General features: G+C 37.9%; 3 protein-coding genes and 2 pseudogenes across 3 annotated transcripts; 3 read left to right on the forward strand and 2 right to left on the reverse strand.

Moving 5' to 3' along the window:
• Nucleotides 1-49630: 49630 nt before the first annotated feature.
• Nucleotides 49631-297783, reverse strand: Sema3e (semaphorin 3E). Its single transcript, XM_027393496.2, has 17 exons — nt 297014-297783; nt 169758-169918; nt 153272-153331; nt 150604-150723; nt 106149-106242; nt 94983-95102; nt 93775-93917; nt 92158-92272; nt 91675-91744; nt 88883-89027; nt 83545-83767; nt 81107-81198; nt 78049-78090; nt 77695-77861; nt 73982-74049; nt 72581-72720; nt 49631-53991 (listed from the first exon to the last, which is right to left on the reverse strand). Exons 1-17 carry the CDS (start codon nt 297132-297134, stop codon nt 53539-53541), a joined length of 2334 nt encoding a protein of 777 aa, XP_027249297.1. The 5' UTR covers nt 297135-297783; the 3' UTR covers nt 49631-53538.
• On the forward strand, nt 140578-141424 carry LOC103162712 (annotated as a pseudogene).
• On the forward strand, nt 220102-221152 carry LOC118239461 (annotated as a pseudogene).
• A 168537-nt stretch (nt 297784-466320) lies between the features above and the next one.
• Nucleotides 466321-466689, forward strand: LOC100758569 (60S ribosomal protein L36a). Its single transcript, XM_027393399.2, has one exon. It carries the CDS (start codon nt 466336-466338, stop codon nt 466654-466656), a length of 321 nt encoding a protein of 106 aa, XP_027249200.1. The 5' UTR covers nt 466321-466335; the 3' UTR covers nt 466657-466689.
• A 30751-nt stretch (nt 466690-497440) lies between these two features.
• LOC100758281 (pre-mRNA-splicing regulator WTAP-like) lies at nt 497441-500332 on the reverse strand. The gene is given in 3 exon segments (XM_027393497.2): nt 497441-498309; nt 499882-500155; nt 500158-500332. Coding segments are annotated over 3 exon segments (1188 nt in total). The 3' UTR covers nt 497441-497570.
• Between the last annotated feature and the right edge of the window lie 76384 nt (nt 500333-576716).

A 576716-nucleotide genomic window follows, 5' to 3' on the forward strand; every position in this document is an offset into this window, starting at 1 on the left:
CTACAGAAGGATATGCCTATAAAAGTACAAGGAGCTTACAGGACACCAAACAGACTGGACCACAAAAATAAGTCCCCCCCGCCCGACACATAATAATTGAAACACCAAATCTACAGAATAAAGAGAAAATATTAAGAGTAGCAAAGGAAAAAGGCCAAGTAACATATTCAGGCAAACCAATCAGAATCACACCCGACTTCTCAATGGAAACTCTGAAAGCCAGAAGGTCTTTGATGGATACCCTACAAGCACTAAGGGAGCATGGATGTCAACCCAGACTACTGTACCCAGCAAAACTTTCAATCACTATAGATGGAGAAAATAAGATATTCCATGACAAAAACAGATTTAAACAATACATATCCACAAATCCAGCACTACAGAGGTTTTGGAAGGAAAACTCCAACCCAACGAACATAATTACAATCACAAATACATAGGCAATAGATAATCTAATTTTACCAAACACAAAAAGAAACAGGAGGGTGAAATCCACACACAATGACACCACCAACAATAAATCCAAAACAAAGAAGAACCAATGAACAATGGACATTAATATCTCTAAATGTCAATGGTCTTAACTTACCCATAAAAAGATAAAGGCTAACAGAATGGATACGAAGACAGAATCCATACTTCTGCTGTTTACACACCTCAATTTCAAAGACAGGCGATACCTCAGAGTAAAAGGATAGGAAAAAAATTTCCAATCAAATGGGCTCAAGAAACAAACTGGTGTAGCAATCTTAATATCTAACAAATTAGACTTTAAACTAAAATCAATCAAAAGAGATGAAGAAGGGCATTTCATACTCATCACAGGAAAAGTCCATCAAGATGAAGTCTCAATCCTGAACATCTATGCCCCAAATACGAAAGCACCCACACTTGTAAAATAAACATTGCTAAAGCTCAAACCACACATAAAACCACACACACTTATATTAGGACTTCAACACCCCCCTTACACCACTAGATAGGACCAACAGACAGAAACTTAACAAAGAAACAAAGGATCTGACAGAAGTTATGACCCAACTGGTTTTAACAGATATCTATAGAACATTCACTCCAAACACAAAAGAATGTACCTTCTTCTCAGCACCACATGGAACCTTCTCAAAAATTAACCATATATTTGGCAGCAAAGCAAACCTCCACAGTTACAAAAGAATTGAAATAACCTCCTGTATCTTATCATACCACCATGCATCAAAGCTAGAATTCAACAGCAATATGAAGAGCAGAAAACCTACATACTCTTGGAAAATGAATAACACCCAATTGCACCATTTCCTGGGTTGAGGAAGAAATAAAAAAAGAAATTAAAGACTTCCTAGAATTTAATGAGAATGTAGACACAACATACCCAAACTTATGGGACACTCTGAAAGCAGTGCTAAGAGGGAAGTTCATAGCACTGAGTGCCCAAATGAAGAAACTGGAGGAAACTCACATTAGTGAATTGACAGAACAACTGAAAGCTTTAGACCAAAAAGAAGCAAACACACCAAGGAGGAGTAGACACCAGGAAATAATCAACCTGAGAGCCGAAATCAACAAAGTAGAAACTAGGAAAACAGTACAACGAATCAATGAAACAAAGATTAGGTTCTTTGAGAAGATCAATAAGATAGACAAACCTCTAGCCAAACTAACCAAAAGGCAGAGAGAGTGCATGCTAATTAACAAATCAGAAATGAAAAGAGGGATATAACAATGGACACTGAGGAAATCCAGAGAATCTTTAGGTCATACTTTGAAAACCTGTACTCCACAAAATTGGAAAATCTAAAGGAAATGGACAGCTTTCTGGATAAATATCACTTACCAAAATTAAATCAAGATCAGATAAACAGTTTAAATCTACCTATAACCCCTAATGAAATAGAAGCAGTCATCAAAAGCCAGATGGCTTCATTGAAGAATTGTACCAGAAATTCAAACAAGAGCTAATTCCAGTACTCCTCAAACTGTTCCACACAATAGAAGCAGATGGGATATTGCCAAACCCTTTCTATGTGGCTACAATAACTTTGATACCCAAGCCACACAAAGATATGACTAAGAAAGAGAACTACAGACCGATATCCTTCATGAACATCGATGCTAAAATACTCAATAAAATATTGGCAAATCGAATCCAAGAATATATCAGAAAAATCATCCACCATGATCAAGTATGCTTCATCTCAGGAAGCAAAGGATGGTTCAACATATGAAAATCCATGATGTAATCCAACATATAAACAAACTGAAAAAGAAAAACCACATGATCACCTCACTAGATGCTGAAAAAGCATTTGACAAAATCCAACATCCCTTCATGATAAAGACCTTGGAGAGAACAGGAATAACAGGAACATATCTAAACATGATAAACGCAATATACACCAAACCAATAGCCAACATCAAACTAAATGGAGAGAAACTCAAAGCGTTTCCTCTAAAATCAGGAACAAGACATGGCTGATATTAACCCACGCACCTACGAATACCTTATATTTGACAAAGTTGCTGAATCTATACAATGGAAAAACGATAGCATCTTCAACAAATGGTGCTGGTACAATTGGATTCGGAAATGCAGAAAATTGGAGATAGATCCATACCTGTCACCATGCACAAAACTTAAGTGCAAATGGATCAAAGATCTCACCATAAATCCAGCCACACTGAATTTTCTAGAAGAGAAAGTGGGAATTGCCCTTGAACAAATTGGCACAGGAGACCACTTCCTGAACATTACTCCAGTAGCACAGACATTGAGGTCTGCAATTAATAAATGGGACCTCCTGAAACTGAGAAGCTTCTGCAAGGCAAAGGAAACTATCAGTAGGAAAAAACGACCCCCCACAGAATGGGAAAAGATCTTCACCAATCCCACATCTGACAGAAGACTGTTTTCCAAAATATAAGGAGCTCAAGAAGCTAGCCACCAAAACACCAAACAATGAAATAAAAAAAGTGGGGTGCAGAACTAAATAGAGTATTCTCAAAAGAGGAATCTGAAATGGCTGAAAAACACTTAAAAAAGTGCTCAACATCCTTGGCCATCAGAGAAATGCAACTCAAAACAACTCTGAGATACCACCTCACACCTGTCAGAATGGCTAAAATCAAAAATACCAATGACAATCTATGCTGGAGAGGATGTGGAGAAAAAGGAACACTCCTCCATTGCTGGTGGGAGTGAGAACTTGTAAGACCACTCTGGAAATCAGTATGGCAGTTGCTCAGAAAAATGGGAATCAGTCTACCTCAAGATCCAGCCATTCCTCTCTTGGGTATATGTCCATATAGCGCATATTCATACAACAAGGACATAAGTTCAACCATGTTCATAGCAGCATTGTTTGTAATAACCAGAACCTGGAAGCAACCTAGATGCCCCTCAACTGAATAATGGATTGAGAAAATGTGGTACATTTATACAATGGAGTACTACTCAGCAGAAAAAAGCAATGGAATCTTGAAATTCGCAGGCAAATGGATAGACCTAGAAGAAACCATCCTGAGTGAGGTAACCCAGTCACAAAAAGACAATCATGGCATGTACTCACTCATATATGAATTTTAGACATAGAGCAAAGGATTACTAGCCTCTTCACCAAAGAAACTAGGAAACATGAAGGACTCTAAGGGATAAATGGCACTCAGGAATGGAAGTGGCATGAACTTCTGAACTAATTGGGAGCATGAGGGTAGGGGGAAGGGAGCTGCTACAATAAGAGCAAGAGAAGAGGAGTAGAGGAGAGGAAATGGAGGGGCAGAAATATTGAGTTTGGGGAAATAGAGGAGAGAGAGCAGGATAAGAGATACCATATCAGAGAGAGCCACTATAGGTCCTAGAAGAGATCTGGAACCAGGGAAATCTCCAGAGACCTACTAGGATGACACCATCTGACAATCCAGGCAATGGTGGAGAGGATAACCTAAAAGCCCTTCCCCTAAAATGAGATTGATGACTTCTCTTTATGCCATCCTAGAACCCTCATCCAGTGGCTGATGGAAGCAGAGACAGACATCCACAGATATACACTGAGCTGAAATTGGGAATTTAGTTGAAGAGAGGGAAGAATGAAGATCGAAGTGGTCTGTACCGGGTTGGAGAAACCCACAGGAACAGTTGGCCTGAAAAAGTGAGAGCACATCGACCCCAGATACTGTTGGGGAGGCCAGTACAAGACTGATCCAGATCCCTGAACATGGATGCCAATAAGGAGGCCTCTGCACTCCAGGGAGCCTCTGTTGGTGGATTAATATTTTTCCCTGGTGCAAGAAGGGACTTTGAGAGCCCATCCCATGTGAAGGGTTACACTCTGGCCCTGGACACATGGGGAAGGACCCAGGACCAGCACAGGAAGATCTGGTGGACTTTGCAGAGCCCCCTTTGAGGGTCCTACCCTGCCTGGGGGATGGCCTAGGCCTTATCCCAAAGAATATGACAGACTTGAAGAACCCCCCTATGGAAGGCCTCACCCTACCTGGGGAGCTGAAAGGGTATGGGATAGGAAGGGCATTAGTTGGAGGAGCAAAGGAGTGGGGGATTGAGAGGAACATGGGATTGACATATAAAATAATTTTCTTTCTAATACAAAAAGAAACCTGTAGGATTTCATATTAAGCTTGGAGTTGCTTCTCTGAGAGTAGCCAGATTCCTCAAATCCAAATGCCTAAGATACTCTCTGTGGTTAAATTTTTGAAATTAACCTCACACATGGAATTTCATTGTCCTGAATCTTGGTTTGTTTTCTCCATGACATGGATACATTTTTAAAACTTGTAATCTTTCATGTAGTTATACATAACATACTTATAGCAGGCACTAGACAGGTGAAGGAGGATTCCAAATTGAATTGTGTGTGTGTGTGTGTGTGTGTGTGTGTGTGTGTGTGTGTGTGTGTATTCTTGTGTGTACATGCATTTGTGTGTCCATGTATGTGTGTGTGCATGTGTATGTATTCATGTTTGCATGTGTGTGAATGCATGTGTGTGTGCATTCATGAATGTGTGCATTTGTGTGTGTGTGTGTGTGTGTGTGTGTGTGTGTGTGTGTGTGTGCTCGTGTATGTGTGTAAAATAGGGCATTGGCCTATATTTGGAATATCTCACTGAACCTAACACCTAGTGGTGTTGGGGGGTTTATGTTATATTGAGGATACCTCTAAATCACAAGACTTGAAACCAGAAGTATGTATGGGGATTAATTGTATGGGAGATACCTTCAAGGACCTGATAGCAAGGTGAGTCCATTGAGTGTGTGCATAGGTCTGATGGAATATGTGTGCCAGAGTGTGTTTCTGAGTGTGTGGCTATGTACTTTGACTTTTGGATAGGGCAGGGTGTACATACTGATAAAATCGATGTGTATAGGAACTTTGGGTATAAGGGAATCGATATCTAGCAGAACCAGACACCTAGCCCTGAGTAGACTGCTTTGACTATAATGGAGTACTAACAATTGACCTGACACAGAATGCTCTCTCTCTCTCTCTCTCTCTCTCTCTCTCTCTCTCTCTCTCTCTCTCTCTCTCTCTCTCTGACCACTGTCTCTATCTCTGACTGTCTCCCCTCTCTTTATTTTGCTCTTTATGTGTGTGTATGTACATGGTTTGCTGTAGGGAGATGGACACCTAGTAGGAGAAGCCATAGATGGTTGTGTGTAAACAGGGCATTGGTTGTATGTTTGATGAATATGTGAATGGTTTCATACAAGCATGGGTACCTGAGTGTGTTTGAGTGTGTCCCTTTGTACCTGGCATTTGGCTATAGGGAGGAATATATACGAAAACAAGTCAACTACCTGCAGGTTCTATACATCTCCTGTTCTTAGTTCTCATTCTTCAGATCTGAGTATAAAACATGGAGGAACAAATAGAGGAGGAGCTTCCTAGCATGAATGGATATCTTGACCTATATTTGTAAGTGGTAATTTTGCTGTTGGGCATGGGGTACTAAGCAGGAGCTGAAACCTAAGTCTATGTATTTGTGGGGTTTGGGATGTGTAGGAGGAAACATGTGGTAGATCCTCAGAAAGCCATGCTTTTGTATGAGGCTTTGGAAACAGAAGAGGTGACACCTAGCAGGACCTGAAACTAGATTACTATGTGGGATATTGTTTTATAGAGGAGGATACCCAGTACAAATTCAAGTCAAGCAGTGGGATGCTAGTAAGAGTTGTGGGTGAGTTTGTACCTGGCAGACCACACAAGTATCCCTGTTAGGGGGAGTTTTCCCTACATGGAGAAATTAAAATGAAGAACCAGAATTGTGACAGTAGGTCCTAGACTTACCTATGTTTATATACTGAGCATTTTGTCACTAGGGTGGGGATATCTAGCAGTGCTGATCAAGTACCCATATTTGTGCATTGAACCATTGGATTAGATGAGGACCTGACACTTAGTCTTACTTATGTGATCTATTTAGGAGAGGAGATGCCAAACAGCCCCTGAAATTCTAGGGGCTTCAGCTATAAAGAAGGCGATACATAATACAACCTTAAACTTAGCCCTTTGTGTATGTGTACGCATGCAGAAGAATGTATGTATGTATGTATGTATGTATGTATGTATGTATGTATGTATGGTTCTACTGTCCTTGAAGTGGCATCTTGCAGGATCTGACACCTTGCCATGCACATACATGTCTTTGTGATTGTGTGTGAGTGAACATGTGTATATGTGGGGATTGTGCTATAGTGAAGTTTGTAACTTGAGCTGGTACACAGTATGATCTGACATACATACAAGCAACCACAAACACACATGCACACACACACACACACACACACACACACACACACACACACACACACACAGCAGGGGTAAGATTTAGGTTACATTATGTGTCCCTTCTCTTACTGATGAACACCTTAGTCAGCCCTATGTTTCATGTAATGAAAGGAATCTGCTCTCTTAAGCAGATCACACAGGATACCTAGTAGAACTTGACACCTATCCATCTCTCTCTCTCTCTCTCTCTCTCTCTCTCTCTCTCTCTCTCTCTCTCTCTGTGTGTGTGTGTGTGTGTGTGTGTGTGTGTGTGTGTGTGTGTGTATAGCTGCTGGTCTTGGGACCTAGTTATGTGTGTGAGATTTGTTTGTAGGACAGGTGATGCTAAAAGAATACCTAGGGGTGTGTGTGTGTGTGTGTGTGTGTGTGTGTGTGTGTGTGTGTGTGTGTGTATACTTATATAGGTAGTCTTGATACCCTCTTATGTGTGGGGATTTTTCTGTAGCTGAGGAGTTGCCTACAAAGATACTTATATATGTGTGTGAATGTGTGTGTGTGTTTCCATATATAGCTGTTCTTGAGTAATAGTTGAATGTGTGGGGACTGTCTATAAGAAAAGAGTGTCTAAAAGGACACCTAGATCTGTGTGTATTTTTGTGTTTGTGTGTGTGTGTGTGTGTTTGTGTGTGTGTGTGTGTGTGTGTGTGTGTGTATTTATATAGCTTGTCTTGACACCTACTTATGTATGGGTATTTATCTGTAGCAGAGGGGCTGCCTGAAATGATTCCAGGATGTGGTGTGGGTTTGGGTGGTATGGGTGTGTACTTATATAGCTGGTTATGTGTGTAGGATATGTCTGTAGGAGAGAAGGTGTCTAAAAGGTTACTTAGACATGTGTGTATGTATGTATATATAATTATATAACTGATCTTGACAGCTAGTGGGCATTTGTCTGTAGGAGGCGGGGTGCCTAAAAGGATACCTGGATATGTATATGTGTGTCTGTGTGTGTTTGCTTTTGTGTGTGTGTTCTTAGCTTGTCTTGACAGCTAGTTATGTGTGTGTGACTTGTATATAGGAGAGCAGGTGACTAACAGGATTCTGAGGTGTGTATGTTGGGGGTGTATAATTACATAGGTAGCATTGACAGCTAGTTATATGTGTGGGATCTGTCTGTAGGAGAGCAGTTGCCTAAATAATACCTAGGTGTGTGTGTGTGTGTGTGTGTGTGTGTGTGTGTGTGTGTGTGTGTGTGTACTTAGATATCTTGTCTTGACACCTAATTTTGTATGTGGGATTTGTCTGTATGAGGACAGCGCCTAAAGGACACTTAGATATATGTGTGTTTGTGTGTGTCTGTGTGTGTTTACTTATATAACTGCTTGTGATAGCTAGTTACCTTAGGGGGCTATGTCTGTAGAATACAGTTTGCCTAAAGCGATACAAAAGTGTGTGTGTGTGTGTGAGTGTGTGTGTGTGTGTGTGTGTGTGTGTGTGTGTGTGTGTGTGTGTGTTTATATAGCTGGTATTGATTTCTAGTTATGTGTGTTGGATTTTTCTGTAGGAGAGGAGGTGCCTAAAAGATACTTAAATATATGCTGTGTGTGTTTGTAAGACAGAGAGAGAGAGCAAGAAGGAAAGAGAGAGAGAGAGAGAGAGAGAGAGAGAGAGACAGAGAGAGACAGAGACAGAGACAGAGACACAGAGAGAGAGTATTCTTACATAGCTGGTCTTGACAGCTAGTTATTTGTATGGGATTTCTCTGTAGGAAGAGGGTTCCTAAAAGGATAAATGGATGTGTGTGTTTGTTTGTGTGTGAGTGTGAGTCAGGCAAGAATCTGGGATTGAAGGGAGTGCTAGCAAACTGTAGAAACCATAGAACTGCAATCAACTCTTCCCTTTGTTTGCTCCACTAAGGGCTGGAAAGTTGCGTGAAACCTCAATAATATTGGGACGTTTTTGTTAGTTACTAATATTTAAAACTGCAGTGCTCTTCTACCTAGTCATTTCTATTTTGAGTTCTTTTTGAATTCTATAAATATACTTTAAAAAGCCCACTAATCTCAAGTTGGCTCTCTAATGAAACTATTTTAATTAAATGAAAACTAAATTTTTCTTTCTTCTTTTGCAGAAAAGTCCGCCATACATTTTCTCTCCAATTCCATTCCTAGGTCATGCAATAAATAGCATTTGGGAAAAGTCCAATTGAGTTTCTGAAAAATGCATATGAGAAGCTAAGTCTTTGAAATAACTGGAGGTGGAGAAATTAGTTGAGAAAAGTGGTTTTCTTTAAATAGAAAGACATTAAAAATATTGTACCTCCCTGCTTATTGGCATTATTGAAAACATCACTGGTTTAAGAGATTATAAAGGCCTTGTTGACTCAATTAGCTTTCCAGAGTGTTTGTCCCAGAATACTCTCTGATATGCAAGGAACCCTGTATATCTAACAATTAAGTTTTAAAAGTTTTCTTAATTTTTATTTTCACTAATTATACTCAAAGTTGCCACCCACTTTTCTTAGTCGTGTGTCTTTGGAATTTTCTGTCTCTCATCCATTGTTCTGTCCGTCCTGTGCGATTTCACTCTCCACTTGGAGGATGTGGACATTCTCATCCTTGCTTCGTCCCCTTGTAAACAGTGCTTTTGCATCAGATCAGCCATTTGTTTCAAATGCCTGCTTTGGACTTCTTGTTAATTTTTTCACTTCCCAATATTAATTATTTCAATAAACTCTATCCTTTGTTTTAATGTAATTTAAACTAATCTTTGAGAATATCATAAGTATATACAGTGGATTTCACTTGTATTTGCTCCCACTCCCTTTTCCAATTCCTCCTTGATCCACCCCCATGGCTCTTTCTCAACTTTATGTCTGTCTATAAACCATGGGTATGGGCTGATTCATTAGATCATGGGAAAGCTACTTGGGGCCACACCCTTAAAAACCTGACTCTCCATCCCACAACAGCTGTGAGTTGTCAGTAGAGGTTGGGGCTTGTGTGCCCCTCCTGAATCCAAAGTGTATTCTCAATACTTCTATGATTTAGTTTTGAGTCTATGGAGGCCTGTGTGTCTCTTAGTATCTGTACCTAAATGTATTTGTTTGCCAAGCCAGGAGTGGCTATTAGATCCCTTAGAGCCACAGCTACAGTTGTGAGCTGCCCAATGTGGGTGCTGGGAACTGAACTGAGGTCCTCTGCAAGAGCAGCTCACAGAGGCAGCTTCCCAGTCCCGTTTGCTTTGTTCTTATAGCACACTTTGCCTGATTTACTTGTCCAAGTACTTTCCCTGTAATAATTCTTTGACTTCATTGATTCATGGGTAATGGAGGTCAAACTGAGGTCATCGGGCTTGATGGCAAGTGATTTTACCCATCAGCCATCTCATCAGCCACCCAAAATTAGTTTGGTCTACAAGAGCTAGTTCCAGGACAGCTTCCAAAGCCACAAAGAAACCCTGTATCAAAAAACCAAAAACGAAAAAAAAATTCTTTATAGACAACTTAAAAGAATAATTAAAACAATTTGCATATTACTTTTGTATCCAATAATGAAGAGCAACTAGCTGAGCTAACACTCTGGCATCCAATGATAGAATGCATTAGAGGTCTGATGTTTTGCATGGTAGAAACTATTTTCAGGGTAAACTGTGAAAAAATAATTAATATATTTTTATATTGCTTTTGTGATGAAGACAGGAGATGTTATATGGCCAGATGAAACAGTTGTTTAAAGGTTTATGAGTATTTGTAACTTTTTTATTATTCTGGGATGTAAGGAATGGTTTTGTAACACCACTTCTCTCTTTCAGTATGGATCTGCATTTAGCTTCACCATGGTGGGCAAGACATTTACTTATCTTTTGGGGAGTGATGCAGCTGCACTGCTTTTCAATAGTAAAAACGAAGATCTGAACGCGGAGGATGTCTACAGTCGGCTGACAACACCCGTATTTGGGAGGGGAGTTGCATAGGATGTGCCAAATGCAGTAGGTGACACATCTCTCCTGCAGAAAAGACAGATTAAACCATAGTAGAGTAATTACAGCTAGTTGTGTAACACAGGACTAATTTATTCCTTGGCTTAAGAAATCTGAAATTTTGCCGGGCAGTGGTGGCACATGCCTTTAATCCCAGCACTGGGGAGTCAGAGGCAGGCGGATCTCTGTGAGTTCCAGATCAGCCTGGTCTACAGAGTGAGATCCAGGACAGCTTGGGTTACACAGAGAAACCCTGTGTCGGAAGGAAAAAGGAAAAGGAAAGAAATCTGAAGATTTGTGATATTTGAAAAGAAACCCTGGAGAGCTGTTTAAGGAATGGGTGTTGTGTTTTCTATTTGTTTGGCAAGTTAAACAGAATTTAAATGGTTTTCCTATATAAAGAAATGAAATCAGTAGTGATTTAGCATATTGAGATTTGATTTGAGAGAGGAACAAGCAAATATCACTATTTTATCAAAAGGACTTCTTACTACGGCTTTGGTTTTCTAGCCCAAGAGTTCTGAATTGGAAATTGTTGACTTCAGAACTCAGCCAACATTGGTGGCTCATACCTGTTACCTCAGCATTTGGGAGGTTGATGCAGGAGACTTTTGAACTCAAGCCCAACATGGACTATAGTGTGAGACCTGGTCTTCAAAAGCAAATCTCTTTTCATGTGTCTTCTTGGGTATAGAATATTTTTAATTATATGTTTACCTGCTCCCAAATGAACGTATTGAAGTATTATAAGGAGAACATAATTAACAGATTCAGTTGCCTGGTGAACCTTGGCTGGAGCCATACTGGGCTAGCCCACATGAGTATGGCAGTTAAGAGTCAATATTAATGTTTCTGGGGCTGGGAGAAGAATGTCTCCCCTTTTGTTCAAAATCAATGGCTTTCAAAATATTTTGCTCAGATTTGTCTCTTTATTATTTTAAACATATTTTATTAGGGTTTTTTATTGGAGATTTTAAAATTTAAATGTCTCAAAGGGATACTAGTTATTTTAACAAAATTATTTTATTCAGGCCATTCTAAACTTCTGGAAGATACTGTCAGTGGTGAGTGATATCTAGAAATAATGATAACATGTATGCAGGAGGATAACATAATAGTGAGGTATAATGGACTTTGGGGAGGTGTTGATTGGATTGTGCTGCAGGACTAGAAGATAACTAGGATAGAGTGTGCCCCTGAGTAAAGAGTGGTGGGATATTAGAAGGTGAGAGTTAGGAGTCCTGATGTATCATTTTCTAGGTCCCAGAGAGAGGACCCTCCCTTTTAAAATATATGTTATATTAATATATGGATGATCTTAAGTTTCCATACATGGTTTAGTTTTTAGAAATCCTGTTAATGGTTTTATTTTCAAATTTAAGAATGTTTTCTTTGTTGTGTAGTTAGAATAACCTGCTGTATAATAGAGTAAAATACAAATGTATTTCAATGTTGTATACCTTATTTCTTTTGGATTTTTTGAAGGTGTTTTTGGAACAGAAGAAAATGTTAAAATGCGGCCTTAACATAGCCCAATTTAAGCAGTATGTTTCTATAATTGAAAAAGAAACAATGGAATACTTCCAGAGTTGGGGAGAAAGTGGAGAAAGGAGTAAGCAAAATCACTGCATTTTTCCTATTTTCTGTTTGTGTGTATGTACAGAACAAAGTACAGTATTGTAGAACTATGGTATATCTAATGGGGGTTGTAATGACAAACACAACCTATAGTGTATGTCTAAGTATTGTCTTCAGAGAGCCAATTGGAGCATCTATGCCAGGATCTATGCCATCTATAGGTCAGTGGGACCCAAAGCAGCAGGTCACCACCTTCTGATGTTGGCCATCAGCTCCTATAAAAGGTTATGAACTTTATTTTTACTACACCTGAAGCTTGTGTGGTATGTTTTCTAGTCACAGAAGGCATTGATGTGTACATTAAAATTCCTTTATTTATTTGGGAAGGGCCTTGCTGTATAGTTCAGGTTGGCATCAAACTAGGGGTCTTCCTCCCTCTGCCTCCTGAATGCTAGGGTTATAGGCATGATCTCACTTATGACAAATAATTGTGGCACATGCTTGGAATCCTAGCACTTGGGAAGAGGAGGCAGAAGGAATAAGAGTTTGAAGACAGCCTGAGATATATAGCACAACCTATGTCAAAACCTACAATCTAAAACAAACTCTGAAAATACAATTATGAGAGGCATGACATTAGAGCATCTGTGGTTCCAGCATGTTTTCTGATCTTCTTTTTGGTAAATCTAACTGGAAACCCTTATGTTAACTGGAAGTTCATTTGATAGGCATAGAGTTAAACAAGAGAGCTAGGTGATCCTTGCACCTTTCAAGTGCCATCCAATGGGTTTACCTGGTGCTTGTGTCCAGTGTGGGGTTGCATAACAGTGATTATAGTTGTTGGTACATAGAGCCAAGACTTCTGTGTTTGCTCCTTATTGTCACCCGACCCTTTGGTTTGGGGACTGTCGTTTCTTGGAAATGTCCTCATTAGTCTTCTCATATGCATTGAACAACATTTATGTTATTCACAGCTTTTGTGCAGTGACCTGGAAATGAGATTACTGCATTTGTTTTTAACAGTCATCTTATCACTTCAAGATGCAGAATTTAGAAATACAGTGTAGAGGTGTTCTGTGCCATCAGTTTTGGATGGCAAGAGGGGCAGTGTGAGCAGTGATTAGGACTATTATAGGACTATTGCCCCCAGGAAATAATAATAAAGAAATTATTATTTCTTAATAATTTCTTTACATGTTGAAGAACATAATTTGAAAGCATTTTGGAAATTGTAATGAAAATTATCTTTTCTTCCCCTTAGATGTGTTTGAGGCACTCTCTGAGCTCATAATTTTAATAGCTAGCCATAGTTTACAAAGAAAGGAATTTAGAATTCAACTCAATGAGAAAGTGGCCCAGCTGTATGCAGATTTGGATGGAATTTTTAGCCATGCTGCCTGGCTGTTGCCTGGTTGGCTGCCTCTGCCTAGCTTCAGGTATGGATAAGGACCACTTTGTACTTGGCTGACTTTCCACAGTTAACTGTACTATTTGTGTGCTTTCTGATTTGGACCTGTTAGGATCCTCTGTTTTATTAGCATTCAAAACAGTTTATATGGTGAGCTTGTTCAAAGTAAGCTTTATGTTATTGAGAAGGTAGTTTCTTGTCTATGGTAATATTTTGCTTACCTAATATAGTCTTTGTACTCCAAGAAGTTTCTGATCTGTACATAGAACTGCAACCTTTTAAAGCCCTTTAAAAATGTCTTTTATGCTTTTCTAGAACTTCTCTTGTGATCTTTCTTTTGGATGTCTGTGTATTTCTGGGATTACCAACTGTACTGTAGTTTCTTTAAGGACAGGGACTATCTCTGATGCAAAGAAATGTAGCCTTTAGGACTTGATGTGGAGCTCAGGCCCTGATAAGGACTGTTTTCCTTCCCTTGCTGGGTCATTTCTGTTTAAGTGAGATGTGGGTTAAAGTATTGGCTTTGTTCCTTTGATGTCCACTCCTTCAATTTAACAGCCAAATAAAGGCTGACAGTGAAAGGGCAAGCAGAGAGAGGTTCCCTGGAAGTAAGCACATATAAGGAGCTTTGCAGCTAAAAAAAACCTCCCAAGAACAGTGCTTTAATGTATATTATACTGGCACACCCTGCACCACTCCTCACCCAGTTTGTCAGACATGAACATAATTTTTTTCTCTACCTCCTCCATTCCATGGTTCATGCCAGAATTCTGGAGCTTCATGTTATAGACTGATCTTTCCCTGTCTTACACAAGCCACCTGATTGAGTAACATATACTTTTCGATTTTGGTATGAGGGCCTTGGGCCTGCTAAACACATGCTCTACCATTAAGTCACACCCCCCACTATTCACTTACTTAACCAATCCTGACATCCTGGTCTCTCTTTTCCACTCACGTTGTGAGGCTTGAAGTGGATCTTTCCTTCCTGTGTGCATTATCTCAATTGTCTTCACCAGTAGCCCTTTAAGTGAAACAGAGCAGTTTTTTTGTTTGTTTGTTTGTTTTTCTTTCTTTTTTTTTTTTTGGTTTTTCGAGACTTGGTTTCTCTGTGTAGCTTTGGAGCCTATCCTGGCACTCGCTCAGGAGACCAGGCTGGCCTTGAACTCACAGAGATCTGCCTGTCTCTGCCTCCTGAGTGCTGGCATTAAAGGCATGCACCACCAACGCCCGGCTTAGGACAGTTTTTATTAGAGTGCTTGATGGGCTTTCAGGCATCAGTATTACTCTTTTAAAATAAAGAATAAAGTTTTTATTGTTAAGTCTCTGGCCTCCCTCTCTCTCTCTCTCTCTCTCTCTCTCTCTCTCTCTCTCTCTCTCTCTCTCTCTCTCTGTGTGTGTGTGTGTGTGTGTGTGTGTGTGTGTGTGTTTGTGTGTGTGTCTGTGTGCACAAATGCCGTGTTCACAGAGGCTAAAGGCATTATCTGGCAGCTCAAACAGCTTGTCGATCCAGCTTCAGGATTGCTCTTGGAGCTAGAGTGACAGGATGTTTGAGCTGTCAGAGGTGGTTCTTGGAATTCAACTCCCAACCACTATAAGAGCTCTGAACTACCAAGCCATTGTCTCACCTCAAGAGTGCTCAGTTTTAGATCTAGCTCTGTCTGTTGTATTGAGTTGCTTATGGATTGGAGGCCAAGACATGAGCTTCACAGTTCTTCTTATGCAATGAGCACTCTGACAAACAGAAATGTTTTGGGGGTTAGAGCTTGTGTTTTGAACCTACCTATGAGGATTTTTCTCCCTACAAAAATGATGCAGTTTTAGAAAGTGAGAAGTAGAGTAAATCCTATGAAAGCCAATGTGACTTGGTGTCTGTGAAGACTGATTTGGAAAAAATTTAAATCCTTTTTTACTAGACTCCGAATACAAGTAAGACACATCAGATCACACATTAAACTGAAGAAAGAATGTCCTGCGCGATAGTCTTGCCGGCAAGAACCACACAGGACATTCGGATCCTTCTGCAGTAAAGCTTTAATGCGTCTTGAGAGGAGAGCATAAGCTTACCAGAGCGGAGACCCCGAGCCAAGAATCCCGTCCCCTAATAAAGGCTGGCGACCGCCGCCTGGGACGTGTCACCCTATGATTGGCTGCAGCTCATTGGACCATATGACGCCACGGAAGAGGCAGAGACCAAGGGATGGAAAGTTACCCAGCGCCTGTGCATTAACTTGTTTACATTCGGTGCCTGCCAGATGCAGGCGCCATCTTGTAATGGAGAATGCAGGGACGGCTCCCTACAAAAGAAATTGTACATGAAAATGTAGATTACTGATAGGCATTGGAACAATGAATTGATACTTGTAAATTGTTGAGATCTTAAGCACTGGACCCTCATGCCTTATTGTGATGCCAGCAACTGGCATGGGAAATGTCTGCAAATCAACTGTCAGGAATTCTGTTGTAATCCATGTCATGCTTTCTCCTGGTTTGTTTCTATTGGGAGGGTATCCAGGCACCCTGATTGGTAGTAAATAAAGAAAGGAGTCTATTGTGTCTGGAAACTGTTAATACTAACTGTCTGCTAAATGTTGTGTGCGACAGATGACGAAATAGCAGGGATGCTTATTGGCCTGCTACTTGCAGGGCAGCACACCTCCTCCACCACCAGTGCCTGAATGGGCTTCTTCTTGGCCAGAGATAAACCACTTCAAGAAAAGTGCTTTTTAGAACAGAAAGCAGTGTGTGGTAAGGACCTGCCTCCCTTAACTTATGAGCAGGTTTGTGCACAGTTCGAGGTTTTCTGTTCACTAGAACTTCAACTGGTAGGCTTTTAGAAACTTTTCTCCAACCTTAGGTAAAAGACAGAGCTGAGCTATTGCTTTTCTAAGCTTCTCAGGTGGGTTTTGTACCGAGGTTTTAGAGCTCTTGGCCCAATTCTTTGGTGCTTTACTGTCTGGCCTCTGCACATGGAGTATTTTGCAGAATACTGTGTTTTTATGAAGTGCAGGAGACTTGGATTACACGGAATTCTATGGGCTGTGCTAGGGCAGAGATGTCCTCAAATGGTAATATCAGTATTGGGGGCTAGAAATTGATAGACGCACTGCACCCAGCTTGCTGGGTGTGAAAGCAGAGTAGAGGTCACTGTGTAACTGGGCAGCTACTTCTGAAGCTCACCCTGGTCTTACCATTTTCCTCTTATATTTTGTTTTGACACTTTAGTATAATGGTATGTTACATTCAGATATTATTCTTACATTCCTGGGATAAATCCGTGTGTGTGTGTGTGTGTGTGTGTGTGTGTGTATGTGTGTGTATGTGTACTTCATAATTTTGTTTGCTAAGAATAATCAGATACAAACATATATAAACATACAGTAAAGAATATAATAGAGGATATATACTGTAGTTTGATTGTGTCATTTTTGAGTGGTAATATGCCAGCTATAACTTAAGAATTAACTTTCTCCTTCATGAATTAACCTTAATCCCTTCAGAGCATCATGTCTTTAATGACAACCCATTATTAGGCTCTTAAAAATGCTCCATTTCCTCTTACCATCACCATGTGAAGCTTTGGGGAACAATTTTTGGGGGGAAGGAAGAGAGTTTAACTGTGTAGCTCTTGGCTGGCATAGAACTTACAATGTAGACCAGTCTGTCGTCAAACTCAAGAGATCTCTTCATTGGCTTCCTGAGTGCTAGTGACTAGTGAACATATTTAACGACTTCCAAATGTAACAGTGGGCTAAGTTTCATCCAAGTTCGGGGCATCATTGTCTCCAATAATATTCTACAATATGAACATACTGCATGTTACTTATTCATTCGTCTATTATTTAGACATTAGGTTACCTCTTGTCTGTGAGGTAAGTACTTAGGAGTGGCTTGCTGGGTCAAATAGCAACTATGTATTTGATGTACTGAGCTGCTATAAAGTTTTCCAAGCATTGGCTCCCCTCTTAATCTCATCAACGGTATTGACCCGTGCTCTGATGCTCACTAGTGCTTGTTACCTGTCCGGGCTGTAATGCATGTGAAGTGGTCGTTTGAGCTGAGTGCCTTTTCCCTTATGGCTAAGATGAGTAGTTCGTGATGTTTTCTTAGGAGATGACTATAGGGGAACCTGTAGCCACACCTGATCAGGGGCTGGCTAAAAGTGTGCCTGACCATGCCTTCGAGGTCGTGGTCAGGGTGTCATAGAGTGAGAGGTTCAGTTGGCTGTGTTTCACTTTTGTTTTCACTTTTCGGCTTGCTGTACAGACTTCTGCTGCACCTGCTGGCTAGGTCACTCTATAAGTAACGCTTTTCCCTATTAAATAGCCTTGTATCTCTACCTGGCTCCATATTGGTAATTTCACACTTTATCTGGTTGTCAGGAGTGCGATATTGGCAACCTAGCTTCCATTTGGGACAGCCTGCAGGTCCCACGGGGACTGCAGACTAGGCCGGGAAAGCTCCCTCTCTCCACTGTTGCTCCTGGCTCACAGCCGACCTGCTGACCCACACAAGCAAGTTCCTGCTTCTTCTGAGCCTCTCTGAACCGTCTGCCCAGCTGGGAGACAGTTTCTACCTGTGTGCACGGGACCGGCTGGGACTGAGGCCTACCTATGCCTGGAGGCCTCCTGCCTAGAGCAGAGTAGGCCTCGGCTTTCAGCAGGGACTTCCCCTGGCCTCTGTGGAGTAAAGACACATCTCTTTCAGTGGTTGCGACCACAGGGCTGTATACTCTCTAAGATAAGCACAGCCACTTTTGGGACCTCTCTGCACACTGTCAACATCTTGCCTGACCTACCATTGCCAAATGCCACACCGAGTACCTGAACGCCTGTGCCACCTGCTGGTCAAAGATAGTTACTGCACGTGGAGTAGAAATCAGGTAAAATTATGGCAGATATTTATCATTTGCTAAAATTGTTAATATTTTTGCTTATTGTGTGAATTCAATGTTTGAGGAGGACGCTAATCTTCCAATTGCTCACCTGGCAGTTATATATGCCATAATGGCAGTTAGCTTGCTGGTACAAATAATATTACTAGCCAGAGGACTCAGGAACAGGGACAAGGATAACCTAACCACCTATTTACAGAAAATAACAGCTTTATGCAATGAGGTTTTGGAGAACAGATTAGGTCAGACCACAATTTTGCAGCAAGTAGAACAAAAATTGGATGATAAGCTTGGTTCTGTGTCCAAAACACTAAAGACAGAGCTATTTGTTACCCAAGATGAGATGCAGCGTATTTATGATAAGATAAACACAGAGAGATCTTCCATGTCTGCAGCCTTAAAAGCTAGGCTGTCAGAAGACTGTGACGAGCTAAAGAATATCTGTAGCCAGCTACAAACTCAGCTAGGCAATGTTACCCAGAAACTAGATGCAAAGGTGCAAGATACCCAGGATAGGGTTGAAGAATTGGACAATGTCATTCAATAAATTTTTGAAGCCTTCAAGGTAGCAGATCACAAATTTGAGTCTAGATTTGAATGTTTGGAAGATAATTTACAGTACAGGGCTGACAGATTACATAGGTTCTTACAGTCAATTGCTGAGGACTCAAAATCAGCAAATCATGACCTCAAATCTAGACTCCAATACCTGGACGGCAGCTTGCAAACCAACCAGATGCTGCCTAAGGATGATCGTATTAAAGACCTAGAAAAACATGTAGATGAGCAGTTAGAGCAATGTACAGATTCACTAAAATTCTTGGAAACTTTTATGATTAAGGTGATTGAAACTTTTCAGAAGGATATCATTGCTAGGCTTAAAGATCACTGGGATGCCTCAGAAGCAGAATCATTCCAATCTGAGGCACCTACTCCACCGAGGAATCATGACTATTCTTCTAAGGTTGTTACTCGAACACCATTAGTGTACCCAGCGACCATGGTAGAAAAGCCAGCTTCTAAGAAACACACTCATGGACAGATGGCTTATGAATGCCAACCTATACAGCTGAAGGATCTTAAGAATATTAAAGAATCAGTTGTCTCATATGGTCTCCATTGCCCATATGTAAAATAGCTATTACATTCATGGGCAACCTTTAACAGGGTGACACCCACAGACTGGGAACAATTGGTAGCAGCTATACTTGAGAATTCATGCCAAATCCAGGGGAGGGCATTGTTCAGCTTCTTTAGTGTCAAGTCATTTTGAAGCCCTCCTAGATAAGATTCTTGGTGAGGGTGTTTATGATAACCCACAGGTTCAGGCTGAGTATGACAACCATATACAGTCCCTATGCATGAAAGCAGTATTAAATGTCTGGGATAAGGTTTGTGAGCCAGAAGAATGTCTAGAAGCTTATACCAGAATAGAACAGGAACCTACTGAACAGTTCCAGGACTTCTTACAAAGGTTAATGATGGCAGTAGAATTATAGGTAACAGATCCAGAAACAAGACAATCAATTATATATACAATAGCATATATGAATGCAAACCCAATATGCAAAAGAATAATTTTCCTTTAAAGATTACATCAGCTCTGCTAGAAGAATGGGTTTTGAATGCAGCCAACATTGACTATCATATGCAAGACACTGGAGCTTGGGTAGGAGAAGCAATCTGGAGAGGTTTAAAAAGGCAACAGGAGATTAAAAGTTCTAGAGGTGAGGACTCAAGGGCTCAGGAAGGAGAAGCACCTTACAGAGGTCAACATAGGTACCAAGAGGCTAGAGATTACGACTACTATGAACCAGAACCTTGGGTAGGAAGAGCCTTCCTCAGGTGACCACGAAGGCGCCAGGACCTTAGATGTTTCAGCTGTGGTAGAATGGGGCATATCAAGAGAAATTGTAGACAAACAAATTCTAACAATGGGTCATACAGAAGGCCATTGCCTTCTGGATTGTGTGGAAGATGTGGTAAGGGCAGGCACTGGACCACTGAATGTAGATCGACCAGGGACATGCAAGGAAACACTTTAAGGTCGGGAAACCCCGAGGGGGCCTCAAGAAGGCTCCCACATCGAGAAAGGTCCGGTCATTCCCAGTAGCAGTGGGAGACAATCTCTCACAGGAACAATAGATAGTTCTTTTCCTATTGTGAAAAATGATACTGTTCTAAATGGTAGTTTGAATAGTGATGAAGAATCAAATGTGACTGGACAGAATGAGAAACGCATATTTTAGCAAGCTTCTATTAATGATAAAAGGCCTGAGTTGAAAGTGAAAATTAATAATAAAGTTGTTACTGGCTTAGTAGACACTGGGGCAGATGTAACTATTACTACTCAAAAGACTTGGCCTCAGAAATGTCCTCTTAGAGAGGCAAATGTACAATTTTTAGGAATTGGAACTCTGTCTAGAGTTCGACAGAGTGTCAACACAGTGGTCTGTATTGGACCAGAAGGACAGAAAGGGATACTGAAAACATACGTGGTGGATATAGCTATAAATCTCTGGGGTTGAGATCTCTTACAGCAATGGAATACTCAGATTAATATTCCTCCAATGTCGGAAACAAAGTATGTACAGTCTTTAGATAGTAGAAAAGATCTGGTAAGACTCTATGGAAAACGGTTACCAAACATCCATGCTTTACAGAAACTAGGTACAAATGATGGACCTTCAGAGGAGCCAAAGGCCATGCCATTAACGTGGCTTACAGATGAACCTGTTTGGGTAGGACAACGACCTATGACCTCTGAGAAGATAGAGGCTCTAAAAAGTTAGTACAGTAACAGCAGGATGCTGGACATATAGAGGAATCTACCAATCCATGGATTTTTCCTGTATTTGTTAACCAAAGAAGTCAGGTAAATGGAGAATGCTGACATACCTGAGAGCCATATATAAGGTAATAAAACCAATGGACTCTCTGCACTCTGGAATGCCATTGCCTTCCTTAATACCTAAAGGATGGTCGATCATAGTCATTGATCTTAATGACTGTTTTTTTCACAATACTGTTACAGGAAAATGATAGAGAAAAATTTGCATTTACTGTACCAACTCTTAATAATTCACAGCCAGTTAGGAGATACCAGTGGAGAGTTTTGCCACAAAGAATGCTAAATAAGTCCTACTTTGTGTCAGCACTTTGTACAGCAACCTTTGGAAATAATTCGTAAGAAATTTTCACAATCTCTTGTTTATCATTACATGGATGACATTCTTTTATCAGATTCTAATAAGGAAACTTTGGAACATATGTTTGAAATGGTGAAGGAAGTTCTGCCTCGTTGGGGGTTACAGATTGTCCCAGAAAAGATACAAAGAGGAGATTCTATTAGCTATTTAGGTTACAAGATAGACTTACAAAGAATCAGACCTCAAAAGGTATGAATTAGGAGAGATTGTTATCAAACTCTTAACTCTCTTCAGAAATTATTAGGGGAAATTTCTCAATTACAAATGATAATTAGTAAAGATATATTTAGAAAATATTTCTGATTTTATTTTAAAGGGCAAATTAAGACTTCGTCAACTGACTGGAAAAAGATCCAGAAGAAATTATAGTACCTTTAACTAATGAAGAAATTTCCTCCTTGGAAAGGATAATGAATATTGCCAAATATCTCTTACTGACATTTTGGGAATGATTAGCAAGAACTATCCCAATACTGACAGATTTAAATTCATAAAAAAGACAGTCTGGCTTCTTCCATGTATTGTAAGACAGACTCCCATTTCTGGAGTTCGTTCTTTCCACACTGATGCCAACAAATCAGGTAAGGCAGGTTATATAGCAGGTGAGGTAAGTAAAGTAGTTCAAAGTCTGTATACATCTGTACAGAAGGCAGAACTATTTGTAATTCTCATGGTACTTATGGATTTTACAGAACCTCTTAATATAGTTACTGATTCTCAATAGGTAGAGAGAGTCATCTTAAACATTGAAACTGCAGAATTTGTTCCTGATAATACAGAATTAACTTCATTGTTTTTACAGTTACAAGAAACAATCAGAATCAGAGGTAATCCTATATACATTACACACATCAGACCCCATACCAGTCTGCCAGGCCCACTAGCACAAGGCAATGATGAGATTGATCATTTATTAATTGGAAGTGTGCTAGAAGCCTCAGAATTTCATAAGAAACATCATGTAACTAACAAAGGTTTGAAAAAGGACTTTTCCATCACTTGGCAACAAGCCAAGGAGATAGTGAGAAACTGTCCTAATTATTTCTTTTATAATCAAACTCCATTGCCAGCAGGTTGTATTCCTAAGGGCATTCAGAGAAATGAGGTTTGGCAGATGAATGTCTTTCACGGTACAGAATTTAGAAATTTGAAATATGAGAATCATTCTCTAGACACATCCTTAGGGTTTCAATGGGCTACTGCTCTTAACTCTAAAAAAGCTGATTCTGTTATTACACACCTGCTAGAGGTGATGGCAGTTATGGGTGTACCTGAACAACTAAAAACTGACAATGTTCCAGCATATGTTTCCACTAAATTGGAACAGTTTTTCAAATACTGTAACATAAAGCATGTTACCTGTATACCACACAATCCTACAGGACAAGCAGTGGTTGACAGATACAATAGGACACCAAAGGAGATGCTCAATAGAGAGGCTTGGAAGTCTAAACCCCCCAAACATAGGTTGCATCATGCTTAATTATCACTAAACTTTCTTAATGCCAATGAAAATGGACATACAGCTGTGGAAAGACACTGGACTACCAAAAAAGCTGCTGAACTGGTATAATTCAAAGATGTACTAACCTCTAAATGGAAACCAGGGCATGTGTTAAGATGGGGTAGGGGTTTTGCATTGGTTTCCGTGGGAGAAGAAAAACTTTGGATACCATCAAAGTTAATCAAGATTCGAGTTGAAAAGGAAAATCCTCTCTGCAAGGAGAAATGACAGGTATTCTACTAAGGTATATCTCATAAACTAAATAGAAACCTCCCAAAGGAAAGGGAAGTGTTTTGCTTTTATCTTCACAGGAATACTCATCTCCTGAAGGCAAAGGACACTGCATGGGTACAAACTTAAGAAGAGAAGGTAGCTATACTCATCAAACAACAGGAACGTGCCATAAGGTAAACTTTACAGCTGTCTCTCAGAGAACTGTATTTCTCTTTATTTCCTAGTCCCTATTCAATTAAACCAATGCTGGATTAAGAGGTGGATTTGGCTTTCCTCCTCTAAAATCCAAGCATGTTATTTAACTAATCTTCAGTGTTTCTGTATTGTATCAAGAAGCCCTTTGATGTAATACAGAATAAAAGAAGAATTTGGGGAGTGTCTTTGTCTTTTCTTGGATCTTTCTTTCAAGGTGTACACCCTCTCATAATCGTTATTCTCCCATGGTGCCTTTCCAAGTATGTGTACATCACAAACAAACATTTCTCTGCTAACTGTTATGTTTCAGTCCCACACAGCCAATGAAGACCTGCCTGACAGCCATCCCTGGCCACCCTGGAAAGAAAATGGGCCACACCTGCTCTACTGAACTATATCCAACTTTCTCTATTTCAACTGACACTCTGGCCATAGCTTCGGGTACTGACTTCAATCAAGGTGAGGATATCAAGCAAGATCTTCAATCAATCAAATCCCATCTAACATGAACTGGATACAATCCATTCAAGACTTTCACTATACTAACGTTTCTTCCTACAGGACTCCACAAGGATGTTGTCAGCCCATTTCAGCAGGAAGTAACTTGGTGAATGCTATGTCCCCATTCCCCCATTGGTGTCACTTAGGATAGTGTATATACCTAGTTAGTGATACCTTCCTATTGTTTATGGTTGGGATTGGAAGAAGGTGTTCAGGCTTGGACACCTCTTTCAGATGACTTTAGGGTTTAGTTAAAATAGATAGTTAGGATGTGAAAAAAGCAGATTGTTGTATCCTTTTATATTTCACCTTTATGATTGTTAATTTTGGATACTTTAAACTGTTAAGTTTAATCCTCTTTTAGACAAAAAGGGGAATTGTAGGGGGACCTGTAGCCATGCCTGCTTACGGGCTGGCTAAAGGTGTGCCTGACAACGCCTCCGAGGGTGTGGTCAGGGTGATGTAGAGTGAGAGGTTCAGTTTGCTGGGTTTCACTTTTGGTTTCACTTTTCAGCTTGCTGTACACACTGCTGCCATGCAGGCTGGTTAGGTTGCTCTGTAAGTAAGGCTTTTCCCTATTAAAATCGCTTGTATTTCTACCTGGCTCTGTATTGGTATTTTCCCACATTACATGCTAGATGAGCACTACACATAACTGGCCTTGATCTCTAGACACTTTCTGTATTTCACTTCCATTTAAGTCCCAATTTATTCACATTGCCCATCTGTTTGCCAAAGACTTATTTTTTTTTACTGCTAATATATATCACATGGGGATTGCAGAGTCTTCATTATGTTTATATTCCTTATCTCTAATATGCTTTGTCTAGAAAATTATAGATTACATAACATTCTAGAATTTTTCTTTAATTATGAATGATCTCATCTGGGCCTGGTGTTGTACATCTTTAATCCCAGCACTCAGGAGGCAGAAGAAATTAAAGAAGATACCACAAAATGGAAAGATCTCCCATGCTCTTGGATAGGTAGGCTCAACATAGTAAACACAGCAATTTTGCCAAAAGCAATCTACAGATTCAGTGCAATCCCCATCAAAATACTGGCACAATTCTTCACAGATCTTGAAAGAACAATTCTTAACTTTATAGGCAGAAGCAAAAGACCCAGGATAGCCAAAACAACCCTGTCCAATAAAGGAACTTACGGAGGAATCACTATCCCTGACTTCAAGCTCTGTTATAGAGCTTGGTATTTGAACAAAAATAGACAGGTAAAACAATGGAATCGAATTGAAAACCCTGATACTAACCCACGTACCTACAAACGCTTGATTTTTGACAAAGCAGTTAAAGGTATAAAATGGAATAAAGAATGTATCTTCAACAAATGGTGCTGGCATAACTGGATGCAAACATGTAGAAGACTACAGATGGACCCAAGCCTATTGCCATGCACAAAACTTTAGTCCAAATGGATGAATGACCTCAACATAAATCCAGCCACAATGAACCTCTTAGAAGAGAAAGTAGGAAGTACCCTTGAGTGAACTCGTACAGGAGACTGCCTCCTGAACATTATACCTGTAGCACAGACACTGAGATCAACAATTAAAATTGGACCTCCTGAAACTGAGAAGCTTCTGTAAGGCAAAGGACACATTCAACAAGACAAAATGGCAGCCCACAGATTGGGAAAAGATATTCACCAACCCCACATCCAACAGAGGGCTGATCTCCAAAATTTACAAAGAACTCAAGAAGTTAGTTTCCCAAACACCTAATAATCCAATTAAAAAGTAGGGTACAGAACTAAATAGACTATTCTCAATAGAGGAATCTAAAATGGCAGAAATACACATAAGAAAGTGCTCAACATCCTTAGCCATCAAGGAAATGCAAATCAAAACAACTCTGAGATAGCATCTTACTCCTGTCAGAATGGCTAAAATCAAAAACACCAATGATAACTTATGCTGGAGAGGATCTGGAGAAAGGGGAACACTTCTCCACTGCTGTTGGGAGTGCCAACTTATACAGCCACTTTGGATATCAGTATATTGATTCCTCAGGAAAATGGGAATCAGCCTACCACAAGATCTAGCTATTCCACTCTTGGGCATATACCCAAAAGAAGCACATTCATACAATAAGGACATATGTTCAACTATGTTCATAGCATCATTATTTGTAATAGCCAGAACATTGAAGCAATGTAGATGCCCCTCAACTGAAGAATGGATACGGATAATGTGGTACATTTACACAATGGCATACTACTCAGCAGAAAAAAGCAATAGAAAATTGAAATTTGCAGGCAAATGGATGGAACTAGAAGAAACCATTCTGAGAGAGGTAACCCAGTCCCAAAAAAGACAAACATGATATGCTCTCACTCATATATGGATTTTACACATTGAGCAAAGGATTACCAGCCTTTAATCCACACCACCAGAGAAACTAGGCAACAAGGAGGACTCTAAAAGAGAAATACATGGTCCCATGGAGAAGGGGAAAGAGACAGGATCTCCTGAGTAAATTGGGAGGATGGGGTACGGGAGAATGAGCTAGGAGAATGAGAAGGGGAAAAGAGGTGGGGTGAGGAGTCCATAAGGGAGCAGGAAAGTTGTGTAGGGTGTAGAATAGAGGAGAGCAAAATAAGAGAGGGAGCCATTATAGGTTTAAAGAGAAATCATGCTCTAGGGAAATGTCCAGAGATCTACAAGGATGACACCAACTAACCATCTAAGCAACAGTGGAGAAGCTACCTTAAATGCCTCCCCTTGATAATGAGACTGATGACTAATTTATATACCATCCTAGAACCTTCATCCAGCAACTGATGGAAGTAGAGGCAGATACGCACACAGCTAAAAACTGAACTGAACTCAAATCCAGTTGCAGAGCAGGAGGAGTGATGAGAAAAGTGGTCAAGACCATGCTAGTGAAACCCATAGAAACAGCTGACCTGAACAAGAGGGAGCAGTTGGACTCCAGACTGATCACTGGGAAACTATCATGGAACTGATCCAGACCCCATAAATGTGGGTGTCAGTGAAGAGGCCTTGGAAATATATGGGGCCTCTTGTAGTAAATCAGTATTTATCCCTAGTATAGGAATGGACTTTGGGATCCCATTTCACATAGAGGGATACTCCCTCAACCTAGACATATGGGGAGGGCCTAGGCCCTATCCCAAAGGATATGGCAGACTCTGAAGAACCCCCATTGAAGGACTCACTCTACTTTGGAAGCAGAATGGTATTGGATAGTTAGGGTAGTAGTGGGAGGCAGAGGAGGAGGGAAGGGAGAGGGAATAGAGATTGAGATGTAAAACAATCGTGTTTCTAATTTAAATAAAAAAATTACAAAAGAAAACACCCATTCAACAAAGACAAACACAGAAATCTTCAACTAGACCTATAATTTCTCCAAATCCAGATGTTTAAACATCAGTATAAAAACACAGTCAACAAAGATAGCTTAATATGTAATCACCAGAGTCCATCCATCTCACTACAGTAAGCCCTGAATATTCCAACACACCTGAAGCACAAGAAAATGACACTGAAACCAACCTAATGAAGATGATAGAGGTCCTTAAAGAGGAAATGAATAAATCCCATAAAGAAATTGAGGGAAAGACAATCAAAAAATTGGAGGAAATAAATAAATCCCTTAAAGAATGTCAAGAAATTCAAGAAAAGAAAAACAGTTGAAGGAAACAAATAAAACACTTCAAGACCTGAAAATGGAAATAGAAGGAATAAAGAAAACAAAAACTGAAGGAATTTTGGAAATGGAAAATCTAGGTAAGTGAACAGGAACTACAAACAGAAGCATTACCAATATAATTCAAGAGATAGAAGAAAGAATCTCAGGTGATAAAGACATAATAGAAGAAATCCAAACACAGGTAAAAAAGAATGTTAAAATTAAAAAAAAATACTTACACAAAATATTCAGGAAATCTAGGACATGAAATCTGGGACTATTAAAAGACCAAACCTACAACTAATAGGAGTAGAAGAAGGAAAAGATTCCCAGTTCAAAGGCCCTGAAAATAGTTTTAACCAAGTCAAAGGAGAAAACTTCCTTAACCTAAAAAAGGACATGCCTATAAAAGTACAGGAATCTTACAGAACAACAAATAAATTGGACCAGAAAAGGAAGTCCCCTTGCCACAATATAACCAAAATATTAAACACACAGAATGAACAAATAATATTAAAAGCTGCAAGAGAAAAAGGCAAGTAACATATAAAGGCAAGTTATTATGATAGCACCCAGATTCTTAAAGGAGACTCTAAAAGGCAGAATGCCCTGGAGAGATGTCTTTCAGAGTCTGAGAGACCATGGATGCCAAGTCATAATATTATACCCAACAAAACTTTCAGTCATCATAGATGGAGAAAACAAGATGTACTATGATAAAGTTAAATTTACATAATATCTATCCACAAACCAAGCCCACAGAAGGTACTACAAGGAAAACTCCAACTGAAAGAGGTTAACTACTCCCAATAAAACATGGGCAATATATAAACTCACAACAGCATAACCTGTAGAAGAAACACACACACACACACACACACACACACACACACACACACACACACACACGTGCACACGTGTACACACGCATGCATGCACATCCCACTATTAATACCAACAACAACAACAATTATAATAAAATAACAGAAATTCACATTCATTGGTCATTGATATCTTTCAATATTGATGGACTCAATTCCCCAATAAAAAGACAAAAAAATAGAATCGATGTGAATACAAGATAGATCCTTCTGCTACAGACAACAAACACACTTCAACACCAAAGAGAGATACTAACCTTAGAGTAAAGGGTTGAAAAATATTTTCCAAGCAAATGGACCCAAGAAGCAAGATGGTGTGGCTATTCTAATATCTTAAAAAATAGACTTCAAATCAAAATAATCAAAGGAGATGATTAAGGTACTTCATATTAATTAAGATGACTACTCAATTATCAGCATCATGACCCAAACACAAGAGTTTCCACATTAAACTACTAAACACACTACTAAAGCTTAAATCACACTTCACCCATCACACAATGATACATTAATACCCCACTCTCACCAGTGGACAAGTCACAGGAATTGAGTTAACCCAGCGTAAGTAGACTTTAAGAACCACATGGACATAACAGTTATCTACAGAACATTTCACCCAAACACAAAAGAATATTCTTTCTTTGCAGCACCTCATGAAACTTTTTTCAAAATTGACCACATTATTTGTCACAAAGTAATTCTCAGTGGATATAAAAAAAATTGAAATAACCACTGCAACAATTTGGTGGTTTCTCAGAAAATTGGGAACCAATGTGCCTCAAGACCCAACTATACCATTCCTGAACATATACCCAAAGGACAATCAACCATACCACAAGGGCACTTGATCAACTATATTCATAGCATCTTTATTCATAATATACAGAAACTAGAAACAATCTAGATTTCCCTCAACTGAAAAATGAAAAAAGAAAATCTGGAACATTTATACAATGGGGTATTACTTGATTGTTAAAAGCAATGGCATCATGAAATATGCTGGCAAATAGATGGAACTAGAAAAGATTGTCCTGAGTGAAGTAATCCAGACCCAGAAAGACACACATGGTATAAATTCATTTATAAGTGGATATTAGCCATAAAATAAAGGAAAGCCATACCACATCCATAGACTCAGAGAAGGTAGGTAACAATAAGGGCTCAAGGAAGGGGACAGGGAATGCATGAAGGAGAAATAGAATAGACATTGCTGGTGGGTGGGGGTAGGTGGGATGGGCATGAGAATAGAAGGGATCAGGTAGGGGTGGATAGAGAGAGGGAATACTGGGAGAGACAGCTGGAATCTGGGGGCAACTCTGGGATGACCTAGTGCAATGGAAACTTCCAGCAATCTATGAGCATTATCCTAGCTAAGACTCATAGAAATGGCAGATATAGAGCCTTATCAGTATATCTCTTTTCACCAGGGAAGACTTTCAGTGGAAGGATTGGGACACCAACACAACTACAAAAACCTTCAATCTACAATCTTTCCTGCCTACAAGCTGTGCTGGAATAAAGGTGGCACAGAAATTGTGAGAGTGACCAACCAATGACTGGTCCAGCTTTAGAATAATACCATGAGAGGGAGCTCACTTCTGGGGGCCAGGACCCACAGGTGAAATACCTCAGAGACCTGGGATAGAACCAAACACAATTGGTTAAAAAAAAGTCAATGAAACAATGCCTAAAGATATTTTGCTGTTCATAGATTGGTGCACAGCCCATCTGTCATCAGAGGCTTGATCCAGCAACTGATGAAAACAGATACAGAGACCCACAGCTAAACATTAAGTGAAGCTAGGGTAAACCTGTAGAAGAGGGAAGAAAGATTATAGGAGCCAGTGGGGTTGAGGACATCACATGAAAACCCACAGAATCAACAATCTGGGCTCATAGGGACTCACAGAGACTGAACCAACAACCAGGGAGCCTGCAAGGGACTGACCTAGACACTCTGCATATATGAAGTTTGACCTTCTTGTGGGACTTCTAAAAGTGGGGGCAGAAGTTGTCTCTAACTGTTACCTGCTTTGGGGAACATTCTTCCTACCAGGTCGCCTCATGCAGCCTTAATAGAGGAGCTGCCAATCTCACTATAACTTGAAACGCAATAGTTGGTTGATATCCGTGGGAAACCTGTCCTTTTCTGAAGTGAAAGTGCGAAGGAGTGGATGGCGGAAGGTATGGCATAGAGGAATCTGGGGGAGAGACTGAGAGGAGAGGAGGGAGGGGAAACTGTGGACTGTGGTTGGGATGTAAATAATACTAATACTAATACTAATACTAATACTAATACTACTAATAATAATAATAATGATTCTTTTACAAAATAAAAAGGGGGTTATATGAGGAAGGTTAAGAACCACTGCTCTGGAGTCTCCTCATAGATCAAAACAATGAAATATAATCAGTCAGGTCTTGGAGGACTGTGAGACAGCAGGAAATGGGGTGGTGTCATGACAGTGGCCCACCATTAGAGTTTACTGAACTACAATCAGTAATTATAGTTCCTAGATGAGACTTGACAAGCATGCATATCCATAACTTATTAGCACAACAGTTTTCAACCTTAAAATGGCCACTCTTCTTACCCAAGAGAGCTTTTTTGTGATCATCTTTCATTATGAATACATAACAAATAGATGAGCCAAAGATTTTCCTAGATACCTGAGTTCCTCTTTTTATAAAGTCTCTGAATGCTTTGGTAAAGGATGTCTTCTTCAAGTCAAGCCACGGTAAATGAATGGGCAAGCTTAAGTATTGGATCTGGCCCACCAGTCCTAGAGTCCTTGGTATTAGACTCATTTTTATGTGTCATCAGAAACTTCAATCATCCAAATTTTATTAGTTATAGCCATGATATACCCAGACTCCAAATAACTAGCAAAGCAGACATTTATGGACACATGTAGATGCACTAATGAACACATTCAATGATAAATATATACACATTAATATGTATAGCCAAATCCACCTCATATTTTCTTTTTCTTTGTAATCATCAGAGTGCACTCACTTGTGCTTTCCAGTAATTGTAGCTCCTAAATGAGATTATTTCCCAATAATGATGCAAAGTTGAGAGTTGACAGTAGAATGAAAATTACCAGAGGTTGTGGAGAGTAAGCAGGGTGGAAGAATGAAGAAAGGTTGTTTAACAGATACCAACTAACAGCTAGGCAGGAAAAAGAATCGTGGCATGCTATTGAACAGTAGGGTGATTCTAGATAATTATAACACACTGCATATATTAGTGGAGTAGAAGAAACGACTTTCTGCACCTTCACCATGGGGGAAAATTACTTTTGAAGAATTAAATCTGCTGATCTTGATTTTAATGTTATACAATATGTAAATGTATGAAAATACAAAATGTAAATGTATGTAAATGTATGAAAATATATCAGATATTTGTGGTGTGTACATTAAATATTTTAATTAAAAAGTAAAATGATGCAGGCTACTAAGATGTATCTTTCATTTATTCTCTTACTCTTCATGAAGGAAAACTCAGTCTTACCTTTGTCAACAGTGATATGAATTTACCACACGAGGTATAACTTGGGAAAAAAACAAGGATTCTTCGATTATGTATCTGGAGAAGGCTACTGCTTAAGAGAATAGTTGCTCCCTGAGACTCTGCCCTACTTCCTTGGGAGTTGTGACTGTCATGGAAAGTTGTTGCTCTGAATCCTCAGTATCATCGCATCTGTTGAATTGCTTCCACATGTATTTCAGGGGCTCTTTCCCTCTCATGTAGTGTCCTATGTTAACACCATAGTTCTCAAAATTTCCATCTAGTTACTATACTAATTCAAAGGTCATTGACAACCACAAGGATTTTTAATGGCACATGACACACAATTTATATTTTTATCTCAACCTTAAGCTGAGAAAACACTGTCATAAGAATGTACCACCATATTCTCCATGAATTCCTCATGTAATGGTCACAATTTTCCACTAAACAGTTACAAGAGAATGGCAGTGAAAGAACAAATAGTGCCTGTGTTTTAGTAGGAAAATAACTTTGACATGAAAGTCACCTTGGATTGCCTTAGGGATCGTTAGTGACCCCAGAGCAATCTTAGAGAAATGATATCTGAACACAGAAGATTGGACAAGAATGCCCGTAAAGCTGATAGGACAAAGACCCTGGAAATCCAGTTGAGTTTGGGCACAGGATCGTCAAAATTCTCTACTCTGCAGTCAAAAAAGGAGGTTTTTGGTGCCATGGAGATCTGACCTTCCACCGGTGCTTTGAACTAAATTTCTATCTTCTTTCTTTAGCGTAGCCTTGGTCACTGCATCCCACTATCTTTGCAGTGGCTGCCTTCCTCACAGCAACCAAGTGTGACAGTTACTTGACCTTGAAGCACACTGGTGCTGAATAGGAGAACTCCTGCCTTCGATGAACTAAGTGCCTGCAGTTGGTTGTGTAGCGTACCATGTAACTCCATCTTTCCTGGGAAATGATGTATTCATTAGCAGATAATCCATCCATACCAGAATGCCAATGGTGGGGTTTGTTTTCTGGACCCATTCCAGGTACGATATCAGGCAGCACCCTGGCCTAGAAAAAGCAGGAATTTTCCAGAACTGCTTAATTGAAGCAGGGAATGGCGTTTCGGAAGTGTGGGGAGGGTTAAGGGAAACAGCAGCAGAGGAGGTCAGAATTTACTTACTACTTTATTCAAAGTGTTAAAGGGGAAATAGAGTCATCGGTTTGGAAAAAAAAAAGTGCTGTGGAAGTGGAAATATGATAAGATCCTCAGCTGACAAGGAGCTCTTCGACTATGGTGAAACAGACTCTTGGAGAACAGAGAAGTTGAAAGACCCGCTCGGAATGCCCCTGAGCCCCCTGCCCCGAAGCTGCCGGGGCCTCCCAAGCCTTCACCCCGGCAGGGCTCGTGCCCCCGGCCCACCCCGCCTGGCACCTCGCCTCGAGGCTGGGGCCGAGCAACGAGCACCAGGTGGGCCGGCACGAGAACGAACACCAAGTGAGCCGGCCTAGCCCCCGCCCGATGAGAAACACTCCGTCCCAAGGTCTCCGCCCCCAAGGTCGTCCATCAGGACTCGGAGGGGGGAATTGAGTCTGTTGTACCAGACACCAGACCTTGAGAATATGCTGATCTGGAATGGCTCTGTGTCTCATTTGAACCATCCAATAGAAATGATTCTGTATTTCGCCTCATTTGAAAGACTCTGTGTTTCACCTCATTTGAATAACTCTATACTTCGCCTCATTTGAATAACCCTGCATAGCGCCTCATTTACATTGACCAATGGGAATAGCTCTGTACGATGCCTCATTAGAATTATCCAATAGAATCCCTGCTTCTAGCTTGCGCCTTTTTCCCTATATAAGGACCCCTCTCCCTTGGCTCGGGGCGCTTAGCCACACAGAAGCTAAGTCGCCCGGGTACCCGTATCTCCAATAAAGCGTCTTGCGGTTTTGCATCCAAGTTCGTGGTCTCGCTGATTCCTGGGTGCGGGTCTCCCTCTACGAAAGTACCTCTTCGGGGGTCTTTCAAAGTCCCCTCCCTGACACAGCTCCAATATGCTGTCCGCATTATGTTGTCTACCTCTGTCTGTCACAGCTGGAAGCCAGACAGAGGAACAGCAGTGCTAGCCTGCCAAAATGAAGGAGCATGTAGTGGGGAAAGAAAGGAAGAGTAGGCACCTCTGTGAGCTTCTGTATGAGAGATTTCCGGGAAAACCAGCTTCACTTATTTACAGGGTAAATGGGATTTTAAATAAAGTATTATTGGTCAGTACATATTGAAGGCCTTCAACCAGATCGATCACTCATGGCAATGAACAATTGCAAATGACGATGAAAGGAATAAAGGGTGAAATGCGTGTGTGACTCACCGGGCCTTGCCACACTTCTTTCGTGTTCTGCTTCATTTGGCTTGGTTTTGGGTTTTTCTCTTAAAATTTATTTTGCTTTGAGGGGTGGGAGGTTGCAAGGGTGGAGGGCAGATTTGGGGCAGGGGAGAGGAGACACATGGGACTGGGACACATGGTGTAAAAACCACAAAGAATAAATAAAAGTTAATCAAATGAGATACAAAACAAGCCAGGCAGAGGTGGCAAATGCCTTTAATTCCAGCACTGGGGAGGCAGAGGCAGGTGGATTTCAGTGAGTTTGAAGCCAGTCTGATTTACAAAGCGAGTTCCAGAACAGCCAGGACTGTTACACTGAGAAACCCTGTCCTGAAAAATCAAAAAACCAACCCCCCAAAAAAAATTTCTTTCAAATTACAACTATAAAAAAGAAAATTCTTTCTATTATACTTTTTTTTTTTTTTTTTGGTTTTTCGAGATAGGGTTTCTCTGTGTAGCTTTGGAGCCTATCCTGGCACTCGCTCTGGAGACAGGCTGGCCTCGAACTCACAGAGATCCTCCTTCCTCTGCCTCCTGAGTGATGGGATTAAAGGCATACACCACCAATGCCCGGCTTATACTTTTCATTTTTGAATAATATTTCTATTTATGATAAAAATACAGAAATAGCCTGACAGTGGTAGCAAAGGACTGGAATGTTAAGATTTCAATCCATTTTTTAACAGCATGTTGTCTTATAGCAAACATTTAACAGATATTACATATCTTGATTATATTGTAATCTGACTTCATTACTTGTGGTAGAAGGACAAATGAATCTGCATGATCTTTGATTTGTTGGTAGGTGTGATTACACATTTATAGTAAAAAATATTAAGTACATTTAAGTCTGTACATGTTTCTATAATTATCCCACCAGCTAAGCGATTGCTTAATCTCATGTCTTGTTACTGAAGTTTTTCTTGCTCAAAGAGCTGGAATAATTTTCTGATTATCTCACAGAGCACAATGCCTCGGGTTCGTTGTTCTCTGCTGTATTCTGCTAATTCTCTTGCTAATTTTCTGAGTGAAAAGATATCATTGCTACAAGCCCAGAAGAAGTCTCTATGCATCATAGAAAACCTGAGACATCTGGCTACCCAGTCATGAAAAGATGCCCTACCTATGATACCAGAATTTTGATATCCAAGTGACTCTAGAAACAGCCTTCCTGACAGGCATCCACCTCACTACTTTTGCTTTCCTTATGAAAGGAGTGCATGCTAAGTTCATATATCAGTGGAGAGAACTGTTTTATGGCCTCAGGATTAACCATTTTGTCAGCATGACTCTGAGTATTGAGGTGAAAATCTAATTTTAAATGCCTCCAGAAATAGAAATCTACTGTACATGAAATGTATGACCCCATCCTGTCATGATCAACTGTGATGAGCCTTTTGAGAGTGGGCAAGTTGGTGTCACAGGTGCCCAGGGACACTGAAACAACAGTTAAGACCATATAGGAAATAAATCAAGGAAATGCTACTGAGTAGGTAGGAGGGGGAATGGTCAGAACATGTTTGGAAGCCACTGCTGACAGACATGGATTCCTTATGATGGATTCAAATAAATGATTTCTGACCTTATAAAGAGTTTACATGTGCTATAGTGGAGAAGTCACTGAGCCATTTGTATAAATAAATAAAATAGAAGAGGCTTTCTAAGAGTTTCAAATTTCATTATGAATCTGTGTGTGTCTCTGTCTGTCTGTCTGTCTGTCTCTGTCTCTGTCTCTGCCCCTTTCTTGTTTACACAGATTGTTTCTTTCCCTATTGCCATATATGACAGCCCACGACTTCCTGCCATAGATATCTGTTAGAGACAGTTCTGCTCAATATCAGTACAATAGAAAATAAATAAAAGGCTTCGTATGACAACAACAAAAAACAAAAGTCTATAACATATATTCTTCACATCTCCAAGTCATTAAAATGCACAGTCATCCATGCTCACATGCACACAAATGAGAAATCTTTAACTTAGCCACTTATAACTTCTGAGAAAAAGGGGAGAAAGGGAGAGAAAAAGATTCTGTATGTCTTTTGAAATGAAATATGGAGCCGAGTTCTTTAAAAGCTAGTTACTGAAATGAAAGTGCTGATTCACAGGGTTACTTTCCAGCTGCAGGGCTGAGACAGAAACAGGCGAGTCCTTATCATTACATGAACTTCTGTTATTCTTTCACATTAAAATTAATTATCTGGCTTGTTATATCATTGTAGCAAGCTTTTTCTACCTCCCTGGCCAAATCTGCTTGTGCCGGCTGCTTCTCTTCAGGGACTACTATTGTTAGTCTTTTGCCCACTCTCCTTACAAGGATTTCAGAGTTGTATTTAATTCTACCCGTCCATCACACTGAAATTCAATCACCTCTACATCCTGTGGATTATACATGGATCCCACTGTTACAACTTCATTTCAGGCCCTAATCATCTCTGCCCTACACTCTTACCTGGCTTCCTATAACCTATCTGTTTCTCCATCAATCAAACCACCAGCATTCTTACTGAAAACATTATGTGGCTAGTCTTCATTCTTTTGATAAAATAAAGCACATCTTCTTGGTATCATTTTGTTGTTTTTCTCCCTTTGATGCCATGAGTTGTACTCAAGATTGATCACATGCTAAGTAGCTGCTCTGAGACTGAACTACTTGCATGTTTTTACCTTACCACTGCCTCTCTTTTCTCAACCCTGTCTGTATGCAATGCTCCAAGTACCGAACATAGTGACTTCCCCTGTGCTGGAACTATCTGACCTCTGTCAACCCTGATTTTGCAAGTATTGTTACAATCAGCTCAGTACATATTGTTTAAAATTATTCATGTTTTTAATTAAATTTAGATTGGCAAAGTAGTGGGTTTCTTCATGGCATCTTAATACACACATGTTGTTATGCATCGTGATCCTTATTCCCTACCTCCATGAGTTTCTGAAGCCCTTCCTCTATTCTCTCCATAGAATGAGCTCATATTTGTTCTTCTGATTCACTTCTTCCCTGGATCACAAATAGGTGGCTTCAAACCCTACATCATACATGAAGGTACGTCTTTCATATTTTTGCCATGTAAACTTTATTCGGAAGTCTTAGTACTTAGTTCTCATTATCTTTGTTCATATAACTAGACTAGACATCATTTCTTGTCTGTTTTCAATAATGGCATTGTGTTCTTCTGGCAACAGGGGAGGCATAGTAATAGAAAATGCACCTAAGTGAAAAACTGGATCTGTGGGTTTGCCCTGGGGTCAGGCTCTAGTTGTTTGTAAACTGTGAGGTCAACTGTAGTCTCTAGGGTCAACTTACCTAACTTTAAATCCAATTACCAAACTTATAATTTTTTGACTTTAACACATTATTTCAAGTATTAATGCCTCATTTTTATTCAATTGAAGACCATATAACACATTGGAAATATCTCATATGTGTTGTGCTTAGACTCAAAGATGACAGACAAACTTTATGTTTTTGAGAAATTTAAACTCATAGATTTCTCAAAAATATGTGATTATAATTTGGACTGCACATGCAAAGTTCTTAGCATAGTGCTTGGAACATTTGCATATAAAGGAGATGCTGTCAATAGTTCTTACATTTTAGTGATGCAGTTTTAAAGTTGATATGCATGGGTAGTGCAGCAACAATTCACCTTTTGATTTTACTTTAACCTGACTGCTCCCACTTCTGAATATACTCACATCCTTAATGGTTTTTTTTTTTTTAACCACTAATTGTTACTTGATCATGAAGTTGTTACTTTGGTTCTGAAATGATGAGAAGTTTTGTTCAGACAATGAGGACTGCTACAAATGAGTTTCCCTTGTGCTGAATCCATGTATTTGCTTTATTTTCTCTGCCTTTCTTATGGCTTCTGTGAGCCTCTGAATTCCTTTATGGAATGATTCTGATTCTACAATTTTCTCTGTCCTTAACTTTCTATGTCTTGATTCTTACATACTTCTTTACCTGGTGTCATTCTTTCAATGGACACTATCTTTGACTGACTGACCAAAATTTTGTGTATTATTCTTGCCTTGATTTTTAAACATATTCTTAAGGTTGTTGAATTATTTGGGGGATTAGCACATTGAATAGCCATGTAAATGACTACTGGATAAATTAATCTACTAAATTGATTATCATCCCCATGGATGTATATCCTAATTTTGTGTATTCCTTAGTTTTAATAGTATAGTAAACAAAGATGTATTGAATATTATACATACAACAACACAAATAATCATTACTTCCTCTGTTGCAGGTCATTACTCCTGTGTCTCTTTTAGAAATAAATGAGGTATAAAGGGACAGACACTTTTCCCATGTGTTGCAATTCTTAAGATACAGAAGAGAGCTTTGAGTTCATTCTGTCTGGCTTTCTAGTCTATGCTGTAAAGTCTTATGAATTACTTATTTTCACTTGAGGTGATGATGACATACTAGCCTTACAATGTAGACTTTATATCTAGTTGGAGCATGTGACATGCTGTCCAGTGAAAGTTTAATGATGATGTGATGTAGATCCATGTCAGAATTTGTTAGGAAGAAGTCTCGGCATTCACAGCAGCTTCTCTCTCAGACTGTCTCCAAACCTTCATTCTTCAAGTTAAATAGAGTGGCCTCCCTCACGTGATAATAAGGTCTTCCACGGATTCCAGGCAAAGACTGTGGGAGGAGCCAGGTGCCCAGCATCCAATTACTGACAAGTCGACATTCTCAGGGATTCAGTAGACAGTTGTTTTAAACAGCTTTGAAGGGGAGTGAACAGCACTGATTTGTTCTCTGTGAGCTATTTGGCCCCTGAAGTCACCTTTAAGTAAAGGAAAGGTCATTTTAGCCAAAACTTTAAAGTTTTCTTTGTTAGGCAGTGATTCATTAAATAACTTAAAGTTTAAATGACAGAAAATGACTGTTTGTTATCTCATTTATTCATTTTCCTAAGATCCTAGGAGTGATACATAGTACCTCATTTGTGCCCACATCCTCATAGCCATGGATCACTGTTGAGCCATGGGAAATGCTTGTGAGATTACTAAATATTCCATATTTTATAATGCAGCAGTAGTTATTTTAATATGTATACCAAAAGGCAAAATTTCTTACCATCAAATCTTGAACTAAAAATAAATCTATTTGCTTAAATCTTTGGAAAAATATTTAATTACAATTTTGCAGCAAATATTTCTTTTTACTGTGAAATGCAAGCCAAGCTGACATTTCTTTGAATAGTTAGAGTATATGCAGTTTACAATCTAATATATTAAAAATTACCAGAGATTAATGGCCCAAATTTCATAAAAGTGAAATGCAAATGTATAGTTTTAATAGAGAGGTCACCTTATATTAAGTTCATTGACATTGTTATTCTTTTGTTTAAATTAGAGATAAAGAAGAAGAGGCGCAAGATGAGACTTGAGACTAAGAGACATATTAACCAGTTTGTTATAGGCCTGGCAGAGTAGAGGGACTAAGAAAGAAGAGAAACAGGGTTAATGGCTGACCGCCATGGCCAGTCGCCATTAAGATAGAGCTCATAAGTGGGAGAAGAGAAGAGCAAAACAGAGAGCAGAGAGAAGAATAGAGAGTAGAGTGAGCATAAACGGGCAGGGGTCTGTCTTTTAAAGAGGCCCTTTGCACCTGCGTGCAGACTTAGTTCCCATGGAACCCTGGGCTGACCAGGGTTCTTCCTGAGTGGATTCTGCCAGGTAAAAGGGGCAGGCAGGCATAATGTCTGAATATTTCAGGCATAAACTACATTAAGTTTATAATGTCAAGTTATAAATATATTGATTTGTGAGAATTTTTAGTTGAATCATAGGTATCATTGATTTGTAGGTCATGAAGGCCCAAATATAAACAATCCAATCAATGTAAGAAGTTTATTGCTATGGAAAGAAAGAATAACACAGGACTAATAGTGAGCTATTAGAAAATTCTTAATAGAATTTTCTATTAAATTCTATTAAAATTCTTCTATTAAGAAAATTCTTAATAGAAGATTCATTTAACCTCTTTTTCAGTAAGTATATTAACATTTGTGTGTAAAATAAACAGATCAAAGGCATAAAGAGACACAAATACAGCAACACAGGAAATCTCCAGGAACAAATCAACAAGGAAAGTAATTATTTACATCTACATAAACAAGAATCACAAAGCGTATTATGGCAAAACATGGGTAGTCCCAGAAACAAAGCTAAACAAAATCCCAGAACTAAGAGGACAGAGAAATCCCTGGGCCAGCGGCCCTGTGGAAATCAAGGAGTGACATCTGCTGGAAAGCTACCAGGTAAAATGGTGCGAGACCGAATAGGAGGAAAAATGATGGCATCAACCCATCCCTTCTAGATCAATCGTGTACATCCCAGTGATGTGAGGAGGGAGGTCCTGCACTCAGAACCGGCACTTTGTGCTGACAGATGAACAGATTTCTCACGGACTGAGACTTTATCTTGGAGAAGGATGATGATGAATTTCACAGAGCTGAGTCACTGGATTAAACCACAGAGCAGCGTCCCGGCCTCTCCCTGTGCCTGTCACAGGGCCCTGTGGAACTGCTTTCTGGTTCATGTCCTTTCTATTATGATAACTGGGAAAATAAGCAGTTCATGACACAGCCCATTCACTTGAAAAATTCACAGTCAGATCTACTGACTAAATCACAGCAAAAAGTGCTGTTCTCATTCCTGGTCTCCGCTCCCTTTCAGCCATATTTATGTTTCAAAATCAGTTTGTAAATGAAAAAAAGTGGCCTATGTAGTGGAGGCCTTGAAATACCTATTGAAATACCTATTGAAAAGCAAAATAATTTTAAGGCAAGGAAAGTGCCCAGATGCTTCTCTGTTAACCAGCATCATCCCAAATAATAACCCAGAGACTGCAGGCTGTTCTGTGCTCAGGTAACCCCAAACTGTGAGCCACAGTAAACTCTCCCTTCTCTTAGTTAGAGAAAAGAACAAATAATACAAAGAGGCAATTAGAAAACCTGTGGGTGGAGGAGCCCATACTCTATAGGGAATATATAGATTGCCCTAGAAATAATCCCCACTTTTGAGTTGGACAGATTATTCAGTGATTAAAAGCACTTGCCACCAACCCTGATGACCTGAGTTCCATTCCGGGAACATGGTGGAAGGAGAAAACCAACTCCTATGATTCGTCCTCTAACCTCCACATGTATTCTGTGGTACAAAAACACACAAGTAAGTAAATAAATGTAAATTGAAGAAAGACTAAATTATCTTTAATATTGATTGTGACTGTGTGTAATTAAAGAAACCTAATATCACACAAGGTGGACAAACACATGGGGTTTGAATAATAATTATTTTTAAAAGTGCAAACATATCAAAGGTTCAGGCAGGAGGCTTACATCAGGCAGGTTGGGGTTGGCGATAATGTTCTGGTCTGAGGGTAAAAAAGAAATAAACCAGATCACACACACGTGTCTGTGTTCCTCTCATGGCTCTTTATTCTTCAAGAATGGTCTTCACAAAAACTTCTCTCTCAAAAGCTCTCTTTAAGATTTCTCTTCAAAAGTTCTCTCTAGTAATTTTCCCTCTATAAACTCTCTTTTAAAGTTCTCTTTCAAAAGTTCTTCTTGAAAATTCTCCTTGAGTTCATTCTAAAAATTCTCTAAAAGTTCCTTCTAAAAATTCTCTTGAGGTCCCTTCTATCCCACAAGACTTGTAGTTTTTATACCCACAGACACATTTAGCAACTCTCTGACAATAGGGCATGCGTATCTCTCAGAGCCTTCGGAAGGCGGATAAGATCTTGAGAAAAGCAGGCACCTCATGTCTCAGGGAGATATGTGAATTGCAAAAATATCTGGTTTCTGTCTCTTTTTAATGGATTCGGATACTGTATAAAATTTACCCTTCTCAGATCTCCTAAAGTATTAATGGTTGTCAGCTTAACAGCTTCAGGCAGTGAGATCCACTATAGACTATAGTCTGCTTGGTAGCTGATAAAGTAATGACTACCTACTGTCCAGTCACAAGCTCAAGGGTTTTAGTTTTATTTTGGTTGTCATGTAAGTATAAACTTAAAGGGTTTTTCATCAGACCAAAGGCACCTCTGTCCAATCCATACCTGGATCTCTGGACAGAAGACAAATGTACATGCTTCTAGCCCAAATCTGTAGTTTTTGCTAGGACTCAAAATTATAAATATGTTCCTGCTGTTTGAACAGATGTCCAGATATCTGCTTTTTTCTGCACTGTGGGTTTCAATAAATAAGTTTTTAACATCTGTTCCCAGTTTAAACATGTCTTAAACAGGTTTCTGCTTCTGGCAGACACATCTGAGTATCAGTTGCTGACTACAGGCTGGCTGTTCCTAAGTAAACTGCAAGCCCTGGACGTGCTGTGGATGTGAACCAGTCCAGCTGATGTGGACACACCCTGTCTCTGCAACAGAGTCTGCCAACCAGAAGCTCCTGATGGATCCCACATTGCTTAAATTCCCTTTTTTGCTTTTGACTAGCATTTCAGCCATCTTGGGTCCCTAAGTTTGTCCCAAAGTCAGCAGGAAGTAGCATGGGAAAGAATATGTCGCCCATTTTCCCTGGTTGAAATGCTAAGTCAAAAGGAACTCCCTTACATAGGGGATGCCAATACCTCTCACTCCCTGATGGGGATGCTGGAGAGACAGCAATTCCATGATTGGAATCACCAAAAAAGAAAATTGGAGAATGAAGGAATCAGCTCCCCATTTCGGCAGTCCTAACAGCCTAGTACATGCTTGCCTGACCTTGCCTTGGTCACTAGGAGTCAAATGCTTGCCTTGTGGCAAGGAACCAATAAGAAGTTAGCTGTTAGTGCTATGCTTTATGGCTCTTGGTGTGCTTTACAGACAAGTGCACAGCAATGACGTACAGAGCATAGCAATGGCCCTGGGCTGTAACAACCAGTTCACCAATCAACACAGGGCAAGCCTGAAGGCACACCAATCCTGAACTTGTGTATACCCCTAGACACTCCCCTTATGCTGCCCTATAAGATCTCTATGCAGTGGCTTCTAGCTGTCTTTCCTAGCCATCCGCCATGGTGGATGTGTGAAAGGCCCGAGCTAACATGGGGTTAGCTCGTTAAACAACTATAATAAAGCCTCATGCTGTTTGCATCAAAAAAAAAAAAGTGATGTTAACCAATTAAAGGGGACTTCTCCGCACTATAAAAGAAGCAAAAAAAATAACTTGATCATATGGTGGCAGGGTTGTATGGCAGAGACTGCTCACCTCATGGTAGATAAGACAAGAACCAGAGAAAAGCTTCAAGATGACTCTGCAGGTAAGGAGGCTTGCCCTTAAGTCTGAAAACCTGAGTTTGATCTGCTGATCCCAGGTGACTCAACAAAGTCATCCTCTGACTTCCAAGTTCACAGTGTTTGGCTATGACCACTTATTCACATCAAGCACACACATACACAAAATAAACAAATTAACTCTTATAAGAATTAAGAAGCACAGAGAAGCTTAACTGTAATACATATTTTGAGGACTGGGCACTAGTATGCTGCTGACTCCAATCAGCCTCACCTTGAATATTCCACCAGCTCTAGTAATGAATGCCACCAGATGAGAATAGCAGAGCTGCCATCTACTGATGAAGCCAGAGTACTCATTTTAACCTCTCAACAAATACTCTACCAGCTCGGAAGTAAGTACTAAACCCACAATCCCTTTGGAAAATGCATCATCATGAAACATAACAAAAGCAAAAAGACCAAATATATTGGTGAATCTCCTCTGTTTGTCATAGTATCCAATATAGAAGAGATGATGTAGACATATCAGTTGCCATGGTAGTGGCGTTTGCTTTGTTCTATACAAATAATGGAGACTTTGGATGTTTTGTTGGAGACAGTAATGAGAGATACATTTTGAAAAAGCTTCCTTGAGTAAATATTATCTTCTATATAATAACTATTTACCTACAGTATCTATCATCTAGTTATACATCCATTTATATCATCTATGTTAAAAGTGTTGGTGATAGGTTGATATTAAAATCAGGCATTGATAGTTTCATGACATGACTTCATACAGAAGTTGTCTTAACTTGATAATCTTACACAGAATCGAATACAGGTATCTTCCACATTTCAGCTTAAAAGATAAAGGGATACATGAAGCATATTAAGGCGTGATCTCACCAATAAAATGTCTCAGTATTTCATTTATAGATTTATAAAAAATTGTAGATTTAAAAAATTATAAAAATAATTTATAAAAATACTATAGTGTATTCTGACCACAATAAGCTCTAGCATAAAACCCAGCCAAATGAAGACAGTTTTAATGTCCCCTGTTTAGAAATGCTTCTACTGCTAGCCTAATATAGGCATGGCAAATCGGAATAAATAAATTTGCAGTCTTTTGATATATATCCTCTTCAAATAGGATTAATTAGTGCAAGAAACAAATTCTTATGTTTAAAAATAAATTCCAAGCTAATTTTCAGATTGTTTCCAAGAATATATCTGCTATAACACTCTTGAGAGTAAAAATGACACAGTAAACTGCCCTGGATTGCTGTCTTTTAGGGAAATATTTTATTGGACATCCTCTCTAATTTTACTGAGTAAATCCTAAAACAAACATTTGAAAATTTGTGTTAAAAATTTATCTCCAGTTTAATTTCTGTTACTCTATGGGACACATGTTTCTTTGTTACTTTAACTTTTTACTTAAATTATAAAGCTTTTTAGAATTTCATGCATGAGTACTATATTTACATAATTTCCACCCTCCGTCTTCCTCCTCCATCTCTTGCTGTGTCCTGTCTCCATTGTCCTCCAAAGTCATGGCCTCTTCTTCTCTAATTATCATTCCATATATGCATATATATATATATATATATATATATATATATATATATATATATATGTACAAATATATAAAAACACACAGCTTCACACAATGGCCTCTCTAGCCCTCCATGCAGGGACAACCTTGCCACACACCTGGTCTCTGCAGCTTTCCTTAGCCTCTGAGGGAGACCACAATCATTTTTTGTATCCTTGGTTCTAAAATCAGAATCATGTGGACAAAGCCACCAAGTTCTTCTGCTGACTGAGGCTGGAACATGGCCTCCTCATTCAATTACATCTGCATTAGTTTTCTGTTGTTGGTGCTTTTCTTCACTGCTTAAGCTTCTCTTCAATTCCTTTTCACAGGTTGGAAGCTTAGCTGGGTAGGGTATTGCCCTGAGGACACAACATCCTTTAATTCCATTTAGCAACAGGCTTTTCTTTATTTTTCCCTTTTTATTGGCTATAGATATTTTTCTCATACAATATAACCTGAATACATTTTCTCGTCTCTCTACTCATTCCAGTTCCTCTCCACATCCTATACTGCTTGGATCCACTCCCTTTCTGTCTCTCAATAGAAAAGACCAGGCTCCTGATGATAACTTTGAAGCATACCAAATAAAATATGGTAAATTGAAAATTTTAATAAAGAAGTTGGAAAAGACAAGCCGACAGAAAAAATAAAAGAGCCCTGAGAGAAAGAGCAAGAATCAGAGGCACACATTCAGAAGTACTATAAATTATTAACTGAGACCTATTATATATACGTGTGTGTGTGTGTGTGTGTGTGTGTGTGTGTGTGTGTGTGTGTGTGTGTGTGTAGAGGACATGGCACAGACTAGTGCAGGTTCTGTGACTACTGCTGCTTCATTCTCTGGAATTCACATGAGCTTAGCTTGACCCAGCTCTCCTCAAACTGGGTCTTCACTTTTAAAGTCACTTAACATCCCCGTATTTTTGTGTTGCAATCTATAGTTGGATGGGTTATATAATAGACTTGTTCTTAAACTTTGGGTCAATAATTCCTTTAATACTTAATAAAAATTAACTCCAGAATAAAAATTAACTATAATTTCAGAATATTCATTAATCACTTCATGACAATTATGGCTTAATGGGCTAGTTTATTCATGATGGAAATAGTGACTTAGAGTCCATGACCCTACTAAGTTCAGGGACAAGGGAGAACAAAGCATTGCTGCTGCTGTTAAGAAACTTTCACAAAGAGAGCAAAGCTTGACTACAGAGGACATGGGGTCATGCTGTCCTGCTGTCTTGCTTGGTGAGAGGTGGTTTGAATAAAGATGGTCCCCATAGACTCATAGGGAGTGGTGTTATTGGAAGTGTGGCCTTGTTTGAGTAGGTGTGGTCTTATTGGAGGAAGTATGCCATAGAGGGTGGGCTTTCAGGTCTCAGACGCTCAAGTCAGGCCCAGTGTCACTCTCTTCCTGCTGCCTGTTGATCCACATATAGAATTCAAAGCTACCTTTCCAGCACCATGTCTGTCTGTGTGCTGCAGTGTTTCCTGCCATGACAATAATGGGCTAGAACTAATTAAATGTTCTTTTATGAGAGTTGCTGTGGTCCTGGCATCTCTTCACAGCAATAGAAACCCTAACAAAAGCAGGTGGGTAAGAAGGTTTATGGTGAGGTTTGGGAAGATAACCAAGCAGACAGAAGGAATAGAAATAAAGATGGGAAAGATGGAAAGAGATGTGGAAGGGAATAAAGACTGACATGCACTAAGTGTCATTAAGTCAGGAGAAAGGGCAAAAGCAAGTTTAGGAATTTGAGCTTCATGTCCACAGCACAGAAGCTGTTTCACGGGCTTAGAGAGTAGTGAGACAGGATCCAGTTTGTGCTCTAAAATGAAGGCCCAGCTATGGTATAGAAAGCATGAGTAAGGGACAAGGAGGGGCGCTATGACAGATATCCAGGGAATGTCTGGTATGAAGGACAAGAACTCAGCAAAGTGGGGACACAGGAGGTCTCAGACAGTCCCTGGTCTTTTGTGCAAATGTCCATGTGTAACTTATTTCCTGGAATCTGGAGTCTATAAATAATATCAGTTCCCTCATTCACTATCTCCTCAGATGGGTAAAAATAATTACCTCATTTCAGTTTGTTTGATAACATTAAATGTAGCAGGCTTAGAAAATACACACAGCCTGGGGAAAAGGTGATCATCAATATAAAATATTTATTGTTTTAACTATTGCTTATGCTTTGTTATTTATCTCAAATTCTCTCTTGACTTTACCAACTCTTGACTTTACCAAGTCTTTTAGGAAATATACTGTGAAGTTGTGTTGTCTATAATCTTAGCACTTAGGAGGCAGAGACAAGAGAAATAGAAGTTCAGGAGTTCATGAAGACTTTGAGACCAGCCTGGGGTAACGGTATTCTGATTACACCTCTGGTGGAAACCTCCTATCCCACCAGAGGTCAGGCCATCTCCCTGAACCCCAGGTAAGACCATGGCTCCACCTTGTCTTTGCCTGCCCAACATAACTCCAACTGTCCGTGTTCTCCTTGTCTCCACAACACACTCCACACTTCCGGCAGAAGCCTCCTACCCCACCAGAGGCCAGGGCAGTATCCTAAATCCCAGAAGCTGGACAAGCATTCTGAGTCTCAGAACCAGACCAGCACCCTGAAAACCAGACAAAAGCCTCTTACACTGAAGCCAGGCCAGAATCCTGAGAGAACTCCCAACCAGATCAGAGGCCTTGTACATAGCCAGGACTCCAGCCTCCACTTTGGCAGCAGCTCCCTGATGGACCAGAGCCCATACAAGACATCAGAAGTCAATCTCTCAACTTGGGAGAAGAGCCTCTCTACTCAACCACAGGCCACTCCAGTCAGCAGACCAGAGAGAAAACAGAAACTAAGGAAGAAAACACCCATTCAATAAAGACAAGCCCAGAAATTATCACCTAAACCCATAAACACTTCAAATCCAGATGCCTATATGAAAGTATAAGAACACCATCAATGACAGCCAGGGTGGTATGCCACTACCAGAGCCCAGCTATGCCACTACAGCAAACTCAGAATATTCCAAAACAGTGGAAGCACAAGAAAATGACCTTAAAACCAACTTTATGAAGATGATGGGGGTCCTTAAAGAAGAAATAAATAAATCCCTTAAAGAGTGTCAAGAAACCCAAGAGAAAACAAACAGTTGAAGGAGACCAGCCTGGGCTACATAAAGCCCCGCCTCTGCCTCACCCCCCAAGGAATGGTGTCTACCTTCATGCTTTGACATGTGGACACCAAACATTCAAAACATTTATTTAACAGATTGTCTTTTGTTCACACATTTGTTGAAAATTAGTAGTCTCAGGGTTATGCTGTAACTCTATAGCTCTCCATTATAAATTTTTGTTCTGTGACTGTTTCAAGAGCAAATGTCATGCAATTTTGTAGACTCTAGTTTTATAGTATGTTTTGAATTAAATAATATATGTTTCTGGGTGTTGTTTGTTTTTCTTTTGACTCAAGATGATTTTAGCCACCAGGATATGGTGGTTATGCTTATTTGTTGTCAGCCTGACACCATCTAGAATTGACTTGCAGACAAGACTTCAGGCACACCAATGAGAGGGTATTTAGGTTTGATGAGTATAATGCGAGGATCGTTTTGGGTTTCATAGCTGCAAGGACCTTCACATTCTTAGAAGTGCATTGAGTTTACACCTGAACTGGCGTGGCTCAGGACACAGCACAGATTTGCCCTCTTGTTGGTGCTAGGGTTCTTAAGGAATCCTGTCACTGAGGGCTGGCTTAGTTTTAGAGTGCTTTAGAAAGTTGGAGGATGGATGATAATGAAGCACCTTGACCATGAAGGCTGATGTGAGGCTGAGCCACACCTGAACATCACAGAAATCTAGCATGGCCTAAATGAATTCTGCTGCTATAAGGAAGGATTAATGATATTTTTTCTTCTTGGAAAAATCGGCAGTTTCTCAGAAAGAACATTGAATTCCACTCTAACTTAAAGTCCTACAAGTTGGGCATTGCAGCTCACATCAGGCTAGATATAAGAGATGTGTTCATTTGGGAAAGAAAGGATGGGAGGGAGAGAGGGAGGGAGGGAGGAAGATAGAAAATACTTCTCGGATAGCACTTAACATTTTGGAGAATATTTATTTCCTTTTCATCTATGGTGAGCCAGATAGAAATTCCATTTAATAATACAGACTTTGTATAGTGTAGGGTTGTGGATCTATGCGACAGTCAAGGACACACACAGACATGGGTCCCTGTAACCTATCACTGGGTGATGATGACTCTCAGAGCTTATCATCAGTGGAGAAAAACACTATGGTCCATGCTTTACAGACCCTGCCAAAGAGACAAGTGATTCCACAACATAAAGACATTCCACTATTGTGCTCTAGCTCAGAGCTAAGCTGTTTTACATATAATGAAAGACAACATGTGAAGCTGTACTCCCAAGACAATAAGACAACAAAAATATCAGCTTACAATGATGCTGCCACAAGCAAAAGAGAGTTTGTGGAGAATATAACATTTATATCTGAGTCAAATCAGCAATTACTTGCCTGGAAAATGAGGAGTATATTTAAAAGGAACTAGTGACTCCTTTTCATCAAAGATGTGTGACGTTTTCCTGGGATGTGTGTGTGTGTGTGTGTATGTATATATATATATATATAATATATATATATATATATATATATATATATATTTAAGTACCCCAGATGTTTGACAGGTCAAAGATATCATTTCTAAGGACAACAACTGCTGTTTCTCTCATGCTTAAGACTAACAGTCAAAATAATTTGTTATATTGTACAAATTTTTACAAATATTCATAATTACTATGAAAATTTATAAAACCCTACATCCCACAGCAATTGCTAAACATTCAATAAGACCATCCCACTGATTTAGCCAGTTTTGGAAAGGAAGACACTTTGTGTAATGTGTAGTATAGATCCCATATAGTCTGTTCATTAAAACACAAAAAAGCAATGTAGACTTTTAATCCCCTGTTTGGGGTTTATTAGAATATATTTCTATTTTTCTTTTCTGTTTCTCAAAATTGAAATATTCTCCCTGAAATATTCATTATTTAATAAAAAAAAAACAGATCGCATCAGACATGGAAACAGCTTCCGAAGGAAGTCATGACTCTTTAAGTGTGGCCTTCCTGATGTGACTGTGTCTGTAGCTAAGTTGGTAGCATTACAATGAGGGAGAGGGCAGCTCATTTTATGGTACCCCAGGCTCTGAAGAAGCAGGAGACTGGTCATAAAAAGGGCCCTATGGAACAAGGATGGGTGGTTAGAATTCTAGATCAGCTGTGTGTTTTGAGGACATATTTTCTTTGTCAAGGCCATGTCTTGGTGGCTCAAGGTGAGCTTTCGTCACCTTTTATAGAGTCATATTGATACCCTGCCTGAGTTCAAGGTAGGCATGATATTGCTTCTTTCAGTGGAATTCTTTTCAAAGGAGAATCTTTTTGAATCCTAAACTCCAGGCCAACAAAGGGCTGGTGATACTTATGGCGGCATTTAGAATTTCAAAAACACTTAGCAGATTTGTATTCAGTTGGTTTCAACTTTGGAAAGGGTTGATGAGTTATCTTAACACTATTCAGGGATCTACAAGCAAGGGTGGTCAGAAGGAGAGAAAGGGGACAGTGTTTATTCTGCTGTATCCTTGGAAATTGCTCTCATGTTCTCTCTCTTGCTCTCTCTCTTTCTCTGTCTCTCTGTCTCTTTTTTTCTCCATTACTAGTTGTCTTAAGATGCTACCATAAACATGTGTGTAGGAGAAAGTATAATACATGAATATAATACATATACACATGTATTTATTTTTATTATTTAACCTGGATCTAAGAGAAAAATCTTCCCTTTAATATGCTTAGAGAAAGAATTTTTTCAAAATTTCTTACATGGATTTGTCTGTTTACTTTTTACATATACACTCCTTAGGAACTAGTGAGATGTGGTTATTGTTTTAATTCCAGATTTCCATCCCCACCCTTCTTGTGTTCCGGAAATACAGTATTTTAAAGTTTCCAATACAAGCTTTTTTTTTTTTTTTTACTACTATTGGTGGACAACAGTGACCCCCAGTGGAATTCAGGGTCAACAACATGTGGGCTTTATACAGGATGCGAATTTTTTTTATAAGTTTTAGAAATTCTGGACTTTAAAAACAGTGGTGATATATTGTTTATTCCCTAATAAAGCTTGCCTGAAGATCAGAGAAGCAAAGCATCCAGCCACTATCTCTTACCTCTACCTCAGACTTGGGGGTAGGGATGCTGAATCCATGAATCCTCAGTATGGATGGAGATGGATAGTCTTCCTGTCCTCAATATGGCTGGAGAAAGAAGGCCAGCTCTGAGACCCTGTTCCTGTCTTATATAACTCTCCAGTGCTGGGATTAAAGGTGTGAGCCCTGTTTCTCTGTTATATTGATTAATTCACTCTCATGTAGCCCTGGGTGGCCTTGTACTCACAGAGATCCATCTGCCTCTGTCTCCTGAGTCCTGGGATTAAAGGTGTGTGTCACCATTGCCTGGTCTCTATGGCTGTGGCTAGCTTTGCAATATGATCTCCCGGCAAATGTTACTAGATCATAAACAATATATCGCCAGAAAAAAAAATCTCTGTAGAGTATAGCTCATCTTAGGGTGAAAAAGAAAGCCATTAGGTTTTAACACTTTAATTTCTTAATTATATGGCATACTGAGATAGCAGATGTAAATATTTAAATGTAATGTTTGAATAGATGTTCTTTAATATTTTATGCACTTGCTTTACTCTTATATAAGTGAAAAGTATCATAAAGCTCATATTTTTGAAAGGTAGCTGCAAACTCTTTAAAATACAAAGAGGAAAGATTTCAAGAAATAAACATTCTGAAAAATATAAATCTTGGTAATATTTATAAGACAAAGACAATGAATATTTCAGTAGTCAGATGAGCCCAAGAAGCAATTTTTGTTCATAGAAAATGAGAGGAAAAAACTTTGATGATTCCTGTAGAGAAGAGCACACTTCTGGAGGATTTCGCATCTCAGGGAAGGGCTGACAACAAGCTTGCCTTCTATGTTTTAAAAGCTTGAATACTGCAAATATGTTCATTGTATTCAGTGATGTCATGAATTATCTACAAGCATACCGTTTCCACATTAAACCATGATATAAGCATTATGGTTTTTCTTTTTAATTGCATTTTCTGAAAAGTGAACTGGATGTATCTGCTCATACAATTTTTTAAATTAGCAGGGTGATTGTGGAAAAGCTCTGAAAGCAACTATGTCTTCTACCACAAGAGGGCAACACAGACCTTTTGATTTGAATTCTAATTTCATGTTTTGACATTATTTGAAAATATCTTTCTGAGATGATATCTTCCTTCCACACTGTAGTGAAATTTCAACGATTTGTCTTGTTTGTAAAATAGAAATATTTAATATAGTTTATTGAATGTCTCATGGAAGAAACAGGACTCAGAATGGTACGTAGCAGGTTGCTTTTAGAGTTGGTTTATAGCAATCACACACAGCACAACTACTTAAAACTCATGGCTTAAAAAAATTCAGAAGCTGAACAAAAAGTTCACAAGCAAATCCTAATGTATCTGATATTCTGTGCATTTTACATTAGGTTTGCAAGGAAAACTCCAGAAAGATTAATGCTGATTCGGTTTTACATTTTTCATGATTATGAAAACCTATAACTTTTCCTTTAATGCTATATTAAATATTCCAATGGTGAAATAATTTCCCTGAAAAGCAGCTCAAACTCAAAATTGCAGCCACGGTCATGTGTTGATAAATACAAAGTGAAGCCTTTTAAGCAATACACTCGTGTAAGTACTAGTACTGTGAGCGGTTTGTACAGTAAGATGAGTATGCAGAATAACTTAAAACACCTTCCTCCCTCTGTGAAGTGCTGGAAGGACTTTGCATGCTGTGACATTCTCTTTGTTTCTCTTCCCTTTGAAGGTTCCCATGCTCGGTCCCTTGGCAGCCAGCAGAAGGCGCCCTCAGGAGTCCAGTGCGTGCCGGGGCAGGCGGAAGTGCTCCGGCTTGGAGCGGAGCCTCTTTTCCTGGGGGTTGGCGTACTTCCACTTCGAGGGAGACATTTTAAGCTTTTTCCTCTTCTTGTCTGTACACCACACCTTTTCGCAGTATTCTTCTACTCTCTGGAAGTTGCTGTAGCCAATCAGCTGCAAGAACTCCTTGTACCAGGGTTTTGTGCCCTGAGGCATGCTGCTCAAGGGCGGGCAGGGCATCTTGTGATGTTTTTCCTCTTCGTGGTCCTTAAGAAACATCCCCTCTACCTTCTGCTCTTCCACCACCTCCAGCGTGATTTTGCGCACAGTATGGACAAAGCTATGCTCTACTGTCTGGCAAAAATAGGTCCCAGCATCAGATTTGCGCACTCTGAGGAAGAGTAAACCCAGGTCCATCTTCACCACTCTGTCATCTGTCTTCACCTGCAAAACCAAAGACAAAACAAGTGTCAAGGGAGTATTGTTTAGTTCTGAAAACTCCAACCTCTGTTCCTTCCCATTCCTTTTTTTCCCCTTTCATGATAGCACAATGCAATTATGACGGTGTACAACTGTGCTAAGTAACTAAATAAGTACTGTCTATGTGTCCTGCGTTTATTGACATTGGAAGAGACTTTTATCAATGATATTCAGGTCATTTACTGCCAATACAGTAAGGAGCCTAGCGCATGCACATGAGAGAGAGCTTTCGCCCTAATGCATATAATTAAACAAGAGAAAAACAATCCATATCAGTATAGTAGTTGACAATAAAGTGGAGTAAAAAAAATGCCCCATTTTTTTTTAAACATGTCTGTTTGAACAGACACAGCCTATAACACCTCCCAGGTCCTTCTGCAGAGTTCTATGCTCCCATCATCAAGACTGAACATTCGGCAGGGCTTTCTGTCTAAATACTGGGATTCTTTCACTGATTGTCTCTTCTAAACCATCCACTAAATAATTCAGGGAACAATATGGTGTTCCTATATAAACTATTAACAGCAATCCAAATTCCATTGTAAAAGAATCTACAGTTGAGGGTAAATTTTAAGATATACTTAGTGACCAAATAACTCCTTTTTATGTTCCGGGCATATTTGATTATGAATATTATTTCTACAAATACATACATCTATAATTCAGAGAAGAAAGCCACAGGAAGGATACCCAGTCATCAATGCTGTACTTCATGAGTATTTGATTTGATATCAGGCGGAACTAGCTTCAGATACTGGCTCGGGCACTAAATCAGTGGCTGGAGGCCTTTATCCTTATTTTCTGGCTTACTTTTCTTCTGAAAGGTGGGAATAATCTAGGGACTTGAAAGACAGTTGTGTGGCATTACACAGGCTGTACTCTTTACAATGTTGTCCACGTTTAACTCTGCCTTACATGAATGAATGCTCCCAGGTAAGACAAACATATGTGTTTGTAATGTTTGTGATTTTCTGATAATGGTAGATGGGCAATTCATACCATACCGGAAGACTTCCCTGTGATAACACCAAACCAAAAGCTGTTTTCACCTTTGTAGTTTCAAAGTTGAAGAGGCTCCAGTCACAGTCATCATGACTGTATGTAGCCCAGTAAAAGGTTCTAGAGGGCTACTAGCCTCTGTTCTTTCCAGCCTTGAAAGAGTGGCATTGCAGAAGACATGTGTGATGACTCCAGAGTGAAACTGGCTCACTCATGGAAGAACAACATGGTGTTGGTACACTAATCAGATTGTGTACCCTGAATTGTACCCTGAATACTTAAGGAAATTTTAAGTTCTGAGGCTTCTGATTGGCAATGTTTTCTAGACATGTATAGCAAGTTAGAAGCTTCAGAAAGAAACAGTTGAGACAAAAAGGGCTCCATATAGTCTTCTGTTTCTCTTCATTCCAGCACTCCTACCCTCTACTGATGAATATGTATGTCTGTCTGTCTGTCTGACTGTCTGTCATCCATTTATCTATCCTTAGAGACAACTCATCACAAACCTTCATCAGCATTTCTTCAGTGGTGACCCAGAAACACACGCTTTCTCCTCATTGTCTTTGTTTCAATGTTAATCCCCACATTTATCTTTCTGACAGTGTCTCACAGCAGACTTCCACACGTCTCCTTTTTCTCCATCATTTCTATCTTGACGGTGTTTGAGACTCCTGCTCTCTTCACTGACTAGGAGAATTTTCTATGTCTGATAACATCTCATCCTGACAGACTGATGGGATTGCATACCCCAGGCCTTCACTTTGACCTGTAACATAATCTCTACATGCCACAGGCTCTACCTTGTCCTGTCACACATCTCTGTACACCACAGGCCCCACCTTATCCTGTAATACCTATCTCTGTATATCACAGGCTCCACCTTGCCTGTCATACACATCTCTCCTTTCTTATCATTATTTTACCTACTCATTTCCTCTCTACACTTGAACACATGCAATGTCACATGCAAATACTTTACAGTAGTTTCCTGTGGCATCTTTCTGCTTTTCATTAACAAACTAATATTATTATTCCCTTCTTCAGAGCTTCTCTTTGATCCTTAAATGTTGATCACCTGCCCAAGCAGACATGAGTTGCCTGGGTGACCAGCATGAAACAGTGTTTCTCACAGTAGGGTCTGTAGAACTCGGGCATTTCTGGAGGTCGGTCACTTTTTTTTATGTTACTGTGCCTGTCATTTCAATAGCAAACGCTGACTGATGAGCTGTATTTTCTATCCTGTGGGAGATGAAGAGCAGTGACAGTATTTGTGTTTATCACATAATCGGAACCACTTTCAAAACTTCCCAGACGCTAAAAAAAGCAAAGATGGATTCAGTAAGCCAATGCTATGTCCAGTCCAGTGAGCCCAGACAGCATCCTTATGCAGCGAGAGGCAGAAAAAATATTAGAATCTTTTGATATAAGTGCTGGGATATTAAACTATTATATGACATACAGTGCAATAGGCCCAAGTTGCACACACACACACACACACACACACACACACACACACACACACACACACATTCATGCACAGTTCCTTTATTATCTTTTTTTTTTTTTGGTTTTTGAGACAGTTTCTCTGTGTAGCTTTGGAGCCTATCTTGGCACTCGCTCTGGTGACCAGGCTGGCCTCGAACTCACAGAGATCCGCCTGCCTCTGCCTCTTGAGTGCTGGGATTAAAGGCGTGCACCACCAACGCCCAGCGTTCCTTCATTATCTTATGGAGACAATTGTTTCGGTAAAAAAGTCATCACCACATTAAAAATAATTTTGATGGTATGCCTATTTTAAATATTTTATTTGTAATTTTCAACCATATTTAATGTTTTATTTAACATATTTGAAAGATAATGTATGAGCTGAGTTTACAAGCATGCAAAGGCCGTGAATTTCTCCCTTCTTCTAAATATCTACCAAACATTCATCATAGTTCAAGCAGACATTTTACCTTTGAGGACAGGTGATGGAGACATCCAGATACTTGGACATCCAAATGTGTCCTTCCACAGTTCTCTCTGCTGTCATTCCTGGTACTATCACCTTGCTTTCTCTTCAAGCTTATTTTATTTGTTTGGTTGTTGCATTGTGTGTCACAGGCACATGGAGAACGTGTGTCAAGGTGTGCATGTGACAGTCAGAGGACAATTGGCAGGAATGTGTCCTCTCCTCCCACTCTGTGGGCTCCATGATCGAATTAATCCTTGGCGACAAATACCTTTACCCACCATTTTACATGCCAGCAAGGTGATTCCATAGGTGTGAAGCTTCATCAGTCCTCTCTTCCATATTCTAGTCTGTTCTTATTCTTTCTTTTCTTTAGTGAAGCCTTTTTGTGAAGGCCAATGCACTTACATTTTTTTTGTCTCAGGTTTAAATTTAATTTTCTTAATAATAGTTCCCTTACAGCCCATAAGGATCTCCTACGTCTTTTTGCAAGTCAACATTGCTGGTGTTTGTAGCACCCAACATGTTTAACTTGTTCTTTAAGTCATTTTTCTCAATCTAACATTCTTGTCTTTAATCAAGTTACAAGGTCATGAAGGGAAAAGAGAGCTCTTGATTTTCAGTAGTCATCACATATCAAGAAAGGGACTTGTAATACAGTATGAGTGAAGGCATGCCATTTTTCCCTTGGGTGCAAACACCCAAGGCAGTGCTTTATGTACATGAAAATGGATCCAACATTTACATTTGCTAGAATTACCTAATACTGATTGAGCAGCAAGGAAGACAACATGATTCTAACAGTCAGTGAATCAGAAGACAGCTGCCACACAGATATGCAGGAAAGGTCTAGGACATTGCATTCATTCATTTATCTACTCAAACCATGCACCCATAAACACCTATAGAGAGCATCGTCTGCTGTCTTGCTTCTCTCTCCTGTGAGAGTGACCGGCACATGAGGAAATAAAACCTGTCTAGCACCAAACCAGTTATTTATGAATATTAAAATGAAATCGAGACCTACGTTCACTAGAACTATGGGAGTATTTTTGTTTAATTTTTGATATCTGATATTATAAAATAGTGTTTCATTCATAATCAGAAATTCAAGTCGAGAAGACACGCATTATAGGCATGTGAATTACAGAAACATGGCATAGAAACATGACAGTTACCATGGGATTTGTTCCTCATCAGTTATTTGCACCACAGAAACAGTTCTATTCTCATAATTTTGTTTGCCCTTCTTGGTTACAGTGAATTCACACTTTATCCTCAGGTATAAGGGTCACTCTAAGTCACAGTATACATTATGTAGGTGAGATGGCCTTAAAATTGAATGTGCCTTCTATGGGTGATGGACACTAAAAATAAAACCACTTTGAAATGTATATTTACACTGCTTCCATGATTTAGTCCTTCTATGTTAGTTAAGTTGGATACCTCCAACATTAAGTCTTGATTGCAGGATTGTTTTCACAGGGCTGTGCCTTTTCTATGTCTGCAGGCCAGATTTCTGTGGCCAAGAAGATGGTACATAAATCATAATTCTATCAAATGTTCTCCTGGGCAATTTATATAAACACAGAGTTTCTTACTGAACATGTTTTTACTGTTCTTCACTATAAAGATTGATTCAGGATGTGCCATAATATCAAATAAAAAAGTAATTGAGCCAAGCACTGCACATCTGGGAGTTGGTCAGGAGGAACAGTGGCTTTCATGTGTACTACATGCTTCCATATTTCTCACTGGAAAGGGATAGACATGGACCTTGAATTGGCTTGATATAGCATACATCTAATAACAAAATCAATTTAGTCAAAAATAAGACCTACAACCTATTACGTTATTTATCTAACCTGTGTTTGACATAAACATTGATTGATTCACAGAAAAATACATCTGAAAAAATAAAAGTAAACTTTTCTTTTACTAAATCCTATTCTACTATAACCCAATATATGACAGAAATGGTCGCTAACTCGTGAGTGAACTGCTCATTGTCTTCTCTGTGGAAGGCCAGCACTATACAGGGAAGAAATGTGAAAAGAGAGAGGTTTTTTCTAACATAAGAAGACACTGAGAGTCATAAAGATTAAGAATTCAAATCTGAATGACCAACATATTCAAAGCATTCAGGATGGGCAAAATGGCTGAGAGAATAAAATTTCTTGCCATGCAAGACTGTGGTCTTAGTTTGATTGCCGCGACCCAAGGTAGAAGGAGAGAAACAACTCTCAAACATTCTCCTCTGACCACGACATACATGACATCACACACACACACACACACACACACACACACACACACACACACAGGACCGTGATGATAATTGTTGTGGGATATTTGTATACTGTGGGAGGATATGTTACTGTGATTGGTTTAATAAAGAGCTGAATGTCCAATTGCTAATCTGGAGGTGTAGGCAGTACTTCCAGGCAGAGAAAAAAGAAGCAGGAGATGAATTTGGTGCAGGAGAGATGACAAGGTGACATAGAGTGAGTCACCAGCCAGACACAGAGGAAGAAGCATAAGCAGTATGGAGAGATGAGATAAAGAGCCATGTGACAGAATGTGGATTAAAATAAAATGGGTTAATTTAACTTATAAGAGCTAGTGGGACAAGTCTAAGCTAAGCCAAGTTTTCATAATTAATAAGAAGTCTTTCATAATTAATAACAAGTCTCTGTGTTATTTGTGAGCTGGCAGCCCAAAGAAAATCCAACTACAAATAATTAAGTTGACAAATAATTCCAAACCTCCAACATATAAAGAGGAAAAATGAGACATCAATATTAGACTTGATTCCTACTAGAACATGCAAATAAGCCAAGTCTATGTAAGGACAAATCTTGAGAAAATTCGCAGAAACAGGAAATTTAAAGGAGAAACTCAAGTGTTTTGTAAGTGTTCAAGTTCACCTTTAACCTTACTTGTGGCTTTAGAAATGCACACTTTGAACTTCGCATGGAAGATGTCTTTGATCTCAGCACTCAGGGGCAGCTACAAGAGGATCTCTGAATTCAAGGCCAGCCTGGTCTACAGAACAAGTTCCAGGATTGCCACAGTTATACAGAGTAAGCCTGTCTCAAAAAACCTTAAACCAAAGGAAACAAAGAGAAAGAATTGCAAATTTTAAAGACAGCACATTATGTCAGAAGAGAAACAAATATTAGAAAAACAGATGTTTCAAGTATTGGTGATATTGTGGCATCAAGAACCCTCACTGCTCTGGAATGCATATGGTGCAGGAATTCTGAGAGCAAGCTGGCAATAGTCACAGAAATGAGCAGTGGTGACAGACTGCCATGCAGAAACTCACACTTGGGTCTACTGGGGTTATTTGCAGAAGTGACTGTTATTAAATAAATAGAATTTACAGTGGCTATGCACTTGCAGGATGTTAACTCTCCACCAGAATGAAAGAGAGATACTTCATAGCAAGGATACTGTGTAAACCATGGTGCGGAGTTTTAGAAGAAATAAGAATAAGACATATGCACCAATACTTTTACTTCTACAGATCACTCATGCCTACAATATTATGTAGCTGTTTATCATGCAAATGCTGATTTGGACTCCTTTCAATCATTTCCATGGATACCTTGGAAGGTACAAGTGTTGAGAAAGTGGTCCAAGAACTATAAAAGCAAACACGAGAAATTTTGTAGGTAAATCACAGAAATCTGTCAATAATTAAGCACAATGAACTACATTAGCTAACAGAAGTAAAAATCAAGAATCAAAAACAAAGAACAGGAGAAACAGAGAAAAGAGACTCTAGAGTTTCTTTTTTGTACTCAGTCGTTTGCTTTGGCACACAATTGAACTAAATTGGTTTCAAGTTCTGTTCAATCCCCAGCATACATAAGCATGGAGCCAGAGGCACTTAGACACTATGACCAAAGTACATTTTGAACGAATGGGATTAACTATCCAGAGACAAGAACAGAGGAAAGCCAAGAGGAGAGAGGTGAAAGTTCACATGCAGAAATGCTCACCATCAATACAACTGTCCTAACAGTGCACTTAACACTGGGATTCCTAATGGCCACAGGAACAAGGAACATATGAGCAATTCTAGGACTCAAAAGGTCTTTAAATACTTTAAAAATTACCCCTCAGGAACACTCATCCATTGCTGGTGGCAGTGCAAACTTGTACAGAACACTTTAGAAATCAGTATGGTGGCTTCTCTGAAAATTGGGGATCAGTCAACCTCAAGACCCAGCAATACTTCTCCTGGTCATACACCCAAAGGATGCACATTCATATCACAAGGACATCTGTGCAATTATGTTTGTAGCAGCATTGTTTGTAATAGCCAGAACCTGAAAACATTCTAGATGCCCCTCAACCAAAGAATGGATAAAGGAAATGTGGTACATTTATACAATGGAGTACTACTCAGCAGGAAAAAAAAAAATGAAAACTTGAAATTTGCAGGCAAATGAATAGAACAGGAACAAAACATCCTGAGTGAGGTAACTCAGACCCAGAAAGACAAACAAGGTACGTATTCACTCATAAGTGGATATTAGATACAAAGGATAATCAGTTTATAGTCCACACACCAGAAAAGGTAGGTAACAAGGAGAACTGTAAGAGAAACAAATCTTGATCCCCCTGGGAAAGGGAAATAGACAAGGTCTCCTGAGAAAATTGGGAGTTTGGGGGGATGGTTAAAGGGAGGGGGAGGGGAGGAAGGGTGGTGGGAGGAGAACAGGAGAGAATGGGATGGCTGAGATGGGGGAAGGGCAGAAAGGGAGAGCAAGGAAAGAGATACCTTGATTGAGGGAGTCATTATGAGGTTGGCAAGAAACCTGGCACGAGGGGAATTTCCAGGAATCCATGAAGATGAGCAGAGCTAAGACCCTAAGGATCTGTGGAGAGGGTGCCTGAACTTTGGCCTTCCCCTGTAATCAGATTGGTACTATCTGTATTATCATCATAGACCCTTCATCCTGCAACTGATGGAAGCAGGTGCAGAGATCCACAACTAAGCACTGGGCTGAGCTCCCAGAGTCCAGATGAAGAGGTGAAGGAGCAATAACATGAGAAAAGGTGTCAAAACCAGAATGGGAATACCTATAGAAACAGCTGACTTGAGCTAGTGGGAGCTCACTAGCACTCTGCACTGGCAGTGGGGGAACCTGCATAGGACCGAACTAGGCCTCCTGAATGTGGGTCACAGTCGTGTGGCTTGAGAATACTGTGGAGCAATGGGACCAGGGTTCATCCCTATTGTTTGAACTGGCTTTTTGGAGCCCATTCTCTTTGGAGGGATAACTTGCTCAGCCTAGATATGGGTGGGTAGCCTTGGTCCTGCCTCAAAGTAAGGTGTCAGAGTTCATTGACTCCCCATCGGAAGCTTTACTCTCTCTGAGTAGTGCATAGGATTAGGGTGGGAGAGAGGGGTGTAGCAAGATGAGGAGAGGGAGTGGGAACTGGGATTGGTATATAAAATGAGAAAGGATTGTTTTTAAAATTAAAAAGTGATAAGAAAATAAAACTCCTTGGGCAATTCTATCTTTCCTGATACTGAGTCCTGCAGAAATCTTCATTTTATCTCATGAAATAGCAGACATGTCAGAAAACTGTGCAGTAAAACACATGGATTTCTTTAAAGCCGTTATCTCAGTGAAATGCCCAAGCTCTGTTCAAATGAAGCAGTTCTGTGGAGATCACACTACATGCTCCCATGCACAGCTCTCTGCTCCCTTATCTCCACACACATTTTCTTTACTAGATCATGTGAGCTAGATTCTAGAACAGAGCAGTTGGAAAATGAAGGGAATTGGCACCCTTTGCTGTTCACATGTGTCTGCAGAGGGCTTGCTGCATGGCCATGCTTTGCTGTTCACATGTGTCTGCAGAGGGCTTGCTGCATGGCCATGTTAGCTGCTTTCATTATAAGCCTGAAACATACTGATCTCAGAGGGAGATAACATACCTATGTGGTGATATATTATTATGATTTATTAAAGCTTGTCTGAAGATCAGAAAAGCAAAGCAGCCAGTCATGGGTTCCTTCCTCTACTTCAGACTGTAGACTGATAATCTAAAACTGATTTTGCTTCCTCTTTTTATATCTCTCAAATCCTGGGATTAAATGCCTGTGATTCCAAGTGCTGAGATCACCTTTGTGTGAGCAGAAAGCTCACACATAGAACTGCCTGGTTCTATGGCTTGTGGCTAGCTTAGCTTTCTGTACCCTCAGGCAAGATTTAATAAATCACAAATACTATATCACCACATACATATTCATCCATAGATACAGGATGAAATGTTTCATACCCAAGGATATTCAGTGCTATCTTAGAAAATTAATAGAAGAGAGATTTATCCAAAACTCTAGGTCCATTTGTATTCTTAAGAGAATCCATTTTCCACTCATAGTACAGGAACTATGTGGGGTTTTTACCCTTTCATCAAAGTAATCAAGCCAAAGGAGTTCTCCGAACTAGAAAAGTGTTGAGACATTTAATATTATGGAGTTTTCTTTCCCATTGAAACTGAAGTTCTGAATGTTTACTGACTACAATGTTATTAGTTTTAAAATGATGAGCATTTTAATGCAATAAAAAGGAAACATAAGAGCCCCTGAACAAATTGGGAGCATGGGGGGAGGGAGGAGGAAGGTAAGAGAAAGAAGAAGGAAGAAAGGGTTCAGGGAGGAGGAGAACAAGAAAAGAGACACATCAATAGAGGGAGCCACTATAGGTTTAAAGAGAAATCTGGCACTAGGGAATTGTACAGCTATCCCCAAGGATGACCCCACTAAGAACCCAAGCAATAGTGGAGAGGCTACCTTAAATGCCCTTCCTCTATAATGAGAATGATGACTACCCTAAATGCCATCCTAGAGCCTTCATCCAGTAGCTGATGGAAGCAAAAGCAGAGATCCACATCTAGGCACTGAGCTCAACTCCAGGAATCTAGTTTCAGAGAGGGAGGAGTGATGAGTGAAGAGGTCAAGACCATGCTGGGAAAATCTGCAGAAACATGTAACCTGAGAAAGTTGGAACTCATGGACCCCAGTCTGACAGCTGGGGAACCAACATAGGACCAAACCAGGGCCCCCAAACAGCATTCATCCAGTTACTGATGGAAGTGGAAGCAGGCACCCACAACTAAGCACTGCCCCATATTCCTGGAATCCGGTTATAGTGAGGGAGGAAGGATGAGCAAAGTAATCAAGAACTTGCTGGAGTAAACCTACAGAACCAGCTGACCTGACCTAGTGAAAGCACCATCATTGGACTGAACCAAACCCTCTGAATGTGGGTGCCAATTAGGAGGCCTGGGAAGGCTATGTGGCCTTTAACAGTGGAACCAGTGTTTATCCCTAGTGAACAAATGGACTTTGGGAGCCCATTCCCTATGGAGGGATACTATTTCAGCCCAGATACACGGAGGAGGGCCTAGGTCCTCCCCTAAATGATATAACAGACTTTGATGGTCCTCCATGGAAGGTCTCACCATCCTTGGGGAGCAGGTGGGGGGATGAGTTGGGGGTGTTGGTAGGGGACATAGGAGGATAGGAGGAAGAGGGAACAGGGGGATTGATATGTAAAATGATTGTTTCTAAATAAAAAATATTACTTAACAGATGTTTCAAATGAGGCAGTAGCTTATGCACTTTGTGTTATGAAAAGGATAAAGATGCTGGGCGTTGGTGGCCTTTAATCCCAGCATTCAGGAGGCAGAGGCAGGCGGATCTCTGTGAGTTCGAGGACAGCCTGGTCTCCAGAGCGAGTGCCAGGATAGGCTCCAAAGCTACACAGAGAAACCCTGTCTCAACAATAACAACAACAAAATGGATAAAGACAAAAAACACCAGTGTGGATGAAAACCCCATGCTTTCTGTGGGTGTTTGTAAAGACAGAAATGGGCTCTTCATTGCTTTATGATATAGATGGGCTTTATGGGTGTTATAGATCCCTTACATTGCTTGTCCTTGGTTAGCACTGATGAAGGTATGAATGTGTCATTTAGCAAACAAGATGGTTGACTGAAAATTGAGTCTTACTCTGTAACTTATATAACATAACTTTATATACTTTATATAACATAACTTCAATATCAACCATGGCCCTTGTGTCCATTTGTTTAGAGGACCAGCCATCTCTGCAGATCTTACTGTATACAGTCTACACAGAAACAATGAAATCTTAACACAGGTGGAAGGAGTGGCTGATGGTGGCTTAAGCATGTCTATTACATCTCAGTGGGATTGAAGTGACTTTGGTAAACTGTTAAGGCTTAGTGGGTAGGCCAAAAGAAGAGTTAAAAATGATAACTTTTGGGATGGTATTAAAACTATATTGGGAATAAGGTTCAATTTGGGATTTGGGGCTGATGACATTTTGTGCTTTCTCTTGAAATTACCATCACAAATAGACACATTTGTGAATTATTTAAAGTTGACACAATGTTCACAATAAGCTATATTGAAGTCAGACTATTTTAAAAACATGCTAACATGTATTTCCCTTTAAAATGAAAGTTCACAATGGTAAGATCTGTAAGAAGAGTGGAAAAATGCTTTGTCTAAGGTCACCAAAACAGAGAATTGGATGAGCTGTTGCATTGATCTTACAGAGCAGGTGTTTGCTTTTCTGCTGTCTACCACACTGGAATGACAGGGTTTTATGTCCTACACCTTCTGGTTGTCCCCAAACTTCCCCACAAGAATTTATGGCAGTTCAACTCACTACTAAAAGCCAATCTCATAAGATCATTAGGGCATTTCATGAAGAGCAAAATCTAGAGGACTATACTTCAAACAAGTTGTTCATCCTGTTGTTTAGTCCTAGTGAGAATTCATTGTGGTGACATTTTAGTGCTCACCAGACAGTGAGGAGATAGTGTTTTCTAATAGGTCTTTTTCTTCATAATACAGGGGTACCATTCACAATCATACTTGTTTGGTAAGGTTTCAGTCTATCAGTGTTTTCATCAATCCTTTAAATCTAGGATCAGAACATTTTTCCATAAAAAACTATGTAGTCAGTAATTTGTTCCTTATGAATTATGGTCTTGGTTGTCACTATTCCTGAATTAATTAGCATATAAATCTTAGCAAATAATGCATGTTAAAATATTCCCTACTTACTGAGTTTTAAACTATAATGTTTATACATTTCAGAGAAAGAAAATATTTCAATTGTACAGCTAAATATTTTAACAAGAAATATTTTTTCTCCCTAATGAGGTTAAGACTGAAATTTTGCAAATATTAGGGCCCTTAGATATTCAAGAATGTAAAATTGTAGAAATTAGGAATTAATAAACTAGGAAATAGTGGTGATTTAGATTTCTTATAGAAGTTTTTTTTTTCAACCTTAAGAAGATAACAGTTTACATCCTCTTTACTAAAAGCTTGGTCTGTCATTTTAAATGAAAATGACATGCAAAAGCATATGTGCCCACCACATTTAATCAGTGACAGCAGACCGCAGATTGTTGGAACAGCTAGCCTTCATATGTGGATGAAGTCACACTACCCACTTAAATCAACCATTGTTTGTCCCCCAGCTAGAGGACAAGACATCTCTTTTTCTGTCTTTTTGATTGGGAGCCTGGCCTTTAATGGAGTAGCTGCTTCAGCAGCCCAGTCTTGCCTATTTTAGAATCCAGCCTGTCTCTTCTCTCTGGGATCAGATTCTCTCACTCATGTTATTTATCTTGCTTCTAAATTAGCTGCACATCCTACCTGCCTCTGGCTGCTTCCGTTTAACTATAAATAGAACCAAGCCCAATATTTTAAATGAAACAAACTAAACCTCATGGTTACCCTGTTTTCCATTTTCTCCCTCTCTCTTAGCTTTTGGTGGAACCCACTGCACTGTTTCTCATTCAGTACAGATGCATATGTCCCTAACACTACTGCTTGACGGCTTCTTCCGAAGCTATGGAAATTGAGTGTGTGTTTTCTGCATTTTGCAAATGATGCTTCTGATTACCATATCCTACCCAATTTCTTTTCCTAGGTTTTATCATATCCCAGTCTGACCTTTCTGTCTCTAATTACTTAAGCTATTCTATTCGAAAAGTACTGGCAACTTAATTTCATTTCCATTATGTATATAGCAATACTCACTTTCTCAGAGAAATGTTAGAAGTTTTCTATCAGTTACTGTGTGTGTAAAACCCTCAGATCAGCACAGGGCACACAACAAGCACTGAAGGAAAGATAACTATAAACACTACTTGTTTTCTATTTCTTTGGGAGTATGGAGTCTGTCATCTAATTTTCTCAGGGCGTGGTCAAGGTGATGTCACGGTGATACGGGATAGTGTTTAAAGGGACAGACAAGGCATATAGGGGCCCCTCTCTCTGGCCCCCGTTGCCTTGCAGCCTCTGGCATGCACTGGCTTGCAATTGGCTGGTGTTTATCTATTAAAAGATATCCTAACCTCATTGATTACCTATCCTCCTTCAATAGCTGGTGTCCTCCTTTAATAATGTATATTTTTCCTTTGTTCATAACTTGAGATCCCATTAGTTCTTAATTGTTCTTTAAGATAAGCTATGCAAAGATGGGCAGCACTGTCTGCTGCCCCATTTCCTCCTCAATTGGTACCAGTCTGTACTTAAAGCAGAGTAACTTCACAGCCCTTGTGCTTCAGTTTCTTTACTTACAAGGGTTCATCACCAGGCTACTGCAGAGGGTAAAAGTATTAATAGAAATAAGTGCTCAGGATAGTGAAAAACACACAGCCTCTAGGGATACATCAGTTTTATGGTAACACAGGAGTTCTCTTATGGTAATATGTTGCTTATGATTTAATAAAGTTTGCCTCAAGATCTGAGAAGCAAAGAAGGCAGCCAGTAGCTCTTGACTTTACCAAGGTTGAAATCGAGAGCCTGTCTTCCCTTTGATGGGAAACTGAATCTCAGCTGAGACTGTTTGCTTCTTCCATATATACCTCTCTAGTGCTGGAATTAAGAGCATGAGCTTTGCTTTTCTTTTAGATTGATTCACTCTCCTGTAGCCCAGGGTGGTCTTGGACTCAAGAGATCCATCTCCCTCTGTCTCCTGAGTCCTGGGATTAAAGGTGTGTGCCACCACTATCCAGCTTTTACAGCTGTCTAGTGTGGCTGGCTTTGCATTTTGATCCCCAGGCAAGTTTTATTAAATCATAAACAATCTATCACCACATATCCCCCTTTTTTTGTCTAAAGTACAGAGTAGAAGCTTGGAAATCACACGAATGAAAACCCATTGTTTCCTATAGCATGTAACAATGATTCCTGGTGTCTGAGCTTAGACTGGGGCAAGTTCAAATTAGGACAAGGCTCTTAGATACTTAAACATAAAGAATAATGGCTTCCTTCTTGAAGCTGAACCAGCCCACATAAGTGTTCATAAGGATTACACTGACAGACATCATATGTCTGACCTCCTGCTATCAGCCATCTTCTCTTACTCTTTGCTTCAGGCATCTTAAAGTGTATTTATATTCTGATTTTAGAAGATTTTTGTCATTTTGCAGAACATCTAGTAGAAAGAGACCTAGTTCTGAGTTTATTTTATTAGGTGTGAGTTATTACACATCCTGGGTTTCAATTACTTTGATTATAAACTATGTTTTCAGAATGGTTGTAATAGACTATACAGTCCTTGATACTGAGACGACAGATGGCTATAAACTAACATCGGGTTAGGGATTCTTGATTTTAAACACTGGGTCTGTCACTGACTGTGTATGAGCTATAAACCCTCTCAACTTTTCTTTCTGTATGTAAAAAGAGAATCATCATATCCACTACTCACTTGAGAGATCTAGAAAAAACTAGGAAGACATCTAGCATAGTCCGGTGCACAGTAGGTTTAAAATAAGGAACAATTTCTATCACAAGAACTCTGGGGTTTCTGTCCTTAATATATGACAATGCTTCATCTAGCAATCAACATATTTACTTATTCATTGAATATTGGATATGCTTATAGCAACTATTAAACTGGAAAATGTTCTATGAAGTACAAAGAATAGCATATTTTAATAAATATTTACAGATCTAATAAAATGTGTAGAGATTGTTTCCACATGTTGTATTTAAGGAAACAGGAAACTCTAAGATGTGTAGTTGAGAGAACTTCTGGTGCCCAGAGCTTAGAAGGCAGACAAATGAGATTTTAGATGCTGCATGGCATTTCAGGAGAACAAATTTATCCATATGAACATGCCATTTGTGGATAACAGCAAAAGACTCAGTGTAGCAGGTATATACAGACACTTGAAAAAGACAGAATTCCTAAAATCAAGTATTTCAGTTCAATAGAAGGGAAAGGTTTATACCCCAGGACCTGACACAGTTCATGAAGTAAGGAATAAACCTTGACTGTTATTGCCAAGAGCATCATGCACAGCAAATTCCAAGGAGCTAAGAAGTTGGTAAGTAAATTAACCATCCTACGTTACAGTCTACATGTGGCAATATGATTACTGTAAATCTCAAAGTAAAAAAGATATAGAAATGATAATGAGTGCAAAATGATTGCTAATAGAACTCAGGACTTTGTAAGTCATACTGCTTTCAGTATAGAATATATACATTTGCCTCTGATGAAGTCAGCACTTTTGTTTTGTTTTAGTTTGTGGATAATTAAATGAATATATTGTTTTCTCTATTGAAACCATTAATTACCCAACTGTTCCATCATTTTCATACAAAGAGTGAATACAAAATTCCATACATCAGTAGCTGTGTCAGTCAGGGAAATCAGGATGCAGTTGGCACTGTGGACTCTTCTCAGGTCCTCTCCTGCCATGTGTTATGATGGAATTTAAAAGCCATCTCATCTCATGTTTGAGAAATAGAAATGCATTGGTAACAAATACACAGCTTAACTCAGTGTGGTTTGCCTCACTAGCTTTGCCTGTGTAAGTGCAGTTACAGTGCCATGAAAACATAGGCAAGCTTTGCTTTCCTGATAAACTTCCATGTTGTCCCTAAGCCTTAGCAGTTTACATCTCTTTCTTTTTGCTGTTTTCATTTTTATTTTTTACCATACAATGTATTTTGATCAATTTTTTCCTGTCACCCTGGTCTTCCCCACCTCCCTACCCATCCAACTCTCTTCCTCTATTTTCTCTCTCCCTCCTTCTTCCTTCTTCCCTCGCTCTTGGTCTCCCTCTCTCTAAAAACCAAAACCAAAACCAAAAATCACACAAAAATGTAAAAACCAACTAAACAAAACAAAGCAAAGTAAAAGGCCAAAACAAAGCTGAATGTGGTGGTGCACACCTTTAATCCCAGCAGTCAGGAGGCAGAGGCAGGCAGATCTCTGAGTTCTAGGCCAGCCTGGTCTAGAGAGTGAGTTCCAGGACAGTCAGGGCTACAGAGAGAAATCTTGTTTCAAAAAAAAAGCAATCAAAACATAAAAGCTAAGCAAAACAAAACAAAAAGAAACCTGGGTTTGCTTTTGTTTTGGTCAGCTAACCCTGGATATGAGGCCTGTCTAGGTTGACATACCCAGTGACACACCACTGGAGAAAACGGATTTTCCCTTGCCAGTAGTTATCAATTGCAAACAGCTTCTGGGTTAGGGGCAGGTCTGTGTGCACTACTTTCAGTGCTGGGAATCTATGCGGCTTGAACTTGTACAGGTTTTGTTATCTAATTCTAATTTGTTATATTCAAGGGCCCAGGATTCATAAATTTCATCATCTTTCCAGTGTGCTATGTGACTACAAACGAAACATGTGAGATTTTTAGTTTCACCAAATCTAAAAGGAAATATTTTGAGGGAAATTGGTAATTTTGAATTCATTCACAGATTTCATCTCCAGTGAAAATATGAAGCAGTCATTTCTACTGATCATCTATTAGTCATGCCCTTCCATCTCTCTGTGTACAAGGCGGAGCTACAGACATCAGTCACTCACCCAACTTGAAAACTTCCCTTTTTAGCAAAGGCCATCTGTACTATAATCACCAAGATCTTCCCACTGCTATGAATATTGTCCTTGCTACTTTATAGTTCCATTTGTGAAAATAGAATTGGAATCTTTTAATAAGCATTTGAGATCTCCCTTCCTAAATCCTGCTCTCTCAACTCCTTCCCATTCCTAAAATGGCCTCCAGTGTACCACGATAAAAAAAAGATCCAGAGACAGATATTGGGGTTCAAGCTTCAAGCTGAAGATCAGAAAAGCAAAGCAGCTGGCCACTAGTTCTTACTCTACCTCAGACTGAAAGGCGATCCTGGCTCTACCAAACTTCAGACTGCAATCCCTGACTGCTATGCTCTCCTCAGCATGGCTGGAGAATCCTGAGACTAACAACTGAAGACCCTATTCCTATCTCTTATACCTCTCTAGTTCTGGGATTAAAGGCATGAGCTCTGTTACTCTTTTAGACTGATTCAATCCAGAGTAGCTCTGGGTGGCCTTGAACCTACATAGAGCCATTTGTCTTTGTCTCCTGAGTCCTGGTATTAAACTTCTGTACCACCACTGCCTGATCTCTATAGCTGATCTCTATTGCTTTCTAAATGCTCTGGTAACCTTTAATAAATCATAAATCATATATCACCACATTCCAGACCATTCCAAATGTAGTCTAATGCTGCCCCCCTCCCTCTCTCTCAAAGTAGCAGAGTCATTGCCCCTAATCCTTACGTCAGTTCAGAAAAACAATCTCCAAAGCTACTCAAAATGGGGAGAGTGTTAAGACTTGCCTTTGTTCCCATTGGATTAGAACCCTATGTCAGTGTCCTGTATTTGAATTAAAGCTTTATTAATATTGATGCCACTATTATTTTTATACATTAGTAACTTTGCTATTTCTCAGGAATGCTACCTTGGCACATGTGGCTTAAGATTTTTGCCATGACATATATCACAAAGCTGCATTTTCAGCAGGCAATACAAGAAATACCAATTTCCACAATTCAAAATATCAATTCATGTTTATGTAAAATAATCTATTTGAAATATAGACAATGGGTTTGTATGTATATGTTTATATTGTAAAATTTTATATGTGGATAAAGCATACTTAAAAAAGAAAATTGATTTTTAAAAAATTGTGTGAGTATGTGGGTCAACACTAACATTGGAATCAGTATATATGTAAGGCAGAAGACATCCTTGCTGTCTTAGCAACTCTTCATGGTGTGCTTTTGGGAGAGGTACGTCCACTGGCCTAGTGATTGCATAGCAGATTAGGCTAGCTGGACCCTAGGCTCCAGAGATTTACCAGCCTCCCCCTCTCCAGCATTGGGATCTCAAGCCCACATTACCAAGTTTGGGTGTTTTTGTTTTTGTTGTTGTTTTTGTTGTTGTTTTTGTTGTTGTTGTTTTTCGAGACAGGGTTTCTCTGTGGCTTTGGAGGCTGTCCTGGAACTAGCTCTTGTAGACCAGGCTGGTCTCGAACTCACAGAGAACCGCCTGCCTTTGCCTCCCGAGGGCTGGGATTAAAGGCTTACACCATCAACGCCTGGCTCATTAGGGTGTTTTACATTCTAGAAATTGTACAACATGTAGTTTAGCGTGATTTCATTTTAGACACCAGATTAACCTATTTTCTGCTCTCGTGCTCTAGGTTAGACACAAAGTGTGAATGTGTAGCCATTGAGTTACCTCTTCTTTTCTTGCTTCACGTCCTTTCTGAACAAACCAGACGACCTTTGCCTGTAATGATCTCGGGGTGCATTCCAGCAAAGTACTATTGCTCTCTATGCCATATGCCAGCCTCTCTTCAGTCCTGTCGAAAGCGTCTCCTACAATAGAGAGGCAAGAGCAGCAGCTTCAAGATTGGAATTTTATTGCCAAGGGTTTCTTTCTTTTAACCATATTCAGGACCGGCAGCAAAGTAAGTAAGTAAGCAAGGTCTCTTCTGGTTGCTAACTTCTACTTAGTCCTTAAAATGAGTTATTTAGAATGCCATATGAAAACTTGGGGACTAAACCAGCAAGTAGAAGATGAAGTGGCATAGAAGGTGGCCTCTGGGAACTTGGCTCCAAAATATGGGCAGTGAGGATAGAGACAAAGTCAGGCATAAGCACCCCATGCTCAAAGAAGGAAGGGTTCATCTGATTTTCCCAGGATTTCACCCCTCGCTTTGAAAACTGATCTCTAACCTTGCTAAGATTAAGACTGTACTTTCTCTTGTTATACTCCCGGTAGCTGGAGTCCCTGAACTAAATCTAAAGCTGGATTAGAGCTTTAAAAGCAAAAACAACAAAAAACCCACTCTGGGCTACAAGTTCTAGCAGTAGGCATAACCTCCATTCACTCTCCACGATGGTGCCCATCACCCTGCTACTGTTTCGTGAATCCCAGTAACAAAACATACCTTTGCCATCACCCATGGTGGTGATGTGACCCAAAGGATCATTTTTCCTGTTTTTGTTTGACTTTCTTGTTTTTACCTAAATCTGAATATAACTAATATCAGTTCTGAAATTATTCTGCTGTAGCAGAAGCAACAGTTATTGTTTGTTGTAAACTTTAGTAGGTGAGATGATATGACTTATGTCATACATAGTAAAAAAATACATTTGGGACAGGCAGTGGTGGCCCATGCCTTTAATCCCAGCACTCTGGAGGCAGAGTCAGGCAGATCTCTGTGAGTTCAAGGCCAGCCTGGTCTACAGATTCAGAGAGAGTTCTAAGACAGCCAGGTCTAGGTAGAGAAGCCCTGTCTGAAAACAACAAAAACAAAACAAGAACAAGGAAACAAATAAATTTGAGATGAAAAAGGTAGGTTCTGGGAATCACTGCCACCAACCACTGGTAAAATATTGCTTTCTGGCCCTAACCTTCCTCAGTTTTATGTCTAATATCAGATTGTGATAGTGTTGGTTTCTGTTGCCAATATTGCTAGTTCTCTCAATTACCATACATCTAATTTTAAATATATGTGAGAAAAGCAGACACAACAAGGACAGTGTTCCAGGAAGTGACTTAATTAAAGAAATGTGCAGTTCATCTTCATTATACATTAGGTAAATCATAACGATCAATTTTTCTAAGGATTACCAACAAACTGTTGTCCAAAGCACTGCTGGGCGGCATTGCCATGGCGAACATCCTGCCTGCGGAACCGCCTGGAAGAAAGAAAATTTAAGAAATTCTGAGACATCAGTTTCCTGGACTTTAAAATACAGCCAATTACAAGAAGAAGTCTGTTGTTGGAAAAAGTTATCTGTTATATAAAAGCATAAAATCCAAGCATTACACTTTTCTTATTTCCAGGGAGTGTTTCCCAATGGTTAAAAGATCTATAAAACACTATTCTTTAAATGCTTACAAAAGTTCGAATTCCAGATCCTCAAATAGTAATTTAATAAATTTCTCTTTACAGTTTGCTAAACATTTAGTTCAACAAGAAACTTAAGTCTGTAAAGGGATGACAAGCGGTGTGCACAGTTAAGAACAACAGGAAAATTTGTTTGAGTAGAAAACATAATAAAACCCTTATACATTATGAAATGCAACGAGGAAATGATATGTGAATCCAAATACTTTAACTTATGGAGTCTGGAGTTTTCATTGCTACAGTTCTTAAGTCCCTTCACTGTCTTGAAAAATGACAGTGGAATGTCAGTCAGGCGTGAGAGTTTTTCCTCACACAGGAAAAGCAAGAGTAGAAGATGTTGTCAATCAAATCTTGGGGTTATGCACTATATAGAGAAGAATGCTTACTATGCTTTGTGTTAAGTGGACTGACAATTAGAAAACCTTACCAAAAGATGCAGAATTTGACCAAATTAATGTTAGAACTTCCACGTGAATCCTTGCTCTGAGCCAGACTGAACAAAACTCATCAGAAAGGCAAAGGTGGGAGGGTTTAGGCTTTGTTTTGGCCTACTGTGCACAGCTAGTTGTGATGGATAGAGGTCAGGGAGTCACCTCAACTGCCAGAGAGGATTCTACCACATGATGAGCATGGATTCAGTCTCAGCCCCTAAGTCTGCTGGACAATGGTGATTGATGGAGCAGGGATCAAAAAGATTGAGGGAGGAAACAGTTTGCATGTTATTGGGATTATTATACTAGCCATGTGAGGGTAATAAAAGCAGCACCCTAGATCATTCTAGATAAGCAACTTGAGTGGTATATAAATAATTAAAAATTTTGTTCAAAATAACTGGAAACATGCATTTATGAATAGGCTACATCTTCCAACAAGCTTTTGGTTCCTGTTATAGTACCCGGATACCATTGTCCTTCATGCCCGCATTAAATAATACTTGGGTAATGATCAGGACAAGAACACTTGGTCAAAGGAGCCTTGTACTCTAGAAGGATGAAGATCTTTCTATATTTCTTACTTCTTAGAAACCTGTAAAGGGGACACTAGGAAGAGACAAAAGAAGAGCCAGGAGGGGAGAAGGAGGCTCCTGGATTATAGGGGTTTTGGAAGGTCATTTTAAAGAAGTGGCCAGACTGTGAATAAGAGACTTTCCCCTATTGACTCATTTTCACTCAGCAAGTGGAAAAAAAGTTTATGTAAGTGTTTTCTCCTGGTTTTTACAGGTCTGAGGAAGAAATGATCCTTATAAAAGCAAGCTATTTTGTCTCCACGTGCTGAACCTTACCCCAAAGCTTCTCCTTTGGGACTAGTAATGACCGAAAAGAATCTGACACAGTGAAAGCTCTCTAAGACCCTGAACTGAGTTGATTCATTTACAAGCATGGCTTCAGACTCTGGCATCTTATCCCTCACTGCTTGCTATTTTGTACATTTATCTAACTTTTTCTAAGTTGCTCTTTTACCCTATTGTTAAAAAATATTATGACAATGAAGACATATTAGCATGACAAATGAAGACATATTAGCTCAGGAAATTGCTTACTTAAAACAATTTGTTGCTGTGTTGCTCATAAAGAGCTTATGAGTCATGTATAAAATCATGCAACTCATAAGCATTTGTTGCAAAATTTGCAAACATGTTTTAATAATTGTCAATGAAAATATGACAATAAGCCTTATCACATTTGTAGAATGTACTTTGTGGGCAAGACTAGAGATAAAGGGGTGTGGAAAAACATTTGATAGTCTTTGTCTATAGATGCACACCCTGATTTCAAAAGTTTAAAGAGAGGATAAATCTTTGATGAGACAGGTGTCTTTTCCATTCATATATATATATATATATATAATATATATATATATATGACAACATCTTGTTATAGCTCTTAAGTCTCTACATTTGGTGTCAGCTAAATTAAATTTAAGGAAAAACTTAAAACCCACTCCATCTTTAGAACAATCCCTTCAGATGAGCTCCTGTTCTTTCATTCACTCCTGAGTCAATGAGTAGCTCAGCTCCTCCTGAACACTTGATGTCTTTGCACAATTAATCACCTTAACTAGAGCTTCCCTTGACTCTGTTGTAAAGCTCAGCTGTAGGGTATGCAGTAGAGCATTAGGTACCCTGCACTTGGTCAAGTATCTAAAATGCTCAGAGCTGAGCTGCCACTGACACTGTTTTCAGTTCCTCTCTCCACCTGATGCTTTGGTTTCCAGTAGACAAAGGTGTAGGTGAACAAACCTTCCTGAGCATTTAAATAACTGCACCTATATTCTTCAAGAATGGGTTTGGATACTGATATTTGTAGAAAAATGAGATGATTTGCTCACTTGTCCAGCGCAATTGGTAAATCATTTTGCCCACAATTCTCTGAAAGACTCATTTCGTCATTGGCTTGTTATAATCAGCCTATAAGTCTTTCTTAGAATGTTAATTTGCCAGAGTCAAATGAATAAGGTTTGAATTCATGAAGGCCTTTGTGTTTATGTGTTTGAGTGTGAGACAGAGAAACAGACAGTCATTTTTGGTGTGGTCCTAAAAGGATCAGTATACTGATTCAGATTCAATTTGGTTAAAAACATATTTTGGAAAAAATAACCCAAAATTAAATTGGAATAATTGGAATTCATATAAATATCTTTTCTGAAGAAATTTTAGATAGTTCTGTGTATTGCTTTATGTATTCCTTGAGAGAACTGTCCCCTTGCTTATTATATAAGATTTTTTTCTTACTTATTTCCTAAAATGTGTACAACCTCACATAGCTTGAGTGGGAAAAAAGCCTCCAAAGTACTTTGTGAGCCTAAACTCCTGTCTAAAGATAACTTGGGTTTACTTTCTGGTGCAAATGGCAATGATTTCATAAAGCTATAGACATTAGAGCTCAGAGGTCTCCTGATACCTTTCATTTGTGTTGAATTAAATTACACATTTCATTAATTACACAGGTCATGCATTTGCCTAGGACTTAAAATAATCACTCTCAAAATGGCACAAATGAAGACCAGCTGCTGGAGAGGACATGGGAAACTGCAGGATGTGTTCTAGGATTTATTTATTTATTTTCCTTTTAAGTTTCTGAATCCTCTAAGTGTGGTGACTTGCCATTTCCACATTTCAGTTTATCTGAACTTCGTTATGCCTTTTGGGGAAAAAAAAAAAAAAACTAAAGGAGTTGGAGATTCAATGCAAAGTGAGGTAAAAAGTAAAAGTCCAAAAGGTGGTGCTCAGCTCTCATCAGTGTACATGATAGCACATGAAAGGTGTTTGCAGGAAAATTTCAAGTTCTGCATGCTTATGTTTTGGCCAGAATATGACTAGAATAATTTGTTTAGATAAAAACAGCTTATTTACATTGGATAAGCATAATAAGGGGGACGGAAGACACCAAAAGTGATAGTTTTTCCTAACTTCCCACCAACTCCGATGGCTTACCTCTTTGCATGTGCACCTGTTGGGTAGTACCTGGAGCAGGATATGCCATCCCAGGCACAGTAAGGGTCTCTAGCCAGGCAGCAGTCGGCACAAGCACTGCCATACATGTCGCAATGATGGAATCTGACCTGTGCCACTGCAGAGGGTGATCCGATGTAGAGCTGTTGCTGCAAGAAGCAGGAGGATGTTAGCAGAGGTGAATGTGCAGAATTCATTAGGATGGCACCTGTGTTCATACAGTGCTAATATAAAATAGCGAACAACCGGCTTTCCATCTATCAATCACGTGCTAACATCCTTGAATGATTTGTTTAACTAAATAACAGAAAAGACTCAGTCAAGCAAGCAACTTACTCTCTTTGAAGAGATTTCCATAGAAATGATAGGAACCGGGTCCTGAAATGAATCAAAATGTTTTCTTTTTAGTGAATATAGGAATAGCTGCTTAACAAGAAGTAAGCATATTTATGAATGCCTCTGTGCTTACAGCCTAAATTGTTTGCTTTAGTGAACCAACATGTAAATTCAATTCAAATAAAACACACTTTAATTATTTTCTAACGGAGAAGAACAACTACACATACGAGGTACAACGGATGACTCATTTGCACTATTCCTTGTCTTTGGAGTAAACAGTAACGGCTTTGAATAGTACTTGTGATTCACAAACTCTTGTAACTTTGAAATCATACAGTAGGATTTTTACTAAAGTAGTTAAATCATTAGAAGTGAACTAACTACACTCTAGAATATTTATTACTCCTACTAAACTTAATGTTTTTTATTTATTTCAACTCAAGCTTGTATGGAACATATCTCTATTGGAATGGCTATATTGAATTACTGTACAATGTTTGTCCAAGATGAAAAACCTCGTTTTCCCAGGGTTATAGTAGAGGAAGGACAATACCGACAATACATAATACAGCATTGGGAGCCTTCAGGTTAGGTTATCAATGCTGTTGAATAGCTGAACCTCTTTAAATAAACACACACACACACCCACACACACACACACACACACTATACAAGACACATACACACATGTACACACACAGAGACACAGACACAGACACACACACACACACACACACACACACACACACACACACGTACATGCACATGTACCCACACAGACATACTCCTAAACACACACACACACACATAGATACATACACACACACACACACACACACACACACACACACACACACACACACACACCCTCCAAACTAACCCTCCAAATAGAGAAACATCAGGCAGGGGAGCACATTCAGGAAATAGCTACTTTTTGAGGAATTAATTTTTGAGAGAAAATAATTGGTCATTATGACAGCTTTTAAATTACTTTTCAGCTTTATATGTTGGGTGTGTATCCTTGTGGCTAGTGAATATGTGGAGGTGGAAGCCCTCTTTCAGGAATCTGGGCTTTCCTCCTGTGGTGTACATTCCTGGGATCAAACTCAGAACATTGTCTTGGCAGCGAGCTGCTTTCCTGGCCAAGCGATTTCTTCCACATTATCAGTTTTTCATCTTGTTTTTGTTGTATGTATATAGTATGTATGTATGTATGTATGTATGTATGTATGTATGTATGTATTATTTTGTGTGAGTTTTGTGTGTCTATCTGTGTATATGTGTTACCATTTTGGACAATGAGACACTTTGCACATGAGAGTGTTATTCATTTATTCATCCAGGTAGCAATGCTCCTAAAGAGTTAATGTAGAAAGATACACTGGTAGGTACTGATAATGAAAGCTATTGGCCCAAATGTTTAAATATTACATCATAGGGGCCCGCAGTGCAAAATAACAAGTGTATCTGCTGTAGTTGAGACAGAAAGGAGGTTTTCCCAGAGAGTGGTGTTAGGGAAATCCACTCTTACTAAGGATAGCAAAGACAAATGTCTCATTCTCCATTTACCATTCTTTCCACTGAAATCCATTGTATTCATATATATGGTCAGGCAACATCATTTGTCTACCTGACAGATTAGATTTGTAATCCTAATATTAATACCTGAAGTGTATGCCTTTCATTTTTACAAAAGCACAGGAAGAGAGCAACAAAGAAATAGGAATGTCCACATCCCTATCTAGGTCAGCATGGTGACTCTCCAAATCCTCCAGTCTCATGGTTTGAATAAGTGTATACTTCATGGACTATTTAGTACCATTTTGCTTCATTTCATTGATAAGCTTTATGATGGTATTTCAGTGCTTAACACATGTTCCAGCATGGTGCTTTCCAGCATGGTGCTGAGCTTACCATGTGTTCCAGCATGGTGCTGAGCTTAATGTGTGTTCCACAGCATCATGGTGCTGAGTTTAACATGTGTTCCAGCAGAGTGCTGAGCTTAACATGCATTTCAGCATGGTTCTGAGCTTAACATATGTCTCAGCATGGTGCTGAGCTTACCATGTGTTACAGCATGGTGCTGAGCTTACCATATGTTCCAACATTGTGTTGAGCTTACCATGTGTTCCAGCATGGTGCTGAGCTTACCATGTGTTCCAACATGGTGCTGAGCTTACCATGTGTTTCAGCATGGTACTGAGCTTACCATGTATCCCAGCATGGTGCTGAGCTTACCATGTGGTCCAGCATGGTGCTGATGTGCTATGGAGTGCTTCCAAAACTCAAAACACCTGCAGTGCACCTCAAGGTACAGAGCTATGTAAGACTTGAACTTCATTCAGGCACGAGTTACAATGATATTGGCAGTGAGCTCAGAAATGTGTCATCAATGATGGAGACTAAGAAGCTTTAAACAGAAACACACACAAAGCAAGACTGGGAATTGTTCAGATAAAAATATTGTGATCAGAAATTTGCAGGATACTCTAATGCAGAAACATGAGTCAAAACTGAGGAATAGGATTCAATGAAGTGTCTATTTCACTAATAAGACCTTACGGTACATATTTACTCATTATGTGATAGAAACATGTACATAAATACGTATTTTATAACTTTGTTTTATCTTATGTTTTGAATATGATTTTCTCTTTTTATTTTTCTTCTGCATTTCTTTGTGTAATTAATACATTATAGTTATAATAGTATAATCCTGCAACCACAATGTACACTATTTGAAATGTTTGTGCAAGATGTGAGTCTTCACCGGTTATTCTGGAATTCACGTATGAGAGAAGTGCTACTTCTTTGTGACCATGGTTGGATATTGACATTTGCTTCTATTACAAGCATATCGGCACTTTTGAACATGCTGATCATGAGAGAGAAGAACTAGATTTTAAATTATTCTTCAATTCTATATTCTCTTGATTCAAAACACACTTACTGAGGAAAAAAATGTCCTGAAACTAATATAACATTTTTTTCTCCTTATCTCTAGCTTTGGTTGTCTGTGGTATGTGAATCTGGGCTGTATCACTCATGAAATTACCTTGAATATCTGAAGTTCCTCTAGGATGACTTCCTCCATCCACTCCGTTTCTTGGTTGTAAATTGTGATTACTTTCAGCATAATTCCTCTATCTGTGAAAAAGCAAAATAGGTAATAATCAAAGTGGATTGAGGACACAGACTACAAATGTGGTTGAAAATATGATACACAAAACACCCAATCACTGCCAGCTAAAGATCACATGACTACATATACACTAGTAATATCAATTAGCAAAGATCTATTTTGCATGCCAAGCCAAAATTTTAACTGATATACAGATTCTTTTCCAAACACTTTGGTCAATACAAAAATGAAATCATGGATTCAGAATCAAACTGCCATATTTTAGAAGTTTCTTTTGTGATGCATCAGGAAAGAAGATAACTCTGCCTAAGCTTCATGCAGTGTCAGAGCAGTGATATAATTTTATTCACAAAAGGCACTAATTGTTTCTCTGTAATGGTGATGAACACAGTGTCTATCATATTCTAGGCAAAACCCCTACCAGTGGCTGCATCCCAAGCCCAATATATACATTTTTTCAAATATCTGGTTTGGGGTCAATATATGTTAACATAGGCCCTAAAAGATACTTTTTGGTTCCATGTTTCTTGGTATAATTTGTTATTTTAGACCAGTGGTTCTTGACCTGTGGGTCATTATCCTATTGGGGTCATCTATCAGATACTCTGTATATCAGATTTTACATTACAATTCATAATAGTAACAAAATTATAGATACAATGTGGCAACAAAACTACTTTTATAGTTGGGGGTCATCACAATATAAGAATCTGTATTACAGTGTCACAGTATTAGGGAGGCTGAGAACCACTGCTTTGAATTGTTTTCTCTCAATTTTTAATATAAGGGAGATTAACTACATCAATGAACCAAGAATTGATTCATCAATATTGAATTTTGGCGGGATGGGCTGGGGAGATTGCTCAGTGTGGAAACTGGTAGCCATTGTAGCCATGGAGATAAGGGCTCAGCCTCAGCACCCTTGTAACAACCTGAACACAGCAGCACACCTGGAGCCCTTGCACTGGGCATGCAAAGACAGAATGATACCAGGGGCTTGCGGGCCAGCCAAGTCTCCCCCATTAAGGGAAGACTAACAGTTGGTTAGGAACTACTCCGCTTCCATAACCACCTGCTGCTTTATAAAACTACATTTCTAGTTTATATTTCCATTTTATGGTTTATTATCCCAGATACTCTGAGTTTGTTCGATCTGCTTATAATTTGCATATGAAATTATTTTACACCCACACAAAACTTGATGAGTAAGAATAATAATTTATAAAACATATTAGACCTTTAGAAGTATAAATCTATGAACTTCTGTGAGATTTGAGCAGTTTATCAAAAATTAGAAAATCCTATATATGAGTTAATAAAACTAGATTATAATTAATCTAGTAACAATCCCCTTTATTTTCTATTAACAAAAAAGAATAAAAATTGTTCTGTTTTGGAAATTAAACACACAAGTCTACATGATGACATCAGAAAAAGCAAAAGTGTAAGGAGGTTTATCCTTCTGGAAGCAGTGATTTTGCAACAATGACCAAATGTTGCACTAGAGCTCATGCCTGGCAACTATTAGGAGAAAATCTATTATTTATTGGCTTTTCCAATATGCTTTTCACTGTGGCCCAATACGATAATATTGACGAGCTAAATATGATGTAGATGATATTTTCTGAATGTTCTAAAAGAGTTTTGATGAATCAAATAAGAAAACAGTTTTGGGAGGGCTACATATGTCTTCTGTTTTTTATGGCATTTAAAATAAAGTACCTTAACAATTTTAATCACATTTCAGTCTTGCTTTTGGAAATTCCTCTTTTTTTAATGGTCAGAAATCACCAAGTGTGAACTAGTGATCAGGTAATTTTAGGTATATCGAGCTCTGATTCTTATATAAGGTTGAACTGACAGAGCGCATTATTAGCCTTATTGACAGTCATAAAATAAGCCTGCATTGTAGGTATATTATGTTAACTTTGATGTTTTTTTGCTTAAAATTTCCAGTAAACAAAAAGCAGTAGAATGGAGAAGCGTGAACAGGTCTTATCAATACACCCTCCTCCTGGCAATGTCTTATTTGAAACTCCGTAGGGCAGCATGTATAAGAATTCTTCCTAAGATCATTGTGCAGCCAGGACTGTGCTGCACCTCGAGAGGGGGATTTTAAGCGGAGGTATCACACAGAATTTGTTCTTCATAAGGCTGGGTGCTCAACAGTTTGCAACATTCTTCCCATAAATAAGACTTAATGTTGTGGCAATAATTGAAGCTATAAATTCCTTTGGTCATTTTATCTTTAGTGATAAAGTGTGAAAATAGTGAACAACATGGTATGTGCTGGTTGGTAAAACTTATCTGAGGGTGAGGTGAAATATACCGATGCTTTCTTGTGTCTTTACCTGTCCCAATAAATAAAACATCATATTGGCCATCCTCAGCTTCCACTCGATCCACTGCTAGTTGCTTCAGGTTATATTTTCCATCTGTTTTTACTAGTATTGGCTTTTTATGAGCAGGCTTTATGGGCTGATACATTAGTGGATGAGTTCTTGCGAATCGAATGGCATCATCAGGGTAGTCTTTAGTGGTCCCATACTTCCCTCCATTCACCTTGCTGGCACACTAAAATGCAAGTTAGTTAGTTTAAGAGATTTGGGATAACAGGAGCATACCTAAACATGATAAAGGCAATATACTGTAAGCCAACAGCTAACATCAAACTAATGGAGAGAAAATCAACGTGATTCCTCTAAAATTAGGAACAAAACAAGGCTGTCTACTCTCTCCATACCTCTTCAATATTGTCCTTGAAGTCCTAGCTAGAGCAATAAGACAAAAAAGGAGACCAATGGGAAACAAATTGGAAAGGAAGAAATCAAACTTTCACTATTTGCAGATGATATGATAATTTACATAAGTGATCAAAAATTCTGCTGGGGAACTCCTACAGTTGATAAACACCTTTAGCAAAGTGGCAGGATATAAGATTAACTCAAAAAAATCAGTAGCCTTACTATACATGGACATAATGGTCTGAGAAAGAAATCAGAGAAACATTACCCTTCACAATAGCCACAAACAAGATAAATATCTTGGAGTAACTCTAACCAATCATGTGAAAGACCAATATGAAAAGAATTTTCAGTCTTTAAAGAAAGAAATCTAAGAAGATGCCAGAAAATGGAAAAATCTTCCATGCTCTTGGGTAAGTAGGATCAACATAGTAAAAATGTCAATCTTACCAAAAGCAATCTACAGATTCAATGTAATCCCCATCAAAATACCAGCACAATTCTTCTCACACCATGAAAGAACAATACTCAACTTTATATGGAAAAACAAAAAACCCAGGCTATCCAAAACAACCTTCCAGAGGTATCACCATCCCTGACTTCAAGCTCTACTGTAGAGCTATAGTAATGAAAACAGATTGGTATTGGTACAAAAATAGACAGGTAGACCAATGAAATCAAATTGAAAACACTGATGTTAATCCACAAAGCTATGAGGACTTGATTTTTGACAAAGAAGCTAAATTTATACACTGGAAAAAAGAAAGCATCTTCAACAAATGGTGCTGGCATAACTGGATGCTGACATGTAGAATAGATGCAGATAGATCCATATCAATTGCCATGTACAAAACTTAAGTCCAAATGGATCATAGACCTCAACATAAATCCAGCCATACTAAACCTCTTAGAAGAGAAAGTGGTCAGTACCCTTGAATAAATTGGTACAGAAGAGCACTTCATGAACATAACTCCAGTAGCATAGACACTGAGATCAACAATTAATAAATGGGACCTTCTGAAACTGAGAAGCTTCTGTAAGGCAAAGTACACAGTCAACAAGACAAAACAGCAGCCCCCAGAATGGGAAAAGATATTCACCAAGCCCACATCTGACAGAGGATGGATTTCCAAAATATACAAACTCAGGAAGTTAGTCTCCAGAACACCAAGTAATCCAATTAAAAAGTGGGGTACAGAACTAAATAGAGAATTCTCCATGGAGGAATTTAAAATGGCCAAAAGACACATAAGGAAGTGCTCAACATTCTTAGCCATCAGGAAGAAGCAACTCAAAATGGCTTTGAGATACCATCTTACATCTGCCAGAATGACTAAAATCAAAAACACCAATAACAGTTTATGCTGGAGAGGATGTGGAGAAAGAGGAATACTCCTTCATTGCTGGTGGGAGTACCTACTTGTGCAGCCATGTTGGATATCAGTATGGAGGTTTCTTAGGAAAATGGGAATCAGTCTACCTGAAGATCCAGCAATTCCACTCTTAGGCATATACCCAAAGGATGCCCATTCATACAAAAGGACCTCTGTTCAACCATATTCATAGCAGCATTGTTTGTAATAGCCAGAACCTGGAAGCAACGTAGATGCCCTTCAACCAAAGATAAGATGGAGAAAATGTGGTACATTTACACAATGGAGTATTAATCAGTGGGAAAAAATGAAATCCTGAAATTCTCAGGCAAATGAATGGAACTAGAAGAAATCATCTTAATGAGGTAACCCAATGACAGAAAGACAGGCATGGTATGTGCTCACTCATATATGGATATTAGACATTGAGCAAAGGATTGCAATCCATACCTCCAGAGAAGCTAGGAAACAAAGAGGACCCTAAGAGAGACATACATAGTCCTCAGAGGAGGGGAAAGGGACAAGATCTCCTGAGAAAATTGGGACATGGGGGGAGGGGGGAGGGAGCTAGGAGAAAGAGAAGGGGAGATGAGGTGGGGGGAGAATGTGAGGGATCAGGAAGACTGAGTCAGGGGAAGAATAGAAGAGAGCAAAAAAAGAGATACCTTAATAGAGGGAGCCATTATAGGTTTAAAGAGAAATCTGGCACTGGCGAAATGTCCAGAGATCCACAAGGATGACCCCAACTAAGAATCTAAACATTAGGGGAGAGGCTACTTTAAATGCCCTTCCCCTTTAATGAGATTAATGACTAACTTAAATGCCATCCTAGAGACTTCATCCAGTAGCTGATGGAAGTACTAGCAGACACCCACAGCTAAGCACTGAGCTGATCTCCTGGAATCCAGTTTTAGACAGAGGGTGGGATGAACAAAGGGTCAAGACTGTGCTGGAGAAGCCCACAGAAACAGCTGACCTGACCAATTGAGAGCACATGGACCCAGTCATAAAGCTGGGGAACCAGCATTAGACCAAACCAAGACCTCTGAATTTGGGTGCAAGTTAGGAGGCCTGGGCAGTCTATGGAACCTATGACAATAAAACCAGTATTAATCCCTAGTGTAGAAATGGACTTTGGGAGCCCATTCTTCATGGAGGGGCACACTATCATCCCAGATACACAGAGGAAGGCCTAGACCATCCCACAAATGATACAAAAGACTGGTGAATCTATGAATTCACCCATAGAAGGTGAATGGTGAGTCGATGGGGGGTAGGATGGGGAGTTGGTGAGGGGCATAGGAGGGTAGAAGGGAGAGGGAACTGGGATTGATATGTAAAATAACATTGTGTCTAAATTAAATTATAAAAAAGAAAAAAGGGAAAAAAACATGAAGAGCAACCATATGACCACTAACAAGAAGAATTAGAAAAGTGAAGTAAACTCAAGGAAACACCTGTGCATCCAGTAGTGCACAATAGCTTCACATCTTGTGTTGCTGAAATGGATTCAGTATTAAAAATTTCAAAAGAAAACTAATTTATTTTTAAAATGCAACATTGAAATTCACAGAAAAATATAGAAATAAAGGACAATTTAGGGACTGCAAATAAATGTAACAATATGAATCCTTGAAATATTTTCCATGGTTTTTAATTTTGTTTCCTATTTGAAAAACATTTCAAACTGAAGATCTGTTTTTGGCTGTTGACATAGTTTAGTGGTAGAGTGCTTGCCTAGCATGCATGAAACCTGGATTCAATCTGTTGCACCTCAAAGAACAAAGAAAAGAAAGGAAAGGAAGGAAAAATAATGATAAAGAAAAAAGAGAAAGGAAATAAGGAAGGATCTACCATTCATCAGAACAAAACATGTCAGTAATAAATCTCTAGTTTATGATGACAGCGTCGTAAGGAATATACGAGCACTGGTAAGGTGGAAGGTCCCATGTCTAAAGGAGACTGAGCTACAAAGTATGACTTTCCTTTAAGATACATAATTAAACTGAACATAATTATACAGAATAGATTTCTCATTATTGAAACCATTATAGTCAATGGTGATGTTTCTGCTTTCTTACTGCATAATTTTAGCATTACAGTATAGCTATTCAAATTGCATCATCGTCATCGCTAATTAAGGAGACAACAGACCCCCTTGTGTTGTAATCTGTATGAATATGGATTATTTCATATGTATCAGAAAGTAGCAAAATGCAAATCTAAATACTTTCTCTTACCAGTTGTGACTCTGAAGACACTGATGTTAAATTGCACAACTAGAGCACCCTGACACATACTGCCCGGAATACTCACGCTGATCTTTGCTTCCTAGCAACTGCTTCTCACTCTCTCATGAGTCCCCCCAGAATCTACATCAGTTGTAACACTATCTGGATTTTTTTCTAATCCAAAGTATAAAAATGCAGTAGTTAAGTTCTACAAAGGGGGCATTTACAATTGTTTGTGTTTTGAAATCACCCCATATGCCCCATATGCCTAAATTTGGCATGAATTGTGCACTTGGGTGCACTTGCACAACAAATTATTGGAAACATTTTTGACTACGTTGGAAGAAGTTCAACAACGAGTCACTTCCTCCGACCTCCTCTACAGCCATATGGTTTCAAGAAGCATTTTCGGCTAAGCCACAGGAGTGGATTTTCCCATTTAAATTGCAATTTTAAGCAATAGAGTGAAATAAAATATATTTTATGACTTACTGAAAGGAATAATTTTAAGCCAGTGAGAGTGATTATTGTGATAAGCTTTACACTTGCTAATGGAAGTGAGGTTTAATTTCATTTGGAAATTTGTATCTACAAAAAATGATTTCTCTGTGACTGTGTGGTAATCAGTGTGGGCTCACCTTCTCACCAGATGCTTGGCAAAGTGAAAATGTGGGCCTCCATGACAAATAAAATGTTTGTACCCTATGACTCACATAAAACACACAATGGTGCATTTGACCTTTTCCAACCTAGTTGTCTATGGGACCTGGGTTATAAACCTACATCATCAACTTCATTATTGTTAGCTGTAGACATGTCCCAATCAAAAGCATAGAAGTTAATTCAGCTAGTTAGAGTTTTGGCAGTAACATTTCAGAGGCAAATGATAGAATTTCCTTTACTCTGCTAATGGAACAAGTTGAGAGAAAATCTGTCCTGGGAAACACAGAAGTGAACACAGATACTAAAATAGTAAAACTGGACAGGATTTTATTGTTTAAAAGTGACACATGATACTAATTCTCCTCATAAGGCTGGAAGAAAACTATTCTATGCCTATTTTATTAAATATTTATATGCTTACCAGCACTCTTAAAATGGAAAGTTCAGTTAGAGCTACTTGTCTGGAGTATCAGATGCTGCTAAGATGGGTCCATTCACAACTCTATTCTTTGCATTACATAACTAGCATAAAACTCAACTTGACACTGTTCTTTTTTTTACTTTTGGAACATTCTTATAGATATAAAGTGTTTAAATTCGTTAGCTGCAAAGTAAGATAGAACATATGAAAGGAAGACTTGAAGCATAAGAGCAGTATGTCAAATGATTACACTTACAGAACCAGGCCTCGGGTAAGGGACTTTTCCTTCATAGAGTGACCAGTGATATTCAGGGCCTTCTTTATGCGCATATGGACCATTAAAGGCTTCTCGGATACTTGACATGTGATAGACACATATAGCATGGCCTCTAAATATATTGCTGAAAAATAAAAATTATAAGTCTAGATGTAACTAAGAGTTCCCTTGGTATCAAATGCCCCAAATATATATATATATATATATATATATATATATATATATATATATATATATATGTTAGAATTAAAACTTAAGTGAAAAGCATAGATATTCTAAGAATATTAATTAATACAATATTTTAAGTAACAAAATTGAAAGACTTTCCATTCCTTCTTTTCATACTTTCTAAACTTATAAATGACATTAGGAGGATGGAATTGTGCAACTTCACTTTGTAATTGTTAAGTCCTATGGTATGTTTTTGCATGTATTTGGAATATTTAATTTATTAATTTATAATCTCTTTGAGAAAGGCAGGGGCAGCGTCAGAGGACATCTTGCAAGATGTCCTAAAGATCTAAAGATTAAACTCAGATTGTCAGGCTTGGCAGCAAGTTCCTTTACCTGATAAACCCTCTTGCCAGGCCCGCCTTTTCCCTCATTTAAAGAGTATTAACCATTTCAATCGATCATTTTAAGGTAATAGTTCTATGTCATTACATCTTGAATGTAGCTTGTGTTCCCCTAATCACTACACTGCTGATTTAGTTCAAATTCTGTAAGTATCTTTCTAGATTTCCTGGTAGCTTTGTCCCACTTCTTAGAGTGGCTTTTTTTTAAAATATTAGAACATTTATTAAACTCTTCTTGAAAGTCACTGAGTTCTTCAGTGATGGAAAGATTATATAAAAATTCAGACACTTAATCCTCATACGTAGCAGTGATCAAAATGATTTTTTAAAATGCTAAGATATCCTTTCAAAGGATTAAAGACATTGCTGAGTACATTACTGGGCACATCTGTAATCACATGTAGTGAAAAGATATTGTTATAGTACTTGAACACAGACCAATCATTTGCAAGAAAGGTGCCATTTCATAGCTTCCATTTATGTGCATTAAAATGAATGATGTTTGTGAAGGAGCTTTAGTAAAATGTAAACTTGGTGTAAATGTATTTCCTGCACTCGGGCCAGCTGTAGAACAGCAGTCATGTTACTGTCTTAGGACATTAATTCACACATTTTTATAACACACCTTGAAGCAATTGGAAATGCCTGTGATACTGGGCAAAACTAGACAGTCTCAGCTGAAGTGGCAGTAAACCTTTGATCACCATTCTACAAATATCAAGCTTCATGGCAGGTACAGCTGGGAGCTTTCTTCCCCTCTCAGATTTATTTATAAACTGAACAAAGTTGAAATCATGGAAATCTTTGATTTCTCTGAATGATCCAATATGCTATCACTTAGGAGATTAGCTTTTTAACTGATCATTTTGAGGAATAGAAAATATGCAGATTACCTCATAGGTCAAATTTATCACTTAAAGAATTATCACATGATGCAAAGAATCATTTGCTGGCATAAGAAAAATGAAGTAAAACAAGGTTTTCTGTGTACTGTGGTGAATACCAATATATATTAACTTTTTGAATTTACATCAAAGTATAGATAATAGAAAGAATTGTTCCCATATTATTCTGAGGAATAAGGTCTGGTTAAAACAAAACATTTGTTCAAAGAGCTCTTAGGTGCTTTAATTCAAAGTGATCAATAAAAATCACCTGCTGAAATCCAAAGAAAACTGTGGGAAGACGTTAAGTGTACAAGGTCATATTGCAATTTAATGTTAACACACTGATGATGAGAACTGATAACATCAATCTATGTCTATTGAAACACTGAGATATTCTCCTCTATATTCTTGGTGCTATCGTCTTCCTTTTGAAAGCTACTCAGGAAATTATGTATACAAACTTTCAACTTAAATCAATTCTAGGAATATTTCTTATTTCAAGTATCAACACATGTAAAATATTACTTTGTAGTACTCTTCCATAGATATATAAAGAGGGAAATGTAAAGGAGGAAATATCATACATCTAAGGTTTAAACTTGACCATCACATTTCACAGATGACAAGTCTGTGTTCAGTATGTGTCTACATAGGAGGAGGACATAAGAACAAAGGTGTGAGGACTTATTACTGACTAAGGGATTGGGAACATTTCTTGGACATCGGTGGTAAGTATCAAAGAACCCATCTAAACCTATGTTGGAAGGGAAAGTCTTGTCTAGCAGTAATAGTTAATAAAGAGGGGTGGGGGAGATCCAATGCTAAGAACTGCCCAAGTAAATGCTGAGATCTGTCAAGGTAATATAGCCATTGGAGAAGGCAGAGAAAAAGTACCCCAAAATTAGTGCTTAACAGCTATTAGAACACTTTGAAAGACTGAATTATAAGTTTTAGTTTGAAAAATAAATAAAAGAATTACCCTAGACTTTATAGTATAGAAGAGCTATCTTATAACCTGCCCATAAAAAATGCCAAATGCTTGTACGTAAGTAATTAAAGACATTGGAGCAGTGAGCAGTTTCAAGAGCATGATGGATGCTATGAACAAAACAATAAGGCCTAGACTGGGATTGTGGCTTTGATGAATGCAGGCCAGTGGCAGGCAGGGGAAAGCAAGAGAAGCTGGGCAGTTACAAAGGACAGAGGATGGGAGTGATGATGGGGTCAGTGTCTGACATATGTGCCCCCATGAAAGGTACTGCAGTGATACCATTTTTCTTGCATACTGTTTTGTTGACTATAAACTCACCTGGTAGTGTTAAACAGTCCAAATATCACTGGATTCTTAGGATCTCTGGTAGGCAGCAGAAACACATCCTCTGAAAGAATAAAAGACCATTTCATCCCATAGTATTTTCACCTCCTTTGCATGGGAAGAAACCACATTTACATAAAATGGTTCAGATCTATGCATTTTAAGATCCAGTTTCCAGTCCCACAGCTATGACCAGGCAGAAGGATGAATCATTGCTTTGCTCTGGGTGGGGACTTGTGCTGAGCCACAGAGAAGGAACCAGCAGTGCTCCTCTATTGGGAGTGAGATGAGTCTCTGTCAACTCTTCTGCCCTACAAGGTGACTGGATCAAAGTGAAGAGACAGAAGCTTGCCTTTGGCCGTAGATGTCAAACACTTGCAGCTGACGTTTTTCATCATATGCCTGACAGAGTGATAGTTATAGAGGAGCATGCACACACAGAGAAGAGTAAAATGTAGACCCTCCCGCAATAGTTACCTAGCTCATCAAAATATGTGTCGATTCCATTCACTCCCGGTACGGAGCAAACCAGCCTTGCTTTAAGGAATGTGCTCCACTTATTCACCAGTATTCTCTGTCCCCCTACATCATTCTGGAAAAAAGAAAATGGGCAAATGAGATGCTTAAAGAACATTTACAAAGCAAAGATTAATATAGTGAAACGGGCATATATGTACGTGGGGAGGGTATGTGTGGACATTTAGCAAAATCCTCAGATAATATTACAAATAATTCCTTCTCACTTCTCCCTTGCATTGACTTATCAGTGTAGTACTTTTTTAATGATTATTTTAATTATTTTAATTTTTAGTTCCACATGTGGAGAGGGGACACTGAATATATGTACTATGTGTGTGCTGGTGTTGCAGAAAGCCTGAAGTGGGCATCTTGTCCCCAGGGCTGGAGTCCCAGGTGGTTGTGAACTGCTTGATTTGGTGCTGCGAATTGAATTGAGCTCCCACAAGGGCTCTTAGCTGCTAAGCTATTTTACCAGCCTTTTTGTGTAGTACTTTAATTCAAGTACTCTCAATATATTTTCAAGTTATTACACATATTGATATGGTTGTCTCTCCTAGAAGAAGTATTGGCTTTGTGATCTAGTAATTTTGCTTATTACTTGTCCAGACATTGTATAACTGTCTCAAGAATTTGGATGGATCATTCCTTCCTTTGGGTAAGAAAGCATATGAAGCAAGGCACAGTGGGGAATATCTGTAATCCTTACACTTAAGAGTTAAAGGTCATTCTCAGCTGCATTTATGTATATCCATGTATTATGTGTTTAATTATTATTAAATTTCTCCCTAAATGCTTAAACAACTGTATCTTTCCCTTTTTTTGTTTTTTTTTTGTTTTTTTTTTTGTTTTTTTTTTTTTTTTTTTTGCTGTTTTGTTCTTTTACTATAGAATTGATCAACTGTATTTTTCAGACCCAGGTATATATAACCCCAAATAGATTGTATATATAAAAAATTGTTAAATTAAATTTTAAAATACTGTAGAATTGGGAAAATGTGATGGCTTAGAATGTTAAGGCAACAAAGCCAGAGGATCTGAGTTCAATCCCAAGGATCCACCCAATGGCAAAGGAGAACATATGTCTAACATCCATGAACATGCATGACATGCATGAGCAGTCACATATATGCACACATAAAAAATGAACAAATGCATATAATATTTTAAAAATAGAACAAACTTCTATTTGGAAAGAAATGCTAATTGTAGACTATTTCCTAACTCAATTTGAAAACAAGAAAACTCATCATAGATAAGTCTCTTTTACAGTGAAACTTTCATTAATAGTGAAGTTATGGACATAACACAGGAAGCTTGGTTTAGTAAATACCAAGTTAAGAAAGCCAATAGACTACTACAAAATATTAAAGTAGAAGTCTACTAGAGAACACAGTGTCGGACGGGCAGGGGAGAGATATGGATTATGGAAGAGTTGACAGAGGGAAGATGAATATGATCAAAGCCTGCTGTATGAAACTCTAAAATGTCCAATAAAAACAAGTGGAAAACATTACAACGGGCCTGGTATACACTGTGACATAAGCAACTGTAATGACATAGACCCGCCATCCTCACCACGCACAGCCGCCCCACTCGGGTATAGATTGTGTGGGCATTGTTCTCTGCTTCCAATGCCTTCTCAGTAAAAAAGAAGTACATTTTGTTGTCATCTCGGTCTTCATTATCAGGGATCATATACGAACCTACAAATTTTGGTTCTACAGACAAAACAAATGAAAAAGTAAAAAATGATAGATGTAATGGTGCAATAACACAGTCAGAATCACCTTAATAAACGATTTATCAAATTGTTAAAGTCTCATCAGTTTGTGAGAAAATGCAAAGCATTTTGGGAGGTTCAGAGAATTATTGAAAGTCACATAACTATCCTCATCTTATGTCCAAATCAATAGATATTTTAAAAATATAATAAAAAATACAAGACTCATGGATGTAGAAAGCAATTTTAATAGTTCATGCTACAATTCAAATGCATTTACTGAAGGCACAAGCTAGAGGCATCATGAAAACAATATCTATGAAGTTCTTCTCAATCTATATAAAATGAATGTACATGTGAGTTCCATATTAAAGATTGAAAGTATATTGTTATTTATTCATAATTAATAGATAATCTATCAATAAACCTCATTGAAGCTCACTTATTTTTAAAGTAAGAAATTTAAACTTTTGTGTTTAGAGACGAAAGAATCTGAGTAGGTGGCTTTTGATTGATACAGTACCAGGCACTTTAAAGGTAATACGTATGCACTCTGGAGCCTAAACAAATTCTGTAAATGATGAAAATGCTCACTTTAACATGGTATTTTCCCTCCTAGATATTCCAGTATGTGAGAAAATACAAAACTTACTCATTATATATGTGAGTATAACTACGTTTATATAGTATATAGAATTCTGGCTAGGGAGCCACTAGTGACCCTCCTAAAGTGCAACACGATGCTATTAAAGCAAGCAAAGCACACAATGACTGCAGCAGCAAGGGTGCCAGTTATGAATCCTTACTTTTCATGTATCCAATTTGCTTGTTTCATTTGGCTCTTGCTATCTAAGAACTGGTAAAAACACACTTATCGCATAATTAAGGTAAACCATTTTATGTATAAAACGATAAACACATATATGTATTTTGGAGTGGAGAATTCGATAGTTTTAAAGACTATTTTGTGTCTGTATTTTCTTTATCAAGATGGCAGACTTAGCCGTGAACTCTAGGCTGGTTTTCTACTCTGATTTTCAAGCTCTTATCTTCTCATTTCTACCTTTCAGCAGCCGCTCGTCGTCATGCTCCGTGCGAATATGGCCTAGCTTCCCCAAACTGCGGAAGATTGCAGAGTCTCTGGCCCAGTAGTCACTGTAGAGTCCAGTAAACAGTTCGTTGCCTGCACGGGTGCACAGGGAAAAGCAATCAATGTCTACTTCTCAATCTGATGATAGAAGCCACTGTTATGTCAAGCATACCAGTTTAACAAACTTTCTACTTGAGGCCTTCAACACTATTGTTATGGGCGGGAGGGATGCAACCATGCAGGAATGCACCAAGCCCCTTGGCCTCTCAGCTGTGAACTCTGAGTCTCATTTCCTTCAGGAACAGGAAAATAGCGCTCAGGAGAAAACGGGAGAAAAGCATGAGGGGGTGGAGGTGGGGTGCGCACTGGTGGGTGCTGGGACACGTTTGGTGACATAACTGGGTTCATCTTATTTTAGAAAATTGCTTTCAGCCTTGATACCAACTGTGTTTTATCATTATCGCTGTATCAGTCAACTCAAGTGCTTCTTATGTCAAATTTGTTACCTTTAAACTTAATTTTACCAGGGGAAGTAGAGTCTGGTGAAGTTGTGTCTACTCCAATCAGTTGTCTAATTTGTAAATTTACCGCTGAGTCAGAGGAGACTGGTGAAAGGACTCAGGATTTATCTGGAGTCAGCAAAATGACCGAGCTTAGCGGCAGCATGAAGAGTGTTACCCAACTTAAAACCAGGTCCTGGGAGTATTCAAATTTATGTGGGATATTGAGAAACCACAATGTCTTTTTAGAGAAAGAATTTGATATCAGTAGCTTAGGAGAAGAAAATTCTTTTAAAACAAATAGAAACTGTGAGGGCATAACCTGAACCTCAGAAATGTTATCACTTATGAAGCATGGGGAATTTTAAGCTCTTCCTTCTTGTAATCACACAATGTCATCAATGTGTATCAGTGGGCTCAGGAGACCTGTTCTGGGAATGCCTAGCCTCGCTGTCCTGCTCTGTCCCAGATGAACGTCTTGGGAAAATAAGCAAACAGTCACAGCGGATCTCTGGAAATAGGAACCTCATTTAGAAAGGTCAAATTATTTCCTTACTGTGTACCCAGAAACTGGGTTTGAAAATAAATACAGAGATGGCACTTGAAGATACATTATTGATTTTTTCTGTATGCATATTTTATACACACATATACATGCATAAATACATACATTTATGTATACAAGTATAGGCACACATGCATATAACACACACACACACACACACACACACACATACACACACACACACACACACACACACAAATGAGTGTTCACATGGGTGAAGCTGCAAATGTGTTTGCAGTATGTGGAAGTCAAGGGTCAAATTTGAGGGCAATTCCTCAAGTATCTTCTTTCATCTTTCTTTTTCTCTCTTGCCTTCCTTCCTTTCTCCCTCCCTTCTTTCTGTCTGTCTGTCTTTCTTTTGAGACAAGTTTTCTTACTGGGATCTGGGGCTCACTGATTCAGCTAGGCTAAATGGCCACTGAGCCCTATGACCTTCCATCTCTGCTTCCTCTGCACCGGAATTAGAAAGAGCAAGCAATGCTGGTCTGTTTAGACAACGAGGATCAAACTCAGGTCCTCATACTTGTGCACAAACCTTACTGACAACTCTACCATCTCCCTGGTCCCCACTGATGCTTTTCTGAATCCTGAGAATTCAGAATGTGTTCATATGTGCACACTTGTGATTTAAAGGCCTTGAAGTAAAACTCACAGTAATTGCTTTTCTAATTTAATGTGTTAATTTATGCATCGGTTTTGTAGTTAAGACTGACAATGTTTCCAGTATAAAAATCTGACCAAATGAATTAACTCAATATAAGGAAACTGGTGATACTGCTCAAAACTTCATTTATTAGATTTTTTTTAGAATTTCTAAAGCTTTTTTGTCTAGCATAAAATCTTTAAAACCTTTTTAAGAATTCTAATTATCTTGCATATTTGTAAGGTATAATTTTTGAAAAAGTGTCAACTGAGTTATATATAAAAGGCAGCTCACAGAGATGTTTATTTCTAATGTGAGAAAACTATTAATTTACAAAAATTATTGTGTTATTACACCAGTTAGAAATAGGTTAATGAGACATAAATCAAACTCACATTCTTAAAAGAGGTATTTGTAAGTATTTTTGCAATAACCTAATTTTCATTTTTGTAGAAATATCAAATATAAATGACACACTTTTCTGTCTACAAAATCCACAGTGGAGGTTTAAAAACTATATAGGATGTAAGTAAATTAAATACAGTTATTTGACAAAAAGAACTCAGTCTTTTGTTTAGTATAGTTATTGATTTTAAGTTGCACATTTGCAATCTACAACAAAAGCAAGGCTATTCAATGTTATTTATTTAAAGATTCAATTTCAATTAGGCACACAAACATAAATTCAAATGCTACTTGGAAACAGACTAAGTAGAAACTTACTGTGTGGAAACTAATTTGATTATTGCCTTTTCATTAACTCATAATTTGGAGCCAGGACTTCAGGATTTCTGTGAAATTATCCTCTTGGCCAATATGCTGGACAATAGTCAAAGTCCACAAGAGTTGGGCAAGTAGTGTAGGCAATAAAAGCAGCTCCTAAGACTAGCTGAGTGCTTTCTTGCTAGGACTATACTGTTGGTTTTCATTATGTATTTATAAACTTGCCAAATTTGTTTTTTATATATGATTCGATATCTTTTCTCAAAATGTTACACCAATGTTTTGCTTTATTTCTTCTACCTTTTTATTTCTATTATTTTCTATCGTCAACTTTTCTGCCACCCTATCTTTTATCTATCTTCATATAAACCTCTCTAAACCTCTCCCACTTTTAACTCCTTCCACAGCCCTCCCACATCCCTTCTGAAATCTATGTCATTTTCTTCTGCAATTGATGCATGTATGTGTCTTCACTGAATACATTTATTATGGGACCCTGTATTAATGACCATAGGGTTGATCACTTGAGCATAGGCAATTTATCAGGGCACTCACACTGCATCAAAATGGCTCTCTCTCTTCACTAACCATCAGCTGCTTATAGCTAATTCTATAAACTACAGTAATGATCAGCCCAACAAGGTATGCCCAGAAGCATAATAGTGGCACCAATGTCTTGGGGATAACAAACAGCTGTCAGATTGGACTTGAGACCTGCTTATTTGGGAGAACTCGTGCTTATAACTGTAAACCTAGATAAGAAGCCATGGAGAGAGAAGTCACAAACTCTAGAGAAGAAAATATTATTACCATTTTGCTAAATTGACATACTATCCAGCCATCTTCTAAATACTTATCTCAGTTCCCATAGATCAGAGCAGCTCTCACCCCTCATCAAAGATGTATCTATTTTTGCTGTGGGCAGAGACTGTTACAGAAATCCCTACGTTATCAAAGTGCAGGGTTGGTGACTCTGAAGTGCCAATTCCCATTGTGACATCTATAAAAGATCAAGGAACATTATAGAAATGCAGGCAGAAAGATTATAGAAGTCAGAGAACCCTGAGAACTGCTGTGACATAAAATCTTCTGTACACGACAGTGATGTCGCACATCCCTGAACTCTCTACAGATATAATTGCTCGAGTGAGAGCATGCCAAGAGCACACCAGTCAGCATCCCACCGTGGATGCAGGGGGCTCACAGGACTTCACCTTAAGGGTATACTTTTTCCTAAAGCAGGCAAGAAAGGGAAAAACAAATGAGCAAATCAGGATGAAAAGTGGAAAGTGCCAAGTTGACTCACATTTGGCTTTCAATTTGAACTTTCTCAAGAGAGCTGCTGTAATTATACCATGCATTAACATACACAGAATGAGAGTTGTGTTAATAAGGAAATAAAGTAAATATGAAACTATAGACTATATATTCAAATACAATTTGGTAAAGGTTTACCAGAACTTATTTATGCATATTTACCTATGGAGAAAAGAGGATTTTTTGAGACAAAAATTCATTGTTGTCAGAAATGTAAACCATTTCCTGGGATTCAATAAGTGCTGTTTAATGGAATAATCAGTTCTATCATCAACTATTATTATGGAAATACAATCTTTTTACTCCTATCCACAAATGTCACCTCAGTTAACCCAATTTAGAACTTTGTTTCAAAGTTCTAAATCTTGATCAAGGCCAAACAATGACCACGTCAGCCAGTAGATGGCAGCCCTCGAATAGCAAAATAGGGTCTTGTCTTGGCAGGTTGAAGGCTCTAAGATGATATATTTTCAGTTTTACCCCATTTCTCCTTTTGTAGTTAGATGAAAGAAAGGACTTCATAAAAAACTCAAATAACTAAATGTAAACTTTATTATTTAACCTTCAAAAGAGATAACCAGGTGTTAAACATCATAAGCTATGGAAACTGAACATGTTTGCAGAGCATTTTAAAAGGATAATATAACTTACTACACTCAATAGAGATCTCTCCATACAGGTAAGATTATTATCTAGATAACTCTGCACTGGAAACAGCTAAGTGCCCAGCTCCTCATCTTCCAGTTGGCCCTGCCACTGGCTAAAGTACTGGTTACCTGTGGAAACACAGGAGTCTCATCAGCTTCTTATTTTACTCCCATTTGTATGGCGACTGCCCATTTCCTCCACAGAGCCTTCCTTAACCGACTGCTTCCACCATGTACACCATGGTAACTTATCATATCAATCATCTTGCTGTGTTTTGTTTAGCTCTTTATGTATTTGACTTTATACCCTACTAAAATATGGGATACTGTAGCTGCTCAATAAACATTTATTCAATCAATGAACAGCATAATGAATTAATAGTCAAATCTATGTAAGTCTCCCTTCTAGTGATAAAAATGCTTTAAAATATAATAGAAAACACTCAGGATATGATTGGATTTATTTTTACGTTTACCTTTATAAGATGTAAGTTTTTGAGAATTTCATCCATAAGCACAATATTTACATCATTTTCATCCCTTCAGCTCCACCCTCAAACTCTTCTGTGCCTCTCCTTAAATTGATTGATCAATTATTTGAATGACCTCAGGGAAAACTATCAATTGATAGGAGCCAGCCAGGCACTTATATGAATAAAGTAATTCCTGGATTTTTATTTATCTTAATATTAACAAAATTAAGAACACTACATATGAATATTACAACAATGTTATTATCAATACTATGACACTAAGGATAATTTTATAATTTTATATCATGAATTCATAGATTCCATTTGTGTCTAGCTTTTGTCCACAGTAATTGCAGCTTTGAGGCCTTGATGTTATCACAAGGGTGTGCATATAATGAACTGCTTCCAAGAAAGAAGAAAAGACCATTATTCTGAGTCATAAAAAAGTCCATTGTAATTTAATTTTAAGGTAAATTATGCAATGAACAGTTTTCTACATAACTTCATATCTATAATAGTATTCTATTTGTAGTTTTAATTAAGCATAATGTACCTTTAGTATTTTAGGAAACTCATCAACAACTAGTTAATTATTATATTTCTTCTGAATTTTTATTTACTCTCTGGGAATATGTATTTTAACTATTATGAGAAATTCACAATGTTATTTGTAACCTTACTTTATTTTACTTAAATTTTTCTCCTATTTATGTTTTAAATGCATGCTCTAAGATTCATAATAATATTAAATGCATCTGCTTTGTGAATAATAAGTGACCATCCATACAAAAAGGACCCATAGAATGTGATGTCATCAGGTAGCTAGTTGTTTGGACACTTTACTTGATTGTCTTGCCAATTGATTAGCCTTAATCATTGATATTAAGAAGGTGGTTTCTTGGGCAAAAACATAAAAGAAAAGTGTGTTCATTTGCTGACACACATGTCTGTAGCTGTATATTCTTGGTGGCCAACCAAGACATCAATCAATACAGTCATGGTCATCCTAAGGACAGGATGGAAACCCATACTTGGAAAGCAGTGATATTTTCAGGCAGACACTGGGTGTTTCTTTTCCTTTTTTCTTTCATTTGAGGAAATAACTAGAGTAAAAGCAAAGTATTCAAATAGCTCCTTGGAGACCTCCAGTCATAGCCAGACTCTGCAATAATCATGTAGACAGTGGGCATTTTGCCAATGCGAGGGAGCAACAGTCTTGAACAAGATATTCTTTAGGGACAGCAAAATGGTAAGGGAGTAACTTGAAGTCTGTTTCTATGCAGTTGGAGTGAATCTTTGAATAAATATTCATTCCTATCTGCTCTTGATATAAATATACTTAATTGAACACAAATGATTACTTATTAAATGCTGTGCCACTAACAACTTGAAACAATCACTTATAATTTCCCCATATTCTCTTCAAATATTTTTTCCTCAATCAATATTTATGTTTAATTCATAGAACTGGTAATTGGGTGAATATTCCCAAATATAATTTTTATAAAAGTTCACAAAAATTCCAATGTTCATAGACTTTGTAGTTTTATTCACTGAAAAAGTCACATGGTGTCATAGATGCCCCAAATATTTTTTATTGAAAAATTATCTTAAAATTTATTATTGTGTATGGTGAGTGAGTGTGTGGGGGGGGAGGATACATGGGAATGGGAATGAGGCTGAATGTCACATATTGAGATCAGAGAGCATTTCTCCTACTGTGGGAGCCATAATCAAACTAAGGTCACCAGGCTTGTGTTGCAAGCACTTAGCCTGCTAACCATCTTGCCAGCCCCAAAGTAAAATTCTTAATGTTGGCTAATTAGTGAAATCAAAAATTTAGTCTTTAACTTGAATCTGTAAGAATGTTCTAATAAAAGTTATTGGATCCTGGGCTGAGAAGATGGCTTCATGGATTAGAGCAGTTGCTAGGCAGGCATGGGGACAGTAGTTTGGTGCCCATGCAAAAATCTGGCATGTCCACACACAGACCTTGTGAAGCAGAGCTGTGAGGGTTGGAGACCGAAGGGTTGCTGGGGCTTGCCTGGCCACCAGTCTAACTCCCGGCAAATGAGAAACCCTCTGTTAAAGGAATAAGGGGGAAAGTGTGGAAGCAGAACAACCAATTCTTCTCTGGCTGCTGCATACATGAGCAGAAGCACAGAAGACAGACAGACAGACAGACAGACACACACACACACACACACACACCAGTGGGGGAGGCGAGCAGGGCGACAGACGGACAGAGTGAGAGAGAAGAGATTCGAAGTAAATTTTCAAAAGAAACACGACACAGCAAACAGGACACAGGTTTCTCTAAATACTTGCTCCTCTCATCCCGCTATAGTGTAAGCATTTCATGTGTGAGAAAATTATAATACACCAGAAATTCTAACTAAATGAATGGGAAATAAAGAGAAAAACTTATGTATCCATGGATTGAAAAAGTACAAGTTAGCCTAACGTATATTGCATCACACAGATGAAAGAGAGAAAATCTATGACACAAAGAAAATAGTTCAAGAATTTTGATTTATCTGACCACGAAATAACATGCTCACTATTTTCTTTTATGAAGCAAGTTAAGTGCTAAGTTCCTTTGGGCTATTAGAGAGGCACAAGGAAGCGACAAGTCAACTGAGTTTGGTGTAAATCTCTGGGTATCCATAGCTTTTAAAGCTAGAAGTACTTAGCAGTTATTAAAACAGCTTTTGGTGGAAATGGGCTAAACACACAGAAAATATTGTACTTAGACATCATCTCCTATGTATGGCACCAAAACAAATCAGGTCTCAATGATGTTTGAGGAGTAAGGTGTACTAATGTTTGACATCAGTTTGATTGGCTTCTGACAATGGGGAAGATGACTCCATTTGGCCATTGCTTTGCTCTTGAATTCTTTCTAACATAGAAGCTGATACCATTTCATCTCTAAATTAGAATATAAATTTAATAAAAGCATGCATATTGAATTCTTTCACTTGCTAAATAATATTATTCAGTTTTACTCCAGAGGATCTTGAATAATATGAATTATTTAACTGAAATTAAGATTGTATTTGAAGTTAAGAAATAAACAGTCATGTTGCTTCACACTAATCCCGGAACTTGGGAGACAGGCACATAGGTGCATCTATGTGTGTTTGAGCCCAGGTCTACGTTTATGGTCCAGGCTTTCGAGGGCTACATACTGAGACTTCATCTCAAAAAATAAGGTTAGTAAATACAATAAAATATTCACTGTTTTGGAAGAACACTTGAGTTGGGGAGTGGAAACAGACTAGAGGAGGGGGTATAGGGAGGGGTAAATGATGCTGAAGGCCATTTGAAGACATCAAAGAAAACTCCTGATGGAGAAGCTCCCATATACATATGGAGCATATGCCTACTCAGGAGTAATGAGAGTACACACAAGGCCTGGGCAAGCTCAAGGCAGACAAAATCGCAACATGGAGTGAAGAGGAGGACAGGACACACCTAGAGGAGGGGGTACTGAAAATTGATCACTTGCCAATAGATCACATATCCAAAATATAAGGGCAGCACAAACTGAACTTGATGGGGATTTAAAAAAAAAAAAAAAGCGTGTATGGGTGGGGCAAATGTGAGTTGTTAGGGAGGGACTGTGGTCTGGGAGGAGTTGGAGAAGGGGTAAATATAATCAACACATACTAATGAAATTTGACAAAGAACTAATAAAAACACATTTTTTTCTTTTTTGAGGCCTCATAATCTTGTGAATATTACTATCAGTGTGAGTGTTCTTTTATTAAGTTAGTCTACATGAGAACAGCCTTTATACATTTTGTGGCATACAATGAACAAAGACAAAAGGAATAATAATTAAAAGATGGCCAGTCTTCTTTGTGCCAGCATCTTGTTTTAGCCATGAGAACAGAACACATATGGCTATAAAATATCACATTGATATATTCTTCTCTGTCAGAGTAGCAATGCCAAGTTTGCCAAATTCCAAGTTAGGTAGCTCTATTTTCCAGCTCATTCTTCTAGTGCTTTTTCAAGCGACTGGATTTTTAACCTCCTATCATGTGAAGACCTGTGGCTCACACAAATCATCAGGCTTCCAGTCCAGTGGCTACAGCTTTTCACAGCAAGTAAATGATCTCTCCAGTGTAATTTGGGATGAGAAAGAATGGACAAATATGAAGAAATATATTTTCATTTCTTCTTTTTGGAGGGATATTTCTGTAACTTTTGTGTTTGGCTTGGAAAGCTTTTTTTTTTATTTGATTTCTCTTTTGAACAAATAAAACAGCCCCCAGATGGCAAGCAGTTCACAGTTCACCCCAGGATGATTCTATCTAGCAGTTCAATGAAATTCACTTGGCAATGTCCCTCCAGTAATATTCCCCTTAAGGACTTTGGCTTTAAATTCCAAATTCCATGCATAAACACACTCCAGGGAGACTGAATCTTGAGTGGCATAGATAGCTGTGGAAATGACTATTTTTACCATTTAAACAAAATGCTTAAATGATTGGTCTTCTCTTCCAAAATTTTGAGGATTTCACTGTACAGGAATGCATACTGTGCAATATCCAGACTTCAATATCTCTCTCATAAGGGAAATATCTCAAAATTTGTTTTTTGTTTGCCAAAGTTTTTCAGTCTGTACTCCATCCAGACATTCATTTTATCCAATGTATACATTTTAATTCAGATTCTGCCAATTTCTGTGGAATGTCTAGCAATTGTGGATATAGCATGCACCAAGAATGCCATTCCTAATGTTGTGATTACTACTGTCAAAACTATCTAAGCAATTCTATTTTCATATTTAAGGTCTCTTCATAATCTACATACACACACACACACACCACATTTTATGTACAAATTTATGGAACTAAAATATTTTAAAATAGTCATTTTATTTTAAATTATGTATCCTTTAAAATACATATTTAGCCATGTTGACTTACTCTGTGTCAGTCTCATTTTATAATATGGTAAATTATAAAGCAAAGGCAAAGTTTCCATGATCCAGAGCCATGATCCAGACAGGAAAGTGTAGTGAGCAGAACAAAGACCTGTTAAAATCCAGGAAAACTTGAAGAAAATGGATTCTCCAGTATAGAGTCTGACTCAAACACAGCTATTTTACTTTTATTTTTAACCTTAATTTTCTTTGCCTGTGTGTGGGTGTTTTGTCTGTATGTGTGTGTACACAGGTGTGTAGTGCCTATGGAGGCCAGAAGAGGACATCACGCTGGACCTAACTTTAGAAAAGGTTATGGGACACTGGGTGAGTGCTGGGAATTGAATCTCCCTGCTCTGCAAGGACAGCCAGTGCCCTTAAACATGAAGTCATCTCTTCAGCCCTTCAGCATATATTTTAATTAAATGTCAACAAAGTATATTAAGTTTTTTTCAGTTTACTTAGAATATGAAGTTTCAACAACTTAGTTTCTCATTTTTTCCCAAGAGAAATGAGCACTGACAGACAACTGTATACACTGAAGATATAATAATAGCATCTTGGGCCTACGGACCTCAGGGCTTCTTAACACTGATAACACAGAAGCACTCTTGGCACACTTGTTAGGGACCAAGAATCGCTCTCTTCTCTTCTATGTAGAAAGTCTCGAGCATACACAGTTCAAAAGTACTTCAACAAGCATATCATTTCCAATTCTAACCAATACAGAAAAGCATGCTTCTTCATGTGGCAAGAGAGGCCCTCTGAGCAACTCATTTAATTAACCTGAATTAAACAGTAATAGCTATCAGACAGTATGATCTTATTGAATTGTTGCAATGCCCAAGTTTAGTGCTAGTTTGAGCTAGTCAACCTCTATAGCCTATATTCTAGCTTAAGAAGAATTTAGGTAAGTGGAGATGAGATGGCTCATCAGTTAATGATGCCTGCCTCCAAACCTAATGCCCTAAGCTAGACTTTAGCATCCACATGGTGGAAGGAGAGACTTAAGCAAGCCTGTGCACAGTCCTCTGACCTCTGCACTCAGGCACTGGAGTGTACGCGCATGCACACATACACACACAAGCTCACTGTTGCAAGTATTCATAGATTTTTGGTTTTCATGGCGAGACATAAGTACTTATGACATCAGTAGTTATTTTAGAGTCAAATTATCAAAGATAGTGTAACTTGAAATTTAGCATTATTTCTCCAGATACCAGCTGATAGAGTCAAGAAGGCAAAGTAAAGAAATGCCAAAGAAGGTACTGAAGTTGAAATATACATTTCGAATCACCATGGCTACCACCTGATGTCTGTGGCCAAGACAATTACCGACTAGAGTGGAGACGAAGGAGGAGCTGGCATCGAAAGGACATCGGCCCCTTCCTCTCTCAGATCTGTGTGACTCCAAGTGAAACAGAGGGTCCTGGAAAGAAAACAGAATGACTCTGTGAAGGTGCCAATTGTGATCAGAGTTTAACTGCTCAGATAAAACATAGCAAAGCTAGATTAGTAATACCATACATGGTCTCATCAGGACCTTGGTGACAGCATAATCTTTAGTTACAAAATGAGTTTTATACATAAGTGCAAGGACTTGACAGATCCTTGTCAAGGCTCACCATTTTCAATGAATATGAGGGGTTGAGAGAAATTAGCCAATTTTATCAATCAATACACTGAGATGTAGGTTAAATAATTCAAAATAGAAACATAATGGAAAAAGTTACTGAAAGAGAATCAATGACAAAAACAGAATTGGGGTTTATATCCCTAATATGCCTCATTTATGTCTATAATAATAATGAAATTCACAGCCAGTAGTTTAGAATATTTCTTTTAATAATTTTCATTATATATTATTTTTAAATATTCAATACTGCCATTTAAAAATCATTAGTTCATAATTGCTTCAAGGTACATGTAGAGTTAATGTCATATCCTATTTACTATTTCATTTTTAATTGTTGATATCTGTTTTCATAGTAATAAGTTGTTAAATAAAAAGATTTCCACAAATGTACTATTATACTATTGGCCTCTATTTCATGCATGTAATCACAGAAAATTTCTCTGAATGTTCTGAGAATTCTCTCTCTCTGTCTCTCTCTCTCTCTCTCTGTCTCTCTCTGTCTCTCTGTCTCTCTCTCTCTCTGTCTCTCTCTGTCTCTCTGTCTCTCTGTCTCTCTGTCTCTCTCTCTCTCTCTCTCTCTCTCTCACACACACACACACACACACCACACACCACACACACACACACACACATATATATATATATATATAATATATATAATATATATATATATATCCAACCTCCAGCGAGTCTGCAATAAGTACTTTGGGTACAAGAAAGGCATTTAGGAAAATAGTAATAATAACCACTATGAGACATTTTGTAGAAATAAAGATAATTTGCAGTAGAGCATTTCTGATACTCAGAGTGTTCAGCCAATTGACAGCCATTAACCCATATCACTCTGCAGCTGACTGCAGAGTTGGGTCTGCTTCTCTTCCAGCTGATCATGCTCAACCAATCACCCCATTACTTCCCATGTCCTGTCCTATACGTTACCATTTCTCTGCAACTGATAGACTAGAATGACTAACAATCCTAACTTTTCCATAACAAAGCCCTTCCAGAAAATGCTGAGCTCATTTGACCCCTGTGACCATCTGGTCTTGTCTTTAAATTTATAGAAGGGCTCAGAGGTGTGACTAGATTACCATGCTCTTCAGTGATGTGTTCCTGTTCAGCTGCTGTACACAACTTAGAAGTAAATGGGAGGTGCTTCTACTAAGTTTCCATGGAAGATGATTTCCAGAGGTATAAGAAAAAGAATCAGCCAATTGAGAAGGAATTGTAGATCTCACAAACTAATGCTAATGCTGATAGTTTCATATAAATTTGTGAAGCAAACCCAGAGCATTCCATACAAGAGAGCAACATTGTGAGAATGTTTTTGTGCCTGCCCCTCTGAGTGAAGTATTTGAGGAAAAAAAAAAAAAAAAAAAAAAAAAAACAAAGGGGCACATGTATTTTAAAGGTTATAGAGAACCATAAAAATTACTACTGGGTGTTTAATAAGGTCAGATGTTTTTATAGCTTAAAAACTTATCTTCTAATCTATAGTTTCTAATGAGGTTATTTTATACAACAGATAGCATTAGACACTAGAACATGAATAATGAAAGAGCAAGAGTAAGAAGAGCAATAATGATTTATTCTAGGAAGAATCATATAGTGAGTTTAAACTTTTGAGTGAGTGAAAGAAACAGAAAATGCAAAAGTGATCATCAAGATATTACTATAAGATTGATGACTACTCTTTATGCCATCCTAGAGCTGATGGAAGCAGAGACAGACATCCACCGATATACAATGAACTGAAATCTGGAATTTAGTTGCTGAGGGGGAGGAATGAAGATCGAAGGAGTCTGCACCAGGTTGGAGAAACCCACAGAAACAGTTGGCTGAACAAGGGAGAGCACATCGACCCCAGATGCTGTCTGCGAGGCCAGTACAAGACTGATCCAGACCCCTGAACATGGATGTCAATAAGGAGGCCTCTGCACTCCAGGGAGCCTCTTGTAGTGGATTAGTATTTTTCCCTGGTGTAAGAAGGGACTATGAGAGCCCATCCCACATGAAGGGATACACTCTGGCCCTGGACACATGGGGAAGGGTCCAGGCCCAGCACAGGAAGATTTGGTGGACTTTGCAGAGCCTCCATTGAGGGCCCTACCCTGCCTGGGGAGTGGTGGGTGGATGGGGTGGGAGGTAGGTTGGGGGTTGGGTGGATGGGGGTGAGGGGAGGGAGAGGGAGAAGGGACTTACATGTGAAACAAGCTTGTTCCCTAACTTGAACTAATAAAAATTTTTTTAAAAAAGTAAAAAACAAAATCCCAGGAAAAAAAAAGAGATTCCTAGAATTTGCAGAACAGGAGCTGCATGGAGGAAATGAAGTCAATATTCCTTTAAAAACTCACAAGTTTTCCCTAGTGGAAATCATCACTTAGGATCCTTGAAGCTAACATTCAACTGTGGATTGCAGTATATGTCTGAGGCATCAAGTTTGTGATGGATTTTTCCCTTCCTAAAGATTAATTGGTTCAAAAGGAAGCTAATTCCTCTAAAAAGCCTATTGCCCTGAAATTCTGAAAATAATTTGGTTAACGGTCCATCATCCTGGAATGTCAGTCTGGTGTGCAGCACATCAGTGCATCCTGTACCTCTGTCAGAGTCTGTGAAAAGGCATACACTAATGCCATCAAACTTCACGCTGAGAACATGTGAACATTAACAAGGAATATTAATATATTTTTAGACATCAATACTGAATGCCAGACAACATTCAGGGTTACCTTAACTAAAACCTTCCCCCCATTTCCCCTGGAGATTTCACATTTATTTGAACAGTGGCTAAAACTGGATCAAAACTAATAAGCAAATTAAACTTTATTTTTATTTCATCTCCTTCATAAAAGCTTATAATCTTGGTATCCTATGAAACCATCTATCATTTCAATGTTAAAAATAAGTAGGCTTACAACTGTAAATTCTACTTTTCAGTCCATTAATAAAAGATTCATTGTTGTTTTGGGGGGGGGATTTTTGTTTGTTTCTTTGATTGCTGCTCAGAATGTGGGAATTATTTTTACAGAATAATAATATGCTACCAATATTCTTTCTGTTAGTTTTGTCAATAATAATAATAATAATAATAATAATAATAATAATGATAATAATATATCTGCTTTTAACTTTTTTCTTGAGCTACTGAATCAGATGACGTGGTAACAGTATCTTAACTAGTTTTATGTGGCTAGGGCTAGTTAATATATTTATTAAATACTTGCAAAAGCATGCAAAGGACGGGTTTATCAGAAGGATCTGAGGATTGAAGTATGGGCAATTGTCTAAAGTCATTATTTCGGTATCCCATCGGGTAACATCAGAAGTGGTGTCATCCCAGCCTTTAGGCTGCCTGTGATAAATGTATGGGTGGCTGTCAGACATTCTGCCTAAGGAAGTTATCTGCAGTCACAAGCTTACTGACAGTTTAGAGCAGTTAAAAGTTAAAGCAGGAATAAATCAGAAATAAAATTGTCACATGAAAGTCAATGATGCTTTATGACATAAAACAATTACAAGGTTGTGGTTAAGGCTAAATAACCTCAGAGAGAGTTTGTCTCTTTGATGGACACACAGAAAAGAATCCAAATTTAAATGCATCAGTCTGCTGATAACAAGTATAAAGTTTCTAATAAATAAACCAGGAGAAAGATAATTTAAGAAAGCTCATCCCATCAGCTCTACTATTAATAGAAATGCCACAATTTTATTTTAAAATTGATACATTTCTCAGACTTTTCATTGTGTCTTCTGAAATAGCATAGTTGAAATCGATTTGCAGTATGTGTCTCAATCTCTTTGCTATAACTGAATCACAGATACTGTAACAGTCAAAAAAGAAAAAAAAATGGAGACTCAGAATTCTTATCTTAATTGCTAGACTACAAAAGGCAATTTGCAGATGGTATCAACTCCAGGATTTTCAACTGTAGAGACTACCCTACACTAGTGACCCTGGTGTATCTAGTATAATTACATAGGTCCTTACAAAGGTGATTGATGATAAAGAAACAGAATTAGTTAATGAAATTCATTATAGGAAAGGCTTTGAAGATAGAAGAATGGGGTAGTACCAAGGGACACTGGTGATCACCAGAAGCTGCTAATAACAATGAAGTCAGTTCCCCATAGGGCAGTCATTCTGGCACCTCTATTTTCACCTATCAAGACTCATTTTAGTTTCTCACTTACAGAACCATGAGCTAAACAATATGGTGATTTCTGCTATGAAACCCATGCCTATTTGCTACAGTAGCATAGAAGAGTAGTGCAGCTCCCAAAAGGATAGTGGTCCTTGCTTGTCTTCTTGTTCCCCTATACTCTGTGCTCTAAGAATTAGTCCTCATAATTTTCTCTACACCATGCACATTGCAAACCAGAACAATAAAACTCTTTTTATCAAGATCCATGTCACCATCTGCTCAGTCCTTCAAACAACTTTGCTTCAGTCAGACATTGACATCTGCATTTTGCCAGTACTCTTGTTCATCCATGCATTCCCAATGCTCCGTTCACCTTTGTGATGCCTACAAGCTAGCCTGATGGTTCCTATCCCTGCAGTGGTCTGAGCTGGAGGCCCAGAAACTATACCCACATCACAGATGCACATCTCAGTCATCCTGTGCACTAGTTTGCATGTTCTATTGACCTAGCTTAGCATCTCCTCGCAAAACTCTTCCACAAAATTACCCACAACATGAAAAGTATTCCTTAACCCACACGGTGCTCAAGGTTTGTGCACTTTATTTTTTAAGAGATAACAAAGCTTTCCTTTCCCTTCTGTCTATATGTCAGCCACGATGTCTTTCTGTCCAGCATTCTCTTATCTGTATGTCTGTATTCCATGTTATTAAACCAAACCTCAGAATGACAGCTGGAGAATATCATGAATGCCTAGTGATACTCAATTCTACAGTGAAAATATGGGAGTCAAGAGGGAGAAAATAGATCAGTGGGCACTACGTCACAGTTGGATAGAAGTGGTAGGTTTTGGGGTCCTATTGCACACAGGGGACTAATGATAATGCTGATTTATCCCATAGTTCAATGAAGCTGAAAGAAAGAATTTTAAATGTTCTCACCATAAGGAAACAATAATTATTTGAGGGAATACACACCTTTAGCCTAATTTGTACATTTCACAATTATGGCCATATTGAGGCATCACAGGACCTCCTTAAATATGCCTAATTTTACATTAATATTTTGAAGAACAATAACATAAGTGTACATGCAATTCATCTGCACTCAGGATTGCAAAACAATGTTAATAAAGAATTTAATTTAAAAGTTGAAAATATTGAAAACAACACTGTCACTAAATAACATGATTTTGGGAAAGCCCATGAAATTGGCAAGTATTTTATTTCCCCAGCAATTCTCTTTAAAATCCTTTTGAGCAACCATTTCTTGGATCAGCAGACAACCTGATACCTTATGCACAAAATCAGCTTTCGTCATTTGTATTCATATATAAAAGATGGAACCACACACAATGATAATTGATAGTCATCAAGTTTACATATACATTTATCTTGTATATTCATGGTGCCTTCCTTAGCCTTCCTGCCTGCTCCCTGGCACCCATTTGTTTCATTCCTTTAAGGTTTATCACAGCTTGCTGGATAGTCTACAGGGCCCACTTCTCATTTCTCTGCTCCATGGAGGGACTTTTCCTTTTGAAATGAAGTGAATTTCTTCATATCTACCTGCAGCTTGATCTCTTCTATTGACCACATACACACTCCAGAATGCAGCTTGAAGACCTCTGGTTGGAGGGTTTCTTTTTCTCCTCTAGCAATTTCTTTCTCTTCCATTTGCGATCTAGCTATCCTGCAGGACTTGCCAGTTTCTGGGGAATTTTAAGAGCTCAACAATGTAGTTAGGCTAATAATGCCCATATAATATCAAGAATTCAGACTCACCTTCTCATTCCAGGCTTTCAAGTCTAATTCCACTTGATACTCTTCCTTCCCATTTTTACTTTTGCCCATAGCATTCTACAGTTTTTTTTAACGTATCAATGACCCATCTACCCCCTACCTTACACTTATTAATTGTCCTTTTCCTTTACAGTCCTCTCAGCTTGAGAAAATCTTCTAACTGCCTTCTTTGCAGTCTCCTATATTTCCATAGCTCTTTATATTGACTGAAAAAAAAATGCTGCCTGCCCAGAAGGCGATTACCTCTGGTTTCTTCATAGTACACCTCCAAAATAACTTAGAAAACATAGCTGTGATTTTATATGTTAATCTGAAATTAGATCATCTCTACATTGGACCATGCACAATGTGACTCTCTATAAATGTTTCTCAATATTGTTTTATTTTTCTCTACTTTAATAGACATTGTCTTTCATAGTGGTATTAGATTGCTAAATCAATGGAAGAACAAATAAGTTTGTTCTTCCTTGTCGGGGGGGGGTATTGAACAAAGATAATATATTTTGATAAGTTTATACAACTTGTGATGGGCTCTTTACAGAATTAGTATGTTAATTTCAAGTAAATAGAAAGTAATCATTCATGACAGCTGTTAAAATCAAATTAAAGACTTAAGATGGAAGAATTGGGGAGATCACTTGCTTTTTCCATATAGGCCCTGTTGAAGACAGCAAGTAGTAACTCAAGGCTAATATGATTATAACTTTAGGACAGTGATGTTTCACTAAAGGCACCCTTTCCCTCTCCTCCTCCCTCTCATTTTCTCTCTCTCTTCCTCCCTTCACTCACTTCCTCATTCCTTTCTTTTTGCTGAGTTGATAGCATTTTTTAATGTTGTGGTATTTGTCATGACTGCTGAAGACATGAATACATTTTTGCCAGAGGACTGATGTGATAGTAGTTTTTGTATTTCAATTGTTCTTTCAGACCATGACCTTAAAGCAGAAGCCATTTTAGCCAGGGTAAGCTCTGTGTGACAGAAACACAAACTGATATGAGTCATCCTAATTTCCTCAGACTCACTATAGTAATTTCAGAGAAAGGAAACAATAATCATAGGCCATAAAGTGCTAACATTATTGTGGAAACAGCTAGTTCCCAAATTTTAATTGCTTTCCTGGTATCAGTCAAGCTTACTTCAAAATCAACTATATACAAGAATTTTTAGGAATACATTATTTGCTATTCTTGTTGTAAAGGCAATGTTTACATATATAGCAAACAACAAAAAACATACTAAGTAGCAAGTAATATGATTTTCTTTCATGAGATGTAATTCAGTCACTAAAAACACCGGAGCACCTGGGTCATGGTAACATTGTCCGTAACCCCCAAGCAATCAGGTTCACAGTTCAAGCAATGTGTAACTCCAGAGTGATTGAAGATGTTGGTCACTACTCACACTGGATTACCATTATTTTAACAGCTGGAGTTTCAGGCTGAGTAGGTAGTTTAAATTTACTAGGCATCACCAGTATTAACATGTGGGCTATTTTTTGCATTAGTGTGATATTGACAATTTTTTCAATGGGACCTCCCACCATTGAGAATAAGCAGGATATCTAGTTTAGTAGCATGAGCATATACACCTTAAAATGTTTCTAAATATATTTTATAGGTGTTTTCAGGACAATTTTTCTTTTTCAAATTTGCAACAGGCTCTTAGAACCCATCTAGTCTGAAGGTGCTTTGTTTTCAACAACTGTAAGTAGTTACACAGCAGATGCTAAGTGTAATACAATTAAATAAAATGTTTTCAGACAATAATTAATTTCTTCAATTAGTACTATCACTTCCCTGGAGTGTCATTTGGATTTTCTCAAAGAAATGGGTTGGGGACTGAAATATCATAAATATAGGAATAAGCAGATAATCATTTCCGGTTACTGCTAATTTGGGAGGAAGCATTGGGATATGCGAAGTTGCTTATATGACTTGCAATTTTGATTCAGTACTGTCAATTATAAAAGTTGCAACTTACCCTTTATGATAGGTATTTAATCATGTATATCACAGAACAAGTTGTCACTCTATAATTTGTTTTTGTCCTTCTATCACTAGTGAACATTTGAAATCTTCCATAAAAATAAAAAGTAAGTAGGGAAAAGAAGAAATGAAGCTGTAAATAAATGTTTTAACTTTAAAGTTAACAGTTTTTCCCACTGATTCCTTTCTTTAATATTTTCTGTTGTTCGTATAGCTCTTTAAAATGTAGGAAGTACTTTTGCATACTTTATCTTGTTCCTCCCTCAAAGTAAGTTACAAAGCCAGACAGCACAGCTTTTCATTTCCACGGGACTCAGAAGCAAGGGGATGTTCAGGAGTTACTCCGGCAGTATATTCTATTTCTATATCCATACTCATTAAGTTTTCATCACTTCTGTCATTGAAAAAAAAAGGTGTATTGTTTATGATGCTGAACATTGCTGGGTATTTTTTAAGAGGTATTTAATGCATAATTGAAGTTAGAAATATATATTAAGTTTTTTCCTCAATGAAGAAAATGTTTATCTTATTATTTGTTAGATGCATGCTCAAATGTTTATAGTTAATTCAATATTTTTGGAAGAGCTTAGAAAGTGACACTAAAATATTTTAAAGTCATTTATCATATACATATAACACATCTACATAAAATTTCCTGGTTTTAAAATATATTCACTTAAATCTACTGTCTGTTGATCCAATCTAACCCTCGGGATGACTGTCAAGTCTTTTCTTTGACTCCATGTTTATTTCTCCTGACTCTCTGACCCAGGCAGCACATCCCAATTAAGTGACAGATTCTTTTTATATATGTATAGTATTTCCAGTTTCTGTCCTACAATTTCCCTTCTGAAAACAAAATCCCACTATTTTTCTCTCTATTTAGCCAAAAGGAATTGTTCATTTAAAATGACTTCCTTGGTACCCTGCAATGCTTTTCTGTGCAATTTTCTGCAGCACCCATGCTAACTTCCCTGTAGCATTACTCATGCTGCTGTGTGGCTGAACTAATGGATACATTGTTACTACATCTTTAACGGTTTACTATGTTCCAATAGTCTATCAACATTGCTTCTGGGAAGCAGGAGGCCTATTGGTCCTTTTAATGTGTGTCAAGGCACAGTGACTATTTAAACACAATTTTTATTGGCACAATGATGTGTATATAAAGGGGTACCATACTCAGTGGGCCTATCATAAATACTGACATCATAAGTCGGCTGTGGAAATGAATAATGTATTCTTTGTATATATTTAACAAACTGCCTTATTCCAAGTAAGCAATCAAAAACCAAATCACAATCATTATTGGATAATTATAGAGTATGATTATTGCATTAAAAGGAACATTAAAAGTCAAGAAATATGTATTTGAGGAGGTTGCTTAAACTAATATAGTCATAAAGGGAATTGATTTTCTCACCGCTTCCAGAGAAGACACAGATGGACCACATCTGTCCCAACGTTGACTTTTGGCCTTACCCCAGGTTTACTGATCTCAAATGCTTTCTATCAACATTCTTACAAGCCCCTAAGTTTTCTTCAACACACACAAATATTATGATCCTTAAAATGCTTTCCTGTTAGTTTATAAATCTCTGTAACATTAGCAATTATAGAAGAATTAGCAATTATAGAAGCCTTTCGACCAAACTGCTGATAGAAACTACCTAGTTCCTGGAACACTTCTCAAAGTATAAATACCTTTTTGTTCACCATGACACACTAGAATTTTGGAAAAATCTAAATATTTTAATTTAGTCATTAATATGTTCACACTAATTGTCACTTTACAATAAGATGCTATAAATTAATTTGGTATATACATATACATCAGGTTAAAAAAACTTTTATAGATGCAGCATCTTCCACCACAGTACAAGAATGTATTCAACATCATAAACAGTAATGTGAAACCACCTGGGGGGGGGGGTTCTACAACAGTAAGACCTGAACATCCCAGTGCTGATGAAGCAGAAGAAAATGACCTTAAAAACAACTTTATGAAGGTGATAAAGAGGAAATGAGGAAATCCCTTAAAGAAATTGAAGAAAAGACAAACAAAAAATAGAAGAAATGGAGGAAAATACAAACCAGAAAATGCAAGAAATCAGCAAATCTTTTAAAGAAAGCAAGGAAAGCCAAGAAAAAAACAATCAAACAGGTGAAGGAAACAATTCAAACAGTTCAAGATTGACAACTGAAATAGAAGCAATAAAGAAAACACAAACTGAGGATATGCTGGAAATAGAAAGTCTGAGTAAATGAACAGGAACAACAGATGCAAGCATAACCAACAGAATACAAGAGATGGAAGAGAGGTTCTCATGTGTTGCAGATACACTAAAGGAAATACATTAATCAAAAGGAAGAAAATGTTAAGTCCAACAAATCCTTAACACAAAATATCCAGGAAATATGGGACAACATGAAAAGATCCAACCTAAGAATAATAGGTATAAAAGAAGGGGAAGAAGCCCAGCTCAAAGGCGCAGAAAATATATTCAACAAAACCATAGAAGAAAACTTCCCATCCTAAAAAAGGACATGCCTATGGAAGCACAAGAAGCTTACAGAACACCAAATGACTGGACCAAAACAAAAAGTCCCTTTGCCACATAATAATCAAAACACCAAACATAGAGAATGAAGAAATAATTTTAAGAGCTGAAAAGGAAAAAGACCAAGCAATATATAAAGGCAGGCCTATCAGAATTACACCTGACTTCTCAGTGGAAACTCTGAAAGCCAGAACATTGTGGATAGATGTTCTACAAACACTAAGAGACAACGAATTCCAGCCCAGACTACTATACCAAGCAAAGCTTTCAATCATTATAGATGGAGAAAATGAGATATTCCATGACAAAACCAGATTTAAACAATACATATCCACAAATCCAGTCCTACAGAAAGTACTGGAATGAAATTCCAATACAGGGAAGTTGGCTACACCCACAGAAACATAGGCAATAGATAATCCGGTATTGCCAAAAGCCAAAAAGAAGGAAAGAAAACCAACAACAAATCGAAAAAGACCAAGAATCAACAATCAATGGTCATTAATATCCCTTAATATCAATGGTCTTAATTCACCTATAATAAGACACAGGCAAACAAAATGGATATAAAAACAGAAAACATACTTCTGCTGCATACAAGAAACATGTCTCAACTTCCAAGGCAAACATTACCTCATAGTAATAGGTTGGGAAAAGATTTTCCAGTCAAGTTAAACTAAGAAACAAGCTGGTTTAGCTATCCTAATATCTAACAAATTAGACATCAGACTAAAATTAATCAAAAGGGGTGAAGAATGTCATTTCATATTCCCACAGGAAAAAAATCCATGAAGATGAAGTCTCAATTCTGAACATCTATACCCCAAATACCCACATTTGTGACAGAAACATTACTAAAATTCAAATCATATATAAAACCCCACACACTTATAGATGGAGACTTCAACACTCCAATCTCACCACTGGAAAGGACTATCAGACAGAAACTTAGCAAAGAAATAAAGAAATTCACAGAAGTTATGACTCAATTGTGTTTAACAGACGTGAATTTCCTCCAAAACACAAAAAATATACCTTCTTCTCAGCACCATATGAAACTGTCTCTAAAATCAAGCACATACTTGGCAACATAGCAAAACTCAACAGGTACAAAAAAATTGGAAGGATTTCCTATATCTTATTCGACCTACATGGCTTAAAATTAGAATTCAACAACAGCTCAAATTGTGGAAAGCCTACAAAATCTTAAAAATTGAACAATGCTCAATTGCATCACTCCTGGGTCAAGGAAGAAATAAAGAAGTTGAAGACTTCCTAGAATTCAATGAAAATGAAGGCATGACATACATAAACTTTGGAACACTTTGAAAACAGTTCTAAGTGGAAAATTCGTAGATCTCAGTGTTCACATGAAGAAACTAGAGAATAGTCACACCAGAGAGTTGACATCAGAGCTGAAAGCTCTAGAACACAAAGAAGCAAATGCACCCTGAAGGAGTAGGTGCCAGGAAATAATCAAATTGAGGGCTGAAATCAATAAAGCAGAAACTAGGAAAACAATACAAAGAATCAATGTAACAAAGAGTCGGTTCCTTGAGATAATCAACAAGATAAACAAACCTTGATCCAACTAACCAAGAGGCAGAGAGATGAAATGCAAATTAACAAAATCAGAAAGGAAAGGGGGAACATAACAATAGATACTAAGGAAATCCAGAGAATCATCAAGTCATACTTTGAAAATCTGAACTCTACAAAATTGGAAAGGTGAAAGAAAACTGACAATTTTCTTGATAGTTATCACTTACTAAAATTAAATCAAGTACAAATAAGCAATTTAAATAGGCCTATAAGCCTTAATGAAATAGAAGCAATCATTGAAAGTCACCCAAACAGAGCCCAGGGCCAGATAGTTTCAGTGCAGAATTCTACCAGAAATTCAGGGAAGTGCTAATACAACTATTCCACAAATTGTTCCACACATAAGAAGCAGAAGGGCCATTACCAAACTCTTTTTACAAGGCTACAATCACCTTGGTCAAAACTACACAAAGAAAGAAAATGACAGACAAATCTCTCTCATGAACATCGATGCAAAAATACTCAATAAAATACAGGCAAAACAATTCCAAGAACACATCAGAAAAATCATCCTCCATGATCAATTAGGCTTCCTCCTAGGGATGCAGGGATGGTTCAACACATCAAAATCCATCAATGAAATCCACCAAATAAAAGAAATTGAAAAAGAAAAGCCACATGATCATCTCACTAGATGCTGAAAACACCTTTGACAAAAATCTAACACCTTTTCATGATAAAGGTCTTGGAGAGACCAGGGATAACTGGAACATAACTAAACGTGATAAAGGCAATATACAGCAAGCTATTAGCTAACATCAAATTTAGTGGAGAGAAACTCAATGTGATTCCTCTAAAATCAGGAAAAAGACAAGGCTGTCCACTCTCTCCATATCTCTTCAATACTGTATTTGAAGTTCTAGCTAGAGCAATAAGACAACAAAAGGAGATCCAAGGGATACAAATTGGAAAGGAAGAAGTCTAACTTTCACTATTTGTAGATGATATGACCCAAAAGTTCTACAAGGGAACTCCTACAGTTGATAAACACCTTCAGCAAAGTGGCAGGATACAAGATTAACTAAAAAAGTCAGTAGCCCTGTATATAGACTATAAAGAGGATGAGAAATAAATCAGAGAAGCATCACCCTTTATAATAACCACTAACAGCATAAAATATCTTGGGGTGACTTGAAACAAACAAGTGAAAGACCTGTATGACAAGAACTTGGAGTCTTTAAAGAAAGAAATTAAGGAAGATACCAGAAACTGGAAAGATCTCCCATGTTCTTGGATAGGTAGGAACAACATAGTAAAAATAGCAATCTTACCACAAGCAATCTACACATTCAATGCAATCCCCATCAAAATCCCAACACAGTTCTTCACAGACCTTGAAAGGACAATACTCAACTTTATATGCAAAAACAAAAGACCCAAGATAGCCAAAATAACCCTGCACAATAAAGGAACTTCTGGAGGCATCACCATCCCTAATTAAAAGCTCTACTGTAGAGCTATAGTAATGGAAAACAGCTTGGTATTGGCAAAAACAAAACAAAACAAAACAAAAAAACAGACAGGTAGACTAATAAAATAGAATTGAAAACCCTGATATTAATCCACAGACCTATGAACACCTGATTTTTGACAAAGAAGCTAAACTTATACAGGGGAAAAAGAAAGCATCTTCAACAAATGGTGCTGGCATAACTGGATGCTGACATGTAGAAGACTGCAGATAAATCCATATTTATCACCACGCACAAAACTTAAGTCTAAATGGAACATAAATCCAGCCACACTGAACCTCATAGAAGAGAAAGTGGGAGATAACCTGGAACAAATTGGTACAGGAGACCACTTCCTGAACATAAAGCCAGTAGCAGAGACACTGAGATTAAAACTCAATAAATGGAACCTCCTGAACCTGAGACACTTCTTTATGGCAAAGGACACAATCAACCAGACAAAATGGCAACACACAGAATGGAAAAATATATTCACCAACCCAACATCTGACAGAGGTCTTATTTCCAAAATATACAAAGAAGTTCAAAAAGCTAGTCACCAAAACACCAATTAATTCAATTAAAAAGTGGGGTACAGAACTAAACAGAGAATTCTCAATGAAGGAATCTAAAATGGTTTAAAGACACTTAAGAAATTACATCTTTAGCCATCATGGAAATGCAAATCAAAATAACTCTGAGATACCATCTTACTCCTGTCAGAATGCCTAAAATAAAAAACACCAACAACAGTTTATGCTGGAAAGGATGTGGGAAAGGGGAACACTCCTTCATTGCTGGTGAGAGTGCCAACTTGTGCAACCACTTTGGAAATCAGTACGGCAGTTTCTCAGGAAAATGAGAATCAGGCTACTTCAGAATCCAGCAATACTACTCTTAGGCATACACCCAAAGAATGTATATTCATACAACAAGGACCTCTGTTCAACTATGTTCATAGCAGCATTGTTTGTAATAGCCAGAACCTGGAAGCAACCTAGATGCCCCTCAACTGAAGAATGGATAAAGAAAATGTGGTACATTTACTCAATGGAGTACTACTCAGGGGGAAAAAGAATGAGATCTTGAAATTCCCAGGCAAATGGATGGACTAGAAGAAACCATCCTGAGTGAGGTAACCCAGTCACAGAAAGACAATCATGGTTTGTACCCACTCGTATATGGATTTTAGACATTGAGCAAAGGATTACCAGTCTATAATCCACACCTCCATGGAAGCTAGGAAATAAGAAAGAACATGGTCCACCTTAGAAGCGGAAAATGGCAAGAACCCCTGAGCAAATTGGTAGCACTGGTAGTGGGGGGGGGTGAAGGGGAGGGAGGGAGCAGTCACGAAGATTGAGTCGGGGTAGTGGAGAATAGAGGATATCAAGAAAAGAGCTACCCTAATAGAGGTAGCCATTATAAGTTTAAAGAGAAATCTGGCACTAGGAAAATGTCCAGAGATCCACAAGTATGTTCCCAACTAAGAATCTAAGCAATAGTGGAGAGGCTACCTTAAATTCCCTTTCATATAATAAGATTAATGACTACCTTATATGCCATCCTAGAGCCTTCATCCAGTTGATGATGGAAGCAGAAGCAGACATCCACAGCTAAGCATTTAGCCAAACTTCTGGAATCCAGTTTTAGAGAGTGAGGAGGGACAAGCAAATGGGTCAAGACCATGTTGGAGAAAACCACAGAAACAGCTGACCTGACCAAGTGGGAGCACATGGACCCAAGTTGTAAAACTGGGGAACCAGCATTGGACAGCATCAAGCCAACGTGGGTGTCAGTTAGGAGGCCTGGACAGTCTATGGGACCAGGAATTTTCACTAGTGCACAAATGGACTTTGGGAGTCCATTTCCCATGGATGTCTACTCTCTCAGCCTAGATACACGAGGGAGGGCCTAGACTCTCCCAAATGATATGACAGACTTTGATGATTCTCCCATGGAAGATGTCACCCTTCCTGTGGAGTGGATAGGAGGTGGGATGAAGGGGTCAGTGGAGGACATGGGAGGATGAGAGGGAGAGGAAACTGGGACTGGTATGTAAAATAAGACTTTTTCTAAATTTAAAAAAAAGAGATTTCTTTGATGGTTTCCTGTGTAGGCTGTTATTTGGGAGCCTTGTCACAGAAGCCATCTATGTCTCTTTCTCAACTGTGAGTCTGTAGTCATCAATACCAGTAGCTTCCTTGCCCTTCACAGTCAGCAAGAGCACTGATGAGAGACATCCACATGCTGTCGGAATACAGGTGCCAAGGATCACAGCACAGATTCCAGTGGCAATCATACCATGGCCATCTGTTGGGAGCTGCAAAGTACCGCACCCAAAAGATGGCACCGGTTTCCGCCTTCCGCCAGCCCGACGGCGAGTGCTTTCTGTGGTAAACAACTCCTAATTTGGTAAAGGTCATGTATCCTCTTAATTCTGCTTGGAGACAATCAATCCTGGCACACCACATAGGGTTAGGTGATTGGTAGATGTAGACTATATCAGGCCCCATCTTCCTCTACCCGGGGCCACCATTTCACTGTAAATCAAGAAGTTCCAGATTAAACTGTGGTGAAGAAGATTCCTCGGTGTTGTGTCGTTCTTGTTTATCACCAGGACAATATTTGGATTGGAGAGCTTTCCAAATTGAGTTTGCCAATGATCAAAGTACGATTAATCGTGGATATGCTTCTTGGTCAAGGACGTTTTGCACAGCTACAAACAGGATATCCTCCTCAAGTGTATGATCAGATTAATCAAATAGCCATTAGGGCTTGGAGGTCTCTGCCTAACAAAGGTGAGGTCAGTGGAAATCTTACAAAGATATTACAAGGTCCTATGGAACCCTTTTCAGACTTTGTGGCAAGAATGGTAGAATCTGCAGGACGAGTGTTTGGGGATACAGATGCTCCTATGCCTTTGATCAAACAGCTGATTTATGAACAATGTACAAAGGAATGTAGGGCTGCAATAACTCCATATAAGGGTAAAGGCCTTGAAGTCTGGATGAAAGTCTGTAGGGAGTTAGGGGGTCCACTGACTAATGCTGGTCTAGCAGCTGCTGTGATGCAATTAACTAAGAAAGGCAGAAGTTCAGGAGCTTGCTTTAAATTCAGCAAGCAAGGGCATTTGAAAAAGCAATGCCCCGAGGGAGGAAACACTAAAGTCAATAACTCTACCCCGCACCCTAAGCAACCTGGCTTATGTCCTAGATGTAGAAAAGGAAATCATTGGGCTGAGGATTGTAGATCAGTAAAAGACATCAGTGGACAGCCTCTTGTTCAGGGGTATGGAGGAGCCCGTCCAAAAAACGGACGACGGGGCCCACGACCCCAGGGCCCACAAATATATGGGGCCATGGAGGATCAGAACCAGGAGCAGAGTCCCGAAACCTGGCCCTCTCTTCGTCATCCGAGGGACAGAGGAGAGCCACTATAGGCTCCTCGGGGCTGGACTTACACTCCACCACCAGACTCATATTAACTCCCAGAATGGGGGTCCAGCTCATTGACACTGATTTTAAGGGACCTCTTGAGCCTGGCAAAGTTGGCTTGCTTATAGGAAGATCATCTGCAACATTGAAAGGTTTATGAGTACATCCTGGAGTTATAGATTCTGATTACATGGGTGTAGTAAAGATCATGTTAGAATCTCCTAGAGGGATTACAGCCATTTCTCCTGTAGACAGGATAGCACAGCTACTGCTTTTGCCAAGTCGCATGACAAGTTTCCAGCACAAGCCAGAGAGAGAGAAGAGGGAAGCTTTGGTTCCACTGGATCAAACTTAACTTTCCTAGCTTTAGATCTTGATCAACGTCCGACCCTTGAGTTAATAGTGAATGGTAAGAAAATTTTAGGCTTACTAGATTCTGGAGCTGATAAGAGCATTATAGCCACCAAAGATTGGCCCTCTGGCTGGCCTGTATAGGTTTGGGCTATGCTAAGGCTCCTGATATGAGTGCTAGACAATTGCCTTGGAAAGATCAGGAAGGGCATTCAGGGACCATGCAACCTTATATGTTAGACTTACCAATTTCACTATGGGGAAGAGATTTGTTAAAGGATATGGGTTTTAAACTCACAAATGAATACTCAGAAACATCTCAAGATATTATGAAACGAATGGGATTCGTCCCAGGTCGAGGCCTCGGAAACATCTGCAGGGTCGTACCAGTCCTATTATTCCACAACCGAGACCTAAGAATCTAGGTCTGGGTTTTTCCTAGGGGCCACTGAGGGAGGTATTCCTATTACCTGGAAAACAGAGGAGCCGGTATGGGTTCCTCAGTGGCCACTTTCCTCTGAAAAACTGGAAGCTGCTAGGACTCTAGTGCAGGAGCAGCTGGATCTGGGGCATATAAAAGCCTCTGTATCTCCATGGAATACTCCTATTTTTGACATTAAGAAAAAATCTGGTAAATGGAGACTGCTTCATGATCTTAGAGCTATTAATCAGCAGATGCAAATTATGGGCCCTGTACAACGTGGTCTTTCACTTTTAACTTCTTTACCTGCATCCTGGCCTATCATCTCTATAGATATTAAAGATTGTTTCTTTTCCATACCTTTGTGTGCCAAGGATTCAGGGTGTTTTGCATTTACGATGCCCTCTTGTAATCATGAACAACCTGATCTAAGATATGAATGGATAGTGTTGCCACAGGGGATGGCCAATAGTCCTACTATGTGTCAGTTGTTTATAGCAGAAGCCATTGGTCCTTTAAGAGTGGACTTTCCAAAGATTAGATGTGTTCATTATATGGATGATATTTTATTGGCTGCCAAAGATGATAAAACGCTCAATAAGGCATATACAAAATTGGTAAAATTGCTTGAGATGCATAATTTAGTCATAGCCTCAGAAAAGGTACAAAAGGACACTGTTATTAACTATCTAGGGGCTAAGATTCTCCCTCATACAATTATTCCACAAAAGATAGAGATTAGAAAAGATAATTTAAAAACTCTTAATGATTTTCAGAAGTTGTTGGGAGATATAAATTGGATAAGGTGTTATTTAAAATTACCTAATTATGAGTTGAAACCATTGTATAATATTCTCAATGGTGATTCAGCGTTAGATTCACATAGGCAGTTAACCACTGAAGCCAGAGAAGCTTTAAAGAAAGTAGAGACAGAATTACAAAATGCCAGCCTTAAACGGCTAATGAAAATATGGATATTCTTTTGTGTGTGCTCCCAACATTCTCCCAGCCTACAGCTTTGCTGTGGCAAGATGATCCGTTACTATGGATTTATCCTAAATCCTCCCCAGGAAAAACTATTGAATACTATCCTGCAGCGGTTGCTGACCTGGCTCAAAATGGGATACAGCAATGCATTCATATTTTGGGAGACTACCGAATAAGGTCATAATCCCTTATACTGCTCAACAAGTTAAGAAACTTTGTGGAACTGTGGATGATTGGGCCATTCTGCGATGTGGATTTTCAGGAGAAATAGATAATCATTATCCAAAACACTTTCTAATGTCATTTTTTAAAGAACATCCGGTCATTTTTCCTAAAATGACTGCAGCAGCTCCTATTGCTGGAGCCACAAACATTTTCACTGATGGATCCAAGACGGGCTGTGGACCCTATATGATAGAGCATCAGGATCCAGTGCAATTTCAATATCTGCCTGGCTCCCCCCAGATTATTGAATGTAAAATTGTTCTTGAAGTGTTTAGAAATTGCCCATTCTCCTTTAATCTGATTTCTGATTCGGCATATGTTGTGAATGCTGTTAAGGCCCTGGAGGTTGCAGGACCTATCAAACCTAATAGTACAGTTTGCAATCTCTTACAGGAGTTGCAAAAGTTGATCTGGCATGTCGATCAGAAATTTTTTATACAACATATTAGGGCTCATACCAACTTGCCTGGTTCTCTATCAAAAAGCAATGAGATCGAAGATCACTGTACTAGAGGGGAATATGTATTTTTTGCTTCCCCTGTGGAGATAGCACAGCAATTTCACAAACAATTCCATGTATCTGCAAAAACATTGCAGCAAAGGTTTCACCTATCTCGAGCAGAGGCTAGACAGATAGCATTGAATTGTCAACAGTGTATAACCTTTTTGTACCCCCCTAGCCTGGGGGTCAATCCCAGAGGGTTATTGCCCTTGAAGATCTGGCAAATGGACGTAACTCATTTTTCAGGATTTGGAACTCTTAAATATATATATATATATATATACATGTGTCTGTGGATACCTGTTCAGGCATCATCCATGCCACCCCTATGAGTGGGGAAAAGGCTCGCAATGTCATTGGACATTGCCTTGAGGCCTGGGCTGCCTGGGGAAAACCTCAGCAATTAAAGACTGACAATGGTCCTGCTTATACAGCTCAATCTTTTATCTCCTTCTGTAAACAGATGGAAGTCCAATTAAACCATGGCCTGCCTTATAATCCCCAAGGACAAGGAATAGTTGAAAGAGCTCATCGCACATTGAAAGAATGTTTATTAAAACAAAAAGGGGGAATAGGCCATGGAAGAACACCAAAGGAACAACTATCCTTGGCTCTCTTTACTCTGAATTTTTTAAATTTGGATTTTCAAGGCCTTTCTGCTGCCGATAGGCACCAGACTCAGGCACCTGCTCAGAAGGGCTACGTAAGATGGAAAGATATCCTTATGGGTCTATGGCTTGGACTGGACCCAGTGTTAGCATGGGCGAGAGGGTCTGTTTGTGTTTTTCCCTCAGGATCAGCAAGACCCATTATGGATTCCAGAGAGACTAACGAGGCGGTACAACAAACAAGATGAAGCCTCCGATATTGATCCTGCTGCTGACCTTGACAACACCGTGGCTGATCCAGGCCAGAGAACAAATCCTGTGGGCCATAGAGAAAGCGTGGCCAATTCCCTTGCCTGTTCATAGCACATCTAAAGTTTTGCCTGTTTTCTTTTCTACTAGTTGTGAATTGGGCTTGCCTTGTATCAATTTAGATCCTGACACTGCCCAGTATTCAGCCATTAATATTTCTCTCCATGGAGCATTATGCTTCTCCCTTATTAGTAATTCTAACCCATGCATTTGGTTGAAAAATGGTTCTGATGGCAATTGGCTTGATCCCCTTACTCATAACCAGATCTCGAGCTCTATGCTCACTGAAGTCCTGACTCAGATTAGTACAGGCGTTAGTTCTGGCTCTGGCACTGGTACAAATGGGACCAAAGATGTAAATATCACTACATTTCTGATGCTGATGGAGGGGCTCCGACCCTCAAATTCATGCTTTAGCCAAGAGAACTCCACTGCTGGACAAGTCTTGCCTTATTGTGCACCCAATCGAGGCTATCCTCCTCACTGGATGCCCTGTCAGAGTCTGGACCACAGACTTAAACAGATAGCTCCAGGTTTTGAATTTACTCCCCCTCTTGGCAAGTACCAGTATAACCTAGCTCAGGGAGTTTTCCAAAGAACAGGCAGTAAAAATACCTGGCCATGGTTTCAATGGGTACTCTCCAACGAGCATGGAGCATTTACTTCCCTTGAACCTTTTGCAGTTCTCCAGAATCTCTGCATTAGACTTCTTAATGTTTCTGGTACTAGGGATGAGACGGCACCTTCTCTTAAGAATCTATCAATACATAAAACTTTGAATAATCTCACTGTTCCAGCTAGCCCAGTATGTTTAAAGGCTCCCTTTTTTCTTTCTGCTCTCTAATGCTACTAATGCTACCAAAGAAGTGATCTCGTGCAATTCGACTGACGTCTCCTGCATTGCTAGTCAATGTTGGAATGGTTCTGCTAATACAGCAGTAGTGATGAGGATTCCTATGTATGTTCCTATTCCGGTTAAAGTGGATACAGGAACGTTTCCCATTACAGAAATCATCAGAACAAAACGGGATTTTGGCATAACTGCAGCATTGGTTACTACCATAACCCTTTCTGCAGCAGCGGCTATGACAGCTGCCGTTGCCATGGCTGCTCAGGTCCAATCAGCTGAGACAGTCAATGACATTGTGGAAAAAACAGCTACAACATTAACTACCTTAAGATCTATTGATGACCACTTAAAAGCTGGCATTCTAACTGTGAACCAAAGAGTGGACCTGTTGCAGGAACAGGTGGATGATTTAGTAACCTTAACTTCCATAGGATGCATTCATTCCTTTTCTTCTTTGTGTATCACCTCCAGCCAACAATTTCATGGAGAACAGCAACCTGAGTTGGCAGCTGAGTGCCTACCTTCAGGGAAATTGGAGTCAACAGTTCGAGAACCTGACAGACACCCTAACACAACAGATTGTTGCCGTGAATACTACACACCTGAGCCTGCCCACTGTTAAGACCCTCTATACTACTCTTAAGCAAGCCTTTAGTTTAGTTAAGGAATGGGCTGGGGTAGGGGTTATGCTTTCCATGATGCTGTTAGCCATTTTTATTTGCCTGTGGTGCCTATGCAGGATCAGGAAGTCGCAAAAATCCCAAGCTGCCATGTTGGTACAGGCCTTTGCTGCTGTGGAAGCAGGACAGTCCCCTCAAGCATGGTTATCCATGCTGACAGACAAATAGATGTCTGTCTCACTCTTATTGAGTGAGTGATGCGTATCTGAATCAGTCATGCTCAATGACGGGCACCTAACCTCTTGCTGAGCGAATAAGCATACAAGTGTTCCCTTCAACCTAAGACATGAGCCTGTGAGGGTGACACAGTGACTCTTTGACGGGTAAGATAGGGACACTGAGGTTGAACCTAAGACAGAGATGACTGAAATCTGACAATAGATAGATACTGCTACTCCTATAATATTTAAAACAAAAAGGGGGAACTGTTGGGAGCTGCAAAGTACCGCGCCCAAAAGATGGCACCGGTTTCCGCCTTCCGCCTTCCGCCAGCCCGACGGTGAGTGCTCTCTGTGGTAAACAACTCCTAATTTGGTAAAGGTCATGTATCCTCTTAATTCTGCCATTGCCCAGAATCAGGGTGATGTTGTGGCTAGGAATGGTGTCTGGGGGTGGGTTCCATGCAAGCTTCAGGCTGCCACACACCTTCCTACTCCCTCCATCTCACTGCAGGGCAAGCAGCATGGGCTTTAGCCACAGTGGCTCCATGCTGGGGGCCTGGCTGTCCCTAATCAGTATTGACTTTCTTCTACCAGAGTTCCAGTCTGCTGCACATTTCCCTGTCTTTGTACCAGCAGCCCCGTGCCTCAACAGGTATGACCTTTGTGCTTTCTGCCTGCCCTTGTGAAAGGTACAGATTTGTCATTCTCCTCTGTGTGCACAGCTCTGTTTCAGCATCTAACTTTCTTTCCAAATCTATAAGTCCACTTTTTAAAAGCATCTTCCCAGACTTGCTCCCACACACACACTTTTTAAGGTCCTTGTGAAGCTACTGCAGGCTCTGCAGACACCTTTTCCGCTGCTGTGTTACCCTTCGGAGCCTACATGGGTCCTTCAGACTGTATGGAGCTCCAAGGCAGATGCCAACTCACCACCCTCTCTGTTCTTTTCAAATCACTAGTCTTCCTCTTAACTAAAGTCTAAAAACTTACCTTTCTGAAAACAGATAGTCTAACTCTTACCCTTCATCAAAGAAGCTTCTAGTTGTAGCAAAAGAAAGGTAGGTGTTACAGAAAGATACAACTGGTGACAGTACAGAAAACAAATGTATCTATTAATCTGCAACACAGTTCCTACACCTAAGTATCAGAGAATATCCAGTAAGATGTGGGGGAGGGGATCTCACTGGACCCCCACCTCTGGATGAATAGCTACATACAATTGACAAGTGTTGAGAGAGGGAGAATTAGTCTTCCCTGGGGAAGAGAGCCCTAAATAATAATCCAATACCAGGGAATCAGTTCCCCCAAATGTACATATAGGTAAAATAAAGATTAAATAGTTATGTTTACATTTCAGTTCGTGTGTGTGTGTGTGTGTGTGTGTGTGTGTGTGTGTGTGTGTGTGTGAACAAAAATAGCTAAAGAAAAGGCCATGAATGTGTGATGAAATCAAGTGGGGGGACATTGGAAAGAAAGAGAAATTTGGGGAAATGATATAATTATATTTTAATTAAATAAAATTTAAAGTCATAATTAAATATCTAATATTGAGATTAAGAAAATAAATACATTTTAATTACTTGAAAGACAGTATATTCTTTTTCAATTATGTTATCAGTGTGACTCTGATTCATTTATCTTATTCTCATCTGTGTTTGATTTTGGAAAATGACTAACTAATGGCATAAAAAAATCCATCACATATGGCTAGCCAGTCCATAAGGACTTCTGATCCTCAGTTGGGGTTGAAACAAAAACTCCATTCCCCAATAAGCCCCCTAGGTAGCTTATCTGGATTCTCTTTGCATAAACAAATCACTCAATGTCCAAAGCACGTCTCTATATATGCAACAGGAGAAGAAAACAAATTTAGATTATAACCAATATCATCTACTAAGTGAAATGCCAAGCACATTAGCAATTACAATGTGTTTCTTTCAAACAGTTTTAGATATATGGTTACTGTATACATAATTCTGTAGAAATTATAGTATAGTTATGAGTTTTTCAATTTAGGTATTCAATTTCTCTATTCATTATATAAGATAGATCACATGCTATAATGAATAATTGAGTTATACTATGTCTGTTTTTAACTAAACAAGATATACAATGACACTCACATATGTATAATATCTGCATTTACATATGCACAGCTATGTATAAGATTAAGTCATTTCTGGATGTTAATTTATAACATAATATAGAAGAATTATTTAGGAGACTATGAATAAACACATACACTTTCAAAACGTTAACTGGTGGTTTGATCAAATTATTCAGACATGTACACATGGCAAGAAAGGACTAATCTTAGCTCCAATTGAGTTGCAAGATCTGGATATTGTTTCCTGTCTGCTTTCCCTGTGTACCTACTCTCATTTTGACTGCTCTACTGTTATCCTGATCATGTAGAATAGAGCAAAAATCAAAATTCTCTTTTTAAGACAAAGATGCTTTTTATAAAGTGATGAATATCTGCCTCTCATGAGGTCATACCCCCTTTTAGTATGCAGACAGTCTTCTAAACAGCCCCTAGTTCTGCACTCCCTGTTCCCCTTTCCTTGGGCACATTTGAAAACTCCTCAAGTCTATGATTGCTTCTATTGCACTGAGTCATACACAATCACAAAGGATCACAGTCCTGTGTGGGGAAGAAAGGGACTGCTAGTAAAAGGGAAAATAAATCCGCCATCTGTGCAGTAGGGACTGGACAGCTGCATGGAAAGGCATGCTTTCTGTAACAGACGACTCGTCATTCAGCCTGACTGAAACCACAGAGTTTGAACATAATAGTGTCAACAAAGAAAGTTTGAAAAAATAGGGTTAATGGACAAAGTTGTTCATAATACTCAGAGGAGGCTCGATTAAATGTCTCCCAGCTTTTTCTCAAGGAAAAAAAAAGAAAGAAAGAAACAGAACAAGAAGTGTGCCTATATGGAGCTATCTTATTCTTGAATAAAGAAAATTATTCCTAAATTCTTCTTGATCCTGAAAAAAATGTTTTGAATATTAAGATTTTCACATCACAGCCAAAGTCTATATATGAAGCAAGAAACTGTGCTACACAGTCTGTATTGAATCTCAGCATATATTTCCAAACTTTCTCTTTGTTTACGATTCCTCCTTTTACCAAACCATAAGAAATATATTTTAGTACAGAGATAGCATAATAACGTATTTCCTCTATAATGTATTTAATTTTAAGGATTTATGTCTCTCTATATATTTACCTCTTGCCATATGTATACACACATATATATCATATATATACATATGGAAGAGAACTTTGTATATAATAGAATTATATTAAACTTTGAATAGGTGACTACAAGCATCTGGTAAGTGGTTAAAGAACAAACAGAATGCAGAGTAAACTGTAGCAGGCTTTCTTTGGGCCACCAACCCAACTCCTAAATCATGACACAGAGACTTAATATTAGTTATGAATGCTCAGTCTTAGCTTATGCTTGTCCTACTAGCTCTTATAACTTAAATTAACCCATTCCCTTTATCTATGCTTTGCCTCAGGGCTTTTACCTTTCTTTTATTCAGTATGTTCTACACTGTGGCTGCCTGGCTGGTGGCTGCCTAGCTGGTTGGTCCTGGGAATCTTTTTTCTTCCTTGTTCTCTCTCTCTCTCTCTCTCTCTCTCTCTCTCTCTCTCTCTCTCTCTCTCTCTTGCTCCTCTCTCCGGAGCCTATATGATTCCTTCTACTTATTCTCTCTGCCCACCACCAGACTTGCCTATCCTTCTACTGTCTAGCTATTGGCCATTCAGTTTTTTTTATTAGATCAACCTGGTGCCTTAAGCAGGCAAGGAACAACACATCTATGTGAAGGAGCAACACATCTATACATAACTAAACAAATGCAGCATAAACAAATATAACACATCTTTACCTATTTAAATTAATATTGCATGAGAGTAAACATCTTACCAAATGACCTCTCTAATTAGGTTATTTTTTCAAATCTAGTGAACTTCGATACTCCAGGCAAAATATTGGGCAGTTATACAAATGAGCATTTAATTCTTTCTTCAGAGCACTTCACAATCATAAAGTGCTCTCCTAATTTTCTTTTTCTTTCTTTTCTTTTCTTTTCTTTTCTTTTCTTTTGATTTTGTTGAGACAAGGCCTCATGATGTAGACCTGACTAGTAATGAACTGCCTTATCCTCTCAAGAGCTAATATTAAAGGTGTGTGACAATATGTTATTTTCAGATTATTTCCCTTTAGTTTTGGTTACAAATATTAAATATAACTATTTAAATGTACAGTGATCGTACAAAGAGCATCTGAGACCAAATTTGTCCCCAGGGCTAAATAAAAACCAAATTAAAATGTTAGAGTGAAGTACTGCATAATAAAGATTTTATTTAAATAAAAATGTCATGTGAACAGTAATCATTAGAAACTACTTCTGGCCTTGAGGTTGTGGTGATTTGGCTTGAGAGGAGTGGTAATACTCTAAACTATTTCAATGAAGAAATAAAAACTTTAGTTTGCTAAGATTCAATATTAGGACTACTTTCTGTCTAGTGTACTAGCATGTTATTTACTGCACTGCTAATACAACAAACAGGCAATTTTTTATCCTGGGTTTACAAATAAAGTGTCACATTTTCAGATTTATTCACAAACATATCTGAAATCATATGCCTACTAAAAGATAGTTCTGATTCACAAGTATCTTAACCAATCAAGATATCCTAGAAGTCAGTCATTTTATTATCAATGGAAATGAAGGATTGGGGAGAGAAGCATCAGGAAAACAGGTTGCCTAGCCAAACCATAGGGCGTGATTAAGAAGCAGGAGGGAAAGAAGACTTCGGATCTGGATCTGTAAGGCAACCACTCTGTAAGGGACATGCCTATGTAAGATAAGCATTTGGATTTCTTCCACTCAGAGCACAATGGCAAGTCCTGATTACGTGAAGAGACTTACTGATTAGCAAGGTAAATTTGGCATCAGAAATAATGCAGTTGAAAGTGTGTCAAGGTGATGGAACAGTCCAGGACAACAGTGATTGATGGGGGCTGTCCTTCTGTATATGTTTCTCTTATTGGTTGATGAATAAATGCTGATTGGTCAGTAGTCAGGCAGGAAGTATAGGCAGACCTACCAGACAGACTAGGATAATTCTGAGAAGAGGAGCAGAGAGTAAGTCGCATGTGGCTACTGGAAAGATTCTAGGAATTCTCTGGTAAGCCAAGACCAGATGGAGACACACAGACTAATAGAAATGGGTTAATAATTAAGAGAGAGCTAGCCAACAAGAAGCCTGAGCCACCTGCAAAACAGTTTATAATTAATATAAGCTTCTGAGTGTTTACTTGGAACTGAAGGGCAGACAGAGACTCTTTCATCAAGTGATTCTGACATGGAAAAGAAAAGAGAAATGGTTGGAAAATGATCTGATATAGTCAGATTCGATGGGCTCAAGGATTATTGTGGAAGAGCGTGTGGAACGACTGTAACAACCAGAGGTAGTGGATGTGTTTTCCAGATACAAGGCCACTGCACACTTAGACTCCTAGAAGCTCTGTCTGTAGGCATAAAGACCTGCACAAGATTAAGCCAGGCAAAATCTTCACAGGGATGAGGAGAGGCTCAAGAAGTCCCACTCCAAGGTGAGGAGGTAGGGGAAGAAGAGTAAGTTTTCTTCAGGAATGTGGCCCCAGAAAAGCTATGGACCCATGTTCCAGTAGATGGTCATATACCACACATATACTGACAGCACTAAGAAGACTCAGTGTGCTTGTGTTGCTTTTTTTTTTTTGAAGAATATTTGAAATTTGGTGGGAGAATGAAGGAGGTAATTGGAGGGAAGGTAACAAGGGTTAGTTAGAATCAAAACACATTGCATGCATATGGGAAATTCTCAAACAACAAAAAACAATATATTTATGGGATGAGAAAAGAGAAATAAAAGTGATAGAAAAGATATTTGGTGGATAAGAGTAGAAGAATTTTAAAGACACGATCAAGGACATACATAGAATAGATAATCTTGAAGAATGTGTGGTTTTTTGTCTGAAAAGAGTAACATGCTGCATCAAGAATTTAAATTGAGTTGTGGCAAATAGAAGGTTCAGACTTCTATGTTATGACCCCTGACTCTCTAAGGTACACTTGTTCATGTGTACATGCATACACGTGTCCAAGCCAATCATGGACTTCCTCTTCCTCTGTAATTTCCACCTTATGTATTGAGGCAGGGCCTGTTGCTCTACCTGGACCTACTAAACTGGCTGGCCAGTGAGCTCAAGGATTTACCTGTCTCTGCCTCCCCAGTACTATATTACAGACCCATACTACCATGTCAAGCTTTTACATGGGTTCTGGCCACCTGAATTCATGTTTCTGCGTTTTCACACAGCAAGCCCCATACCACTTGACTTGTAACCCTACCCCTGTTTGTGTTTGGAAATAGGAATATATGCTAGTGCTCAGAGCTAATTTCTGTGCAAGCATAATTGGAGACAGCATAGAAAAATGAATTAACCTCTCATCACCATTTAATACATCCCAATTCCTATGCAATAATTTCCCATATGAGACCCCAGCATCTATGCAAGGTAGGCATTAAAAAGTAGCTTCAGGTTGCAGATGAGGTAACTGAACCTTAGCTAGGTTATGTCATGGGTAAACAATGGGTAGGTAGCAGAATGCTGAAATGAATTGTGTCTTTCCAGTCCCAAAGCCTGTATTTTTCTACTGTATTAATATACTGTCACTCACCATATAGAACAGTGGGAATTAGAATGATGTCTTTTAATCAGACTGAGATTTATTGAGAGGACACACTGATACCATTCCCTTACTCTTTAAGGCCTAAAGGTCTTTTGAAGAAAAAAATCAAATACCAATTCACCAATTATTTCAGATTTATGAGAATCTGGATGGATACATCAAACAATGTTTTTGCTGCGCTTAAGAGATAAAGGAACATCACAGTCTCTTCATTCTAAATGCAAAAAAAAAAAGAAAAGAAAAGAAAAGCAAGATGCAAAATGAAGATAAACCTGCTCTTCATGGCACCAGATGATGATGTGGATTCTGGGAGAGTGGAAAGACGTCAGTTTAATTCAATGTACGGTGAAAAAGATGAAAGTGCCTGGCAGGTAATGCTTGTCCCTGCAACAGGGTGATGAGGTTCTTCCATGACCTCTGCACTGTCTTTAAGAAAGTAACAGATACACAGCACTCCCACGGGCCTGCTTTCCCACCCAGTTCATCCTCTTATCCTCAGTTCGAAGCCCACAAACAACATCCAAGAAACTGTATCTGTGTAAAATTGTGAGAATTAACCCAGCAAGTGAGTAAGATCAGAGTTCAGTGACGTTTAAAATGGACTTCATTTTCAATTCCAGGAAAGAAACGACCTGACAAAATTCTACATGCTATCCTGCCATAAACAAATCATGTTAGTTAACCATATATTTAATTAGGACAACCAATTTTCCTGTGTGAGCATCTGTTCTATGCCATGTCTAACATTTATCACTTAGGGTGTGATCTAATCTAGAACCTTTGTCTGACTACTCTAATAAGAGTCAAATTGGTGGGAAGGAGCCAGTAATATTCAAATTTCTAACTGAAAACATAATGTCTCCCTCTATTATATTATCTCTTGTCTTGCTCTCTTCTGTTCTTCCCCCAACTCAACCTCCCTGCCTCATCATGTCTTCCTAACCTCTCCTCTTGAGCTGATCTCCAAAATTTACAAAGAACTCAAGAAGCTAGTCACCAAAACACCAAATAATCCAATTAAAAAGTGGGGTACAGAGCTAAATAGACAATTGTCTATAGAGGAATCTAGAATGGCTGAAAGACACATAAGAAAGTGTTCAACATTCTTAGCCATCAGGGAAATGCAACTCAAAACAACTCTGTGATACCATCTTACAACTGTCAGAATGGCTAAAAAAACATCAATGACAATTTATGCTGGAGAGGATATGGAGAAAGGGGCTGGTGGGAGTGCCAACTCTTACAGCCACTTTGGAAATCAGTATGGCAAATCCTTATGAAAATGGGAATCAGTCTACCACAAGATCCAGCAATTCCACTCTTAGTCATATACCCAAAAGAAGCACATTCATACAACAAGGGCATCTGTCCAACGATGTTCATCGCAACATTATTTGTAATAGCCAGAAACAGGAAACAACCTAGATACCTCTCAACTGAAGAATTGATACAGAAAATGTGATACATTTACACAATGGAGTATTACTCAGTGGGACACACACACACACACACACACACACACACACACACACACACACACACACACACACAAACAATGGAATCTTGAAATTCACAGGCAAATGGATGGAACTAGAAGAAACTATTCTGAACGAGGTAACACAGTCACAAAACCACAAACATTGTGTGTACTCACTCATATGTGAATTTTAGACATAGAGTAAAGGATTACCAGCCTACAATCCACACTGCCAGAGAAGCTACTAAACAAGGAGGACACTAAGAGAGACATACTTGGTCCCCTGGAGAAGGGGAAAAGGACAAGATCTCCTGAGCAAATTGGAAGCATGGGGGGAGGAGAGAGGGTACTTTATCTCTGTTTTAAAAGGCAAATGAAAGTGCTTGTGCTAGGAAGTAAATTCCACAAAGTACTTTCTGTATGCTGGGGATAACACTGAACACTCTGAATTTGCGGTTCCATAAGGATCTCCCCAACAATGTTATTTGATCAATGTCAAACAGCCCTTAGTCACTAAACTGAAGTCTTCAAAGCAATTAAAAAGTCCTCAACTTTAGCATCAGAAAATGTGCCGGTCATTCTTAGTCATCAAAAATGAAAATCACAATGTGATATCACAAGAAACTGGTCAAAATGTTGAGAATAAAGAGACAATACTAAGCAATCCTGTGGAAAATGGAAGGAATAGAAAACATAGCCAGTGCTTTGAGTGAGTGCACAGTGACTGACATTCATCTGGTGGCTTTTACTGAAGCTGAGCACAGGCAATTGTACTCCTAGAATAGACTCAGCAAGAGCTTATCCATGTCCACAAACCACAAGGACAAGAATGCTCATAGCAGCAAGATGATAGCGCCACTGTAATTGACCCTCAAGGTCAGGAAAAGAAGGAAGGGTAAATCTGATTTTTAAAAAGGTAAGAAAAAAATGGTGTACAATAATAGTATGTGATCTGCTGTTATACAGTGAGAACAAAACTCTGTATATTATTGAGTAAAACAAAAAAAATGAACTAAAGAGTGCACACTGTCTAATTCATTCATACTGCATTCTAAAATCAGTGAGCCACTGGTTACCAGAGTCAGAACAGGGACTGCGTGGGGACAGTGTGGGAAAGGGGTATGACATTGTGAGGCATTGGACATGTACTCAGGCAGGTTAAACAGATATGTTCAGATTTTGAAAACAGTTCACAGGTACTTTAAAAAGAATCCATATGCTTTTATTCACATACTTAACAAGTTACTTAAAAGTGAACTTAAAGAATGTTTCTGCTCTTTGTGGTTTGGAAATTTATACTCTAAAGACTGAAATGTAAATTAAATAAGTAAATGTTTATTGTGTGACTACCAAAGCTTTCCAAGACTCATATAAAATCTACATAAGAAAGAAAAAATATTGAGAAGGTTCATATTTTTAAAATTTTATATATAATTCAGCCAAGTTTTCCAAACAAGGCAATACCAAAAACAAAGTGAAACCATCCACCAAAGTTATCTGAAACTTTGTGTATTAAGAAAACAGAAAATCGTTCATTTGAACATCTTACAAATATCACATTGTTATCAAGGTATACAAGCATGGTCACAGTCACTCATCCATGGCATAGTTACTGGCTAACTACTAGATAAGCAAGTACTTGCCGGTTTTTACATTTATTGTCCTCCTGGAGATTAAGTCACAAATGTCAATGCCCCTCAGAACCAGGTGGAGATGAAAAGTGGCAGCGAGGCTGGTGGAAGCCTTTGTTGTGGGGAGGAGCAATGGAGACCGTGGACTATGGGGACATTGTTAAGCACAGGCCTCTGTGTGGGGAGTGTGGCAACATTCACCAGGCTCCCGCTGGTCTTTTCATGTGGGGCCAGTAGAAATCACAATTTACTATGTGAACCCAACCTTTTTTTTTTATGTAAGCTCTGTAAAAGAAAACAAACAAGAAATGCTGGCTGTGACAACCAGATCACATCTGTGAGCTGAATTAGGCATATGGCTGCAAGAGTCTAAAGTCTGATCAAACGAAAGAGACACAAATGCTTGTTGGGCGGCAGCCATGGGCACTCACTTGCCTTTTAGTTGCCCAACCAACCATGCTTGCCTCACTCTTGACCTGGTTCACTGTCACCTCAGGATTTACAGTTCACAAATAAATCAATTAAGTACATTATAGTCTACACATCCCATGAAATAGTAGGCACCCATTTAAATGACTGAAATAGAAATACACCTCTTCCGTGTGTGTGTGTGTGTGTGTGTGTGTGTGTGTGTGTGTGTGTGTCTGTCTGTCTGTCTGTCTGTCTGTCTGTCTGTCTGTCTGTCTGTCTGTGTCTCTGTGTCTGTGTGCCCATGAACTGTTTTGAGTGATGATGACTCAATCAGATCTAGGAGTGCCTGGGAGGAAGTGAGTAGAGAAGGGGCACTGGGGCACTTTCTCATTGTCTTTAATGGACTCTTTCCATTCATTCTTACAAGAGAACTTACTATTCCCTGGGGATGATGCCTGCTAGTTATTCAATTAGCTACAGTTCTGGTTCAGCTACAGTTCTTAAGCTTCCTTCGGACCCTCATTCACCAGTGACCAACAGGAAGGCTGTTGAGCAGCCTAGGTACCAATCGCCTTCTCTTGGAGGTCTCAGCGCATAGACTCATGGTCCAGAGGAGGTTTCATACTACTGCCTCAGACATCCAGGGTGTGGAAAGAGAGACTGCCTCCCCAGTAAAAAGATAATCATTCACATGCAAAAACCTAGCAGGAAGACCCTGTTTTCCTTTACTAGAAAATAATTTAACCATCTTGCCACTGGTAAGATTGGTAGGATCTGAAGGCATTGAGGAACAATCTCTTCTGAGACATTCTAACACAGACCTGCAATGTTAAAAATTACAAAAATAATGATGATAATCATCGGCCATGCTCTGTTTGCCTTTTAATGAATAAACGTCTTGTGATTTTATGTAAAAGGATCAAATGGAAAGAACAACATAGTGAGTGGCTGATAGCCCAATGAAGATGTACAATTTCTCTTAAAATAGTAATTATGGTTTAAGTCTTTCAGTTGTAACTTATCACTAATTATCTGGATATGGGAAGACTTGGAATGACCTACACACAAACAAATCAGTCTTCTTTTTAAAGGGATAACCATATAGCATTTATAGTTGATAGCTGCTATCTTACTGTAACTTTCTCTTCTACGTTTAACATTTAATATCTATTCCAATGTATAGCACAATGCACTTTAAATGGGTATCATCAAATGATCACCATTTCATTGTCCTTAACCTCCATTACATTTTCTAGTAAAAGTTACGCATAACACACAAATCCCATCTACACCCAAGAGGAAAGGATTCATTGAGCTCAAAATGAAATATAAGTCCCAAAACAATACTCCTTTATATTTCTGTCACTTATTTGAAATGAAAATGTAAGAAAGTATGAACACTTTGAATTATCCAACCATTTCACATATTTGTGTTACTGTATGAGCAATCTTGGTATAAGTCGTCATTTGGATATATTTCATTAAGCAAATGATAGCTTAATATCTAAGAAATATAAATGCTGTGTAAATGTTGTTAAATACAAGTTCATACTTTCAAGGAACTATTCTATTCAGATAGCTAATGGCTATAAAAATTTACAAATTCCCCACACAGCCTGGGCATGCTCAGTATGGGCTCAGCCGAGCTGGCAGCTGGGCACAGAGCAGTCAAACCAAGACTTGGTGGGTGAGCTCCCGGGTCGGAGTCGCCACAGCAGGGCTGCAGGGCCCTCCATGATGAGAGATTTGGGGTTACTTCCTCTCTGTAATTGATAGTCTGGGCAGTGAAGAGATGGCTGAGAGTGTGAAAGCCTTTCTGCGGAACTTTGTCAGCAGAAACAAAGACTCCATCTGGGGCATCTCAAAGCTACAAGCTCGGATCCAGCAGAGGAGAGAGCAGCAGCACCAAAGAAGGGGAAGTAGTGCCTTGGCGCAAAGGAGAGCTGGAATTCTTCCTCACATCAATTTTCGGTGCTCTTTGGGTGCTCCCGCTGTTTGTGATTAGCAAAGTTGTGAATGTCATTTGGTTCCCAGATATAGCTGACCTGGCATTTGAAGTATCAGGGAGGAAACCTCATCCATTCCCCAGTGTCAGCAAAATAATTGCTGACATGCTCTTCAACCTTTTGCTACAGGCACTTTTCCTTATTCAGGGGTTGTGTGCAAGTCTCTTCCCCATCCATCTTGTGGGTCAGCTGGTTGCTGGTTAGTTTGCCACAAGTATCTCTTCTCTACTCACGGTACTGCTTTGAGTACCGTTGGTTCAGTAAAGGAAGTGAAATGCACTGGCGATTGTCAAACATAGAAAGGACTGGCCTTACTACTTTGGATTTGGGTCGCCCTTGACTTTCTTCACAGCAATGCAGTCGTCCCATATCATCAGGGGCTGCCTCTTCTCTATCCTGTTTCCTTTATTCATCATCAGTGCCAATGAAGCAAAGACTCCTGGAAAAGTGCATCTTTTCCAGTTGTGCCTCTTCTCCTTGGTGGTCTTTTTAAGCAACAGACTTTTCCACAAGACAGTCTACCTGCAGTCAGCCCTGAGGAGCTCATCCTCTGCAGAGAAGTTCCCTTCTCCACATCCTTCTCCTGCCAAACTGAAAGCTGCTGCTGCAGGCCACTGAGTCCTGCTGTCCAAAGGGGATGGGGGAGGGGATGGGTGGAGGATGTGGCAGCTCTTTCTCTGTTTTCTGCCCCCTGCCACAGAAGGCAGGACCCACTGCCAAGGGGCCTCTGCATATTCCCTTCTCTTGGATGAATTGGAATTTTTGTCTCTGGTGCAGTAAGGCATAGTCTTCCTGACTCCAGTATGTGGGTTTTCTCTTTTTCCACCACCACCCTCGGTCTGAAAGGACCTGAGTTTTCCTGCTGTTTCTAGCATTTGCCAGGTCCTGTGCCTGGACTGACTGACTACATTTTTTTTTTTCCTGTCCCTGTGTCATTTGCCCTCCCACTTCTTTGCTGTCCAGCACTCCTGGATGAATGGACTCTGTAATTTGAACCATTGTATTTTGTGAATTTGTTGTTACTGTTTTTCTGTGAAGCACCCACATTGGATGTGGGGGATCAAGGAGCATCCCAGTTGCTCCATGTCACTCCTTCTATAGCCACCACTGTCTTGTTTTTTTGTTTTTTTTGTAACTCAGGTTAGGCTTTTGTCTCTCTTGCTCTGCTGCAGAAAAGCAAAGAAGGAAAAAGAAAAATATAGAGGCTGTAGAGATGGGCCAGGTAGACCTCATCTAAACTAGCTGGGTTTTGAGGAGTTGTTTTTTTCTTTCTTCCCCTTGAAGGGGAAACAACATTTTTCACTGGTACAACTTATGTTCCCCAAGTACTGGGGAACTGTACCAGTTCTGGACATGTGCCACTGCATCACAGAGTGCTGAGAGGATCTGAGCTGCTTAACCCTGAAGATGAAATCCACTGTTGGCCTCTGCCAGGTCTCATTGGTTTTTTAAGGAATATTGGGTGCTTCATACAGAAGGGGTAACCTTATTAAACCCATTCATTCAACCTGTGATTGGGGATGTTTTCCTGTCATTTTAAGAGTCTAAATAAGGGGTGAGAGGGCAGATGCAAAAAACTTGTACAATTTTAAAATATCACAATTAAACGTGAGCTCGTTTCCCATAAAAATTTACAAGTTATGCTTAATTCCATATATTTTAACCTAGTATTGAAAAATCTGTCTAAACAATGAAAATTAAATAGATCTAACAGAAACATCAAAAGAACAAATTTGGAATCTACTGTCTTGTATGTTTAGAAACAACAGACAATAGTAAAGAAAATAATTTGTTAAATCAAGATGGACATACTTCTTTGTAAAATGCAGAAAATATTAAATGCATGACTAAACTGACCTGAGGTGTTTAAAATAAAATACTTGTTTCAGATAAATAATGCTAATAGACAAACTTTGAAAACCTAAAATCTGTTATGAAATTATTTTAATATTGCAGTAGTTTTACTGTGCACTATAAACAAAAAGGATCACTATATTAAGAAAACAAACATTAATGAAACACCAGTGAGAAAAACATACATAATTTTGAAAAGCCATATTGCTAGCCAGGATGCCGCATGTTTGCAATCCTAGACCTCGGGATCCTGAGACAGGAGGGTCATGAATTTTAGGCCAACATGTGCTACATAGCAAGACCCTGTATCAAAACAAATAAATAAGCAAACAAAAAGTACAATGTTATAGATATACATTTTTCTCATCTCCATTAAAATCGAGTTTCCAACATTAGGAGAAATGCAAGACAATATTTAAAGCATATGGATACTTAGAAAGTCTATACACAACTAGGAGAAAAATCACTGACAGTCTACAAGTTCATATGCACCCTGGCAAAAATGTTACTTGGGTACTGTCCTAACATATTTTCCAATCTATTTGTTCTCTTCTAGAGGTAGGCATACAACCCTGATGACTGCAAAGCCTGTAACATCCAACAGAAATAGCTGAGTTGCTGTTCTTCACAGGAGGGGAAACTTATCAAAATCACATGCTGAAATTCCTAAAGTTCATTTTTAATTCTCTTTGGTACAAAGTACATTTGCATGACTAATTTAGTCTGCATATTTAAAAGTGATATAAATATGCTTTAAATAAAATTACACTGAAAAAAATACTCTATACTTATAAAACACGACAGCACTCCACATTTAAAAACATATGCCTTCAAGGACAATCAATTTTACCATATTTGGATATACAAATTCTGGAGACGGCCCATATAGCCATCCCATAACCTTCATTGAACTTGTAAGGAATTATTCATCTTCCCCCAACAAAAATCTCCAAACAAAATTCAAAAAAGCAGTACTTCTTTTCAAGCCCTTTGCAATGTGTCTTTGCCTGTTTCCCTCAGAAATTGTATTTGAAAGCATCTGTATTAATCAAACATTCTCTTTGTCCACAAAAGATGAAAAGAACAGGTGTAGTGTATGGTGGGAACATTGCCAACAGCAGCCAGAATTTTCAATCCCAGGTAAGAACTCCCTGGGAAATTCCGTTCCTTTGGGTGTGGTGGGTGGGTCCTGTGAAATGGTTGGGAATCGCTCCCTGGGTTATTATTATTTCCTGCTGCACAGTAGATGGGAATAAGTTTCATTACATGACTTCCTCCCCCTGGCCCTAGAGAACTGTGTTCGCATGCTATAATAAAGCCAGCTGGTAGAGGAACTGCTGTGACCCAGGTGAAGACAGCCATCAAAAGGATGGAGAATTCATCTTTAGGATTTAAAAATCAAATTATGCCAATATCAACACAAACATAACCAGAGAGTTTAGAATTTGGGTAGACATTCATTTCAGCCTGGGAGATCTGAGCAGAAGAAGCAGCTGAACACTGCCTGATGTTCTGCCCCATGAAAACCATGCCATAGATATGTGTGTTTTTTTGCAAGTGGCTACAATTTTAATAATTTGTTATATAAAATAGGAAGTTGGTGCCATTAGGAAAATACTAACACTATTGTGCTAAAAACACAGGCCTAAGAGAGCTTTTACATTTTTGAAGGCCATTTTAATTTTTTTAGAATCTCAAGGTTTTTGCCACTTACCCATAAATTCCTGTTTTATATCAGACACTCTGCTTTTTATTGTGTGAACTTTTACATTTATTGCACATTTTCCATTTTCTTTGAGTTGTGAATATACTAGATGTGGGTATACATGTGTGGTTTATGTCATTCATTATATTTTTACAGAAACATGCATTCTAGTCTCCATGAATTCCCCATAACAACAGAGCCAGCAGCTGGGAAAGCACAGTCATTCTCACCAACACCTATCACAGTTGCCTCCAAATGCTACCTCCATGCAAGGACTTCCCCTGGCCATAAACTACTGCAGGAGCAGAGAGAACATGGAGCTCCAGAGGCTTCCTGGCTTAGAAATAGCGCTTTAGAAAGCAGATGAAACTCTCGGCAGCTTTGCTGAACCAATCTCTGAATGCTTGCAAGGGATTTTGGCATAGGACACAGACCCATGAGCCTCCAAGCTATGACATCCTTATTGCTTCGGGCAGTTTAAAAAAACTTGTCCAAGAAAGGGATATATAGAGAGTCATGAAAATAGTAGTATAATATTCAGATTAAAAGAGCAGGAATAAGAGTCAGGGGAATACACGCACATAGCCACAAAGTGGACACTCACAAAACACCAATGGTATGTCCTACATTGTAAAGGTAGACATGTATTTTGAGTCCTGCTGCCCTTGTTAAAGTTCAACAAAACTAACCATACACAAAATGAGTAATAGAAAAATGTTCCATCTGAATCCAGTCCAGGGCTACAAGAAAACAAAACAAGGAATGCAGTACTATTACCACAGACAATGGGAGGTAAACAAAAGGCAGCAGAAAATGTATAGAAATGTAACTTAGTATTTACATAGAAGCTGAAATTAGAAAAAGGACAAGGTGGGCAGGGCAGTGGAGGAATGGTGGCAGGCCTTTAGTCCCAACACTCAGGAGACAGAGGTAGGAGGATCCTGACTGGTCTACAGAGTGAGTTCCAGAACAGCCAGGGCTATATGGAGAAACCCTGCCTGGAAAAACAAAAAACAAACAAGAAAACAAGGTGGACCAAAATTATAAATTCATCAAGACACAGCATAACAGAATACAGAAAGATGTAGAAAGAGAAAGAAAAATCATTTTTCAATAAATGTGAGAAAAAAAATAAATGAAGAGAGTAAACAAGTAGGAAATGTTATACTTTCCAAGGAAAAGGATAAGAAAAACTATTAGAGTGTTAGTCACCAGAAATATTCCATTTGTAAAAAACAGAAAACAGACAGTAATGCGCTTAGTTTTACTTTATGTGTATAGATGTTTTGTCTGCATGTATGTCTTGGATTCCCTGGAGCCAGCATTACAGATGGTTGTTAATCACCATGATCAAAGAATCAAGCCCAGGTCCTCTGGAAGAACAGCAGGTGATCACAACCAATAAGCTACCTCTGCAGTCGCACGTGATTCGCTGTTTATATGTTTGTACTTCTTGTACTTATATATTTTACTAATTAGAAGTTAAAATAATAAAAGCAAAAGGCAAGGAAAGAGACCCAAGTTCATTGCTTCTGTCTTGTTCTAGAAGGCCACTGTTGACATTCACACTACAGTGAGATGCCCCCACTCTTGCCTATCTCTAACTCGATGCTTGTCTACTGTGTGGACAGCAACCCTGTGAAGTGTTAGACACTACAGTGTTTAACTGTACTGTAATTCACTCTTTGCACCTCACTCTCCCTGTTTTGTCCCCACCTTCCTATTCCCCCCTACTTATCTTTGTGGCCTTTCACCCTTTATGAGCTTGCCAACTCTGGTGTACCTAGGCTTTACATTTAGCTGGTTATTCAAATTCTCCTAGGCAGTGAATCATAGCTGAAGATTTGATATGCATGCAAATACAAACACACACACACTCCAGTTGGTGGGGGATAAATAATCAAATACACTCCTAGCTTGAGTCTCAGTCCTGAAAAATAATTCTTAGTACAGAACATTCAAGATGTGTTGGTTGAATACACTTGCTTCTTCCCCGTCTTTCTCGCCTCTGAGATGGCAGTTTTATCTTCCTATTGGATAAAAGTTATGTTCTGTGTCTGGTATACTAATAAAAGTAATTTCTGCACTTCTATACCTCCCCACACCCTTTCCCTTACCTCTTTCCTTGCTTGAACTGTATTACCATCGTTAAACAGACTTTAATACTCCATTATTCAGCCACATTTGGCTTTCCGTAACCTAAACTGTTCTCCCAGCAGTATTAATTGATGAGATTTGCCTGTCAATTTAATCTTTCTCCTGCATGAGTATGAATCTATACCAAACTAACTCTACCAAATCTCTGCTCACTCTATGTTTCCATGGACATTCCTGAGACAATCCACAAGTGAGAGACGAAGGAAAACTAAAGATGGATAGTAGAGAATCAGGAACAGCCATCATTTGTCCCTAGAGAATTCAATGATTAAATCTGTGTTAATGACTCCATCTTGCCCCCAAACTCAATTTTTCATGACTTTAAATGAGAATAAGGATAGAATTCAGAAATTCTGAGCATTTGTGTGACGGCCATAAAAAAAAATCTACCATTTGCATAGTTGAGTGTTTCTATGTTAAAGGCTGCATATCTCTTTGATTAACAAGAAATTCACTGGAACTGCTTCTAATTCCTGTTCATCTGCAACATCCAATAAAAATGCTCAGTTGTATACAGTCTGTTGGTGAGCAGTTTCTCATTTCAGCTTCACACATCCCTCTCTGCTATTGTAGCAATGTTGTTCTCTCTCTCTGATCTCCCAGGATGCTTCTGATAAGCTCCTCAAATGCCTCTCTGCCCTTTATCTTTTCCTGCTTGAATTATTCTAAATAATGCCATGTCATTTGAGTACTCCACTTCTGACTTCAGAAAATTTTGAGCTCCACTGTGTGGCATTGAGGTCATGCATCAGCTTTCCCTGCCATTATTTCCTGCTATTCTCTATGTCACATACTCAAATATTTGCAAACATATCACATAAATTACTCCCTGTGAGATTTTTCATTAAAGTATTTTCCTTGACTATGATAATTGGTAACATTTCATTTACTCAAATAGTGTTCTGAGATTCCATATGGTGCTTTGGGAATATATCCTCACTGCTTGGATTATCATGGGGTTACAGATTCCTCTTATGAGATGTAGTTTTCATATTGAACTGCATGACACCAGATATTCAATGCTATGCATATTCACCTTAATTACACAATGCTTCTGCTTGGATAATACAACTAATTTGTATTGAAACAACTTTTTCATGGTGGTTAAAACAAGGGAGAAAACTTTTACAAAAATTATTTGGATGCACTGGAGATTAGCAAAGAGCAAAGACATTGTCTCATGAGAAACCACCTAGTTTGTGTAGAGAAGATGGTGAGTGCTGATGTAGACTGAGAAATCAGCAGCAAAGAATTAAAGTGTCAGCTCAGTTGGAAAATGAGGGTGGTATCCAAAACCTTAGGTTGGGCCCTGCAATTTCTACACCTTATGAATAAGCAACTTCCAAATTGCTTGATATAATGAATTATACATGTGAGCAGATCCTGAGCCACAACTGAAAAGTTGAAAACATTGACAGCATGACTATACTGCTATAGCATGAATTAATAATCCTTAACATTTAGTCAAGGGGAAAGGATAGAAAGCAGAGTAATGAATACAAGAAGAGTCTTCTTGAGTGATCAGAGGGGATTTCACAGATTTGCTAAGACAACAAGCAAAGGAAATGTTTGGCCAAAGAGATACTATGTGCAGTCTTTTTCTTCCAGAATAAAACTAATCTCTTGGATGGGATGACTTATTTGCCACGGCAGCCTGATCACTGGATCTCAATTCCTAGAACCATCATACTGGTGAAGGAGAGGGAAAAAAATGACTAAACGTGAAATGAGCTGGTGACCTGTGAGATGATGCCTAGAAGCAAACAAATGTATATCCATGCCGGAGCCTCTGCAGGGAAGACATGTGTGACTGAATGGAGCAGAAATGATATTCAAAGAAAGATTTTGTAAAACATGAACATATGTGATTCATAAACCTCATTCATGTCTTGATATCCTAAGAAATATAGCTATGCTTCTGCCAAAGTCCTCTGCACTTAGAGCTACATTTCAGATGACCTGTTTAAAACAAAGAAGCATACTATTTTGAAAGAAAAGGCAACTTTAAAGTCAGAAACAATGTGAATAAACCATATTTACATTAAGAAAAGAATTAGACAGAGAGACCCCCCAATACCCAAGGTTTAGTAAATAAGAATGTTCACTCCTAAGTGAACACATACACCACACATATTCCTCCCAATGTACAGAAAACATTGCAGGAGACAGAAAGCTTGTAAGAGCCGGAGGCTCTAAAAGAGTCTTTTAGACGCAGCAGGGCAGCTTTTCATGTGGATTCATGGTGACTACAACAATATTATGGCTGTGACAACTTGTACAAGACCTGTGCAAGCCCAAACTACACTGAGTCCCAGGATGGAGAGGGGAACTGGGCATGGAGTTACATCCCTAGCCTTGGAGCTATCTTCTGGGAAAGGGAGAGTCCAATTTATTTAAGTGACACACATCCAAGAGCTTTTGGGCAACACAAACTGGTCTTGGTGGATTTTTTTGTTTGTTTGTTTTGTTCTGCACTTTTTGTTTGCTTTTGTTGTTGTTTTAATGACACAAAATTATGTAGATGTGGATAATGAAGAATTGGAGGGGTGAACATGATCGAAGTACATTGTATGAAATTCTCAAAGAACTATTAAATTTAATACAAATTAAAAGAACAGAAAGAAAATAGAGCTAACAAAGGGTCTTAAAATACTGAAAGGGTTAGGAGAAGAGTCCTAATCCAGAATCCTCTGCTCAATGAAAGTAAAGGAGGAACAAAGCTGTCATGAAATACATGAAAACAGAGAGACTACATCACTAGCAGATATATGCTGAAAATGTATGCATTCTGGCTGTTCTTATGTCTCCTTGTAAACTGATTATAGAATTTCTGCTGTGCAATTATGCAATCTGTCCTTGAAGTTATCTGATTCACCATTCCTTGTGTCCTTTCTCTAAATATTTCAAGCATTTCATTGAGATATGTTTGTATGTTATATTTAGTTTACATCTGTGGGTGACAAACTAATATTTAAAACATGCTAATTAAACATTCTCCCTGCCAGGATAGTTAACAACTAATGTACCTCAATCTGCGGCAGTCTTTAGAGGCAGCTACTAAGCACTTGGTTGCTAATTGTATGTGCACCTGGGTATTAACGAGGGCAAGGACTACCTGAAAGAAGCCTTAGTATAAAAGAATGGTATTTTTTTTGTTATAGGGTTGTAAAATACATTGTATAGTCACTGCTGCATCTTCATAAATGGAATGTAAGTATCAGATGCGCTCTCTCTCTCTCTCTATATATATATATATGTGTGTGTGTGTGTGTGTGTATGTGTGTGTGTGTGTGTGTGTGTGCAATGATAAAATCAAGGAATATGTATATTAAGTTATGCCTTCTCATCTAAATGAAAGGCAGCAATTCCCAAATTCAGAGCATTGTTCTGCACACTGGTGAATGAAATTGTGATGCCACATGCTACAAATATGTCCAAGATAAGGGTTCACTCAACTTGCAAGAACCAGTTATGGTGATTAACCTTTGCACCTCCTGTGCAAAGTTATTATGTTAAAAGTGGGATTGGAATTTGCAGCCATTGCTATATAGTAGCATATTGCCTCATGTAGGTCAGCTGCAGAGATGCATGGCTTTCTCACACTGAGATTTATCTTTCATTACTTTGAAATCTTTCTATTTTTGTGTTTCTCACATCATCTGCCTGGAAAGAGTGTGATTTTAAAATCAGAAAGCTTTACATTCCTTTTGTAAAGTACAGCATGCAACATTTTATTCACATAAATTGTATCTATCTTTTTCCCCTGTATGTGTTCCTTAATCTGTTTATATACATACATATAAATATATGCTCTAGTTTGGTGAATTTATAAGTCAAATATATATAAGACAACATACGTTAATGTTCCAAAATTTGTCAAGCAGACAAATTATGGTAATAAAATTGCTTGCTGCATAAATACACATAAAGTTAATTAGTTCACAGACTGAGAGCTGACAAGGGTTTTAAAGACACGGGCGACCATTCCTCTGTCTCAAGCATATTAAATAAATACAACTCAAATGGTTTTGTCTTTTTTGATGGAGGTAGCACCATTTTTCTTTTATAACATACTTCTTACCTCTGAATGGTACCCAACTCTGATGAAGGCACAAAGTGGATCAAAGGCGCCAGTAGCACATGTCAGAAGGTGTGTCCGGTTGTAGTGATGCAAAACCCGAACATAATTGGCACACTCGCTCTAAAGTGGAATCACAAAGGACACATGGTTAGAATGAAGCACATGTTTACCCTACCTTTGCTATTTGTAGTTCTTCAGTCCTTGGAAGGGAGTCTGAATTGGGAGGGAAAGGAACAGAGACTGGAATAAAGATGAGGACCTGGAAGAAAGGATCTAGAGTGAGGGGCACAACTTGTAATGAGCAGTGAAATGTGAAAGACTTCATAATCTTTATAATTCTGTCAATCATTTTTATAGTGTTCTATCGAAATTGAGGATATAAAAACAATGCTCACAAATGTATTCAATCATAATGATTTGCATCCAATACCCTCTACCTGTAATTTGAATTAGAAACAGGATTGTTTTACATTCAATCCCAGTTCCATCTCCCTCCTCTGTTCCCCACTAACACCCCACCTAGCCCATACCCTTTCTGCTCCCCAGGGAGGGTGAGGCCTTCCATGGGAGGTGTCTTCAGAGTCTGTCATATATTTTGCAATAGGGCCTAGGCTCTCCCCCGTGTGTCTTGGCTGAGAGAATATCCCTCTATGTGTAATGGACTCCCAAAGTCCATTCATGTACTAGGGAAAAATACTGATTCACTACCAGAGACTCCATAGATTAACCAGGCCTCCTCACTGACATCCACGTTCAAGGGGTCTGGATCAATCCTATGCTGGTTTCCCAGCTATCAGTCTGGAGTCCATGAGCTCCCCTTTGTTCAGGTCAGCTGTTTCTGTGGGTTTCACCAGCCTGGTCTTGACCCCTTTGTTCATCACTCCTCCCTCTCTGCAACTGGATTCCAGAAGTTCAGTTCAGTGGTTAGCTGTGGGTTATTTGTTTTACTTTGTGACATTATAATTACAACCTTTCTACCTTTCTTTTACTCCCTCCAAACCCTCTCACATCTCCCTCCTTGCTCTCTTTAAAGTTCATAGCCTATTTTTTCATTAACTGCTGTTACACACACACTCACACACACCCCTTTATCAGGCACTGTCATGGTCTCTCCATTCAGGCAGGCTCATTACCTTCATACAGAACCCAGAAACACACAAACTCACATACACACACTCAAATTTCTTCAAACACATATTAGCCAAATCAATTTTTTAAAACATCCTTTAATCAAATTTGACATTGCTATTCCATCAAAGTAAATTACAAGAGTAACACTAACCTTTTATAGTCCTAAAGATTATCCTAAAATAAATATACACAACAGTGATAAAAATGAGCAGATTAATGTTTCTCTTTTAAGTCTCTCTTATAAACTCACAGGGATGGGAAGACCAGCAGATTGTCTTCACTATACAGTCTCACTGGACACTAAGCCCCTTGGCAACATTGAGAACTGCATTCCTGAGTACGTTGCCCTGGGTACACAGATATATCCATTCAACTCCCACATATGTAACATTTTACTTTGTGTGTGACACATAACAGTTATTAGAATCTGACCATGCAGACGAGGTGAATGTTTTCTATCCTCACATGGCTGGAAGCACTTGCTTTTCCTCTGTTGACATACTGTCATTTCTTAGAACCAATTGGAGCACATTTTGACTCAGTTGAGCTTAGACTGACATAGGCTGAGAGTCTGGTCGATTCTCAGCATCACAGTGTGGACTAAAGCCAAAAGAGTGTTGACACACTTCCTTGGCTCTGCTCCATTGACAACAGAGAATTGGGAGTTACTAATAATGTGTTAGTCATATTTTTTTAGCTTAGAAGAAACAAAGATAAGTTTGCTTTCAAGGAAAGACCAATGGCCATTGTCCAAACCATGTATTTCCTTGGGGAAGAAGGACCACTTATTCCATGTAGGCCTCTCACCCATGTCTTGGAGTCAGGAGAGGAGGGTAGAGAGTCACACTTCTCACTCCTGTACCTCATGGACTCTGGGTTGAAATGGGATAGACTTTCCATCTAGTACCAGGAAAGACCCCAGAAGCATTATAAAATGAGTCAAGCACTTTCCTGCTTCAACTCCTCAAATGTTGTGCCTTCATTTTGTTTCTACATTTCTAATTTCTTAATCAAAGTGAAGTGAAATCTCTTAAAGAATTTGACTTCTCTTATCTATCCCCTTCAAATTAAGCAAAAAAACAGAACCACCTACCATTGTGGTTTTCTCCCAAATAATCAGAAGATAAACATTAATATAAGGAATTTATAAATCCAAGCTTAGTAAAATATAATATAATAAAATAACAGCGCCTCTGCGGGTTGGAGGGATAGCTCCACTGTTAAGGATTTCAGAATACCTGATGATCTCTTTGGGCCTCAGAGGGCACAGACAAAAATGTGTGCAAAACATCCATACACACAAAATAACAACACATGAACTTTTAAATATATGCTCCAGTCACAATTGTATCCTGTTATCTTTCAACTCTCCATTAAAATTAGTTTTATAGAATAATGCATTTATCGGATATCTTCTCTCTTTATGAAAATATTTATATATGTCTTTGAAAAGAAATAAAACTTTAGTGATTCAATGCTTTATAGGCACCAAGAATAAAACCCATGATTGGTTTAATCTACAATGAATAGTACTTACTGTGTCTTTTCCTTTCATTATGCATTCTTCGACCTTTGCTGCTGGACTAGGCCAGTGTATCTGAAATTGAAGATAATGTATTGTTATGGCAACTGTGTATAGAAGTAAAGATCACTAAAAACCAGTTTGTTTTCTTCTGCAATGCAGTCTACAATTTGCAATCCATTTTGTTCTACTTTCTGAGAAAATAAGTAAACCTTATCTTCTCTGAATAATTGTATGATTAAGAAACTTCTCTGTAAGCTTTCACATGATGGATGCTATATTTTGGGGAATCCCTAGTCTTCCAGGTGGTTCTGTTCACCTTTCACCTGCAGAGGCAGCCACTCTAGAACCTGTTCTTTTCCATATTTCACCTGCTGGAATCCCTGACTTCCAATATGTCGGTGAACCAGTCTACCCATGGTGTCAAGAGAAGGATCTCCTCTAATTCTTTGAGTTCCTTTTTCATTTTTAGCACCAAGCACAAAATATCAGTGTTCTGGACTCATAGTAATGTTTGGGCCAAAGGCGAGTATGAAAGTATGGAGGACTCTTAAATGCATCACTCAATAACAAGTCGCAGACACCCTGCAGCTTTGGATGGCTACACAGCTCGTTTGCAACCGGTCCTGGAGGCCTTGCCTCAGTGCTGCCTTATAGAACAAAACTGTTCTGCTCTCCCAGCCTCCACAGGATTTGCAGAAGTTGCCATGATGTCTTAGGTTTGTTGGCTTGTTTATTAAATTGAAAGCTACATTTATTTTTATCTGACATTGGCAAACTTCAAGACTGAGAATTCCTATGTAAAAATTCAGTTTTCTAATGCCTCTAAGAAAAATGAGAAGGCAGACTATACTGGGTATATCTTGTGTAGCAGAGGTGCTGCCAGCTTAGTCTTTGAGTCACGTTCCAGTGCTCATTGAATGATAGCTGGTTGGCCCTCTTACACTAATCATCCTTCTAAGCAGTTTAGCTTTTGGCATCTGATGTTTATCTTTGAATGCCAAGTATGTTTAAGATTTTATTATTCTTTCAAAAGATGATGCTCCATAAAAAGCGATTACAGTCCAGAAGTGGAAGGAACTCATCCTTACCAGTCATACATTACATAGCCTAATCCAGTCCTGAAACGGGAGCCACACCGAGAATTTACAAAATGGCGGCAGTGGCTGGCATTTTATTGTGTGATTAAATTTATTGTCATCTGAGAGACTACACTGTGCTTTGAGTTTCCGCTGGTTCTTGATCTCTCGAGTTTCTTGCTGACAGTTACTCAGCAACAGGTGTTCATTACATTTCAAAGTACATCATCTAATCCTTACAGGAAAGCACATGAATTTTTCATGTTGGTATACAAGAAGAAAAGACAAAGGAAAAATAGAACTAGAGAACAAGACCACTCTCAAAAGAAAAAACAAACTAAAGCATATGTATAAAATCTTAGAATTGCTATTTCTAGTTTTCACAACATACTCATCAGTGGGTCACATGTAATGAGTCAAGACATCACATAAAAGTGTCAATGTTGGATTCTTGGAAGTAAAGTTGCAGTATTTATTGCTGTGGAATATAATTTTGAAATGTGTTACATTCATTTATGCCGTAGAATCTTTGCTTAATGATGCAAAGATGTGTTGCATTCTTTTAAATTGCATTAGTTTAACTCTGTAAAGCTGTGTTACTTTGCCTGTCTAAAACACCTGATTGGTCTAATAAAGAGCTGACTGGCCATCGCTAGGTAAGAGAGGGATAGCTGAGGCCACCAGGCAGAGAGGATAAATAGAAGATAAAAAAGACACCAGGAGCCAGCCACCCAGCCACCCAGCCAGACATGGAGTAAGAAGTAAAGAAAGGAATATAGACTAGAGAAAGGTAAAAACCCAGAGACAAAAGATAGATGGAACTATTTAAGTTAAGAAAAACTGGCTAGAAATAAGTCAGGCTAAGGCCTCGCATTCATAACTAAGAATAAGCCTTAGTGTGTTTCTTTGGAAGCTGGGTGGCAGGCCCCCCGAAGAGCAAAGAGTGAAAATAAAAACTAATTGCAATTTATGATCTGAGTCAAGATACTGCATGAAAGTGTCCAGGGTATGTGTCCTGGAAGTGAGGCTGCAGTTGAAGGTGTGTGTCCGGAAGTGATGCTGCAGCTGATGGTGAGTGTCCCGGAAGTGATGGTGCAGCTGATGGTGCGTGTCCCGGAAGTGAGGCTGCAGCTGATGGGGAGTGTCCGGAAGTGAGGCTGCAGCTAATGCTGTGTGTCCCGGAAATGAGTCTGCAACTGATGGTGTGTGTCCAGAAGTGAAGCTGCAGTATTTATGGTCCTTATCTGATCTAGTATTTAGATTTGAAAAAAAATTCATTTCTCTGAGAGAATTTCTTTTTTTTGGGGGGGGGTGTTCGAGACAGGGTTTCTCTGTGGCTTTGGAGGCTGTCCTGGAACTAGCTCTTGTAGACCAGGCTGGTCTCGAACTCACAGAGATCCACCTACCTCTGACTCCCGAGTGCTGGGATGAAAGGCGTGTACCACCAACGCCTGGCTCTCTGAGAGAATTTCTACAATCATTCATAAGGACTTTTCTACCAAGTTGAGAATTATGACTTTACTGTGAATTTATAATTTATTTAAATTCATTTCTTAAAGTAGACTTCATATACATATATGCATATTACAATATACATAATAAACAAAATAAAACTCTCAGAATGTCTGTAATTTCATGACTTCATTTATTGATATGAACAAATTAGAATACAGATCATCAATAACTTAGAATAATTCCTTCTATACTTAACATACTTACAAGATATGGAATCTTCAAAATGTTACCATCCTTTCCTTATTCACTTTATCTTCACTATAAAATGATGATTTCTTTAAATTGTGTTCTGAGAACACAATACCATGTATTCTTTTATTGTTTCATAGTGATTATTTCCAAGTGCACTGTTTTGGTGGCAAATCGCAAAGCATTTCTACTTATCTTTGGATGGTTTTTATTCCAGACCATTTTTCCAAATAGCAAGGAAAGGCACATATACAAATTTATGCAAGGTAAAAAGGAGATTTGTTCACTGATGGGGAAATTTAGAGGAGGTCTTTCTGGCCAGAGGTTAGACATTTTTGCTGACAGCCTCCCCTATTCCCTAATGACAAAAGGTTTTCTGAGCTTGAGATTCCTCAAATGTAAAACATACACTGTCTAGCAGTGTCTGCTGAGGCTTCTATGTATCTCTCCCAGCAGAACCAAACCTGGGACTCTTGCTGCCTTCTGTTCAGAGTAACAAGACTCCTTTGTCTCTGGCCCAGGAGGGTAATGCTTTCTGATGGAGTCTCAGAAACTATATCAGCCAACTTGCCTTGAATATCACGGAAAATCTCAGGCTCTTCACAGTTTGGATCAAACAAAAGAGAGTGTATTATGTGGTAGTGGTGATAATAAATACCTTTTCTAGAATTTTCAGAATATGTACTTGTGCTAGAACAAACCTAAGGAGGGCAATTAATATAAAGATGATAATTCTAATCTTGCAAGCATGTTTTGCAATGTGATTCTCAACAAAATCATCTTTTCCTACTTTGATCCCCGATGCTGTTTGTTTGTACAGACACTACAATGATTTATATATGTAATTTTAGCTCTCTTATTAGAATACAAGGAACAAAGCCTGTTAATGTCAGTTGAACCCATAGTTTAGATGGTCTATTTATTCACTGTCTGATGATGGCACCTTTATCACATTCTTTATAAAGACAGTCCAGCTAAAGAACTCATTGTGAACTCTAAGAGATACAGTTCACAGACATGAAAATGCCCCCAAAAAAGTCAAATGAAAAGTAAATTTTTCTCAGTTTTATCAGGGTAAAAATACTGTAGCATATTGACAATGGCCTAAGTGTTCAAAAACTAGTAGGATCACTGTAATCAGACAAAAAGAAACAGATCAAGCCATTCTAATTGGAAAAAGGGTGATGAAATTGGCCTATAAATTCTACAGTGAAGTCTGATGTGTGGAGAAATTTTCCTCAAAGTTCTGATGTTCTGGTTTTAATAAGAGGGTTTTTGTTTGTATGTTTCAATAGTTTAACATGCTCAAGACTTTAGCCAAAAGTTAACTGGGGTGACAAAATGACTTCTGTAAAAATATAAAGTTACATTTTTAAAGTCATCATGTATAAATGCTGTGCCAAACTAGTATGGAAAATCATTTTCTTCATTTGTTTTGGCAATCAGGATGTCTTTTGGTTCTGCTCCACAGTTTAGCATCCAAAGGAGCCATAAAAGTAAGTTATTTGTTCTGTACAAACATTTTTAAAGGCAGTTAAACAACAGGGTGTAATGCTGCTTCCAAATTTCCTGTACTAAAAAAGGTACAAAAAGCAAAAGGTTAAATACACATCATTTGATCACAGTTCTTTGCTGTATAATTCAGTCACCCCACTGCACATTAACAGCCATTTACTGTTCTTGCACATCTCAAAAGGAAAAAGGAAGTTAAAATATAAACTAACCTACTAAGTCACTCTTTCTGGGCTCCCTCTTGAGATTCATAATTAAACCAGGATTAAGGATTTCACAACTTGCTGTTGTATGACACTCAGACTTTGTGGACCAGAAACAAATTAGCAAAGATAGGATAACTTAACTGTTAAAAAATTTCATTTTTACTTAAAAATAAATAAAAGAATTCAGCTAGCATACCTGATCCCCATAGACTATAAGCACACAACTATGACACTATTGTAACTTCATACAGTGCTATCTTCAGATTTCCAATGTTCTAATGATAAATGCTTTATAATTTGATTTTACTTTCTATATTTTGTATCTATGTACAACAGGAACCATTAATATAAACTTAAATTATACATGTCATAAATATCATTAAAAGCAAGAAAATATATGTGAATATAGCCCATTAAAATCATCCTAATGGCTTATAAATGGTAGTCCTTAACCTCATGCACATTATCACTCCGAGGGTTTATGCCTTTGCACTTAATTATAATGACTGTCATTATCCAAGTTGTTTAGAAGTCAGAATTATGATCTTTTAGACTCTAGGCTAAAATTAATATTTGAAAAGCATATTGTCCAAAGCACATGGACTCAAACAGAACCTACACATTATACAAACATCAATGACCTGATAAATGCCCCCTTTATGTACAAAACTTTCTCAATTGCCATCATTAATGTGAATTACCCCCTAAAATTCATATGCAAATTATATTTTAATATTTTCCTTCCACTGAATCAAAAACTAAATTATAAACCAAAATATTCATTTTGACCTTGAATGAATTTGAGAATCGTGTGTAGGTTTCTAAATAGAATTTTCTAATGGCAGTCATATCTACAGAAATCCAAATATGTGATGTAATCTTAAGCTCAAAATCTGCAAAATAAGCTTAACTTTAGAAGCTTGGAGAGCAAAATGTTACCAAAGTTCCCTTAACTAAAAGTTTATTGCTAAATATTGGTTAAATTATGACCTTCATAAAATATAGTTCATATGAAGAAACTATCCATTTCTGATGTTTCATAGGAAAGAAAAACAGATTTTATGCTTTAAACAAAAATTGATGTTATCCAGAGAGTAAGTTTGTTATGTAGGAATTCACACAGTAATTGTCTTCCAGGCCCAGACTCCAATAGGAGGTAAAGGCAGAACACAGATAACCTGTAACCTGGGTTTGGATGCAGGAGCCTCCTGGGGCTGTCAGCCCTGCGGTAAATAAGGAAAGGCAGTGACGTTCCTTTGAATTCTTTCCACTGTCACCACCAACAAATTGTTCCTTCAGTTCTTATAAATTGCTAAGCTAAATGGCAAATCTGCAAGGCAAGCAAGAACCAAAGGTAGCTAACTCCTTACAAAAGATGCAGCTGGGAGGTCTGGTGGTACATTGAAAACCAGCAGAGAAGAGTGCTGTGGGAAGAGCATAGGCTTCTGGAATGTGATGGCTTCGGTTCTAACCATGGTTTACTAGCTTCCCATCTCTTGTCTCTTCTACCTTCCACGGATTCAGTATACTGCTGCAGAAGTAAATACAACTGAACTCCGTCCGATTCTAACTACGCTCCCCTCTTGTTTGGGATGTTCCAGTCACATTGACGTTGACTATAAGATTGGGTTCCACAGCAGACAACCAGTTATCATGCTGAGCCAGTCTTAGCCACATGCCCATCTTTCTGTTTGCTTTGAGCCTACTCTCATCTGAACCTCTCACCTCTGCATTCATACCTCCATCTTACTTAGAAATGATGGTACATCGGAATCAGCTCCTTAAATCCTAATGATGGCAAATACTTAGATAGTGATTATTGTTTGAGACACTGTCTTAGACATGCACTAACTCATCTCAACTCCTCAGAAAAGGCAAGAGAATGGTACTATGACTAGTCTGTCTATGATTGAAAAATATGGATAAAGAATAAATAGGACTACATCAATAATCTAAAAATGGTAGACTTAAGATAGGAGTCCAGTCAATCTACCTATAGAATCTCTGGATTTGTATTATGTTGTCTAAATATTAAGAGTTTTCTATGAACTACTCAAATAAGCCTTATAATTTTTTAACAACTGATTTGAAGTTCAGTGGATCAATAAAATTCAATGTATTATTGCAATACAAAATGTCTATCTCTTGAGTGTGAATCTACTAGTCAAAAAATCCAACACATCTGTCACTATCTTCCTGGTTGCATCTTGATGTTATCAGAGATATAAATACACTGGACATGAAGAATGTAGGGAGAGGCTATATATATTTTTTCAGACAATCTAAATCAAAATTTATGACTAAATCAAGAATTATAATTTAAAAGTGACTGACAGGAAATATGATAAGAACTGTTCCAACATCAGGCATGAGGAGCTATGGATTCCTGCACATAAAAACCAATATAGGTGAAAGCTTCCTTATAAACAACATCTAGCAAGAAGGCCAGTGATGGGTACTGAACTGCAAGCAAATGAAATGTTTCTCTTCCCATTTTCATCTTTCTATCAATGTTGAGTCTTGATAAAGTCAGGTCTGGATCAGAAATCTCAAGACGATGCAGAGCATTTCACTGCAAACATGCTTTCCTCTAATTTAGCCAAACATTTTCTTGGAGTCAAAGATTTAACAATAAAAAAAACAAAAAGGAGGATTGCTTGCCTCTTGAATTTTTCTTAAAATGTCACTGATGAGGTGATGAGATCAGAGTTTAAATCTAAAAATCTGATGTCATTTGGGGGTATTTGAGAGAGAGAGAGAGAGAGAGAGAGAGAGAGAGAGAGAGAGAGAAAGAGGAAGAGAGAGAGAGATATTCTAGCAGAAAAGCATTCTCAGATAAAGCTAATGGAATCATAAATTGAAAGTTTAAGAATGAAGAGAAACCTTAGCATGAGGACTCACTTTTATTTTTCAGTGAGAGTTAAATGTGCTTCATGGATAGAACAGAGACAGCAAAGGGGTATTTAATGGCTAAAGACTATTACTACGTGTTTTCAAAAGTGCAATGAATAAAACAGAATTTAAAACTGACAATTCTTAAAAACTACTTAACACAGTATGCCTATTAAATGGTTGATTCTTGTGCATTTTGAAATTGAATGGGAAAATTCAGTCTTACCTGTGTGTGTGTGGTGGGGGTACCCACGTATTTCTGTTTAAAATATGTTTAAACATATTTGGAACTGCATGATAGGACTACTGTTTTCCAGGAGATAGATATAAGGTCTGGACATAGATTGCAATTTCCTGGGTGGATTTAAGAAGTACCACTTTTTCATTACTTCACTCTAGGGGTGGGGTCACGACATGGATAATATTTACAAGAGGGTTAGGTATTTACAAATATGCAATTAAGGCTGGAATTACTATCATGTTAAACAGTACCATTTTCTTTGCCAAAGTGCATAGCTAAGAGTAGAGTAAGGTGTGGAGTGGAACTAACAGAAAGCAGACAAAATTAACTTAAGGGATATTAGAAATTTTTCAAAAAAATACTTTTTTATGAAATTGGTTTTGACAATAAATACAGTGGGATTTTTCAAGAGAGCAGAAAATGATGATTTATGGGGAAGCTTTAGAATTAGTAATATATAAATGTTCATTCCCTCGGAGACTAATGTGTATTAGTTACTTTTCCATTTCTGTGATAAAACATCATGACCAAGGCAATTTCTAGAAGGAACTGTTTATTTGGGGCATACACTTTCAAAAGTGTCTATCACGATAGACAGGCAAGCATGGGAATGGAGCAGCTGAGAGATCACAGTTTGATCCACAAACAGCAAGAAGTAGAACATTTGTACTTCCTCTAACAAAGTCATAGCTCCTAATCCTTAAGTCCACTAACTGGAAACCACATAGTTAAATATAGGAGTCTATGGAGGCCATTCTCATTAAACCACGACACTATGCTTTTGGAGTCAACTATATCTTCATAGGTGAAGCTAATGAACCTACATTTAGGAGCCATCTTCCCATGTAGACTGACAAGTAATAGTCACTTCTAACACAATATGGGAGTAAAAAAATTAGATTCTCACAGAAGGCTAAGAAAAGGCAAGGGAACTATCTGCAAATATAGTAAAAAAGGAAATAAATTTTATAATAGGGGGAGAAAACTTTCGAGACTTGGGGGGCAATAGGACTGCATAAGGATCAGTAGAATGGTGGAAGAGTAAGTAGAAGTGGTCTGATTGGCTGTTTCATTGTGAACACACTAACATTAAAAAGCAGGCAAGAACAGATTGTGAAGGACTGCTAATCTGGGAAATCCACTCCAATTTTATTCAGACTGATTTGTATCTTACTAATCTTAGTTTATCTTTTGGAGTCTATGATTATTTTATACCTGTAAGTATTACTGAACTTTCAACATATGACAGATGGAAACAGGACCACAAAACTTTAACAGCTCCTATATAAAATAACATCTGTTTGGTTTTTGCGGAGAGGGGAATAAAAAGGTATAAAGGAGGATGGAAAATAACCAATTGTAAAGGAAGAACAGCATGAAGAGTTCATATCACGTACAAAAAAAAAAGTGTTATCTTGCAAAAGAAAACTGGGCATCTTTGGGAAACAAGGCAGGAGGGAGAGAGATGGTAGGTCTGCTGCTGACAAGGAGTTCGATGCTCTCAATGTGCTAAATGAAGATTAGTAGTCACTCATCTTCCCTGAGAGACCATCTAGGATAATCCCTCATGACACATCCCTGCTGACTGCTGACTATAGCCACCAAAGGCAGCACTGACCCTCACCCTGGGTCAATAATCAATACTTAGAATCACATCTCATAGAGCTCTGTACAGCCCTTAATTTGACCTCTCCCTTCTAAATGCCTCAAATCCTTTTGTTAAATCTTCTGGAACACCATTAACAAAATTCCTCCTAATGTCACCTTTTCCCCCTTTACCTTCTCTCTCTAATTAAAGCCAGGTCACCCCTTAGTCTACTGGTTCCCTACTAGCCATCTCCAGTGATGGTGCCTTTCTTAATCTGGGAAAGATGCTTTCATTGATTTTTCTCTACTTCTGCCTCTTCTGCTCTAAATTTTCAAAATTTTGCCCAATAAAATATGATAGTGAAAAGAAATCTTAATATATGCTATTGAAAAGAAGGCACTACACTGAAATTTATATAATCACACCCATACTTCCTGCTACTCTCTTTTAGTCACATCACATCATCCCTTGGTGCTCCATCTTCTTAATGGGAATTCTCTTTATTGTATATTCCTGTCTTTCTCTTCGCAAACATGACTTATCACCCACCACACCAACCAACCCGTGCAGTGTCTGATCCTTAACTGTGTCAATGATCTGATTTTCCAAATCTACCTTGTCCAGGTACTCTGACTTCATTCTGCAGCTCTGCCATACAGTAGCTACAGGCCACATTTGATTACTGAGCCTTGAAATGCAGTGTGTAATCAAGTTTGCTTCTAGAAAAATAGTCTTCTGACCACCCTGCTCGCCATGCTATCCTTTTTACTTCCCCCCCCCCAGAGCTGCTTTATTTTCCTTGTAATACTTTTCACGTTTGATATTATAAAATGTTATTTTATTTCCTTACTTCATGTTCTAAGTTTTAGACTGTATATGATCCATACTAATGATGTTAAAATTATAATCAAATGAATTAAAATGATTAAGATGGAAATTATAGTTCCAATGCTAGTAATGTATTCATGCAGAGATACATGAATCAAGAAATGTTAAAGAATATGTGGGCCATGAGGACAAATTCGAAAATGTAGATGAATCTGCAGATAACTGGCACCTTGCACATGAGTGAAGGAAGAATTTGGCAGTCACCTGGGGGCACCATCTTTTACTAGTAGGGTTCATGTATCATTAAGTTAGTGATTCTACCTCTGCATGTATTCTCAGTGTGCTTTGCAGTATTTATGTAGCAGGGGATGATTTCTAGAATGATCTTAGCAGCACTAGTAAAGCCAAATGCTAGAATCATCCAATATCATTTGACATGGGATGATAAAATATGCTCTACTTATGATGTAAAATATTCCATAATATTCCATAAGCTCAAAGTGAATAAGAAGAACTTACATCTAATATTAATAGTGGACCCAAAAACCTCACATGGTCTTTTACCAAAATTAATTAATCTTGTATACTCAAAGAGGACTAATATTTGCCTCTTAAAAGTATGGAACAGAGGCTCAAAGAAGTGATGGGATTTACACAGTGGTATATATAAAGAGTCAGGATTTAAACTTCAAAAGTCAGAGCTATGCTTCCTGGTTGCTATTTCACCTCTAACAGCAAGGAACCAACAAGAATATAAGTAGGATTAAATCTATGAAATAACATTAAATGACAGAAAACAAGAATCATCTTGGAAATTACAGTGTATTACTGTATGCCATTTTTTCACAGCGGAAGTCAGCTATGCAAATTAATACAGAGTAGAGAGAGTATGTGATAAAATAATTCTGAGAACTAAAAACAAGGGAAAGTGCCTTCGCTTAGCAGAAGATGCATAGAGAAGCAAAAAGAAGGTAGATATGGTCACCCTAGTAATGAGCTTGGTGGTAGCCTCATCTCTAGGTGACTAGTGGTTCTTACAATTATGTAATCTAAGGCAGCGATGTGCAGTCTCTGGGTCATGACCTCTGTGATGGTTCAGCAACCCTTTTACAGGAGTTGCAGATCAGATATCCTGCATAACAGATCTTTGCATCATGATTCATAGCAGTAGCATAATTGGAGTTATGAAGTAGCAACAAAAGTAATTTGTGGTTTGGTCACTCTATTGAACGAGGAACTGTATTGAAGGGACACAGCATTAGGAAGGTTTTGAAACACTGCTCTAAGACACTTGAATTACTTATTTCCTTTTACATATCAAATTTGTTACATCTTAAATATATTGAAACTAAGAAATGAAAAAGTTAGATGTGATCATAAAAATGGGCATTGACTATGTTCTCCAAAGTACTTGATATAAAGAGTAGAAGAAGGACTGTGGTTTAATAGGTAGATCTACAGCTAGGCTGTGTGGTGCTGGTGGTCGTGGGAGGGTTTAATCCTGCTTATAGATAGGCAGATTGACTTAGGGCAACACTTTCTCCTGGGGAATAACAATATCTGGAGACATTATTTTATTATCAAGACATTGGATACTATTTGTATACATACTATCAGAGTTAATTTTCAATTGTCATAAAACACCATGATCAAAAGCAGCTTAGAGAAAGAAAATATATTTGGGTTTACAGTTCCAGAAGAGTCATACTAGCAAACAGACATGGTGTCCAAAGCAAGAAACAGAGAGATCACATCTTAAATACAAGCATGAAATAGAGTGAGGAGACACAGAGACAGAGACAAAGAGACACACACAGAGAGAACTGAAACAAGGGTATGGTAATATGAATAAAATTGGCTCCCATAGACTCATAGCCAAGTGGTGCTATTGGGAGATGTAGCCTTATTCGAGTAGATGAGGTCTTGCTGGAAGAGGTGTGTTACTAGGGGTGGGCTTTGAGATCTCAGATACCCAAGCCAGGCCCAGTGTGGCTTTCTTATTCTGCTACTGGCAGATCTGAATGTTGAACTCTCAGCTCCTTCTGTTTGTGTGCACATGGCCATGTCTGTCTGCATACTGCCATGCTTCCCACCACAATGATAATGGACTAAACCTTTGAACTGAAATCCAATTCCAATTAGATCTTGGGATTAAATAAGAGTTGTCATGGCCATGGTAACTCTTCACAGCAACAGAAACCCTAAGATACATGTCCTCAAAGTCTGCCACAGTGACCCACTTTAGGAAAGCTCCACCTCCTAAGCCTTCCCAAATAGCTCTACTAACTGGGGACCAAGAGTCCAAATGACCAATCTTATGGGAGGACATTTTTCATTCAAACCAAGACACATGCTCTTGGTGTCTACTGAGTAAAAACCAGTTCATGATCCTAAGACACACTGTAAACACCCTTCCTACCAGTATTGTTAAAGATATCATAAAGCATTATCTTAATGTTGAGAAACCAAGAATAGAAAAGGTGAAGCAGAAAACACTGGAAATACAAGTGCAATCATGTAACTGGACAGAAAGTCAGTGGGAGAGCTTGCCCAGAAGAAGACCACTTAGACTTTCAGAAGTGAGACCGCTGGAGAATTCAACTCATACTAAGCCCATCTATTTTAAACAGAGTCTGTAACATCTCCCTCACTCTGATACTATTCTAAGTTGACACAATTGAACAGAGCTTACACTGTGTTACTGGAAGGTGTACTGCTAATCATTTGAGTGAAACAGACAGAACAAATACAGGTTAAGAAATGTAAGTGGAACATGTTGCCTTAAAGTCAAGTAGGCATAAACCATAGCACAGACTCCCAGTTGGAGTCTGCCCCTGATGTGGACCCAACAGTGGCCTTTGTAATTTTAACTACATTACGAAGACTCTCAAGAAAATGCAAGCTTTAGGTCCCACAAAATCAAGATACTTCCATCAGTGCAGAGAAGACATCCAATCTAACAGTGTTATAAATTACTTTCATTGGCATCCTTGCTAGATGCCCCCTGGAGATCAATGGCTTCATGATTGCCATACTACCTGAAGATCAATGGTCTCTCTATTGCCTCCCTGAGAGTTCACAAAACCCACCACACTCTGGGTCCCCTACTCTTACATTATTTTCATGTGTCATTTCCTCTGTGAAATCTCATCTTCTGGCATTAAAGGCCTGAGGGTACAATTAGGCCAAAAGAAAAATGGGAAATAAGTAGGAGATCCAATTTTCCCTGCTCTGAAGGGGAATCACATCATAGCAGGGGCTACAGTATCTTGATCTCTCTGTACCCATGGGAGACAACAGCTCAGGGAAATGCTCTCTCAATTCTGTGTCCTAAGAAGATGGTTGTAACTTCCAGGACCTGATTACAATGTAAGAACCATGTCTGTAATGCAGATTTTACTCACATTCCAAGAGGCTAGATTTCATGGAATTGGAAATTCTATTTTCCTTTTTTAAAAAGTATATTTGTCTTATGAAGGGGGAGACATGTCACAGAGTGTGTGTGAGTTAGAGATCTGCTTTGGGAGTCAGTTCGCTCCTTAGGCTGGGTGTTCCCGAGAGTGAACCCATGTTGTCAGACTTGTGCAGCAAAGGCTTTTACATGTTGTGCTGTCCCCTCAGATCACACATTAGCGACTTTAAAAGAGATTGATCTGACTTAGTATCATATTGACTCACTTTGTTTTTCAGATTCATACACATACAAAATATATTCTAATTATTTTCCTTATGTCATCTTGTCACAATCAAGACCTTTCTTGTCATCCCTAGGATCCCCTTTACCAGATTCATGACATTTGGTTTGTTTTTGTGACCTGTTAGTATAGCAGTGGCCACCTATATCCACCGAATTCCACTGGAGCCTGATGGGGTCACAGCTGATACCCAACTGAAGGCAACGAGTCTTACTCTCTCTGCATCTATCAGTAGCAGATTGTTGGGCAGTGAAGAGTAGGGCCCCTTGAGTCCTTTGTCCACTGATGCTTGGCTATTGACAGGTCCATTATTATGTGGTCTAATTTATTTGGTGTTTATTTTTTTACCCCTACATTACATATACCATCACAGAAAATCTGAGTAAATATTACTACTGAGAGTGACCTGGAAAGAGAGTTTGAGATCTGAAAGAGACCATCATGAAAGTGAGGGAATAATCCATAGAGCATCTGTCCAGTTAAATGGAAGGTCATGTGTGGGTATCTGCATCCATGTACAAAAGCACTTAGAGAAGAAAAGAGAAGTCAATGTGCTTATTTCAAGGCATTGGTTATCTAATAGAAGTGGTCAGCCCTGAAATAATACATATAAAAGTAACTTTATATGGGTTGAGGAAATTGTGTTTACATATATCATGCATAAAGTCCTTGATTCAATCACACCCTTCTTTCTTTTCTTGTAAATACAAAAGCCAACATTTGTGTTCTCTTCTGCATTGACATATATGGTGTTTGAATTTGGGCAGTATCTAATGAATGTGTATGGGGGGGTGTGGGTGTGTGTATCAAAGTCACGCACACATATAATATATATTTATATACATATAAATTGAAATCAACTTTGAGTTTTTCCTCAGAAATATAGAAGGAATTATTGAGAAAAAAATGCTGGACTAAAGACAGAAAGATGTGGCACCAGACAACTAAACATCCACAGAGGTGAGAGGCCCCGAAAATGCCCCAGTAGCACAAGATCCATTTTGTTGAAAGAAGTATAAATATCATTTTAGAGTACTGTGATCTAAACACCCTTAGGGGTTGGTGAGAAAGTCAGTGCAAACAACAAAAACTAAAAAGCATGACTCATGGGTGATATCCTTCTGTGTATATGTTTCTCTTATTGGTTGATGAATAAAACACTGATTGGCCAGTAGCCAGGCAGAAAGTATAGATGGGGTTACCAAATGAGGAGAATGAGGAGAATGCTGAGGAGAGGATGAAGAGAGAAACTGCCAGAGAGACAGCATGCTGCTGAAGAAGTAACATGCAGGATTATGGGAAAGCCATAGCCTCATAGCAATACATAGTTTAATAGAAATGGGTTAATAATTAAGAGAGAGCTAGCCAGTAAGAAGCCTAAGCCATCCTCCAAACAGTTTACAATTAATAAAAGTATCTGTGTATTTATTTGAGGCTGAAGGGCGGCGGGATTAGGAGGGATGGAAATTCAGTTTACACATGACATAAGGTACAGTTTACCTTTTCACAACAAGCAGGAAAGTTGCAGGAAGAGAATGAAGGAGAAAGAGGAAAGAAAGAACTAAAGAAATGAAGGGAAGTTAAGGTGTTATGACTATCTTCACAGTTACAATACTGTAAACATGCAATTATTAGTTAAAAAAAATTTCAGTCTATGTATACTGGGAAGGTTGAGGGCAGGTCCAGGGTTGCAGGTGATAGGTGTTGCGCAGATCCCTGATTTCTCTACAGAAAGAGGAGAAAGCAAGTCCTTGTCTTCCCTAAGGATAATAGATGATAGACCAATTCAAACACTACATCTATTGATGGACAGTACACAGATCCTGTCTTTCATATTTCCAGGATAATGAGGAAGGCTAGGGTTGAACCAAGGACCTTCAGAATGCTAATTATATTTTCTCACACTAAGCTCTAGCCCTATATCCTACTGCATGAAATAAATTTACACAAAAATAAAATAGTAAGAACCCAAAGGAACTGCAAAACACTTTAAACTATTTCCTCCAGAGAATAGGATTTGGCAAAGACTGAGCAATGATGCTTTTTGACATATTTTTAAAGAATTTTGAATTTGAGTAAAAGACTTTTAAAATGATTTTGGTTCATTTTGATAAACATAAAAATAAAGCACAAACAAAGTACATTATTTCATATACACACTAATGCCAAAAATCTATGATCTGAATTTCTTCATATTTCCTATAAAATCGATACGATTCTGAGAAACCTCACTCAGTTCTGTTTTGTATACACTGCTTTCCTTCCCACTGCTAACCATTCCAAACACTGATCTTACTTTAATAATGCACTTTCCAAAAGCTTGTAGAGCATCCATCACAGTTAACAATATTGCCAAGGAAACTAAACCAGGCAATTATACTGATATCACAGGTCCATATTTGTGTGTTGGAAAAATACATCCCAGAGGCACCTCTATTAAAGCAGGATCCTCTAACTTAGGTCTCCAAACAATAAGTGGGTGTGGTGATAAAGGTCACCCACTGTGTAAGAACATCAAATCACGTAAAAGTGGTCTCTTTGCAAATCTTGATATCAGTGACATGCTAGGAAAGTTCATATATGATGCTTTATAAATTTCCTCAAATTATTTCCTTTTTAATGAAGCTTTATTTCAATTAAGTAATAATTCCAAATTTGAAAGCAGTAGACACAATGAGAAAAATGTCAGGTAACACCCTTGTAATGTAATACCACCCCTCTTTCTTTCCTTCTTCAAATTGTTGGTGTTTCGATACCTCTTTGTAGCCATCAGTGATTCGTTCCAGGTTCAGGGAATAGACAAGGTCCCTGCCTCCCACAAAAAGCCGCTCTTGATACTCATCCAGCAGCATTGTATGGAGATCAAGAAATCCAAAGGGGCTTTCAAATATTGAAGTTCTGTTCAGATCCAAGAGTTCTGAAATGCAAAGAGAGGTCTACACTAAGTACATAAGACCACACAACATTTTTCTCAAAGCCCAGTTTTTATATTTGTTTCATAAATATGAAGACTTAAATTGAATTATTCAGAGAAGATTAGAAGTATCCAGTCATCCCTCAGTATCCATGTGGACTTTGTTCTAGGTCTTCCCATACTATAATGTAAATAATGTAATGATGCCCAAGTCCTTTATATAAAAAGGACAGTCTTTACTTATAACCTAAGCATAGTCTCTCTTATTCTTTAAGTCATCTCTTGATTCTTATGCTACCCAATGCAAACTAAATGTTTTGTGAAGTTATTACACTGTTTGGAGAATAATGAGAAAATTTCTGGTATGTCCAGGATAGGTATAGAACTTTAAAACATATATGTCCACATTAGAACTGTGAAAGCAATACCCACAGATACAAGGGAGTAATGACTATATAGTCAGTTAACTATATTTTAATGTGTGGACATTCAGATGTTTATTAATTTATTAATCTGAATACATAAATAAATCTTAGTATGTGAGGCAAATATCCGATGATTTTGGGTAAAATCATCAATAACAATATTTATTGGGCAAAATCATCAATAACAATAGTTACTGTGTAGCGCAAAGTAAAAAGTTCATTTTAAAGCTTCCATTGCATAACAGAATGTAATATCTACACAAAACATTTGCAAGTGTGTTTACTTAGTTCTAATAGACACAAACTCAGGAACCATATTTCTACCTAAAACTGATATTGAAAATCGTATCCAAAATCAAAATGCAAAACTCTGGCAACAATCAAGTTTGTAATAACAACTGTTATTACTCATAAAAACAATTTGAAATCTGCTTTCCACTAGTGTGATTTGGTCTATCTTCATGCATTCTTGTGTTAGGAATTGCAAACAATATCTTTGGGGTATATACATATTAAATTTAAGAAATCAGAATCTGGCAAAGTCTCATGTGTACATTTCTTTGGTGGAGGTACGATCTTTAATTTCATAAGGTGGTTTGGTACTTAGGGCTTGAAAATGGATATATGAGAACCTTTGGGGATGAGAAGGAATATCGGCCAGAAGACCAGGCTAAGTACAGAACTGTTGAAGTCTCCTTGGGAAATAGTGAGCAGAGAAACTCATCTGAAAAGCTAATGTCAAAACCACTCATAAAGTGTGTGGAATCTTACTATCAGCACACTAAAGCACAAGCACTCGATGGAAGTATGAAAAATCCAACATTTTCTAACTAAAATATTAACGATGAAACCACATTTCCTCACTATTAAGAATCCAGGAGGCAGGGGGTTGAGACTTCAAAGCCTGCTTGGGCTTCTTAGTGAAACCTGTTTTAAGTAAGAAAAAACCTAAAAGAAAACAGTGAAAAAGATTGTGCTCTTTATATGGTCTCTGCTCTGCAATTCTATATGCTCAAAACTCTGTGGAGTAGAATTTCCTTTAAATCTCTGGTTTAAATCAGGCAATATTGCAAATATTCAAGTACCCTATGTAGACATCACATTTGAGATACTGAACCATTGGGCCTCAGTAAAAAATCTGAGACTAAATCTTCAGTGTAGGCCTGAAGGAATACCAGGTATTTTAATGGGAAAGGAGGAAAGTTGGAATTAAAGAGAGATTAGGTAGAGGCTCTCAAATTCCAGAAGAAAAAGAATAGTCACAGTTAATATTGTTTAAGTTAAAAGTCATACAATCATCCTTACTAGACAATCACAAGTGACAAAAGAACATTTTAGATTCAGTATCATCAATGGAACAGAGAGCAAAGCTCTCGGCTGCTGCCATGCTTTGGGTCTTAGAAAAGACAGCCTAGGGTTTCATGTGAACCCTGTTAAGTGGACTCTCCCATAATTTTTTTTCTATTTTCCTGTGTATAATGCAATATTTATCTTAAATGGGCCACGTATTAGTATTAACACTTTTTATACTATCAAGCTGAAAAGTAGTGAGATGTAAAGCTCAGGAAATTAAGTTTCTTGGAAAATTAACAGAATTATGAAAAGACTCTGATATGAGGTCCCTTGCCAGAACTGTTACCAGAGTTTAATGGATAAAGCCAAGGTTTTTGACTGAAAAGTAGAATTGGAATAAGAACCAGTGAGGCAATATCGTGAGTTAAGTCCATCTATGGAGGCTCTTATTTACTTTTTGATGAGGCCGTTAACACCCAGCCCATTACCCTTCTCGGCATGTAAGAAATGATAGATATAAGCTTTTACTTGTTATCCCCTTTCCACTTCTGCCAAACTTATTATAATTCTAAAAGATTAAAGGTTCTTATTCATGCCAATAGTTACATATGTATAAAGCTTCACTCATGTTACCATGGATAGATTGGACAAAGCAAAGCAAAGGGAAAGAACTGGACTATGCATTAGCCCATGTAAATTATGTCCACACCAATTTTCAATAGCTTAGTTTTTTTTCAATGTGCTACCACATTGTAATAATTTAAATTATCATTTATTTTATCATTTATCATTTATTCATTATTTACTAATGAAAACCTCTGGTAGCCTCAAGTCCAATGACTGTAATAGGTAAATGCTGTCACAAGAAGAAAACACTCAGGTTATCTATTAAAACATGATAATCAACATTCAGCATACATGTGCATTGCAACCAAATTCCTCTAAGTAGAATCTGGAGAAACAAATTTTAGCCATGAGTTTGATCTTAGTTGCCTGGGTAATTGGACAGCCTTTGAACTATATTCATTTTGTGTTTATCCTTTTCTATATTTGTAATTTTTAATTGATTGACTCAATTGCATTTTCATGGTGAGGGGGACAGCATGGTATAAAAAATAAACTGAACTTGTCATTGAATTAATAAAGTCCCATATATATTGTTTTTCTTAAAAATGGGTGGCATGTTTAATAAAGGCTAACTATTTTCCTATATTGAACCTTGTTTAGAAAGAAATATTTAAACTGTGTGTGGTTTTTATTATTTAAATGATTATATGATAACTATTTTCTTCTTGTTACTGTTACATCCTGACTCATTCATACTGCCTCAGAAGAAATTGCTGCCATAGTATTTATGATTCAAAAAACTGAATGTCAACACCCATCTTAGACAACAACCTTACTTTATTATGTAGACATTTCCCATAATAATTGCTAAGTGAGCTTTATATGTTGAAAAAAATAAGGGATTAAATACAATGTACTTTTAACTTTTTTACATTTGGGAGAGGTTAAGTGCTTTGAATGTTTCTGCTGCAATTGAATGATCAACACACATTTTAGAACAGTACCTGCTGTGGCCCTCTAGACAGCTCAGACTTGACAGTAGATGTATTATCTCAGAATCATAACAATAGGCACAACATATCCATGCAATGGCTTCTATTTTCTCCATCATTTTCACAGGCAATCCCCTGATTTTGAATCATTAATCTTCTTACTAGGCCTTAGCTATCCATCCTAATAGGTGGTCAAATGTAGTCTTTGATTTTTGTCAGGTAAGTTGACAGTATTGATTACAGGAGAGGGTTTGTGCTCTAGACATATGTCCAGAATAATGGACACAGTCTGATGGGGAATGTACTGTGTATGTTTATCTTATTGTTGAATAAAATACTGTTTGGCCAATGTCAGCAAGTTAGACAGGACTAGAAGTCAAAGAGGATTCTGGGAAATGTAGTAGAGAAGTGGTGATGCAGACAGGAAGTGACATAGCAAGGAGACTCACATTTGAGCGAAGAGAAACAGGAAAGTCCCCCTTTTCCGCTTCCTCCTTCAGTGGCGGATGGGATGTGAGCCACTGGCAAGGAGGGACACCAATAAGGCGTCCGATAAGATAAGTCTTATAAAATATATAGATATATGATAATTAAGATTGAGCTAGCAGGTGAGAAGTCCTAGTCATTGGCCAAGAGCTTTGAACCTAATACAAGTTTCTGTGTATTCATTTGGGCCTAACTCGGGTGGGCAGCTGGCATAAAGCGCACATGTGGCAGTGGGGCTAGGCGGCTTTTGGCGGAAAGATTTATTGTAACACACAGTCCTTTCTTTATAGAACTGTGCTTTGAAAAGAATGTGTTTATTTAATTTTATATTTTATATTTATTCTATATTAACTCCACTCTTTTATTTCATTCACTTATTTAACTTACTTCTTCCCCAGAAGGATCTGAATTTCCTCATACAAATAATTTCAATTAAATTAACAAATATATTTTTAGAAGACTTAGGGTAATAGGAAAACAATTTTAAAAGAGACAGTTGGAATTAATATAACAAATATTTCTCTAGTGTTTGACGAAATGCTACATCATCTCCCCAAGTTGACTTTAAATTACCCTATACCCAAATAAAAAGTCAGGACAATATAATCAACATCAAAGTGAAATTATGTGCAGAAAGCATTTCAAAGTGCCAAGGATTAATAGAAAATTCTCCTAAGGTTATCTTAAGAGGAATGCTCAAAAATAACACAGTGACCTCCAACTATCACTCCAAAACTTCAGAACTGTTCCTATAATTTAGAGTCCTCAATGAAAACCAATTTGTTTGTGCCAAAGTTCAGCCTTGCAAAAGTAACTATACAGTCACAGATGGCCATAATATTCAGGACAGTAACTTTTGGAAGAATAGAAATTAAATTAGGTAATGTGAATCCTAGAGCAGAAAGCTTGGTCTTGTGGTAATTAGAAAATGAGCAGAAGTCCATATAATTGATCTCTGAAGAAAATGCACTGGTTTGGTCCTCTCCTCACCCCCACCCCCTTTTTAAGGCCAGTGCTCAGTATACTATTTCTGAGCTTTCTTTATTAATTTTCTCACAGCCAAATATGTCTGTTGGACTCCTATTGAGTAATACTCAACACTGTACAACAATAGTGTCTATACTCTCAATTCAACTCAAGACAAATAATAAAACTGGTTCATCTATGTTTGAATTTCATATATAGCTAGCTTCTTGCAGATTGCTTTATCAGCCTAATGGGCTCCAAATACTCATCTGTAGTTGTAGTACAAATAATAAAACCCAGAGAGAAATACTGGGGTTCAAGCAGAAGATGAGAAGCAAAGCAGCCAGCCAGTAGCTCTTACTTCTAGCAGGGCTGAAATGCAGATCCTGTTTTTCCTGTGACTGGAAACTGAATCTCACATGAGACCCTTGGCTTTGTCCTTATGTACCTTTCTAGTACTGGGATTAAAGTGTGAGCTCTATCAGTCTTTTAGACTGATTCACTCTCCTGTAACCCAGGATGGTGTTGAACTCACAGAGATGCCTCTGCCTCTGCCTCCTGAGTCCTGGGATTAAAGAACTGTGCCACCACTCCCCAGCTTCTATGGCTAACTAGTGCAGCTGTCTTTGCATTCTGGCCTTCACTGGCTTTATTAGATCATAAACTGTATAACACCACATGTAGTTAAGTGTGGAATCAAGTGGTAAACAGTGTGGTCCTATAGTTACATGATACCAGAACATTCCCCATGAAGGCTGTGCTTCAATTACACAGGCAAACCTACTCAATGTCAGATAGTCTGTAGTCCTATAGTCTGTATTTCTACTAGGCTGAAGAAATTGACTTGATTTTTATAAGTATTCAATATAATCTTATTAAAGCTCAGAAATTGGAGAACAAACCTCTGTTAAAATTGAAATTTTTTCTTTTATCGATTTGAGCTATCTGCTCTGCTACTAACTGGGTTGTCAGAGCCATGGCCACTGCTGGAGAGAAGAAAAAGGAGTGATTCCCATGCCCAGCCTCTCTACATAATCCACACACATTTGCTAGAAATTGAAATATGCTGTGCTTGTCAAATAGGCATTCAAAACACAAAAGCAGTCAATAAGTTAAAGTTTAAAGTTTCTGAAAGAGCCCAGAAACAATTGCTGGAATTTAAAGAACATATTTATATAAACACAACAAAATCATTTATAGACAAACAAATAAATTTGTGGTATTTTTAGTATTAAAAATTCATTAAAAAACTATTTTAATGAAAGTATTATCGCTTGTGTTCTAGTAATAACATTTTAAATAATTAAATATAATTAACCTTACTAAGAAGTAAGCATAAAATACCAATTTTCATAAAATTTTAAAAACTAGAAACTACTGAAAACATGACTCTAAAATTCCATAGGATATTTGTACTTTATTCAAATTTTCTATAGTGAACATGAATCAATTAATTAAAATCAGAGTTATATCTCACAAGTAAGAAAGGAAGACATATAAAGTGCTTCCATTTCTGCAATAAAAGAAGGCCTGACTGTCAAGGTAATAAAAATAGTAGATACACATTCATTGTACAGTCCTGTGTCATTTATTGAGGACTAGATAAATATCATCTCATTTGGTCAAATGACTGCCCCTCAGAAAAACTGTTTTCTACATATAAAAAATGTGAAATTATAGTAATTCAGTACATAACTCGGGTCATTTGGTTGGTTTGAGGTAAAAATTTGAGAAAGAGAAGCTGATTGGAGAGTTTTAGGAATAGATGTATATATTTTTAAATGTTCCTAAATACAGATATATTCCTTAATACATTTTTTCCCAAATATATACATGTTTATGTATTTAACATTAATTAGAGAAGAAAATACACCATAAATCTGAAAGAGAGCCAGGAGGGGTATATTGGGATTTGAATGGAAGCAAGGGAAGGGAGAAAAGATATGCTCATTTAATAGCCTCAAAAAATTTAAATCTACAGATTTAAAAATGCAAATGAAATCACCACTGTGAGCTCAGAGAACACAGTCACTGCACTCTTCTCCCAACACCAGAAAGCAAAATGATTGTCTGATTTGTTAAGTTTATTCTTTGCTAAGAATGAGCTGGTGTATGAGAAATGTGCATTTTATAGTTTACTGATTTAAAAAAAACCTCCTAAAATGGGATTATATTATGTCAGTAACAGAAAGGGTTTTTGTCAGAGCTCATATAGAGTACAAGAGTTTGAAATTTCAATTTGATATAATTAAAATAAAAACACAACAGAAAAATTAAGCTTAATGTCAATTTTATTTACCTTAATTTGTATATTCAACAGTCCCATAACAATATGGAGTTTTTCACATTGCTTTTATTTATCAGTTAATGACATATTCAGTTTTATATATCTTGTGTTTTAGAAAATGAGCTAAGCTTTTCCTAATTAGCTATAGAGTTTCAAAATCTTTTTTTTTTTTTTTTTTTTTTTTTTTGTTGGTGCATGCATACCAAGGCAGGCAAAGTAATGACAAGACAGGGCTCCCCTGCTCCCTAAGGAGATTTTTTTCTGATCTTAGCTTCAGATATGCCATGGACTTGGCATATTTACCAAGCAGTGTCTAACTCCTTTATCCCTCCCCGCCACTTCAAGTTGTCTGGAGGAAAGAAACAAAATATACAGGAAGAAAGGGACAAAGGGACTCTAATCCCAGTCAATCTTCACAAAATGCTATAAATAATGGACAGTGCTGACTCAGGGAGAGAGTGACATCTTGATTCTTTCTACCCTAAAAATAACGTGAATCACTTGGGGAGAGAAGGACAAAGAAACAAGACAGAACGAAATGTACCAACTCTGAGTTCATCCGGAAATGTTCTAAAGAGGGAACTAATTATTACAGCTAAGCTGCATGCTAATTATCAGCTGTCAATGAAGATTTGCACAGAGGATTTAGTCGTTTCCGCTGGGGCCTTTCTAGTTAACCTGCAGGGCTCACGGTGTTAAAGCTCTCTAACATCGATATATTAAGGCATGGTTCTCTGCAGTTACAATGTACTCCAGTGCTGCCCTTGGGTGTGTAAGACGCAAGACACGGGAGGAGGACGTGCATATTATTTAACTCACAAATTTAAATAGATTTGCTTCCTTCTTAAATACACGCTTCTTGTTCCACTGTCAACCACCAAGTAAGCACTTTGTGAGATTTGGTACTGTAATTAAACATATCATTATTTTCCAAATCATGGACTTTGTTCAGTGTCTCTTGAAGTTGATTGAACCAAAGTCATTATCAACAATAATGAAATGAGGAAATAGCCATTAAAACCTTTTCAACTTCATTGTTAAAATGGGAAATATTTCTTGCATCATGCTTTGATGATTTTGACAGACTTGACAGATGAATGCTAGCAGCAAGTAATAATGCTGAAAATGATTGAATCTGTTAAAAAAAATGGAAGGAATTGAGGTGTTGAGAATGTAGTTTATTGACAGAATGCTTGCTTCACATGTATGCATCCCAAGCAGTGCAAAAAAAGGCCAAAATACAAAATAATATTAATTAACTTTTTAAACAATATAAACATGGAATTGCTATGATTTTTGAATTGTCCCTTTTGTAATGGACAATGATAGCCTTTTATGCATTCATTGAACCTTGAAATTCTTTGTGCCAAGTTGAGGGCAACCACAAGGCATTGCAGCAGACTAAGCTTTCAATTATTTGCTACTTCCAAAGACAATAAAATACTTGTAGACAGTATATAGTCTTCTGTTTCTTAAAAATCACAAAGTAACTCTGAATTTAAGATTCCTTAAGCTATCTTACATATATAATGAATATATAGTATTTGATATGATATTCTGGCTTTCTTAGCTCTGAATTCTGTGAACAAGAAGCCACTGAGTACATGTTTACATTGAATCACTGTCTACCATGAATTAAACATGTGTCCAGACACATGAATTGAAATCATTTAACTGAAGAAAATTAAGCAATATAGTTAATATTCCATTAGCTGGTGTTTATGAATGCCATCTATATAGTTAATCCTGGCTATATTTTATCTCAGTGAGAAACAAATGAAGGAATCCTATGGGAAGAGTTTCTTGAGGTGAAACTGCATCTTGGCGATGCTCTCTCCTGAGATCCAGGGAGGCACTCCTATGTTCCTTGAGGGCCTTATACCTAGGGTACGCTGCTCTAAACTTGGAAAAGAGATGTTCCAAGTTCTCTAATGGTGTGATCAGATTTCATTTAAATTCACCTGTTGCTTTTGAAGGTACATAATGCAAGTCAGGAAGGAGGACCAGAGGATGAAGGGAGGTAGGAAGAAGGCTCTGTAATGAGTGGATGTGGGAATGGGAGAAAACAAAGCATCCAGCATTGGAGGGACAGAATATGAAGGGGCAAGTGGATGGGATAAATGGACAGGAGACATTTTTAAACATGTTCAACATCTCTGCACATGAAAACTACTTACTTCAAAATAGCACCTAACTCAAATCAGAGTGGCTACCATGAAGAAATGAGACAAAAAACACTGTCGAGTATGTGGTAGAGAAAGAACACTTTTTTTACTGCTAGTAACAGTGTAAACAGAGAGGCATTAATAAAATTAATCATTAAACTTTTTAAATAAATTAAAAATAGTACTGAAATTCTAATCCAATTATTCCATTCCTTGGCACATATCCAAAAAATTGCATATCCTACCACAGAGATAATTGCATATCCATGTTTATTGCTATTGTAAAATGTAAGCAACTAAGGTATGTAGAAACAGATGAATGGGGCTGATGAAATGTAGCACATACACACACACACACACACACACACACACACACACACACACACAGTGGAACTGTACTTATCTGTAAATAAAATGAAATTATGACATTTGCAGGAAAATAGATGGATTTGAAAATTAGAACATTAATCATTGTCCTTGAAGCTCAGAAACATATAAAGCAAATAGCCTCTCTCATATGTGTATCCTACACTGACGTGTGTGTGTGTGTGTGTGTGTGTGTGTGTGTGTGTGTGTGTGTGAATGCATGTAAATGAGTCAAAGCAAAAAATAAAATAAAAGTCAGAAAGAGATCAAGAGAGGGTGAGAAGTACTAAATAATTAGAGGAAAATCTATCCCATGTTATGTGAAAGCAGATAGGACAATGGGGGAAGGGACATGGCAAGGACTAAAGTGAAGTCCTTTACAGGAGAAGGAGTATATAACAGGAGAAGATGGTATCTAATAGACTGAACACTTATTAAAGACTGCATATAAGCAACAGATACTAGTTATTATTCAGAAAACTAAGGGCTGGCATCAATTTCTATTTCTACTTTGCTGTTTTTAAAAACAATACAGCAATATATGTACACAAATAGGGAATGCCTGCGAGTTCATATATGTACATGTATTTCAGAACACAGTACAAGAATGGAGTTATTTGAGAGGAATTCTGAGTGCTTGTGAGAAACACTAAGAAACCAAATTAAGAGTCTTGTGATCTCAGTTTCTTCAGAACACAGAATCATTCTTGGAATGTGCTTTTGTTCTCCTCCCAAGTGGAGGATAGGAGTGAGTTTACTTCAGCTATTGCCATTCATAGCATCTATGGAAAAACATGTTTTTGTTATGTGTGGTTTGTGCTTCTGTTTAAACATTTCACTCGGGCATGTCTTCTTAATCCTCATAGTATAAATTGTCTGATGCTCTGAATAAAGTTTGTTATTGCATGATACTTTATTCTGTCTCATTTATCATTTATCATTCTCCCACCACCAACTAGAGTGGTAAACAAAAGTATTTTTATTTAAATTTAGTTGTGAAATTACAGGGTCAAAGAATGTATGAATCTTCTTTTCTTAAATAGTGTCAGAATTGTATCCACTGGGACTGTATCTTTTTAAACTCTTGCTATATGCAGAACAGCTATGCCTCCAAGTCACCTTAACAAAAATCATTGACTAGACTTTAAATATTTTTTGGTCTAATGTGGATTATATAATTTTATTTTCAGTTTATCTTCTAGAACAAATTAAACTCATAAACCTTGGGCTGCTCTGTGTTTACTTTGTGTAATTTTTCCTCCCGATATTGCTTGTCATTCCTTTGATTGTGTCATAACTAAGAGACTGAATCTTCATACTCTTATGTTTCATGTAGAGAGTTGAGAGATAAAGGAAGGTGTTTTCTTAAATGTCAAAATTTGCATTTTGACAGTGTTAGAATGGTATTTTAATGTGATATTCCTTTACTTCAATAAATAGAATGATTTCTCCTCCATTTTGCTTTTCAAGTGGTAATTATTATCAGGCATAATCAACCTGTTCAGCAATGAACACTTTTAAAAATATGCTCTATTAGTAAAAACTTATACACAAAATATTCTGGCTCTGAAGGCAGACAAAGAAGATTCTCTGGAACATAACCCTAGGCACATGTGCTCAGCTGTGGTATTAACTGGCAATGAGAAAGGCATAATCCTATCCACAATGGAGCTTTGTTATTCAACACAGAAGGAAACATGATTCAAAGGCTACATGTAACCTACTTTTGACAATTGGTTGTTGATTAGACACAGTAAGAGTTCCAGAATTCTAAGGAAATGTGTACAATAAAATGATAAATAACTAACCAAAACCTATTATTAAAGAATATATGTGAAAAGCTATAACATTTTATCCAAAGTCAGTATTTCATGATTTTTGTGAGACAACTTAGAATTTTAGGACATTCCCAAAATTTTCTCTGTGGAAAACAGAGAAAGCCCATACTGAGGGCACCACTATATCAATCCTCCATCCTCCCAATGTCTGAGTGCAATGGGAGTGGCAGACACTCCCTACCCAATGAGGTGTTCAGAGGGATGGCAAGGCTTTGCTTAGAGTCCTGGTGCAAATATTGACAGTGCAGAAAATGTCAAGTGAGCACGGCTTTATCCCGTTCTGTGTTTGCAGGCTGTTTTTTTTTTTTTTAAATAAAAAGAAACAGAGGCAGTTCCTACAGCAATTATCCAACCCTGCCTCATTCTTCAGCTGTACCTAGCAACACTGCCTCCATGTTCCACCATCTGCAATAGCCCTGTCCACCTATTCACCTACACAAGATGAGCTTAAAGCGGTGCCATGGTTTCTCCACTGGGGTGCCCAGACCACCTGATGCCAGCTTTCCTGTGTCTCTGTGTCTACCCTTTCTTCATTTTCTTGCTGTCCCTTGAAGATGGGAAAGGACACAGCAGCACTCAGTATTAGTAGTATGTCATAGGTTTAATTTGGACTAGTATCTAAACATTTACCTTCCAAAAACTTACATATGCTCCATGATGCTGTGAACAAAGCTTTGCTTTTATTTATATTTTTAGACATCTAAATATGATTTGTTTTTTTTTGACTCAGTGTTTTATATTCCATGAAACTATGAACAAAGTTTTGCTTTATTTACATTTTAATATTTTTAAAAGTTAGACATCTAAATATAATTTTTTCTTTCTGATCCCTGATACTATGCTATTAGGATATTCTCAGACCTAGTGCAGTCCTCTTGCTTCTGTCTTCCAAGGGCTGAGATTATAGGCACACACACCACCACATCTTGCAATAAGATTAATTTTACAAAAATTTTTAAATTTTTTTTCTAGCCTAAAGCCATTTCACAGAGGAGTACCTCTCACATATTTTAACTTAATCATAGAATACTACTGCTTTATAAATTTATATAATGGTTGCTCTTACAATTAATTTTAAAACAGATCATGGCTGGATCTTTCAAGATTAGTTTACATCAATCAATATAAAATTTTAACAACTGCTACTATTGGCAATTGACTCTGTCAAGCATTCAGGATCATGTTTTTAAATACATATGTGTGTGGAAAGTTGGCTAATGTACACATAGTTGAACCTATCACTATTACTTAAAATGTAAATATGTTTCCGCTTTGTCCTAATTCAGAAATATATGCTAGAATGAAGACATGGCTCAGAACTAAAAGCTCTTGCCACACAGCCTGATGATTAGATGCAGTAGCTTACTTATAATCCCAGCCCTCCAACAGGCGGAGAGTAGGTAGACAAAAGTGAGGCTGAAGTGTGCAGTGCTACAGCAGAGACAGTGAGAGACCCCGCCTCACCAAGGTGGAAAGAGAGCAGACTCCATAGACTAGCCTTCTTACCTCAGGGCAGGTGCATTTGCATTCACATGTAAATATCACACACACACACACACACACACACACACACAACACACACACACACACACACACACAAATACACAAAGGAACATAAACACACACACACACACACAGAGACACAGACACAAGCACACATATTTTGTTGATCAACCTACAGTTTTCTTTGTTAAATCTGTATTTATTCTTGAATTTAAGTACTGCTAAGACATCAAATAAGTTGGGTAAGTATTAAATATTCCTTTATTTAGCATTTGATCAATTTAGTCACTAAAATAATGTATATAACATACCAGTATACAGTAAATTTTGAATGTTTCTTGGCCAGAGACTATGCCAGTGCCTCTAGGGGCAGGGATGAGATGCTCCAACAGTCACCAACATAGAACCAAAGTGGCATGTCACTTTGCACACAACAGTATGGGGCTTGCAAATCTTGTTTTCCTAATAGTCTCTTCACACAGGGACGATGAAAAGCTTGGCTAAGATGATGGCCACTCAGATGGTAGTGGCTACCTCCTTGGGGCACTCAACACCAAGACCAACATGACCACTGTAGTGCCTAATAGATATAAAAACTTTCCCCTGGCCTGCTGGAGTTTGCTTCTGCACTGGCATGATCTTTAGAACCTTATCCTTTAGTGATGTGGCCAGATGATTCCTTAGTGGGCAGGGAGAACAGGAAAATCTCCACTGGGGACTTGATCTTCATGTCATTAACCAGACAGAGATCCACTATTTGTCTTCAGCTTTATCTACATGAGCCCTGCAGCCTCGACCAGGACCCCCTCTCCCACCCAGCTCTGTCCTTAAGACCTTTGTGAAATCGTCCACAAAAACCACCACCATGTCCTAATCCTAGCCCCTGGTTCCTCAGGACCCTCCATCTACACCAGAGTCATTCGGCATTTGGTGTTTTCCCAGAGAAGATGCTGAATATTTGATTCTTGAAGTTCATTCATATTTAAATTTTAAATCCCTGTTTTGAGTTCCAGATCTGTATTGATTTAGGTAACTTCATCTTGCAGTCTTCTCTTAATTGGTCTCAGAGGACTTTTATGGTTATTAAATGCTCTTGTTGCTCTAGTTGGTTTTTCTTACATCCCTTCCCCTTTCTTCTGATATAAAACAAGTTACAAAGGAAAGGCATACGCTTCCATTTGGACATTGTGATATCTCCCAGGATGAACCACTGCATACATTTTATTTAGTAGATACTGAAAATGTGCCAAGTGGATGAATGTCTCTATGACTGTACTTCCCTATTGTGAAGTGGTAATAACTATCTGGAGGACTTATAGAAATCCCATTATCTAAAATTTGATTCTGGATGAAGATATGGTTAGGCTCACATTTTTTTTAAAGACTTTAAAAATTTACTTAGTTTTATTTTATGTGCACTGGTGTTTTTCCTTGGTGTTGGGTCTGTTGAAACAGGAGTTACAGACAATTGTAAGCTGCAGTGTGGATGCTGGGAATTGAACCCTCTGGAAGGGCAGGCAATGCTCTTAACAGTGAAGCTCAGTTACTCTCATTATTTAAGTTAAACACTGAATAGGAAATTCTGTAAGTATCCAATCACTGGGATCAGTGAAAATAGCTTATATATATTTTAATTAAAATAAAAGAGTTTATCTTTTACAAAGGAATGTTTAGGTTAACTTTCTAGCTTTTCTTTTCCCCCACACAGGACAAAATGTTTTCATTATCTCAAGAAATTTACTTTATTTTTATTATCTACTTATTTATAAATTCTAACTCAAATCAGTTACACAGAGCTATTTCCAATCTACCCATGAAATTTAAATCTTAAGTACAAGAAAAGAGGCTTAGTATCCCTCAAACATTTTTTCCTATTGCTATTAAACCTTGAATTTTTATTGATCTTCCACATATAACCTGGTACTGGTTTTGTTTTAAAGATTAATTTACTTATTATGTATACAGCCTTTTGCCTACATGTATCCCTACACAACAGAAGAGGGCACCAGATCTCATCATAGATCGTTGTAAACCACCACGTGGTTGCTGGGAATTGAACTCAGGACGTCTAGAAAAGCAACCAGTGCTCTTATCCTCTAAGCCATCTCTTTAGCCCCTGGTTTTGTTTTGTGAAGAAAGTCCATTTCCATGCAGGTATATAGTTTGATGTGACTTTTTGGCATCACAACTAAACCACCTCTTAGGCTTATTTCTTGACCTCCTATACAAACGTATACTTTCACCTATAGGAAAACAAATCATTTCCAACCCATACAATTTAATCCTGAAAAAATATTTTCTATGAATGGCCTTCAGATATATTAGGAGTGTTCAGTCTTGTATTTGTATCTTTAAATATCTATAGTTTTTAAATTGGTGTAATAACACACAGTGATGACGAGTGTACAACTTGGATGCTTTCTACCATAACCACACTTCACCCTGAGAGTTACAAAAGTGATGGAATTATAACCAAATTTCACATCCATGAAGATTGAGGAACAACTTGATAGTCTTGTATATCCTGGAAATTACATGGAAATTCAATCTACTTGTCCACAGTACAAAAAGGAAGAAAATAATTCTGTTCGTGGGTATTTATTTGGATGTAGAAATAAGGTTGCGGAGTATGTATGATTACCTGATTGACTTGGAAATGCTATTCAGCCACAGAAACTTTACTCTCTGTGTAATCACATGCCTTTCAATTACTGTAGCTGCCTTGCAGTAGGTGTGGCCCCCTGGGTAGGTGGGTGAGCTCTCCTCAGTTGAGGCTGAGAGCAAGGACAAGCCACTGCTATCCGTACAATTCACTGATGACTAACTTCCACAAAAGTTGCCTTAGTAACTAAGCTGTTAACAAATTCCTGTTTTCCTTTTCTGGAAGTTCTCAATTAGCACTGATTCTCTTCCCAGAAAACACTGTTGTTTATAACCTGTCACAAAGCAAACAGTAGCTAAGAAGACCACCCATAAATTCTTTGGAATCCAGGAGTGTGGGAGTGTGGAGTGTGGAGTGTGGGAATATATCATAGAAAGTCTCCTGTGTGTTGTGGTAGGTACTGTGATCGACTGCAATCTGCATGGGTTCATGACCCCTTCCCATCATTCAATCAGTGGTCACAGTTCTATTTCACACACCTGCAGACAGACACTTACTCATGGAGAAATTCAACAACTTCTTAAACTCACACTTCATTTGAGAATAGGTGTTTCAGGATCTGAATGAATCATCAGTTTTCATATTACAATAAATGTAACAGAAAAATTATGAATTACAGGCTTGTCTCTTGTGTATGAAATGTATTTGTTAGTTTGCATATAGCAGAAATACTGGAAGTGCATTGCTTTGCATGTTTCATATACTTATCCAATGATATTTATGTTTTATACACTTCCATAGATGCTGTTAGAAGCAGACAGATAGGAAGTTAAAATTAGATCTCTCTCCTGACAAGTCTAATGTGTCTCAAAGGCAGTGGGGTTATAGAATCAGATCATTACAACACAGAAAGAGAGAGGGGGAGAGGAAGAGAGGGAGGGAGGGAGAGAGGGAGGAGAGAGGGAGGGAGGGAGGGAGGAGGAGGGAGGGAGGAAGGAAGGAAGGAAGGAAGGAAGGAAGGAAGGAAGGAAGGAAGGAAGGAAGGAAGGAGTGTTGAGTACCATACAACACAAAATTAGAATTAAAACATCTGCCTATATTAATTTCCTATAAATAAAGGAGATAATGAAAACAAATGCTAATCTGTCAAATATGCCAAGATACTGGTTTCTTTTCCAGTGTTACCACTGAACATAACAACTGAATTTTTGAAAATATTGCTCTTGCCTTATGTAGATGGGAGCAAAATACTTTCACACACTGCTAACCAGTTCCCACCCCATGGCTTTCTCAGAACAGATGTGTGCAACCAGGTAGCTAGCCATCCATCATGGAGTCAAATGTTATTTTAAAAAACCTTGGATCCCTCTGGCAAGGTCGGTGATCCTATCTGGGAAAAGAAATTCCCCATGAAACTGGGGGAAAACATGTCAATTTTCTTTTTTGTTCTGTCAAGAACAAAGAACAAATGAATTAACGCTCCCTGCCAGAGGGTTGTGCATTAAGGTGATGATGCAATTTCTGTGATGCTTGGTGGTTAAGGACTAAGATTCACCATCTCACTGCTGGGGTGTGTGTGAGAGAGAGAAAGACAGAGACATACAGAGAGACAAACAATAGAGACAGGACAACTGAACAGTGCACTGTGGTGGTACAGTCATCAAAAGCAAGCAGGCAGCATATAAACTTCCGTGTTAAATTTTTCTTAAATTTTCCAGTCAGGATAATGAAGATGGCAGCTAAAACAACTGTAAATATTATGAAGAAAATGGTTTTAAAGATTCAGTTCATACTACTAATGCATTAGATTCTTAATCTAATGTGAATTAAGAATCAAGATACTGCCATTGCAAAATAATCAAGTCTCAGACTCTTTGATAAAGCACCAATTAAATTATTAAAAATGCTTGATTTTCCATATATATATTGACAAAATTCTGTACTTAAATAATTAAATCCCTCCATCTATTAAAATGGTTATAGTAAAAGTATTGAACAACTTGAATACATTAACTAATGTCTGACTAACTAAATGACAATAGTTCTCTTCGGCCAAAGCATGAGAACTCACAGAAGGTTTTTAACTTCTCTAAATCAAACTCTGGCAATTGTAGTATTTACTTCATTATGTCCTTAATAGCTTACATAGCTAGTATTAGTGATATCACAGAAAAAACTTTGTGTCACCTTGCCTACAATATAGTCTTTAATAAGATGACAATTAATTTGCATTTTGTTTCACTAGTAGAGTTATTTTAATATATTAGTGGCATAGTAAGCATATGATCTTGGAAAAGGCAGGGCTACCCTTGTGACAAAATTTAAGATCAACTGTTTAACTATTTAATTATTTTGGAGTCACTCCTGTCACTAAAGTTTTGCCACTTTAATATTTCTTTCAGGAAAATTTATCACCATTTTGAAAGCCTTGGGGAGGATTATATCATAATCCTGTATCAACTGGCAATTGTGTTATGTATAGCATAAATAGAAAATATGATCAACATATGGGATGGTGGTTCCTGAGTGAGAAGAAAAGAATGACAATAGGAGTCTCTTCATGCAGAAAGAATGGGAGAGGGCAGAACCTGGCACAGACAGAGGGTTTGTGATATTGCCCCAAAGGTCATGCTTCTGGGTCCTGATTACATATTGCTACACTGCCAAAATAGGGAGGTAAAAAGTCAACAAACCTGCTTACCTATATCTCAGTGTTCTGGAGGCAATTAGGCACATCTGTGACACACGAATGTATGCCTGGAGGATGGCAAAACCCTACACGATATGGTATGGTAGAAATTTTACCTCAATCTGGCAGAAAGAAATGCTATATTTATGGTAAATTCTGCATGTTTTGTGCGTAGGTGACTCTTCACATTCATATTGATCATGTGTTCATTAATTCTAGAATAATGGTTTACTTTGGGATACAAACTGAAGTGCGTCTGAAGCCCAAAAATGCTGATTCCTGAGTTAGGTCTCAAGAATGCAAGGCGTATTTGATTTGACACTGAGATTTTTTTAAAATCTCATGCCCGCAAAATTGCAAAATGATGTAAAGATTTAGAGGTTCTATTGTAGAAAAAAAAACTCTTAGATATGTGCAAACACTTACAGAACCCACAGACGTGGCTATAAGTTACATAGAATTGCCAGGATGCCAGACATGGTAAAATATTCTGACCACCATCTAATCCCCAGTTAATGCTAGTCGGAAAATAAGGCTGATTTCTTTTTGAAATTGCCTAGAAGATCAAGAATGGGTTATATCAACATAGTAAATATAAGGAGGAAAATGTGGAGAAAAAGGAACACTCCTCCATTACTGGTGGGAGTCAAACTTGTAAGACAACACTGGAAATCAGTAAGGCAGTTGCTCAAAAAAAATGGGAATCAGTCTACCTCAAGATCCAGCCATTCCTCTCTTGGGTATATACCCAAATAATGCACGTTCATACAACAAGGACATATGTTCATCCATGTTCATAGCAGCATTGTTTGTAATAGCCAGAACCTGGAAGCAACCTAGATGGCCCTCTACTGAAGAATGGATTGAGAAAATATGGTACATTTATACAATGGAGTACTACTCATCAGAAAAAAGCAATGGAATCTTGAAATTTGCAGGCAAATGGATGGAACTAGAAGAAACCATCCTGAGTGAGGTAACTCAGTCACAAAAAGGCAAACATGGTATGTACTCACTCATACATGAATTTTAGACATAGAGCAAAGGAATACCAGCCTATAATCCTTTTCACCAAAGAAACTAGGAAACATGAAGGATTCTAAGGGATAAATACATGGACCCAGGAATGGGAAGGGGCAAGAACTCCTGAGCTAATTGGGAATGAGGGTAGGGGAGAGGGAGCTAGCTGCCAGAATGAGAGCAGGAGGAGAGGAGAGGAGAGGATGAAATGGAAGAGCAGCAATATTGAGTTGGGGCAAGAATAGAGAAGAGCAGGATGAGAGATACCATATTAGAGGGTGCCATTATAGGTCTGAGGAGAGATCTGGCACTAGGGAGATTTCCAGAGACCTACAAGAATGACACGAACTGACAATCCAGGCAATGGTGGAGAGGATACGCTAAGCACCCTTTCCCTAAAATGAGATTGATGACTACATTTTATGCCATCCTAGAGCCCTCATCCAGTGGCTGATGGAAGCAGAGGTAGACATCCGCAGATATACACTAAACTGAACTCTGGAACTTAGTTGCAGAGAGGGAGGAATGAAGATCGAAGGGGTTGGTACCAGGCTGGTGAAACCCACAGAAACAGTTGGCCGGAACAAGAGGGAGCATTATCGACCCCAGATGCTGTCTGGGAGGCCAGTACAAGACTGATCCAGACCCCTGAACATGGATGTCAATGAGGAGGCCTCTGCACTCCAGGGGGCCCCTGGTATTGGATTAGTATTTTTCCCTGATGTAAGAAGGGACTTTGAGAGCCCATCCCACGTGAAGGGATGCACTTTTGGCCTGGACACATGGGGAAGGGCCTAGGCTCAGCCCAGGATGATGTGGTGGACTTTGCAGAGCCCCCATTGAGGGCCCTACCCTGCTTGGGGAGTGGAGGGTGGATGGGGAGGAGGGATGGGGTGAGGGGAGGAAGAGGGAGAAGGGATTGACATGTGAAACAAGCTTGTTCCTAATTTGAACTAATAAAAATTTTTTTTAAAAAAAAATGTTAAAAAGCACATTCCTGAGAGGTGGTATCAGTATTTTGAATGAACGTTAAGATAGCTTTTAACAACTCAAACAGAAACTTATTCATGAGATGTGCTCCTGCCAAATCCATTCCACCTTTAATTAAGAAAGCAATAAATATTTGTTTTAGAGAAATAAAAACATTAAGTATTGTCTTTTATAATAGTTAATATTTACAAAGAATAAAGTGCCAACTTAAACAACAATATCTAACATTTATTAACTTCTTTTATCTATATTTTCCACTGGATATTCTACCATAATTTTATATTTTAATTTTCCTAGGGGTTACTATTTCTTGGGGACTCATTCACTTGTTTGATTTTAACACATCATTTCTTACATGTCACAAACCTGTATTCCAAAGGTCAGTAGGTAAGTATCAACACAGTGTACTTGTCTGCTTTCATTTTTCCTTTTATGTGCTGAACAATGGAAAAATGTCATGTATTTCTAAAGTTGACAGTATATTCATCTTCCAGAGGAGAAACTGCATATCTCTACTTTCCACAGATAAAAATATTTTCAATAGGATTATATCAGTATAATTGCTAAGTTTTTAACTCGTAGAAATATTCAGAAATTTTACTCAAATGATAAAAATCTTTATTACATGTGCCAAGCTGTGCCTTGGGAGCTGAAGAGCAAGTAGAGCTTTTCCTAAGTGTTTATGTATATTCTATAATTTGGTTACCTGACATATGGTGGATTGTCTGTCATATGCCCATAAGAAAGCCCTCTGCTCTGTGGGAGCAGAAAATAAGAGTCAGGGGAAGAATACACAATAATAGGAATGGAGATATAATAGAGGAAGATACTTTTGGTTTACAGAGAAATCAGGCACTAGGGAAATGTCTGGAGATCTACAAAGATGACACCAGCTAACTATCTCAGCATCCGAGGAGAGGCTACCTCAAATGCCCTCCCCTGATTATTAGATTGATGACAGACTTATATGCCCTCATCCAGCAGCTGGTGGAAGTAGAAGCAGACACCCATAACTAATCACCGATCTGAACTGGAACCCAGATGCAGATAGCTGGAATACCAGCATGGAACTGATCCAGACTCAAGGAACTTGGGTTTCTGTGAGGAAACCTCAGAAATCTACGGGACCTTCTGTAGAAGCCCAGTATTTATCCCTAGCATAGGTGTGGACTTTGGGAGCCCATTCCACATAGAGGAGCCAAGACACACAGGGGTGGGCCGAGGCCCTACCCCAAAGGAAACAAAAGACTCTGATTACACCCTATGGAAGGCCTCACCATCCAGGGGGAGCAGAGAAGATATGTGACAGATAAGGTTTTAGTGGGGGGGGGTGGGTAGGGGAGGACGGGTGGGAGAAGGGAAATGGGATTGTCATGTAAAACAATCCTGTTCCTAATTCAAATTAAAAAAGTTGGAAAAAAATAAATAAAATAAAAATTAAAAAAAGAAAGCCCTCATGTGATAAATCTGTGAATGAATCTCTTTTTACAATGACTAGGGAAATAATTGTACTTATAATAACATGTATATTTGTATAAAGCTAGCAATTATTTCAGTTGGCAGGAAGCTTGTTTTTTTTATTTCTTGAAAAGGTGTTCATCATTCAGAATAATGACAAAGGGGTGATAAACTAAAAGACATATGTTTGTATTAAATTCTCAAAATTTATATTTTAAGCAGCCTTTTGACTTTCCAAATTTCTCAATAAATTCCCTGCTTCTCCTGTAGATGGAAAGTTAGCATCAGTATTACACAGGATGCTTCCAGACTAAGTCTTAAATGTGTTCACATTATAATAAGAAGTGAAGTAGATATTTTGTAAGTAATGGAAGCATCTGATTACTGTGATGATACATTGTCTTCTGAATCTAGTTTTATCAGTCCTGATTAGTCTCAATGACTGAGTCATCTGTTTCAGGTGGGATATATATTTCATTTTACATGCCAAACACAGCTCCGTCTTCCTGCCCTCCTCCCTCCCCAAACCATCCCTATCAACTCCTCAGAAAGGGTAAGGGCCCCAAGGGGAGTTAACAAAACCTAGCAAATTCAGTTGAGGCAGAACCAAGACTCCCCTCACATCCCACCACATGCAATGGACTTCAGAAAGCCAGCTCATGTACTAGGGACAGATCCTGGTCCCTCTGCCAAGGGTCCCACAAACAGATCAGCCTACAGGTGGGCATTTCCAAAAGGTCTGACGAATCTGATCTCATCAACATGGAAGCACAGTGATCCTAACTAGGAAAGGCTTGGGATCTATGTGTTCATCACCTGAGGCTGGGATGAGAAGGAAAATATCCATGTATTTTCTAATAGCAGTGCTACATCAGAGGCCACTGCTGCTCTGAGTGTTTCGAACTCTGACAAGGACTTTCTAATCAAGAAGCATACAGTACCAACGATATATTAGCAATGCCAGTGCTAAAAGCATGCAGTTATTCACCTCATTTGTTCACCCTATACGAGCTTCCAAAAGTCAATAGTCAAATGTGTACTGGGAAGTATTTAAGTCCTGTAAAGCAGATTTGCCCAGTAATTCTTCTTTTTGGATGTTTTTATTAAAGCTTTAAATGTTTTCATCATTGGATGCACTATGCAGCATTTTACTTTGGATTTTTAAAGCAAAATTTTAAGTTGATTCTTCACATCATGCATCCTGACCACACTGTTCCCTGAGCCTTAGGTGTAGAAGTCTTCTATAGATGTACCTGTTAGAACTGTTGCCCACTAATTCTTATCTTTACATTCTCTGGGCTGCTTAGATTCAGTGGCTGCTGAGGTGAGTGATGGTCACTGTGGTCACCAATGGCTACTGGGTTGGCCTCCCCTTTCCAAGTTCATCCTTGTATGACCTCCTTCAGATCCCATGCTCAGAGGACGCATGTGTAGACACTCCTCATCAAAGCAGGTTGGAAAAGAAGGTGGGCTGGCAACCCCCAAATGCATTTTTTAATTACTTATGACGGAATTTTTAAAATTTAATCCATAACCAGAAGAATTAACAATCTAGAAAATACTTGAAATGCAGGCTGAATTGAATACTAGCTCACTCACCACTTACTGCACAGACTTTAGATACAGTATAGCAAAGACATGGCTAGCACATTCTAAAAACAACAATATTTTATTTATATATTATATACTTGTAAAGCAAGAAAAGAAAAAGAGTCAGTTAATTATGTTTTAAATATAGTTTGGCTTGACATTAATTAGAGATGAAGCAAGCCTAAAATACATGTCTCTTTTTAAACCACCACAAATTATTTTAATTGCAAACTTAGTCTTATTTAATAGCATCTGAAATTAGCACTTTGTTATCTGAGGTTTGTACATACAAGAGACTGTGGTGAAAAAAGGACTAGATCCATTAAAAGGCACTTGTTCTACTAAGTAAGTTATTCTAAATGCTACAGTGTGCCTACTGCTGTGCTTCAGATGAGAAAACACTACATAACTTTTCTTGGCTTGTAATTCTGTTGCAATATAGCAATGAAAGTATTATGGTGTGTTAACACTACCAATATAATTTTAAAAAATGTATTTGAGATACAAAACCACCTTCAATGGAAAGTTTCTCCATCACTAATGGAAAAGATTTCTCTCATCTTACAGCAACACTGAAGCTAAGGTAAAGGTTAAACTAAAAGTCCACATGCCTTTGAGAAAGAGTTAGTGAGGAGCTCATATTTTGGAGATATAAAAAAGAAAGCTTCACATCAATTACACTCTGCAAATCTCTGCACATTTGCTGTAATGAACTGCCATTCATATTTGGCTGCTCTGAGTCTTTGTTCCTGGAAGAAGCCTGTGATCACTCATTTCCAATTAGTGAGCCAGGTCTTCTCCGGTAATAGGTGGCCACCACATCATAGCCTTTGAGTTTTCAGGCTCAATTAAAACAGTGATAGTAAGTCTTGGCTCAAAATCAAGGCTGCGACCCCTACAACCATCACATCTACTTTAATCTCCTTCAGCTCTATTCCTTGACAAATCCTCTGAACGACATAATTGCCCCTTCCGATTATACTCCCAAACACCTATGTGAAGTTCCCAAGGGAATCAGACCAGAGGTGCCACAAATGTCATCTGCTAGAAGCAAAGCAATTTCATATTTACTAAAAATTAAAAGTATAAATTTTGTTAAAGATATAGTTCATAAACACCTTCTAAAGTTTTATGCATTTAATGACATCCTTGAAGACAACTTGGTAAAATGTAAGAAACTAAACTTAAGTTATATTGTATCATTAAGGGCAAAAATATTGGTGTATGTTATTTTAAAATGCAAGAATGAAATCTGAACAGCTGTATTCACAGTCAGCTAAAGAGTTTTTTCTTAGTAACTACTACAGTAAGAAAACAGGTCTTTCCATGTACTTTTAGGTCTTATAAAATAAGGGTTACAACTCACATTAGCCAATTGTATGTGTTTCCAATAAATGTCATTCTATTTTGATCCAAATCTCTTCAAAGCTGTCAAAATCTCCTCCAGGCATTTAGTTAATGTATCACTACTTCAAGGTCAGGATGATCTTAGGTTCTTATATTTCTACTGGTATCTTAGTCTTTAAAGGTTTAGATTTCATAAAATGCAAAGACCAAACCTTGATGTGTTGTTCAGTGTCATTTATGTTACATATTTTCTTTGGAGAGTGATTACTGCAGTAAATATACAGCCTTGGTTCTGGCTGCAAATAGAGAAAACAACAACAACAAAAACCAATCTTATTCTAATTGTGTGTGGGGGGAGATTAATGAAGTAAGACTGGATTGCAGGACATTATTAACTAGACATTCTACAACAAGTTATAAGGAGGTAGAAATAAGCTGTTTTACCTGCATCTGTTAAGACATATATTTCTTTTAATCAGAAGAGCTACGATGTGGAAAGGACAAATCAATGCGTATTTCAATAATGAATGAGTGTCAGTCACACATTTTCCTTGTTTGTGTATATGTACTTTTTCCATTACGAGTACACACAATAAGCAAGAGACAAAGGAAAAAAATGAAGAAAATCTATTTCCCATATGGAGTGTTTTCTTTTTCCCTTGAAACAACCTCTGTTGCTGACAGAAGCTGAGCTAATTGAAATGTATTCTGCACTCTCCAAGGCAGAAAGGTATAATTAAACAAAGCAGCAACCTTGGTCAGAACCGGGTGAGGATGCTGGGCTCAATCCATGACTCACCCCCACTCCCCACAGTCTTATCCCCTTCTTTCCTTTCTTCTCTTCTGGGCAGCTGAGCTGAGGCTAGGGAAACCTGCCCCACACAGGAGTTTTAAAACTCAACAAAGAGCTTCACTTAGGGAAGGGGGTAAAAAGGTTTTACCAAACTATATGGGTAGTTAAGCAGGACTTGGATACATTTTTTGAACCAATTATTTAAAACACTAGTGCCAAATATCAAGGGAAATAGCTGAAAATCATCCTGGCTGCCTTGACCATTCCCCTCCTGCTCTGAAAGGAAAAGGGAGAGTCATATTCCTGCCCTGAGCCATCCTTCCTCAGTCCACCCAAATTCCCCATTCCAAAACTGCATTTGAACATGTGATTTTATCCAAACACAGAGTTGCTGTGTAAAACTTTTTTTGCAACAGTTATTAAATATAGGTTATTAAATATGTTAATGTATAAGATGCCAGTTTCCCTCATTAGTTTCAAGAGCAGTTTCATTCTTTGACTGATTTTCTGGCCCTCTGATGCATAATTATTCACAGACTCTGACTAGACAACCTTTATCCTTTAAAGCAAAACCTGCTTTCTTCTTTAAAAAAATAAAACTTCTTCTCAAATGTACTTTTGTTTAACACTGCTGGCTAGAAACAAGAAACAGGCTTTTTTTTAACTTTATGGTTCACTCTTTTTGCAACTTAATTTTCCTTTGACAAAATCTTAGGGCTAAGACTAGCTTCCTTAGGAGGAAGTGGGCATTTCAAATAAAGACAAGGAAAAGCTGTAACACTTCAAGATGGAATTGATACTCAGCAAATCTTAACACATACTTGTTTGTTTGTGGCGTTGTCAAGGGATAATATTCAGTTATGTGGCTGAAGACAATGCATCAGTATGATGTAAACTTTAAAAACTATGGATTGTGAAATGGGTTACAACAGACAGAATACACATACTACAATGATTAGGCCAGTTTGTTCTGATATCCCCAACACGGAATTGAATATTCAACATCAATGTAGGCAAAACAGTCTGTTCAAATAGGAATAGGTCACTCTTCTTCTGCATTTGAACTTCTGCATTCACTTGAGCTTCCTCTCTGTCACAGATGCCAGGAATGCATGAGAAAGTTTGTTTTCCTTCATTCCTTCCAGTGAAACTTTAATACTCAAATTTAGAAACAAAAGTAAGATGTACAATCATACATGACATAAGTGTGCCTTGGATGTTCACACAGCGTGTAATAAGTAGTTTGCCATGTGGTCTATACAAAGGAGCTTACTATAGTCAGAGAAATGTGTCTGTTCCACAGAACATTAGACTTCCCAGAACACAGTTTAAGCTTGTGAGTGCAAGAATAAAGGAACACACTTCTTCAGTGTTCCTATGGCATCCCCACCTTACGCTTTCAGGGTCTACAAGCTCAAGCATTTAAACTGCAAGTCTGCATCTTTGGAGAAGGACAACAGCAATCGCCTTGGTGATCCAATTCATGTGTTTTTGCAGCTGCCTTATGCTAGACAGAGCGTGAATGCCTTTGCTACGAGTTGACTTTGCAGCCACAGAGGAAGAGCAAAGCAGTGAAGTAATGCCACTTTAAGAGCCGGTACCAATTTCCACAACATTGAAACCTTTGATTCACCCAGAAGCTTTAGAAATGAAAGAATATCCACTTTTAAAATTTTCCCCACATATATAAGCTCAGAAATATACTTTTGTTACGTTTCTTCAAAAGAAGTCAATCAGGAAGCAAATTTTTTCAATGTATTAGCTATAGACATCTCCCTACTTCTGAGAGATGGGATATTTGATTTGCCTAGTTACTGCCTTTGTGCTGGAGAATGGGGTAAAGATTTGAGAATGGATTAAAAAAACGCCCAAACCAGCAAATTTTCCATAAATAGAAGAGATGGGAAAGGAAAGGCAGGGAAAAGAAAAAGAAAATGAATGGATGAATGAAACTTTCTGGAGAGAGCAAAGACTTGGGCTCAGTGCCACACCCTGTACACACCCAGGAAGATGCCGGGGCTCAAAAGGATGCCCCCTACATAGGCTTGCAGTAGAAAGCAAGATTTCACATCACTTAAATCTGGGTTGAATCAAAGCACAAATACATTTTTAGGTTTGCTGTCAGGTGAATGAGAACCAGTCTGTCCAGTGAGGAACACGGTGGAAAAGAATGGGTTTGGATGAGGAGGAAAACAGAGTAGTTAATTCCATTCCAGGTTGGGAATTCCCAAATTTATCTTTTTTATTAGAGACAGAGAAACGTGAGAGGGGAGTGTGGACAATGAAGGAGAAAGGGGCGTCTATGGAGGAACAGAAATTTAAAGAAACATGTGAAAAGAAAAGACAAACATGAAAGTTGGGAGTTTGGGTTAGTTCAGATACAAATCTGCATGTAAGAGGTCACAGGATGGGAAAGAGATACAGAGAAAGCTTGCTGGGAAACATCAAGGGCTGGACTGAAATTGGAGAAAGTGAATTAATAGCATGATTCTTAAATTATTATTTTTTCCTAAATATCTCCATTGGTCCAGAAGTTAAGAGGCAGCAGGAAGAAGTGTCAGTAAAGCAGAGTCTAGGAAAGCAAAACCAAGGGAACTTACAGACATTGGAAAGCAGTGGTTGATGAAATGAAGAGAGAAACAGCCTGGTTGTCTGGAAAGGTGAGTTCATCTTAGGCGCATCAATTGTTCTCCATTTGCTCCATTTCTTATCCATACCACAAAGAAACTTCCACATAAGGCTTTCTAAAAGACGCAGTTGACTGATATTTGCAAACAACAAAATAACCAGTTATTATGCTCATGACTAATGTGACAGAATTCCTTCCCTTCCTCGGGCATGCCCAGACACCCCCATTGTCCATACTCTAGCACTGCCTTTGGTCACCAGGAAACTCTATCCTTCAGCTCTCTACTACCTCACACAGCTCTAAATCAGCCATTGTCCCCACCAGTGTCTAACGTCTTACCCCATAGCTGGCTGAAGCTTCCCCACTGACTTCTTATTTCCTCATGAATATCTGTCCTGCCTGGACTCCAACTTACCAACTCGAGTGTGTGGTGTGTGTGTGTGTGTGTGTGTGTGTGTGTGTGTGTGTGTGTGTGTGTGTGCATGTGCATGTACCTAGAATAAGTCTTCCCAGATAGGACTTACCTTTTCTTACATTTTCTGCAAAATTTCTTATAATTTTAGCATGAATTGGATTTTCCAGCAAGAGAATGTCAATCGCTAAAACAGTGGTTCTCAACCTGTGGGTTGTGACCCCTTTGGGAGGGGTTGAATGTCTGTTTCACAGAGATCACCTAATACCATCAGAAAACACAGATGTTTACATTACAATTCATAACAGTAACAAAATTACTTGGGGGTCACCAAGGGTCACAGCATTAGGAGGTTGAGAGCCATTGCTCTAAAGTGACAGCAGAGAAGCAAACACCAACATCAGAATGTCTCTAAGTATAGCCACACTATGTTATTTTACATTCCCAAAGCCCCCTTGTTCCTCATGTCTGTGTCTTTTCTGGAGTGTTTATTCTTTGCTTGTCTCCCTGATAAATTTCTCAGAAAACATACTAAACCCTAAAACTCTTTATCTCAGAGCTGAGGAAATAGTTTAGTTGGGAAAACCTAGCTCTTCAAGAATGTAGATCTGAGATCGTTCCCCATTGCCAATGGAAAAGGCCAGATTTGTCTGTGCACTCTTAACTACAGTGCTGGGAAGGTAGGAAAAATGGGTGTCTGGGGTATGCTGGGTATATAGTTAGACTAGTGAGTGATTCCAAATCCAGAGATAACCTTTCTCAAAAAACAATGGAGGTATCTCTTAGGAACAACTCCCAAGTTTAGCCTCTGACCACAAGCACGTGGGCTTACAATGGCACAGGTGTGAACACACATATCTGCTATAAATGCTATCGTTTTGAGAATAGCATACATTATATCTTACTGTTATTTTGTATTATCATTAGACCTTATTAAACTATATGAATCTTGGGTATATTCATATTGGTTTTCACATGCTTAGAATCTGAATCTGGAATAATCTGTGATAGTAATAACTACTTCATTGAAGATGTGGTACCACATGGCAGATACAACTTACCTAAAGGCAGTGAGCAGGCACATCTTTCTGAAGTATACCAGCCATTTTACATAAGATGAATCTGAGACATGGAGGCAAATTACAAAAGTTCCCACAAGGTCACTGTTGTTGACACTCTTCCTAGAGAGGTGGGAACAAATATGTACTCACCTCAGATAAGGAACTAGTCACAGAGCAATACAAATACCACCAAAGTCCAATTTGGTGAACCAATGAGTTTCATTGGGATTACTTGCAGGACTATGGGCAAGAGGATACTTACAGGAGCAGAAATGATTCAGAAGTTACTGACCAACTCCTTCCCAGCATGGCTGGCAACTCAATGAAGCTAGAAGTCTGGGACACACTGAACAACCTGAGGGCTCCTCAGCAGGTTGGAGTGTGTCTTTTCCAGACAGCTCAGGCAGTCTGTTTCCCTTCCTGGTACCTCAGCTTGTCTGAGTGACTTTCAGCAGTATACAAGTTATATATGTTTGGGGATGGAGGAGTCCAATGTATATGGTCAGTTTCAGGGACTTCCTTCTAATTTACTTACTGTAAAAAAAAAACTATTTGAGTAACTGCTATTTACTATTTTAATTATTTTCTGGGCTTTACTAGATTCCTCCTAAAACACCCTGTGCCTTCAAGAACTTCCTTGACTCAGGAAATGTATCACTTCTCTTTTAACATCCTGTAGAAATGAGCTTCCCTGCAAGATACAATTGTATCTTGGATACAATTGCTACTCAACAACCAGATATATTCAGAATGGAGATGTGAATGGGGTGCCCCAACGTAGCTACTCATTTCTAAATATCACGCAAGCCTCCCATACCAGACCTTGTTTTACTCTCATTAATTGGATGGGTGAAAAATTAATGAATTAGCTATATTTTAGAGAGCCATATATTATAAATGCAGGCCTTATATTCACTGCTTTTGGTACTGCCAAGATGACTTCCTTCTTCCTTCTTCAGAAAAATTTCTCACCTGTGCTCTGTGTAGAATATGCTCCCAAACGATTACGCACTAGAGTGCTCTCATTCATGGACAAATTTATTGTCAACTCCACCTCTTCTTTCAAGGCATTAGAAAGCAGGGAATCTCAAGAATGGGATTGGCAAGCCAGCTGCTTCTGTCTCAGTGAAAATTCTTTGGAGACAAACACTTGGCCGTAGAATCAATGTTGGTTTTCTTTCATTCTTTCCTCTCTCCTTATCAAGTGTGATGAAAGTTGACCTAAATTCCTCAACACCTGCCATTCCACCACTAAAACCTGTGGAAATGGAACAGCCTGAGAAGAACAAACGTTCAGGACAGACAATGTTGACAGGATCTGAGGAAACAAGCTCGAGGCAGTCCGTGGCAATAGGGGCAAAGGTTGTCAGAAACCTATCATTTCTGTCATCACTACTCGATTATAAGCTACAACTTAAGAAATGGTACAGATACCATTTTTATAATACAGAAACCATGTATAGGGATAAAAATATAGAAGTTATTGTTGAGTGCACTTAAAGACATCAGCACCAAATACAATTCTAAAGTCAATAGATGAGTTGCTTTTTGATAACAACCAGTTAACATTCTGGATAACTGATCAGTCACAAGGACCAGATTTGCAGAAAAAGCTGAAATGTCTCTAGCATTGCTGGTTGGTTCCCTACAGCATTTTGCCTTACTATATCTCACACTCTATGAATATGAGGCATGAGGCAAATGCTGAATGTGTCAGCCATATGGCTAACCCCCTTTCTATAGTGTGACTGTAAACACAATGATGAGACATTCCAGTCCTTTTTTTTTTTTTTTTGAATTGAGAAGTACCTGGACTTTTTAAGACTTTTAGGGATTGTATCAATATTCAAAATATCAATGGCAGTTTAATAGGGACCTCTCCAGTAGTTCTTGCTAATGATTTTTTTGTTTTGTTTTGTAAGTCACAGTCCTTCCTTGGAGAGTCTTGAAGACAATCTGCACTAGGATACACCAAAATAACAGGAAGTAGCATTCAGTAAGTAGCAAAATACACATCTCTAACTCATGTTTTCGCACAACTTATAACAAAAATATATTAAAATTATCTAAATTTGCATTATTGTTAATTTAGTAGAACACAGTACTAGAAGACTGTGAGACTTTTGTTTCAAGTTTTATTTTATCCTAAATAAAAGAAATCATGTTTAAAGATGACTTCTCAGTCTTTTCCAATAAGCTAACATGGACAAGATAAATAAAACAACAGAAATTTAGTTCTCACAATTTCTGATCCTAGAAAGTTCAAGATCCAAGACTAAAGATTTGACTTAGTGCTTTCCCAGTGAGGAATATTTTCCTGGTCTCAAATAACTCCTTGAGAAACCCTCAAAAAGAAAGTGAGCAAATGGTCACCTCTACTATGAAGGGCACTAATCCTGTCAAGACCCCACATGGTCTTCAGATTTCCTCACCCTAGATATTTTTACACTGGAGACCTAGGACTTTCATTTATGAATTTGGAGAGTACCGTTCAGTCTACTGCTAACACCTTTACAAATCATTAAGCTCTCTGTTATCTGAGGTACTGAGGACATGAACACCTTCACAAGAGACAAGAAATGTGTGTGTATGTATGTGTGTGTGTGTATGTTCATATACATTCATTCTATTATTGAGTACACAGTATTATTTTTCCTACAGAAGTATTTAAAAGAAATGTTCAAAAGTAGGATTTAGTTGTACCACTCTGAGAAATTAAGCATCAGGTTTCTCCAAATTTCCTGTGTTATCCTGAGTGATAATGTTAGCCTAAGGCCCTGTCAGTGTTGCACGTTTATTGACTCAAGTCACTGTTCATTCTTCTATGGGTGTGCGTACCTGTTTCTCTAAAACAGTGGGACTTCATTTCTGCAGTTTCAGATTTGTGTCTGCTAGGTCACTGCTCTCAGTTACCAAGCTATTTTGCCAAAATGAAAAAGGACTGGAGGACCCAGGAGTGTGTTTAGGTCAGTAACCAATATGTGTGATCAGCTCATGGGTTTAAAATGCCAAATGCCTTTCCTGAATCAGGCACATCTGACGCTTAGTTTATATCCTACAGTTTCTCCCAGGAAGGTAGGGTATTAAAGCTTCTTTGCTTGCGGTCATGTCTTTATCTGTGTTTCATCACTTTCTGGTACTGATCCTCTAATTTGACCTGTCTCTCCTGGAAGATTTCCTGATGATCCCTTTGCACATCCATATGCATGCCTTGGTCTACTTTAATGCACTTCTGTTGCTAAAAGAGAATGCTTAAAGATGATCACTCATGAGAGAGGTGTGTTTTGTTCATGGTGATGGAGGTCTAAGTCCAAGAATGAGCAACAGTATCTGTTCTATCTCCAGTCAGGGTCCCTTGTTTGGATCACAACCCAGAAATATAAAAGGAACAGCTTGCATACCCAAGGATGATTGCTTCGATTTGTAGTCGATTCTTCTGAGAATTAATTAACTTGGGTACCTAGAAACACACTGTAAACTTTTCTAAGAGCAGATTCCTCCAGTGATTTAACCATTTACTCTAGGCCTAATATCTTAAAGATTCTTCTTCCTCTGTCATTTTGATGATCCACTGGGGACAAACGACATCACAATCATAGAAGGATCTTCTGGGGAATGCAGCCTACCACAGAAATTGAAATTCCATAGCCAACACCATTAAAGAAATATAATACACCCTTTAGCCTTCATCCAGGAGCTGGTGGAAGTAGAAGCAGACACCCACAGCTAATCACTGAACTGAACTGGAATCCAGTTGCAGAGAAGAACGAGTGATGGGCAAAGGGGTCCATACCAGGCTGGTGAAAACCACAGAAACAGCTGACCTGAACAACGGGGAGCTCTTGGTCCCCAGACTGATAGCTGGGATACCAGCATGGGACTGATCCAGACCCCAGGAACGTGGGTTTCAGTGAGGCGAGCTTGGAAATCTACAGGACCTCCTGTAGATAAGTTCAATACTTATCCCTAGCATAGGTGTGGACTTTGGGAGCCCAATGCACATACAGGGATACTCCCTGAGCCAAGACACACGGGGGTGGGCCTAGGCCATATCCCATAAGATATGATAGACTCTGATAACCCCCTATGGGAGGCCTCACCCTCCCTGGGGAGCAGAAAGTATGTGTGATAGGTAGGGTATTAGCTGTGGAGGTAGCAGAGGAGGAGGGGAGGGAGTGGGAATGGGATTGACATGTAAAACAACCTTGTTTCTAATTCAAATAAAAAAAGAAATATAATGGGTAGGATAGCATAGTATATACTACATGCTACTGTCTTTTAGACTTAACATCCTTGTGAGTATTTTTCTGTTGTCAATTCAAAAGTTAATCCTCCAGTGTCTGGTTCAATCTCTCATCCCCTACACTTTGTGTGATGCTTTTTCTTACCTGATACCCAATCTTTTACTAACATTCCTTAATAAATTACAAAGCACAGAATCTGCAGTCAAATGCTCTACCACTGAGCTATATCCACCACGACCCCCGCCCCCCCCCCCGCCCCAAAGCACAGTATCTGAATTGATGGAAATTCAGTTGGAACACAGTGGAGAAATGGAAATCTGCAAATTTTAATCCACTAAGTACAGACACTTGAAAAGCACAGGATGACAACACCACCAGCATGGAAAATGGGCAGATACAGCAAAATAGAAGCAGTGTAGCAGATGGCACTGGGCAAAAGAGCTGCAGAGAAGATGCCATGCAAAACAGGGTGTCTCCACTGAGTCTTTCCTTGGCTTAGCCCTGACAGGTCTTTCTGCTCTCTAACCTCTTCTGCTGTTGGGTTACATGTTGAACCATTTCTAGTTATATTTGGAGACTGTTTGCTTTTAGTTAGTCACACATGAATATATTCAAGGAGAAGGTCAGTCACTATAACTAGCGAGAGGACCGAGGAGTACAAAGAAATTCAGCCAATTCCAATATGAACAGAAAGTTGAAGGCCATTACCAATATTTAAAAACTGCATCTAGGAAGATAATTCAGTTTTTCCTTAGATTTAGTAACTTTGTATCATCAGCTATCTCATCCTGCTACCTGGAAGTCTGCATTTTCTCAGTTTCCTGATGTATCTTTGTATGTTCTTTTCTCTCTTTCACCAATCACTACTCCCTAGCAGAATTTTCTTGCTTAATTTTCCCATGAATTATAATAAGGATGTTAATATTATAATAATTATTATAATAAGGATGTTACTATTATAATTATTGCTAAGAACTGTCCTATTCAGGGACCTCTGACATTGGAACCAGTATTTAGCCCTAGTGCACAAATGGATTCTGGGAGCCCATTCCCCATGGAGGGATACTCTCTCAGCCTAGACACACTGGAGAGGGCCTAGGCCCTGCTCCAAATGATGTGACAGACTTTGATGATTCCCCCATGGAAGGCCTCATCTTCCCTGGGGAGTAGAAGGGGGTGGGAGGCATAGGAAGATGAAGGGAGAGAGAACTGGGATTTATATGTAAATTAAGATTGTTTCTAAAAATAATACTAACAATAATAAAGAATAAAGAACTGTACTATTCAGTGTTTTTTCCTTCCGTGTCCTATGACTATAAGTGTATTTTATGAAATTTTAGGAAACATTGATCATATTGTAAATAAACAAATACCTGACACTTCTAGAGGGAGAGCCAGTTTCTCCAGGGAAGAAATCTCTGGTAGGTAACCTATGCTCCAATGGTTGCCCCAACAGCCATGCATATATGGAAAACACTGAAGGATACAGTAGGTTATGAAAAGAGGACATGATATTGGCAAAGGATTTGGCAGGGGTTGAGAGGAGTCAGCAGCAACTGGGTGGTGAGTGATACAATCAAAATACACCAAATATATGCACGAAATTTTCAAGAGCAAACAAAGATCTTATTAAGACCTGAAATACTAAAGACTTCATGGCTATTCGTAGATGTAGACTGTCTTGCTTTGAAAACTTCCTGTTGCCTAATATCTGCAAGGCAACCAGTAATTGAACTTTGAAGAAAGTAAATGGTTATTATAAATGTTCTATGAAAACTAGTCCACAAATTATTCTTGAAAGTCTTTAAATTTATTTTTAAAAATTTACACTTGAAAGTTATTTTTGCTTAGTCACATTTGTAAATTTTGAAACTACTCTCTGTACTAGTTTAAAGATTGTTATCTTATAGTTTTTGAACTACATAAAACAACAAAATTACCTCAGTGAAAACAGAAAAAGTGTATCTTTTACTGATATTTACCTACAGGTACCTTATGACAGCTTCCTTTTTGTGTGAGGGGAATTCACACCATTGGAGACATTTACTGACTGCAATGGTATTCCATGAGCCCACTTCAGAGACTTCCAGAAATGATACCGACAAAGTGCTCACAGCAGAGGAGGAGAAAAAAGAAATCGTGGAAAAAGTGAAGCACAAAGGCAAATTTTGTCTGCGGAAAGTGGGCAGTTCTTTGAAAGTTCAGACATTTCTGCTGCTTGAGTATTAGTCAAAGGAGACGGAAATTCTAGATTGTCAATTACTCAGCAAGTTAGCAATTCTAGGAATCTGGAGAGGACATTTGTGAAGGGCCATGTCACATTCCAAGAAGCAGGTGGCATGTTTAATGAATTGAAACAATCAGCGTGTGTCATGTAGGAACTCCTGGTTGCTTATGATAGTGTGAGTTTTTAAGATTATTTCTGGACAGAGTTATGTATATGAAAATAATATTTCTCCTGATCTTTTGGTCCTGAAATTTAATATTCTCTCACACTATGCTTTGCCCTTACTCTCTGTCTGCTTGGATTCTATGCTCTCCACCTCCTGCCCAAGGCCTCCCATCGGTAATTCCATATGGCTTCACCGAGAACTCTCTCCTGGAACCTCAGCCCAGCAGCAGATTGCTGTGCCACCCTCTGCTGGTCACACACTCCGCCCTGAGATCTCCTTATCTGAGATTCTTTTAAGTCCTCCTGACCCAAAGGCTCCTTGTTTGTGGCTTACTGTCCTGTTTCGGCAGGGTACATCATCGGATAGCTCTCCAGGAAACAGCTCATGAAAGCGTCCTCTGTGTGTGGTGACCTGCATGTTTGGACGATGTGTTTTGTTTATTCCTTCCCCTGGGTTAATTTGACTTAATTCTACATCAGAAATCATTTCTCACTGAATTTTGAAGACAATTTTTGTTGTTTCTTGCATTTGGGGTTTAATTTATGGGGAAAACAAACAAGCAATTTTGAACTCTAGTTTGTTACTATAATTTTTCCTGGTACCCCAAGGAATCTTTATTTCTAAATGTCACACTGATGATTTCCTCTGCTTAGAATTTCAGTGAACTTGGCTATCTCAGTATAACTTAGTCCTCGCCGTGCACTTGGATATCTCAGTATAACATATAAGTATTAAGAAGAAACTCCCTACAGTGACTTTATGGTTTTTACCTTCCTTCTACATTTTTCTCCTCTTTGAACTTTTCAATTGTCCTTAATTTTTCATAATTTTCTCACTTCTTCCAGTTATTTTCCCTGATTATGGGCTACTGTGTCGATTTTAATGTTTAAAATAAACTTTGGGATACTAGTCTTATTTTAAAATTCAAGGAGATGTTTCCGTTTCAGCTCCCGTTTGAAATACCAAGTTGAACTTGGTTCTTGGATGCTGTAGCTTCTCCAAGTTTTATGAAGTTCCTCTGACAGAATGGTTTCTGCTTCCTCTATGTTCCTCTATTCAAATTACTTTTTCTTGGTATTGCATTTTAGAAGCACCTCTCAATTTTCTATCCATCTTGAGTAACATGCCTATGGTTAAGAAGGGCTCAAGAACATTAGCTTTTAAAACCATGGGTCATGACCTGACAACTGTTCAGAATGACTGAGAGAGCTTTGACAGGATATTCCTTTAAGTCAGGCATCATGATACTTTCTGTTAACTACTCAGTTCTCTCTGGTGTTTATGGAGGGCAGCTACCATTCCTTAGAATTCTTAGGAAGAGAAAGCTAGATGGTCCTCAATTCGAGATTGGCTGAACCTGACATGAGCCTCATAAGAAAGGCTGATTCTGTACACTTCTTCCCAACTTCACAGTCAGAGACATTACTCACTTGGAAGGTGGAGACAGCTTGGATAAACGGTCTAAGTATCACACTAGACCACAATCATGTCAGCCCTAGCCTTCTGAAAGAACACCCTGCCTCAAGACAACTGCACAGATCCCTCTGTATCCTGAAATGCACTGCCTCAGCCTTTGGAACTTTGGAACTGTGTGCACCAGGGATTTTGCTATCCTCTGCCTACAGAAACCATTTTGAACTTAGCCAAGGGTGAAATCCCCGCCCCCAGAGGGACGACTGGTGCTAAATACAGGGCCATGATTGATCCAAAACACAAATTTGACTGTGAGTGATGGTAATGAAAATTCCAGTATGCAGCTATGGTCAGCCCAAACATCCCTTCCATTGCTGTATAAAACAGGGTTCTCAGGTTTCCCAGGAGACTGAGCTTCCTTGTGTTGCCTCCCTGGCATTTCAACAACAGGCCCAGTGGAGATATCTCTTGTGTGCCCTCTTCTTGCCTCCTTTCAGCACAACAGGCCAAGATTGTAAGATGAATTATGAGGCAGAGTCAGCAGAGGAACCAGAAAGTATAGATAGCAGTGGCAACCAGGACAATTACAGTGGTATCTTGGAAGCAGAAAAAAACGGATGGCCTGATTTCAGAAATGAAGCAATCTCTGTGTTGGATTTACATCAGCTGATGTAGAAGTGGTTTGATAGTTGAAGAAACATAATGCTCTCCCACAGACCTGAACCTTCCTGGTAACGATATACAATTGGATCCTGCTCTCAGTGGCTAATAAAGGTCTCCTCTCCTTTTGTGATGTCAGCTATTTGTGATGTCAGCTAAGCTCACTGTTCAGTGACTGGGTAGCCCTTAGTTCCTGAGCAGCAGCACAGTGCCAGGGTTTGCAGTTCAGCTGCTAAACACATTCATAGCAAGTCAGGCTTCCCAGGCCCTCCTAAAAGCAGCAGCAAGTGGGAATAGAAGTGCTCAAATCAGCCAGCTTGCCAACAAGCCGAGAATCAGCTTGACACCCCAAGAGGAGCCAGGGCATGATGAAAAGCCAGGGCAGATGAAAAAGGAGATAGATGGCAAGAGGAAACGGAGAGCTGGTAAGAGGCTGGAAAGGTTCATAGAAGAGAACACAGAGGCGTTGACAGCCGAGGAGTTGTCATGTCTTCAGAGCCAAGTGTCAGGATCCAGACTGAGAGTTGTAACTCTGACTACTGCCAATAGGCAAGTTGTTAGGATACCTGAGGCACTCACAGGGACTGAGACTCCTGTAGGTCAGAGTAGTCCATGTGCCTCAAGCAGACTACAACACTGACAGGGTACCACTCTCATGCTCTCTCAACTACTGCTACTGCTCACTGTTGAACGCTAGGGAAACAAATGACACTGTTTCCTACAGAAGTACAGCAAAAGAACCATCATATTGGTGACTCTGGATATATTGTCTTTGCGTAAACAATCAAGGTAAGTGAAAGCATATTGGATTAGGGTGATCTCACAGGATCAGGGAAAGGTGAAATTCAGACAAAGCAGGGAAGACCATGTGACTGGATTAGAGAAGAAGTGAATGATACAGCTGCAAGTGGTAAGGAAACCTGGTTCCCTGGATCCTCCAGAAGGAGCATGGCCTCATAATCTCAAGAACATGAGAGAACAGATTTCTATTGTTCGATGGAATTGTGCTTATGGATCATTTTTGTGCCATCCCTCAGTGATCTGATTTCAAGGTTTAACTTTTTCCCTGGAGCAGGTAAGCATAGAAGGTGAAAGATTTACCAGCCAGTTAGTACTAATGTAAGCATCTTATAAATAAACCATGGTCCAGCTGAGTATAACTTTTAAATTCCTGCCTATTTCACCTCAATTATTTAATCTATTAAATAAACAGTATCACAAATTCTAGTCCCACAGTGTCTAGCCATGTGCAAAATTTAATTTGCTACTGTCAAAACCGTAAAGATTAACATAGATAAACATTATGGTCAAGCATCCTCTACAAGTTAAATCACTATTCACATTCGTGTAAGTATGCACATAATTCTGGATATCGACACCGAAAGTATAAATGAAACTGAAGATCACATTATCAAAGCGGCCACTTCTGTACAAACCAGAAGTTGTTTAAAACATTGTTCATTTGCTCAACCCATTAGCAAAAATGATTTGATTAAAATAAAATTATTTAAATATTAGTTCTTAGGTTAATTATAATATTTAAAAGAAATGCATTTCGGAAGGACATATGAAAACAACAACAAAAGATATGTTGAAATTGCGTAAAAGTGCAATGACTTATTAGTCCTCTATGTTGTGAGTCTTCTGGGAGGGTTGGCCTAATGCACTGTACTGTACTGTAAAAGGTTTAAGTGTCTGGGAAATATGCTCTGAAGTGATGAAGTAAATACTTTTTTGGATAATGAGTCCTTTGTGTCCTTACAAACAAAGCTGGAGATTAGAAGAATATTCAAGTTGCCCATGCTGCCCCTTGTGAAGGGCTATCATTCTAACAGAGTATTTGAAATGGTTCGCATAGCGATCACTGGAATGTGGTATAAGTGCTTTCAGCAGCAACTGAAGAATTTGATAACTCCCTGGGAAGTAGCCCTTCAGGTGCTTAGAAGCTGTGCAGCTTTTAAATGATGGAAAGGCCATTTCTCTTCTGTCCAACAGTCTTGTGACTAGACATACTCAGGGGAGAACATCCTGCCTGCCACTACTGCCATGATTGTATCAATGCGTTTGATGCTGAGGGGACCAGGAAGACATTAGATCAATAGAGGATCTGAGAGGTATCATTGCGTACTCTTGATAACTAGTAGCAAATCATACTGTCAAAAATCAGTAACTATATAAATTACACATGTCAAGTACAGTAAGTTAAAGATTCTCATTAGGACTAAAGCATGCTTTCAAGAAGTTTAATCAAACATTTTGTGAACCCCAGATAATCTCTGCATACAGGTTTTCATTCTAAAGTTTACCATGTCTACGTATGTAGCTATATTGTAATCCCATGAAGTACAGAACATTCACCATTTACTAGTGGATATTGACTGATTAAGGGTCTGTTGTGTCCATAAACTGGGCTGGGCAAAGCTAACGAATGATGGAAACCCACTATAGTAGCTTTAAGTCATAGAGCAACAATATGGGGTAGAAACAGTTCTCTAACTGGGCTGAGCATTAAAACATGAAACTTTGATGATTCCTGTTTCCCTCCCTCCTTTTCCCTTTCCTCCCCTAGTTTAGTATTTGATTAGATTTTCTTCTTTTTATCTATGGGCAGAAAACACAAAGTGGCCAAAGTCAGCTATCAAATGGCCAAAATTTATACTTGGGCAGAACTCTTTCAAACCTAAGTCAGGGGAAATTCCCATCCATGTCAGAGAATAAAGGGTTACAACTCTGATTACCCTAAAACAGATTCATGTCCATCCCTTGAGTCAGATTTTATATTCCAGAACACTATTGTGTAACTGACAAATTTGTCAAGAAGAGGAGAGTAAGTTTTGTATCTACTTATAGTAGTTACAGTAAGGCTTCAAGGGTAGTTCTCCAGCTAGCCTTAACTGAAATAGGTAACTGGACAAAAATAAATAAATAAAGAATCCTACCACATTGCAGAATGTGCCAAGCACAGACATGGGTTAAAGAAGGGGTCTGAAACAAAATGGATCCTAACCATTCCTACATAGGCTAGAAGCTGCCATCCTTACAAAAAGAAGGATTTCACAACAGTTGTATGCTGGTAGGCACTACCTGGGGATTGTGTCGAAGTTTTGAATTAAGCGCTATTGTCTAAAATTATTCATGAAATTGAGTTTGAAGATGGAAGGCTGTATTAATTTACCATCACTGAAACTGTATTCACATTTTTTATACAAAATGTGTTGTTAGGATGTCCCTTCCAAAAGCTCTGCACCTTTGAGATCACCTTACCTATTTTCATGATGAGACCAAACTCAGCAGTTCCCTTTTTACCACATCCCAGCTATAGTTTCTTCATTAGCTGGCTTGCTAAACTTGTCACCATAGATGAAGGGAGTACCTTGAACAACCAGAACATGTGTTCATAGTTTTTTTTTTTTTCTTACACTGAGATTCATGTATGGGAAGTGAGTGTTAGGGCACTTGTTAGATATCTGTAAAATCAATCACCAAATGTTTTCAGGAGCTAGACAAAGGAAAATAATCTTAAATATAATATTTATAAAGTTATAAATTGGCTTAGTTATATGTCTTGATTGAATGGAAACAAAGAAGCAATAAATCAGGATTGGTGAATAAAAGCATTATCCGTATTGATAGATGCTACAGATGAAATATTACTTATTTTCCCCAAACTGTTTTCATTGTATATTGGAAAAAAGCATAGGTAGTAAAACTATAGACCTGTGGATGCTACAGTTTGGAAGTAGGTTATCCCCCAGTGTTCATGATTTAAGAACAGTGTTACCAGGGTACTGGCACTAGGAGTGGTAACACATTTAAGAGAAGGGTTTTATAGGCAATTCTTTTCAATAGCCTGTGGGCAGGTCACATCATTTTCTCCATTCCATAAAATACGAAGTCAAATAAAAGTTCTCTTTACAAAAGTTTTCAAGTAACTATAAAGGACTTTGACTCAAAATGTTTCTTCTAAATCAATTTGCAACAATGCCTTTTATCACAAATACCAGAAGTAGTGACATCTTTCTCTCTCTCTCTCTCTCTCTCTCTCTCTCTCTCTCTCTCTCTCTCTCTCTCTCTCTCTCTCTTCTCTGTCCCTTCTTCCTTTCTTTTCCTTCCTTCCTTCTTTCTTCCTTTCCTTCTTTCCCTCCCTCCCTCCCCCTCCCTCTTTCATTTTTTTGAGACAGAGTTTCTCTGTGTAACAACTCTAGCTGTCTTGGAACTTGCTTTGTAGTCTAGTTTGGCCTTGAACTCACAGAAATCCTCCTGCCTGAGCCTCCTGAGTGCTGGAACCAAAGGCATGTGCCACTACCACCCAATGTTATACCTACTGACACAAAGAATAACTTTGTTTTCTCTTGATTGTAAACAGACAATAGGAATTGATCCTTTAGAAAGTATTAGCATCAGGCATGTAAATTCAGAATACAGTGCTATAAAAACCCTTCACCTCTTTTATCTGCTGCTCTCTTAACAAATTTTCTCTGTTTCTTCTTAGCTGGATTTCTGGGGTCATTCCTTCCTTCTTTGCCTCCCTTTTCATGACAAGAACTGTGATGTGTGCTATAGGAATCCTATAGAAATAAAGGAATTTATTCCCATCGTTTTTGAGAGTACTGCCAACAAAGTTCAGCTGTCAAAACTTTCATATGATGTCTATGCAGGAGAGAGAAGAGACTATGCCCAAGGTCAAGCTCCTTCCCTGGGTAGACCACATCTGTGACTGGTGCATGGAAGGGTAAAAGTCAGAGTCAGGGGAACCCAAAGGATAATTGCAGCCATGCAAAAAAATAAGGAAAAACCTTATTTTTTTCCATTCCTTCCCATGGTCTCTAAGATCACTCTCCAAACTCATCACTCTCCCCAAACACAGCTTCTCTGCCTCCCAATCTTAATTTCAATATGGTAAAATGTAATTTATCAAAAAATTCCCTTATAAATACAGTGAAATCAGCAAGGTCATGAACAGTGTCAGGGAGAAGCAAGGCAATGACTTTCCCTCTCTTGTCAAGCTAAGGAGGAGGGAACACTCAGAACAAAAGTGTTTCACTTGATATCTAGTCTATGTTCGCTCTTGTTTCTTTACATGACTGCATGAAGTATCATTTAATCCCACCCAAAAAAAAAAAACACAGTGGTATCTTAACACTAATCTTTAAGTCATCCATTTTCCATGTATCCAAATCATACCAGGACTCCAAAAGCATTTCACACCATAGTTTTAGGTGTAAGAATTGTTTTTCCTGAATTGGGTTTGGTGGTTTTTGTTTGTTTGTTTGTTTTTGTTTTGCTTATTCCCAACTAATGAGTGCCAGAAGCATAATCACTAATCATATCCATTTTCACTACTAAACACAATGCTCATCCTGTTTTAAACCTTTCTTGGATACATGTTTTTAATATTTGCAAATTTCTTCATTCAGAAAAAAATGATAACATTAGGATAGTAGCATGGGTTATAGCTTCCACAGAAAACATTGCAGCATTAAGATGAAACTAAAAGAACATTATCCAAAATATATTTTTAGACAAAATATATTTCAAAATATATTTTTAGACAAAATATTTTCATAGGAGATTATTTGTTTTTATTTTCTAAGCTTTCAAAAGAACACTAATTAAAATGGCTTTGGTACAGTCATGAAATAAACAACATTGTCAAAATATTTAGCATAGAAATAAAAAAATCCAAGAATACATTCATTGCTACAGAGGCAAGCATTATTAAAACATCACCAACTTTTCCCTCAGGAGCTTTACTACTAACTCTGATATATTTTAACTGGTGGCTCAGTTACCTCATTGGTACTTGGGACTCCAGTTTACACTGTGTCTTAAACCATCCAATTTATGGAAAATGTGGTGTTTATATGGGGGCTTTGGGAATATTCTAAAATATTAATTTTTGTCTGAATAAATGCATAGTTAATTTAATTGAAAAGGATAGTGGTTCACACACACCATGGATGTGTCATACAACTGTATGGTGATTCAGTTGCCTAAGTGTATTTAAAATAATTCTAGAAGTCACTTAGCTTGGAGTATGAGAACCATCGCTCTGATATGCCCCCTTTGAAGCCCTATGCGCCTTGGTTTCTCAATACATTCAGAGGATTTAAATTCAGAGATCACAATATTTCTTCAGGTGAGTACTTGCCGTCACTTTACTGACACAGTATACAAGGCTTCACATATGTTGTCTGGATTTCCTTTCCTAAGCTCTAACTCTAGACATCGATTAGATATAAATCCTGTGGTCTTCTGATCAGGAAACACTACACAGCCATTGAAAAGCAGAACTAAAACTTTTTTGTTCTGCTTGGAACAATTTCTAAGCTATATTAAAACAAATAACTTCATGCATTCAGTCAGCAGGAGTCTCTCTCTATATATATATATAAATATATATATGTCTGGATATACATATATATGTACATATATATATATGTATATCTATCAGACACACATCTGTATATACACAGAGTTGTCTTTTGTCAAATTATTTAACATCTTATGATGAAGAACATATTTGCAATCCAGTAAAAAGCTTTATCTTTGCACCCACCAAAATGAAATATTTATAACATAAAAGCAGCCTGTTCTAGTGTGCTTGATACTGTAACAACTCATTTCAATGATCAGTAGAGGACACTATTTGTTTATTCCTTTCCATTATTTATTTATTATTATTTTTGCAACAAAAAATACAACAAGAAAATAAGGCCTGGGGGAAATTTATAAACTTTTGTCTATATTATTCTTATTTTTTGATATGCGGCACATCAGAGCCAAAGCTGTTTTATTTTTAAACATTAACTTATTTTCATGTGCTTGTATTGTATTGGAATAATCATTATATGGACATCCCCAACAAATCTGTATTAATCTAACTAAATTTAATTTCTAGTAGATACTAAGTACAAAATGCATACATTTTAAGATGTCAAAATATTTAACAAGTATTTTACTCTTAGCACTGCAAAAATTATGACAGGAAATTTGTGTTGTATTGTATATTTTTCTTTATTAATTTGAACCATCTTAAGACAAAGGGTTGGCACCTATGAAAATAACTTGAGTCTAAATATTTGCATTCCACTGTTACATCCACTGATTCTGAGACATGTGGCTCTGGGCCCTCAAACCAGTGTGATAAATGTGACTTTTGAAAAGTGCTGTATGTTGTTGTCTGCTGTCTTCCCAGTAAAAAACATGCACAGATTAAGGAACCCTGACAGAGATAAACCAATGCAAAAATGTAAGATATTTAAGGACAAAGCTCATTTCAGAGATTTTTTATTTTTCTTCCAGAGTTTAATGGTCCTCATTTCACTTGACTGTTTTTCTTGTTAAATTGATGACATACTTTCTTGGACCTTGAAAACACAAAGGAAGATAAAGAGCTGTCTTCATACTTTAACAGTCACATATAATTAATATCCAGATACATGACAGTGGAAAGCTATATTCAACAGTCTTTGCATGTGGTATGGTGATTTATTATTTTCTTCCTACAAGAGTATGAACTTGAGAGGACAGACAGCAAGAGTGTCTAATTCATAGAAGAGGGGCTAGCATGCATTAGAAACTGAATTACTATTAGCACACAGGTAATATGACTTATTTTTTTTTTCAAAACAAGGATTCAGTATGCAGCTCTATAAGCACATGCGGTATACACACAAGTATTTTTCTTCTAGGTGTAGGATTAGTTTTTCTAAGGCTTCCACATTTATCATTTAAAAGTCTGAACATTTTCTGCTTCTTAGTGACCAATTATGCAATTGCTTGCTTCTTCTGTCCAACTCCTCAGGGAAATCATACACAGTCAAGTAGCTACAATCTAAAGGGATCCTACCCATTCTCATCCTAGGGTACCTTTGCAAGGCACATGCAGAGAGGAAATCAACAAGTCTATGTAGCTGGAGAAGATAAATGGATAGAACTGAGTGCCAGGTAGCACATTTACCTGAGAAAAGACAGTAGATGGGGGAATTTCAGTATTTTTCATGTCCTACACAAAGCTGTTTGTTCTTTATGCCTTTATGCAGGAAAAATTGTTTCCCAAGCTTCCTTTGGTTTTGCCCGTCTAGCTACTTGAGACCCAAGTAACTTAAAAGGAGGTAAGGAAATGAACTACTGCTAATTGGCCTAGGTAGTGCAAATGGCAGTCAAACATGCCTATCTGGCCAGTTGTGCTTTAGGATATGGTTCTAGAGTGGATCTCAAAAAGCTTGTCAAGAGCTACAGTGGCCTTTCTTGCCTCTGGGATGCACTTTTGCACACTTCTATTAACAAATCAAGTTTTGTTCTGTGTCATATAGCATGCAAAGACATCCCCCCCCCTAAATTAAGCTTCCTCCTATTAACACCACACACAGAGACAGCAAACAGATTCAGTTTAGCAACCAGCATGTACATTTGTGTGTGATAAAAATGCAAAACAAGGCTTCACAAAACAGTGCTTGCTCAGTCTACTTATATACAAGGATGTTTTCTACTCTATTTGATTTCTTTAAATTCTTTTAAATACCAGCTACATCAATTGGAAGTAGCTTTGGGTGGAGAGTGGAAAAAAACAAGGAAAATATGCTGGCCCTGACTAGCCTCCAGGATGGGGGCCTGAAATTGCACCAATCTCTGAGCTTACCCCTGAGTCAGGCTGCAGAATCCCAACAATCCCTGTGGTCCCTGAGCCCAAAATGTCACCCATCTCTGAGCATAAAGTGCCACCAATCCCAGAGCTGGCTCCAGAATCACAACACAAAATCCAATCCCAAGCCACCCTGGAAGGCACCGCTCCCCAACCCCAAGAAACCCTATATAAGCTCTGCACCTTGTTCAGGTTGCCGTGGTTTCTCACCCAGGACAACCACTCTCGTGGAGTCTTCCTTCCCAGTAAATCACTTCAGTGAGGATTGCTGTACACTGTGACACTGTCATAGGAGCGGAGCCCAGCTGCAAGAACTTTCACAAGAGCTGGAGCAGAGAGGAGCAGAGCAGAGATGCAACGCTTTCCCTAGGGAAACTATCTCCTACTCTCCAGCAATTGACCGTCCTGTGAATCCACTAAAGGAACTTAGCCTTTTCCTAATTTTAAATATGAACCTCCTAAAATTCATGACTTCTTTCCTATTTGTAACAAGTACTGAGTCTCATTAAGCAGTTTACAAACTTGTCCCATGTCCAGTGGACACATTGGATCCACCCAGAGATGGTTTCTACTTGTTCTTCTAGGGATGGTATTGGCAATCAATCATTCCCTGCCTGAACCTATATTTATAAAGTCATTAAATTAAAGGTGGGAAAAATCTACTTGAATTTCTTCAAACAGTTCAACACTCATTAGCAGATCCACTAAACATTTAGACCATTTGGGTAGCCATCACATTGTTCTACTGTATAATTATGGTTGACACTGCATTTTTGATGGTGATTTAGACTCTATTCATATTTGCTTCAAAAAAACTGCATTCAAGAACCTGCCATTGGCCTTATGAGGGTTACTAAAATGATTGCTATTCTGATATTAAAATTTAAAGCTTCATTATGCCTTTTCATATCCTGAAACTGTGGCCAGCAATATATGTTTAAGGTTATAGCCACAGATAATTATTTAAATATATGAATGGCCAGGAGGGTTTTATTAATAAAAGACTGGAGAAATAGATAGCTATTTTTTATTATGCAGTTGGGTAGGTAGATGTATTTAACATAGGAATAAAGGTCTCATAAAAAAGTGTATTTTAAAAATTCAAGAAAAAATTCTAAGTCCACAGTTTGATTATATCCACATTAAACATTCAGAAAATAAATGTGCTTTCCAATATGAGAGGTTATGTGACAAGAACAGGGCTGTCAAGAATTCAGGAAGATTAATAAAACCAAGCACGCTCTCATTAATCACATGTCCCCAAACAGCACACAAGATTTGATTTGAATTTGCCTTTCTATATACAGTGATAGAATCTGCTTTTTTTTTGTGAAGCAGCCAAGGTGTCAGCTTGATAAATAGGGTAATTCTTTTGAAAGTACCTGCTCTGTTGTTTCTCATATTTCTTGATGAATGTATATAGTAAATGATGTTATATTTGCTAGAAATATAAATGAAGCTTTGATCCCTTGGACCAAGAAGCTTTGATTTTTTTTACAAGGAATTAATGGAATAACAACTTTTAACAGAATCATTGTCTAAAGGATTGTATGTATATGTAAGTACCATCACTTCAAACTTTGCAAGAAGAGTGTCCTGGGTCAACTGAACTATTGTGTGATTAACACCAAATCTGAAGGTTTTGAGTAAGAGATAGCAATGCATGTTTTAAGTTTGCTATGAATTGCTAGAGGTAGAATTAGGCAAATAATTCACTTATGGCATCTTTTCTAGTGAAGCTCTCTTGAAAAATATCAGTGATTTGTATGCAAATATATCTTAACCTCAATAAAGCAATTCAATTAAAAACAGTTTCCATGTCACTGAAACAACCCAGGTAAGAAAAAAGATAGCCCAGATAAATTGAGATAGTGTTTTTTATATATATTTACCACAAACTTTGAAATTAAATAAAAAACTATGAAGACAGTTATTTAATCACTTTCTTGCCAGACATAGCTCTTCATAGTGCAACGCTGTACTGGTCTCTGTAAAAAGTCCTTGCCGTCTTGGCAACCGATCAACTAATTTATTTTTTCTGGGTTTTTCTTTTGTTTTGTTTTGTTTCCTTTCTAATCGAGGTGTAAAAAAGTTCTAGGCTCAGTTGAAGTTCCTGATGAAGAAACACAATTGAGATTATTTTGCAGTGATAAAATCTGCATATTTGTATTTCGACAATGTAGCTAAAAATTGATTAAATTCCTCCTTTTTTGGCTTTATGAATATCATTTATTCAGTATGAAGGCTTTATATTATATGTTCCACTTGTTAAGAATAAATGTACATTAAATCTTGGGAAAAAAAACTGTGAAGATTAAGCCATGACAAAAATGAAAAATGGGGCAAATTCCTAACAATTTCAATGATGTCCTACAACAGTGGGATCTTTCCATGTATGCACTGGTGTTCTCACAATGAATTCTAGAGAGGAGTAATCTCATGACTGTTAGGGTTTCTTTCTCTGTTTCTTTTTTGCTTAAAAAAAAACCCAACCTTTGGTTTTTCTTTTATTCAATCTTACATCTTGCTATGAATTAAACTGAATTAATATTGTGAAAACAACTATTCTACCAAAAGCAATTCACAGACTCATTGCAGTCCCAATACAAAATCCCCACAATATTTTTCATAGAAATAAAATAAAATAAAACATCCTAAAATTCATATAGAACCACAAATTTCCTCGGACAGGAAAAGCAACCCCTAGCAAAACAGGTAATTGTGGAGAGATTCCAACTCCATATTTGTAGTTATATTCCAGAATTACAGTAACAAAGATGAGATGATACTGGAATGAAATCAGACATGTTTACAATGGAACAAAATAGAAGACCCAATCACACATGTATGCGACAATTACTGTCTGGTAGTTGACAAAGTCTCAAAAACACATGCCAGGGGAAAGAAAGCATTTTTTTTTTAAATTAAAGGTGCTGAGGAAACTGGATATTCACATGTAGATAGATGAAATTACAAGCATATCTATCATCCTGTACAGAAATTAACTCCAAATGGATCAAAATTTCAAGATGAGTTGGCAAATGCTGAAATTGCTAGAAGAAAGAGTGGGCAGCTCCCTACATGATATAGGTGTCAGAAAGTGTCTGCCCAAGGATAGATACGACCAACAATTGAAAACTGGGACAACATAACACTCAAAACCTTCTATAAAGTAAATGAAAGAGGTAATTAAAGAGAAAGTCCATACAGTAGGTGAGAATCTTTTCTAGCTATACATGTGAGAGAGGATTAAAATCCAGATATTAAAAAGTAAAAACAAAAACAAAAAAAACAATAACAAAAACAAAAAACAAATAGTGTCGAGAGCAGTGGCCACAGGTCCAGCCACTATGGCTGCAGAGTGGACCCAGCGGCTGGGTCACTCTGCTGGCGGAGAGCACCTAGTCAGTGTGAGCCCGGGCGGGGCACTCGCTCAGAAAAATGAAACTCTGGACCCCCTGATTAGTCTGAGTGGGGCACTCCAGCTCAGGCACCTCTCCAGTAACCTGGATACTCTCCACAAGCGGGACTTCCTCAAACTCCTTCCCCTGGAGCTCAGTTTTTATTTGGTATGGACTTGATCCTCAGACTTTGCTCACATGCTGCCTGGTCTCGAAGCAGTGAAATAAGGTGATCAGTGCCTGTGCAGAGGCGTGGCAGACTGCCTGTAAAACTTTGGGCTGGCAGATAGATCATTCTGTTCAGGATGCACTGCACTGTAAGGTTTATTTGAAGGCTATCTTGAGGATGAAGCAGTTGAAGGACCACGAAGCCTGTGAGACATCGTCACTAATTGGACATAGTGCCAGAGTGTACGCACTTTACTACAGAGATGGACTTCTCTGCACAGGGTAGGACGACTTAGCTGCAAAGCTGTGGGGTGTAAGCCCAGGGCAGTGTGTTTATGGCATCCAGGCCCACACTTGTGCAACTGTGAGGTTTGATGAACAGAAGCTTGTGACAGACAGGCTGCTTTGACAACACCGTGGCCTGCTGGGAATGGAGTTCTGGAGCCAGGACACAGCATTTCCAGAGGGCACACGGGGGCAGTGTTCAGTGTGGACTACAGTGATGAACTGGATATTTTGGTGAGTGGTCCTTCGGACTTTGCTGTGAAAGCTTTATCTGCTAGCACATGTCTGAACACACTCACTGGGCATACTGAATGGGTCACCAAGGTGGTTTTGCAGAAGTGCAAGGTGAAGACTCTCTTGCACAGCCCTGGAGACTTCATCCTCTTAAGTACGGATAAATATGAGATCAAGATTTGGCCAACTGGAAGAGAAATCAACACTAAGTGCCTTGTCCGTTTCTGAGGATAGAAGCATCTGCCCGGAGCCAAGACTTCATTTTGATGGAAAATACATTGTCTGTAGTTCAGCACTTGGTCTGTACCAGTGAGACTTTTGCCAGTTTTGAGATTCTCAGGATTCAAAACCTTTTTCTCTAAAATGAGAGATGAAGATGAGAAGACCTTTCTTTCTAACCTACTTTAGGTCTAATATCTTATGTTCGACTTCATTGTCAGTTGAACTTATGCATTATTATTTGGTCCCGACTCCCCATGGAGTCTAGGCAGTAAGTGGCCTTTTGTTGACTAGTGACTAGTTAAACAATAATTCATATCCAAAGAAATTATATATAAGAGTTTCAATGAGAGTTTTGTGCCCCAATGAATACTGTTACTTCTTTCTAGGCACTGGAAGTTTATGTTGGTGTGTTTGAGTATTGTATGATAAATTAGAGTATTTATTTTGATAAATTTATGCCAAAGATCTGTATCATCTTCTGTGATCTATGCAGCTTTATCTAAATGTCTCAATTGTGTACCTCAGTTTTCTCATTTATAAATGAAATTCTTGTGGTGAGGAACTAGTATAGGAGTTGATAAATCTTTATTATTAATAACTTAGAAGACTTCACTAAGAAAGACTGAATTTGTTTGGTCTCTTATATTACATACCTGTTAATAATTCAGTTAGTGCCTGTAGCATAATTCAGGAAACATTGAATAGAGTAAAAATAGAATAGAAGAAACTGAAAAACAAAGCATCAAAGATACAAATAACAAATTTTTTAAAATGTGCTGTGGTTCTGAACAGAGTGTTCTGTCAGGAAGAAGTAAAAATGGTTGACAAATATCTCAAAAAGTGTTTATCATCCTTAGCAATTAGGGAAATGCAAATGGAAACAACTTTGGGATTTCATCTTACCCCAGTCACAGTGCAAAGATGAACAAAACACTCCACAAGACAACACATGCTGGTGAGGATATGATGAAAAGAACACTCATTTACTGTTGGTGGTTTTGCTAAACTGGTGCAGCTACTCTGAAATTCAGTGTGGAGAATTCTCAGAAAGCTAAAAATAAATCTACCATGTGACCTAGCACTATCACCCCATGACATATGCTCAAAAGACTGACATCCTACGCCACAGATCCTTGCTAGTCATGTTCATTGATGCTGCACTCATAGTAACTAAGACATGGAAATATTCCAAATACCATTTCAGCTGAATAATTGATAATCAAAATGTGGGACAGATAGACAAAGGAACTATCACAAAATGAAGTCAAGAAATCTACAGGTCAATGGATAGATCTCAAACATTATTATATTGATCTTGTAACCCAGACCTGTAAAGCCAAATGCCACATTTTATTTACCATCTCAAGCTCCAACTCTTTTGATGTTTAAATGTGAGTATTAGCCTGAAGTAATGATAGAAAGCAGAAGATAAAATGTGACCATGGGGAGTCCAGGAAATGCCCTAGAGAGGAGAACAGCAGGATACAATTGATCTGAAAAGGAAGTGGGAAATCCAGGGTGGTTCAGAGGGTAATATAGAGAGAGGGACAGGGAGGAAGGGGGAATACACAACAGTAAGGATGTTGACAAAAGACATAGAAAACCATATTGTTTTATATTTCACATACACATATCTTAATGAAGTTGTTTATCCTCTAATCCCCAATTAAACTGTAAGAGATAAGGATTATAGAAGTGATTATGATCTCCGGGTGGGGCTCTAACCAAACAGGAAAACAGCTAATTCTCCCCTATTTTCCTCCTTTTGGGAATCACCGATACCACCTTCCAGAATAGTAAAAAATATATTTCTGTTACTTAAGATAAGCCATTGTAACACCTTGTTATAGTTATCCGCAGCTGACTCAGGCATACCTGGTCATGGTTTAAATAGTCAAATATACAAGTAAATTATTCAATATTTGTTCTGAAAAATAGCCAGGCAGAATTCTGTAGTTCTCTAGCTCTTTAATTTCTAAACCCTAGAGTGATGGTGTTAACTGGGGAAACCCTCATTCCCTTTGTGCTCATTGACAATGTCTAGATACATTTTAAGTTATCATCACTGGAAAGCAAAGGGATGGCTATCTCTGCCTCTAATAGATAGAGGCAATAGGTGTTCTCATACAGATCTAAATGTACCTTCCATCTCTGCAAATGATGATGAGTAACAGTACCCGAGGAGAACACATTAAATCCTGTGACTCCTACCGACCTTCAGATCTCAGCACAGTCACGGCTCCACAGGTAACCATCAATACAGATGATTCTAGAACATTTATATTACCTCAAACACAATGCTCCTGTCATTAAACTGATGCTGCCCATTGGACAGTGAGTCTTCCTCCAAATCTTCCTCCCAGCCCTAAGCAAACACTAATCTATTTTCTACTTTTTCAACTAAATTTTATTCACTCCTCTATTCTGGAATTTTGTGAGTGGAGAGATATTAAAACCTCTTTGTGTCCTCTTTAACTTAACCATGTGCTTGCAGACTCATCTAAAGGAGCCTTGTGTCAGCGTTCATTCTAGTCAGTAGCTGCTCTACAGAAGTTGTCTGTCTATCTCTTCACCAGTTGATGGAAATTCGAGAACTTTCCATCTTGGGCCATCTTGAAAAATTCACTATTTGAATACATGTTTTTATGTAAAATATTTTTGTTCCTCTTTAGTAAATATCTAGTGGAATTTCTTGGTGGTAACAACAACCCTATATGCTGTCCATCATTTGAGAAATAGCTGTTAAGGAAGCTTTCACCAACACTTGATGAAATTCTCCTAAGTACACACAAGTGGGCATTCCATTACTTCTAACATAAGAAAGCTTCAAAGCATATATTTTGATGAATGGAAGGAGCCCTAAGTTGAGATCTTATATGTCTGTCTAGTGAGATAGGTCAGTTGTAAGATGCTTGCTGTGAAACCTGATGACCTGCATTTAAACTCCAGTATCCATCTGGGAGAAAGAGAAAATGGACTTCTGCAAGTTGTCCTTTGACCTCCATACTTTCCCAGCAGCGTGTACAGGCACACACAGATATACATATTAAAAAATCTATACAATATTTAAAGTTCTATTTATTTACACATATTTCAAAGAAAGAACAGATCTGTGTTCTTGCATATGTATCCCTGGTGTTCTCCCTGCTTTGCACCTGACAGTATATAGTTTTGCCTGGCACACAATCATCCTATGGTATTCTGTGCAACAACAGGTCCTGAAGACACAGAGTCAAGTTACCATAGACCTCTGAAACAGTGACTCAAAATGAATCTTCCTCCTCTTAAATTGTGTACTGTATTTAGGTATAGTAGTGGAAAACTGATGAACACATCTACTCAACTATTATTTTTTGTTGTTTCAAAATAGCACCAGTGGTTTTGGATTGAGAATAAGCCAATATATATTAAACAATGATAACTCATTAAGAATATATATGTTTAGCATATTTTAACATTTCCTTTTTAAACACAATTTTACTTTATTCCAAAAGTATAAAGTAAGAATGTCCTATTAATTCAAAATATACTATTCAAAAACATATACTAGCTAACAAGTGAATCTACCTCCTAATGTCCTATCAGACATTCTGTGCCTGTAATTTAAGAGTGATTAAAGAATTGTTACTTAAAATAATATTTCTCAATTTTGTTTCACAGATGATTTTCAGTAAAAAAGGAAAATTTGAAAATACAAAAATAGTCTTTTTAGCATCATCCAAAAACCAATGTGCAAGGAATTCTAGGGAGAAGATCTGACCAAATAGTCAACCTCCCAGGTAACATAAAGGAAAGAAATACATAGAGAAATATGGTGAAATCAAAACACATTTAACAAAGCTATAGGCATAATTTATATTAAAACATTAAGGAACTTTTAATGGACCAAATCACCTAAAGCATTGAAGTTTTGTTTAAATATAACAACTTATTTTCTGGAAAAAAGGATGGGTCAGAAGTTAATTTCTACAGAATGTTTTTATCATAAGCATTATGGGAAAGAGGTGAGTTGTCTATATCCTAAGTGAAGAGACAGTTATTTTCAGATGAACAAATCCATACGAAAGAACTTAATATATGCTTTTGATTAATTTGATTGTGGAGAGATAGGTAAAGACATTGTAGAAATTACTTCACTGGCTTAGAGAGAGTAAGTACTAGAGTTTAAGACTCTAGATTTTCAGATACATCTCTGAGTTTCTTGCTAAGGGACTGGGCTCATCTCTCAGCCCATCAGAAAGTTTTGAAGTGCCATGAGGGTGGTAATTAAAGTTTCTATGACCAGGAGAAGCTGGGCCCATGTCTATCAAATGTCTTGTCTTCAGCAGAGTATCCAGCTGCCACATACAGCACAGGTCAAGGAACATCCGAAGAGTGAACACGAAGATGAATTATACCTGAGTACGGAGGCTGCACTATCAAGAAAGCAAGAGTATGCAAAAACTACAAAGGACAATCCGACTGCATTCCAGCTCTCCCCCTCTACTGGAGAGAGGCAGAATACTGGTTAGTTCTTGCATCCTTCTGTTTCCACACTGAAAGTGGAAGAAGACAGCTGCACTCTGGCATAAATCCTGAGAGTGCCAAAAGCACACAGAGTGCAGGTGGCTTGCATTTTCTTCTAAGTCAGGGAAGAAACATTTCCCCAAAGAGCTCTCCTAGAGAGGGCTGCATGAAAACAGATTGCAGAAGATGCCCCTTGAGGAGTACGCCAGAGGAAGTGGATTCTGTGAAGAACAGGTTGGGAGAGCTTGGCAAAGTCAGCTTGCTGCTGCAATCAACCACATCCCTGCAGAGTTTAGCTCTCCAGAAGTCCCCTTTGCGGAGACTCCCTGACAGCCAGGAATGAAGCAGCACTCTCAAACTCAGAATCAGATAAGCAGCAGAAATGTCTGAGGATGTTTAGAGAGTTAGTAGTTGTTGAGATCTTATGTTTTCCTTGTTAACTCTATTTTATATACAAAGCCTTAAATGCAAGCACACAGAAATAAATGCCATTGTCTTTCTACATAGTTTTGAGTAGCTGGATAGGCAAAGTAAATGTATAGAAAAATGGACCATTTTTAAAAACATAACTAAAAATAAGATGTAACAACTCACCCTAGGGAGCAAGAGGAAGACACAATAATTTCATTGCTGTCAAGGATTATAGTCTTAGTTTCATCTTTTCTCCCTCCAGAGACAATGTATTCCCATACAATCCTGGCTGGAATGAAACTTATGATTCTCCTGCATTCTCATTTCAAGGGCTCTGATTATATGTGTACACCACCATGCATGCCCAGCCTTGCCCTTTTCCTATAGTACTTGGAGTTATGAACTGCTTAAGAACCCTGTCTCTCACTAGACTGTAAACTAGTAAATAATAAGGTTTAGATGGTTTATGTATCCATTTTCAATATAGACTTCTGCTGGTATACAATAGATAAGAATTTTTAAGCTAACTAATAAATTTAAGACATGATAAGAGATAATAGAAATTTTAATGAAAGCAATTTTGTGGTTTATACTTTAAAAAATATCCAATGTTTTACATCTGTCTAAAGTTTTTTTAGAGAAAAATCAGGTTCCTATTCTTAAGACTTTGGTAAAATTACCTTGTGTATTGACATGACTCTCCACTTATTCCAACTGTACATCATGTCAGGTTTGTACAATTTATAACTACTTTGCATATAGTACATGTTCAATAAATGGCTATAATTGTTACCAGTATTTCACTCACAACAATAGAAGAATAAATTGAATTTTGATGTGAGGCTAACTAACACAAACAAATGTAAAAATATTTGAATGAGTCAGTCAAAAAAGGGATGGGGTACTAGCGAAATGGCTTGCAAATACAACTTGCTACTGTGCCTGGCAAATTTAGTTTGATCTCTGACACCCACATTCTGGAAAAAAAAAGAACTGACTCCCTCTACCTCTACATGCATGCTGTGGAATACACACACACACACACACACACACACACACACACACACACACACACACACACACACCTCTCACACACTCACACTCATACACACAAAAACATTACAGAATAAAAATGCTTTTACAAATACCAAAAATTGTAAGCCATGCCATCTTATTTTAAAGAAAGAAAAAATCATATTTTTTGTCCATACACTAGCATATGTGATATATTAGGCCCAAAGTACCAGTGGCATAAAATGTAAAGATTTCTGTGTTACATAATTGAAAGGGGCAGCTGTCTTTAAACGTTACAAGCACTTAAATATTTCTACTGTGATTCTTTAGGACTTGTTGTGATGTGTCTAGACGAATATTAACTCAAGTCTGCATTTTTGGCTTCTCATGATGGTAGTGTTCCAGCTCCTATCATCCCAACAAGCTCATTTTTAATGAGAACTTTGTGAATTAATGGGTGGAAAAGTTAAAGGTGATATATGCTTGTAAAAATGCTTGTAGGAAACCAACAAGCTAAGGCAGTTCTTTTGTAACTAATTCACTTTTGGAAAGTGAATCCCTGCTGGTGAAAAGAAAACGCCATAGGTGAAAGAGGTGGGAAACCAGGCAGACGTGGCTCTCTTCCTGGGCCGATGAATAACCCTTTTCCCTGTTCTGCATGCCTATAAAATGATGCACTGGGAATGCTGACTTCAGAACTGAGAACCCCATTGTGTTAGGTGTAGGGCAAAGAGGAAACAAGATAAACTTCAGATTCAGAGTGGCTCCTGGAACAGTCTGCTTTCATGTGTTTTGATCCATTGACTGGAAGCTTTACTTAGGTCAGAAATTCCTTGTTCATTATGCATTCTATTTAGTTTTCACCCTAAAAGCCATTTCAATTGTTGTTTTCTCTTTTCTGCTCCATAGAGCAGGTTCATGTAGAATGAAGACATTAACCAAAAACATTGTAAAGTGCCAATTAAATTATTTCCTGTGATTTCATGAGACATCTCAGAAACAGACATCTGCATAATTGCCTTGTAGAAAATAGTAACTCTTTATGGGCTTTTAATGACAGGAAGGTTAGAACATGCTTAGGAGGGATTTGTAAATTCTTCCTATTGTTTCCGTCCTTCGCCATTTATTTAAAACCTTAATTGAAGATGATTGAAAATCATGGTGCTTGAACAAATCCAGTGTATATTATATCAAATAATGATATCACTTAGAAGCCATGTTAATTCCTCATTTGAACAGCTGTGCACATAAACAATAATCATCTCTAAACTCCAGACTGATTACTATTTACTCGTGGGATTTGTGGAAGATTGTTCCACTTGGGGAGGTGTAAAAGTGTCAATGGTGAAAGGGAAGTCTTTCACCGGACTGTGCTCTAAACACCAGATAATGTAACAAGTGTCAGGTCTTAAATCTTCGAGCATCAACATGTGCACTGTGTTCTAAATATTTGAGATGTGTTGCCCTGCTAATGCCAGAACCAACTCAACCTTGTAGAAACTGGCTGTTAGGGGAAGCTGACACTGGATTTCATTACCTTCAGCAAAGATGTACTGCTAATGCACAAGCAGAGTTGAGATGATAAGAAACCCGGAACTCAAGTAGTCTTTATTTGCCTTTAAACTGATAGGATTTACATGGCACGGTTTTACATTACTGTGTCTTATCTAAGTGGAACACTTCATTGTTTTATAGCACCTTAGATGATTGATTCCTATTTTTAATTAATTAATTAATTGCTCATTTATTTTATGTTTGTATGTTTTACCTGCATGTGTGTGTGTGTGTGTGTGTGTGTGTGTGTGTGTGTGTGTGTGTGTGTGTGTACCATATGCATAGTGCCCCACAGAGGCCAGAAGAGAGCATCATGTCCCCTGGGAGGGGCGGTACAGAAATAGTTCCTGTGCATTGAAGCCAGATTCTCTGAAGTGTAGCTTAACCACCAAGCTATCACTCCAGCTCTAATTGCTCCTTTTTTTAAAATTCAAGATTTAATGACTCTTTTGACTTGAATAAATACGAATTGCTGCCAAAAAAAATCCAATGCTTAACTTTGCTTTATAAATTTACATATACTATGGTGATGAAAAATATATTCTCAATCCTAAGTCTTTGCTGTTAAGTAACCAATGCTATCAGCTGAAGAAATGAGAGCCTCAAGTGCAATAATAGGAAACCTAATTTCCACACCTTGTTAGATCCAGTGCATTTGTTTCGCATATATAGACACCTATGTATCAATAAAGAGACAGTTTATTTGCATGGAAGACACAAAGTAAAATAATCAAAATCTGTTAGCAAGTCTAGGCCAACATTCTTTGGTGATACCAGAGCTCTTTTGTTTTTGTTTTTGTTTTTTTTAAAGTGAGCGGTAAAATAAATTGAGGAAACAGGAAGCAACCTAATGCTTCATCTCAGGAGAAGAATGGCAACTGAAAGCTATGAGCAGCTCAATTGCTTGTGTGTGTATGCATACACCAATGACTTTACAAACCTAACAACATTAACGAGGTACAAATAATCTTCTGAGAATTCTGAATTACATTCTGCATACTTTATAGTTATTGGTTCATTGTAGGTTACTAGTTATTAATGGTTAGACAGTCACAGTTCCCTGAAATGCACATCATTCACCCCCATGCCCAACATAATGTCCCACTCTGAGAGAAGCCATCAGCACAACCGCTGATTTATGTTTTCTTATTTTTGATCCATCTTGCAAAACTGCTGTTAGCATTTGAACAAAGTCTACACTTTAGGCAGCAATACCATTAGCTCCAATTACTATATGAATTTTCATCTTCCCAGCACAGTCATCATCTGTGGCCTAAATAAGGAAGGCAACTTATGGTACAAGTTGGCCTGGTCTGCTGCGATCAGACACATGTTGTTTTAAATGCACCCAAAATGAAGAATGCATGGTATTATATTCTTATCAAATCATATTTAAAGATTTATATTTAACCTTTGGAAATTGGCTGCTTGCCTAAACTTCTTGGTTGCTGCTAGAAATGGTGGTTAGTGGGTTTCTCTCAGGCAAACTCGGGCCAAGGCAAATTTTCTTCCACCCACAGAGTTTCAGTAGGGTATATCCTGCCTCTTAGCTGCCAGGTAAGGCAAGCTGCCAGACTCCAGTAGGCTTACTGTGGCAGACATATGAAAAAGTCCGCCTACTCTGATGCTAAAGTAATCATCAATCTTTCAACAGAAAATAAAATACAGAGGAATGAGGAATTGGTAGCATTTCTCAGTCTGGAGGAAGCAGCCAGAACTAGGGGATTGAACTTTACTACACTCTGTAGAATATTCCCTTCTGTATTAGGCTCCAGTATGGCTTCTAACCAGAGCTTTACTCTCACCATCTCCTGTCTTTGTTCCTGGATCAGTCTCTCATTACTTAGTTATAGCAATGTCTGTGCCCAGGCCTTTCCTTTCTCCATTCTCACAGCTATAAGGAAGAGTGTTTAGAGAAACAGAATTGAGATGAGCTCGATCACAACTCACACCCATATTGATGCTGTAAGTTTTGGGTGGATGAAAATATGTAATGACTTTCTGTTTTCTTCACTTTAGACTTGACTTCACCAGAAAAAAAGGACCTCAAGCTGTAAATACGTATAATTTAATCTTTCCCAAGACTTGTCGTTTTTGTAGAAAGTAAACACATTTACACCAATCTATTTATGACTAAGACTCTATTTAATAAGAAAGTAGGCTTTAACCTGGTGGGTTATTCAAGTAAGTTCTCCTGATAGAAAGTCTCAAGAAAATCCCTGAGTCTTTCATATCTTCTGGTTCTGGGCCTCTGATAGCTGGTCTTAGGGTCATCTGGTCACTCAAATATGCTTGTGGCCTCAAGATATACATACTACCCAATAAAGCTATGACCCCTGGTGTTCACCAATCTTGGGCACTTGGATTCTTAAAGCTGAGAATCGAAGCACCTGGTACAGTAGGCACTGATGTGTTATCCCCATATGCACTATTGCCCCTACCTGGAGTTTATACTGTTTTCTAAGTAGATAACCCAGATTACATTCCCAAAGCAAGAAATGCTGATGGTAAGCCTCCCCATTACTTCCTTATGCCTCAAGGCCTGGACTCACTATAACCTATGTCAATGACTCAACCATGTATTTGAGTATTACCTCTCTACTTCTGTGCCTAAATGGGACTAGAAACAAACACAGGAAAAGGGGTTGCCTTTTGTCAGGCAACTGGGAACACAGTGTGTGCCTCCCAGAAACAAGAAGTCTGAATGCCTTCAGAATTGGCAAGTAAGAAAATTATTGGTATCTCACTTTAATGGATTTTTTCCAGCCTAAGAAACAAAATTTTTTATTGGAATGTATCTTTTATCACACAATAAAAACTTCAGTTAGGTTGTATGGAAACACACCAATATTCTATACTAACTTTCTAGTCCCCACTTTTCTCCTGTACATACCTTGTATTGGAAATTTCATCTCAGCAGTAAGTATGAAATAATCATATTTAAGGATCTTACCCTAGTAGATGGCTGTGATTTATGTTTTAGCATTTAATCTCTGTAATACTGTATGATGCTGTTTTACACTATGAGGCTAAAAGTCAAAATGCCTCACCAAGCTAGGACAACTCTCACTCTCTGTGATCCTGTATGATACTGTTTTATACTGTGAGGCTAAGAATCAAGCAGGGAACCAGTTGGCACACAACTGGAATGTTCACTACTTATTAGTTAAATGCACCTAAGTATTTCTCCTCTTGTAAGCCTGTCCTCACATAATTTCCCCCACATATAGGCATGATTGTACAAATGATTTCATTTCATCATTCAGTATTTTCTTTAGTACTGAAAGGGGTGGAGGCTATGCTCTTGTTCAACTTCTGATTGCATTACAACCTCTTTCTTTACACCCAAATCTATGAGCTGTGGTTATAACATCAAACATAAAATAGTAATTTTTAAATGGCCAGTCCCCCACTTTCTTTTAGACCCCAGACAAATGCGCCCCTAGCTCTTTGCTTCAGGACCAATGTCAGAAACATGAATGATCACTTATTTTTCCCAGAATATCATCCTCATGGAGCCGTTAGAAGAAATTTATTCTTCCTGTCTCAATTTCTTTTGTGTAGTCACTGTCTTGCCAATTTCAGTTCAACTGTTAATTGTAAATAATCATATTTGGGCATTTTCCTTGTTAATATCAAGTAACTTCTAGTTAGTAAAGTTAATTCTGTATCATCAGAAATAAAACAAGCTCAGCTGTCTATGTTAACATTGGCATGTCTGAGCTCTTACTCTGCAGTACATTTACACTAGTCCCTTAGTTTTGCAAAGTAAAGACCACAGTTTTATTTACATTGTGTGAGGTTACACAAATCATTCCACAGAAAATATGTTAAAGAAATACTCATTGCCAAGGAAATCAACGGTCTTCACTTATCTAGCTCCTAGTAATATTAAACACACATGGGATTGAATATGAAGGTCACCTATAAACTGGAGAAGTGACAACACCTATATTCACAATTGAATGTGATATGTGATATTTTGTGTGGATCAACACCCATGACTTAAAAATCTGATTAAACTGTTTTGTTATTTTCTTAAATCGCAGTAGGCAAATTTTCTGATCTCTGTGTACATGTGGGGTACCTAGCAACGTCATTGGGGTGCTTACACATTGAAAAGGAATTAGACGTTATTTCATTTAAGTTTTTACCTTTCACCATATTGGAGACATCAGGGTTGTTAGTCTCTTTATATGAGTTCATTGTTCAAATAGCTTGAACAATTGTTTGCCTCAAGTACACATCATTATGCATTTGGAGTTTAAAGAAGAATTACTATGTGAGAAGCATATAGCTAGCTATCAAAAGAATGAGAAATATTCTATTTAATTATTAAGGAGACACATGACCTTTGAAAGGCTTTTTGTATGCATGCCTTTTAAATCAAAGGATAACTACAAGGTTGAATATCTCATTCTGTTATTGCATATATTTTTCTATGATACATTCATCAGATATTCATTCATTAAGGATTTGATGAAACTAAGAAGAGGGAATCACTGATTTTCTTGGGATAATTAATCCTTGATATTGCACAAGAAGATTGGTAAACATATAAACAGTATAATAAGTCAATAATAAAATCCAAATATCCCAATGTCAAAGCAAGAAATTTGGCTAGATTTTTACTACAAAAATATGCATGTGTGTGGGAATAAACTTATAAAAATGTACAACCTCAAAAAATAACATACTAAGACCTTGGTGAGATTTTATCTGAGACAAAACAAATCAAGAATACTAATGAAATTGGATCATTCAAAGTGTTGGTGAACATATGCACCAAGGGAACACTTACGCCTACACAGAGGTGGCTTTAAGAATTAGGATAACCTTTGGAAAAATATTGTTCATGACATTAATTCACATGCCCTGTGGGTTAGAAATTCTACTTGGAAACATGTGCCCTAAACAAGGTGTTATAGAGCTGGGTGTGGTGATTCATGCCTCTAATCATAGCACTTGAAAAGTATAAACAGGAGAATCAGGAATTCCAGTTCATCCTTAGCTTTATCACAAGTTCAAGGCCAGCTTGGCCTATATGAAACTCCACAGCAAGCACCTGCTTCAAAGAGAGAAAGACAGGATGAGAAAGAGAAACAGAGAGACAGAAACAGAGAGAGGACACATAGACACATAGATATTTGCAATCATATGGAAGTTAAAACCCGATGTCACCATGTCACACACAAAAGTGCATATACATATTGCCTTTTATACTATACATAAGCAAGAAAAACTTACTATGAAACAAAATGTGTTACAGCATACAGTGAAATTGATAAAAATCATGTTCCTGCCCCAGAAATTTCTGAAACCAGCCCAGATGTCTATCAAAAGAGTAGGTCTGAGGCTTTGCAAAGTTAATATGGCCTGACTCATAGAGTAATATATAGTAGTGAAAACAACAAAATTTCACATCAATGTGAGAGAATCTTAAAAGTCAAGCAGACTATCATAAATATGACATACAGTGGAAGAACATATAGATTACACTTCTTTCCTGAAGTATAAAGTAAGCAACAGCAGTAAGAATGAAATATATAAAATTCTGCATAATGAGAAGTTTTAAATAGAAGTAAGGTGAAAAAAGATGAGCTTACAGGTAGAGATCTCATAGAAAAGATGCTAGTTCTTAAACAGATGCACAGGTATGTAGTAATTATGGTACATGAGAAGGCATTCACAAATATGAATAGTAAGAGCCTTCATTTTCCTTGGACATTTTGTAAGACATGTTCATTAGTAATTTATAGCAGGATTTCTCGTCTCAACATGACTGATATACTTATTGAGCGGGGCAAACATTTTTGTAATTTAAATTCTTTAATTACTACTCATATTTACATATCCATCCCCTTGCCCGCCCATCCCGCATGTTCCCTACCAACCTCACAACCCATCCCCCAACTCCATCTGCTGGGCAAACTTTTATGGTGTGAGTGTGTTTTACACATTGTCAGACATAACCATGCACGTTTGACTCTGTCTCTTGTACTTGGAGGAAGTGTTCAGTTGTGACACTCACAAACATCTGTGCACACTACCAAACATCTCATTGAGGGCAAAACAGTATCTACTTGAGATCTACCATTTTGTATAAATAGGTTGGGTGAAATTTCCAAGAAATTCTATTGCATTCATTTTCAAGTAAATATTAGGATCTAATCACCCTGATATGGCCACTGTTACACACATACAAGTGAATATGTAGACACATATCACCTGTAATACTAAACATACCATTTTTTACTTATCACAAGCCTTTACACTGCATGAAAAGTATTATGAATCAGAGCTGTCAACATGCATCTACGCAAAGGCTTTATAAGAATTTGCACTTTGAAAAAGTCTTACCTCTCCGTAAACTTGTACATATTATTCTTTCAAGAATGCTTCTATCTCTACCTAGATTATAGCATTTCTGACTCACAAAGAATTTATCCTTGTTGGCTTCTTTGTTCATTCTCCATCTCCTATAGTCTCCCATTGTAGCCAATGCATGCTGTTGCACTCTGGTTCTCTCTCTCTCCCTCTCTCTCCCTCTCTCTCCCTCTCTCTCTCTCTCTCTCTCTCTCTCTCTCTCTCTCTCTCTCTCTCTCTCTCACACACACACACACACACACACACACACACACTGAATTTTATCCACTTACTCTCCTCAAGGCTGGCACCATGATTTCTTCATTTTAACAAATGTAGCTGAGTTTGTTAACTCATCTTGTGTCAGTAATTGATAAACGTATGTTAAAATCTTAGAGTAAATTAATTAGTTTGAGAGCTTTGTTAACTTCAAAACAAGCAATTAAATCAGTTCTGTTGCTAACTCATGGCTGAAACTGTGGGTCAAATACTGTTTGAGGGCTAGAGAGATGGCTCAGAGCTTAAGAGCACTGACTGCTCTTCCAGAGGTCCTGAGTTCAATTCCCAGCAACCACATGATGGCTCACAACCATTTGTAATGAGATCTGGTGCCCTCTTCTGGCCTGCAGGCACACATGCCAGCAGAACACTGTATACATAATAAATAAATAAATCTTTTCTTTCTTTTTTCTTTTAAAGAGGCAATCAAAACAAAACAAAACTAATACTGTTTGAATTATTTTGGCCAAAACTTTGGAAATTTTAAAAGTGTAAGTTTCTTATCATACAGACCAAGTAGACTTAAACTTTTTAAATACGGCAGGTAAGAGAATAATTTCATGGGTATCCAAGGCTTGTTAATCCAAAGGTTTTCAAGTTTAGCAATAATTGCTTTCTCATTTTCAAACAAAATTAGTATTTTGAAAACATTTGTGAGGTGGAGATATGACTTGGCAGTTAAAAGCAGCTCTTGTAGCATTCTGGAATTTGGTTCATAGCACCCACATGAGGCAACTAACACTTGCCTGTAAGTCCAGCTCCATGGAATTTGATGCCCTCCTCTGGCCTCTATGGACACCTGCACCCATTTCCACATGCCACACACAGACAAACATGCACACATCTCATTAGAAACATTCAAACAAGGACCTGGAGAGATGGCTCTGTAGTCAAGAAAAATGTAGGAAATAAGGTGCTGGATAGTTTAAAATTTTTATTCATGACTAAAAATTTAATAGACTGTCAATAATCTCAAATCCATTAATGTAAGAACAATTATGACAGAAGTTAAATAAAGAAACACCCACCCCCGTGCACTGGGCTTTTCTTATTTCAGAGCCTTCACTTTACAGCTAAATTAAGAATAGTTTATAAAGATGAGTTTTTAATTTAATAAAACAATTCAGAGCTGGACAGTGGTGTCACATGCCTTTAATCCCAGCACTCAGGAGGCAGAGGCAGGCAGATGTCTATGAGTTTGAGACCAGCCTGGTCTACAAGAGCTAGTTCCAGGGCAGTCTCCAAAGCCACAGAGAAACCCTATTTCAACCCCCTACCCTCACCCCCCCCCGCAAAAAAAAAAAACAATTCAGGTCAATGCAACCGGCTTACATTGTTATTCTTCCCTTACAGAACACTTAGTCTGAAATTTTGTGGATAAGCAATGGTGTTTCTTTTGTCATTTACCATCCATGAAATGCTTTGTTCTGATGGGCACAGAGTGAATCTACTTAGCGTTAACTTTCTTACCAATATCAAAAAGTTAAAAGAAATTGATGGGTTATTTTGCCCTGTTTATCTCATTTGAATACAGCTAAAGAACAGGACCATGTTAGAAGATATATCGTTTCCCATAACTAGTATAAAATATGTGCTTCCTTAGCTGAAATGACCTCATTCTAATGGATCCTATTATCCTTGCAGTTTCTCTACTCCTTTCTCCAAGTGGAAGCAAACAATTTCCCTTGTGGAGAATGAGACCTAGGCCTACTGACAGCCAGTATCGCAATGACACTCTTACCTGAAATATTGCAACACCATGGCAGCCTGTATCTCGATGAAAATCAGTAAATGAATCTTCCCGTAATTTGGACATGTTAAAAGACCCCTACTGAAACACTGGCTTAACACTGGAGTTCTGATTCCCATCTTCATGATGCCTTCTATTTTTTGCACCTTAGAGGATGCTAATTTCACCATATATTAGTAAATGCTATTTGATTGTTTGTACCCATGTTTGATAATATGGGTCAATTTATTCCAAGCTGATCACCCCCTGAAACTGAATCACAGGTAAAGAACTTGCCAAGAAACTGATTTACTATGAGGGTGTGTGTTAGGACTTCAGCATTTTCTTTGGCATTTTCATTCTCTTGTTTTAAATTAGAATGTTAATTCCATCATTTGCCCCCTTCCTTTTCCTTCTTCAACTCTTTCCACACTCTTGCCCTTTGCCCATTGTTCACTTTCAAATTCATGGTCTCTTTTTCTTTAACTGTATGTGAGTGTGTGTGTGAGTATGTGTGTGTGTGTGTGTTCTTAATTAAATAAAGACAACCTGTTCAGTCTGTAGACAAAGAACTACAGTAAATATAGTCAGACTTCCTCCTGGGCTGCCAGCTCACAAGAAGCAGCTCGGAGACTTATTAATTATGAAAGCAGCTTGGCCTTTAGCTTAAACTTATCCCACTAGCTCTTATAACTTGAATTAACCCATTTGTAGTAATCTATGTTTAGCCTTGTGATGTTGCACTTTCTGCTTCCTCTCCGTGTCCTCTGGTGTCTTTTCCTCACATTGATTCATCTTCTCTTCCTCTCTCTGTCCCCAGAAGTCCCATCTAATCTCTTCCTGCCTAGCTTTTGGCCATTCGGCTCTTTATTAAACCAACCAGAAGGTGACTTGGTGAAGACACATCTTCACAGTCTTCAAAAAGATTATTCCACAACAAGCAAATGAGGAATGACGAAAGTGGGACAGTCTTCCTTGGGAAGACATCCCAAAAGGTTATCCAATACTAAGTGGTCAGCCCTGAACTTAATTGATTGACTGATTGATTGATCAATTGACAGGTTGATTGTTATTTTGCTTTAAGATGGGGTCTTGCTGTGTAGCTCTTCCTGGCCTGGACTTCACTATGTAGACCAGGTTGGCCTGGAACTCAGAGATCCACCTGCTATAGCCTCCAGAGTGCTGGGGTTAAAGTTGTGCAACACTACACCCAGTTTAACACCCAATATTTTAAATCACAAAATTCAGGATTTCCAGTTTTCTTCCTATAATGTTCCTGGAACAACTTCTTAAACAAGGAAGATACAGCTGAAGCTTGTATGATGTTTTTCAGAAATGACAGGAAGTGTACATAGAGGAAAAAATCAACTTCTTTATCCAGAAAGGTCATTTTTCCTTCCTTCCTTCCATATTCTCTTCTCTTCCTTAATTATTTAGAGATCTAGTCTATCAGTTTGCACAAATATTCAATCTGTATAACCTACTATAATGGCTACTAATAATTTTCATTAATACAACGGTTAATTGTTAATTTTGAGGTTATTATTAAATGCCAGGCAGTGTTAAGAGTCACAACATATCAAGAAGGGAATACATAATAGACCTTAGGCTTTCTTCGAGATTTATTTATTTTTACTTTATCACTATGACTGTTGCCTGAATGTATGTTTGAGCATCACATGCATGCCTGGTGCCTGTATAGGCCGGAAGAGAATGTCAGATCTGCTAGATAAGGAATTATAGAGAGTTACCAGCCTTCCTAAGGGATCTGGAAAGTGAATTCAGGTCCTCTCGAATAGTAGCAAATGTTCTTAACTACTGAACAATCTCAGACCTTAGATTTTTATGAGAAAACCATTTAGCAAGAAAGCCTAAAATTGGAGGGGAGGACTTTCTACTTAGCTAAATAGAGTGTAAGCCCTCAAAGCATTTGTAGGTACAAGTAGTATACAAATGACATAGACTATCATCTGGAGATCTTTAAAAAGTTATTGCATGGTACAAACTTGTATTATGCAATTGTTGATGAATTAGTCTAGTTCTGTAGTTTGTATGCTGTGTCTTACCAGATTTTCTGTTGATCCTTAATCCCCAGGACAACACTATTAAGAGGTATAGCCATCAATGAGTGATTAATCCTCGAGGACTCAGTACTCATATCGAGTTAGAAAGTTATAAAAGGAAGAAGAAAATTAACTGTAAGGATTGTGGCCATTATTTTTCTATCTTTTCAGCAAATACCAAGTAGTCATCTTCGGAGAAGAGACCAAACCCTCCCTAGGCACAGAATTCACCGAAATCATAAGTTGAACACCAGCCTCTGGAACTGTGAGAAATACTTTTCTGTTATTTACAAATTACACTTTATCAGCTATTGCTTTATAACAACATGAATAAACTAAGTCATTACTGACTTAATAAATTAGCAAATAAATACAAGGCATATAATATATAAAAGATCAATAAAGACTTATGTCAAAATATTTTATTTGAAAGTGAGTTTCTTCAATTATATGATGTATTTTTAAGAATAATTTATTGACCACAGTGCAAAGAGGCAGCAGACTGGGAAATACCTAAAGTATTATCTGAAGCTGTATTAGATGATGTATAAGAAAAGAAACTTTTCTCATTTTTAGTGCATAAGTAAAAGTCAAGTTCTGTAAATCTATAAACAGAACATAATGAAAAGCAGCATTATTAAATACACATAGACTGAGGGTCTAAATCAATAAAGCATATCAAAACAGAATTTGAATGTAATCAACCTCATTAATTGAACTTCATTCAGTTTCACACCATAACAATTTTGGTATTCGTTACTATGCAAATTAACACTAATAAGCAGTGGTCATTAATTTTAGTGTTACTAGTTATCAAGGAACTATCAAGTGACACAGGAAGATATGGAAAATAAGCAGCAATTATTATTTGACAAGCTATTTGGATGAATCTGTTGTGGTCCATAAGTTCGGAATATTTTATAAATTAAAATGAATTTAATTCTGCATGTTATAGCGATAAAGATTTTGACAGCTGCATAAGGAAAGCAAGCATATTCCTATGTCTTACCTGATTTCCTGCATAAGGAGGTGTCTAGTGCTAGTAGCTTATGCTGGACTTCATGTAACAGTCAGATCCATGAACATGGACTGCTCTGGAACGTCCCTGCACTAAGCATTGCTGGGCAGGTAGGTGAGGTACAAACTCGGTTTTAGCCATAGGAACAGGGCATTGGGTTTAATTTGGAATGCCCAAAGCCTATTTCCTTTTTATTTGCATATATGCTCAAATGAGTTTAAAGCAAAGAAATAGGAAAAATATGTCTTTTTAGCCAGGCAGTGGTGGTGCACACCTTTAATCCCAGCACTTGGGAAGCAGAGGCAGGCAGATCTCTGTGAGTTCGAGACCAGACAGGTCTACAAAGCAAGTCCCAGAACAGGGTCCAAAGCTACACAAAGAAACCCTGTCTCACAAAAAACAAAAGCAAAAACAAACAAGCAAAACAAAAACAACTAATTAAAAATTTGTGGTGTTAGGAGTCTCACATAAGAAGACATTCAAATGGAAACTAAGCAGATTGCCATGGCTTGAATGTTGCCATTCAAATTCACATTGAATTTGGCTTGCCACCACCACATCTTAGTCAGGAGGGATTATGCCTCATATGTGGAATAGTGTTATCAGAGCAAGGGATGGAATTTCTGTCCCTTGCAGTTTTCAGATGCCTATCACATAAATCCCTTGTTGCTGTGATGTCATACTCTGACAAAAGCTACAGCAGAGAAAGGTTTATTTTGGCAATTCCAGGGTAAAGTCTATCTGAGCAGGGAAGCCAGAAAGGCAAAAGCTTGCAACTTCTGGTCACATTGTACCGACCATCAGAAAGATGGCAAGAACTATACTAGGGCCCAGCTCATCATCTTTGTATCCAGTCCAGCACCTTCCAACCGGAACATGTCTCCCATAGAAATTGGGTCTTCCCACCACAATTTAAATAACTCTTCATTTGCATGCCCATAGTCTCTCTCCTGGGTGTTTCTAGATTCCAGCATCAATGGACAATCAATTTTAAGCATCCCAGAGTTCTAGGACTAAAAGCTGGAACTCAGTCCTTTTCTGTATCTGATACCAGTTAGCTAAGCTAATGCACCTGTATCCCAATATCTATGTTACTATAAAGCAGGAAGGCTGCATGCAGGAGGAATATGGGATATGAAAACAGCTTTGCTGTGGTCTCCACAGGACACATGCTAAAGGTTTTATTGCCATATTTTGTCTCTAGTTGACATTTTTAATTACTCTAATAATGAAATTGATACACTCCTAGATTATTATAGTTAATAAATTTTAGCTTTATACCACATATTTCAGTACATGTGCAAATATACAATAGTTTGATTCTTATGTAAAAATGATACTAGTTGAAACTGATAATATTTGACAGGATTCCAAGTTCTAACACTGTCATTCAGTTAATATAACAGTATTTTTATTGTTGCATAAATTATGTATATATACTTATAATTTCTTTTTTCTTTGAAATTAAATACTATATTCAAAGTTAGGAAATTTTCCATTGTTTAATATCTATTCTGTCACCATAAACAATTCAGCACCTATACATGCTTTTGAATGTCCTTTAGTTTTAGGAAATAATAAAAATAGATACTAGGTCATATATACAATGCTATGCTGTATTCTTCTTGGTTTCTTACTCCTATTGGAAAATTATTTAATCATTTAGTGGATTGTTTTGTTTTTTGTTTTTTGGGTTTTTTGTTTGTTTGTTTGTTTGTTTGTGTTTTCGAGACAGGGTTTCTCTGTACTGCTTTGGAACCTGTCCTGGAACTAGCTTTGTAGACCAGGCTGGCTTTGAACTCACCAACATCTACCTGCCTCTGGCTCCCGAGTGCTGGGATCAAAGGCGTGCACCACCAACGCCTGGCTCATTTAGTGTTTTATAAAACAAAATAATCTTAAGAACCTAATCAATGTATTACTCCCTACTAGAAACCAATTTCCAGCTACCTGAAGTTTCCTGAAAAGCTTTTAGAAATGAACTATAATTACGAATTTCAACATTTCCTGTGACCAATGTTTTTTCATGTAAATGTTAAAACTGCAGTTTAATCAATCTTCCAGTGTTAACTGTGACTTCTCTGAGTTCTTCCGGAACCAAACCTATATTAACTCAACTCAGGTTCCACGGGGTTTGAACTAAAAAACTTAATGCAGAATTTGTGTCACTAGTGACAAGTTCTGTCTAAAGGCTACAGCAAGTTTGTTCCCAGAGCTATTCAGAACTGAAGAACAAAGCTATTAACTTGGAAAGTTCTGTTTTTCTGGTCAAAAGATTTCAGTAGAATTTGGGAAAAGGAGGAAAGAACAAAGGATAGGACCATGAAGAAAAAAATCTCTATTAAAAGACAAAATTATAAACAATTTAAAAGAGGAGGGAGAGAGGAAGAGTTAAAGATTACAAACACAAAGACCCACAGCCAAACATCATACAGACAGTGAGAGACCATGGAACATTCAGCCCTAAATTGATGTCTCCATCAAACTCCTCCCCTCAGAGTTCAGAGAACCTATCTGAAAGAGCAGGAGGCAGAAAGTGTAAGGACCAGAGGGTGTGGAGAACACGTTCCTATAAATCAACATGGGCAAATTCATATGAACTCACAAAGACCAAAGCAGCAATTACGGGGCCTGCACAGGTCTGCACCAGGTCCTCTGTGTATACAGTATAGCTTCCTATTTTGTGTTTTTATGGAATTCCCTAGGGTGCAAAAGGGTGGGTCTCTGTTTCTTGTGCCTTTTCTTGGGATCGTTTCCTTCTGTTGGTTTGTCTTATCCAAGTTGGGTACAGTAGTTTTTTGTTTTATCTTATTATATATTAGTGAATGAATAAAAACCTAGCCACTGGGGTAGAAGTTAACAGCTGAACTGTCTTTTATACCTTCAGGGAGAAGGAACACACAGTTTTCTCCATTAGAGTGACCCTGGGTCTATCAACTATTCTAGACAGGCCTCATGTTTAAGAATTGTTGACCAACATATACTACAATCCAGTTTTACTGTATATGTGGTTTGATTTGGTTACAGTTTAGTGGGTTTTTTTGGGGGGGAGGATATTATTTTATTTTGTTTTCTTGGTTTTGTTGAGAGGATTATTATCATATTGGGGATTTTTGGTGTTTTTTCATTTAGAGAAAGAATTTCAAGTTGGATGGCTAGAGAGGGGAAGGGAATCTCGAAGATCTTGGGGGAGGAGAATATGATCAGAATACATTTAAATTTTTAAAAATGGTTTAAATAATAAATATATAATAAATACATACACACAAAGAAGATGAAAGAAAGTAAGAGATTCGAGGGAAGTAAATTGCTCACAAAGGGGCCTCAGTAATCCGTTGCCTGGTATAGCAGTTTGGGGCTAATTTATCCACAGTAACTTAAGGTTAACTGTGTGGTTTTCTTAGTCAAATGGGGGGAGAACAAGTTTTGCAAGCATAGTCTTCAGAAGCATGCATCTATATGGCATCCTTCTTTCTCTCCGAAGTTCTGATCTTTAGTGGCCACTTTGAAGGCAAGTCTTCTTCAACCTGCTGCAAAACCAGTTGCTGTGTTTGGAACTGAAGCACCTGAGTCAACAGACAACAGTCCCCAAGAAAAGTACAGTCAGACATGCTTCAGGTCATCTGGAACAGCAACACTAGCCAACCTGGCAGCTGGCCAGACACATGAGCAGGCCACCAAACACAGGTGAGGCTATCATAAAATTCATGTCCTGCTTGTCCCAAATGCAGAACCCAAACCCCAACCACAGAAGCCAAGTGTTTTCAAGTCAGTACTTTTAGGAGAGGGGTTGCTTTGTAACAAAGGCTAACAGATAAGGAGCAATAATAACTGAACTAGGGAGAAGTACTAGATGAGAAATAAAAGACACAATGTATTTATTTTCCTAGTAAGTGGTTCATTATATTTGTTGACTGCAGTATAGGTGACCCTTTCGCTTCTCTTGGAAATGTGCATTAGTTTCATAAATCTTATTCATAAATTGCTTTTACCCTGAATAAAAGCATCTTTGCTTTAAAAGCTAGAAACAAGGATGTATGTTCACCATGCTACCAGCCCCTGTAGAAGAGTAGCAGAAGGAATGGCAGAACACCTTAAAAATTGTTCTTTGGACAGAGGTGTATCACAATGTTATAGAATCCATGCAGGGCAGAATCAAATCAGCTTTCACTAAATGACTACAGTGGTATTACCCTGTAGGGAAAACTAATAGGAAATCATTTTCTAATAGTTAATACCATAACATCTTCATACCCTTTACATATGATATGGAATACAAGTTTTGTTTCCAAAATTAACTTGAAAAGATAGTTGCAAAAGAATTTTCAGCATAGTCAACAATTTACAAATATTATGCTTTCTCAAATACTCAATTATAAATCATTCAAGTGAAAGTATTTGTTATAAGCAAGATAATTCCTTGGGGCCACAATTAATGGCACAGCTGCAACAGGATCTGCTGTGAATGACGAATGTTACTGTACATTGTGTTTTCACTTTCTTGCTGAATGCCCAATATAGCACCATATCCTTTGATTTTTCTACCTTTCTATTAATTGAAAAGAGGGAGCTAGTTCAGCACACTGCTATGTATAAGAAGGAAAGTACAACAACTTATAACTCCTTAATGGAACAATATGGATAGATTTCATGATTTTCAGAGCCATAAACAATCAAACAGATTTTGTATCACAGAGCTATGAAATATTCTTCATGTAGCAGGTATTTAAATGTTTTTTCAGTTGCATAGCTTTATGTGTGTCCTTAGGCTTCTAATATTTGATGTGGATTAATGGCTGTGTCCTATTTACTTTGTTGATATTACTCTTCCAGTTATTATTTCTTCCTTGTTTATTAAAATACAGAATTCATAGTTTGGTCTATTGCAAGAGACCATTCAACACAGAGAAAGGTTTTAAAGACTCATATAAATTTGTAAAACATGTGTGATACCATACTAGTTATTGAATGAAAGTAAAACATATTTTATTTCTTTCCACAATTACTTCATAACAAACTTCCTTAAAAAGAGGAAGGGAAAAAAATCTAGAAAGGGAGGATCCACTATAACAAAAAGCAGATGGCTCCAGCTTGGACATACCTATGCATAAATGTGATTAAATGTAGACATAACAAAAGTGAACTTATTCAAATATTGGCACATTAGATTTGTAAAACTTTGTAAATCCATAGAATAATATTATTAACTTTTCCCCTGGAGCCCACAACCTAGGCAGCCCTGACTTTTGTCCTAGTACATAGTCCAGAAATGAGTTGCATGTTGGGTTGCAAGCTTTAAATCTAATTAGAAAGTAGTCAACTACATTTAGTACAATCATGCCACTATTACACCAAGCTGGCATAGCTTGCCAGGACAGTAGTGACTGTAGCTTACAAGATCCCCAGTTAGGTAAGACTGTTGATTATTTTTCTCCCTCAGTCGTGTGCACAGCACGTTCCAGGGCTACAATAGCTAGCCAAAAGGGATGAAGCTTCCAGATCAGTTACTATCAGTTTGACTTCTCCATGCACTATGACTCAAACATACTATGTCATTAGAAATAACATCTTGCCATCAAGTTGGAGAATAACCAAGAGTAATGGCAGTAGTCTGTAATGTATGGGAGTCATATGTAACTTATGACTAAGACAGGAAACTCATTCCTGGACCTCGGCGTTTTATTTGATATCATGTTGTGTTCCTGAGTTATAGGGAAACATCATGAAAATGTCTTTCATATATGTACATGTGTGAATTTTAGGAAGTTTCTGAAGTGGTAGGTTTCTAAATGAACTTGGATTTTAAGAAGGATTAAATTAGTATTAGTGGAGTTTTATGTTAAACTTTGCATATACCGGGATAGAGAAATGGCTCAGAAGTTAAGAGCACTGACTGCTCTTTCAGAGGTCCTGAGTTCAATTTCCAGCAACCACATGGTGACTCACAACTATCCTTTATGAGATCTGGTGCCCTCTTCTGCTGTGCAGATATACATGGAAGCAGAATGTTGTATACATAATAAATAAATAAAATCTTTTAAAAAATAATAAAAAACTTTGTATATACCTACTTTGAAATTGTTTCAACCTTTCAAAGGAATATGAGAATATTAAGTTATTTTATAACTGGGATAAAGGTTTAGAACTTCACAAGATTCAACATCTTCCTGGGAATCTACAACAAAGTAAATGTGTCTAACTTCTCATATGTCTTAAAATTAAACTCCAAATGTATCTTCTATGTTCCTATACAGTGTGCATTATGCTACCAATAAGAATGCAAATTGCTTTAAAAAAAACTTTCTACACACAGACTATTGAAACATATTGCTCATGCAAATATTTACTGTTAATGGTCCAGACATAGCCTTCTTGGACTTTGAAGTTCTGTGTTGCAAGAATCAAGAAGTGAGATCATCCCATGTGACAGACCTATGGTCATACTGCCACCTGGGTCTTTGGGTTCATTTTCTGCATAGTATGCTTGTTTACTTAACTAGAGTAACAATTTTTATTGATTGTTTTCAAACTACTCTTTGCAGCCAGGCAGTGGTGATGAACGTCTTTAATCCCAGTTCCGGGAGGCAGAAGGCAATCAGATTTCTGAGTCCAAGACCAGCCTGGTCTACAACTTGAGTTCCAGAACAGCCAGGGCTACACAGAGAAACCCTGTCTCCAAATACCAAAAACACAAAAACAAATTCCTCTTTTTAGAGGTTTTGATTTAATAAACACTGAACTTCTTAGACACTGAACTTTTCAGCTTTAAAAACTGTAAACATTGTTAGCACACTTAAATGCAAGTTGGAGATAAAATGACATTACTTCTTCATATCATTTGCTGGAATTCGGTAAGGATGACAAGCCATCTAATCATCAAGCTGCTACTGTAGAAGGCTCAGGCCATTCACTGAACCCTCATGTGACATCATCTGTTATAGTGTGTGGGTGGACACGAACTGGCTTTTTTTTTTTCATTCACAAGCTTTGTCCATAATGTATAGGTAATAGCTGGATGACTTTCACAGTAATAGGAAATCCTATCACCATTTCAAAGTGGAAACTAACTAAATTAACTGAAAGATCAATGTTATTATAAAAAATATGGTGAGAAAGGGAAGAGAAAGGAAAAGAAGTACAATCTAAAAACTGCTGACTTGTTAAAAGGAAGTCTAATGAGGGTTAGAACTTTCTGGGAACCATTAGTGCCCCAGTAATGCAGAGAATATTGTTTCCTTTTTTAATTCTCAACCACAATTGCAACTAAATGTTTAAGGAGAAACAACATCAATAAATAAATAAGGTTAAATTTTAAACCATGGGTTATATTTGGGCATCTAAATAAGATTATATACATAACAAATAAAGTATAATCACAAATTAATAATAAAGTCTGTGGCTTAAAAGATGGATCTGGAAGTATATTCCCTGAGATGCAAACTATAGCTCTGTGTGAGACTATGGGAGTGAGTGAGATTATGGCTTCTGTTTGCTACCGGTTGTTTAATGGGGTTTGGAGGACCAGATAGTGCTGGATACAAGGTATCCGTTTTACTAAATCTTGCCAGCTGCATACATAGGACATTTTTAACCATATCCTTCAATGGGAGGGTTCTACTTTTTGAATAACCTTGGAAAATAATGGCATTATCATGTTCTCCTAAGAATGTCAACACTTTTCCTGAAATTACTATTAGATAAAATTTTATCATTCCATAAGAAATCACATTATTTCTTACATGAATGTATATGAAGACTGAAAAATAAAATACCTCAGTTTTAATTTCAATGTGTATAGGCACATTTACATTTAAAAACAAATTACCCTTTCCTGGTGATGACTTCCTTTTCTGGGATAACTATATTAATATAAATAATTTTTCTGATCTTGACATTAAAATACAATTAAACATTTATTACTGTTTAATTAAGTCACACAGTACTTATGTGCAATATTTATATAGTCTTCATAGCAAGGCTACATGCTGTTCATGTGATGTATTTTTTAAAACCGTCAGCTATAATCTTTGGAATTCCATGTGTTGGTGGATATTGAAAAATGGGCTCATCTCAGATAGGCAAAAAGCGGGGCTAAAACTGAAACGGAAGAATGAGAGCACAGGAGGAAGGGGCACCCTTCCGCACCAGATGCTGCTTTCCGTCCGTCAAGGGCACCCCTTCTTGCCTTCCTGCATGTGTGTTGAGTTACCTCATCTCATTCCAACTTCTGCAGCCAAATGTCTACTCCTGCCTATCTTGCCAACGCTATTCTTCCTCAGTGACTCTTCTAAATTTTGGCATGTTAGACTATGAGATAGTACAGAAATTTTACTGGTAGACAGAAATCTCCTATTACAAGGAGCCCTGCAAGAAGAGATTCATTGTATCTTCTTAATTGCATCTGAGTGCTGCAGTGAGCACTTCTGAGAAGGAGAAGCAGATTTAAGAAGTGACCTTGGACTCTAGATTAGGAAATGAGATCCACAATGGGTTTTATCGAATTTCAAATCCTTCCCAGTTAATAGATTAATATGTACAAAGACACAATAGCATGTGAGTCTTTTGGAATTCCCTAGCTCTGGATTTTGTTGTAAAACTGACTTAAGAAATATAGTTGTGACACAGGTCATGCCTGTCAGAAAAACAGATAGACTGGTAGACCTTCTCGACCCTCTCTGTTCCCCCAGACCTGATCCCTCAGGCTTGTCCCTGGCACGGCAATGAAAAACTAGTAACAGACTCTCTTTCCCCCTGCCTACATCTCCAGAGGACCACACAGACCATCCCTTCCTAACATCGCACTCCACATTGGTCATTGTATCCCAGTCCCCAACTCAAACAGATAGCCCCTGCTAAACTGCAGGTCAAGCCTTCCAGAAAACCAGGTGGACTGCCCTCAGACCAACAGTCTCTCAGTTCCCCAAGACCCAAGCCCTCAGACTCCTCCTTAGCACTGCAAGAATCACCAGGTGTGACCTGCCTTCCCACCAGCCCATGTCTCCTGTAGATCTCACCAACTATCTCCTCCTGGACTCCTACCCATCTCTGTATCTAGCCTCCAATCAAGAGACACTCCCTGCTCACCAAGACCACACCTGCCAGAAGATCAGGTAGACTGTCCACAGACCTTCTCCAATCTTGGTAGCCCTAGACCAGTGGTTTTCAACCATTTCAATGCTGTGTCACTTTAATACAGTTCCTCATGCTGTGGTGACCCCCAAGAATAGAATTATTTTTGTTACTACTTCATATTTGTAATTTTGTTACAGTTATGAATCATAATGCAAATATTCGATTTGAAGATATCTGATATATGATCCTTGTGCAAGGGTCCTTCCACCCCTAAAGGGGTTGCAACCCACATTAAGTGCCTGTATAAAAAAAAATTCAAAAGATCTCATACTTGTAACTTAATACCATACCCGAAAGCTCTAGAACAAAAAGTAGCACATACAAGAATAGTAGATAGCAGAATAATCAGACTGAGGAGTGAATTCAATAAAACAAAGAGAACAGTACAAAGAATCAATGAAATGAAGAGTTGGTGATTTGATAAAAATCAACAAGATAGACAAAACCTTTTCCAAAATAACTAAAGGGCAGAGACAATATCAGAATTAACAAAATCAGAAACAAAAGCAGGGACATAAGAACAGACACCTAAAAAAATCCAGATAATCATAAAGACACACTTGAAAAGCCTGTAATCCGTCAATTGGAAAAAAATTAAATGAATAATTTTCTTGATAGGTATGATTTTCCTTTCCAAAGTTAAATTTAGCACAAATGAAAATTAATTAGACCTTTAACCCCTAGTGAAATAGAAGCAATCATTAAAAGTCTCCAAACCAAACAAAGCCCAGGGCCAGATGGTTTTAGCACAGAATTTTATTGGACTTTCAAAGAAGAGTCAACACCAATACTCCTCAAAGTATTCCACAAAATAGAAACAGAAGGAACATTACCCAATTTATTTTATGAGGCCATGATGTTAACATGATGTCCAAAACCACACAAAGATGCAACAAAAAAAAAAATAAAACAGAGAGAGAATACGGATGAATTTCCCTTGTGAACATTGAACAAAAATACTCAATAAAATACTCACAAACCAAACTGAAGAACGCATCAATAAGATCATTTTCCATGATCAAGTAGGTTTCCTCTCAGAGACACAAGGATGTAATGGAAATCAAAAAATATAACTCACCAAACCAAAACAAAACCAAAAACAAACATATGAACAAACCAAAAACAAAAACTACATAATTGTCTCATTAGAATGCATAAAAGGCCTTTAACAAAATCCAATAACCCTTATTGATAAAAGTCCTGGAGAGATTGTGGATACAAGGGATATATCTAAACACAATAAAGGCAATATACAGTGAGCCTATAGCTAACATCAAGTTAAATGAAGAGAAACTCAAAGCAATTCCACTAAAATCAGGAACAAAACAAAAATGTCTACTCTTTTCAAATCTATTCGATTTGGTGACTGACGTATTAGTGACAGCAATAAAACAACTGGAAGAGATCATAGGTATGCAGATTGGAAAGGAAGAAGTCAAAGTATCATTCTTTATAGATTATACAATAGTATACATAAATGATGCTAAAAATTCCATCACAGAACTCCTACATCTATTAAACACCTTCAATTCAGTGATAAATTATTAACTCAAAAAAGCTCAGTAGCCTTCTTATATACAAACAACAAATGGACTAAAAAAGAAATCAGGGAAAACATCTTTACAATAGTATAGTAATATAATATAAAATATCTTGGAGTAACACTAATCAAGCAAATGAAAGATTTATATGATGAAAACTTCAAGTCTTGGAAGAAAGATATTGGATATATCAGAAGACAGAAAGTTCTCCCATGATCATTGATTGGTAGGATTAACATAACAAAAATGGCCATCCTACTAAAAGTAATCTACAGATTTAATGCAATCCACATCAAAATTCTAACACAATTCTTTGCAGACCTTGAAAGGAAAATTCTCATTTTCATATGGGAAATAAAGACAGGATAGCTGAACAATAAAAGAACTACTAAAGTCATCACCCTTCCTGATTTTTGTACTACAAAGCTACAGTTTAAAAAAACACAAAAACCGTGGTATTGACATAAACAGATACATTGATTGACCAATGCAATTTAATTGCAACCCTGGCATAAATCAGCACACCTATGGATAACACCTGATTGTTGATAAAGAAACCAGAAGTACACATTGGAAAAAAGAAACCATCTTTATTAAATGGTACTGGTCAAATGGGATGATGGCATGTAGAAGAATTCAAAGAGATCAATATTTATCAGCCTGCACATAACTCCAGTTCAAGTGGATCAAAGACTTCAATATAAAACCAGATACACTGAACCTGATAGAAGAGAAAGTGGGGAGTAGCCTTGTGCGGACACAACATTGTGAACAGAACAAAGATATAGCACAGGCATGAAAATCAACAGTTAATAAATGGACCTCCTGAAACTGAAAAACTTCTGCATGACAAAGGACACAGTGAATCAGAGAAAGTGGCAGTCTACAGAATGGGAAGTGTTTTGCCAACTCCACATCAAATGGAGGAATAGTATCCAAAGTATATAAAGAACTCAAGAAACTAGGTATCAAAAAACCAAATAATTTAATTTAAAAATGGGGTACAGAGATGGGTGATGGTGGCACATGTCTTTAATCCCAGCACTTGGGAAGCAGAGGCATGTGGTCTCTGTGAGTTCAAGGTCAGCCTGGTCTACAAAGCTACACAGAGAAACTCAGTCTCAAAAAATCAAACCAAAAAAATGGAGTACAGATCAAAACAGAGAATTCTCAATTGAGGAATTTCAAGTGGCTGAGAAACACTAAGAAATGTTTCATACCTTAGACATCAGGGAAATGCAAATCAAAACCACTTTGAGAGTCTTGACAGAATGGCAAAGACCAAAAACAAAAGTGACAGCTCATGCTGGAGAGGATGTGGATTAAGAAGAACAAGCCTCCTTTGCTGGTGGGAGTTTAAACTTGTACTGGAACTGTTTAAATCAGCATGGTTCTTCCTCACTAAGTTGGGAACCAACCTACCTCAAGACTCAGGTACACTACTTTGGGGCATATACCCAAAGGATGCCCCATCATTGCAAAAGGAAACAACCAAGATGTCCCTCAACTAAAGATTGAATAAAGAAAATTTGGTACATTTATACAATGGAATATTACTGAGCTTTTTTAAAAAATGACATCATAAAATATTAAGGCAAATGGATTGAACTGGGAAAAATCATCCTGAGTGAAGTAAACCAGACCAGGAAGATAAATATAGCATATGTTTACTTATAACCAGACTAAAAATATAGTAATAATAATAATAATAATAATAATAATAATAATAATAATAAATGAAATAATTTCTAATCATATTCTGCTACACTCAGAGATCAGTTCCTTGTCTAGTACCATCATCAGAGATATTTCCTCCTGCAGCAGACAGAAGTGGATGCAGAGACCCACAGACATACATTGGGTGGAGAGGGAGTCTAAATTGGAGCTCTCCATCAGGTCCTTCCCCATGGAGATAAGGGATCCCCACAGAAGATGGGGTGGAAAGACTGTAGGAGTCAGGGGGAATGGAGGACAACAGGAGATGATGGTCCACTGTATCAACTAAGCAGGGCTTCCATGGGCTCACAGGGACTGAAGCAGAAAGAACTGGAACAACTAGGGTCTGCTCTAGGTCCTGTGCCTGTATGTTGTGGCTAATAGCTTTGTGTTTTGTGGAATTCCTAACTATGGAAGCAGCTGTGTCTCTGACTCTTTGCTCTTGAGAGTCTTCCTCCTATTGGGTTGCCTTGTCCAGGTTTGTGAGAGGGTTTCTGCTTTTTGTTATTGTGTCTTGTTTTGAGTGTTTGATTGTTGCCTTTTGGAGGCCTATTCTTTTCTGAAGAAGAGATGGAAGGGGAATCAATCTAGGGAAAAGAGAAGTGGGGGACCTGGCAGGAGGGAGGAAGGGAAAACTGTGGTAGGGATGTATTGTATGAGAGAAGAATCTATTTCCAATTTTTTTAAAAAACTGTACTTGCTTTTGTGTTTATGAGGCTTTCTGTTACTTTCATACATTTGCATTTTAACTTCTTCTTAGGCAAGACAGGAATTGAAACCAAAGGGAATTACTATAATGTGATCATTATTTATGTTATTTATGTAGTGGAGAGCTCCTTATATTCCTTTCTTACAGATACTATAATGCATTTGCAAATGAGATACCTGGACATATTAGGAGGAAGTTACTTACCCAATTTACACAGCCTAAAAAGAGTAAGGACCATGCTCTAGGAGTTCAGAAGGCATGCATCTCACATTCTTAATGACTTTGTTTGAAGTTTTACAACTATGATTTGAAGTATTTATTGCCAAAACAAAAATTTGACAGGTTCATAAAATGATTGAGATTTGAACACTAAATTCATGAAAATACCATTGTAAAGGAGGAAATGTGCTTTTATCAGAATTTTTAAGTAAAATTTTAAGGGGGTTTTGGATCCTGACTCAGAAACAGTAGAAAACCCATCTCTAAACTTTCAAAAAATTCAGGAATATAAAGCAAAGATAAATGCCTATGTCCCTCCTAATTTTCTTCTGACTGTCAAAGTCACTCCCAATAGTACTCAGTTACCAGTTCCTACTGTTGAATATAAAGTGCACTCTTCATAAATCAGTGACAGGACATGACTTAAGTAAAGTTAGATTAATGAAGTATACTCAACATCTCATAATCTCGTTCTTCTGGAAACCCTCCAATCCATTCTTCAAAGAACAGCAAGCACATTGTTTCCAGAAAGAGCTCAGTGCAGTCACTTTTGCATTTCCAGTATACCTGACAATGATCGTCACTGCTTATCTAATGAAAGGCCTACCTCACACTAGCTGACATTCCTGAACTGAGCATTGTTTTCCTTCTCTGCAAATGGTTAAATAGTTTCTGGAATTGGGTAACCAGACTTATTGTTCCCTCAGTCTGCACTGATCTTTTCTCTCCCTCCCCTCTTAGATAAGTCTTGCTGTGTGTTTATATCTTTGCTGAAATGCTCCATTCATGGAGTAATCTTCAATGATATTCTCATGAACACAAGGCTCTTCTGCAATAATCCTCCATTGTTTTCACTATACCAGCCAGAACTATCCATCACTTTCTATATTTGCTGTTTCTTGTCTGTTGTCTTGCTCTCCCACAGCAACGCATAGCCCATGATGATACACCTAGGATTTATCTTCTTTTAAACCATTATACCCTCTGATTTTGTCACAGTACAACATAAATGTTGTGTGCATATATAACTTTTCCTGGTAATTGTGTTCATATATTTTCCTTTTTTTTTAATTTTACGTGATTAGAAACAGGATTGATTTACATGATAATCCCAGTTCCCTTCTCCTCCTGTCCTCCCCAACCACCCCCCAACTAAAACCCTACCTATCACATGTCCTTTCTGCTCCCCATGGATGGTGAGGCCTTCCATAGGGTGTCATCAGAGTCTATTGTATCCTTTGGGATAGGGCCTAGGCCCACTCCCGTGTGTCTTGGCTAAGGGAGTATTCCTCTATGTGGATGGCCTCCCAAAGTCCACACCTATGCTAGTGATAAGTACTAAACTACTACAGGAGGTCCCGTAGATGTCCGAGGTTGCCTCACTGAAATCCATGTTCCTGGGGTCTGGATCAGTCCCATGCTGGTATCCCAGCTATCATTCTGGGGAGCAAGAATTCCCCGATGTTCAGGTCAGCTGTTTCTGTGGGGTTCACCAGCCTGGTCTGGACCCCTTTGCTCTTCACTCATCCTTCTCTGCATCTGGGTTCTAGTTCAGTTCAGTGATTAGTTGTGGGTGTCTGCTTCTACTTCCACCAGCTGCTGGATGAAGGCTATCGGGTGGCATATAAGTCAGTCATCAATCTCATTATCCAGGGAGGGCATTTAAGGTAGCCTCTCCTCTGTTGCTTAGATTGTTAGCTGGTGTGTTCATATATTTTCTATTTCAATAAATCACAAGGTTCTAAGGACGTTTATTTTACTTTGGGTTAGCAGTTGAGTTCTTCACACTTCAACAGTTATGAACACAGGGCCATAAAAACTCTACCACCAACTACAGCTAACTAGAGGTGTTGGATAAAATATATAGGAAATATATATTCAATGCCTTGTATCTGGCAAATGATCCATAAATGGTAATCATGTGTTAAATGGTGTACCTCCCCTAAGAAAATTCATATACTAGAGCACATGAAGACAAACTCATTGGGAAAAGATTTTTGAAGATGTAATTTAAGTACTTCTGAAGGAGAAAGCTTGTAGATTCAAGATACCTTTATTCAGATAAATACCAGCCAAACACAAGCCAGAGGGTGCACAGGGGCAGCAAGGCAGGGAGGCCAGAGAGAAGGGGCAGCTGAAGGGGAAAAGACCATTCCATGTGCTCATGGTCCTTAAGAGACCATGCTGTGTCACTCTGATCTCACCTTGACCACACCTGTGAAGGCGTGGTCAGGCACACCTGTAGCCAGCCCTTAGGAGGCGTGGTTGCGGTGTCTCCCTACATACTTCCAGGATAGCATGGCCTTAAATTCAATCATCAAATCCCTCTGATAAGAAATAAATATTTCTGTGAAATTGGGATGCTAAGATTGTATTACCTGAACATAATTTACATACATTATAAAAGCAAATATATTACTACACATATTTTTAAAAATAGATACAGGCATTGTAGAGGTGATTTATATTTATGTCCTGTGTCCTCAAATTTATCTTATTGGATCTTTTTATTATCTATGAAATCTGACTTTGAACCAGATTAGAAGATGAATATTAGTGGACTTTAAAGGACACTTGACTGTCTTGAAGCACTGCCTATCTAACAAATGTTACCTAGCTATTCCAATGTCTCTCTTTCTGGGGAGAATATGACTTTCATCTGATGTCATATGGGTTTGGGATCTTAAAGCCTCAGATTTGGAGAATCATAAATGTCCTTTCTAGTTGTGGTGTTGATACCATATTTCAGGTTAAAGCAACCAAGGAGGCTTGGCATGCTATTTTAATCAGACTGATCCTTCCCCTGCACACAAAGGACAAGCAAAAGAAAGGGCTATAATAGAGGTTGTTTTAAGTAAACTTATCTCCCTAAACATTATAATAAAATTCTACAGGTTTCCGTTTTCTTGTGTATGGTCTGTCATTACCCACCATGCTCCAGCAAAGGAAGTAATCTCTATAGTCAACAACATAAATACAGAGTCCAGGTTTCCTTGAGCTCTAAAATTGCTATATTCAAGTTAAAGGGTCAGAGATTCATGAAGACAAAGAAAGAAAAGCAAATGACAAATATACAGTTTCCTTATTTCTTTCAGTACAGGAGGCATCAAGGTTCTACTTACTGGATCAGCCATATCTTTACATTGTATCCTGAAGCCCATAAAACATGGGTTAGAATGGGCATCTATCTGAGAAGGGTTAGATACCATAATTTTCTTAGAACTCATTCTTTGCCTTTTACTCCTTCCTAAAATAAACAGAAACTAACTGCTTTCTGTACAAGTCCATCACTTTAAGCAAACGTCAGCAATACAAACATGTATGCTAAACATTCTTGTAAATACATTAACTATATACAAAGATCCTTTCAATTTAATAGAATTGTATCTACTTAAGACTTAGAAAAATATATTATGGCTTTCTTAGCAGTGCCTCCTGAAAATTAAAACAAACTTAGTTTTTGGTTTATTCACTAGAAATAAACTACTATGCAAAGAGAATGGTTGTTGAAAGGTGATATTGGATGAGGGCCACATATAGTTATATAATTTGCAGACCTTCAGTGACAGTTTGTGGCATATGGAGAGCGAAAGTGTGGCTTATTGTTTGACAAATAGCATCTCTTTATCCATATTTTTTAAAGTCATTCCTCCTTGTTTCTTTAGAGTAATTTTCTTCCCCACCTGTGATTAATTTCTATATAGATCACATCTATCTAGATTCTGTGCAATTAAAATGTATGTTGCTCCTAAGAGACCTAACAGTTTTTACTGTGAACATGAAGCCAATAATTGCTAATAAGCTGAAAGCTCATCCCATCACGTCAGGAAACCGCTAGACCAGTAGTTCTCTCTACCTGTGGGTCATGACCCCTTTAGGGAATCTTTGCATGTAAGATATTTACACTGTGATTCATTACAGTGTAAAATTACAGTTATGAGCCAGTAACAAGGTAACTTTAGTTAAGGGGTCACCACAACATGAAGAATTATATTAGAGTCACAACATTAGTGAGGTTGAGAACCATTGCTCTAGACTAACACAATGGCAAAGACACCAATAGGATCACTTGTGAACCTCACATCTTTAGCAGCTAAAAATGAGTAAATAAGTAAATAAATAGAAGCAGATAAATACAACTTTAGTATTGTATTTGAGGAGCCAAATAGATCCAGAACACTGCTTTAAAACATTTTATCTATATTGAAGTTGAGCATGCTTCTTACAGTAGTAGCACATCTCAATTAAACTATTCCACACTTGAAGTGTCCAATACAAACATGTAGCCAGTGGCTGCTGTACTGATGGGGAAAGAACGAATTGACCCAGAAATGCTTGGTTTTAAAGTGTCTCAGTGGCTTACACTGGTATAAGCCTCTTAATCTTTTTTAATATCAAATCTCCATTGTATTTAATAATTACCCTCCTACACCTCAAGAAATTGCTTTCTTGGATGTCTGTACAGGAGAATACTGCCTGCCATTACACTTTATTCCATCTTTGGAATTGCAGAAAGAATATTTTAATCCAGGAACTTTTATACTTTAATATACAGCTAAGGAACACCGTAATCACTGTTTCTAATTTACAAGACCAATGACACATTCTCATTGTAAAAACGTGACACACTGAAATACACACATTTAAAGGATGCAAATGCAGTCCCTTTGTAACACTTCTGCTGCCCTTTAGTTACTCAAGGACTCACTGTGTAACACACTATAACTTTTCTCCACAGTCCAGAAAATGCATGTAAAACCTAGATTCATTTACAACATTCTGTGTGGGTGATCTTCCCCTAAGTGGAGACTTGCAGGCTCATTAGCAAGATCTAGTGAATAAACATGTCTGATGACTATCAGAACTGCAGACTGCCTAACCTTAGGCACCAATTTCTCTGCTGATGACAAAGCCACCATTGAACCCTGCTGCTCACTTTCCAATTACCACGGCCAAAAAGAAACACTAAAATGGAGAATATTGACTAGTCTAAGTCAATTAGGTATTACCTTTTCCTAGCCAATGACTGACTTGCCAGAGGTATGTGCTGTAGTTCTGTCCAGTAAAAACAAAAGACTAGGAAATAATTCGGTTTTGCTCCACAAAACCCAAAACACAGCTGTATGAAAGAAATAGTCTTTTTGTCTTCAATATGTTTTGCCTGAAGCCATGATGGAGTTCTTAAGTAATCAACTTAAAAGTCTAAGTGGATGAATCAAGACTTGGAGGGCAAAGTAATGGCAAGAAACTGGATCCTTGATACTGACGTGAACTGGCATCTTCCTGAGGCAAGAGCCTTCTCATTAACAGACTCTGAGGCCTGTTAGAGTCACCTGAAACTTAAGACATCTTAACAGATACAAGAACCAGGGATTTAGTAAGGAATTTCCATTAAAAATATTAGCGCCAGCCAGTGGTGACACATGCCTTTAATCCAAGCACTCCAGTGGCAGAGGCAGACAGACCTGAGTTCGAGGCCAGCCTAGTCTACAAAGTCAGTTCCAGGACAGCCAGAACTACAAAGAGAAACACTATCTGGAAAAACAAAAGGACTTTGAGAGAAGAAGCAAACTATAACTACTTTAACACAGAAAATGGAACAGGAGTGAAGTAAGAATTTCTTTAGAATTTAATGACTCAAATCACTTTTCCTATATTAACTCCTAGCTATGATATTAGCCCATTCTTACATGCAAAGTCATAAGAAAATGCAACCTTAACTTTGCTTCGCTATGCTGTGTTCTGTTCTCATTGAAGTATCTGCACTTCAGTGTATCGTGTTATCAATTAATGTGTTGCTTAGAATTCTGTAAACAGCATAATAAAAATGTATTTGCCATAAACTTAGAAATGCTAAATACAGTAATGTTTTTATTTTAATGTACCATTTTCATGCAAAATAGTAAAATGAGGGAATGGGAGTGATGACATACGCCTGTAGTCCTTGCACTTGGAAGGCACAGGCTGGAGGATTGTACATTCTAGGCAATCCTAAATTGTTCCTTATGCAATATAGTGAGAGCCTGCCTCAAAAATAAGGAGCAGAGAGGGATGCTGGAGAGACTGTTCAGTGGTTAGCACTTCCCACATAAGCACAAGTACAGAGGTCTTGTCCCAGAATGCCACATACATGTGAGGTGGTCTTGGTAGCCTGCCTGTAATTCCACAGTCAGGGGATCCACAGAGCCATTGACTAGCAAGACAAGCCATTTGTCTGAGCTCTAGGTTCTGTGTTCCATTGAGACACCACCTCAATAAGTGGAAGAGCAACTAAAGATCATTCCCAAAATCAACCTCTATATGAACATAAAGGAATACATACACATGTACCCATACAAATGCAAAAGTATTAGAACACACGTATATACCACCTATATTAAAAAAAAACTGAAACAGGCCTGGCGTTGGTGGCGCATGCCTTTAATCCCAGCACTCTGGAGGCAGAAGCAGGTGGATCTCTGTGAGTTCGAGGCCAGCCTGGATAGGCTCCAAAGCTACACAGAGAAACCCTGTCTCGAAAAACAAAACAACAGCAAAAAAAATGAAACAGGAACAAAGTGAATGGAGCAATTGGTTAAGATTTAGTCTCTATTTGAGTATTACTGTTCCATAGCAAACTTCCATCTCATATTAAGCATGTACAGTTGCTAGATAAATTTATACTTAAGATTATGCCACTGATTATATTGGAGTGATAATTTTCTTGTTTACTTAAAAGATATAGAGACTTTAAAGTCTATTCTACCATCTTTATATTTTCTCTATGACTAATTGAAACATGGTGATTGGCTATAAAGGGACATACTAAATGGGTAACAGAATGATGGGTTGTATTTTATGTCCAAGAACATATATTTGTAGTTGGTGGTGGTTGTGTAGATTTGAATTTCATGGAAGTTACTAAGCTGATGGGACAAAATCTGGAAGCAATTTCCATGGAGGCACTAGCTGAAATAAGAGGAGCATATGAAACAATTGAAATAAATCCCTAATCAAATAGGGAAGTGAAATAGGAGAGAAAAGTATCTGGAATATGATAGAGGAAGTTTCTTGCCAACAATGGCAAGTAGAGATGAGAATTATAAAAATGTATCTGTAAGATGTAAAGGTATCTGGGATGTGGTTGAAGCAGAAGTTTGCCATGAATAAAAGTCGGAATTGTTTGGGCTTAAGTTTTCGGATAGTTTGTTGATTAAATTGACTTACTAGGCAGTAATGAGCCATCAAATGTAAAATTAGGAGTAGTAAAAACTTGATTATGTGCTATCAACACACTTGGAAGAAGAGTAAGAGGACAAAAGGGTGAGTGAGAGATGATGATGAAAATAAGAAAAGGGAGGAGAAGAGGGAGGGGAAGGAGAGAGCATATTCAGAGAATGTGAGGATAATTGTAGAATCTGGAGCCAGCTAGAAATACACTAATTCTACACTAAAAATAGGAACTGTGGAACTGGACAGGAAAGCATGGATTGAAAGAATACTAGATACCCAACCAATAACACTGGGTACCTAGATGTTGAAGCTAAGCAGTTGCAGGAAGAATTAAGATGACCAATGATTTACTGCCTAGTAGTCTTCACCAGCACTTATTTAGACTTAGAGTACAAGGAGAGAGTATAGGTTTGGGTTATGTTGTAATGAATTGCATTTTGACCAGTCTAATTCATCAGGGTTTGCCTATATAGAGAAAGACAACAATCAAGAAAGATATCTGTATCTAAAACAAAGATCAACCTAGAGCTACAGAGGCCCATATGATAAAAACATGTCAAAACAGACTATGGAAACCCAGAGCATAAACTTCACTGTGAAGGTGGAAGTCACACAAATGCTACCTATGATGTGCAAATAACTTGAAAAATTATATTTCATTGATTAAAGCAGAAAACAAGTAAAATCTGTTTCATTTCATATGTGTGAACAAACGATGTTTGTGCTTAAAGGTCCACAGGCCAGCTGTGTGTCTTTTAACATAAAACACTCACCAGCTACTTTGGTGGTTGAGGTTGTTGCTCATGCTGAGCCATGCCAAAAATGGGAAAAGCTTTGCCAGCTCATTCCAGTTACAGTTTTCCTCTGGACAGTATGGAGTATTTCTACCCTTAGCCAAAAGACATTATTGTGTTGTGTTTTTCACAGAACATTTTGTGTGTAGGAAATGCTTATGTGAGAACAATTCAAATTTGTTCGACCAGCATTTATGTAATGTTTTGTTGCTTAATGAGGGCACCTGAATCCTCAAATGAAATTACCAGTTTTTCCAGGTGCAGGTGATCACATTAGGAGGTGGGAATTGTGCCAAATGTGTGTAAACAAAGGAACCATTTCCATGCATGGTGATTGAAGTATATGGAAAATGATCAGGCTAATCAGTCATGGAATTTCAGAGATTAATAAATTAACCTCATAGGTTAATGAAATAATTGTAGCACTATGGGACAGGAGGGTGAACACAGCCTTCCCAGTTGTCTGAAAGGCTATGTAATTTAGATATCCTGTTTTTTATATCGTATCAAAAATATTTATTGCTATCAGATGATTTCCATAAATTTAATTTGAAAGGTGTTTTATAATGAGCAGTGGACATTGTTTCCTAATGCATTTTTCTCCTTCCTAGGACTCAATTTGTTTGTGCATTTAAAGTAATTTAACATTGCTCAGCACACCACTCTCAGTCCTCAAATAGAAGTATAAGACAAACCCACTGTCTAGTGACTGTGTAAATTGAGAGAGATTTCAGCAGTCCATATATAAATATATATATATATATATATATATATATATATATGTCACATAATATTATATATGACACTGTGTCCATCTCATGTATTTCTTCCCATCCTTCCCTCCCTCTCTTCCTTTCTATCTCCTTCTCTTCCTCTCTTCTGTCCCCCCTCCTCCCATCATTTGCACGTTGATAACAAAGATTCATCCTATGTTTCTATGTTTCAGTCCAACCACTTCTACAAGGTTTCTTAATTCTTTAAAGAGTGGCATTTAAGTACTATTTATGTGTCATTGCTTCCAGGCTCCCTCCGTGTATAAACACAGGAGACAGACAGACTGTAATTTAACTTTATAATAAACCTATATATCTTAAAGTAGTATTTTATTTTTCTATCCCTCTATGTGTATATATGTCTTCCATAAGAATAATTGTGAACTCGACCCCCCAGTCCCCTTCCCAACCTGGCATTGCCCATCTCCAGATGAGTTGCTCAACAATGCCCAACTTCTTGTTCCAATTCTTAATTCCACCACTCTTTCTTCTATGCACTTCCGGTGACTTTCAATCTCAGTTGTGACATTTGTGCCTTGCAATATTTTCTTACCTGTGAAAATCTTTTCGATGCTCCCTAAAATTATCCTAGGCACAGTGGAGAAGCACCATAGAATCAAACAGCCTAACTAACTGAAATGACAGTGGACAAGGAGAAATGTAGCGACCTCTCTCACCTGACAGATTGTCATCGGGCAGTCTTTTGGTTTGCCCTGATTCTAGCTTGCCTACTTAACACCACAGGCTACAGCCAAGTGTCTCAGTAAATGAACAGATCAATGTGTAGACCAATGTGATTACTGACTGACACTACAAGGCATAATGACAATGCTCAACTTATGAAGAGTCACCAATACCGTCATTGTTTAATGAACAACTACATTCCTTGCTAGAGATGCATCCATAGAATATCTCTTTTGATATTAATGTCTCATGTTTACATAAACAAGAGCCTAAGACCTCTGAAGTCATAATGTGACCAAAATTAATAGTTTAATTGTGGAGGTCTCTTTTCATTATAGATCTAAGTTCTTAGATCAAAAAGAAAACCTTATATTTTGTTTTGTATTTAGTTTTTTTTTTTTTCAGCTGGGTCCCACATTGTAGCCCAGGTTGGCCTTTACCTTAGTATCCTCATACTGGCTTATTCTTCTTTGTGATCATTGTCTGTGCTAGTGTAACTGTATCACAGCCAAAAAAGGGCTTTCTGTGATAGTTAGTATAAATGTCTATTACTGTTGCTTCCTGGGAAAGTCTGTATCAGCTTCTTTCTCTTTTTTAGTATACTGTTCATCATAGGAAAACATTACACTGTCTTGTCTGTTGCTTGGACAACACAACTTCCTTTCCTGTCTGCTTTCCCACTAACTGTGGCTTGCATGAACTATCTCAATATGTCATTATCAAGATTTCTAATTCATTATTCATTTTCATGAGCAACTGATGTTACATTTCCCTGAACCTATATTCATGTTTGCCTAAACACAGATTAAGCATATTTTAAGTATCCTAGCACAACTATAATACTCTTGACTATTTGTGTGATAAAATTAATACAGATTCATAAAACTTCATTGTGAAGGTAGTAGAGAGACTTGTAATTATTTGCTAACTTGACACTAAATTCTAATATAATCATTAATTTTACTATTCCTATAGAACTAATGATCTATATTTTTTTGCAGTAATGATGGGGTTATCACAATGTCAAATGTACCAAGTAATTTGAGTTTAAGACAAAAATCAGGTACTATCTACTTGTCACTGGATAATTCTTGGAAAGTAAAGGCATTGCCCTCTAACTTTGCACTCCTATAAATTCTAGAGTTACCAAATTGTTTCCAAAAGGAACAAGGTATCTTTTCACCTGCATACGGATGGATACTTAGGACACTTGACTTCTCTGAAGCTGGGAAGGCTGGAGCATCAGTAAACTAACTCTTGGTGCAGTCTTAAACTTTGGATGCACAGAAGAGACAGCCATCAATACCATGATCATCAATTCAGTGAGACCCTAGAACTGTTAATTCTCTATCTTTGTATATAACTTAAATTTCCGTCACACCAATATGCAATCATTTTACAGCTCCAAAAACTATAAAATGAGAGGCAGTGGCACACACCTTTAATCCCAGCACTTGGGAGGCAGAGCCAGCAGGGTCTCTGAGTTTGAGGCCAGTCTGGTCTACAGAACAAACTTCCAGGACAGCCAGGGTTACATAGTGAAACCCTTTGTCTTGAAACCCCCCCCAAAAAAAAAAAAACCTTGTAAAATCCCATTATAATAAATGAGGCCATTTTATTATTCTGATGGTCAATTTTAGTAAATGACTTGTTTAAAGAAAACATTGAAGTGCCCTTTGTAAAATGAATGTGTGTTTTATTCATCCATGCCTTGCTTACCCATATAGATAATCTGTATCTGTTTCCTTCCTTGGTGGTAAGATGATGCTATTATAGAGCCTAGTCTCCTCTACTTTGGAGAATGTCCTGTTATGAACACTTGCAGGCTGCTGCTTCAAACATTGCAGAGCTTGTACAGGGAAAAGGCTAACCTTTCTTAAAGGGACCAACTACATGAGAAAGGTCTGATCAGAAAGGCTATGAGGAACTATTGATGATTCTGCATTATATTTCCATGTTTTTAGCGTTTGTTCTTTTATATGCCATATGTTTAATTTTATGTCAGTTTTCTCCTTGTGCCATGTATCTTTCTATCCATATGACCTAAAGTATGTGGCACTGGATATACACAGTTAAATAATGTGTAGGAAACAGTATACATTTTTCCTTATAACCAGATTCTCTAAAAATAAAATTTATGCAAGGTATTTCTAAGTTGAATTTACTTAAATATTTTGACTTGCCTTTCATTAGACTTCAGAAAATAAGTGTCATATATGAAAACTAAAAAGAATTTAAGTTAAAAGAAATGAAATTTAAAATAAATTGAAGAAGTGAAATTAGATAAGAATCTTTGGTTTGAACACCTTGGTAAAATATTGAGGACACATTTTTAATTAAACACAGAATGATGTCATGGTAAGTTGCTAATGCTTAATATTTTCCACAGCTAGGCCTTTTCTAAAACAGTAAATCCAGAGGAAACATTAAGTCACATGTAACACAATGTTCCTTTCATTAAGAAGCTATGGAACTATTTTTTCCCTACTAGAGGGTAAAGTATTTTGCGGTTAAGCAAAAGTACAAAAGCTACTGTGTAAATATGAGACACAAGAGACAAGCAATTTAATCATTTTAATCTAGCAGATGTCAAAGTAATTCCTTTATACTGAGAGTTCAAATTTGAATAAACTAACTTTACTACAAATTTGATATAGAGCCATTAAATGCTTACATAGTTGTTCCTGCATGAAAGTAATTGAATTTAGATTAATTTTTTAACATAGATTTGAACAGTTCTGTCCAAGTTGGATCAAACTGAAATGTATACAGTCTGGCTATTGTTTGCTTGCTACCTAACAATATGAACCCTTACTCACATTCACACTATATATATTCACACTATATATCAGCTAATGCTAAAAAAATCAAAATTACTGAATGAGATAAACCAAATAAAATAAATATTTGCTTAAAGGTATATATCTATGGTTTTTCAAATACTATTTTATGCAGAATTGCATTAAGTCTTGTCAACTTTGACAGCTGTGTATATTTCAAAATAATAAATGATTAGTATAACAATTTTTAATTATCTCTAAATTTGAGGAGTAAACCCATAATTATAAAAGACATTTTCAAATCAACAATAAACATTTTAAAAGATAAATTTATAAAATGCTTGATATCATGATAAGAATCAGTTTTACTTTAATCTTATGTGATTATATTATATCTTCATTTGAAAACTCCTATAATGTGGAATTCAACTTTTCTTTTTTATCTTGTCTACAAAGGCTTTTATTAGTTGTAGAGTGAACTACTATACCTATTTCATATTATCTTGTTTGGAGAAATATTTTTTAATTAAGAATTCTTCATAACAAAATGCCCTCAATTTGCACCTATGTCTACCTATCAAAATTAGAATTTTGCTTCAAAGTTTACTTGAAACAATGGGTGAATCACTATCAAGACCAGAATATATGAATTATGGGGAACACAGCAGACAATCTCAAAGGAACTGCACATCTTAAACAAAGAAATAAACTAGAAAATAACTTCTGCTAAACATGGGTCATTATCTTAAAGAAACACAGACAAATGGAAATGACTAGAATGTAAGGTTACAAGATGGAGAAATTGTGTCAGAAGGCAAAGTAAAGGAAGGACAGGATATACCGTGTGTAGTGGTGCCGGGCAGAATAACAGCCTCTCCATTTCGGTATCCCTCCACATTGAATAGAACTACCAAGAGAAGTCTTTTTTTTCTAGGATAACCTTTATATCTAAAAATGTTTACTCACTTTTTACTAATTTTTGAGACTATAATTACTTTATTTCCCCTTTCCCTTCTCTCCCACCAAACCCTCCCATATACCCGTCTTCACTCTCTTTCAAATTCATAGCATCTTTTTCCATTAATTGTTGTTACAGGCATATATGTTTATGTGTATACATACATCCTGAAATACATAAATATAACCTGTTTTGTCCATAATGTTACTCGTATATATGTTTTCAAGGTTGACAATTTTTAAGGCATAGTCAAAGCTAGCTCCAGGTATGGGGAGAGATCTTGGCTCAGAAAGTAACATAAAGAAGTTATTGAACAGGACATCTCCATGTCAACCACTGGCTTTCACACTCACCTATTGTGAAAGCATCCACAAAACACGTGCACACAAACATGTACCACACACATCCGCACCATCAAGCAATTAATCATTCAATCTTTTTTCTTTGTCATTCTCTTTTCTTTTCTTTTTTGTTTGTTTGTTTGTTTTCTTGTTTTTTTGAGAGAGGTTTGTGTGTGTAGCTTTGGAGCCTGTCCTGAAACTTGCTTTGTAGATCAAGCTGGCCTCAAACTCCCGGAGATCATCCAATCATCCTGCCTCTGTCTCCCGAGTGCCAGGATTAAAGGTCTGCACCACCACTGCCTGGCTTCATTAAATCCTTTTTTTTAAGACTTATTTATTTATTATGTTTACCGTGTTCTATACTGCAAGTATGCCTGAAGGCCAGAAGAGGGCAGATGGTTGAGAGCCACCATGTGGTTGATGGGAATTGAACTCAGGACCTCTGGAAGAGCAGCCAGTGCTCTTTAATTGCTGAGTCATCTCTTCAGCTCCCTCATGCAATCTTTTTCAAAGCCCTTGATATGATAATGTGATTCCTGCTATGTTAGAAGTAAAGTATTTTCAAATATATATTTGAAATTCTTATTTAAAAATATATGTGCTTTTGCACTTTATTTGACTAATATTAGATTACAGAATAAGATTCATTAAACTGAGATTCCACAAACTTCTTGAAGTTAAAGACAAAAGGCACACTATTTCATCATCCTTGTGCTGAAGTTAGCTGTGTGACAGGCAATGGAGGAGGCACTGTTATTAAGTCTCTAGTGCACATGGGTGACATGATGTCCAGCTAGATCATCATTTCCTACTTGCTGCATTCGAAAATAGTTCTGGAGGACTGTGCTTCATCATGAGCCAAAGTGAGTGTTGGACCAACAATTGAGAAGACGCTGGGAGGCTCGAAGGGGACTCGTTTGTTTCTGTGTTTGAACAATCCTTGAATGAAATGACTGAAAACTGCACATACATAACCCTTAAAAAATACAGATTCAGTCAACTATAATAACAAACAATATGTTTCACTCTTCTTTTTTAATGCCATTCTGTTTCTCTGTCTCTGAATATTTAAAAATCACAATCACTGCAAAGATTGGGATCATGCTGTTAGCCTAAATCTCAAAAAAAAAAAAGAAAGAAAAAAACAAGCAAATACTAAATGTCTTCGTAACTTCCCAATCACTGAGCATTTTTCACTGCATTTTTCTTAAGATTTATTTTATTTTTTAGTACATCTGTCTGCAGGGTGCGTGTGTGTGTCTGTGTGTGTGTGTGTGTGTGTGTGTGTGTGTGTGTACATGAATACAGCTACCCATGGAGATCAGAGGAAGAAAGTGACGGATAATCTGGATGGTTTGACAGTTTGTGAGCCTCCTGATGTTGATGTTAAGAACTGAACTTGGGTCTTTGGCAAAAGTCGTATGTGTTCTTAGTTGCTGAGCTATCAACAACCACAGAAATTGTGTTGCCATATTATCCTGCAGAGGCCTTTACATACAAACAGGAGTAGCAGGGTGAGGAGAGATTCTAAATGGAGTAAATTAGATAGAAACAATGGTCCACCTTGTTTTTATCTATATGTAGAAAACTGCAACTCCATAGTTTTTAAAGTTTGCTATTTTAGCATGCAATTAAATACAAATTGGTTTATTGATTTATTGTTTAATTATTTTTATTGACTCAATAGGAAAAACTATGATATATATACATATATATCATATATATATAATATATATATATATATATATTATAAAATACTACTGATCATGATGGTGCATGCCTTTTATCTTAGTACTCCAGAGGCAGAAAGAACTCTGTGAGATCAAGGCCAGCCTGGTCTATATTGTAAGTTCCAAACCTAACAGGAATACATAGTAAGACCCTGTTTCAAAACAAACAAACAAAAATGGAAAGCTGTCAGTGATCGAAGAGGGTAAATCCATATGACCTTCCCTGAGAAACTGACTTTGAAGCTAAATTCCAAAGGCTGAGTAGTATCTAAGGAAAGAGAAAGACAAAATTCTGACAAAGGAGTCAATGTGTAAAATCTTAAGTTAAAGCCCAGAGCATCAAACACACACACACACACACACACACACACACACACACACACACACACACACACCAGAGTACAGTGGCAGACTGTGGGGAAGGGTAGAGAAATAGCAAAAAGCATCCCAGCAAGTAGAACCTTAGAGGTCACATTAGGGGTTTTTATCAGAAGAACAACCAGAAGCCCTTAAGAGTCTTATTCAGAAGTATAGACAAGCAGACAGTTTCAAAAGACTGTCTCAGCTGTGTTCAACAGCACAGAAAAAGAGTGAAAGAATGAGGGCTTGATGAGCAATTAAGGGATGGTGACATTTGTCAGGCTATAAATTGTCACTTTTTCTTGAGGCTCGTATTACTGTGTTATTTTAAATCTGTACTACAGTAACATTTTTAATAGCATTAAAAAGAATGTCTGAAGAGCTTGAAGGGGCAGTTTGGTGGTTAAAAGCACTTGTTGCTTCTGCAGAGGATCTGGGTTCTGTGTCCAGCACCCTCCCCAGCCTCAGTGGCTCCCATGACTTCTGAACAAAATGGACAGTAGACACATAGGATGTATGCATATAGGCAAAACACCCCTACATGCAAAATAAAATAAATAACTCTAAAATAAAAAATTGAATTATTTCTGAAAAGAGCACCATAATATGCATAATCTCATTACCCTGAAAAAGCAAATCTGTGTGCATGAGCCTTCAAGTGTTTTTGTCCAGCACCTTTTCATCATAATACACATAAAATGCTGCAGGGATGTTTGCATTAGATCCATTATATCTTAAATACAACCTTCTTATTTCTTTTATATATTATAAACCCATCATGATAATATACCAAACTTAACACCATTCAATTTTTATTTTGATATACAATACTGTATTTCAGTAACTTCTTAGATTTACAGTAAAGGAAGTGAAGTAAAGCTATTCATATGTCTCCTGTTAGAAGCTTGTTATATTTGTTGACTAGAATTAAATGGCCACATATCACTAAAATTTGACTCTGTCTTAAAAATGTAAATAGTTTTGATGGGTCTATGAATATTCATATTGTCCTTCAGATACATGAATTATCTGAATTTTCATGTCACACTTTCCTTGTATATACTAAATTTTCAATCTTTCTGCAGAACCTATATTTGTCATAGTTTCAAATGGTTTCCACCCAAAATGTTTATGGACCCAAAATGCTTTCACAGTTGTTAGAAATACTACCTCATTGTTTGATAAATCACAAGAGAGATAGTTGACGGTGGTTCACCTTGTCTCTTAAAATTTCTTTCATTTGAAGAACTCATGAAAGGCTTGCCAATATATAAAATTAAAGGCCTGAAATACATTTTCAGGTATTGAGAAAGTATATAGTTACCTCTAATATATTTGTGAGTATTGTATATGAACACTTAAACATTATGCTATTATTTCTTTACATTTTTCTTCTCTTTAGAAAAATGCTTTGACCACTACTGTATATTTTATCACATAGCACCCCATGAAGGTCAAAATTGCTACACCAACAACACAAACATGTTATGTCAAAAATCAGTCCCTAGTTTATAAAGTGGGAAGATGATTCTGTTTAAATATATAAATTCTATTGAACAAGACAAAAGTGTGTTTATGTATACTGAGAAATAGAGAGCTATATCTTTTAACAAATATATCTGCCTAACCTGTCTGATTCTTTATGTCTTCAGAGACAAGTAATCCTATCATATGGCACCTAAATTATGAAAGTATTCTAGATGATTGACTTTTCTCAGAGTTTTAAACTTCACTGCAGTAGACCATTCTAAGTATAAGTAATTATTTTGTCCTTGAGAAAAATACCAGTATTCCACTTTATAGATCTCACAAAAGCATACTGCCCTATTACTTTGTAACTGTAATGTGGCTGTGTCTTCGATATTATGGTCATGGGTGACAAACAACAGTGATATGATCAGTTTCACTTAGCCAGTAGCATGTTCTCTTTGCTACATAAAATTCTTGGAGAACAATTTGGAATCACAGGTGTTTATTTCTTTCATGAAGTAAAATAAATACACCAAATTAACCTTGAAAATGAAATATTTTCAGAATGATAGTTAAATAAGATGCTGTATATTAATCATCTTCTAATAGAATTTTAATACCCCCATTGTGAATGCTTTACAGTAAACTAAAAAATAAATCCAAGTATCTTTGTTAAGTTTTCTAAACATGACTAAAATTAAAATAAACAACAAATTGTGAAAAAATACATTTTTTTCTTGACAGAGAATGTTTTATTATGACAGGAAAATGGGGGGAGGAGCTAAAGAGACTACGCCAAACCAAAATATTATTGCTCACATACATGGCTGGCCACTTCCTTGTTTCCTTGCATAAGTTACATGTTCTGATGTTCTTGGTTTTGTTTTGGTTTTTCCTTTTCTTAGTTGGTTGGTTTTGCTACTGCATTGTGTGAATTAACCAATAACCAACCCCTGTTTTTTATTTATTATTATTATTATTATTATTATTATTATTATTATTATTATTGGTTTTTCAAGACAGGGTTTCTCTGTGTAGCTTTGGAGCCTATCCTGGCACTCGCTCTGGAGACCAGGCTGGCCTTGAACTCACAGAGATCTGCCTGCCTCTGCCTCCAGAGTGCTGGGATTAAAGGTGTGCACCACCAACGCCTGACCCAACCCCTGTTTTAAGTGCCTGATGGGAAGGCTTCTATTTAGGAGTGTAAGCCTGTAATGGAAACTGGCAGAAAGGACTTTATCCTAAAGGTTAGAGGATGACAGATGGGAATAGCATCCACTTAAAGTTCTTCCACCCATGGTGACACTTCCCTTAGTATCTATTTAAATATCTTCACCCAGAGGCATTCTCCCTGAGCACCCTCTGTGTGAGAGAAATCTTACTTTATCTACCTGTCCTGAAACTGCTTTGTTTAATATTTAATTCTGACTACTATTCAGTAAGTAAAGTGGGAGATGGACCAGAGAGTAAAGAGAGGAAGGGAAGGGAGGGGAAAGGAAGGGGGAAAAAGCCCCTCCACCCCCACCCTCACCATGGGAATATAAACTTAATCAGGCCAGAAATTCTGTTGTTTTTCTGTAGATCCTCAAAATAAAACAATTCCTTTCTTAACTACGCTTTTATACTCTTGGGAAATGTTTACTATTTTAAGATAGTGTTATAATCTGCTCTGTAATACAAACATTAAATGTAATATTTAAATGAATCCAAAAGAACAATTCTAGCAGCAGACTGAAGTGTGGGTATCAATAATCAATTCTCAAGGTGCCACAACCATGAAGATCTCAATGTACTGGTAGACAATGTCGTCTGTCGGCTGCATGTGTTTATTTAACAACTAGTCTTCTTTGAGTCGATATGAGAATAATACAAAGTGGGGTGATTTAACGATGGTCATTTGAAGTTCTAACCACAGAATAGATATTTACTGATGATTACTTTTATTCAGACGGGGAAAGTGCGCTAGTATCAGTAACTATCCCACTATCTGGAGGCAATGGAAATTTGATCTGTGTTTGCATTAATTGAATCTGTTTCACCCATCCTGCCTTCCTAATAAGAAAAGAACATAAAGGAAAATAACTAATAATATACATAAATAATACATAGGAAAGAATTAACAATTCACCCTTCTGAATGAAACTTTATGACAGCTAACCACAAGTCTAACAATACCACACTGTTTTAAGCAGACCACTGTAACACCACAATACAATATGAATCGGTTACTGCCTTATAAAGTAGCCTTTCTTTACCCATTTCATCCAACTCTGAACCAACAAGGAGCCCTATTTACCGTCTGCAGAGAGCAGCAGGCGTACATTAACCAAGCATTCAGATCTAAAAATAATCAGATGAATATGCTTAGCAATACTTTGAAATTAGGATTATCAGTAGTTTTCTACATTAATTATTCTTTTGTCATCTACAGTCCCCATTTCAACTGTTTAGATCATTTTTTTAGTTCTAACACCAAAGTAGTCAAATGAATGTAAGAATTACATAAACTTAATACATAAGTTCAATGGGGGTGGGAAGGGGAGATGTTGGGGAAAGTAGGAGGATGGGAGGAGAAGGGAACTGGGATTGGTATGTAAAATAAGATTGTTTATAAAATAATAAGAAAAAACAGTAGGTCAGAGAATGGCAGAAACAAAATTGGAACGTCAATTCATTCACTTAACTAGTGTACCCTTCAGATAATTCCAGTTGCTAAAGAGGACTTCCTTTGTTTCTGCAAAAAGTTGAAAACTTCATCTTAGTTTCCTACTGATTTCCATTTAAAACTTACAGCAAGTTTCTTTGTAAGCACACATCCGAATTTCCAATAGAATGATTTTAAGGATAATGCACCTTTTAAAGAATTTGAGATACAAAATATTGACATATTAAAATGAAGAAAAGAAGAATTCCATAAATGTCATCAAATGTCTAAGCAAAGTATCAAGAATGTGAGGGAGATAAATGGAAATGAGGGTCACTTCCTCTGCATTTCATTGTTTCTTGTTAAAGGGGAAAAAATGGCAGTGTTTGCTCAGGAAGTCCCCAGAGAACAATGCCATACCTACTGCAAATCAAGTTACTGCTCAGAGCAGTTGTTCAGTCCCTACTCATGTTGTTGCCTTGTTTCTGGTTTGTTTGTTAGTTACTGCTGGGGAAGAAGCCAGGAAGTGGGGTGTGCTAAGTCAATGCTGTCCTACTAAGTGACTCACTTCAGCCCTGCAATAATGCATAAAATAAGACTAAATATTTTTTTAAAAAAAAAACAAAGATCATGTAGGTAAGTCTCACAGTATCATGAAAATAAATAATAGTAAGAAGTGAAGAAGTTGTGGGTGGGGAGTGGGGGCAGCACCAGTGAAACATTATTCTGGATTCAGCACTGTGGACAGCCAGCCAGAAGGACAGCCAGCCCGAAGCAGCTTTCCTGTGCAAACACAGCATCTGCTGTTTCTTGGCTTTAAGGAAAGAATCCTGCCACATTCAGAGTGGGAAAGTTGGTGTGAGACAATCAGTTATGCAGAGTAACACCTGAACATAATTTATCAGTGTGTGTCCAGAAAATAGTTTGCTTAGTCTTGTATAATTGCAAAAATATTGTCTTTGTGTGACTAAGTGTGTTTTGGGCTGTCTGTCAAGAGCAGACGATTTATTGTGGAAGAGAACAACAGAACCCCGATGGCTTCAAACACACTTCTATGTCTATCTCATTCTCAGGGGCTGCATCCAAACAGGTCCTCAATTGGACCCTGCTTTGCCGATAACTCCAAGACACGGCAACAAAAACTCTTCTTCGGCAAATGTGTTTATGACTGTTGGGGTAGAAAAGAAAAATGGAACAACTCTCTCAACAATAAAGCTCCCAGGTTCTGTTCACAGTGGCATTTATCAAGTGCATCTTTCAATTGGTGAAAGCAGGTCACAAAGCCATGCAACACTCCAAAGGACAGAAGGCTATTAGAAAGAATGCCCAATGAAGCAGAAGGTTCAGGAATAGAAGTAACTTTCCAACACGTTGCTGTTACATAAAAATATTTTTGGTTGAACCAACACAACCTTACTAATCATACATCTTAAATAGAAGAAACCATTACAGTCCAAAGCAGAAAGCAATGGATGAGGCCCAAGTCCTGCCATGATGTATTTAAACAATACTACAGCACTATCCATATCATAGCCAATAAGCTACAGCTGAGGTGAGTTGGACATTATCTTTGTTCAAATGGTTTTGTGGCTCCTGTATCTGCCGTGTCTTTTCAAGTAACCTGAAATTTTCATCACCATTATCCTTAATTTTTATTATTAATGTTGACTTTTCAAAAATAGTTCCAAAATACAAATGTACTAATTCTAGCATTTAAAAATAGCATTCAATTCACGAAAGGTTTTGTGGGTTCTTCAATGAGAAGGAAGTATGGCATTGAGGGACCTGAAAACAATATAAAAGAATGTAAGAAAAACATAGAAACTTGGGTTTGACAAAAAAAAAAAAAAATGAGCTGACTAGCTACAGATGAGTAGAGCAGCCACTGGAAGTTGGGTGGAAAGATAGATGTTTGAGCTTTGGAAAAGGAATATCAGAAGACTAACCTTAATAGTGTTTCTCCTTTGTACTTCCTTTCAATGCTTTTACAATAGAGGGACATTTCCCACCTAAAGGCACATCATAGCAAGTATGAAGTAGTTCTCCCATTATTATGCATGAGCCATACAGTGTTGGGAAGAATGGATTTCAATGGAAGAAACAGGAGAGCTACACTAAATATCACAAATAATTTGTTCTATGAGTTTTGCTAGAAAAAACACTTTGCTAGTTCAACACTAAGAGTATTGTAAACGATGTCTCTCCAGAGTCTATAAGCACTAAATGGAACTTTTTTTATCAGCAGAGGTTCCGAACAACCCTGCTTAAAGGTAAACTAGCTGATCAGCTTGACAAAGAAAAAGAGAAAAGGCACTTATGCTGGGAGGGCTTAAATACTGCCTCAGAAAACATTAGACCATAAACTGCACAACTTGCTCAGAGCTCCCAAATTTGTGTTTCCATCATTTAAATAATTATACTCATTTGGGGGCAAATTGAATCTATAAATGGATATAAGTCTACTTGCTTATCTTTAGGGAAATGAAATGCTGTAAAAAAAAAAAAGTATCAAAATGGGGTGTCCATTATGATGAATAATATAGAAGTCTCCAGTGACCAGACTGTCAATAGAGAAATGTCTTTTTAAAACTACATGCACCCTTTTTGCATTTCCTATTTTTGTATAAGGAAATTATTCATCAAGTAGAAATACCAAACTGCTAGGCCCTTTTTCTGGTTTTCTCTTCATTCAAACCGAGACAAGCCATCTAGGTCTAGAAGAACCCCCACCCATACTGAGCCATCCAGGTCTAAAAGAGACCCCACCAATGCTGTGCCATCTAAGTCTAGAAGAGATCCCACCCATGCTAAGCTATTCAGGTCTACAAGAGATCCCACCCATGCTGAGCCATCCAGGTCTAGAAGAGATCCCACCTGTGTCAAGAAGCAGTCTTCGTATACAATGTACACTAACTCATAATTTACCTCCTCTGTTTTAATAATTAATATGGCTGAAATTTCAAAATATCTAAGAACCATTCTTTTCCATTAAGAAACAATATATCAATATTTTTAGGATTTAAAGTATTTGATGGCCATAAATTATTTTTATGATCTTCCTTTTATATTTTTAATGCTTTACATTCCTGTATAATGCTCACTTTGCAAGAGTGATTTTGCATAACCCTCCTTTGAGAGTGACTGCCTTCCATTTCCTATACGAAGGCTAATATATGCCTTCAGGAAGCTAACTATAGAGCGATAAAACTAACCCCCAAAGTATTCTTCCATAGCCAAGTCACAGAGTATAAATAGCTTCCATTTCATTAGTGGAATTTATAATTTGAATATGTTAGTAACTAAGGGATTTTTATGAAAGAGGAAATTGTAAACCATTGATGGCTTTTAAAAAGCTTTCTTTACTTACTAGGTCTTGCCAGAGATTCTGATCTGGAATTCAGATGGAGTAAAGTCTGGAATTCACACAAAGTAGTGCCTGAAAAGTACTTGTTCACAACAAGAAAAAAGTCATATCAACCTAGAGATGATTAAGTATATGAACACATAATTGTGGGTAATTTGGGAGTTATTTATGAATAGGCTGTTTATCTCTGTGGCTGGAGAAAAGATTCTTTTGTGTAAAATGTGGATACTTCTCTACATGTTTCTTGTATAGAACTGAAAATCCAGTTAGCCCTGCACAGCGCATTCAATGACTCCATGTGTTTATTGAATTGTTGCTTCTCATGGCTCTTCTAATAAGTGCTTGTTTGTAATGGTGAATAAAACACTGTCCCTATACCAGGACAGTTTACTCTAGGGCACTGAGTAGGTAAACATGACTGCAATTCAGAATTCACTGTGCAAAGTATGCTTGAAGCACAACACAGGCACAACCAGCACTGGTTGTGGCTACATAAAGTCTAAATGATGGAAAGGTGTTAATATAGAGCAGAGTGGCTGGGGAGTGTGGAGAGAAAAGCAAGAGTAAAAAAGAAGGAGTAAAACTAAGGAGTAAAAACAGAAAATACAGAGGCCTAGAGGCAAGAAATGCTTGGCCTGAATGGCTAATAGTTCATTCTAGTCAGAGAAAAAGGCTGAAAATAAGACGCATAGCAAGTTGGATGTGGTGGCACAAAACACCATCTCAGCAACTTGATATCTGCATACAGGTGGTTTTCTCAGCCTATGAGGTTGATAAACTGCCTGTGAAACAGAGAGCCTTGTTCTGTCTAAAAATCAAACCAAATCAAACACTAGAATATACACAAGAAGGAGAGGTGCAAACAGCTCTTGGATCTTGAAAAGCACACAGTATTTCATGCTAAGTATGCATTATGTGTTCCTCCATTAGTGTTATTTTGAGGGATGGAATCAGAATGGTTTGAATTTTTAATAATCACTCTGCTTCTAGTAGACAGAGTGGACTGGATTGCTGGTAAGAAAGATATAAATCATGAGTCAACTTCCATAATGCTCACCTTCCAAATCATTGATGGAACTAGAGGGCTACAAAAGGATTTGAGAAACACTGCAACGGTAAACTATATGGCTACCTCACTCTGCATAAGCAGATAGACTGTTGGTGGTAGGAGGTTAGTAAGAAGAGGTGGAGATTAATGATCCTCGAGCCCTTTGGGTCTGGGCCAGGTGAGTTAATGCATGTGCAATTCACCGGACTTGGAAACAGGAGGCACCAGATAATCAACGTAGAAGATAACATCCAATTTTGAGTACACTGACTTTGACTTAGCTAAAGGAAGGTAAGTTGGTCATCTGTGACCCTTTGGTTGAAGTTTAACAATTTTATAATAAAAATAAAATAGGCATTCTAATTATAAATATCAAAAAGACAGTACAGCTCTGTATTAAAGAGAAAGTAAAAAATAAGTCATATGCTGCTTCCAATGGTTATGTAAAATTAAACACAAAATTTATGAAAAATATTCTTTATATGCAATGACTCCATTAAAGTATTGCTATGGATTTGAATAGTTTTAAAAGGCAGAAATTAAAATAACCAAGAAATACCTTTAAAGGTGTTCACAATCCTTAGTGATGACTGAAATACAAATTAAAATAACTGAGATTTCATCGCACCACAGTCAGAATGACTAAGATCAAGAAAACAACTAACAAATGCTGGATTCTAGGGAAAAAAAAAAAGAATTCCCATCACTGTTAGAGGATGGAACTGAGTGCAGCTAATTTAGAAATCAGTGTGGAAAATTCTCGACTACCCAGCCACCCACACCATCCCTCCACATCCTACCACTGTTTACTCAGTTCTACCCACTTCATTCACAACAGCCAGAAAATGCAAACAACCTAAAGTCTTTCAACAGATGAATGAACAATTCTAATGTGGTACACATACAATGTGGAATACTGCTCACCTATTAAGAAAAAGTGTGATCATGAGATTTGCAGGTAAATGGATGGAACTACAAAATACAATAGTGAGTCATGTAACCCAGACCCATAAAGACCAATGCCACGTGTTCACTCTCATCTGCCGTTCCTAGTTCTAAATCTGCATCTGTGCATAGACAACACAAAGTAAGCACAGGAACCAGAAAAGTAGATCAGGACCATGTAGAAGAAGAAGCCCTAGAGAGAGGATCTTATATGGGTGCTACAAAGGGAAAAATGTTGGGGGGGCTTTAAGTGGGAAGGGGGATTGGGAGTAATAGAGAGGGAGGGGAAGAAAGGAGGAGTAAAGTTTAAGTGGAGTTATGTTACCCAATGAGATAATGCTTCTCCCAAGAGTAATTGACAATATATATTTTTTAAAAAGTGTCAGGCATGCGCAATCTCTCTTGTAGTTGTTGGTCAGAGGTCCAAAAGACTCCAAAATCATTACAGGGTATTATTGCTACTGCCTTGGATGCCTCCTAGAAACTGATGATAAGACTCTACTTCTGAAGATGCCACACTTTGAATACAGAACTTGGAGGAACCCAGCTCATACTGGCTGGAAGTCTCTACCCTGAGGACTAATATTAGAAGGTGATATGGAATATGCCAAGGGAGTCCTACCCAGCTATAAAGCCTATGAATTGAAACAAAGGCTGGCCCAGCAAGAAATGCCCAACAGTGAAGAAAATGGCTTTACCATTACCTGCACAGCTTAGAGTGGATACAATGAAGTAATAGACATGAAACTTGTGTTCTATGTTCTGTAAGAGTTTCTGCAGACTTCCATACTGAAAGGAACCCAGGTGATGAATACAATACACTATTTGGCAAGATAATTTTGTTCACTAAATTTGATATATTTATGGATGATATTTGCTCCCCACATAAATCAAAACTGACATAGACTTAACATTGACCATTGAATACATTTTGCTTATAGCAATCAGGCATATTAAAGTGGCTTGACATTGAGGAGATGCTTGGATAAGAATGTGGAGAAATTGTATTATTCTGAATTTATACCAGGATGTGGCAAAAACATCATCTCACCTAATAATAAGTTCAATGTTAGGAGATAAACAAGAGCATAAGTGTATTTGTACTGTAAAAGAAAAATAGAACAACTTAGATGATCCATAGTAATAAAATTGCCTTTATAAATTATAGCATATTTAGAAAAAAAAGGAACAATTTCTATAATGACATAAATGTGTGAGATTATTTTCCCATTTCCTCAAACTGATATGACTAGAAGCCTAGTCTTTTCATCAAAGCATATAACCTTCAGGGAAGACATATAATCAAATAGACTGGAAGACATCTAAGGGCTCCTTACTGTTAGTGAGTGTAAAGTAACCCCAAGTCCTGAAACAAATGTGAATTATTGAAAATGGGCAGGTCTGTCACATACCTTCAAGGATTGATCAAGCGATCTCTTTTATCACAATGTAGAATTCTGAAGGCTTAATACAAAAAAGACTTGCCCGGCGTTGGTGGCACACGCCTTTAATCCCAGCACTCGACAGACCGAGGCACGTGGATCTCTGTGAGTTTGAGGCTAACCTGGCCTACAGAGCAAGTTTCACGATAGCTAAGGTTACACAGAGAAACCCTGTCTTGAATAACCAAAATAAATAAATAAATAAGAATGACAGTGTGACAATGAGCACACAGTTATGTGAAATCTGTATTATCATGACAATGTTTGATTATTAAGAGGATATTTCTTTGGCATTTCTCCTGTATGTTAGAACAAGGAAAGCTACATACAAAGTGTACACTAGTAACGTTGATATGCAACATTGGTGAAGCATATATAAAAGGAATAAAGAATTAAAACTACAGGGAAACTTGGCTAGCCTAGACATTCTTTAAATCAGAAGAAATGAGAAATACTTCAGACATGCAAAATCTTCTCAGGGATGATTTCCTTCAGCTTCCTGTCTGACTTACAAGGAGTTAATGAAAAAAAATTTTTTCTGAAAAAAAATCATATGCCTCTTTTTAAAACACAGGACTTGCGACAAATACCCGGAGAGACTGGCAAATCTACAAAATGACAGCAAATTAAAATTATGAAATTAAGCAATCACAGCCACGATGGTATTTTAATTCTGCCATTCTGTTGTGGTGACCATTCCAGATTCATTTTGCATAAAAATTTGTTCAGACATTTTTAAAGACTCCTGTTTATTTTACTCATGAAGAAAGATACTAATTTCAAATTCATATTTCATTGAGTATAATTATATAAGTAAATTAATAATACTTATTTAAAAAATAGCAGTGACATTTATTGGTCTTCATGTTCCAAAAAAAGCCAAAAGCAAATATGCTATACAATCTAGTGGAAAAACAGTCTCAATTCTCAGATACTGCTATTTAGCTAGAGCCTTGTGATAAGTATTGGTTCCCTGGTTATTGGTTTCCTTCGATGATGTAAAAAGCCAAATCAAACCGAATTAATAAAACCAGATTTAATAAACAGGGCAAAGAAAAGCAGAGCAATCCCAAGTGACTCTCGAAGGCAGGAGAGAGTGCACATGGCAAATCTATGGGCCAGGTCTTAAATACCTCGTAGGCGTGGCCTCCATCAGCTTCAGAGCAGGAACTGAGCTAGGCCGGCTTTCTGAGGGTTGGGGTCTGGAAGGGGAGGAGTGAGGCCAGGTTCCCAGCCGAACATTTGGGTGGGGTTTGGAATGGGGAGATAGTGAGGCTGCTGCAGAGATTTCCAACACCATGATCTGTGTATTTTATATTAGAAAAAGTAATTTCTAAAGCATTTTTATAACTAATGCAAGCCTTGACGTTTCTAACTAGGCTTTCTGAAGATAATAAATGTGGAAACTGATGTCAAGCAAATTAAGCAAAATCTACAAATTGGAAAAAGTGATGCCTCCTGGAACCTCATATCCTTCCTTGGACACCGTATGTTGTTACTATGCTTAGGGTCTACACAGCCTGACAAGAGTTTGAGCAGGACTTCCCTTAGCTTCAAACCCCACATAGGAAATAAAAGAAAAAGCTGGCTCCACCGTGGTTATGCAAAGCCCCCAGAAGAGCTGACAGCAATCTCAATGCAAATGAATAGAAAGCATATTTGACAAATCAGGCATGTCAGCTCAGGTGGCCTTGATAAATAAAGGTTATCCAATAAAGGCATGCCCTGTGAGCAAGGCAGACCTCTCTGGATGAGGAACTATGGTGGACAACTTGAAGAGGAATGCTGACCAACAGGAACATGACCAGAGCATGGTCAACATCTTTATAATCCCCAAGGAAAGAGACATATATGTTCATCTACAACAGAAGGCCACAGCATCTAACTAAATATTTATCGAACTGTAGGGGCTCATGTCCTGGAGGCATGAAATGAAAAATTTAAGACGGATCGAGCTGAAGAAAGATGCAGTAGATCAGATTGAAGATTATGTGGACAATGCTTTTTCCTCCACTAGACTATTAAAAGCTATCCTGAACAAATACAACATGGCAGATGTGTGGCCGCCTGACTGCTTGGTTAGAGGCCACAGAACTGATTCCTAACAAATTGGGCAGTAATCAGGAAATATCACTTATTCAATAACTTCCTAGATATGAATAAAAACTTTCCTAAACCATGCCTTTTTTTTCACTTATGATTTTATTTTAGTCTTGGAAATAGATAAAATGCTAAGTGCACCGCACTGGTTTCAGTTGCCTAAGTACAATTAGGGTTTCAATGCAGCAGGTATTACTCAGCCATCCATCCCTACCTAGCACCTCCTCCCTCCTTCCCTCACTTCCTCCCTCCTTCCCTCACTTCCTCCCTCCTTCCCCTTTTCCCACACTATTTCCTCCCTACCAAATACCAGCTTAGCAGTAACTATGGGCCAAACCCTATTCTGAAGACATTAAAATGTTTTCCCATTAATCCTCATCAATGAAACAAATGCTGATTATTATGTCTAAAAAAAAGAAAAAAATACACCAATAAAATTTTCCTTATGTTATTTGTTTTCTAAGTAGTCTTTGAACTAGGGATGAAAACAACAATGTGTAAAATGAAATAATTTTCCTGTCTTGAATGGACCGATATTAAAAAAAAAAAAAAAAAAAAAAAAAAAAAAAAAAAAAAGACATGGGCAGATTAGAGCAACATTTCAGGAAAAAAAAATCACTTATCTGTTCTGTAAAGATCAACAGAAGGAAAGAGAATAAAACTGAATGAAATAAAGTTAGGAATGGACCCACCCCAAATTATTTGAATGCCACAGTAAGCCAATCCCAGCTGTTATTCTTTACTTTGGCTCTCCTCAGGGAGAGCAGGACGGGGAAGTATGGGTAAACAACCTGCTGCATGAGCAGCTGGGCTTATTTGTAATGGAGGAAAACAGCAAAGACAAAGGGCAGTTTTGGTGGCTAGCACCATGAATGGAGATTTGGGAGGCAGGCTGCGGGTGGGCTCAGGAAGGAGATGCCACAGTGATGTTACAATACACTGCAGTAGTGATAAACTGTTCTCACAGAGCACACCCAGGAGGCCTTTGCTGGCCAGGGCTTTGCCAGCCTATTACAGAATTAATCCAATAGCAGTTCCCTATTCCTTACTGATTGCTCACTATGTGAACATTCAACAAGGAAGCAACTCCAAAGTCTATTCTAATGATCCAGTGGAAATAACTTAACAGAAAAAGGCAAAAGAACATTCCTAATCCAGAACAACATGCTGTGGTTATTACATGTTGGTTAATACAGAAATGCAGTTGTCAAGTACAGTGATTATGTGCTCTAAAATAAAACTGCATGTAAAAGAATTCTGGAGTAGTAGTCATTTTGCAGAATACTATGGATGTCTTTCTAAGAAATTATTCCCTTATTAGCCTAAAGACATTGGTATAGATTTAACCAGCCTAGCATCTGGATTAATGTGAAGTATCATATGGTTTATTCTTAGAAGCTCCACTAATATTTAAAATGTAAATTGAAAATAAAACAAGCAATTTTTCACAGTCAAATGTTAAAAGTTTTGTTTATCAGAATATTCAGATATCTGTATCTTTGCATATTTTAGCTAACATGAGAACCCAAAATATTTCCTTTTTATTATGTTTTATACACTCTTAGAAAACATTGTCTAGTTCTCTAAGTTCCTAAATTTGGATAAGAAACATTACATTAACCAACTGTTAGCTTGTAAAAACAGTATGCTGATCAACCATAACTATTACTTTTTCAATTCTCACTATCTTATTTCCTAACAATCAGATATTTATAATGCTAAATCAAAGATAACATGATCAAATTATGCATCAAATAACCTCTTACATGGAGACACTGATAAAAATAAAAATAAATTAAGAAAAACAGAAACCACTTTGCTTTGGTCCATGAAGGACAAGGCTTCAAAACCAAAGTGTTGAGCGAACAAATTCTGACTCATTCACAATGACTTTTCGGGTACTGAGGTCACATTTATGATTCCTTTGGCCAGTTTCGTCAGAATTTACCAGTATGGAAATGGAGGGGATGTTGCACTGGAATTGGGGGAGCATGACTGATACCAATAAGAGCAGATGAGCCAGTGATGCAATCAGGTGTCTAGCCCACATCTTTTCACACCACTTCTGTGGAAGCCTCAAACATGGTGTCTTTCAAATTGTTTCTAAAGCATGTTGGGTTTCTTTCCAGAACTTTTGAAATGAAGAACCTGGAGCCATCTAGCCCTTTTGAAGAAGTAGTAAATGATAAATGTTCCTTTCTTTTTTGTCATTGGTGTTCTCCCTAGCCGAAATCATTTCATTTTCTTTAATTTCTTTATAAAGTGTTTATAAGTGGCTTCCAGCCAAATTTTAAGTAGGTAATACTAATGACATTATGCAGAGCAAATATGTTACAGACATTAAAATAACTAATAGATTATATTATGTAACTAGCATTCATTAGAGTCAAAATAAACAATAAATACTGTAACTGCTACAAAAAATTTCAGAATCAGTACAGGCAAGATTGCTCCAGTGTTGACAACCTGAGTTAGATTCCTGGGCCCACATTATAGAAGAGAAAATTGGCCCCCAAAAGTTGTCCTTTCATCTCCACACACAGGTCATAGCACATAAGCCCACACAGTTTGCAAATAAATAAATGCAACAAAAGATTTTTTTTAATTTCCAAATCTACATGGATTTTCGTTAATTATATAACACTCATACTAAATAAATAAAAATTCCTCCAATTCACACAGAAATGGAGAGGGGTAATTGAACAAATAATGTGTGATACTACTGTGTATAGTAAATGCACAAAGTAGAAAACGGTTAAGTAGATACCCAGTAGAGTATATCTCTGACAAGATCATTAAATAATGTGGGATTACCATGGGAGCCCAGCAGGACGCTAGAAGGTAGAGAAAAGATACAACTAACTGGCTTATGCCTTCTGGCCCGCCACCCAGTAGTCATCCAGACTAAAACCTAGCTCTACTTTCTACCAAAACTCTATACTTACTTAGACCTTATCTGGACATTTACTACATAAAAAATGTCTTGCTTTTCATGGTAAGTCTCTTTGTTAGACCCCCGAAAACTCAAGTATCCGGGGTCCCAGGCCACGTTCTCGGTCACCCCAATCACCAGGCGGATTCGAGAGCTTGCTGCAAACTGCACGAGGCTTTATTGTAATTTAATGAGCTAACCCCATGTTAGCTCGGGTCTTTCACCCACCCGCCATGGCGGATGGCTAGAAAAGACGGTTCGAAACCGCTGCGTACAGATCTTTATAGTGCAGCGTAAGGGGAGTATCTAGGGGTACGCACAGGCTCACGATTGGTGTGCCTCCAGGCTTGGAGGGCTTGCCCTGTGTTGATTGGTCAACTGGTTGTTATGGCCCATAGGCCCTCCCAGGGTGGTTGCTATGCTCTCTACATCATTGCTGTGCGCTTGTCCGTAAAGCACACCCAGGGTCGTAAAGCATAGTGCCACCAGCTAACTTCTGATTGGCTCCTTGTCATGAGACAGGCATATGACTTTCTAGTGTCTGGGACAAGGTCATAGAAGCACATGTTCAGCCATTATGGCTGCCAAAAGGGAAGCTGGTTCCTTCATCTTTACAAATACATCTTGGGTCTCTGGGGAAAGTTGGTATAAGGCTCTCTCTCTCTCTTTTTCTCTCTCTCTGTCTCTGAATGTGTATGGGGGTGAGAAAGATGGAGAGAGAGAGAGAGAGAGAGAGAGAGAGAGAGAGAGAGATTGCAGAGGAGAGGAAAGACTTTATCTTAGAATAACTTTAGGTTCACAGGAAGATTGTGAAGTTAAAACATAAGGTTCCCATATCCCTGGCCCCAGTTTTCCATTTATTGACAGTTTACCTAAACTGGTCAGTGATGGCCCATGCCTTTAATCCTAGCACTTGGGAGGCAGAGGCAGGCTGATCTCTATGAGTTTGAGACTGCCTGGTCTACAAGAGCTAGTTCCAGGACAGCTTCCAAATCCATAGAGAAACCCTGTCTTGAACTTCAGCCCCCCCAAATAAAAAAACAGTTTACCTAACGGTAACATTATCACAGGTAATGACCAACATTGATGCATAATTATTAACAAAAATTCAATCTGTGTTTAGATTTCCTTAGTTTTTACCTGATACACCTTTGCTACCCCCCCCCCAGGATCCTATCTAGCAAAACATTTATATTCATAAAGTTGTTTGCCTACATTCTAAAGACCTAGCTTCATGCTAAGTCTCTAAATATTGATAAAACTCAACAAATATTCAATTCAAAGAATAAGACATTGTTGAATGAACCCATCTTTTGTGAAAAGCTAAAAACTTCTAAATTCTCAAGGTGAGAGATAAGATTCAGAGCATAGGGATTAAATAGTGTTGATGTCATTCTGTCATTGGTCCAGAGAAAATTCCCTTGGTGAGATGTAGATGTTCTGGAATTTCACAGAATGCTTCTCTGCAATTGACTGAACTTCTGAACTTAATATAGAAATGTGTCAAATTTACAACAAATGTGTAAACAATAAAATGTATTCATATGCTAAGCTTCAATAAACAAGTGAATGAAAATCATGTTTAATTAAAACTAAATAAGGAAATGGTACCATAGCTTGGCTTCTATGCCATTTTATCAATACCAACCCTATAATTTGGACATTAACATACTGTATTTAGCAGCAGCCCTAGATCAAGTTGGCTTTATTTGACCACTATGTGAAAGTCAACTGAACATGTTTTCATTTGAAATTCAATAGATAATAAACTCCCATTCTATAACTGCAAGTTTTAAAAATGACTTGAATAATTATATTCCCTACATAATGGGATCACAAAAATTCTCCCTGGACTTCAAGTAACTTAAAGACAATTCTAGAAACTAAGGAACAGTATAGGTGTCACAATATCAAGTTATATTACTAGGTGTGGTACATTATTCTGTCTTTTGGGGCAGAATAGCTTCATTAGCTTCTTTTTAACCCTGAGGAAAAGGAGTCTCAGAGTTAAGTGACTTCCAAGAATGACAAAGTAGAAATAGGACACCCTGTGGACTCAGATGTAAAAATTTAAAAGTTGTTCATCTGTACCTTTTCCACTGTGGCATACTGCTTCCCAAGAACTTGGCTTTTAAAGAATCTGGAGAAATCAGACAGGCAGGGAGGCCTATCAGGAGAAGAAAGAAGTCTATGCATTTGAGGGATGGAAGGGCCCGACAGCATGAGGTCCCCAGTAAAACTTTTCACTCAGGAAACAAGCAATCAGGAGTAGTAAACAGCTACAAGCAATGTTGTGAGCACATTTTTGTTTGGCCTTTTGATCTACAGTATGTTTTGAACTCAGAATTTAAAGCCCACTTCAGTCCCCTCATTTCCAGGAGAGGATGGGTCAGGGGAGCAAAAGTGAGCATCACCTGTGAACGGCTCTTTTCTTTCTCTTTTCTTCTCATTCTCTTTGCTGCTGTTCTATCTGGTGGAGCAATGGCCACCTGAAATCACCAGTGGGACTTATTCCAGAGACTTTATGCCCCCATGGCAACCTATAAATAAAGCTCACTTTTTATTCTGGCTTTCCCATGCTAAAGCTCAAACCAATGAGGACTCAGAAGTAGGTAGGTCTGCATTGATAATAGTCTGTCTAACTCAAGTTTAGCTACAGATTACATCAATTAATAGGTTCAGCTCCCCCATGCTCCCAGTGCCTCAATTTCATGGTATCTCTGAGCATCAGATACCGGCCTGAAAAAAAGCAGGCTAGATAAAGGAGATTAGATTTCTGGTGGTCCAGTTGACTATTCATCTAATATTTCAACATAAGGTGAATTTCAACAAATTTTAACTACTTGATCATTGTAATTTTTTCTAATTTAAAGACTTAGCTTTCTGGCCATCAAATTAGATAACAAAAATAAAAGGAGGTTTGCAGGTAATCTCTGGATGAATGAATACATTTCATCCACTACAAGTTGTTTGCTTTTCATTTCTGGCCTAAAGTGAGGAAAAGAATAGGAATGTGGGGAAAAACTGGGATAGAGAGGGTGCGAACTGCACATTGGGTAGCATAGGACCCAAATGACAAAAAAAAGAGGAAGCCGGTGATTACCCAAAATGGCACCTGCATGCCAAGTAGTGTTTTTAGAAAAGAGGATTACACATAGATTGGAAAGTGAGTGATGCCTCCAAAGGACTTCCTGAAGCCCTGCTGTTTCACTCACCAAGGAGAAAGGAGGTGAATACCCACACAAGGCTAAGTCCCTCTTCTAAAGTGTGCTTTATTGAAGGAGCCATAAACAGTGGCTCAGGATGCCTCAGTTTTCTTGGAACCTTTCACTTTGCACCCCACCTAAACACACATACACACACACACACACACACACACACACACACACACAGAGAGAGAGAGAGAGAGAGAGAGAGAGAGAGAGAGAGAGAGAGAGAGAGAGAGAGAGAGAGAGAGAGAGAGAGAGACTCCCCTTTGGAAACTCCAGTGTCCAAGCTATTTAGTCACTCCTGTGGCAATGAGCACTTGCTGAGGTCCAGCTAAGAGTAAGTAGTCAATGCTGTCCCAGCCATCCTACCTTGTTTGTCCCAGAAAGGCAGAGCAGAAGGTTCTCTTTCACTTTCAAAGCAAACACCACATGCTGAGCTGATAGCCGCCTACAGGACACTGTTTAGACTAACCTTGCTCAGTGGGGTCTGGCTTTTGTAATATCAGCCCTATTGTGCTTTACAATGTTGGGTCTACAATTACCTTTGTTAGGTAGGTATTTTTAGGATTTGATTTGTTGCCTCCAAGGTGCCACTGATAAAGTTCCAACTTCCTTTAAATTATTAACAAAGTAACTCAGCAGTAACTTCTAAATACAAGAGACACCAACATCCCATACTACTTGTAGTCACCTACAGCAGTCAGAACTGATTTTAATGAAAACTCTTTTGCTTTTAGTGAAAACCAGTGATGAGTATCCTCCCTTATTTTATATTGGAAGCTAAGAGTTTGCGAATGATTACTTTTACAATTAAAAAGCAAACCAGCACAGACGATACACTCCCACTGTCTTCTGGTGCACTGGGTCAACTTTGAAAAGCTCTTAAGGGTAAAGTTTTAGACCACATCAATTTCTGTCATCTTCCCTGGCACTCCACAATCTGCAAATTAAACGCCACAGTGCTTTAAAACCGAGAAGACTCGTGCTCATATAACACAAATTACTTGCTCAAGCCATGCAACCAGAAGCTAGGTTTAAATTAGGCATTCTTCATCAAAAACTAGGGGGATTGAGGCCATCAAAATAAGAATGTAAAGTGTTTTGTAATGTCTGGGCCTTAAGTATTTGTTCTGTTTACCATTCCTGCACTAAGCCCTTGGGGACAAAGCACAGAAGCTGAGAATTTAGTTACCAAGCATAGATGTGGAAATTAATTTTTCAGTTTAAAAAACTTCAAGCAGTGAGCCAAAAGTAGTTGCATGCACCTTTAATCCAAGCACTCAGGAGGCAGAGGCAGGCAGATCTGAATTTGAGGCCAGTCTAATCTACAGAATGAGTTCCAGGGTAACCGGGGAAACTTAACACTTCCAGAACTACACAGTGAAACCCTGTCTCAAAATACAAAAACAAGGGGCTGGAGAGATGGCCTAGAGGAACTGGCTGCTCTTCCTGAAGTGCTAAATTTAATTCCCAGCAACCACATGGTGGCTCACAGCCACCTGTAGTGAGAGCTGGTTCCCTCTTGTGGTGTGCAGGCATACATTCAGGCAGAACACTATATGCATAATAAATAAATCTTAAAAAAACAAAAACAAAACAAAATAAAACCAACAAAAAAATTCAAGCAAACGAGTGAATTTCTCCTATATTTTACAGGCCATTACCAGGTCAGAACATAATAGATAACAGGTGTGAGGTTCATGATCTACACAATAGAATTCTAATAGGCAGAGCTGGTTTTGAATAATCAATTGCCTTGATTACCACAGGCTCACAGGAAGGCATATTATCAATTCTGAAGACAAGTCAGTTTTTTAAATCATTAGTCATTAAAAAAAAAGTTTTCCTCAACAGCAAAAACTAAAACCTTTGGTTTACATGTGGCATTGACATTTTTCCCCACTAGAATGTCTCACCTAAAAATTCATTGTCATTTTTATGATGTATACAGAGAACAATGCTTGCTTATGTCTAAGGAATATCTAAGGATGTCGACATTTCTCTTAAGTTTCAAAGCCTGTGCTATGGAAACCCATTATTGAATATAACCAATCATTTTCTTATATGATTGACTATTCTGAAGCACCAGGTGTGAAATAGCCACACGTGGTACTGGAACTGCAGAGGTGATCTAATTCGTCACTATGCACCCTTAGAAGACATTATGAATCATTTCATTTGAGCACTGTTTGGGTTTGACTGGAAAACTCAATGGACTGGACCACCTTACCACTGCAATGACAGTGTCTGAGGGGGTATGCATGCATGCAGAGTGCATTTCTGGATTCCTGCTGACCAAATTCCTCAACTAAACCACAGAATGGTTTAAGATAAAGAAACCTGCAATGAACCCTTTAGATATAAATAAGGAAACCGAACTGACTCAACAGATTGTTAACAATTTCTCCCAGTAACAACTACTTTAATGGCTTGCTGGTTTATTATGTACTCACAGAATTGAGAGGTGATCTCATCTTAGGAAGAGAAAAAGAAACAGAAAGATCCTACCATGAAATACCCCGAGGCTAAGTGACAAATACACATGACTACTGAGACAAAAATATACAAAATAAACCGCTAAAAGAATACTTCATTATGACACACATGTATATATATATATATATATATATATATATATATATATATAGAGAGAGAGAGAGAGAGAGAGAGAGAGAGCAGTCATAGATCACATTTTACATATACAAAATTGCCCTCACAAGGATTTTACGATGGTTGTACACACAAAAATTATCAACTAGTTCTTTATAAACTCCTTTTATACCTTTTTCTAACCCTGACCCTCATGATCCTTAAATTCTATAAGAAGAAATAGCAGTTTTTTCTACTGTGATCTTCAATACCCATGTAAGACCTGAATGACTCATAGAATGACTGAGAGAGGTTTTGTGTATAAGATGTACTGATACACTAGCCATGTAGTATCCAATCAATATAAGAATGTAAGGCGAATAAGTAACACTCTTACATAGACTTTTCTACACGAAGCATTTTTGTGAAAGCCCAACTCAACAAAACATATGATTCTTCAGATTTTGTTCCATGTCCATTTCTTAACATAAACTGTTTGTTAATAACGTCATCATGTCATTCTCACCAAAACTCCCTGGTAGAGTCTGGCATGTAGGTTAATGTTTACTCCTGAGTCCTATTTAACTACTGTGATTATGAATCATACCTTATGACCAGTTTTTATTTATTAACACCCAGAGATGTGTGACTAATATCAGTACTGATAATGAATAGTTACTGGCTGGGTAACTTTGAGCTGGGTCAGGAAATATCAGTTTAATTACTGCCTTGTTTTATTCGATTTGATTTTTTGTTTTCCCAGGATAGAAAATAAACATCAGTCTCCAGGACAGTCATGCAAACCTTTTTTTGTTTGGTTGTTGTTTTTTGTTTACTTGTTTGTTTGTTTTGTTTTTTTGAGACAGGGTTTCTCTGTGGAGTCTGTCCTGGAACTAGCTCTTGCAGACCAGGCTGGTCTCAAACTCTGTCTTCCTCTGCCTCCCGAGTACTAGGATTAAAAGATTAAAAGCTTGTGCCACCACTGCCCGGCTCAGGGAAACCTTTTGTTAATACTGTATTTTAGTGTCTTGTTTTTATAAATATAAAAAAATTGAGATGTGAGATGTAAATCATTGCAATAATCAGAGCAAATATTTGCCATGAAAAATTGACAATGAGAATGGGGATGTAGCTTAGTGGTAGAGCAGTTACCTAGCATGGATTAAGTATCAGGTTCAATCCGCAGCACTGCAAAATAAGAAAAAGAGAGAATAAAATCTCATTTTAAGCCAGGCAGTGGTGGTGCATGCCTTTAATCCCAGTGTGTGGGAGGCAGAGGAAGGCGAATCTCTGTGAGTTCCAGACCAGCCTGGTCTACAAGAGCTAGTTCCAGGACAGCCTCCAAAGCCACAGAGAAACGCTGACTTGGAAAAACAAAACAAAACAAAACAAGAAAAATTGACAATGAAGATGGACTAATGATCTTCTAAGTTGGCATAACTAAGAGCCAAATGTATGGAAGATGGCCTTTAGAATGAAGGGTTTATGAGAATCAACCATAATATTTTATATTACTTTAGAACAAATTCTTCCTTGTACAGAAGCACTGCTTCAACACTTGTCCATATTTAAGGCCCTACCATTCCCAAGGGTTATTTCCCTTAGAACATGCTACCTTCAAAAATAATCAACACTGTAGTTTTTAAGAAATATTCGTAATAGCTTGGCTGTGGTAGCCCTAGCCTTTAATCCTTTAATCCCAGTACTCGGGAGACAGAGGCAGGCCAATCTCTGTGAGTTTGTGACCAGCCTGGTCTACAAGAGCTAGTTCCAGGACAGCCACCAAAGCCACAGAGAAATCCTGTCTCTAAAAACCACTATATATATATATATATATATATATAATATATATATATATTTTAGACGACAAAGTACATTCACGAGTATTATAGTGACAATAGATCTTCCCTAGCCCTCAGTGAAATATGCAAGAAGGGTACCACAGCAATCAGTTTCTTTCACACTGATGCAAAACTGCCATTATAAGCAAGAATAGGACATTGGAGGGAAGCTGCTGATGTCAAATCCTGAGCTCCCTAAACTATGACAGGTCTGTGTGTAAATAGTTAGAATGCCTAAATACAGACAGACATACTGCTTAACAGTTTCTAGGGCAACGATTATATGTATGAGTATCTCTTCAAAGCTTAAGTTTCCATTGATAATGTCTACGTATCTTGACTTAACTGCCTCTTCCCCAAACATCCTAGTAGAACACTGTTTTGCTGAAGCACCACTCTCTGTGTCTTCTGTGACCATCATTCCTCACAGGGACTTTGAACTCCTATCTTCCAGACTACCTGATTGACTTGTCTCTGATTGGATTCTCAGTTGACGGGGCCTTTCTACAGTTACTGTGATTGCTTCTTTGCTAATTTGTTTTTTGTTTTTTCCTTCTCTCAACAACATTATCAAGAAGGCTATTTTTGTCTTCTCAGGAACCTCATTAATGTAGGATGGTGACAGATAAGGACAGGGCAGACACCAACATGGAACAATTCAGTTCTTCAGGCCTCCTTCTCTTTCTTTCCATTTGCTCTTTCTTGAGGATCAGTTTTTTTGGTTTTTGTTTTTTAAGAAAATTCTTTGAACAGAAAGTTCGTTCTTAATAATCTCATCACTATCATCCTCATTAGCTGAAACAAACAACTAAATGCACATTATGCATGAATACTTTACAACTTTAAAGTTGTTGCCTTACATAGTCAACTTCAACTCAAATCTTGACTGAATATTCTTTCAGAATGAGATAGCATCTTGCCATCCAAATTTTCATTTCTTTCTTCCTTTCTTTCTTCCTTTCTTTCTTTCTTCCTTCCTTCCTCTCTCTCTTCCTTTCTCTCCCTTCCTCTCTCTCTCCCTTCCTTTCTCTCTCTCTCTTTTCCTTTTTCTCTCTCCCTTCCTTTCTCTCTCTCCCTTCCTTTCTCTCTCTGTCTCTCTGTCTCTCTCTCTGTCTCTCTCTGTCTCTCTCTCTCTCTCTCTTTCTTTCTGTGACCTAGAACTCCCTCTGTTGAGTTGGCTGGTCTCAAGCTCAGAGATCTGCCTGTTTCTGCCTCCCCAGCGCTGAGATTAAAGGTGTGCATATCACCTCCCAGCTATGTTTTCATTTGTTAACTAAACTTATTTGTTCTTATAAAATTCATCAAAAGATACATGTATTTCCTGAATTGGAGTTGCCTTGTCTTTTCATGTACTCTACCTGCCCCAGATGGACAATTTTCTGAAAAATCAGATGTAATGAGACAGTAAGAAGAACAAAGGAATGAGCACCTTGCCACCCCAGGTGAAAATTGCTTGGAAACAAGCTAGGAGGTGCTCTCTATCCCATACTTCATTTCTACTTATTTGCCTTCTTCTGGAAAGGTCTATTTAGAAGGGAAGGGAAATGAAGAGATTGGTGGGTCTCTAGATATTTTTCTGAACATGCTTTTATATAAATTGACTCAAGCTTTGTGTATGACAGTTAAACGTCCTCCACAAAAAAAGATCCCCCCCCATCTTGGAAGTGTGGGGGTATAAGAAAAATACCCTTCTCCAACCCTTCTCCCACATGGTTCAGACCACTGCCAGGAGAATGATGGCTGAATACCACAGGCTACCTCTAGGGAGCTGACAGTGTTACCCTGTGGGGTCAGGCAGCAACACAGAGGTGTTGTGTCATATACACCCATATGTCTTACGTTGAAAGACTGAAGATCCATTGGTAATTTTAATTGCTTAAATCCTCTTGCTACTGAAAAACCAATGTTACCGTCACCACTCAGTGTTTCAGACAATTAACCTGCAATGCACTATTCCTAGTATTTGACTCTTAAAACATCTACTGAATCCCAGAGTGTGGAGAAGTAAAGGGTTCATTTTGTGTTGGCTGAACTGGATGTCCTTGCTTTGACATTCTTTGCTTTCCCTGTCACTGAGGCACCTGTGGCACAACAAGCATTTGAGGCTTCAGGTTGCCTCTCTCGTGTAATCTCATAGCTGGCTTTCCTAACTAAATTGCACAAATTAAGAACATTTTACTTGCAGATGTATCTACATTATCTTTGTATAAAACCATCACCATAAAAGTATCTTTTTGCCAGTTCCAATTAAAGGTGAAGAAATGCCAAAGAGAAATCCTGTGACAGTTTTCAGTCTAGTGCACACAAATACTTTTGTATCCTCTCAACAACATATGACACAGCACATAAATATCAGTTACAGTCATTTCTCTGATTACGAGAGACATCTTGAAGATGAGCTTGATAAAAATGAGACTGACTATACCATGCAATTTTGGTACACTGACCAAATTGTAAGCTTTCCTGTTGAAAACCAAATGAGACAGTCTGAAAAACATACTGATACAGACCTATCAAAAGCCAAGTACTCCTGAGGTATAAAGATTAATAGAAGGCATAACAGAATAGCAGCAAGTCAAAACTGACAGCTTGTCCACTACTCTTCTTTTTTCTCTACATTTTTATTCAGTTATGTACCAAGAAAAGGAAAAAAAAAAACCTATGGCAGAGTTGAAACTAGAAGGAAAAAGAACTAGCTAAATCCTCTTCCATGAGTCATGTGTCCTTTTGCCTGAATTCCATCCTTCTTCATCACCTAATACTACCCTTCCTTGGTCTGCTTTCTAAGTGTTATGCTACACCTATAGCCAGTTATGCTTGCTCCTTGTTTACAGTATACATTATAAACTAGGATCCACATATCAGGGAGAATATATAATGTTTTTCTGCCTGAGTTTGGGTCACCTCACCTAATGGTGTGTTTTCCAAGCCCATTCATTTTCCTGATTTTATTTTTTTTCATAAAACCCCTATGACAAACAGTAGGCTTCATTTATACCAACAATGCATGCTCAGAAAAAAAGAAATTAGGAAAAATAACTCATTCATAACAGTTCTAAGTCAAACTCCACTTGTAAAGAAACGGAACCAACTTAATTATCTCTGGCATCCTCATTTTTTCCATATTCCAGCCCATCAATTTTGTACCTTGATATTTTGGTTATAGCTTCTCATATAGAGACTTTGATACCTGTCATAATGTAAATCATTCTAAACCAAAAGGTATTTGCTAATGCAAGACACTACATTTTTCAATACTTTACAGATGTGGTGTTAATGTATTTTTTTAAAATTTTGGTACTGACTATATAATGTAACAAGAAAATTATCTAAATTAAGAAGATATCCATAATCTAAGTATTAAAATGAGAAGTTTCTACAGTCACCACTACATCTCCTGCTGCCCAATAAGAAGACAAAAAGACCAATTATGTCATACAAAATTCAGACCTCTGCTTCCAGCTTCTACCTTGTTCTCAGACTTACAGGCTCTGTTCTTTCCATAATGAAAGACAATTTAGAAGCTTACTCAGTTGAAAAAAAAAATGACTCTTATGTAATCCTTATTATTCCATCTCTTCTTGTCTTCGCTGGTGGTGGTAATGAATACTTCATTCCCAATAATTTATGCCAAATTCTCTTGAAGTCAACAAAATCACTTCCTCTTAAAACAGGTTTTGTTCCTTGTTTGTTTGGTGACAGGAGGACTCATGATTGATTTTGAGTGGTCCTGATGCAAAACTTATCATCTTTTGATCATTTATTTATGAATATGGTGTAAGACCTAAGTGCAGAATAAAACACTCTGCTAGACCTTCAGTAAAATTATGATGAATGCACATTTAAAGGAAAAGGCTAGTGTATACTAATATATAGTCACTATAGACACTTTTCCATGATTGCCAGTAAACTGCTTTATTCGCCACACATCAAAATACTCTAATAACCAACGCAGTGTGAAGGCTAATGTGTATTAGCTGTTAGTCATTTTAATTACGCAGGGATGGTATCATCCCTCCCCCTCAGGAATTTTTCCTCCTCTCAATCTCATAATAAAGAAAACAAACAAAACACCCAACAAAAAACCAAAAGTGTACCTCCATTTTTAAAGCCTGTCCCACACACCTCCCACGATGCACGTGATGGCATTTCAATACCTACTGCTCATTTGGTGGATTTAGCCTTTCCAGCTATTAGCAAATGCGCCCCACCTTCTCAGGTCTGCACAGAGGTGAGTGAACTTCTCAGGAATAATACCCGATTTTTCTAGGGCAAAAATAACACCTCCAAGTTGGCATGCTATGTAACACTTTCTCCAGATGAGGTAGGATCTGTTAACTCGAGGTGCTCACTCTCGTAGGTGAGTTTTGCAGTATGTTTCAGGTTCACTTTTGAGGTCTTGGAAGATAATGGACCTGTGTTAAGTGACTTTTCCATTTGGGCATTTTCCTAACAAAAGGATACAGAAAGGTAACCTACCTTTATGTGACAGGCGTAGCCTGGGGTAGGCGGGGTCTGCGGTGTGACCTGGGGTCCAGAGCTCCAGCAGGTGACCCCAGAGCAGCAAGGTGAGGATGCGTCCGGGTCCGGCCGGTGCCATGCTGTGTGCTGGCTCTCCCGTAGCCCCTGCAGCTTCACTTTAAGGCAGGATTGAGTTTTAACTTAGGACTTCCTTCCAGGGCCAACTGCGGGCGACAGGCTTTGTCACCAACAGAAGGGGTTGTCATCAGAAAACACCATTCCCCAGTGCCGTTTGCCAGGCGGTATTTGGATCCGCAGAGCCTTTCTCTCCTCGGGACTGGTGGTTGAGAAACGCGGAGCAAGAGGGCTTTTAAAGGAGCGCGTCTTGAGAGCCAGGTCCCGCCTGGAGGGCTGGGGCTGTCGCCGTCACCCAGCCGCCGGCGTTAGGAGGAGGCTGCGGCTGGCTTCAGTCTCCCCGCCAGCTATTCATTGAGAAAACAGCCGGAGCCGACCAGCAGCCTCCCCCAGCTCTTCCCCCAGCCTCCCAGAAGTCAGCCTCCTGCACCGACTTGCCGAGCAGCCGATTCTTCTTCGCCTCTCCTCTCGCTAATTAAAAGCAAGAAGTGCCACTTGCGCCAGGAGCGCGGATTCTCCACCCAGCGGGGATGCCGCCTGTCAGCGCGCTGTTTACAGGAAAGTTCAGGCAGGGTTGAGCCCGCGCGCGTTTCTAGGAAGTGTCTCCAGCCCACGTGCCCCGCTGCATCTCCGCGGCTGTGACGCGCCCGCCGGGCTCGGGAGACAGGTCCTCACCCTGGCGGGGCGTGGCCAGGAGAACCTGCATAATACCCCGATTATTTAAGAATGTGAAAGGCTGGGACGTGGCCTCGGGAAGGACTTTTAAAAGCTGCCTCACCAAGAGGGATCCTTGAATAAATGCACTTTTTAAATCCTCTGCCACCATCCAGTAGCTAAATTAATTTGGTCGCCCTTGCCACAGACTCTTGTCCACAATTCAAGCTTTCTGTACTGCTTTCATGTATCTTACAAATGTTGCTTTTGACTCTTGAGGAAAGTGTGTCTTTCAAGAGCCTGGGGACGGGGGGATGCCACCCCCCCCCCATTGTTTCATAGACGGGTTAGTATGAAAGAAGGGATTTGCCTTAGATTCATTTTTATAAAGCGAAAAATAAACCTCACTTCAAATTTAAGAGAAAGTAAACGTTACTGGTCTATACCTCATGCAGACGAGTTGAGACTGTCTACCCGGTGGATCTGTGTAACAGACTTTAGAGAACTCAGGATGTCAGCGTCTTAGAACTCAGTGTTGAGTAATCTCAGAGTTTATTTTCTTGACACCATGTTTGTGTAAATAAGATTAACACAATAGGTCAACTTCTCAATGCATTTTCAATCAGTTTCAAAAACTAAAGCAAACATTCTAGAGCTGCTGGCATGGAAATGAATTGTATTATTTCAAGATAGCAATAAGCTGTAATAGAAATTTGGTCTGACAGCTGAGAGTTAAATGGTAAACAAATGATATCAGCTATGGGGACTTTTTTCTGATTCTTTATCCTGCATAGCAATGGCTGTGGACAACATTTCAGAATTGTGTACTTCAAATTTATGTGATTTTAACAAAAAGGTACCTTAGGTCATTCCAATAGCCTACATTACATATAAGCAAAAAGTACCCATGTTTAAGGGATGATATGTTCTTATACAAGCAGAGTATATTTAGCGAAATGTAAATGTCACTGGAGATTATAAATAATTAGATTCCCAAGGTTTACAAAAGATAACAAACTCTAAACAGTATTTAATGCCGAAACAACACGAAATATGTAGACTCTTAGCATGGGGTGGTCTCCAGAGGCACTCACATGTTTCAAAAGCCAGGCTGATGAGCTACAGATCCAATTGTGATATGTGTAACTTCACAATGCTCTTTCACTTTATTCCAGAATGGAAGTAACCAGAGCATGGGCAGCAACTTTAGCAGCATTATCTAAGGCCAGGATTCTAGGGAAAGAAAGTATTTGTAGGGTCTGTGCCCTTTCCTAAAATGAAAACCCTAATTCAACTAACATCTGCTTAAGACTACAGTCTGTCCTGGATTTGCATGGGTTAAAGGAATACTAACATCACTGCTATTTTATTAAGACACAAAGTCAATGGGGGATAACAAACACTATTGATGCTAAACTTTTTCTTCAGATTTACATATCATCCTCAAAGTGACTGTAGAGTATATACCACAGGAACCAATTCCTTGGGCACCTCAAAAGGTGCTCTGGTTCATCATGTTTCTATTATGTGTTCCTTCTAATCATCTACATGGCCTTTCACCTTCCTCTGTATGTGATAGGAAACACACAGATAATGTGAAATAAATAAATACATAAATACATAAATACATAAATACATAAATAATGAAAATAATGACTTGTAAACTAAACATCCAGAACTTTTGAAACTCTCAGATTTCTCCTTTCTCAGGCACTCCTTTGGAAAGTCTTTGAGACAAAATTGGCCATTCTTCTTGTGAAAGAAACTACAAATAATCCTCGGAAGTGGGCTTGCCTCTCAAATTATCATTTCAGTATGACAGTTTGGACATTGGTATTACTTTGAGTAATTACATATAAACCAAGAATAATATAGACATAACCAGGACATAGAAGTCATAATACTTGGGACAGTTACCATTTACTTCGGGAGACATTGGGTTGGGGAAAAAAGTGAAAAAACAAAATGAACAGTGAGTACAGTGTCTTTGTGGTTTTCTGGTCTCAAGTAAACAGCAGTATCTGGTGATTCCATGTTTGATTTGATATGCTACAAGAGTCTTAGTCTAAACAATAGAAAGACATCATGGAACAAAACAGGTAACCGATGCCAGAAATAGAGTTATTTTTGTCAACTCAAATGTCTCATTGTGTCCCATTGATGTTAATCTTACTGTGTGAATAATCTCCATTTGGAAGTAAGAGGTAAGGATGGAGGTTGGGAAATGAAGAAGACCAGAAGTTTCTGGCCCTTCCAATTGGTAAAGACACATTAATCACTGGATCCCCAATTTTATGAGTGGAAGAGAAACTGGCCTCTAACACAATCTTTCCCAATAGGTACTCGGGTCTGTCTTGTGAATCATGTGGAATATTTGTTAAAAGGACAGATTCCTGTTACTCTCCTGGCTTTCAATTTGGTTAAAGTTTTACATATTAAATTTGGTTTACACAAATTCCTTTCTCCAGTATTATCTAAACATTGGACATGAGTATTCTTCATTTGCCATTTTTCTTATTATAACATGGGCAATTAAGTCCAACAAATTTACAAAAAATAAAACAGTGGCCTCATACTAAGATCTTTCAAGTATGTGCCAGACCAAATACAAATTGTGAACAGATATCTCTGCTGAGTTTAAAATTATCTTATGTACTTTAAGAGACTATGCTTTGTCGATGCTACCAGAAATAATCCCATCTTTCTTTCTGGGCATATGGAACACAATGTTCCTAGTCTCTTGGCAATTTGTGAAGCCGTTTGCCTAATTCTGATCAAAGAAATTTGAGTAGAAATGGTAGGTATTCTATCTAGCCTAAGACAGTGAGTAGGTACTCCTAAGAAATGTTGTTTTCTCAGGGCTTTTCTGTAGCAAGACTGGAGGACTAAACAATGAATGCTGGGGTAGGAAGTTAAAGCATCTTAGATTACTGAATCATCATATTGGAGGCTGTTTCCTGAGAAAGTTACTCAGAGACACAACAGATGTTAAATGAACAGGAATCAAAAACTTTCTTTTGCTAAGCTATTTGGATTGTGTGTGTGTGTATGTGTGTGTGTGTGTGTGTGTGTGTGTGTGTGTGTGTGTGTGTGTGTGTACCTTACCAAATAGCACAAACTCACTTGGTAATATATGTATATGCTTTACTTATTCTGCTTTGGGAATCATGGTCTCAGACAATCCAACAGAAAGTCACTATCCTTCCTGTCTGTGGTTGGCATCAGCAGAAGTCACTAGTAAAGCCAGAGAGAGTGATGTGGAGACTTGTAGGCTAAATAGAAGGTAAATTGATTGCTGGAGACAGTATAAGAATAGTGGTAAATGTCTCTAGCTTTTCCAGTACAGTATGCAGAAATGATGTCATAAACACTATTTATCCATAAACAACATGGAACCACACCTCAAGGACATCATGATTAAAGCTATTAATAGGCCATAGTATCACAATAGCAACGGTGTTGAGCCTTTTTAGAACTAAAGATAAAATTTCTTCATGGTAGCCATGGAATTTTGGCTTCACTAATCCCTCATCTACTTGTGCTAGCCCTGCTATGCCAAGGATCTCCAGGCTAGAGCATCTCAAGTGTCCCATCAATGCTGCAGCTGCTGCTTCCTATGGCTGAGGCTGAATATTACAGACCAAACCTGTTGATTCTTTTATTGGCCTTTCAGTTAAACTGCTTTATCTCACAAGATTTGCCGCTGCATTACCTGTCTCTCCTAATCTGTAATTTTAAAAGTAGAAGACAAATAGGTAACTGAATTATTCTCCATTTTATGCTTGCCTTGGTAATAGACTTGTTAATAGACTTGTAAGATTAGTCCCACTCTAGGTGCAAAATCTACTCGTCTGTGTGAAAGAGCTTGACTGGTACCATTCCTTTTGGTTTTTGTTTGTTTTTGGTCTTTCAACACAGGGTTTCTTTTTTGTAGCCTTGGCTGCTCTGGAACTATCTCTGTAGACCATGTTGGCCCTGAACTCACAGAGATCTGCCTTCCTCTGTCTCCTAAGTGCTGGGGTTAAAGGCATGAGCCATCACCTGCAACTGGTATCATTCTAATGTTACCATTTAGATGAAAAGTCAGTTTGTCAGCTTTCATTGAGGTTAGCCATTCCAGGAGGATGATGAGGAAGAGGAGCAGGAGCATGAGGGAGAGGAGGATGAGGAGGTGAGAGAAGGAGGAAAAGGAAGAAGGTAAAGAGAGTGATGAGAAGAGGAGGGAGAGAAGGCGAGGGAAAGGGGATAAAATATCTCATAAAATTTTCAAATTCTTTGTTTATGACTTAATTTTTCTTCTCATCTTCTTTGAGGTTTTTTATAATTTAAAATGTCTTTAATGGTTTTTAATCTTAGAACAATGTTTACCCATACCACATTTTTTTTTGGCAAAATGAAATTACTATGGATGTTAGTCACCCTGAAAGCCCTTTAATTTTTAGGTATGGGATCTAATTTCTTTCCTGTATGGGTTACAGGGAATTATTTTTAAATGACAGAGCTCTGCATTTAAAAACTACACAGTAACCTTTATAGACTATTGCACTATGTTTTCCATGAATACTGGATTATCTGTTGTGACCTTGTGAGCTCTGGGGCCTTCTCTGCTGAGCTGATGCCAATGCTTTGCTAATACTCTCAGCACACAGTGTTGTGTTTCCCAGTGTTTTCACTTTTACAGAGTAAAAATAATGATTGCTATTAATGTGTTGTTTCTTATATCCTGGACACCACTCAGACATCTGTGCAGAATTCAATTAAAGCCTGAGAGCAGCCCTTTGCAGGGCATTGCCTTTTCATTGGCACTCACACAGGAGGAGTCTCTAGGACAAAGATGCCCATGACTTGTCTATGATGAAGCTCCATTAATATGAACAACTCCCGTATTAAACTTCGATTCCAGATCTGAGTTCCAAATAGAACACTCACCTTTCAGGCAAAACTACTGAGGCAAAATTAATCTCAGTTCTGCCAGTTTCCACCCTATGTAATTTATCATTAAGACATATTAATAACACTGCATTACGTTTTAAGTAAAAAAGTTTTTCAGGTGCTTGCTGCTTTAGTCAACAATCAAAACCTGGGATTGACATCATCAGCTACATTCCTCCATCCCAGGGTGAGTCAGTCACAAGGCAGAAAATTGACCATTTTAGGCTGACGTGTCTTGACTAGTCATCACTGGAGCTAAATATGTAATGGAAAAACTATTAAAGTATTCATTCTAAGTAACTAAGAAAATTAGCATTTTAAGGAGAATCATGGATATTTGATTTCTGGATACAGATATGTGTATATTTATAATCATATCCATACACTGTGTAGACACACAGATATACATATGTTGTTAGAATTACAAGAAGATAAAGATATCTTCAAGAAAGCATTTAAAGGTAATACATCATTTATAAAGAGTTACTGATAGTTATTTTATATAAAATATTTCAATAATTTCAAGCAATTTTGTTGTTAAAATAGCTAAACAAAAGATAGTATTTTATATTGTACCTGCATAAAAGTAGATTAAGTGTGAACAAAGTATTAAATGCTACAAAATGTAGCAAGGATTTGTCTAACCTTTGTGTCTGAAATCTCATAGCCGACTTTGAGACCACCCATAATTTTTTTTTTTTATTTTTCGAGACAAGGTTTTTTTTTGTGTGTGTGTGTAGCTTTGTAGACCAGGCTGGCCTGGAACTCAGAGATCTGCCGCCTCTGCCTCCCAAGTGCTGGAATTAAAGGCATGTGCCACCACTGCCCGGCTTTTTAGAAATAAATGGTCAAAGTTTTTCCATTATGAGGTACTTTGAGGTAATATTTACTTTGTAAAAAGGGGAAGGAGAGAGGGAGAAAAAAGCAAAAAAGAGCAAAATGACAATTCAGTGTTTACTTTTTAAATTTTCCATTATTTATTTCCAGGCTCAAAGTCTTTCACCTCTCCATCATTGCTTAACTACAACTGTTAAAACCACCCAAACTCATTGGCATGGAATGATTTACTTATTCAACATATATTTATTGAGAGTGATTTTTGTTTTTTGAGACAGTATATCTCTGTGTAACAGTCCTGGTTGTGATGGAACTCTCTCTGTAAACCATGCTAACCTGGAAATTCATAGATCTCTCTGCCTCTGCCTCCTAAGTACTGGAATTAAAGGCGTGTGCCATTACAACCCAGCTGAGAGTGCAATATTTTAAGATACTTAGAAAATGTTTGCTTTCTTCCTATAAATAATTTGGATCTCTAGTGAGAGCACAGAGACCCTAGCCATAAAGCTGGGGAACCAGCATTGGACTGAACCAAGCCCTCTGAGTGTGGGTGCCAGCTAGGAGGCCATGGAAGTCTATGGGACCTGTAACAGTGGAGCCAGTGTTTATCCCTAGATCACAAATGGACATTGGGTGCCCATTCTCTATGAAGGGATACTATTGTAGCCCAGATACAGGAAGGAGGACCTGGGCCCTCCTGCCAATGATGTGACTTTGATGGTCCCCTGTGGAGGGTCTAACTATCCCTGGGGAGTGGGTGGGGGTGGGTTGGAGGGTTGATGGGGAGCATGGGAGGATGGGAGGGCAAGGGAATGGGGGGGATGGATATGTAAATAAGAGTGCTTCTAAAATAAATAAAAAAGAAATAATAATAATAATTTGGATCTCATCTGTAGGTGTTCACCCTGTCTTAATAGAAGTTGGTCATTATGTAAACATTAAGTGAAGAAAAACTAATCTGTCTCCTAAAAGAAGAATCTAGACAGTATAGTTATCCTTTAGTGGGTTGGCAAGACACTAAGAAAAACTGCCAAGAATATTTTATTGTTATAGTATCTTCAGTTGTCATATAACTGAGAAATAGATACAAAATGGATACAAAGTCCTATAAAGCTGCCATCAACTCTATAAATGTACATGCTTCACATTAAAATAAATGGAAACAAACATTAAATGTAAAGTTGCAAAGAATGTGGTGGAAAATCAAAATATTTTAAAATAAACCATGTCTTGGCTTAGACAGTACATTTTATAGTTCAAAACAATTATAATAACCAACAAAAGAATATACATATATACACACACAAATGTGAAAATCTGAGGCTCCTTTCTCTGCAAGGACTGCCTTGTTTTAACATCTTCCAAATGATCATCTAGTGAAAAGAGAATATAATGGATGGATGAATGAAAGTGCCAGTGACCCCAGTAGTGAGCGCTAAAGATAGAACAGGAATCTCAAATAATTATTTCATATCACCTTTATTTGGCTTCACTATCATTTCTACAAATGACTTAGAAAAATCGTTACTGTCCATAAGCCAGATTTCAGCTATATTGCTGAGTATTCAAACCTGTTGAATTCTTGTTAAGGTTATTTTAGATGGGTGCAGAGTGGTAATTCTGCACAGGCAGGTAGCTCTGACTTTTTAGGTCTGAGGGCATAACACTAGCACCATGTGGAGGGAGAGCCTGGTACTGCGTGTTTTAGTTATCAAGGAAATTTACAATTACAAACTTACTCATACTCATAATTTTTGTGTTTTTCTTGTTACAAAATAAAAAAGAACAAAACTGTCGAATGAGAATGTGAATTTATATGTTTTGAACATAGCCATGTTTCATGGTAGGTGGAACGGGTGATACCAGGTAAGAAGAACAACATTTAAATATTCTTAATAGAATATTTAAGATTTAAGAACACTAAAACTTCCCAAGAAATAACTTTTATTAAATATTTTAGAAGTTTGAAGAGATGATCATGGATATGTCACAAACAAAAGTGTTATGTATGAAAGTATACCTTGGGAAGATGTGTGGATTAACACTTTCACATAAACAAATCCAGTTGAAATGTTTTTAAGCAGGCCTGGTTCATGAGTCTACATCATCTCTAATATTACTCTTACTATGGGACAATTACGCAATTTGCTGTGAGTATTTTTCATAGACAATTTACAATAGGAAATAAGTAATGCAAAACTAAAATCAGAAAATAATCTTAAACTCAACATCATTTTAGTCACCTGCCAAATAATAAAAATAAAACCCAAAGAGTGTCTTTCTCCAGTGTTCTTCACAAAGCGACTATCTCAATTTAGGGTCTGACTTTGTGCTACATGAGGCTAAAAATGAGCATGTTTCCAGGAAGAGATTCCTGTACCTACATAGGGCTGTGGTGAGAATTAACAACAAGAATTTTAGCATATTGTTCAACCATCTGAAAGTGGATCATTTATTATGGCAAGAAAAGCTATAATGATAGAATTTCAATAAAATCTGTCATGAAATTTTAATACTTTAATAGGAAAAAGTAATGAGAGCATTGTGTCCCTGTAATAAGCTAGATAATTTCTGAAATACAAGAAACGATGTGTTTTAAAAATAAAATTAAAAGTCAAATTAAATATTTACTTTGTGCTATAAATTTTAAAGCAAAAGTGCCCACTCTACCAATTGTTTTCAACAAAGCTGTCTTTATAGCATTAAAATGTAACATACCATTTACATTGCTCATAATCTAACAAAAAAGTCTGTGTGGTATAGTTTTCTTTAAAGTGTGACAATATTACCATTGACCTAAGATATAAATAATTCAAGTATAAATTTCCCTGTCTGCATTAATTTTCAACTTAAATATTTCTCCTAGAATTTCCCATTTCCTCCACAATCCACTGCATAATTCCTTGCATTAATTTAATTCCTTTCATAGAATTAAATAATTCCTCTCTTTTGGAAATCCTCAGCTTCACAAATGTGACATTTTATATCTCAAAAATAAATTGGTCCTAGGACTACCAAGATGACTCAGCAGTTAAGAGCTCTTGCTGCTCTTCCTGAGGACTCTGGTTCAATTCCCAGCATCCACATGGCAGTTCACAGCTGTCTGTAACTCAAGTTCCAGGGGACCTGACACCTCCACACAGACATACATGCAGGCAGAACAAGAATGTAGGTGAATTAAATAAATAAATAAATCTTAAAAAAATGTTAATTGTTTTGCTTACCTTCCAGCTAAAAATCCACGTTTCTTTTGAACTTCTGAATAAAAAGTCATTCAAAGTGTTGTGCATATGGTGCCCTCATTTCTTTGTCTAACTTTTTGCCTTAAGTCCATTCTGTATTTTGTATTGTTGCAGGCAGTAAAAAAAAAAAAAAACACAAATAAACAAACAAATTCACCATATACTCAGATCAACAACAAAAAAGTGATTTTAATTATGACAAATTTGATTTCTTATAAATACAACATGAGGTAGGTTCTGGAACTCCGTGCCAGAGTGATGTGAACATTTTGTTTTCTACCAACATACAATAATCCTACAAAATAAGGAGTTACATTATGACATTTCATACATATATACTGTACTTTGGCTGTATTCACCTCTTGTACCTACTCTTTCTGATCCGCCCACCTTATTCCCCTACCCTTTGCCTTTCCCCTTCCACATTCTTAATAATCCCCTTTTCATTTCGTGTTCTTCAATTTGCTTTCCCCTAATTTCCTCCTATGAGAGAACAGATGCTGTCTCTTGTGAGAAAGACTTATTTCCTTCACTTGGTCCCCAGTCTCGTCTTCATGGCTGAATATAGCTCATGTTGTATACACAGGACATGCTCTTTATCCACTCATCCATTGATTGACACCTAGGCTGATTCTGTAACTTGACTATTGTAACTAATGCAGCAACGACATGGATGTGGGGGTGTCTGACACGCACACTTTCTATCCAGCGGTTAATCCACCCTCTATGGTCCATCTCCATATACCACAGTCCAGACTCCAAACACCATATCTTTCTTTCAAGCAGTAATAATTAGAAGGTAATGAATAAAGATGAATTTTTGAAGATTCTTCCTAGAACCTTTTGCATTCTTCACATCTAAATATTTTAGTGACAGATGTTTATAACTCAGGATTGAGAGCCTTGCCTTTTCTCCATTCATACCAATCCCTTTTGTATAGACTGCCTCTTTGCCAAATTGATCTACCATTCCACGATTTCTATTTCTTAACTATTTGTGGTTACACTTGAATCAAAAAGGAAATCCCTAGGAGGTATGGAGAGTGGAAGTGGGTAACTGATGGGTTGATTACATAACAGCTGCTATTCCTGTAGTTGTTCCATCCCTTTCAGCTTTTCCGCTTCCTAGGCCAGATATGTGTCTTTAGTTCCACGGTGAAGGGCTGCTGAAGTTCTGCAAAATGTTCATATTCCTGAGGTCAGAGGCAACAGAAGCAGGCTGCTTTCCATCTGTCTTCCTTGTGTTCTTGCTCATGCTGTGCGTCCAGCATCCTTTCTCTTTCCACACTTCCCTTTCTCTTCTTGCTGGCCTGGACCATGTCCTTCAAATCCAAGCACCAGGTATGAGGTAAAACCAGGGAGCAAAGATTTATGAACCTGTTTTCACAAATGCTTCGGGTTAAATCCCCGTAGCAAATCCATGTTTGTCTCCTAGATGTACTGATTCTTTGACTTGACTGATTGATAGTCTCAAGTAAGAGGAACACTTTTCAACATATCTAAGGAATGAGATGGCAATTTACATCAGTAAACTCAACCACTCAGCTCTTTAACTAAAGCCCAGATCTTTATAGCCAACATCTTCCAGACATCACTGCTTACATGTTCAATCAACAACTTTACCTTAACATGTTCAAAGCACAAATTTGTTCTCTAACCTTCCTTCCTTCTGTAAATCTTCTTTCAGTCTCTGAAATGTTTAGATCTCTCCTCTCCTCCATATCAACCAGAAGAACAAAGTCTTTATAATAGTCTATGAAGTCCATCTTGATGCAGGCCTCTGCGATGTTTTTACTTTATCTTTATCTGTCTTCTGCTTCTCATGCAAAACTGAGGGCTTCCTGGAAACACTCTGTCTCACTAAGCACATTCCTGCTTCAAGGCCTGTGTTTTCACTGCCTTTAAGCTCATATGAAAATAACTCTTATTATTAAAAAGCAAAAGACCTGGAAATGCATAATCATTAAAAATATTAAACATAATTACTCTTTGTAATGTTGAACATTAGTTTGTTATATTTAAGCGATATAAAAATATTTACTGCTTTGTTTTTAAGATATAAAAAAATTCCTGTACCAATATTTAGAGTAAAGGGGTGGGTATGAATTCTGCTTTAATATCATACAGCTGGTGGCCTTAATCAAAATATTTATCTGTTTGTAGCATTACAGTCTAACATATGTAAGAGGTACTGAAAGGCTTAAGTGTTTCTAGACTGATATGATTATATTTGCATATCTATTTTTAGATACTATTGTGTCTGTTTTGTTTTGCAATTAGGATACTGAAATATTTAAATAACTTTGCCTTCTCCAGTTTTTGAAATATGAAAATATCTGAATGGGAAAAATAGTTCAGCGAGGAAGGGTTTGTCTTGCAAACCTGACCACTAGAGTTTGATCCACGGAACCTAACTAGACAGAATAACCAACTCCTGAAAAGTTGCTCTGAATTCTATGTGTGTAATGGGAACACACAATAATAGTTAGTAGTAGTAGTAGTAGTAATAGAGGTAGTAATTAATAATAATAATACAATTTTAAAAGAAAGAAACAGACCTTCATGAAGGTCTACAAACACAGCAGGGTTTATTCCTACCTTATGAACAATGGGCAAAAATATTGTTTTCTCTTTAAAACTAGCACTTATCAAGTACTTCTGAAAATAGCCTTACAAGAAGCATAATTGACTTTTTTCTTTAGGGCATAAACGCAATAGCTCTTATGCTATTGCAAACATTTTATATTTACTGAGGCATTACGAAAGATATAGAGTAACATTCCTGTAGTGTTGAAGAGATCTATGCATCAGGCAACTCAACACCTCTTCATCCCATTAATGAAATGGATGACCTTTACAGAAAGACAATACACCTCTCAGAATGAAAGACAGCTCATATCCCACAATCAATAGAAGAATTTTCTTAGCATATTTCCATGTGGTCAGAATATCAAAGGTACAGAATGCTTTTGAAAAACTTGTTGAAGAATATATCTCTAAAAGAGAACAGATTTTATAAAGTCAGCCTGTTAAAGGATTTTTCTAAAGAATTTGTTTGAAAAAAAAAAAAAACAGCAGTCAAGAAATTTAAAAAATATAAATTACCTACATGTTGAGGAAATATTAATTACTGTTAGATCTGTATTCTTTGATTACATAACCTTAACCTTACTACTAATATCCTGGCACTTCTATATCTTAGCATGTAATATAAACTCATTAAAATGAAAAGAATGAGTAGAATAAATCAGTAAAGCAAGTTAAAGTTAGGCTGTATTGGGATGAAGAAGTGGCAAAATGGTTAAAAGAACTTTCTGTTCTTGAAGTGGAGAAGAATTAAGTTCCTGGAACCCACATCTAATGACTCACAACCCCATGTAAGTAGAGCATCAAGGAATCCAACACCCTTTTCTGGCATCCAAGGTCACTCAAGTACGCAATATGCATACACACACACACACCTCCCCCACCCACACAAAACACACACACACACACACACACACACACACACACACACACACACACACACACACATACAAATTAAAAAATAATACATTTTTAAAATTCTATTACTAATTAATATTAAAAATTATAAGCAAATTCTTATAGATGATGAATATATCCACTATCTTTAAAATTTTTGATTTACTCATTTTATTTTATATGAATGAGTGTTTTGACTATATGGACATATGTGCACCACGTGTGTGCCTACAGATGGTTGTGGTGTGGGTATTGGGAACTGAACCTGGATTCTCCCCAATTAAGAACAAGTGTTCTTAATTGCTGAGCCATATCTCCCAACTCACAATCTTGATTATAGAGATTTTCATGTGTCATATTTATCTAATCATATGTATTAAATATATTTTATTGCATGCTATTTAGGCCTCAGGAAAGGATAAAGATAAATGGAATATCAGATACAAATTGAGCTTCTTGTTTTTTAGATATCAGAGTAGTCTTGTAATGGAAAAATTTGGAAAGAAAATCTTGTTAAGTCATCATGTTCTGTTAGAAAATTTGGCTTTTCTGCAGCTTACTAGAATTATTTTTTTCTTTTTCAGAGAAGAAAATACAAAGTAACAAAATGTCAAGACAGACTCAGTGACATTTCTGATCATCTGTAACATCAGTCTACATGTTCCATCAATTAAAAAATTTAAAAGCTTACATTTTTAGACACTTGAGTTGAAACAAACAAAAAAAAAATCTCCTCTTCCAAGAGGAGTTTAACTTTTCACCTATAAGAAGGAAATTCTCTGGAGGATAGATAACAGAGTCATTGCTCTTGATTACCCTCCAGAAACTGATGGAATGACTCTATTGCTCAAGATAACACATATCTGAGTCATAGACCGTAAAAAACAACACTGGTATTAACCTGGAAACTTCATCCCTTCTGGCTAGCTTACATAGTACTGGAATGTGAATATATGCTACCTGAGGAAAAACTTCATCATTATTCTTATCTAACTGTGAGCCTCGTGAGCTACAATGAATACTGTCCTGGCAAGATATGATCAATGTTTCAATAGTGGCACAAATATTATGGGAGTAACAAACTACTCTGTGATTGGATTTAAAGCCACCTTTATGAGATGGGAATATTAAATGCTATTAACTTACTGTTATACCCACAGATTAGTATATCTCTTATCCCTTTGTAGAGAAGTGTCTTGTTAATGTAGATGCCAATTAACACAAATGCCCAACTGGTCAAGGTGTAGAGAATATTAGAGTGTAGAGTGCTCAGCTCTAATTGGGGCTTCCATATTAAAGATCTATCCTGAGATTCAAGGATCTCAGCAGAGATATAAGAAACAAAGGTGCTATGCACATGGTTGAACTGATGTCCTTGTTGCATGAATGTGCATCTTTTGGGTATATCAACATTATTTGTAATAGCCAGAAACTGGAAGTAACCTAGATGGCTCTCGACTGAAGAATGGATGGAGAAAATGTGGTACATTTACACAATGGAGTACTACTCATGGGGGCCGGGGGAGGAATGGAATCTTGAAATTCATAGGCAAATGGATGGAACTAAAAGAAACCATCCTGAGCGAGGTAACTCAGTGACAAAAAGACAAAAAACGGTATGTACTCACTCATATATGGATTTTAGATCTAGCACAAAGAAGTAGCATCTTACAATCCACACTGCCAGAGAAGGGAGGAAACATGGAGGACCCTTAAAAGAGACATACATGGTTCCCTGGAGAAGGGGAAAGGGTCAAGTCCTAAGCTAATGGAGAGCATGGAGAGGGGAGAGGGAGCTAGAAGAAAGAGAAGGGGAGAATAGGAGGGGAGAGGAGGACATGAGGGAACAGAAAGATCTAGTCAGGGAAAAAATAGAGGAGAGCAAGAAAAGAGATACCATCATAGAGGGAGCAATTATAGGTTTAAAGAGAATTCTGGCACTAAGGAAATGTCCAGAGATCTACAAGGTTGACCCCAACTAACAATCTAAGCAAAAGTCAAGAGGCTACCTTAAATGACTACCTTATATGCCATCTTAGGGCCTTCATCCAGTAGCTGATGGAAGCAGAAGCAGACACTAAACATTGAGCTGAACTCTGGAATCCAGTTGCAGAGAGGGAGGAGTGATGAGCAAAGGGGTCAAGACCAGGCTGGAGAAACCCACAGATACAACTGACCTAAACAAGGGGTTGCTCATGGACACCAGACTGATAGCTGGGAAACCAGCATAGGACTGTTTCAAACCCCCTGAAGGAGGAAGTCAGTTTGGAGGTCTGGACAATGTATGGGGCCTCTGGTAGTGGATCAGTATTTACCCCTAGTACACAAATGAACTTTGGGAGCCCTCTCCACATAGAGGGTTACTGTCTCAGCCTAGACACACTGGGGAGGCTCTAGGCCCTGCTCCAAATGATACTAGAGACTTTGAGGATCCCTGGGGAGCAGAAAGGGGTTGGGATAGGGGGTGGGTGGGGGGCAGGGGAGGAGGAGAGGGAGAGGGAACTGAGATTGACAAATAAAAAAGCTTGTTTTTAATTTAAATTAAAAAAAAAGAAACAAAGGTGGTGGGTGTCTGCAAGGAAACAGTGTTTTCCAGATATTAAAGAGCAGATTCATGTATGAACTCAAAGATACATGACAGCAGGCACAACACCTGTACAAGCTCAAGCCTTTCAAAATCCCAGTAAGGACTAGGGAAGGTGGGCCTAATGCCCTATTTCTAGGGTGTAACCCCTGAAAGGTTATCATGCTCAGGGCAGGTAACAAAGCCAAGAGTATTTGGACAACATGAATTGGACTTCATGGGTTTAAAAGAAAAGAGAGTGAAAAAGAAGTTGGATAGGTATCAAAGTGGGGACAGATCTGGAAAGAACCGGGAGGCTGAAGCAAATATAATCAGAATGTACTGCATGCAATTTTATAAGGATTAATTAAAAAATTACTTTAATATAAAGAAATTCATCTTAAGTCATGTAAGGGGCATTTTTATTAAAAAATAATATTTCATATTATCTGTGGATTTTACTCCTATTCAGTGTGCACACATTAATTTACTATATTGAAATAATATATCACTTGACTTATACTTTGCTCTTAAGATAATTTATATTATATTAATAGTAATACTTTGATTCAAATTAAAACTCAAATTATAATTTATATACACTAAAACATTAGCTTTGTTATATTCAAATTAGTCTTTTTAAGGTTCAAAATCAACACAATAGACAGGGGTTTGGGTTTTTTTTTCTTTTTAGTGTTTACAGGTACTCTAAGTTGTAGTTGGTCTAATAATTTACCTTTCTCATAAATAAAATTGCTCATCTCTTATGAAATTGTGGGGAATTACACCTTGGATATTATATGTTGCTAGCTTATTTCATCATATACAGACCATTAATAATGTTTCATCTATGAATAATAAGCATACAAAGAAGCTTTATGTTAAAAAGCAAACAATTGCGTATATATACTCACACACTCTCACACTGTGTGTCTTCACAAATTCAGATAAAATGAAGAAAACTTTGAAGAAATGTTTACAACCTGTCAGACTAAAATTAATCTTAATTACATAAAATAATCACATTTTTACAATTTAGATGTGAAACTGTGTAAAATTTGCCTAACCTCCATCTCTGACTTAGAAGGAAAGACATTGTCTTTGTAAAGGAAACAAGATTCACCTCACTTTCTTGTTCATGATGAATTGAGCCCAAAAAACGTGCACAGAGCCCACACAATTGCAAAATTCATCTTGGTACATTAGTGTTTGCTGTGTTGTCTTTGCCCTTACACCTCTGTAAAGAAGATTTATTGCCGCACAGTCTTCTTTGTCCTGCAGGACATAGTGTACAGTGTCTCTGTTAGCAGAAGTTCTGGATGGCGTTAGCATGATTATTGTCTTGGTTCTCTTGGTTACAATAGCTTTGACATAATGTTTCTTTGCCTTGCTGTGTCTAACTTTAATTTTTTTCGTTTCAGGAAGATACCAGAAGAATTCAAACCTCTCATGAATTTTATGAGCTCTGTACATGAATAACCTTCACAATGAAAACTATATTATTACCTTCACCTATACAAGTGGCCACATTTCTGAAGATGATGCTCCAGTTGATCTCCGTATTCATTTTGTGGATCTATGAATAGGGACATGCCTGTACCCACTGCATTTTTAAGGGTTGGCATGTTAAGATGAGTATAGCATTCATGTCTTTAACATGTAGCCATTCTTGCATTTTCTTCGGGTCTTTTAAAGCACCAAGGCCTAATAAAATGTGACACATCATTATTTAAAACATTGGCCTGTCATTAGAGATCATGATTTACGAAAGTGGCATAAAATTGTAACTGCACTAATGTTTGTATGGTTATAAAATATCTTGTAGGTAATGAAATAATCATGTGTGACCCTGATGGAAATAAAGTTCATAATCAATTTTTCTTCATACTTTTCAATACTTTTTATAATAAGCATATAGTACATAAAAGGCTTATTGTATAATAAAGGGTGTATTCTTTTCTTTGCCTTGTCTTCTTATTGTCATTACACCCTAATCTCTTCAGGTGTTTGAAATTGGTTTTCTTTTACTTGCAGTTGAACTTTCAACTTCTCAAACACTCTGTTGTCTCTGTGAATAACCATCTTCTAGAAGATGATTATGCTTCAGTTCAAAGGTCAACAACCAGAGAGCACACAGGCTCAGTCTGGCAGTGCAGAATGAACCAAGAGAAACTTTAGAATTTTAAATAGTGAAAAAGAACTGAACAAGAATATGTTTTGAAGTATATGCAAAAATGAAGTTTTAATGTTCATAGGGTACAGTTGAAGAATGGGTCATGGGTTGCTTCTTTGTTTATATGTGGTCATGGTTGCTCTTCTGGTACAAATTTCAGGTTACGTAGTTTAGATAGAGTAGTTTACAGACCTAATACAGTCACTCAAGCCATTTGGAGAAGTTTGCTGACCCACGTTCACTGTCATTGGTTCTTAAACTTGCATCTAAGAAAATCATGTAGAAAAATTCATGGAATTCTGATTCAGAGTTATGGAGCTTGGACCTGATGAATTCAATCAAGCTCCAGGTGATTTTGATGCTGTTAAAGCATCATCAGTGATGATGTCAAGGCTATTAAAGCTTTCATGAACTACACTGTGGTCAGCAAAGCTTGAGCAATCATGTAGATGTAATAAGTAAAGCATACAAGCTATGCATCACTCCCAGGACTGTTTTTCATTCTGTGCGTGTCTGTACCTGTGTCTGTGTGTGTTTGTCACAATGCCTTTTTACTGAAAAATCAGTAAAAAATGGTCACTGAGTATAGAGAGTGCCGATGAAAACATATGATAAAGATATAGCTATAAGGCATTGCTTTTGTGGATTTTTACTAGAAAATTTCTAAGCACTCTAGTATTTATAAACTGTACAATATGCTGTGCACAGGCTCTGCACCAGTTGGGGTCCGAGAGCTGAGAAGAGAGGTAGACAATGTCGCCATACCTACCCCAAAGCAATCTCCAATTGATAACCACTCAAAAATGAAAACTGAGTTTCCTCCACGGGAGAGTCACTGGGGAAATACACTACTCTTGAGGGTAGCTGCATGCATGCTCAGCAGCAGAGGCTCTGGAAGGTCCTGATCTCAATTCGGGACAGGGCTCTTCCTTTTTTAGCTTTTTATTTTATCTTATTATTTATTTTTCTATTTTATTCATGTACTTTCTGTCTCCTTTTTTACCCCACAGTTCCTTTGCGTATGTATTGTAGTTGCAGTTCAGTGTTTCTATGGGATTCCTGAGTAAATGAGTGGGCCACTTTCTTATGCCAGATCTTGGGTGCCTTTTCTTGTTTGTTTTGTCCAATTCCCATATTTTGTTTGGTTTGGTTTGGTTTTTTGAGACAGGGTTTCTTCGTGACAGCTCTGCTGTCCTGGAAATGATTGTATTTTTTTCCATAGAAGCCTGAAGCCTGTTTGATTTCTTCTTTTTCTTCTTCTTCTTCTTCTTCTTCTTCTTCTTCTTCTTCTTCTTCTTCTTTTGTTTTTTTTGTTGTTGTTGTTTTTGTTTTGTTTTTCAAGACAGGGTTTCTCTGAAGGTTTGGAGACTGTCCTGGAACTCTCTTTGAAGATCATGCTGGCCTCAAACCACAGAGATCCGCCTGCCTCTGCCTCCTGAGTGCTGAGATTAAAGGTGTGTGCCACCAATACCCAGCTGCCTGTTTGCTTTCTAATGAGACAAAAAGGAGATGGATCTAGATATAGAGGATATGGGGACGAGCTGGAAGGAGAAGAACAAGAAACCATAAAAAGGACACATTACATATGCCCCCCCCACTTTATTTTTGAGAAAGGGTCTCACTATGTAACTCTTACTGCCCTATCCTCAAACTATGTAGATTAGGCTGGCCTCAAACTCAGAGATCCACTTGTCCATGCTTCCTATGTGTGCAGGAACTAAAGGTATGTGCCACACCACTAAACAAAATTCAATAAAATGTCAAAATAAAATATCAAAGCGTTCAATATGGTGATATTTACAGACATTGAGTTTTCTAACATAGTAATTCATGTGGTAATAAAACCATGTGATACGCTTCTCAAAGTCATCAACATATTCACTGATAACAAAGTAGTGACACATATACTTGTAAAATGTGTGATAATAAGATAGAGTTACTGAGATTTTCCTTTTATGAGAAAGCCTCTCCAGGCTCTTTTGCAAAACAACAGAAGCAGCTGTGGTAGGTACACTCTTCTTGGCCTTCTGTGACAGCGGCTCTGCTGGGTCTCTGGTTCTCACCATTGACACACAAAACAGACGATTGTGTTAGAAAAAACTGAGAGAAGAACAAAGGAGCTACAAACTTTGCTCTGATTTGACTCTGCACACAGTTGAAATTGACTTGCTTTGCCCTCAGGCTTCGAGGTGTTAAGGATGAGTTTGCAATTACTTCTCCCTGGGAGGTCCTTTAGCAAAGCTGGGGAAGGGAAAGGATAGCCTTGCAAGAAATAATCTTTACCTTGGGCCAGGATTCCTTGTCTCTTTAACAAAAAATGGTGATTCTGAGGAAGAAGGTCCAGAAAAGGACCAGTATATCAATTCTCAGTTCAAAGTATACAAAGAATGATGAAGTTGGGTCTAGAGATCACTAAACAAGTAAACACCTGCCTAAATAAATACACAATTTCTTTTACGCTATAGCTGCATTCCTGGAAAATCTGGCATAGCTAAAATATTCCAAGAATGTTTATGTGAAAAATGCAATGAGATTCTAGATTAAGATAATTAAAAGGATCTCGAGTATATAAAAGTTAAGCAAACTATTACCAAGTGGTGTAAGAAATTACTTTTGTGATAACCATATCTCTATTGTGGGTTGACCACCATCTCTGACTGGTAGCATGCTCCAATAACTATCAAAAGAGAATTAGTAATTATCATCATTTTTTTAAAATACTGTTCTGGTAACACCTCTGTAGCTGCTAGTCATCTGTATCCCATTGTAATTCACTTCAAAACTGAAGACTGACTCCCCAGCACTGGGGAGGCAAAGGCAGGAGGATCTGCAAGTTCAAGGACAACCTGGTTTATAGGGCGAGTTCCAGGACAGCCAAGGCTACACAGAGAAACCCCATTTCAAACAAAACAAAGACAGAATAGTGTGCTTTGAATTTAAATAGTTGAACATGAATGTGGAATTATCTTCCCATTCAACTAATTTTAGATATTTCTGCTGACTTCTCCAAGAGTATTTAGTGTTCACAAAATTTGATTTGCTTCACAGGTACTTTTATCACTTATTCATACAATGTCTCTGAGGCACATTTCTGGTTTCAATAATATAATAATATCTTACTAGTTATTTGAGAATTCTGTGCCCAGTTGCTCCCATATCTCCATCCATCCTACATGCCTCCAGTTTGTGTGTGTGTGTGTGTGTATATATATATATATATATATATATATAATATATATCTAATATGTAATATTAGAATAATATATATATATATATAATATATATATATATATATATATTATAAGAGGCTGGGCGTTGGTGGCACATGTCTTTAATTCCAGCACTCGGGAGGCAGAGGCAGGCGGATCTCTGTTGATTCAAGGCCAGCCTGGTCTCCAGAGCGAGTGCCAGGATAGGCTCCAAAGCTACACAGACAGAGAAACCCTGTCTCGAAAAACAAAAAACAAACAAACAAACAAACAAAAAATGTAAAGAGGGGGCTGGAGAGATGGCTCAGAGATTAGGAGCAATGTCTGGTCTTCCAGAGGTCTTGAGTTCAATTCCTAGCAACCACATGGTGGCTCACAACCATCCGTTATGAGATCTGGTGCTCTCTTCTGGTGTGCAGATATACATGGAAGCAGAATGTTGTATACATAATAAATAAATAAAATCTTTTAAAATATGTAAAGACTATTTCACAGCAAATTCCTGGTCTTCTGATTCTTACAGTCCTGCCCCTCCCCCACCCCGGTCAATGGCCCCTTAGCATCAGGTGTAATTGTGTTGTACGTACATCCAATGAGGCTGGTCCTCCCATGGTCACTCGTTTTTTGCATTGTGGCTTGAATCCATGTTGGTAAGCTGTGAGAGCCACACATATCTGTGGATGAAAAGCTAAGTATTGAGATTTTTGTTAGAGACTGCATCGGTTTAGAAAAGTAAACAGTAGCAGGTTCTCCTCCAGGTTCCAGGCCACAGAGAGTTGGCTGTGACAGCATGAATTCCCTCCAGCTCAGTGGGCCTTAAGTACGCCGTTGGGAGTCATTATTCCGGTGTCTCCCAACAAGACTGCAATGGCCCTGGGTCAATAGAAGTCACAGAAACACACGCCAGAGACGATTGCAGGGAAAAGCGTCTGCTTTATTGCATGTGAGCAACCATTCACAGAGTGGAAACCTGTGGGCTGTGATATCACATTACCTGGGATTGAGCAGTGAGCGTTCACACCACCAGGGTCTCCATGCAGAAGCCCATACAAGGAGTGGTGAGTAGTACAGACACCTGGGCTACTTCAGAATTCCTTCTTCTGACTCCTGGGAATACTCAGGTGCATGCTGTGCCATGTTTCTTATTCAGAAGCACACCGTGCCATGTCAGCTGCTCATGCCTGCATTTTGGCCTAAATAAGGCGGTTGTTGGTTCCCTGCAAGATGTAAGTGCCACATTACCCTACTGGTCATTGTGATTCTTACTGCTGGATGACACTACTATTCTTTTCCCTCTTGGCAGCTAGCGTAGCACCTTCTGACAGTATGATGGGGGGGGGGGGGCTTTGTCGGGAAGTGTGCTTCGGATATCACATGCAGAGCAAACAGTTTTAAGTCCTCTGCCGGCACTGTGTAGTGTGGTCAGCAGAAGGGCCTTAACCTTTTCCTGAAAGGCAGCCAAGGGCTACAGCAATGGCCTATATTTGGTTTTGTGGCGGTCTTTTGGACTCTTCTGCCCCACAAGGGGAAAGGAGTTTTCCCATGCCTGGCACTGGGGTTTCTTTAATAGTCTGACCTGGAGTAACCACAGGTACCCAGAAAATGAGACTGGAGCGTGGCAGGGATGCAGAGTGGAGAGGAGTACTAGAGATGGAAATAGTAGGACAAGGTTGCTATGTAAACTTGACAGATGATTTCGGGGACTTACCTGGGAGAGGGGAGCCGACACAGGGGGGAAAGGGAAGGATGAAGGATCAATAACACTAAGGATGTGCAAAAAACCCATAAGGAATCATCTTGTTTTATGTTTACTTAAAATTACACATAGCATGTGTGTGCTTGTGTGTCTGGAAATCTACCTAGTTGAGTTGAAAGTGCACTACTTTGGATGATGCTGTGTCCCCCAAACAAGGCACATTTCTACTAAGAAGGGGGGTTAGCAGGTAGTGATCTGGTTTACTCTTGAATTCAGTGAAGAGTTAATTGATGATGTTGTTTAAGGAGATAAAATTGATCTCTCATTTAACTTTTAGAATTTTCTTTTGTTTAACAATTCTAGCAACATTACTTTCAATTTATTTCCACAAATTCTATGACAATTATATATTTGTCCTGAAAATATTATACAACTACAGTAGGCATTTATTTCTTTACATTTTTAGGTAGGTTTGTTTTTTAGTATCTGGTTTAAATTTCACTAAACACAAGACACCTGAATGGGTAGCATAAGAAACTGATTATTCTGCTTTCCTTTACAGAATATTGTATTTTCTGGGAAATAAGCCAGAGGCTGCTCTCACTCATCTTAGTACTTTGAACACTTCACTGCCCATTGCCCTGCAAACTGGTCCACAAACAGCAATAAAATATATTGTTCCCAAGTAACTTGGACCCATTCAGCTATATTTACAGACCATAACAATCCTACAGAAATAAATGTTAGAGTTGTAAGATTAATTCCTTTTTTTAACTTGTGTATTATATGACCAAAGGTGTTTTTGATATGTTACCATTTTAGTCTTTACTGGTCCCCTCCCCTTTTTTTTCCCCTTCAGGTTAGAATGTGCTATTAAATCAAACCACAGCCTGAATGGTTTCTAAATGGAGAGTTAGAGGAATAATTTTTTCCACTTTTTATAATTGAGGGTTGGGTTCTTGGTAGATTCACAAATCTAAAAAAGAGTTCAGAATTATGCTTTACTTTTTAAAAGCCGAAGTCACTTCCACAACATAAAATGACGACTCTCACAGCCTGAGACCAGGAAGGTTCCTGCAGCCTTGCAAATGGAAACAGTTGGACTAGTTAAGTTAAACTGTGGTGATTCAATGTGAGTCACAGGCCAACACCCAGATGGAAAGTGAACACCCTCAAGGTCTCTGGGGATCGCTAGAGCTAAGAATCGGCACAAGGGATGCCCACTATCCCTGAACTGCCCAAGGTTTTAGGAAGAATTTACTTGTAACACTGCTCTCTATTCCTATTATGTAGTGCATCATACTCTTCAGAATGAATAATATTTTTTCATATTTCTAGTAAGTATTGGTGAGTACCAGTAACTACAATATAGAGTAAGACATGCCCAATATGTACTTGTAATGGCACTGTCCCAGGTAAAACACCAATTATACCATACCTTCTTTGAGTCCGGAGGAGTTCAGGTATTTGTGGAGTCTTCAGCACAAACAGCATCTCGAGTATTATTTGTAAGCAAGACTTAGTGCGAGTCATCCTATAAGATATAAGGCACATTTACCTAAGCACTCCCGTATCTTTAAAGCAAGCAATGGTAAGGGTGATGAGGAATTTTACAGAACACTTGGCTTGATTGACTTCTATCAACACAATTACATGATGCCATAAGATGGACATTTTTAAGAATCATATAGATTTATAGTTTATAACTTGAGGAGTAAAAAAAATGAACACAGGATCTTTTGTCTCTGAATTGCAAAGTCATTCTGATTATTATGGTTAAAAGACAAATATACATTTTTTCCTGGATAAATACCTCAAATTTTAATCAAGTAAAAGAATAATCAACAAGGAAACTTCATAATATTTGACAAACATATATTAACCCAAAACCATATTGAAATATTTTTCTAGTTACTGAGAAGTCAGCAACAGAGTCAATGGACATTGTTCTCAAATACCTTTCATTCTGTTGAAGGAACAAAAGAATAAGCAAGAGAAATAAGATTATATTTTGTTAGTGAAATACAGGGATACAATCAGGGAGAGAAATTGGATTACTGGGCCAGGCATGTCAGTGCATGCCTGTAATCTCAGCACTCATATGAAAGAGACAAGGCCAAGCATGAGTTCAAATCCATCTTCAACTATATAGGAAGTTTGGAGTCAACCTGTGTGTTTGAGGCCTTGCCTATAAAAAAAACAAATATATGTGGGCTATCAAGATGACAAACAAATAGACAAAAGTATCCTCCAGACAATAAAGATCTCCCTGAGGAGAAAGTTACAGAAAACCCTGAGGGAGGAAAGAAAAGAAAGTCCTCCATCCTATGCTCACTCTGCTTCCTGGGGAGCTGCAGGGTAAACTGGAACTTATAGAAGACCTGTGAAACAGTTGACTGGTAAATGACAGAGTTCGAGAAAACACCTCTGGAGTGATAATGAGGCAGAGAAGTAGAAGTTCTGCACAGATTAAAAGCCAAAGTGACTATGTTGTAAATAGAGAGTAATTCAAATTTAGATGCCCTCCTCAGGCTTTTGAGAACAGGCTGAGAGAGTAGAGAGTAAGGAAAGACCAACACAATTAGGAAACAAAACTTTACATCTGGAGAACTGTGATGTTTTCTTGGCCTAGAGTAAAAGAGAGTACTGGAAATGATGAAAACCAGCTTGGATTCTGGACCTATGTTTGAACTGTCAGAATTTGCTAATCATCTGGATATAGGATGGAAGGTAAACAGCTGTGGATGGCATGAACATCTGCATGAATAGATTTATTTGCTAAGACATTTAACGGGGTAGGAATGGCAGGTGTAGAGGTTTTTTTTTTTTTTTTTTTCCTAAGCAAATATAGAGAAAGGAATAAAGCAAAAGGACTGCAACATAAAACTGACCACATGATTTGCAATGTGATGTAGCTGGCTGCCTTATCTCATGAAATGAGAGAGGGACCATAAGCTGGTGAAGGCATTCCTCTTTCCATCAGTACTGAAAACATGGCCGACTTCCCCAATACAAACTCTGGCTCCCTCAAGCGAATATTTTTAATAGAACTATCCCAGTTTCTAAGAGAAACAACCGGACCTGTCAAATGTTCCATCTCAATGTCACCTCCGGACAAGTTTTGATTTCTTAAAATTATTCATCACCGAACTACATGGTTTCCAAATGATCTAAAATATAAATTCTTCAGCCCTGAACACTTAGTCCTCATCGGATAGTTGTTGGCTGTTGGAATATATTTGACAATTCCTGAGCTAAAATAGGCTGTTCTGTGTAACTGTTGAAGCAAATTCACTGAGCCATGGTTCACTGAATTTCAAAAGAAGATTTTAAAACTGAGAAATAGAATATTAACAAACTAATTCAGAGAGCTGCTAGACATAAGGGTCATAAGGATCAAGATGAGCCACAGAAGCATAGATCATCAAGGCAAGATACAAGATGGACAATGGCAAGTCCAGTGAGCTGACAAACAGTAGGTAACAAGGAAAAATGTTGTGGAAAATGGAAGTGGGCTGGGCCTATAGAGTCAAACCCACATTCACAGGAGCTTACTTTTTCTTTATAAATATTAAGTTAAAGTAATCAGAATGTGATGGGAGTTAATAGTATGGATAGGGTGATTTTACTGGCTATAGCTAAAAAGAAATTAATTACTGTCTTCTTGATTTATGGTAAATCTTACTGATTAAAAGTCAGTTGTATTGACTATGCTAAGAAAGTATGATCCTCATCAATAGATATTTATAGGGAAGCTCTCTACAAAGTCTACGAAGTGTCGGTATCCTGTTGCTGCTTCAAATCTGAAGTGGTGTTTTGAGGTAAAGTGGAATTTTAGTTGTCATAGAAGTCACACGATAAGGAATGTTGATCCAATAATTGCATGGAGGCCCTGGAATCTGGTGTCTTGATGAACTGATGTCATAGGAAATAATGGAAAGTTCTCCATCAGTCTCTACACTAGATGGTAACCTGATTAGGTGTTTAGGCGACCGGATGATGAAGCTGTTGTTATGCCAATGTTATTAAACTGCAATGTGTGTGTTAGGAACTGAGCCAGGTTCTTTGGCAGAATATAAAGTACTCTTAACAGTTGAGCCATCTCTCATGCAATTTCATAATTAAGTTAGTCTTCCCATATGTGTCTAATCTGTTTTGATAAGTTCATAGGTGGTGCCTTTTTACTTGTATGAATATGCTATTTATTGGTCTGTGCTGTTTGGTGCTGAACAAATGGTGTGTATATGTGTAAAATGGAACATATCATTCTGCCTCTCCATGTAGAATCAAAATGGAGTAAATATTGTTTTATAAAACATAGTCACCCAAAGCAAGACACAGACTGACATATACTCTCCCTAACAGTGTAGGGTAGCTTGTAACAGGGCAGTGCCTGATATCCACAACAGCCCAAGATAACTTTGGCTCTGGATCAGAGGCATTCCAACCTCTCCATGATCACAGCGTTCCAATTAGTCAATCAGTCTGCAGAACCTTCAAAAAAAAAAAAAATGCTGTCTCATGGAACTTTAGTTCACAGGTTCATAGACCTTAGAGACTCCCCTCCTTTTTTAGCACAGAAATAACTTCCTATCTGCTTTCCCAGCATGGGATTAAATACAACCTCACTATGGTGGCTAGCTTCAATTATCAGCTAGATGGAATTAAAACATGGAAGGCATTAATGAGGCACCATTTTAGATGTGTTTGTGAGGGCATTTCTAAAAAGCATAACTGAAAAGTGAAAACTCATTCCAAATGTGAGCAGACCATCACAGGATCTGGGATCCTGGACTGGACAAATAGTGAAAAAGAGAGGGCAAACTACACACCCGTATTCCCTTTCTCTACATCCTTATCCTTCCAGGTATTCCTGTTTGATACACCTTCCCTAGGATGTTATTGTTCCTTCTTTTAAATGAAATAAAATTTATTAGTATATAGGTTTGAAAGTTCCTATTTTTCCACATTGCCTTGTATGTGGTGAAAAATACTAAAATTTAAAATTTAATGCTAACCTAAACATAAACAGCATTTTATGAATCCATTTCACAAATTCCACTTAATAAGTACAAAGTAAATTATGAGGAAATTATACTTTTTAATATATTTATTTTAAATCAAGGAATATAAAATTCTTGGAGTCATTTTGTACAAATAATTGTATTTATTTATTTTACATCCTAACCGAAATTTACCCTCCCTCCTCTCCTCCAATCCCCTTTCCCCACCTCCCCACCACACCCCACCCCACCTCCCCACTCTTCCACCCTCCATCCCCAATCCATTCCACCTCTCTTTTTGTTCAGAAAGGCACAGACCTCCCGTGTATATCAACAAAACATGGCATATCAAGTTGTAGTAAGACTAAGCACCTCCCCTTGTATTAAAATTGGGCAAAGTAATTCAGTATAATGAATAGGTTCTCAAAAGCCAGCCAAAGCGTTAGGGACAGCCTCTTCTCCCATTGTTACAAGTCCCATAATTAGACCAAACTACACAATTGTCACATATATGTAGAGGGCCTAGGTTGGCTACATGAAGGCTCCTTGATTGTTGGTCAGACTCTGGGAGCTCCTATGAGCCCAGGTTAGTTGATTGTGTGGATTTTCTTATGATGTCCTTGACCCCTCTGGCTCATATAATCCTTCCCCCCTCTCTTTAGCAGGGTTCCCTGAGCTCAAGCTAATGTTTGGCTGTGGGTATCTGTGTCTGTTAACTGGATGGAGGTTCTCTGAGGACAATTGGGATAGTCACCAATTTTATCAAAGGAGATATCCAGTTCAGACAACATATGTACGATTGCTAGGAGTCTTAGCTGGGGTCATCTTTGTAGATTTATGGGTGTTTCCCTTGCATCAAGTTCCTACCTGGTCCCCCAAAGCCCCCATTCCTGTCTTCTCTTTCAGTACTCATGCCCTCCACCCATCCCCTACAACCCAATCCCTCAAGTTCTAATCCCATCCTACCAGGAGATCTCCACCCAGGAGATCTCTTCTATTTCCCTTTCCCAGTGAGACCCATGTGTTCCTCCCTGGGACTACCTTGTTATCTAGTCTCTTTTGGACTGTAGATTGTAACATAGTTATCCTTTACTTTACAGCTAATATCCACTTACAAGTGAGTACATACCATGTTTGTCTTTCTGAGTCTTGGTTACCTTATTCAGGAATGCTTTTTTTCTAGCTCCATCCATTTGTCTTCAAATTTCCAGATGTCATTGTTTTTATTTTATTTTTTTAACTTTTTATAAATTTTAATTTAAATTAAAAACAATCTTATTTTACATACCAATCCCAGTTCCCTCTTCCCCTGCCCTCCCCTGCCCCCACCAACCCCCATCCCACCCCCTATCCACTCCCCAGGGAGGGTGAGGCCTCTCATGGGGGGATCATCAAAGTCTGTCACATCATTTGGAGCCAGGCCTAGGCCCTCCCCTGTGAATCTAGGTTGAGAGAGTATCCCTCCATAGGGAATGGGCTCTCAAAGTCCATTGATGCACTAGGGACAAATACTGGTTCCACTGCCAGAGGCCTCATAGACTGACCAGGCCTCCCAACTGACACCCATGATCAGGGGGCCTGTTTTGGTCCTTTGCTGGTTTGCCAGCTGTCAGACTGGGGTCAATGAGCTGTCATTGTTTTTTTTTGGGGGGGGGGGAGGGGGTTTCAAGTCAGGGTTTCTCTTTACAGCTTTGGGGCCTATCCTGGCACTTGCTCTGGGACCAGGCTGGCCTCAAACTCACAGAGTTCCACTTGCCTCTGCCTCCTGAGTGCTGAGAGTAAAGGTGTGCACCACCAAAGCCCAGCATGTCATTGTTTTTTTTTTTTTTTTTTTTTTTTTTTTTACAACCTGGTAATACTAGGTGGATCAATGGAATTGAATCAAAGACTCAGACATAAATTCCCACCCCTATGGACATCTTATTTTTGACAAAGAAGCCAAAATTATACAATGGAAAAAAGAAAACACCTTAAACAATTGGTGATAGCACAACTGGATATCAACATGTAGAAGAATGGAAACAGATCCATGTCTACCACCCTGCACAAAACTCAAGTCCAAGTGGATCAAAGACCTCAACATAAATCCAGTTACACTGAACCTGATAGCAGACACAGTGAGAAATAGCCTTGAGTGGCACAGGAGACAAAGTTGTCTGAAAGGACAACAAATAGCACAGACACCAAGATCAACACTTAACAAATGGGACCCCCTGAACCTGAAAGGCTTCGGTAAGGTGAAAGACACTGTCAATAGGACAAAACAGCAACCTACAAAATGGGAAAACATTTTCACCAACCCCACATCTGACAGAGGGCTGGTTTCCAAAATATATAAAGAACTCAAGAAACTAGATATCAAAAACCAAACAATCCACTTTAAAAAGGGGGTATAGAGACCTAAACAGAAAATTTTCAACAGAAGAATCTCAAAGGGCAGAGAAATACTTAAATTTTTAGCCATCAGGGAAATGCAAATCAAAATGATTCCAAGATTCTATCTTACACCTGTCAAAATGGCTAAGATCAAAAACACGAATGTCAGCTTATACTGAAAAGGATGTGGAACAAAAGAACTCTCCTCCATTGCTGGCAGGAGTGCAGACTTATACATTCACATTGGAAACCAGTATGGCAGTTTCTCAGAAGACCTGGAATCAGACCTCAAGACCCAGCTATACCAATCTTGGGAATATACCCAAAGAAAGCTCAGTCATACCACAAGGACACTTGCTCAACTATGTTCATAACAACTTTATTCATACTAGCCAGAACATGGAAACACCTAGATGACCCTCACTGAAAAACGAATAAAGACAATGTGGCACAAATAATTATTTTCATATCCAGATAGCTCATAAGTAAGTGGGTCCTTTGCCATTGGTATAAAAGTTTTTTTGTAATAAATCACCATACTTTAAGATTTACAAGTGATTCATTGCAAAGTTTGGAAAATGTCTGTAGAACTGTTCCCTGTTCTCAAAATTTTATCATCTAAAAATATCAGCATGCTCAACTTGAAAGGTTTTTGTATAATGGGAAGCTATAGGAAAAAACTAGTCATTTTCTATCTATAAACTCACACTGCCTTTAATCATTTTTATAATTCTAACTGACCATTATATAGACCTTATGCAGCTGATGTTTGTTTGAAGGCAATAATTGCTATTTATTGTTAGTGCTGTATCTTGCCTCCATCACTCTATTTCAAAGCTATATCATTTCTCACCATCCTACTGACTCATCATAGAAGTAAATATAAGATCTGCATATGTTCTTCATGCTTTTCTCATCTACACTGAGACAAACCTTCTAGATTATTTCTGTGTAAAAGTGCTTACCCAGATTCATTACCAGCAGTATCTGGTATTTGTTAGGAATATAGAAAAGCTTTATTCTTTTACCCTTGTTGCAATAAAACATAGTGAAAACATTAGTATTAACAGATCTAATTTCATATAAGTGGGCTTGTGTTCCTACTTACACATAGTCTCCATACCTTTAAGTTTGAGAAGTGATATAACTCAAATTTTAAAATATGACCATCCTCAACCAGGAAATTATGTGTCACACTTCCTCATCTGTTATGAGTCCAGAGGCCTTAGCTTCACATCTTCACCATCTTTAGGGGTTGAAGATAGTGATTCTGAAGCAATTATACATTGTTGGAAAAGCCGGGGAAAATATCCGTACCAGTCAGGTACATTTTGTCAAAGACTATGGGAAAGTAAAGACTTTGAGAAAGAGAGAAGACTGGTCCAGGTGAAATGACAAAGAGACAATAGTCTGGTGCTATACACCAATCAGAGAATATACTCATTCAGAAGAATAAAATATCGGAGACCATTACTCTTGAATAACAAACCATTCCAGCACTAGCCCTAGTCATTTTGATGTAAATACAGTGGATACCTTTCTCTAAATGTGATTAAGATTTTGTTTTTCTAAATCCTTTGAGAAAATCAGTAATTATGAAATGATAAAGTTTCTGGGACAATATTTTTTTATTATTTTATGGAAAGAATTTTATTTTCCTACAAGTTAAACTTTATGAATAAGAAATATAGTTCAAAGAGAAGAAAATTAGATGTCGTATATAAAAATCTCTGCTTTCTTCACTATTGCTATGTGATATACTACTAATAATAATAGTAACAATAATAACATAGGTGCTGTGGTCTACTTCTTTAATACCAGGATATGCAGGGCAACTGAAAGTAGGAGATTCCAGACAAGTCTCAGCTACCTAGAGAATTCCAAGCCTATTTGGGCTATAGAGTGAGAATATGTTTCAAAAATGCAAAAAAAAACTTGGGTAAAAAACAATTAGGAATGTTCTTAAGATGGACAAGAAAAGGTATGCTTCATATTTTACATGGCAGAATTTCCTTGTCTTTATATAGGACATTAAAGTCATGTAATATTGTTTATCTGTATTGTTGTGCTATACTCCAAGATTCTGACTATATTATTATTCTTTGAAGATATTTCAATTTGAAAAGAAAACTGTCATACCTGTTTCTGTGATATGTTTGATATGTGTCCATTAGGATTTGTTCTTCAATGAAAGACAACTCACTCCCCATGGGTAAACTTGCATTCTTACACATACATTTAGTGTTTGTATCCATCTTTAAAAATAATTGTTAAGATTACAATGGGCTGCTGGGCAGTGGTGGCTCATGCCTTTAATCCCAGCACTTGGGAGGCAAAAGGCAGGCGGATCTCTATGAGTCTGAGACCAGCCTGGTGTACAAAGAGCTAATTCCAAGATAAGCTCCAAAGCTATACAGGGAAACTATGTCTCGAAAAAACAAACAAAAAGAATTACAATGGGTTAAAAATTAAGCAGTGTATATGTATGAACACAAACAAATGTGGTTATTATATGCACTTTATGTATGTATAAAGTAATATTCTAAAACATGATGGCAAATAATTTACAGGTACATAAGTCTTAGTTAATATCTAAAAAGATTAAAAATTGTTCATTGGTTTTCCCACTAACTTCAGTGGAGTGAGTGCCAAATTTGGAGTAAGTTAAGGAATAAACTAGAAATTAGAAAGTGAAGATCTGGGAATCTGACACCTTCACACAGACATATATGCAGGTGAAACTTCAATGCACATAAAATAAATTATATTTAAAAAAAGAAAGTAAAGATCTTTCATTTAAATAAAGTGGCAGGTTACTAAAGATTATGGATTGTCAAAGTAATTAATTCTTGCCGAGAAAGGAAGTGAGGCGAGAAAGTGGATCAGAGAAAGCTTTGAACTTAAGAGAAAAATCAAGAATTTGGCAAAACATGAACAATTTGGAGGCAGGGCAGAATGGGCTGATTCAAGAAGGTAGGCAGGACTTTCAGGTGGAAGGAAACAAGAACAAATGAAGTTGGATACATAGGAAGGGGGAAGATTGGGGAGGATTTATGCTTCCTGCCCCAATAGCTCTATAACTAACAGGAATACTCTTGATTTCATGCGGAGACATGTCTGAACTCATGTGTCATTTGTCACATATTGACAGCTTTGAGGAGGATACATTTGAGCAAAGGAAATTAGTTGTTAAAAGGTTGCTAGGAAGCTCCAGGAAAAAAAAATGGTTTGGGAAAACTGGAAGAGTGATTGAAGACAAGAATACAGATAAAAACAGGTAAAACCTGCAGGTCCTGGTCATTAGAGCAGAAGTAAGAAGAAAAAAAAAATAAGAAAGAGACGAGGTAGCCCCTGATTTTTTTTCTTGACTTTTGTTGTTGTTATTATTGTCATCAAAAATTAAGACAAAGAGCTACAACTATAGAAAGACCCAGGAGATTCAGTCTAAGTTTCCAGCAGGACTCACAGTGGAGTTGGAGGCAGGCAACAGGCATGGAAGAATGGACTAGGAAGATACTCCCTGGTGGATGTTGGATGAAAGTGACCAGCCTGTGAATTCTGTACCCAACCTGAGATTTGGGCTGTGAGGTTTGAAATACATATTCAGTAAAAGGAAATACAAGAATAGAAGCAGGCTGAAGGACAAAGTCAGAACACTAGTAATACATAGGTTTCATACTCTCAAGGACTAAAGGAAGAAAAATGCAGATATTGAACATAGAATAGCCAAGTGAAGAATGAAAGAGTTCAAGAAAGTAGTACAAACCAATATTAAACAGAATACCCACACCACACCAGAAACTTTGACTTTGGCAATCACTTTGGGGCAGTCACTGGTTTGCTTAGTGATACAGGCATTTAGTAGATGTTCATTACAATTGCTGAAAAAGTAATATAATACCAGGATCATATGAATCCTTTGTTTCCCAAATGACTTCTCACCTTGAATTTACTCTATGGACGTCTTTCTCAGGTCTGTGAGGTGAATTAGGATCATAAATCATATCACTGTTCTCAGCTTTTGAATTTGATATAGATGAGATTGGGCTAATTCAGGATGGTATGGCAGTAGGCTAAATTTGATGTAGAAAATAAATTAGGGATGTTGGTGTAATGTGACAATTTCTAGTTAAGATGTTATATGGTAAGAAGTTGCTTCTGTTACATACTTTTAGTTTTATTATACTTCAGCTTTATTTTAGTTTACATAGAGACTTTTATCAGTTAGAGAAAAATATGGAATTTCTGTAAATGAAGGGTTTTGCAAAGATATAACAAAATACTCCCCAGGATTGTAAGTTTTCAGGCTTTTTCCTTACATGTAAACTGAAGAATGGGTGGAAAGGATGGCTCAGTGGTTAAGAACACTGGATGCTCTTCCAGAGGACCCAAGAGAAATTAGATTCTCAGTATCCACATGACAGCTCACAACAGTATTTAGCTCCATTTCTAGGGGATCCAAAGCCCTATTCTGTTCTCCAAGGGAATCCGGCATACACGCAGTTCACAGACATACACACAGGCAAAACCACCAAAAGCATAAAAATAATGGGATTGAAGAAGCTGATTATAACTATGAATACCATGTCAGTACAAGAACTTTCACTGACAAAGAAGTGAAACATAAAATAGACCAGTGCTTAAACGTGAACATTTTCTTCAGCACAGTTGTCTAGGACTTGGGGAAGAAGAGACTCTGAAATGAAAGAGAGCATTTGCTCTTCCACAGCACCCATGTCAGGTGACTAACAAACACCTGCAGTTGCAGCTTCAGGGGAAGCAATGCCTCTGGCCTCTGCAGGCATATGCACACAGGCTTACACTCACATTGACAAACCTACTCACACACACACTCACACACACTCACACACAACAAATCAAAAATATAGTGCACCTTTATTTTCCATTAATATAGTGTCTGTAGACAATTGTTTCACTGCTTGATGCTCTCACAAACATTTTGGGATCTTTAGCTTGGACTGTAGCATGTTTGTTAAAATACATCTCTGTCAAAACTCTTCTATTAATATATGTATTTTTGAAATAATATCACTGAGCTGAGAAGTTTTATCATTTTTCATAGTCTGTAGAAATATAATTAGAATTTCAACTGGATTTGATAAAACTAATTGTTATTTGCATGTTTTCTCAAGAGAAATACTAAACTGATCTTAGCTACCAAACAATTTAAGTTCTAATGGGATTTCAGCATAGTGTGAGTTATTGGCTGTCTTAAAAAAAAAAAATCTCAAGGATGTATTAAGAGCTACAGAAAATCATGCTTTTTAAGTAGACATTTTTGGCTCTATTGTTATTTCCTTAGTTTCAGATTTCTGTAAGGTGACCATACTGAAATTCTCACAGTGCTTGTTGAAGTAACTGTGAGAAAGTTTACAAAGCACAGGGTTGGGGGTGGGAGTGGGGGGTAGGGGAAGCTTGCATCTGATTTGCCTGAGGTGTAAGGCGCATGTACCCAGGTGTGATCCAGAGCAATACTGGGCAGAGCTTCAGGATTAATAAAGCCTCTGGTTGTGGGAATCACTTGGTGGTTTCAGCTGCAACCTGTTCTGAAGCCCTGACAGATTTCCTCCCCAGCAGGAATGGATGGAATGCGGACTCTCCACTTCACCTACAGCTTTGAAACAGCAGGCAGCCCTCCACCATCTCCCAGACCTCTCCAGACTGTAGGTATTCAAGGCTCACTAGGAGCGGGCCAGCATTAGCCTGTAAATCAAAGCGGAGACGATACTCTTGCAATCACACTGCTCATGTCCTCTTGGAATCATTTCAACACACATTTCTGAAATGAAACCAAACAAACAACACATTGAGGAACGGGGAAGATGTTAAAGAGTGTGTTATCTGAAAGTGCATCTGCAGATTTGGCGTGGACCAGCTGGCTTCACTCAGATTACAGTATTGCTTAAAATCGTGGTGTAATCTTTATTATGGCCATAAATAATTGAAGCATCTGTAGCATCTACTTAATTATGCAATGAAGAAAGTAAACTTAAGGGCTCTATAGTATCAGAGGACAGGCATGCATTCTGCAGGAGATAACAGGAGTTGCACTGCATAACCTCAACCGATAACTTCACCACCCTGGACTTCAGTTCAGTATTTGAAAAATGTGGAGGTTAGACTAGATATTCAAAATTCTATTATTTGAGCATCTTAAATTTTAAAATAGAAGTCGGTTTAAAATAAGTATTTCAGACAGTCACAAATTGTGATTTGGTTAGTTTAGCTGTGTTGTAACTATATAGTCATTTATGCTCAACTAAAAAAATTAAGAAACAATTTAATAGGCTAAGAAAACTGGTAAAATCGTATTTGTCGGAAGACAAATTTTTAGGACAGACTAGATCTAGAGTTCAAGCCTAGGTCTCACAGTGATTAGGAAACATGCATCTGGCAGGTCCCTTGCTCTGTCGGGTGACTAAGGCTGTAAAGGGCCTTGGATCCCTGTCTCTCTGATCCTGTAGGGATGGAGTTTTCTTTATTTTTTTAAAATTAATTTTTATTTAAATTAAAAACAATATTATTTTGCATACCAATCCCAGTTCCCTTTCCCTCCCATCCCTCCATCTTATCCCCCAATAGGGGATCATCAAAGTCTGTCAAATCATTTGAGGCAGGGCCTAGGCCCTCCTCTGTGTTTCTAGGCTGAGAGGGTATCCCTCCATAGGGAATGGACTCCTAAAGTCTGTGCACTAGGGATAAGTACTGGTTCCACTCTCAGAGGCCCCTTCTTTTTCATACTCTTTGGATAAGAAACTTAGAGAAGCTGGGAGTTGGTGGCACACGCCTTTAATCCCAGCACTCGGAAGGCAGAGGCAGGTGGATCTCTGTGAGTTCGAGGCCAGCCTGGTCTCCAGAGCGAGTGCCAGGATAGGTTCCAAAGCTACACAGAGAAACCATGTCTCAGAAAAAAACAAAAAACAAAACAAAACAAAAAAACAAAAACAAAAACAAAGAAACTTAGAGAATTTTAATTTCTAAGTATAGGGTGTGTATCAGTTCAATGCTATTTGACACCAACTTAGAAAATTATCCATAGACACAAATTAGTAAAGTCTGTAACAAAATACAAAGTAGCTAATGTCAAGCTAATAAATACAACCAGGAGAAAAAACTAGTAAACAGAGAAAGGTTTGTTAGGTAGCACTGGAATTATTCTGAGTTGGGTTCCACACTTGAACAAAGGACACATAGGAGTTTTATTCAAGGAACCCATACAGTTCACAGAAAAAGTACCTTGAGGTCACATTCCTGAGTGTGTTCAATTGAAGTTGCCCATTACTAAGCACGTCCTGTTTCGGGCCAGAGTTCAAAAAAGAAAGATCCTGGACTCATTCCTGGGCGTGGTTAGCTCAAGGAAAAGATGATTGGAAGATGTGTTCACCAATAAGGCAGTTTGTCCTTTAGGATACTGCCTCACTTGACAGCTAAGAGATTTACCATTTTAAAGTACCTTTAGAAGCACCATGTACACATTTTCATTAACATGTTTGAATTGAAAAAGAAAGCACAGTCCCTTCACTCTAGATTCTGTTATACCTATGTAGAGATGTGTTCTTGGGGACATTACTATCAGGCATGCCAGCCACAGACATCTTCACACTTACAGGAAGTTCCCAAAGTAGCCAAAATCATGTAGATAAAGAGTAGAATGGTAGCTAACCAGGTGTGCTGTGGGATATAGAATTATTGATTTATAGGCATAAAATTTCTAACAGGCAAAGTTGAGGGATAGCGATATAATCTACAGCATTCCACCTATAGTCAACAATAATGTATTGCACACCTAGAATAGTAAGGCTGTCATCATCATGTTTAGTATTCTTAGAGCTATATTTTTAAATATGAAAGTTGAGGTATGAGATTTTTAAAACAGTATTTCTAGTGTTAAAAAGCTAATAAATGAAGCATAAAATTAGATCTGGGGGATCTTAGACTATTATCCCATCATTTCTCCTAATTCATAGTGTTTTCTTTAGAGCAAGTTTACATGAAAAATTCAATCTCAATACAAGGATCATCTGAAACTTACCACTTAACAAAATTAAGAGCTATAAACTCTTGCTTCTGATAAGTTGTAATATTTTGTCTCGTACATTTGAATACTAAAATCTCATTGGCATGAGATGAATCCTATCTCTCACCATTTTCCATCAAACTAACGATGGGTACATTAGCCAATTTTGCTAATTTTCTGATACTTAAATTCCATGATTTTTCAAATAATTTAATTTTACCTATCTCACTCCTATTATTTCTTTTTTTATTTTTGTTTTAGCCAGTAATGATTGAAGAGTTGATCTCTTTCCACTAGGAGTTCAAACACATCTAACACTATCAATGGACAGCCATTTATTTTCCCTCTGAAAATTGATGGGGACTTTGAGGAGCCACTAATAAGATTATCTTTATTTTACTGTAAATACATAAATGCTTCACCACTCTGTAAATGGTTCATAGCAACGGATCAGAAAAGTATTACATGACTCCTCAGTGTTACTCAGTAAGCCAACTATAGAATCGAACTGTTTAATTTAAATTCCTAAAACCTGATCCCTTTTAAATAATAAAATTGGAATAGCTTGAAATGCATTTGGTTTGCTGAAACTATTTGCTGCATGCTACACAATCAGATTGTCTTACAGACTTGCCAAAAGTGTATATTCTACATGTATGTAACTATAAAAGATCTGAAAGCTATTGGATTTTCAATCATAAAATAACTTTCAATAAGTAGGATGCAGGCCAAGGATTAAATTTCTTTGGTCCCACTCAAAGCCAAGGAGTGAGTATAATGAGAAAGGCTTTTAAATGTGCAATTGAGTAAGCCATTTCCATCTTATCTTGATGGCTCTTTATCTCTTGGGAGTTCTTGTCTCAGCTTTGGTGTTAACTGTGGCTTTTATTTGTTTTGTTTTGCTTTTTAAGTTTCCCTTTACTCTGTGCTTGTCTGCCTGCTCTAATGACAATTTTCCTTGTAATATTCATTCCAAAGTGTATTTTGCGTGTTCTGTGTTTAAATAGTTAGCACCAGAAATATTTAAGACATTTTCTTTACTTAAACATTTTGAAGAACCATTTAAAAGTCGGAGAGATGATGAGTGGTGTGTTTCGTGTTAAGCATAACACTGGCTGCAAGGGTGAAATTTTGTTACATTGTAAAAATAGTCTCAATCCCTCATTAAAGCAAATAATTTGGTTGTCTGAAAGTCTAAAATACCCATTTCCTTCAAACAGAAATCAAAGGGCTGAGATAAGTGTGGAGTTTGTTATTTGAATTCCTACACCTTTCTGAGATGGTGTGTTACACAGACAGCAAATTGTGAAAGGCAAAGTTTAAAATAAACTCAGGTCATAAGTTGAAATATTTCAATCCAATGTTATATTAACATTTTTTTTTGCTGGAATTCTATGACATTTATTTAATGCAGAGAGAATCCTATGTTATACTGAACACCAAACATACTTCACTGTCCCTTTGATTAAAGTCTGTTTCTTTAGTGTCTACCTGAGCATCTGAGGAATTCTAGAGATGAGCTGGAAAGGCACAGCTTTGAACTACTCGAGGGCAAGGAAAAAATACATCTAAAGATTTAAAAGATTTGGATTATTAATGCTAGTTATAATGGCTCATTGATCCCAAATATGCAAAAATTCATTCTGGAGCATTGTATCTAAAATCCATAATCTTTCTGGACTCCCATTCCTTGACATTGTTCAATATGATGTGAAACTACGAAAAGAAATACCATGTAAAACTTTTATAGTGTTATGATTCAAGATATTTCAGTGAGTGAAGTGTGTGTGTTTGCTAATTTGAATTTGTAGTCTCTCTTGGGGAAAAGCTATAAACTCTAGCCCTTCTCTGATGGGACTTCAGGGGATTTTGTCATAGATGTTTATAGTGTTTCTTTCATGGGATGTTTCTTTATCCTGGCAGAGAGCCTAAGCTTAATTGTTTGACCTGTGACCAGGTATCACTTAAACAAGAAAATTGCTTATACTGGCAAACACCTCTTGGCTCTCATCTGACCTGTGTCCACTTTATTGCTATCAAAATGTCCCCTTTGTAGGAAAATGCCAACTGGGAAAGATGTTCTTGTGTGTTAGGTGAAACACAGAAGAGGCAACATAGCAGAATACAGGAAGCAACGGCAAGAGTTTATGATTTGCAGACCCAAGAAAGAAGACGGCAGCATGTTTCATGGGGCCATGAGGAAAGGAAGGCATTGAGGATTCCCATGTTCAGCCTAGGAGAGAGGGGGCAAGGTGAATGGGAAGAGGACACTAGCATACAGAGTGTTAGTCGGCATAGCTATGTCGGCTGTGCAGGATGTGGGGTTAGCAGGGCAAATTAGATTACATCTACCTTTCTTACAGGGAAATGAGCAACAGGAAGAGACTGTGTAAGATGAGTTAATAGATTAATCTTGCTCATAAGTGAGAAGAGGGAAAGGTCTGGAAACTGAATCATGAGTGCTAGACATTACATTTGTATGAGGAAGGCAAACTTACATTGATCTTCCTATTGGGTGTGTAGGAATCATTTGACTATATACCTGCATTGTATTGCTGCACAAATTTGGAGACTTCAGGGTTAATTTTAATTTTCAAAAGGGAACTACTTTACAAAAAAAATAGCCACAGTATATACAATGTATATAGTAATGATGGGAAATTAAAATTGGAAGTTTATAATTTCGCATATTTATAATTTGGATTGTTTGGATCATACACAATGGTGTTGACAATCAACTTAACAAGAATAAAATAAAAGCAGGTTATATTTTTATATTACCACTTGTCAAAACAATACTTTACATTTTCATCTCCAAAGAAAATAAATATAAACAGTTACTTTGAAAAATTAATAGTGTATAATATGAAATTAATATTGCTAGAATTTTTCTAAATCTCTGAAACCATTTGAGTATAGCTAAAATTTCATAAGGCAAAAAGTTACAGCTGGCACTAATAGCATAATTGTCAGCTATGGTGTAAAATTACCAATTTCTATATGGCTGCAAAACTTCACACCATTTTATGTTCTGTAAAAGTATATCTTTTCAAATAAATGTAATGCATTATTACTTTATTAAGTTGGAAATGTACAGAAATTCTTGAAGTTAAATTTTTTGCTCAGCCATCAAATGTGAATAAAAATTATTCTTTGTGTTAATGTCAACCTCAAGTTAATTCAAGTATTCGTCAGATCTAATTTTCTCACAAAATCACATTTTCAGGATTTGATACCTTCGCTTATTATGAAGTCTTTTTACCTTATGAACCATCAGTTGAATGATACATGCATTGATCATATTTAGGCATTTGTTATTCTTACACATGCTGTGTGGAGATGTGTATTACTTTGAATCATAAGATAGAGGACTTGGTCTCGGGTCTTCTGTCTGGCCACTTTTTGATCAGCACCTTATGCTTTGTCTGCGTCACTGTCTTCATCTATGGCTTGGAGTTTTCCTCTATGTTGCAGCTCTTCCTAAAGTCTCAGCTACAAATGAGGTGCAGTTGCTGTTCTAAGTAAATTCAGAATTGATAGGAAAGAAGACAGTAATAGAATACTACCAGTATTACAATACAAGATGTTCAGGGATGGGTGGGAGTTCCTTTTGAAAATTAGAGAGCTTTCAAAGTGTGAGCATTTAAAATTAAATATGAAAACTAAGGCATAGTTTTTCAAATAATGATGAGGGAAAAGTCATCTTACGTGAAATGAACCAGTGAAAGGCTGGAATTTGGAAAATACTTTTATCCTACTTTCTTAGTTTACAATAGAAGTTGTTTTTAAAATAAGTCACAGACCAAAGACATTCTGGGGACATCAACTAAAGAAGTAACTGAAGCTGAGCCACCTTAGTAGCTTGCATAATGCCTAAATTTCAGGCTATATTCCTTGAGGATTGAGTGGCTCCATCAGTATCACTAAGAGCTGACAATGCTGCCATCTTACCTGGGTTCCAACCTCAGCAACCAATGGTGGTTATGATTATCATTGCTAGGATAAGTGTTTGCTGTCTGATTTTATTTATTTGCTTTAGTTTTATCCTTTTTTTTTAGTCTGTTATTCCCACATGATCTATATGCAATTAAAATTCTACTGAAAGCCAGGCTAAGAATCTACAGCCTAGCATGTAACCATTACCTAGAAATTCACGTGGAAACAGCATATTGTTTGGTGCCTAATGCTGTCTCCTGGAGTAAGATAAATGACTGTTCCTTGAAATCTCGCAAACTAAATTCTTCTCCACTCCCTCTACCTCCAGTAATTTTCAAATTCTAAATTAAAAAAAAATCCACAAACATGGATTTGGTTAGGATCCAGGCTTAGCACTGCCAAATATAGACACATGTCACTTAATGACAGGATGTACTCTGAGAAAAACATGTCAGCAAACAGTTTTGTTTGTGTGGGAATACCATGCCGGATGCTTTCAGGTTCTAAGAAGGCTACATCATCTCCTGGGGCTCATCACATACAGTCTGTCCTTAACTGAAACAGTGCTGTGCAGCATGTGGCTATACCCAAGCTAAGGAATCATATGGTTCCAAAGGAACAGCTCTTACTTTTCCTTCTATGATGCTCTTGTCTCTTTTTTCCCCAACAAGAGTTATAGAAAGAAAATCCACCTTAGCTAAGTCACTCGGTTGGCAAGGGCTTTTGGGCCAAGCCTGGTGACATGAGTTAAATCCCCGGGAACATATATGATAGAAGAAAATAAGCAACTCCCACAGTTTATCCTCTTAGCTCTGCTACTTTAACCAGTGTAGATCATATAAAGTAGAACTCATCCACCCTCAAGCAAAGCACACAGAAAGATCTCTCTCTTCTTTTTCTCCTTTCTCCTCACAAGACATCCCAGAATGATCCTGGCCCATATCTGGGATGAATGCTACAAACAAGCCAGGAAGAATCTGAATGGAGGACCTTACTTCTTTCCTTGCTTCATTCTATTAAATGGAAGTTGCCCACCCCCATTATTCAATACCTCTCTACAATGCTGTACTTCCTTCATGAAACCTAAGTGTAAAGGTAGATAGTTTCCCTTGAGTGTCTGGGTCTTCAGTTTTGCAAGTTCCTGAGCCCTGTAAAACAATGTAACCATCAGAAATCCTATAGTCCAGGACTTCCTTTTGGAGTTTGGGAGCCAGAGTTTCCTTTGGGCCTGACCTGATGATTGCTTTTATTCTCGTTTGTGCTTTGTTACAGAATTGCAGGCTGTGGAATTTACCTCAGCTTTCCACTCATGAAGGAGAGCAGTAGTTGCTCTGCTCCTTGTTGCTCCTCCCTTTGCCTTCTTAACCTTTCCCCCTTGAGCCACCTTGAATGACTAGAACAGCAGGACTGACTGATAAACATCTTTTTGTCATCTCACTCCAGCTACCCCCAAGCAATTAGAGGCCAGCAGGACAGACTACATCCAAATAGGGGCAATTATCCATGATAGTGAGGCTGTATCCTGGAGCAGGAGTCATCATCTCAAAAGAACCAGATCTTTCCCTCAAGGGGTGACTGTGATAACAGCTTCCTCAGGACCACCTTGCAGAACCAGACCACACTTTGCCTGGGACTGCTTAATAAGCAGAACTGTGGCCCATCTGCCCCCAATTTTCTTAACATAAACAAATGTAAAGCCTATATTAGTACCCAGAAGATAGACACAGGGTCTGCGGACCGCTTTATTTGTTCTTCGCACTATGGCCACAGTGAATAACTCTCTCTGCTTTTCAACATTACTCATTTGATTAAATGTTCTATTAGGATAGGCAATCAAGCCTAGCCTTCTGTGATTGCTGAGTTTGTAGATTTTTCAAGAGTTACAAGAACATCCATGTACCAGCAAGACAATAGAAAAGGGGCATAGCAGAAGTGGAACCATTAACAAAGCAGAACCAAAGCAAAGATATGATGGGGCAAATGCACAGATTCTCATTCTTTTCTCCCTTTCCTGTGTTCTCTCATTTCACAGTCCTTCAGCAGGTTCTCTCTGGCATTCTCTGTCTCTGCTCTTCCTGGCACTCTCTGTCTCCTCTCTCTTATTCTCTCTCTCCTTCATTTCTTTCTTTTTCTTTCCCTCTCTTCATTCTTTTCCAACATCACTGCATAGCTCAGGGTGACCTTGAACTCACAGTGCTCCTGCTTCTGCTGCCATGCTTAATGCAAAAATAGTAGGCTTTTTTTTAATTGTTCCATAACAAAATGCTTTTTTATTAATTCTTTAATCCTGTCTCCTGTATTTCCTGAAATGCCTATAGAAATCCTTACTTTGCCAAAAAAAAAATCTTCTTTTTAGAAATTTAAATGGAGAACACATTAATTATTATTATAATTTAAGGTCATTTTCTTTCAATGTCCAGTTTCTTTGTAGGTTTAGAAGCATCACTTGTATTCCAGCTTTTTTTCCCTCAGAGGGGCAGATTGCCATGAGATACTTGAGACACAAGTTAAAAAATGCTAAGCCTACTCCATGTTTTCAGTTGTCTAAAGATAAACATTGGATTCAGCCCAAGAGAAGTATTGTTTTTAAACACCAGCAGATCAGAGCCCAAGCACTAAGAAAAGCTCACTTGTTACCCTCCACACTCCATGGAAACAAATGCAGGCACTCGAGGCCTCCTCTTGAACTCTGTATTGGCTTGGTATGGGAGTGGGGAGTCCCTTGTCCAGGAATGGAAAATGGAATCCCAGTCCCCAGGACCTGGCTTGTTATTCTACCCTGGAAGAGTGTGTGCATCTGCTGTCACTTCCCACTGCTCGGCCTACCCCAGAGGTGGTCCTTGGCTCCAGCGTTCAGGGCATTCAGCCCTGTTTATAGGGCAGCAGCACCATAGCCATTCTCTCTTCCTTCGGCCTTATTTGCTTCAACAATGGTAGGAATTCAGAGAGTCCATGGGTGGGAGGTTATAGAGAGGACCAAGGCAAAGACTGAACCATTCATGTACAAATCTGGGTCACCCATCTTTATTAGCAAAGCCATACTGCAGGCCTCTGGAGGGAACACTGTTGCAGTAATTCTTTCAGACCTATCATAGACATGTTAATTGAATGGTTACAGTTTAAACTTCATCTACCATCCTGTTACCATCTGGTTTTAGTGGGATACTGAGACAATCCTCCAGTTGAAGGGGTGGCCTTTTTGAGTGGAAGATGTAGATTTTCTGTCCTGCTGAGTGTTCTCACACAAACCTGCCCATTCCTCCTCTCCCTCCTTCGCCCACCCATGGGATGACACCCCCTTCCCCAACTCCTTTTCCGGCATAATTCCTCAAAATTTAAATCACAATGCATCCAGTTGTCCAGCTGGCAAGGATAAAACTTCTGAAAGGCAAGGGGAGGTTATAAAGCATTGAGGACAAAAGGAAAATTCATTTCAAACGAGAAAACAATGGGCAGGATGCTGCTTTGAACAGGGAATGCTCTGTGAGTTAAACTGTGTCAATTTGGGAGGGTCTTTGGTCTGGGCCTAGAAATAAGACATCCAATGGTAGGCCAAAGCAGTTAGCTTTCTTCTGAAAATAGTAGCAAACATTAGTTATTATGATGAAGCTTGAGGGGACACATTTCAGGGGAGAATGTATAGGAGAGAACAAAATATACCCTAGAGCAGAGGTAAAGCCAGCACTAGAATAATACACAGATGAGGAACAAAGGCTTACTTCTGGTTGGTGATAGCAAAACTGGAAACAAAGTGAGAGAATTAAAATGGATGATAGGAGGACAGAATTTTCAGGTAGAAACTTAGAGGGATATTAATTTCAGGTTTAAAGTCTTAAGCCTCATTGACTTACAATTGACAAGTGTTATTAATACCTGAGAGAAATTCAGAGGGTCAAAGCTTGAGGCCACTGCCTTCCCTACATTGTTAACTAGTCCTCCACACAGCTGGGCTCCTTCTCATCTCCATTGTCATGTGTTTCCTTCCTTTAATTCCATCATTGATCCTGCAACTGTGCTGTACCACCTTTTTTTGTCAGCTGCTAGGTCACAGTCCCTTCATTTATAAAGATTGTAAATTCAGGATTTATTAAAGCTCCCTATCCCATTATCTCCCTGCCCTAAGATGGAGACATTTCAACAGCTTTTGAGAAAAGTAAGTCATCATGTATTTTGTGTGCATTAGTTAGTGAACTCTCACAGCAACCTGTATCTTTTTACAGAAGGGGAACTGAGGTGGAAAGTAATATTGTTGAGGAACAGAAAAAAATACCTAGCTACCAATGTTTCAGAACACAGAGTTTAGAGTTTACGTCTTAAGGCTTGGGATGAAATTAATCAGACTTCCACCTATCTCACTATAGGAAAAGTATCTGCTTCATGAGAGTAGGATTTTTGTTTTATTTTTCTTTAGATTAGTTTACTAGCGTCTATAATCTATTACCTTGAGAAGGACCTGACAATAGATGAAATTTAAAAATATTTTACTTATTTTTTTTTTGTTAATTTTGTGTGTGTACGTGCGATGATGCATGTGTCTCCCCAGGGTGCAGGTTACACAACCTAAGGTAAGGTGTTAATCATCATCTTGCATCATGCTCAAGCCTGATTCCCTCACTGCAGACTCCAGACTAGCTGGACAGCAAGCTTCCAGGGAATTCTGCCTGTGACTCCACGAACCCACAGCAGTACTGGGATCTCAGAGAAGCAATGTTGTCACTTGTTTTTGCAAAGGTTTCAGTGACACAAACATAGCTTGTCAGGATTCTTTAGTAAGCATTTTCACCTGCTCAGCTGATCCCAGATCCCAAATACATACTTTAAAGTTATAAACCTATTAAGTATTCATGAGGGTCAATTGTATAGGTCATATGTCAGGCCCTGGAGGCCAAATGATCAGGAGAAACCTAAATGCTAACTACAGGGCCCAAAGGATGGGTGCAGAGATAGATAAGAAAAGGAGGGTGTGAGTTACATAAGATTAAGAATTGTAGAGTACATGTCACTTTTTTTTTTATTTAGTATTTCCATTAATGCCCAACATTTATGTTTGCCTAAATAACATTTATTGGTGACTTTTACTTTAAAAAAAGATGTATTTATTTTCATTTGTGTGTGAATGTTTTGCCTGAATAAGTTTATGTGCACCACTGTGGGCCTGGTCACAGTGGAAGTGAGAAGACAGTGTGGGACTCCCTGGAACAGAAGGGACATTAGGTGTGAGCCAGCATGTGGATGCTGAGAACAGAACCTGTGTCCTCAGCTAGAGCAATAATTGTTTTTTAACCACTGTGCTATCTCTCTAGCCTCAAGTGATAAAATATTTGAGCAAAGTCCATAACCCCACTTCAGGAAAAGTTATAATCATTTTTAACCTGCGGAATCATGTTGATAGAATTATGTAAGTAGCTTTATAATAGATTTGCTTATGGAAAAATGAACTGACAGCATTACCTCAGTTAGAGCTATAATAATAAAAACAGGTATGAAAATTAGCAATTAGATTAGTAATCACTTCTGTCAGCCTTGCTCAAATATATAAATGTTCCTATTTGGAAAAATAGCATGGATGATACATAACTCAAAATTATGTGTAAGTTACACTCATAAGCAAAAATGACTTGGTGTAAAAATTAAATTTCATCCTCTTGTCATTATTCTACACCATGACAACCATGGGAGCTGTATTGGTACAAGGCGCTTGTATCTACTCTTGTGAGCCTACCTTGAGAAGTGTATGGGGACTAAGATGAATGACACAGAGTCATGTTCTTTGCTAAATTCTTCTGAATGATAACAGGAAAAAGAAGTTGAATACTACTTAAATTGCATATGGATCAATCCAAGCAATAAACATACTGAGCAAATTTCTAGATAATAAAGCAAACTGCAAGACTTTCATTATTGGCTAGAAGTCTCTGAAAGTAGTAAGTAAATTTTAAGAAAGTTGTTAATGTTATTCTGTTCCTTCCTATTCATACTACCTAATTCAGGCTCTGAAAATCATTTTTTTGCATATTCTCATGTAATTTTTCAAATCCATGTTCAATTTAAGTATTTTAATTGGACTGCCTCCTTATCAGTTCTCACTTCTAAAGCTTTTTAAATTAAAATTTCTAATATGTATATGGAGTGGATGCTAACTCTTTTTAAATATTGCTTTGAGCATCTGGAGAAACAAAACCTAAGCCTCATATTTAAATGAAGTTTTACTAAAATTTAAGAAGTATTTGTCATTATTGTGTTTATAAATGCTGTGGCTCTATGAGGGCGTGTAGCAGTCAGAGGACACTCTCAGACAGGTCTCATTTCCATCTTTTTGAGTCAGAATCTTTCTTAGTGTTTCTCCCACTGTAGCCAAATGACAGCCTAGCCTGCTCTCCATTGTCTAGCTGTAGATAGATTTTGTCCTGATTCTATTGTCTCTGTCTCCCGTCATACTACAGGGGTGTTGGGATTGCTTATGCACACCCTTTTTGTGTGGGTGTGTTCATGTGTGCATACGTGTGTGTGTGTGTGTGTGTGTGTGTGTGTGTGTGTGTGTGTGTGTGTGTGTGTTTTCTGGCAATGAATTCAGGTAGTCAAGTAGGTTTACCTCTGGTCATCTTCCCTGCCCAGTAGCTAGGGGTTTCTGGGCCCTGTTTTCATATCACATCAATTGATATTTGGAAATTTCTGTGTAGAAAATACAAGTATTATAATGGATATGAATGATGTTTGTTAGATATTTCTAGTGACAGCATATTGTTTGGTAGGGAATGATTATAGGTACTATTCTAATATTAGAGTGAGCAATCATAATATCAAGATATGAAGTTTATTTAATAAGTATAATATTGCTTTATCTCAGATTTCTGTAGTCTTGCCATTACTAATTCCTTAGGAAGGAATATTTCAGTCACACACTCTATCCCCTTTATAATCCACTTTTCCCAAAGGATCATTTTGTTGGAGGACTTCTGGAGTAACTAAAAAAATTGAGGAGCCATTATTTACACCTGGAAGTAGGATCAAAAACAGCCCTCTGTATCCCAGACGGGCCTGCTTTTCATATCTTTTCTCTGGGTACCAGTTTTTAACATGCATCTTCCCAGCCTGGCTTTGCTGGCCTCTTCATATATATAACAGATGATGGCAGACATGTAATTCTTAAACTTACAGCCCTCAGTTCATATTACACCCACTTACGCTGTTTGAGTACAAATTCTCTGTTCCTGGGAGAGCACATCCGGAGCAGTTTGGGCAGAGATTTATTTATGGCCTAGTCAATTGTAGCCAGCAGAGGGATTTAATAATAACAATATGCCTGTCAACGGTAAATCCCTACTGGAGGTTGTGGAGAAGGGAAGGGTGAGGCTCTGTAGTGTTCTGTAACCTCTTACTTGACTGGGCTTCAGTGATGCCTTGAGGCTAATTTGAATACCATCTCTTCTGGATGAATCTTTTCTACCTCATTAGCATCTCAACATCTAGAAACAATGTATCACAGTCTAGTTCCAATAATCAGTACTAATTTTGTCTCTCTCATTACCTATACTTCATACTTCCGCTGCTCAGTTTTACCTCTGTAGTTGTTACTCTACATATCACAATATATCATGTCAAAGGAAACATGATAGGTATAATGTTGTCCCGCGCGATTGTCTCGCCAGCAAGAACAACACAGGACACTCGGATCCTTCTGCAGTAAAGCTTTAATGTGTCTTGAGAGAGAGAGCATAAGCTTACAGAGCGGAGACCCTGAGCCAAGAATCCCGTCCCCTAATAAAGGCTGGCAACCGCCGCCTCGGACGTGTCACCCCATGATTGGCTGCAGCTCATCGGACCATATGACGCCATGGAAGAGGCAGAGATCAAGGAATGGAAAGTTACCCAGCGCCTGCGCACTAACTTGTTTGCATTCGGTGCCTGCCGGATGCAGGCGCCATCTTGTAATGGAGAATGCAGGGACGGCTCCCTACATAATGTTATGTTGGCCAGCTGGCTACAAACTAAGAAACTCAAAATGACACCTGAGCAGCTAGGTAGATGTACTTGGGGAGTCCCCATTTCAGTCATGGGGCAGAGACTATATTTTTCTTTTGCAAAAACAGGTCTCTTGTGATTCAATTTTCATTGCATACAAATTATTCATTGAAACAGTACAATTTGGTGGTTCTTATTATATCCACAATTATATAGCTGTAACAATGGTTTACAAGCCGGGTATTGGTGGCACATGCCTTTAATCCCAGCACTCCGGAGGCAGAGGCAGGCGGATCTCTGTGAGTTTGAGGCCAGCCTGGTCTACACAGTGAGTTCCAGGACAACTACCAAAGCAATACAGAGAAATTCTGTCTTGAAAATAAATAAATAAATAAAGGGCTGGAGAGATGGCTCAAAGGTTAAGAGTGCTGACTGCTCTTCCAGGGGTCCTGAATTCAATTCCCAGCAACCACATGGTGGCCCACAGCCATCTGTTATGAGATCTGGTGCCCTCTTCTGGTGTGCAGATATACATGGGAGAAGAATGTTGTATACATAATAAATAAATAAAAAATCTTAAAAAATAAATAAAAAGGCACACAGCACCACTGCCTGCTCATTATAAAAAAAACAATGGTTTACAACATTTTTATTACATTTATTTTTGTATGTGCATGTGCAAATGTATATGTGGGCAAATATGTGCCATATCACATATGTGGAGGTCTAAGGATAACACCCACAAGCTAGTCCTCTCATTCTAAGAAGATCCTAAATGTCAGCTTTTTAGCCAATCCGTGAAGATCTTGTCTTTTAGAGTTGGGATCTGAGGCTCTGAAAGAATGGGGCACACTAAGTCTAATGCTATAGACAACCTGACTTCAATTTCAGTGTACTTTTATACACAAATGAAACAAAGCAATGACCTAAGGAAGGATGCTTGCGTACTCAAGGACATGACCAGAAGAACATGAAAATAACTGTCAGGAAATGCATAGTAAGCATTTATAGAGCATTCCCTTCCCAGAACTTTCTCAGGACAGACCAATTTAAACCCAGTGCCTGGTACCTACTATAGATTATGTCTGGGAAGGCATGAAAGCAAGGCAGAAGACTGTATCCAGATTCAGGGTACACTAAAGACAGCACTTCACATATACTTTTACCAGATTGGGCTTTATATCTAGCTATGTTCTGACATCCAACAAGAATAAACATGTCGTAAATTGAATGCAAATATTTGTTGTAGGAGGTATGAAATCACATCCAAGAACAACCCAGAGAACGACATGCAGTTAAGGTAAAAGGCCCTCTGCCTTTTTCCTGGAGCCTCTCTCATAGTTCCCCAGTTATTATTCACCACAGGTCATTCTTATGACCACATCTGACCCTAGGGATTGAACTCAGTTCAATAGCTTGATGGCAAGCAACTTAACCTGATAAACCATCTCATAGGGCCACTTTTTTTCTAAGGTTTTTTTTAAAGTATTTTCATCAATCCCTCAAAGGCCTCATATGCATTAGTTACCACTCCCCATTTTCCTCCACTGAAAAAGTTCTTTTAAGTCTTTATTTATGACTTCAAGTCAGTGCAATCACACAATGTCTGACTTGATGTGTCTGCCTTCTTTTGTATGGCACAATGTTTCCATCCTTTACTTACCTGTATAATGTGTATCAGCCATTAATTCTTTTTAATGGTGACATGTTTTTCAGTATATAATTATTATTTTATTCATTCACTCATCAGTTGATGGGCATTTCAGTTGCTAGTCTGTAGACTGTTGTCAATGATGAGCTATGAATATTCACATACAGGTGTCTCTTGTTTTCATTTCTTTTGGATATACTCATAAAGCCTAAAAGTAGAACAATGGATCATAAAGGAGTTCTCTTAACTTTTTCAAAAACAAAACAAAACAAAAGCTAATGCTTCTTTTCAAAGGGCAATAACAATTTATAAATGGATTTGAATTGACATTTTCTAAGAATAGTCAAACAAGCACATGGAAAACTTGTAACATCATCATCATCATTATTATTCATTAAGAAAATTGAAGGAAAAGTTACACTGAAACAATGCTTCATATGAACTGGAATATTTATTATTCAAAATACAAATAACAACAAGGATTGGCTAAATCATTTCTAAGCAAGGATTGGAGAAATTGTGGTGTTGGAGTGATGTTTCAGAGGTTATGAGCACTTACTGCTCTTGGAGGGGTCCTGGGTTTGCTTCCCAGAACTCTCATGGAAGCTCACAACTACCTACAACTACAGTTCCAAGGGATCCAATGTCCTCCTCAGGCCTGCCATCCATAGGTCCTGCCGCACATGGTGCTCAGACAGATAAGCAGATACATATACACACACATAATTAAAAAATTGTTTAAATGTGAAGAAATTAGACCTTCTGCTTTTACAACATTCTTCATGAATCTACATTTTGAAACTATCAGTTTATGAGTGGCTAGGTCATGTAATACTGTAAGTTATAATGTTATTTAAGCTTTAAACTTGAATACTTTAAGTAATACAGCCTACAAATATTGTGGATTAATAAAAGTGGACAATATAGATTCAAAATTTAAATTCTTAGAAATCCTATTTGAAGAAAGAATACTTGTACTTAGTTTTAGAACAGGAGTAAAAGGTATACAATCTAACTGATGAAATATTCCTTTCCATTTGTCATCTGCAGCCTCTTAGTTCCCTCCTTAGAAAAATATTTATTTTAATTTGCTGCTTTTCAAAAACATTTTAGCCCCCCCAAGTTTCTTTGCATGTCTACTTCCTCTTATAGTAATTTCACCAGAAGAGAAATTCTACTCAGATTATAGAACACTTTGGAGCCTATCCTGGCACTCGCTCTGGAGACCAGGCTGGCCTCGAACTCACAGAGCCCTGCCTGCCTCTGCCTCCCGAGGGCTGGGGTTAAAGGCGTGCGCCACCAAAGCCCGGCACAAAGAATTTTTTTAATATGAGAAATACAAGGTTGATTATGTTTAGAAATTCTAAAAAGAAGTTGCATGTAGAATAGCAGATTTGGTCACATTTAAACGAGACATAATAAGGAAAAGAACAGAATATTTTACAAACATTTGAAAACATTTGTGTTTTGTTTTTTTACATCTGGTATTTTTCTGGACAATTATTCTTTGTCATTTCTTCCTTATTCATTTTCCTGTCTGCAAGACAATGTTTTATGATTGCACATAATGTAACTGAAATTTCAATGCTATCATATGCATCATCTTGAAAAATTGTCTATATATACATTCATTTTAAATTTATACTTGCTTATATATAGTCTGTATGTTGTTAGTTTCTTTACTAAAAGCTGTATATAACATTTTACTTTGAGTTTGATCAAAATGTAATGAAATATCATGAAAATGCTAGAAATACAATTTTTTCTTGAAAATCTAGGAAATAATTTAGATATTGATATAGCATGTTACAAATAATATACTTTATATATGTTATAATTCCACATTAGTATAATTTATGTAATTTGATTTCATAATTTATGAAATTGTTTCAAAAATATTGTCACAGTCTTAGAGTCTTAAGACTACTAAAGACCTTAGGTATATCTCCATATTTTGGCTGCTTATCAACTTTCCTTGGAATTTGTGCAGAAATCCTATTGGGTCTTTACTGGGAAAAAAGAGCCCTATAGATAGCACCCAAAGAGGTCACTTAAAAGGAAGGAGAGGAAAAGATGGTGGATGGGATGCTGGGAAAAACAGAATGACCATGACCATCTAGAGAAATACAAGAGACTGGGAAACCCAGCTCGGCCCAGTCTCCAGATCACCAGACTCATTGTCTTTTTCCCCTTGTGCTGACCTCAACCCTCAAATCAGCACAGGCCCTTCCACATTCTTTCAGGACCTTTAAGAATGTCCTATCAACCCATCTTGAATTTCATTATCTCGGTGACTCACTGGATGGATGGATAATTAACGTCTTCAAGAAACTTAAACTACTGAGTTTACGATATTCCAGATAATACTTTCATTGTAAAAACTGTTTTCCCCCTTCAAAGGAACATTAACCTCAGAATCCAAGTCCTCTCAGCAGGGTGCATGGGCAAGAGGGTGTATCTTGACTTTTTTTTTTTTTTTTCTTTTTTTCTTTTTTTTTTTCTCTCCGAGATAGGGTTTCTCTGTGGCTTTGGAGGCAGTCCTGGAACTAGCTCTTATAGACCAGGCTGGTCTCAAACTCACAGAGATCCGCCTTCCTCTGCCTCCCAAGTGCTGGGATTAAAGCCCCGCGCCACCACTGCCGGGCAATATATTGATCTTTCTCATTAGAGCTTATGTCACAGTAGGGTACTCCATCCTCTATTTAAACTGCACATACTCTCATGGTTTTCTGCATATGAAAATGTTTCTCCGTGAATTTATGTTGAGAAGTTTCATAATATTTGAAAGAAGCTGCAGTTTGGCACTTGCAGGTTTTCTCTTGCTTAGTGAGTGTCTCATTTATTAATTCATAGTGGAAGTCCTTTGTTTTAAAGAACCTCGAGCCTTTGAGAAAGCTGTTAAAATCATTCTTAGAAATTCATGGCAAATATTACTGAATTACACTACCATTATTTAATTCAAAGTACAAATGATTATGTTTATCTCAGGGTTCCCATTTTCATATTTACTTACTACTTCGGCTTGCTGAGCTATGTATTTTAAGAAAATGGAAAGCACTTTTCATGGAGATGTTCAATGACAATCCTGTCAAGTGCTGATGAATTCTCATCGTTTTTTTCTTGAGGTTTGAGATAGTAGTTTTCGAAGTGTCAATTCATATATAGCTTCCTCCTCCTCCTCCTCCTGGTTTTTGATTTTTTTGAGACAGGGTTTCTCTGTGTAGCCCTTGCTTTCCTGGAACTTACTCTGTTTATCAGGCTGGCCTCAAACTCACAGAAATCTGCCTCTGCCTCCTGAGTGCTGGGATTAAAGATGTGTGCCACCACCACCTGGCCAAATGCAGCTTTCTATTTAAAAATTATCCCCCTTAATATGGTGCTTATTCTAAAGTGATTTCAATCTATTGAAGAAATTATTTAAGTAAATAAAGAAATGTCACAGTGTATTCACTTAGGAGAAGGCTTGTTTAACACATTGTCTTAAATCTAGGGCAGAGTCTTCTCTTAGGGATGCTATTGTATATATGGTTGATGGATAAGGCTGTTTTATGAAATTTTGTCCTGCTTTCAGACATATTTCATTGACTTTTTCACCTTTCCATCTAGCCCTGAAACTTCATTGACTAAGGCATGTATATAATTATTTTGTTATCAACAAAATGAGAATGTTATAAAGGTTCCAACATGAAACTCCTTTTAAAAAGGAGATATTTATTTAAAAATGACTTTTCCCATTATTTTTAACATTGATGTTTTATATGTGTATCTGTGTGCCTGAGTATATGTATGTGTACTGTGTATATAGAGGCCCAAATACTTGTATAACATAAAAATAATTTAGGATGTGTTATGGAATGATCTTTTTGTACACTGTGAAGATGTTTCTTTGCCAAAGTACTTTCTGATTGGTTTAATAAAAGCCAGATACAGAGGACTTATGTTGGGATGAAAACAGGTGCTAGAGATGCAGAGAGAAACAAAACGAACTTGTTGTATTGGAAGAAGTTATAGGCACATGGCAGCGGGTAGCTAAGAAATATGGGTTAATTTAAAATGTAAGAGGTAGCTAGTAACCAGCCTGAGCTATCAGTGCATTTATAATTATTAGTAAGTCTCCTAATGGTTGTTTGGATGACTGCAGAGGCACAAAGAAACTCCACCTAATTTTCTCCATATCTTTTTCTCTACTGCTTAGTTTTTACTCTGTCATTATTGCCATATCATTTAATGTATAATTAAACCAGAGATCTCATCATTCAGGTAAGACACAGATATACATTTGATATGCTATTGTGGAGATGCCCTTAGCATAACTTATCTCTTCATTTTCTTCCTCCTCCTTTCAGTACTGAAAACTAAACCCATGCCCTCAAGCATAGTAGGAAAACATTCTATCACTGACCTGAATTCCCAGATCATGATAGTCCATATTTTCATCTGTGTATGTGAGATAGGTTTAATAATTATTTATCCTTGATGTTTCCTTGGGCCCAGCTTTCTCTGCAAATGGTGTTAAGCACATGAGTAAGAGATCCCATTCCTCTCTTCATCTCTTCTGCCTATTTTCTATACTTGGGATTCCTTATGAGGTCTTCTGGTGTTTTCCTTCATGGGGCATTTTATCCTGGCACATTTAAATCTAGCCTTTGTCAGCTCCAACACAGATATCCACCCAGTGAGGTGAATTTTGTGTCTACATTATCATTAAAATACCAACACCCCATTGCTTTAGATTTAGTTGTCCAAAAGCAACTACTATTCTAGTTCACTGGCACCCACACTGAAGACATGCAGGCTGCCCACGGCATGTCATCATGTGTGCATAATAACGTTATGCTGTGACATCTATCTGCAAAGCCATGATCCATTATTCAGTACTCAGCAGGTTGTCTCTCACTGGCAGTGTGTTGAGCTTCCAGAGAGCTCACTTAGGCTTTGTGTGAAAATAATTGCTGAACCTTTTATTTACAGTTTGTTGATGCTTAAAACATATTTGCATGTCTACATTAAGGTTGGACTAGGGTACAGCATGAATTGTAGTATATCATAGCCTAATACATAGAATATTATCAGCCACATGGCTCTTTGTGAAATTTCAGCTCACTGCACCAACTTGTGTAGATAAGATTTAAGCTGGCATCCGGATGAAAGAAAATGGAAAACAGTTTGTTCATGAGCTATGGCTTATAAAACACCTCGACCTACAAGACTTTATAGTTCTGAAAAGAGTTCTCTCTGGCACCCTACAGGAGCTTGAGTCTATTGTTGTAAAGAATGTCTAGTAGTTGACAAAGCTAGACATTGATTAAATTGTTCTAAATTATAGGCACATATTAATAAATGATTTTTGCCTCATATCCAGGGCAACGAAGCAATTAACTCCCTACTGGAATGAGTTTTTAAAGTTGGCAGTTATGGACTATTAAACGAAACGATAGCAATTTCTTAAACATAATTTATAAATTTTTGTTACGAAACTAGGGAACAGATCTTTTAAAAAAGGAACCAAATAATATACACATTAAGTCACTTAGCATATTAAGGTAATGTATGCCTTCTGGTTTTCACATAATGTTAAAAGATTTGCTTTTCAAACACTTGATTGGAAATATTACCCAAATTTTCACTAAAGTTAGATTCTTGTACTTCCATATAGGGTACACTTTAAAAAAAATGTGCATTGATATTTAGGTGTCAGATCTCCTGGAACTGGAGTTACAGACAGTTGTGAGCTGTCATGTGGATGCTGGGAATTGAACCCAGGTCCTTTGGAAGAACAGCCAGTGCTCTCAACTTCAGAGTCATCTTTCCAGCCCACAGAGCAAATTTTTCACTGTATAATAAATACAAAACTGCACTATATCTCAGGTCCCATTGCTGTTCAGTGGGAACATTGTCCAAATCAATCCTTTAACTATGTAAAATATTGAATTTTTTTTTTGGCATGAGTAAATAAATCTGTCATGAAAGTAAGTCAGCTAAATTTACTATGGTCTCAGAGTTACAGATAATATTGCTTAGTGCAGGTGTAAAGTGGAACATTTGTTTCCAAGAAAAGCCTATTTGTTGAACAGCCAATAAAGTTCAAAGAACTTGAGTTTTGCAACTCAACACTTTCTCTATGGAGAAAGGTGTTTACTGCAAACTGCTTTCTCTTTTGCCAATTAGCACCTGCTAGCAATTCACAGTGAGTAGACCCTTGCCAGGGGAAGTTTTTGCTGAGACCTTCCTTCTTGCTGTGAAATGGAAAAAGGTTACATTCAACTTTCTATTGCATTGTGATTGAAAATGATCAGAGGTGGCATTAGAAGTAATACTACTTCATTGAGAATACATATTGGTCAAAAAGAAGTCATTTTTTTTTCTGAAACTGACTGACTACACATTTGGGGGACATGAATTTTTATTTATGTATTTGCTGCTTTAAAGACAACAATTCTTATGAATGCATTGTTCTTCTCTGTGGAGACCTCACCCACGGGTTTCAGCTATGTGTCTATTAAAACTGTAAGCAAAGGTTTGCCATGGTGTGTTTTATTTTATCTGAGCCTCTTTAAAGATGAATTTCACAATTCATCACTGAAAAAAAAGAACAATATTTTCTCTTCTTCTTTTTTTTTTTTTTTTTTTTGGGAGTTGTGGGTCTGAGTTTTTTGCCACAATCACAATGTACAGTAGACAGTGTGCTCAATTCTGTGGAGAGATATTAGTAATGTCATATAACATTAAATAAGATGTTATGGTCCTGAAGGTCTTGAGTTAGTAATTGAATCTGTTTAGGAATGGTCAATTAGAACTATGTTTCACCATTTCGTATTCACTTGGAACCAAGCCGCAGTTACCACTTCTTACTTCAAAGAGAGTTTGGCACCTTTTTGTTTTTTTCAAACAGGCATGAATATTCACCAAAACAAGTCAGTATATTTTGTAAAGATTTGAAGTTAATCAAGAGGAATAATGACTCATAAAACAGACTGATTTTAAAGTTACATGCATTTTCTTCTGAAAGAACTCGATTTTACCAATCATATTGCAATGCTTCAGTGAAATGATAATATTACAAACATAATCATATCTCAGCAATACAACAAATATATCACAGTTCAGTATTTACTATCTCACACAGTAAACACACTTTTATCCAAATGTTACTCTATTAGGATATTAGTTATTTTGCTTTTATTTGTAGCCTCATTGGTTTTCTTTGATGTTGCTTTCATTTTTATTTTTATTTTGAGTGATAATATACCATATATGAAACCAATGGGATTCCTATGACAGAATTTGGCAGAGTAAAAATGTTATCTTGGTTATTGCAATTGTTTTCTCAGATTTTCATTGAATGAGCAGTCTTTCTATGGAACATTAATCTGGACACATTTTAAGTAGTTTTTTAAGCAAGTAGTGTGTTGCAATTTTCATAATACTAAAATGTGGAATATATACCTTTAGCTCCATATAATCTGAAATTTGACCAAGGCCTATGCTCAGTGTTGGCTTCTGGTTTTGTGGTGGTATGAAGTGCTAAGAGAGAAAAGTAAAATAGTTCAAGTCTTGCAAACTTCAATTGGCTTTTATCCACAGTCTTGGAACTATGAAGTGGTTTGTACCATGTATGTAGGTTAAGCCTGCGAAGTCAGCTAGAGCCAGGGGTTGCCTTGTATGAAAGTGGTTTCACACACATGCAGGTGAGGCACTAAAGCACATAAAATTTAAAAAAATGAAAAAAATATTAAAAAATGGTATACTCAAAATGAAAACAGTGAATTGGAAAAAAAGCTTTGAGAAGATTTATAGAGTTACTACTTTCTGTTAATCGGGCTTAAGTGGTCACGTAAATTTGATCAAAAGCTAACACATCTTACATTTCATTTTCACATTATTATTGCATAGGACACTATTCAATTAGAGTTCTATTTTAAGAACTGATTCAACCTACAGGGAACATTGTTAGTGCAGTTGATTATGGTACCTGAATGTATCTGAGTAAGCTCATTTTGCCAAAATAGACAGGCTTTCAGAAGCTCCAGTCCACTTGTGAGAGAAGTGACTATGTGGAAATTATCTTTCCCTTGAACAGAGTGAAATGTTAGAGTAGGAGAAAACTAATTGACTAAAGAAATCTTTAGTTCATTGATCTAAACCCAGAACCCCTCTCATGTGTTTTCCTTCCTCAGAAATGCAGGGACATGGCATGAAAGCAGATTTTTTAGAGCAGAATAAATCCTGGCCCATGGGGAATGTTCTTTCTAGCCAATTCACAGTGGCATCTTCCATGGAACTTAAATGAGCAGTAAGGGGTACAGAAGAAAGCTTTTGTAGAAAACAATGTGGCAGGTTGTGGAAAGCATCCAAGAGACGCAACCCACTCTTTGCAGTTTATTCTTTTAATGACTCTTACTACAGCCTTTTCTGGTTCCTGTTGAGTCCGAGCCTTTTATGGACAGTGGTTAAGGTATTCCAGAGGAGGGTGACTCTTCTTTTGCATTCAGAATAGCTTGGGATAGGTTATTCTGTTTATTTGGATAACTCTCAAGATGTCAACTCAATTAACTTGTCAGGATTCCCTTCTCCCCCAGAATGACTGGAAATCAAGTTACCCTGAATTGATTATTTCTCAATGTAAATATGTAAAAAAAAAAAAAAATCACACTGTAGGCTGTGGGTGTGAGTTTTTTATTGATCAATCAAAATTGGCCTAAATAATCAAAGGAAAAAGTACAATAACACCGCAAATTTCAATTAGAAATAGGTCCAAGTGTAAAGCTGTTGCTCTTTGGCAGTAAATCTATATAGATATACAACAAAGCAAATCTTAGTTTTAAACTGTGCATAATTAAGAAAATAATACCATGGTCAGGGAAGATAACAGAAAGATGGAAATCTTTAAAGCTACAATCCAATGGAGAAAAAATGTTCCATAGAATATGTTGGTAGGAATCATAATGAGGGCACACATATACAGCTTTCTTAGGAACATTATAATGGCAGTTCAGCTTAACAGTGTCTAAGACACTGATCTTTTCTATTTGTATACAGTTTATGTGTTAATTTTATGATGTAACATCCTTAGATTGCTGATCAACAAACCATACTCACATGGTAACTTAAAGGAACAGCAACCCTTCGATTTTCTCACACAGGATTCCTGGGCAGGGTCTCACCTGGACTCAATTAGTGAGTGGAGCCATTTCAGGCTTAAGTGGGGAAGGCTGAGAAAAGAATGTCACCTCCATTGATGGCTGTCTTTTCCCTGTGAAGTTGTGTAAGTGGCTTCTCCACAGGGTAGCTGTAGGTTCCCAGAGCAAAGGATTCCAGGAAAACTAGCAAAAGTCACATAGCCCTTCCTAACCTAGTTTTACAATATTCTGCTCATCAGGACCACTGTTTGAAAGACAGTGTCTCATGTAGACCAGTTTAGCCTCTAATGTACTGTAGTCAAGGATAACCTTGAACTTTTCAGGTCTTCTTGCCTCAACCTTCCAAGTGCTTGGATTATAGATTGTGTTTGGGACAGAATATAGGCCTTATGCATGCTAGGTAAGAACCCTAGCCACATAAACTGTATCCCCAGACACAAGCTCTACACCTTGATGGGGTGGTTGTCAGATAACTAGGGGTCTGTATTAATACTGTTATCTACTTATATTTCTGTTTCTATTTGCTATCTTTTTGTTTCCCTACAGAATTTGCCAATAAACACTCTACCAACATCCTAAAAATGGCCTTCCTGCTTCTAGAGGCCAAGGATCATTGGCTTTTTTTTTTTGTTGAAATTTTTACATTTATTATATGGATATGGTATATGGTGTGTGTGTGTGTGTGTGTGTGTGTGTGTGTGTGTGTGTGTGTGTGTGTGTGTGTTTGTGTGGTGTACACAAGTCATAAGAAGCATGTGAAGGTCAGAAGACAACATGGAGATTCAATTCTCTCCTTCCATTCAGGCAATAAGGGTTGCATGGCAGGTACTTTACCAGCCCTTAGACTGTTTCACTTTCATATTATATGCAACTTTTGTTTTCCTTCTGTAACTTTTTAAAAGTTACTGAGCATAACTTTGTAAAATGGACCATCCATTATACATGCCTAAATTTTCTGAAACATTTAAAAAGAATTTATTTTACTTTTCCAAATGTTTCGTGATATGCGTGTATTTGCAAACCATGAATGAGCATATTTTTTTTTTTTGTTTATAAATGCAGTGATCACTGGGAGTTAAGATGTATCATCTTAGAGAAAAGAAATCCTTACTCTGTATCAAGCAGAGTGAATTAAAACCTTGTCAATTGTGAAAATGAAAATGCAGCAGTTTTGTAAGTATGTCATCATCATGATGATTATTGTAAGTATGTCATCATCGTGGTGATTAGATTATCATTTCCAGGGGTTTATGTCCCTGCTTCCAAAGCTTCTCTGAACTATTTCTTTGCTAGAATGTTAAGAAACCAAATTGCAGAAATAATAATCTTTTTCTGCTTTATTGTACTCCCTAGTTCCTAACATAATTTTGGAAACAAGTAACTATTTTTTAAGTGAGACTATTTCTTTAGTTAACTGACAGGCAAATAACGATCCTAATTTGTGTAATATAAGTATTATAGCCATGTTAGTATCTGAAATAAAAAAAAATGGTGGAGAATTATTGCTTCACACTTTCATTTTGTCCAGGCTGCCTAACTCCTTACCTGTGAGTAACATACTTTTGACAAAAGATAAAAAATTTCCATATGTAAAGAACTGAGCTAACAATGATTAGGGCAAATGTGGCATTTTTAGGGTGTATGGATAAATGGATGGGTAGATAAACAGAGGTTAATATTGTCTTGTGGTCAACAAGATAATATTTTCCATTTTCCAAACCTTGTGCAATAGTATCACACATAGAGATGTGTAGGCCTCATAATGGAGTGTCAGCTGCAGATACTGAGGCCTACTCAGGCTGGGCTTATAAGCAATCACTGATACCGTGCTGTGCTGGGACATTCTGCATCTTCCGTCTGTGTCTTGTCCCCTTTAGTAGTCACCAATGATGAATCCTAGACTGAGTTCCAAGTTCTACAGGCTCTAGTCAAGGCATAATCTGCCTTTAGTGATGTGATTAGTTGGTTAATATAGGATATATAAAAACAACCTCAATAATGTAAGAGCTATGTGTGTTCTGCTTGCCCTGTAAGTGCATTTCCTGGTACTATGTCTGGAATAGAGTAGGTCTTCAATAAATAATGTTTTAATCCAATAGCATTTGTTCGCAGACGGTGTGAGCCCCAGGGGAAAGTAGTGAGCAGCTTCTTGAGTGTATGAATTCAGCCACATCAAAAGGGGAACGAAAGGCACCATAAGGGTGGGAGAGAAGCAAAGAAGGCAGAGAGGGAGGGAGACAGGACTGGAACAAAGCAAAAAGAAAGGGTAGTTACTGATAGTAAGGTCCTATTGTTGAAGACAATATTTTTATATGTCATTGAACATGGGGAAGTAGAACAGGTACCTAACTAGAGCCTTCATCTCTACTGACTAATGTTTACAGAACTGGAACTCTGCACATCAGCAGAGGAGAAAGGTGAACACCAACACATCTGCACACCCTTTGATCTACAATGGTGACCCTGCCTGCATGATATGCTGGTGCAATTGGGGCACAAGAGTTGTAAGAGCAAGCAATGACTATCTGATTGGATTTCAGGCCAATTGGAGGGAACCCATGCCCAACACTGCTCATGTCCACGAACCTGCGACAAGATAGCCCACAACTCCTAATGACATTCTGCTATACACACAGATCAGTGTCTCACTCAACCGTTCCCAGGGAAGCGTCCACTAGCACTAGCTGGAAACTATTATGTAGGCCTACAGTTAGACAATGTATAGAGTAATAGACCGTACAATACTCAGTCGATATGGTATGTCTTCACCAAACCCATTGACTCAGGACTCAGGGAGATTTATGGAAGAGGAGGCAGAAGGATGGTAAGAGCCAGGGGGGATGGATGAAACTGGGGAAACAGTGTACAGTGCTTCTGTGTTTTAATAGGTGATGTGTGTGCCTGAGTGTATGTGCTTAAGGGTGTCCCATAATTTATCTTTTTTTTTAGTTTGTTTTGTTGTATTCTTACTTTTGTGATTTTTAAATTTATCTGTTTATTTTCTTGAGAGAAAAAGGAAGACCTGGAGTCGGAAGGGGAGGAGATGGGGAGCATCTGGGAGCATATGACTGATGGGAAACCTGTCATTAGAATATCAAAATGTAGTGTATGAAAAAATATTTTCAATAAAAAAGAAAGGAGAGAGAGGGATAAGAGAGACAGAGAAGAACATAGGTTCATGTTTCTTCTTCTCTCCTTCTCCCCTTACAAATACTTTCTAACCTTCCCAACTGCAGGTCCTTTTGCAATTTGGATGTCACATGTCATCTGCAGAAGTTACATCTTCCCCTAAGGAAGACTCAACAAAATTCCTCATCCTGACTCAAGATTACATTTCCAAGGTTTAAATTGAGTTTCTTATGAGAGATGCTTTTGGGGTGTTAAAATGGAGAGGAGGCTGTAAAAAAGATTTCCATGTCAAAGAAAGCAACTCCTCAAACATCCCATCCCTTCCCCATAGGCTGGGACCTGGAGCCAGAAAGAAGACTTGAGATAAGTGCAGATGGGAGTAGCCTCAAGGCTGTTATGATCGCCCTCATTGGTGAAGTTGCTCTAACTCTGCAAGCCTTCTCTGTTTCTGACCCACAGCCTCTCTGCTCCCCATTAAACAGGCAGTTGAGAGAGGTGATCTCCATGCTCCTGCAGGAGGCAGGGTAGCACTCATGGGAGTAATGGTCAAAAGAGTTGCAGTTCCTTCCAGGGAAATCTATATTACAAAAAAAAAAAAAAAAAAAGCTGGGCGTTGGTGGCACACACCTTTAATCTCAGCACTGGAGGCAGAGGCAGGTGGATTTCTGTGACTCCGAAGCCAGCCTGGTCTACAGAGAGAGCTGGAAGCCTCAACTAAAGTGGTATTTTGGTCCTGTAGAAATGCCTAAAGGACTCAACTCTTTCAGCAAACACTCCGTAGGCAGCAGGATTTCAGTACCACCCTGAGAGAGAACATTGGAAATTTCCTAAAAACAGAGGGCCATCAACAGACCTTGAACAATTTAACAGTTTCACTCGAGACCAGACAGTCCTAAGACAAGCTTCCCTAAACTGTGTAGTCTTTCAGCTCTTCTCTTCTAGCATCCCAAGTAACGTGGGGCAAAAAGTCTGTTCTTGCAGCCAAAGACTCCGCTCATTTCTTAGCCTCTGTGGAGAGCCCGATCCTCTTCCTGCTCTTTTGTGAAGTCTGTGTGGCCTACAGTGTGCACTGAGAGCTTGTGATCTCTGTGAGACACAGGCAGTGTGGACTTATTTGCTTATCTGAGTCCTGCCTTTCCTGGGAAATTAGGGTGGTAGCCTGGGTGGTAAGAGTGAAGCCGTGAAATTGGCAAGGATCTCACGACTTGTGTTTACTCTGCCTTCAGCTTGCTGTGAGCATAGCATTACTCATGCCTCTCTGCCACGAGCTATCCTGTGCAAACAGGAAAATGTGATCCAGCCATTCCCTGTCCACCAATTGCTCACCTTTCCCTCTTCATCACTTGTCTTTTTTAAAGTGTGTATGTATATACATAGAGTGAGATGCTCCTGGCGTATACAAAGGACAGATTATTTTTTCCTGGTAGCCCAACACCTCACCTTCCCTCAAACTGCCTAGATGACTCAGCTGCTCATGCAAAAGACCATCTTTTTTGTCTGGAGGGGCCCAGCATGAGTTAAGAGTTCTTGGTGTCACCTAAGTACACACTGCATATTATCTTTTTTTTTCCTCTGTCTCTTCACACACACGTTAGCAAAAAAAAAAACATATGCATACATATATTAATATATGTATATAATATATACATATATATTAAAAGAGATAATCTTCAAAGAAATCTGTCTTATTGGTAAAGCCAGGGAGTGATTGTGTATGTGTGTGTGTGTGTGTGTGAGAGAGAGAGAGAGAGAGAGAGAGAGAGAGAGACAGAGAGAGACAGAGACAGAGACAGAGACAGAGAGAGACAGAGAGAGACAGAGAGAGAGAGAGAGAGAGAGAGAGAGAGAACCTAAAATAAGGAATACTCATCATGATTTCTAAGTTCCTTTATGAAGGCTTTATATAGTATTTTTGAGAATGTCAGAGCAGCATTATATTAAAAGATACTAGAGGTTTCAAAAATAACCTGAAACACACACACAGCAAGCAAGAAAACAGACCTATGTTAGTTCTGGCTGTCTGCCTTCTTAGTTTTACAGCAAGCTGCTTTTGTCACCTACAAACCTGGATAGGTGCACAGACACCCTAATATTGCATCTGATTAATATTAACTAACACCTGGGCTTGGGGCATGAAGACTTTATTGAAAAGGACATAGACAGTCACATTCTAAACAGGATGTGCATTGCAATAAACTCTGTATATTTATCTGGAAGTATAGACTGTAATGTCGATAGTATTTGCATATCAATTATTAAATACTTGTTAAAAGTTTGTAGATTCAAAATCAAAATTACATAACAAATGAATGATGAAAGAGGTTATCATACGAATAAAAAGGATTTTTATAGTGTCATAATAGTCAAAATGCCACGTAAAATGAAAAAGAATGAAAAGTTGGGAAAGAGCCTCAAGAAAATGGAAAACCAAATATGGTGAAAAACATTGCAACTGAGTTGAAAAGCATGGGTTGCTGTTAAAATAATTGCCTATTTAGATGTGTAAAATCAATTATGTGCTTATACCACATGCAAATTCTAATTAGGTCATCAGATAGATGTCTCAGTGTTTAAGAAATTATATAGAAAAAGAAAACTTTATTAACTTTTAAAAAATGAACATTTTATTGTATTAAGTTAATATGTAAAAGTTAAAATCACTAAATTTATTATTATTATTATTATTATGTTCTAGTTAACAAATTTTGATTTTTTAAAACTATTATATGGCTGTATTTATCTAAAGGTTATTTACACTTAAGATGTGCACAAAGGTTTTACTTAAAAAGTAATTTTTGCAGGGCAGTGAATGGTGCCTTTAATCCCAGTACTCAGGAGGCAGACACAGGCAGATCTCTGTGAGTTCGAGGCTAGCCTGGTCTACAGAGCTAGCTCCAGTACAGCTAGGGCTTCTACATAGAGAAACCCTGTCTTGAAAAACAAAAACGAAAACAAACAAACAAAAAAACACCAAAAAAATGAAAAAGTAATTTTTTTCAGATTTTAAAATTTTAATTAGAAACAAGATTGTTTTACACGACAATCCCATTCCCTCTCCCTCCCGTCCTCCCCTACCACCCCCTCCCCCCAACTAAAATCTTACCTATTACATATCCCTTCTGCTCCCCCTGGATGGTAAGACCTTCCATAGGGTGTCATCAGAGTCTATTGTATCCTTGAAAAAGCAATTTTTAATTTTTTGAGCATAAAATTAGATCATTTCCCCCTTTGCCTTCCTCCCTTGAAACTCTCCCATACACCCCTCCTTGATCTCCAGTTCATGGACTTTTTTTAAAAATTGCTGATATATATATATATATATATATATATATATATATATATATATATATATATGAAGATGGGGTTTCTGTCCCACCTCGTCTCGTCCCACAGCCGCTTTTCCCCAGATAAACACAAGGATGCTATATTAATTTTAAAACTTTTGGCCAATAGTTAGGGCTTCTTATTAGCTAGCTCTGTCTTAATTATTAACCCATAACTACCAATCTATGTTTTTCTACATGACCTTATCTTACCAGAGAGTGCCTGGTGAATCCTATATTCCGGGTCTCTACATGGTGTCGCCTCAAGATCTCTCTCTATCCTCTCCTTCCAGCATTCTTATTGTCTCCTGGCCCTGCCTATCTTCCTGCCTCTACTGGCCAAGCAGTGTTTTATTCATCAAACAATAAGAGAAACATATATACAGAAAAACATCCCCCATCATATACATATGTGTCTTATAATTTAAATATTATATATTTAAGTAAATATATATTTAAATATATAATAAATCCTGCAGTCTGTACTGTTATTTGTACATTTTCATGGCTGATCCTTTGGTATTGGATAAACAATTGGTTGTTTCACTCTGGAGAAGACTATTTCCCCTGCTTTCCCTGTCTCTCAGTTGTCTGTAGTTCTTTATATAGGGTTTGGAGCTCATGAAAGTAAACTTCAATAGCATTGCTTTCTAAAGCAATACTTATCCAGAACCACATTTTCCTTATATTGTCAAAAATTAAGATAATACAATTTTAGATTTATATGGTCAGTTACCTAAAGATCCATATTTACATGAAGAATGTATGCCTTGAATGTTGCAATGAAAATTCACTTTGAATATTAACTAGTAGTATAGACAATGGTTGACAAAATTGCACAAGTTGCTTATTACTTGATATGAAGCATTACTATATTGAATTTAATACATGCAATTGCATCATGATAATTTGCCCAAAGGTTCTGTGGTTTGTAAATGGAATGTCCCTGTTGAATCATGCATTGAAGGCTTGTCCTTAGTAAAGATGTATTCAGAAGTGGAGTGTTGAGAAATGAGCAGATTTTGAGGGCCCTAGCTTAAGCAATGGGTCAGTCCATCAATGAGCTTATAGCTAGATGGGCTACTAGGAGGAAGTAGTCCATGACCCCTTGTGTTTCTCCGCTTCCTGGCCAGATGATATTGTGTTAGACCATAGGCAAAGCAATAAACACAGTCAACCAAGGACTATATTTTCAAAACCATGAACCTAAGCAAAGTTTTACTCCTTGAAATTGATTAATTATCTCAGTCATTTTGTCACAAAGAAAGAAAATGTATTAATGAAAATGTGTTTTAAAGCACAGGCTTGTGTGTGTGTGTGTGTGTGTGTGTGTGTGTGTGTGTGTCTGTCCATGTGTGCACACGCATGCATGTGCATGTGTGTGTACATGTATATATGCATAGTTAGAAATTCATATTAATCTTTAAAGCAAGCTAAAATAGCTTCTATGTCTTTTGACTATGATCAAAAGTGAAGTTAAACCAGTTATTTGATATTTGAAAAACTAACAGCAAATGGATATTTGATAAGCAATTTAAATAGACTTTCCTGCACTTAATGAGATTGAATTTCATTATCATATTAGTTTCAAACACTGAAATAATTCTAGGGCTATTTCCATTTAAGTAAATGATTCCCTGAGCCATCTGTGTCCCCTGGGGATTAAAGATGAATGGGAACCTCTGTAACTTTCCATCAGAATCCATTAAGGGCCATGCAGCCTCCAGAGCTTCTGTTACATGTGACATTGGTTAATGTGCTTTCAGAGTTAAGTGCATATGCCACAGCCAAGCACCAATTCGTTACAAAGAGATCACCTGCATCAATTTTTATTATTTTCTTGCCTATGCCTCTTTATCATGCAGTTCATTAGAATCTGTACAGCTAATGTCTTTTTAATTGGCAGTGTTTTAATTGGGATTACAAATTAATCACTAAAGGGACATTTTGTTTTGATGAATGTTTTTTTCTATCTAAAGATTTAGGGTGAGAAGCATCTATCACTTCTGTTTGTACCTCTCCCTTAAATCTTTTTCACTCATTAGAGAGGTAGTCACTTCACAGGGTGCTTCTGGTGGTGTGAGTATGTCCACAAAGCCTCAAAATCATTGCTGAGAATTTATTGCAAGTACAGCATTTTTGATCATTCACTCTCAGGAAGGAGTGCCATTTTCACTCCATTGACACCTGGATAGAGTTGGGTCTGACCTGCCTACAAAGGAGTTTAGGAGTCTTAGAAGGCATTCAAAAATGGAGAGAGAGAAAGAGAGAGAGAGAGAGAGAGAGAGAGAGAGAGAGAGAGAGAGAGAGAGAGAGAGAGAGAGAGAGAGAGAGAGAGAGCTGCCCAGAGGTCCCGACTTAACGCCAAGTGTGCACTCCCAGTACTGTTTCCCAGTGGCTGATGCCTACAAAATCCTTCCTTTTGCAGACTCAGAGCCTCAATAATTTTCTCTCCATGAACAAGAAATGCACCCAAGAAGCACTTGAAGCTTGATAATTTGATCAAGATTAAAATCTGCTTTTCTTAAGAAGAAAACGTCTTCCTTCTACATTCCAGATGGACTTCTGATCAGAAAGTAGGTTCCCCTTTGCCTTCTTCCTTTACTAGGGAGATTCAGTCTCTTGGCAGCCCCTCTATCATTGTCCCCCAAACCTGTCTACACCTGAGGAAATAGTGTGCTTCACATAAGCAGTCTGGACATCTTGCCAATTGGGATTTTTTAAGTAGAAAAAAATGCAGAAAGATGTAAAGAGAAAACATGATTACTTGGGTAAAAATGGACGTTTGATTGTCTTCTCAACTCCTGTCCCAGCGTCTTAGGAAATATGAAAGAGGGACTGAAAAGTCGGTAAAGAGACAGAGGACAGTAGAGCTTGCTGTGAGATTGTGTCTTCCAGTGAAGGCAGTTGCTACACCCAAAAATCTCACCAAAGTGACTGCCTAAAGCTGAATTTAATAAGGACAACAATAAACATTCCAACATGAATGGGAGAAAGCCCATGAGGGCCAAGCCCTACACAAAGAACTGCAAACACACAGGGGTTGTGTAGTGGGGGAATCGTCTTCTCCAGGGAAGAGCACACCACCTGGTCAGCCTGTAAAACATGCATAGAAGTGAGGACAACATTTGTATATATACATACACTTATCCATATAACAGCAAATAATGAGCAAAACAGGCCATGAATTGGGAAGAGAGCAAGGAGGGGCATGAGGGAAGGTTTGGAGGGAGGAAAAGGAAAGTGGTAATTATGTAATCATATTATAATCACCCATATAAAATAAAATTAAGTAAGTTACTACAAGTCAACATATGAGAACACATATTTGGAAATTTAGCAAAATCCCACAGACGCACCAGTCCTGTGTTTAATGCCATTGTGTCAGTGTGGTTGAGGTATGTGCTGCATAGATGCTCCTCTAAGAAAAACAAGACACAAATAACATGGAGAACATAAAACAATGGCAACATCATTATAATATCAAACAGTAATATTTGTCCACAACTAATAATGCTTAATTTAGCTCAAGCTTCTGTACCCACACAATGGGCACTTTATAAACAGTGTCCCTCACAACTGTCAAGGCAGTATTGTGAGACAGGTATGTGGGTCACAGCTGAAATCCCAACACGTACGTAGTAAGTGAGGACGGAGGAAGTGTGAGCTTGAGGACAACATGCTCTATAATGCATTCTAGGACTACAGAATGAGTTCCTGCTTTAAGGAAACCAAAAGTCAAATGGAAATGACAAACCTGTTCTACCAGGTGAGTTCTATGAGGCTTGATGTGGATTCAGATTTACTTTGAGAAGGTAACTAGCCTATAGATTAGTAGCACCCTAATTTTACAAACGTGGAAAGGGAAGTTTTTCTTAATGAGTTTGAAATACCTTTTCATTCCTGAGCTGCTCTAACTAAATATTAAAAACACATTATATTTATGTATAATATGAATATTAAAAACACACATAAATGAAGCATGCATACCTATTTTAACTATATATGAATATATGGAATCAAAGTGTCGTGAAATTTGAAGTTCTTGGTAGTGAAGAGATGAAAGAATGACTTGGGTGGACTGCAAAACAGCTTTACGGTTGTATGCCAGCATCACCCTTTCCTTTGCTTGGAAAGAATTCAGTTCTCTATGTATGGAATGGCCCTTTGATCTAGTTAGGGAGCCTGAGGGGGAGACATCAGGGAGGAATTCTGCACCTTCCATGGTTACATTTGTGCAAACATAGGACAGAGGCACACCCTCGACCAAGGAAAACAGCCCTAGAGAATGATGTGCTCTGGAGAACATTTGATGTATTTTGGACTCATTAATTAATATGGATGTCTCTTCTGCTTCCATAGATCTGAGATATGACAGGGCCCAGAGCTATTCAACTGCAGGGAATTTATTTCTTCACCCCAATTAATTTTCTATTGTTTTCTGATAGCAGCAGATATTCCTAAATGAGTTTTGGTTGGATTAATTACCTTCCTACATCAAGATCTTATTGTTAGGTTCTGAGAGCCTTTGTCCATCAGCTTAAATGCAAAATGAATAAATAAATAAATAATGCTATTTAATTGCTATGCTAAAAATAGGGAAGCATTTATTGGAGAATAATTAAATATTCTCTGTCTCCTACGTTCTCTTCCATTTCTTCCCCCTCGAGTTAATCAAAATTTATATGGCATACTTTTATGGCTCTCCTCACACGGCACTTTTCATACTGGTTTTCAGCATAAACCTTGGGATTGCATGTATGCTTGTTTGTTAGTTCTGTGTCTAAATGCTGAGTGGAAAGCACAAAAGAAAATGCCTAAATGTCATTTCAGTAACAGTATTTCTGGAAAACTTTTGTACTTACAAAGTTATTAGTGATTATGAATCCACATCCACTGTAACCAGAAAATCAGTACATTTTAAAAGTCACCATGTCTGCAGTTAAGAGAATGAGAGAGCAGTGGAGTCAATGGGGTTAATCAGGTTGCCTTGGAATCTAGAAGGACAAATTTGGTAATGGCTTTCAAGTATGAGAGACTGATCTCTGTCTCCCCTGAGGTTAGAAAAGGAAAGAGGAGCCTTAAACCACAGCCTAAGAGGATTATGTTGGATATGTAATCAGGATAGATCAGAAGTGGAGAAGGCCATAAAAATCATCTAGTGTGAGCCACTTTTTTCAGCGAGAAGGAAACTGAAGTCCTCGATGGGAGGGTTACTGTGTATGTTCCAAAACCATCTGGGACATTGATCAAAGGGTTTCACCTGCTGTCGGTGGTAGCATTTAGAGCTTACAAAGAGGGATGCTGGGCTTTTCTTCTGACAATGACACGATCTTTGAATTTAAGAAACCAATTTCTTTGTTTTTAAGCAAGTCACGGAACCCTTTAAATATTCTCAAATGGCCTACCTAATGAGGAAAAGAAACTGTTTTATTTCCCTTTATCTTGTGATATAGAAATTTGTTATCATTATACAGTTATTCAGGAAGTCTATATTGAGTACTGCATTCAGTAGTGTGTCAAAAAAAATACAGTAGTTTTTCTCTAAAAAACATATAGATTAGAGCAATGATAGCCAAATAATGGTGTAAACATCAAAGAGGTTGCTTTTTGTATTTAATTATTTGATTTAATTTGCTTGTGCATGCACATTCCTGTATGAGCAGGTTCGAATGTGTAGATGTCCACAAACATGTGCGGCTCAGACACTGAAGTTGGTAGTGTCCTGAAGGCCTTTCCGTTTTACTTGCCGAGGCAGGGTTTCTCATGCTACCTGGAGTGCATCAATTCAACTCGTGGCTCTCTGCTCCTACACTGGGATTTCAGGCATGCTACTATGACCACTGGGGATTTATGTGGATGTTGAAGATCTAAATTCTGGTCCTGGTGCTTGTACAGGAGCTATCTCTCCAACCCAGAAAACACTTAAGGAAATTTTCAACAACAGTGTAACACATGTTCATCAAATCCCAATCTTAAGAAAAGTGCCAGAACTATTATTTATTAATTATTATTCTTGAGAATGCATCTTACTTTGAAATTCTGACCCTCCCTCCTCCATCTCCCTAATGCCAGGATTGCAGATATCTGGTAACACACCCAGTTCATCATTAAAGTTTAAATTTTAATTTATTAAAATTCCCAACCATTGTTGAATGAATCAGTATTTATGATTCTGAAAAAGCTATAGTAATAGAGGTACAGCTTTGTGGACAGGCGTTCAACAACATATTAGCAGTAGCTGCTTGGGATAGATAAGCCGGTACTAAACACAGACCTGTATTAAATACAGGCTCTTGTCATTTCACTTGTACTCTAGACCGTAGGTTGTGGGGCTTGAAGAAGGGCATGACTCTCCTTTATGAAACTATTTTCCTGGAATCCTTACACTAATAGGTTTGTGGTCTTTCGGAGTTAAGGTCAGGCTGGAAAAGTGTACCCCTTTCCTCGGCAGCTTACTATGACACTAAAAATGAAGATTATTTATTTATTTACATTTATTATTTACTTGTGTGAATGTGTGTTTGTGCCATGGCACAGGTGGAGAGCAGAGGACACAGTGATGGAGTTAGTTCTTTCCTCCTGCACTGTGGGTCCCCACAAGGTTTTGCCTGCTGTACCATTTCACCAGCCTAGTGGATTCATTACTCAGGCTTAGGTCAATCTAGATAAGGTGAGGAGAACATCATGATCTGACCTAAAGCACTGTCCTTTACTTGGAGAATGAACAAACTATATTGTGAGGTTTCTCATGACAACGATATATAAAGCAAAAATGATTTTAAAAAAAAGTGAAAAAAGTACTTCAGAAAAAATTTAGAGAGGATTTAATGACCTCTGGTTCTACAGTGATAAAATACAGCTTTAAAAATTAAAATGAAAGATGACAAAGGTTGTACAATTAAAATGATAGAAATCTCAGAGTTTACTCAGGGCATTCAGAATTCTGTAAATGTTTTAGGGGAACGTGTGGAACTGTGATCAATTTTTGACTTAGAGGCATCATTTTCATTGCTATCATAGGCCTGTAAACCTTAACATGACTAGCACCATGTTAGAAGCACCATTCTGATCTTAAAACCCAGAAGGTTGGCCTCAACACCTGCCAAAACAGACACAGCTCCTGTGTACCTCCAGTAAAGTCTCTGAGTAAAAAGTCCCTAAGAGTAATAACTTTGCCTTTTGACTTCTGTAGTTTTGCCTCTTACTAACTGAAGGGTGACAACCTGGATGTGTTTTGTTTAGCACATAAAAAACAGAGATCTGTGAATGCTCAGGGCTGCATGATTTGAACAAAGTCTCAGTGAAGCAACCAGCTGGCAATAAAGACTTTCTTTTTAGCTCTAAGAGTGTGAGTGTGGTGGGCTCTGGTGGGCTTACCCCAGAACATGCTTCATTGTGATCAACTGGAAAGGATTAAGCTAAGACTCAGAGCAGCAGGTACTATTTCATAAGTCAAACAGAGCTTTGAGTGATTCTTCTAGGAAAATCATGGTGCCAGGTCCTGCTAGATGCAAGTAAAATCCAGATTCTTAGACAAATGACTTAGTATATTAGCAAATAAAAAATGGTAGTGCCTAAGTTTCTATTTTAGATGACTGAGAGCATAGGAAACCTTGTATTTCATTGTGGACAAAGAGCTTTAGAAACTGATGATCTAGTGAGTGTATTAGATACATTCTACATAATGTATGTAGGCCCCAGATAAGTATTTGTTTTTGCAATATGTTCTGTATATAACTACATATGGGGTAAGAAGAGAAAAACAGAGAATATATACCAAAAGATAACTACAAGAAGCATTAATAAAGAAAAATCCAAGGTGGTTTTAAATATGAATTAGACTATTTGGTCACAAAAATAATCATTCCTTTCTTTAAGAAAATCAGGAAGCTCAGTATGATTGGTTGGAGAAGAAAATGGTTCATGGCTTTGTCTTTGGTGGAAATAAGATGTAGATGTAAGTTGCTCATTGACTTCTCTAAGTAGCTATGTGTGATTTGGCCAGAACATTTCAGTAGAATGCCTCTAGGGAATTCTGATAGGAAGAGGAGGCAAGCAATGTGTATACCATGGTAAGTAAGTATAGATAGGGAAGGAAAATGAAACCCGTGTGGGAAATGAAAACACTAGGTCCATGAAGTTGAGAGAAGAATTGCCCATCTTATAGGGAGGGGCCTGAAGATACAGGAGAGAACTCTAATGGAGGGAGAGCCCCAATGCTCTGGGCAGGAGGGAATGCAGTGTCGAAGTGCAAAGAAAGCTCCTTTATTTTGACTTTTAAGCTTTTTGTTTTGTTTTTGAAATTCAAAATTATAGCATTTCCCCCATTCCTTCCAACCCATTCTAAATATTTATACTTGTGTCTCATCATCTCTCACCAAAGAATAGAGAGACTTACAGAAAACAACAGCCAATCAGAACACAGAGGACAAGTGACCATGGAGTAGCCAGCCCTGGCAGACACATCTACAAAACGATATCTGCAGGGAAACCTCTTTGTCAAAAGAGGAAAGACTGTAGGAAGCAGAGAAGCAGGACATTTGCTGTGGGATGGCATTTCCTAAGAATGTCAGAGAAGCTGTACCCATGAAGTCTCATCAACATGGGTGTATAACTCAGAATTGAATGACAACCTCATCAACATGTCACTGCTGAAGACCCATATCCTGAAAGGGAGCTCCCCCATGAGGGCCAGGACCCAGAAGCAGGATATCCCAGAGACCTAGGATAGAACCAAGCATGAATGACAAAAAAAGTCAATTAAATATTCCTAATGAAATTTTGCTATACTCATACATTGGTGATTAGCCCAGTTGTTATCAAGGAGGCTTCACCCAGAAACTCATGGATACAGATGGACAGATACAGAGACCCACAGCCAAACATCAGGCAGAGCTCTGGGAATCCTATGGACCAGGGGAAGGAAGAATTGTAGCACCGAGTAGTATCAAGAACACACACACACAAAAAAAAAAAAAAAAAAAAAAAAAAAAAACCAAAAAAACACCCACAGAGCAAGCTTTTCTGGGCTCACAGGGGCTCACAGAGATGGAACTGACAACCAAAGAGCTTGCATGGGACTGACCTAGGCCCTCTACAGTTGTGTAATGTGGTCTCTTGGGGGACTCCTAGCAGTGAGAGCAAGGGATTTCTCTGACTGTTGCCTGCTTAGGGGACCCATCCTTCCTGCAGGGTTGCCTCATCCAGCCTTTTTGGAGGATGGTGTTACCGTTTTTGCTGCAGTGGAGGCAGTGAGGAATGAAACACAGAGCTCAATAAAACACATGTGGAATTTTATTGACAGAGGGCATGCCAGGTCTCACTGCAGCTTGATATACCATGGCTCGCTGATATTCATGGGATGCCTGCCTGTATCTGAAGAGAAACAGTGAAGGAGGAGTGAATGGGGCTGTGTGTGCATGGGGGTGGGTTGGGAGAACTGAGAAGAGGGGAGGGAGGGGAAGCTTTGTTTAGGATGTAAAACAAGAAGTAAAAATAAAGGTCATCAACAGATATGCTCATGTGTAAAACAGGGAATCTCTTGGGGCCTCAGTTCTAGACAAAGAACTACAGAGAACTAATGAATGTGGACAAATAGGAGGAATAGTCTTTCTCAGGGAAACGCCCCCCCCCCCCATTGGTTATCTAATCTCAAGTAATCAGCCCTGAAGTCATATACATGCAAGTAACTTTAGATCCACTTAACAGGTTGTATTTATACATATTTAGGAGTACACACACATGCACACAAACGAACACATGTAACCAGTAAAGGAATTGAGCCCATGGATTTGAGAGAAAGGAAGATCTATTTTAATAGGAAGAGAGAAATCATGGGCCTAAATATAAACTCTCCATTTGGGGAGGAAGTTGTTTTTCTATCATGCTCGTGTGGTCTGATGGAAAAGCGAGGATGAGGCAAATGGCTTATTATAGGAAACACGCATCAGCTCACACTGCACTCATCTGGAAGTAACTGGTACTTAGCTGGTTTGCTGAAAGGAAGAACTGGTTTTCTCCCATGAACAAAAGGACACAGGTGCACCTTCCAGAGCTGGAACTGTGCTGTTCCTAATGTCATCTTGCCTTTCCCATCATCCTTTGCAGATATTGTTCATCTTTGTGGTCCAATTCAGATATCAGTCTCCAGATGGGAGGTAAAAAGAAGGGAAGAAGGACAAAACAGAAAATAATAGCAACAATATAAAAAAATACTCCCGATGCCCTATATCTTCTGAAATCAGACCTCATGTATGGCTCTCAGAAGTCTAGTTAGGCTATCACCTTTTGGACAGAGCTGAGTCACATGCTTGTCTTTGGGTAGTGTTGGGAGCCAAATCTCAGGGCTGGGCATGAGATCCTAGGCCATTCTTTGCTGGCCACATAGTTGTATAGGAGCTCTTGAGAACCTCAGCTCAAGAAAAAAACCCAGTTCTCCACCCACAGGCTCAGTCACCTAGGCAACCCTTTCTGGACCTCTTACTCATAAACTCTTTATCCTGCCAAACATCCTCTTTGTGGCTTCCTAATATTCTGCCTACATTAACACCTGGCTCACAAACAACCCATTCTACCCTTCCCCATGTCCTGCTCTGCCTACTATATAAGCTAACCTGAGAAAAAAAATAAAGTTTGTCACTTGATCAGAATCCTGTCTTGTGGTCATTCTTTCTGCATCTCTTGTCCCCATTCCTTATTCCTGACTCTCTTGCCCCAGATTGATGTCGTGCAGGTCGGGACAGGGTAGAAGAAAATTTGAAGAAGTAATGACTTTTGACTGTCCTGTGGCAATGACAAATAAGACTTGTGGTTCCTATATATCATGACTAATCAAAGTTAAAGTAGTTATGTTAATTAATCAGTTATGAAATAAGGTATTTTGAGTAGAGAAGGGGAAAAAAAGGACTTGCAATAGCTGTGAGCAAAGAAAGTTAAATGTTATTTTAAAAAATGATGGAGTAGTGTTTTTTTTCCTTTAGGAATAATTTTTTTCATGCTTTCCATATAATCAGAGGATGTAGGGATGACATTTCTTACTCGATCAATCCACATCAGAGAGGATTAGAAATCTAATTCAGTGCATTCTTATGTGAAGTAATTGGCAGAACTCATGTTCGTACTCTTTCAAAACAAATCACTTAGCTCCACATCAGTTAAAAGTGGCCTGCATAAAGAGTTGTCTATTTTTGTTTGCATTTAAGGGCTATTCCACTTTTGCATTTGTGATTAAAGAAGACAGTTACAGCAAATCTCCTTCTGCATTGTTTGCAGTAAGTGTGTGTATTTTAATCTTAAAAAGAATCAGTGTATTTGGAAGGTAGAGTGTTTCAGGCTCTAGATTCATAATGAGAGAATTAGCATGCTCAAATGAAACACTAAGGTTCTGCGTATGTGTTATGGTTCCCGTTTTGTGTTTATGTGAGGCTCCTGAACCTGGGAACAGGCATGTGTCTGCCTTTTTTGGGCTCTTTTCCTTCTCTTTGTTTGTTTTGTCCTATTCCTATTTGTTTTTGTTTTATTGTATCATTTTATTATTATCCTTTAGATAATAATAAAGAAACCTGTTTGGTTTTTTTTTTTGAGTTAAAATTTTCTTTCTTTTGTAATTTTTTTTATTCGTTCAAATTAGAAACAAGCTTGTTTCACATGTCAATCCCTTCTCCCTCTCCCACACCTCCCCCTTCCCTCCTCTCGACCTATGCCCCCATCCACCCTCCACTCCCCAGGCAGGGTAGGGCCCTCGACGGGGTCTCCCCAAAGTCCACCACATCATCCTGACCCAGACCTAGGCCCTCCCCCATGTGTCCAGTCCAAGAGTGCATCCCTTCACGTGGGATGGGTTCTCAAAGTCCCTTCTTACACCAGGGAAAAATACTAATCCACTACCAGGGGCCCCCTAGAGTATGGAGGCCTCCTCATTATTCATTCCTCCCTCTCTGCAACTAAGTTCCAGAGTTCAGTTCAGTGTGTATCTGTGGGTGTCTGCCTCTGCTTCCATCAGCCACTGGATGAGGGCTCTAGGATTGCATAAAAAGTAGTCATCAGTCTCATATGGGAAGGGCATTTAGGTTATCCTCTCCACCATTGCCTGGATTGTCAGTTCGTGTCATCCTTGTAGGTCTCTGGAAATCTCCCTAGTGCCAGATCTCTCCTTGGACCTATAATGGCTCCCTCTAATATGTTATCTCTCATCCTGCTCTCTCCTATTTTCCCCCTAACTCAATATTTCTGCTCCTCCATTTCCTCCTCTCCTCTCCTCTCCCCTCCCCTCCTCTCCCCTCCACTCCCCTCCCCTCTCCCTCCCTCCCTCCCCTCCCCTCCCTCCTCTCCCCTCCCGTCTCCTCTCCTCCTCCTCTCATTCTGGCAGTTCCCTATCCCCTACCCTCATGCTCCCAATTAGCTCAGGAGTTCCTGTCCCTTCCCATTCCTGGGGTCTATGCAATTTTCCCTTAGAGTCCTTGTTTCCTAGTTTCTTTGGTGAAGAGGATTGTAGGCTGGAAATCCTTTGCTCTACGTCTAGCCTGTTCGGTTTCTAACAAGAGACAGACAGGGGCTGGATCTGAAGAGAAGGGGAGGTGGGGAGGAATTGGGGGAGTAGAGGGGAAAAACATAATCAGAATTCATTGTACGAAGAACAAAGTATCCATTTCAATGAAAGTAAAACAAAACAACACAAAACAAAAACTCAGTGAGATCTCTTATTTATCTTATTATTACATGTAGGTAAGTGTAGACAGCTGTATATCACTTCAGTTTAGAAGTCATGTTTAAACTTGAAATTCAACAATTTCAACAATTCTGTGGAAAGTGAACAGGATGCTCTGCTTCACAGCAGCAAATTCACTCCTGCCAGCCGTGTTTGCTTTCCCTTTTATGGTTTCAGGCTGGCACATATAAAGACAGTGTTACTGGTATGAGATTTCTTTAAGAAATAAAATACCATATTCTAGTACAGTCTTACAACTTTAAAGGGTTAAGAGTAAACGTCAGCATTGCTAATCTTTCTGTGCTTTTTAAATTTGAAGCACCCGCACATGTAAAACTTCAAAACTGGAAGAGCTTTGTTACCTATTTCTTTAGGTTTTTGTCACTCTCCCTGTTAACAATACACTTCTTTACAAGCTTTCAATGGCAGTTTAAAAATAGGTGAGAAAACACTAGTTCTTTTTAGTAATCTGAGGATCATTACTGACATCTAGAAATATCTACATCCATATTTTTGGGGGGACATTGCTTTTTTTTTTTCTGTGTTATTTAAGTGTAAGTCCTGTGGAATAACAGAGAGAGAATCTGAATGCATTCTAGTAGGATGTGTGTCCTTTTTATGTTTGGCACTTCAATTTGCAGCATAGTAAACCCATAATATTTTTGCCAGAAGCTTCCAAAACCCAACTTTGGTCTCATTTCATGGGATACTCAGATTGGACAAATGATAAACGGCAGTGAAGAGTACTCATGTTGTTTAAGGTAAATTTCCATCTGTTTTTAGAAAGAGACAAATCTTATCTTTCCTTCTTAGAGAATGGATGGAGTTTGTAAACCAGTTTTCCTCTTTAAGCTGAATGTTTGCACATGACAGTCACATAGAAAATCCAGCTTATATTTTGTGATTGTCAAGTGAAAAAATACATTTTTTTTAACATTAAGGTGTTCAGTAAAGCCTAGTAGAAAGACAAAAATGTAAAGACTAAAGGAAGTTTGTACATTTTCTTTAAGGAGGATATTTTCATAATCTTATTACATGGTAAACAATTGACCTTTGAAAAGGTATAATTGTTATGAAACAGGTACTCAGGGTTATTTTTACTATGTAAAGCACACACCTAATTTAAAAATAATAAACTGTAGAAATATGCACAGTGAACTTTGTTCTGAATACAAACATTATTCACCTTTGTGCCGGAGAGATCCCCCCCACCCCCACCCCCATCAAATGAAGCATTTGCCTTACAGGCCTGGTAACTGATCCAAATCCCTGGCTGCCATGTAGAGGTTGAATGAGAGAATTGATTCTACTAAGTTGTCCCTCATCTTCTACATACATGCTGTGTGTGACATACACACATACACAGATAATATTAAAATAAAACACAATGAGACATCATCCACCACATCTTTATCCATACGTTTCACATAAATTTACATATAATTATTGTATTCTTATCTTTCTTAGATTTCTTTAAACACATGCATGCAGCATACATAGATATTTTTATCTCCTGTTTGCACAAAATATAGCATGCATATTGTTTTTGTAGTGTACATTCCATGTTTTCTTTTTCTTTTTTTTTTTCAGATGATAGCATTTCTTCAACTCAGCTCCTTGCCCAGGCTTTGGGAGAAGGTGTGGGCTGCTTCTAATGGATCTGCTGTGTAGGGGAAGCTGTAGCCATGCCTACTTAGGGGCTGGCTACAGGTGTGCCTGACCACGCTTGTGAGGGCGTGGTCAGAGTGACGTAGTGTGACTGCGTTTGCATTTTGGGTTTCACTTTGCTTCTTGCTGTACAGACTGTTGCCACACCAGCTGGCTAGGTTGCTCTGTAAGTAAGGCTTTTCCCTATTAAATACCCTTATATTCCTACCTGACTCCGTATTGGTAATTTCCCACTATACTTCTGGGCTGTTCCCTCATATCTTTGCCATTTGATTCCTAACTTCTTTGGTGTGAAAGGAACAGACACATGATAATATAGTTTCACGTACAGCTTGGGGAGTGTGCAGGGCATGTTCATGCTGGGTTTAGGTTTATTATTATAACCATTGCTCATTTACGTTTATTTGTTTGATTGCTTGCTTGTGACATCTCAGAATTGAAGACCCAGACGTTCTATTTTGAACACTGATTGTTTTGTCTCCTAAGAATATATGTTACTGAAAAGCTTTTTCATGGAACTCAATGGAAAGCTGTTAAGTACATAAATTAGTACTCTGGCTCTAAAGGAGTGAAACCAGTATAGTCTCTAAGCCAGGAATAGAGGTGGTGCTAAAATTGTTGGTTCATGGGACTAAACTTACTTGTTACTCCTGAGTTTAAGGAAAGATGAAGTATCAGTAGATTTTTTCTACTGGCCTGTAGTTTAATCATAAAAGTTAAGCTCTAACAAATATTACTATTATCTAAATAATGATAAATGTACATTTAGTTGTTATTTTTATTATTTTCATAAGTATAATTTAATAAACAACTACTTTTATGACTTTATGAAAATTATTTTATTCAAAATAAGATCACGTGGAAGGTTTACACAGTTTATCTAGCAGAATGGTTATCTGTGACATTGAAAATAAAGACGGAGGAGCATGGTGTCTGAATTTATCCTCTAAAATTCATGTGTAGAAAGGCCTAGTCCCAGTGCAGCAGTATTGGAAGGAAGGGCTTGTGCTGGCAAGATTTTATGTCAAGTTGACATGAGCTACCTTCATCTGGGAAGAAGGAATCCTAATGGAGAAAATGTCTCCACAGGATTGGCCTGTAAGAAAGTCTGTAGAACATTTTGCTGACTGATAATTGAAGTGGGAAGGCCTGGCTCACTGAGGGCTTTGGCACTCCTGAGCAGGTGGTCCTGGCTGCTATCAGGAAGCAGGCTGACAAAGCCATGGGGAGCAAGGCAGTAAATGGCATTCCTCCATAGAATCTGCTTCAGTGTCTGCCTCCTACCTCTAGGCTCCTGCTCTGACTTCCTTTAATGATGGACAGTACTGTGGAAGTGCAAGCAAAATAATCCTTCTATCAGACAAGTTGCTTTCGTCATATTCTTTTATCATAGTAATTAAAACCTAATAGGACAGGACTTCTGGGGAAATGCTTAGGTGTTATGATTATGATGAGAAATTCTTAGGCAAATGAGTAGATTAATGACATACTTGAAAGTGCTGCCCTCTTTGCAGGCACATGGGGATGTGTGCTTGGATACAGCCTTGCTCCTCCTCATTTGTGCCTAGGATAGTACAATAAGGTGACATCCTGAAACCTGACACTGATACTGGCTCCTTGATTACATACTAACCAGTTATGTGACATTTCTTGGGTAATGGGAACAAATCTCTATATGTTGCATATAGGATACCCATAACAGAACAAGTAAATGATTATACCCAAGCCTATCTCGATGAACTCATGAGTTTATTGTGTTACTTGCAGGAGCATAGGAAAGGTGTTATCTATATGTTCATGGGTCACTCAAGGCGAAGTCACCTTACAAATAACAGTAAATGATGTCTCGAATAAGGTGCAACCCTTGCCCAACCTGTAGGCAGGTCCCACTAAAGTCTCCTTTCCGAAGGAATAGTTTACTATTTATGACCTTGCAGTAGGGCCTTGTTTATCTTGTAACTTTCTGAGCTTTTCTGTAGGACTGGGTGGTTAGTTGAGTCTTTCTTCCTTCCCTTGACTCAGTGGAAACTGACAGTGATCAGTGTACTCAGGTGCTGGATTACCTTAACGTGCAGCAACAAAATGTGTGGGCTGGAGAGACAGCATGGTGGGCGATGTAATGAGGACCTGATTTTGATTCTAAGAGCCTACATTACACAGCCAACTGGCATGGTGGTGATATGTTTTTGTAATTCCAGAACCACAGACACAAACACAAGTGGATCCATGGGGCTCTCTGGTCTGCCCCTGTAGCCACCTTGTCAACTTCCAGGCTAGAAAGAGATAGCCTGTCTCAAAACCCAAAGTGGATGGCTCTTGAGGAACAGTACCTAAGGTTTCTGCATACATGTATGTACCATACATATGTTCATGACTTTATACACATTTGAACCACCCCAAAATGTGCTATCAATACAAATTCATAAAGAACACTTGAGCAGCATGGAGATACACAGGTAGAATGATCTCCCAGCAAAGAGTAAAGCATTTTTAAGTGGATGAAGTTCACTGTGTCTATTATTTATTTACATAATACAATGAGAAAGAATGATACATGGGAACTTTACCTCTTTGGGGGAAACTGATGCAAAAGTGCTGACATTCTTTTTTGGACAGTCTTTAAATATTTTTTTTATAGATAATAGCAGACAAGGCCAACATTTTACAGCATTCTTCCCCTGAAACATCAACTGTATTGTTTTCAGCACACTCAATGTTTAAGGGTGGGGTGACCCTACATTGGGTCATAGATGTTTATCAGCATTTTATTTTTGTTTTGCATTGCTGTCTTTTTTAAAAGATATTTTCCCACTTTTTTTAGAGCAATGAGGTCTGCATGGATTCTCTATACTGCTAGATGATTTTAGGAAATAGCCCTGGGGGCTGGAGAGATGGCTCAGCAATTAAGAGCACTGGCTGCTCTTCCAAAGGTCCTGAGTTCAATTCCCAGCAACCACATGGTGGCTCACAACCATTTGTAATGAGATTTGGTGATGAACACTGTACACATATTAAATAAATAAATCTAAAAAAAAAGAAAGGAACTGTGACTTTAAAAAAATAAGAAAGAAGAAAATAGCCCTGACTTAGAAATAAAAGTCTAACATCATTGACCAGGTCAAGTCTTACAATACAAGAGCTTTTTAAAGTAGACAGATTTTAATTATAGACATGAAAGTTTGGTTTCAATGCTATGATTACAAGTGTCTGTTGGAAATTCTGAGACAGCAAGAAAAAAAAATGAAGTACAAAAGGGAGGAGATTATATTTGTCTCTCCTCTGTCTCTATCCCTTCCTTTTGGCATTCACTCACCTTTACATTTACATTTAAGTGATAACTTTGAGCTGTAGACTTCATTTTGAACTTCATTCACTATTCTACACTTTATTCTCTTAATATTAGGATTATTTTTCTTTTGGAATAACTGAAAAGTAATATTAAAACATGACATTCATATTAAATAGAAAATATTGATGTGTATTCTCTATTAATAAACTCATCTGCTTTTAATAATTCTGCCTCTCCGTTAAGTCATAAAAAACTTATAGGTAAAAATTTAAAAAATAGTATATTAAATGTTATATAGAAAATGCATATTTCATAAAATAATAGAAACTGTGCTTTAAATTAAGTTTCCTGAGGGAACAATTGATTCCTCCACTGAGTCCATTTGTGCAGCTACAGCAGACTACTGTTCAGCTACAGCAGACTACTGAGCAGCTACAGACTACTGTGCTGCTCCACGTTCCTCTTGCTTTGAATTATCTTGTTTTATGTTTTCTCCCCCATTCCTTTTATCCTTCCTACATAAGCATTTAGCATGTTTCTATGTGTCTCTAAAAAGAATAAATTATCAGAAAATAAACAATATTTTCTTCTTTTTAATTTATATAAGTATTTTAATGTACTCATTGTGACTTTTCTGGATATATTTATGCAGCTGTCATGTATCAGTTCCCCACAAGTCTTTGAACTTCATAACATAATCCCAGTCTTTATTATCCCATTTACCCTAGGTGCCTCCAACTTCCATACCAATAACACTGCCATGAGAATGTGTACCAGTCTCCTTCTATGTGGGAAGCTTTTTATCCTTTTGCTAGCTTTTAATGCATTTACTGTGTATTTCAGAAGTGCACCAGACTGGTCACTATTATGCATTTCTTATTGTCATATCATGTGAAAAGTATATTGACTATGACTCACCTGGCTATTCACCAGGGCATGTGAATAATGGGCAGAACTGGATTGAAAAGAAATACATCTGGTCTTCATGTAAAGGCTACTATAAACAACTGGTCTTTGAGGTTGATGCATTTACCAGATGAGACATTTGGATGATGTGTAGTTTGTATGTAGCCAGGAGAATAAGCCAAATACCCAGAAACACAAACCAACTTTCATTGCTGTTGCTCATGAAATATCTCTGGCTTCTGACTTTTGGGAAAATGATAGAATAGGACTATATGACAGAAGTGAGAGCTGTCTCTTCTGGTCAGTCCTTGAATTATTAGTATGGCATCTCTGGAATACTCTTTCCATTTACCACATGATCCATAATATTACTCATCATATTTAACACTCTACATGTAGATGTGAGGACAATAACTAGAAACCCTGTTACAGAAACCATGATAGACAAATAATGTGAGTAAAACAAGTCTCTGTCGACTGAAAAACACTCAGGTTTTGGAAACTTTTGTTACCAGAGAATAATATTCTAACCATATATATATATATATATATATATATATATATATATATATATATCTTTTTGTATATATGTGCAAGTACACCTAATGATTACCAACATTGGGCTACTGGTCAACCACACATAGTTTTTCCTAAATACGCTATGAATTCTCACTGACTCAGTGTATATCATCTCTCTACATTTTGACATTCTTAAGTGTGTGTAATACAAAGTTTGTCTCCTTTTAACAGGTTGATTGTTACAATTTAATAGTTTTCAACTTTGAAGATGTATCTTTTGTGTTATGACAGTCTCACATTTATTATTGCCATCTAGAGGAAAATGATTTTAGTAGGTTGCTCATTATTTATTTACAGAATTAGGTATTTCCATATAGATGAACAAAATAATAATTAATAATTAAATAATGTCTTCTCAAACCATACAACTGGTATTTTCTTTTCTTTTGATAATACTGTAAAATTCTGACATGCTAAAATGTGGCCATGACTTAGTTCCTGAATTGAATGAGAAAGATTCTAAACTTTGTTCATTACTTAGAAGTGGAAGCAGTTGCCTGGCATTTTCATTTTGCTAATATGTTCTTAATTTTAAAATTAGGAGTTGGAGTTCATATACTGCTCTCTCCAGTTTAGTTCATTAACATGCTAACTTAACTTATCTTAAGTTAGCAAAATAATCTTAACTGATGCTGCAGGCATTTGTGTTTGTGAATGAGCTGCTTCTATGTGGAGGCAGCAATTTTTCAGCATATTGCTGGACTTAATTATACAGGGCTTTGTGCAAAATTTCATATCTACATTCATAATAGATGAGATTCATTATTTTCTAATCTTACTTTTATAGATTTGAAACACATAATTTGTTCATTAAAACTGACAATACTCATTTACAAAGTGAGGGCGTTAGAAGTCTTTTAAGATAGAGGCTAACCTTTCCTGTTTTTCTAAAGGACGTTGGTCTAGTCACAATTCCTACTTTTTGTGGCAATATACATGCTTTATAAAATTTTTTATAAGATTTACTTATTTATTTATCTTGTATACAGTGCATTCCAGAAGAGGGCACCAGATCACATTACAGATGGTTGTGAGCCATCATGTGGTTGCTGAGAATTGAACTCAGAACCTCTGGAAGAACAGTCAGTACTCTAAACCCCTGAACCATCTCTCCAGCCCCTGCTTTATAAAATTTTATTTATGCTGTTAGGATTCTTAGATCAATTAATATCTGTTCTTTTATTTTTTAAGTTTCAGATTCATTTTACTATTTATTTTCTAAACATGTTTGCTCTTTTCCATGTTAATTATATCTTTTAATATGTCTAAAATTTTATTTTTTGAATGTTTATATATTTTATCTATTATTTCAGTTGTTTCTGTTTTTTACCTTTTTTTTTTTTTTTTTGGTTTTTCGAGACAGGGTTTCTCTGTGTAGCTTTGGTGTTTATCCTGGCACTTGCTCTGGAGACGAGGCTGGCCTTGAACTCACAGAGATCTGTCTGCCTCTGCTTCCTGAGTGCTGGGAGATTAAAGGTGTGCACCACCAACACCTGGACTTACCTTGTGTTTTATAAAAAAAAAAAAAAATAGGTTTAGTCCGCATGCCCACTCTGGGAACTCCCACCCTGGGGTCTACAGGCAGGTTGACTCATCTCATAAAGACCAAGCTACCCGGACTCTGCTGAGAACACTGGGCTATCCCTGTCCCCAAGCAGAGCAGAGGGCAGAGGTGGGCTACTTTGGCCCCTGGCTTGGGCCCAACTTCTGCCTGCCCACTCTGGGAACTCCTACCCTGGGGACTGTAGGCAGGTCGACTGGGCCCCTGAGGACCAAGCAACCCAGAGTCTGCTGACATCTCTATGCTAGTCCTGCTCTCACCCACCTGCAGAGCCAGTGCCTCAGATCCGCCTCCACCCACATTGAGACCCATGAGAGTATCGGAGCCAATTGCACCAACCGGAAGAGAACCTTGGAAAGGAAGAGACACCACCTGCACCCACTGGAAGAAGAGATGGGAAGAAGACAATATAAGAACACATATAACAACAGGAAAACCAATATGACACCACCAGAGTCTAGGGACTCTACACCAGCAAGACCTGAACATCCCAACACATATGAAGCAGAAGAGAGCAACCTTAAAAACAACTTCAAGTAGATGATAGAGATCCTAAGAGAGGAAATCAGAAAATCCTTCAGAGAAATGGAAGAAAAGACAAACCAAAAGATGCAAGAAATCAAGGAAAGCCAAGGAAATACAATTAAACAGCTGAAGGACATGAAAACTGAAATAAAGACAATGAAGAAAATACAAACTGAAGGAATGCTGGAAGTGGAAAAGCTGAGTAAATAATCGGGAACCACATATTCAAGCATAACCAACAGAATACAAGAGATGGAAGACAGAATCTCAGATGCTGAAGATAAACTAGAAGAAATAAATTCATCAAGCAAAGAAAATCTTAAGTCCAAATAATCCTTAACACAAAATATCCAGGAAATATGGGACACCGTGAAAAGACCAAACCTAAGGATAATAGGTATAGAAGAAGGTGAAGAAACCCAACTCAAAGGTGCAGAAAACATATTCAACAAAATCATAGAAGAAAACTTTCCCAACCTAAAGAAAGACATGCCAATGAAAGTACAAGAAGCCTACAGAACAAGAAATAGAGTGGACCAGAAAAGAAAGTCCCCTTGTCACATGATAATTAAAACAACAAATGTACAGAATAAAGAAAGAATCTTAAGAGCAGCAAAGGAAAAAGGCCAAGTAACATATAAAAGCAAACCTATCAGAATTACACCGGACTTCTCCAGGAAACTCTGAAAGCCAGAAGGACCTGGATAGATATTCTACCAACTCTAAGAGTACACGGATGCCAGTCCAGACTATTATACCCTGCAAAGCTTTCAATCACTATAAATAGAGAAAACAAGATATCCCATGACAAAACCAGATTTAAACAATCTGTAACCACTAATCAAGCCCTACAGAAAGTACTGGAAGGAAAACTCCAACCTAAGGAAATTAACTACACTCACAAAACATAGGCAATAGATAATCCCACTTTACCAACAGCCAAAAGAAAAGCATGGTAAATCCACATATAATATCACTACCAACAACAAATAAAAAACAAACAAGAATAAGCACTCAATGGTCCTTAATTTCCCTTAGTATTAATGGTCTTAACTTGCCTATAAAAAGACACAGGCTAACAGAGTGGATATGAAGACAGAATCCATCATTCTGCTGCATACACAAAACTCACCTCAAATTCAAAGGCAGATATTACCTCAGAGTAAAGGATTGGGATAAGATATTCTAATCAAATGGACCCAAGAAACGAGCTGGGGTAGCTCTCCTAGTATCTAAGAAATTAGACTTCAAACTAAAATCAATCAAAAGCGATAAAGAAGGTCATTTCATATTCATCACAGGAAAAATCCATCAGGAAGAAGTCTCAATTCTAAACATCTGTGCCCCAAATACAAAGGCACCAACATTCGTAAAAGAAACGTTATTAAAACTCAAATCACAATTGAGACCTCACACAGTTACAGTGGGAGACTTCAACACCCCACTCTCTCCACTGAACAGGACCACCAGACAGAAACTTACCAAAAAGACAAAGTAACTAACAGAAGTTATGACCCAATTGGGATTAACAGACATTGATAGAACTTTCCATCCAAACACAAAAGAATATACCTTCTTTTCAGCATCTCATGGAACCTTCTCAAAAATTGACCACATAGCAAACCTCAACAGGTACAAAATAATTGGAATAATCTCCTGTGTCTTATCAGACCACCATGCTTTAAAGTTAGAATTCAAAAACTACACAAATTGCAGAAAACCTACCAACTCATGGAAATTGAACAACACTCAATTGTACCATTCCTGGGTCAAGGAAGAAATAAAGAAATTAAAGACTTCCTAGAATTCAATGAAAATGAAGACACAACATACCCAAACTTTTGGGACACTTTGAAAGCAGTACTAAGAGGAAAGTTTATAGCTCTAAGTGCTCACATGAAGAAACTAGAGAATAGTCATACTAGAGAGTTGACGTCACAGCTGAAAGCTCTAGAACAAATGGAAACAAATTCACCAGAGGAGTAGACTGCAGGAAATAGTCAAACTGAGGGCAGAAAACAATAAAGTCGAAACAAAGAACACAATTCAAAGAATATAGTTGGTTTTTCTCGAGAAAACTAACAAGATAGACAAACTGTATCCAAACTAACCAAAAGGCAGAGAGAAAACACGCAAATTAACAAAATCAGAAAGGAAGGGGGGACATAACAGACACTGAGGAAATCCAGAGAATCTTCAGGTCATAATTTGAAAACCTGTACTCCACAAAATATGAAAATTTAAAGGAAATAGACAGTTTTCTGGACAGATATCACTTACCAAATTTAAATCAAGAACAGATAAGCAACTTAAACAGACATATAACCCCTAAGGAAATAGAAGCAGTCATCAAAAGTCTACCAACCAATAAAAGCCCAGGGCCAGATGGCAGAATTCTACCAGAAATACAAAGAAGAGCTAATACTAACACTCCTCAAATTGTCCCACACAATAGAAGCAGAAGGTTCATTGCCAACTCTTTTTACAAGGCTACAATTACTTTGGCACCCAAGACATACAAAGACACAACTAAGAAATAGAACTACAGACCAATATCCCTCATGAACATTGATGCAAAAATACTCAATAAAATACTGGCAAGGAGGTCTGATGACCAAAGGGGTCCACACCAGGCTGGTGAAACCCACAGAAACAGCTGACCTGAACAAGGCAGAACTCTTGGTCCCCAGACTGATCGCTGGGAAACCAGCATGGGACTGATCCAGACCCCTTGAATGTGGGTGTCAGTGAGGAGACCTTGGAAATCTATGGGACCTCTTGTAGTGGTTCAGTACTTATCCCTAGCATAGGAATGGACTTTGGGAGCCCATCTGACATGGAGGGATACTCCCTGAGCCTAGACACAAGTGGGTTGGTCTAGGCCCTATCCCAAAGAATATGATAGACTTTGAAGACCCCCTATGGAAGGTCTCACCCTCCCTTGAGATCAGAAATGGTATGGGATAAGTTGGGTGTTAGTTGGGGGGAGGGGCAGGGGAGGGAAACGGACCTGGGATTGACATGCAAAATAATTTTCTTTCTAATTAAAATAAAAAATAGGTTTAATTTATTCTTTGGCAATTTAATACATCAATATAATGTATTTTGATTGTATGGAACCTCTTTTCCTTTTGTCTTATCTTCCCTTTTCTCATCCATTCCCCCTGGAACCCTTCTACTTTCCAGCACAACCCTTCCTAATTTCTCCTTTAATAACCCACTGAGTTTAATTGTTGTTGTTTGCATGTGCATGGTTACTGAATAATTTATAGGCTCATGGGCAACTTTGCAGGGATTCTGTAGGTTGAATTTGGGAAAACATAAAAGGTGCATGACTTTAGAAACACTGTAAGTTTAAAGAGGTTACTGTAGGCTGTGAGAAAAAAATAAGGCTCTCTTACGGCCCATACACACATTTCTCAATGTGGGTTAAGACCTAGTGGAGCAGAGGACCTTCTAGCAATCCCTCTAACACAGGTGGGATTTTTCTAAAATTTTGAGCATATAAATAAACCATCCACTGGGTGTTCATGAGTTTTTCCTGATGGATGAAGGGACTGGGTTAAAAAGTCAGTAATGCTAAATGTTGACAAGAAAGATGCAGCTTAGTTTCTCAGAAGCAAGAAGTTTTGTGGCAGTCACAAGAAAATCTTAGGTAAAGGCAATGTTAACCTCCGCCCCCAAGTAAACCCAAGTCACAGTGTGATGTATGTGTGCTCACACTCAAGTGAGTTTTCCTGCTGCACAAGAAGCCTTTTGCTTCTGCTCTTCATAGTGGAAGACTGCATTATCAGTCTGAATGACTCAGGCCCTAGTAGGGGATAGAAATCTCTTTTCTCTTTCACAGGGTCTGGCTTTCTCATGGCTGGTTTTACAGATCTTAAACGCAAACCTGTTTTGCATTTGTAAGATTAGGGTTAAATGCAGCTTTTGGAAATATCTATCAAGTCCAGCAGATACAGGACATTCCCAGATGCTCCTTTTGTATCTCCACTAGCTAAGTGGCAAGGAGAAACTCAGCTGAGTTGGAGGGAAATTAGGGACCGGGAATACAGGGATCATAATGGCTCCTGTATCTCTTTTTGATATGGTACTGTGACTGGTAGTGGGGGAAAGCAGCCAGTTGGCTGGCCCAGATGGCTGACTTCACAGCTGCTGACAAATCTCTACACCAGGTCCTCTATCATGTGATAAAAGGTGGGCTAATTTCTTTCTACTAAATGTTCACCCATCAAATTAGTAGATTCAGCAGCCTTTATTCACATTGAGACCACACCTACCAGCTTGTAATCACATTAAAACCTTTAAGAGCATAATATTTTAAAAAGAATACCATTAAATACAAATGTTTACCATGTGCAGTACACTGATTGAAATGGTCATATAAATATGTAATTATTTCTATGATTTTTTAAAATTATTGAAATAAAATATGACAAAATGTAAAGACGGTTAAATATATTGGGAGCTAAAAACTGAGATGTTAATATGGAGAGGAATATGTAAAGGAATATGTCTCCCATTCAAATATATATATGTAGTACCCTTTTCTAGGTGTACCATGCATATACACATGTTTAATGAAATAATTATATACAATTGCTTTATAAACAGATATATTAATATTCATCAATAATATTTCATAATTCAGTAATCTTGGTCTGTGGATAATTGATCTTTGCAGTACCCAAAGGGCATTCATTCCACTTCTATTTCAGTTAGCTGCTACACTCAAGTTCAATGTATAAACCCGCAACTTGAATCTTTTTGGTGAAAAAGACATTATGATAAAAATTAATGATTGGCAGACAGATCAGGAATAGACTCTAGTTCTTGAAGGATTTATTAGAATTTCCAGGATTTATGTGATAATTGAGATTTGTATTTTAGAGGTTTTTAAAAAACTTTTGCAAAGATAATAGTTCCTTAATGAAGTCTATCCTTCAAAAAGGCTCTCTCTTCCTTCTCTCTCTCTCTCTCTCTCTCTCTCTCTCTCTCTCTCTCTCTCTCTCTCTCTGTGTGTGTGTGTGTATGCTCGTGTGTGTGTCTTCAGGACAATCCAAGACAACTTAAATTTTATGCTTTTAGTGTTTGATAGGTTCTATTTTGGGGCTGTGTTCTTTTTAAAAATTAATCATGATTTCTGTTTTTTATGTTTAATTGAAATCACCTACCTGGTAATGGCTTAAGCTTATAAAACTGTTCAATCTAAAATTGCCAACTAAATTGGTCAATGGTCAACTTTTATTTAATCACCTTTATTTATAACACATTCGGCTTCTGTAATTAACAGAGAAACAGAAGACTACAGCTCATGAAGTTCATTCCAGTGCTAACTGCTTATATTTGGGATTGATTTGTATATAAACAAGTGTTCTCAAACAGAAAAATGATGACCAAGACTTTCATTTATTCATGATAACTAACATTGTTACCAATATGATGTATTTGTCACACCATTATTGAAGAATATTATGGCTGTGTAAACAACTTGTTGATTATTAAGTAAGCAATTAAATAACATATGAAAGGACCTCAATGAGCTCCAAAATAATTTCATGCCCTTATTAAGATGCAGCTGCTCAAAATGAAGTTTTAAAATTCCATTTGTTTGTATGATACATGTAAGATTTCACTAATTGATATTAAATTCTTGTGTTTTCTTTCTACCACAATACTTTGCATTAAAAGCTATAACTGTGGGCGGTGGTGGCACATGCCTGTAATCCCAGCACTTGGGAGGCAGAGGCAGGTGGATCTCTGTGAGTTCGAGACCAGTCTGGTCTACAAGAGATAGTTCCAGGACAGCCTCTAAAGCCACAGAGAAACCCTGTCTCGAAAAACCAAAAAAAAAAAAAAAAAAAAAAAAAAAGCTATAACTGGTCAGGAATTGAGCCAATTAAATATATGTATTTTTTTTTATGAAGTTTTAGACTTTTCTTTTTGAATTGAAAAGTCATATGTAGCACTTAGATTATTATGGGTGTTAAAGTATAATTGTAGAAATATCTGTGAATATCTCAACCTTTACATTTGTGAAAAGATGAAAAATATGGTAATGAATAATAGGCTACATGTTCTACTTTGGATCCATATTAATGCAGAAAATCTTTTATGTGTTTTATTAGAAAAAGTGGTATTCCTATATTTTTCATGGATATTTATTTAAATAAAGATTTAAGTTCCTTTGATGCTTGGATCACAAGCAAAATAATATTACTCATAATGAGTTTGCTAACTAATTTCTTAAGATTTGAACATTTAAAAGAATCTTGTTAAAACTTCCACCAATTTACAGTAGTATGAATATAAAGATCAATGTTCTACTGGATTTGTTTTAAATCTTCTAAGTGCATGTAACCCCAGACTTGGACTTATTCATGGCAGAATTATCCTACCTTGATGAACCTAAAGTTTCTAAGGGGGCTGAAAAGCACCTTCAAGGTGCTTCTTTTAAAACACAGATCTTAACTTTTCATGAGGCGTCAAGTAGCATATAGACGTAGCATAGGCTTGATGTTTTGAGATTTGGGTCCATCAGACTCAGTCACCACTGACTTTATGTGCATTTATCAATGGTAGCAAACAGTTCACATGTTTGTTCTACACCATACATTCTAGGTTGTTATATTAGTTTCCTGGGGCCTCAAAAATGTAGTCTAAGTTAGGTGGCCTGGAACAGTGGCCATCTATTCTTCCTGCTGAATTCCTCTGTGTTCAGATACACTCTTTCCTAAATTGTGGGAAAACTCTCCCTTGGAGTTTAGATCCACTCGAATACAGTGTGATCTGAATTCTCCTAATTCCAGATCCTTGTCTTAATTCTATTACCAAAACTACAAAAATCATTATATTCTCAGTCCCATGGTAGATGTGATTGCTTTGGAAAGTCGCTTAATTTAATCCATGACAGATATGACAAATTCTTTGTCACATTAACTAATATAGGAAAAAATGATCACTGTTTCTAGGAATGAAGATAGAGTAAAGTTTAAGACTGTCTCAGTTAATGTTGTTGTGAAGGGACACCATGGCCAATGCAACTCTTATAAAAAATAATATAAAATTGGAGGCTTGCTCACAGTTTCATCAGCTTAGCTCACTGTCAGCATATCTGGTATCATCACAGCAGGGAGCATGGCAGCAGGCAGGCATGGTGCTGGAGGGCTCATTGAGAGCTACATCCTGATCCCAGATAAAAGAGAGACTGCACCTGGGATGGGCTTTTGAAACCTCCAAGTCCACCCTCAGTGACACACTTCCTTGGAATCATTCTAATCCTCTAAGCGATCCACTCTCTAGTGACTAAGCATTTGAATATATAAGCCCATGGGGCCATTCTTATTCAAACCACAGCAAGGACCCCTATTACTGATCAGCTTTACTCATTAAAGTACGAGTCTCCATAAACCTGGAAAACCTCATTAATGCTGATATTATCACCACCATGTACAGATGAGCTAGTGTAAGCACAAAAGAGATGGAGGTGTTTCATAAGTTATTAAACATTAGGAGTATATTTCTGTTCAACTATTGTAACCCAGCACTGTTGACTGCTAACATATTTGTGTTAACAAACTTCAGTTTAATAACACATCACTCTAGTGGTTTAAGAGATTGTCCTTCATGTTCCTGATTAGAGAATGGAAGATAGGAAATAGAAATTTCCCCGGGCTTCCATAACTTGTAATGTTCCTGAAAGGTTCAGGCATTATGCTGGCCTACCCCTGCTACCTGGCAGAATCCACTCAGGCAGAAGCCTGGTGAGCCCAGGGTTCCATGGGAACTAAGTCTGCACGCAGGTGCAAAGGACCCTTTAAAAGACAGACCCCTGCCCATTTACCATCTCTTTACTCTCTACTCTCTCTGCTTCTTCTTTGCTCTCTCTCAGCTACGTGCAAGCTCTCTCTCTCTCTCTATGGTGACCGGTCATGGTGGTCAGCCATTACTCCTGATCCTCTTCTCTCCTTAGTCTCCCTACTCTGCCAGGCCTATAATAAACTAGTCAATATGTCTCATCTTGCGCTGCTCTCCTCTTTTTCTTCAAAAATATAACACTTGGCGCCCGAACTCGGTTTAGGCTCTCTCTGTAAGCTCTCACGAAGCTAGCTGGCAGGATAGGCTTTCTCTGTAACATCTGCCAGGGGCATGGGAAATTTTGGGGATCCTAAAATCTGAACTCATAACCCACTTCCATCTCGGCTTTTCCTGCCTGCAGCAGTCTGAGATGCCGGGACTCTGTACACTTCAACTTGCCACTTTTCCAAGTAAGCATCTCTGGAACTCACTCATCTGCCTGTTCGCTACAGTCTGGTAAGATATCCCTTCAATTTCCCGAGGGTCAGGCTTGGGATCCCACAACAGGAGTGATGCTTTTTTGCAGTTCGGACTGCTGGGTCTTTTTTCGGTTTCGGGGCCAGGCCCCTGGAACTCCCACGGGCAGACAAGCATTAGGAGAGGAGCTTTTGCTGGTTTTTCCACCTGCCTCATCCATGGGAAATGAGTATGGAACCTTTCTGTTTGCAACCAACAAGCAGGTAAACAGACAAACAACTGGCTAATGGTCGCTGAAAGACCCTCGGACCGAGGAGTCTCCACAAATCGGACGATCCCCCCAAAAAACACTCAATGTCCAGTCCAGCTGATGCAAAAACAAGAAGTAAGTTTATTATGGGACGTTTGCGCCAACGGGCCTCCCAGTCCGACAGACAAAGGAAAAGCCTTGTTCCTCTAAAGCAGGCTTCTTTTATAGGAGAAAAACCATAGGCTTTTAGGGGTTTGGGTACATAACCAGAGTCACAGATCCTTTGGAGATCTCTTATCTTTGGGGCTGGATGGTCTCCTGACTCAGTGGGATAGTCTGTTCTTATCTTAATGACCCTAGGGCAGGGTGGCCCTCTAGGAATTCTTGGTATTTAGTTAGGTTGTCTTGTGGCCTTGTAAGGGAGTTATTTCTGCCAGCTAAGAAATTCCAGGGGCTCGGGTCATTGTGTCCTAGGTTAGGTTTCTAAGTCAGGTCTTCCTGTTCTTAGGGTGAGAGGTTTGTTTTTCTTCTAAGTTATTTCTTTGTTAATTCTAAAGTCCTTCAGTCGCCGCCATCTTGGCCATATGGGCTAACCTGGGGGCTGCCATCTTGGTCATGTGACCTGCCTGTAGGTACGCCCACTCCAGCGGTCTGTGCCAGCAAACCTGTCTGCCGGAGTTTTGATTTCTGTAAGATTCTTTTTGCTTTTTATTTTATTTTATTTCTTTGTCTCTGATTTCTTCTTTCACTGGCTCTGTTGCTCGTGGGTTCCTTACAGAATACTGTGCCTTTCCAGGGCCCTCTGTTTAAGTCTACTTTGTCCCTTTAAATTGTAAGACCCCCGGAAAGCTCAGGCTTCCAGGATCTTAGCCCCAGACGTCGGTCACCCCAATCACCAGGCTGATTCGAAAGCTTGATGCAAACTGCACGAGGCTTTATTGTTGTTTAACCAGCCAACCCCATGTTAGATCGGGTCTTCCATCCATCCACCATAGTGGATGGCTACAAAAGACAGCTCGAACTGGCTGCATAGAGATCTTGTAGGGCAGCGTAAGGGGAGTGTCTAGGGGTAAGCACAGGCTCAGGATTGGTGTGCCTCCAGGCTTGGAGGGCTTATCCTGTGTTGATTGGTCAACTGGTTGTTATGGCCCATAGGCCCTCCCAGGGTGGTTGCTATGCTCTACTTGTCATTGTTGTACACTTGTCCATAAAGCACTCCCAGAGCCGTAAAGCATAGTGTCACCAGCTAACTTCTGATTGGTTCCTTGCCATGAGGCAGGCATCTATCCTCTTAGTGACCAAGGCAAGGTCAGACAAGCACGTGTTACTGTCATGGATACTGAAATGAGGAGGTGGTCCCTTCAAAATCTCCTGTCTGTTTGCTACCATGTGTGGATCAGACATTATATTCAGGTTCTGCTTTTTACTGTTATCCAGTCCTGCTTGTCTCTGTACCTGTAATTTAACTTTATACTTACCTAACTCTATATACAGCTTAAATTAAACTGTGCTAAGTCTCATATTTTTAAATTGCTATGTATCTTAAAATGATGGCAAACATTTAAAGTCATAAAGGTCTAATTTAACTATACTTAAAATATAAGCTAAGTCTATACAACTTAAATTTAACTCATGTATCTTTAAATGATGATGAAAGTTTAAAATCATAAAGGTCTATTTCAAATTAACAAAATATTTATACTACTCAGTTCATCCTGTAAGCCATTTCAAAGGTACAGCTTTTTATTACAAAAAGGGATTTTTCTCTAACTAAAGGCAAACTTTTGACTGCTGAGATACTAAACAGCCCTCAAATGCTCAGAGATCTAGAGAATATGGCATTTAAAATGTTTTGTTAAAAAGCTCTTTATAACAGAGAGATAGGCCAGCTGCTGGTTCCACCCTATTTCCTCCAAGAAGACTGATGGGCACTGAAGAAACTTCATCTTGAGTCAGCGACAATGCTGGTCACTGAGCAACCCTGACCTTCACCTCAACTGCTACAAAGTACTCCAGACCTTGGACAAGAGGACAGTGGAATCGACTTTTCCTGCATTGCTTGGGCCAATGGTAGGGAACCTTCCTGTAGTCCGAAATCCACAGGTCACATGCTATCAGTAAGAAGGCAGGTGTCCTGCAGCCCGATACTATGGATTGAGTACCTTGAGGATGGCTATCCCTGCAGCCTGCTGGCAAGTCTCTGTTATTCTTTAATCATTGATTCAGGTAAAATCTTATCCTTCTCAAGAACTCTGATGCTTTTGACGACTGGCAGTCTTGTCATCTTAAAGCAAAACAGATTTCAGGAACAGGTATTTTAGGGTCTATGTGAAGACAGGAAAGTGTAAGGTGTATGAAGGTCTGAGAATGTAGTTACGAAGGTCTGATGATGGAAAGGTCTAACATGGTGGATAAATGCAAGTTATGAAGGTCTGGGAATGTAAGTTACAAAGGTCTGAGGATGGAAAGGTCTAACACGGTGGATAAATGCAAGTTATGAAGGTCTGAGAATGTAAGTTACAAAGGTCTGAGGATGGAAGGTCTAAGATGGTTATGTAAGGTGTATGAATTAAAGTTATGAAGGTCTGAGGACAAAAAGGCTTAAGTGATGATAAAGTGAGTTGAGACATTAAAAAAGAATGAAATATGATTCTGATTTCTCTATTTCTCATGCTACTGTTCATAGTAAAGTTCTACAATACCACTATAGGATCAGAACTACAAGGTCAAGATTAAGATGCTTTTCAATGTCCTAAAAAAAACTGTCAATTTAAAAATATTAATGCTTTCAGCCAAGTTGCTTCTAAGAAGAATATGCTGCTAATGTGTCTAATACTTATGTTTCCACAAACTCTAAGGATTCCTGTAAGTTCCAGGGAGCTGAACTGGATCAAAACTGGTCTAAGAGGTGCCAGGGAGTTCCATACAGCCTGGATTTCAATGAAACAACCAGCTATCCCAGGACGTGGCAGCGCCCCAACCTTCGCAGGTCCACCAAAGATGGTCAAGGCCCCCACGTCAGCAGGAAGCCGTCTTGAGAATTCGATGCCCTTATTCCTTAACCTGCCATGTCTAACACCCCACCTTTTTAAATAATAAGTAGAGGTGGGAATGAAAGGTTCAGGCTTTAATGCTAATCGGCTCTATCTCTTTAAGAGACAGACCCCACCCCCTGACAACAGGCAGGACATGCACAGAAAAACTTTCTAAGTCATCTCTACGTCACCTACCATGCATTGCTGCCTGTGTGAGGACTCTGCGCATGTGCGAAACCCCGGTGTGCATGTGCAGCCTTCCCTTTAAAAGGTCCAGCCTTCCAACTTTTGCTCTCTCTTTGGCTCCTCTTGGGTTGACCGACAACCCAGCTCTATCTCCCCCCCTTCAGGTAAATAAACTCCACATGGCTTATTCATCCGTTGTTCCTTTCTTTATATCAGCAGCTGCAGCTTAAAAAGAATAACAGTTCCAATCTTGCCACTGCTACAAAACAGTCTCTTTTGTGCTTTCCAGATCCTAAGGGTAATAGACTTTGATAATATTCTAGGAGTCAGAAACACTATGTCTAGAATGGCCTCTCAGTTTCTAAAAGATATATATATATATATATATATATATATATATTATATATATATATATTTGTGGAATTGTGAAATAAATCTACTTCATTTATCTTCAATTTATGTTATCTAATCATATTTTCTAAAAATATCTCTGGACATTAAATATCTTATAGGCAATACTGTGAAGTAATGACCCTAGTCATAATAAAGAAAAGAGAAAATTAATATCTTGTAGCTTGTGGGAAATATATAATTAATAGAACTAAAGTGATTTGGAAAATATGTCTTTTAATAAACTTGAGTATTGCGTTACTGAACCTACCATGTGGACAGAAGCAGATGCTTGTCTCCTGTCTATTACCATCTGCCTATCCTCTAATATAACTATCCATCTCTCTGCCTGTGTATTATCTACTTGTCTATAACTCTGCTTTCACATGTTGGCCTATGTGTATGTGCAGATGTGTGTGTGTGTATGTGTGTGTGTGTCTGTGTGTGTCTGTGTGCATATGTGTGTGTGGGATGGGTGGTAAAGACACTTAAACACCTGAAAATTGAATATTCAATGAAGCCCATTTGTAGTGTAATTCTCATGGAATTAAAACTGAAAATAAGTGCTTATAGATATTTTCAGATTGACCATTTTAAAAGCCAAAGGCAAAATATGGAAGCTGAAATAAAGTTTGATAATCAGCTATTTATTAAGGAACACTGTTGTGTAGAAACATCCAGAAGTATTTTTCTGTCAAAAATTTGTAACTCATGATTTAGAGAGAGAGAGAGAAAAAAAAAAAAAAAACCTCTGTCTCCTAAGTTATTCTAAAAGATTTTTTCCTACTTTGTATTTTGTATCCAATTTGGCAGAATTACCATACAACATATTATCCCATCTTTGCATTTTTGGCATACAAAACAATTTCATATATTTTGTAGAGAATGGTATATTAATAGAAGCAATACAATTAATTTGAAAAAAAATCAGTTTGAAAGTTACAAAAAGAAACATGCCAGTTGTTAAAAAAGATTAAGTGAAAATAACAATTTTATCAAGAAAATTAAATAGAAGTGTATATTAATAGTTGTTAATCTGTCTTTAAGTAGTGTATGGTTGTATTATCTACTCCTGAATTAAAAAAAAAAAGTCATACCCTGGAATGCAGTTGCTATACTTTGCTTTTCAGAACAACTGAGTCGTCACATGAGATTTTTGTCTCCAAACAACAAAATTATGTTCCCAAAGGATAAGAGCTCATTTATTTATTTATTTTAGTATTTTTATATTCTTTTGTTAATGCGAGGTTGACATCTCTAGCGCCGTGGCTTCTTTTGCTATTTTGGTTGCAATCAAATTTAGAGAATCCACAGTAGGAGTTGGTAAGTGTTTGAAAAGTGGGCTGAATTGTAGATCTTTGTTTTTCATAAGACTCTGTCCTAATGCTTACACTGTAGGCTCACAGTTTGTATTTGTTGGTTCATCCTAGGAAACATGGGGTTGTGTTTGGTGACAAAATATCTTAGAACTAAAATAAATTAGGGAAAATGTGACTGAAAACTTTGACTTCAACTGCCACGGCTGTGAATACTGAGTCACATTTTAAAATATTCAAGGAAAGTTTCTGACATTGCCAAAGAAATGAATATAGTGTTAGCATAAAATCATTTCTGGGCTTTGAAGAGTGACACCTCATTATAAAATGAAGTCAGAAAGAAAGGTTGCTTCCCATTCTTCTCTATAAAATAACCACTATTTACTGGCAAAGCACATGGTTTCAACTAGTCTCACTGTATCAAACAGGAGGTAAGAGCTAATTTTCAGTTTAATTCAATGCAAGTAAGAATCTAATCAAAAGTCAATTTTCAATTTTCCTTGATAATAAGACAAAAATAGACGTGGGTTTAGTCTCCAAATCAGTTATCTTCTCTGAAAGTAGCAGTATAATCTGAATCTAAATGCTGTTTAGTCTAACAGCTTGGTTTTTCTATTCATAGTCTACATTTGTATTGTGGTCTGTGAGCTGGGGATATAGCTCAGTGAAGAAATTGTCCCACAAGACTGAGGACATGAATGTGGCTGCTGTGATGGCTTTAGTGAGGAATGTCTCCTCTAGGTTCCTCTAGGCTCATGCATTTGAATATTTGGTCTCCAGTGGATGGGAGACCATCCAAGAGGAAGCATATCACTGGAGACAGGTTTGGGGAGTTTACAGCCTCTTCTAGTTCATTTTTCTACTTCATGGTTGTGACTGAAGACCTACTCTTTCAACTTCATGCTTTTGCCACCTGTTACCTTGCCTCCTCTGCCACTGGGAACCATCCCTCTGAAACTGTAAGTTCAAATAAGCTCTCTTAATTGCTTTTGGTCATAGCATTTTACCACAGCAACAAAAGGGATCTAAGGTGGATCCCAGAAAAGTTACATTTGGTAAGGATTCTCTCATTCCAGCACTTGTATGGTGAGATGAGAAGCAGAGAGGGAGGAATCCTGAAAACACTGTAGGATGTCTGGCGTGATAATACTCAGTGGTGAGTGAAATGAGACTGTGTCTCAAATGTCATGGCCCAGCATGTCTCAGCCCCACTCCACCACAGAAGCCATGAGGTTTGGACTCAGTGGAGGAATGTGGACTTGGAAATTCCTAGCAACCCAATGGTGATAAAGACCAGACACATGCATCTCCTCATCTTTAGAGTGCTCTCATTTCTGTGCTGCAAAACTGGAGTCTCTCCTTTATTCAGCATCTTCCTGGCTGTAATCTAACCATGCTTCCCTGACCATGAGGCCATTTGTCTCTCATCTTCCTAGACCCTGTCAGCACATCTCTCTACCATCTCTCCTTCAGTCGACCTCTCTGCCCGATACCTCCTAACCATCCCTGTCCTCACTTGTCACATAGACTTAGCCCTCTGCCCTGATGTAGGCCTATTCAAAAGCTTAGTTCTGTAGAGATGCAAAACTAGGGGACATTCTCCCCTGAGGCTATGCCATTCAACAGCAAATCAGCTAGCATCTGCAATACAATGTAGACTGGAGCTCTGGAGCTTTGGACCCAGAGAAATCCTCTAATTGCACAATATTCAACTCCCTACATTCACACATAGTAGTGCATTAGTACTATCATCAGACATAGTCCTCTGACCTCCACATGTGTGTCTGCACTCACACTCATCCATCCATATCCATCCAATGGTAGAACATAAAAATTCCATTTCAGAAAAAGAATAGATATGGTGAATGCTCGTCCACTGCACTTCAGAAAATCCCACTAGAAAAATATGGACTCCTCTGCAAATGCCACCACCATATAAGTCAAGAGGAAAAATCAAGTTCAACACAACTCAGTAGCTCCTGTTGGTTCAAAAGTCTAGCGCTTAACACCAGGCAGTATTTTAGGCACATTTAAATAAAGTATAATTTGGAAAAAAATTTCCTGGTGTAACACAATCCCTTGCACAAGGAGTAATAATTACAATGAAAACCTTCTCAAAGCATATGTCACTTTTTTTCCATGAAGATGAATTCTTAAGAAGGGCTATGTGAATTATCTTAAGGACTGAAGGGAGGATGTGGTCTGGTCTTGGTCACTGAAGTATTGCAGAGGTTATCTTGACTATCAACCACCTCTGGTCCTGTTTATGTGAGCCTGCAGGAAGCCTCTTGCCATACAGATAGGACAAGGATCACCTAGGCTGTTAGTCACTTTCATTCTCAGCCTTCTGGACAGAAGAAAAGGTGAAGAGACAACCCAACATATTTAACATTTCTGAGTTCCCTAGAGCTAGCTATCTGTGAGTGCAAGTATGTCTGTGTTCTCAACAGAGAAATATATAAACCTCGAACCAAGTGCATGAGATATACGATGTAATTGTATTAAACTTAATTTATTCCCTTGAAGGAACTATTGTACTTATTTTCCTATATGGTTTGTTAGTCCATCTCTTTAATCTCATCCTACACTTTACCCTCCTTGGCCATAACCAAAGCTACTGCTAAGAGTAAATACCTCCTTTTTTTTTGTTAAAGAATCTCAGACCCTCAGCCTTGTGGGAAACTGAGTCTTCAAAGTTTATGATTCTTGTTATTGATATTAGTTTAGTTGGTCAAAATCTGAAATATTCAGTCTCCTTTGATTCAGATGTCTTGGTGATAAAATCATCTTAAATACTCAGATTACTGATTTACTCCATTCTCATTATATGTGTACCAATAATCAGACACCACAGGTTCTTCTTGAGATGTAGCTCTTCTGTTATTTTAGGTCATTATTTTTCACCAAGTTATTTTCCCACTAATATAATTGTAACTCTAACCACTTAGTAAATTCCATGGGAAGCTCATCCTCACTCTAGTGATTTCAACCTTGGCCCTTTGGTCAATCCAGTCAGCAGTCTCTCATGAGTGTGTGGACCTAAAATCAGCCAGCTCTTCCACCTCTGGAAAGCCATAATTCTGCTGATTTGTCCTATTTTATACTTGTTGAAAATGGCCTCTTCATTGCTGAGTTAATTTCTTTGAATATATTGCCTGGCAAAATTAGTTTAGAATGTTATGAATGTATGAGCAACAGAATAACAATTTGAAGAGAACCATGGCAGAGTGTGTGTGAAGTGGGTAGGGGTTGGGGAAGGGCATTTCTTTCCTGCCCATGTTGCCACAAGACATATAGCTAAAGAGGACAGCTCTCCCAGGTCAGAGTTTCAGGCCTGGCTCTCCCACTATTCTTATTATTCATGTGTTTGGTCTTTTCATATTGTTCCAGACTTCCTGGGTGTTTTGTCTGAGGAACCTTTTAAATTTAACATTTTCTTTGACCAATGAATCTATTTCCTTTACCATGTCTTCAACACCTGAGATTCTCTCTTGTGGAATATTTAACTATGTAAGATGTGTTACATTTGTTTATGCTGCATTTGTTTAATGATGTAAGGATGTGTGTTTAATTATGTAAAGATGTGTTGCATCTGTTTCACCTTGCCTGCCTAAGGCACCATATTTAATAAATATCTGAACCTCCAATAGCTAGGCAGGAAAAGGGTAGGAAGGGCTGGTAGGCAAAGAGAATAAAAAGGAGGAGAAATCTAGGTGTGGGGAAAGAGAGAGAGGAATGTGAACAAGAAGTGTAGAAGATACTTTCTGTTCCGCTTGGTCCTGCCACCCTTCAGGCCCAAATAAACACAGAGACTTATATTAATTATTAATTAATTTAAACTGTTTGCCCAATTGGCTAGCTCTGTCTTACTTATTAACCCACTTCTATTAACTTAATTATTTTCACATGGTCTTATCTTACTGGAGACTATTGCTCCGTCAGCAGCTACCTGGCATCTCTCTTGAGACCTCTCTCTGGGTCTTCTCCGCAGCATTCTCCTTATCTTGTAGGCCCGCCTATACTTCCTGTCTCCTGGCCAATCAGAGTTTTATTCATCAACCAATAAGAAAAACATATATACAGAAGTGCATCCCCCATCAAAGAAGAGAGGAGAGAATGGGGGAGATTCCCCTGGGCCAGAAGCTAGGAAGCTGCCAGCCAGCAGACACAGAATAAGATAATCAGAAAGAAAGAAAAGTTAAGACGTCCCAAGACAAAACATAGATGTAGAGAAACAAGTTAAAAGAGTTAGCCAGAAATGTGCCTAAGCTAGGCTGAGAATTCAAAACTAATAAGTTTTCATATCATGATTTGGGAGCTGGTTGGTGGTCCAAAAAAAAGACTAGTACACCATTTTCCATCTTTTGTACTCTGTTGGTGATGCTTGCATCTGCAGTTCTTGTTCACTTACTGAGATTCTCCATTTCCAGGTTTCTTTCCAGTTGTGTTTTATTTATTGCTTCTATTTTCATTTTCAGGTCTTGGACAATTTCTTTCACTTTTTTTTATTGGCATTCTTTTAGGGATTTATTGATTTCCTTAAATTTTTGTTTGTCTTTTTCTCAATTTCTTTAAGAGATTTTTTTCCCATTTCTTCTTTAAGGACCTCTATCATCTTCATAACATCATGTTTAAGGCCATTTTCTTGTACTTCAGCTGTGTTGGATTTTTCAGGTCTTGCTGTTGTACATTGCTGGGTTTGGTGGTGCTATACTGCCCTTTCTGTTATTGATTGTGTTCGCACACTGGCCTTTAGGCATCTGGATTTGGGATCATTATAGGTCTAGGTTTTGGTTCCTGTGTTTGTCTTTGTTGATTAGGTGTTTTGTTTTTTGGTTTCTTTTTTTTTCCTATCTGGTCTTCTAGCCTAAAGGGCCAAGGGTTCAGGTGACTAGTGAGTCTTGCGGTCCAGGAGGGTGTCTACTTTGGGGTTTTGGAGGCCTGGGGTCCCTAGATCTAGCCTAGCCTCTGATTAAACAGAGTCTTCTTCTGAAGTTGTAGAGCAGTATGTGGAGCCCAGGGGAAGGGGTGCAGTCTGGGGTTGTTGGGTAGGCTAGAAGGGGTTTGTGGGAGGTAGGTAGTGCCTTACTTGGGGTCCCTGGGACCACTCTGGTGTCATGTTTGATCTTTCAAGGTTAAGGTTAAAGTCATGGTTCCTAAAAGGATCAAAAATAGAGGCCAAAGATAGGCTAGAAATTATATACTTATTTATAGCCACTTTCATTTGCCAAAAGCACAAAACCTAAAAATAAAACTCTTTAGACACTAAATGTTGTAAATACTTAGAGACTATGTAATAAATTCCGAAAACAGCCTTCTTTATTCTTCTATTGAAATAACATCATTTTCTTCAAGTTTTCTAAAAATAAAGCTTCTATCTCAGACATCACTTTCATGTTTTGTATTCCTCTGTTTTTTTCAGTACTATTTTGAATATTTACTTGGTCTTATTGCCTAATCTATTAATTTGCATGTGAAAGAATTAATTTATCTATTTTGGTAAAGCTTCAGACTTTGAAAACAGAAATTATCTAGGGATAAAACATATATATCTTTAGAAGTAGGTCCTTAGCCTCTTGATCCCTCTCTCTTTACCACAGAGAACTGTATCATAGCAACAGCTGCAATTCTGATGATGCACTTAACTGCCAAAGCCAAAGCAAGTACTGGACAACACTGAGGTTCCAAGGGTTTGACATTGTGGGAATTAAGGAAATATCGTTTAGCTCTGGTAGTTAGGTTTATGCCAGTCTCACTTAACTCTGAGTTCTGGTAATTGAGATGAATTCTTGTCAGGTCCATAGGCTAGTAAATGTTGCCTGAAGAGGGTTTGATGCTCAAATATATACTTATTACAAAGCCTAGTCCTGTTCAGAAGCAGGGAGGGGTGGTTAGTCTGTCTCTGAATCTGCCAAGGTTTTGGAATTTATTTTTCTGAGCCAGGGCTTCTATGTGTTGCCTTGGCTGTTCTGGAAATCACTCTGTAGACCAGGCTGCCCTTGAATTTACAGAAATCCACCTGCCTCTGCCCCCGAAGTCCTGGGATTAAAGGCATATGCCATCACTGCCTGGAAGCTTTTGGATTTTGACTATGTATGTTACCAGCGTGCAAGCTTCTGCATTCTGTCTTCTGGAGTGGAGTTCTCAAGAGTGTCCCCCCCTTTGGGTAACAGTCTCTCCATGCCTACTGTGTCAAGCCTTCCTACTAATAGCCTCTTGTCAGTAGATCAGGTTTCAAGTGTTGACACAGGACAGAGTTGGAAGTGATACAGTCACAGTTGCACTGACCCTTCATATCCCAAAAATCTATGTGTATACAATTTAGTTACTGAATACTGAAACTAAATATAATTCATACTTTACATTTGCAAGGGGAACTATTTAAAATGGGCTTAAAATTCTGAATTCTCTCATTCTTGGTTGGCATTAAAAAGTATCAAATATAATTTTTATCAATTAAGTAACATACACTTTGTTGTCTGTGAAAGTTCTCTTTGTATCTTAATGTTGTTCCCAGAGTAAGACTGGCATTATTTTAACTAAATATTAATATAGATGCACATTGTTTATGTATATATGCAAATACATGGATAGATATACATACATACATATTTTGCCAAAAGATTGGTAATGACAGTAAAATCTCAACTTAGATCTAGAGTGATCATTAAACCATAAACCCCTCAACCATTTTAAAAAATAAAACTACATTTCTAAGAAATGTAATTACAAATATATAAAGTAGGGGGCTGGAGAGATGGCTCAGTGGTTAAGAGCACTGATTGCTCTTTCAGAGAATCTGGGTTCAATTCCCAGCACCCACTTGCTCACAACTGTCTATAATTCCAGTTCCAGAGGGACCTGACACCCATGGCAAAACACCAGTGCATATAAAATAAAAATTAATAAATTAAAAATCCTTTATAAAAAACAAATATATAAAGTAAAAATAAACAAATAAATACAGTTATAGAGAAAAAGTTTTATAAGTCAGTTTTTAAAGTAATGAAAGCTTAAACATATAGTTACTTAATTCAAAATAATACATTTTTGTTATCATTTTAAAATGTAATAAAAAGAAAATCTGTTTTAGCCTTGATCTGAGCAGCCACAGCATATACAGTGAGTTTTCCATTTCATAATAAACTGCTGATCAAAACTGAGAACTTTTAATATGTATAAAGAAAGTGTTTTATTTCTCTTTTCTGTTTTTACTCTTGATTTTGTAATGTTTAACTTATGTGACATATATTAATTGTGTTATTTTGTAGTGTAGGTAACTCTGAAACACGTGTTTGGAGACTATGGAAATGTTTGAAACCACTTTTATTATAGATTATATAATTCTTCCCTGATCTTTAATAGTCTGTTAGAAGACAAAAGTCCCCATTCCTCTATACTAGTGAAGTATATGTTGTTTTGCAAATTTAACTGTATGTATCATCTTTTAAGAAAGAATTGCAAAGGACACTGAGAAAGTCTCTTTCTGGTTAACATTGCCCCTGAATAATAAGAATTAAACCTTGGCCAGAGAAGTGGCTTTGTATGTAAAAGCTCTTTCTCCTGAACCCCAAGCATGAGTACAATCCTCAGGATAAACATGGTGAAAAGAGAAAAACAGAACCCAAAGCTGTCCTTTGACTTCAGCACCTGCTCTGTGGCACATATGCATGAGCACACAGGCACTCGCGCGCGCGCGCGCGCGCGCACACACACACGTAAATAAAGAATAGAAATCAGAAAGAATCTTAAAATAGAAACATGGGAAACAGTGTCACTGTCATAATAGACTCTAGAGACCCACTTGAGTGAGCTTGGTGGTCAGTTTCAGCAGCATGGCGACCTCTTTCCTTTCCTTGAACTTGCCACCAGCTTCTCTCTAATAGCATTAAATCTAGGTACATCAAGGGTATTTTCAGTGGTCGAATCTGCTGAATTTTAGATCACTGATGTTGAAAGGGGGCATATTCACTGGGGGCTTTCCTTTTGCTGTGCAAACGTGGGCATGGCCCAGGAATCAATGCAAATATTATTCTTTCAAGTGTTTCTAACGTATATAAACATGACCTTTTATTGACTCTTTTAAGAGTCTTAGTGGAAACCTTCCAGTTCGTGTTACAATAACTGATCTTTAGTGAGTACTGTTGGCAACTATTCAAGCAAATAAAGTGATTGCTTTTCTAATCTGCTTTTGTGATGTTTAGTTAACATGTTCAAAACAAAGCACATGGTGACACTATTGTTTGCTTCCCTTTTTTATGAGTCATGTGAGAATATCAATGATTCTTGCAGTGCCCTTATAAACAGGATCTTAGAACTCCATTATGTTTGAAGTTCTGTGCAAATATCACAAATGCAAAGGAGAGAATAAATTGGAAAATGTTATTTTAATATTCCAATTGGCATAGTACATTTTTTCGAGACTAGATGAAACATATTTCCCTCATGATTTTAAATTTATAATTAAAGCCTAGGCTTTCCCTGTTAGGCCAAAGAAACATAAAATACTCAATTTGGGAACTCAGTCATCCCAGACACATTTCATGAATGTTTGAGAGACAGATATATTCATGGGATAAGGATCTGAGTGTGGAAATTGTAAGGGAATAGTCTGAAAGCATATCCCTCACAATCACTGGAGACACACAGTGGAGAAATGAGTTGGCTGAGAGCTTGGATCATGGACCTGAGTAAAAACCCTTGAAGGAAGGTTACAAATATATCTGAAATGGTTTGGAGGCATATACTGTAACACAAGAAGTTTACTAAGTAAACCTCAGACAGGTGGTGACAGTTAAACTACCAAAGTAACAAAGACACTGTGTACAAGTCTCCTGACACCCGAAGTAGGGTTACCCAGGAAACTTGAGAAATAATTAATTATCTTGTTAATTGATATTACTTGGGTCGGCCTCATGTATAAGAGGCTTAAGGAATCAACTTGCATGGTTTTGGGACTTGTGATGTATGTGTGAAAAATCCTACTCACTCATATGATGTTCTCTAACTGATGCCATTTAAGCCTTTGTCCCTCTCCAAACCCCAGACCAGGCTTTTTATTTCGTGCTTTATGTATCACACAATAGCAGGACCATGTCCCAAAGTGAACTGTTGTTCCTCACATCTGCATCTCCACCACATTTCCTACTACTTCTTAGCACTCAGGTTGATTTTTAGCTTCTTCCGTATGATGACCTTTTGAAGGTAGTCAGAGCCACTTAAGTAGAGATCTTTGAAATATATCAACAGAAAAAAGAATCCCGAGTCTGTAGAAATCTGTAGGAAGTGATTGCTTTGGTACAGAATAAAGATAAATTTTATTTCTATAGAAGATAATCATATTTTGTGGATAGAGAGTCTGTGGTAAGATAGGTAAGGTAGGGCAATAGCTAAATGTACATTAAAATAACACACTCTACGCTCTCCAGAGACCTTTATGACAGGTATTCACTCAAATAAAATACTGGGAGATATCTACCAGAGAAGACTACTCAGACATGGCTTTAAGTCAATAGAAAGTCTTTATTAACAGGTTGGAGTGTACACTGAATTTTGGGGACCCACTACCATCCCAAGCCTTTCTTTCTTAAGGTGAACTTTTAAGCACAAAAAGCCACACCTGGGTTGACACATCTCACTTAGCAAGAACAATCAGCCAGAAGCAAAACCATAGAAGCCAAACAGCAAAGTTATTATATTCAGGGATGTTCCCAGAACTATGGACTTTGATGGACTCGGTCTTTTCAATAAATACTTATGGTCATCTCGAGCTTTAGGAAAATTGAGCCTGTGAATGCTGGACCATTGTCAGACCCCCAGGGAGAGAGGAAGCCCAAATTTATTGTAAAATCTGGCCCCGAGTAACTCAGCAGTTACCATGAGTAACTCTGGGGTTTTTGTTGCCCCCGGAGGAGTGGCCTGGTGATGTTTAGTGACTGTCTTCCAATAATGGCAGGGAGTTTGCTAAGTAGACAGCCTTCCAGTCAGACTCTGATCTTCAGAGGATTTACTAAACCCATCCTCTTCTTTCCCAGAATTTCAAAGGCTAAACCTGAAATGTTTATCTAGCAGCATTTTTCCATGTTATAAAAAAGATACATTTGAGTCTAAGGCTTTCTCTTCTAGTTAGGAAATGGCTGTGAAGTATGTGAAAGCACTGTTTCTGACCAAAGGGACTGCTGATGAAAATAGGAATGTGACAGAGATTCAGTTCTCATGTCTTTGAAGCCAGTTATTCTCCTTGTGGGATTTGTAGTTGTGGAGAAAAATGCTCAAGAGCGGGGGCAGTACTATGAGTCTCTGGGCATCTGTGAGCAGTGTGCCCAGTACTATGTGTCTGTGCGCATCTTTCAGGAGTGGGGCTCAATGCTATATATTCCTGAGCATCTATCAGGAGTGGGCCCAGTGCTATGTGCCTCTGAGCATCTGGCAGCAACTTTGAGAGTGCTCCAAAACCCAATTTGCCACTCTTCCTGTGGAGTAGATCCCCTACCAAACACCTTCACTAATTACAAGTACTGTGCCAAGTTTCAATATATCTCCAAGTCATTACTTTGGTTTCCTTGTAAATTACAAAGTGATTGAAGAAGTTAATCATATATTCCTGCAGGAATCATGTGGAGCCCCATTCCATGCTCCACACTCTCTAGACAAACACTGTTGTGTGTATGGCATACTATTTGTGGCTCTGCAGGGTGTGACTATATAGAACTCAGGTTTGTCACAGTCATCTAGTGCTGGGTGTGGTGTGCCCAATTATCCCATAATCTGGTAAAAATATTCTCTTCATCACCCAAAGAATGAGGAGGCTGTGGTGAATGATAGCAATATGTTTGATTTTTCTGAAGACTGGGATACGGAGTTTTATTTTGTTATGGCTTTGAAAGTCATCCTTAAACAAAGAAAAACAAAGCCCTCAGAGTGAACTTGGTGGCCAAGCTAGGGTGAATCATTGAATTCCTGGTGACATGAAGAACATGTCCTTTGACAAAGACAGCTCCTTTGCCCATCTCACTAAATATCCTGGTCCCCAGACTGCCCACTTTAATCAAAGTGTATCATTCAAGAATTGTGATTTGCAGTGTGTGCTATGACATCAACCCCAGGGCAGCACTCACTGGAGTGCAGGATTCCCCTTGCTTAGTATTTCTGTTTCAATTTGTCTATTGTCTCAATTTCCAATCTGCTTAGCTGTTGCCCTGCTTCTCCTTTAGTGCTCTCCTTTCTTGGCTTTCCTCCTATAATGAGTACAGTGGCTCATCATGGGTCTTAGGCTGTTTACTGCTCTCATTTACACCAATGGCCTCCATTACTACCTTGAAAGAATTTTTCTTTAATATCTCCCTGCCTCAGATATTACTGTGAGTTTCAGACCTTACATCCCAGTGTGCACAGAATGCAGTGTGTCAGGTATTTCACAGGCCCATCAAATTTAGTATTAGCATGATTGTATATCCCCAGACTTCCTTTACAAGACTCCCCCACTTTTATTCCTGCATACATCACATATCAGTTTGGTTCTTTGTATCTTCTCTATCCCAGTACTTGCTCAAGGTATGAGATTTATCCCACATTACTGTACTGGCCACATTCCTGAGCTCCCTGAATCTCTCCCCTCCTCTCCAGTTTATCCAGTCTTCACATAGCACCAGAATTATTTGTAAAGCTGCAATCTTATCACACTTCTCCACAGCTATAGCCCAGGCTGGGTACTGATGGTCTCAAAGTTGCTTCTTTGCTGTGTGCATCATTTCTCTACACTCACTAATTTTGTCTCCCTCTCCATACTGACTTCACCTTTACGTTCTTCCTCTTTGCCCCCAGTCATTAAAGTTTCTTTTGATTTGTTGAGCACTCCCATTTTTTCCCTTCCAATTTATGGGATGTATTCTCCCCTCTTCATCTTTATCATAAATGATGTGATTAATCTTTATTTCAGGACTCAGAACTGTGGACCATGCTTGGGAAAATTTGACTCATCATTCTAAGTCAGGTTACGTGACTGATTGAACATCACTGAAGCTTCTAGTCCATATTCCCTAGACATTTATTAGATTTGATATTATTTCTTTCAGGCTTGCATTTTTATATTTTCCTATTGAGATTTAAAGTTACAAATCAAATTACAAGCGATATTTCTTATTCCCCATTATACAACCCATCATTTCCATATAATAATTCTTCAGAATTTAATCCTTACTGAATGAACCCTTGAAAGAATATATTACATACTATGAGTTGAAGAAAATGAAATGATCAGTATTTAGGAGCTAAATTAGAGTGCCTGACCATAATGGAACAGCTGATGACAAAGCTTAAAGAAATGCCAAAGAATGTCCCAGCATTTATAGACCGAGGACAACACACTTCTCGTCCTTCTCAGTAGATACACAGCTTGCTTGCATTCCTCCTTCTTTCCTTCTTTCCTTCCTTCCTTCCTTCCTTCCTTCCTTCCTTCCTTCCTTCCTTCCTTCCTCCCTCCCTCCCTCCCTTCCTTCCTCCCTCCCTTCCTTCCTTCCTCCCTCCCCCTTCCCCTTTCTCTCTCTCTCCTTCTCTCTTTCTTTCTCTCTCTCTTTCTTTCTTTCCTTCCTTCCTCTCTCACTCCCTTTCTTTTTATTCTTTATATATCTTATATCTAGGCCACAGTTTCCCCTCCCTCCACTAATCCCATCCCTCCCCAACTGCCCTCTCCCTCTGGATTTACTCCTCTCCCCATTCCCAAGAAAAGAGCAGGCCTCCTAGGGAGATCAGTCAGACAAGGTATAACAAACTATAAGACTAGACATAAACCTTCATATCAAGGCTGGATGAGGCAACCTTATAGGAGGAAAAGGTCCTAAGAGCAGGCAAAAGAGTCAAAGACATCTCCCACTCCTGTTTTTGTGAGTCCCACAAGCATACCAAGCTACAAAACTATAATGTGTATGCAGAGGACCTAATGCAGACCCACACAGGCTCCCTAGTTGTTGCTTCTGTTTGTGTGAGCCCTGCTTAGTTGACTCTGTGGGTCAAATATACAGGATTCTAGCCCATTCCTTTCCAGCAATGTTACTTTTTTCTTGACATTTTCAGTAACATCTTTTGCAGTAAGAAAGTAAGCAAAATTTCACCATTAAAATGATTCTTGAAAACAAACAACATTTAAATACACTCTTCTTTTCTTCCCACTTCCCTATCCTAACTATGTAAATCTATTTAGTTGGTCTGCTATTTGTCACTGTTTTACATTTTTAACTGGTGGCATTCATTAAGAAGTTATTGGAACATGCTATTCCTGATCTATTCTTATATAAATTATTATTTATTATCCACTTTGCCTAAAATTGGATAAAATATGTGTTCATACTGAAAATTAAAAATTAAGAAGTTCAGCTCCTTCTTTGCTAACTTTATAATGTATTTTAATTAACTTAGAGGAATGTTGCATCTAACAATGCATACTAATATAGTTTTAATTGCTATTCATCATCATTGTGGGGGCTATAACTTATTAAATGTATGGCTATATTTCTGCATACTTCTAATTAAATCTTTAGGGAAATGATGCAAGAAAATCAGGGTAAGGTTTCCACAAGTTCAGCCACATTTCCAGAGTCCAGATGATACTATTTGCTCCATAATGTATCAAACCAGAAGTACTGCCAGCACCCTTTAACATAATTGCATAGAAAATAATGTATACTCAAACAAGACAATAAATCCATCATAATATAAATGAATGGAATGGAAAGATTTTAGAATACAGAAGTAAATGTATATTCTGGTGACCACAAATTTTTATCCTGCTAGGTATATAGAGCTTCTTCAAAGCTCTTGTCAGGACAAGCAAGAATGATTCACAAGACTCATGAGAAAACACTTCTGGATATAGCAAATTACCTCTGCAAAGAGAAAATGAGGACACATCAAGATTTTTCCTAATTTTCTTTGCATTTCCTCCCTTCTAGGGGCAAATTTAGGAGAAAAATTAATTTACGATGGATACAAAGTACCAAGGAAGAAATATCTTGAATTCACCTCAATTGTTTGCCTTTTACATTCTTTCTCCATATTTGGTAACCTTCAGCTTTAACTATTTGCAAAAAATCGTGCAGAAATAAGAAAGAAACAGTAAGACATGATGACTGAATCCTGAAGCTGATGCAGACTCCCTGCATCTTGAAATTGCTGCAACATTTAGTTTTCACATGGAGGAACATATTGTCTCTCTAAGGGCTACTTTCTTTATTTCTTTTGCTCTTGCTTTTCTGTCCCTTTCTCTGCAGCATGTGCTATTTCCATGCCACCTCCCCATCTCCTGTAATGATGCAGTCATTAGATGCTGCAGCTGCACACTCACCATCTGCACCTAGACAGGGAGACCAGAGCTCAGGCTCAGATTGTCTTGTGTGCTGGTCCTTAACTCCTGAGATTCCTAGGGAATTACATCATCTTATGCCAGAAGAATCATCCAGGGAGTTAAATGACAAACTTTCTTAGGTGTTATTCTTTCTCTTTGATTTTGCAAACATTTAACAACCATTCAAAAACAAACAAACAAACAAACAAACCCATGAAGACTGGACTGTAGGGAAACATAAAATCATCCCACATCAGCTCAAGTCCATGGCTTTTTGTTGGAAGCCACCTACATGTTGAGCGAACAGAACTGTACAAGGGATGCCACATCACTTCTTGCAAACAAAATCAAGTCAACCTTATGATTATGTGTTGGGTCAATGCAGTATTGCCTGGTGTCTGTGACAGGTAATTTGGTCTACCAGGATGGTACTCTGACTAGCACAGACATATTTTGTAGTTGTCTGGGCAGAAATCTCAGATATATCTATGTAAATGTAAAGATGATTTGACCTACAGAAATGTTGATGATGATCACAAATTAATACCTGATCTCAGAAGGACTGTGTGTAGTGGTAGAGGGCAACTGAGGAATCTTAAGCATCTAGTTTATATTCCAGTGCAGATTAGTACAGACAGACAAAGAATCAATACAAATGAACAAACTCAAAAACTCAACTGTGTACATGGAATGGAGACAATGAATAAAGTTGACAGTACTGTGTATACTAAAGACAGTTATGCTCCTTAAAGTCATCTGGTTAAGTATTCTTAGCTTTCAGTGTTTCCTGAATTGGGAAGCAATAAACTTTTGTAATTATAAATATGTACAAATATGTATGTAATATATTTATATAGTTATACACATTTTTGTTTGTTTATTGAGATAGGATTTCTTTTCTTGTAGCCCTGTATGTGCTGGCACTGTAGACCAGGTAGCCCAGGAACTCATAGAGATATGCCTACCTCTGCCTCTGGAGTGTTCTAATTAAATAAAGGTGTGTCTAGCCGACTTATACACATTTATATTTGAAACATTTCCTTCTGTTTATGTGAAAATACTGTCCAGCATTGTTCTCTGAATAAATTTATACAAAAATATATATCCACATAATCTCATTTTAGTTTTTATAAGGTGGTGATTAAAGAACATTGGTTCATGTATTTTTACCTACAGGTCCCTGGAAATAAAAATTAAATTAATATTATAATGGTGATTTTTAGTACCAACTAGCTTGAACTGGTCAATAAGGCCATTCTAATATCTTATACTAACTGACAAAAGCATGCAAATGTGTTCATTCAGTCATTGTACTCTGTAGTAATTTGTCACATAAACTTATGATTTAGAAAATCCACTTCCTTTGTGCAGAAGAGGAAGCTGAGGATGAACAGTAAATAGAGCCTGGCTTTATGTCACCCTGCAGTATCTGGCAGAGCCTGGCTCTATGTCACTCTGAAACATGTAAGAGTCTGGCTACACATGGACTCTGACCGAGATGCTGCACCCTTAGATCCTGCTATAAGATTGGAACGTGATGAAAACAGATAGGATTCTTTCATTATTGGGGGAATTGAGATCCCTTTGGGTTCTTAGTCTCGTTAATAAAATACTTTACAAACTCAGTGGGGAGATCAAGGATAGCTTGATTAGAACAGCGTGGACAAACTGACAGTTCCAGAGTAGTAGGGAGGAGGAGAGAAAAAGTCTGCTTTATAAACTGGGTGTGAAGGTCCGAGGAGCAGAGAGAAAGTCCAATGGGGCCTTTGTTTACACTTTGTTCAGCAGAAGAAGTCCAGGTAAGCGAAGGCTTCCAGTCTTCCTCTGCAAACTGACTTCTTTATGTTAATCTTCATCTTTTAGTACAGGCCTCATCTCTTGCCTGGTTGGTTAATATCAAGTAGATAACACAAAGAAGACATGTTGCATAAATAATAAAAACCCAGAGACTGATATTGGGGTTCAAGCTTCAAGCTGAAGATCAGAGAAGCAAAGCTCCAAGCCACTAGCTCTTACCTCTACCTCAGGCTGAAAGGGCTGATCTTGTCTCCATGAGCTCTCCTCCAAGCCTCAGACTGCTGCCTATCCTCAATGTGGCTGGACAATAAATCACAGAATGTAGCCTGAGATATTGGGCACCTGAGTTTTATATACCTCTCTAGGGCTGCCATTAAAGGTGTGAGTTCTAATCTTCTTTTAGACTGATTCAATCTTGTGTAGGCCAGGGTGGCCTTGACAATCTCAGAGAGATCATCTGCCTATCTTCTGAATCCTGGGATTAAGGGTGTGTGCCACCACTGCCTAGCTCTATAGGTAGCTGGTATGCTTGCTGGGATTAAAGGTGTGTATCACCATTGCCAGGCCTCTGTAGCTTGTGGCTGGCTTTGCATCCTGAACCCTCAAGCAATCATTATTAATTCCTAAATAATATATCACCACCAGGAGACCCATAGATGCACTTTGTGTATTTCATAGAATCTTGGAAGCTTAATTTTAATGTCTTAGTTTGCAGTAAACTCTAGAATAAATCCCCATTCATTCTGAAGCAGTCATAACTTGTTTTGATTTCCTTATGCCGTGTCTTTGAGAGACACATGGTGGCTCTTCCATCCATTTGTATGTGAGCCCACGCAACTTTTATCATTAACCACAAAGGAGAGCTGAAGCCTGGTGATTTTTTTCATGTTCTGTTTAATTTTTACATTAAATTATGGTTGAGTATAAATAAACTAAGAGCTGATTGCTTTAAGTTTAAGTAAATGGCCATGAGATTTAATTAAATTCTCTTGCTTTCCTAATTTTTGTCTTTCTTGTAGATAGAAATCTGATATTTTTTAATAACCTCAAAACTTTCGCTGTATTTAATTGACTACTTTAGTCCATAACATGTGTTTATATATACCGTTTGCTTTTCTGTGTCATAAAGAAAAGTAATTATCATAGCTTCTGACAGTTCACCTCTCTCACTAATAAATATGGGAATTTCAAGGTTGTGCCCACAGATACGTATCCTGAAAGTACACTGGAGTGTTTCGTGAAGGTTGACTTGTGAGCTTCTTTTGTGCATTGTTGTTTCCTTGTCTTTCTTTCTTTGCCTTACCCTTTTTTTTCACTGACTACCTGGTCAAATATGATATGATTCACAAAAGGTAATTTCTTCTCTTGGGAGACAAGCTCTTTCAGTGCCAGTCTGATGGCTGTGTCAGTACTGACTAGCCCAGGAGAAGGGACCAAGGAAAGGTTGCTCTCTATAAGCAGTTGTTGCTGAATGGAGCCTGTGTAATCAGCCAGCAGATGTTGAGAGTAAATCATTGAGATGTCTGCTGTTGGCCACCTGAGCACTTCTCAGTTGCCACTGAGAACTATAAATTATCAGGGGTGCTGAAAGGTCTGTCAACTGTGTCACATGCCTGCAGTGACCAGGCTGTCATCTTTCTTTAGATAAACAGAATAAAAATCAGTCTTAATGGGCTAGTAGTTTAAAGGCACTATGTTATTCTTTAGCTTACGATGCAAATGGAGGCAACCATGTTAGGAAATGAAACTGAAAATTATATGTTTGCTAAAAATGTTACGATCTTTATTCAAAATTATACATAAATGATTGAAATATTCCTTAAAATAGATTATTGGCCCAAGCAATAAGAAAACAATATATGCATACATATAATCTCATCTTACATATATATGTGTATGTATATATATACATGCAAATGTATATAGATTTACAAAATTTAAGCATTTCTTATACAAATAAAATGCAGAATAAGAGTTTTATTTATCAATTTAAAGGACACAGTTGAGTTTCTCAATGATCCCTAATTCTTACTCAACTATAAAGACTTCCTTAGGTGTATTTCTAATATGCAGGATCAAACAATGCCATCTTTCACCTTCTTTTGAGTTCGAGGAGTTTGTTTTGACCTTTATCGATCAAGACACGGCTGTGCTGTTGTTCATATAAGTCAGGTTAATATATTAAAACCATAAAATACCTGTAACAGATGGAATTTGCTTCCTAAGACATTATCCACATGCTAAGTTTCGGAATTTGTTTTGCAGTAGCTATTCCTGCTACTCCAGACCCTCTCCCCGATCTTTATCCCATCTCTCTAGATTGTCTTAGACCTATTCTGCTGATATGATTGTCAACGACCCAATAGCAGCATTCTATATTGGGTCCAGGAGCTGAAAGTTGTTTCAGACATTGCATTTGCCTAAGATCAGCCTGGTTTCTGTTTAGGCTTCTATTCTTCTTGAGTGCTGCCCTCCAGTAAGCAATTTCCCCTGAGGCAGGGAAAAATATTCTTTGGTCAAGAACATTCTTTGTGGAATTTTGTAATTTCAGTGTCTGTGCTTTGGCTTTCTGGTGACTGCCCTACTTATCCTCTGCTCTCAGTGGCCCTTCATGCCCCATAGCAGGTATCCACCTTTATCTTGAGTTTGTATTTACGTTATTGAATCATTAATGGTCAAGATGACAGAAAGAAATAGCATATTTCTCTCCTCTCTTTAACTTTTTGAAAACATGAATTAAATATTTCGAACTTCCATTTAACTGTTGTTTTAGATAGTGTGGGCAATTCTGAGAATTCCAGTTTCAATTATCATTACTTTCAGTGTTCCAACTGGATTGTTTCTTTTACTCAACACCCCATCCCTAACTACAGTGTGATTGATTGTTTCCTTAATTTCCAATCTAAGGTTTGTATGTCTGTGATACACTACACTGGTCTGGACATGGAAGTGATTTCTTTTTACAGTGTTTTGAAAGCATATGCTAAGGTGCTTCACAAAGGGTTTATAATTATTGTGGCTGTTGTGTTTTGGGACAAAGATTGTTGTGAGGTTGAACAAAAGGAAGACATTTAGGCATGTCAGTGAGTTGAAACTAGAAGTATTTTTTTTTTTTTTTTTTTTTTTTGCTTTGAGGATATTGAGAAATACTGGGAGGTGATGGGTAGAGCTGAGAGTGTCTCAGGTTATGACCTGAGTTCAAGTGTCTCAGGATATGACAATGGAAGCACGTAGCTGAGATGGAATGGAGAGATCAAGGGATAGGATGAGTTTAAGGGACTCGGCAGTCAGGTAATTGGGATGCATGATCCTTGGGGATGTTCAGATTACACAGAAAGAGTACAGAAAGGGTCATTTGGGCAGGGATAAAGCAGCACATCGGTGAGATTCTTGATAGCATGAAGATACTTTGTTTCTCAGGTTCCAGAAAAGAAATTTAGTTCTTTTGCATTAAACACATAAATTTTATGGATTTGGAAAAACCAGGGAGTGGGTTTTGTGTAAGAAAGAGAAGAGAGATGAGAAAATGGGTTTATTCTAACACTGTGTTTAATAAAGGCAAATGAGTAGTCTGTTATTTGTGTCTGGACACAAGGAGTCTGGGAAACATGACTGTCCTAGCTACACTGCTGTGGCCCACTGACCCTTGAAATCTGGGTGCAATCAACAATGGCCAGCTTTGGAATAAATGTAGCAGACTTCCAAATGCTTAAATGCCCATATAAAAACGTAATGGAACTGGGTGGGATCTTTTGAAGTCACATTTATCCATATTTTGGCTAATACAGGATAACAAGAGTCAGAGAAGACCCAGAAAATGCAGGCATCAGAAATCCAAAAGTTTGAGGAGGGTTTTAGAGATGCCAAGGTTGGAAGTGTGGTAGGCTGTGGGGGTTGGAGTTGCCTTCAAGACTTTGGGAGCAGATATGTTCACTTATCTTTTGGTCTATATCTCTCTGTGTTCATGTGATTATTTACCTAAAATCATGTTTCTTAATTTTTATATATGTTTTTCCCCATGAGAAAAATCTATGTATATGTTTTTCCTTAATTGCTTCCAAGCCTATACAACTGATTGAGTGACATACAATGCAATTGTTCAGATCCTTGGAAGGCCACAGATCATTCTCGTATCTAAGTTTGCTTTTGCTTTTTTGATTTATTATTATTTTTATTCATATATATATATAGATATAGATATGGATATAGATATAGATATATTTGAGTGTGTGTGTGTGTGTGTGTGTGTGTGTGTGTGTATGTGTACTGTGTGTGCAGGCACTAATGGAAGGTAGTACTGAACTTCCAGGAAGTTGTGAACTATCAGACAGAGTACTGAGATCCTAACTCATGGTCTTCTAATACAGCAGGAACATCCCTTAACCACAAACCATCTCTCCAGCTTCCAATGTGTAAGCTTTTGTTTTTGTTTGCTTTTTAAACTCCACTTCAGAACCAAGTCCAGCGTGCTCATGATGTCTAATATTCTACATTTCTATATGACACATTTTCCTGCCTGGTAATCATTTTATTTCAACTACGTTTCCTTACTCAAGGTAAGGTAACTGTTTTCCAACTGTATTTCTTTATGGAGAATGTTTTGAAAATACGGTCCCTCATTACAAGTCCTGACCTTCAATGTGACTTTTTTTTTCTTGCTATATTTGGTAAAGATTTCCCAGTAGAATTTCCTAAGCAATTAATGCCTTATTAGTTGTGCTGATTCATGCCCACTTAAGCCAGTTTCCATTTTTGTGGGGGTCCAGGGACAAGTTAAATGGTTTGGTATCATCCTGGTCTAATCCTTAGTAGTAAAACATGATCCAGCAACTGCTGGTTAAATGACTTAGCCTCCTGGTATGAGTTTCAGTTTTTTTTTCTAGGACCATAAATCTGCACCAATTTATAGTAAATTTTCTCTTTTCACACCATATGTGGAAGAGGGAATAGGATGAGGAAAAGGAACCTAAAGGTAAATTCAATGATCGCATATTGTTGGTCTTTTTTTAAGCATATGACCAAATGCTAGAAACAGTGTTATCTTATCCCCTGGTGTAATGAATTAAAATAGAAACATCTACCTGAATACTTTAAATTTATACTTTCTTTTATTAAATAAAATGATACTATTTATGTAATCATATATTTCGGAGTGTTTATGTATATACATAAATGTATCTGGAAGTCCCTCAAAGACAACAAGCAATTATATGAATATATTTATACAAAATATTAATATATATCTATGCACATTTTATATGCACATGCATGTTTCACACACACACACACACACACACACACACACACACACACACACACAATTTGCCTGTAAGCCAACCCCAATTAAATGCTTTCATTTATAAGAGTTGTAGTCAAGGTGTCTCTTTACAGCAGTAGAAACCCAAACTAAGACATTAGCCACTTTAAAGTGTTTTCTCTAAATATCACATTGGGGTTCATGCTTCAATGTAAACTTGGAGGAAAACATATGTAGTCCGTGATGACTTATTCATTCATTCATTCATTCACTCAGTCATTTAAATCTTGGCTGCATATTCATCTGACTTACTAAGCCTAAAAATGATAAGATGACAATGTCATATGTAAGATTCATAATGTTTATTTCTTGAACATGCAATAAATACTCACTGGAAAACTTATCAGTTTAAAAGATGATAGTGGTGTTTATTTCCTGGAGGCTATGTTGTTTATCCTAACTCTCTAAAACCATGGCTAATCTTTCCTAAAGAAATCAAAGCTGGTAGGAATTAAAGGGGAGCATAGGGATGGTGAAACAAGTTCACCACACAGGCACATGCTATCCTACTTAGTTGCTTAGCACTTGGTTAGAAACATTCATGAAGGCACGTATCATTGAATCTTATACCTCTAATAGGTATGTACCTCTAATAGGATGTACCTCTAATCAGAACTATTTTAGTTCTTTTGTTTTATTTTATTTTTAAAAAAAATCCCTAAAAACAAAACCCTGCTTCCTCTGTCTTCCTCCTAAATCATTGCCTAAGGCAAACATTAGTATGCCAACATAAAGAGTTAAACCTAATCTGTGCTGAGAATGTCTATAGCTGATTTCATTTAAATTAAAACTGAGGTAGCATAAATTCCGCCTTCACTCACAGCTCAGAACATTATTATATATTGCCTCCAGCCTTGTTTTTGTAAAATATCACCACACTGCACACATTAAATAGCAATTTTCTGGTTTTCATTTCTCTCTCTGACACATTGTAACTGTGTTTTGAAGGTCAAGTTTTGAGAGATTTTTCTACTTTTTAGTGCAATAGCTACATACTATGGATATTACATTGCATATCAGATTTCTGTAGCCATCATCATTATTTCACGTTTGTCCATCTAAATAATGTCTCAGTAAGTACTACAACTATTGTGGTATGGTTCTAGCTTACTGTTGGCATGACATCTGATATGCACAGGATTAGAATTAGGGCTACTTTGTTCTTCTATGTCATACTGTGTTTAGAAAACTGCATTTTTTTTTTTGCAGTTTGCTAGTGCTGAAAAATATACTTACCAGGAATATTTTAGCAAACTCAACCATACTCACACTAGTGTCTTAAAAATAACTAACATCTTCTTCCTCATTAATGCTGTATCAGTATTTTTTCAATATTTGTTCTCTATTGCATTAAAAAGAGGTACCAGGTAATCTGCAACTTTATTCCTATGATTGGCCATTTTCATAGATTTATTATCCATTTATTCTTGCCTTCTAAAATCATTTGTCAAAAAACTTCTAATTTAATTGAGTTGCAGCAGTTATTACATAATAAATGCAAAAATTGTCTATATATGTATCTTCTATCATCTATTTAAGCTGTTTGTGGTGTATTCTAGTCTGTCCATTTTTCTTTGGAGTCATGGATATGAAAGTGTATGCCTGTCTGATACTGTTTTGACAACAAATACCAAATAAGACTTGAGAAGATTCTTATTTAATATTCTACTATAAGATTGATTTTTGTACGTAACAATTAATTAGAAACAGTAATCATATCTGGGTGATTTACTAAAATATGCTCATGTGTTTGGTAGCCTCTATTCTCAAGGTAATTATTTTAAACTTCCAAGCGTTCAATGGTGCTCATTTACTTGGGATATATGGGAAGTCATTTCCTTCTGTATTTGCTGTGATGCCACTGTACAAAATACTGCCTGTCTTTTTCAAGAACAGCGCTATATTAAAACCTTTTCTATTTTGACATAGAAAAGCCTATGCCTAAACATTTAACCAAGTTTGCTTTAACCAAATATGTTCACAACAAATCAACCTTGGCAAACAAAGACCCACAGCATTCTGACAGGAGAAGGACCACTTGTTTTTCCCCACAGAGGGCAGTTGTCCTGGCAGAGGCACCTTGCTCTTGTGGGAGATTTGATGATGGCTTTACAAACCTTGAAGTTTCCAAAGAAACTTAAACATGATCTTTAGTGACAACGAAGTGGATTAGCCCTTGACCTTTCTGTTCCCATGGTATTTTATTCATCTAGTTTTGACATGTGTAATAGAAAATTATGCTCTTCAGATACCTTTGAAACTTCCAATTATGTCAAGTGGCTTGATTTGATTTTTGAATGACTTATAAGGGCAGGAGCTGATATCTGCAGGGAGTCAGAGAGCCAAATTAGCATTCTTGGGGCCTCTGTGTTATTAGCTACACTTATCCTAGTACAAAAAATATGCATAAAAATATATATGTATGTAACACAAAGAATCAAAGAAAAAGAGGCTATCAACTTGAGAGTGAGGGCCATGGGAGAGGTTGGAAAGAGGGTAGCTGGGAGGGGTTGGAGATAAAAAGAATTGAAACTGATGTAATTCTATTAAATGTATATTAAAAATAGATGTAGAAAATCTCACAGTGGGGAAGGGGGGCAAGAAGTGAGGAAGGAGAGGAAACTACCTTCAGTCAGTATGTAAAATAAATAAAAATGTTATTAAAACAAAATAAAATTAAATCTTACAATGGTAAGCAGAAAGAAGTAAAAACATCTCAGTAATACTCTATCTAAAAGCCTTTAGCTTCATATTCACTTTACACTAACATTGTTGAAGGAGGAAAGAAGATATTTTAGAAAAAATGTATAGTCTTATAATTTTATGTATATTGATATAGGAAAAGATAACAGGCTCTGAAAGTGAATAATTAATACTAAAAATGTAGATACTGAAGGCATTGATAATGAATAAGATATATATGCTCAAGCTTATGTCTTGAGTGTAACTCTAAATCATAACTTCTTAAATTCCTTGTTGTGTAACTGAACACAGGGTTGTCAAAGAATTTGATAGTAGTGAAAGGTTCTGAACATTGAGTGACCAAAAATTAACTCAGTACAAAACACGGGGTAATATCAGGTATTTCTGATAATTCACTCGTGGTTGAGGACATAAAAATGAAGAAAGGCGAGGGGAGGTAGGGAGAGAGAGAGAGAGAGAGAGAGAGAGAGAGAGAGAGAGAGAGAGAGGAGCTCACTTTCTCACTTTTCTGATAACTTGCCTAAATGATAATGGTGCTGCTCCTACTGCTGTTCCAACAGTAACCCATTGGTTGATTCATCTTAAGAGCCCCTCAGTACTGCTGCCTCAGGGATTTAATTTCTACACCTGAACACTGAAAAGAAACATTCAAACCACAGCCAGGCCAGGAAACACTAACACACTAGGTATCTATTAATACTGCTTTCTGTGTGATATACTTAAAACCAGTGAGACAGAAATAGTGATGAGTGGGGACTGCTCACAGGATCCAAACTCAGCCGGTGGGATCCAGCACACCCAGAGTCTGCCAAGACCCTGGTAACAGCCCTGCCTCCATCCATGAGAAGAGGACAGACATCAGATTATTGGAACTGTTTGCATCTCCAGAAGGGAACCTTAGTCCCATACCCACCAGGAGAGCAAGAGACTCCTGCTAAGAGTGTAAGCTAAGAGTCTAAGAGACTCCTGCTAAGAGTCTAAGAAAGGATGGGAAAAAGACAATATAAAAGCACATTCAATAACAGCAAAACCAGTATGACACCATCAGAGACTAGGGACCATACACCAGCAAATCTAGACCATCACAATGCAGATGAAGCAGAGGAGAATGACCATAAAATCATCTTCATGAAAATGATAGAGGGTCTCAAAGAGGATATGAGAAAATCTCTTAAAGAAATGGAAGAAAAAACAACCCCCCAAAAAATACAAGATATCATCAAATCTTTCAAAGAAACATTTCAAGACCTAAAAACTGAAATAGAGACAATAAAGAAAGCACAATCTGAGGAAATGCTGAAAATAGAAAAGCTGGATTAGGAACTACAGATGCAAGCCTAACCAACAGAATACAAGAGATGGAAGAGAGAATCTCAAGAGTCAAAGATATACTAGGAGAAATAGACTCATCAACCAAAGAAAATCTTAAGACCAACAAATCCCTAACACAAAATATCCAGGAAATATGGGATACCGTGAAAAAACCAAACCTAAGAATAATAGGTATAGAAGGTGAAGAAATCCAACTCAAAGACACAGAAGATATATTCAACAAAATCACAGAAGAAAAAAAAAAAAACGGTCTACTTACCACATAATAATCAAAACTCCAAACATACAGAATAAAGAAAAAGTATTAAGAGCAGCAAAGGAAAAAAGGTCAAGTAACATATAAAAGCAAACTTATGAGAATTACACCTGACTTTTCCATGAAAAATCTGAAAGCCAGAATTTCCTGGGTAGATATTCTACATACACTAAGAGATCACAGATGCCAGTCCAGACTGCTATACACAACAAAGCTTTCAATCAATATAGATGGAGAAAACAAGATATTCCATGACAAAACCAGATTCAAACAATACATATCCACCAATCCAGCCTTATAGAAAGTTCTGGAAGGAAATCTGCAACCCAAGGAAGTGAACTACAACCAGAAAAATATAGGCAATATATAATCCCACTTTACCAACAGCCAAAAGAAAAACAGGATGGAAACCCACACATAATTTCACCACCACCACCACCACCACCAAATCCAAAACAAACAAGAATGAACAATCAATTGTCATTAATATCCCTCAACATTAATGGTCTTAACTTGCCCATAAAAAGACACAGCTTAGCAGAATGGATAAAAAGACAGAATCCACCCTTCTGTTGCATACAAGAAACACACCTCATCTTCAAAGACAGAGGGTATCTAAGAATTAAAGGTTGGGAAAAGATTTTCCAATCAAATGGACCCAAGAAACAAGCGGGGGTAGCAATCCTAATATCCAACAAATTTGACTTTAGACTAAAATCAATCAAAAGAGATGAAGGAGGTCACTTCCTATTCATCACAGGAGAAATCCACCAGGATGAAGTCCCAATTAGGATTAACAGACATCTATAGAACATTCCATCCAAATACAAAACAATATACCTTCTCTTCAGCACCACATGGAACCTTCTCTAAAATTGAACACATACTTGGCAACATAGCAAACCTCAACAGGTACAAAAATTTTAAAATAACCCCCTGTATCTTATCAGACCACCATGCTTGAAAGTTAGAATTAAACAACAACATGATTTGCAGAAAACCTACAAACTCATGGAAATTAAGTAACACCCAATTGCACAATTCCTGGGTCAAGGAAGAAATAAAAAAAGAAATTAAAGATATCCTAGAATTCAATGAGAATGCAGACACAACATACCCAAACTTATGGGACACTTTTAAAGCAGTGTTAAGAGGAAAGTTCATAGGGCTAAGTGCCCACATGAAGAAACAGGAGAATAACCACACTACAGAATTAACAGCACAACTGAAAGCTCTAGAACACAAAGAAGCCAATACACCGAGGAGGAGTAGATCCCAGGAAATAATAAAATTGAGGGCTGAAATCAGTAAAGTGGAAACTAGGGAAACAATACAAAAAATCAATATAACAGAAGTGGTTGTTTGAGAAGATCAACAAGATAGACAAACCTTTATCCAAACTTCCCAAACTGCAGACAGTGAACATGCAAATTAATAAAATCAGGAAAGAAAAGAAGGACATAACAACAGACACAGAGGGATTTCAAGGAAACATGAGGTCATACATTGAAACCTGTATTCCTCAAAATTCGAAAACCTAAAGGAAATCAACAATTTTCTGGATAGATTTCACTTATCAAAATTAAATTAAGAACAGATAAGCAACTTAAATAGACCTATAACCCTTAACGAAATAGAAGCAGTAATCAAAAGTCCCCCCCCCAAAAAAAAAACACAAAAGGACAGGACCAGATGGCTTCAGTGCAGAATTCTACCAGAAATTCAAGGGACAGCTAACACCAACTCTCCTCAAAGTATTCCACACAATAGAAGCAAAAGGGTCATTGCCAAACTCTTTTTACAAGGCTTCAATAACCTTGATACCCAAGCCACACAAAGACACAACTAAGAAAGAGAACTACAGACCAATATCCCTCATGGACATTGATGCAATAATACTCAATATATGACTGGCAAATCGAATCCAAGGACGTATCAGAGAAATTATCCACCATGATCAAGTATCCTTCATCTAAGGGAAGCAAGGATGGTTCAACATACAAAAATCCATCAATGTAATCCACCATATAAACAGACTGAGAAAAAAAAAACCCACATGATCATCTCACTAGATGCCAAAAATCCTTTGACAAAATCCAACACCCCTCCATGAAAAAGGTCTTGGAGAAATCAGGGATAACAGAAACATAACTTAACATAATAAAAGCAATAAACAGCAAGATCAAATTAAATTAATGGAGAGAAACTCAATGGAATTCCTCTAAAATCGGGGACTAGACAAGGCTGTCCACTCTCTCCATACATCTTCAATATTGTCCTTAAAGTTCTAGCTAGAGCAATAAGATAACAAAAGGAGATCAAAGGGATACAAATCAGAAAGGAAGAAGTCAAACTTTCACTATTTGCAGATGATATGATACTCTACATAAGTGACCCGAAAACCTCTACCAGGGAACTCCTACAGCTGATAAACACCTTTAGAAAAGTGGCAGGATAAAAAATTAACTAAAAAAAAATCAGTAGCCCTACTTTATACAGATGATAAATGCAATGATAAAGAAATCAGAGAAACATCACCCTTTACAATTGCCATAAACAACATAAAATACCTTGGGGTAAGGCTAACCAAAAAAGTGAAAGACCTGTACCTTAAGAATTTTGAATCTCTAACGAATGAAATTAAAGAAGATACTATAAAATGGAAGGATCTCCCATGTTCTTGGTTAGGTAGGATCAACATAGGAAAAAATGGCAATCTTGCCAAAAGCAATCTACAGATTTAATGCAATTCCCATCAAAATCCCAACACAATTCTTCACAGACTTTGAAAGAACAACTCTCAACTTTTATATGGAAAAACAAAATAACTTAGGATAGCCAAAACAACCCTGTACAATAAAGGAACTTCTGGAGGCATCACCATCCATGACTTCAAGCTCTATTACAGAGCTATAGTCCAGAAAACTGCTTGGTACTGGCATAAAAATAGACAGGTAGACCAATGGAATAGAGTTGAAAACCCTGAAATTAACCCACATACCTATGAACGCTTGATTTTTTTTTACAAAGAAGCTAAATTTATATGGTGGAATAAAGAAAGCATCTTCACCAAATGGTGTTGGCATAACTGGATGCTGGCTTGTAGAAGACTGCAGATAGATCCATGTCTATTGCCATGCACAAAACTTAAGTCCAAATGGATCAAAGACCTCAACATAAATCCAGCCACACTGAATCTATTAGAAGACAAAGTGGGAAATACCCTTGAATTAATCGGTACAGGAGACTGATTCCTGAACATTACACCAGTAGCACAGACACTGAGATCAACAATTGATAAATGGGACAGCATGAAACTGAGAAGCTTCTGTAAGGCTAAGGACACAGTCAGTAAGATAAAACAGCACCCAACAGACTGGGAAAATATACGAAGAACTCAAGAAACTAGTCTCCAAAACACCAAACAATCCAATTAAAAATTGGGGTACAGAACTACATAGACAATTCTCAATAGAGGAGTCTAAAATGGCTGAAAGACACATAAGAAACTGCTCAACATCCTTAGCCATCAGGGAAATGGTAATCAAAACAACCCTGAGATACCATCTTACTCCTGTTAGAATGGCTAAAATCAAAAACACCAATGATAGTTTATGCTGGAGAGGGTATAGAGAAAGGGGGAACACTCCTCTGTTGCTCTAGTGGGAGTGCCAACTTGTACAGCACTTTGGAAATCAGTATGGTGACTCCCCAGGAAAATGGGAATCAATCTACCACAAGATCCAGCAATTCCACTCTCAGGCATATACCCCAAAAAAGCACATTCATACAACAATGATATCTGTTCAACGATGTTCATAGCAGCACTATTTGTAATAGCCAGAAACTGGAAGTAGCCTAGATGCCCCTCAACCGAAGAATGGATAGAGAAAATGTGGTATATTTACACAAGGGATTACTACTCAGCGGAAAAAAACAATGGAATCTTGAAATTTGCAGGAAAATGGATGGAACTCGAAGAAACCATTCTGAGCGAGGCAACCCAGTCACAAAAAGACAAACTCATATATGAATTTCAGACATAGAGTAAAAGATTACAAGCCTACAATCCACACTGCCAGATAAGCTAGTAAACAAGGAGGACCCTAAGGGAGACATACATGGTCCCCTGGAGAAGGGGAAAGGGACACGATCTCCTGAACATATTGGGAGCAAGAGAAGAAGGGGGATGGAGCTAGGAGAATGAGCAGGGGTGAAGAGGAGGGGTGAGGAGGACATGAGGTTGAGGTGGGGGAAGAATAGAAGAAAACAAGAAAGGAAATACCATAATAGAGGGAGACATTTTAGGTTTACAGAGAAATCAGGCACTAGGGAAAGGTGTGGAGATCTACAAAGATGACACTACTAACAATTTAAACAGCAGAAGAGAGGCTATCTTAAATGCCCTTTCCTGACAATGAGATTGATGACTATGTCATCCTATAGCCTTCATCCAGCAGCTGGTGGAAGTAGAAGCAGACACCCAGAAATAATCACTGAACTGAACTGGAAGCCAGTTACAGAGAAGAATGAGGGATGAGCAAAGGGGTCCAGACCAGGCTGGTGAAACCCACAGAAACAGCTGACCTGAACATTGGGGAGCTCTTGGTCCCCAGACTGATAGCTGGGATACCAGCATGGGACTGATCCAGACCACAGGAACATGAGTTTCAGTGAGGTGACCTCAGAAATCTACAGGACCCTCTGTAGTATTTCAGTACTTAACCCTAGCATAGGTGTGGACTTTGGGAGCCCAATCCACATAGAGGGATACTCCCTCAGCAAAGACACACTGGGTTGGTCCATGCCCTATCCCAAAGGATACAATAGACTCTGATGACACCCTATGGAAGGCCTCACCCTCCCTGGGTAGCAGAAAGTAAATGTGATAGGTAGGGTTTTAGTTGGAGGGGGCATGATAGGGTAAGAGGGGAGGTGGAGGGAACTGGGATTGACATGTAGAACAATCTTGTTCCTAACTTAAAAAAAGAACAAGTTAGGCAAACCGCCAAAAAAAAAAAATGATGATTGACCACTAATCTCAGAATATACAAAACATGAGTTCTAGTGCTACTGCAAGAGGAAAAGGCTTGTATAGTTTCAACAAATCAAATGAATTCCAATTCTTTTTGTAAAAATAGATTAACTGGCTGCACATACTATGTAAAGATCACATCCATAATCATAATTTCCTAGTTCAGGGACTCATTACTCTGTGTATCATTTTTCAGTAGTGTTTGTTAAGTTCTGCAGTGTATATTCAATCTACCTGTTCTTTAGTTACTAGTTTGTTTTCTGTAAACACTAAATTCTGCCACAATTGGGTGAATTGTTACAGACTCATTAACCTAATATTTTGGACATATGCATGTGTATACACACACACACACACACACACGAGGAGAATGATTTCATTCCAAAAAGAAGGCTGGAAAGAAGGAAGAAAGAAAGGGAAATGGGCAAGAAACATTTTGAAAATAAACAAGACTTTTTTGAAATATTTGGGAAAAAATTAAAATTTAACCATCATTACCCCAAATGTCTTTGAATATTTCACATAGAGCTGTGTTTTATAAATTTTTTTTGGATTTACTTGGCTCTGTTAGGGCACCAAGATGTTGGTCCAAGCATTTAATTAAGTTTTCTCTGGATGAAGGGGGAAATGAAAAATCTGGAAGTTAACACAGTTTCTTTAGCTTGCATCATGTATCGAATACTAACAATAGCACAAAAAGCCCTTTTGCTATAAGTCACTGACTGAATCATCAAGCTGACTCATCTTTTTCTTCCCCTCCTTCAGTGTTAAGCTACTGTTCTGTCCAGTTCTAACACTTCCTCATTAATCAGTTCCTCAGAATCACTCTGCACTCACTCCCCACTGGTCCTCTTACAAATAAACACATTAATGTTGTTTCCTATTTCAGTCATGGCCTTGCTCAGTTGTACATCCTCAGACTTAAGTAAAGCCCTTGAAGCCATGGTATCTCCTAAACATCTTTTGCCAGATCTCATTCAACTGCTCCTTGCCCCTAGATGCTATTCCAAGCCTATGCAAAGTTTTGATGTAGTCATTGATATTATCATAGTTCACGATTGTGCATTTGTCTCCTCAGGGTTGTCCTTAGTTGCTGTCTGGGCAAAGGTCTCCCTAAAGTAACAAACAGGCCTGAATAGCTGCTCTAACTCTTTGATTCACTCATTGAGTGTAAAAGGTAATACTTAGATGGGGAAGCATCACTTTGCCTTTGGAATAAAGACCAAGTTCAAGACCAAGAAGGGTGACAACATTATTCCCACGCAGTATCAGTAGCACAACCCTTAGGAACAGGCATGGTTCCGGGCTTGATTCCTTTCCCACTACTGTGAAGAGATGCTGTGACCAGGGAAACTTATGGAAGAAAGAGTTTCCTGGGGGACTTGCTTACAGTTTCAGAGGGTTAGAGTCCATGACTAACATGGTGGGGAGCAAGGCAGCAGGCAGACAAGCATGGCACTGGAGCAGTAGCTGAGAGCTTGCATCCCTATCAGAAAGCATGAGGCAGAGAAAGGGATGGGAGGGAGGGATGGTGAGAGGGAGGGAAGGAGAGAAGGAGGGAGGAAAGGAGGGAGAGATAGAGGGGGAGAGAGAGAGCACTCTCATTTAGAATATTAGGACTTCTGAATCCTCATACCCCCCTACCCACCCAGTGACACAAGCCCACACCTCAAATTACCTCCCAAACAAAAGCACCAACTGAGAATCAAGCACACAAATATATGAACATATGAAGCCATTCTCATTAAAGCCACTGCACTCTACTCCCAAGCCCCAAAGCATTTAGTTCAATTTCAACACATTTTAAAAGTCCAATGCCTCTTATTTGACTTGAGACAATCTCTTAATTGTAACCTTCTGTAAAATCAACAAGCAAATTACATACTTCAAACAAACAATGGCACAGAATGTATTGGGGTCATAGTGATGAAATACTAGACCAAAGCAACTTCAAAACCCAGTGGGTCAAATTTCAGATCCTGTAGTTCTATGTCACATGTCCAAAGGCTTAGCTAGCTCTTCTGTCTCAGCTTTGCCGATTGTAACACACTTCTCTCGTTTGACTTGTTCCACATCCTGATTTTAGCTTTCTTTGGATGGTATCCCACAGTGCTAGCATCTCCAATATCTCTGGGTCTCGAACACAACCATATTTTGCTTTCAAAGTGTCATAAAATGGACTCTCAGAGCCTCCCACTTAGCCACTCTCCTATCCCATGCCTGCCTTGAGTGGCTTTCCTTAATCATGGAGGAAGATTCTACAACCTCTTTATTTCTGCATCTTTCTTTACTCTAAATTCAGAACCATATGGACAATGCTGCCACATTCTGCTGCCTACCTGGATTTAAATCTGGTCTTTTAATTTTGTTTTAATTTATCTTTTAATTTTCTTAAGCTTTGATTTGTTGATTTGCTGTTGGTCTTTGGGACTGATAATTCCTTAGGCCTTTTCTTTACACAGGTTTAAGGGTGATCTGGATGAGTTCAGAAGGCACCACTCCCTGTAGCCCATTTCTTCTTGTTTTTTTCTTTCTTTCTCCCCCCCCCCCCCCCCGTAAACTGTGGATCCAACATTAAATTCCTAGTGCTCCAGTGACACACTCCATCTAAGGTCTCACTTCCTAATCCCTCCTAAATAGAGAATTCTCAATAGAGGAATCTAAAATGGCTGAAAGACGCAAAAGAAACTGCTCAACATGCTTAGTCATCAGGGAAATGCAAAGCAAAACAACTCTGAGATACCACCTTACTACTGTCAGAATGACTAAAATCAAAAACACCAATGATAGGATGTGGAGAAAGGGGAACAATTCTCCACTGATGGTGGGAGTGCAAACCCATACAACCACTTTGGAAATCAGTATGGCAGTTCCTCAGGAAAACGGGAATCAGTTTAGTTCAAGATCCAGCAATTCCACTCTTAATCACATACCCAAAGGATGCACATTCATACAAGGACATCTGTTCAACCATGTGCATAGCAGAATTATTTGAAATAGCCAGAATGTGGAAGAAACATCCTAGATGCCCTTCAACTGAAGAATGAATGGAGAAATTGTGATACATTGAAACAATGGAGTACTACTCATTGGAACAAAAATAACAACAATGGAATCTTGAAATTTGCAGGCAAATGGATGGAACTAGAAGAAAACATCCTGAGTGACATAACCCTGTCACAAAAAGACAAACATGGTACTCACTCATCTATGGATTTTAGACATAGAGCAAAGGATTACCAGCTTACAAATCCACACTGCCAGAGAAGCTAGTAAACAAGGAGGACCCTAAGAGAGACATACATGGTCCCATGTAGAAGGGGAAAGGAACAAGATCTCCTGATCCATTTGGGAGCATGCAGGGAGGGGAGAGGGAGTTAGAAGAAAGAAAAGTAGAGAAGGGGAGGGGAGAGGAGGACATGAGAGAGCAGGACCAGCGAGTCAGGGGAAGAATAGAGGAGAGCAAGAAAATCGATACCATAATAGAGGGAGCCATTATGGGTTTAAAGAGAAATCTGGCACTAGGAAAATATCCAGAAATCTACAAGGATGACCCCAACTAACAATCTAAGCAACAGAGGAGAAGCTACCTTAAATGCCCTGCCCTGATAATGAGATTGATGACTACCTTATATGCCATCCTAGAGCCTTCATCCAGTAAGTGATGGAAGCAGAAGCAGACATTCACAGCTAAACATTGAGCTGAACTCTGGGATCCAGTAGCAGAGAGGGAGGAGTGATGAGCAAAGGGGTCAAGACAAGGCTGGAGAAACCCACAGAATCAGCTGACCTGAACAAGGGGGAGCTCATGGACCCCAGACCAATATAACATAGGACTGTCCCAGACCCCCTAAGCAAGGATGTCAGTTTGCAGGTCTGATTAATCTATGGGGCCTCTAGTAGTGTATCAGTATTTATCCCTAGTACATGAATGGACTTTGGGAGCCCACAACACATACAGGGATACTCTCTCAGCCTAGACACATGGAGAGGGACTAGGCCCTGCTCCAAATGGTGTGACAGATTTGAAGATTCGGAACATCTTCTGCTCCCTGGGGAGCAGAAAGGTGATGGGATAGGGGACTGGTGGGGGGCAGGGGAGGAGGGGAGGGAGAAGCAACTGGGATTGGCATGTAAAACAAGCTTGTTTCTAATTTGAATAAAAAAGAAAAAAGAATCCAACACATCTTTGAATTATCAAGCAAATAGTCTACATCACAAAAGAATGTAACTCATCTTTAGCTAATATTCCACAAAAGTTCATCAATACTCATTATTGGAATTTTCCTTATCAAGAGAAGCAATGATCTTCATGTTTTGGAATATCATCCTAATTCATAATTTCATGTTAGTTTGTTTCAAGCAACAAATGAAATGTTCTTATTAAAATGTCCACATGTTCTTTCACACTCAGTGAGGGTTGGACCTGTTCACACTATTTCATGGAGTTCTCATGGTTTGTGGACACACATATTAAGAACTAGGCATCTTTGGCTTCTTCCTTTTTGAAGCTAGAATCCAGTATGTAAGATATCTAATTACACTCAGATTGCTACATTTGGGATGTCATTTGTTTACGGCTATGGAATAGTTCCAGCTCAGCCTTCCAGACATGAGATCCCTCTATGTTGAGATCCCAGACTGTGTTTTGCCACATGCTTCTGAACCCAGGTCAATGACGTGGGGAGCAAAATAATTGCCAGGTGGGTTCTGACTGTGTTCTTGATTCAATAAGTTATAACATACTGATATCAATATTCTCTTGTTACCATCTCATTGCTGACTTATTTTTTCTTATTTCTCTTTCCTAGCTCTATAGTCAGTCCTTGATTCTTTCTTCTTTCTAATGGTATCTACAATTTTTGTGATCTAATATAATCTCAAAACTTTAAATGCTATCTCTGTAGCAATGAGTCAAAAGTGGGATGGTAAGAGACTGAGAAACTAGGCTTCCATCAGTATTTACCATAGATAAATCATTGTAAGAGATCCTCAAACACATTAATCTTAAATTCCAATTTCTTGAAAAGGCTTTTTATTTAAATAACTGTAGAGTAGCCATGCAGTTTATCCTTCAGACTAGACGTTTTTTAAAGTAAGAAATATACTATATTAAACTATAGGCACAAGTTGTCATTGACAAAATTGAAATGCAAGACCATTGTAGAAATTCAGCCTTAGATATTCAGATAAAAAAGTGAGTGAACAAAAGATTGTTATCACTGATACTTTTCTTTTTCTCACACAATCAACAAGAAATTCTTTCTTAATCATTGCACACATTCCTCTGTATAAAACAGTCTCCCAATGTCACCCAAAGCCAAATCCTTTCAATACACTTGCCATGTGATTGGGTCCTGGCTCCCTGTGTTTTCCTCACCTTTCCCTTTCTCCAGCTGCTCCAGCTGCCTGGACTTCATGTTTTAGATTTTGTGTAGAGCTCTTACTTTGCCTGCAATTAACTTCCAGACACTATGTAAGCCATTTCTGTCTTACAAACTCTACTTTTTCTCTCCATTAATGGGTCATGAGAACTAGATGCAGACATCTACAAATTTCTGCACATTTTCTTAAACATGTATTATAACCGTACAAAACAATATTGTAACTCATTTAAATATAGATAATTCACTTTTATTTGTTATTTATATATCAAGGTACTTTGAAATCTACAAAATAGAATAAAAATCTCCCTTAAACAATACAGTAAACAAGAAAGCAGCAATACACTGATCCATTAGCCTTAGATAACATTAAAGAATTTTGAAATGAGTGTTGAAGCAGAGCAGAATTCTATATCACACTAACTCAGATCTTTTCTTTACAAGAACAAATTAGCATGACTTATTTTAGATCATCCAATTCTTGACATGACATTTAGCTTGACTAATTGTATTTTGGTTTTGTCTAGATTGTTGAGGCTGTTTCATGATCTTAGTTCAAGATAAAGATCAGTCATGATTTTTATTTAATAGGATGAGGTGATTGGCTGCTATTTCCATAATTGTTGATAAACATTGCACCAACTAGAAGATACTTTCACGTCTGAGATCTGTGCTCAGAAATGTTACCTATTAAAATAGAGATATAGAATATTTTGAGACAAATGATGAAAGACAATAAAGCATGCATGCTAAAATAATTACTAAAGGAATACTATGTAGGATAAAATTACAGTACATTCCATGAATCCAAAATTCAGAACACCATCACTAGCCTGAAGAGAGTATAATAGCTAGAGTATGCTTCAACATAATAAAAGTTATATGACAAAGTGATCGCAAGCATTATCTTAATGGGGAAAAACTGAGATCATTTCCTCTAACATGGACCAAAACAAGTGTTCTCATTCTCTTCATTATTTTTCAATACATTGCTTAACTTTTTAGCAGCAAGGTGTAGATGGAAATAAATTCAGAAAAGAAGATATCTAGCTATCACAATTTGCTGATGACATTAATTATATACTTAGAAGCCACATGAATCAAACCAGAAAACTTGTGGATCTGATAAACATTTTCAGAAAACTTTCAGGAAACAAAATCAACATGCAAACATCAGTAGCTTTCATATACACCAATAATGAGCTAGCTGTGAAAGATATCAGAATAAGATATCCTTTTCACAATATTAAAAAAAAACTACATGGAAAAATACAAACAACCAAAAGAACAAGGAGAAGCAAGACCTCTAAAATGAAAAATATAAGACTCACCTTTTAAAAATCATTACAGACAATGGAAACAGCTTCAATCCTCCTGGACTGTTAGAAGTAATATTATGAAAACAGCTATTTGCCTTAAAGGAGTTTACAGATTCAGTGCTATCCTAATCAAAATTTTAATATCATTCTTGGCAGAATTAGAAAAAAGAAAACATCTGTTTAAAAATGTAAAAGAACAACAATTGCAAAGGCAATCCTTACCAGAAAACAAACAAACAAACAAAACATTACCAATGGGATCACAATATTTGCTTTCAAATTATACAACATGGCCATAGTGACAAAGACAGCATAAAACTGGCACAAAACAGACATTCAGACAAATGGAACACAACAGAAGACTCAGAGATAAACATAGAAAGCACGAAGCCAAACTTTTGACAAAGATGTCAAATATGCACTAGAAAAGAAGAGTCTGTCCAACAAATGGTTGTCTTAGTTAGAATTACTATATCTGTGATGAATTTCCATGAACAAAGAAATTTGGGGAAAGGGGATTATTTGGCTTTTACTTCTGTATCACTGTTCATTATTATTATTATTATTATTATTATTATTATTATTTGTATTTTTTGAGACAGGGTTTCTCTGTGGCTTTTGGAGGCTGTCCTGGAACTAGCTCTTGTAGACCAGGCTTGGTCTCAAACTCACAGAGATCCGCCTGCCTCTGCCTCCTGAGTGCTGTGATTAAAGGCGTGTGCCACCAACGCCTGGCTTCACTGATCATTATTAAAGTGAGTCAGGAAAGGAAATTAAATAGGGCAAGAACCTGGAAGGAGGAGCTGATGCAGAGGCCATAGAACAGTGCTGCTTGCTGGCTTACTCCTCAGGGCTTGCCCAGCCAGCAATTTTATAGAACTAAGGATCACCAGCCCAAGGATGCCACCAACTGTAATGGAATCATTAATTAAGAAAATGTCCTACATATGGATCTTATGTAAGAATTTTCTTGATTGAAGCTCCCTTGCACATAACTCTAGCTTGTCAAATTTTCCAGGACAATGGGGTTGACAAAATTAGTTGCTTGCTGATGAAACAAAGCTGTGATACTCACTTTCAAAATAATTAAATTGGTTTCATATCTCACTCTGCACAAAATAAATTCATATTAGACCAAAGACCTGAATTTCAAACAAAAACAATAAAAATGCTGAAAGAAAATAGAAAAAAAACTTTATGGTATGGGTATTGACTACAATTCCTGGGTAAATCCAAGGAAACAGCCTTAAGAATTGGCAAATGGAATTAACAAGAAATGAAATCATTTCTGTTCATCTGGACATGGAGACACATGCCTTTAATTTAATGCCAACATTTGAGAGGTGCAGCCAGGGTGATCTCTATGAGTTAGAGGCCAGCCTGATGTACATAGTGATTTCATGGACCCTGTCTCAAAAACAAACAAAAAAAACCTTCCCCAGGGAAGAACATACCAATTGGTTATCTAATACTAAATGGTCAGCCCTTAAAACATATACATCCAAGCAATATTATCTGAATTGAGTAGTTATATATTTAGATCGATCTCTCTCTCTTTCCCTCTCCCCCCTCTCTCTCCCTCTTTCTCTCTCTCTCTCCCTCTTTCCCCATCTCTCTCTCACACTCACAAAACAGAGACTACAATTTTGAAAGAGAGTGGAATGGGGTTAGCAATTAATGGAAGCAGATAGAGAGATGAAAGAGAAGGAGGAATATAATGCAATTATATTATAATCTTAAAAAATCAAACAACTCCAAATCCAAAAACAAATAAAAAATTTGCATAGTTAAAGAAGCTACCATTAGAGTGGATAGATAGCTTGTAGATTGGGAAGAAATCTTTGTCAGCTAGACTTCAGACAAGGGCCTGGTATGTAAAGTATTACAAGATTAAACACCTTAAAAATCCAACTGCAAATCAATAAATGGGACAAAGGAAATAAACTGACATTTGTCAAAATAAGAAATACAAATATCCAATAAATAGATTTTTAGAAAGATTTGCCTTTCTTAGCCATCAGGAAAATGCAAATTAAAAGTACTCTGATATTCCATCTCAATCCAATTTAAAAAAAAAAAAACACCAAATCAAACCAAACCAAAGCCAAAACAAAACAAAAAACAAACACAGCAAATGCTGCAGAGAATGTGGAGAGAGAAGAACACTTACTCGTGGTTGGTAATAATATTCAACCACTGTAGTAATCAATATGGGACTTCTCATGAGGCTAAAAGTAGAAGTGCATTATGATCCAGATCTCACTCTTGCACATTTATGTAAAGATCTCCATATCCACTATAGAGGTATTTGCACATTCATGTTGATGTTTGTTGTCTTTACAATAATAAGGAAATGGAATCATCCTAGATGTCCATCAACAGATGAATGGGCAATGAAGGCATGAGACATACATATACAGTGGAATCCTACTTAGGGGTAAAGAAAAATGAAAATTTGACATTACAGGACAATGGTAAGAACTATAAAATATTAGTTAAAGTGAATTACTTAGGCCCAGAAGTGCAAATGTCACATATTGTCTCTCCTATGTGATTATAAGAATAAAAAGGGTATTTCAATATTAGTGAGTGTGGGGAGAGGCCAGAATATTAGAAAGAGGTGCATGAGATGTAAAGAACAGACTTTAAGGAATGGTTTTGAGGAAGGCATGGAACACATATGACATGAATGTGAAACAGGAAATATTGTGGTGGGAACAGAACAGTCAAAATGGGCTTGAACAGGGAGATGGGGCAGAGATGAACAGGAAAAAGAAATCAATCAAAACTCAATACATCTGAATACAATAAGGCAACCTATTACTTCATAACCTTATCAAAATAAACAAATAAATGTGCAAATAAAATATCTCCACTTAATGGCATTCTCCATATTTTATTAAATTTTTACCTTACTTTTATTTTATTTGCCTACCAATAATTCAGGCTGTGACTATTTCCCAACCACCTTCAAATGCTTAGTGTACGTCTCACAGAGCAATGCTCATTACACTGTAGCTGGAGCATCAGTGACTGACAGGCAAATTGTAAAATTGGGTTAGGGCTCTTTAGTATTTGAATCAATATGACTTCTCTCATATAATTGATGTTTTGGCATGTGGGAATGCTCATTTACAAATGCTAGTGTTTTGTTTGGAAACAATATTTTATATTTGTTTTCATCAAGGACATCTCTATGAATAAAATTATTGGTAATACATAGTGAGAAGTCAGAGAGTTATGCAATCTGCTACATTTCCAACTCAACAGTTCTGAGCTTAACAGTCCTATATACATATCATTTTTAAAGATGATACATTGAACATTACTTTTCTTTATCACTGAACATAAAAATCAAAAGTAATGATGTCAAAACTAAGTTTATTAAAAACCATAAACTACTATATTTTTAAAATAAAATATTAAGTATTATTCTGAAGGGGATGTGAATCAATATTGTTCTGTTTTCTTCCATCCATGTGTGGCTTGGATACGGCCATACCATAGCAACTGTTATCATTTCATAACAGATTGTCTAACATGCAGTTGGGTAATTTCTTAGTTATCATTTTAAATATAGTCTTATCTGAAATACTTCTTGATTCTGATTAAGATAATGTATTGCTGTGTGGAAAGAAAACAATTTATTAAATAGGAAAATAATGAAGACTTCAGAATTGCTTTCTCTTTCATGTTTTATATTTAATTAAAAATATTAGAGTTCTTCAATTGATTTGTGGTGTGATTTTAAAGAATTCTTGGAAATGCTCAAAATAGTGAACAATGTGCTTATATTATTTATGTCTCAATTATTTCACATGCATTTCATAGTAAGAATTATAAATTTATTATTTACATTTTATCTCCTAAAATTAAATAATACATTTTTCTTTTGGTTTTTCAAAACAGGGTATCTTTGTGTAGCCCTGGCTGTCCTGGAACTCACTCTGTAGACCAGGCTGTCCTGGAACTCACAGAGATCCATCTGCCTATGCCTCCAGAGTGCTGGGATTAAAGGCTCGTGCCTTTAATAATACTTTAATAATACTGACACTTTAGTTTAAATTATTTGAAAATTTTGGGGAGTTGGATAGGAACTAATAGTAGTTTATGTTTAATCTTATCAAATTTAGAATATATTGCATTCCTGTCAAGTAAGCAGGTAGGCTAACTGTAGATCTTCACCTGTCCCTCCTCTCCTACAAATCCTATTCCCCATTCTCATCTCCAGCTCAGAAGTGTCACCTGCTGTGGCCTCCCCTTCTCCCAACTCCAGTGGATCACACATATTTTCATCTCCCAACTTTCTTCCTTCCCTGCACCCGTTGCTTTCTCTCAGTCTCCAAATCCAGCAGGCATTCCTGAAGTCACATGTTAAGCCAGGCAGGGAAGCAGGTAGCCCAACTGTGAGTCTTCATCTCTCCCTCCTCTCCTTCAAATCCAGTCCCCAAAGCTCACCTCCAACTCTGTAGCAGACCAGCTGTTGGGCCATTCTTACTCCTCTCTGTCACTGTTAGGACAATGTAGCCAAAAGGGACCTTTCATACCCTCTACCTTTCATACCATGCAAAAGATCTAATGCAAAAGACCATGCCAGAGTGGACACACACACACACACACACACACACACACACACACACACACACACACAGAGAGAGAGAGAGAGAGAGAGAGAGAGAGACAGAGAGAGACAGAGAGAGACAGAGAGAGACAGAGAGACAGAGAGACAGAGAGACAGAGACAGACAGAGAGAGACAGAGACACACACACACACACACACACAGAGAGAGAGAGAGAGAGAGAGAGAGAGAGAGAGAGAGAGAGAGAGAGATATCTGGAGAAAGATGGAAGGAAAGAAACAGATAGAACAATCTGGGGTGTCCTGGACCTTTAAAATGGGAGGTGCAGCTATGCAATTATATGTGACAGTCCAAGTACCTGACATGGCAGGTGGTGGCATAAGTTGCTGTGGCTCCTGCAGGTTGGTGTGGGGTTGGGGGGATTTACACTATCTCCAGGGAATCACACAGATCTTCTCCTCCAACCTTCTTCCCAACTCATCTAGTTATCCCTAACTCCAGCAGGCTATCCCTGGGAATCTTCCTGCCATGCAAGTAGGCCAGCTAAGAAGGAAGAGAGAGCTTCAGATCTTCACTCTCTGTCTTCTACCCACACTGCCCAAGTACTCATTCCCAGCTCTAGAGCAGACTACTTCTTGTGACTACTCCTCATTCTCTATTCCAGCTTTAAGGGAACTACCAAAAACCCAGGATGTGGCCAAGATAATAATTGCTCTCCACAATCTGACAGCATGCCCCATTGCTGAAGACAACACCTACAGAATTCACTGAACATGGAGATGTCAAACTGGTGCCAACACGGAGACTTCACCCCTACATTCTAACATATTTGGTACAGGTAGGTACTTGGCAGCACACTACCTAAAGAGAAACATAAAAACCAAGCCAGGCAAAAATGCTTTTATTTGTAATGGTGTTCTGGCTGAAATGTAGACACTAGTGCAATGTTGGAATAAGGCTTTTATGGGTAACAGAGCACTGTCTGATTTGCTTTACGGTCCACTCCATGAGATGGAAACCAGAGCTGGCAGTGCTTTGGTGACCTAGAACCTGAGACCAGCTAACCCAGGGATGTAGTGTAAAACCAAATACTACAGGTATATATACACACTAGCGCACATGTGTTCACACACACACCCCAAAACCTTTAAATGGCCCCTACTGACATTCTGCTATACTCATGATCAGTGCCTTAGTTAGTCCATCAGAGATGCTTCATCCTGCAGCAGATGGGAACAAATAAGGAGATGCACAGCCAGAAATTATGCAAAGAGTGAGAGACCTGGGGCCACTCTGCCCTAAAAGAGAGCTCAGAAGAAGGCAGAAAGAATGTAAGAGGGAGAGGGCATATAGTGCACCAGAAAACAAGGTCCTCTAAATCAACAGGATTGATGTGCATATGAACTCACAGCACTGAGGCAGCATGCACAGGGCCTGCACTGGTCTGCAACAGGTGGAGTCCTACAGCAGAAAGGAAAAGTGGACACACACCCCCATCCCTAACACAGACCTATCTCCAACTGATAACTTTGTACAAATGAAAATTTTGTTTTTTTCCTGTAGGTGGAGTTTTTCTGTGTCTTGGCAGCTGCTCCCAAATAAACACTTAGATACTTATTATTAATTATAGATGCTTAGCTGATACCTCAGGCTTATTACTAATCAGATCTTACAGCTTAAATTAAACCATTTCTATTAATCTATGTGTTGCTGTGTGGCTTGTAGCTTTATCTGTCCTCCAGCATATTTTGCTCACTGTGTCTCGTGGCAACCTCCTGCACTCTGCCCTTCTTCTTCCCAGTGTCCATAGGTTCTCCAGCCTAACCTTAGGCTGTGCAGCCATTGGCCAGTCAGTTACTTTTTTAAAACAATCACAGTGACATATATTCCCACAGTGTAAAAGAACATTCCACATTCTCCAAGGCAGTCTCACTGGGGAAACAACTCTAAAAGTATTATCTATGCCCAGTAGTAGATGGCCAATAGAAAACAAATTCGATGATATATTTAGAGATTCATTGTCTCATAATTTCATGTCAGGGGCTTCCCTTTCTAAAAATATTTTAATGGAATTTTTATTTTAAATTAAAATTTCATTTAACTTATGTATTTTTCTCTTTGTTTATCCTTCAGGAGGATATATATATATATATATATATATATATATATATATATATAAAATCTTCCAGTTTATTGTTTTTTATATGATTCCTTAGAGTGCCAATAAGTGGGTTTCCCCACTTAGATCTGTTTCTTATGTCTTTTCTTGGGCTCCCCTGCTTTTGTTCATTTGTTGAATTCAGATTTGCTAGGTTTCATTTTGTTTTATTTTGTTCTATTTTATAATTATCGTGTAGAAGTCTGTTCAGTTTCTAATGGGGGATAAAAAGAGGGTGGATCTGTATGAGAGCAGAGTTGGGAGGAAGTGACAGGAATGGAGGGGAACTGTACTCTGGATATGTTGTGCAAGAAAAATATTTCAATGAAAGAAAAAAATAAAAATAGATATATTGATTCATCTACTATAGGTATTATAGGTACTTAGAAATGCCTAGTAAGTTAATATATGTTGTTTAGTAGTGTTGGTGAGAAAATGAAAAATGCATCAGCTATGTTCCCCAAATAGAAAATTCATATATATATATATATATATATATATATATATGGATGTATAGTCAAACATTTGTATGTACAGACTTAATGAAGAAGACTTAGACAAAGAAATACAAACTACATGGTTCTATTCATATAATTTAATGACAAACAAAATTAATGTGTGATGAAGAAAAATCAAAACATGCCCTTCTACTAAAAGACACGGCAAAGATTGTGTGAAGAGGGGTGTATTGAGGGTTTTCTTTAAGCCCGATGATTCACACAATATTTGCATCCTATAATAAATTATATATATTCATTTCAAGTTGTGCAATGATGCAGTCAACTGTACACTTAAACACAAATACTTTTGTCCTAAAATACATATTTGCTATAAAGATGTACATTTAACTGATAGTAGTCATTACTGCAGACACAGGACCATATCTGGCTATCTAAAATTCTAGCCAATGGTGTATTGTTCCTACCTAAGAAGTTTCTGCCAATTAATGAGATTTTGGGGAGCTGGAGTCAGTTTTTTTTCTCCTCAGGCATATGTCTCTGGAAATTGCCACCATGCTCCACTAGAGCATGTATACACGCTATGTATATACTGGCAACACTAAGAACGTTTACGGGGTTTGAAAAAGAACACAAGAAGTTAGGAAGAATAGATTGTGGAAGTGTTCAGGGTAAGAATTGGAGGGGAAGAAATAGGCAGTGGATTTGATTAAAATCTATACATTACCTGAATGTATGAAACTCTCTACCCCAAACAAATTATAATAAATAAAACTCTTAATTGTAATAGTACTTTAAAGCAACAGTATATAAATATAATATAAAACAAATCTAACAAAATTAGCAACACCAGAAAAGTGACCATTATTTAAAATATATTGTAAGATAGTGCCTATGCCATGCTAGAAATAATATAATGGATACATACCTTTAAAATCTCCAAATGACAGCTTGGAGATGTTAGATTTTATGTTATAAAGTATCAAACATTAATTGTTTGCATTATGTTGTCTAAACTTATAAATTGCAGTTATCCCATTATTTTAGAGTAGTAACCTAAGAAAGGATCTGCTGTATGGGTTAAAATTGAGTCTATAATATATGGTATAGATATGTTTACATAACCCTTTGAGTACATGTTTTAAAGAAACAAAAAGCATAAATATTGCATTATAGTTTCATTTTGCTTTGCATTTTCTACACTAATGTAAATCTTAAGGATATATCACAGGTGTGCACTGAACAAGAAGCCATTCTAAGATTGGGCAAAAATAATAATGTAGGCATTGAAGCATGAGGGAGTTGGTACTGTACAGTAAGGACAGCAAACAATGCTAATTTCAATGGTGACTTACTAGACATTAATCTGACCCAAGTAAATACAATCATTTTCATTGTCATGTAATGAAAAAAGTTAACTTGTGACTATGTGCAAACCACTGAACATTTTAATGTGTATTCCACTCTGAAATCAGTGCTTGTTTTATAATTTGTGATGCAGTGCATAGATAAGTTTCCTGATATATAAGTTAAAGCATCAAATCTCATATATCCAGCTTTGTTGATAGGATAAAACTTTTACCATCTATGCATAAAAAGATGCATGTATGAATGTTTAAAGTTCTGTGGTTGGTAAGTTTAGGTATCAACTTGATAAGATGTAAAATGAGCTGGAGAGATAGAAAAGAGTATTTCTGAAGGCATTTCAGAGGACCTTGGTGCATGTCGGACTGAAGAGGAATGGTCTGCTCTTTGTTTGGGGAACACCATCCAATGGCTGGCCTGAGGATCCATATAAAACAAAAAAGAAGAAAAAAGTCAGTTCTCTCTCTGTCTCCTGTACTTTATTTAGCTTCTCTTTCCAGGCATTAAACATCTGTGTATTCTCAAACTTTTAACAATGGCCTCAAAGGTTCTTGGGGCTTTAAGTAGCACACTCAAAAAAAGGAATCAAGAGATTCCTTGGTTCTGAGGCTCTTGGACACAACTAAGCCTTATTAGCATCACTTCTCAGCTGCTATAATATTAAGTCAATGTTCCTAAGCAACACCCCATCCTTTCTTTTCTCTCCGTCAACTTCCTCTTCCTCCTCATTTTTTATTTATATATCTATGCATCTAAGCCACCTTTTCTTTGTTATTATCTTTCTAGAGAATTTAAACCTTTAAAAATAGTTTATGAAGGAGGACCCTAAGAGAGACATACATGGTCCCCTGGAGAAGGGGAAAGGGACAAGATTTGAGCAAATTGGGAGCAAGAGAGGAGGGGGGAGGAGGGAGCTAGGAGAATGAGAAGGGGAGAAGAGGAGGGGTTAGGAGGGGTTAGGTTTATAGAGAAATCAGGTACTAGGGATAGGTCTGGAGATCTACAAGGATGACACAAACTAACAATCTAAGCAACAGAGGAGAGGCTACCTTAAATGCCCTTTCCTGATAATGAGATTGATGACTGTCTTATATACCACCTGATAGCCCGCATCCAGCAGCTGGTGGAAGTAGAAGCAGACACCCCCAACTAATCACTGAACTGAACTGAAATACAGTTGCAGAGAAGAACGAGTGATGGGCAAAGGGGCCCAGACCAGGCTGGTGAAACCCAGAGAAACAGCTGACCTGAAGATTGGGGAGTTCTTGGTCCCCAGACTGATAGCTGGGATACCAGCATGGTACTGATCCAGACCCCAGGAACATGGGTTTCAGTGAGGAGACCTCAGAAATCTACAGGACATCCTGTAGTATTTCAGTACTTATCCCTAGCATAGGTGTGGACTTTGGGAGCCCAATCCACATAAAGGAATACTCCTTGAGCCAAGACACATGGGGGTGGGCCTAGGCCCTATCCCAAAGGATATGATGGACTCTGATGACCCCTATGGAAGGCCTCACCCTCCCTGGGGAGCAGAAAGTATATGTGATAGGTAGGGTTTTAGTGGGGGTGGTGGTGGTAGGGATGGAGGGAAGAGAGTGGGAACTGGGATTGACATGTAAAATAATCTTGTTTCTAATTCAAAAAACAGAAAAAGTTTGTGAATTTTTATAGAAAAATAAAAAGAACATTTTGTATATTAGTTTTTCCAAATTGTTTTCTGAAAGTAGTTTTAATGAAATTATAATTTTTTACATATTGGATTAATCATGACACTAATGTTGTGAATGGCTTGATAATACTCTAAGTTCAGGGGTTCAATTGATAAAGTGTCTTTCATACAAACACCCATATAAAAACATGGGCATGGAGGGCTGTGCCTGTAATCCCAGTGCTAGAGAAGCAAGACAGGAGGATCCCCACAGCAGCTGGCCAGATAGTCTTGCTGAATCTGAGAGCTCTTGGTTTAGTGAGAGTCTCTGTCTCCAAAAGAAAAGAAAACAAATCAACGATAAGGTTGAGAGGGCGAGTGATAGAATAAAATGCTGGGCATTAACCTCTGGCTTTCTCATTCACATGCATGTAGATTTATGTGCACCTAGGCGCGTGCACACACATCGACACACACACCACACACCACACCACACACACACCACACACACACACACACACACACACACACACACACACACACACACCACACATACACACACCACACACACACATCGACATACACACTACACATCACACACCACACACCATACATACACACCACACATACCACACACAACACACCACATAGCACACACACCACAAAGAATAGATTGTTATTATATAATTATAAATTGTATTTTGATTTTATCATCTTTAATCTCAGTTAAACAAATTGAGTAGCATATAAAATTTCTAATAAATTTTTGCTGTGAATTGTAAAATAATTTTCAAATTAACTGTTTTTAACTTCATTTCAGAAAGCTATTGTTTTTTTTTTGCACAGTCTTAGAATTACATATGGCTCATAATCTTGAAATATCATGTGAAGAACTGACTTAGAACAAGAAATCTCGAGTCTCAGGTAACTACTGACATACCACCTTTTACACAGAAAACAGACTATGGTTGTTCAGACAAGTCTAATGCATGAATTTGGTCCTTGATGAGAAAGAATGTCTGCATTGTTATCGTCTTTGCACTGGCTTGTTAAAAAGCCAAGGGAACAAGCACAGATCTGTAATTAACTTATCATTTGTCTCTGGAGTGAAAGCAAATCTATGTCACTAAACCAGTGGGTGGACGTAAAGAAAGATGTGATGGTTCATTTTCTGTTAACTTGGCTCAGCTCTGGTGCACTGATACTTGTTTAAATACCAGTCTAGATATAGAGATTTTTAAAAATGTGATTAACATTGAAATCAACAGGTCTTGTGGAAAACAAGTCATTCTGTTAAATATGTTGTCCTCATGTAATCCGTCTAAGGCAGTAAGAAATCAGATGGACACTTCTGAGAAGGAAGAAATCTGCCTGCAGATTACTTCGGTGTTAAACTTTGGGATTTCAGCCTTGATGGCTATTGGAACCATGAAGGTCAAGTTCTTGATTGCTCTCTCTTGTTCTTAAATGTGCATAAACAAAAGATTCTACATTTTTTCTTTTTTTCCTATTTCTTAAAATTTAAATTTAAAAACCAGCTTGTTTTACATGTCAATCCCAGTTCCCTCTCTCTTCTCTCTCCAATGCCCTCCCCTCACTAACCTCCTATCCCATCCCCTTTCTGCTACCCAGGGAGGGTGAGGCCTTCCATGGAGAGCTTCAAAGTCTGTCATATCATTTGGAGCAAGGCCTAGGCTCTACCCTGTGTGTCTAGGCTGGGAGAGCATACTTTTATGTGGAGTGGGCTCCCAAATTCCATTTGTATACTAGGGATAAATACTGATCTACTACCAGAGGCCCCATAGATTGCCGAGGCCTCCTCACTGACACCTATATTCAGGGGTTCTGGATCCCACTCCCGACAACCTCACCTTATGACCCGCCTCAGGAAAATTCTGTTTTTACTGCACATTTAATGCACAATTTTAAAAACCTACTTTGGCTTCTAGTTTGTGACTCAACGCATTCCTAGCGTTCCTGCCAAATCCTGCTTTTTGATTCTGTATTTATCAAAATGAAAAGTTCAATTGAAAATATATTTTCAGTGATTTTTGTTATCTCCACCATAATTCCTTGTAGCCACAGCTCCACTTTAGACTTCCGTATGGATGACTGTAATTGTTAACATTTTTCTCTGCTTTTATTGTGGCATTAAGTCTATTCAGAAGAACAGTGTTTTCTCATTATCCAGACGACTACTTTTCCTTTATTAGCATTATTCTATTTTTGTATTCTAAGAAGTAGACTATTTTAGTATGTAATTGGCTGAATTATATACTAAATTAAAGACTGAATTAGAATTAGAAACTAATTTTTCCAATTGTGTTGTTTGCGGCAGTCTCACCACATATGACTTTGGATTGGAAATAAGGGAGGTATTTGTTTGTTTCCTCACCTGAGAGACCCAGGTGAGACTGAGTTTGCTTTTCAGTCTTAAATTCCTCATCTCCAGACAATAGATGATGGAAGTCTCTACTTCCTGCTACCATAGAGAGGACATCATCCCATGGTGGCATAGGTGTATTAACAGCAGATCCTGCCATCACAGTGAGATAGCACAGAATGATTAAATTGAACTTAGTAGTTAATTGAGAGCACCAAAAGAAATGTAATCTTAGAGATTTTACTTAGACAAATTTGCTGAATTTTTATGAATCTCTGAAGTACTTGCCTTAGAAACTTATTTTTAAAATAAAAACCCAAGGAATGATGGCACAGACTTTAATCTCAACACTCAGAGGACAAAGGCAGGTAGATCTCTGTGAGTTCAAGACCAGGCTGGTCTACCTAGAAAGACCCTGGCCAGCAGAGCTACATTGTGAGGCTCTGTCTTTAATTAAATGAATGAATAAATAAATTATTAAATATTCCCCAGTAAACTGTTGCTAGTAACAATAGACCTTGAAAATGAAAATACAAGAGGAATCACTGTCCCACTGACAATTCTTGTTTAATTGTCCAGCAAAATATCAGATAATTTTATTCACTATGATCATTTGCTACTCATAGAGCCCATCTGTAGACACACTTATTAGTGTGAATTTCAAGTACTAATTACTGTCAATTACATCTATTAAAAGTATTTCTGAGTCTTTTCTCATGCACGCTATATAAAGTTATGTGGTTATAAAACTTCTGTATGAAACAATTTAGTAAGAGATCCTGGCAATATTTCCTTCTGGTATATTCACTCAGGGGATTTGGCGTTAATGATGTGTTCTTTGTGAATTCTATAAATGCATACAATGTATTTTCATCATTTCCATTGTCACTCCACTTTGACTCTAGCCCTAAAATATTGCCCTTCAATCTCCATGTCCTCTTCAAAACACAGATATCCCACTGTGTCCACTCAGGGCTACCAGAGCATGCATGGGTATAGGCCAGCCACTGAAGCTGTGACATCCTACAAGTTGCCATATCCCAGAAGGAAAATGACTTTCCCTTCTTCAGTTAAGAAGCAGTAGAAGGACATAGGCAGACAAAGACAGCAACAACCGGCTCCCTGAGATGATGGTTTCTTATTCCCCAAAGACACTTCAAGGTCAAACAGTGGAAAGGCATAGGGCAGTATCTGCACGGAACAAACAGAGCCAGGTAGTGGAACAGAGGCAGAGGCACATGGACCTCTGAGTTTGAGGCCAGTCTGGTAACAGAGTAAATTCCAGGCCAGTCAGAGCTACACAGACGAATTGTCTCTAATAAAACAAATGAAACAAAACCAAAATAGGATAAATAGGAAAAAGAGAAGACAAAAACAAAACAAAACAAAACAACAACAAACCCATAAAATACCCAAGCCTGTGTCTGGATTAGTGTACTTTCAATCTTAGGCAATTTCCATCCTGAAGGGACAAAGCTATTTCACTCATTTTCTCTGGGACATGGTCTTCTGTCTTCTCCAGATGTTCATGCTAAGGAAGGAACTGCATAATCCCAGACATGACCACCAGCACCCCATTACACTCAGCGGCCTTCAGCTGCCAACACCTAGGCTGGATTTTTGACTGTCTTGATCTTGTAAAGGGAATTATATTCACCATGTTGACCATGAGTTCCTGATTGCAACAGCCATGGGGTGTCCCAAAGACAACACTTTATAGTATTTTCCCTTGTTCTCTTGCTCTTAAATTCTTCTAGTGAATTCCCCTTCCTCAATGATTCCCAGCCCTGAGGGCAAGAGGTAGAGTTGATATGGGTGCCTCATTTGGTGCTGAGCACACACTGCTTCTTAGGACTTTCACTAGTTAGTGATTCTCTGAACTATTGCCCATTGGTAAAGATAGCTCATCAATTTCAAGAGCAGCACAATTCTATGGGGATGGATATAAATATTTAGAAGTTAAGTTTGACGAGATGACACTTAGCAAATTAACAGTTGGAGGTTTCTGTCAAGAAATTCCAAGCCATGATTTTTTTTCTGAGACAGGGTTTCTTTGTATTGTTTTGGAGGCTGTCCTAGAACTCACTCTGTAGACCAAGCTGGCCTCAAACTCAGAGATCCGCCTGCCTCTGCCTTCCGAGTAATGGGATTAAAGGCATGCACCACCAATGTCCTGCAAAACAGTTGTGCCACTATTGTCCAAGGGATGTCACATTTTGCCTTGATGGTTAATTTTATAACTTTCAGGGTCCAGCATATCAAGTCAAAATGTGACACCCCCCATTGGACATTTTAAATGGACTTTTCAAAACCTGTAATGGACACCATTATCTGGGCTAAGAACCTTGGAGATATATGTCATAGTCTCTAGGAAAGAACCTACTGATGTTATTCTATTATATAGCTATAGTATTAAACTGACTCTGAATGACTTAACACTATGTCCACAGATGAGTGCATCTCACAACTTTCATCTGAGAAGCTATTTTGTCCCCAGTAGGTGACAGTTAATTGAGATGCATAACTGGTTAAAGTGCAGACAAGAAGAGATTGCAAAGTACTTAGCCCCAGTGAGGTATCTGTATCACACTCCCCCCTCTTAGGGTTCAGGGATCATTGCAGAAGAGGGAACAGAAAGATTTGAAGTGCTATAGGAGTGGATGTCTATAAAAAACACAACAGGGTGGTTGCACATAGGGACTCACAGAGGTTTCAACAGACAGCACAGGCTCACACAAGCTTAATTAAGCCATGTAAAATTCTAACATTGGGAGGGGAGATGAGATGAAGTCCCTCCCCTACCTGAGGAGCTACAGTTAATTGACAGCTGTTGTGAAAGGGAGGGTCAGTTTTCCTTAAAGGTGTGGCCTTTGTAAGTTCAACTATGCTCCAGTGGATAATTCTCCTCCCAAGATTATGTGGGCAACATAAATGGAACTCACTGGGATTTGAATAAAGAAAAAAGAAAAAGAAAAAAGAGGACCTCAAGTTGGGTGGATAGGCAAGGGAGGTTGATCTTATAGGAGTTGGGCATGAAGATGAATATGATTAATACATATTGTATGAAATTCTTAAAAAATTAGAAATTTTAAAAATTGATTTTAATTGATGAATCATCATTATATTTAGTTGATAAAATATATTTGGAATACCAAAACCAAAATTTCAGACAGAAAGATAAAAATGTAAATCAATTAAAAACATGGACATTAGACATGTTAAGCATGTTTTCGTTTTTTTATTGTTCAAGCTTTAAAGCAATGTTGGCATTTAATTTTTCTCATTTGGAAAATAATTGTAAAAATTATTCTTTGTAAGATTGTTATTTAAATAAAGTATCATGTTAAGTGTTTTATGAATATTTATACATTACTTTATAGTAATAATTCAGTTTTTTCTCCCTACCAATATACCAAAAATTAAATAAAAGAAAGCAACAGACAAATCTTTGAATACAAGCCACTTTAAATTGTTTTTAATCATTTATTTGTAATCACTTGCAATTTGGATTAGATGTCTTCATTTACTCTTAATGATTGTGACCTTTTCACTGAAGATGGAAGGAAGAGCCAATTTGAACAAAATTTGTTCAAAAACAATTCAAAGACACCTCCATCCTGCTCTCAGTACCACTTATGATATTCTTCATTCACAATGTGTGCTTTAAAACAGCATTGATAGCCTTCATTTCAGACATGAAAGAACCAGTGAGGGCTTGGGCTTCTACTGTATACAGAACACAGTTGTCTGAATGGTTCTGACTTGCTTTGTTAGAGAAAATTTAACAATGGCTGTCTAAGCTAAGAACTGCCTTTCACCAAACCCAACCACAGGCTGATTCAACTTGAAACATACATTTATGTGAATGAAACTTATCTGTAGCATGATTAATAAAGACACAAAGACAGATATTGGGGCTTAAGCTGCAGATTAGAGAAGCAAAACATCCAAGCCATAGAGAGTTCTTGCTTTTACCAAGGCTCAGACCAAAGGGGGAAGGGAGGGCAATCCTGTCCTCAGAGTGACTGCAGACTGCAATGCTCTCTTACCAAACCTCAGACTTCACTACACTGAGCTCCTGCCTTATATTTCTCCCTATTGCTGGGATTAAAGACATGTCTTCCCAAGTGCTTGGATAAAAGGTGTGAGCTCTGTTTCTCTTTTAGACTAATTCATTCTCATGTAGCCCAGGGTGGCCTTGATCTCACAAAGATCTATCTTCCTCTCTCTCCTGAGTCCTGGGATTAAAGGTGTGACCACCATTGCTTGTCCTCTGTGACTAACTAGTAGTTTAAGTGAGTGTGTGTGTGTGTGTGTGTGTGTGTGTGTGTGTGTGTGTGTGTGTGTGTGTGTTACCTAGTGGTTTAGCTCTGCATTCTGATCTCCCGGGTTTATTTGTTATATTACAAACATAAAAGCAGGGAATTGGTAATATTTTGTTTATGATCTAATAAAGCTTGGTTTAAAATCATAGTTCAAAGCTAGCCACAGCCATAGAGGCCAGGCAGTAGTGGTACACACCTTTAATCCCAGCACTTGGGAGACAGAAGCAGACAGATCCCTGTTAGTTCAAGGCCACACTGAGCTACACAAAATTAATCCAGTCTAAAAGATCACAGAGGGGATCCCAGCACTTGTGATGACATGCCTTTAATCCCAGCACTAGGGAGAAGAAAATGAATAAAATATACTCTACCAGGGAAGGCAATATAAAGAGGATCATTTTTATCACCAATCTCCTATGTAGCATGCAGGGAGCTTCACAAGGTTATTTACCAGTGTATTAGATGTTCTTTATATTAATGCTTTATAGAAAAAGCAAACATTGATAATAACTTGGACACGGCTTGGTACAGTGTTCTCACTTGCTTCTTTTCTTGATCACAGGCAAGCTAGGTCAGATGAGAAGCCTACAATGTTTTGCAACATATTTTTTGGTATGATTATACTCGTTTCAATATTATTTTTAATGTTTTAATTAATAGCTCTAGAGATGAACATGGCTTACAACAAATCTATACAATAAACTGTAGGTAGAAAATGTGGGAATTACAAATGCCAGGTCAGGTAAAAAATATAAGGGTATTTATTAGGGAGATGCCTTACTTACAGAGTAACCTAGCCAGCTGGCAGGGCAGGAGTAAGTACAGCAAGCTGAGAATGAAAATGAAGAAGGTGCTTCCATGTGCATGCCCCTCACTCTTAAACGTTCCCCATGTCACCCTGACCACGCCCTCAAAGGCATGGTCAGGAATATCTGTAGTTACCCCTGGCAGGTGTGATTACGATGTCCCCTACAGGTAGGTTAAACTGTGTATTGAAAATGGCAGCAATCAGAGTGAGAGCATCCTAATTTTGACTTGTAGAATGGGTCTTGTCTAGAAATTCAACCATTTCTTCATCATTATCATTTTATAAACACAAAATAAAGAGGGCTCAGGAAAGCAGAGCTAATTTTAAGTATTTGGTTTTATTTAATGTCATATTACTCATAAATGAAAGAAGTAATTGTTTATTGGATAGAGGTAAATGAGATACGCTCTGAAAAGGATGTAATCTCAGAATACGTATCTGGTTCACCAATACAAAGAGCATCGTTTATTTTTTATTTTTTATTTTTATTTTTTAGCAATTCTATGTTGAAAGGCCCATGCCCACTCTATGGCAGATATGATTTTCCTTGGTTTATATGCCTCTCTTATCTAGAGAAAGCCTGTTTCAAAAAATCAAAACCAAAACAGAACAATCCAAAGCAAAAAAGCAAACAAAAAACAACTTAAAACAAAATAAACATCCCCCACAAAAACCCTGTATAGAATCCTTTATTTAATAAATGACATTTTTTTCATTTTTACATACCAACCCCAGTTCCCCCTCCATCCCTTTCACCTACCCCCCATCACTTCCTCCATTCTCATCCCAAATATACTCCTCAGAGGGGGTAAGGCCTTCCTTGAGGAGTCAACAAAGTCTTATATACTAACTTGAAGCAGGACCAAGCCCCTCCCCCTGTATCAAGGCTGAGCAAGGTATCTCACCATAGGGAATGGGCTCTAAAAATCTAGTTCATGCACTCAGGATAGGTCCTGGTCCCAATGCCAGCTCCCCCAAACAGATAAAGCCACATAACTGTCACACACATTGAGATGGCCTAGTTAAATCCCATGCAGGTTCCCCAGCTGTCAGTCCAGAGTCCATGAGCTCTCACTAACTCTGGTCAGCTGTCTCTGTGGTTTTCTATCATTATCTTCTTTCATATGATCCCTCCTCCCTGTCTTCAACTGCACTCCAGGAGCTCAGTGCTTGTCTGTGGATGACTGTATCTGCTTCCATCAGTTAAATGGATAATGACAATTAGGGTTGTCACTAATCTGATCAAAGGAGAAGGCCCATTCAGACACCCTCACCATTATTGCTAGGAATCTTAGCTGGGGTCATCTGATGGGGGAGGTCCTTCTGTATATGATGTATATGATTGTTTTATTGGTTGATAAATAAAGTACTGTTGGCCAATCGGAAAACAAGATAGGTGGGACTAGGAGTCAAGGAGCATTCTGGGAAAGGTAGGAGAAAGGCAGAGTTACCATGTGAGCCCAGGAAGACAGGATGCTTACTGCTGGTATCCAATAAGATAAGTCTTATAAAATATATAGATTTATGATAATTAAGACTAAGCTAGCAGATAAGAAATCCTAGTCTTTAGCCAAGCAGCATTTGTAACCTAATATAAGTCTCTGGGTGTTACTTGGGACCTTAATGTGGCAGTGGGAAGAATTCAGGCAGCCTGACAGAAAGTGCCCATGTGGCAGCAGGGTTTGGGCAGCTTGGCAGAAAGACTAATTGTTACAGTAATACTTGTGGATTCCTGGGAATTCCCCTAGAACCAGGTTTCTCCCTAACCCCATAAGGGTTCCCTCTATCAAGATATCTCTATCATTGGCTTATGTCCTTCCCTCAACTTGGCCTTCTCCAATCCCTCATGTAACCATCTTCCATCCCCTACCTTCTACCATCCTCCCAAGTTACCCAAGTTATATTAATTATTTTCTCTTCTTGGGGCTCTCCATGTATGTCCCTCTAAGCATCCTTCTTTTTACCTAGGTTCTCTGGGGTTGTGGATTGTAGCCTGGTTATCGTTTGTTTAAAGTTTAATATCCACTTATGAGTGAGTACACACCTTGTTTGTTTTTATGGGTATGGGTTACATCACTCAGGATGGATTTTCCTAGTTCCATCCATTTGCCTACAAATTTCAAGACGTCATTGTTTTTTTCCCCCTCTGAGTAGTACTCCATTGTGTAAATGTGTCATATTTTCTTTATCCATTCTTTGGTTGAGGGACATCAAGGTTGTTTCCAGGTTCTGTCTGTTACGAATGAGCCTGCTATGAAAAAGTTGAGCAAATGTCCTTGTGGTAGATTGTGCATCCTTTGAATATATGCCCAAGGTGGTATTGCTGTGTCTTGAGATTGATTGATTCCAATTTTCTGACTAACTGCCATACTGATTTCCAAAGTGGCTGTACAAGTTTGCACTCCCACCAGGAATGGAGGAGTATTCCCCTTTCTCCACATCCTCTCCAGTATATGTTGTCATCAGTGTTTTTGACCTTAGTCATTCTGATAGGTGTAAGATGGTATCTCAGAATCATTTTGATTTGTCCTTCCCTTATGGCTAAGGATGTTGAAGAATTCCATAGATTTCTTTCAGCCATTTGGATTTTTTCTGTTGAGAAGTCTTTGTTTAGATTTGTACCTAATTTTTTTCCATTGGTTCAGTTGATATTTTGGTGTCTAGTTTCTTGAATTTTTTATATATTTTGGAGATCAGCCCTGTGTCAGATGTGCGGTTGGCGAAGATCTTTTCCCATTCTGTAGGCTGCTATTTTGTCTTGTGGACTGTGTCCTTTGCTTTAGAGAAGCTTCTTAGTTTCAGGAGGTCCCATTTATTAACTGATGCTCTCAGTGTCTGTGTTACTGGTGTTATATTTAGGAAGTTGTTTCATTTCCCCATGAATTCAAGGGTACTTTCCAATTTCTCTTCTATCAGGCTCAGTGTAGCTCAATTTATGTTAAAGCCTTTGATCCATTTGGACTTGAGTTTTGTGCATGTGGATAGATATGAATCTATCTGCATTCTTCTACATGCCACCATCTAGTTATGTGACCACCATTTGTTACAGATGCTTTCTTTTTTCCATTGGACAATTTTGGCTTCTTTGTCAGAAATTAGGTGTTCATAGACGTGTGGGTTAATATCAGGGTATTCAATTTTATTTCATTGATCCTCATATCTGTTTTTAAGTCAATACCAAGCTGTTTTTATTGCAATACTCAATGGTAGAGCTTGATGTCAGAGATGGTGATGCCTCTGGAAATTCTTTATTGTACAGGATTTTTTTTTTAGTAAAGTACCATTAGCATAAAATGTAGAACAATCTTTATAAGTGGTAATCGACAAAATTAGTATGACCTTTTAAAAACGGAAGCAACTGAATTACATAAAGATATATGTAATGTAGGTGAAATTAATTTAAAAATTAAGATCACAGTTGGGACTAAGAGTGCTTAATTTGCTTGCTTTGTGTTTAGTTCTTGATTGCACATGCCATCCTGCAGCTCAAGTACATCAGCAAATGAGCAGTTCTGAAAAAGTTTCTCCAAGCTAATGATAAAACAGAAGATAAGACAAAACCTGCTCTTTTTGAAATCAAGACACTTAACTTCTAGGTGGAGAAGGCAGTGGCAGTGGCAGCATGTTACCATTATATTTACAATTTATTTATTCCTATGAGTCACCTGAAGTGGAAAGCTTGAGAAGTTGAGTGGTATGTAACAACATATGAGGTCATGTTACAATGCACATACTATGGTGCCCAGCCATTTGGGAACCCTAGAATAGATTCATGGCAAATGTAGAAATTATTGTGTATTTTAGCTGATGCTATAGGGTATTTGGTATTTAAACCACACTACTTTTAACATTTACATACAATAATTTACTTACACTTTTAAAGTCAAGGTTTGCTTAGTTAATATTGCTCTCTAACTTTTATGAATCATCCTGTTTTTCACATATGACATTCCTGTGACAAAGCAACTTTTGAAGCACCTGTCATTCTAATTCACTTTACTTCATATGGACATTCATATTTGTCATAGAGAAAATTTGGGTCTTTTTATCTTGTGTTGGAAGATTTGCCTTTCTTGCCAATGTATTGCTGTAGAACAGAAGAGCTGAATTTCATGCTTTGCTATGGTGGGACCATAAGGGTATGGTGGGTAGATAAGGCTATGGAGAGGCCTTAAGGCTATGATGGGGCCATAAGGCTATGATGGGGCTGTAATGCAGAAGTATGTTTTACAATTCATATGTTCTACCCACATCAAGTTTCTAGCTGTAAAAAAGACATTCTTAACATGTTCAAGACTATACTATGGACTGTACAGCTTTACATACACTGTAACTTCAAAATTATGTTGAAATATCAAATGTATTTGATATATTGGTATTTCATAATGTACACACACACACACACACACACACACACATTATCTGGAGTCCTTGGTCTACTGTTGAGTTGTGCTTACCTAGGTAAGATTGGTAAAAAAATATTTCTTATGGTTCAGCATATGTATGTGTGCACTTTTTATGAAGTGACAGGTGTATTTAGATAAAGATGGAATGAAGTAGAAATACCATGAAATTTGTTAGATATCTCTACATTTTCCCATTTTTTACAAATGTGGAGGAACTGTATTTAGTATGTCTATGTAAAGATAGATAATTACTATATCATTTATTTGATATAAACTCATTTATTTATGAAATTAATTTATCTCTAAGTTTAATGAGCCAGAGTAAATATTATGGAAAAATATTGACATGTACAGTTGTAATTTGTAAGATTTAATATATTTCTAAGGCATTATCTTTGTAAGTTGCTGATAACTACATTGTATTGAGCATCTGCTGTCATACTACTGTTGTTAATTCTGTTTGGACATCACTAAACTTTCTTACCTTACAATATGGTACACATGGATGAAATTCTCAAAAAAAATCCCAAATTTAAAAAATACATCGTAAAAACTGGAAGTACAGACTCGAATCAATTACAAAACCTAAAAGTAACTAGAAAATAGTTGTAATTATTCCATTCTTCCTATTAATTGCTATTTATGGAGGTATTTTTGTTTTATTAATACCTTCATATATTACTCTTTCTACACAGGGATCCTAGCCCAAGACTAAGTGATGCTCTTATGAAACAACATAGTTTTTGGTGGTGTTTGAATGAGAATGATGCCACAGGTTAGTATGTTGGATTTTTGATCCCCAGTTAGTGCAACTATTTGGGAAGGCTTAGAAGATATGACCTTGTTGGAGGATGTGAGGATGGGCTTTGAGGTTTTTGAAAGACTTGCAACATTCTCAGTTCCCACCCCCACCTTATCTGTAGTTGCACATCAAGATGTAAGCTCTACTCTGTTCCTGCCACATGACTTCACTCTGCCCACATGGACTCTAACAACCTAAAACAATAGGCCCAAATTCTTTTAAATTGCCTTGGTCATAATGTCTTACAGGAATAGGAAAGTAACTAAGACAGTACAGTACACTAGACAGGGTTCTCTAGAGGAACATTGCAGGTAGAATGAATGCATATTAAAGGGAATTTATTAGATTGACTTACACCATATGGTTTGGGTAGTTTAGCAATGACTATCTCACACCAGAGAGCCGAATGCCCAGAAGTTGCTCAGTCCACAAGGCTGTCTATCCCTGCCGTCACATTCTGCTGCTGGAGTTCCTAGAGAGCCACTTGTCTTCAGTCTATATGGGAATACTATGGTGGATTTTGGTGTCAGCCATATTTAGGAGGCATCTTCTCATTTCACATCATCTGGTCAAGAAAATTCCTCATAGTAGTGTGCAGCTTACACTCTGTTCATAATAGTGCACAGCTTATACCTTATTTGATTTCAGATCCAGTTAAGGTGACAAGATAAGTATGAGAATAAGCAATAGAATTGAATCCTTGTTTAATTTGCTTTAACATTCAAGATGAACAGTGAGTGCTATATTCTGTAAACTTTCCTAACTTTGCATTAACCCTTCTAATTATGAAATAAGCTCCCAGGCAGTAGAATTTCAAAACAAAACTGGCACTGTATTGGAGAAAGAGATTTAAGTAATTTAAATGGGAAAATATGCAATATAAGCTTTACAGGAATTCCAACTTTTAATGTGAAGGCTGTTTTTATTCTTTAAAAAAGTGGTTACAGAGTAATGATTTTAGAATAAGTCTAAAATTGTATCTTTCTTTAGTATAGTACAAGAAAAATAAGTTTCTTCCTGGCCATATTTTACTCAAAGTTTGTATCCTTTTTTTTTTTTAAAAAAAAGAAATCTAATGTTTCAATTTTCTTGTCTAATAATCTATAATAGAAACATTTCTATTGATGATTATGTAACACAAAGAAAACATGATCTGTGGCAGTCTGTTTTCTAGAACAATTTGGGTTTTATTTTTATTTTATTTATTCTTCTCTCATACATTACATCCCAACCAGTTTCCTCTCCATCTGCCAATCTCAGGCCCCCTCCACCTCTCTCCATCCTCAGTTCTACTATTCCTCTGTTCCCCATTGAAAACAGTGATATGTGTTTTAGATGTTAGTTGAAAACTGTTTCATTATTACTAGATAAACAGACAGATATGTTTCAGTAGCAAAATAAAAGCCTTCTTATTAAGAAAATACTGATTTCTGTATGTCTATATATGCACTTGCATGAGTTCATGTGCACCTCCTGCACACATTTGTCCTAAGAGGACAGGGAACCGATTACCTTGGAACTAGAATTACAGGCAAATGTGAGGCACTTGATCTGTGTACTGGAAACTGATCTCAGATTAGCTACAAGAGCTCTAAGTGCTTTTAACTGCTGAGCCATCTCTCCAGCCTATAAAAGAGTCTTCTTTTAATGTCATAGTGGATATAATTTATATTTTAAGTTTAATAAGAATTTTAATTTTTGTAAATTGATTTAGATTAGTTTTAAATATATAACACTTTTAGAAGTTGGAAGTATTGTAAAGCCAATATTACAGATTTTCCTATTTAAATTACTGATATCTCTTTCTACATAGAACTTTCGAATCGGTTCTTGAAATTCTACTGCCTATGAGTTTATTGCATAAATTAGGTATTTGTCCTCATGTTTCATGACTTTCAATGTAATATTTAAATAGAATTGTGCTTGAGGTTTTAGAAAAAGTGTACATAGGCAATGGGCTTAAAAACAATGTTCTCAGTCAGATTGGGCAGAGCAAATAAACCCTTTCTTTGAAGACGAGCCAGAGGATTCAGGAGCTAAGACACTAACTGAGACAAAGATAAAAACTTTAACACAACACCCTTAGAAGGAATGCCCTACTTCTGTCAGCAGCTGAGGCTCTGTATCTATTTACAGGAGAAGAAAAGAAGAAAGAAAGCTTGCAAGAAATACAGTGTTTTGTGTCAAAAGAAAAATAAAATGCCTATCCCTTTGAGATAAATTGGAATAACTTTGGGCACAATTTACCAATTATAGCCAGTTGATGTTGTTGATATTGTTAGCGACATAATGATTGTCAGAAGGCAGAGTTACAAGGTGTTCAGTACTATATGCTCCCGCTGAGCTCATTAGCCCACTTCCGTGCTTTACCCAAAGCTGGGTTTTCTGCAGAAGGATGAATCTAGGTCTCTGGATCATTTGATTGCTCAGTGTTCAAAGAGTGGAGTGTGAAGCTCAGCGTTGAATTGCATGGAATTGACAGCAATAATTACACATTTCTCATGTCGTCTTCCATCAAATACAATAATCCCATAAACTCTAAATGTGAGTGTGACAGCTGGTAACAGACTGTCACTGCTATCATTTGGGCATTAAAATAATCAACTGATTTATCAACTTTAATTAGCTGATTTTCCTACTGTAACACCAGCTGAAATTTGGAATATAAGAAAAAGATGATACCAAATTCTGTTAGTATCCGTCTGTTTTTCTCCTTGGTGAACTGAGTTGTTGGAAGCAACTTTACCACTGTCATGCACTTCGTAGCAGCAAAAATAGGATCTGAATTACACTGTTAGACATTTTCTTGTGTAAACAATGTAAAGTGTATCTATATAAACATAGGACATTCTATTGTACACAAAATGTAGAATAGAGATGCATGTGTGTATAACAATTTATACGTGGTTATTGGTAGAATTAAATGTATGAGATAGGGGAATATGCTATTTATTAGATTTGCTTCCTTTAAATTATATATTTTAAGTATATTATGTACAAATTACATCAGTGCTCCAAGTAAATAGTAAATTGTGTAACTGGGAATGTCCTGGCCTTTCATTCAGAGGACATGGGATGTCTAAAATACAAAGTAAGGATGAAGCATCTTTTGGAAAACAATGTTTTCTTTCTTTTTAAAAAATAATTAATCAAAATGTAATTATGTAATTCCTCCCCAACTCTACCCATGTATCCTACTTCTTAGCTTCCTCTAACATTAATAATCTTCTTCCTTATTTATTATGCATAGACATAGGCACATACATACATAAATATATATGTATAGATGTCATATATAAATAGAAGCTACTGAGTCATTTAAGTGTTGCTTGTCTGTATATGAATTTAAGGCTGACTACTTGACATTGGATGACCAACTGGGGTTTCATCTTTGGGATGACAAATTCTCACACTCTCAGCATTTCTTAGTTGCCTGTAGTTCTTTAATTATCCGGGTGGGGCCTCAAGAGATTGCCCCTTCTATATTAGAATGTCTCCGAGTGTTGTCTTTGTTTGGGTCTTATTTATGCAGCCTTCTTATTGAGACATCATGGGTGAAGCTTCTTTGGTATTTCTAGGCAATACAATCTCACAGCAGATATGTCACTCCTCCATTGCTGGTGGGAATGCAATCTTGTGCAGCCACTTTGGAAATCAGTATGTTGGTGCCTCGGGAAAATGAAAATCAATCTATCTCAAGACCCAGCAATTCTACAGTTAGGCATATACCAAAATGGTGCACATTCATACCACAAGGACATCTGTTCAACTATATTCATAGCTGCATTATTTGTAATGTCCAGAATCTGGAAACAACCTAAATGCCCATTAACTGAAGAATGTATAAAGAAAATGTGGTACATTTACACAACGAAGTGCTATTTATCAGAAAAAAAAAAACAATGGCATGTTGAAATTTGCAGACAAATGGATGGAACTAGAAGAAACCATCCCAAGTGAGTAACCCAGACACAGGATGGCAAACATGGTATGTACTCACTCATAAGTGGATATTAGACATAGAGCAAAGGATAACCAGCCTCCAATCCACAACCCCAGAGAAGTTAGAAAACATGGAAGACCCTAAGAGAGACATACATGGTCTCCAGAAAAAAGGGGATAGGGAAAAGATCTCCTGAGTAAATTCAGAGTACAGGAGGAGGGGAGGAAGATAGGAGAAAGAGGAAAGGAGAAGGGGAGGGGGAAGGAGAACATATCAGGAAAAAGAGGAGAGCAAGGAAAGAGATACTATAATAGAGGGAGCTCTTAGGGGTTTAACAAGAAACCTGGCACAAGGGAAATTTCCAGGAATCCACAAGCAGGAGCCCAATTAAGAATGTAAACAATAGTGGAGAGGCTACCTTAAATGCCCTTCCCCTATAATGAGATTGATGACTATCTTAAATGCCATCATAAAGTCTTCATCCAGTAACTGATGGAAGCAGAAGCAGAGATTCACAGCTAAACACTGAGACAAACTCCTGGAATCCAGTGGCAGAGAGGGAGGGGTGATGAGCAAAGGGGTCAAGACCATGCTGGGGAAACCCACAAAAACAGCTGACCTGAGCAAATGGGAGCTAATGGACCACTGTTTGACAGTTGGGAAATCTGCATAAGACCTGAACGTGTGTGTCATTTGGGGGGCTTGGAGTGTCTATGGGACTTCTGACAGTGGAACCAGTATTTATCTCTAGTGCATGAATGGTCTTGGGGGCCCATTCCAAATGGAGGGATACTCCCTCAGCCTAGATACTTGGGGGATGGCCTAGGTCTTGCCCCAAATGATGTGACAGACTTTGATGATCCCCATGGGAGGCCTCACACTCCTGAGGAGTGCATGGGGGGTGGGATAGGGAGATGGTGGGGGGAATGGGAGGATGGGAGGGAGAGGGAACTGGGATTAGTATGCAAAATAAGGTTGTTTTAAATTTAAATGGAAATCAATTAAAAAAACAAAAATCAGCAGATTGCCTGATTCTCTGGTTCCCATATCTTTTCTTCCCTTCTGCCTCAGTGTTCCCTGAGCCTTAGGTGCAAGAGTTCTGTTGCAGGAATATTTCTTGGGGCTTGCAACCCTATGATCAGTTGTTCTGTGCATTTTGATCAGTCATGCTTTTCTGCACTGGTCTGTCTCCCGAAAAGAGACGCTTCTTTGATACCGGTGGGAGAATCATTACTTTTTGAAGCTGAATTAGCTTAAATACATAGGCCTGCTAAGGCCTCCACAAGCCCAGACTTGATATAAAATAGCAATTTCCTTTGTGTATTTTGATGGTAATTGTGAAGTTAGCTCCTTGGGAGAACTGGGGTAAGAAGTTATAGTCTGAATGAGGACAGATGTTCCCTGAGGAGATTTCTGTGAAGCAAGTGAAGCAGGAATTTCCTTTTTTTTTTTTTTTTGATACAGTTATTTTGTTTATGTGAATCTTGGCTTTGAACTAGTATTTTTTGTTTGTTTGTTTTTTCCACCTAGAGACAAGGTTTCTCTGTGCACCCCTGACCATCCAGGGACTCATTCAGTAGACCAGGCTAACCTTGAACTCAAAGTTCTGCCTGCCTCTGCCTCTGCCTCCTGAGTGCTGGGATTAATGGCATGCACTACCACTGCCTGTCTAGTTTGTAATATTAATATCACTATTTTATCTGTTTTCTGAACTAATATCCGGAACCAATTAGCATCCTCAGGTGATGCATCTCAAATACAAAGCCCTAATAATCAATACAGTAAGACTTTATCATCAGCAGATCTGAGGGTACATTGTTCTATTTTTTAAAAAGAGGCCATGAATTATTTTCCATTTTTAAAATTTTTTGATTTCATTTTACATTCCAACCACATTTCTCCCTCCACCTCTCCTCCCACCACTCCATGCCTCCTCATACCTCTCTCAACTCTCCCCTAGCCCACCCCAAGTCCACTAGTCTTCATGAGTAAGGGATCCCATGAGGAGTCAACATAGTCCAGCACAATAGGTTGGGGCAGGGCGTGGTCCCTCTCTCATGTATTAAGATTGAACATGGTTTCCCACCATAGGGATTGGACACCAACAAGCTAGCTCATGTACCAGGTTTGTGTCATGTTCCTACTGCTAGGGTCCCTCTGATACTCCAAGCTTCACAACTGTCTCCCATATATGGAGAGCCTCATTCAGTCCCCTGGAGTCTCCACAGTTGTAGGTCTAGAGTTCATGAGTTTCTGCCAGCTTGGTTCAGTTGTCTCTGTAGATTTATCTATCATAATCTTGGCCTCGCTTGCTCCTCTCTCCCTTTGCTTGGCCTCCTAGAGTTTGATATCTACAGGGCAAACTGGGGCCAGGGGTTTGGAGGAGGGGGGATGAGAACAGGAGGAAATGAGATGGCCTAGGCAGGGAGGGATGCAATGGAAGAACAATGAAAAAGATATCTTAACAGAGAGAGCCACTGTGGGCTTAGGAAGAAACCTGGTGCTAGGGTAACTCCCAAGAATCCACAAGGAGAACCCCAACTAAGACTCCTAGCATTAGTAGAGAGAATGCCTGAACTGGCCTACCCCTGTAATGAGATTGATGAATATCCCAGCTATCATTATAAAGCTGTCATCCAGTAATTGATGGAACCAGGGGGAGAGATCCACAACTATGAGGCCATGAATTTTAAAAAGAGTAGGGAGAAATATATAAGAGGGCTTGGAAACTGGAAAGGAAAGTGGCACATATAATATACTATAATCTCAAAAATAAACAATGAAGCTGTGCCGATATCGCTCCCGCCAACATGGTGATCGTTCCTAAGACCCGCCGGATGTCCTGCAAGAAATGTGGCAAGCACCAGCCCTATAAAGTGACACAGTACAAGAAGGGCAAGGATTCTTTGTATGCCCAGGGAAAGCGGCGTTATGATAGGAAACAGAGTGGCTATGGTGGACAGACTAAGCCTATTTTCCGAAAAAAGGCTAAAACTACAAAGAAGATTGTGCTGAGGCTTGAGTGTGTTGAGCCCAACTGCAGATCTAAGAGGATGCTGGCTATTAAGAGATGCAAGCATTTTGAACTGGGAGGCGATAAGAAGAGAAAGGGCCAGGTGATCCAGTTCTAAGCTGCTCTTGGTACGGAGACAATAAAATCACAATAAAAGAAAAAAAATAAACAATGAAAAAATCTTGTGGAGCATTATAAACCTTGACTTTTGAAATAATTATCTGAAAATTATGGTAATTTTATATATACATATACATATATATATATATATATATATATATATATATATATATAAGAAAATGGAGTGTTTTATTAATTCCTTTTCAGTAAATATATAATTACCTTTTCATTATGAAGTGACTTTCTTAGGTAACTATTCTTTTTTTTTTTTTTAAGATTTATTTATTATGTACACATCATTCCTCCTGCATATATCCCTGCAGGCCAGAAGAGGGCACCAGATCTCATTATGGATGGTTGTGAGCCACCATGTGGGAATTGAGTTCAGAACCTCTGGAAGAGCAGCCAGTTCTCTTAACTTCTGAACCATCTCTCCAGCTCCTTAGGTAACCATTCTTACACAGTGGATTCAGGTTTAGTCAACAATGTAAATGCAGGGCAGTAGAAGTTATGTTAGCTGAGATCTAACAGATTATGGTTTAGAGTACGGTTTAGAAAATCTAAAATTTGATTTAGAGAAGGCTATTATGTAATCACAAAAGGTTAAGACTATGCAAATGGGTGAGGGTTTCAGGTTGAGGAAAATTTCATATGGCTGCTTAGGTCTGACACGGTTTCAATGGTCAGTATTTTCTCTAGTGTGCCTTCCTCCACATGGAAGCTGATCAGAATAAAGAGCTGGCAAAGTAGACCAGGAAACTCACAGTTCCAAAAAGTATATAATGATTGTAAGAGATGCATCATGTGTGGCATGGATTCCACCTATTTTTCATGTTTGCTTTCCAGTAAGAAACTATTTTGTCTCATTTATCATCTACTGAGTTGGTCTTATGTAATTCAGTCTACCTTGGTCCTCAAACACCACCTCAAAGTTGTCAATTATGAAGGAACAAAATTTTTCAAATGAGTAGCATCATAAAACTAAAAAATATAGTAATATGAAATGTGAGTGTAGCTATTACTAAGCTTACTGTTTACTTATTTCCCATTAACCTCAGGATAGGTAGAAACATCTTAAGTAAGAAATGGACTTAATCCCTCTACCTTAGCAAACATCATAGCTGAACAAGATTGTTCACGGTCAGATATTTTTGTTAAGTCACATGATAGGTAAAAAAACCTAGTAAGAACACAGATATCTTTATTGCTTTCCTTTATAAACAACACATCCTACTTATAATTGTGTGTGTGCTTTTGTGTGTGTGTGTGTGTGTGTGTGTGTGTGTGTGTGCGTGCGCGCGCACATGTACGCACACGTGTACGTGTGTAGTGCGCATGAATGCATGTGCCATGGCAAATCTGTAGTGGTCAGTGGACAACTCTTGGGAGTCAATTCCATCCTTCCATTATGTTGGTTCAGGAAACAAACTTATATTGTCAGAAATGGAAGCAAGTATCCCATCGACTGAGACATTTCACCAGACACAATGCTCCCTTGTAATAACAAGTAAATTTTATAAAATAAAATCAAGGCATATTGGAATTTTGAACATTATAATTTTCATATTAGATAAAAAAGAATTCAAGATCTTTATGAATTTTAGGTCCTGAAGACATGCAAGCCTGTCAAAATATTTTTATCCTAGTCTTGACTGTGATGTAGTTCTGGGTTTTGTTATCTAAATGTGAAGTGTTTCTAAATGTGAGGTGAAGGATGTTTCACTTATGAGGGACAAATAGCATTGTAACTTGAGACCATTATTCTGAAAGTCTTCTAAATTGAGGACAATCGCAAGATAACTATGATCTCATTTTCCCACATATGATATCCTACTTAGAGGTAACTTGCTGGTAGTTGAACAATGTGAAAATTTTCAGTTGATTGCCAAGGCAAATGACAGAAAGTAATCTATTTCTTCAAGGTTTATTGCTATGAACTCCAATCATTAATATAGTAAAGGTGTATACACATACAAGCACAAACTCAGGAAAGTTCCAAACACAAAGGCAAAACTGAGACAAAAAATTAATCATAAGCAATATAATATAATTTTAATAATGAAATTAAAATTTTAATAAAATCAATTGCAGGCTAAATGTATTTTAGTAAATATCCACAATGAAATACAAAGGAGCAAAACAACAAATATCTATAAATTATAGGAAAGGAAGACTATTGAGACTCCACTTGTGAAAAATCAATAATAGAAATCATTTTATTCTCTTTACATAGTGATAAAGTCATACAATGTAATAATAAAATAAAATATTATTTTGTATCCACAGATTTTGTTCTATTTTATTTTACTATCACAGGAGTAACTTCAGATATTTGGGCTAGTACCAAATACATGTTTGAAAAGTGAAAATATAAGCGATTGTTAATCAAGCCATATATTATAGAAGATACTGAACAAAGATACTGTCCTGATATAAAAGAAAAAAATGCATCACTTGTTTTAGTAACCAGAAGACTTTCACATGAACTAATTAGATAGCTTCAGTAACTACAGACATGTACATGCAAATCATAATGTTTACTTATAAATAAATATCACACCTTGGAATACTTATTCAAATAATGAAATATGACACGTATTTGGTATGTTTGTTGAATATCTTTTATCAATAAAGTTCTTCAAATCTATATGTAGCATTGAACTGTTTTGCTAATATAACTTATTTTTAAAGTTCTTTGAAGAGTAAGTATTCTTTATTACATCCTGCAGAATTGTTAATTAATATGAGACATTTTGATTATTTGGCAGATGGAAAAATAAAAGGAATGGAGAAGAGGTAATGAATCACTTTTGATGTCACAATAGAGACAATGTAAATACAGGGCATAGTATGAAAGCCTTTTCAGCAGACACTTGAATTCCTATTTCCTCAACAAAGTTCTGCTGTAAACTACAGCAAGCATTAAAAATATTAAGTAGTGACATTTGTGGTATTTTTAAATTTTTGCACTTCACAGGTTAGTATTGGTCATTGGCTTTGATTCTCAAAAGTGCTTGTCTTTACTTTTTTTTTTTTTACATTTTGTCTTTTCTCTTCTCTCATACATTACATCCTGTCAGCACTTTCCCTTTCTCCACTCCTTTCATCACCCCTCCCTCCCCTCTCCTCCAGATGCAAGCTTCTCTTGACACCCCCCTCAATAAAAGGAGACCTCCCAGGAATATCAACTGAACATGGCAGAACAAATTACTATAAGACTGGGGGGGGAGGGGGAAATAGTTAGGAGAAAGAGAAGGGGAGAAGAGGAGCAGGGGAGGAGAACATGAGGGATCAGGAAGATTGAGTCATGGGGAGAATAGAGGAGAGCAAGCAAAGAGATACCCTAATAGAGGGAGCCATTTTGGGTTTAAAGTCAAATCTGGCACTAAGAAACTTCCAGAGATCTACAAGGATGACCCCAACTAACAATCTATACAACAGTGGAGAGGCTACCTTACATGCCCTTAAATACCCCTATAATGAGATTGATGACTACCTTAAATGCCATCCTAGAGCCCTTTATCTAGTAGCAGATGAAAGCTGAAACAGAGATCCACAGCTAAGCCCTGAGTCCAACTCCTGAAATCCAGTTACAGAGAGGGAGGAGTGAAGAGCAAACGGGTCAAGACCATGCTGGGGAAACCCACAGAAACAGCTGACCTGATCAAGTTGGAGCACACAGACCCCAGTCATAAAACTGGGGAATCAGCATTGGCCTGAACCAAGTCTTCTGATTGTGGGTGTCAGTTAAGAAGCATGGACAGACTATGGGACCTCTAACAGTGGAACCAGTATTTATACCTAGTGCACAAATGAACTTTTGGAGCCCATTCCTCATGGCGGGATACTCTTTTAACCTAGATACATGGAGGGAAGGCCTAGGGCCTCCCCCAAATGATATGACAGACTTGGATGATTCCCAATGGAAGGCCTCACCATCCCTGGGATAGATGGGGTGGGATGGGGCCGTTAGTGGGGGGCATGGGAGGATGGGGTAGAGAGGGGACTGGGATTGATACGTAAAATAAGACTCTTTTTAAGTAAAAAATAAACACACACACACACACACAGAGAGAGAGAGAGAGAGAGAGAGAGAGAGAGAGAGAGAGAGAGAGAGAGAGAGAGAGAGCGCCGGGCGTTGGAGATGCACGCCTTTAATCCCAGCACTCAGGAGACAGAGGCAGGCTGATCTTTGTGAGTTCGAGGCCAGCCTGGTCTCCAGAGCGAGTGCCAGGATAGGCTCCAAAGCTATACATAGAAACCCTGTCTCAAAAAACAAAACAAAAAAAAAGAAAGAAAGAAAGAAAGAAAGAAAGAAAGAAAGAAAGAAAAAAAGCAAGAAAAAGAAAGACAGAAAAAGACTAGGGACAAACCTCCATATCAAGGCTGGATGAGGCAACCCAGTAGGGGGAAGATGTCCCAAGATACACAACCACAGCATATATTCAGAGGATATAGGTCAGACCCATGCATGCTCCATGGTTGTTCCTTCAGTCTCTAAGTCTGTATGAGCCCTGCTTGGTTGATACTGTTTGCCACGTTCTCCTAGTGTCCTCAACTCTTCTGACTCCTACAATCCTTCACCCCCGTTTTCTTCAGGATTCTCTGAACTCTACCTAATCTTTGGTTGTGTGCATCTCTGCATCTACTCCCATCAGTTGATGGATCACACTTCTCTGATGATAATTGGGTTAGGCACAAATCTAGCAGCATAGCAGAATATCATTAGGGATCATTTCATTGACTTTTTTTTTTTTTGCCAGTCCTGTTTGGTTCTATCCTGGGTCTCTGGACTATGCCTTCTCTGATTCCTGGCCATCCAGACAGTTTCAGGCATGAGCTCCTTCTCGTAGTTGCCTTCAAGTTGGTCCACTCATTGCTTGGGCATTCTCATAAGTCCAGAAACAGCACTCTCCTAAAACCAGGCAAGTGTTAGGTTTTTGCTTAAATTAGAAAGAAAGAAGGGGTCGCAAGATGAGATACGAAACTATTAACAAGTTTATTATATCACAGAGAGGAAGTGAGAGAGAAATATAAGAGAGGAGGAGAAGAGGCAGAGAGAGAAGAGAGCGAAGAGAGCATAATTGGGCAGGGGTCTGTCTTTTAAAGGGGTCCTCTACACCTGTGTGCAGACTTAGTTCCCATGGAACTCTGGGTTGACCAGGGTACTGCCTGAGTGGATTCTGCCAGGTAACAGGCAGGCCAGCATAATGCCTGAACCTTTCAATCCTACCTTTACTTATTATTTAAAAAGGTGGGGTGTTAGACATGGCAGATTAAGGAATAAGGGCATCGAATTCTCAAGACTGCTTCCCGCTGATGTGGGAAGTGTTGACCATCTTTGGGGGACCTGAGAAAGCTGGGATGTTGCCACATCTTAGGGTAGCTGGTTGCTCCATCGAAGTCCAGGCTGTAGGGAACTCCCTGGCACCTCTTAGACATGGCAAGATGTTGGCAGAGCAGAGGACAGGTTAAGTTTAGAAATTTTTTCTTAGGTCCTGGCACTTGAGGGGAAGATTGTAAGATGAGGGAAGGGTTCCCCTGAGGTCCCAACATGAGGAAAGGGAGTCCAGGACCAGGGAAATATTGAATAATATTTATTTGGAGTGAATCTGACCTGTTTGTTTGGACCCAATTCAGCTCCCTGTAACTTACAAGAATCCTTAGAGTTTGTGGAAACATAAGTATTAGACACATTTGCAGCATATTCATGTTAGAAGCAACTTGGCTGAAAGCATTAACATTTTAAAATTGACAGATTTTTTTTTAGGACAGTGAAAAGCATCTTAATCTTGACCTTGTAGTTCTGATCCTATAGTGGTATTGTAGAACTTTACTATGAAAGTAGCATGAGAAATAGAGAAATCAGGATCATATTTCATTCTTTTTTAATGTCTCAACTCACTTTATCATCACTTAAGCCTTTTTATCCTCAGACCTTTATAACTTTAATTCATATACTTTACATTACCATCTTAGACCTTCCATTTTCAGACCTTTATACCTTCCATTCTCAGACCTTCATAACTTGCATTTATCCACTGTGTTAGACCTTTCCATCCTCAGACCTTTGTAACTACATTCCCAGACCTTCATATGCCTTAAACTTTCCTATCTTCACATAGATAGACCCTAAAATACCTATTCCTGAAATCTGTTTTGCTTTAAGCTGGCAAGACTACCAGTCATCAAAAGCATCAGAGTTCTTGAGAAGGATAAGATTTTACCTGAATTAATGATAAAGGAATAACAGAGACTTGCCAGCAGGCTGCATGGACAGCCAACCACAAGGTCCTCCATCTATGGTTGTGGGCTGCAAGACACCTGCCTTCTTGATGATAGCATGTGACCTGTGGATTGGGAACTATAGGAAGACTCGCCTACTGTTGACCCAAGCAATGTGGGGAATGTCTACAAAGCTCTAACTTTGTAAATGGCTTATAGGATGGACTGAGTGGTATAAATATTTTGTTAATTTGAAATAGACCTTTATGATTTTAAACTTTCATCATCATTTAAAGATACATAGCAATTTAGAAATGAGATTTAGCACAGTTTTAGTTGCACATAGAATTAGCTTATGTTTTAAATATAAAGTTAAAATTAGACCTTTTTGACTTTAGATGTTTGCCATCATTTAAAGATAACAATTTAGAAATATGAGACTTAGTACAGTTTAATTTGAGTTGCATATAGAGTTAGCTAAGTATAAAGTTAAATTTAAATTGCATGTACAGAGACAAGCACAAGTGGATAAGAGTAAAAGGGAGGACCAGAATGCAATTTCTGATCCATACATTGTAGCAAACAGACAGGAGATTTAAAGGGACAGAGTAGACTTAAACAGAGGGCCCTGGAAAGACACAGTATTCGGTAAACAAGCCATGCACAACAGGGTCAGTGAAAGAAGAAATTAGGGACAAAAATAAAAACAAAAAGTCCAGAAGCCAGGTTTGCTGGCACAGGCATCTGGGGTGGGAGTGCCTATAGGTAGGTCACAAGGCCAAGATGGTGGCCCCCAGGTAAGACTACATGGCCAAGATGGAGGCGACTGTAGGCATGTTTCTGACTGCTGGCAAGAGTAACAAACAGAAGAGTGAGGGGCATTCCCAGGTGGAAGGAACTTCCCACAGAGTGGTAGAAGAAATCTTGGATAGTACATAAGAATTTTAGCAAAACAGGACATTCTCAGGTGAAAAGAGGTTCCCACAGAGAGGTAGAAGAACTCCTCCCATTTACCTCTACACTGGCAGTAACTGGAAAATGTCCCATAAATGTATTTCCCACTGGTGAGGCAAGTGAAAAAAACAGGCAAAAAGCCCCTCTCCAGAAGGCTGTTGACTTGTGGGTGTTGCCAGGGGCCTGGCTCCGAAGGGGACTCAGATGTCTCGAAACCAAGAGGACCCAGTGGTCCTAGTTGAAAAGCCAAAGCACTGCTCCTGAAGCGGGATTGCAAACCTGACCCTTGGAAAAATCAAGGGGTATTTTACTGGATTGCAGCAACCAGGCAGATGAGTGGGTTCCAGAGATCCTTAGTTTGAAAAGTGGCCAGTTGAAGTGTAAGAGTTATTGCGTCTCAGGCCACCACAGGTAGGAGGAAAGGCCAGGAAAACCAAGAGATAGAAAATGGTTAATGAGTTAAGACTCTGGGTTCCCTAAAATTTCCCGTGCCCCTGGTGGGAGATGTTACAGATAAAGCCTATCCCACCAGCGAACGGCGAGAGAGTTTATGGAGAGAGCCTAAAATTACGTTGGGCATCAAAATGTTAGTTTTTTTGCTTAAATTAGAAATAAAAAAGGGTACAAGATGAGACATGAGACTATTAAGCAGTTTATATCATAGTGAGTGAGTGAGAGAGAAATATAAGAGAGGAGGAGAAGGGGCAGAGGAAGAGGCAGAGAGCAAAGAGAAGCAAAGAGAAGAGAGAAGAGAACATAATTGGGCAGGGGTCTGTCTTTTAAAGGGGTCCTCTACACCTGTGTGCAGACTTAGTTCCCATGGAACCCTGGGCTGACCAGGGTACTGCCTGAGTGGATTCTGCCAGGTAACAGGGGAAGGCCAGCATAATGTCTGAACCTTTCAGCAAGACTCTTGGCAGTGGCACTGGGATACCAACTCAGCCACAAAACCTTTGACCTACAGTCTGTTTTGTCTGCAAGATGTGGTAGGTGTTTTACTATTAGTATTAAGCTTTTCTCCATAATTATATCTAGTTACATGGTTTTAAAATTGTCTAAAGCTAAATCCCTTTAGTATTGCCAATATATTGTCCTTTTCCTCTGTTTCAAGTTCCTCTCCCTCTCTGAGTCAGAAGCTAGCTTTACATGATATGTATGATTAATCTAAAACAGGAGTAGAAATAGATAACATGATATCTTTATGGCAAGTTAAGGCATATACTTTTTTTTTAGTTCATCAAACATTTTCTTCACAAGCAATTAAAATATTTTAACCGTGTTATTTTTTCAGTCTGTTATTCAGGTTGCTGAAAAAGTGTATATATTTTATTCTTAATGGTTTATAAGCAAAACCCAATTCTGAATTTATCCTCTTATGTAATGATGGGGACTTGATAAAGTTCCTGTAAGACAAAGAGGTTTCACCCTTGCCCTGAAGGCATTCATGTGTACTCTCAAAAGAAAAGAAGTCTATTTATTTTCCATGTCACATAAGCACTATGGTCATATTTATAATTATCACCACTAGGTAAATAACCAAAAGCGCTTATGAGCTCAACTTGATAACTTTAAAAAGCAACTATATATATATATATATATATATATATATATATATATATATATTCTTTGCTGGGCTACCACTCTTATTTGTGTTATTTAATTAATTGGCAAAGTCTTCCTTTCTTGATTTATTTTGCAAACCTTTTTATTTGACTTAGACTAGAAAAATTTCACTATAGTTCACTTCGGCTACCTGCAATATTTAAAGGACAACTTTAAAAATTTAACAGTCTCAAATGAGATTGACTACAGAATGTGCTCTGAAGTCAAAACACTTGGGTTTCTTCCTGCTCAATGTTGTGTTGCATTGCACAACACATTTTCTAGTATTGATTGGCTTTTCTCTTCATCTGGAAAACTGAAACAGTCAGTAAGTGAATCATATCACTGTTTTCAGAAATGACTCACTATATGTGAGCCTAGAACATATTAATTGTTAATTAAGTATTAGTCTTAATAATGCATTAATTCTTGAATGTTTAAATGAACAATATTCGAAGATAATCTTTAGAATACTTTGGCCTCTTACTTGGCTAACATATTCCCTAATTGTCTTCTATTCCAGCCTGCTTCAGTCACACAGTATCATAGTGACATTTCTCTTTCCAATATGGTAGTCATACATGACTATTTGTCTTTTATTTAAATTCAAAGAATTAAGTAAAACTAGAATCCCATTTTTTTAGTAATGCCCTCTACTTTTTCATTGCTTAGTAGCCACACATGGCAGAGACGAATTTTTTTTTTGCTGACAACAATTTAAAGAATCTGTATTTTCTTAGAAAACTACCTCAGAGGATATAGCTGTGCATATTCCATTTAATAACTTTATCCCTTCCCTGAGCTCAATTCTATACTTGAAATGTACCAAGTCGCTGTTGAGTGGGCACATAAAATATACCTCTTACAAATAAATGAAAAGACAGATCTAAATATTAGTTGCTTTCCTGTGTAAACTCTTCTTATTTTCATGTTTCTCAAATTAATGCCTTATGTCACAACTTCTTTAGATACCATCATTTAAATATTTTTTTAAAGATTGCCATTTACAGGTTCTGTATTTGCATCATTCTCCACTTTCTTCTTCCAATTCATCCAGGGTCCTACAAATACTTCTCCTATTCATGGCCTCTTATTCTCTAATTGTCATTGTCATACACACTTGTACATTTGTATGCATGTATGTACATTTTATAAACAAAGCATGCTGAAATTATTTAGTTTCTTTTACATATGTATTGAGTTGAACTCTGGAGATTGGATATCCTATCAGAAGGATTATCTCTTGTAAAGACTATTTTCTTTCTCAGAAACCTTTAAGTATCTGTAGCTTTTCTTCTAGAGGTCTTGTGAGAATTTTATGCTAATGTGGCTGAAGGAATCCTCAACATAATTTTTCTTAAAGTGTACTTTGAAAATGTCTTAGTTACTCTTCTATTGCCATGATAAGTCCCCATGACAAAGGCAAGAATAAAGAGTATACTGGGAACTTGTTTACAGTTTCAGTTCCCCACTCTAATAGTGGGGAACAAGACAGCAGGAAGATAGGCATGGCACTAGAATAGTAGCAGAAAGCTGGTATCTGATCTACAAACAGTAGGCAGAGAATGTGAGAGCTAACAACTAATGGCATGGGCTTTTGAAACCTCCAAGCCCAATGCCAGTGACACACCTCCTACAACAAGACCGTACCTCCTAATACTTCCCTTAGAGTTCCACCAACTGGAGATGAATCATTCAAGCATGTGAGTCTGTGGAGGTAGTTCTCACTAAAACACCATCATGTCATACTGATGGGGGAAGTGCTTCTGTGTATGTGTTTGTCTTAATGGATGATAAATAAAGTACTGTTTGGCCAATGAGGCAGCAAGTTAGGCAGGACTAGGAGTCGAGGAGGATTCTGGGAAATGTAGTAGAGAAGTGGTGATCCAGGCAGGAAGTGACATAGCAGGGAGACTCATATTTAAGGAAGGACAACCAGGAAGTACCCCCTTTTCCTCTTCACTCCTCAAGCAGCACCACGTGATCCACCAGCAAGAGAGGGTGCCAGTGGAAGGCATCCTCTATGAGTCTTATAAAATTTATAGATTTATGATAATTAAGACTGAGCTAACAGATGAGAATACTACTCATTGGCCAAGCAGCATTTGTACTTAATAGAAGTCTCTATTATTTTGTCCTTCCATGCGGTAGGCAGAACTCGGGAGGCTGGCAGAGACCACAGATGTGGTGATAGGGCTCAGGTGGCTTTTGGTGGAAAGATTTATTGTAACAGTCATACCATCATTTTTAGTGCACAAAAAATTAATTTTAGGTGTTGGAAAGTCTCACATTTATTGTATTGCTAGCATAGAGGGCTTCTTTTTCCTTTTTGGCTACTAACATACTGCCCACATGAAAAGTGCTTTGCTGTCACTGGCTTTTGGACACTGTTCTGCACAGAGAATGCCTTTTCCATACATGGAGAGAAACTTCATTTTATACTTTATCCTAAGCAAAGATGGAGCTGACATAGAAGCTAAAATTGAAATGTATTATACACATGATTTTTTACTCATGTAACTTTCTCTCTGTCAAAAGCATTCAAGTTTGTAGAATTTATACTTCATAGTATTTTAACAAGTAAATACTTCTCTCACTTAGAAGGAACTGTTGCTAAAGTTTTCTGTGGCTTGAGAAAATGAATTACATTTTATTTTTAGGGATTTATGCCAAGATAAAAACAGTATTATCAAAAACAATTCTACTTACTTCAAAACTTAAATCTGGTGACCATGTATGATGGAATAAAAAACCCAAAAAGATTATGTGGCTTCATTCATTAATATACAGACTTCAGAGAAACATCCTTCTCTCTTATGTAGTAACATTGAGAGAAACTTTCATTGACACATTTAAAAATGTCAGAAATATTGTGTGCAGCAATACACACCAATATTGAAACTCTTCAATAATATTTTGTAATGATTTATTCTGAGTAATGTATATACAAATGGATAGTTTGTTATAGTATAAATATTCTTCCTTTGTACTCTAAATAAACTTTTTTTATGTTTAAAGAGTCTTCTTTAAATTTGGATATTAAAAATTAGCATTTCATGAAGAATATCTTAAAATAAATTTTTAAAATTCAGTAAATTTTTGAGGAAATATAATTACATTTTACTTTAATTCAGACTTGCTTTCTTGGTTCACTAAAATACCCAAAAAGGAATATGGCTCTTGAATTCTTTTTCTTACAATTACATGATATTTATTTTTCTCTCTTGAAACATATGCATATATGTATGTGTGAGAGTATGATATATATTGCTTAATATGTACATCTATCAATCTTCTATCATCTGTTTTTCTATTACTATCTTGTGATCTATAGCTATAAAATCCTTATTCTAAGGCAAAGAAAACTAAACTATCCAAAATATACTCTTTTTTTCCAACTTTTTTTTATTTGAATTAGAAACAGGATTGTTTTACATGACAATCCCAGTTCCCTTCTCCCACCCATCTCCCCTACCCCCCCCCACTAAAATCTTATCTGTCACATATCTTTTCTGCTCCCCCTGGATGGTGAGGCCTTCCATAGGGTGTCATCAGAGTCTTTCATATCCTTTGGGATAGGGCCTAGGCACCCCCCCCTCCAGTGTGTCTTCGCTTAGGGAGTATTCCTCTATTTGGAATAGCTCCCAAAGTCCACACCTATGCTAGGGATAAATACTAGGCTTCTACAGGAGGTCCCATAGATTTCTGAGGTTTCCTCAAAGAAACCCATGTTCCTGGGGTCTGGATCAGTCCCATGCTGATATTTCAGCTATCAGACTGGGGAGCAAGAGTTCCCAGATATTCAGGTCAGCTGTTTCTGTGGATTTCACCAGCCTGGTCTGGATCTCTGTGTTCTTCACTGGTCCTTCTCTGCATCTGGGTTCCAGTTCAGTTCAGTGATTAGTTATGGGTGTCTGCTTCTACTTCCACCAGCTTCTGGATGAAGGCTACAGGATGGCATATAAGTCAGTCATCAATCTCATAATCAGGGGAGGGCATTTAAAGTAGCCTCTCCTCCGTTGATGAGATAGTTAGCTGGTGTCATCTTTGTAGATCTCCAGACATTTCCCTAGCACCTGATATCTCTGTAAACCAAAAATGTCTCCCTCTATTATGATATCTCCATTCTTGTTATCATGTATTCTTCCCCTGACTCATACTTTCTGCTGCCTCATGTCCTCAGCATCCCTCTTCTCCCCTTCTCATTCTCCTAGCGCCCTCCCCCCTCTTCCGGTGCTCCCAATTTGCTAAGCGGATCTTGAACCTCTCCCCTTCTCCATGTCTCTCTTAGGGACCTCCTTGTTTATTACCTTCTTTGGCAGTGTGGATTGTAGGCTGGTAATCCTTACTCTATGTCTAAAATCTGCATATCACTGAGTACATACCATGTTTGTCTTTTTGTGATTGGGTTACCTCACTCAGAATGGTTTCTTCTAGATCCATCCATTTTCCTGCAAATTTCAAGATTCCATTGTTTTTTTTCCCTGCTGATTAGTACTCCATTGTGTAAATGTACCACATTTTCTCTATCCATTCTTCAGTTGAGGGTCATCTAGGCTGCTTCTAGTTTGTGGCTATTACAAATAGTGCTGCTATGAACATCGTTGAACAGAAATGTCCTTGTTGTATGAATGTGCTTATTTTAGGTAAATGCCTACCAATGGAATTGCTGGATCTTGTGGTAGACTGATTTCCATTTTTTTGAGGAGTCACCATACTGATTTCCAAAGTGGCTGTACAAGTTGGCACTCCCACCAGCAGTGGAGAAGTGTTACCCTTTCTCCACATCCTGGCCAACTGTCATTGGCGTTTTTGATTTTTGCCATTCTGACAGGAGTAAGATGGTATCTCAGAGTTGCTTTGATTTGCACAAAATATACTCTTTAATCGCATTTAACATCAGATTGAAAATTACTTGAACAAAATGTGGATTCTTGTGTTAGAGAACAAATTAATAGATTTAGTTCCTTTTTAACATAAATAAATTTAAGAATATTCAAATGTAAACATATTTAAAATAGAACCCATTTTCTGGAGTTTAAACTATTCTTAATAAAATAAAACTAAGTTGTACTGAAATAAAACCCGGATTTACTTTATAACTCACTTATTTATCTTATAAGACAATTAAGAGTTATTCTCCTCTTCTTTAATGACAATTTTAGAAATGTTTTTACAGTGACAATGCACACAAGCTCAAGAAGAAATTTCTCCTTTGCAACAATATCATATTCAATTCTTATTTAATTTTTTAAAAAACTTCTTGGTACCTTTCTATAATCCATACTAATTAGCCTTATTTTTTCTTAAAATTTTAATGAGCACAATGGATCCCTCCATCATGAACATTATGGATTCTTGAAAGAACTTTGATATGATAATGTTGATAGGCTGTAAACCATTATGCAATAATCCTTGCTGGCTTTGGGGCAGAAAATTTGAAGATATGACTCCATACATATTCATTTCTGTCAACCTGATCTCTTAGGAAATGCAGTTCTTTAGTTTTACTTATGGTTTATTTAAAATAGGTCTTTAAAAGGAAACTTAGAGCTCAAATTTAACTTTATTGTTTGTAGAAAGAAATGAATAAGCTATCAAAATAAGACTTAGTTGAAGCACAGATGATTGCAAGCCTAAATACAAATCTATCAAATACATCAATATACCTTTTAAAAATCATTAGGATCTCTCCTTTCAGGGCATTTATAAAGCTTAGAAGAAAAATACATTTCATGTTCTAATCAAAAGTACATCAAAATATTTGAAAAACAGGTGATGGTTAAGAGAAAACCTGTTATGTCATGGTCTATTTTAGGTGTCATTTCTAATGTCATGTCTGCAAAACAGAAAGCATTAGATGACATGATAACAGATGAAATCAGGTTGTATTTTCATTTATTTAAAGATATTTTCTCTGTTTTATCACACACCTTTTTTGAAGTTACTAGTACATATATACATATTTGTAAAAGGTAAATATAGGATAATAATTTGAAGGAAGAATGGGGAGAGGTGGCTCATTGTTAAAGAATACTGGATGCTCTTTCAGAGGACCTAGGTTTAATTCCCAGTACTAACATGACAACTCACAACCATCTGAAACTTTAGTTCTATGGGATCCTATACCCCTGTCTAACTTTCTTGATCACAAGGCACACACATGGTACATGAATAACACGGAGGCCAAATACCCATACACAGGAAAGGAATAAAATAATTTTAAAAAAGGTATCAAAGCAGGAAGAAACTGAGAAGTTGCAATGAATGTCCTATGGTTCAAATTTAATGCCTGTCTGTGGAGGTGTGGATTCATGGTTTTGAGAACTCCAGAGCTGCTAGGGACCATTTAAAAAATATGGTTATTAATCTGAATCAAAATATAAATGAAATATACTTACAACACTCAGATTCTTCCTCGAGTGAAGCCTGAAAGAAGTAAGTCACATGGTTTTCTATGTTGGAAACACTGAGTCATGTAGAAACCATTTTCAACAGCATCTCTACAGTAAATACAATGATATGTTCCATATGCTGCCCATGGAGTTTCCTACAGTATAAGACCTGGAAGAAAAATGACTTCATGAAAATGACTTCAGGAGCACAGTCCATGCTCTATGACTACAGTATTTATCAGCTTTTAGCTGGATTCAGGAATTGTGAAACATGGTGTTTTTTTTTGAGAAAAAGTCACTAGGATACAGGCAGACTTTGTAGGTGGGAGTGCTGGGGAGTCATTGGTAGTGGGGGTGTTGAGGAGACTTCGGTGATGAGATTGTGAAGGCACTCAAAAGGGCTTTGTCACAGAGTACTCAAATGAACCAGTTGTGGGAAGTGGCTTGGATTCAACTTCCTCTCTGCCACTTATATCCCTGTAACTTGAGGAAACACTCTAAGCCCTCTGCATGCTCACTTCTTTGTAAAATAAGATGATGTTGATCTTTCTCCTTTGCAAACTGTTCTGAGGAATGCATGAGTAAATGCATATGAAATCTTAAGAAAAGAGATATGACATCTGTCAGATGCAGAATGAATGTTATCTATGATATTTTTTTGTTATGAAAAAAAAAACCTAACACAAAAGAGGATACAGCTTCAGTCTATGTGCCCCTGCTAACTGTAAAGAGCAAGGAAGCTAGCTAACTTAGCAGTGATATTGATGATCTCAGATGCACGGTTAAGAAAGAGAGTCAAAGGAGGCTACTGAGACAACCCCTACCCTTCCAAGTCCTCACCCCCACAAAGGAACAGCTAGAGAGGAAGTCATTAAAGAGAACTCTTCAAAAATGTAATGAGGATGTTGAAGTTAGCTCTCCACAACTGGTGACTTCTGGCTGGGGTGCAGGTGTAGACAGACTCAGTTCTATTTAGGGGGCTGGCCACTGAGAGTTTGACCACGCTCCATTGAGTATATAGATAACACAAATTGGACTTACTCTTTTCTTTTAATTTTAATATTTTTTTGGATGGGGAAGTCACAAGGGTCTGAGGGGTGGACATGTAAGGACTAGGACATATTGTGAAAGTACCAAAAAATCAATAAAAAGAAAAAGTAAACACTTGTATCAATATACATGCAGTATCTTAATACCTAATCATCGACTTGGCATTTTAAATTGTTTTTCTAGAATTTATTTGTAAATCTAAACCAGTAGTCAAAATGCATGGGTGATAATTTATAAAGAGGGGAACATACATAGAAGAGTAAGAATTACAGTTTTCAGAAATGTACATTCTCACTGGAGTTCACAAAACCAGGCAATCCCTCCTGATTTTACAACATAATGAACAATAATATAATGAATGATCATTGTATTGTAGTAGACATTATATTATAACAAATGATCCTTTCATGTTCTAATTCTTATTGTGGTTTTCATGCATTTTTCTTTGTCTTTTTTTTTTCTCATTGTCATCTTTTCCCAGCTTTCTTTCACCACCGTCTCCCTCAGATAAATTCTCAGTTGTCTCAGGCACTACATATGTGGCCTAGGGTAACCTCAACCTTGACATCTGACCTACCTGCTTCCATATCAGGAATGCTGGGACTTCAGGCTTGGGTCACTATACCTAGTTTTATGCAATGTGGGCTTTGCTAGTGATGTGCTGCTGAAGATAGCCCTGAGACCAGTGTGGAAATGCTGTCTCTCATGCCCCAATGTAAGAAGGCTGGGGGTACGTTGAAATAAAGAGCCCCAGGAAGAACAAATGAATCCAACAGAAACAACAAAAATCTAGAGATTGAATTCTCCAGGAGTCAGTGTGAGTGTAGTTGTTATGATAAAGGATCATACGGAAAGATCATTTACTTATCACTAATTATGTAGGTAGGATATGAGTAAGAGTCACATTTTAGGAGTGACTCTCGAGATGTGTGAAAAATTAAAGTAAGTATAGAAAACAATCATCTGCTCAAAGTGAAGAAACTGGAAAATCATAAAACACTTTAGACTAAACCCTTTTCTTTCTTTCTTTCTTTTTTTTTTCTTGAACGTCTGGATGAACTTGTGCATTTTACCATTGTATTGCTATGACTACTGCCGAGGTTTCTTGTATTTATGTTGGTCATCATGCCAGGGCAATTAGAGTTTGCCAGATTTTGTATGCAACATGACAAGCTTTAACTTAACAATGTCTTCACCTGTGTTTATTTTGTTTAACCAAACCTGATACACTTACAGAAGTCATGAAGTCAAATAAGTTGACTGAGCTTACTGAGGAATATTTGCTGATAGACTTGGCACTGGTTTTGTTGAGAAGGAAGGATTATTAAAGTGTATAAATGTGTGTTACATATGTGGTTCTAGACTATGTTATTAATTTGCAGCTTACAGATGTGCAAGACTGGCTCTTCCTCTGTGCCTGCTTCCTCTGTATCCCTGAAACTCTCAAAGAAAACATGATGTATTTTTATAACTCACAATCCTGGTGTGCTCTTAAGATAGTTTCTGTAGCCTGCCAAAATCCCGTCTTTTGAAAGGGAATTTTAATGAGTGTTAGAGGGTCTGCAGGAATGGCATCTATTCTCTTTGCTAGAAATACATTTTTGATAGTTCAAAGAAACATGGAATCTTTGTTTACATCTGCCTTTCTTTCTTCCTTCCTTCCTTCCTTCCTTCCTTCCTTCCTTCCTTCCTTTCTTTCTTTCTTTCTTTCTCTCTCTCTTCCTTCCTTCCTTCCTTTCCTTTGTTTTTTTTGTTTGTTTTATGAGACAGGGTTTCTCTGTGTAGCTTTGTAGAGCAGGCTGTCCTTGAACTCATAGCGAGTTGCCTGCCTTTGCCTCCCGAGTGCTGGTATTAAAGGCATGCGCCATGACTGCCCGGCTACATCTACTTTTCAAAGCAAATTATTTTTTTCCCTTTCCATTGGTTCAATAAAAATATTTTTTTTGCAGATAATTTAGGGGAAACACATTAAGTTCAGCTTTGAATTAAGTCCAGTTACTTTTCAAAAACACAGAACAGTCACAGACATTGGAGTCAAAACAATACAACATGTAGCACCCAGCCCTGCAGCTAGAATGCTGCTAACCCCTACAGCCCCAGCATCCATCTGCAAGGTTTTGCATATCCCATTTTCTTTGTCACCTTCTGACTTGGGGCTATCATTTACTTTCCTCAGACCTTTTAATTTTTCACTTGGTTAAATGTTTTTATAAGCACACATGTGTAAAAATAACCTATGTGTCATTAATTTTATTTTCCTTGGATTCATTAAATACACCATATGATTGCTTATTTTTCACCACACCTCAAATATATTCCTGTTATTATTCTGTGTTGGGTAGCAATAGTTCATTAATTTTTGTTGAATGATTTACATAAAATCATGTAGAATATGATGCTCATATACCACGATTTATCCAAGGAGATAGGTTAGCAATTTCCAGTTTTTGCAATGATGATCTAGTACCTTTGTACACCTGTTCAACGAATGAGTTGTGCAAATGGACATATTCATCTCTCAAAGGCAATGGCAAGGTAGCCTATAAAGTAATTATACAATCTACTATTTCTAGCAGCTATATAAGAGTTCCAATGGTCCATGAGTGCAGGCAGAATCAGATTTATCAGCTATCTTAGTGTTGGCTGATCCCCTGTTACAAGTAGAAATGGTGATTATGTATAATAATAACCTAGAAATATTTTTGTGTGAAGGTTTATATTTCACTTTGAGGAAAAAAGTATGCCTTTTCATAATTAAAAACCAGACTTGACATTTTAGAGCATGTTTCAGTTCACCCCACAGGATTAGATGTCAGGAAATAATCAAATTGAGGGCTGAAATCAATAAAGTAGAAACAAAGAAAACACTACAAAGAATCAGGAAAACAAAGAGTTGGTTCTTTGAGAAAATCAACAAGATAGATAAACCTTTATCCAAACTAACCAAAAGGCAGAGAGAGAGCATGCTAATTAACAAAATCAGAAATGAAAAGTGGAACATAACAACAGACATTGAGGAAATATAGAGAATCTTCAGGTCATACTTTGAAAACCTGTACTCCACAACATATGAAAATTTAAATGGAATTGGACAATTTAAAAGGAAATGGACAATTTTATGGACAGATATCACTTACCAAAATTAAATCAAGAACAGATAAGCAATTAAACAGACCTATAACCCCTAAGGAAATAGAAGCAGTCATCAAAAGTCTACCAACCAAAAAAAGCCCAGGGCAAGATGGATTCAGTGCAGAATTCTACCAGAAATTCAAAGAAGAGCTAATACCAATACTCCTCAAATTGTTCCACATGATAGAAGCAGAAAGGTCATTGCCAAACTTTTTACGAGGCTACAATTACCTTGGTACACAAGCCACACAAAGACACAACTAAAAAAAGAGGACTACAAGCCAATATCCTTCATGTTGAACTTTGATGCAAAAATACTCAATAAAATACTGGCAAACCGAATCCAAGAATATATCAGAAAAATCATTCCCCATGATCAAGTAGGCTTCATCCCCAGGATGCAGGGTTAGTTCAACATACGAAAATCCATCAATGTAATCCACCATATAAACAAACTGAAAAAGAAAAACCACATGATCATCTCACTAGATGCTGAAAAAACCTTTGAAAAATCCAACACCTCTTCATGATAAAAATCCTGGAGAGATCAGGGATAACAAGAACATACCTGAACAAAATAAAAACAATATACAGAAAACCAACAGCCAACATCAAACTAATAGAGAGAAACTCAAAGCAATTCCTCTAAAATCAGAAACATGATAAGGCTGTCCACTCTCTCCATACCTCTTCAATATTGTACTTGAATTGCTAGATAGAGAAATAAGACAAGTAAAGGAGATCAAGGGATACAAATTGGAGAGGAAGAAATCAAACTTTCACTGCTTGCAGATGATATGATAGTTTACATAAGTGACCTGAAAAACTACCAGGGAACTCCTACAGCTGATAAACACCTTAAGCAAAGTAGCAGGATACAAGATTAACTAAAAAAAAATCAGTAGCCAATATATATATATATATATATATATATATATATATATATATATTATATTAGGACTGAGAAAAAATCAGAGAAACATCACCCATTAAAATATCCACAAACAACATAAAATATCTTGGGGTAATGCTAACCAAACAAGTGAAAGACCTGTATAGCAAGAACTTTGAGTCTTTAAAGAAAAAAAATTCAAAAAGTTACCAGAAAATGGAAAGATCTCCCATCCTCTTGGATAGGTAGGATGGTAATCTTGCCAAAAGCAATCTAAAGATTCATTGCAATACCCATTAAAATCCTAGCACAATTATTCACAGATCTTGAAAGAACAATACTCAACTTTATATGGAAAAACAAAAGACCCAGGATAGCCCAAACAACCCTGTACAATAAAGGAACTTCTGGAGGCAATACCATCCTTGACTTCAAGCACTATTATAGAGCCATAGTCCTGAAAACAGCTTTATATTGGCAGAAAAGTAGACAGGCAGACCAATGGTATTAATCCACACACCTATGAATACCTGATTTTTGACAAAGAAGCTGAAGTTATACAATGGAAATAAGAAACAGTCTTCAACAAATGGTGCTGGCATAACTGGATGCTGACATGTATGAGATTGCAGATAGATCCATGTCTATTGCCATGCACAAAACTTAAGTCCAAATGGATCAAAGATCACAACATAAATTCAGCCACACTGAAACTTTTAAAAGTGAAAGTGGGAAATACCCTTGAAGGAATTGGTACAGGAGAGCACGTCATGAACATAACTCCAGTAGCACAGACACTGAGATTGACAATATGGGACCTCCTGAAACTGAGAAGCTATTCAATAGCAAATCAGTTAGCATCTGCAATTCAATGCAGACTGGAGCTCCCTGTTACTGGAACTGCCTGAAATTTCCTAATGGAATTTTCATGGCTTCCGACAATTCCCTTCTCTTAAATTAATAAAAAGAAACCCATGCCTCTACAACAGATGACTGTGCCTGGCTTTGTTTGCTCCCTTCAACCTACGAGGGGGGTTGTCATGGAACCACACATTCCATCATGCCTGTTCTGTCTTAGGATTCTCTGTAGGCAAGGAAAACCTTACCTGTCTCTGGCTGGAATCAGTCTCTGTAAAGCAAATATGATTAATGGGGAATGGGCCTGGTCCAGCTCCAAGAATTCCTGAATCAGAAAAAAATCCACTGGGAGGTAGCACCTGAGCTCTGGCAGCCTCAAATGTTCTGTGGGATGGACATGCTTAAAGGTTAAAATGGCCTTTTAAAATATGCTTGGGAATGCCTCCAGTGTCTCTGGTACAGACACACTTAAGTTTGCTCTCTTAAACATACAGGTTATATTCCTGTTAGAATGAACTCTGACTTCTAGGAACATTTGCATAACACTTATGGCGGTCACAGCCATTAAAAATTTCATCCTGAACATACATTAGGATGAGTTACAATACAAAAGACAATAAGATATTCTCAAGATCTGTGGGATGTGAACAATTTCACAATTGTAAACTTTTTTCCTTTATTGACTGCCTGGAACACAATGCCCTTTGAAACTTTCTATTTCTTGCTTAAAGTCCAAAGTTCTGAAATCTGTTAAGTTCTGAAATCAGGTTTGTAATATCATACATAGTCTTTGAATGTTAACTGAAAAGTCTTTTGTCCATGTCTCATTTAAACATTGTGAAGGGGCTTTTGCCACTCATTTTATACCAGTATCCAACTGTCCTAAATGGGTCCTTTTTTTCCATGAGAAAACTGGCAAAACAGTTTTGTGTGTCTAGATGTGGCAAGAAGGCAAGCTTTTTGTTGTCCAGTTCTTAGTCTGGTCTGAGATGAACACTCACAGATTCAGAGAGGTGGATATAGTCTGTCTGTAGGGAAGCTGGGGCTCTGGAAAACATTGTGAAACTGGAACTGCTGTCTGTTGTCTTTTTTCCTCTGGCTGTAGGTCGGATGTACTCAAAGTTTGGGAATACAGGTTTGGTGTTTCACTCCAGCTGGTTCAGACGGTCTCCTGTGGACCCAGGTCCAATTCGTCTCTGTTCCATGCATCTCACCAACCGTTCCAGAAGCCAGCATGCCTAGTCCTCCACCTTCGAGAAAACAAAACAAAGACATGCCCTTCACCCCAAATAATTATGGGATCTGGCCCCCTCTATTGCTTCTCCAATTGACCTAAGCAAAATTCGCTGGAGTTTTGGGTGTGCCAGAATCTGTTTGCAACAGATTGCTCACTGGCATTCACATTTAAAATGTTTAAGATAAACAGTACGTGGTTTAATGCATCATGTGGAGTCTGGGGTTCAGCTCCCCCCTTTTTAATCTTAGAAGCTGTGTTTTTAAGGAGGTATGAGCATGTTCTAAAATTCCTTGTCTTGGAGGATCACAAGGAATATCTGTCTTATGATCATTTTCCCAACAAGGACAAAATAACTGAAATGCCTCATCATAATATCCATCTCTATTATCTGTCTTAATAATTTCTGCAACTCCCATGTAAGCAAAACCATCTTAAAACAGTGACTTATAATATCAAGAAATCTGAATATGTGTCAATTGCTATGTGTCATATTTTTAACTTGCCAAACTCTGCAATGAGTAACATCCATTTGTCATAGATGGTTAGGGAGTAAACCTCGAGGATTCATCCCTAAATTAGCCATAGGTAGATACTGTGGACACATTCCACATTGTTTGATGATTTGGCCTGCAGTCTTTCTGGTTAAGCCAAATTGCTTTCTAAGATTTTTGCTATTTTGATGAAGAAAGTTACAAGACTGTAGAGCTTTCTTTATTTTAAGGCAAATCAACCAATTTTGTTAATTAATCTGTTGACTCATTTCATTTGGCTAATAATCAGGGAAAGGCCTTATTTAATAGGTTCCCAGTGTGACCCATAAACCATGGCAATTCTTATAGGTGAATAATATTTTGAATTCGCTCAAATAATATTCTAACCTGATTATTACTGGATCCTATGCATGGAACTGTCTTTATTATCTGAAGAACCTTAAAGATATAGTGACTGTCAGTCTACAAATTAAATGAATTATTTACTAGGAGCTGAAATACCATTACAACAGCTCGAAATTCGACTATTTGAGCTGAAGCCAGAGCTGTCTGCTCCATATATTCCTTTCCATCAATAACATATGCAAGCAGCTCTCCCATTAGAACCATCAGTAAAAACTAACATAGCATATTTTTATAGAACTGCTTTTTACAACTTTTGGGGAATATAAGGTTGTATCCTAGTAAATTGTAACAGCCTATAAGCTACAAACTGATAATCATTTTTTCCTGTAAACAGAGCATAGGCAATTGCCCATGAATCACTTTTCTGAAAGAGTCAACCTGTTGCTTGTAATAAGGAACATGTATTATAATTGGTTCTCTCCTAAAATACCTCTTAGAATCCATATGGCATTTCTGTACCATGCAGGCTACTGTTTTAAAATAAGGGCTTAATACTTAGGCTGGCGAGACAGGGAGGTGTAACCATAGTAATGGTTCCTTCTGCCATAGAACAGAAGTTGGACTATGCTTTGTGGAAGCACATAAGCTTCCCATTGCTTTGCATAGTCAATATAATATATCTCTTGATGCTGAATTGCCTCCTCTAATTATAGAAGGACTTGTTTACCTTCTTAGTTAGCTGTCTGGGTAAATGGGGATCACTACCTCCTTACAGAATCTTATTTAAAGGATATAAATCATCATTAGATGCCCCCCAAAAGGGACTCACCCATTGATTATTTAACTTCTAACAAAAAATCACTCAAATATTGTAAACTATCTTTTCTAATTGCTATCTATTAAATCTTAATTTCTTTAGAGTACAACGTATGCCGCAAACAATTTTTGAGACTTATATAAAGTTTTTGAGGATCCTTTCCCAATCTTTTATTTTGTTAGCCACTTGTCGAGCCTGCTGCGGATGCCGGACCGAGGTGGCACCTTGCCACTGACTGAGGGCTGGCGGACTTTGGTCCCTGCCAGAACTGACCTTGACCTTAGCCCGACTTTTGTCCACAGGGCCACTGGAAAATCTGTGACTGTATTTCGGGCACAAGCCTGATTCCCCATTCTCTCTTTTGTTGGGACTCTGACCTGGTAACCTTCCTGAACACATCCAAAGTAACCTCTAGAAGGCTTTGTGCATTTCTTCCTTCCCTATGCCTTGCTTTCTCTGTAGGAATAACATATTTTTAACTGAAGTTCCTGTAAGGCAGCCACCATCGCTAATCCCTGAGTGTAAGCTAGGTCCAATATCTAAAAAAATCTTAATAAACTCGCCTATGTCAGTCCTCTTCCTGCGAGGTTCTAGCACGGCCTGGCATGTAGTACCAGCATTCTCATAAGCGAGCAGTTTCACAATCAAAGTTTCAACACCTGTGTCTCTAACCTTTTTGGATAATGTCCACACAGGCTTAGTGACAAATTCTGAACTAATTCCCTAGGTCCCTTCCTGCTCTCTATAACAACTATTCCCTTCCTGACCAGCACGCCTTGGCTACACGCTTTCAAATTTCCTAGGGGTGAGGCTTCTATAGCAATATTTTCTATCAGCATCTGGTAAAAAGTGCTGTTGGTCCATAGTGGACATAAGCCATCTTTAGTTCCTTGAGCTGTTTGAATGGTATTGGTGCATGCATCCTGCTTATGTTCCCCTGAGTCTCTCTCTCTCTCTCTCTCTCTCTCTCTCTCTCTCTCTCTCTCTCTCTCTCTCTCTCTCTCTCTCGGATCCAAGGAAACCTGTAAATTTATTATCTCCTGTAAGTGATTTTGTTAGAACTTTCAAGTCTCTTATTTCCTGCTGAATTTTACCACTGTGTTTTTGCCTCTCTGTATTCCCAGTTTAAAATGAAGGAGGTGAAGATTCTCTAACTTGGTACTTATTAACTCTCTCTTCCTGCTCATCCCAATCATCTGCCCTGTATATTCTTTACCATCCAGCGCCCCTTAGCAGGCATGGAGTTTTCTGTTCTCCATTACATTCCTAGCTATCTCCCATGATCCTGCATGTATGTAGGCCACAACTATGTCTTCCCAAGCCCTGCCACAACTCAAAACGCTGACAGGGTCACGGCAGTGGCTTTTGCGAGCAGGAAGGATCCTTTTAAAACTCTTTGTTTCAGCTCTCCTGGCTATTAAACTGGACCCAAGTAAACAAATATACAATCATCTGAAAACAATTATCTGCCTGATTTCTCTAACTATATACATTTTTACTTTCAAGGCTAACTTACTTGTCTTTACCATCTGGCTAATATTCCTGTTTCATATTTAAAATTACCTGCATTTTTCACTCCGGAGTTTAACGCATTACATTTTACTACTTTATCATCTGACTGACATTTCAGTCTCACATATACTTTGTGCACCTTCTCTTATTTAAGGGTTAAATAATCCACTTTACCTTTTCTTTCAGCTGCTGATTGATATTTTTGTCTTATGTATACTTTTGTGCACCTTTCTACTTTAAGGGTTAAATAACCCAATTTACCTTTTCTAGTCAGCTGCTGGCTGACGTCTTCCTATTTTATATTACAAATATCAGTTTCCTATTTCTATAATTATATACAGTTTTATTCCTGATTTAATTCTGCTCACTCACTGTACTCTTTCTTTTTTTCCTGTGGGCTTTTTCCTGTGGGCTTTTTCCTGTGGGCTTTTTCCTGTGGGCCACTTCTTTCTTCTTTTTCCTGTGGGCTTCTTCTCCGAGACGTTTGCCTGCGACAACTATCTCTTCGAAGTGTCCATGCCTCTGCCTTGTCCATTGCTTCTTTGGTGTCCCTTTCTTCGTGGTGTCCATGGCTTCTTCCCCTGTTCTCAGGCCCCATGTTTGGGTGTCATTTTGTCGTGGCTCGGCATGTCTCAGCCCCAAGCCACGGACGCCATGAGGTTTGGCCTGAGTCGAGGAGCATGGACTTGAAAAATCCTAGCAACCCAACAGCAATAAAGACCAAACACAGGCATCTTGTCATCTTTAGAGAGCTCTCAGTTCCATGTTGCAAAAACTGGAGTCTTTCCTTTATTCAGCATCTTCCTGGCTGTTTCCTAACCATGCTTCCCTGACCCTGAAGCCATTTCTCTTCTCCAGTCAACCCATCTCTGCTAGATGGCTCCTAACTCTCTCTGTCTTCTCTTTATACTTACAGACCTAGCCCTTCACCCAGGTGCAGGCCTATTCAAATGCTTAGTCCTGTAGAGGGGACATTTCCCACTGAGGCCATGCTATTCAATAGCAAATCAGTTAGCATCCACAATTCAATGCAGAGTGGCACTTCTGGTTACTGGAACTGCTGGCTCCCAACATATATGAATATTAGGCATAGAGCAAAGGATTACTAGCCTACAATCCACACCACCAGAGAAACTAGGAAACCAGAAGGATCCCAAGAGAAGAATGCATGCACTCCCTGAAGAAGGAAAGGGGGACAAGAACCCCTCAGCAAATTGGGAGCATGGGGGGGAGAGGAAGAGGTTGGAAAGAGGAGAAGTGGAGGGGGGAGAAGAATAGGAGAGATCAGGAGGACTGAGACAGGGGAGGAATAGAGGAGGGCAAGAAAGGAGATGCATTGATAGATGGAGACAGTACAGGTTTGGAGAGAGGTCTGGCATTGGGGAAATGTTAGGGGATCCACAGGAATGACCCCAACTAAGACTATAAACATTGGGCGAGAGGCTGCCTTTGATGCCCTTTCCCTATAATGAGATTGATGTCTTCCTTGGTTGCCATTCCTAAAGCCTTCATCCAGTAGCTGATCAAAGCAGAAACAGGCACCCACAGATAAACACTGAGCCATACTCCTGGAATCCAGTTGTGGAGAGGGACAAGGGATGAGCAAAGGAGCCAAGACTGTGCTGGAGAAACCTGCAGAAACAGTTGACCTGACCTAGTGAGAGCACAGAGACCTTAGTCTTAAAGCTGGGGAAGCAGCATTGAACTGACCCAAGCCTTCTGAATGTGGGTGCCAGCTAGAAGACCTGAGCAGTTTTTATCCTTAGAGCACAAATAGACTTTTGGGATCACATTCCTTATGGAGGAATACTATTGCAGCCCAGATACATGAAATGTATCCCTAAATGATGTGATGGACTTTGATGGTCCCCCATGGAGGGCCTTATTGTCCTTGGGGATTGGTTGCTGGGGGTCAGTGGGTGGCATGGAAGGATGAGAGTTCGAGGGAATGGGGAGATGATATGTAAAATAAGATTGTTTCTAAAATAAAAATTAAAAAGTTGCTAAACCAGTATTATTCTACCCCCCAAAATTTTACTTAAGAATGTATTTAGCATATATTTAGAATATGTAAAAATGAAGCATATTAGATGTTTAATTTAATTTTATAAATCTATATTTAGAAATACATATGTAGATGTGTATGTTAATATGTACATAGGTGTGTATGTGTCTGTTTATCAAAATGTGTGTGGGCATGAGTGTACATTTGTGCATGTGTGTGAGTGTATGAAGATGAAGGAAGAAGAGAACCTAGGATGCCATTTGCTCGTGAACTCCAGGAACTTTCTTTGAAACAGGATCTCTCACAAGTCAGGAGCTTGCCAATGAAGCTAGGCTGGCTGGCTAACAAGTGTGAGGGACAATCCTGCCTCTGCTCCTTAGCCCTAGGGCTATAAACACCACCAACACAGGACTTTCATGTGAATTATAGAGATCCCACTCATGTCTCACACCTATGTGTCAACATTTTGCTAACTAACTGAGGTCTTTCCTCAGCCCCATGGAAGCTTTTAAAACTATGATATCTAGTGTGTGTGTGTGTGTGTGTGTGTGTGTGTGTGTGTGTGTGTATGTGTGTGTGTGTGTGTGTTGTGCATGAGTACATGTACTCTGGTGGTTGTCAGAAGAAAGCAAAGGGAGATTGGTCTCTGAATCTACTAAGTAGATCTGGTGGTTGAACTCAGTTAGTCAGGCTTGGTATCAAGTGCCTTTATTCATGAGGTATCTCATTGGCCCCTTTGCTTTATGCTTCTCTATCTCAAAGCTTGCTTTTATAACAATTTTTAATTATCTTGGAGATTATAATAGATATTGTAGATTATTTATTATTTCATTTTCATTCTCAGTGAGAATAAAGGTTTGGGGCTTTTTTTGTAAATAATATTATCAAGCTAAGAAATAGAACAGATGCCTATAATAATAGCTGGATTCTTCTCCCAGTCAGCTACAATGTGAGTAAATGTAAAGACACCTCCAACTCCAATGATTCAAAGCTGTATGAACTCAGGGTTGTAATGAGTTCACTAGACCCAAGATAAATGATAAACACGTGTTTTATTGGGGAACAACTTACACAGATAATAATAAAGAAAATTTGCAGGTTTCTCTGCTCCAGAGGATGCAGTCTCTGTTCTCCAGATCTGATCTGAGGCTAGAGAGAGAGAGAGAGAGAGAGAGAGAGAGAGAGAGAGAGAGAGAGAGAGAGAGACCACCCCTCCACACCCACTTCCCTGCATTCTGGTTCTTTCAGCACCTGAAGCCATGACCAAAGGAGTGTGGCCACTAACACAAATACACTGGCAAGGCCAGATACGACTACAGTCAAGTCATTGCATTCCTGCCAGGACGGAGTGAAATCCCCAGAAACTGTACACAAAACAAATATTTCCTTCCTTAAAAAGGGAATCTAAGAAAACTCAGATGGACATCCTGCTGCAAAGCACAGAGTAAGCAATGGTAAATCAAGACTCAAGTTGGAAACTATATCACTGTATAGGAGAGAAATTACTTGGGCTTAAGTGAGGCACCTAAGACAGAAATATGGAGGAATGGCTTGATTTGAAGGTAGAAACTATTGAATTAAAACGTCTGTTATCTGTTTGACGACCTTCACCTACTAACATATAAAAAAGTGAAGAGTATTTAATGTTCATCAAAAATATCATGAGCTTTATTTTAGCATAACAGTCTGTAGTGAAAACATTCTTTTTTGTCTTATTTGGGTATAATAATAATTTTTTATTAGAAAAAATGTGTCCTTGTATCTTATTTGCATGATAGCTGACTGAGAGCAGAGTTTGGCCACTAATAAATTCATCTGTTCTATTAATATTAGGAGAGATTATTGTGAATTCTATGCATTCATTTTGAAAGCTATAACGATAGACATTTGAAAACAAACCTAAAATTGTAGAATTTTCAGGTATTCTGTCATTAGAAAAAATAGAAAACCATTTACCAGGGTTATTATGAAACTATGTGGGAGTTGGCACTAAATATACAGGGGATTATTAGTCCCTGAGTGAAGAACCACAGGGCAGACAGAATTCCCTAGGGGGTAACACTCAAAAGGTTAATGAAGTACAAATGAACTTACATATAAGGCAAGCAAGAAAAACTGGAAAGAATAAATGCCACATCACAAATGTGACTCAGTTTTGAAAGACAAAGTATCAATATAAGGAATTGGCTATGTAACCACAGAGCTGTTAGAATAGTAGATTAGTGTCCCAAGTCCAGTTGAAGACAAAGACAAGATTTTGCACATGAAAAGTACTATACACTCTTCTTTTGGGCCAACAGGTAGACTAATTTTACTTTTTGTTGGGCATTTTTGTCCCTGGACTCTACAATTTCAACACTTTTGATATGTGCTAAATCATAGCTTATAAATTTCAAATGCTTTGCACTGTACAGGTGATAGATAAATATTTATTTATTTAGACATATCTAAAGGTATACAGTCTAATGTAAACCACTTCAGGCAGGATTATGGGACAAGGGCCAAATCAGCCACATTCTTGGCCAAAATATCACAAGAATGATATCTATCCCAATTGATTCTTCTTGAAGATTCTTGAGCTAGGCCTCCATAGTTAGTTCACATTTCTCTCAGCACTGTTGTCTTTCAAGCTTCTACTTGGATGTACCATTCACTTTCCTAGACCAAAGTCCCAAAGTCTTCCATATCCTTCTAAAGCCAGGCTTGTTACAGCAATAGCACACTCCTTGGTACCAACTTTACCATAGTTATTTTTTTTCATAATAAAGATTTTTTATTTAGGTTTGGTCAGTACAGGTGAGATATACTGGAGTCACAGGGCAATATGCATTAACAGGAGGACACAACAGTTCATAAAAACTTAGTAACTATGCACACAGATTTCTTAAACATTCAGTCACCTAAAGATGAAAGCACAGATGGTGGAAAAACTTTATCTAACACTGAAACTACTATAGGACTCCAAGTCCAACTTTTTAGTGATAAAAACTACTGTACTGGACAAACTTGGCATTCATAACCCACATCTACTCTAACAAGCCTGAATGGTGCATAAGTCTATAACAGCATGAAGAAGAATGCCCTTACGCAACCCAGCTTCTAGATAGACACAGATTTATACAGACATCATTGTTATAGATTCCCATTTACAGCTTCACATTAACTCATATGAAAATAACTTCACCCTACACAAAATGTTCTTTTAGCAATGTTCAAAGTAATTAACTGTTAAGATTTTCAAAGTGGCAGAGGTATTGAAGCAATAAAAAAAAAGAAAAAAAAGGAACCAAACAAAAACACACCCACAAAAAGGCAAATTGTGACAAAAGTATGCATTAATTTTACAGTATCCTCTCCCAAATTAAATGACACTGCATAAAAATTTGCTGGAAAAATATTACAAAACTGAACCCTGTACATTTACACTTGAGTCCAAGCCATTCTGAATGTGGCGGGAACCCACAGTTCGATTACTTTTCCCACTGACTGCTTTCTCCTCTTGAGAGTCATGACTGGAGTCTGTGTCATTTGAGTGATGTGTGAGAAAGTTTTCACTGCCCGTGGGAGAGTCTACACTTTCATGCCCTGCACTGAGTGGGTTTATATAACTACTACATCCTCTGACAGTTCTCTCCTCTGAGCTGTTGGAGGCCTTATTACCATTCCCTGAAGAAGAAGGAAAGTCATCCTCAGTTGTGTTCCCCTCCCCGTGAAATCCAGACCCAGATGTCCGCTGGAGGGAGGAACTGCCATTACTTGGTCCATTTGCCAGAAGACTGCAGTCTTTGCTTGTGGCCTCTGCCTGATCTATGGGTTCAGAAGATGTAGTCCTGCTGGTACTTGGGCCTGAAGCTAGAGACTGCTGCTGCTGGTACTGCGCCAACTGCTGTCGTGTCTCCTTCAATTGTTGCTGAAGAACTAGAATGGTGCTCTGCATACCCTCTACTTCTTCGTCAAGTTGAATGATGAAGTCATTCAGTTCATCCTGACTGCTTTTAAGCTCCTCACTATATTTCTTCTGCAAAGCCAACTCTGCTTCAAGCTGTGCAATACAGTCCTGGGTCAGCTGCCTTCCAAGCTCCTGGTTCTCCTGGATAAGCATTCGACACTTCGCCATTAACTTTTTGCCTGTTTGGAATTGATTTGAACGATTAAGAGAGAACTTAAGTCACCCTTGTTAAAACTGCACTTAAACGCTGGAACAAGCTGGAACATTTATCTTCTACTCATCTCAGACTCCATTATCACCAAGCGAAAATTCAAACTGGTGACTTATAGATGGGGGGAAAAAATTCACCTCCAGGATTAGATGGAAGCATGAAGAATATAATGCCTCAATTATCTAAGTGAGCAATGAGTTTGCTAGAATGATCACTATACCTTTTTAAAATTCACAGAAAGTCTCACATGGGCCAGCCCAGAGATCTAACACATTATTTCCACAATCTTCTGGCAGGTACCTTGTGAGACTGTCCCACATTATGCTCTACTGCAATATCCTGGGCCACATGCCAAGTCTCCTTGTCTTTTATACCACCTGGAATAAAGTCTTTCAAACGAGACAGCCTTTTCCTTCACTTTGAAAAGCACACAATAATTTTTCCAAAGTGTTGATCTGCTCTCCACAGCCCCCCAAATAAAATATTAAGAGCACAACAAAATTATCAGAGTATTCCTTGAATTTAAAAAAAAATATTTCAAGGCACATTTAATTTAATATCAAGAATTCGATACAAAAGGCCCAAATACAATGAAGGAACGCATTCCCCCATTTAACACCAACGACAATGCTGTTTAACATGTGCCTGCTGAATGAGATGAGGGTTTACTAAATAACGGCAGTCTCATCACAGCCAATACCTTATACAATCTAGTTGTAAAATGAATGCTTCAAACAGTTTAAACCTGAAGTGTGAGACCACACCTTCATGTTTGTACAATCCTCGGTAAAGATTATCTACAGTTTCCACAACCATTCAAAGAACAAACCATTGATAAAAAACCACATAGATTTAAGGCTCCATTATGTAATATAGAGCTCAGAGCTAATGGATAAATATATGCACTACTTGTACTGGTAGCTATGATTTGATTGTCTCATGGCTATTAGAAGTTGGTTCTTAGCACGTAAACCCTTTAAAGGCAAAATTTACCTCATTTGAGTTTTGACCCAGTAGTTCAATAGTCATGAAGTCCACAGTCTTATTGGCATAACTGATGTACAGTGTCTCTAAGTCACTATGCTCAAGGTTAAGAGCGATGTGTATTCCATTTTTACATTTTAGTGGAATTTTACATGTTCAATTCATAATTTAAAACCTCTAGGTTTTCAATCCTCCAAACTGTCTGAACAGTGTGCCACAGACTTAAGACTTCTGTTTTCCCCTCTATTTTCTTCAAACAGAAACATTTCTCAAAATGTCTACATGTTCTAGAAGGGGAATTTGTCGGAGGTGGCCTCTTCTTCGGAATAGTCCGACGGCATCAGGTCTCTGAAGCAAGGGGAAGCGGGAAGAGAGAAGCCGAAACACAAGGTTCACCTGTAAGTTTTACATTAACCATTACAAGCTGGACAGTATAAGAATGTGGCTTTTTTGTCTCAAAAAGTCTGAGTCTTGGAGTGGAAACGAGTACTTGGTTGTCCCACCACAGCTTTCTCGAGGTGGGTCTGTCAGGGAAGTCTTGACTGGGGAGTATGATTTGTTTACCTATCAGGAGTAAACTTCCAGGCACTCAGTTCATTTTGGGCTTGTTGACGTTTGTCTTCAGTCTGTTCCAGTTCACCTTTCATTTTTAGGAAAAACAAGTTGATCGCTGGGTCTACCATTGTTGATCTCAGTTGGGCGACACTCGGCTGCTGGACTTGCTTGAGGTACTGGATTTGAGTAGTATACTCTTGCATTTCCTGTTCCTTGGTTGCTAATCGCTTGACCAGAATGTTTTCCCTTCGTGCAGACTCCTGCTGTTGCTGCTTTAATTTTCTTCAGATTCCCGTAAGCCAGTCACATCATTTGAATTAAGATCTGTGTATTTTCCCTCCAAAGCTTGAACATACGCTTGATATTGTGTCCATCTTAGAATTAACTCATCCCGTGCCATAACTTTGAAGTCTGTTTCACTCAAATGGACCTTTTTAGGAAGAGGTTCTACGTTGGTCATCTTGCCTCTCGGGCACGGCCTCGGTCACCCCACCGGGCGCCTCCGGCGAGGAGGGGAGGCGAGGGGAGTCCAGCTGGTCCACTCTGAGCCCTCGGGGTATGGAGGAGCCCTGCAGCCAGCCACCGCAACCCAGGTCGCCCTCCGCGTCCCGGTACCTGCCCCGTGGGGGCTCTGCAAGCACAGCCGGGCCGGGGAGGGAAGCCCATAGTTATTTTTATAACACTGTGATAAAGCTGTGACCAAAGCAACTCATAAATGGCAGGTTTGTTTGGGTCTTAAACTTCCAAGTGGTTAGAAGTTAATCACAACCACGGCAGGGCACAGCAGAAGGCAAGCAGGCATGGTGCTGGAGCAGAAGCTGAGAACTCCTTTCATGCCGCAAACAAGGAGCTGATGCATACCGGCAATGATGGGAGTCTTTTTGAAATCGTAAGTCAGCTCCTAGTGACACATCTTCTCCAACAATGCCAACTCTGTAATCCTTCTCAAACAGTTCCACAAACTGAGGAGTAAGTATTTAAACATATGAGCCTGTGGGGGTAATGATCATTCAAGTTATCATGTATGTGTGTGGGGGGGGGTGGGAGAAATAGAGGGTGTGGAGTGGAAGGAAGTGGACAGGGGCAGGAGGTGATCATGTAGCAAAAGGTGAATACACACATCAACATGAGGATGAATGACTTTTCATGCTGCATGTGAAACATGCTCACCATGTACTAGTCAGCATCTTTTCTGTTCTCAATGAATCAGACATCTGTGTAATCATAAGTTAGAGCAAATCCATTACTCATAATCAGCAAGGGACAAGGAAAGTAAAGGATTCATTATCACCTAATCCTCCAGGTTCTGAGAAGTTGCCAGGGTTGGACATAATCTTATCCTTTCATTTTCTGCTTGCACTGAAACGCAGTGAACTCATACTAGAATAACAGGAAATAACATGCTAGATATCTGAAAGAAATCCAGTACTAAGGAAAAGACAGAGCCTGGGATCTTTAAACCTGTTTCTTTCTTAGTGTTTCATTCCCTGTATCCTGACTATTCTACAATTATTTTTGAGAGTTACAAAAGAGAAAGCAAGGTGACAGAAGTGAGTTCAATGATCTATAGACAAAAGATATCACTAAGATGTACTTAAAACATAATATTAAAATTTAAGAGGAGGGTACAAGCAATTTGTATGTTCCTGTGGCTACAGACCAAGCAAACATGGACAGTTAAGTAGATATCTACGTGTTCAATTAGTTGAGCTTACAAGGAACAGTGACACACAGAAGGTAATACTTTCCATCTGATATCAGAAGACCACATGCATGTGGCAGTCACACTTCTAGCAATGAACTTAAAATTGGGGAGTAAGATAGAACAAAATGTTTACATTGTATAAGGCACCCTGTGCTGATTGACTAACCTTAAATGATTATATGTTCAAGAAAGAAAGAGGCTTGAAGAACATTAATTCAATGTTATTTTTTTAAAACATTTTTTATATTATTTCCTTTAAAAATTGTGTTTATCTCTGTGTGTGGTGTATTCAATGTGTGTGTGTGTGTGTGTGTGTGTGTGTGTGTGTGCCTGCACTTATGTGCACACGTGGAGGCCAGTGATTGATTACAAGTGTTTTTCTCTATACTATTCCCCTTAGATAAAGTCTTCCCCTGAACCCAGAGCTCAGTACTTTGGCTAGACTTGCTGGCTGATGAGCCCTGGGACCTACCTTTCTGCTCACTACTGCCAATAAATGCTTTAGGTGCCAATGTAGAAATTTTTCTTCAATGAAAGTATGGAAAGATGGTGGGTACACCTGTCCTCTTAGCTAGTGTGAGCAGTTGTTTGCCATGGTATGCAACCCAAATCTTTACCAGAAAATGGGACATGTAGCTCAAAGACAGCAACTTTAAGTGATGTTCCTAATTATCTTTCACAGGTATAATAGAATGTAGAGGTATAGAATGGCCAGGCAAGATTTTACCACTATTCAGTTAGATGTATTTTGCTTTCCTTCAGCACTAGTGGTCACACTCACATCTGGTTTTACTCTCACCATCAGATTCAATTTTCACGCGTAACAGACATGAGTATAACGTACTGAATCCACGTGCAATCCCAGAAAGTAGCTTTTCACTGAATAGTGATAATACTGATGGTGCTCTATTATATCTTGGCTGATTTTTATCTATTTCAGATGTCAGCACTGCTTTGTGATTTGTTTTTCACAAAACAGCAATCACTCAAAGACAGTTTCATGTTATTGGTCTCTCAATAGACTAAAACAGTGGCTCTCAACCTTCTTAATGCTGCAACTCTTTTATATAGTTCCTCAGGCTGTGCCAACCCCCCACAACTATAAATTACTGTCATTGCTACTTCATAACTAAGTTTACTACTGTTATGAATCATAATGTAAATATCCAGAATACAATGCCCCAAATCGTGACCCACAGGTTGAGAATCACTGCACTGAAAGATAAATTGAAGTATTTCTATCAGTAGTGACTGAATAAACTCTATACTGCTGAATGAATTGTCTATATTGGAGGCCATAAATGACCTTTCTGAAGAGGTTTCTGTAGTAAAACTGTTCCTTTTCAATCAAAGTATAACTATGCCCCTAACCAAGAAATTTTACCTACCATAATCCAAAATCTACATAGAAAAATTTTAAATTCTTGGAGAAAAAAAGACACTGATTTCCTTCTTTTTCCATTCCGTCTATCATAAAATTACTTTTTAAAGTAAATAAGTTGAGTTTTATGCTGCATACAGTGCAATGCCATTTGAAATTAGATTTTCTAAACATTGTCAAATGTAGGCTGAATCTCAGTCATTCCCTTTGCGGCAGAAACAACAACTAAGAAAGTATAAAACTTAATACATCTTTAAGATTTTCTTTCTTGGAATTGCATGACTACTTAATATACAGTTTAGCATTTAAATAAATTTAGTGTTAACTTTAAATCCTATGTCATCAATTCAAAACACTTCCCTTGGGGTCCTGGCATATAACTCATTGTGGAGCACTTGCCTAGCACTTACAAAGATGGGCATTGGAGGGAGGGACATTTAATCTATTGTTTATAATGAAAAATCTCCTTTTCTCTATAATTGCAAATCTGAATTAATGCAGATATGTATTGCAGCCTTAGGAGGAGCAGAAGTTGACAGAGCATATTGCAAATGTGGTTATTTTTCTGCCTTAAGGAAACACACTTACCATGTGCTCTTAAAGATTAAAGACATCAGGGAAGCTGAGAAAGCAGTATGCGGGAGATATTATAATCAGTCCCTCCCAGACTGTAACTGATGGGCGCAAACAATCAAAGTACCAAACAAAACAAAGCAACACAACAACGAAAACGACAAAGCCAAAACCTCAAGGTTGATGTAGATTTTTCTGAATGGTTCTTGGAAGTGCTAAGATGTCATCTCTTATTGCATCAAATGCCATGAATAACTATTCCTTAAAACTGCCTTGAGTGCATTTCATTCATGAAAATTTATGTAGCCAAAAGCAAGCAGTACCTGACCTGTTATATTTCCCTCCTTGTCTCCAAATGTTTTAATCTAAAGTATCCCACCAAATTCTTCTTTCTTTCCTCTCTTGTTTTCTCACTTCTGCTTTAACTATCCTTTAAAACAAAACATGGCTGTGCCACAACCCCAGTATTTTCATGTAGCAAGTCTTGGTAGAGTGTATGTTTATGGGTGGCTAAGATAAATTTTTAATGCTTTCTTATATCCAGTACCTTATGCCTCTGTGTTATAAGATACATGACCTATGCTATATTATACATGCTTTTGTATATATCTGTTGTACCTCTGATGAATAGCACTGATTAGCAATAGGGATTCCCAGAAATAGCTGCACACACATACATACATGCAAACATTAACCCATCACCAGTTCCCTATTGAATTTCTAGGGCTTTTTAAGGATACATTTTATGTATTGGCTGTGTGATTCACTTCCTTTAGATCATTATTTTGATAAGCTTCAAGAATAATTTTGTTCCTATTCTGCCTGACCACACCATCACATACACCATTATTCCTAACTTTTATTGGGTTTTCCTTCTGCCTTTTGGACATTATTATGGTCACATGGAGAAGAGCCTACAAGTGTTGTCTGCAAAGGAGCAGCATGTAGAAAGGATGCCTTTACTCTGTCTGCTGTCATCTTCTGGCAGCTGCCCATTCAGTGTAACTTTCTAAAAAGGAAAACCGGTATCACTTTCCCCATCTCCATTGGGGAGAAAAGTCAAACTTGGTTTTACTAAACTGTTATTATTCTTTTATCTGTCAACTATATATTTCATTATATGTGTGCCTTGTAAAGAAAGCATGATAGTGTACAATGTCTATATACCTGTGAAATGATTAGAGTTAATTAACATGCTCATGCTTTTATGGCAGAAGGGTACTCTCGAATAATGATACTCTGAATTCTGAGAACTGTAGAAGAAATGAAATAAGATGGTAAGTGAAAGACTGTGCTATGTGATGACACTGACATGAGACGTTAGAAAAAGTGAACTCAAAAGCAGAAAGTCAGATAATAAAGTGGCAATGCTCAAGGCATCCATGAATTAAGTGATGTTGGGCAGATATTTGACAAGGAGAGGAGATTTCTGCTAAAGAGTAGAAATAAATTCTAAAAATCCATTATACACTATGGTGACTATAGTCAGTAAGGTTCATTTTCACATTATGTCTTTTTTTACTGATTTCCCCAAAAAATTCTTCTTACCAAAATAGAGAATACTTGCTCATATTTTACTCTCTTCTTTTCAACTAAGAAAATTGTTTATTTATTTTCCACATTATGTTTAATTTCATTTGAAATTATTCCTCACAATTTAAACACATATTTATTCAGGTAAGATATGGCTAACTATATTTTAGATATTAATATCACAACATTTTCCAAATTAACCTAATGTTATACAGCTAATGCTCTCCATAGATGCCTTAGCAAGTGTTTTCTCATTCTGAAATATTACTTCCCTTCAGGCATCTTTAAATTGTGTAGCTTACAGTTTGTTTTATCCACTTCCACATACAAATCCTTTCTGTGCCCATGACAAGCAGAATAAGTACCTGAAGAGAATGAAGCATTGTTTTGCCAATAATAGGTTTCCTCAATCTTAATGCCCTCTCATTCAATTGTCAGTCATCTTCTCAGATTAGAAACATTAGGAAACGGTGATATGTGCTATTTGGGTGAGCTAAACATCTTTCTAAGTGAGACCTTAAGCTTCCAGTAGCTCATGGAATAAGCAGAAAGGAAACTTTTATGTACTAGTCTGTAAAAAATGGTTGATGAAGAGTTTTTAAGTAATCTTGTATAGAATATATCTAATTATGGTGTTTGTATCATTATTGGCAATGCAGCTGATGATTGTAATTATTTTAGCTCCTTCACATCATTAGCGCTAATCACTTCAATGCTATACCCATCTTTGTGGGGAAAATAGAGCAAATGGCTATCATCTGACAGCAAGATTATTTAGAGAAATTCAGTTTCCTATCCCAAATAACATTGTTTCAATGCAAAAGGAAGAAAAAATCTCATTAGTAATCATGGAACATTCATTGCCATGTCATTCTCATTCCCTTGAGGTGGAAAAAGACATTTAAGAAATCATTAGGGTAATGATAGACAAACAACCATAGAATGGACTTAACAGCCCACAGGAGCATGGGAGGAATGCACATCAAAATAATGGGAATGTTTCAACAATATGTCTATTTGTGATATATATTGTATTACTCAACTATAACTCAAATATATTGTATTACTCAACTGTAAACATTTTGTTTTAATTTCTTATATTTCAACCACTTTCCATTTCTTCTCTACTTATGTTTGGTCATTTAGGCTCAAATTTTCATATCTGCTAGAGTTTCATATCTGCTAGAGTTTCTCCTCTTAGCTAAAATTTAAAGTATTTTGCCATTGTAAAATTAACGTAATTATATAATCTCCCAAATTTTACATTCAAAAGCTAACATCATATGACTTTAAAGCAATGGATACACATGTAAGATTTGCACAAAAATAAATGAATACCTCTATAGTAGATTTTTCCCCTTCATTCCTTACTGGTGTGAAATGAATATCCATATTTCCCTAAAGTTAATAAGCTGAAACCCAATGCTAATTGTGATTTTATTTGAAGACCAGGCAGTATCATGGATATACATCCAACACAAATAGTACTAGGATACTCATAATAGGAAAAATGAGAAAAATTGCATTCTTTCAGCCATGTGAATGTGTAACTTGGAGGCCTGCAAACTAGGAAGAGGATCTTTATCTGAAAACTAAACAGCCGGTGTCCTTACCATATAGATCATCTGAACCCCACACAGCCTGTGTCCTTACCATATAGATCATCTAAACCTCAAACAGTCTGTGTCCTTACCATATAGATTGTATCCTTCATAAATGTAAGAAATAAATGTCTGTTGCTTTAACCATGGTGTTTGTTATAGCATCTCAAGATGATTAAGAGTCTTACAAAAATTTTTTTTAGTTTGGAGGTCTGTGGTTTACTTACTCATTTAACCTTTCTACAAGGAAAAAGAACGTGTTGCTGAATTTTACCTCTGACATCTCTCTAGAAGGGAATATTCAAGGTTCTATCATAAGCTCACTACCTGCTCAGCTATGGCTACTTGGAGCTGAGCTGTCATCTGGGGGCCATTATTCCTCTATATTTTTCATTGAAGGACCTGCTAAGGTCTGAGGATTGTTTGTTTGTGTGTGGAGTAAGGTGCTATTTGTCTCACCTGTGATGGATGGGCAATGCCCTTCTGTATGCTGTGAATATATGTTTCTCTTATTGGTTGATGGGCAAAGCTGTTTCAGCCAATGGGCAGTCAGAATGTAGCTAGTCAGGAAGTATAGACGGGGCTACCAGACTAGAAGACTTCTGGGAGGAGGAATGCAGAGAGCAAGTCTCAAGGAGACAACATGGAGATACCAAAGGAGCAAGAGGGCTGGACATTCTCTGGTAAGCCAAGACCACATGGAGAGACATAGATTAATAGAAATGGGTTAATAAGAGAGAGAGAGCCAAAAAGAAGCCTGAGCCAGTGGCCAAACAGTTTACAATTAATATAAGCCTCTGTATGTTTATTTGGGACTAAATGACTGCAGGACCAGGTAGGACAGAAAATTCTGTCTACACACCTTACCTGAACAACAAATTAGCTCAGTGGTAAAGCATCCACTTAACCAACTGAAAGTGTAGGGTTCCACTTACAGTGTTACACTTTGAAGAGGAATGGAAACAACAAATAACAGCAAATAAAGAGGAAAGATGAATTTAAAAGCAAGTGAAACAGTAGCAACCATGGTACTAACAATAAGCACATTATTGTGTATGCTAGATAATGGTGAAAAATAAAAACAAAACTCCAATATTGTATTAGTTATTTTTTCGTTCTTTATAAGACACCATGATGAAGACAAACTTACCTAAGGCAGAGATGACTGGAGGGTTGCTTATGGTTTCAGATGGTTAGAGTCCATTACCATCATGGCATGGCAGGCAAGCAGGCCAGGGGCAAGAGCAGTAGCTGAGAGCTCACATCTCGAGACAACCACAAGGCAGAGACAGTTAACTTGGAATTGTGTGGAAACCATTTGAAACCCGAAAGCCCTGCCACCAGGGACATCCCTCTACCCCCAACAAGGACAAACCTAATCCTTCCTGAACACTCTAATGGGAAAGCATCAGGGATTCAAATCTATGCAAATTTGTGGGCCATTCTCATTTAAGCCAGCCACAATTTTGTTAAGATGTGGGAATCGTCAGTTACTTCCAAGCTACCATTTTCTCACTCACTGATTTTGAGTTTTGATTGTGCATACTGAAGTTGTAGATGTATAGAGCAATCTACAAGAGTATTGTTCAAGGTGTAGAGGCATCTGGAAAAACCAATGTATCAAATATAATACTGTTTTTACTATGCAAACACATACAAATACATATAAATACAACACATATACATATGCTATATCATTATATTTAAAAATAACTATGACATAGATGATCTCATTTAAGCATGAGTATCTCTGCTGAACTCGTTTTAGACATAAGGGACATTAATTTTTTTTTGCTAGCTTAAAATTTTATTGATTTTTTATGCTGCTTTTCTATTTGAGGAGCTGAAAATGAACTGATTCAAGAAAATGCAATTGATTCTTGGCTTCTTTCTAGGATCCCATGCTTTACAAGAGGCCTCTTAAAAATGGTTCTTTATGTATAGTATCCTAGGGAATATTTTCTAGTGGTACACTTCAATATCCAAGACTTGAAAATGTGCCCTAAATTGATTTGATTGACAGTGCCATGTACGTGGGATGCCCTGCAGAACTCCAGCTTGCCAAACCACTGTCTTCTCATCATTTGAAAATTAAATCTCAGATGTTTTGATTTCACTTCCAGATGTGACCAAAACTAGCTCACAATTTGCCTTCTATCTTTTCTCTCCTCAAGTGAGGTGAGCCTTCTTCAGCTATGCACACAGGTTTGAAATAAGTAATGTTTTCTTTGGTATATTATAAAGCCTGTAAATATTCTAGTTTGCCTTCACTATTTCATTATTTTTAAGGGTTATTGATTAACCCCATCTAGACATCTAGATTTACTGTAAACTTCCAGACAGTAAAAACAGGATTTAACTTAGAACCATTTTTTAGTCTATTTTCACAAACAGAAAATCAACAAACAATTTGGAGTTTCATTGAGGACTTTTTGTTTTTTATGTATTTGGGTGTTTTGTTTGCATAATTCTGTGCATCACATGCTTACCTGGTGCCTTTGGAATGTCGAAGAGGGTGTTGGATCTTCTGGTGCTGGAGTTAGAGATGATTGTGATTTCCCGAGTGGGTGCTAGAAATCCAACCCCAGTCCTCTGGAAGAGCAGCCAAAGCTCTTAACAACTTAACAACTGAGTCTTCTCTCCAGCCCCAGTAATTGCACATTTCTATTAGGGTAAAGTGAGTTTGTAATTCTTTATCTTTTCCTTGTTTCTGTTTAAATGACACATTTAAGTTTTAAATTCAATAAATATATGTTATAGTCTTAACAACTAATGGGCAGTTAAATAAAAGTCTGAAATTCACTTTTAATGTAGGTTTTCTTAATTCCTAAGTATGTGTACAACTTAAGGAAATTTGATCCACATGGTTTCATTCATTCCAACTTAAAATGTGAAAATGTTCACTTTAGGAGCTCTTTGAAGCTTAAGGAGATTTTAACAGCACATTTAAGCCTTTTTATCTTTAAATTAGCATTACATTTGCCAAGAATAAACAAAGGCAAACGCCTAAAGGTTAGGGTTCAGCTGAAATTTCCAAGTGCTCATATTTTCCTCTGTGTTTTCTAAACTTCATTTTCAAATGAAAGCCCCTCTTCTCTGGCTCTAGCCAGAAACTGAGCAAGTGGAACAATGTAAGTGATGGCCATCCACATCTCTAGACTTTGGGTTTTTAAGGATTTGGCTAGTATGTTTGTCAACAGATATGGCCTTAGGATGAATTAAGCACTACTAACATTTTATTTTATTTTATTTTATTTATTTATTAGTTCTAGTTAGGGAACAAGCTTGTTTCACATTTAAGTCCCTTCTCCCTCTCCCTCCCCTCACCCCCATGCCTCCTCCCCTACCCCCAGCCTACTCCCCACCCCATCCACCCACCACTCCCCAGGCAGGGTAGGGCCCTCAACGGGGGCTCTGCAACGTCCACCAAATCTTCCTGTGCTGGTTCTGGGCCCTTCCCCATGTGTCCAGGGCCAGAGTGTAACCCTTCACATGGGATGGGCTCTCAAAGTCCCTTCTTGCACCAGAGAAAAATACTAATCCACCACCAGAGGCTCCCTGGAGTGCAGAGGCCTCCTTATTGACATCCATGTTCAGGGGTCTGGATCAGTCTTGTACTAGCCTCCCCGACAGTATTTGGGGTCAATTGCTCTCCCTTGTTCAGACCAACTGTTCTTGTGGGTTTCTCCAACCTGGTACAGACCCCTTTGCTCTTCATTCCTCCCTCTTTTCAACTAAGTTCCCGATTTCAGCTCAGTGTATATCTGTGGGTGTCTGTCTCTGCTTCCATCAGTCACTGGATGAGGGCTCTAGGATGGCATAAAGAGAAGTCATCAATCTCATTTTAGGGGAAGGGATTTTAGGTTATCCTCTCCACCATTGCCTGGATTTTCAGATCCTGTCATCCTCGAGGACTACTAACATTTTATATGAGATACTGACATGGCTGACAAAACACATGATATGGTTTTATTTACTTGTTTTATTTCACAGCTTATGATGCCTTGTCAAAGCTATTATTTTTATTTCCACTGCACTAAGTACTGAGATTAAAGAGAGAAGAATCTGCTTAAGAATGAATAGAACAAAGCAAGACCCTTGGATCCCTTAGTCCCATAAAATGAAACAAAGTGGGATAACCAGAAAGTGAATGCTTTAGAGAAACATAGCATTTCCTTCTTAAGAACCAAGTTCCAAAAATTCAGACATCTAAGGGTGTATTGTCCAATACAGTAACACACTTCTTTGCCCATGTAGATGGACTTTTCTTTTTGGGCCATCAGCTCACAAAAAATGACAGGTAGACTTGTTAATTATCAAAGCTCAGCCTTAGCTTAGGGTCTTTCAAACTAGCTCTTGTAACTTAAACTAACCCATATTTTAAATCTATGTTCTTCCATGCTTTTTAACTCCATTTCCATAATGCCTATTCTGGTTATCCCATGTCTAGCTGTCAACCTTGCCTTTCTTCTTATCTGAGACCTCTTTGTTCCCTGAAGTCCCACCTAACCTCTTCCTGCCTAGCTTTTGGCCATTCTGCCTCTTATTAAACCATTCACAGTGACTCATCTTCACATAGTGTAAAGGAATATTCCATAACACACCAGTCCCTTGTTTTTTCTTATACTTATATGTCAATCTACATACCTAGCCAAGTTGTTCATTAGTTTTCTTTAAATCATTCAAGGGAGCAGTGGAGATTGCATAGTATGTTTCCTCATAAGTAGTGTTAATTCTATGGCAAGAAGCATGGGCAGGCAGGAAGGTCCTTAGCATGCCAAAAGCCAACAGCATGGTGACCATCTCAGCCATTCAAGTGTGAGGTTAGTGTGGAAGTTAAATAACTAGTTCAAGTTGTTATATTTATTTCCATAGTCATCTCTGAGTCATAAAACATACTCAAGGTGAGAACACTTGAATAAAATCCAGAATAAAACATAGTTAGTAAAATATGTTAACTTTTAAGTAACAGTGGGTTTCAACTGGCAAACAGTGTCATATCTATAATTTTTTCAGTTAAAAAATTTTACACTGATTGAAACAGTTTTCTGGGTATTATAATAAGGATCTCACAATATCAATTATGAGTATAAATAAAATTGCAATGTACACGAATAAAGTAAAGGTGCATTCAGTAATTCAGTATGGACTGAATTTGCCCTCCTGACAGCAAAAAATAAGAAAGAAAGAAAGAAAGAAAGAAAGAAAGAAAGAAAGAAAGAAAGAAAGAAGAAAATAGAAAAGAAAAAAGTTATTATCTATTTTTCATTCACTGTCTCTTTTATGGACTTGAAGCTTATTTGATTTATTTGTATTATATCTATTATTTAGTAAATTCATTAAAGAAAAATAAATTAAAATGTTTGCATGGATCAAAAAACAAAACAAAATGTAGGGTCCACTTGTGTGACATAACATAATACACACCTTTAAAAAGATGTATCTACTTTGATTGATGTTTATGAATGCTTTGCCTGTACATATGTTTGTGTACCACATGTTTATAGGTGCCCTCAGAAGCAAGAAGAGGGCATCAAATCCTCTAGATATATAGTTATAGGGAGTTATGAGCTGCAGTGTTGGAGCTGGGAATTGATCCTGAGTCATCTGTAAGAAAGACATGTGCTCTTGACCACTGAACCATCTCTATAGCTCCTAGACTTTAAAGTTTATTTTTATCTTATGTGTATGTTGATTATCTGCATGCATGTATGTGTAACAGTTTTATACAGTGCCACTGGAAGCCAGAACAGGGTGTCTGACACCCTGGAAGTAGAGAAACAAAGGATTGTGAATTGCGACATAGGTGCTGGTAACTACACCATAGTTATTCGCAAAAGCAAGTGATCTTACCACTATACCATCTCTATAGCTCCTAAACTCTTAAAGAAAAGGTAATCTTTCAGACATAACATGTTGCCATGTACTGGATAATCGTGTATGTGTAGACGTATTTATTGGCAGGGAAATGAAAGCTTGCACTACAGTAAAACAGTGAATGTTAAGATTTGCTATTAGGAAACAAAAACACACTCTTGAACGGAATAAAGCTACCTATGAAAGGTCATCTTGCTTATCTCCTTGACTGGATCTGGAATCTGTTAAAGTTAAGCAGGTGGGATTTTCTTGATCAGATGATTTGCCATAAGAGGACACACCTTAAATGTGGACAGTACCTTCCCACCCAGGTGCAACCCAGATAAAAGATGGAAGAAAGAGCTCTACCTTTTACATATTTACCTTTGCTCTAGTTGGAAAGGTCTTGCAATTGGGCTGAATACCAGTGATTCTCCAGACTTTTAGCACCAGATGACACTGGTAACCAGCCTTCTGGAAGGAGCATCCACTGATTTTTCAGATACACAGCTATTGTTGAACTACTCAGATTTTATCCTGTCAGCCAACCTAGTAAATGCCCCTTTAACATACACACATTCTAGTGGCTCTGATTCTTCAGAGAACACTGACTACTACGCTATGTTTGTGAAAATGATTATGTGCTTTGCCAGAGAAGCTATTTTCCCATATTTTTTATCCACTTGTTACTTGATGAAGAAGCTTGTGAGGACAAAGATTCTGCTCGATGAGACAACCAGCATTTGTAACTTCCCATTAAGCAGAGAAAAAGAAACATCCACAATGTGAACACTAGTATAACATACCTTGAGACCTTATCAACTACTTACAACCTAACAATTTAATGAACCAGAAGGACCCATAAGACATTTTAAATGGACTCTAAGTAGGCTGATTTTATGCTAAAAATAGAAAATTTGTGGTCTATTTCAATGTTCATAAGAAACAAAATATTAATTAGTGGATTTCCTTTTCTAAATTTTATTATTTTTATTTTTACTCTTTTGGTTTTTCAAGACAGGATTTCTCTGTAGCTTTGGAACTCACTCTGTAGATCAGGCTGGCCTCAAACTCACATAGATCCATCTGCCTCTGCCTCCCAAGTGCTAGGATTAAAGACCAGTGCCACCACCACCACCTGGCTGCAATTAATTTTCTAGTCCCAGTTTATCTGGGACAACATACTTCATTCCAAAGTGTGGCAAACATGTGATTCTTTAAAAATTTCCTTTACATTTAAAATTTGAAGACAGATCTTTAAACAATTGTGAGATAATTTAAATTTTATGCTTCCACATAGCCTCTTGAATTTAGACTCAACTATAAAAAAAGTGAAGTGCCAATATGATTTAAATGAAAGGTGCTGTCAGGTGGTATGTCTTAGTATCCACTTCTCCATATCGCTCTCGGGGAGGAGGAAATACATTTCCCGGTACTAGAACTATGGGAACTTAGGCCTGGTATCAGCCAAGGTATTTAAATTGTTAGAAAGGTCTTTATCACATGCCACCAGGCCAGCTGGAAGACACACAGACAATTCTGCCACAGCACTCTCAGTGGAATGTCAGAGCAGGATCTGGATATGACTATAGTGAAATGAGGAGCATGGCTGGGAGGGCAGAGAGTGAAAAGGAAAAACATTTCTAGAATAGAATTTTTTAAAGAGATGCAGAGAAAGGGACAGAGGATATACCTTATGGCGAATGATATTTTATTTTTAATTTTTCAATTTTCATGAACTGTAACTTTTAGTGGTAATTGTGTAATTGATATGCCAAATATGAGAACATAAATACAGATTTCCGTTTTGTGCAGGAATTATCCAGTAGAAATAAAATGACAAATTGGGTAACAGAGAGTTTGTGACTAAGGAACCAAGGTTAAAATCTGCCCGAGGAGCTAGGATAATTGATTGGGCTGTGATCACTGAAGAGAATATGCATCTTTTAGAAGAGAGAAAGGTAGAGTTCCTAGGATCAAGACCAAAATTCTGGAGTCAAGGTGAAGACATTTCCATATCTTATCATTATATACTGTCTGATGTGTCCTATTTTTGTCTTCTCTGCAAGAAACTCTACTGGCTTTTCCTCCAGTCTCCCACTGTTGTGCCATCTAAATCCCCACAAGCTTTTTTTTCAGATTATTATTTTTTAACTTTACATAGAAATATTTGCTTTTTAATTCAATAGAAATTCTTGTGAAATAAAAGTCAGTCTCTTTTTTCCAGAAATAACTTCTTTGTCTAAGACAGATTTCTTAACAAAATATATCAAACAAGAAATTCAAAAGGAGAACACTGGCACCAAATCTCAGCAGCCAGGTAACATCACTGTTGTCTGTAACACACACACACACACACACACACACACACACACACACACACACACACACACACACAACATTAACTATGCTTGTAAAGAACATGCCAGAATAATGAACAAAAATGGCTGGCAACTAACTTTTTCACTTAATGTTATCTACCTCTGGCTTTATTTTAGAATTAATACAAATAGATCTGCTATTTCCAAATTGCCAGAGATGTCGATAGCCATTTATTTAATGACTTCCCCCCTTTTTTTAATTTAGAGAATACTTTATTAGTTTTTGTAATCATACCCACATAGATAAGACCTTACGTCACATCGCTGCCTTACTTGCTCTGGTTAATCAGAAAATACTGACTTGTGTTTTAACACTCAGCCTACCAGTTTCATGTGGACAGTGATTAGAGCATTAACATGGAACTGCTAAGTCCATAACAGTTGGAAATAACACATGAGCATGTAATGAATCTATAGACAGGCTGTCCATATTACTAGTTAGCTGAACTTCTACCTATAGTTATGTCGTTACTTACAACATAACTTGTGGAACATGTATTGAGTACAAGGGGAGCTGTTATATAACTGCTCACACTACATTTCAGTTATGGAAAGACTCAGTTGACAGAAACACGAGGTTGGGAAATGAATCAAGGTATAAATAAACCTAATGAGAACAGAAGGAATTGGTAACGATCTGAGCTCTGAGGATTTGGGCACAAAATTGACTCAACAGAGAGAAGAAAATGACCCTGTTACTGATGAAAAAATACAAATTTTCCCATTCTGTTTTCAATTCAGGCAAAATAACACTGGTCTTTTCTTTTTGGTTAACCTGATCATGCTTCAGACTTCTGCTCAATTTAGAGAACTTGATTATTCTCAAACATGGTTTGGCAACAACATTTTCCAGCTTGCTCCCATCAACTGAGTATCTGCTTCATATTATTTTTTTTCCAGATTTGTTTTTGAAAACTTGAATGCCAACCAACTTTCCAACGTAAATTTTAGTTTTTGTTTTCCTTCTTTATTTCAGACATGGCTACCTTTCATTCAAGTTGTCCTTGAGGGGCCATTATACTTTCAAGGCATAGTTTTTGCATTTGATACATATTTTTTAAAATGTTATTATAGTACAGGAGCTGTTCTTAGTACCCAGAGTTTCAGTGAGGGGCGTCGGTGGGTCATTTTCTTCTGACAAAATGGCAGACTAGTACAAATCAAAGTACAAAACAGATAAGAGTGATTAGGTGTTTTGGTATACTCTGAACAGTGTGTGTTCAGACTCAAATGAAGCCATACATTTTCTTGAGAGAACTGAATGGGCTTCTTTAAAATTTTCTAGATTTATTTATTTTATATGTATGAGTTTTTAGCCTGAATGTTTGTATGATGTCAGAAGAATGTATAGAATCTACTGGAACTGGAATTACAGACAGTTCTGAAGTATCAGGTGGGTGCTGGAAACAACACTTCAGGTCTCTTAACTGCAACCCCTGAGTAGACTTCTTTGGAACAGAGCCTTCAGGGAGAATTGTAACTTGCTGGGGTGTTCCAAGAAGAAGAAGCTCTGCAGAAGCATCAGAATATTGGAATAAGTGATTCCTATGACTTACAGGAACACAGTGCACTTAAATGGAGAGCAGGAACGTGAGGCAAGAGACGGGAGCCTGTCCCAAAACCCACAGGACATTGAATGTTGTTAATCAAAGTTTGCTTTCTTCATGATATAAAGGCACTCAAATCTAGATTCTGAATTATGTGTAGCTGATTTTCAGAATTGTTTCAGAGTTGTGAAATGAAATGAATTATCTGTATCTGAGACAAGAGAAACAGCCTGAATTTTGGAGGGAAAAGATTCCATTTCTTACCTGAACTTCTTGCAAGTGCTTGAGGATGACCGTAGCCAGTATGTGGTCTTCATACAGTGCCTGAGGTAAAGTATCACATTCACTCTGTGTGTTTATCAGGTGTGTTCATGCAGTTCTCCCTGGAACCCATATGAGGTGCAGATAGAGTTAGTCACTTGTACACTGTTAGGTGATTTGTAGGTAGCAGAGAAAGATGTCAACTTAAAGAACTCAGATACAGGACTTCTAGTATTTGTACAAAGTATTAAATCAAGTAATACTAAGGAAGCACTTAAAATAGCATCTTGATTGCACTACAATTGCCATTATATAAATACTGGTACTAAAATTTAAACTATAAAATCAAATGAAACCATGCTATAACAGTTGATTCAATTAAGTAATACTTTACTAGGGGCAAAACATAGAGCATTCTTCACTGATGCACAGAATCCATTGGTATGTGAGTGCATGGTTGTATCTATGTCTATGTATGTTTGCATATTTGTGTCTTAGTACTATATATTTATATCTAAAAATTTAAAGGAGAATTCTATATGGGAAATGTTCCTGTCTTCTTTTTCATTAACTTCACATCCTCTTGGAAGAATGGGAACTGAATCTCTCAGTTATTGAAGGGTTAGCACACAGAAAAATACTTTTCAGAAATTATTTTTTAGTGAAGTAATAAATACCTAATTAATTTCTGTAACTACCTTTCACAAAATGAACTGAATAGTTATCTAACATTGAAAATGTTATCTAGTAATTTTAATTTCTAAAATAATTGAACATGCTTCAGTGTCAGCATGTTGGAGAATTAGTCACATATATGAAATAGTCTAATGGAATTTACAAAAGATTTTTGCTTCAGAGAGTTTGTCTTTTACAACAAACTAGTATCACATTAATTCTACATGTTCTTAGAACTAATACCCTAACAATCATATTTCAAGATGAATGTTCTCACTGCATTTGAATATAATATTTAGTAAATGCAATGAATCAAGTACAAAGCAACCCAATTTAGTGAAAAATTATGGTGGAATTCATCAGGAAGTTTCTTCAATACTTATGTTCCCCTGCTTCAATACAACTCCCTGAAATATTGTGCTGGCTTTAGGTTGCTAAGTAAATCAGAAAATAAAACTTTATGGGAGTCCAAGGAAGGGCCAAAGCAGCTTGCAGTATCATTGAGAGGATGAGAAAATGACCTCTTAGAAATCCTCAGAGGCACCTGCTTGGCAGCCTTCAGGTGTCTGTTATCTCGTTAGCTCACATGATTGCATCTTACAGGGGATGTTTATGTTTGGGCATTCTCCATTTCTTTTCTTTGCATTAAATTATATATAATATTATCTACAGGTAAATAATTCTTATAAATAATTACATTATAATATGTAGAGTTTGGTTAATAGTCTTGAAGCACACGTTTATACCATCTTTTAAAGTGGAGTTTTTGTGTGAATTACTGCATTGTCTATTATCTAATTAGAACATACGCACAGGGATGGAGAGATGGCTCAGCCATTAAAGGCTAGGCTCACAACCAAAAATATAAAACATGCACACAGATAAGCATTGCTGTATTTATGCACACTTGAAACCACATATCCTCATACAATAATGCAGTGACAGTGAAATTGTCAATTTCTCTTGAAATATTTTGAGAGATGTTTTCTATTATTAATTCTTACTATATGTTTGTTCAAAATATTCTAAGTTTTTACCCCACAGAGGAATAGGATTTTTAAACCTTCTACTAAATCCAGTCATAAAAACGAATCTTTTGGCTAGAGTTATATTGATAAATTCTGACTTGTATTCTTTATCATAATAACCATTACTGATTATTTGTGTTTCACTTACATAATGATGAAAATTGATAGGTATGATTAGCATAGGCAAATGTAGAGTGTGAGATAAGTGTAAAAGATCTGAAATCTTCAACCATTATTCTCTCACAGTAGACACTGGGAGAGTTCCAAAATGACCCCTGATTAGTAGACAGACAAACCAATGTCCTGCAAACCACAGATGCTTAGACCTAACTTACCTTAGTAAGAAACAATAGTCAAGGAGAATACACATGGGGAGTCTAAGGGAGAACACTGCCCATGATGGTGCCAGGAAATCTCTCAGGATGGTTCAGTGTATAGACAGTGTAAGGGCACAGAAGAGACATAGTGACTGCTATCAAGGTGGGATAATTAACAAAGATATTGTTTTAAAGTTTTATATTAAATGTTTCAAATTCCATTTTCTATGAAATATTCGGAAAAGCCTTTATTTGTTTTTAAATTGATATTTTTAAATTTTACTCATTCAGGAGTTAAACTAATTCCTTTCTCATTTGATTAATATGGTGGTTTCCACACATTAATTAAATTGAAGGTAATGCTAGGATGTATGTTGGTGACTCACATAATTATATAACCATAGCTACTTTGACACATCAAAATATATTTTTCTCATTCCTCTTTGTACCCTGTCTGCTCCCCCAATCCTTGCCCCAGCCCACCACCATTCTATTTTCTGTGAGTATTGTTTGCTGTACTGGATTTTCTTTTTTGAGTTTAAACATTTGGAATTTTATTAAAAAAAATCACAACCATGAACATTGTTACATTTAGAGGCCCTCTTGGTTCTCCACAATGACACTGAGCATGCTCACAAGGGGTTCCCATTGTTAAGTCTTAAAACAACCATCTTTAAAAGGAAAAAAAAAAAAACTCAGCACACTACCATTTAACTTGTTTTAATAGCTCAGCGGTTAAAGGCTAGATTCACAACCAAAAATATAAGAGCTGTATTGGATTTTATACCTTGACATTGTAGCACTTACTTACCTCCCAGACTTACTTACCTCCCCCCAATCGTCTTTCTCTTATTTCATTATATCTTCCTTTCACTCTTATTTGGTTGTGAAATTCTCTCTTTTTTCTCTTTTCTTAAGGTAAAACTTAGCTACTGCAATATTTTTGATACTCAGCAGCCATAGGAAGTCTAATCAATTAACATGAATCTTTAGTTTTATTCATTTTCAAATTTTCAAAGCAAATGAAAATGTAAGCAACTTTAAATTGATACTTAGTTTATTCCAATTCTTAATATGTAGTAGCAATTTGTTAAATTGCTATGTGAGGGATGAGATTTATTATTTTTTATTTAAAAGACATCAATATTTTTCCTTTTGAACTAGGCCTAACATTTTTCTATTAGCCATGATTATTAGTATTGCATTCCTATCTGAAAATTGCCTTTGGTGAGTTGTGTTTGCTTCATTCAATTCTATTGACATTTTCCTGGGATAACCTATTTCAGCGTCATGATATTGGGAGGGGAGGCATAGAGAAAGGAGATGGGGTTGAAGAAAAGCATGTAGCAAGTCTTTCTCTGTACTGATAGCTCCCAAATAATGAGACAGACTTCTTATCCATTTAAAATGAATAAGCCTTTAGCTTTGAATTATTCATAACTAGCATTTATAATTTTAATTAACCCATATTTTTTATCATTCTATATTCTACCACTTGGCTTTTACCTCTGTTCCATTCTGTCTGTCTGACTTGTTTCCTGTCTGTCTGTCTTCTCTGCCTCTCTTCTTCCCAGAGTTCTCTCTGTGGCTGAAAGTCCTGCCTGTACCTTCTGCCTAGCTATTGGCCATTTAGCTCTTTTTTAAAACAATCATAAGGACCTGAACAAGGAGGGGGAGCTCTTGGTTCCCAAACTGATCACTGGGAAAGCAGCGTGGAACTGATCTTGACCCCATAAATGTGGGTGTCAGTGAGGCGGCCTTGGAAATATATGGCCCTCTTGTAGTAGATCAGTATTTATCCCTAGCATAGGAATGGACTTTGGAAGCACATTTCACATAGAGGGATATTCTTTCATCCTAGAAACATGGGGGATGGCTAGGCCCTATCCAAAAGGATATGACAGACTCAGAGGACTCCCCCCATGGAAGGCCTCACACTCTCTGGGAAGCAGAAATGGTATGGGATAGGTAGGGTGTTAGTGGGGGGCAGGGGAAGAAGGGAGGGAGAGGGAACTGGGATTGACATGTAAAATAATCTTGTTTCTAATTTAAATAATTGAGATAAAAAAGAATCTAAAAACAAAACAATAACAGTCACATCTTCACAATGTGCAAACAGATTATTCCACAATGAAGGACTTTACCACTTTGTCTTAAATTTGGGTGATTGTAAAGGCCCAATGTAGCTATCAATTTCCTACAGAATTATCAGAAATACTGTAATCACAGTAGAGTCCCACTAATTTTTCTTTCCTCATTACTGTTTTCTCTGCCAAATTCTTTGACTTTATGGTTTGTCAATAGATTTTTTTTTCCCACCAACATACCTTCTATGTATGAGTTTCTACCTCAAGTCTTATTTTTGAGAAACCTGAATGAACATAGTTGGTTCTGTGAGTGCTTATAAGAAGGAAGGAATAAAGTGAGAGTTGAACTGTGGATTTCGTATCTATCAGATGTTAATTAATATTCTAGCCTCTGATAATTGGTGACGTATTTCCAAATACTCAATGCTGATGCAACAGAGAAAACTCTCACTGATGATAAATAGGGAGGGAAGACTGTGAAAGGAACATATAGCCTGATGAAATTTTTCAAGTTTTTCAGAGAGACTGGAGAAGTAGTAATTTGAAGGGTTAGTGAATTAGATAGTTGTTGCTGGAAGCTACTGATGCATTAAAGAAAAGAAAATGAACAGGAGAAGGTTAATGACTACAATTTAAGATGATATGTAAATATCAGAATTTTTTTTTTTTTGCACATAGAAAATCCCATGTAGATCAACAAAGAGTTCAATGCAAGCTAGGTGGTGGTAGATGCATGCCTTTTGTACCTGCACTCAAGAGGCAGAGGCAGGAGTGTCTCTGTGAGTTTGAAGCCAGTCCGGTCTACAGAGTGAGTTCTATGACAGACAGGGCTACACAGAGAAACTGTCTCAAAAAATAGAATTCAATACAAGTTTTAATGGACTGAAGTAAAAGTGAGACCAAGTTTGCGGTCTCCTCAGGTAGCATTGGAAGCATGGAAAGAGTGATAGATAACCTAAGGTGGGAAGCTCAAGGAGACATACTTGCTGGTGCAGCTGCCTTAGGTAAGCCTAGGAAATATACCAAGCAACTCTGATCCATGATAGGGCCCACTAGGCACTCTATTTATCAATGAAAACTGTTAGTGGAGGGAATGGAAACCGTCAAGAAGCCCATAGTTGTTTCTCCACGTAGGCCAGGCTCATGGTAGAAGGTACTGATTCAGAACAGAACTCCATGAAAGCAATAAGGATCCTGCTACAATACAGGTGGGCTGGCAGCACTTAGCCACCAGAACTCAGGTGGGAGCAATTACCATAATGAAAGCTCAGTCTGAGTGACAGATCCTGACCCATAAAGAGTTACACAGAAAAACAGAACAGAGTGTTCCAACGTACCAGACTGAAGAGAAGCCAATACTGCTATTGTTTCTCCAATAAAGAGAGAAAATTAAAATTAAAATAAAAAAATTAAAAATGGATGATGAAGAAGCTGAAAGCATCCTATACATGAAATATCACTTCCTCATGCATGTTTTCCAAATGGGAGAGAGTTTCATGACTGGAATTAGCTAACTAAAGGACAGGACAAATAGCCATGAGGACAGAGCAATAATGTTACTACAAGTGTGTTTAGTAATGGTACTCTCAGAATATGTCTAAGTAATTTTATTACCATCCACACAGAGGGAAAAATAACGGTTTGGGTATTTTATCAGCATCCAAATGGAGAGGAAAATAACAGTTTTGGAAGGAAGGCTAAATTGACATAGATGGTCTAACCCCAATGTCATTGTGGTATTTCTATTAATGTAGAGACATGGAATAACTCAGTAATAATTTAATTTCTTTACAACTGTTCTTGCTATGATATTGCCACTGTGCCCCCAGGTCCATCATTTTCCATGGTTTCTGAATTTCTCATTAACTTTAGGAAAAAAATCTGAAAAGGGAATTGTGATCTTTTTGAAGGTACAAGGCTATATGACTACCAAAGAAGGATACCTAAAAGGATGGGACACCCTTCTTCATGAGAACATAGTTTATATTTTCAATTAATGAATATTGTTTTGTACTATTTATTATACAATAAAATGCACAGTCTCTGAAACACAGAGGCAGAAGTTTTCTTCCCTATGACAAGTTGGGGGATAGATTTTGTGCTCTTTATTCTTTGTATTTCAGACTTTTTAGGTCTTGAGGGATTGGAGAGATACTCTCTCCTATAACTATGGCTGGAAATGTCTACAGTTGTTGTTGATCAAAAGGCTATGCTTCTATCAGTAACTCATGGTTAGAGGTCAAGGTTGATGTTAGACCATCTTGTGTACATGAAACTCCAACTTCTAAAGCAGTTACCAGGACTTCTGTAGCTGTAAAATAAAGAAATGTTGTTATGGTCCACATATGACCCCACCAGAGTAGAGAGTAAGAGATGAGTTGGAATTTGATTTATAGCTGGTATTCCAGCCCTTCAGGATTCTGAGCCCATTTGTTCTACATGCAACCAAGGGAGTCATCATTATTGATGACGTAATTGATCATAATCAACAGGAAGAAATAGGGTTGCTGTTATGCCATAGGATGCAAAGGTTTACCTCTGACACTTAGGTGATCCCAGGCAGTGTGGTTGCTACTCTTTTGAGCAAACTCAATGATAAATGGAACACTATACCAGCTACAACTTAATATGTTAGAATGACTCAGGCTGGTGTTACTTCTTCAGGAAAACCACAATAGAGCAGAGATTCTTTCTTTATGAACAGGCGGGACAGGGAGTCTAGAGGAAGGAGATGCTGAGCATCTAGATGAGATGCATCCACAGAGCCTGTCTTCTGTTTCGCCTTTTCAGCTGACCTGGGATGTTGAATTGGGTCTGGAGATATTTTGACTGTTATATGCCTACAGAAGCTAAAACTGAAGGTTTGGATAGCAAAATTCTTTTCTGTGTAGGGGAATCTGTAGCCACACCTGTGAGGGCGTGGTCAGGGTGACGTGGAGTGAGAGGATCAGAGCTGCCTGATCCCCTTTCGGCTTGCATACAAACTGCTGCCACGCCGGCTGACTAGGTCGCTCTGTAAGTAAGACTTTTCCTATTAAATACCCTTATATTTCTACTTGGCTCCATATTGGTAATTTCCCACTATAGAACTGTGCTTGGAATGTAAAATGAAATAAAAAATGAAAAATAAAAGAAGGAACTACAGTATATATTTTCCCAGATGGTGGAACCTGACAGTTTCAATTCAAGTGGGAATTAGTCCCGCTTATTAATGGAGAGGTGTGAGCCCAAAGCCTACCACTCATACATCATCTTCAATCATTCTCCAGGTAAATTATGGGCAGCTAATGTCATTCTATAATAGCACCGCAATTAAATAATACCTAGTGCTGCCCACCTCATTCTTACAAGTGACAGTCATATGTGATCTCTATAGTAATCTTCTATATGAAAATCTGTCTCACAGTTTATTTAGACAATTAAGGTGTAGAAGTAATTGTCCCCCAAATATGTAAATACTACATGAACCAACCAAGTGACCAAACAAGAAACAAAGTGAATTTTGGTTTGTGTAACAAATAACATAATAAAATAGACTCAATTTCCACGGCCGGGCATTGATGGCAAACACCTTTAATCCCAGCATTCAGGAGGCAGAGGCAGACGGATCTCTGTGAGTTTGAAACCAGCCTGGTTTACAGAGCGTTTTCCAGGATAGGCTCCAAAGCAATACAGAGAAACCCTGCCTCGAAAAGCCCCCCCCCCCATAAAAACTACAGTAAGTAAGGGGAATAAAATGAGCATCTTTGAACTAACAGGAGAGTGCAAAACAGCTAAAATAAGCAACAGCAGAATCAGGGAAGACTGTTCCATAATAACTTGGTTACACTATTAACTAATATCTGAAGCTCTAGAAGAAATTAAGGTTAAAATGAGAAAAGAGGAAGTTTAAATAAGACACGAAGGACACATGAATAGAAAGTGAACATTAAGCCAAGAACATTATCAAAGGCAGAAAGTTTAACTTAGCTTTTCATTTGCTTTACAGCTAATATCTACTTAAGTGAGTACATACCATATTTATCTTTCTAGATCTGAGTTATCTAACTCAGGATGCATTTTTTTTCCTGGTTCCATCCATTTGCCTGCTAATTTCATGATGCCAATTTTTGAACAGTCGGATCTTGTTAATTCGGTTTTAATAGCTCCACTGTGTAAATGGATAACATTTTCGTTATCAGGGAGGCTTCTGGTAGCTGATGGGAACAAATGCAGAGACACACAGCAAAACACTAGGTTGTGCTCAGGAAATCCAACAGAAGAGGGAGAGGAAGGATTGTAGGAGCTAGAGGGTGGAGAACACCAGGAGATCATGGCCCAGATAATCAACTAAACAGAGCTCATAAGAACTCACAGAGATTTAAACAGCAATCACAGAGCCTTCTTGGGTCTGTGTTAGGTCCTCTGCAAATATGTTACGGTTGTTAGCTTGGTATTTTTGTGGGTCTCCTAATAGTGGAAGGGGGTTTCTCTGACTCCTTTGGCTGCTCTTGGGACCCATTTCCTTCCCAGTCCTAAAATGATTTGTGCTTAGTCTCATTGTAACTTGTTATACTGTGTTCACTTGATATCCCTTGTAGGTGCTCTTTTCTCAAGGAAAATGGAGGAGTGGATCTGGGGAAGGGTGGGGCCAGGAGGAGTAGAGGGAGGGGGAAACAACAGTTGGGATGCATTATATGAGAGAGTAAGGAGAAAAAAGAAAAAAATACTTATGGCTCATTCTAAAAAGATGACTAGTTTTTAAAAAGATTATGAGCTGGGCTGGAAAGATATAACAGCAATATACACAGGCCAGCTACACAAGCCTGAGGGTGTGAGTTTACACCCCAGTGTCCTCACTAAACCCTGGACACTACTGTGCATATGTATTGCCCCAGCTTTGTGAGGGGCAGAGATAGGAGGATCCCTGTGTATTTGAAATTTCTGATTTGGCTCCATGTTAAGTAAGAAAGGCACCCTGTCTCAAAAGAATAAAGCAAAAAGGGACAAAGCAGAGTACCTGTGTGTAGCTCTGACCTCCACAAGATTATCCCAAGGTGGGGATCGGGGTGGGGAGATAGGAGAGGAAAGAGAGAGTGGAGAAGAGGGGGAGGAGGGAGAAGAAGGAGAAGTGTAGAGGAGAAGAGTGAAGAGGAGAGGGGAAGGGAAGAGCTGAGAGGACAGGAGAGGGGAGGGGAGGTGATGGGAGGAGAGGAGCTGAGAGGAGAGGAGAGAAGAAGAGAGGAGAGGGAGGGAGATTATTAACTTGGATTATTAACTTAGAAAAGAAAGTTTCAAACAAGGGAGGAAAAGAAAAGAAAACGATGCCCTAGAGGTAAAGTGCATTTTCATCACAGCAACAGGGGACTTGGAACACAAAGCCACTCTCCACAGCACAGCCTTAGGTGTCACAGTGGGTGTGGGGCACTCTACTATGAAGAGCAGATGAAGAATCAGGACTTTGGATGTGCTCGCTCCGTGCCTGCATTCCCCTAGGGCGGTGTTCAGCACCCCGTGCTGTGAGCTGAGCTGTCCTGCTTTGGCGGGTCTGACCTCAGCCTTGTCCTTGTTCCGACTGTCACACAGGACAGCCACAGTCTTCAGGAAAGTTGATCAGTGCGTTTACATGGCCAGTTGTTGCAAACAGACACACAAGCACACAAACAAAACTGCATTAAAGCAAGGTTATAGGCACAGAGTTTATGTGCAGAAATCAGAAATTAGTTTTTAAGAGAAGAATAAAATATAAAACACAACGATCTAGGGAAGGTGAGTGGCAGATATGAAGGAAATGGGAGGTGAGTACGATTGGTGTGTATGATGTAAAATTCCCAAATAATAAATAATTAATTATGTTAGATGTATATATAAAATGTTAATTAAAAGATAAAAGATATAAATCTTATATACAGCTTATGGATGACAATAAAGTAGTAATAAAACTTTTTGGAAAAAAAGGGAAACAAAAGCAGATGGGATAACATTATAATAAAACATTTAAATATAAACAATGTATGTGATATACGTATATGGAAATATCATAAATTTATCATTGTGTACAATGAACATATGCTAATAATAAATATCAGGATTTTAAAAAATTATGTCAGCTTCTAGTAGGAATTTAAATAAAATATATAAAATACCTCTGGTAACTAGCTGAGGGGCTCTTGGCAGTAGGACGAAGATATTATCCCAGCACATGATATAGTTTGTTGGAGTCCACTCCACATGGTGGGATGCCATGCTCAGTCTTAGTGCATTGGAGAGGGCCTGGCCCAACCCTGACCAGACTATGTTGACTACTCGTGGGAGCCCTTACTGGTGAGGAGTAGTGGACTGGGGGTGGGCTGGGGGGAGGGGGGAGGGAGAAATGTGATTGGAATATAAACTGCAATGAACAAATTTTAAAAAATGGAAAAAATATCTCTGGGAATAAAAAACAAAAGGAATTAATTAAAATAAACACAAGGTTAGCAAGTAGTGTATTAAAAATTTTAAAGTAGAAATTTATATATTTATGCTCCCTCATGTCCTCTGCATCCCTCTTATTCTCCCCTTCTCATTCTCCTAGCTCCCTCCCCCCCTTCCCGTGCTCCCAATTTGCTCAGCAGATCTTGAATCTCTCCCCTTCTCTAAGGGACCATGTATGTTACTCTTAGGGTCCTCCTTGTTTATCAGCATCTTTGGCAGTGTGGATTGTAGGCTGATAATCCTTACTCTGTTTAAAATCCGCATATGAGTGAGTACATACCATGTTTGTCTTTTTGTGATTGAGTTACCTTGCTCAGAATGGTTTCTTCTAGATCCATCCATTTTCCTGCAAATTTCAAGATTCCATTGTTTTTTTTTTTCCCACTGTAGTAGTACTCCATTGTGTAAATGTACCACATTTTCTCTATCCATTCTTCAGTTGAGGGGCATCTAGCCTGCTTCCAGTTTCTGGATATTACAAATAGTGCTGCTATGAACATCGTTGAACAGATGTCCTTGTATGAATGTGCATCTTTTGGGTATATGCCTAAGAGTGGAATTGCTGGATCTTGTGGTAGACTGATTCCCATATTTTTGAGGAGTTGCCATACTGATTTCCAAAATGGCTGTACAAGTTGGCACTCCCACCGGGAGACATTTTTGGTTTACAGGGAAATCAGGCACTAGGGAAATGTCTGGAAATTTGCAAAGATGACACCAGCTAACAACCTAAGCAATGGAGGAGAGGCTACCTTAAATGCCCTACCCTGATTATGAGATTGATAACTGACTTATATGCCATCCTATAGCCTTCATCTAGCAGCTGGTGGAAGTAGAAGCAGATACCCACAACTAATCACTGAACTGAACTGCAACCCAGATGCAGAGAAGGATGAGTGAAGAGTACAAGGGTCCAGACCAGGCTGGTGAAACCCAAAGACACAGTTGACCTGAACATCCGGGAACTCTTGCTCCCCAGACTGATAGCTGGAATACCAGCATGGGACTGAATATATAATAAGCTTACCATCCATGTATTGAAAACCTACTGTTGGAATATATTTTAGTGAAAAGGTAGGGAAAATATATGTATAAATGTATTTATTATGGGAAAAGGGAGTGGGGTGTTTAGAAAAGCATTAGAAATAAATTCTCAGCATTAAGGTATTGTTATTCAGTTTCAAAGCTCTGTATATGATACTCTGTTTACAGTTTCCGTTTTAATTAAGAGTGGAAAAAATGGAGTGTTTTGCTTTCAAATAATTTCAATGTATTCAGTGTAGTGCACATTTTCATAATACTAAGGCTTTACTAAATGGTTATTTTCCATAGAGTTGAGACTCCTCATATATTAACATTAATTTTTGTTTTCATAATGAGAACAAATGTAAATTGAAGAAAATTTATATAAAAAAGATTTGAATTTTCACTAAGCTGCTGTGGATTAATACTTTGGTTCCCAAAGATGTCTCTTTATTTCTTTTATATACATGTATGGCAGTTTCTAGATATCTGTTTTGAGATCACTAAAAAAATCAACAAGCCATGTATTACTGCCAAAATCTCAATACCTTCTCACAATTTTGAAATACTGAAATACATGGTTTCAATTCTTAAATGCAATTTGAATTTCTCTGATTGTTAAAGTCACTGATGATTTCACTTATAAATACTAAGTTATATGGCCTGCCGTTGTATTTCTTACTCATTCAAATGTATTTTTATTATGTGTCTTATAAAATCATTTAATGTTCTCTTAGATAAATAATTTTAAAGATCAGGAAATCAATTATTTAAGAAAAAGAATCTATGCATGATACTGCTATTCACCCTCAGAACTCTGCTTCAAATCTAAGGTTGCTCTCAACTCTATGGGGAAGGCAATATTGACAAAGATTGGTGAGCTTCATCTACTCTTCTTCCATGACAGCATTTATGGCTTCTGAATCCAATTTGAGCAAATTCTGCCTCAAGTTAAAAGAATACTGAAAGAAACCATGTTTGATGATTTAACAGTGTATTTTCAAGCTAGCGTTAGCTCTGAGAAGTTCTTAATTTATCTTCTTTTCAGGAGAGTTGGAAGAAAATTAGGTTGGAGAACAATACATTCGCAGTTGGCCATTGGTTGTGACTGAATGTATTGAGAGTGCTGTATTATACCTCAGGGGCTATGGTTCATAATGGCAACTCATCAGAACTGATTGAGGAATTAGGAGATAAATACAATTCTGTGGAGACTGTGACTTCACTAGATAGACGTTGCAGGGCACAGAGCTGGGGTTACAAGCCCCATCTCTAAATCCTTCCTTTGGTTAGCATAGACAAGGAAGATTGGCATTACTAGGCACTACTGGGGCACTTTGAAGAAGGAAAATACAGGGTCTGCCTGTGCCATCTGGACCACAATCTGTCTTTTGTCTGATCCTCAGATCCTTATGAAGATGTTAAAATGAACATTGGTCTGTCAGGACTGAGAAACACCGAAGATTCTTAACTTGATGATGGAAGGTTTTAAAACTTGGTTATTGGAAAGCAGCAAGATTTTAACAGAGTGGACAGGAATGGACTAAGTGAAGGCCCTAAATCCCACCACTTATCACTGTTACTACAACATAACTCCTCTAAGCAATAAGTCTTAGCTTTGTTGTATTTGGCAGCAGCAACAGAACCAACTGGATGGAGACTGCATGTGCCCTACACATGAGAAATAACAGAAAGCCAAAGCAACAGGATTTGAGTCTTCTACAATAACCTTCAGTATGGTCTGTTCATGTTTACGTACTGTAAGAAAGGGACATTTATCACGTATCCCCAAATTATGACCAAACACTAAGCCAGTTTTCTATTGAAAACTACTAAATAAAGCTATGAGAAGTAGAAAGAGTGTGGATGGAATAAACTTTTAAGATCATTTATACAGAAGCAAACTTTGCTGTTACATGATCAAAGGCCTGAACTTCTCAGGAGAACAATTAGCACAATCAATCCAGACCCCATAATAACATCATAAAGTATGACAAATCACAGCTGGAATTCCACTGGGATGATGGGGAAAAAGCCGAGATTCAAATTGCTTAGAAGTTTTACTCAAACCACAGAAAAGCTTAAAAATGCTATAGCTGAATCTGGAGGCAAGTAGTTCATAAGCTTTTTGCATGTCCAGCCATGTTTTGTATTCAAGGTTCTTAATCACTGTTGTGGCACATTTATTTACACAGAGTAATTTAAATTGGATTTGATCCTTTTTACCACAAAGAAATCCATGAGTTATGTGGCCCAAACTCTTAGTATTTTAGGCTCCCAAAGGATTTGTTTACTGTTTGGCAGGGTTTGTCTTCATCACTGCAGGAGTTGAGAGAGACCTAATTAGTCGGCTTCGTCAGAAGAAAGGACAGAATATAGAAAGAACAGAAAGATTTCTCTTCTCTTTTAGAAATCCCTTCATATACCTGAAGAAGAGAAGAGACATGGTGTTGGACATTGGTTACAGGATATTGCTATTACCACTGGCAAATAGACATTTATATTTGTTATATTTAATAGTCATCAGGCATAAAAACCTTGAAAAGTAAGTATTGTCGAAAGCATGTTGGTAAGAAATAATGATGCAAATATTTTGTAGATAAGTGAGAAAATAATTTAAGTGACCCAGAAATGACTTTAAATAATAGTTGCATATTTACGTCTGGGTTTATGCTCCATTCTTTGCCAAGAACAAATTTGTTCAACATATATAATTATGGATTTAAAGTAGGAGCAACTTTTAGTCAGAAACTAATTTGCATATTTTAATGTTTTTAACTAATTTTAAGTGGTTGCTCTGAAATATTAGATACATAATTACTTCATTGTACCAAATTGTCACAGGGTACAAAGTATTTTGCATATATATATGAAAACAAAAAACCCCAACTGTATTTCTAATAATATAATCCTATAGCCTTTAATTAACAGCCCCATCATATCATGTACATGCATATACTTAACATGGAAAAAGAGGCTGTATAGTATTATAAATGACATGGATTAACTAATTATAGAAGCCGTGTTTGTCAGTGCAGTGTTCATGACATTCTGTTTTAGCCATTTTAATTAATGTCACAAGTTAGATAATTCCTCGACCATCTCCAGCTTTTTAAAGGACAGTCAGACTTTGACTAAAATATGAAATTGTAGTATGTTGTCCAAAGTCCTGCAGGCCTTGCTCCCTTTCTAATTGTATCCATGATGTCAGAATGCCTGATAGTATGCCATCGGAACAAATAGAGAGTGTTTTGTTGGCCTTTGGACTTTCTCATAATGCCTCCTAAAACTTAGACAAGTGACTTCTAATCCTCAAACATGGCTTCAGTTTAGTGACCTTACACAAATTGCTCTGTATCACCAGCAATCATCATTTCTGTCTATCCCTGAACTACTTTCAACAATTTGACATCTTACATATTTACATGTTGACTCTTGCCCTGACAGATACATACACATAAACATTCTCTCCCTCTCTCCTCTGTCTCTCCCCAAAAATATGCAATTCAAATTCCAATGCAAGGGTTTTTGTTTCATTGAGATATTTCATGGACTTACAATTTATAGTATGTTGTGAATTAATCTCCAAGCAGTAGAGGATTACTGTGTATGAGCTGTTAGTAATACTTGGGAGCTTTGTTATTCGTGTTACTTGAATCTTTTGTTTTGCAGCCGAAGGACTTCAGAGTAAGACTAATGAAATTGTGCAGCCAACAGACTGAATATTTTGATCCTGTTTTTATCTAGATCATTTGCTGCATATATAATGCATATTTGAAAAATGTAAATAAAAGGAATTGACCTTCTTTTCTTGGACTGTGAGTATATTAGAGCACAGAATCATAAGTGATGAGTTTTAAGTACTCCAGTGTTCTATTAGCACCTTGCTTGAATCATCAGGATATATACCAAATACAAATACATACACAGAAAAATCATATTGCACACTGAGAAATTTACAAGTCAAAAGAGGCTGAAAAGATGGTTCAGCCATTAAAGACCTTGTACAAACAGTTCAGATTCTTAGCATCTAAAATAAAGACATAACAGAAAGCTCTTGAGAATGTCAGTGCATAGTGCATAAATACAACCTCAGCTCTGGAAGACAGGTAAATCTGTGGACTAGGAAAAGTGGGAGTCTAGCTAGTCAAACAGTAATACCTGTTTCAATGAGAGATCGGGTCTCAAACTCTAAAATGACAGCCAGAAGAGAAGACATCCAATTTCACACACACACACACACACACACACACACACACACACACACACACACACACTCACAAAATTGGACTCTTGAATAATATGAGATTATGAGATAAATGCTCAATGTAAAAATATGTTATCAGAAATAACATACTTTTAATGCAAAGACACTGCAGAACAGATAAAATGTGAATAGCTCATGCTAACATTAGCAAATGAGGAAGATCTGAAGCCTTAATGAAGCTGCAGTAATGTCTATGCAAATCATGAAATGGAAAAACTTTTATATATTATACAAGTAAAAACTAATTTCATGAATTAAGACTAGATTAGTTATACAAAGCTGAAATAGAATAATGAATAATAATTAGGTTCTCTGAACCAGACAGAAACATATGTAAATAACTAATTGGCTACAAAATACAATAATAATGTCTACCTATTCTAGGTAAGTTTCTGCTTGTATAGTTTCCCTTTGAGGAGGATCAAATTCCTTTCATGTTTTAAACACCTGCTCAATTAACTAAATTCACAGTTACAAAACATGTTTGTATTTCTGATGAACCCAGAAAAGTGATGACATGCTAGAGTAAAAAGAACAAACAGCCCTTTTGATACTCATTATAGTGAATGGATCTGAACAATTCCAGATCAAACTGGAGAAGTTGGTAATCCAAAGGGTTTGGACCAGTACTGTCAATAAGATTCTAAACCTAACCTTTGTTCTTCAAAGTCTAAGAAATGTGTAAGTCAAGCTTGTTCCACTACTAACATCTCTAAAATCCCCAGTGCCTACATTAAAAAGGATGCTCCTTGGGAAACTCTTTATTCTGTACCCTCACCAGTCAACTCATTGTGTCATTTTTTACACACACTGCTTTCACCTGTTATAATTTAACCTTTAAGTTCCATCCCTTTCATCTTCCTTGATCCAAGACTCTCTTGTTTCTGATTACACACACTCCAACACAAGTACACATAGAGCATAGTATAACTTGAGAGAATGAAGTTATTTTCCTTATATTATGAATTTGCCAAACATAAAGGCTAACCCACCAGATCAAAAGGAATACAAAATTTTTCATTGAAGTATGAATGAGAAGAAATGAAATGAAAAAGTCCTCTGCTCAAATCTCTCCACGTATTATTTGCATGTAAAACACTCCATATGATTGATGTTTTTCTTTTAGAGTTTTCCACACAATTCTTATTGTAAAAGCCTGAAAATAGCTGAGGGAAGGTCCTAGACTCAAGTAGTATGCAGGCACAAAGAGTGTTTATTCTTCAGGAAAAGCCAACATTCAGGGGTGGACTATCCACACAAAATCGTGATGACTATGTAGGATAAAGGTGCAAAGGGCCTTTTAAAAGGCACTTGGGAAATTCTAAGTAAATTTGTTCTGGTTAGGCAGTGGGGGAGCAGTTACATTGGACACATGCTAATTGGATTGGGCTTAATTGTGGACTTTTTAGTCATATATGGTCAGTAACAAAGACATCTTGTAACTTTGGGTCTCTCTGCCTTATGAGGCCAGGTTTGAACCTCTTTAGCTGATTGGCCAAACTAGGCTTGGGGACTTCGTGGACTCAGGCTTATGTCACTATTTACAATGAGGGTTTGTTCCATGTCTAAGGTGCAGACACATTCCTGCCCCTGCATTATCTGACTAGAATTTTAAATCACAGAAAATAAGAGATAATAAACAAATCAGAGTTAAAAGGGGTAAAACTGGAACAGAGAAAAATCAAATAAAAATAGAATACTCTAAATGAGAATAAGAACTGTGAAAGAGAAGTGTTATCAGGAGATAGTATTTCGTTCTCTCACATATGTAAAACAAATTGCTATTAGTACATGTGAATCTTTTTTGTGAATCTTATTTGTTTAGCCTTCATTCATAGCCTTAAGATCTGTTAGATGTTTTCTGAGAGACTATTAACACACACTTCTCTTAAAAGGTAATCTTTAAAAGGAATAGAATTTGCACTAGTAAAACAAAAATTCAAAACATATTTGTTTCAACTATATTTTAATTAAAATAAATCTCTTATAATATAATGAAAGTTCTAAGTCCTTTCTATACTTAGCCTAATCTAAAATTAAAACTTGATAGTTTGATGAAGCAATTTAAAGATTTCCATTGATTCACTTCCTGTAGCACAGAAGTTTCTTTCCATATTGAATCATCTTATCTGTAGGGAAGCTGCTAAGATGGGAAACAAATGACTTAAAGCAGCTTCAGGAAGTCCCTGAAACTAACTTGATTCACTAGGCTTCTCCCTCCTCAAAATTATATAAACAGTAAAGATGGCTGAGAATCACTCTGACACAAGCCAAGCTGCAAAGAAGACTCTCAAATAAGCTCAGCCACCTGGAAGAAACAGAGAGCATCCATGCTGCCTGGAAGAGGCTTGGAATGTTAGGGTCTTTGATAAGTCCCAAAAGAGACCACCAGATACATGTGCAATGAGTAAGAGCATTTATTTCACATGCAGGGGTCAGCCATCTGACAATGGCAAAATGATGACCCTGAGAGAAGCTCACAGGCTACTTTTAAGCAAGATTAGGGGAATTCCAGGGAGGGGGGTTAGTCTGGGGGCTTATTTCTAGGTTTAAACAAAGAGTTTATGGGTTGTTATTGGATTGGTTAGTGGCTTAGTGGTTAGGGACTTTATAGAAGCAGGGTGGGGAAAGCTGTCTTTAGCTAGCATAAGGTTATTGGACGATTTCTGATTGACTGCCTCTGGGCTGAGATTTATCCTAGAACTGCTGGTTCAATTCCATTAAACCGAAACTGAGGCCTGGTTTCTGACTAGGCTTGTCATGGCATTTGTTTGGCTCATTCAGGAAAAACTGAGCCATGTAAAAAGAAGGCTGTCCAACCTGTGGGGCTGCCTAAAGGCTGTGCAGTGTGCCCAGGCTTTTCAGCTTTAGTGGGTTGTCACTTATACTGGGGTGGGCTTTGATGTTACTCCTGTAAGTAACCCCTCACCTATATTCCTGTAACTCCAATAAGCTCATTGGTTAGACAAGTCATTGGTGGTATCTATACTCTGGGCTGTTGGTGGTTCCCTATGCAGGGTGAGTAGAAGTGTGTGTGTGTGTGTGTGTGTGTGTGTGTGTGTGTGTGTGTGTGTGTGTGTGTGTTGCATATTGCATATCTACTGGAAAAGTCTGTCACACACTACAGCCATGAAAACTTACTGTCCATATTCATATGCAGGATCTAACTGCTTTCTAAAAAGATGGAGGTTTTAAAATTAATTAATTGCAATTGTTGGTTCTTTCTAGTTTTCAGACAAGTAGTTCAGCTTTCATTTTCAAGAGCCCTTTCCATGTTATCCTATATTTCTGACCAGCATAGAGTAAACATTACTTTTTTTCTCCATTTTTTATTTATTTTAGAAACAATATTGTTTTACATGTCGATTCCAATTCCCTCTCCCTCTCCCTCCCCTCCCCCACTAACACCCTAACTATCTCATACCAATTCTGCCCAGGGAGAGTGAGGTCTTCCATGGGAAGATGATGGCTGTGGGGCTGCCCAGAACATCACCACTGCCAAGGCTGTGGGTAAAGTCATCTCAGAGCTGAACTGGAAACTGACAGGCATGGCCTTCCATGTTCCTACCCCCAATGTGTCCATCGTGGATCTGACATGTTGCCTGGAGAAACCTGCCAAGTATGAAGACAAGAAGGTGGTGAAGCAGGCATCCAAGGGACCACTGAAGGGCATCCTGGGCTACACCAAGGACCAGGTTGTCTCCAGTGACTTCAACAGTGACTCCCACTCTTCCACCTTTGATGTTGGAGCTGGCATTGGTCTGAATGACAACTTGGTAAAGCTCATTTCCTGGTATGACAATGAATTTGGCTGCAGCAACAGGGTGGTGGACCTCATGGCCTACACGGCCTCCAAGGAGTAAGAAGCCTACCCTGGACCATCTACCCCCAGCAAGGACTTAAGCAAGAGAGAGGCCCTGGCTGCTGAGCAGTCCCTGTCCAACAGCCCCACACTGATCATCTCTCTCACAGTTTCCATCCTAGACCCCCAGAATAAGGAGGGGCTTAGGGATGTTCCAATTTTGTAGAGACATATGCTGGAGCATTGTCAGTTTTTATTTCTGCAGGTATACCCCTAACTGCCATCATCTCTAGAAGGCGTGGAAAAACAGAATCAGCTTTTTCAGAGTTAAGAGCAGTAGCCCATTAGAACCCTGAGAAAGTGTCTATAGTATGATATACATATTTCAAATTTCCAAACTCTGCAAAGTGAAAGACATCCATCTGCCAAACTTCATTTTTCTGAATGCCCTTAGGACTACAGCCTGCTGACAATGGAGTTTGATTATAAAAGGAACAAGTAGGACAGTGTTTCACTATCTCCTTGGCTTGTTGCCAAGTGATGGAAAAGTCCTTTTTTAACCTTTGCTATTTACATGATATTTCTTATGAAATTCTGAGGCTTCTAGCACACTTACAATTAATAAATGGTCAATCTCATCATTGCCTTGTGCTAGTGGGCCTGACAGTCAAGTCGGTATGGGATCTGATATGTGTAATGTATATAGGATTACTTCTGTTTCTGATAGTTTCCTGTAATTGTAAAAACAGAGAAGTTAATTCCATATTATCAGGAACAGATTCTGTAGTCTCAATGTGTAACACGACTCTCTCTGCATATTGGGAATCAGTAACTATATTATGAGGTTCTGTAAAATCCATAAGTACCATGAAAATTGCATATAATTCTGCCTTCTGTACAGATATATATGGACTTTGAACTTCTTTACTTACATCACCTGATATCTCCTAACTGGCTGTGAATTATTAAGAGTTGGTACAGTAAATGCAAATTTTTCCTCTATCATTTTCCTGTAATGGTATCATGAAAAAACAGTCTTTTAGATCAATGACTATGATAGGCCATCCTTTAGGTATTAAGGAAGGTAATGGCATTCCAGGTTGCAAAATGCCCAGTGGTTGAATTACCTTATTTATGGCTGTCAGGTCTGTCAGCATTCTTCCTTTACCTGACTTCTTTTTGATAACAAATACAGGAGAACTGCGAGGACTGGTAGATTTCTCTATATGTCCAGCATCTAGCTGTTCCTGTACTAACTTTTCTAAAGCCGCTAGCTTCTCAGAGGTCATAGGCCATTGTCCTACCCAAACTGGTTCATCAGTAAGCCACTTCAATGGCAGGGCCTTGGCTCCTCTGAAGGTCCATCATTTGTACCTAGTTTCTGTACAGCATGGATGGTTGGTAACCATTTTCTATAGCGTCTTACCAGATCTTTTCTACTATCTAAAGATTGTACATAATTTTGTATCTTCTATTGGAGGAATATTAATCTGAGTATTCCATTGCAGTAAGAGATCATGACCCCAGAGATTTATAGCTATATCCACCACGTATCTGCCATGTATGGTTTCAGTATCCCTTTCTGTCCTTCCGGTCCAATGCAGACCACTGAGTTAACACTCTTTCGAACTCTAGATAGAGTTCCAAATCCTAAAAATTGTACATTTGCCTCTCTAAGAGGCCATTTCTGAGGCCAAGATTTTTGGGTAATAATAGTTACATAGTTAGTTAGTGTCTACTAAGCCAGAAATAACTTTATTATTAATTTTCACTTTCAACTGAGGACTTTAATCATTAATAGATGCTTGCCAAAATATGCGTTTCTCATTTTGTCCATTCACACTTGATTCTTCATCACTATTCAAACTACCATCTAGAGCAGTATCATTTTTCACAATAGGCAAGGAACTATCTATTGGTCCTGTGAGAGATTGTCTCCCACTACTACTGGGAATGACCCAACCTTTCTTGAAGTGGGGGACTTCTTGAGTCCCCCCTTGGGATTTCCCGACCATAACGGGTTTCCTTGTATGTCCCCTGTCGATCTACATTCATTGGTTCAGTGTCTGCCCTTACCACATCTTCTACACAATCCAGAAGGCAGTGGCCTTCTGTTTGAGGCATTGTTAGAATTCATTTGTCTACAATTTCTCTTAGTATGTCCCATTTTACCACAATTGAAACATCTAGGTTCCTGGTGCCTTTGTGGTCTTCAGGGGAAGGCTCTTCCTACCCAAGGTTCTGGTTCATAGTAGTAGTAACCTCTAGCCTGTTGGTACCTAGGTTGACCTCTGTAAGGTGCTTCTCCTTCCCAAGATCTTGCATTCTCACATCTAGAACTTTTAATTTCCTGTTGCCTTTTAAAACCTTTTGAAATGGCTTCTTCTACCCAAGCTCCAGTATCTTGCACATTATAATCAATGTTAGCTGCATACAAACCCATTCTTCTAGCGGATCTGATCTTTAAAGGCAAAAGTATTCTTTTGCATATTGGGTTTGCATTTTCATAAGCTATTGTATATATAATTTATTGCCTTGTTTCTGGATCTGTTACCTGTAATTCTACTACTGTAAGAAGTCCTGGTACTGTTCTGTAGGTCCCTGTTCTATTCTGGTATAAGGTCCTAGGCATTCTCCTGGCTCACAAACCTTATCCCTGGCATTTAATGCTGCTTTCCTGCATAGAGACAGTATATCGTCATCATATTCATCCTGAACCTGTGGGTCAGCATAAATACCCTGACCAAGAAGCTTATCTAGAGGGGCTTCAAAACATTTCTTTATGCCCTGACGCTCAAGGAGCTTTGCCTCTTCCCTTACTAATGCCTTCCACTGGATTTGGCATGAATTCTCAAGTACAGCTGCTACCAATCATTCCCAATCTGTGGGTGTCACCCTGTTAAAGGTTGCTCATGAATGTAATAGCTGTTTTACATGTGGGTTATGGAGACCATATGAGACAACTGATTCTTTAATATTCTTAAGATCCTTCAGCTGTAAAGGTTGCCATTCATAAGCCATCCGTCCATGAGGGTTTTTCTTAGAAACTGGCTTTTCTACCTTGTTTGCTGGGTACACTAATGGTGTAACAACCTTAGAAGAATAGTCACAATACCTGGGTGGAGTAGGTGCCTGGGATTGGAGTGATTCTTCTTCTGAGGCATCCCAATGATCTTTAAACCTAGTAATAATATCCTTTTGACAAGTTTCAATCTCTTAATCATAAAAGATTCCAAGCATGTTAGTGAAGCTGTAAATTGCTCTAACTGCTCATCTACATGTTTTTTTAGGTCTTTAATACGATCATCCTTAGGAAGCATCTGGATGGCATGGAAACTGCCTTCTAGGTATAGGAGTCTAGATTCGAGGTCATGATTTGCTGATTTCGAGTCCTCAGCAATCGACTGTATGGACCTATATAATATGTCAGCCCTGTACTGTAAATTATCTTCCAAACATTCAAATCTAGACTCCAGTTTCTGATCTGCTACCTTGGATGCTTCAATAATAGATTGAATGGCATTGTCCAATTCTTCAACCCTATCCTGGGTATTTTGCACCGTTGCATCTAGTTGCTGGGTAACATTGCCTATCTGAGTTTCTAGCTTGCTACAGATATTCTTTAGCTCATCATGGTCTTCTGACAGCCTAGCCTCTAAGGCCTCAGACATGGAGGATCTCTCTGTGTTTATCTTATCATAAATATGCTGCTTCTCATTAGACAGCTCTGTCTTTAGCATATTGGACACAGAGCCAAGCTTATCATCCAATTTCTGTTCCACTAGCTGCACAATTGTGGTCTGACCTAATCTGTTCTCCAAAACCTCACTTCGTAAAGCTGCTATTTCCTGTAAGTAGGTGGTGAGGTTATCCTTATCCTTATTCCTGAGACCTCTGGCTAGTAATATTATTTGTACCAGCAAGCTAAATGCCATTATGGTATATAGGCCTTTCATTGGCAGATTAGCCTCCTCTTCAAATTGTGAATTCACATAATAAGCATAAATATTACCAATTTTAGCAAATGATAAATATTCCACCATAATTTTACCTGATTTCTACTCCAGATGCAGTAACTATCGTTGACCAGTGGGTGGCACAGGTGTTCAGTTAGTCCACAGCGTTTGGCAGTGGTGGGTGGCAGCTGTGGAGAAAGGTCACAAAAGTGGCTGTGCTTATCTTAGAGTATACAGCCGTGTGGATGCAACCACTGAATGAGGTGTGGCTTTAATGTCACTGCACAGACCCTGCTGAAAGCCAAGAACTACTCCAACTCGGTTCAAGGGCTGGAGGCCTCAGGGTGCGGGTAGGCAGCAGTCCAAGCTGGTCCTGAGCTCACGGTGGTAAAACCGTAGGAGGTCTGTGTGTCTCCAAGCTGGGAGCAGCTCAGAGGCAACCGGTTGGCTTGGAGCCAGGAATACCTGTGAAGAGAGGGACCTTTCCCCGCCAAGGCCACAGGCTGGTGGGACCCACAGCCTGTCCCAAATGGTGTGTAGGTTTCCAATATCCCACTCCTGACAACCAGATATAGTGGGAAATTACCAATACGCAGCCAAGTGGATATATAAGGGTATTTAATAGGGAAAAGCCTTACTTACAGAGCAACCTAGCCAGCTGGCGTGGCAGCAGTCTGTACCGCAAGTAAAAAAGTGAAACCGAAAGAGAAATGCAGTCCCCTGATAGTGTCCTCTACTTCACCCTGACCACGCCCTCACAAGCGTGGTCAGGCACACCTGTAGCCAGCCCCTAAGTGGGTGTGACTACAGCTTCTCCTACAGCATACTTTTTCCATAAAATTCAAGGATGCATTCAAAGAGGGGATGGAAAGACAACAAGAGCAGGAGGTGCTGAATGATTTCAAGAAAACCAGGTTTCCATATAGAATAAGGCAGACTCACATATGGATCAACAGTGACTGTGACAGCATGCACAAAACCTAGACCAGCTCAAGGCAGGCAAATTTACAGTTTGGAGAAGGGGAGATGGAAATAGAGTCTGACCCCTTGCTGAAGAGCTATTGGCACTGGATGTGACTTGGGAGGGAAAGTAAGTTTTCTTAAATCGAGTTATACTTGGTATATCCATCATACACTTGGCTGGCCAAAGGAGTTGTTACATAACACACAAACTGGATTCTATGTGTTTAAAGAACACACATATACACACACATAGGGTAATGGAAAGAGAGAAAGAGATACACAGAGAGAACATGAAATTGGGTAGGAGATGGGGGAGGGTCTTGGAGGTAGGGGGACAAATATGATGATATATAAAACTCTTAAAATTATGTAAACAATATTTTCTACATTAAAACATTCATCACTATGGTCTCAGATCTAGTGTGAATTTAGAGATTTGATAAGTGAATATTTCGCTGTGCAACAGTCTAAAGTATACTTAGTAAATTAGCAACCATTGGAGATAGATTATCTGAATTGATGGACAATACTTTCATTTTGTTGGCACACATCTCTAATCCACTAATTTTATTCATTATTTGTGAAGCCCCTAAGCAAACATATTTTAATTAATTTGCTTGTACTAGAGTACTTTTAATATAAATAGTGATTCAAATGTCTCTTCATATAACCTGAATGGGAACTGTTATAAATTCCTTTTAAAATTAAGTATTTTGTGTCTGTGGCTTTCCACATAACCCAATGTCAATAAAAGTCTTGTCTAAAAATCACATTTGTAAAATTGGTAGATTTTTTTCTGCTTTATAAATCAAGATGTTGGTGAGAATAAGAGATGAGAAGTTGTCAAGTCCTTGAGGACCCAGAGTGAAATCTATGGGGGATAGAAGTGGAAAGGATAAGAGGGACAAGCTTTAAAAGTTGGAGAATCTGATAATGAGATTTAATTAGGTCATCTCTTTACTATCAACAAGGTCTACTCTCTTTTTTTAGTGTTATTGCATTCCCCAGGGGAAATGATGAGAACAGTTTATTATTATTATTATTATTATTATTATTATTATTATTAATTCAAGTTAGGGAACAGGCTTGTTTCACATGTAAGCCTCCTCTCCCTCTCCCTCTCCCTCCCCTCACCCCCATCCTCCTCCCCCACCTCCAACCTACCCCCCACCCAATCCACTCACCACTCCCCAGGCAGGTTAGGGCCCCCAATGGGGGCTCCACAAAGTCCACCAAATCTTCCTGTGTTGGGCCTAGGCCTCTCCCCATGTGTACAGAGACAGAGCGCATACCTTCACGTGGGACAGGCTCTCAAAGTCCCCTACACATACCAGGGAAAAACGCCAGTCCACCTCCGAAGGCTCCCCTGAGTGCAGGGGCATCCCCATTGGCATCCATGATCAGGGGGCTGGATCAGTCCCGCACTAGCTTCCCAGACAGCGTCTGGGGTCAATATACTTTCTCTTTTTCAGGCCAACGGTTTCTGTGGCTTTCTCCAACCTGGTACAGACCCCTTCGATCTTCATTCCTCCCTCTCTTCAACTAGGTTCCAGATTTCAGCTCAGTGTATTTCTGTGGATGTCTTTCTCTGCTTCCATCAGCCACTGGATGAGGGCTCTAGGATAGCATAGAGAGTAGTCATCAATCTCATTCTAGGGGAAGGGCTTCTAGGCTATCCTCTCCTCCACTGCCCTGACTGTCAGATCGTGTCATCCTTATAGGTCTCTGGAGATCTCCCTAGTTCCAGATCTCTTCTTGGACCTATAGTGGCTCCCTCTGATATGGTATCTCTCATCCTGCTCTCTCTCCTCTATTCTTCCCCCTACTCAATATCTCTGCTCCTCCATTTCCTCTCCTCTACTCTTCTTCTTGTGCTCTTATTGTGGCAGCACCCTCTCCCCTACCCTCATGCTCTCAATTAGCTAGGGAGTTCATGCCACTTCCCATTCCTGGGGTCTATTTATCCCTTAGAGTCCTTCATGATTCCTAGTTTCTTTGGTGAAGAGGATTATAGGCTGGTAAACCTTTGCTCTATGTCTAAAAATCATATATGAGTGAGTACATACCATGTTTGTCTTTTTGTGATTGGGTTACCTCACTCAGGATGGTTTCTTCTAGTTCCATCCATTTGCCTGTGAATTTCAAGATTCCATTGCTTTTTTCTGCTGAGTAGTACTCCATTGTATAAATGTACCACATTTTTCTCAATCCATTCTTCAGATGAGGGGCATCTAGGTTGCTTGCCAATACCAAGCTGTTTTCAGAACTATGGCTCTATAGTAGAGCTTGAAGTCAGGGATGGTGATGGCTCCAGAAGATCTTTTATTGTAAAGAGTTGTTTGGGCTATCCTGGGTTTTTTATTTTTCCATATAAAGTTGAGTATTGTTCTTTCAATGTCTGTGAAAAACTGTATTGGGATTTTGATGGGGATTGCATTGAATCTGTAGATTGTTTTTGGTAGGATTGCCATTTTCACTATGTTAATTCTACCTATCCAAGAGCATGGGAGATCTTTCCAATTTCTGGTATCTTCTTTAATTTCTTTCTTTAAAGTCTCAAAGTTCTTATTGTACAGTTCTTTCACTTTTTTGGTTAGTGTTACCCCAAGATATTTTATGTTGCTTGTGGATATTGTGAAAGGTGATGTTTCCATTTTTTCTTTCTCATTGAGTTTATCATCTGTATACAGTAGGGCTACAGATTTTTTTGAGTTAATTTTGTATCCTGCTACCTTGCTGAAAGTGTTTATCAGCTGTAGGCGTTTCCTGGTAGAGTTTTTCGGGTCACTTATGTAGACTATCATGTCATTTGCAAATAGTGAAAGTTTGACTTCATCCTTTCCAATTTGTATCCCTTTGATCCCCTGTTCTTGTCTTACTGATCTAGCTAGAACTTCAAGTACAATATTGAAGAGGTATGGAGAGAGTGGACAGCCTTGTCTTGTTCCTGATTTTAGAGGAAACGCTTTGAGTTTCTCTCCATTTACTTTGATGTTGGCTATTGGTTTGGTGTATATTGTGTTTATCATGTTTAGATATATTCTTGTTATTCCTGTTCTCTCCAAGATCTTTATCATGAAAGGACGTTGGATTTTGTCAAAGGCTTTTTCAGCATCTAGTGAGATGATCATGTGGTTTTTCTTTTTCAGTTTGTTTATATGGTAGATTACATTGATGGTTTTTCGTATGTTGAACCATCCTTGCATCCCTGGGATGAAGCCTACTTAATCGTGGTGGATGATTTTTCTGATAAGTTCTTGGATTCGATTTGCCAATATTTTATTGAGTATTTTAGCATCGATGTTCATGAGGGATATCGGTCTGCAGTTCTCTTTCTTAGTCTTATCTTTGTATGGCTTGTTTATCAATGTGATTGTAGCCTAGTAGAAAGAGTTTGGCAATATCCCATCTGCTTCTATTGTGCGGAACAATTTGAGGAGTACTGGTATCAGCTCTTGTTTGAATTTCTGGTAGAATTCTGCAATGAAGCCATCTGGCCCTGGGCTTTTTTTGGTTGGGAGGATTTTAATGACTGCTTCTATTTCATTAGGGTTTATGGGTCGATTTAAACTGTTTATCTGATCTTGATTTAATTTTGGTAAGTGATATTTATCCAGAAAACTGTCCATTTCCATTAGATTTTCAAATTTCATGGAGTACAGGTTTTCAAAGTATGACCTGAAGATTCTCTGGATTTCCAGTGTCCGTTGTTACATCCCCCGTTTTATTTCTGATTTTGTTAATTAGCATGCTCTCTCACTGCCTTTTGGTTAGTTTGGCTAGAGGTTTGTCTATCTTCTTGATCTTTAAAGAACAAACTCTTTGTTTCATTGATTCTTTGTAATGTTTTTCTAGTTTCTACTTTATTGATTTCAGCTCTCAGGTTGATTATTTCCTGGCGTCTACTCCTCCTTGGTGAGTTTGCTTCTTTTTGCTCTAGTGCTTTCAGTTGTTCTGTCAATTCTCTAATGTGACTTTTCTCCAGTTTCTTCATGTGGGCACTTAGTGCTATGAACTTCCCTCTGAAAGCACTGCTTTCAGAGTGTCCCATAAGTTTGGGTATGTTGTGTCTGCATTTTCATTAGAGTCTAGGAAGTCTTTAATTTTTTTTTTATTTCTTCCTCAACCCAGGAATGGTGCAATTGGGTGTTATTCATTTTCCAAGAGTTTGCAGGTTTTCTGCCATTTGTATTGTTGCTGAATTCTAGCTTTAATGCATGGTGGTCTGATAAGATACAGGGGGTTATTTCAATTCTTTTGTAACTATGGAGGTTTGCTTTGGTGCCTACTATGTGGTCAGTTTTAGAGAAGGTGCCATGTGGTGCTGAGAAGAAGGTATATTATTTTGAGTTTGGATGAAATGCTCTATAGATATCCATTAACCCCAGTTGGGTCATAACTTCTTTCAGATCCTTTGTTTCTTTGTTAAGTTTCTGTCCGGTGGTCCTGTCTAGTGGCATAAGGGGGGTGTTGAAGTCTCCTACTATAAGTGTGTGTGGTTTTATGTGTGGTTTGAGCTTTAGTAATGTTTCTTTCACAAATGTGGGTGCCTTCATATTTGGGGCATAGATGTTCAGGATAGAGATTTCATCTTTATGGACTTTTCCTGTGATGATTATGAAATACCCTTCTTCATCTTTTTTGATAGATTTTAGTTTAAAGTCCAATTTGTTAGATATTAGTATTGCTACACCAGCTTGTTTCTTGAGCCCATTTGATTGGAAAATCTTTTCCCATCCTTTTACTCTGAGGTATCGCCTGTCTTTGAAATTGAGGTGTGTTTCTTGTAAACAGCAGAAGGATAGATTCTGTCTTTGTATCCATTCTGTTAGCCTATATCTTTTTATGGGTAAGTTAAGACCATTGACATTTAGGGATATCAATGTCCATTGTTCGTTGGTTCTTGTTTGTTTTAGATTTATTGTTGGTGGTGCCATTGTGTGTGGATTTCACCTTCCTGCTTCTTTCTGTATTTGGTAAAATTAGATTATCTATTGCCTGTGTTTTTGTGCATGTAATTATGTTCCTTGGGTTGGATTTTTCCTTCCAGAACCTTCTGTAGTGCTGGATTTGTTGATATGTATTGTTTAAATCTGTTTTCGTCATGGAATATCTTGTTTTCTCCATCTATAGTGATTGAAAGTTTTGCTGGGTACAGTAGTCTGGGTTGACATCCATGCTCCCTTAGTGCTTGTAGGGTATCTATTCAACACCTTCTGGCTTTCAGAGTTTCCATTGAGAAGTCGGGTGTGATTCTAATTTCTTTGCCTTTATAAGTTACTTGGCCTTTTTCCTTTGCTGCTCTTAATATTTTCTCTTTATTCTGTAGATTTGGAGGTTTGATTATTATGTGTCAGGGGAACTTCTTTTTGTGGTCCAGTCTGTTTGGCGTCCTGTTAGCTTCTTGTACTTTCATAGGCATATCCTTCTGTAGGTTGGGGAAGTTTTCTTCTATGATTTTGTTGAATATGTTTTCTGTACCTTTGAGCAGTGTTTCTTCACCTTCTTCTATACCTATTATTCTTAGGTTTGGTCTTTTCACGGTGTCCCATATTTCCTGGATATTTTGTGTTAGGGATTTGTTGGATGTGAGGTTTTCTTTGGTTGATGAATGTATCGCCTCTAGCGAGTCTTCAATAGCTGAGATTCTCTCTTCTGTCTCTTGGATTCTATTAGCTATACTCAAGTCTTTGGTTTCTGATTGTTTATCCAGTCTTTCCATTTCCAGTATTGCCTCATTCTGTGTTTTCTTTTTTGTGTCTAATTCAGCTTTCATGCTTTGAACTGTTTCAAGAGCTTCCTTCACTTGTTTGGTTGTTTTATCTTGGGTTTCTTTAGATTCTTTAAGAGATTTGTTTATTTCTTGAATTTTTTGGTTTGTCTTATTCTGTCTTCTTCCCATATCTTTTTCCTGCAGTGAGTGCAGGTGGGGCCTCTCTATCTCCTCTTGTTATGCAGTAGTGTGTGTGGGCCAGGAATTCAATGTCCGACGCTCTGGATGGTCTTGTCTCTCCTGGTAGTCTCCTCACTCTGAAGGAGTTAGGCCTCCATAGGGATCGGGTGTGTGTGTGTGGGACAGGAAGTAAGAGTGGGGTGTTTCCAGGCTCTGGGGGTTCCTCACTGCCTGGGCAGGTCTACCCCAAGCAGGAGCAGGCCCAGGGAGATGGGGTGGATGGGGCTTTGAAAGGGAGTTGGGTAAGAAAGAGCATTGGATCACTCAGCTCCTTGCAGATCAGTCGAAGGAAAGGGAAGGAAGAGTGGCCTGTACCCAGATTCAGGGAGCTCCTCCCTGCCTGGCCGTGTCTATTTCAAGCAGGCACAAGCCTGGGGAGATCTGGGTGAATGGTGCCGTGGACAGCAGTTGGGTAAAAGCAGGGGGTCACTCACCTAGTTGCTGATGGGTCAGCAGAAAGGGAAGGAAGACTCGATGCGAACAGTTTTGTAGGGTAAAAGAAGTTAATAGAAGTTTTTTTAAAAAGGAAAGGAAGAAAATATTACCTGTGGTGGTTTGAATGAGAATGGCTCCCATTGTCCCATTTGTTTGAACACTTGGTCCTTAGCTTGTGGAACTGGTTGTTGTAAGAGATACAACATTTGGACTTGGCTTTGAAGTTTCAAAAGTCCACACCAGACCCAGTTTTTCTTCCTCATATTTTTGGATGAGATGTAAGCTCTTGGGTACTGCTGCAATATGTCTGCCTGCTGCTATACACTCCCCACCATGGTAGACATGGATGGACTCACCTTCTGAAACTCTCATCAAACTCCAAATGAAATACTGTCTTTTATAAGTTGTCTTGGTTATGGTGTCTCTTTACAGGAATTTTTTTTTAAAAAAGCAACTAAGACATAGTACCTAAGACACTGTTTTCAAAATTAGTTTATATTTGTCTTTCAGGAATATCAGCTTTATTTTTGTAAATATTTGAATATAAAAACTAACAATGACAAATAGGACTTTACAATTCTAAGTAGAAGGTCAAAGAAGAATTTGGATTTATTCTTTTTTTTTGTTCTAAGTATTAAAATATATCTTAGAGAATATGATTAGTATCGAAGTAGTACAGAAATTAAATTAAGTGTCATTAAATAAAACTTCTAAAATACAAGTTCTAGTTGGCTAGGCTTCCATGACAACCCTTTACTAATTGACTGTTTAGAATCAAGTTTAGGAAGAAGAACGATATGTAAAATTTACAGTGAAGATACACAAATATTTTGTAACTTGAAGGGACAATTTAGTGTTTTGCTAAGATTACACTACACAAATTTATCTCAATTTTTTCATTTTTACCATATACTATTTCTTAAGATGGTACGATGAAATGAATCACTTTATGATAGTAACTGTATTACTTGGTCTTTATCCTATTTAACTCACAGTTTATTCTGTTTTTAAATAATTTTTATTTTATGTCTTAAATATGTGTAGGGAGGTCTTTAAGTATTATGTACCCACAAGTGGAAGTGCACACAGAGTTCTGAAGAGGGGGTTGGGTTCCCTGGAGCTAATGTTACAAGAACTGTGCAACTCCAGGGGAGTTCTTACAGCCTTCCCAGCACTGGGATCACAAGTGTGTGCCACCACATCTAGACTTGTTTCTTTCTCTATTTGTTCATCTATTTTTCATTTAGGTTTCGGGGGTAAAATTCAGGTGCTCCTTCATGAAAGGGCATAATCCCCTACCCCTACTATCAATTCTGTGATTTCTACAAGCAATTATTGCTAAAATATTTTGTGCCTTACTGACTAACAAGTAAACAACTGATTCGAGAATTATGCTGACTCCAAAACTCTCTTCTTCTTTCTCTCCTCTCATTTTCCTCACTCCTTTATTTCTTTACTTTCTTAACTATATTTTTTCCTCACCATTTCACATATAAGAGTTCCTAAAATTGACATCCATTTCTTTATTACCAAAAACAAAGCATTTTATCTTAGTTACATGTTAATTGAAACATGCCCAAATCCCCGTGTTCTCTCAAAAGAAAAACAAACAAGCCAACAAACAAAACCCTCACATGTAAGTACAATTTTGGCAATATCACTCAAATTTCAGTTTCAAAGTATTCTTTTTTTCTTTTCTTTCTTTCTTTTTTTGGCTCTGATTACCAATTTTTACTTATTATTTCCCTATTTTTAATTTTTTAGTTCATATTATAGTTACATTTCTTCACTTCCTGTTCCTCCCTCCAACACCTCCCATGCTGATCTCATTCAAATATATGGCCTCTTTATGTTAAATTATTTTTCTATGTGTGTATGTAAGGAGGGGGAGGGAGTAATATATGTGCTAGTCATTGATTACTTGGAATTGTATTAAAGTGGTAAAATGATTATCCCCCATTTCTAGATAAAAATAATTTTCCCCATTGACACACAGCAAGTAAAGAAGAAAGCCATGGTTTGGGAGAACGCATTCATGTTGCTAGCAAATAACCAACATCTATCCCAAGAAGACACCTGAAGATTTTACTGAACACCAGAAGGAAAGGAATTTTTCAATTGTAACTGAAGTCAAACATGTCTTTTCAGGGTGGAGATTTAATTCCTCCTACAGTATACTTGCATCATACTGCTTTACCAATACAATTTCTGTAAATTACTTATCACCAGTGTGCAGCAGTGCTGACACTTATGAGAGTAAAGTGGTCAATAATCCTAACACTAAATATTTTGTGGAACTTATAAAACAAAAGTTCATTTGTGGATAGAAATGACAACCTGACCTAAACATGTATTTACTTACTCTATTAAATACTTATTTTACAAAAAATAACTTTTAATTATGTGGTTACTTCATGTATAAATACTGTGCCTCAAATGTGATAAAACAAGAAAGTAGTGCTCTTCATGAAATTTCATCTTGATAATTCATTTCTGTCTAGCTAAAGTAGATCATGCCATCTGGTGTAGAGTTGGTGCTACTGTGAATAGTGGGGAAGAAGCTCCTGAACCAAGAAACATATAATTTCAGAATTATGTTTACATGTTACATTTATTGATGAGATTAAAAGTAGAGATGGGGTATTCAGCTTTTGTTGTGACAAGAAGTGAAAGTTTACATTTGTCTTTTATAAAAGTGTAGATAATTGCTCTTAATCACAGTCTAGGCATTATTTTCTTTCTGTTCTTTATTTTACAACAAATATAGGCTTTACAGTATCATCACAAAATCTTGTACATAATAATGTTTTTCACTCATATATGCTCTATCTAGATTATAACAAACAATATGCTTGTAATAGTAGAATCTAATTATATAAAATAGAATGTGATCCCTTTAAGAGAAAAAAATCATAAAACAACTAAACACAAATGAAAGCAAACATCGCAAAAACTTTCTTATAAGGAGGGGAAAATACAGGAGTTTAAATATTTGGGGACAATTTTCTTAGTGTGTGAAACAAATGAAATATTAAATAGCATAAAAACATAGTTACACCACCAACCTGAGTCTAAGGTCAAATTTACACTTTATCTTTCACTATTCCTCTCAAAACTCACTGTACTCCCACTGTTAAGTGGTAGTATTTATAATATTCAATCTAAAAGAAAGGATTAATGAAGTATTTTCAAGACAATATCTCATTAGATCTTATATCACATACATGAAGCAGTAAGGGTAAATTTTGGCATATAGATAGTATGCAGATATTTGTTACTGAAAAAGTATTTCTGTATGGCATGAAGAATGAACTATAATAATCATACATTCAGTTTATTAACACAATAGCAAGCAAATGTAAAACTCAAGCAGCAAGTAGTTCATAGATGAGAACAACAGGTAGACAGCAAGACATCATCAAAACAGGAGCTAACAACAGAGATGACTGGAACAGCCTGATTGAGAGAATAAGCAAAGATAGCACCATAAAAGCAGGAGCTTACAAATATTCAGCAGAAATTGACAGGGAAGGGTGAGGCAGTCTGGTGGAATTCCCAATTGAGCTTTCTCTCCATGGATTATTTTCCCATGGTTTAACTTAAATCTTCACGTTTCTACTGAAGGCATTTTTCCTTCTTCAAATAGTCAAGTTAGCCTTTGTTGGAAATGGTTTGCTTTCTAGATGGTCTCAGTACAACACAATGCTTTTACACTAGGGCTATTGCCTGCTTCCCTCAATGCCATGGAGTGAGGAGAGGGAGAGGGTTCTGGGAAATACACTGAGACAAATGTGCATGTTCTAAAGTGATAGGGGAACAAGGACCAGCTTCTCATTTTGCTCAAGCATCACATGACAATCTCCTAATGTAATGTTCACATTGTAAATGCTTACAGAAATTGGATGGATAATACCAGCCCGGAAGGATTGCTCTAGCCAGAGTCTCTGACTCAATCTTTTACCATCTGTAGGATGTAATTCATTGCCCAGAACTTGGTCTCATAGTGCAATAAGCTTAAAATGGGCTGTGAAACACAACCAACACTTTTTTTTTTTTGCAAAAAGAAGAAAAATGTTCATCAAAATAGGCAACTATCAAAGGTATTATGAATGTGTTGCTCTTTAAGTCTGAATTTGAACAGAATTGACCATATATTATTATTGTCATTAATAATAATAGACTGTATATTTAGCTAAATATAGATTCTTCATCAACAATAAAATACAATTTCATATGATGTTTCACACTTGAGATCTCTACTCAAAGCGTAAAGTACTAGATCAACACTCACAATTACTGTTACCCAATTTTCACCCAAATTAACAAGAATAATCTGTCTTACTCTCTGGAAGGAAACAGAGAGCCAATCATTTTCTGGGCAATAAATCCAGCCTTAACAGAGAGAGAGTCAGTAAATTCACTTACCAAGAACAAAATAAAAATCAGTAAGCTTTTCTGCACTCTATAAATTTATCAAACGCTATTCTATAAAAACAGCCACTTTCCTTTAGTTGGAACACATGTGTCTTTCCCTGTAAATATTCTCAGAGAAAAAATTTAAAGCCTAATAAAATACCTGAGCTCAACAACTAAGATGAGAGCAAATGAAAAGACAACACAAAACAAGTTCCTGGTGAGTGATGGGAAGAAACCTTAGTGAAGGTGTGGAAGGATAAAGGACTGGCTGACCAACTGGTTCCTTGTATCAGGAAGTTTTCAGACAATACCATTCTCCCTGTTTGAAAATTTATGATTCAGGAATACTGGGAAATCTTAGAGAGTGATGGACTCTTCTTGTACTTGGCTTGGGGACGAAAGTGGAAGACAGCTGTGGCCAGCTGCTTTCAGGTTCTTGTCTTGCAAATGCCAAGGATGGAATTTATGCTCTACACAGTAAAGGGGTTTTAGAAAGAAGTATATTATTACGGGGAGCTTAAGAGAAAGAAAGACAGTACCATTCCTTTCCTGCAGGAAGGGTCTCTTGGAGTATGATAGCATTGAGCCTCTCAGCCTTTGAGTTAACAAGGCATCACTGGATGGAGGGACTAGAAGATGAGATGGTAGCCCCGGGTCCTTTTCCAGGTGTCCATCATGCCCATCTGCCTTACAGTTTCAGTCATGTCCTCAGTATGGTTTCCAGGAAAGGAGCAAACTGTTTTAGGTGAAAGAGATAAGAAAAAACAGACCTCTTTTCTTGCAGCTCCAGATATATTCTTGCAGATTTATTGCAGAGATATTTTTAGTTTAAATACTACTGGTATTTCTGACTTCCAGCAACAACAGGATCATAAAGTAAGAAACTGGTCACCTTTTTCTTTTTCCTTCTTTCTTTTTATTAAAATTTATTTTCACTCACATATCACATCCTGACCACATGGTCACTTTCCTTTGGTGTCTTTTTATCTAGAGCCTATTCTCCACCTCCTGGTCTCATCATAACTGGCCTTTGAATCATACTTCACATTTTGGAGTTATTCACTGCCATATGGACACCTTGAGGTATGGGCATATGTTCTCATGATTCAGTGTGTGGGCATAACATACCAGGTGACTCAGCATGCCTGGGAACTCCTTAGAAATGCAAATGATTCACGCCAGTGCAGTCAGAATCACAGTTTGCAAGTTCCTGCCAAGTGACCTGTCTTAGTTCAAGAAGCTTTAGTGCATATTATGGCTTGTAGTTTAATTTAAAGTTTCATGTGCTTGGAAATACATAACTTTACTTTGAAGAAATTTAGCTAAATATTATCTATTTTTATTTGGATAAACATCACTCAATATGTTTATTTTACAAATAAGTAATAATAAAAAAGAACATGTAGCAAAGAGAACTATTCTAAAGAAAGGTAAATTTAAAGTCTGATCTATGAGTGGAAACTTGACAGTTAGACTCTACTAAATATTTTCAACCCAAGTATCAGGAGCATCACTTTTTCCTATGTTGCTGATGGATATGTTAAAATAACAGTGGTAGCTCATAGCATTCAGTTACTATCTGTCAATTTCAAAAGTTCAATATATTTTTCATTAATTCTTGTATGTTTAAAAAGAGAAAAATTATTCCTTTGAATTTCTAGTACAGAAATCAAGAAAATAAGGCTCTTGTTGAAGAGAATATATTTTAAACATAACTAAATAATTAATTGGATCATCGAAAAGCTTCCTTATCTGCAGCCTAGAAGACATCACTAATATTTGAGAAACTATCTTTTATTAATTTTTTTATTAAAAACAAGCTTGTTTTACATGTCAATCCCAGTTCCCTCTCCCTCCCCTCCTCTCCTGCTCCCACATCCCTCATCCCAACCCTTTTCTGCTCCCCAGGGAGGGCACGGCTTTCAATGGGGGATCTTTAAAGTCTGTCTTATCATTTGGAGTAGGGCCTAGACTGAGAGAGTATCCCTCTATGTGGAGAGGGCTCACAAAATCCATTTGTATGCTAGGGATAAATACTGATCCACTACCAGAGGCCCCAAAGTTTTCCCAGACCTCCAAACTGACATCCACATTCAGGGGGGTCTGGAACAGTCCTATGCTGGTTTCCCAGCTATAAGTCTGGGGTCCATGAGCAAACCCTTGTTTAGGTCATCCGTTTCTGTGAATTTCTCCAGTCTGGTTCTGACCCTTTGCTCACCACTCCTCCCTCTTTACAACTGGATCCCCGAGTTCTGTTTCCATCAGCTTATTGGATGAAGGTTCTAGGATGGCATATAAGGTAGTCATCAATCTCATTACCAGAGAAGGGCATTTAAAGTAGCCTCTTAACCACTGCTTAGATTGTTAATTGGGGTAAAACTCAGAAATCTTTGGACATTTCCCTAGTGCCAGAATTTTCTTAAAACCTATAATGGCTCCCTCTATTGTGGTATCTCTTTTATTGCTCTCCTCAATTCTTCCACTGACTAAATCTTCCTGTCCTCTTCTCCTATCCTGTTCTCCCCATATCTTTCTTCTAGCTCCCTCTCCCCTCCCCACATACTCGCAATTAGATCAGGAGATCTTGTCCCTTTCCCCTTCTCCGGGGGACCATGCATGTCTCTTTCTTAGGGTCCTCCTTGTTTCCTAGCTTCTCTGGTGGTGTGACTTATAGGCTGGTACTCCTTTGCTCTATATCTAAAATCCATAAATGAATGAGTACATACCATTTTTGTCTTTTTGTGACTGGGTTACCTCAGTCAGGATGGTTTCTTCTAGTTCCATCCATTTGCCTTTGAATTTCCAGAAATTATCTTGACATCAAAAATTTAACTTTGAAAGACAAATGATTAATTTTATTTTGAAAGAGGCAACTTAGAAATTATGAAAGACAGGGAATCTATTGTATTTCCTTTCAAGGTGTATTGAAATTATACAGCCCATAACATTTTTTTCTCATGGAAGTCATATGTGTATATGTGTACATTTTGTCTGGAAACTACTTTTTAGGAAGGTAGCATAAAGTTCATTGCTGGACTTTATGAAGAGATTGAAAGTAAGCTCCTGAGACTTTGATACTGTATCTCTCAGATACCACACACACACACACACACACACACACACACACACACACACACTCACACACCCTCCTCATGTTACATTTATCTATCTTCTATTTCAATCTATCTCTCACCTATCTCTATCAATCATCTATGTCTATGTATCATCTATATATCAATTTATCTACATATCTATCAATATATCATCTATCTACCTGTCATGTGTGCTGTGGATTGGTCCTGGAGGATTAGAGTGATGTGTCAGAACAGGGAATATGCAACATTTGAGAAAGGATGGCCATGTGGCAAGATCAACAGCTCTACTAAGAGGTCTTAAGAAAAGAGATTAAGAGAAGAAGGCTAGAGTTGGGAAAATGAGGCCCTGTGGGATTATGTCCCTAGGGCCTTTCCATGGAGAACTAAAAAAAAAAAACAAAAAAACAAAAACCCATAAGACAGGCAATGCCAATCTAGATTCTTGCAAGGTGAGACAGGCTGCAAAAGACAGTCAAGATGCTAGTGGTTATTGTATCTGTGTATTCAATGATAGGGCAGGAAAAAAATTGGAAGCATACTTCCTTGTTTTGATTAGGTATCCGAGTATACTCATGGTGGTACAAAAAAAAAAAAAAGCCACAGACTCTGTAATTTATAGAAATATTTTTCCTACAGTTCTACATCTGGGAAGTGCAAGATCAAGAATCAGAGTACTGGTAAATTCAGGCCTTGGATAGTGTCCACTTCCTGGCTTATGGATAGCAGATTTATTGCTGTGTCACCATGTGGTCTGCTTCAGTGAGAACATGGAAAGAGAGAGAAATAAGTGTGTGTCTTTCTTCTTCATAAGGGTACTTCATGTAAGTCAGTTCCTCACAACTTTACTTAAGTCTAGATAGGACTTAAAGGGTTTGCTTCCAAATATCATCATACACAACACTTGAAGTTAGGACATTGATGATTTGTCACCCAGAACCAGCCAAACACACACAAACACACACACACACACACACACACACACACACACACACACACACACACACACAGTACTTAAAAATGTGGAAATATGGATTTTATGTAAGTCCCATCAGTTTACTTGTAAACAACATGAAGACTTATTTTCTGATCTAGCATTTCTTCTCATTATTGCTTTACATCCTATTCATGGGAGTTTGCAAATATCACATGATGTAAGTTAACTTCATGTTTTCTCCTCTTAGTGATTATCTTGAAAATCAGAGGTAAGATGACCAAGTAGTGAGAATTAAATGGCTATTATTGGATGAGCAGCTACAATCTCAAAAATCATCTGCATGCAGCATCTTTGAGCCTGGAACCAGTAACAGCTCAGAATCCTCTCAAAAGTCCTACATCCAGATGTGATGCTAAGGAGGTTCTCAGGTATGGAGTGACGAAGAGACTTTAACCAAGTGTTTCTGAGAAGAGAAGGAAATGACAATATCATGCATGCAATGATCACTATAGTGATCTGATTGTCCATTTACCAATATGAAAGAAAATACAAAGTAAAAAGGTCATCTAATGTTTCAAGCAGATTGTTTGCTTTGTGTTGCAACTTTTCTGTTGTTCTTATTTGCTTTGTTTTCCCAGAAAATACACATGGCTTTTAATATCCTGTTGGAGTAAAATGTCAAGTGAGTGGTTTTTAAAGTTAACAGACAGAGGCAACTTTGTTTTATTCATGAGTATTTACAGTGTTGGTTGGAGACTTTAACCATTAAAAGATACTTTAAATCAATTGACTGTACATGGCTGTAATAGAGTGGGCATTTCATGTGCTATGGCTTGATGCTCCATAGATGTGGGCATGGCAGGAGCTAGGGCTTCTTAAACCCTCCACAGAGCTTTTTTAAATTATAAATTCTAAGAAAAACACAGATGATTTTTGAAGATATGCTCATGTCAGTTTGTAAAGTGATTTGTTTCATAGAAACCTTAGGGCTTGTGTTGTTTTACATATTGTTGTTGAGAAGAGCATATTCCAAAGTCTACTTTAAATAATTCACATATGATTTTGAGTACCATTTATTGAAAAAAATCATATTTTCCCTACAAACTGCAGTGGTTCTTATTATGATATGTGCATAACCTCACAAAAAAGGACTTCTGGCTGACTTATGTATAGATATTTTACTACATGGGCTGAAATACAGTGAAGTCTCACAAGATATTTTCTCTTTAATATTGCCTTATCTGGGTTATTTTTTAATTAATTAAATTTATTCATTTATTTTACATCCAAACTACAGTTTCCCCTCCCTCTTCTACTCCCTTTCACTCCCACAACCTCTCTTCTGTCCCCCTCTCCACACCCAATCTATTCCTCCTCTGTTTCTGTTCAGAAAAAGAAGGTCTCCCATGGGTGACAACAAAACATGGGATATCAGGTTGAGGTAGGACTAAGCTTTTGCTTTTATATTAAGGCTGATCAAGACAACCTGTATGAGGAATAGGTTCCCCAAAGTCAACTAAAGTGTTAGGGATAGCCCCTGCTCCTACTGCGAGGAGTCCCACAAGTAGATCAAGCCACACAACTGTCACACATATGTAGTCTGTCTAGGTTAGTGCCATGCATGCTCCCTGGCTGTCAGTCAAGAGTTCCAATGAGTCCAGGTTAGTCATTTCTGTTGGTTTTCTAGTGATATCCTTGACCCCCCTGCCCACTTATACAATTCTTATACAATTCTTATACAATTCTTCCTTCCTCTCTTCTGCAGGATTCCCTGAGCTCTTCCCAGTGTTTATCTGTGGGTCTCTGCATCTGCTTTCTTCAGTTATTAGATGAAGCCTCTCTTCTGACAATTAGGCTAGGCACCAATCTATGAGTATATCAGAATATTGTTAGGCATCATAAGGTTGACTTTTTTTCCTAATCATGGTTGGTTCTATCCTAGGTCTCTGGAGTGTTCAGATTCAGGGTCCTGGGACTCCAAGAAGTGAGCTAAATCCCATGGGTCTGAGGCTGGACCAGTCATTGGTTGGCCATTCCCTCAATCATCCTGCCACCCTTACTTCCCAAACTTCCTATAGGAAGGGCAAACTTGTAGGTCAAAGATTATGTAGTTTGGCTGGCATCCAAGTCCTTCCACTGGAAATCCCACACAGTCATAAGAGATGGCCAGTTCAGGCTACAAATCTACCATGGTTAGGAGTCTTAGCTGGGATCATCCTGTAGGTTCCTGGGAGTTTCCCTTGTACCAGGTTTCTACCTGACCCTAAAATGATCCCCCCCATTTCCAGTTATCTCTTTCAGTATATCTATATCACAACCCAATCCCTCATGTTCCTATTCCCTCCCGCCCCTAGTCTACCAATAAGATCACTTCTATTTCTTCATACCCAGAAGATTCATGTATACCTACTTGAGATCTGCTTGTTATCCAGCCTCTCTGGGTTCTTAGAATGTGCTGCAGAATAGTCTTTGTATACACTGTAAAGATTTGTCCCTACATTTAATAAAACGCTGAATGACTGGTAGCCAGGCAGGAAGTATAGGCAACACAACGAAACTCAGGATGTTAGGATGAAGATGGTGGAGTCACAGGAGATGCCAGAAGATACAGAGGAAATGAGACATGTAAAAATGAGGTAACAAAGCCATGCAGAGGGCAAATAAGAAATACGGGTTAATTTAAAATGTAAGAGTTAACTAGTAACAAGCCTGAGCTACTGTCGGAGCATTTATATTTAACATTAAGCATCTGAGTGATTGAGAGCAGCTGTGGGACAGGAAAACTCGACCTATGAAGGGCACCGGACATGAGGCAGCTACATCAACATAAAGCCTGAGAAAGCTTTAGAGAAAAACAGAGACCAACACAGCTTCTTAGTTTTGCAGTCTCATGCCAGCTGCTGAGCATTTATTATTAGTAAGGAGCCTCTGAGTGGTTACTTGGGAGAAGCTTCCATGACAGAAACTTTCACCTACAATCATGATTATCCTTTACTTTAGAACTAATATCCTTATAAGTGAGTAAACTCCCTGTTTGTCTTTCTGTGGCTGGGTTATGCCACTTGGATGATTTTTTTTAGGTACATCCATTTGCCTGAAAATTTCATGATGACATTTTTAATAGCTGTGTAATACTCCATTGTGTAAATGCACTACATTTTCTTTATCCATTCTTCAGTTGAGGGGTTGTTTCCAGGTTCTGGCTATTATGAATAAAGCTTCTATGAACATAGTTAAGCAAGTGTCATTATGGTAAGATTGAGCATCCTTTGGGTATAAGACCAAAAGTGGTATAGCTGACTCTTGAGTTAGGTAGAATGATTTCCAATTTTCTGAGAAACCACCATATTGACTTCCAAAGTGGCTATACATTGTACACTCTGACCAGCAGGAAGGAAGTGTTCCCCTTACTCCATATCCTCTCCAACATAGGATTTCATGTTATATTTCAGTGATAACTGTTTTTGATCTTGGCCATTCTGACAGGTATAAAATGGATTCTCAGAGTATTTTTTTATTTTCATATCCCTGATGGCCAAGACTGTTGAATATTTCTTTAACTGTATCTTGGCCATTTGAGATTCTTCTATTGAGAATTCTCTGTTTAGATATGTACCCCATTTTCTAACTGGTTTATTTGGCTTGTTGATTGAGTTTCTTGAGTTCTTTATATATTTTAGAGACCAGCCCTCTGTCAAATGTGAGGTTAATGAAGATCTTTTCCCATTATGTAGGCTGCTGTTTCATGCAATTGACAGTGTCTTTTGCCTTACATATTTTCATTTTCATAAGGTCTCATTCATAGATTTTTGATCTTGATGTCTACACTATTGGTATCCTGTTCAGGAAGTTGTCTCCTGTGTAATGCATTCAGTGCTGTTTCTCACTTTCTCTTTTATCAGGTTCAGGGTAACTGGATTTATGTTGATGTCTTTGATCCACTTGGACTTGAGTTTTGTTCAGGGTGATAACTATTAATATATTTGCAGTCTTCTACATTCCAATATCCAGTTTTGACAGGACCATTTGTTGAATATACTTTCTTTTTTCCATTGTGTAATTTTGGCTTTGTTAAAAATTTAGTGTAAATTTACATCTTGGTCTTTGGTTTGATTCTATTGATCTACCTGTCTGTTTTTATGCCCATATCATGCTGTTTTAACTACCATAGCTCTGTAGTAGCACTTGAATCAGGGATGGTGTGTAGGGGGCCGTTTCCTGCATTCTCCATTATAATAATGGTGCCTAAAGACACCAAGATGTAAATTACTTCACAGGCGCTGGGTAATCTCCATTCCTTTGATCTCTGCCTATCCCGTGGCTCATTTGACCTGAGGAGCTGAAGCCATTCATAGGGTAACACGTCCCAGGCGGCTGCTTGTCAGCCTTTTTAAGGGATGGGTTTCTTAGTTCAGTGTCTCCGCTCTGGTAAGCTTATGCATTAAAGCTTGTCTGCAGAAGGATCCGAGTGTCCTGCATGTATTTCTTGCCGGCGAGAAAATACAACGCGCGGGACAATGGTGATACCCCAAATTTCTTATATTGTACAGGATTGTTTCAGCTACCCTAGGCTTTTGTTTTTTCATATGAAGTTGAGCATTATATTTTAAAAGTCTCTCAAGAATATTATTGGAATTTTGATAGGGATTGCATTAAATCTGTAGTTTCATTTTCATAAGTTGGCCGTTTTTAATGTGTTGGTCTTACTGATCCATGAGCATGGGAGACCTTTCATCTTCTGATATCTTCTCCAATTTCTTTCTTCAAGCACTTAAAGTTCTTGCAGTTCACTTGTTTTATTAGAGTTACCTAATGGGGAATGTTCTTCTGTGTATATGTTTGTTGATGAATAAAACACTGATTGGCCAGGAAGGATGATAGGTAGGACTAGGAGACAAGGAGGATTCCAGGAAGTGTAGGCAGAGAGGATTTGTCATGTGATCCTGGGAAGTGAATAGCTGAGCAGAAACTGCTGCTAGCTAACCATAGATGTCTGGAGGGGCATTTCATGTTGAAACCACAACAGCCACACTTTAAATCTTTACTAATAATGTTATAAAGTATATGATTGATATTTGTATGATGATCAATTTCATGTTGTAACTCCCATTGGGCACAGTGGTATAATAATATGGATTTTTAACTTTATGGAGATATATGACAAATACTATAATTTCCAATATGTGTAAATTTTGTGTTTCACATTGTTATGGTAACTATTTTGGTTGCAAGAATGAACCAGTAACTGTTTCCTCTTTTAGAGTTCCCTATACTAATTTATATAAAAATTTCACAATTTATTACTGAAATATTTGGAGAAGTGTATAAGTAAGATAGATATCTGGATTTTTATTTGTGGGGAGATTTGCAAATTATTCTAATATCTTTTAACTATTGGCTAGATTGTAACTTTTGTAGTTCCTATTCCAGGATAGGAATAGGATATCAAGCACAGCCTTTTGACAGGTGAAGGTGAGAATCTGTCAGTCAGAATCCATAGAAACTGTGACTGCATGCAGAAGTTCATATGACTGATGATAGGAATTGCAGAAGGGTGACATATAAATACAGATACTCCCTTTATACCTATGTATGAGAATCTACATTTATCTGTGCTAACATCCTTTGTCTTTTGACTTTCCTTTCCCTGCTCAACTGACACAGGTAAACAGCCTCTCTGCTTCAAAAACATGAGGAAGTACTGTACATTTGATTTTAATTATGTCCCCAGGTTGGCTCATCTTTGTCTGAAGATTAAGGATTTCCCCTTTTAAAAAGTTTCCTCAATTTTCCTGATAAAAATATATACTTGCCATAAGTTTTCTTGATTTTGCTTTGGAAACACTCATGCCTTTTTAATTTAAAATGGCATGAGATGGAGTGGAAGCATTTATTTATTTAATTCAGTTTTTTTAAATGATCATGCATAAAACAGTTCCATATGCCAAGTATAAAATAATATGTATATATCAAATTACCTGGTCTCTTACAGATACTGATATGACATGAGCAGTCACTTCCATCCAGCAAAGGAAGAAAGAAAGACACAAAATGTATAGCAATTATTTATGTTGGTGTCCACTTTCACATGTGCACAACTTATATAATGTTGACATTAAACAGTCTGATATAGTTGTAAACAGTATTTTAAAGTATGATTTTCTAGGGCTTAACTCATATTTATCTATGCTCCCAACAACCTCTTGGTGATCATAAACATAAAGGTTTTATGTTTGCATAAATTATGTATATAAAGTAAACAGCCATAAGTTCAATGAGTTTGTATCATGCACATGATATTGGTTATTGAGCAAGAACAATTAGTACTTTTATTGTAACTATTATTGGTAGTATTATTTGCTATTATTACATTTTCTACCAAATGTACTAAGCAATTATCTTTGGAGATTATTTGTCCCCAAATTTGATATGTCAATCAAACATTTTCAATCATATTCTTTTGGTTTTTTCAAAAGTAAGGTTTAAAACTTTAACTCAATATTAATTAAAAATAATGTTAAATAATGTTGTATACTACTATGGTTTCCCCATAAACTAGATGACATGTTGCCTTTTGTTGATACAGTTAGTATGTTATTTTTCAAATGTTGGTAAATGGAAGCAAAATTATTAACCATTTGTAAAGTTTATAATTAAAATGCAAGCATGAAAATTTTCTTATATGAATATTAATTAAACATGCTTATATATTTTCTCTAAAAAGTTCATTAGAAAAATATTAGAGTTTTTTGTGAATTGTTATGTATCAACTTCTCTTTTCTATGATTTCAGTATTTATTTTGCAGTTACATAGTGCATACATATTTGTGAATTATTATTTTCTTACTTTTTATTTTCTCTTGCAAATATACAATGTTTTGCTTTGTTTATGTAAGATCTCTAGGCTTATATTAGTATTGTCACCATCTCCTGCCACATATTGTTTTATTCATCAAATGATTTAATAAATATTGATCTCCTAAAAAAATTATTTTTTCTAAAGTTTATTAATTATTTATACATTGGGGAAATCCTATCCTAAGCTGAAATCAACCTAAACATTAGAGCTTTTCATCATACAAAATCTTGCTTGTTCAGAGCACTCACCATGTAGGATCTACCTTTTTCATAATGTATGGTAATCTGGATGAATAGTGTGGGATATAGCAAGTTTGTCTTTGGGTGAAAGAATTAAGTTATCCGTTTTTTACTTTTATGGATATTTTAAAATAAATTGACCTGTCTTAAAGAAGAAAAATGTAAAATTTACAACAACCATGTAAAGGTATGTTTTTACGGGTTAAATATTTGACTGTGGTAAAAGAAATGCACTTTTGAAAACAATGAACTTCTAATTTGAGTTATGCTTTCATAAGTTGATGTTGGTTACAGATTCTACATTTTCAAATATGACTGCTCTATTCTTGAGGAAAAAGGGTAGACATCAATTTTTTTAACACAACCTTCATTGGGTATTTAATAAAAACATTACACACGAGTAAACGATGAGTCATGGAAGCACATAAATACTAAAAGTAGAACACCCTTTCTGTTGAGATAATTCATATTGTGGCAACTCTTGACTTGCTTCAAATTTTTGTGCTATATAAATATTTGTGTTATAAGTGCAAATAAGGAGGAAGGTCTTTTTTAGATTAGTGTTAAAACTGAGAATCTGGAAAAATAACTTTCTCTGCTGCCTCCAGTGTTCTTTCCAAAGATGGCAGTCTTCAGGCCTGCTTCTGAACTTCTTCCAGATGGGGTTGCTTGGCTAGGCAGCTGGGTGAATGCTGGCCAGCCTGTGACATTCTTTGGCTAGCTTCTCATCCTTGGTCAGAGGATTATTAAATGAGTACACCGGAAACTTTGTATTTATGTTGATGGTAGAAGTTAATGTGGGGATGATTGAGAGAAGAACTGCTTTTCACTCTTATAAAAGCTCAGTTACTCAGTTAACATTCCCCAAACAAATGGAACAAAATTTGCTGTAAATATTTAAAAACCAAATGAGGTCCTTTTTAACCTCAACTAGACACTCCCTCTCTTTCTCTGCCTCTGGGGGTATCTCTCTGTCTCTTCCTCTGTATCCTCTTTCTCTCCCTCTTTGTTCACACTGTCTCCCTTTCTCTCCTCTATTTTTCTTCCTTCTCTCCCCTCTTCTCCTTTTTTCCTTTTTCCTTCTTCCGTTCTTTCTTCATTTTGTGCCTCTCAGCACTTTTTAAAGCTCTTTCCATGGATTCCCTGCATTATTACATAATATTCTCACAGATCATATTTTTGATGAGCTCATTGCATCAACTGACAAAATTGCATCAACAAAGACAAGGAAAAAAACCAATAATTTGTTTTATTGATATTTCTATTTCCACATTAAAAGTCATGTTTTGTGGTGCAATTTAGTAAGAAATTAATTAATTCCATTGTTACCTGTGCTCATTATAAAATATTTTCCAGATAGAACTTCATTTGAGAAAAAAATAGCTACATACTATTTTCTGTAGAAATAAAGTTGAATAGAGAACCTAATGTAATAGTTAATTGCTCCTTTAGATACTAATGTGTTATGGAATAATTCATTGGATCCTTATTTAAAAGGAATATACATTTAATTTCGGAGTATGGATGATGAAGATATAGTTTAGAGTCATCTTCAAATGAGAAACAACTTGATGCTAATTCATTTATTCATTCATTCAACAAATCTTTACAAAACACCATGGTAAAGTATTATTGGGTATTGAGGAGTTAAGTCACAGGAATCCAGTTGCAGAGAAGGACAAGTGATGAGCAAAGGGTTCCAGACCAGTCTGGTGAAACCTACAGAAATAGCTGACCTGAATAACGGGGAGCTCATGGTCCCCAGACTGATACCTGGGAAACCAGTATGGGACTGATCAAGACCCCAGAAACATGGGTGAGAGTGAGGAGACCTTGGAAATCCATGGGGACTCCTCTAGTAGATCAGTACTTATCCCTAGCATAGGTGTTGACTTTGGGAGCCCATCCCACATAGAGGGATACTCCCTGAGCCAAGAAACATGGGGGTGGGCTTAGGCCCTATCCCAAAGGCTATGAGGCCTTATAGAAGGCCTCACCCTACCTGGGGAACAGAAAGGATATGTGATAGATAGGGTTTTAGTTGGAGGTATAGTAGAGGAGGAGGGAAGGGAAAGGGAACTGGGATTGACATGTAAAACAGTCTTGTTTCTAATTCAAATTTAAAAATGAAAAAAGTCATCCAAAATATACAGAGGAAAAATGAATGTGCATGCTTAACATGCATATATTAATACAAAATTAATGTGATCAAGGAATATAGAATGCTGAGGGAATTTCTGGTAGAATTCTGCACTGAATCTATATGTCCCTGGTCTTTTTTTGGTTGGGAGACTTTTGATGACAGCTTCTATTTCCTTAGGGGTATTAGGTCTGTTTAAGTTGTTTATCTGTTCTTGATTCAATTTTGGTAAGTGATATCTGTCCAGAAAATTGTCCATTTCCTTTAAATTTTCCAATTTTGGAGTACTGTTTTTCAAAGTATGACCTGAATATTCTCTGGATTTCCTCAGTGTCCATTGTTATGTTCCCCTTCTCATTTTTGATTTTGTTAATTTGCATGTTCTCTCTCTGCCTTTTGTTTAGTTTTGATAAAGGTTTGTCTATCTTGTTGATTTTCTTGAAGAACCAATTCTTTGTTACATTGATTTTTTGAATTGTTTTCTTTGTTTCAACTTTATTGTTTTCTGCCCTCAGTTTGATTATTTCCTGGAGTCTACTCCTTGGGGGTGAATTTGCTTCCATTTGTTCTAGGGCTTTCGGCCGTGAGGTCAATTCTCTGTTGTGACTACTGTCTAGTTTTTTCATGTGAGCATTTAGAGCTATGAACTTTCCTCTTAGTACTGCTTTCAAAGTGTCCCATAAGGTTGGGTATGTTGTGTCTTCTTTTTTATTGAATTCTAGGAAGTCTTTAATTTCTTTATTTCTTCCTTGACCCAGGAATGGTGCAATTGTGTGTTGTTCAATTTCCACGAGTTGGTAAGTTTTCTGCAATTTGTGTTGTTTTTGAATTCTAAATTTAAGGCATGGTGGTCTGATAAGACACAGGGGGTTATTCCAATTTTTTTGTACCTGTTGAGTTTTGCTATGTTGCTGAGTATGTGGTCGATTTTTGAGAAGGTTCCATGTGATGCTGAAAAGAAGGTATATTCTTTTGTGTTTGAATGGAAAGTTCTATCAATGTCTGTTAATCCTAATTGGGTCATAACTTCTTTTAGTTCCTTTGTCTCTGTTATATTTCTGTCTGGTGTTCCTGTCCAGTGTTGAGAGTGGGGTGTTGAAGCCTCCCACTATAACTGTGTGAGGTCTTATTTGTGATTTGAATTTTAATAATGTTTCTTTTGGTGCCTTTGTATTTGGGACATAGATTTTAGAATTGAGACTTCTTCCTGATGGATATTTTCCGGTGATGAATACAAAATGACCTTCTTCATCCCTTTTGATTGATTTTAGTTTGAAGTCTAATTTGTTAGATGCTAGGATAGCACCCCAGCTTGTTTCTTGGGTCCATTTGATTGGAATATCTTATCCTAACCCTTTACTCTGAGGTAATATCTGTCTTTGAATTCGAGGTGTGTTTCTTGTATGCAGCAGAAGGATGGATTCTTTCTTCATATCCACTCTGTTGGCCTGTGTCTTTTTATAGACAAGTTAAGACCATTAATACTAAGGGAAATTAAGGACCATTGAGTGCTTATTCTTGTTTGTTTTTGATTTGTTGTTGGTAGTGGTATTATATGTGGATTTACCCTGCTTTTTCTTTTGGCTGTTGGTAAAGTGGGATTATCTATTGCCTATGTTTTTGTGAGTGTAGTTAATTTCCTTAGTTTGGGGTTTTCCTTCAAGTACTTTCTCTAGGGCTGGATTAGTGGTTACATATAGTTTAAATCTGTTTTTGTCATGGGATATCTTGTTTTCTCTATTTATAGTGATTGAAAGCTTTGCTGGGTTTAGTAGTCTGGGCTGGCATCCGTGTTCTCTTAGAGTTGGTAGAATATCTTTCTAGGTCCTTCTGGCTTTCAGAGTTTCCATGGAGAAGTCCGGTGTAATTCTGATATGTTTGCTTTTATATGTTACTTGGCCTTTTTCCTTTGCTTCTCTTAAGATTCTTTCTTTATTCTGTACATTTGTTGTTTTAATTATCATGTGACAAGGGGACTTTCTTTTCTGGTCCACTCTATTTCATGTTCTGTAGGTTTCTTGTACTTTCATTGGCATGTCTTTCTTTAGGTTGGGAAAGTTTTCTTCTATGATATTGTTGAATATGTTTTCTGCACCTTTGAGTTGGGTTTCTTCACCTTCTTCTATACCTATTATCCTTAGGTTTGGTCTTTTCACAGTGTCTCATATTTCCTGGATATTTTGTGTTAAGGATTTGTTCGACTTAAGATTTTCTTTGCTTGGTGAATTTATTTCCTCTAGTTTATCTTCAGCATCTGAGATTCTGTCTTCCATCTCTTGTATTCTGTTGGTTATGCTTGAATCTGTGGTTCCTGATTGTTTATTCAGCTTTACCACTTCCAGCATTCCCTCAGTTTGTGTTTTCTTTATTGTCTCTATTTCAGTTTTCAGGTCCTGAACTGTTTCCTTTAGCTGTTTAGTTGTATTTCCTTGATTTCTTGCATCTTTTGGTTTGTCTTTTCTTCCATTTCTCTGAAGGTTTTTCTGATTTCCTCTCTTAGGGTCTCTATTATCTGCACAAAGTTGTTTTTAAGGTTATTATTATTGAGTATTCACAAATGTATTCATGTATGTATTCACATATGTATGGTGTGTGTGTGTGTGTGTGTGTGTGTGTGTGTGTGTGTGTGTGTTTGTGCACGCACACACATATGATGGTGCACATGTCCATGGCATAGGTATGGGGGTCAGATGACAACTTTTGAGAGTTATTTCTTTCCTATTGTGTGCTCTTAGGGTGGAACTTAGATAATAGGCTTCTGTACTAAGTGCTCTTACTAGGCCACCTGGCCAGCCTATTTTTAAGTAAGGATTTATACCAATGATTTTCAGCAGATAATTATCATCAGGTATATCTAAGGAAAAGAGAAGACCCAAGAAGAAAAGAAATGCAAGTAGGAATCACAGGGGAATATACAAGTAGATATGCAAATTAGCTGAAACATGCATTTCCACGTGAGGTAACAAATGACAATTCTGTCTTATTTGTAGGATTGATGAAAATAGTGACAAAATTGTAGACACATATATTGTTTTGGAAAATAGTCATTATGTGTATCAGATACAATTTTAAAGGATTGATGTCCAAAGAGAAAGTGTATTTTAAAATGTCATAACAGACTGTAAAACCATTAGAAAAATATGAATATAGGAAAATGTGAAAGCATAATAATAGTAAATAAGTAGAGTAAAGCCAGTTAATCTGTGTCAATTATAACAGCAGATAAAAATAGGCCAAACAACACTAGCTCTAATAGAGTGCAGATGACATAGACATGCCAGCAGCTTCATGATACCACTATGTAGTGTGCAGCATAGTCCAAAATTAATTCCGTAAACAAGTGGCCTGAAGACGGTCATGGAGGTGGTAGCTCGAGTCAATATATTGTGGCTTGCCTTTAAGGATAGGATGCCCCATTAAATGTAAATATTATATCACATTTCAATCATAATGTAAGTAATCAGCTTGGCAAAGACACATATTAGGTAACATGTGAAAATTACAACAGGGGAGAAGTGGTATTGTTAGGACCTGTGAGACAAGGTAAGCTTTGAGGCTTAAGTTGTTCAAAACTCAAGGCTTAGTTTAAAGTGAGTATGTGTGCTTCCTTGATGCAACAACTACAGTCTTGGCATGAACTATTAATGTCAGAAGACCCTAAACCCCAGAGGTCAATTCTCCATGACAAGTAGTATTTAATATGTTGCTTTGGCAGTATGCTAGTTCAGGATATCTCCATTCAACTTTATTCTTACTGGGCACTCTTTTCCTAAACTACATTAGAAATGCTGCATAATTTAAGTAGAAACCCTGTATTTTATAAGGTAAATCTTTAAAATCAATGTATTTTGCCCTTAAATGCTTCATCTTCATGCACAAAATAACCCACTGACATTCATCAGCATTTGAGTTGTTCAGAGCCCGCATTCTCTCTTTCCAATCTCAAATCCAGCACCCTGGTCATTCCTGCACCTCTGCCCATGATGCAATCTATGTCTTTCACTGATTGGTTTCTGCTTCTAATGTGACACATTTGTGTCCATGTGTCACCAATACCACGTGTTTATTACTAGTCAATGCTCTTATTTGTTATATTTTCTGTTGTACTGGAAGCCCCTGCCCTTTATGTGTACCAAAAATAATGTGTTCAAAGTATGAATGAACAAACAATGGAAAAATGTGTGCACCTTATGTCTATACTAATGGTTTGTTCATCAGTTGTGCTGAATTTAGAGACCCTGTCCAGGGGTCAATAAGTTTCCCTCCTTTGAGTAATTGAGTAAATCCATATCCATACCACTTCCCTTTATGCTATTGTTTTGTGCCACCATAAAGCCAGCCATAACATACAAGGCTGAAGGACTAGACAATTACAGATATTGCCTATGCCCCAGAGATTACAGAATCATTCAACTGAGTCAAAGCAGACGGAGCTGGAGAAATTTACCAATTCCCACTCCACCCTGTAATCTGCCCTTTACAGCTCAGCTCACAGTTGCCTTGTTCCAGGTACAGCCCTCACAAGCACTGGCTCAACAGCCTTCTCCTTTGGAGATGCACTTTAGTAATGTTCTGCATCTATTTTAGCCAGATGCTTATTTTTCTTGGTTCTTGTAATCCAAAAAATATTAACCCTTTGATAAAAACACACTCAAATGCTCAACTGAAACTCGTGTCCCACGAATGTAACTACATACAGGGTGCCATTTTCTTTTTTGCAGAATTTGAAAAATCATTATTTTCATAATCAGAAACCTTGAAATGATCCCCTAGACTGGATAAAAACTGAAGCTAGCTACCACTTCAATAAGTCTGAAAAATCCTCAAAGTGATTATATCTAATTTCACACACATGCTCAGTACAAATCTATGAGCATGGTAGGAAATGAGACAGTTACCAATGGATAGAGTTCTAGACATGATATGTACTTTCCTTTTTAGGTTCTTTCCAAGGAAACACTTTTCAATGTTTCTTTCATTCTGTGTGAATGACTTAATACAATCTAATTACATGAACTGAGGCTAGCTAGGCTTGATAGAACCTGAGATCAAATAACAGAGACTGTAATTGCAATCAAATCAAGACACAAATAGTATCTCATTAGTTCAGAGTAAGCTGGCTATAACCAGCCGTCTCTTTTCAGTTTCCAGCATCTGTTGAGCTTGCTCTATAGGTGGCATTGTCCTCAGATTTTGGCAGGAACATAAGAGAGAACATATTTTCCTTGCTGCCCCTCATACTGTTGGACTGGAAGGTTCCACTACTTTATTTGGACATTTTCCATTATGCATCTTATAGCATCCATATGCTAGCTTTTTATGCCTATTAATGCTTTCTTTACTCTGGGCATTCTTCCAAACACACTACTTTGAAATATGGCTCTCTTTATTTAGTTAAATAGCCAACATCTCTGAAAGCTTCAAGGAGGAAAAGATTTCCACAACGAGTTTTGAAAGATCTGTTAAGATCAATCAATACAGTTACTCAGTAAGTGTGGAAAGAGTGTCTTCTCAGCTCAGGATGGCAGCCGGTAAAGCATCTACCCAGGAGAGAGTATCAGAAGACCGAAAATACAAAACCACCAAAAGGAGCACTGCAGCCAAACTCTGCTGCAGCAGATGTAGAATCACCAAGCTTATCAACTAACTTCCTCATGCTGCTATATTTATGTTTCTCCTCACTGGCTGCATGCAGATTGCATTTTCCTGCCAATGGTAAATGCTATTGATTTAATACAAGAGGCAGCTCTACACTGACTTGCAGGCTTATAAAATACAGGGATGGGATTGAAGCATTAACTGATCTAAGATAGAGAAGTTAACCCATGGAATGAACAAGCGTGTTTTTTTTTTTTTTTTTTTCTGAGAGGCTCAAAACTAAGAGGAACTTATGTATTATCTTTTGGGGGAATAAATGTTCAGACATAAAGTAAAAATACATTTTGGATGGGGGTAGCAAAGCTGTTTCTCTTCCAGATGTCGGGCTAATTTCCTTGCCAGAAATTTTGGAGATTTGTATAAAATTTTCCCTAAAATGCTTCCCAGTCTTCTGTGAAAGAAAAAGCAAGGCACATAATGCCTTCATTATCTCAGAGTGAATCATAACGGGCCAGATACTACATCACTAGCAAGAAAGTAGGAGTTCTGAGGAACTGGAGCTCAGAACTCTAGCCATTGGCACAGCCATGTTAGCTAGCAGGAGCCCAGGCTTTTGATCTGATAACATGCTTTCTCTGTGAGCATGACAGTGTCTCTGGTATTTAGGGGTAAACATCTTAAAAGAAGTAATTATGTCCCTTGAAAATCACATCCCAGAGATTCCTTTTGGAAGTCAGGGGGCTGGCTCTAGACTCCAAGAAAGCGGTTGCATGACATTGGGTTAAGGCTGATGAGATCCGCTGTGAATGATTTGGCAGCACCCAACCTGTGATACTTTAAATAGCCTGTTAATACCTGGGAAAAGAGAGGCACACCAGAGAGCAACTGAAGGTCTGGAATTTCACATTTGGAATAATTGACTAACAGAGCACAAAGATCATGTGCCCAGGCACCTGAGAAACTGGCTAGGATTTTATACAGAAAATTAAAAAATTGGTCTATGATCAACTTATGTATCCCAAAAAAAGATGATACCCCCATGATCTTCTGTGATGGATTTAAAACATAAAAGAGTCAAATTTTTTCCACGTGCCTCTTTATCCCTAAACAACACTAGTTTTTTTCACATCTTTAAGATCAATATAATTCCCTCAAATTAGCAGCTCCAATACTTATACTTGAAAAATACCTTATATGCTTTGAAATGTCTCATAATTTGATCATAATCTCAGAAAATTAAAATAAGAAGATATGATCCAATTCTGGTATGGGAACTGTTATACTTCAGCTTCTACTCATTTTTTCTATTATTATTATTATTATTATTATTATTATTATTATTATTAATTCAAGTTAGGGAAAAGGCTTGTTTCACTCTTCCACTCATTTTTATTTATATTATGTACACTTTCAGAAAGATAGCATATTCTATATAATCTTTGTTAGAGATAACATAAGGAAACCTATTGCAAAAATGTACCTGATACCAAGTGTGTAAATCCATTTAAAATTTCATTTATATCTATTATTAGTGTGTGTGTGTGTGTGTGTGTGTGTGTGTGTGTGTGTGTGTGTGTGTGTGTGTGTGTGTGTGTGTGTGCTGCAGTGCCCATGCCATAGAATATACATGGAGCTCAGATAAGAACTTGTAGGTGTCAGTTCTCTACTTCCATTGTGTGTGTTGCAGCGATGGAACTTGATGGGGATGTCCTTCTGTACATATGTTTCTTTTATTGGTTGATGAATAAAACACTGATTGGCCAGTAGCTAGGCAGGAAGCATAGGATGGGCTACCAGACAAGGAGAATTCTGTGAAGAGGACATAAAGCGGAGCCACCAGGCAGATGCCATGTAGCTACTGGGAAGTTAGAGTACCCAGGAATTCTCTGGTAAGATAAGGCCACATGGAAATACATAGATTAATAGTTATGGGTTAATAACTAAGAGAGAGTTAGCCAGTAACAGTTTATAATTAATATAAGTCTCTCTGTGTTTATTTGGGGCTAAATAGCTGTGGGACCAGATAAGAAAGAAACTCAGTCGACAAATGGCACCCACATATGGAGGCAGAATTCTCAAATAAAACCTGACAAAAGCCTAAAAAGGGATTCAAAAACAAAAGAACAAAGTCAAGCATGGCTTCTTGGAAGCAGCATTTTCTGGAGGTGGGCTCTGTTTGGTAGAGGCAAGCAGAGGCTTGGGGCTCATTTAAGAGAGGCTTTCCCGACTCAGCATTAGCAGCAAAAAGTGAAGATACCCTGCTACCAAACAATCAAATGGTGTTTACAAGCAGCTGGCAGCATGCTTCTGGGTGGTGACATGAACCTAGAAACTTCCATGAAGCCTAGTCTCACAACACAGACAGCCAAGGAATAGGGCAGGGCTAGCTACCACTTTAATTTTAGGCATGCTGTTTTAACAGTAAGACTCATGTGATCAGAAAAAGATGGAGATATACAGTAAAAATAGATTCAGATGAAAAAAAAGTCTCTAAATGCTTTATAGTGAGTGTTTTTTAAAAATATATGTAGGCTTAGGAGAGAAAAGTAAAAGGATAAAGTCCTTAAAAAAAGAAATAGAGTAGCTGGGTATGGTGGCACACACCTTTAATCCCAATCTGGCAGGGGCAGGGGCAGGGCCAGGGGCAGGGCCGGGGCAGGGCTAGGGGCAGGGCCAGGGGCAGGGCAGGGGCAGGGGGGCAGGGCAGGGGCAGAGGCAGAGGCAGAGCAGAGGCAGAGGCAGAGGCAGAGGCAGAGGCAGAGGCAGAGGCAGAGGCAGAGGCAGAAGCAGGCAGATCTCTGTGATTTCAAGGCTAGGCTGATTTGCAGAGTAAATTCCAGGGCAGCCAATGTTACACATAGAAACCCTGTCTCAAAAAAAACTAAAAAATAAAAATAAAAGAAATAGAGTTATAAAAGAGCCACATTAAGATGAAAAGTACACGGAGAGTCTGGATACTATATGTTATCGTGTTGTCTTTGAATTGTTTGACTGATGAAGAAGGAACAATAGCTGCTAAGAGACATTTGATTATAAATGCTGCTGGATTAGTTCAACCTATATATTTTGAAAATGCTTTGACTTCAAAATTTAAGTCTAAGGACACGTTACTTTGGAAAAGAGGTTCTGCTTTTGATTCCACAGAAGATGAAAAGCTATGGATTCCTTCCAGAATAATATGGTTTGATCATTCAAGACCTGCTGAAGCAGTGGCTTAGATGATCCAACATCCAAAACAGCTGAGACCATGCAGACTCTGATGATAACATCCAAGATTTGACCAGGTTTTCTCAGGATCCCCTTGGAATTGACAGTGCCTTCAAACAGCAAGAAGCAGTTTGGAGAGAACTATGCCCAAATTCCCAAATATTTTATAAATGCTTGTTTTCATTTAAACCAGGGGGTTGGTTATAAATGGTTAATTTTGACAATTTATTTCTAAAGAAAAAAAAAGGAATAGGATATAAAAATGAATACCTTGCATTGGGATGGATTTTGGTTTATTGAGACAAGTTTAAGGTTAATTTTGTTATATGTATATTTCTACTCTTGTGTTTATACAACTCTTTAAAACTATAGTATATAATTAAATACAGATTATAGATAGTCACCTCTAATAGTCAAAACTTATAGTCATATTAGTATTCTAGGTATACAGAGATAAATTTGAGATGGATAGATATTCTTCAAACCTTTCAAAGATCCATAGAATACAGTATTTAAAATGGTTTGTTAGGATTTTTCTTGACAATGAGACACATTGCTTTTGATACCACCAATTACATCAGAAGGGAAAATGGGCATTGAAGAAAATCATTATGGAGTTTGCCTTCAATATGACAAGACTAGCCATTTAGGCAAGAAACTGCTCTTGCCTGGACTGTTTGTATGCTGTATAAACTTAACATGCAGAACCCACAGGAAAGTGACTGCTGAACTTGCCAAAACAAGATGGTACAGTCCTTCAGGATTCTTGCTTCATGGAAGAGTCTGCCAGACATTCTGCAGGACACAGAGAAAAATGACTGATAAATTGCCAATATAGGTACAGTTTAAAATTTCCTGCTTCACTGAAAGTCTACCAAACGTTTTGGTCCTATAGGCTGAAGATGGATGGCCCAACATTACAGAGTAACTTTGGGTGAAATTCTAAGAAGCAAGATGTCTTCATCAATTCTAGAGTTTATTTATTATCATTCTGAGGTCTTTTCTGGAATTGAAGATTGATAGTTATGGCTTTCCTTAGTTATGACAAAAGATAAGTTACACAGAAAATTTTAGACTCACATAGATAGGATAGATGATAGAATATTTTCTTTAAATTTTGCCAAATGTTAGTGGACTAAACACTGTTAACTATAGTTCTTGATTTATAACTGTTTTGTTATATCTAATTTAACTATGTTAAAATTAAAACCGTTCTTTTTAATTAGATAGAAAAGAGGAGATGATGAAGGAATGTTCTTCTGTATATGTTTCTCTTATTGGTTGGTAAATAAAACACTAATTGGTCAGTAGCCAGGTAGGAAGTATAGGCAGAGCTACCAGAGGAGGAGAATTCTGGGGAGAGGACACAAAGTGGAGCTAGCAGGCAGATTCCATGTAGCTACTGGGAAGTTAGGGTGCCTAGGCTTTCTCCAGTAATATAAGGCCACGTAGAAACATACATTAGTAGGTTTGGGTTAGTAATTAAGAGAGAGTTAGCCAGTATGAAGCCTAAGTTTTTAGCCAAGCAGTTTATAATTAATATAAGACTCTGTGTGTTTATTTGGGACTAAACAGCTGTGGAACCATGTGAGAAAGAAGCTCCATCTACAGGAACTGTAGTTTTCAGGTTTGACCTCAGGTACCTTACTGAAGAAGTCATCTCAATATCTCCCACAGAGTTAAATATCACAAAAATGGAGGAAGAAAAAAAGGGGGTATCTGTAAAAATTATCAAGTAGTTTTAGTTTTATTCTTTTGAAATCATTGTAGTCTAAACATTTTGAACTGTTATTAAAATTATGTATTGGTAGATGAATGCCATGGCTATTAGAGTAAACAAATTGCATAACAATGCAAGCTACAACACAGAGGATGGGGGTGAGATCTCCCATCAGTCACTATCTTTGTTTTATTCAAAAGTGAACTCAGTAGGTGATGGTGGTGGTGGTGGTGGTATGTGTGTGTATAACAAACACACATATAGCATTAATAATAATAAAAGGGAAAATAATTTGAGAGGTAAACACTTGGGTTGAAGGAGATTAGCAGGAAGGGTCTGGAAGGTGGAAAGGAAAGAGGGAAAATGATATAATACTATTTCAATCAAGAGTATATTTAAAAACAAGAAAGAAAAACAAGCCCCACCCAGCCCTAAATAGGGGCCCACCAGCCATGGGAGCCCAGTGAACACCGGTAAGGAAGGATATGACCAAATAATAGCTCTGCTCTCACCGACTGGCACATGGCTCAGGAGTCCAGAGGAGATCATCCCCTGCTGCCACAGAATTGTCCTCTTGGGAGGACTGGAGATTTACCAATCCCCTTTGGAGTCATATTCTTAATTTGTCTTTCAATTTTTTTTAACACGATCTGATGTTATGATAAATCTTTCCATCAAAAGCCACTGAGCCCCACCGCCATGTGTACACTTTATGCCAGCCGCCTGCCCGAGTTAGGCCCAAATAAATACACAGAAACGTGTATTAGGTACAATACTGCTTGGCCAATGATTAGGATTCTCATCTGTTAGCTCAGTCTCAATTATTATACATCTATATA

Source organism: Cricetulus griseus, assembly GCF_003668045.3.
Source record: "Cricetulus griseus strain 17A/GY chromosome 1 unlocalized genomic scaffold, alternate assembly CriGri-PICRH-1.0 chr1_0, whole genome shotgun sequence".
Taxonomy (NCBI): domain Eukaryota; kingdom Metazoa; phylum Chordata; class Mammalia; order Rodentia; family Cricetidae; genus Cricetulus; species Cricetulus griseus.

Bases quoted from the DNA above. Each gene is read 5' to 3' on its own strand.
- Sema3e (XM_027393496.2), bottom strand. From the start codon at position 297,134: ATGGCACCGGCCGGACCCGGACGCATCCTCACCTTGCTGCTCTGGGGT. The intron at 169,919-297,013 runs GTAGGTTACCTT...TTTGCATTTCAG, and splicing joins GCTACGCCTGTCACATAAAG to AACTCTTGGATCTGAACAGA. The intron at 91,745-92,157 runs GTAACTATTGCG...TTATTCTTTCAG, and splicing joins CACATATTTTGATGAGCTAG to AGGATGTGTTTCTGCTGCCT.
- LOC100758569 (XM_027393399.2), top strand. From the start codon at position 466,336: ATGGTGATCGTTCCTAAGACCCGCCGGATGTCCTGCAAGAAATGTGGC.